At 41.5% G+C, this 576,716-nt stretch overlaps 2 protein-coding genes and 1 long non-coding RNA gene across 6 annotated transcripts; 1 reads left to right on the top strand and 2 right to left on the bottom strand.

Moving 5' to 3' along the window:
* Positions 1 to 303,457: 303,457 nt before the first annotated feature.
* On the bottom strand, positions 303,458 to 484,861 carry EIPR1 (EARP complex and GARP complex interacting protein 1). Of its 3 annotated transcripts, none has more exons than XM_075201500.1 (9): positions 484,715 to 484,861; positions 441,979 to 442,062; positions 439,745 to 439,877; positions 398,795 to 398,951; positions 350,297 to 350,396; positions 325,513 to 325,649; positions 317,843 to 318,010; positions 312,190 to 312,357; positions 303,458 to 303,785 (listed from the first exon to the last, which is right to left on the bottom strand). In XM_075201500.1, exons 1-9 carry the CDS (start codon positions 484,754 to 484,756, stop codon positions 303,611 to 303,613), a joined length of 1,164 nt encoding a protein of 387 aa, XP_075057601.1. In that variant the 5' UTR covers positions 484,757 to 484,861; the 3' UTR covers positions 303,458 to 303,610. The 3 variants fall into 3 exon arrangements, with proteins under 3 accessions (XP_075057601.1, XP_075057602.1, XP_075057603.1); XM_075201501.1 differs by lacking the exon at positions 484,715 to 484,861 and adding an exon at positions 450,645 to 450,791; XM_075201502.1 differs by lacking the exons at positions 398,795 to 398,951; positions 439,745 to 439,877; positions 441,979 to 442,062 and having other exon boundaries at positions 484,715 to 484,839.
* On the bottom strand, positions 431,568 to 433,746 carry LOC142143567 (uncharacterized). The gene is made up of 3 exons (XR_012689547.1): positions 433,369 to 433,746; positions 432,373 to 432,497; positions 431,568 to 432,277 (listed from the first exon to the last, which is right to left on the bottom strand). It is a non-coding gene; the product is annotated as an uncharacterized LOC142143567 (long non-coding RNA).
* Positions 484,862 to 484,976: 115 nt separating the features above from the next.
* Positions 484,977 to 560,578, top strand: TRAPPC12 (trafficking protein particle complex subunit 12). 2 transcript variants are annotated; one of them, XM_075201499.1, is made up of 12 exons: positions 484,977 to 485,047; positions 486,705 to 487,924; positions 498,131 to 498,247; positions 516,361 to 516,474; positions 518,950 to 519,088; positions 529,377 to 529,489; positions 531,037 to 531,109; positions 542,311 to 542,384; positions 546,573 to 546,671; positions 553,514 to 553,623; positions 557,967 to 558,054; positions 560,156 to 560,578. In XM_075201499.1, exons 2-12 carry the CDS (start codon positions 486,710 to 486,712, stop codon positions 560,396 to 560,398), a joined length of 2,385 nt encoding a protein of 794 aa, XP_075057600.1. In that variant the 5' UTR covers positions 484,977 to 485,047; positions 486,705 to 486,709; the 3' UTR covers positions 560,399 to 560,578. The 2 variants fall into 2 exon arrangements, with proteins under 2 accessions (XP_075057600.1, XP_075057599.1); XM_075201498.1 differs by having other exon boundaries at positions 485,029 to 485,095.
* Positions 560,579 to 576,716: the final 16,138 nt, after the last annotated feature.

Raw genomic sequence — 576,716 nt, 5'->3', positions numbered from 1 at the left:
TTGGGAGTGTTGGTGGTATGGGGCTTTTCCAGGAGGCAGCTATTTGACATGTAGCCGCTCTAATGATATGTCTGAGGAGTTTGCAAGTTAAATTAGTGAGGTCTGGGAGAGGCAGTGGTAGCAAAACATGTTTAGGGTCAGAGGGTATAGGAATATCAAGAATTGCTGAAGCTAACTCGATGACTGCTGTCCAGTATGGGTGTATTTTGAGACAGTCCCACCAAATATGAATAAAGGTTCCTGTATGACTACAATTTCTCCAGCAGGCTGTTAGGAACCCCTCCAGCCGGCCCAACACAACCCGGAATCTATTCTGCCAATCAGGTGTTCACTGGAGCCCCTGATGGTGGGGACAGACTGGGCCGCAGACTGACAGAGTGTCGTGAAGTGTGTACCGGCTGGGGAGAACCCAGGCAAGCGGAGTGAGGTCCACGCAGAGGTCAAGGGCCGGCAGCAGACAACAGTATCGGTAAACAAGCTGAGGTCAGGGGTCACAGGCAGATAGCAGAAACGGTAAACAGGCCGGAGATCAGGGTCACAGGAAACACAAGCGAAGTCCAATTCAAAGCCAAGGGTCATACACGGTAAATCAGTAGCAGTATCAGGATACAGGAACAGGAACAAGCAGGTCAGCAGACTGGAGCACAGAAGCTATAACCGGCAATGAGGCAGCAGACCTCATTGCCTTAAATACACAGATGGGCCAATCAGAGCTTGCCTGCACCCCTGAGGACTAATCAGCAATCTCGCTCCAGACCAATCAGGGCTAGACCCTGTCAGACACCCACCGTTGCAGGCTAATACCTGTAACTACAGCCCTGCATTAATTAGCCCACAGGCTTGCCTGCGCACGCGCCCAGCAGTTCCCTTTGCTGGGACGCGGCGCTCTCACTCTCTCTCAGCGTCCCGACCGTTGTCTAGGCAACGGCCGGGGCGAGCCCCCGGAAGTGGCCTCCCGATCGTCATAGCAACGCCCGGGACGGAGGTAAGGAGGTCGCGGCGGCTGGGCACCGCTGCGGCTTGTAACAGTACCCCCCCTTGAGGAGGGATCGAGGGACCCCGAAATCCAGGTTTTCTTGGATACTTCCTGAAGAACTCCTTCAACTGTTTAGGGGCACGAAGTTGTCTCCGCGGAACCCAAGACCGCTCTTCTAATCCACGATTCTTCCACTGTACTAGAAAGTGCCCCTGCCCCTGCACTCTTTTAGAGTCGAGGATTTTCTGCACCACAAATTTTTGTGGTAAGTTCCTAATTCCCACAGAAGGCCCTGTAGACTGGGATTGATTCGAGTATAATACTGGCATAAGTAACGAACAATGAAACGTGTTGGGGATTTTCAGAGAGCCAGGGATCTTCAATCTAAAAGCTACCAGATTAATCTGCTTGGTGATCATGAACGGACCAATAAATTTAGGCCCTAGTTTTTTACAAGGCTGTCTGAGCCTAACATTCCGAGTTGAAAGCCACACTTTCTGGCCCACTTTGAATGAGCAGGTGGTACGATGGCGGTCCGAATTTTTTTTAGCAGACAATGAGGATTTTCTCAAGGAGAACTGAACTTTCCTCCAAATTACTCTCAAATCAGCAGCTGTGGAACGAATCTCCGGGATACCAGCAGATTTGAGAGAATATAGTGAATTAGACCTGGGATGGAAACCGAAGTTACAGTAGAACGGGGAAGTTTGAGTAGATGAGTGAGATGAGTTATTGTAGGCAAACTCTGCCCAGGGCAGCAAAGAGGACCAGTTGTCATGGAACTCTGAAGTATAACATCGGAGGAACTGTTCCAGTGACTGGTTAAGCCTTTCAGTCTGCCCATTTGACTGAGGGTGGTATGCGGATGATAAACTGATCTTGATTCCAAGGAGAGTACAGAAGGATTTCCAGAATTGGGCTATGAACTGAAAACCCCGATCGGAGACGATGTCAGTAGGAAGTCCATGGAGCCGGAAAATATGTTGAATGAATAAGACGGCCAAATCCCGAGCAGTAGGCAGTTTGGTTAGCGGAATAAAATGTGACATTTTGCTGAACCGGTCTACCACGACCCAAATGGTAGTGTGTCCTGCAGAAAGTGGTAGATCAACTATAAAGTCCATGGACAAGTGCGTCCATGGTTTTGCAGGAATGGCCAAAGGAACTAACTGACCTACTGGACGGGTCCTGGGGACTTTGTTTCTGGTACAAACCTCACATGACAAGACGTGACTCTTGACGTCAGCAGACAAAGATGGCCACCATACAGTACGGGAAAGGATTTCTATTGTCTTAAAGACTCCCGGATGTCCGGCAGTTTGACTATCGTGTGCTTCAGCAAGAACTGCCCTCCTCAGATGAACTGGGACAAACAAACATCCTACTGGAGAATTATCAGGGGCTAATCTCTGAAACCTCTGTAAAGTACAGCTCCGGTCTTGGGTTAACCCAGCATGAATCATAGACAAGGGGATAATAGGTTCTGGATTAGTGACCGGAGCATGGTGTGCCAGAAAGCTTCTGGACAGGGCGTCTGCCCGGACATTCTTAGATCCTGGACGATAAGTAATTACAAAAGTTAAAACGAGTGAAGAACAGCGACCAACGAGCCTGCCGAGGGTTCAGTCGTTTAGCCGACTGTATATACTGCAGATTTTTATGATCCGTTATAACAGAGATGTGGTGAGTAGCGCCTTCCAACCAATGTCGCCATTCCTCGAAGGCCCATTTGATTGCCAACAGCTCTCGGTTTCCCACATCATAGTTGGCCTCCGCTGAAGAGAACTGGCGAGAGAAATAGGGACATGGATGTAAGCGATGAGTCTGGGAATCTTTTTGAGACAAGATGGCACCCGCACCGACGTCAGAGGCATCAACCTCAAGGATAAACGGTAACTTAGGATCCGGGTGTCTGAGGACCTGAGCAGACACGAAGGCGTTCTTCAGGGTTTCAAACGCAGTTATTGCCTGAGATGTCCAGTTAGCTGGGTCGCTTCCCTTGCGAGTCAAGGTGACAATAGGAGCCACAATATCTGCAAAACCGCCAATAAAACTCCTGTAGTAATTGGCGAATCCCAGGAATCTCTGGACCGCTTTGAGGTTATTCGGTTGTACCCAGTCTAGGATTGCTTGGACCTTGGTTGGGTCCATAGAGAATCCTTCCGAGGAGATAATATAACCAAGAAAGGATACCTTCTGAACCTCAAACTCACATTTTTCGAGTTTAGCATAGAGGTGATGTTTTCTCAACTTTTGTAAAACTTGTCTGACATGACCCTGGTGTACAGACAACGAGTTCGAATATATGAGGATGTCGTCCAAGTAAACCACAACGAAATGTCCCAGAAACTCAAGTAGTACTTCGTTAATTAGATCCTGAAATACTGCAGGGGCGTTACTCAGACCAAACGGCATGACCAAATATTCATAATGGCCGGAGAGCGTATTGAATGCCGTCTTCCACTCATCACCTGCTTTAATACGTATGAGGTTATATGCACCCCGGAGATCAATTTTGGTGAAGACTGTTGCACCTCTTAGTTGATCGAACAATACAGAGATGAGAGGAAGTGGATAGGTGTTTTTAACTGTGATGAGGTTCAATCCTCTGTAATCAATACAGGGTCTTAGCCCTCCGTCTTTTTTAGATACAAAAAAACAACCAGCTCCTACTGGAGATTTGGACGGCCTGATGAAGCCCTTTTCCAAAATCTCTTCAATATACTCCTGCATGGACTTGGTCTCGGGAGCGGAGAGGGAATACAGGCGTCCCTTAGGCAACTTGGAATCAGGTATGGGCTCGATAGCGCAGTCAAAGTCACGGTGAGGTGGTAGGGTATCCGCCGCTCTCTTAGAAAACACGTCCCAGAAGTCGTGGTTGTCACTCACCGGACTGTGAGTGCTACTTCTCGTGTGTTTAGGAACCGTGGCTGTCCACCATCCTGAGGGTCTGCGCATGTGCAGCCCTTTTCAACCTTCAGTTCATGTTCCTTTTAGTTAATTGGCTGATCAGGCAACACTCCCTATTTAAAGCACCTGAGGTCAATACCTCATTGCCTGATCTTGGAGTCTCATTCCCCATGAGCCTCTGAAGGTGTTCCTGTGCTTCCTCGTGTGTTCAGCTCCTGCTGATTCCTGTTGTTCGTTTGTGGTTTCCAGACCACTTCATCTTCCCTGTGTTTCATCGTGACTGCACCAGCTGATTCCTATCCGCTGCCTCTGTGCTACTTCAGTTTGCAGTCCACTTCAACTCTCCTGTGTTTCATTGTGACTGCACCAGCTGATTCCTATCCACTGCCTCCGTGTATCTACAGTATACTGCTCACTTCAACTCTCCCGTGTTTCATCATGACTGCACCAGCTGATTCCTATCCGCTGCCTCCGTGTATCTACAGTATCCTGCTCACTTCAACTCTCCCGTGTTTCATCGTGACTGCACCAGCTGATTCCTATCCGCTGCCTCCGTGTATCTGCAGTTCCCTGCTCATCGCTACCCTCCAGTACTCCTCGTGTCTGCAGCCAGCTGATCCGCTCTCCGTGCTTCTACAGTGACTCCGCTTGTGTCAACTCGCCTGTCTGCATTGGATCAACGCCCCGCTGCTTTCATCTCGTCTAGATCATCTCTACTCTTCAGTGTTCTCCAGGTGTCCAGTTCTATATACTACTGCTTCCTGAGTATTTGTTTCTATCCCTGCTGGTTCACCTACCTGTGCGCTGCACCTACTAGATTACTGCTTCTACCCTCCAGGGACTTCGTATCCTGCCGGCCTCCCGCCGTCCAGGTATCTCTGCACTTCTGTCTGACAGCCTGCTCTCCTGAACCACGGTATGCATACTTCTCATTGACTGTGCTGGTGTATTGCATATCTTGCTGGACTGAGTTGTTCTCCTCTGGAGTTTACTATCCGCTGAGACTATTGCCATCATTTGACTGTGTTACCTTTTGCCTGGATAGTTCTTGTGACTTTGTATTATTGTGCAGTGCTGTTCAGTCATTACTATATTGTGCATATCATCGTGGGATCAAGTTCAGTGTGCCCGTGTATACTCTGCATTGCATTTCTCTCCCCGTGCTCCTCCTCACATATATATTCAGTGGTACAACTTGCTAGAGGCAGACCACTGTTCCCTGTTTCCTGAGTCATCTGTTTCCGTATCCTTTCACCTAGACAGCGGTACAACTTGCTATCGCAGACCGCTGACTCTCATCACCTCCTCGTTACTTCTGGACATTCCTCCTCACTATAGCAGTGGTACAACTTGCTATCCGCAGACCACTGACTACCCTCACGTTTCCCTTGTCCATTCAGTTCCTCGTGTACTATTATTACATATTACCAGTGCTGCTAGTCATAGACTTTCCACGAGCATTCTCTACCATCTGCTGTCTCTTGTTCCGTGATCACCCCGCTACCAGAGTACCATATTACCACCTATACTGCTCTGGTAAGTCCATCATCTGGTGATCCCTGGGTAAAGACTCCTAGTGCCCGTGACAGTGGTATTGTGAGGGAAGTTGCTCCGAATAGACTGGATCAACCGCAGCGGTAGTGACAAACAGGACTGTTCACAATAAGAACTCCAGTGGACAATTTCTCCTTTTATCCAGTCCACTACAGGGTTATGCCGGGAAAGCCATGGGTGACCCAGGATCAAGGGCACCGATGAGCAATCAATAAGGAGGAAGGTTATTGATTTTGAATGGAGGGCTCCGATATTCAACTGTAGTGGCGGAGTCTCCCAGGAAATCTTGCCACCGGGTAACGGAGCTCCATCTAAACCACAGACCGTAACAGCAGACTTGAGTCTTACCATTGGAATTTCAGCAGCGCGGGCGAACCCGATGTCAAGGAAGTTGCCCGCAGCTCCACTGTCAATGAAGGCTGCCAGGTCCATGGAACGGGTATTGAAAGTGAGCTGCGCAGGGATCAATACGACATTTTTCGGGGAGACAATTTGCAGACCTAGGTGAACTTTCCCCTTGTTCCCTAGGCATGCTCGTTTCCCGGATTATTTGGGCAGGAACGGGAGAAATGGCCTAATGTGCCACAATACAGACATAGGCCTTGTGATCGTCTCCTGTCTCTTTCCTCAGGGGAAAGGCGATATGCTCCTAATTGCATCGGTTCCTCACCATCCGTGGAAACAGGAATGAAGGCGGATGGAGGTGATGATGTCTCCTTTTCAGTTTTCCGCTCTTTATACCTCCTGTCAGTTTTAATGGAGAGGTGCATCAGATCCTCCAGAGAGCTAGGAGATGGGTATTGCACCAAAGAAGCTTTGATCTGCTTCGATAGGCCGAGACGGAACTGACTACGTAAGGCGTGGTCGTTCCATCCACTATCAGGTGACCATCTACGGAATTCAGCGCAGTATTCTTCTGCCGACAGCCGGCCTTGTTTCAAGGCCCGCAGATGAGCTTCCGCGGAGGCAAATCGATCCGGGTCATCATACAGTAGACCCAATGCCTCAAAGAAAGAGTCTACGGACTGCATGGCAGGACTGGACTGTGGCAAAGAAAAGGCCCAGGACTGGGGGTCACCTTGTAGGAGGGAATGATGATCCCGACTCTTTGATGCTCTGACCCGGAGGAACGGGGTCTCAACCGGAAATAGAGCTTGCAGCTTTCCCTGAAATTCCAGAACAGAGATCTATTTCCAGAGAAGGGATCCGGCAAATTCATCTTAGGTTCACAGGAGGAACTTGGAGTGGGTTGAGAAGTTTTTGCGGCTTCTTCTTGAACAGACAGACGCTCAGCCAATCCCTGGATCATCTGATACAAGGACTCAACATGGGCTGCTAAGGCCTGTGCTGGAGACGGTGTGGATCCGCTTCCATCCATCGCAACCTCGTCTCAGTGTGTGGGCCGGTTATAATGTTAGGAACCTCTCCAGCCGGCACAACACAACCCGGAATCTACTCTGCCAATCAGGTGTTCACTGGAGCCCCTGATGGTGGGGACAGACTGGGCTGCAGACTGACAGAGGGTCGGGAAGTGTGTACCGGCTGGGGAGAACCCAGGCAAGCGGAGTGAGGTCCACGCAAAGGTCAAGGGCCGGCAGCAGACAACAGTATCGGTAAACAAGCTGAGGTCAGGGGTCACAGGCAGATAGCAGAAACGGTAAACAGGCCGGAGATCAGGGTCACAGGAAACAAAAGCGAAGTCCAATTCAAAGCCAAGGGTCATACATGGGAAATCAGTAGCAGTATCAGGATACAGGAACAGGAACAAGCAGGTCAGCAGACTGGAGCACAGAAGCTATAACCGGCAATGAGGCAGCAGACCTCATTGCCTTAAATACACAGATGGGCCAATCAGAGCTTGCCTGCACCCCTGAGGACTAATCAGCAATCTCGCTCCAGACCAATCAGGGCTAGACCCTGTCAGACACCCACCGTTGCAGGCTAATACCTGTAACTACAGCCCTGCATTAATTAGCCCACAGGCTTGCCTGCGCACGCGCCCAGCAGTTCCCTTTGCTGGGACGCGGCGCTCTCACTCTCTCTCAGTGTCCCGACCGTTGTCTAGGCAAAGACCAAGCTGAGCCCCCGGAAGTGACGTCGTCATAGCGACGCCCGGGATGGAGGTAAGGAGGTCGCGGCGGCTGGGCACCGCCACGGCTTGTAACACAGGCAACACTCGTCTGTGGATATAAAGCTTGTAGTCTGCAAGGAACATAATACCATCTATGAAGCAGTTTGTTGGCATTTTCTTTGATGCGGACATTTATAAAGCAGAGTGCTGTCCATTCATAAACATCCAACCATTCTTCCTGGTCTAGCATTGTCCCCAAGTCCATTTCCCACTGCATCTGGAAGAGGTCTTTAACCTCTGAGGTAATGGGAAGTAGGGTATTATACAGTATAGATATTAGCCCCTTCGAGGATGGACCTGAGAGACACAGATTCTCAAATGCAGTGGGCGGTCTGGATGACAGCTGAGCTTTGACCGTTTGATGGTAATGCCTAACCTGCAGGTATTGATGGAACTGTCCCATCACAAATCCACACCGGTCAGCTAAGTCCGAGAATTGCCGGACTATTGTAGTCTTGGTAATATGATTGAGTAGTAGAAGCTTGCCCTCACCCGCCTATTTTGTATACATGGAGCGCGATAATCCGGGTGTGAAAGCAGGATTGGACCATAGGGGTATCAAAATAGAAGGAGTGGGAGAAAGAGACACTGATCTATTGCATCGGGACCAAATTGAGAGCGATAGGGCCATAACTGGGTGGGTTTGGGCGGGGGTTGGACGCTGTGTGGTTGGAGCCAAAGGACAGAGCAAACCGGTGAGCCACCAAGTAAATCCGACTCTATGTCCACCCAAATCCTGGTTCCAGGAGGGGAGTGCCACTGCACACACTGGGCCAACCATGCAGCGTAATAGTAGTTGCGAAGATTGGGGATGCCAAGACTACCTGTCACTGAAGGGCGCTGCAAAATACGGGCAGAGATACTTGGTCTCTTATTTGACCATATGAATCGCATTATAGAGCTTTGTAACATTTTCAAAGTTGGGGAGGGGGCTTTAATAGGGAGGGTATAAAAGAGGTATAATAGCGTTGGTAGTAAATACATTTTTATTGATGTGATCTGTCCCAACCAAGATATCATAAGGTTATCCCATGACACTAGGGGCTAGATTTACTAAGCTGCGGGTTTGAAAAAGTGGGGATGTTGCCTATAGCAACCAATCAGATTCTAGCTATCATTTTGTAGAAGGTACTAAATAAATGAAAGCTAGAATCTGATTGGTTGCTATAGGCAACATCCCCACTTTTTCAAACCCGCAGCTTAGTAAATCTAGCCCTAGGTCTTTTTTAATACAAGCTATAAGTGGAGGGTAGTTGGCTTGATAGATACTTTCCACCTTATTGGTGAGTGTTATACCCAGATATCTTATGTGGTCGAAGTTCCAGTGAAAAGGGAAATTCAATTCTAGGAGCTGCTTCAACTTAGGGGAAATATGAAAATCTTGGATATCTGTCTTGGTTGTGTTTATTTTGAAATTTGAAATTGCAGAGAAAGTGTCAAGCTCTTGAAATAGATTGGGGAGCATCGTTAAAGGGCTAGTGAGTTTAAGGAGAATGTTGTCTGCAAAGAGAGCTATCTTGTGAGTGTTAGAAGGCAAATGTATGCCAGTAATGTTGGGATTCAAGCGTATTTTCATAGCCAGGGGTTCTATAACTAATGCAAATAGAAGGGGGGAAAGGGGACACCCCTGTTGAGTCCCGTTTTAGATAGGGAAAGATGGGGAGGAACATCCATTCACCTAAACAGAAGCAGCTGGGTTGTAATATAAAGCTGATACCCCCTTGAGGAACCGATCTTGGAAAATGTAAGCAGATAAGACCTGCATCATGAAGGGCCAGCCAACAAGGTCAAACGCCTTCTCGGCATCTAGAGATAGAAGAAAGTTACTCTTTTTAATGCTTTGCTCTCCTTAATGACTCGGGCTCATTATGACCATCTGCATGCAGTATATGTGATTTTTTTCATTCCACATTGCATGTCTCTGCTTATTCCCGTACTGTGTGTACTTGAATATCTGCCTTAATATTGGTAATATATGTGATTGTGTTATGTTATCTATTACATTGTAGGTGAGGTCTTTATGTTAGCCCTAGAACTTCCTATTGTTTAATTATGCCAAATGAATAAGACTAGGTGTATTCTAGATTTGTAAAAACCATACATCAATAATTAAATAATCATGTCATGCAGACCAGACTATTGTTTAACAGAAGCTATCTTTGTTAGCCTAAACCACAGGATAATTAGCTAGGTTTAGTGTCCCTCCTATGTTACAAATCTAGCCAGGCAAGTGTTATGCTTAAAGCACAATGAAGTGAATAGCCAATGTTACATTATGCTGTAACCATTTATAGATTGTAATTATTCTGCCCTGGTATGACATTGCTATTTACCCACACGTTACAAGCTAACAGTGAGAGACTGTAAGATTGTGTTGTCAGCTGCATCTGTAGGCAAGCTAGATAAGAGTTAGGAGTGTATTCACAAGCCAGACATGGTGGCTCTGTGTGCCTGATTTAATCAACTTAGATAGGAAAGGTGTATTGTATTCCTATGCCTTAAGACACAAAGTAAAGCCAAACACACTTCTACAGTCTGAGGCTATTTGGGGGTTATAAGAAGGAACAGTCCAAGGGTTTAAAAAATCAGTCAGGTGTTGGAAGTAATCATCCTGCCGGCTGACTGAAGAGGGAGATTATAAGATGGACTGCGAGGATCCTTGTCCCTCTTTCTTTGGAAAAGTTACCCCAGGTCTTATGAATTGGTGTACTCGCCAATAGCAAAGTGGTAGAGAAGCAGGACCTCAGCCTTGCAGGCAGTGACTGAGGCTCAGCAATCTCTGGACTTGTGTTAAGTAGCATAGAAGAAGCTGGTACCAAAGTATAAGCCTATATTCCGATTTTCCAAGGTGGCCATAATAGGATTGGTATCGTATTGTATGTACATAGCTTCCGGCTCTGGAAGAGGAAGGACGTGCCGTGCGAGCTCTCCACTGGGGTCAGATCCCTGGCTCCTTATTCCCGTGGAGCAGCCCGGCTCCTCCCCGTTGTCCTTCCCTCCTCCTCCAGCCTCACTTACCACCACTCACCCGACTCCGGCTTCAGCTCCAATCGGCGATCCTCACTATGGCTGCATCCCGCGGTACCACCTAATCGAGCCCCCGGCTCCGGCCCGCTGCCTCCTGGCTCATCGCTCCTGGTGTCTCTGGCTATGGCCCAGCTGCCTCCTCGCCTCTGCTCCTGGATCTCCGGCCCTGCTGCCCCCACTGGTTGTCTTGCCTCCTCCGGATCTCCGCTGCCTGGCCTGCCTGCACGTCGGTGAGGCCTACTTCAGGCCTGAATCCCCGGCCTCGAGTGCTGGTCTCCTCACTTGCCTTGAACTGCCGCTGCCATCATCCTCGCCCAGGTCACCTCCTCTTCCACTGAACGCCATCGGATGGTACCCCCGTGCCCCTGGCCTTCAGCGATCCTGCTGGCTCTCCTCACCTGACGCCCACCTCCTGCCGTGACTCATCTCCTATCCTCCTCTGATGTCTTCTCCACGTTCCTGCTCCCCCTCATCTCATCTGGTGCCCTGCTTCCACAACCGTCTCCCTGGACCTGTGACTGACCTCCTCACCGTGACTTTACCTTTTCCCCCTGGATCTGCACCTCTGCCTGCACCTCAGACTTGACTGGTACCTGATACTATTTTTCCGGATCTTAATCTGTTTTCGTTACCTGCCATTATTTTGTTTTGATTTATAATATTTTACCTGCCTTTACTCTGTTTTGTTTCTTTTCTTCCTGATTTTACACGTACCTGTTACTTTTTTATTTTTGTTACTATATATATTTTTTACTATTTGTACCTGTTTTTATTCTGACCTGTTTCATTGCCCTTAGTATCTCTCTGTCCTGTTGTTCCATGCCTTCCACTCCCTAACTTTGTTATTGTCTCCCATTTTGCTATTGTCTCCCATTTTGCTATTGTCTTCCATTTTGCCATTGTCTTCCATTTTGCCGTTGTCTTCCATTTTGCCATTGTCCTCCATACTGCTAATGTCTCCCTGTTGTCTTCCATATTGCCATTGTCTCCCTGCCTCTTTATCTCACTGTTCTGTTACTCCTTGCCTTCCTTGCCATATTTCCTGTTTTTGTATTCCTAGCCCTCCCTGCCTGATCTTTAGCTCCATCATACTAGGCCTCTCTTACCGACCTCATCCCTTTCGCTCTTGGTCTCCCTTCCTCCTCCCTCCACCCTCTTTTTTGCCATCTCTCTCCCTACTATGCCTCCCCGCTCTCGTTCCATACCCATAATCTCCCCCCGCCCTACCTCTCCTGCTCCTCCCCGCCCTCCCCCGCATACTGCCCTTCTTGATAACCTCATACCCATCTCCCCCCTCTCCTCTCCCCCCTTCTCATGTGCCCTCTGGAACGCTAGATCAGTCCGCAACAAACTGACTGCTATCCACGACCTATTTTTATCCAACTCCCTTAACCTTCTTGCCATTACTGAAACATGGCTCTCCGATTCTGACACCACCTCCCCCACTGCCCTCTCCTATGGTGGCCTTACCTTCACCCACTCCGCCAGACCTGGTGCCCGCCCAGGTGGGGAAGTGGGCTTCCTCCTGTCCTCCACCTGTACTTTTCGTGTCATTCCCCCTGAACCCTCCCTCTCCTTCTCCTCCTTTGAAGCCCACTCCATCTGCCTCTTCTACCCCTTCCATCTCCGTGTTACGGTCATCTACCGTCCCCCTGGCCCCACCTCCCTCTTCCTTGACAACTTTGCTGCCTGGCTTCCTCACCACCTCTCCTCCAACCTCCCCTCCATCATCCTTGGCGACTTTAACTTCCCTATGGACAATCCCACTGACCCTGCTTCCAGCAAACTGCTCACCCTTTCTTCCTCCCTTGGTCTTACCCAATGGACCTCCTCCTCTACCCACTGCCTTGGTCACTCCCTTCACCTTGTCTTCTCCTACCTCTGTAGTCTTTCTGACTTCTCCATCTCTCCCTTTCCTCTATCCGATCACCATCTCCTTTCCTTCTCTCTCTTCTCTTCTCCTGCTCCCCTCCCCCTACCCAAACCTACTCTATCCATATGCAACCTCGACGCTCTTAGCCCGGCCTCTCTGTCCTCCTCTCTCGATAACCTCCTTTCTCCCCTTTCCTCCCTGGCCTGCCCCAACCAGGCGGTCTCCCTCTACAATCTCACCCTCACCTCTGCTCTGGATGCGGTCGCCCCTGCCCACTCCGTCCACCCTCGCTGTTCCAAACCCCAACCCTGGCACTCCAAATTTACCCGCTTCCTCCAAAAATGCTCCCGTACCGCTGAACGCCACTGGAGAAAATCTCCACTTTAAATTCATCCTTTCATCATACAGCCCTGCCCTCTCACTCGCTAAACAATCTTTCTTTAAATCCCTCATCTCTTCCCAATCCTCTAACCCCCGCCGCCTCTTCGCCACCTTCAGCACTCTCCTGGCCCCACCCCCTCCTCCCTGACTGCCTCCGACTTTGCCTCCTTTTTCTCCTCTAAATTGAGGCCATCCGACTTGATATCTCCTCCACTCTCTCATCCACCCCCCCACTTTTCCGTACTTCCCCCCTAGCCACATTCCCTTCCACTCCTTCCGCCCCACCACGGGCGATGAAGTCCACTCTCTCATTTCATCCTCCCCCCATCTACCTGTCCCCTGGATCCCATCCCCTCCCACCTTCTTCGCTCCCTTTCCCCCACCACCTGCTCCCACCTCGCTCACCTCTTTAATCTTTCCCTCTCCACCGGCATCTTCCCCTCCTCCTTCAAACATGCTCTCGTATCCCCCATCCTAAAGAAACCTAATCTTAACCCTACTTCTCCCTCTAACTATCGCCCCATTTCACTTCTCCCCTTTGCCTCCAAAATTCTGGAGAGGCTCGTCTGCAGCCGTCTCTCCTCCTAACTTTCCGAACACTCCCTCCTTGATCCTCTCCAGTCTGGTTTCCGCCTCCTTCACTCCACTGAAACGGCCCTAATTAAAGTCACCAACGATCTCCTCTCTGCTAAAGCCAGGGGCCACTTCTCCCTTCTCATCCTCCTTGATCTCTCTGTAGCCTTCGACACCGTCGACCACCTCCTCCTCCTCCACACCCTCCAGTCCTTTGACCTCTCCGGCCCAGTCTTGTCCTGGTTCACCTCGTACCTTGCTGACCGATCCTTCTCCGTCACCACATCTGGATCTCTCTCCCCCCCCCGACCCCCCTTCCAGTCGGGGTCCCTCAGGGCTCTGTCCTGGGACCCTTACTCTTCTCTCTATACACCTCTTTCCTGGGTGAACTCATCAGCTCCTATGGCCTCAACTACCACCTCTACGCTGACGACACTCAACTTTACCTCTCCTCTCCTGATCTCTCTCCCTCCCTCCTCTCTAGGGTGTCCGCCTGCCTCTCTGCCATCTCCTCCTGGATGTCCTCTCGATTCCTCAAACTTAACCTCGCCAAAACAGAACTCATAGTCTTTTCTCCCTCTCACACCTCGCCCCCTTCTGACCTCGCTATCACTGTCGACAACACCTCTATCTCCCCTGTCCCCCAACTTCGCTGCCTCAGTGTCATCCTCGACTCCTCTCTGTCCTTTGCCCCCCACATTCTCTCTCTTGCGAAATCCTGCCGCTTCCAGCTGCGTAACATCGCTCGCATCCGGCCCTTCCTCTCCCAAGATGCCACCAAGTGTCTTATTCACTCTCTGATCATCTCCCGCCTGGACTACTGCAACCTCCTCCTTACTGGCCTCCCCCACTCTCATCTCGCTCCCCTTCGATCTGTTCTTAACTTCGCCGCTCCTCGTCCGTCTCCCCCCTCTACCTATCCCTTCACTGGCTCCCTTTCCTCTACAGAATCCTCTTCAAGCTTCTCACTCTTATATACAAGGCCCTCGCTAACTCCACTGCACCATACATCTCCACCCTCCTCTCTATTCATGATCCATCCCGCCCTCTCCGATCAGCCAATGACCATCGCCTCTCTTCCCCCCTGATCACCTTCTCCCATGCGCGTATCCAAGACTTCACCCGCGCTGTCCCCCTCCACTGGAACAAGCTCCCTCCCTCCCTGCCCTAATCTGTCTAGTTTGAAACGGCTCTAAAAACCCACCTTTTTCTTAAAGCCTTCCAGTCTCCCACTTAACTTCCTACCTGATCTTCTGCCTCTTCCCCTTCATTCCCCTTCCCTTATCCTCCTTCTCTCCCTCCCTCATGTCTCTCTGTCTGTCTACCCCACCCCTTAGATTGAACGCTCCTTTGAGCAGGGTCATCTCTCCTCCTGTGTTCACCACTTTTAACCCTGCTCTCCAGCTACCTTGCACTCCTCCTCTAGGACCTTCTTCTCCCCGTTCTCCCCGTTCCCTCTTGCTCCCTCCTCTCCACTCTGGGGGTTTCCCTGCCATCCGTGCCCTCCCTCTTGGGCTCCGCCGTATGCGGGACCTTCCCATCTCCCCCCCCCCCCCTCCCCTCTAGCTGTGCTTTGAGCTCACTGAGTTACTGTGCGTTTTGTTTACTGTATTGTGCTGTCTCACCTTTGTATTGTAATTTTGTTTGTCCCTGTACGGCGCTACGGATACCTAGTGGCGCCCTATAATTAAAGATTTATAATAATAATAATAATAATACTACCTTCATTCTTTTGCGGCGGGAAATTATCATTTGGGCACTATAAATAAATAAAATAATTCTCTAGGTGGTGGATGCCTTTAATATAGCCCTGTATTTTCATTTCATCTAAAATGATTGCATTTCAATACTGATCCAATAAATATAGTATAAAACTTCGACCAATGTCTCCTGTTGTTATGAATAATTTTGTTCCCTTAATGTGATCCTGGTTATTTTATTCGTTCTTTGCTTTCCATAATAACAATTTTAATTAATCATAAAGCAATGCTTTTGCATAATGCATGCAGAACAAAATGTGTAGAGGCCAACAAGATTTTGTTATGTACCGTGACTCCATAATCTATTTATTTGGGCTGCATTGTAGAATAGATGATTACTTGCAGGGAACACTCTATGTCCCTGCCTTTTTCTATAAGACTCTGGAGGCAGAGACATACTAAATGTGAACCAGACTTCTTATATGCTGCGTCATTACTTCTGTACCCTTGAGTGAATCACATTACCCATGAGACCTGTACTAGAAAACTGTGTGGGTTTCAGTTGCCCACGGCAGGGAGCCACAATTATGTAGAGAACTGAGACAACCGAAATAGAAATAGCCCTTGTGTTTTCCTGTTCAAAGTGTGCACATTAAAGCGACTGCAAGTTTCTTGGCTTAAACTATCTACAATTTATGCATCTCTTCTCCTGTGCAGAACATGAATGTGAATATATCATACGAGCTGCCACATTCTGAGTTCCTATTCTCACCTCCAAGATTGAGAGCACAGCTTGTAACACAGCAGCTCATGAAAGAGGAAGAACATTTGCAATTATTGTTGTGACAGATAAAATGAAAATTATGATTGTGCATTGTGTTACAGAAATCACATGCGAAAATGTATATGTAAACTCTCTCAAACCTCTCCAGTGCTCTGTTTCACTACACTGGAATGCAGATCACAGTTCCCTGCATTGCTTTGGGGAATTCTTCCTTTGCAATTTATCAAACAAAAATGGCCTCATTGAATTGAATTTGCATGCATACCTTACCAGTAAAGGGCACACAAGCATAGCAATGCCATACACATACAATACATCTTTTTATGCGTATCCTACCATCAAATAATATAAATAATGCATTGTGGAATAAACAGGCAATGTAGCAATGAGGCTGAAGCAGAGTTGGTCGCAAAATGGGCGTAAATTAATCTTAAAAAAAGCAGACACAAAAATAGAGTATTTCTACTATATGTAGAGCTGCACACATCTCAAAATGCGCCTGGCTCAGCATCGGCAGCAAAAGAGCCTGGTTTATGTCAAGTCATCATCATCAGCGTATATAATTACACCTCCCCTCTATATTTTCAACTGACCTTTTCCCATTCTGAGAGCATAACTGAAAAGAAGAATTGACTTTTTTGATGGGTTTTATCAGTGTCCTATAAGCTTTCATTCTGCAAAAAATAATACATTGAACTTACTTTATGCAAGAACAATTGTACAAAATAGGCCTTCTGCTTCGATCTACAATCTTCTACTTCAAATATTCTTCCGAAACTGGACCATTCATATATTTTAGACCTTTGCTCAAACTGATGCATTTTGGTAGGGAAAGTGCCATCCTTAATGAGTGCTAAATTTGAGTTCCCAGAAGCACATTCTCCCTAGGTATGTTATTTGGTATGACTGAGGTCCCTTTTCTTAACAACTACCTGAGGCTTCTCTGTCATTTATTGCTCATTTAGAAACCTGAAAGTGGCAGCAAAGCTGAATAACTTCTTCACTGATCACAGGAATACAGATGCGGCTGATACTTTTTTTAAAATCCGCTGGAAAAACGAGACACTTTGAAATACATGAATCAGAAGTCGAGACCATGAACAACTTCAACAACATTCATGACACTGATTCCTCTCTATCATTACTGCAGCAAGCTTTTGCTGACTGCAAATATATTTTCACAGAAAAGATAGACTAAGTGCAATGTGGTCTAGTTCTAGAGCCAGAGTCCAGAAACATAGAGACCAAATACATGAAGCTGAAAGAAAAACTTTAGATTTAGAGGACTCTAATTCTCAAATAACTCTTCACTAAACTCCTTTGCGCAGAAATATAGAATGTTGAATTAAAAGTTGGAAGACCATCTGAGGAGGAACAATGTCAGGTTTCCGGGATGGGTGTATAGGAAACATACCTGCTCTTGTATAGAGAAATGACATATAGATAACTTTGGTACACAAACCTTATCTCCAGTGTACATAATGAGAGCCAAAAATTTACCTGCTTGCCCAATCCCACACTTGAACCCTCTTTCCCAAGAATCATCATTATGAAGTTTCTCAATTAAATGGACAGGGATAAAAAGCTAAACATGTCTCCCCTACCACAGACCCACTGAAACAACAGCAACTCGGTCTCATTATATCCTGAAATTTCCCTGGAAACCCCCAAAAATAAGGGCACATTATTAAATTAAATAGCCTCACTATGATTCCACTAATAAGTTAATAGCAGCCACCATAAAATAAATAGCTCCCACCCTCATGCTACCATTAAATTAATACCACCCACATTATATTAAGGCTCACCCCCTTGTCTCACACTTACTTTCTTCCATCCCTGCTGTGTTGTGTCTGTCTCTCTTTGAGCCTGCACACATGGGATGGCACGCCTGTCATGTGGCGCGCATCCCATCTGAGACATGTGTCAGAAGGTAGGGAGGAATTGATCATATGATCCATGGTCGCATGAAGTAAGGTGGTTTGTCCCGGATGAAGGGCCAGTCACCTGAACCATATGATGGCAGGCCCGGTCCGGCACATCCAGTAACTAGTGTGTGCGTGGACGTACATTGAGCCACTGCGCATCGTGTAGTACATAGACAGTGCAGGTGCCGATTCAGGTGCGTGTACGGAAATCCTGATGGATGAAGGAGCAAATGAAAGAATAATGACATTATCACACCTGGCCCACACGAACAATGTCCACGTGTGTGTGGTGAATCACCACGCACACCTGACCATGGGGAGGCTGGGCGTTTCCGGGTCTGGACTATAAAATACCAGACACGGGACTCCCCTTCTCTCTCTCTGCTGCCTGCCTTCCCCTTGACAATGAGCATTCCCTAGACTACTGAAAAGATTCCCTACACCACAGAAAAGAATCCATACACTACAGAAAAGATTCCACTACACTACAGAGAAGTTCTCTACACTACTGAAAAGGATTGTAAAGGGGAAAAGGCATTCCCTACACTACAGAAAAGATTCCCTACACTACAGAAAAGATTCCACTACACTATAGAAAAGATCCCTACACTACAGAAAAGGATTGTAAAAGGGAAACGAAATTCCATAGATAGATTTGCTTTGTGCACTGGGGCACAGTCATGTTGGAATAGGAAAGGGCCTTCCCCAAACTTTTGCCACAAAGCTGAAAGCATAGCATTGTCCAAAATGACTTGGTATGCTGAAATATTAAGATTGCCCTTCACTGGAGATAAGGGGCCTAGCCCAAACCTTGAAATACAGTCCCATACCATTATCCCTCCTCCACCAAACTTCACAGTTGGCATAATGCAGTCGGGCAGGTAACGTTCTCCCAGCATCCACCAAACCCAGAGTCACCCATATGACTTCTAAACAGAGAAGCATGATTCGTCACTCCACAGAACATGCTTCCACTGCTCCACAGTCTTGTGTCAGTGTGCTGTACATCACTCCATCCGACACTTGACATTGGTCTTGGTGATGTGAGGCTTACATGCAGGTGCTCATCCATGGAAACCCATTCCATTAAACTCCCACCGCACAGTTTTTGTGCTTACATTTATACCAGTGGAAGTTTGGAACTCTTCAGCTACGAAATCAGCAGAAAGATGGTGACTTTGTGCACCGTGCACCTTAACAATCTTTGACCCTGCGCTGTGATTGTATGTTGTCTTCCACTTTGTGGCTGAGTTACTGTTGTTCCTAAACTCTTTCACTTTCTAATAATATCACTTACAGTTGACCGTGGAATATCCAGCAGAGATGAAACTTCACAAATCATCTTATTGCAAAGGTGGCATCCTATCACAGTACCACGCTTGAAGTCAATGAGCTCTTCAGAATGACCCATTTTGTATCACAAATGTTTGCAAATGGAGACTGCATGGCTAGGTGCTTGATTTTATACACCTCTAGCAAAGGGTCTGATTTAAACACCTCAATTCAATAATTAACAGGTGTGGCCAAATACTTTTGTCCATATAGTGTAGATAGATAGATAGATACATAGATAGATATCTCTAGATATCTTACTATTACTTGATATATATTATCTGAAATAGTTAAATCAATATTATAAATAATCTTATTAAAGATACAACTGTGAAGAGAAGAGTGCAAGGAACTAGCATAGGGTAAATAGAATAGGGAATAAAGATGGTGAACTTAGGGATGATTACGCTATTATTTTGAATAAAATTATAATATATGTATGAACTGTATATGCAAGGTTTGCTGTGTTAACAGTAAAATACTTTAATTTGAATTAGAGATGAGCACACTCGGATTTTGTGAATCCGAGCCCACCCGAACCTTTCCGATCCGAGTCGGATCCGAGACAGATCCGGGTATTGACGGCAAATGAAAACTTGAAACCGAGGCTCTGAGTCATAATCCAGCTGTCGGATCTCGCGATACTCGGATCCTATAATCTCCCCGCTAGTCGCCGCCATCTTCACTCGGGCATTGAACAGGGTAGAGGGAGGGTGTGTTAGGTGGTCCTCTGTCCTGGTAGATCTCGTGCTGTGCTGTTTAGTTCTGTGCTGTGCTGTGTTCTGCAGTATCAGTCCAGTGGTGCTGTGTGCTGTGCTCTGTCAATTTTGAGTTCAGTGGTGCTGCTGGGTCCTGTGCTGTGTCCTGTTCAGTCCAGTGGTGCTGTGTCCTGTGCTCTGTGCTTCTAAGGGCATAGTTATTTCCCCATTATTCCCAAGTGTTTTAAAAAATAAAAAAAAAAGTTATAAAAAAAAATACAAAAAAATAATTACAAAAAAAATTAATTACAACAAAATTTGCAAAACCAATCCTGCAGTATAAGCCCATTGGTACTGCAATATTATATTACCAAGTTCACTGATTCAGCAGTATAAGTCCAGTGGTACTGATATATTACAAAGTTCACTGATTCAGCAGTGTATAAGTCCAGTGGTACTACAATTACAAAGTTCACTGATTCAGCAATGTATAAGTCCAATGGTACTGCTATTACAAAGTTCACTGATTCAGCAGTGTATAAGTCCAGTGGTACTGCTATTACAAAGTTCACTGATTCAGCAGTATAAGTCCAGTGGTACTGCTATTACAAAGTTCACTGATTCAGCAGTATAAGTCCAGTGGTACTCTCCTGTGCCGCATATAATTTTTAAAGGCTTTGCCGAGTGTGTGTGGCTTAGGGGTACGCTCTCTTGTGCTACATATAATGGAAAACCAAAATTTGGAGGATAAAGTACGGATGATCAAGACCCACTTCCTCCTAATGCTGAAGCTGCTGCCACTAGTCATGACATAGACGATGAAATGCCATCAACGTCGTCTGGCAAGCCCGATGCCCAATCTCCTAGTACAGGGCATGTAAAATCCAAAAAGCCCAAGTTCTCAAAAAATAGCAAAAAGAGAAACTTAAAATCATCTGAGGAGAAACGTAAAGTTGGCAATATGCCATTTACGACACGTAGTGGCAAGGAACGGCTTAGGCCCTGTCCCGTGTTCATGACTAGTGGTCCAACTTCACCCAAGGATCAAAGCCCTCCTCCCCCCCCCTACAAAAAATTTAAGAGAGTTATGCTGTCAGCAACAACAACAAAACAGCAAAGAACTCTGCCTTCTAAACAGATGACATCACAAATCCCCAAGGCGAGTCCAAGGGTGTTGTTGGTTGTGAACCCTGACCTTCCCATCACTGTACGGGAAGAGGTGACTCCATCCAGCATTTGCAGCATGCCCTCTGCATATGCTGGAAGGATCACCCACAGTCCAGTTACAGATTTGGCTAATGAAGGTGTGAATGTTGTACACCGGGAGGAGGATATTGATGTAGCTGGCGCAGAGTAGGATGTTGATGATTATGATGCAGACAGATATCAAATTGCCTTTCTCAATTTCTATTTATATTCTAGATTATATAACGGCTCAATAGTTTTCTGTTTTACTCCTAGTGGAGACGGGATCTGATGCAGACAGATACCAAACTGCCTTTGTCCATTTCTTTGTATATTTGAATTTCTAGTTCTACAGTCTATGCAGGCTGCTTTATTTATATTCAACTACAAGTGTAGGGCGGGTGGGGGGGGGGGGGGGGCATAGATAGCCACCAAAGTAACGTGGTCCATTTAATTTCACTTTCTAGCTCCACAGTCTGTGCAGCCTGCTTTTTTTTATCTTTAAAGTATTTATATTTACAAGCCTTGCAATCTAAATTAACTAAAGGTAGTGACGTGGTAGAACTCCAAAAGGCAGTTTGGAAGCCCCTGTACAAACTAGGGATGTGCACCGGCGACTTTTGAGGTCTCGTGTTTTGTGTTTTGGATCCGGATTTTCGTTATTTTTGAGGTTCGGATTTGTCTCGCAAAACACTTGACGATGGTCTCGGTTCGGATTTAAGGTATTGGATTCGGATTTTTTTTGAAAAAAACATAAAAAGTTTAAAAATCAAGTTTTTGGGCTTATTTTCACTCCTAGGCTATTATTAACCTCAATAACATTCAATAACAAGCATTTCCACTAATTTACAGTGTATTCTGAACACCTCACAATATAGTTATTAGTCCAAAACGTTGCAAAAAGGTATCTTTCTGGACTGCGTAGAGGAGTGGGTCACCACAATATATTAAAAACCCTGAACTTTTATGATTCGCACCAATAATTGTACCTGGACTGCGTAGAGGAGTGGGTCACCACAATATATTAAAAACCCTGAACTTTTATGAATCGCACCAATAAATGTACCTGGACTGCGTAGAGGAGTGGGTCACCACAATATATTAAAAACCCTGAACTTTTATGAATCGCACCAATAATTGTACCTGGACTGCGTAGAGGAGTGGGTCACCACAATATCTTAAAAACCCTGAACTTTTATGAATCGCACCAATAAATGTACCTGGACTGCGTAGAGGAGTGGGTCACCACAATATATATAATAAGAAAACCATCAACTTGTTTGATTCGCACCAATAAATGTACCTGGACTGCGTAGAGGAGTGGGTCACCACAATATATTAAAAACCCTGAACTTTTATGAATCGCACCAATAAATGTACCTGGACTGCGTAGAGGAGTGGGTCACCACAATATATTAAAAACCCTGAACTTTTATGATTCGCACCAATAATTGTACCTGGACTGCGTAGAGGAGTGGGTCACCACAATATATTAAAAACCCTGAACTTTTATGAATCGCACCAATAAATGTACCTGGACTGCGTAGAGGAGTGGGTCACCACAATATATTAAAAACCCTGAACTTTTATGAATCGCACCAATAATTGTACCTGGACTGCGTAGAGGAGTGGGTCACCACAATATCTTAAAAACCCTGAACTTTTATGAATCGCACCAATAAATGTACCTGGACTGCGTAGAGGAGTGGGTCACCACAATATATTAAAAACCCTGAACTTTTATGATTCGCACCAATAATTGTACCTGGACTGCGTAGAGGAGTGGGTCACCACAATATATTAAAAACCCTGAACTTTTATGAATCGCACCAATAAATGTACCTGGACTGCGTAGAGGAGTGGGCACTGGGCACCACAATAAAATATATAAAAAACCTTCAACAGGTCTGCATTACACTACACATACGGCTGCTCCTCCATCCTCTCCATCATATACATGTTGGAGTTTTAGCGTGTGACAACCTCTTGTTTTTGATAATGTCAGTGCATTTTGAATATTTTTCAATTTGCCCCACACCACTGAATGTACTTTATCTATGATACGCATCTATCTATCTTGACTGCGTAGTGTGGTGGCCCCGGTACACAATTTGGTACCGAGGCCACAATATAATTAAAAAACCCTCCACGTGTCAGAATTCCACCAAACAAGTATCTGGACTGCGTAGTGGGGTGGCCCCGGTACCCAACTTGATACCGGGGCCACAATAAAATAAATACACCCTCCACGTGTCAGAATTCCACCAAACAAGTATCTGGACTGCGTAGTGGGGTGGCCCCGGTACCCAACTTGATACCGGGGCCACAATACCTCCTCCAAACATGCTACAGACAATTCGTCATTGAGATCCCATTAAGTATGTTAAAGACAGACAGGGTCCAAGTGTTATTAGTTGACTTTGTAAAGAAAAAAACTGTCCCTGTTGCACATAGTCGTGCAATGAAGACTTACTTTTTCATTTAAAGGCACGATCTTTCAAGTGTAGTGTTTGTAAGTCTAAGTCATATTATACTTTTGGTAAAATTGGTTTTTTTTGTTCCTCTTTATGTTAATTAATTAGTAATAGAATTAAAGTAGGAAATAGAATTAAATAGAATTAAAGTAGGAAATAGAGTGGTATAGAGTTGTAGTGTGGTATAGATAGAGTGGTCCACACAATATAATAATAAAACCCTCAACTGGTCTGAATTCCACCAAACAAGTATCTTGACTGCGTAGTGTGGTGGCCCCGGTACACAATTTGGTACCGAGGCCACAATATAATTAAAAAACCCTCCACGTGTCGGAATTCCACCAAACAAGTATCTGGACTGCATAGTGGGGTGGCCCCGGTACCCAATTTGATACCGGGGCCACAATACCTCCTCAAAACATGCTCCAGACAATTCGTCATTGACAGACCCCAGACAGACAGGGTCGTAGTGTTATTGTTTGACTTTGTAAACCCAAAAAAATGTCCCTGTTGCACTTGCACATAGTCGTGCAATGAAGACTGACTTTTTCATTTAAAGGCACGATCTTTCAAGTGTAGTGTTTGTAAGTCTAAGTCATATTATACTTTTGGTAAAATTGGTTTTTTTTGTTCCTCTTTATGGTAATTAATTAGTAATAGAATTAAAGTAGGAAATAGAATTAAATAGAATTAAAGTAGGAAATAGAGTGGTATAGAGTTGTAGTGTGGTATAGATAGAGTGGTCCACACAATATAATAATAAAACCCTCAACTGGTCTGAATTCCACCAAACAAGTATCTTGACTGCGTAGTGTGGTGGCCCCGGTACACAATTTGGTACCGAGGCCACAATATAATTTAAAAACCCTCCACGTGTCGGAATTCCACCAAACAAGTATCTGGACTGCATAGTGGGGTGGCCCCGGTACCCAATTTGATACCGGGGCCACATTACCTCCTCCAATTTCCAAGTGTAGTGTTTATAACATCTTAACACTACACTAATTCTAGCACGTCAAAACCTCTTGTTTTAAATAATGACAGGGCATTTAACTTTTGATTTAATTTATTGAATTTGTTGGCATTTTCTTTTACTTTTTGAACATGGCAAACGACTGTTGAATGGTCACATAATGCCAAAAAAAAAGTTGCAAGATGGAATTGTCCTTGGGCCCTCCCACCCACCCTTATGTTGTTGAAATAGGACATGCACACTTTAACAAACCAATCATTTCAGCGACAGGGCCTACCAAACAACTGTGGCTGAAATGATTGGTTTGTTTGGGCCCCCACACCAATAAAACAATTCATCTCTCCCTGTACAAACTAAACAGGCTCTACTGAGGAAAGATGTCGTCCTTATCCTCAACCTCTGATTCCTCTCCCCCTACAGTGTGTACTTCCTCCTCCTCACACATTATCAATTCGTCCCCGCTGGACTCCACAACCACAGTCCCTCTGTACTGTCTGGAGGGCAGTGCTGTACTTCATTGAGGAATTGATTATTCATTTTTATAAACATCATTTTTTCAACGTTGTGAGGAAGCAACCTCCTTCGCCGCTCACTGACCAGGTTCCCCGCTGCACTAAAAACTCTTTCCGAGTACACACTGGAGGGGGGACAACTCAGTTAAAAAATAGAGCCAGTTTGTACAGGGGCTTCCAAACTGCCTTTTGGAGTTCTACCACGTCACTACCTCTAGTTAATTTAGATTGCAAGGCTTGTAAATATAAATACTTTGAAGATAAAAAAAAGCAGGCTGCACAGACTGTGGAGCTAGAAAGTGAAATTAAATGGACCACGTTACTTTGGTGGCTATCTATGCCCCCCCCCCCGCCCTACACTTGTAGTTGAATATAAATAAAGCAGCCTGCATAGACTGTAGAACTAGCAATTCAAATATACAAAGAAATGGACAAAGGCAGTTTGGTATCTGTCTGCATCAGATCCCCTCTCCACTAGGAGTAAAACAGAAAACTTTTCAGCCGTCATATAATCTAGAATATAAATAGAAATTGAGAAATGCAATTTGGTATCTGTCTGCATCATAATCATCAACATCCTCCTCAGCGCCAGCTACATCAATATCCTCCTCCCAGTGCACAACATTCACACCTTCATTAGCCAAATCTGTAACTGGACTGTGGGTGATCCTTCCAGCATATGCAGAGGGCGTGCTGCAAATGCTGGATGGAGTCACCTCTTCCCGTACAGTGATGGGAAGGTCAGGGTTCACAACCAACAACACCCTTGGACTCGCCTTGGGGATTTGTGATGTCATCTGTTTAGAAGGCAGAGTTCTTTGCTGTTTTGTTGTTGTTGCTGACAGCATAACTCTCTTAAATTTTTTGTAGGGGGGGGGAGGAGGGCTTTGATCCTTGGGTGAAGTTGGACCACTAGTCATGAACACGGGACAGGGCCTAAGCCGTTCCTTGCCACTACTTGTCGTAATTGGCATATTGCCAACTTTACGTTTCTCCTCAGATGATTTTAAGTTTCTTTTTTTGCTGTTTTTTGAGAACTTGGGCTTTTTGGATTTTACATGCCCTGTACTAGGAGATTGGGCATCGTGCTTGCCAGACGACGTTGATGGCATTTCATCGTCTATGTCATGACTAGTGGCAGCAGCTTCAGCATTAGGAGGAAGTGGGTCTTGATCTTTCCCTACTTTATCCTCCAAATTTTTGCTCTCCATTATATGTAGCACAAGATACTGCAGAATGTGTGAACTTGGTAATATTGCAGTACCAATGGACTTATAATGCTGGATTGGTTTTGCAAATTTGCTTATAATTATTATATATTTTTTTTTTTTAAATTTTTTATTATTTTTTACTTTTTTTTTATTTTTTAAAAACTTGGGAATAATGGGGAAATAACTATGCCCTTAGAAGCACAGAGCACAGGACACAGCACCACTGGACTGAACAGGACACGGCACAGGACCCAGCAGCACTACGGAACTCAGCAGGACAGAGCACAGGACACAGCACCACTGGACTGATACTGCAGAATGTGTAAACTTTGTAATATTGCAGTACCACTGGACTTTTACTGCTGAATGTGTGAACTTGGTAATATTGCAGTACCAATGGGCTTATACTGCAGGATTGGTTGTGAAAATTTTGTGGTAATTAAAAAATATTAAAGTAGTTTTTGGTATTTTTTAAAAAAACTTTTTTTTATTTTTTTAAACACAGGGGAATATTGGGGAAATAACTATGCCCTTAGAAGCACAGAGCACAGGACACAGCACCACTGGACTGAACAGGACACAGCACAGGACCCAGCAGCACCACTGACCTCAGAAGGACAGAGCACAGCACACAGCACCACTGGACTGATACTGCAGAACACAGCACAGCACAGCACAGCACAGCACAGCACAGCACAGCACAGCACAGCACAGAACTAAACAGCACAGAACTAAACAGCACAGAGGACCACCTAACACACCCTCCCTCTACCCTGATCAATGCCCGAGTGAAGATGGCGGCGACTAGCGGGGAATTTATAGGATCCGAGTATCGCGAGATCCGACAACGGGATTATGAGTCAGAGCCTCAGTTTCACTTTTGAATTTGGCGCCAATACCCGGATCTGTCTCGGATCCGACTCGGATCCGCAACGTTCGGGTGGGCTCGGATTTCAGAAATCCGAGCGCGCTCATCCCTAGTACAAACTGGCTCTATTTTACCTGAGTTGTCCCCCCTACAGTGTGTACTCGGAAAGAGTTTCTAGTGCAGCGGGGAACCTGGTCAGTGAGCGGCGAAGGAGGTTGCTTCCTCACAACGTTGAAAAAATGATGTTTATAAAAATGAATAATCAATTTCTCAATAAAGTACAGCACTGCCCTCCAGATAGTACAGAGGGACCTGTGGTTGTGGAGTCCAGTGGGGACGAATTGATAATGTGTGAGGAGGAGGAGGAAGTACATACTGTAGGGGGAGAGGAATCAGAGGTTGAGGATGAGGACGACATCTTTCCTCAGTAGAGCCTGTTTAGTTTGTACAGGGAGAGATGAATTGTTATTTTGGTGTGGGGGCCAAAACAAACCAATCATTTCAGCCACAGTTGTTTGGTAGGCCCTGTCACTGAAATGATTGGTTTGTTAAAGTGTGCATGTCCTATTTCAACAACATAAGGGTGGGTGGGAGGGCCCAAGGACAATTCCATCTTGCAACTATTTTTTTGGCATTATGTGACCATTCAACAGTCGTTTGCCATACTCAAAAAGTAAAAGAAAATGCCAACAAATTCAATAAATTAAATCAAAAGTTAAATGCCCTGTCATTATTTAAAACAAGAGGTTTTGACGTGCTAGAATTAGTGTAGTGTTAAGATGTTATAAACACTACACTTGGAACTTGGAGGAGGTATTGTGGCCCCGGTATCAAATTGGGTACCGGGGCCACCCCACTACACAGTCCAGATACTTGTTTGGTGAAATTCTGACCAGTTGAGGGTGTATTTATTTTATTGTGGCCCCGGTATCAAATTGGGTACCGGGGCCACCCCAATACGCAGTCCAGATACTTGTTTGGTGGAATTCTGACCAGTTGAGGGTTTTATTATTATATTGTGGGGACCACTCTATACCACACTACCACTCTATACCACTCTATTTAATACTTTAATTCTATTTAATACTTTAATTCTATTACTAATTCCCATAAAGAGGAACTGCCGCTTCTATTTAATACTTTAATTCTATTAGTAGTTACCATAAAGAGGAACAAATTAAGCAAATTTTACCAAAAGTATAATATGACTTACAAACACTACACTTGAAAGATGGTGCCTTTAAATGAAAAAGTCAGTCTTCATTGCACGACTATGTGCAACAGGGACAGTTTTTTGGTTTACAAAGTCAACCAATAACACTTCGACCCTGTCTGTCTTTAACATACTTGATGGGATCTCAATGATGAATGGTCTGTACAATGGTTGGAGGAGGTATTGTGGCCCCGGTACCAAATTGGGTACCGGGGCCACTCCACTATGCAGCCCAGAACCTTTTTTTTGGGAATTCAGACCCGTGGAGGGTTTTTTAATAATATTGTGGCCCCGGTAAAAAATTGTGTACCGGGGCCACCCCACTACGCAGTCCAGAACCTTTTTTTTGGGAATTCAGACCTGTGGAGGGTTTTTTAATTATATTGTGGTGACCACTCCTCTACACAGTCCAGGTACATTATTGGTGCGAATCATACAAGTTCAGGGTTTTTAATTTATATTGTGGTGACCCACTCCTCTACGCAGTCCAGGTACATTATTCGGTGCGATTCATACCAGTTGATGGTTTTCTTATTATATATATTGTGGTGACCCACTCCTCTACGCAGTCCAGGTACATTATTGGTGCGAATCATACAAGTTCAGGGTTTTTAATTTATATTGTGGTGACCCACTCCTCTACGCAGTCCAGGTACATTATTCGGTGCGATTCATACCAGTTGATGGTTTTCTTATTATATATATTGTGGTGACCCACTCCTCTACGCAGTCCAGGTACATTATTGGTGTGAATCATACAAGTTCAGGGTTTTTAATTTATATTGTGGTGACCCACTCCTCTACGCAGTCCAGGTACATTATTCGGTGCGATTCATACCAGCTGGTTGTTTTCTTATTATATATATTGTGGTGACCCACTCCTCTACGCAGTCCAGGTACATTATTGGTGCGAATCATACAAGTTCAGGGTTTTTAATTTATATTGTGGTGACCCACTCCTCTACGCAGTCCAGGTACATTTTTCGGTGCGATTCATACCAGTTGGTTGTTTTCTTATTATATATATTGTGGTGACCCACTCCTCTACGCAGTCCAGGTACATTATTGGTGCGAATCATACAAGTTCAGGGTTTTTAATTTATATTGTGGTGACCCACTCCTCTACGCAGTCCAGGTACATTATTCGGTGCGATTCATACCAGTTGATGGTTTTCTTATTATATATATTGTGGTGACCCACTCCTCTACGCAGTCCAGGTACATTATTGGTGCGAATCATACAAGTTCAGGGTTTTTAATTTATATTGTGGTGACCCACTCCTCTACGCAGTCCAGGTACATTATTCTGTGCGATTCATACCAGTTGATTGTTTTCTTATTATATATATTGTGGTGACCCACTCCTCTACTCAGTCCAGGTACATTATTGGCGCGAATCATACAAGTTCAGGGTTTTTTAATTTATATTGTGGTGACCCACTCCTCTACGCAGTCCAGGTACATTATTCTGTGCGATTCATACCAGTTGATTGTTTTCTTATTATATATATTGTGGTGACCCACTCCTCTACTCAGTCCAGGTACATTATTGGCGCGAATCATACAAGTTCAGGGTTTTTTAATTTATATTGTGGTGACCCACTCCTCTACGCAGTCCAAGAACATTTTTTGGTGCGATTAAGATCAGTTGATGGTTTTCTTATTATATTGTGGGGACCACTCCACTACGCAGTCCAGAAAGATACCTCGTTGCAACATTTGTGACTAATAACTATATTGTGAGGTGTTCAGAATACACGGTAAATTAGTGGAAATGCATGTTATTGAATGTTATTGAGGTTAATAATAGCGTAGGAGTGAAAATAAGCCCAAAAACTTGATTTTTGAACTTTTTATGCTTTTTTCAAAAAAAATCCGAATCCAAAACCTTAAATCCGAACCAAAACCTTTCGGCAGGTGTTTTGCGAAACAAATCCAAACCCAAAACATTGCGGAAATCCGAATCCAAAACACAAAACACGAGACACCAAAAGTCGCCGGTGCACATCTCTAATTTGAATACATACATATTTTGTGAGTATTGGTTATTTTTAATGGATATTCTGTATACTGTGAAGTAGCACTGAGATACAATAGTTATTGGATAAAGGCTTAAGTGTTATTTAGTGTGGGGAAAAGATTGCATAAAGCAACGTTATTTAAGGAAAGTGTATAAGAAATGTATCTTAGAACAGAATTAGAAGATAGCATGTGCAAGTAAGGCTCAAATATGGATCTTTTTCAATACACTAGTCCCAAGAAGACTGAGAAATGAGCACCTACGAAATATATTTGACACATCTGTCTCCATTACTCAATGGATTATTGTCTGCCTACCACCCACCTACTCAACAAAAGTGTGAGTATAATCTGGTGTGTTCTGTAGCTAAAATGTGAAGCAGCTCATGAATACTCCAACAGATCCATTGTTACATATATATTTACCTATATTTATTTCCCTTTTGGAACTTGAGTTTGGGATACCTAATACATCTCTAGCTGAATCACTTTGTAGACTGCACATAGAAAGGGATACAGAATGGGGCTGTTGTAGATCAGGTCAGACACCATCCTTGCTTACCTCCTGCTTTGCAGGGATGGACACCTTCATCAAGAACCGGCAATGCACACCTGTTATCTAGCAATGAGACACGACTTGCAGGTGTCCCATCGGCCGATCTGCACATTGCCTATTGCTGTGCAGGAGGACCGTATTTTGGATTTTCAATGGGCAGTCAGTCACCTGGTGACGTGAATGATTATTGGGCTGCCTATATAAAGCAGACTCTGGCACCTCCCCAGTGCCAGAGTATTGGGTCTCATACCTTTAGTATGTTCTGTTGCAGTGTGCTATTTTTCCAGTCACTTCCTAGTTCCATTCATCCTTGATATCCTGGTTCTGACACCAAAATATTCCTGACTACTCGTCTGTCTCAAAATTCTGGTTCTGTTTGGATCTCCCGGATCTGATCTCGGCTTCCCAGTCTACTCTTCTGCCTCATGATTCTGGTACTGTTCAGATTTCCTGCTACTGACCCCAGCTATCCAGAGTATTCTCTACTTTTGTTCCAGCTGCCTCGCTAGCAACAGGCAAAGGGGGCAGCGACCTGCACGTCTCATGCGGTGAAGACTGTACCTCCTTGCGGAGCTTCCTGGAGTCTAACACTGGAGGCGTGTTAGACTCCGCACCTCTTTGCTATGTAGCGCTACCTGCTGGCAAGTATATGTCCATTATGTCCTAGCAAGTTTGTGACAATTATTATTTGTTTGACGGTGATAGGGCTTGTAATTGCATTGCTCTATCAGTCAAAGGGATTACCGCATGGGATAACTCTGCAGGCAGTAAGATTCGCTGGGGAAGTGATCCCCATGCAAAGGCACGGAGAAGCTTATTTCACAAGTATTGTGTCGGTACTTTAAAATATTTATTTAATTAGTACAATAAATAAAACAGTATTTATTAATTTATGTGAACAACAATTTTATAAGCTATAAATAACATACAATGCGTGTGTTTTGTTTTATTTGGGGGAGTTTTTATCAATCATTTTTTAATATAGTTTTATTTTTTTTTAACAAATGGAACTGAAATCCCAAATAATTGCACATGTGTGAGCCAGCAGACCAGGTCACGCAGGGTCACAACTACTCTTTGCTGTGATGAATATTAATATAGGCTTCTAGGACTGCTATGGGAAACTAAATAGTGGAGAACTTTGAAATTCTACAGTGTCTAGAAAACCCTTTAGGCTCTTGACCCTTCTCTGGTCCTAGAATGACAATGACACTTCCAGAATTGTTGTTACCTTATAACATTAGTAATGTGATAGCTAACAAATAAATCATACTACACAATTAGCATTAATATTTACTTATTTATGTATTAATTTTAAAATGAATAACTACGTTAAACAATAAATGTAAAAATAGTGTTATTCTCTGATTCTAAGGTCTAGATTTTAATTTGCGCATATAAATAAAGAAGTTATGTGCCTCTCTCGTTCTTGCACAAGAGATACATTATTATTAAGGATACAATTAGCTGAAAATTCGATAAAAAAAGAGGACCTTTAGTAAAGGTCAGTACGACCTCTACAGGTGATTAGGAGGGGTATATTCATGCTTTTAGAAGTTAAAAACCAAATGAATAAAAAAAGGGTTCAAATACATCCCAAATCGGTCTGATGTTTTCCTCTAGAAGCCACACAGGGGGCAGCACAGTGGCCTAGTGGTTAGCACTTCGGCCTCACAGCACTGGGTTAATGAGTTTTAATCCTGACCATGGCCCTATCTGTGGGGAGTTTGTATGTTCTCCCTGTGTTTGCGTGGGTTTCCTCCGGGTGCTCCGGTTTCCTCCCACACTCCAAAACTTACTAGTAGGTAAATTGGCTACTTTTAAATTGACACGTGTGTGTGTGTGTGTGTGTGTGTGTGTACGTGCGTGTGTTACAGAATTTGGACTGTAAGCTCCAATGGGGCAGGGACTGATGTGAGTGAGTTCTCTGTACAGCGCTGCAGAATTAGTAGTGCTATGCAAATAGCTGCTGGTGATGATTAATATGTCATAGTGCATTAAATGACTGTTGTCTTCTTGGGTCAAAAATAAAATAATTGCAGAAGCTTTGTGTGTTTTATTTAGGTTGCATTCTGTTCTGCTGTACATGTCAGACTCGTGCTTCTAAGATGTGATTTACACTGGACGTGTCCCAGTCTGCTTATATTAGTGGCAGCAGGGGACTGACTTCAACATGCTGTTGCTGTCACCTAGCAATGTCTGAGCTTTGATCACATAAACTGCTTTTTAAATCCTATCCAGTTGTGTCTAAGCAAGGTCACTTAAGGACACTAGTACACAAAACACCCTTCAAATATAATAACCTCAATCTCGGCCCTTCCTTTAGTGATGGATTTCACACTAAAGGGGTTTTCCTATTTAAAATTAATTTCACTATATAATTTCCCTTACCCTTGAGACTCCCACCCTGTGCTGTAGCTAGCAAGGCACCGCTCGCACAAATGGCTGGGGCCCCAGGTGATCCCCTGTGGCTCTACTCAAGTCTCTGTATAGTAGGGGAGATCTGACACAGTGAATGTGTCATACGGAATCTCTCCTGCTATGGACAGCAGCTCTGAATGTCATCAGTAAAGACCCAGACTATTTGTATTGCTAGAACCCTGGTAAATACAGCAAATGATGAGAGCCCACCAAACAACTATTGTTGGGAAGGGAAGCTACGGGCCTGATTCATTAAGAATCTTAACTTGAGAAACTTCTTATTTCAGTCTCCTGGACAAAACCATGTTACAATGCAAGGGGTGCAAATTAGTATTCTGTTTTGCACATAAGTTAAATACTAACTGTTTTTTCATGTAGCACACAAATATCAACTTTAAATTTCAGTGTACAAATAAGCTATCAAGTATTTGTGTGCTACATGAAAAAACAGTCAGTATTTAACTTATGTGCAAAACAAAATACTAATTTGCACCCCTTGTATTGTAACATGGTATTGTCCAGGAGACTGAATCAGAAGTTAAGATCCTTAATGAATCAGGCCCATTATTTGGAAATATATTGTGATATTAGGATTTAGAAAATAACTCTGATTTACATATTTACTTATTTGACATAGCAACGTGTCTTCTTGTTCGTCTAAGACACTGGACACAAATCTTTGTTCTACAAACCCATCCTTGCTAACTTAGCACAATACAAGTGGCTTCTAATTAGAGATGCTCACTGACCCCCGTGTTTTGGTTTTGGATCTGGATTAGCGTCGTGTTTTGGTTTTAGTTTTGCCAAACCGCCCTTGCGTGTTTTGGTTTTAGTTTTGGTTTTGTTTGGTTTTGTTTTGCAATTTTGTTAAAAAATCAATGTTTTTGGGCATAAAATAACCGAATTTAGTGCTCCACCTGTTTCTTGGATAAGTAAGGTAATTCTAAAGCTAACAAATTAGGAAGAAAACTGTTTAATACCTGGTAGGCCATCCTTAATTCTGCACACAAACCTGATTATCTTCCTCTCCATCTTAGCCTATTGGCAATGCAGCCATCGTCTTTGGGTGTATATTACACCCTACATTTATAGTTAAATATCTAAACAAATGGACAAAGGCAGTTTGGTTTCTGTCTCTATAGCCCCCCCTCCACATGTAGTTGAATAGAAAAAAAGCAGCCTGCATAGACTGTAGAATTAGAATATAAAAATAAATGGACAAAGGCAGTTTGGTATCTGTCTGCATCAGATCCCCTCTCCACTAGGAGTAAAATAGAAAACTATTCAGCCATTATATAATCTAGAATATAAATAGAAATTGAGAAAGGCAATTTGGTATCTGTCTGCATCATAATCATCAACATCATCATTAGCGCCCTTGTCGCCTACACAAATCTCCCCCTCATCCTCTTCTAATTCCAAAGTGGCATCCTCAATTGGTGTATCATCGGCTACACTCGGGCTGTTAAGGCACACATCAGCAGAACTGCTGAAAGGACCATTCATGGGTACACTGTCACTACACATACCACTGGTGGATGGACTCTCCACAGGGATTGGTGTCATTTCTGATTCAGAGCATACATTATCCTCTAATGCCTTACTGTTTTCTTGCGGCTCAGCTTTCCTGCGTAACAGTAGTTGTGCACCACTTTTAGACTCCAAATTACTTGGTATTGCTTGCTCACGAGTGACCTTACAAGAAGAAGGCGCAGTAATATTTTTATATCTGGCAGTAATAGAGAAAGGCGAAGGCCTCATTCTTCCTTTGCCACTGCGTGTGTAGAATGGCATGTTGGGAATTTTTTTTTTTTTTTATCGGCAGTAAACTTTTCCTCAGTTACACTTCTTTTTCGCTTCAACACGCTACATTTTTTTTTGGTGTGTGTTTTTTTCCCTGATTTGAAAAGACAATGTACTTTTACATTGGCTTTACCAGATGATGTACTGGGAACACTACCATCAAGACTGGTGCCAGCACCTGCTTGCTGATTCTGTTCATATGTGAACTGCTTTGAATCCATTTTCATGAGCCCAAAGCACTTGTAGTGCAAAATATTGAATTATATAGCTACTGCTGACAAATATGACTTTTTGTGACAGCCAGAAATATTAGTCTAAAACAGTGGGGAATATGGAAGACCCCAAAGCACTTGTAGTGCAAAAAAATTGAAAAATAAGCCTCCTGTATCCTCCTGTCTTGCTGCTCTGACAATTGCTAATAGAATTTGATTTAATAATAGAATTGAATAGATTTGAAATGAAAGAATAATAGAAAGAATAAGGTGTACAATTATTGCTCTGTCCCTGCGCTAATATAGCCTCTGACCCAACCCTGCTCTCTCCCTCTGTCAAATGGCGATGGATTGCTGTGTAGGCTGGTATTTATGCTTTTCAAATCTCACGAGAACCGAGCTCAGAAATACGAATACGTCACGATGACGTTTTGCCTCGATTTCGATTCCGCATGGGCAGGAGAGTACCAAGCCTGCTGGGCTCGGTTCTCTGATATGAGAAATTCGGATGGATTCGGATCTCGAGGAACCGAGCCCACCCATCTCTACTTCTAATACAGAAGTGTATTAATGCTTAACTGTGCAAAGGGCAGAAATTTACACAGGTAGACTGGAAGAGTTGGATAGTGGTGCGCTGCATTTTGCAGAGCAGTGAAGAAGCCAGACTTCTGCAAGTATATAAATATATTTAGAACCAAACTGCCATAATAATAGTAGGCACTCTAGGCCAACTGTGCTAGTAAAGCTCTATTCTATCCATATTCTTTCAACTAATTGGTAATCATGTTCTGGATCATTTAGATTAATAAACACTATGGGCCTGAGTCATTAAGGAAAGTAAGGCATAAAAAGGAGCAACTGTTCTCCGGGACAAACCATGTTACAATTCAAGGGGTGCAAATGAGTTTATTATTTTGCTCATAAGTTAAATACTGGCTGTTTTTTTTCATCTAGCACACAAATACTTGATAGCTTTATTTTTACACTGACATTTAAAGTTGATCTAGGACATGCCCTATCCCAACTATAAATCTGTCCTCGCATTTTAAATTTACCCCCCTCCAGTGCAACATGGTTTTGCCCAGGTGCAAAGTTACTCCTTTTTATGCTTTGCTGTCCTTAATGACTCAGGCGCTATGATTTTAGAAACTAGGCTGATCAGACTAGACAAATCAGATCATTCGCCGTGATTCCAATTCTTCCAATCTTAAAAAAAAAAATAAAGGTTTGATCCTTACTTGAGGAACACTGCAAAGTTGATTCCTGGTGGTCAGTTAATGACTGGGGCTATTCCTTCTACTCTCACCTTTGTAAATGTATATCCATATTGAGTATATATTTGTAGATATTCCTTCGTCCCCTAAATTGAAAAGTTTAATGTGCTTCTGTTATCCTGGAGAGACCATTCTGGGGTATCAGACCAGATCGACCTATCTGACCTTCACAAGAAGCATCCATCATGGTGTCTTAATGAGATGCTTCTGCTTAATTCTACCTGCTATTTATATGCTTATTGCAATGACTACTGCACTGTTTGTGTTTTTGTTACATTGTTAATAAAGTTTTCAAAAAATAGATAGAAGACAGAAAACTGGAAACTGAAAGTCGGTGAGACTTATGTTGCTGCAGTGTAACAAGCAGCTAGTAAGATTTGCTCTCTAATAAAAACATTTCTTAACCTCACATGCCTGGACAATGTCCTGATTTATCTGCTGCTAACACAAACAGTCACTGTTGGAGAGCCAACAGTTCAATCAATAGACATATATACGAAGACCACCAAGGGTTTATCAAGCTTGCAAACAGTGGGAAGATCAATTCTAGAATCAAAGCCTATTGATGTCAGATACCACCGACTATGAGACAGAGTAAAATGGGATGTGATCATACTTGTGTACTGTGAGACTCACATGATAGCTCATGCTTTGCCAAAGCCACTCTCAAGACCCAAATTCGAAGAACTCAGGGGCAAGACGGTACAAATGTGTTACGTATTGTCAAGCAGGGGTGTTAGAATAACGATTATTAATATACTGAATGCATCAATTACTGTACAGTCATGGACAAAAGTTTTGAGAATGACACAAATATTATTTTTCACAAAGTCTGTTGCTTCAGTATTTATGATGGCAATTTGCATATACTCCAGAATGTCATGAAGAGTGATTATATGAATTGCAATGAATTTCCCTTTTTGCCATGACAATGAACTTTATCCCAAAAACAACATTTCCACTGCATTTCAGCCCTGCCACAAAAGGACCAGCTGGCATCAGGTCAGTGATTCTCTTGTTAATACAGATGAGAGTGTTTACGAGGACAAGGCTGGAGATCACTCTGTCATGCCGATTGAGTTAAAATAGCAGACTGGAAGCTTTAAAAGGAGGGTGGTGCTTGAAATCATTGTTCTTCCTCTGCTAACCATGGTTAACTGCAAGGAAACATATGCCGTCATCATTGCTTTGCATAAAAGGGCTTCACAGGCAAGGATATTGCTGCTAGTAAGATTGCACCTAAATCAACCATTTATAAAATTATCAAGAACTTCAAGGAGAGAGGATCAATAGTTGTGAAGAAGGCTTCAGGGCACCCAGGAACTTCCAGCAAGCGTCAGGACTGTCTCCTAAAGTTGATTTAGCTGTGGGATCAGGGCACCATCAGTGCAGAGTTTGCTCAGGAATGACAGCAGGTAGGTGTGATTTCATCTGCATGCACAGTGAGTCGAAGACTTTTGGAGGATGGTCTGGTGTCAAGAAGGCGAGTAAAGAAGCCACTTCTCTCAAGGAAAAACATCAGGGACAGATTGATATTCTGCAAAAGGTACAGAAATTGGACTGCTGAGGACTGGGGCAAAGTCATTTTCTCTGATGAATCCCCTTTCAGATTGTTTGGGGCATCTGGAAAATTGCTTGTCCAGTGAGCGCTACCATCAGTCCTATGTCCAACAGTATAGCATCCTGAGACTATTCATGTGTAGCGTTGCTTCTCAGCCAAGGGAGTGGGCTCACTCACAATTTTGCCTAAGAATACAGCCATGAATAAAGAGTGATACCAAAACATCCTCCAAAAGCAACTTCTAACAAACCTTCCAAGAACAGTTTGGTGACGAACAATGTCTTTTCCAGCATGATGGAGCACCTTGGCATAAGGCAAAAGTGATAACTAAGTGGCTCAGGGATTAAAACATCGAAATTTTGGGTCCATGGCCAGGAAACTCCCCAGACCTTAATCCTATTGAGAACTTGTGGTCAATCCTCAAGAGGCAGGTGGACAAACAATAGCCCACAAATTCTGACAAACTCCAAGCATCGATTAGGCAAGAATCGGCGGCCATCAGTCAGTATGTGACCCAGAAGTTGATTGACAGCATGTCAGGGCGAATTGCAGAGGTCTTTAAAAAGAAGGATCAACACTGCAAATTTTGACTCTTTGCATAAACCTAATGTAATTGTCAATTACATCAATGACAGCTGGGTCCGTCCATCGCTGCTTTAAGACAAGTTGCGGTATGTGATGACGTCATCTTGCACAGTCAGCAACACAATGAGTTGTCCCATGAACACATCTCCATCCTGGTAAGTTGGTTTTTTTCAGGTCTCTCTACTAGGCATTCAGTATCCTCCTGTCGTCTTCTTCTCTGTCGGGGTACTCAGTACTGTTAATAGGTACTACACCCGTTAATAAAGTAAAAGAACATGATATAGAACCATCTGTTGATGAGACATGAGTTGATGCACTGTAATGTTTGTTTTAAAATATAGAACAAAACAAACTCTTCATTAACTTTAACACTTTTGGATGATGTCTTGAATTACCTGCTGCTAACACAAATAGCCACAAGTGTTATAACAAAAGTAGATTACAGACAAGAGGAGTTCCCCAAAGCCCAGTGCCCAGCCACACTACTATGCCCTCTTCTATTAAAATGACAGCTAGGGAGATGAGTATGATAGAGGTCCAGCACAATGTTTCTTAAATCCAACAAAATCCATCTCATTCTGTCACCATCAAGACATTTCCAGCGGTCCTGGGTCCCTATCACTCAGTTTTTGGTGGATACACAGCTCCCCAAGACATGGAGAGAGATCAGGACAAAGGCAGTACTTTAAGGACCGATTGTCCCTTCTCTGCCAGCTGGCAGAGACTGAAATGTCCACACTAGTATGACTTCAGCTATGTTACATTGTGAGGTTAATATCACTTGAACTAGTCTGCACCTCGTTTTTCACAAAGTGTGGATTATTCAAACATTTACTTTTCTAGTCATTGGTTCCCCATATTTCTCAAATATATTTTTAAATTATGAACTTTTTATGGTCATGTTTAAACTTGTAAATATTGAATTTGTAACCCATCTGCACGAGCATGGTTTTGTAAAGTTATGTACACGTTTAGATTAGTCCATTGTCTCAGCCTTGACAGAAGGATTATATTCCATTGTCCACCAAATTCCCGCATGAATGTATGTCACACCAGGGGGGTCACATCCAATAGTCTTTGTTTAGCTGTGTGTCTGTGTGTGTTAAGATAGTAAAAAGGTCCCTGGAGAAACATGTTTTTGTTAAATTATAGATGACTGTATTAGGTAATCATATGTAATGTCTCTGTGTTATGACTTCTCCTGTTTAAATAAATTCTGTAGATGTCACTGAACAATATGTAATTATATCATCTTCTGTCCAGTTCTCTGCATGCTTACCTGTGACAAGTAAACAGAGAAAAGGACTGGTCCTACAAGTCTAAGGGGGGCATTTCTTCTTTTAAAAGAGTTTCTAAAACACCAGAAGAGACATTCACTACCCAGGGATAGGCAGTCAGTCTGCTGTTGAGAATACAGACTCTGTCAGTTGACAATGAGAGACAATTGGTTCTTGGAGTATTGTCCTTTGTCCTGATCTCTCTCTAGGTCTTGGGGAGCTGTGTGTCTACCAAAAGTGGAGTGCTGGTGACCAGGCACAGCTGCCTTACTGATAGTCTCAAAGGAGAGCACGTCATGGAGGAGATTGGATGGGCAGCACCACCCAGGAGTGACAAGGGTACTGATGAGGTGTTTTTTTTATTGTTATTTCTTATGTCTGTGTCAGACTGTAGTATTACTTTTTTTTGCAAAATATTATTGAAATGTTATTGTTGCTGTTTTGTTAAATAAACCTAAATTGTTATTTCAGATATTTGTCTGGGTGATTCTGAACCTCGGATAGGTACCGGGTAGAACAATACATTAAGCCCGGTATCATCACAAGATATCACTCAGTAGTGAATGCCAATCTGCTGTTTTGAGGAGCTTTTTAAAGGTAAAAATGGCCTTCTGTGGACTTCCAGGGCTTGCCTGATTGGTCTTTGTCTGTGATTACCTTTTCACAGATAAACATACAGATGAAGGGATAATGGGATTAGTCAATCTTGATACAATTAGAGACAGGTATTGTTATGTGGCTTTCACAGAGCTTGTTTATACAGGAGAGGTCACAATCCAGAGATAATACATTTGACTACATAATGCAGTTATCTGTAAATAAACAACGAGCTGCATCTGTGAACCTTTTCACTATCTTAACACATACACACATACACACAGACACACAGCTAAACAAAGGCTAAACAAAGGCTATGAGATCCCCCTTGTGTGATGTACAGTCAAGCAGCAATTTGGTTAAAAATGTAATATAATCCTTTTGAATAGGCTGAGACAATGAACTAATCTGGATGTGTGCACAAGCTAACAAAGTCATGCTCTTTCAGATATGTTACAATTTAAAAATACAGTATCTACAAGTTTGAAAATAACCATAATAAATATATGGTCTACAAATATGACTGGGGAACCAAAGGGCTAGAAAAAGTGTATGTTTTTTTATAGAAGTGCTATTTCGGAAAACCCAGCCCACCCGAACATCGCTGATCTGAGTACTGAGCCGAGCTGGCTTCGTACTTTCGCGCACCCTGGGAACTGAAAATGAGGCAAAACCTCATTGTTGCATGGTTGGATCTCGCAAGTTTTGGATTCTATAAGTACCGCCCTCCATGGAGATCCAGCTCCATTTCACAGACAGAAACAGAAGTGGTAGCAGCGTTCTTGACAGTCTCCAGCGCAGTTGGCCAGCATCATTGCTCTGAATTCACTTCAAAGTTGACACCTTGCACAACACGGAAAGTTTTCTCCACTGCTCTGGACTAAAGTAGATTCCCCCTCCTTTCATAATGTCATGTATTGTTCATTAAGCGTGGATGACTTTTCACTGTTCCTCCATCCTCAAAAGCATATAAAGGGTGGAATTTCACTTTGTTACCACCTCTTGCTTCAGTTATTATTATTATTATAATTTATTTGTTAGGCGCTACAAGGTATCCGCAGCGCCGCACACAGTACTAACAGTAGACTATAAAGGGTGAAACCATACAGAACAATGAACAAAAAGTACCAATACTTCAGAAACTCTGGCTAGTCTTATGCAGTAAAGACGGAGCAGAAGAACAGGTATGGAGACAGGAGCTTACATTCTAAGGGAGGGTAAACAGACCAGGCACAAGAGGAGCCAGTTGAGGCAAGAGGAGAGAAGGGAGGACGAGCAAAGGGAGGAGATGGGGGTTAAGTAGATGGTTGGTAGGCTTTGAGGAAGAGGTGAGTTTTGAGTGCACGTTTGAAGGAGCACAGAGTAGGAGAGAGACGGATGGAATGAGGGAGGTCATTCCAGAGATGGGGGGCTGCACGGGAAAAGTCTTGGATTCTGGAGTGGGAAGAGGTGATAAGGGTGGAGGAGAGGCGGCGGACGGTGAGGATGATGACAACAACATCTTGCCACTGTATAGTTCATTAACAGCACTTTTCGTCTTAAGGCAGCTAAGCTATTGGTAGCTTGTTTTGTGGGGGCCCAAATAAACCAAGCACTTCAGCCACAAAACTGGCACTGCTTGTCGCTGAAGTGCTTGGTTTGTTAAACTGTGCATGTCCTTTTTAAGATCCAACATACTCCCAAGGACAGTTCCATCTTGCATCACTCTTGTTTCCTGACACTGCTGTGTGGCACTGGCAATGTATCCTAGATGTGATATGAACTGCTGTGTGTTCATGACATTGCTGTAACCAGCCTCTTGCTGCAGTCTTACAGTTCATTGACAGCACTTAGCTTAGCTGCCTTAAGACTATTGTTAGCTTGTTTTGTGGGGGTCCAAACAAACCAAGCACTTCAGACACAAACGTGGCTCTCCTTGTTCAGGTGGCTGGCTTACCCCCTGCTAGGCTGTGTCCAAAACTGTATAAAATAGCACTGGTTTGTACTGAAATGTATCATCATTGTTCAGGTGTAGAACCAAAGAATGCTGCCGACACAGCAGAGTATACACAGTATAATGAAAACTCGCTTGTAAGCCAGCCTTCAACGCGTTTCATCATAAATTTAGTCAAGAGGGGTGCTTACATGCTTACAACTCACATGGTGTGCTTAAATAATAAATTATTTAATATATCACAAATCTTTACAAAATGTCTTAAAACAGCATGAAATATATGACAAAGCATAGGCACAAAAATTAGTTGATAAATATATTGTACTGAGTAAAATGCACTTGTGAATTACAACGGTGTCCTGCATCTCTCCTCACATACTAACAGTACAGCACTTGTATTAATTTAGTACAGACGCATCCTTGTTAGCAAATTGTTTGTTAAAAACTATCCTCTAGATGAAATTCTTACAGCAAATATGTATATATTAAAAATCACAATAAATAGATTTCCTTGCTGCAGCACACAGCTGAGATCTCTCAGTATCTCAAACATTGGACCCTTATCATTGTCTCAATGAACCATAGCAACACCTTCCAATGAATTTTTAAGAAATATTCACCTAAAATCTGTAATTCCTCATGTTACAATAGTATATACATACAGGGCTAGTGCAGACTCCTCCAAATCAAAAAGTTACATTCCCAATAATTTTAGATGATCACACTGCCGTGCACTATATAAATTTACTCCAGACACATAGAAGGTCCACAACGCACACTAAAAACCATACCATTCATAAAGAAATTAACTTGTAACGTGTGATGATCGAAATACCATCCATTCAAAATGAATGAATTTACACGCTATGGTACACGGCCATGAAACATGAATATCTTAATTAGAAAAACATTTTTAGATTCCTCACTAATGAAATGTAGGAACATTAAATCATTCATGAATTGTAATACCACTTATGTGGCTTCCCAAAACTAGACTGTCATTAAATCAATACCATTCACATTTAATAAATAGGGAAATTTCCACTCAATCAAGTCCAACATCAATTTAATAATATCCATATTTAATAAATAGGGCTATTTTCCCTCAATCAGGTCCAAAATCACATTAATAGCCCAGCTCTGATCATCACTTCCATGGAGTGCCACATAACCCTGACACATGAGATTCGGAATATGAATCAGTCCGAATCTGAACTTGAATTGCTAAAACTTGGAATTGTCAAATTCAACACAGAACCCAAACCACTCATCTCCAGTATTTATTTAATGTAACCCAATTCAAAATGGGCCTGAGATTAAAGTCTCAGATTTTTTGTATTTGGTTAACATTACAGCTTAGTAAGAGGCTCAGCTTTGCTTAGTTTCCATAGGAACTGTCCATTTCTCACCAATCCTCCGACTCAGCTGAACACTGCCATGGTTTAATTTGCTGCTCATCGCTCTTCTTCATCACTTATCGCAAAAGCTCTCAGTTGTTCATTAATATAGCCATGTGATAACTGGCGAAGAGGAGATATCAGAGATAGAAGTAATTGTCCCTTCTTAGCAGAAGACACAATGTCCTCTTATTAGGCTATAGTCCACGGTATCACAGTAAACTCCTGTTTGCACCTCTTACTAAAGTGTGATAGCAGCTAACAAAGAACTGATATTGCTCTACATTGCTGGAGTTAAACTCATTTTGTAAGCAGCTGAGACAACAATACAACAGTCTCACACTTCATGGTGAGAAAGTCAATAAATCCAGCTTTAATAAAGAATAAGGAAAGAGGGGAAGGGACATATAAAATATATTTTTTAAGGTAGTGTATGGCTATATATTTCTTACTCTTGGTATATTTTATTCCTCCATTATGCAAGGACCACTGATGTGGCAAAGTTATGTTGAGAAACAGCATATTTCACTGTAAAGTCATAACAACCACTTGCTGGCCACTACTGAACTTCACATAGCTAAACAGCTCCAACATGAAATTTGCCATAGATCACTGCTGCATGCTTGTACACTACTGTCTACCCCAGCGGGGAATATCAGTGATCAACAAATAATGATAGCAGATTTTATAACTTGTTAGTGAGAAGACAAAGCACTCCTGCTAAGTGCATCAAATAAATGTAAAAAGTGCATCAAAAGTGCATTTATTGTGCACTTTAATGCACTTTTTAAACATTTTGGGAATAAGTGCAGCCTACAAGTGCTAGCCTTCACCTATTTTCCTTTGAAATTAATTGCATATAGAAGCAAGTGTGCAATGTACCCTTAATATGAAATAAACTTCTTACATATAATATTTATGTTGCTTTGTGGGTTTTTGTTGTTAAATTAATAGTGCATGAGGCAGTATGTAATAAAAAATAAATAATAATATGTAATATGACATAAGGTTATTTTTAATGTATTTGGTTAAAAAACAACAGTCTACTCTAGTTGTTCAAATAGTAAACATCTGTTATGAAATTATAAATAACCAAATGTAACAAACTTGTGTATCTGTAGTTGGCCATATTTTAATTTAACTGAATAAATATATTGTTATTTCTTTAACGTATAAATAAGTGAGAAAATAAAATAAGTTCTTATATTCTTAAAAAATAGATATAATTTACATTCTATTGTGACCCACAAAGGAATTTAGACTTTATTGTTGCATTATGTTTCTATGAACAAACAATATAATTTTCTTTGTGGAATAATGTGTGAGGTCTTCACTTAAGAAGCTTTGCATATTTTCTGGATATTTATTATTTTTCTGTTTAAAGTTTGTCTTTAAGGCAGAAATGTAATAGGAATTTATGGTGATGTATGTGTTTATTGGATTATAGATTAAATATTAAAAATATACAGAAAGTTCTCCATAGATCTCTATATCTTGGTAAATGGGCCATAATTTATTATTTTTTCTTGCATTTTTTATGAGTAATCTCTCAACATAATAAATTTGCAAACCAGTGTGACAAATAGAAAACAGAAGGGAGATTGTGCTTTTTGTATCTTATCTTAGAGCTGCATAAATTCTCCCACACTAAATAATATTAGTGACTTTAATGATAGGACATTAAAGACTGACAACAGCTATTTTTAATCTTGCTGACAGGATAAAATAAAGTTGATCTTATAGGTGAATTTATTAGTTTTATTCTATATACTGCAGTGTATGCTTTGAAATTGGGCTTTTCATCATGTAAAACATCTCTGTTGGGGTAACTTTATCTCTATGGAAAAGAATACTATAAAACACTGTGGGCCTCATGTAGAGTCGGAGCTATTTTACGTAAAATGCGTCCATGCAAAGACTACCTTTTCTTGCAGCTTGTGTCTTAAGCTCGGTTGCTGTTTATCTGGATCCTACGATGTTGGGGAACTGTTTGGAAAAAGGATAGGTACATGAAATATGGAAAGTTGGGTAATGAGTGAACACTGTAGTGCTCCCTTTCCCCAACCAGTACCAACATTTAATAAATAACACCTATGTTTAATAATTAGGCCTCCCTCCCTACAAACAGATTGATGTCAAAGTATTGGCATTTACATTTTATAAATAGACCTATGTTCCCCCCAACCAGTCCCAACGATAATTTAATAATATTCTCATTTAATAAATAGACGCATTTCCCCCCTGAACAGCCATAGCATTTAATTAATATTATTTTCATTTAATAATTAAACCTATCCTCATACTAGTCAAACATTAAATTAATAAATAGACCTATTTCCCCATCCAGCCCTGACATTAAATTAATAGTTTTCACATTTACTAAATAAACCTACCCCCTGAACAGCCCCAACATTAAATTATTAATATTCACATATAATAAATTCTCCCAAATCACAGTCACACATTCAACTTATAGCTCCCAAACCCCTCTAGTATTACATTAATAATCCCATCACCTTATCTGAAATTAATAGGCACCATGGCACCAAAATAAAAGAAAAAGGAAATACGTTACAGGCACTAAAAATTACTGAAATAAATAATGAGCTGCTGCTAGAAAGAGAGTCTGTTGTTCAAATAAATATTAAAAACAAAAAAGAAAGTAAAAAGGTAGCGATATAATAATATTAATAAATAAATAAAAAATGACAAATGTATATAAGCAGGTATCGCAGAAACTGAACAAAAATGGTGGAGGTAAATCCAATCAAAACATATAAGGCTCAATTCATTAAGAAATACAAAAGTGAATGCAATTTGCGTTTTTTAAAATTGGATGGAAATTCCACGCAAGTATGCCTGTATTCAAATACAAGTGTATATCAAGAACTGTTTCTAGCTGTATACAGGTCTAAGTACATTCTGCCTATACGGCACTTGCCGTATGCAGACAGATACAATACAGATACATTGTGCAGGATACGCATAATGCAGATGTACATATAAAGTCTCATCAGAACACACAGATAAAAAAAAAATTCTTAAAAACATTAACATCCGTCAATAAATTATTAAGAAAAGTACATTGAAAAAAAAAAGTTGTTTTTTTTCATTTTTTTAACATTAAATACATTCATCAGGATGTTATCATCATTATGCTATTAATGCCTACTGTACATAAGATGCATTTTTACAGCTGCTCTTAATTGCAAACACATGTTCCGGCCTTTATACATGACCATCAACATCATCGACTATCCATCGGCACCTGCCCAGTAGCTGATACAAGTGATACGGATAAGTATCACATACATGAGAGATGCTCAAAGCCTGAATCGGATAGATGTGCATGCGTATCAAACTTGGCATGTCCCTTACTGTATATTAACTACGTGCATACGCCCCTTTCCTTCCCCATTCCGCCCTTGAAATCATAGGCTAACGGAAGTGTCATTTGTGTTTGAAAATGAATTGGATGCATTTGCGTTCACTGACGTATAGTTTCTGAGCTTGCAAAGAGCAATTTTACACAAAATATGGCACGTATCGGGATTTACTTTCCTTAATGAATCAGGCCCATCATATTTATTAATACATTTATATCATAGTAAATAACATCAATAAGAAATTCAATAAAAGAGGAACAGTTAAAAAATATTTGTCATGTAAGCATATTGGTGCATGGATTGATTTTCATAACATGTAACAGCTGGAAATTTCATAAATAACAGAGTTGTAGTAAAAACATCATTATTTATGTCAGGAATCTAAGAATATGAATAACGAAAACCACTTAGTACACCACTATTATATTAAATATAATAAATAGCACCACCATCATACCACCATTAAATGATTAACCCACATCCCAGCTCCCATTACATTAAGAGGTCCCCATCACACTTCCTGCCTGGCACTGTCGGGCTCTTCTTTCGGCCTGTCTTGCTGACACATGCATGTCAGTGCGCATGTGTGAGGTGATATCAGAGGGGAAGGATGGGCAGGACCGGATCAATAGGATTCACTGCTGCATAAAGTAAGGGGCTGGTCCCAGGGAAGGGGCCAGCTACCAGAAAGCATGTAGAGCTCCGTCCAAGAAATGGGGTGGCCAGGTGGTGTTTTTAGTCAACTAGAAAACCCCCCCAAAATCGTGCCTGTCTGGATTTAGTTCACTAATAAATGGGTAAAAGTGTGTGGGTAAGTGTGGCTGGATCACTTATAAATAACTTATTGTATAAATATATTTAAAGGAAATAGTGCAGGGTGCTTATTTATATAAATACAGATGTACTGGTTTTGTTGTATCATGTAGCACTTTGTATAGGAAATGCACTCCTTTCTGAGGTATATGTCTAGTGCAATAAGCATTTGTTTAGGAAGTCTGTTGTGTGGCTTTGAGAGGAATTCCTCATTAATGCTAATTTACTCTATTCCTGTGAGTAACCAACATGTCCCTTTTAGTCTAAATGCATCACAGGAGGTTGTTACTGTTGTTCCTGAGTGGATTTTTGTCCAGAGTGTTAGAACCTGTCTGAACATTGTAAACAGCACGTGATGTAGGATATCACAGATAAGTGTTAATTTTGTTAAGTATAAATTGGATTAAATCCATGTTTGGGGAAACATATTGAATCCTGATACTATAAATAACTTATTTGGGCCAGCAAAGAGTTCAGGGGGCTGGCTTATCCCCTGCTAGGCTGCATCCACAACTGTATAAAACAGAACTGAATTGTACTGAAATGTATCATTATTGTTTCTTCTGACCTTTTGATCACTGGTACCTTGAACCAGTGTGAATTGTCCTTATCAGGATACTTGAGTGCATGAACATCACTTGCTTCAAGATCCTGCTTTGACAACTTCTTTCCTGCTGTATTTCCTGTGACCTACAGATTAGACACAAATCTAATCATTTTCCAGCTGTTCTGAAGTTTGGACCCAGCTTTCCAGTACCACTGTTCTACCCGCTACCCAGCAGCTTTGGCCACTGTGATAGGCCAGGGGGAATCCATCCACAGCAACCCTGATCTATAGGAAGAGGTCAGGGGTACCGGCCCAGGTGCACCAGCAAGGGGGTACACTAACAGGGAAAGTTACCCAGAAGGAATGCTGTTCTGGATACTGTTAAGGAGTTCAGTGGTGACAGCAGCTTAAGCCCCTCCTACTGTGGCTAGAGGGTGCATTTGGGATAAAGAAAGGGGACGGTGGCAAAGTAAGCCCAGTCGATTTCCAGCAACAACAGATAGGGTGGCATAGGCGGTCCATCCTGTCACAGTAAGATTTTCGACCGTATTTTGTATGTCTTTATTTAACATTATTTTTCCCTGGTGTACTATAGGTACCATGCCAATACATGGTGGCACTTGTAGTTCTAACAAAGTAGACTAAGAAGTCTATGACAGACAGGGTTTGCTAGAAACATTAGTGCCACAGGGAAAATGAAGATTTCAACACTAGTAGTATAATATTAATGATAACTACAGATATATGAATGAACTTTAACATTGAGTGGATGAACAGGTAAGTATTATAATATCATAGTTTATGAGACATGTTGGAGCCACCCTGAGGACCCCAGGATTTTCCCCACATAGTTCAAAATGAAGATGGCAGGTCTTGGGCATATAGACGGGTTTCAAACCAGATGGTATGACAGAAGCACTTCCAGACCTGCGTCTTAACGGGTACCAAAATAATCTTGATAAAACTCTTACAGGTCTCAAAACACAGCAGTGTATATTTTTCTATGTGCAAGCTTCTATCTGATGTATAATGTGGAATATCAGGAAGATCTTCTCTCTAGATATGACATGGTACAGGGGCTATTCTGGATCCACGTGTCTGGAGCACACTTTTCCTAGTGGCTGATAAAACTGCTAATAGGAGTTTTATGCTTTCCCTAGATGTTTGATACCAGTTGATAAGATTCCCAGCATTGCTCATTCCGGGGTAAGAGGAAGATAATTTACCATTAGTAAATCTCAAGACCTGGACCCAGAATTGTTTGATCAGTGGACATACTCATAGACAGTGCGTGAGATTCACCCCAGGAGAGCCACACTACGGACATAAGTGGTCATCAGCCTTATTTTACAGCGGCGGTAAGAAGACAGGCATATAGATAAATATTTAGGAACATTTCGGTATATGCTACTGCTGGAAAAATTCTAATTATTTCTGCTAGAGAGCGGAGTAGGGTATAAATTGACAGCACTGGGATAGAAATCCAATAACCATGTCACGGTACGGAGACAGGATAGGAGCTCAGAGGCCAGGTGGAAGGCTGGCCAACAGGAGATTATGGTAAGTATGGTCAGATGTAGCCAGGTTCGGTACACAGTAAGGCAAGGAGGTCCAAAGGTTCAGGAGGAGGCGGAGTGGAGGGCAAGCCGAGGTCAGTACATGAGTAGTTAATGCTTGGAACCAGGAAGAGCAACAGGAGCAGGAGCTTGATGACAGGAAAGGAGCACAATAATCAGGCACTGGAGACAGGAACTGGCCAGGCTTTTATAGGAAGTCAAGGGGTGGAGCTAAGGCATGCTGCAACATCAGGAGATCACTGGAACTGATCTAGAACACAGAATACAGGCAAGGAACTGTCCAGCAGCCAGAATAGCTCAGTCAGCAGAGCAGCAGTCCACAGAGGCAGAAGCCCTGTGTTCGAATCCTGACAAACTGTGTCACTCCCATTTTTGCTTTTCATGATCAAATTGTTCCCTCAGGAAGGCATAGAGAATGGTAGGAATAGACTCAACAGAGATTAGACAGTAACGTGTCAAGAGGAATGGCCCAGTTATACTCTGAGTGTTACTTTACTACTTCACTAACCTAATGTTGAGAGTTTACAAAAACTAAATGCAGACAAAGTTCTTTCTTTCGCAAGGTACAGACTTCTCAACATGATTCCTCAGCATGGCTCCACATACCTCTTGTCTATAAAGAAACCACAACAAATGACTGAAGTGTACGGACACAGAGAGGAAGGAAGGGATTTTACGAGATTTTACCATGGACTGCATACACACTAGCCTTGTTTAGAACGATAAAGGAAAGAGCGGACGTCCCTTAAGCGACTTTTTACAGCCATGTTGTCGTGAGCAATGACTGTAATTTCGTACTCACTTTTGTGGATCGGTCGAAAGTTTATACACACTACACAGCGGAAACAAGATTGGAACGAAAATATTAAACGGTACGACCAACCAAATGAGGCGACAATCGTCCATTTGGGCAGACTTTCGACCATCGTGTCACTGCACACACTGACCCGACTTTTGAACCAGCGGTCGTATGTCAGCTGTTTGAGCCGATTATTGGACGAAAACAGTGTAGTGTGTACCCAACTTACGAAAAAGGACCTCTCCTGTTTGTTTAATCTATCATCTGTGCAAATACTGCTACTGTTATATGTAGGCTCATTCCTGCAGTTCACTGATCAGCTGGTTGCTAGGCAAATAGTTATAAGCTAAATTCACCTCTCAGTCTGGCAGTCTCCGGTGTCCAATCACCTACCACACTCATGCATCTTATCATCCTGCAGTTCTGATTGATGCTGCTGCCTTTATAAACCTCTACCTGGCAGCATGCCAATGCTGGTGATATTTCTTGCTTGACCTAGTGTGCCTTGTACCCAGACCTGTTCCACTACGTAACCACGTAGTGGAACAGGACAACCACTGTGCTCTTTGCCCATTCCACTGTTGCTCCAGGGTGATGTGGCAGACATGCTTTTACCAGCTCTTGCATCGCTACGTTACACATCATTCTGTTTGAATAATCTTTGGATTTGCTTTCCACAAACATGGGTAAGCCCTGTAGGTCTCAATAAAATCCTTCATTAGGTCTGAATTTCTTTCGTAAGCCATTGAGTTCTGTTTGACTATAATAAAAATAAACATATTTTACATCTATGGTGTACAATAAAGCAATACTAGTACACATGTATGTACCTATCAGAAAGTACTTACCGTATTTGTGAACGAATATACAGCGAAAAACGTTTGTAAAATCCCTTCGTATGTAATGGTCCTGTACGGGTTAAATTTATAGCCAAAAATCTCCATACACAAGGTTAATATACACGAATAGGCATCACCCACAATGCTCCATTCTCTGCGGGCATCATCGCTGATTGGTCCACAGCAGAAAGGAACGCCCATGTCTGAGTGTATAAAATGATAGAGGAGCCTGTCTGGCGCCGATGAACGTGAGAAAATGGCGGGTGAGGAGAAGCTGTCAGTGGAGTTTGCAGCTATGGAGACGAAGACAGAGTCAGAGATGGTGCTGGATGGGCCAAAAAATTTTGAAAAAGTTAAGGTAAGAGGTGGAGTTGCTCAAGAAGACGAAGAAATAAAATTTACTGCAGTTAAAAGAGCAAAGCCAATGAGCCCAAGAGAGGTGGAGATGATGGTAAAAGTACTGGACCAGTACAACTACGACTGTCAAAAGTGAAATGACAGAAAAATTAATAATAAAAAGGAACTGATAATGCAAAAACTACTGCAATTACTGAAGGAAAAACTTGCAAAGAAAATAAATAAATTCCAAGTCCAGAAGAGGTGGTCAGACCTTAAAAATAAAGAGGAAAGGAGAGTGGCGCGAATTCGTAGAAAAATTAAAAAAAGTGAGTAGCATGTGTAGTGTACCTGTTTGAAGAACTCTATGTATTTCATTCTAGTTTCACATGAAGAAATGCAAACGCCTGAGTTGTAACATAGATTTTGTTTTGTCAGAACGAAGAATTAACGGTGAGAAGTCCTGTTTTGATACCACTGATGCCACTAATGTAACACCTGTTATCAAGCAAGAAAAAATTGATTTTGAATACAAAGATATAAAAGAAGTTATACATGAAGGTATCTCAATGAACATGTGTAGACAACTAAATGTTTTGGGCACATAACTGTACCATTATAATAATCAAAATGGCGCCTGTTTTCCAGAATCTATGGAGGTTAAGCCCGCTATTGTTGCGATTGTGCCAGAGGGACCACAACATAAACTGATCTCGAACAGTGTGCTAGGTGAGCAAATGAGACTATTTCTGGTGTTGGATTAAGACTTTTGTTAACTTTATTACAGATATAGAAGTTTAATGCTAAACATTTTTTATTTCCTTGATTCGTAGATACCATCGTCATATCCGATGAAAGTTCTGAGAGAGAGAAAAAAACTAAAGCTCCTGGATTTTTTTAAAGAAAATCAAAGGGAACATAAGGGACATCAAGAAAAAAATTAAAAACCTTGAGAATAATTTTGTTTAAATGTGTATGCTGTTTGGAACTGTTCTGCCACAAACCACTAGCACCATTAAATTGTACTTGTCATATTCTACAATAAAAAAAAATGTGTACTTTTTCCTGCAATAAAACTGTTGCATTAACACAGTGTGGTTTATTCTGGGTATTTTACAAATATTAGTTAATAAAGTTTAATATGACTTTATAAGTTAAATAGTTTGTAAAGGTATAAGTTTATAAAGGGTAAATATGAATAGGTTCCCAATATAGATGCAAAGGGTATGTGCTTTACACAAGGGTAATTGTCTGCAACCAGACAGGTGCAATACACATATATGCAAAACACAAGTCAGTGATGTGCGGATACTGCACCAAGTGGGACAGGTACAGACATCACAAATTTACATACACACTCCCTCCAGGTCGAGGAAGTATCGGAGGATTGTCGTGGATCGGTCAGGAATTTATACACACTACACAATGAAAAGGAGATTGGAACAAAAATATTGAACGGTACGACCAACCAAATGAGACAACAATCGTCCATTTGGGCAGACTTTCGACCATCGTGTCACTGCACACACTGACCCAACTTTCAAACGAGCAGTCGTATGTCGGCTGGTTGAGCCGATTATTGGACGAAAACCCTGTAGTGTGTACCCAGCTTTACTATCTTATAACTCTGTATGTCTCAGGGGTAAACGCAAGATTTCTAGAGCGGGGTTTCCATATACATGCTTCCAAATAAGACTTAACATATAACACATTATGTATATTTAGAACTCCTCTTATGCTCATGGCCAGCTTATTTATCAATCTTATTGCTACACTCTTCTGTCTCATGAATATTATTAGCTTATTCATTGTCCTCTCACTGTTCCTCCCACAGATCTCCCTTGTGGTTCACTCCACCGCTTCCCCCCACCACCCCCACACAAACACATACACACATTCTTTTAAACATCCTCTCTAAGTATTTTGATTAAGGCTCCAGAAAGCAATTCCATGAGCACAACATTCTGGGGCATAAATCCGACTGTCAGTGTTGGTTATAGTTGTTTTCTGCTGCTTATCACACACTGCACAAAGCATACTTGCCAACTTTTCCTCGTTGGCTTCAAGGAGATCCCGGGGGAGCTGGGTGTGCGGGGGCGGGGCTTGGAAAATCACATCATTTTGGCCTCGCCCCTAAACTATTGTCACTATTTTGGCCAATTACAGCAGGGGGTGTGGCTAATATGGCACCATATTTGCATTGTTAAGCCCGCCCCCACCACTTATCTTTTGTGGGGACAAGAACCAGGAGATTGCCCTGCTCTCCCAGAAGGTGTCCCAGAAATGCGGGAGCGTTAAAGAAAAGCAGCTAATGAATCTCTAGAGACTGAAGTGTCTTTTACATTTCTGTCTCCATTACAGAAGTCATGTTGTCTTACCTGTCAGTCTTTGATTAAATCTTGGTCTCCATGAAAATGGCCACCTCCATAGGCATCAATACATGGACATAGGACACAATTTCTGAACTGTGTCATCATGTCACAGATGGCGAAGCCAACCACGTCCTGTACTGGCTCAGCATCAGGGAGAATGCCAGACTCTTCAGGGAGTGAGGGAGATCACCCCTATTTCAGGGAGTCTCCCTGACATTCAGGGAGAGTTGGCAAGTATGGCACAAAGTCTCCTCAAACTGCTCAGACTGCGCTCCAGAGAGACTGCAGACTGTGTTGCAGCCAGATTCCTGCATAAGTGAAGCCATGGTGTAGAGGGGGCATGGGCGTGAACAATCACTAGCTTTTATGGAGTACCGAAGTACAACAGTTACTACATAGTGACACATGCACAGTCACCACTTCTTGCACATGGTAGAACATTGTATTTTACTGGAGGGGTTTTGAATGTTGCTGATCTTGCACTACTGCCAGACCCGAATACCAATGCTTGCACATCACACACACTAACACCATTACCACATGCTACTACCAACTATACTACATCTACACACAGTAACACTACCACATAATACTACCAGCTATACTACATCTACACACAGTAACACTACCATATGCTAGTACCAGCTATACTACATCTACACACAGTAACACCACCGCATACTACTACATCTACACACACTAACACCATTACCACATGCTACTACCAGCTATACTACAGCTACACACAGTAAAACTACCACATGCTACTACCAGCTATACTACAGCTACACACAGTAACACTACCACATGTTACTACCAGCTATACTACATCTACACACAGTAACACTACCACATGCTAGTACCAGCTATAATACATCTACACACAGTAACACCACCGCATACTACTACATCTACACACACTAACACCATTACCACATGCTACTACCAACTATACTACATCTACACACAGTAACACCACCGCATGCTGCTACTAGCTATACTACATCTGCACACAATAACACCACCACATGCTTTTTCACACACTAACAACAATGATACGCTACTGCTACAAATACTACCAGCACATTCTGCAGACCAGATCCAACTCAATCACATGGTATCATTGCTAATGCCATGCACTCCACCACCCACATGATATTGCCACATACAGCACCACTTAGTACTACAAATAACCAAATGATTAGACAACCAGCCTGCTCCCTTCATGTTTTATTCCTAGCTGAAACATACAGCATAGAATTAACTTACCTGTAGAGCAGGGTAATGATGGAATTTGTGGTGTTGAAGGACAACCCACTAGATGCACACCAACAAATGATTTTATGATTTAGTTCATTCAGGAACCCCAGGGAGCAGGCAGGAAACTCAGACAGATTACACTTATGTGTGGGCGGAGTCATGAGTGGAACTATGGGCGGAGTCACAGACTGCCCTTGTTATTCAACAGCAGCTCCTCCATATTCTGTGCAGATGCACACTCAGGACTGTTAATAACATTGGATTCAACAAGAAGCTGGGGAACCGTGGCCACTGTAGGTGGGTTTCTGGGTAACAGTAACCCCACCTAAGCGTGCCCCTGTATCTCTGCGCATCTCAGGCTGGATTCTTCATTGTTTGCAAAACTGTTTAATTTCTACACTATGCTCTACCACTGTCAACTCGTAAAAATCAATCCTTATAAAACTTGTAATCTAAGTCATAACCTTAACTTTTAATGTATAACACTGTTGCAGTCAGCCTATGTCTAGTCATCGACTGTATAACCATGTCCACTACTTAATGTAATTTTACATATGAATACTGGCTGCTGTTTTGACTGCATTCAACAGCGAGGGCTTTGAAGAAAAGGAACATTCATTGCCACAGAGGGTGGCACCTAAGCTGCTCACAAACCTCTACTTCACAGAACCCTCAACATTCTTCTTTATGGCAGTATACTCACTGGAAAGAGGTCAACACTGATGTATACAACTCCTCTTAACCATTACACTTGTGAATTTAAATACCAAACACCATTATTTGTTACTGTGCCTTTTGCTTTTTGTATTTCTCCCATCATCCATTTATATTATAAGCAGTTTTTGGAGCAGGGACCTCAATAATATTTCTGCTTTTTTTCTAATGAAAATTCTTACCCCCCCTCCCCATTTATTTCTTGTACATTATAGGGCAATGTGTACATTGGGCAGTGCCTCCTGCAACAAAGGGAGGTGTTTGCCACAGGCTTCTTAAAAAAGACACAGGTATTTAGCTGACAATTTGTACAGAAAGACTGCAACAGAGTTACACGTTTATACAATAATTCACCTAAGTTAAAGAGATGCAGGTGGACATGTTTTGAAGTGGTTTAATAAAAAACATCTTTTCAACAGGGCTGTGGGATGAGTGCAAACTATTGAAACCTGTCTGTTTTATTGCTCAGCTTTGACCAACGTCAGATAGTGGCCAGTGGTTAGGGAGTTGGTCGTCTAACTAGTGTTAGTGTCACAAGTAAGAGTGTGGAACTCTATGTTGTCAATTTACTTTACCATCATGACAATAAAAGCAAATAATAAAACAAGAAGGTGTTTGTGTGTGCCTGTGTCACACTCCTTAATAAACTTATGAAACCATTAAAGATTCACTTTCAAGATAGGAAAATTGTTTCTTCTCTTTTTGTGATGTAATGTGTCTATTTTGTGTATTTACATTGTTTTTTATAGGTGCATGTATGTATTAGCACATCAAGATGGTGTATGCTATAAGGGAACAAAAAGTTTGGTTCTAATGATGGAAGAAGATAGCCTGATATGAATGCATCAATGCTTTCCCTATAGGATACAGGCATACAGGCTATCCTCGCAATGCACATGACTGTGCACAAATGCAAAAACAATATTTCATGTTGTGGGACAAACTGATTGAACTTCAAGGGTAGAGAATGGGCATTCTGTAGTCTTTTTAGACCCACCAAATTACCTGATTTCTTGAATCCTGTGCATTCCTATAACAGGCCACAAGGGTATGATTCTCGGTGAGTGTCTGCACGTATGATCATGGTATAAGCGTTCTGTGGGCATGCACATTATGAAAAAAAACAGTTTGCAGTTTTATTATGAATTACTCACCATCTACACATTTGAGGGGCACCGTAAAAAGAGATGGACAGCCGCAGCCTTCAAAGGGGCTGCACATAGGAAGGAGGGACCACTGTGTAGAGTATGTCATGTGATGTGGAGTTGGCAGAGAATAAGAATAGGACAGCTGGCTGTGGGGCTGTAGGTGAAAACTCTGTGGGGTGTCTGTTGCTCACCACTGATCTATATTCCTATAGAAGTATCAATGATCTAGTGGTGGAACTACCATTAGTGCGGCAGGTGCCGTGCACCGGGGTCCATGGAGATAATGGTGCCCACTGCAAGGTAGATGCAGAGGGTCAGGGGCCCCAGTTCTCTCCTCCCTGCCTTCCTGCATCGGGGCCCACAGCTCGTTAATTCCGCCTCTGCAATGATCCCTATGTCAAGTATTGTTGCATTCTCCAAGTATAAAAGATAAACTAACCAGAACTGTTTGTGTTTTCACAACTTATAGGTTCTGGGCCTTGACATCTTTTATGTTGAATTTTTAATTTGATCTAAGAACACAAGTCAGATTTCTTTCCTTCTATTATAATAACCTCTTTCTCATGTTTAGTACTATTTTTCAGCAGCTGATTCTTGGAATGATGCCACAGCTGAACAGACCTGCTCTGTTTTCTTTAAATATTTGAAGACTAATTTAAGCAGACAAATGTATAATTGTGTATAACACTGTCAGTGCATTGCAGCCTGTGAAGCTACACCTCCCGACTGCTACCAGCTGTAAATGCTAAATCCAAGCATCGTATTCGCTTTATTGACAACCTGCCAGAGATATTTTATTCTGACTCTGGAAAACACCATTGTTCCTTACCCAAAAATAACTGAAAGCGATAGATGGATTTTTCTCCTGCTAACACAATGTAAAATAGATCATTTAGTTGTAAAAAAAAAATCTTATAACAATTATCTCATACTGTGAGCCTAGCCCAACTCTGCAAGCAGACAGTATGTACTGTATATATGTAGGTAGGTATGTATGTCATACTTGCTGACTTTTCAAAACTCTCCTCCGGGAGATCCCAGGAGGAGAAGTCATGTGACAGGGGGTATAAGCATTTCATAGCAGGGGCGGGACTTAAAAATGCAAAATCGTGTCGCTAAGCCACCCCCCCATCACGTCCATGAGGGTGCCTACTCTTCAAGGGGAGTAGGCAAGTATGATGTATCTATGTATGTACGTACGTACGTACGCATGCATGCATGTTGGCAACATGGTGGCTCAGTGGGTAGCACTTCTGCCTAACAGCACTGCAGTTATGCGTTCGATTCCCGACCATGGCCTTTTCTATGTGGAGTTAGTATGTTCTCCCTGTGTTTGGATGGGTTTCCTCCAAAAACATGTAATTCGTATTTCCATAGCTCCCTGTGAAGATGATAGGATGTGGTGTGATCAGGCACATCATTCATAGGACCCCATTTGCTTCAAAGAATTTTGCTCCTTCCATATTTACATTTATTTTCACATTAATTTTTTTCATTAGAGAAACATCAAATCAGCCTAATTTATATTATTATTACTTTTATTACAAACTCTAAAGTACCAGTTATGTGTAATAACTAATACGCACACATAAAATACGCATTTCTGTGCTGCGAGATGCGCACCAAATGAGCACATGGATACGTCTGCCTTGCACCTTAAGAGGCAGAAGAGATGTGTGAAGGGATGGGTGCTATGAGGTGCTACCAGTCCCAGAACACCCTGGTAACCATAAACTGCTTGGTTATGGTGGAAATTTGAAGAACAACAAGAGCTACCATACCCATGGCTGTCAAAGCATACTGGCTCTTGTGCCAGTATAAATAAAGTTTTAAAATTGAAATAAAACACCAGTCAGCATCATCAATTTAGTGTTGAGGAACTGGAGTATTTAGTATGCAGTTGCATCAGGACACAGTTAAAACATATCTTGATGCACTTTAAACATATCTTAATGCAGATGCATTCTAACATGTCTAACTATGCTGAGTTGCACATATCTTAAGAAAAGAGCAGCGCAACATAAATACATAATAACGCAATTTTTACATGTATATTCAGACCACAGATTCCAATCAGTTTTACAAGAGTGCATGGGGACCAGCGTGCATAATGGAACCCAGCGATTAATGTATGTCAGAATGAGTGAAAGCAACTGGAGTCTAAAGCCCAAGCTTGAGTGAATTGTGACCAACCATTGCCTCATTCTGAAAGCCATAGTGATTCTACGGTTATTAACAAATCATTATGGATGACCATGAAACTGCATCGTCTTGCTTGTCTGTGTTATGTGAGGCATCTATGCTGCATTTTATACCAGATTTACTGAGCAAAAGAATTTATGAACTACTGATATGGAGTTGGTGTTCTGGTTGGCCAGTGGAAATACAAAGTCTGACTCTGTTCCACTTAACTTGAATATAACCACAAAAGTATAAATGTCTGCATCAATGAAGGATTCAGTGCCAGTGACTCAAGTTGAGCATTGCCCGAAGGCCTAGCCTTCTTTTCCCAGTTACCTTTAGCTCTGTTGTCCTTTTACCTTTGTAAGGGTACATATCCGTCAACTTCATCATCATCATCATCATCATCCTCATCATCATCATCACCATTTATTTATATAGCGCCACTGATTCCGCAGCGCTGTACAGAGAACTCATTCACATCAGTCCCTGCCCCATTGGAGCTTACAGTATAAATTTCCTAGCACACACACAGACAGAGAGAGAGAGAGACTAGGGTCAATTTTTGATAGCCGCCAATTAAACTACTAGTATGTTTTTGGAGTGTGGGAGGAAACCGGAGCACCCGGAGGAAACCCACGCAAACACAGGGAGAACATACAAACTCCACACAGTTAAGGCCATGGTTGGGAATTGAACTCATGAACCCAGTCACAAACCTGTTCATTATTCCTATGTCTGGGCTTTGCCATGTGTCCACGCTGTCCTACTCTATGTCTAGATTTCATTGAGAGGTGTTACTAACTTTTCCTGGGCAAAAACCAGATGTTCTATACATTTCATTTGCTAAAAATCAGTCTTTTGTGAGGAAAGCAGTTTTCTAGGAACTCATGTAAATCACACTTATTTGTGTCTGTTGGGTAATTTATCCTAAGCTACCATTGTGGAAAGCTGCCTGATCACCAAGAGACGCACACTGTTTAATGGAAAATGTGGTATCTTGGTCCAGAGCCTAAAAGGGTATAAATGATTTCCCTTCATACAAAAAAATGATCTGGTCTGGTGCATTCAATAGGAAAGATTGTAGGTTTTAGGATGGTTGTAGTGATTTGGCTCCAGAAAAAAAAGCATCATCTAGATTCCAGGTAAGGTTATTCATACGTTAGCCATTCCAGTTAGGAAAGACAGTCTATTAACCGTGTGTTGTACAAAAAAACAAAAGGTACCTCCAAATAGGGCACTTCCTCCTAGTGACTAGGGATGAGTGAAACTGCAAATCAATTTTTTTATTGGAACCAGCCATTTGGTAAAAGTGTAAAGTTCTAGCGCTACAATCTTTAAGTTCCACTTATTCTTCACAATGTCGTGAGCTGGCATTTCACATTGTATTTGTTAATTTGCATTTCTATTTTAGTGCTGGGGGACAATGACTGTCAATTAATTCTGCTGTGAGGTGTGGCTGGGATAGAACTGAGAACACTTAAGGGGTGAGGTTATAAAGTTTAAGTACTGTTTATTGGCAGAGCAGGGAGCGAGAGTTGGAGTGTGGAGCGACATAAGTTCAGAGATGTAGGGTGCTGATGGCAGAGGGCTTTGTATCTGAAAGTGAAGAGTTTGAATTGCATCCTCTCTATGGAATAGAGAGCAACAGGAGAAGAAAATCAGCAATGCCAGAATGAGGGTGGATCGAAATAGGGACAGACGAATGAGAGGGAGGCCAGACAGGAGGAGGCTGCTATAGTTGAGACAGGAGATAATGAGAGAATGTATAAGAGTTTTGGTATCATTTGGTGTCATAGGTGATAAAGAGTCTTATCCAGGCAACTTTTTCAATGTGGAAGAGACAGGCTAGAAATAAAGACTGGATGTGGGGAGAAAGAAGATGGTAAAGTCAATTGTGACACTCTGACAGCAGACTACAGTAACAGGGTAAAAGGAAGAAATAATTTACAAACTCTGGTTCTGGAATCAAATAATTGTTTTAGAATACAGCTAAACACTGCAGCTATTAGTAGGGAATATTGCTATCCCTTACCAAAGAACAAAACTATATACACAAACAGTGCTGTGTAATAGCTAATGATAATAAATTACTTTGGTTATCAATGTAATCTCTTCTAGTAAATACCCAAGTATATGTAAAAAACAAAGAAGGAGTTAAGAACCAATTAAAATTCATCATGGCAGAGTTTATGATCAAGCGGAAATGGTTACTCTCTGGATAAGTAAAAAAAACACACACATGTATTACAGTAATACTAGTTAAAAGCAACCAATTTGCATAATGACAGAGACATTCAAGAGATCCAATATATCCAATCAATAATAACTCAAGCAGCAAAAAATATTTGTAACTGATCACCAGAAATTCTCTTTACTGTCACATCATTAAATAATCTGAATAATGGGAGTTTCAGCCTGTATAGTAGCGTTGGAAAGAGCACCAATTTTCTATGGAACTTTTCTCAATTAGTCCTCATAGGAGACCGCTTATCCCCACATAAAGTTGTAATAGAAGAGATTACATTGATTACCAAATTAATTTAGTATCATTAGCTATTCCACTGCGCTGTTTGTATATACAGGGGACAATGTAGTCTTGTCCACAGTGAGAGAGATTGTAAGAGAAGGAGGCAAGATGACTAGCACAGTTTTAGACATGCAGGACCATGAGGAGATTGCAGAGAGACAGCAGGATACACAACAAAGAAATGGTAAAATTTGTGGTAGAAGAGGTAATCAGTCATCAACAAGGAGGTTGTAACGGATCAACTGGATTCTGTTCTATTTTTGATTAGCGCTGGCTTACCTGAGGTGCGGGGTCTAACGAACTTCCCGGTGTTCACCAAGAACCACCACAAGGCGGGAAGGGCTTAGCTGCCGGGAGACGCAGGTCGCGGTCCTCAGGCTCGCCTCAAGAAGTAGTGTAGTGGCTGGAGCAGCAGGGGAATGCAGCGTGAAGGGAATCCGGTTCGGTACACGGTTGGCAGCAGTAATACAATGGAGGCAAAGAGGCGTCATACAATCCGGGTCAGGGGCACAAGCAATCAGAGTGGTCAGCAAGACGGGTTCATACACAGGTATGGCAGAAATAGCGAATAGAGAGAGGAACGTCAGACAATCCGGGTCAGGGGCACAGGTAATCAGAGTGGTCAGCAAGCCGGGTCGATACACAAGTATAGGAGATCCAGAAAGGTCAGCAATCAAGGACTGGTACACAGGAGGTCAATTCACTGGGAACAGGCACAAGGAGGAACAGGGGAGCAGGAGCCAGGAACAGGTAAGTTGCTCTGACACTTACCAAGTGTCAGAGCGAAATTTATATAGAGTACACTGTTTGAATTCCCCCGCCCAGGTTTTAGCGGTCATGAGACCGCCGAACCGGGAAGTGCGGCTTCCGGGTCCGACAGAGCGGCGGGGGAGCGCAGAAGGTAAGTTTTTCGTTACAGTACCCCCTACCCTAAAGGTGGACTCCGGACACCTACACGGGTTTACAGAAATTTTTTATGAAAGAGTTTGAGTAGACGGGGGGCATGAAGATCAACCGCTCTTACCCAGGAGCGTTCCTCTGGACCATATCATTTCCAGTCTACTAGGAATTGTACGGCACCTCTGATTTTACAGGAGTCCCGAATTTGTTTTACCTCATATTCACCCTGATTCTGAACAAGAACAGGAGGAGGAGCCCTAGGAGGGGTGGAAAACTTGTTAGTAACCACTGGTTTCAGCAACGAAACATGAAAAACATCTGGAATACGTAGATAACGTGGCAAGCTTAGTCTGAAGGCTACTGGATTGATGATCTCAGAGATGGCAAAAGGTCCAATGAACCTGGGAGCAAATTTCTTGCTGGAAACTCTTAAACGAATATTTTGTGTAGATAACCATACTTTGTCACCGATGGTCAGATTAGGACCAGCTCTTCTCCTTTTATCGTAGGCTACTTTAGAGCGAGAGATGGCTTTCTTGAGGTTAAATTTGGTTTGTTCCCAGATGTGGGAGAAGTTGTGAAGTAATAAGTCCACTGCTGGTACTTCGGAAGAAGAAACTTGGGAAAAGGTGGGTAATCTAGGATGACAGCCATAGAGAACAAAAAAAGGAGAATTGGAGATGGCCTCGTGGAAATGATTGTTATGGGCAAACTCAGGCCATGGAAGGAAATCCACCCAGTTGTCTTGATTGCCAGAAACAAATATTCTTAAGAATTTCTCCAATTCCTGATTGGTTCTCTCCATGAGGCCATTAGACTTGGGGTGATATGTGGAGGGAAAATCCAGCTTGATTCCAGACTTGTGACAAAAGGATCTCCAAAACTTGGATATAAACTGGGATCCTCGATCGGAGACAATATGATGAGGACAACCATGAAGATGGAATATTTTTTTAATAAAATTATCAGCTAAGGAGAAGGAGGATGGAAGACCTCTCAGAGGAATGAAATGGGCAGTTTTTGAAAAGCGATCCATGACCACTAGGACCACAGTATAAGACTTGGAGGGAGGCAGGTCCCGTAATGATATCCATGGAGATTTGTGACCAAGGGTATTCAGGAACTGGTAATGGAAGTAAATGACCATAAGGCCTCCTCCTAGGGGTCTTGTGTTGGGCACATACAGAACAAGAAGACACAAACTTCTTTACATCCTCCAGTAGTTGCGAGATAACAAGTCCCAAGTCTTGCGAATGCCAGCGTGACCTGAGAAGAGGGAACGATGAGCCCATCGTAAGAGTTTGATATGGAGGGGAGCAGAAATTAAAGTCTTGTCCGGAGGACAGCTTCTATTAATACGTGTTGCTGCCAAAATTCGGCTAGGGTCCAGAATAAATTTATTCTCCTCCAAGGCTACCGAGTCAGCAGGATCAAATAAACGAGATAGAGCATCTGCCTTGGTATTTTTAGATCCAGAACGGAAGGAGATGTTGAAATCAAATCGGGAGAAGAATAGGGACCATCTTGCCTGCCGAGGATTTAGGCAGCGGGCAGTGCGCAAATATCAAACGCTGGATTACCTTTGCGGGCCGTTCCGGCACGTAGCCGCAATGCCCGTACCTAATTTAATATGCCCCTATGATTTGTTCTTTAAAACAGCATCTGGCATCTGAACAATATATAACCACAATGACACTCGGAAGTTAATACATCCTGTCCTAAATCTCTCCAACATGCTTTTGGACCCATTTCTTTCCACTGTTGGCACATTTTGATTTGTTTTAATCCAGTAGAAAAAATCATTTTAGCTGAGTAGCTGAACTATATTTATTTTCAATTTTGTGAAATCTGTATTTAGGAAATTGCTGCTAAATGTTGCTAAACATTCATATTTTAATCATATTTAGTTATGGCAAACCTAGAATTAATTCGAAAGTAATTTTAATTTTGAGGTAATCTAATTTTTACACGTGGTATTTTTCAAATCAGACTAAAACTTATAAAACTGTTAAAGCATAACTGAGTTTTTAGTTTTGAGTGGAGTCCATTAGCCAAAAATGATGAATGTTATGGCATTTGTCCCAATCTGGCAGGTCCAGACCTGCGATTCTTTCTTCTTTTATTGCGTGCCTGCTTGTTTCAAACATGCAACAGTCTTGTGAAAGTCAATTCCGACTCCAGCCAATGGAAAGCTCATGTTTAAAGAAGGAAGGAATAGTTCCTAAATGTCCCTTAAACTGGGACAAGCTTCTGGTTGAATGGGACGACAACAACAACAGTCCCCCTTAAATAGAAAATAGAGCTTTTTGCCCTTACAGTCATGATGTGACTGTAAGTAAGTTTCAGTATTTTGAGAAAAAATGTTAAGTAAACCTGAAGATTTTGGTAAATGCTTTTACGATAATGCTACAGGGAAATCTAATTGGTTAGAAATGGATAAACAATAGAAAGCAGAGTTGTAGTGAACTGATCATTTACACATTAGTGGAGAACCTCAGGTTAAGGCTCCCATGTGTCACGATTTTCTCAGGACAGTACGGTATTTTTTGTGTAGAAATTACCTAGAGTGGATTATTTCCCAGAATTCACACTTCTTGTAGAAATAGTAGCAAAAACATCATATGGCTGGCACCAAAAAATGAAGTGTGGTGTGACTTTCTCAAGCTGTCTGTCAATGGGTGTCCCAGATTTTTGGAAACATTGCTATGGGTCCTGGCCTGGGTCCTCTACTTTTTACTTTATTCATTATTGACCGCAATAATCATAGAAAACAGTGTTTCGACTTTTGCTGGAAACTTTATAAGGTTGTATATTCCAAAGATGATGTACTTTGTCCTTGGAGGGATTTGGGTGACTTGGTAGTGTTGATTGGAAGTATCAGCTGTGATACAATGGAGATAAATGTAAACTAGTTCAATTGGGGACAGAGGACAAAAATGTAATTTACTTGTAGAGGAACATTCTAGAAAAGTGAGCAAAGCACAAAACTGAGTTAAGTTGTCCTGAAAACGGTGCTAAATAGATTGGACGAGGACGTGATTTCAAATTATTTCAAAAATCTAAAATGGTCTTAAAAAAACTTAAAATGACAAAAATGAAAGATGAAAAAGCTACTCAAAGAACTAACCTGACAAGATTAAGGGCTTTTTAGCTTCCAAAATAGTTTAACAAGATTTTGAGGAAACTCTAAAAATCTGACAAAAAGGACAAATTTGTAACTTTTTTTTAAAAAAATCCTTTTTTATTGTATATAAAAAAATATTCACTTCCACAATTGACCACTGGGAAGTCTTCTGTAATGGAAAAACATATAAAAGACAAAAACTACTCCTCTCGGAGCCTTGAATGAGTTTATCCTCTAATGAACGGGAGTGTTAATAGCTGATCAGCCAATCATAAGCAGTTTCCAATGCTTCTCAGAAATAGAAGATTTAATTTTGGATTACAAAGCTTGAAGATATCCTCTTGGATTACGGTGGGACAAGAACAAATGAAAAATAATTCTTACAAATAAATTGGTGAACAAGTTGATGTTGGGGAGTTTGTACGGCAATTTAAAAATATATTTAAAAATAAATATAATATAACAAGTGTGTGTGTGTGTGTTTTTATAGACCCTGTTACCATTATACTGGGATCACTGAGACAACAAATTTGTCCCTTCAGGTGTCCCGATTTTTACATTTCTTTAGTACCAACCAAGGGGTGGATGGTAGAACCCCTGTGCTTTCAGAGCGGAGCTGAATGTAACTTTTAATGTAATGAAAAGTTTAACAAGATTTTGAGGAAACTCTAAAAATCTGACAAAAAGGACAAATTTGTAACTTAGTCATTTTTTTAAAAAGAAATATATGGTGCAAATAATATATTGCGTCAATATCTGAAATACACATTTCTTTCTTGTTGATGGGTTCCATTAAAAATGTGAATGTTTTGTTTTTGTTGACTATTATGTTTATTTACAAGTCCCTGGATAAACCACATCTCGATTATGAAATATTGGTTTTTTTACACCAGTACCTTATTAGAGCATTAATTCTAGGTATACATAGTGTTAGTTGTAAGGAGATCAAGTTGAGATGAGAATTAGGTTTTTACATTATAAAAGAGGCCTCTAAGGGGCATATTTAATTGTCCCAAAGTTCAGCGGCGTTAAAACTTCTAGAGTTAATACGGTAAAATCTAGCTGGATTTCAGCTCGCGGCTCAGGGAGCTGCGAGCTGAAATCCAGTAAGTAAATTACTGTATTAACTTATTTTCAATGCGCGATTACAGTAATAATGGTAATCGTGCGCGGACCGCGGGATTTTCGGCAATCCCGCTGACAATTGAATATGCCCCTAAGAGTTGATTTTCAAATAGTGTAGAGATCAAAAAGGTTACAAATATGATGGATGTGCTGCCAAATGTGAGTGTGCCAGCTGATAGTGTACAAAATCCAAGAAACGCGTGTGTTTACCCATTATTAATGTATTACACCTATAATTTTAAACCTACAGTTATATTTAAGGTAATGTTGATCTAGTGATAAATCTGGAAATCCATTTGTTTTTCCTGATTACAAGTTAAAAAATTGGAATTGAAAACATAGGTCTCCCCTGGACCAAGAAACAATCAATTAAGCTAGGCAACTTCATGAATTGTTTTCTTTATGTACCTAAAAGTAACAACAGCAGCTCACATTATTATGCATTTTGTCTGGTCCTTTTCCCAGAAATATCACTGGTCCATGGAGTATAGAATTCTCAGGACTTCCTTTGGGAATATAAAGGAATATTAGAACATGGGATGCTTTTGTGAATGATATACAGACAGTATTAGACCATTGTTTGTTTATCTGTTTGTGGGGATGTTGGAGCATATTTAAATAATACATATATTGTTACATAAATGAGGGGGTTGAAAAACAGACGTCCATCAAGTACAACCTTTTCTGAATTCTAAAAGAAGGCGAAGTAAAAGAAATAAATAGGTGATGGTGTCGCTGACATATTCCGACTCTCAGCCTCTCTTCCATTTTGTTCCATCATTAGTTCCAGGACTGGCTAAATTGGAAAGCGAAATTCTTCTCTTAACTCTTAGTGGAGTCAAAGAATGAATTAACTGCAACACACAAGTGCGCAGTGGAACCTTATTTTTTAACAGCAGTGGGCATTACTCACTGTGCTAAATTACCCAGTAGTGAAGCCAGATCCACTGCGAAAATGGTCTACAGATGTCTTAACGAATACCGACAAAGATTGGGTTAGATTGGGATGGTGAATATAGTCTATTAAATATACAATTTTACTATGTTTTTACATGCATAGTAAAATAATGGAAGTATAACAGAAAGAGAGAAATCCATTTCTCCATCTTCAGATCATTTTGATCCAGGCCCATTTCCTACTAAAGCTCACATAGCACAGACTGAAAAAAACACAGAGGGGATTTATTAGTCCGGAAAAGCTTCAGAAATTCAACATGTCAGATTTATAGGTCACGATGACATCTCCGAGAGAAACAACATTGCTAGTATTTGGCATCACATGAATTACTGAGAATATTAAAGTGAGCTATGCACATCCACCAAGATGTGTTAAATCTGCCCCCACACTTGGCTGCTGGGTACAGTACACTAGAAGGAACACTGTGCCTGTGACAACACCGACTCTGTGATGAGAACAGACAGGCTGCTGCTGCTGCTGCTCTGGTGTTTTTTGCATTCTGAAAGCTGCTGATAAGACACATTTTACATAGGGAAGGTGAAGTCAAAGTCGCCTGATAAGAAAACCATGTGTGAAGGGAGTCAAAGCCAAACAGGAGGCGTAGGAAAGCGTCACCTGTGCATCTGTACTGTAAATCCGTCTGCAGGATGGGATTTCTAACTATTAAGCTGATAGAGAAGGAGATCACAGCAACAGCATGTTATCTGCATGGATCAACATGGCTCCAGTTGCGGTAATTGCTTGTGAGGGATTGAATTGATCCTGCTGTTAGGTGGGAATGTATTCCTTCCATTTAAATGTCAATGTGAAAACCTGTTTTACCATAGCAGCATTGCAGATATTACATATCCATTATTTTACATGTATTGACAAGAGGGAGAAGTATGAGTCAGCTGCGGTTTCTCCAACATTCTATATTATTATGTATTTATATTATTAGATTATTATATCACATGCTGTATATTTATAAGGCAAATTACATGAAATGGGTTTTCCACCTTCATTTGACTTTGCTTCAGTGGCTTGCATCTGCCTGTCTGCAACTTTTACCAAAAGCATGGCTATTTCTTTCTAGTTTCTTCTATGGATTTTAGACGTGATAATATTTTTAGACAGGATGGATTATTTTCATAGTCCTGGGGTCCGACGTCGCTATGTTGTGTTCTCTGCATTGGAAACAATTGTATCCGGAGGGCAGCTTTGTGTTACTTCCCAGGGTAATAAAGAAAAACAGCTATGTCTGATTATATAAGATATAAAGCACGGAAGGAAGCTGGTAAGAAAAATCAGGGTATTAAGCAAAGGTCACAGGGTGCATGGGTAAGTCAATAAATTAAAGTTGCTTGATGGTAAAAGTACTTTAAAAACTTCTGAAGTTTAAAATGGAACAATCTGTACTGAAACCATGTGTAGGGGATATTCCTGGTTGCAAAATAATGGTATATGGATGTATTTGTCAAAGGGTAATATGGAAGAGGGTAATTCTGTTCAGGTGTATAAATCCCAAAAGTCCTGATTTTCACAGGGTTGGGCAGAGTTTACTGAGGACCAAAGTACCCTGACCTGCTGACTGGCAGATATAAAAATGTTATGTGTAGATTTGTTATATAGAGCCAATGTTTTTGAGTACAATAAATACAATCAAGTACAAATAAATAATGGAAAGAATAATGGGTTGATGGAGTACCTCTATCATTTTGTTCACAATGATAATTTGTGGTAATATAGATGTTGCATTACAAATAGAAAAGGCAGAAGTGTGTACCAGCTACCATACATGTATAGACTCACACGACTATGGGCAATGCCATAAGTGGACAATCAAAGGATTAAAAGAGTGTCCATAATATAAATAACTCTTACATATCTGCTTTATTTATAAGTAGGGTATTGCAAAGGCTCAGCTATGTGACAATTGTCCTTATCTTCCTATACAACAAATGAAAGGAACAGAGAAAATCTGACTAGAGGTTGTAGCAGCTGAGGAAGTCATTGTAACACCCAGTGCACATTGAATGCCAACTGGCTAAACATAGTTCCTCTGTCTGGTGAACTAGGGAGAGCTCAGTAGAACCTGTAACATAACAGAAGTGTACCCTACATGCAGGCGCGGGCTGGCAAAGTTCAGCCTGGGGGGCGAACAGGCGGCCGCATCGCGTGTCATGTGATGCGGCCGCCTGTGCGCTGACGCGGCCGCATCAAATGTCTTCTGATGCAGCCGCTTGTAATATTCACAAAATATTGGATTCAACGGGGGTGGGGTGGGGGGGGTGTGCCGGCCAAAAACGCTGTCAGACTGCCCCCCTGCCCCCCAGGCCCAGCCAGCCCATGCCTACATGGTGGCTACAACTTTGCAGTGGACTACCCTAGGGATCATGTAATGTCTCATTATTGAGCAGCAAGGAAGTTTGAAGCTGCGAGATGTCCACAGATCATAACCCTCATGACATTCTTGCTAGCCATCACCTGACTAATGGGACCGAAGAGTAATCCTGGTCAGGTGAAAACAATAGGTCTGGGCAGGCACAACTGGATTTCAAACTGAGCAAACGTCAGGATTACTCAAGGCAACTAAGTAACAAATAATAAGTCAAGTCTAACAAAACATTAATCCCTCTGTCCAGAAACACCTAAAGTTCACTTGATAGCTAAAAATAAAAGCAAAGTTTAAAAAGCATGACAATGGACACTATCCTAGATTTGGAAATTGCTGCATTTTAAACTGCTGTCATTTAGGCTTAGTGGTTAGCACTTCTGCCTCACAGCACTGGGGTCATGAGTTCGATTCCTGACCAGGGTCTTATCTGTGTGGAGTTTGTACGTCCTCCCACTGTTTGCGTGTGTTTCGTCCGGGTGCTCCAGTTTCTGCCCACATCTCAAAAACTCATAGGTTAATTGGCTGCTATCAAAATTGACCCTAATCTGTGTGTGTGTGTGTGTGTGTGTGTGTGTACTTGCATTCATATGCTTGTGGGGACATTGATCTGTTTACACACCAACACTGTGGGGACCTGAGTTGTATTGGGGACAAAAATTCCCACAAAGCTTCTCAAGGCTAATCAATGCAGGGCACCTTGCTGATATGCTCAGCAAAAAATCTGGTATGTCCCCGCAAGTCACGTTTGTCGGAACAAAAGTGTACGTGTGTCCAATGGGAAGGGGAGAAAGCGTGTGTGCATCCCACCGCTAGAGGCCATTATTCCATCCAAATGTATAGCAGGAGCAGGAAGAGGAAATAACTGCATCCTTCCAGCGCTTTGTACACCAAGTGGGTAAAGACACAATCGAATCTGTCTGCTGCTGAAGATAAAGCGGGGACAGTGAAGCATGACAGAGCCTACCGGTAGCTCCGACTATAGCAGTGGAGATGAGTATGCCCCTGACACTTCGGAGGAGAGCGGTTCAGACACCAGCAGTGATGTCCCGTTGCTCACCAGCACAGCAGAGTGCAGGTACACAGAGATGAGTTCTATGTACGACCATTCTCGACCTTCTGCTAGCCGTGTTTTAAACACAGAGGGTCGGAGAGACGACGCGGTGTCTGTCCACATACTATCCAGAAACAGTGATGGCTCCAGGGCATATAACAAAAAGCAGTACTGCCTGTACTGTGAGAAGCCCTTCTTAAAAATTGCCCGGCACATGGAGCGTGTTCACTGCAGTGAGACTGAAGTAGCCTGGGCCCTGAAATTCCCCAAGCACTATAAAGGTGCATGCAAATGGCACATCTTCGCAATAGGAACAACTTTACACACAATGCTGAGGCAATGAGGGCAGGCCATGGCGTTCTGGTTCCGTGCAAACTCCCAGACAAAGAGCTGGATTCTGAAGTCTTCATGCACTGTGTAGCCTGCCAGGGCTTGTTTGCAAGGAAATACCTGTGGCAACACATGAAGCGATGTAAGCTAAACCGAAGGGGTAACAAGCTCACACCTGGCAAGAACAGAGTAAAGTCACTGGGCACCTTTGCGCAGCCTGTTCCACCTGACATCAGTGATGGCCTTTGGAATCTCTTGATTGATATGACCCAGGATGAAGTCTTACTCGCAGACAAAAATGATCGATGCATCATGCAGATGGGACAGCAACTGTTCAACCGGGTTGGATCAGATGTTGGCAGGCACGAGCACATCCGTCAGAAGCTTAGAGAAATGGGCAGGTTACTGCTACAGGCCAGAAGAGCTACCCCTCTGGTAAGGAAGGAAGACTTTACCGCCCCATCAAACTCTCTGCAGTAGTAGACTCTGTGAAGCTGGTAGCTGGCTATGAGGAGGAAACAGGTACATTTAAGACGCCCTCACTGGCACTCAAGATCAGGAACGGCCTGCAAAAGATAGCGAGCATTGTGGAGTGCTGAGCCATGATTGAGGGCTGCACTGCTGTGGTTGAAAACACACAAATCGACAGTGGCAGACTGGCCGAATTCAAAGGCAAGAATTTGTACGAGATGCACATTGATCCGGACGGTAAGTGGAAATCTGGTGTCTGATGTATGCTTTTGACTTTTACCACGTCAGTTACTTATCTGTTTCTTTTCAGAACCGATCCAGCTACAAAGCGACATGTCGGATGATGAGCAATCCCCCGTGACAGAGGGACAAGTGGCCAAGCGTTTAGTCGATACTTCCACGTCAGAAGAGAGGCGGTGTATGGACCTGGCAATACGGGACCAGTGCCCAGCCATGGCTTCCACAGGTAGGTGTAGCACACAGTTTTGCTAGGCATAAGAACTTTGCCTTCTCTGTATTTTGCGGAGCCATAATGAACCACTCTACTTCTCCTTTCAGGTTTCAAAGAAGTTCGGAGGAAATCCTAGGACAGAGAAGAGGTCCAGGCTATGGAGAAACAACTGATGAGGTTTATACAGACATGCCGGAAAGCCTCATGGCTGAACTATCCATACTGAAAGATTGGAACTGATCTTGGGTGAAATTCTACATAAAGAACCGCATGACAGCTTTAAAGAGGGATCAAACTTGTTGAAATGATGCAAAGTGGTTGAACAGGGCTGTAGCCTCCATGGCTAGGTGTCGGTGTAAGCAGGCATGTGGATGTCTTCAGACAGTCAAAAAACATGACACTATCCCCATCTTGCAGTCTGTGTCAGTACTTTATGCAAAGTCAAAGTGTAAATCTCATATGGTAACTCTGGTGACAAACCGATCCTACACATACCCCTATGATTGTTCTGTCGACAGGGCATTAGAAAAGGGTGTCCCTATACATCATGTTCCAGACATGGGTCCTCACGATGCAATAAAAACAAGTATGTGTGTGTGTGTGTGTGTGTGTGTGTGTGTATGTGTGTATATTAGGAAATATAGACTGTAAGCTCCATTGGCAGGGACTAATGTGAGCTCTCAGTGCAGTGCTGCGGAATTAGTGGCGCTGTATAAAAAGATGATGATGATTTAGGCACATTGTTTAGGCAATGATTTAAACACTAACACTAAGCATTGATAGAACATTGTGATATCAGTCTTCTGAACAATCCCATAGTTACTAATAAGCAATTACCTTTAGTCTTGTCAGGCAATGAATGTTACTACATATTCCTGTTCATCTACTTTAGCAAATAACCCCCGTGTTATCATAAAAATGTCATTTGAATTCATTGGACATGCATGAGACAAATTGCTCCACAAATTAAGAGATGGGTAAAACATGTGATCTGATTTTAACTAGAGTTTCCACAAGACGGAATATAAAATTTGTTTCGTAGTAGCAGTTTTTATAGCTGTTGCTTCTGTTAAAGTTTGTCCTGTAAATTTTTTATTTGTGTAATTTACTACGGGCTCTATCAATGCCTGATTCAGAATTAATTGCACAGGTGTGAAAAAAAGTAAATTCAATAAACTCAGTAAAGATTCACACACCAGTGAGATGTGCCTAAAAAGGGAACAGGGGGAAGTGACCAAGCAGCATATGTCTAGGGTGAGGACATGTATAAACAAAATAGGTCCTAAAGGTGATTAAAGAAAAATAGCAATTGTAATAAAGCCAATACAGCTACGATATAACATATTTGGGGTTGGTGTTATTGATGACCTGTCATCAACAAACCTTCACAAAGTATAGAACCAAGCATAGCAGGCACAAACAAATTCCCCAATTGGAGCAAAACTCTAATAATTGGACACATTTTAAATAGAGAACCTGTGAGAGTACCAGAGGTCTGAAAGAGAAGGTAGCAGAATCTATAATACCCCTGTATACAGAAGAGCCATATTGGTAAATAAGATCTATTGGTGAGGGGAATACACCCATTTCAGTTGTTTGAAAGTAAAAGTAAATACCTGTCTGGTGTAAAGGAAATACCCCAGAGTGATAGAAAGAGACACAGTGAGAAGGAAAAGATCTTTTTAAAAGAGAGAGACGACTGGAGTCCTGACTAGAAAAAGCCATCTTGGACTCAAAGGCTGATCGTTTTATGGATAAGTAACATCTTTATATTTGTTTATTGATTTGCTGAGACTGTGTATTATATCAGTAGTCAGATAGGGACTAGGTGGGGAGGCCTGAAGATCGTAATGTAAAAGAACCCTTTTGCTGGACTGAGAGAATATTGACAAGGGATTAGTGCAGGGACAGTTAGGCAGCAGACACTGAGTTATATGTATGAGAAACTGCACAGAATATCTTACTATCCTTTCAGCCACATATAAGAGAAATGCATAAACCTGCAGTGTGAGGAGCTTACAGTAATGAAATAACTATATGGTCATGTCTAAGAGGGAGATGATGAAATACAAAGTGTAAACATATGTCCTTTTAATTAAGGAAATTATATACAATTGTTTGGTTAGACTACGAATTATATTTTTGATTCCAATATACTTTAAAATCCCTTTAGAAACTCATACTTCACTAATAAATGTGCCAGTGTGGCTTTTAAAGATAATTTCCATATGATATTACTTATTTGTGTGTGCCTTTGGTGCAGTGTCCTTGGTCTTGGTCTCCATCTGATGTTGCTACAACCAGGACACCACCCAACAAATCCTTTGTTAATCAGACCAAGGTGGAGGCATTGCGCAATCTGGAATACAAGCTACTGAATTGATTTGCAGACCACACACACAAATTGATATATACACCCTAACCAGGAAAAGGGGTGTTACATAATAATAAAGGTATACTATATAATGCAAGTTTCTAATGGGGAGATTCAATCTGATGCAATAAGTTGAACTTTTCATTCATGTGAAAATAGTGTACCTTTACGTGACCAAATATTACTCAATTCAATGGCTTGACCTTCCAGTCACTGACTGCTAGTGCATGCTGTAACATGCAGTTACACAACACAGCAAGCGACATTAGGCAGTAATGTTGGAAATGTAGTTCCACAATAGAGAAGGTGACATTAGCAAACATGTACCTGCCTAAGGTGGCAAAATGTGCTTAGTTGGCACCTCTATAAGTCAGAGAGGCCTGAAGAGGTGCACAGGATGACAGGCATACAGAGGATATGCTGGTGGTATCTCAGAATACTGCTTAATAGAGAACCAGAGAGGTATATCAAAGCTTAGAATGATGCTTTACATTTACATATACACTGGGGTTAATACTTTGGGCATCATTTAGAGTTTGGCAAAAAAATTATGCATAAAAATTCTGTTGCAATAGCTGTGGCCTTATGTATGTGATGTATAATGAGTTGCACATATCTCAACATATAGCCAACTGCAAACGCAGCAATTATTCTACACCAGGCAGGGGCGCACGCAAGATTGTTAGGGGTGGGGTTTCCCCCCCCCCCACCGAAAAAAAAAATGCGCAGCAGATGCGTTTCGGCAGTACTGTACTATACAGCAGCCGCGGCGCTGTCAAAGAAGCGTAGGCAGCGGCCGCAGACGCTTCTTTGACGGCGCCGCGGCTGCTGTATAGTACAGTGCCGTTATGTGGGGCACTTTGTTAGCGGAGGGGAGGGGTTTCTGGAGACCCAGAAACCCCCCCTGCATGCGCCACTGCCAGGTGTAAGTCAGGCACACAAATGCGTAGTATGGAGAAGTGTGTATTTACACCCAAGAAATGGACATACATACAATTCTAAATGGAGCCCTGTATCTCTAAATATGCCAGTGGACATCTGCAATTACCTTGTATTTTATTGTTTTAGCAGCTGAGACCTGCAAGTGCTGTTGTTACTCCATCTGGGAAGCTGAAATTCTAAAAATCACCTTTTAGCACAACGTAGCAGCAGATTACAGGATAAGTAACACTAGTAGGAATGTACTAGTATGTTTTTGAGGTCAATGCATTTGTGTTTATTGGCAATGTTGATTCCCATGAAGTTAGAAACCTGACAAAAAAGAGCGTTTCAAATTATGCCTTACAGTCAAAGACGGATACTTGGCAGAGAACTCATCTAAAGTTTACCTCTACATGTCAAAGACAAAATCATTGAGGACATTTGTGAGCAGAAGGGATCATGGGTAATCATAGGTAGCGTTTGTTTATTAATTCTCCCAAAGGTCACTTGTCTCACAGTGAAGTATTAGGTTAAGGTCTGTTACTGAAAACATTGTAAGACAAGGCAATGAACAAAAGTGATACAATAGGTTACAGGCAAGTGGAATGGGAAAACAAAGAATAATAGAGCACTAAAAGTAAACCCGACATTAAGCACTATATATAAAATCCACAATATATCACATAATGTGAAGATTTTATAAGCTTTGGTAAACCTGATGATGATTTGGTATTATCTGTGGTTAATAGGTTAGATATTTACAATGAAAAAAATATTCTTTAACTGCATCAATGCTGCATTGGTATTGATCAGATGCATGTTGCATGACTACATTTATTTATGCTTTAAAGGAAATTTCGTGACGTTTTTGTCTAGATTAGATGTAATAAACTCATACTTTTTTTTTTTACCAATATAAGTCCTTACCTAGTGTGACTGGATCACTGATAAATAACTTATTTATAGCTGGATCATGTAGAAATAATTTATTGTAGAAATGTATTTCAATCAATGATGCAGGCACCAATGTATAATTTGAAATGCACTTATCGTGTTACATTGGGATGTGTTTTGTATGAAAGTATCATTGTTTGGGTTTGTATCTTTGCTAGAGGAAGCCTGTTTGCTGATAGCAGGAAATGTTAAGTAAGTCTTTATGTGAAGTGACAAAAACCTGTTTAGCCTGTATACCCAGCAGGAGGCCGCTGCCTGGCTGTCTGGCATGTCTGTATCTCAGATAATGCAAGCATCAAGTTTTAGCACATAACAGAGAAGTGTAAATATTGTTTGCTTTGCATTGCATGTAAAACCATAGTTGGGTAAACAAATTGCATCCTGATTCTAAAAATAGCCTGTGAAGCGGTGTTCAAATTGGTATAAAAAGCCCTGTCTTGTATTGAAAATTGTTCTTTCTTGCTTCATCTGTTCTGCTTCTGGTACCTTCAACCAGTGTGAGCAAATAAACAACACTTGCTTCAAAGACCTGCTTGGAAATGTGTCTATTCCTGTGACCTACAGATTAGATCCAAAATCTAATACTTTCCCGGCTGTTGCTGAGGTTTGGACCCAGATTTTCCGGTACCATCGCTCTATGCCCTACCCAGCAGCTCTGGCCAGTGTGATAGGCCTGGGGGTGTCACTCACCAGACTGTGAGTGCTTCTTCCCGTGTGTTTAGGAACCGTGGCCGTCCACCATCCTGAGGGTCTGCGCATGTGCAGCCCTTTCAAACCTTCAGTACATGTTCCTTTTAGTTAATTGGCTGATCAGGCAACACTCCCTATTTAAAGCACCTGTTGTCTATACCTCGTTGCCTGATCTTGGAGTCTCATTCCCCATGAGCCTCTGAAGGTGTTCCTGTGTTTCCTCGTGTATTCAGCTCCGCTGATTCCTGTGGTTTCCAGACCACTTCAACTCTCCTGTGGTTTCCAGACTACTTCAACTCTCCTGTGGTTTCCAGACTACTTCAACTCTCCTGTGGTTTCCAGACCACTTCAACTCTCCTGTGGTTTCCAGACTACTTCAACTCTCCTGTGGTTTCCAGACTACTTCAACTCTCCTGTGGTTTCCAGACTACTTCAACTCTCCTGCGTTTCATTGTGACTGTATTAGCTGATTCCTATCCGCTGCCTCCGTGCACTACAGTTATCAACTCACTTCAAACTCTCCCATGTTTTATCGTGACTGTATTAGCTGATTCCTATCCGCTGCCTCCGTGCACTACAGTTATCTACTCACTTCAATTCTCCTGTGTTTCATCGTGACTGTATTAGCTGATTACTATCCGCTGCCTCCGTGCACTACAGTTATCTACTCACTTCAACTTTCCCGTGTTTCATCGAGACTGCTCCAGCTGATTCCTATCCGCTGCCTCCGTGCTCAACAGTTCCTGCTCATCTCAACTATCCCGTGTTTCCTCGTGACTGCACCTGCTGATTCCTATCCGCTACCTCCGTGTACCTGCAGTGTCTTGCTTGCCGCTACCCTTCAGTTCTACTCGTGTCTGCAGCCAGCTGATCCGCTCTCCGTGCTTCTACAGTGTTCCTGCCTGTGTCAACTCGCCTGTCTGCATTGGATCAACGCTCCGCTGCTGTTCTCTACTTGGATTCCGCTTCTACTCTTCAGTGATCTCCCGGTGACCAGTCCTATATACTACGGCTTCCTGAGGATTGTTCCATCGTTGCTGGTCTACCTACCTGTGCGCTGCACTTACTTGGATACCGCTTCCATTTCCCTGGGACTTCGCATCCTGCCGGCCTCCTGCCGCTCAGGTATCTCTGCACTCCCTTCTGACAGCCTGCTCTTCTGAACCACGGTATGCATACTTATCATTGACTGTGCTCGTGTATTGCATACCTTGCTGGACTGAGTTGTTCTTCTCTGAAGTTGCCTATCCACTGAGACTATTGCCATCATTTGACTGTGTTACCTGTTAGTCTGGATAGTTCCTGAGACTTTGTATATTTGTGCAGTGCTGCTCTGTTATTACTACTTTGTGCATATCATCGTGGGATCAAGTTCAGTGTGCCCGTGTATACTCTGCATTACATTTATCTCCCCGTGCTCCTCCTCACATATATATTTCAGTGGTACAACTTGCTAGAGGCAGACCACTGATTCCTGTTTCAGTATCCTTCCAAATAGCAGTGGTACAACTTGGTAACGCAGACCACTGACTTCCCGGATACCTTCACCTGGATTCCGTTCCCTCACCTAGACAGCGGTACAACTTGCTAAACGCAGACCGCTGACTCCCATCACCTCCTCGTTGCTTCTGGACATTCCTCCTCACTATAGCAGTGGTACAACTTGCTACCGCAGACCACTGACTACCCTCACGTTTCCTTTGTCCATTCAGTTCCTCGTGTACTACTACCTATATATTACCAGTGCTGCTAGTCATAGACTTTCCACGAGCATTCTCTACCATCTGCTGTCTCCTGTTCCGTGATCACCCCGCTACCAGAGTACCATATTACCATCTATACTGCTCTGGTAAGTCCATCACCTGGTGATCCCTGGGTAAAGACTCCTAGTGCCCGTGACAGTAAGATCAGGCCATGACAGACCCAGATTCGGAACCTACAGCTAAAGAGATGCTGCAGCATCTGGTTACCCGTGTGGAGCAACAGGATGCTCGCCAACAGCTGTTACTACAATGTTACCAGGCGTTAGCCTCCCAAGGAACATCTGGACAGAATGTTACAGCTAATGTTGAAGCTCCTGTGCTTTCCTCCGTTTCCCCAGTGCCATCCCAGGTGTCTACGGCTTCCACGCTTCACCTGCCTACTCCGTCAAAGTATGATGGAGACCCCAAAACTTGTAGGGGTTTTCTCAACCAATGCTCAGTTCATTTTGAGCTCCAACCTCAAAATTTTTCTAACCATCGTTCCAGAGTGGCCTATCTTATTTCATTGTTTTCTGGACAAGCTCTGGCTTGGGCTTCCCCTCTGTGGGAGAGGAACGATCCCGTATTACAAGATAGTGCCAAATTTATTTCTATGTTCCAAAGTGTATTCGATGAACCAGGTCGTGTAATCTCCGCTGCTTCCAGCATTCTCCGTTTACGTCAGGGTTCTCGTACAGTAGGCCAGTACGTCATTCAATTTAGGATATTAGCCTCTGAACTTCAGTGGAACACTGAAGCATTAATTGCCGCCTTCTGGCAGGGGCTCTCCGATAAAATTAAAGATGCACTGACTACCCAAGAGCTACCTACGTCATTCGAAGATTTGATTTCCCTCTGCCATCGTGTAGACATGAGGTTTCGTGAAAGGGAATCTAAAAAAACAACTTCAGTTAAAGCACCTCTTCGCTCAACCCCTCAACTTCGTCCAGCTTCATCTCCTGTGATCACCATGGAGATAGGACGTTCCAAATTAACTTCTGAAGAGAGGAACCGAAGAGTAAAGAATAGACTTTGTATCTATTGTGCTGATTCCACACATATGCTCAATTCTTGCCCTAAGAAATCGAGAAATGCCAGGCCCTAACTAGTTCTGGAGAGGTTAAGTTAGGGTCCCTGGAGTCCTCTCCATGTTCTACGAAATTAAAAGTCTGCGCTTTTGATGTTAGGATTTCCTTTGCTACCAAATCCTTTGAGTCCCAAGCACTGATTGATTCTGGAGCAGCAGGAAATTTCATTTCTAAATCCCTAGTGAATCAATGGTCCCTACCAGTGATTACTTTGAAAACACCGATTACTGTGACTGCTATAGATGGATCACGTCTCATCAATGGTCTCATCACCCAGAGTACGTCCCCAGTAACGCTTCAGATTGGTGTGCTACACCATGAAGAGATTTCGTTTTTAATTCTTCCTGTTACTACAAGTCCGATTGTTTTAGGCCTTCCATGGCTTCAATGTCATTCTCCCCAGATTAACTGGCGCACTCCTCAAGTTACGTCTTGGGGAGCTGAATGTCATCATCGTTGTCTTTCCCATGTCATTCCTCTTAAAATACAGCAATCTTCCATCTCATCTTCCTCACCGGGACTTCCTCCTCAGTATGCTTCATTTGCCGATGTGTTTGATAAAGCTCAGTCTGAACGTCTTCCTCCTCATCGTTCATGGGATTGTCCGATCGATCTTCTACCTGGCAAGACTCCTCCTAGGGGTCGGGTGTATCCACTTTCGTTACCTGAAACTCAAGCTACATCGGAATACATCCAAGAGAATCTCCAGCGAGGTTTTATTCGACCTTCCACCTCTCCCGCTGGAGCCGGGTTCTTCTTCGTAAAAAAGAAGGATGGATCACTACGCCCCTGCATAGATTTTCGTGGACTTAACGCCATTACTATTAAAAATCGGTATCCCATTACTCTGATTACTGAGTTATTTGATCGCATTAAGGGAGCTCGGATCTTTACCAAGTTGGATCCTCGTGGTGCCTATAATTTAATTAGAATCCGGTCTGGTGACGAATGGAAGACAGCTTTCAACACCAGAGATGGGCATTATGAATATTTAGTAATGCCTTTCGGGTTATGTAATGCCACCGCTGTTTTCCAGGGCTTCATTAATGAGATCTTTCGGGACTTGTTATATGTATGTGTCGTTGTCTACCTGGACGACATATTGATCTTTTCACAGGACCTGCCTTCTCATCACCAACATGTGGCAGAGGTTCTTTCCAGACTCCGGAAAAATTCATTATTCTGCAAACTAGAAAAATGTTCATTCGAGTTGCCCCAGATTCCATTTTTGGGTTATATTGTCTCCGGAGTTGGTCTACAAATGGATCCAGAAAAGGTGAATGCTGTGTTACATTGGCCTCAGCCAACTGCTCTTCGTGCCATTCAGCATTTTTTAGGTTTTGCCAATTACTATAGACGCTTCATTCAAGACTTCTCGTCCATTGCATCTCCTATTGTGGCCCTGACTCGTAAAGGGGCCAATACTAAGCAATGGTCATCTGAGGCTCTCCAAGCCTTTCAATTTTTTAAAGAGTCCTTCTTCTCTGCTCCCATTCTTCGACAGCCCGATGTGACACTTCCCTTCTTCCTAGAAGTAGATGCCTCTAATGTTGGCTTAGGAGCCATTCTCTCCCAACGATCGGAGCAACAAAAATTCCATCCTTGTGCCTTTTACTCTCGGGGTCTCCTGTCTGCTGAGAGGAATTACACTATCGGGGACAAAGTAGTATTAGAGGAGTGGAGATACTTGTTGGAGGGAGCTCGTCACCCTGTGACGATTTTCACGGATCATAAGAACTTGTCATATCTACAGTCTGCCCAATGCTTGAATCCTCGTCAAGCAAGATGGTCTCTTTTCTTTTCTCGTTTCGAATTAATCATAACCTTCAAACCAGCTGCCAAGAACAAGAAAGCTGACGCTCTATCCCGAGCTTTTGTGACGTCCTCTGACGTTGAAGAGGTTTCCAACCACTCTATACTAGACCCCAAATGTATTTCGCTGGCTGCTTCTTCCACTAAAGTGCTACCATTTGGGAAGACCCTCGTGCCTCCTACTCTTAGGAGGAAAATCCTTTCGTGGTTCCACTCTTCTCGTTTTTCTGGACATGCTGGTGAACGCAAGACCTTTGAGATTCTCTCTCGAAGTTACTGGTGGCCCTCGATGAGGAGAGACGTCAAAGAGTTTGTAGCTGCTTGTGAATTGTGTTCTCAGTTTAAGACCTCCCGCAGAACCCCAGCGGGTTTGCTTCAACCACTACCCATTCCATCCAAGCCCTGGACCCATATTAGTATGGACTTTGTTACTGATCTTCCGCCTAGTAAAAATTGTAATACTATTTGGGTAGTGGTAGACAGATTTTCGAAGATGGCTCATTTTGTCCCTTTGTCTGGTTTGCCTTCCTCTTCTACTCTGGCTGAGCATTTCGTCAAGGAAATCTTTCGTATTCATGGATGTCCGTCTGAGATTGTGTCAGATAGAGGAGTACAATTCGTTTCCAGATTCTGGCGGGCCCTTTGTAAGACCTTGAGCTTACGATTAGCACTCTCATCTTCCTACCATCCTCAATCAAACGGACAAACTGAAAGGGTCAATCAAGATCTTGAGAACTTTATAAGGATGTTCTCATCAGCCAATCAAGACAACTGGGTAGAATTGCTTCCTTGGGCTGAATTCGCTCATAACAACATGTACCATGAGTCATCTTCCAAAACTCCATTCTTTGTGGTTTACGGTCACCATCCGTCTTTTCCGGAATTTCCTGCCCTCCCTCCCACCCAAGTTCCTGCTGTAGAGACTGTTTGCCAGACCTTCAAAAATATTTGGTCTCAGGTCAAAACCTGTTTAAAGAAGACATCTGCCAAATATAAGTCTTTTGCAGATAAGAAGAGGCGGGCTATTCCACCACTGAAAATTGGAGATCGTGTCTGGTTATCTACCAAAAATATTCGTTTGAAGGTCCCATCTATGAAATTCGCTCCCCGTTTTATTGGTCCATATAGGATCATTCAAGTGATAAATCCAGTTTGTTTCAAACTTCTACTTCCTAAGAATCTTCGTATTTCCAACGCCTTCCATGTGTCCTTGCTCAAACCTCTCATCATCAACCGTTTCTCAGTCCCTCCTTCAGCACCTCAGCCAGTTCAAGTTCATCAGGAGGAAGATTTCGAGATTACTCATATATTGGATGCAAAAATTTCGCGAGGAGTTCTTCGTTTCCTTGTTCATTGGAAGGGCTTTGGTCCTGAGGAGCGTTCATGGATCAAAGCTGAAGATCTCAACGCTCCAGCTCTTCTTAAGAAGTTTTATTCCAAAAATCCGGACAAGCCCGATTCCAGTTGTTCTGTCCCCACCTTTAAAAGGGGGGGTACTGTCACTCACCAGACTGTGAGTGCTTCTTCCCGTGTGTTTAGGAACCGTGGCCGTCCACCATCCTGAGGGTCTGCGCATGTGCAGCCCTTTCAAACCTTCAGTACATGTTCCTTTTAGTTAATTGGCTGATCAGGCAACACTCCCTATTTAAAGCACCTGTTGTCTATACCTCGTTGCCTGATCTTGGAGTCTCATTCCCCATGAGCCTCTGAAGGTGTTCCTGTGTTTCCTCGTGTATTCAGCTCCGCTGATTCCTGTGGTTTCCAGACCACTTCAACTCTCCTGTGGTTTCCAGACTACTTCAACTCTCCTGTGGTTTCCAGACTACTTCAACTCTCCTGTGGTTTCCAGACTACTTCAACTCTCCTGCGTTTCATCGTGACTGTATTAGCTGATTCCTATCCACTGCCTCCGTGCACTACAGTTATCAACTCACTTCAAACTCTCCCGTGTTTCATCGTGACTGTATTAGCTGATTACTATCCGCTGCCTCCGTGCACTACAGTTATCTACTCACTTCAACTCTCCCGTGTTTCATCGAGACTGCTCCAGCTGATTCCTATCCGCTGCCTCCATGCTCAACAGTTCCTGCTCATTTCAACTCTCCCGTGTTTCCTCGTGACTGCACCTGCTGATTCTTATCCGCTACCTCCGTGTACCTGCAGTGTCCTGCTTGCCACTACCCTTCAGTTCTACTCGTGTCTGCAGCCAGCTGATCCACTCTCCGTGCTTCTACAGTGTTCCTGCCTGTGTCAACTCGCCTGTCTGCATTGGATCAACGCTGCGCTGCTGTTCTCTACTTGGATTCCGCTTCTACTCTTCAGTGATCTCCCGGTGACCAGTCCTATATACTACGGCTTCCTGAGTATTGTTCCATCGTTGCTGGTCTACCTACCTGTGCGCTGCACCTACTTGGATACCGCTTCCATTTCCCTGGGACTTCGCATCCTGCCGGCCTCCTGCCGCTCAGGTATCTCTGCACTCCCTTCTGACAGCCTGCTCTTCTGAACCACGGTATGCATACTTATCATTGACTGTGCTCGTGTATTGCATACCTTGCTGGACTGAGTTGTTCTTCTCTGAAGTTGCCTATCCACTGAGACTATTGCCATCATTTGACTGTGTTACCTGTTAGTCTGGATAGTTCCTGAGACTTTGTATATTTGTGCAGTGCTGCTCTGTTATTACTACTTTGTGCATATCATCGTGGGATCAAGTTCAGTGTGCCCGTGTATACTCTGCATTACATTTATCTCCCCGTGCTCCTCCTCACATATATATTTCAGTGGTACAACTTGCTAGAGGCAGACCACTGATTCCTGTTTCAGTATCCTTCCATATAGCAGTGGTACAACTTGCTAACGCAGACCACTGACTTCCCGGATACCTTCACCTGGATTCCATTCCCTCACCTAGACAGCGGTACAACTTGCTAAACGCAGACCGCTGACTCCCATCACCTCCTCGTTGCTTCTGGACATTCCTCCTCACTATAGCAGTGGTACAACTTGCTACCGCAGACCACTGACTACCCTCACGTTTCCTTTGTCCATTCAGTTCCTCGTGTACTACTACCTATATATTACCAGTGCTGCTAGTCATAGACTTTCCACGAGCATTCTCTACCATCTGCTGTCTCCTGTTCCGTGATCACCCCGCTACCAGAGTACCATATTACCATCTATACTGCTCTGGTAAGTCCATCACCTGGTGATCCCTGGGTAAAGACTCCTAGTGCCCGTGACAGGGGGATCCATCCACAGCAACCCTGATCAATCGAAAGAGGTCAGGAGTACCAGCCCAGGTACACTAGCAAGGGGTACATTAGCAGTGTCAGTTACCCAGAAGAAACCCGGTACTGGATGCAGGTAAGGAGTCCAGTGGTGGCAGCATTTGTAAGCCCCTTCTACTGTGGCAAGAGGGCGCATTTGGGATAACGAAAGGGAACGATGGCAAAGTAAGCCCAGCCGGTCCCCAGCAACAGCAGACAGGGTAGCATAGGCGGTCAATCCTGTCACACCTAGTTTGCATCGCTGGTTAGATACACACTTTCGACAATGTCAGCAGTTTTGAAATTCCAGTATGCAAAGCTATTTGCAATGTGGTTTTCCAAAACCACTGGCATCAGGGCAGGTGAAGTGACAGTAGAGGTTGTCATGTATACAGTGCTGAAAAATGACGCTTCTTCAATTTCTACAGATACTTTTAGATGCACTCTGGTAGAAAGTGTATCTAACTAACAAAGCATGTTAGCTACTCATAAGGCCAAAATACATTTCATGGATATATTAGCACTTCTGCCTCACAGCACTGGGGTCATGATTTCAATTCCCAACCATGGGCTTATCTGTGTGATGTTTGTATGTTCTCCCCGTATTTGCGTGGGTTTCCTCCGGGTGCTCCAGTTTCCTCCCACACTCCAAAAACATACTAGTAGGTGAATTGGCTCCTATGAAATTGACCCTAATATGCTCTATTGGGGCAGGGGTTGATGTGACTGAGTTCTCTGTACAGCGCTGCAGAATTAGTGTTGAGATAAAAATAAATAAATGATGATGATGACTACATTTAATTCAGCAAAAATGTTCACAGTGGTGATCATGTAAGTAGGACCGCCATAAGGGATTTCGGGCTCTGGAACAGCAACTTTTTGGGGCCCCTTCAAGAGCCCCCAAATTGGTGTGACCACACCAGGTTGGTGGCTCCTCCCACTTCTCAGACGGTCCAGGGTCCCCAGGCAGCCTCTGGCTCCGGTACATTGTACCTGCACCTTCCCCTCTCAGCGCCCTTGCATGTCAGTTAAATGCAGTCATGCAATCCATGCTTTGATTTTGTTGTTATCACATCAAGCGAGGTGGAATATGACAATTTTACTATAGAACACCTGGCACCGTGGCTTGAAAAACATAGGGATCAGCTCCACTGAAGCTTGGTGACTCCCTAATAATTGCACAAGTTCAAGTAGTATTCTTGACCTAGTTTCTTATATTACAAACCAGGCTATGGAAAGAAGTAAGTTAATACAGAGTAGCAGTTCCCCATAAATAATCAATTAAGGCAGTTGATTGACAATTTAGCATAGACAAATATTCCTACACATTCTTATTATACTCTGACTATTCAGAATTATAGCTATCTAACCTGCAGGCAATGCAAACACCCCTGAGGCTGATCACCTTCAGACTGGAGGTCACTGAAGGCAATTCTGGACAATGAGAAACCATAGAGATTGAACCACATTGTCTTTAAATATATAGAAAATTAACTACATCCAATCAAATTAAAGCAATGATAAAATACAGTTGCTTCAAAAGACAAAAACTTTAAGGCTCATGGGAACAGTTGACAGGAATCGATGGAAAGACTGCACACACAAATAATGAAGAAAGTTCCCCGGGAGTATATTTATATTAAATGTATAATTCCAAGATTTCAAGTATAAGTACATATATATCGATATAGATATATATATATATATATATATATATAGATAGATAGATAGATAGATAGATAGATAGATAGATAGATAGATAGATAGATAGATAGATGGATGGACAGACAGACAGATAGATGAACATATATATATATATATATATATATATATATATACATACTCCTGAGAGAGCTCTCTTCACTCTATTGGTGTTTGAAAGCTTTGTGTTTTTTTGAGGTGATCTCTGCATCTGATTAAACCATTATAAGCCATCAGCAACTTTTGTATCACAGGGATGAACCTTGCTTCTATTTGAAGGAACTAGTGGGTCTTGAGACAAGTCCCAGATATGGACTCTTTGTACCATTAGTAATTGGTACTGGCTAACCAAAAGCAGAGACTAAAGGGAACTATGGTTTTCACAAAGGAACTCACGAGGGGTTGATTCACTTACTTCACTATGGAAACTCACAAAAGGCAGCTCCCATGATAACCTCACTCAGTAGACTCTGTAACAGAAGAATGGTAGATACAGGCCAAGGTTGAGGCTGGAAGATATGGTTTGTGCAAGAGCCCAATCCAACATCAGGGGTACAGGCAGCACAGATTCGTCAACTGATAACATAGTTCAGGATCAGGATCACAAGCAGACAGGCATGGTCAAAACCATGCCAGGTCATTATATAGTGATACAGTATTGTAGCAAGAGAGCTCAGACAACTATAAGTGGAGAAAATGTTGCTTAAGGACTAATCAAAAAGGCAGAATGTTTTATATAGAGGCTTAATTGACATCATAACATGTGTCATATATATTGCTTAGCTAAGAGTGCACACCTATAGAAATTATTGCAACTGGATGCACATGAGAAGCAATTCGAGTGTGAGTAGTGCACCTGAGGCTGAGGATCATAAAGACAGGTTGGTTGTATTGTATTTCTAGGCAGCCTTCCAGCGGTGAGCCTAGGTAAGATAATGCATGTTACCTCAATCCTAGGATTACTCCTCTCCTCAAAATTTTCCTTTCTCCACCACCTCCCAGCAGATATTGGCAACAGATTCGGTAATATCCTTCTTTTCAGGACAGTTTCTGGGCCTGAAAATGCGTACCGAATACATTTTCTAGAAGTCTTCTAGTCAATGACAGCCTTGCCCCCAAGTTTCTGTCCACAGCCTGGCAAATATACATACTGCCCCTATTAGTGTGCGCATAGATGTTCACATTGAGCTGCTTTCATTGCATGGTAAGTCAGCTGGAACTGTAAGAACATGTCAACAACACACATGAGCACTTAAAGTGAACACAACTTGGAACATGGGTACAAAACCTACGATGGGTACAGGACAAGGGGTAATCTGTATGAGTTCGTAAAGTGCCATTATGTTAAAGCTGGCACCAGTTCCTGAATACATCGTACTGCTCACTTGCAAAATGCTGTTATTAAGGTAATTTTGTAATGCAAACCCCCAATGGGCTATACAACAAAGGCAATTGCACATTACACACTTTATATTTTAGCAAGGTGCCACATCAAGGTTTTCAAATATGGTTGCATTGGGCACAAGTCACCTATAGAGTAGACAGCAATTTTGTGGGCTGAACCTATAGTCAAGAGAATGTTGCCATCAGTTAATAAGTAGCCCATGAAAGTTCTTTATTCTTTCTCTGTATGCAGTCCATTACTATGGCAACAGTAGTAGGAATCAGCTCCGGTCCAGGATTACTACACTTGGAGCATGGCTTTACCCTGTCCATCAATGCATCACCTCTGGGTTTTTATTGCAAGCTTCAATTATATTTTTAAAAATATCTCGATACTAGTTTTCTTGTTGTTACCCATAAACAGGCCATGTTATCAGGATTTATTTTCATTGACTTGGCAAGAATATTATTAGGGCTACACAACAGATTACCCATACAGTCATACCACAAGTGACCATTCGCCATTATGGCATCAAAGATGTTTGATATTCTGTAAATAAATGTCTTCAACAAGACTTGCTATATGTACAACTAACTGTTATGTTATGAACTAAAGCTAGTAAATCATGTTCTTTTCAAAACATGAAGGTAAATAAATGCGTGTGATCTTTCAATAGCTGTCCTCTGCAGATCTCCTAAATTAAGGGCGATGGAAGATTTAATCTAGGAACCTTTTGTATATGGACAAATATTATAATATGGGTCATATGGTAGATTTAAGATTTAGCAGTAGTGACTGAGAGAATTTATCATGTACCATATGTTGTCTGAGGTCAAGATAAGGTTAGTTGTTTTGCAGGTTATATAAGGATGTCTAATAAGGGAGTTTACAAAGCAGAATAAAATAACAAGTCAACATTCTCTCTGCTCAACTATAGTTTGAATGCTGGGTTTAGTTTTTCGAAGCATTTTAAATTTGTTTCATTTTGTAAACTTTGGGGTCACCAAACAAATTCTTAAGTTTGGAAAACAAATGTTAAAATTTTGGAACTAAAAAAAATTGACAAACTTGCATAAGAACAAAGGGCCTGATTCTTTAAGGATCTTAACTTAAGAAACTGCTTATTTAAGTCTCCTGGACAAAACCATGTTACAATGCAAGGGGTGCAAATTGGTATTCTGTTTTGCACATAAGTTAAATACTGACTGTTTTTTCATGTAGCACACAAATACTTGATAGCTTATTTGTACACTGAAATTTAAAGTTGATATTTGTGTGCTACATGAAAAAACAGTCAGTATTTAACTTATGTGCAAAACAGAATACTAATTTGCACCCCTTGCATTGTAACATGGTTTTGTCCAGGAGACTGAAATAAGAAGTTTCTTAAGTTAAGATCCTGAATGAATCAGGCCCAAAGTTTGGAAAATTGTCAGATAGCTGGACAAGCGTAGGTCAAGTACATTAAGGGTCGCACACGTTTAGATGGAGTATGTCTTGTGGGTGCATGTTACACAATGGTGATGATGACTATCAGCAATGCTATCTAGCTGCTTTTGAAAGGCTTATTGTGCCTAGACACCGCCATTAGTTTAGCAGCTGTATTATTTCAAATTGCAGCCGTGTATTTGCATTACTTAATTGACATTTCCATTTGGACTACTGCAGGAAAGAAGATTCCCATTGGATTTTTTAAAGGGGAGAACAACAGATGCTATTTAATTTAACGTAATTTAATTATAATTTAATTTGTATTAGTATTTTGTATTAGTGTTTGTATTTAATTACATTTTATATTGAAAATGCGACTTTCGCATTTATTAATAACTCAAGACACTATTCTCTCTTGTGTATATGACCCTTTATTACATTATTATATTATGTAAAAAGAGTGTAATGCGACTTTAGCATGTATTGCTAACACTGCCAACCCACATCTTTACAATATCTCTAAGCTATTGTGGGGCGTACGTTTAAGAATACACACTTGTACACCTGCCGTACGCCGAGCGCAAATGCTAATATCTCTAATGTATAATTAATACAGCAGCAAAACATTCGTTGAAATAAATGTCTGATACGCTGATAAAATTAATCAGAGCGCAAAAGAAAGCTATTCAAGTCAAAGAGACTTGTACTAGTTGATCTATTATTGAGTTTTGATTGCGAAATTGAAAAGGTTCTCACATTATTAGACAATATTATGTGTCTGCCTGTTGTAGAACAAAACACTTTTGTTGAAATTGAAGTTATTGTTGATTTTAAGCAATTTCATTGCAAATGTTGTTGGCTAGTCAGTATTATCTAGCAGATGTGGCAGAACAACCTGCAAACTAACTGTGAGATAAAACATTTAGGGCCTGATTCTGAGTTGGATATACGCCCGTTAGAGTAACATATAATCCACAAATTTGTACTGTCCATGCCCACTACCAGTTGAACGTGTATGCTCTACTCGCATCGGACACTTGTGCGTGCTAGCAACTGCAGAAGCAGGACTGGGAAGGGAGTGGGTGGTCTAATGTACAGTAGGTCAAGTACAGTAAGGCCATGTTCACGTAATTGCTGTACAAAGATGCATTGCGTGCCTGAGGGCTGGTTTCAAATACACTTTGATGATGATTACAGTTGCCAGCACTAGCTAGCTATGATCCTTATTGGCTGATTGCAAATTCACCTCTGAAGCTGATTTCTATCTTCATTGATCGTGCATATATTATATGATGAAAATTGCATATTTTTAAAATCATCTTTTGTTACTTTGTCATCCGTACTCAAGAATTATATCTACTGCATTATAGAGAGCTTTTTACTGCTCTAAGCTTTTGCAGAGCTGGATACATTTTGTGATGGCTGCACCTAAGCATACAGGGACGTAAATACGTTATTTTTTACAGGCAGCAAAAAACTATTCAGTTCAAGAAGACTACTAGTTGATAATAGATAATAGTATTTAAATCAGAGCTTCAGGGAATGCATAAAATATGACCTGTATTGAAGCTCTGCCCAGCAGAAGTCCCTTCCATTCTATTTAAGTATAGGGTACTTTACTTATTGACAACAGTGAATACATTTAAAGGGAGTACATTATCCTGTACTAAACCTTGAGCCCTAACCTGAAATTCAACCATACACAATACTTGCCAACATTTCTTTTTTTTTTCCGGGAGCTGCTAGTAAGAGGTAGGCGTGTAGGGGGCGGGGCCCCAAAAATCACGTCATTATAGCCCCGCCCCCGTTATGTAATGATGCAAATCACGTCATTTTACAGTGGGGGTGGGGCCAAACGCCGCGATTCCCGGTGAATCGCGGCGTTTGAACCGTATTCTGCCCACTTCTGGGCAGATCAGGGAGATTGCCACACTCTCTCGGGAGTCCGGGAGACTCACGCAAAATGCGTGAGTCTCCCGGACGTTCCGGGAGAGTTGGCAAGTATGCCATACACCCATCTTCTAAACAGAAGTCTTTCTTGTTCAGTTTACTGATAGTTATGTTTGATAAGGTAATTTATATTTTCATGTTTAGACACCTGGTGGAATAAGTATCTTACCAGATGCCTTTGATGATGATTACAGCACTAGTGTAATACAGTATAAATCACAATACAGAGCTCAGCAGACAGATGTCTTTGAGTTTGTTGAGTGATCTTGGGAACTGATTCTCTGTGGTCAATCACTTCCATGTTATTCCTATTGCCTCACTGATCCTATATACTGAGCAAATACACTGTAAAACCTCTGCTGTGCACACTAAAATCAACTGTACATTTCTGTACTTTCCTTGCATAAAGAATTAAGGGAGCTTTTAAAACATACTGAACTTATCACCTGTCTACAGTATGCCATATATGTCATATATAACTTGCAGAGAAGCTAAGTCTGTCTGGAAATTGCATTCTATGTTTGCACATATGTGCTATCAACAGTGCTGTGTCTGGAGTCCTTGAAGGGTAGTTAGTACTGACCCAGGTACTGAGGTCTGATTGGTATGTAAGGGGCATTTAGGGAGATCTAAAGGGCATGAAAGGGGCACGTGGTGTGGTCTGTATGGAGGTGTGATGACATGAAAAGGGCATGTGGAGACATGTGTGGTGGTCTGATGGGCATGTAAGGGGTATATAACATCATTGCAGGATGTGCAGCTCATACTAAACAATGGTGACTATTTAAGAGATCACAAATATGTCCTTGGGCAAAACCCAAGGGAGGGGGAGGTGGGGAGGCACTTGGTAGCTGTTTAAGAGGAGATATATGTGTCCTTGGGCAAAACACATGGAGTTTGATGTATTAAGGGACGTAATTTTGTGTGTATAATCCACACAATTACTCTGTGTATGCCCAGAACTGGACCATACGAAACAAAACGAAGTAACATTCAATTCATCTTCGAACGCAAAGGACACCTACCGTAGCCTTCACATTCAGGGAAGCAATGAGGCGGGGAAGGGGGGTATGCCCATAGTTAATGTACAGTAAGGGCATGCCAAGGTTTGAGCGGAAGCATTAGTGTTTGATTCAAGCTCTGGAATTGAGCTGATTGCTTGTCGTGGGAGATGATACCATTTCAAGTCTGATCTTATCTATTTTGTCCTTGAAATAGGAAGCAAGATCCTGGGCACTGATGGTAGTTGGAGGATTTGGGGTGGGAGGATTGAGAAGAGATTTAAATGTGTTAAAAAGGGGTTTGAGGTTAGAAGCCTGAGCATAGATGAGAGATGGGAAATTATGTTTGTTTTGCAGTGTCCAGAGAATTTCTATAGCAGTGATAGATACCAGTATAAGTGATGAAATCATTAGAGGTACAAGATTTACGCCAGTGACGTTCTGCTAACGAGAAAGTTTTTGTAGAGTTCGTGTTACTTTAGTGTGCCAGGATTGGCAACGAAGTCTACGCTCAGTATATAGTGTCGCTGAAGCCACTTGATCAAGGGCAGTTGCTAGGGTTTGGTGAAAATGGAGCACTGTCCAATCAGGGGAGGAGAATGTAGAAATTGGGGAGAGAAGGTGTTGGAGAGAGGTGGAAAACTGTTGAAGATCAATAGAGTTGATATCCCTGCGGTTGTGAGGAGGCTTGGAAGAGTTTGACACTGGGGATGGTAAAGAACTGGGGGTGAGCAAGTAGCTAATAAGGTGATGATCCGAGAGGCGTATGTTGGGGCTGCAAATTTGCAGCCTACTCTAAATCAGGATTACAGAGTGCAATAATACAGATAAATGCTGGCATGCAAAATCAGTGCTCTAATACACAGTTACATACATGTACATGACATGTAGTTACCTATTACTCTCTTCTCTAAGCCCCCTTATTGTGGGTGCTGCACTTAAGTGCCCCCGCTCATGTGCCATGTTAAATCCTGCCTTCTTGTACATCCCTCATAAAGCCCACCTCCTTGTGTGTATCTCATTAAGCCACACCCCTTTGCTAGTACACTATTGGGCTCCACCTCCTTTCAATCAGATCAGTGCAATAGTGGGGCTGGCGATTGGATCAATGCAATTTGATATATAATCCACACACATCACTAGAACGCCATCAACTACAATATGTTCCTTCTTAACTAATGTGATACCATTGCACACATCAACCCATTGCATTACACTATGTCCTACGCTGTCTACAGTAATGCCCTTACACACATGAATATATCTTTATATAACACTGTGACATCCACTTCTACATTAGGCATTAGGCCAAACTAAAATTACAGTGACATACCCTCCTTTTTGAAAAGGTAAATCAGAACCAAACAAGCCCCTCCCATGTTACACCCAAAACAGCTCCTAAATCTGTCAAAACCAAGTCTGATCGGGCAACATTCTGTGCTCACATGATTTCTACCCCGCAGCTGATCAGTCAATGTTTCATTTTCATTTATTTTCTACCCCAGCAGCCGATTTGCCAGGATCTACATAACTAGACTCCTTGCCATTATTGCTGGAGTTAGGTTTACCTAGGCTATTATTATTATTATTATTATTACCATTTATTTATATAGCGCCACTAAATCCGCAGCACTGTACAGAGAACTCACTCACATCAGTCCCTGCCCCATTGGGGCTTACAGTCTAAATTCCCTAACAGAGACACACACAGACAGACAGACAGACTAGGGTCAAATTGTTAGCAGCCATTTAACCTACCAGTATGTTTTCGGAGTGTGGGAGGAAACCCACGCAAACACGGGGAGAACATACAAACTCTTCACAGATACGGCCATGGTCAGGAATTGAACTCGTGACCCCAGTGCTGTAAGGCAGAAGTGCTGACCACTTAGCCACCGTGCTGCCCACCGTGCTGCTAGTTCCTGTGCCTTTTGCTATATATCTTCTGCTGCTGGATTCAGTGCGTTTGACCTTAGCTACATTTACTGGGCCTTGCTGTTGGATCTCTGCCTGTTTATTGACCTTGTGTACCTTTCCTGCGCTCTGATCCAGCCTGTCAATTGACCATTCTTTTGTATCTCCTGTTTGTCTTCTTTTGTCTATGTGTGACTTCATAGCTGCAAGTTTCCCTGACTCTACCTCCTCGCTCACAGCTAATAACAACTATATACTAGTGGGATCAAGTCCAGGAGGCATCCGAGTACCAGTGAACAGTGTGGTACCAGGAAAGGCCACTGCTAATGGTGAAAAATATCCCACACCATAAATTCTTTTTAGGAGTTATTAGTCGCTGATTGTGGGGTTCACAACAGTTGGTAATATTCATTTAGGACCAGATTAGGTCTATGGAATACACTAGTGGCGGGATTAAGAATAGCCATAAAAATTATAAATATGGGAGATTATAAATGGTGTGAATGCTATTGAGTGTATAACAAAATGTAATAACCAAAAGCAAACAGGAACAGGAAAATACTTATTTTGGATGTGGGTAACTATAACCAATACACATTTCTCATACTGCTCCATAAAGGGTATCTATGAAATCCTTCATTTCTTTTAAAGTCTTATTTTGACATAAATTTGCAATTGAGATTATCACTTAAAATTTAACCATAATTTTATTTGAAAACACCAGTAAACTTTATGAAATCAACTAGATGAACCAAAAACAATATAAGAAGGTTGCTTCAATACGGCATTTATTATCAGAACTATTGATCTGTAAGGCACCTGTAAAGGGGCAAATTAACCCTCTGACCACCACCTGGACCCCCCATGCCCCACCCCACCCATTCCCCCTCCTCGCCAGGATTCTTTGGTTTACTAGCTGCTCAGTTTCAGCACATAAGCTGTACCGTATATGCTCTGTACGACAATAATTTTTTTTATCCTTATAACCACATTTTGATAATGGGGCATAGATGTTAATGAGAGTATATTATCTTAAATGAAGCATCTGCTTGCAATCTTTCCTGATATAAGTGTCATTGCTCCTGTAATGTGTTGTGTGTATCTAATCTTATGTGTATCAAAGCTTACATGGTTATCTATTTGTACTCTATAAATGTATAGCAGAATCTGTGTGCAAGTGGCGGGAAGAAAAATAAGTACCATATCTAAGATTTCTGCTATGGGATGCCTACAAATAGTATAGTGATACATATCTCTAACACGAAGCGCTAATTCAGAGCAGAAAAGGGACCATGTACCTGCATAAACTATGAACTGCCCTTGTGAGAGGTTACTATATTATCTTACCTGTCAATATGTCTGTATTATAAGTACATTATGTAAGAAATAATATATATGTCAAGTAATCCCCCATTATGTGTCAATAGATATGTTAACACAAATCTATCATCATGGGTTACTTGATGGATTAGTTAAGAGCTGTATGGTATTTAGGTGATTTTGGCCCCGTCAAAAACAAAAGATGAATGAATAGCTTTCACGGACTTCTCAATGGGATGCATTAGCATCCCTGTTTATGGTGGTCGTGGTCCAAAGGTTTATGAAGGATGCATAGATAGATCCCTCTTAGCACATCTGTATTGTAGTCACAAGTGCTGTGTATTCACGAAATGTAAAATAATTAATAAGTGTATTAGTTATTCTTTATGGTCATAAAGAATATCCATTACTATTTGTGTTCCCTATTACAGTGCCCAAAGCTCAGCATTGGGGAAACAGAACATACGTAAAACAGTGACATACAAGGTAGACAGAATAAATGCAGACATAAAAATAAAGGGTACATTGGGCTCTGCTCATAAGAGAGCTTACAATCTAGTAGGAAGAGGGTGAGATAAAAGGAGCAAGATTATCTCAGAATTTACCTGTATCCACTTATGCAGTTCAGAAAGAGTTACGAGAGTCGGAATTTAATAGTGCGTAAATCCGCTAATTTGTAGACTGCAAGCAGGAGGAAAAGTGACAATCCAACAAACTGCAAGCTGTCAGCTCTTCAGCCAACTGTTAAGTTCTACAGAGTACTAATGTGATAATGTGATTGCTACTGATGTGTAATGTGATAAGACAATGTGACTTGAGATGTGAAATGATTTTAAATTACATATTTTGCAGAAATTATTGTTCACTCGTTCCTGTCCTCTTTCTATGAAGAAAAATCCGCCAGGATAAGTTGTCTACTTATGTTGTCCATGGTTATGTAGAGTGATCCTGTCCTAGGCATCAGATGCTTTCTCCAGTGGTTGCTTCATAGCACTCAGGGGAAAGTAATGAATTGGAGTGTGCACTACAGCTTGGTGTAGGTTTCTGTACCAGTGCAATGCATCATGTTGATTGTAGCGTTCAGTCAACACATATAATAAATACTGCAAATGGTCTGTAATGGATTCAATCTACTATTGGTTTCTTTGTAGTTCATTCACTGACGCTATTACATAGTTTTAAAATTCCCTACTGGACACTTAGAAGAAGCAGCAACCCACGAATCTAACTGTACACAGAGCATGTCTCTTACTCATACATGTATTTTAGAATAAACAGCAAAAAATACCCCCTAAGTTCAGTGAAATATGCAGCAAATACTTTACCTCAAGTATAGTTTCTATCACCGCTTATCAAAATGATAGATAATAGCTTTTTTATCATTAAAATATCACAGAGGCAATTGAACAGTACTCAGCTGCATCTCTGATACTGGGCTGCAGGTGAGGGTCAACGCATGCATAACCGGGCTAACTGGTTGAGGCAGTGGAACCAGAAGCCCAAACATGGCCAAGATGGAAAATTCTGCATTTCAAATTAACCTACTGAACCTTATTTATAATATGCACTTCATGAGTAGAGCTTTCATTCTGCATTCATGCATCAAAACAATCAGCCAAACACACATCAAGGTGTAAGCCTGTTATCTGCTCTCAGAAGATGCTTCAGCATACTAGAAGATATTTCCATCTCTCTGAACACATATGTGGTGCAAAATCTGAAGAGGCACACTGTGTAGAAGTGTGAATGTCCCATCAAAAGTCCAACCTCCTACCACATAAGAACCATTTCTCCTAAAATTCTACTCCGTTACTGCTCCTCATTTATGGTTATAATTTTTTGTCAGGAATGTCTATATTTATTCACCGATCAGTCACAACATTAAAGACACCTGTCTAAAATTGTATAGGTCCCCCTTGTGCCCCAAAACAGCTCTGAAGTCCTGTGGTATCTGGCACCAAGATGTTAGCAGCAGCTCCTTTAAGTCTGGTAGGTTGCAAGGTGAGGCCTCCATGGCTCGGACTTGTTTCAACACATCCCACAGATGCTCAATCAGATTGAGACCTGGGGAATTTGGAGGCCAAGTCAACACCTTGGACACAATGTTATATTCCTGAAACCTTTCCTGAACAATTTTTGCATTGTGGCAGGACTCATTTATCCTGCTGAAAGAGGCCACTGCCATCAGCGAATACCATTGCCATGAAACGGTGTACTTGGTCTGCAACAATGTTTGCATAGGTGGTACATTTCAAAGTAACATCCACATGAATGCGAGAACCCAAGGTTTCCCAGCAGAACATTGCCCAGAGCATCATCTCACTGCCTGTTTGCCTTCTTTCCTTAATGCATCCTGGTGCCATCTCTTCCCAGGAAAACGATACACATGAACCTGGCCGTCCACATGATGTAAAAGAAAGTTTGATCCATCAGACCAGGCCACCTTCTTCCATTGCTCCATGATCCAGTTCCGGCACTCAGATGTCCATTGTAGGCACTTTCGCAAGTGGATAGGAGTCAGCATGGGCACTCTGACCGGTCTGTGGCTATTCATCCTCATACACAGCAAGCTGCGATGCACTGTGTGGTCTGACACCTTTCTACCATAGCCAGCATTAACTTTTTCAGCAATTTGTACTACAGTTGCTCTTCTGTGGGATTGGGCCAGGCGGGCTTTACAAAGAATGCCATCGCTCTGTAAACTCCTTCCCATTGACTGGTGTAATCTGATTTTCATCCGTAAATTCCCATCATGGAAATCAATGCCCCCCCCCCCCCCCCCCCCCCCAGCGAAGCCCCGAGGTACATGGCTGTGCTTCAGCTGTCTTCAACTTCTTAATTGAGTGTCACTCCGTTTATGATTGTTTTGTCCACCACCTCAGTCTGCATGTAAACTCGGTTCCATAGAGTGAAGTTGATGTCTTATTATTTATGTTCACCATCCTGAAGCAAATGAGGTGTAATTTTACACTCCGAACCAAAATGCACATATCTCTCTGGCTCTCTTTCTCTCTCTCTCTCTTTTTCTCTCTCTCTCTTTCTCTCTCTCTCTCTCTCTCTATATATATATATATATATATATTAAAGAAGAAGTTTGTTTGTTTGTTGGTGAATATCTTCCACAGCTCTCAAGGTATAGCTGCCAAATCTTACATAGTTATATAGTATTGAAAAAGTAACCTATTAAACCACATAGTGACAACGCGACAATGCAACAAAGTGACATAGCGACAAATATTGAAAACATCAGTCCAATAAAAAAAAAAAAATATATAGGAATGTTAGTTTTGCCATTTGTTAATTTATTAATTGATTTATTGGTCTACTGTCACTGTCCTGATCCAAATACCTCTCACTAACCCCAACAGTCTCCTGTTGAAACATTTTATTTTTATACCCCATTCATACTGCACCAAAATCCCGGGTTTTTGCCGGGGCGAGCTCAAATGACCCGGGTCTTGGTGCAGTATGAATGGTGTTTCTGAGCTGGGACGCTCCAAACCCCGGCAAAAACCCGGCTTGAGAAACCCGGGATATTGCCGGGGCGTCAGTATGAAAGCGGTATTACTTGTACCTAATATAGTTCTTCAGCTGAACATAACTTCTCATCAGGGCTTGGTTAGTTTCTGACACCTACATGCTGGACCACTTTACTTAAACATATTTATGTAACAAATTTTGATAAACCGTTTGAGCAATCTTGCAAAACAGTGCTGGGCTAATCATTTTAAATGAACCCCAGTGAAATTCCTGTATTCCCCTGCCTTTGCGTGACTCACAACTTGATACCTCTAACAGTAAAACACATTGATGAAAATGAAACACATAGAGGACAATGTATCTATAGTCATCTACATGGCAGTCTGAGAGTAGATGGCAGAAAGAAAATCTTTGCACATTCGAAATAGGCATAGTAATATAATAATATGCAGGAGATTACGATAATTACTAGGAAAAAAAACAGAAGTAGAATTAAATAATGTTATATATCCCTTTCACTAGGTATGTATGGATAGCTTTATATACTGTCTAAATGTGTTGTTTTGTCCTTTACAGCTGCGGCTGTAGAAGTCAGATATACAGAGGATAAAAGGCTCAGTTTGCTGAGACAAAAGATGATATCATGTCGAGACAAATTACAGAGGTGCTGTGTCTAAAATGTGTTCAAGCAATAACTGCTATACAACAGCCATATCAGCAGGACTGCGATGTGCCTGCTGCTTACGCGGGCTGCATGTAAAACAGAAGGTCCTAGCTGCAGACTGCTGTTATTCAGGTCACACATAAGCAGCTTGCCAGCAGATTGGCAGCTTTCTTGCTGCGAGGCCCCCTGCAGGCCAGTCTGCTCATGCACAGAATACATCTGAAAGAGAAGTCATTGGAACTGACAGGTAGCCATAAACTGGAGGGCAGGATTTAGTCCTGTTGTCTGAATAGGACCAAATCTCCTTTTGTTTAGCAGAGATTATGGCACACACGCACACAAACAAATACAAGTGTATAGTATATAATTGCAGCAAAACCTTAAACCTATACAGCATAGTTGAAGTAAAAAAAATAGTTAATATATACTGTATGGATAGTACATGTGGATATCCTTTTTCGTTTTTATGCTAATGATTATTACATTTATAAGGTAAGGATCACGTTTGAACAATAGTTGTCAGTATTATTATACATAATACAGACTTGCTATTTAAGGGACTATAATGATAATGTTACTGATGTGAAAGGGAAATATGTGCATCTGCCTTAATTGCTGTTAAGGAGCATTACTGATGGTAACCAAGGTGTGAGGTGCAGGCATATTGTTATATAACGTATTTGGATTAAGAATATAGATGCATGATGTATGGGATTCATTGAAGCGTCTGCTGAAGTGTGCTATTAGACACTCAATAATAATTGCCAGCATTTTAAAACAGCTTCCAGGGGCACTTTTCTGCTCAGCTGGTACATCTAAGCTTGTCACAAGTGACACTGTATTGCTGAAATTTGCCCATCACATCAAGGTTAATTAATTGAATTATAAAATACTTTCTTTTAAATGTTAGCATAGTTGCCCACGCTCAAGGAATGTTCGGGAGAATCCCAAATTCCAGGGAGTCCTAAAGGCATTCAGGCAGAGTAGATCAGGCCTTACGGATCCCACTTCACTTTCATCTGAAGTGGGTTAGGTCCTCATGTATTGGACAAATCCTTAAAAAATGTAAGTTAACATGTAATTAATCATATTATTAACCGAGTACTTTGGGCCTGAGTCATTAAGGAAAGCAAAGCAAATTTGCTCCTGGACAAACCATGTTACAATGCAAGGGGTGCAAGTTAGTGTTAGGAACCCCTCCAGCCGATATAACACAACCCGGAGTCTGCTCTGCCAGTCAGGTGTTCACTGGAGCCCCTAGTGGTGGGGACAGACTTGGCCGCAGACTGACAGAGGGTCGTGAAGTGTGTACCGGCTGGGGAGAACCCAGGTAAGCGTAGTGGAGTCCAAGCAAGGGTGAAGGGCCGGCAGCAGATAGCAGATCCAGTAAACAGGCCGAAGGTCGGGGTCACAGGCACGGTAGCAAGATCCAAGTTACAGGCTGAAAGGTCAAGGGTCACTGGCAAACAGGCAGGGTCAAAGTCCAGGCAGGGGTCATACACAGGTAGTCATATCCAAAGGTTAATCACCAAGAAGGCAGAGGAGCAGGCTAGCTGACAGCAACTGAACGCTATAACCGGCAGGGAGGCTAAGCCCTCCCTGCCTTAAATACAGACTTTGGCCAATCAGGGCTTAGGCCTGAACTGCATCACAGGTAGCTTCACTGGGATTAACTAGCCCGCAGGCTATTTTAGCGCATGCGCCCAGCTGCCTCACTTGCCGGGGCGCACCGCTTGCTATACTCGGCGTCCGGGCGTTGCCTTGGCAATGGTTGGGCCCGAGAAACCGGAAGTGACGCCCCGGTCGTCATGGAGACGGCCAGAACGTTCACCGCCGCGGCTCCTGACAGTTAGTTTATCATTTTGCACATAAGGAAAATACTGGCTTTTTTGTGTGGCATACAAATACTTGACAGCTTTATTTTTACACTGAAATTTAAACTTGATCTAGGACATGCCATATCCCAACTATAACTCTGTCCCCACATTTTAAATTTACCTTCCTCTCCAATGTAATATGGTTTTGCTAAGACGCAAAGTTACTCATTTTGTTTGCTTTACTTTCCTTAAAGGATCAGACCCCTCATGTTTTTCAAAGGATGATCGTCAATCAAAATTGCAGCATTTCCACATTTCTTTGCTTTAGCTTATATGTATGTTTTTGGCTATTTCAGTTGTGTTCCTTTTCTTTTAAATGTATTTCATGTTCATCAGTGCAGTGTGGCACCGTGTGTAATCTGTTTACACTAAAGGGGTTTGAATGGATACTGTATGGAACTGTGCTAAATAAAGTCCTAAACAGAGAGGATGCTGAGAGCAGCTATATATGTTAGTGAAAAACAACAAATTCAAACCGTGTAGCCCTTAAGTCAAACCTTTATATTGAGATAACTCTCAGATCCACCAGCTCTGAAAGCTACATATTTACTACAAGCAGTAACATAGACATTTAATCCACCCTGGTTTGGCTATTGTGAATTTATTTACAAATTCACAATAGCCTTGTTTACTACCAGTATCATTAAACGGACTTTAGCTAGGTAGATGTACATTAATGTGTTCAGTTAAAGTCTTTGGGGTAAATGTATTGTACTGCCGTTTTGTCAAAATCAACATTTTTCTACATTTTTGACGGCCATATTTAAAACGGCAATTTTATTAAAGTCAAAACTCGCCGTGTACTTCCCATTTAACCAATGCTGACTGTTAGGAATAGTAATAGGGTTGTTTTAGTGAGTATATAATCCGCTAGATTGTGAGCTTGCACGCAGGGCCTATTTACCTCTATGTCTGTCTGAATTACCCAGTATTGTTTTATTACTGTTTGTTCCCGATTGCAAAGCGCTACGGAATTTGCTGGCACTATATAAATAAATGATGATGATGTGTTATTAAGTAATAGATCAGTGCCTTTGGTTTTTGAGTGTGATCATTAACATAAGTCTCAATCGGCCTAGAAGTGGACAAATCCATTTAACCAATTCCGAAATTTGGTTGAATTTTAGAATTTCATGAATGAGCTTGTCCAAATTTTGCAGAATATTTACAGAATTTACGGCTAATCAATGTATGTAAAAAAGCCAATCAGCAAGGATTGTCACGACTGGGTATAGCGCACCTGCTATCGTTGGTACTACTCGAAGGAAGGTGCGGAATTTAACGTGCCCCTGGTGTTCACCCGGGACCCCCGCAAGGAGTTATGGACTCAGCTGCAGGAAACACACAGGTCGTTGTCCTTCCACGAGTCGGATAGCGAAGCACGAGAAGAATCGTCAGACAGGCCGGTTCGGTAACGGTGCGGGCTAGGCAGGTAAACAAGGAGAATCCGAAGGGAAGGTGAGTCAAGCCGGGTCGGTAGCGTTCAGGCAGCGCGGTACAAAGGAAGATCCAAAGGGGTAGTCAAAGGCAATCCGGGTCACAAGGGTCACAGGCAGACAGGCAATAATCAGGAAACAGGCAATAGTCAGGAGACAGGCAAATAACAGGGACACTGAGGGAAACGCTGGAGGCAGGAATGGACCTAAAACTCTGGCGCTGGAGGGGAGAACCAGAGGGGGTTAAATACACGTATGGTCCAATGAGAAGTCAGCACTAAGCGCTTTCATAATTAGCGCCTAGCGCGCTAAGTATTGCGTTCCGTTGCTGGGCAACGGGAACACTGTAGCAGCTGTAGCCGGCCGGAGCCGGAAGTGAGGCGTCTGGTTGCTATTGAGGACACAGGCGGCTGCCCCGGATATCGCGGGTGGTGCCTGAAAAGGATCAAGCAATGTAATGTGCCTAAAGCCTTAGAAAAGAGCTTACAGTCTGAAGAAAACATGTGTGAATGCTGCTATTTGTCATTGTGACTTGTGATGTGAGCCTCTAACTATTCTAATCTTCAGCATCACTCCTGGATACACTTGCTACATTTACATCCTACTATGTTAACCCTATAGTAACTCTGAATCTATTGAATCCAATACAGTTTTGAGGTGTTTATTCTTTTGCACAAATTGCCCACATCTACACATGGCACTATATTTTTTAAAAAAACACTTTATTTAGAACTTCATGCATAACCACAAAAATTAAGTTACAACATTAACAGCGTTACTAAAAACAGAAAATAACAATATACGGCAAGAGGATGAGAATTAAAAGAAAAAGAATACAACCCTAGTAAGAGAAAAAAAAGAAAGACAAACAGATGAGCATCAAGTCATTTTTATTCATTGCAGAGTAAAGTGGGAAGTGGAAAGAAGGAAAGAGAGGAAGGAGCGGGGAAGGGGGAATCCCTCAGGTGAGAGGAGAGTAGCAAAAAGAATAGACATATTGGGTAGAACAACCAACAAATAGGAGAACACTAGGAATAGAGGAAGGACATATTATTAAAGTTGGTCGAAGGAAACTGAGTTTTGAAGAAGAAGGCAGACGAATTTCTTAGGATGCTAGTATATATCCCATTTCGTGGAGAAACCATACATTTCTCTTCCCAGCTTGCTTAATAGGAGGGCAGTGGTATTTCCAGAAACTATTAAGCAAGTCGCTGCACTAAAGACGTGTCTGGTGAGCTTATTAGAGTGTTTTGACATGACCGGGAAGGGAAGTGGAAGCAGAACATCTTGCGGAAGAAAAGGAAGAACCGTGGCTGTGAGAATGGTAGCTACGACGTGCGTGAACATCTGACCAGAACCGCTGCAAGACCAGGTAGGACCACCAAATATGGAAAAATAAGGCAGGATCCTGGCAACCTCTCCAGCAAAGGGGGGAGGAGTCAGGAAAAGATATTTTTTATGCCAACTGGTCTGGATCAGAAACTAATGATATAGTTTGTATGTTCTCCCCCGTGTTTGCGTTGGTTTCCTCCGGGGGCTCCAGTTTCCTCCAACACTCCAAAACTCCATACTAATAGGTTAATTGGCTGCTGTTAAATTGACCTTAGTCTCTCTCGGTCTGTGTGTGCGTGTTAGGGAATTTAGAATGTAAGCTCCAATGGGACAGGGATTGATGTGAGGTCTCTGAACAGCGCTGCGGAATTAGTGGTGCTATATAAATAGATGATGATGATGATTATGCATCAGCAAACAGCATATGCAAGTTTAATAGCAGAAACGTTAGTGTAGTGCAGCTGCAGCAAGTGTAGTGGTGTACAGGTACCAGTTTAATAAATAATGGGTGGCAAAACATGTTTCTAATTGATTGAAATAAACTAAGTACCTATTTCTATTTCCAATCATTTATACTGCAGCACATTTCTTAGTTATGTTGCAATATCGAGCATGTTGGGCACAAGGGATGGCACTCTCGCATGGTGGCTCTGCCATCCTGTCTCTCAGATCTGACTCTAACACAGTTATGTCTATACCATCTTTTTCTCACAATGGACACTGATACACATTTTGCTACAATAATCCGCAAGATAATAAGAGCAGTCTCATTACAGGTGTCTGCTTACACTGCTCAACTCGCTGACAGGTCAGGTCAGCCTTACCTTGTCCTGTCCTCAGCTCTCTGCAGTATAGATAATGCAATACAAGGCAGTGTCATGGCTCCTACTTCTCCATCACTTACAGCCTTACAAACAAGTGCCAAGAAAGTTAACAATTCAAGAACTACATTATGTAAAAGGCTTGTGCAAATCAAGCAATAAATGTATAGTACGTGCACGAGGGGTTAGTCAAGTTTTCTAGGGAACAAAGTTCAGAAAAATCAGCCAGGTCCAACATATGAAAAGGTATCATAGTGTCCTTTGGGATAAATCACACCATTCAAATGGTTCCTTTCAAGTTTACTGAATTTGCATCATTTGAGGAATTGACAGCATTTGTATAACCATAATAACAACTACACAATTGTTAATATTAATCAAATATAACTGTACACGCTTTATACGTGACACTATATTACAGGTTGTCTGCTGTCTGCTGTCTGCTGACCAGCAAGTAGGATTTAAAGAAAATAAAAAATAAAACTTCATCGTGAGTCACAAATTTTTATTTGAAATTTGTCCAACCTGCGGCAACCAGATTATCCGAGCCTTCACACAATGCTAATTCTGTGTGTTCGGGAATCCAAGGAGAAAGTAACATCAATAATGAAATAACCTGGTTTCCTTTTGCATTCTACTTATCACATTATTACGAAATGCATTTGAAACACACTGGCTGTCTTTTCTTCATTGACACGTTGCACCTATTATTCCAGTGGGAATTCACAATGCACGCCACTGAGAAGGTTTCTGTTATATATCCCACTCAACTAGTCCTGAGGAACAACCTGGAATACTGGAGATGACTCCCGAGCCAGGTAGGTGAGCTTCATAAGTAACAGAATGTATATCCTTCTTTATAGAGATATAAGTAAGGATGCCGAAAGCATCATCAACTACCTTTAATGATTGTGGACTTGATTCATTAAGGTTAATAATACTTGGTTAATAATATGATTAATTACATGTGAACTTACATTTTTTAAGGACTTGTCCCAATACATGAAGACCCAACCCACTTCAGATGAAAGTGGAGTTGGGTCCACAAGGCCTGAATGCCTGGAGGACTCCCTGAAATTTGTGAGTCTTCTGAACATCCCTTGAGCGTAGGCAAGTCTGCCAACATTTAAAAGAAAGTATCCAGGAGAAAATGTACTCTCTTTTTCTCTTACTTTCCTTAATGAATCAGACCCTGTGAGAATATAAGCAGTATTTGACCAGTTTGTGACATGAACACTCCCAATACAATTGTAAAAACTGTATTTTGCTATGTATGTTCACAATCTATATAATGTCTCTCGTTTCAAGTTTGCATTGCTCTGAAATGCATAGCTGAATGGGATTACTCATTCTTTGATATGCTCATGTCCACTGATATCTTGTAAGTGCAAGATATTCGTTGCAATAATAAAGTTTTAACAGCACTTGTTCTAGTAGCATCTTTCATTTCAGTGCGGTTTGTTCCCCAGCAAATTGTACTACCAACTGTAGGAGAGTTATCAGCTGAGGCTAACCCCCTACTGGCGGTAAAGATGAATATTTCCCAGTTGGCATGAGGGCTCCGATGTGTCCTCCCCAGTTTCCTGCACACAGGACTGCACACATTGGAGGCTTTTTGAGTATTGCACCAATATTGGACCTGTCAGTTCACTAGGGATTAGTGAATTGATATGAAATGTAATGTTATAAGTACAGTGCAGAATGGTAAGGCAAAAGCAGAACTTAAAGATTGTATTGTAAGTTTTGCTGCAATTGCTTAAGCTGAACCTCTGGTACAGAGATGATCATCTAACAAGAACAAGCGTGTTACAAAATACAAACAACAATTGACTCTGCAGGAAGAGACAAGTATGACAGATAGTATTTATTGCACAGTAGATCACTAGAACCATGGCCATTGTGTTAGCAGTGGATCTACACACTGGACCTGATTCATTAGGGAAAGTTAAGCAAAAAACGTAGTAAATTTGCTCCTGGACAAACCGTGCTATATAGCACATATATAGTACATATTAAAAATCCTAGAAGGAAGGATAAGATAAAAACATTGCATATAATGGATGTGAAGGCCATGGCCCTTCCAGTCGTGTGCCACACTCCACTCCTTTCCCTTCCTGGGTGCTGCCATGCCATTCCCCACTTCTCACCTTGTGTGGAGCTGGGGCGGAGCAGCATGTTCTCCTCTTGGTAGTGTGGTGCCAGGCTGTGACATCATAGCCCCACCAACCAGCCCATTACCAATATGGAGGAGCAGCAGTTGGCATATTCACAGGTAAAAAGCTGCCAACTGCTCCATGTTAATGCCCGTAGTGAGGGCAGTGACAATAAAGACACTGAATGAGTGACATTATGTCACTGATTTAGTAGTTGAGGAGCCCCCTAAACCGTGGTGACTTAGGTGACCTCCTATGTGAAACCAGGAACCAGTCAGTGAATGAGATTCATACTAATGTGGGAAAAAAACATTTTAATACTATTTTTACCCCCTGAGTAGCAATACAACTTACAGCACTGCACTTACACCAACTGAGAGTTTTAACTTGTCCACACATTCAATTTCTTTTCCAGGGGTTCAGCTAATTATCAATGTATACTCAGTAGTACCTGTCTTATAACTTCCTCTGAGTGAACCCATTTGTTTTTTGTTTTTTTTATAGGTCTACACCCAGTGGTTGGAGAGGGCATTTAGAAGTGGCTATATGAAAAAAGTAATGGGAATATAAGTGAATGGAATTTGATAGTTTTACAATGAAGGCAGTAGGAGAAGTGGCAGTAGGGCATACCACTGTATACACCCTCACTTCTACCACTGTCTACACTTGTATCCAAACTCATAAATAAATCTTGAAGATAAATTAAAACTACATGAGATACAGTTACTCTATGGGCCTCTAAGGTCCATGTATAGTAATGTAACCTCCACTTTGACAGACAATACCACCATCTATTGGTAAGCCTTGCAGAGGATAAAAGGATTTTACTGCCGCTCAGCACCAACTGAATGCAGATGGTTTGCTTAGTCCTGTCCTATAAAATTTACCTTTTATAAAGGAATAGATAATGTAATCTCTAATATTACCCAGGACATGTACATATTGTCACTTTGTACTTCATCATTTCTGAATAGAAGATGCATAATCAGGTTAAATTGTTCCTCAATAAGATACAGGATTAAAATTCAAACAACACATTCTTGGCAGCAACGCACATCTTGTTATTGTTGTGTGTGTCACTTTATGTAGCCAGAAACATTGAGAGTTATAGATTTCCCATTAACACTAAAGCAATATAATTTCGGTGGATGATATTAGCCGTCATAACGGTTTTCTCTACCCCTCGTTCTGAGCAGCAACTTCATTACTTAGAAGTGCCACTGCATTAACTGTCAGGTACTGGTCAAATGCTAATAAAGAAACCTGTGAAAATTACTTTCGGGAACTAGTCTGCTTCTCTGATTCCCCATGTACTGTTTATGAGTAGCAGAACGTAAATAGGTGAGCTTCCATTTTGTCAACAGTATGCCTTTTGTAACAGCTTAACAGAACCAAACCCTAACAATAGTTGTAGATGTGGGTGTAGAAAGACTGGCGTGACAACTCTCAGGAGTTTAACATAACACATTTTACATGTCAACAGTTTAACTGTGTCGACCTTCTGAACATGTTGACATTATGACTGTCGACTTTATAACTGTGTCGACCTTGTGACTGTAGACATTTTGGTGCAGACATTTTCACTGTATATATTTCCACTGTCGACTTTTTAACTACATCCCTTCATGAACAGCCACACTCTGCAGTTTAAATACAACTATGATGCTTTGCAATATGTAATACAGTAAAGCATTGTAATGCACAGTATATCAGAGAAACTTCCAATGACTTAACTATTGTAAATGTATGACCTACCAGAGCCTGGCAGGATGCAAGGTCATTGGCTATGCATGCTGGGAAGTTCCTGTTCTCTGTTCTGTATTCTAGTCATGTATAGTATGCTGAGTAAGCATGTACAGTGTTGTAAAGTTAACAATCAAACTATCGACATAAATGACTAGATTTAAAATGGTAATACATCATACTTACCTACTTTCTTCAGCTCCCTTCCGGGAGCCAGCCAGTGGAGGGGGGCGTGAAGGGGCGGGGTGGCCGAAATCGCGTCATTTCGGCCCCGCCCCCTGTGACGTCATGACGCAAATTGCGTCATTTGACAGCGGGGGCGGGGCCAAACGCCGCGATTCACCGGGAATCGCGGCGTTTGGGATCTAATTCTGCCCACTTCACTAGGAAGTGGGGCACTTCCTAGTGAAGTGAGCAGAATTCGGGAGATTGCCACACTCGCCCGGGAGTCCGGGAGACTCTCACAAAATGCGGGAGTCTCCCGGACATTCCGGGAGAGTTGGCAAGTATGTAATACATGTTAAAAATAAATAAATAACGACACTAAATTTTATAAAAAGCAAAACGTTGTGCCCCCCCTCCCCCAACAGCGTAACTAATCCTTGTGCTGCCAGCTCAGGTGGTTACTAGCAAAATTGTGAGGGACAAAAAGCATGGGGTCCCCCAAATACTACCAGGACTAGGCTTTGCCAGCTTGGGCTGGTGACACTATAACAAGGAAACTTGCAGCATGGGGCCCCACTGCCATACTGCCAAACCAGCCCCAGGCTGGACAGCACAGGGCAAGATCCCCTAGGGAGATCAGTCTGCAAAAAACAAACAAATGCAGAACCCGTCCCCCCCCAGGTTTTTCCAACCCCATGCTATTAGCACTAGGGCACTTCCTCCACCTCTTGGTGGTGTGTAGGGTAATAATAATCTGATAGTAAAAACATTTTTTCTCTTCAACAGCAGCTGAATGCTACTGGCGAATGGAGAAAATGCCATATACATGCTCAGAGCGCTATCATTCAGGAGGGATCTAGTGAAGCCAGAGAGGCATCAGCTGAATCCCATTGAAAAAGTCAGGTACCATCATCCTGAAATAGCATTAATTTGCTGTGAAAAGCGTCCCGTTTCTCAGCTTAAAAAGATTGGTCTATGGCAGTGTTGGCTAACCTATGACACTCCAGGTGTTGTGAAACTACAAGTCCCAGCATGCTTTGCCAATATATAGCAGCTTATTGCTGTAAGGGTATGCTGGGACTTGTAGTTTCACAACACCTGGAGTGTCACAGGTTAGTCAACACTGGTCTATGGCAACAATGGTAAATACCACTAATTAGGTTAATGCCAGAGAAAACCTCTGATTTCTCCAGTGTTAATCCTTTGCTAAATAAGTATAATAATAAAATAATAAAAGTGGTGAAAGAGCCTTTTGCCATAGTTTACGCATGCATTATGATTCCTCACCACTTATTAAATGGACCCCTTGGTAAAAACCCAAGTATTTAGTATAGTAAATGTAACTAAAATGCCTGTTATCATAGAGAACATTAATATATATTGTAAATGCCTATCACGGCTATAAAAAAAATACTTTTCGCAAAAAATTCCTAATAACAGTTACTTATTTCTCTGAAGGTTTTTGTTTTTCTCTAATGAGCCTGCGCAAAGCTCCCCCCCCCCCCCCCCCCCGTTTAAAGAAAATATATGTTTTATGCTAGTTTTTTTTTTTTCCTTATCTGTTTATTCATAAAAGAGTATCTCGGCTTCTTTGGCACTATTCCTAGAATAATGGGACACTTGGTGGGTATGATAGTAAAAAGCATATTAACAACAGTTGCAAGCCTTCTGCAATAACAAACATAAGTAGAATTTAATCTCATACAAGTGATACAAACAAATTCTAGTTAGAAAACTGTATACAATTCCTCAAATTTTCTTTTGGTGGTTTTCTGGTGTTGTGGCACAGTAATGTTAAGGGTTTAGATAACATCTAAAAAAACACATCACCATGAAGCTGGGGCTGTAATTGCATTGAAAGTCATGAATCCCCTACAGGCAAATAAGAAAAGCAATTGTGCTAATGGAAGATGAGAAGAGAACTGTTACATTGGGATATGAGGAGGAGAAGAAAACTTTTTTTGCATTTAGCTCAACTAATACAATGGGGCTTATTGAATAATATGGTGATGTAAGCACAACTTAGATGTAATTCATAGCAGCCAGCAAAACGGTAACTTTCTTTTTTTATATAGGGGTTAAAACATCATCAGTATTTAATTTGATGCAACATAGGATAAGTGATTTACGTGATCCAGCATGATATCATTAAGGAGGGAGGAATATATACCCTATCCCTGTTAGAATCATACTGACAGTGGGTGATTGAAGTATTCAGCCAGCACCCATACATATATGAATTACCAACTAATAAATGTACCAATGAAAAGTCTTGCGACATTTTAGATAATATATGGACAAGAACAGTTATAATAGCAAATAAATGGACATAGAGATATTTGTAAATATATATATATATATATATATATGAGACAGTTTGTTCTAACAAGCGCTTTGTGTGTATAGCGCTTTTCCTCCCACACACACATTATATCTTTACAGACAATTGATATTGGGCAGTATAATAACATATACTAATATAAGAAGCCCATAATTTCGAAAAAGTTCTGTTTGTAAAGATGGTTTTATTACCATAATAATAGGGACTAAGATAACTTTCTTTATTTTCACCTTGATTCATTTATTTGACATTTGATACAAGACTGCTACTTCACACTACACCAGTCTTCAGTTATATTAACATCAGTCCCTCTCCAGGGTCTACATTTTAAACACTTATTTTCCTACTTTTTCCACTTCTATTATTTTTTAGATAATTTGCCTACTATTAATATGTGACCAGTGAGGATGGCCCTAGACCTTATTTCTATAGTTTCATAGGATTTCCTGATTTGCCAGGTGGCTGAATGTGCAGGGGTACCAATCTATGTAGTATGTATAGCTAGTGTTAGGATAAATTAAAAATATCTCTTGCACATGTAATTATTCTATATTGTCTCTACATCAGTTATTTTTAATTGATCAGATATGTATGCTGTTTTTATTAATTAAATGATAATTAATCTATACCATCTCTACATATACGCCTCAGTTATATTTAACGTGATTAGATGTGCTGTTTTCATAAAGTTAATAGTAATTATTCTATATCATGTGTACATATATGCATCATTAATATTTAATATGATCAGATTTATTGTTTTTTTTTATTAAGTTGATGGTATGCCTACTTAGAAACATAGATTTTGAAGGCAGATAAGTACCACTTGGCCCAGTTTTTAGCCTATGGTAGCTTCCAACCCTATTTGATTCATAGTTCCTGGTAAGGATAATGTTATGTCTATCTCAAGCATGTTTAAATTGCTCTACTGTTTTAACCTCTACCACCTCTGATGTGAGGCTATTCCACTTATCCACTACCCTTTCTGTTAAGTAATTTTTCCTCAAATTTCATCTGAACCTAATTCCCTCCAGTTTCAGTGCATGTCCTCGTGTTCTAGTACTTCTCTTCCTTTGAAGAATGTTTCCCTCATGTACCTTGTTCAAACCCTTGATATATTTTAAAGTTTTTGTGATATCCAGCCTTCTCTTTTCTGCTCCATACTATACATATTAAGATCTTTTAGTCTTTCCGGATAAGTTTTGTGTTGTAGGCCATGCACCATTTCAGTTACCCTTCTTTGTACAGTCTCTAATGTATTTACATCCTTCTGGAGATATGGCCTCCAGAACTGAACACAGTAATCTAGATGAGGCCGTACCAATGACCTATGCAGTGGCATTATTACTTCTTTCTTTCTCTGATTCTGCTCCTCCAACTAAGACTCTGACTTGCCTTTCTAATTGCTTTGTTTGTTTCCTTTATGTCACCTGGAATAGTGACTCCTAGATCCTTTTCTTCCTCAGTAGTTTCCATGGAAGTGCCATTAATACTATATTCAGCCTTTGGGTTTTTGAGAACCAAGTGCATGACTTTGCATTTTTTTGCAGTAGACTGTAGTTGTCACACTCTTGACCATTCCTCTAGTCTACCTAGATCATCAATGATTTGTTTTAGCGCTCCTGGTGTGTCTACCCTGTTGCATATCCTTCTGCAAAAGGCATACTTTCCCTTCAGTACCATTTGCAATGTCACCAGCAAAGATATTAAAAAGCATTTATTCAAGTACAGATCCCTGGGTTACTCCACAGGTAACCTTTCCCTCCTGTGAATGTACTCCATTTACTACAACTCTCTGTTTTCTATCCTGAAACCAAGATCTTACCCATTCAACTATCTTGGAATCCAGTCCCAAGCTTTCTAGTTTATTTAACAGTCTACGTCAGTGTCAAAAGTCCTACTAAAGTTTAGATAATCTATCCCCCCCCCCCCATTATTACTTTAGTCACCCAGTTAATGAAGTCAATAAGATTTGTTTGACACAATCTCCCCCCAGTAAATCCATGCTGTTTAGGATCCTGTAAGTTATTGGTATTTAGATATTCTACAACTCTTTCTTTTAAGAATGTTTCCATTCATTCCCCTACTACTGATGTAAGGCTCACTGGTCAGTAGTTATTTGACACTTCCTTGCTTCCACTTTTGAGTAGTATGATTACATTTGCTCTTTTCCAGTAGCTAGTGACTGGTTGAATAATTGTGTGAAAACTTATTTCATTACAAATGTATTTTGTCTCCTTACTATACTGCAGTCTCTCTTACCAAGCAAATCTGATTTAGATCCCTAATATCTACCAATTCAACCAACCCTTGTTCCGTCTTTGCAATCATCAACTCGCTTCCCTACCCACTCCCTCACCATGACCTCCTTCTTCCCTCACTGCTCATGACTTTGCCCCCTAATTCAAAGGTAAAATTGACACCATCTGGCAAGAAACGTCTACTTGCCAGATTCATCAACCCCCACACTTATACTCCCCCTTTCCAACTACACCTCAGCTTTTTCTTTCCTTTTACTGAAAATTAGGATTTCTTACTTCTTCTCTCCTTCAAACTATTACAAGAATTTCTCACTACGAACACCCATATCATTCTCTTATTATTTCCCACCTTGACTACTGCAGCCTCCTAGTATCAGGCCTTCCCCTCATCTATCATTCATCTACAGTCTATTCTAAATGCTGCTGCTGGACTGATCTTCCTCTTCCCCAACTCCACACACACTGTACCACTCTACAAATCTCTGCACCAGAGAATTAGGTCTTCTGTGTCCTACTCCAGCCCTTCAGTTATTCTGTCTCCATTGATTCCTGGATTTTGACTTTGGCTGTTTGACTACTCTTTTGGATTCTGATACTGTTCTTTTGTCTTCCTGGCTTCAACACCTATTATCCTTACTCTTCTCATGGTATTCGTATTGGCTTCTTCCTGACTCTCAGGCTCGACCTTGGCTTGTTCCTGACTACAGTTCAGTTTCTGATTTGGTTCCAGCCTGACTTCTTGGTACCGACCCGGCTTGTCTGACCATTCTGTTCACTTGCTGCCTTACCAATAACTGACATTGAGGGCCATGACCTGTATGCCCCACTCAGTTAAGCCCATACCTCTATACACAAGGGTTGTTCTAGGCTCTGCACCTGTCACGGGCACTAGGAGTCTTTACCCAGGGATCACCAGGTGATGGACTTACCAGAGCAATATAGGTGGTAATATGGTACACTGGTAGCGGGGTGATCACGGAACAGGAGACAGCAGATGGTAGAGAATGCTCGTGGAAAGTCTATGACTAGCAGCACTGGTAATATATAGGTAATAGTACACGAGGAACTGAATGGACAAAGGAAACGTGAGGGTAGTCAGTGGTCTGCGGATAGCAAGTTGTACCACTGCTATAGTGAGGAGGAATGTCCAGAAATAACGAGGAGGTGATGAGAGTCAGCAGTCTGCGTTTAGCAAGTTGTACCGCTGTCTAGGTGAAGGAATGGAATCCAGGTGGAGGTATCCGGAGAGTCAGTGGTCTGCGTTAGCAAGTTGTACCACTGCTATGTGGAAGGATACTGGAAACAGGTGACACAGGGAACAGGAATCAGTGGTCTGCCTCTAGCAAGTTGTACCACTGAAATATATATGTGAGGAGGAGCACGGGGAGATAAATGTAATGCAGAGAATACACGGGCACACTGAACTTGATCCCACGATGATATGCACAAAGTATTAATAACTGAGCAGCACTGCACAAATATACAAAGTCACAGGAACTATCCAGACTACAAGGTAACACAGTCAAATGATGGCAATAGTCTCAGTGGATAGGCAACTCCAGAGAAGAATAACTCAGTCCAGCAAGGTATGCAATACACGAGCACAGTCAATGATAAGTATGCATACCGTGGTTCAAAAGAGCAGGCTGTCAGAAAGGAGTGCAGGGATACCTGAGCGGCAGGAGGCCGGCAGGATGCGAAGTCCCAGGGAAATGGAAGCGGAATCCAAGTAGGTGCAGCGCACAGGTAGGTAGACCAGCAACGATGGAAACAATACTCAGGAAGCAGTAGTATATAGGGCTGGTCGCCTGGAGATCACTGAAGAGTAGAAGTGGTAAGGCAGAGAAGACAGCAGCTGAGCGTTGATCCAATGCAGACAGGCGAGTTGACACAGGCAGGAACACTGTAGAAGCACGGAGAGCGGATCAGCTGGCTGCAGACACGAGGAGTACTGGAGAGTAGCGATAAGCAGGACACCGCAGATACACGGAGGTAGCGGATAGGAATCAGCAGGTGCAGTCACGATGAAACACGAGAGAGTTGAGGTAAGCTGGAACTGTTGAACACAGAGACAGCGGATAGGAATCAGCTGGTGCAGTCTTGATGAAACACGGGAGAGTTGAAGTGAGCTGGTAACTATAGTGCACGGAGGCAGCGGATAGGAATCAGCTAGAGCAGTCACGATGAAACACGGGAGAGTTGAAGTGAGCTGATAACTGTAGTGCACGGAGGCAGTGGATAGGAATCAGCTGGTGCAGTCTCGATGAAACACAGGAGAGTTGAAGTGAGCTGATAACTGTAGTGCACGGAGGCAGCGGATAGGAATCAGCTGGAGTAGTCACGATGAAACAAAGGAGAGTTGAAGTGGTCTGGAAACCACAAGGGAGTAGAAGTGGTCTGGAAACCACAGGAATCAGCTGGGCTGAATGCACGAGGAAACACAGGAACACCTTCAGAGGCTCATGGGGAATGAGACTCCAAGATCAGGCAACGAGGTATAGACAGCAGGTGCTTTAAATAGGGAGTGTTGCCTGATCAGCCAATTAACTCAAAGGAACAGATACTGAAGGTTTGAAAGGGCTGCACATGCGCAGACCCTCAGGATGGTGGACGACCACGGTTCCTAAACATACGGGAAGAAGCACTCACAGTCTGGTGAGTGACAGCACCTCTTTGCTCAGTTGCGCCAACTACTGGTAAGCAGCTGTCATCAAATCCTTGTGAGTGTGACACTCCTATTATCTCAGTACTGCCCTCTCCCTCTAGACTGTACGCTCTCGCAAGCTTGGCCATCTGCAATGCTGTCTGACGTCCGCACCCCCTTCCTCAACCTTGTCTGTAATTGTTATTTTTATGTGAATTTCTGTTTTGTATGATTTGTAACTTTGAATGACAGGCTCCGCAGAATTTTGTGGTTACTTACAAATATACGATGATGATGTTTCGTGAGATAAAGTGGACTGAGTTAGATGCAGACTTCAGAGGTAGATGCCTAGAAGTATGCACATACCCCACCACGCAGGTGAACAGCAGTATTTATTGTTCTGCAAATTCAGTGTAACCTGCTTGATCACTCATGGATGTTACCTGTTTATGCTATTGGTTACTCTTATTTACTAACTTACTTACTTTCATTATCATTCTTCTGAAGGGATATTGTTTTACACTATATGATCACACGCCCCTTGCAGTCCAAGATATCCAGGGAACTTGAATAATGTTGTAAAGTCATTGTTTCTTCAAACAGTGCAATATAGTGCTGAATATGTTCAGCAGGGCTCCATCAAGGGGGTACAGGCAGGGCCGGTGCTAGCCTACATGGCGCCCTAGGCATTTTTACAAAATCGGCGCCCCAGCCCCCCCCGCAACAATCGGCGCCCTCCTCCCTCCTCCCCCCTCACCCCGTCTTTCCTTACCTCACCACCGCCGCCTCTCTGCTCCATCTCCTCCCCTCCACTCACTGACACTAGTGAGTGGAGGGGAGGAGACGGAGCAGAGAGGCGGCGGTGGTGAGCAATAGCCTCTTCCCCCCCTCCCCCGTGCATCTGAATGGTGTGCGGCGGCCGTGACAGGTATGGTCAGCGGTCGCCGCACAGTTTTAAAGTAATTTTCATTCTGGAGGGCGCCCTCCAAAGCCCGGCGCCCTAGGCAAGTGCCTAACCTTGCCTAATGGGAGCGCCGGGCCTGGGTAAAGGGGGTACCCTTCTACCGGGCCCAAGCTCACCAGGGGGCCCGACGGCGCACACTTACCAGGGGGCCCGCTGTCCTCCAGTCCCCCGACCTGGCTGAAGACAGCAGTGGAGACGCCGGGACTGGAGGACAGCGGGCCCCCTGGTAAGGAAGAATGCAGAATGCGATCGCAGGGGCGGATCAATCATTCCCCTGTGATCATGTGATCTTCCTGTGACAGCCAGGAAGCTGTCAACCGTGATCGCAGGGGAATCATCGTCCCTGCGATCATGTGAATCTCCCTTCAACTGCAACATCTCTGTAAGTATGTATGCGTGTGTGAAAAGTGATTTTATATATATATAGATATAGATATATATACACATAATCACTTTTTTTTTTTACATAATATATATATATATATATATATTAGGGGCCCCCTTGACTTACCTTTCAATCGTCTAAGTCCGAATTCCTTCACAGAAGAGGGGACCAGGGATGGAGCCGGATCATGACCACAAAAGGTAAGGGGTTTTTTTTTGGTTTATTTTCGTTTTTTCTCTACAGAATTCTTTTTTTCATTGCCTTAGGCCCCCTTTCCCCCTGGGTCCCCAGGGCACCTGCCCATCATGCGCAGTCGGAAAGATGCCCCTGGTTCAACGGGGGGGTGTTTCATGGGGGGGGGTTATTGGGGGTCCTGCCTGCTTCATTTGTAGTGGGCCCCATGATTTCTGATGGCGGCCCTGATGTTCAGTATTTTGTACCAATAGGTAGCATTTAAGTAGGGAAAGGGGGCGCTTGTTTGTTGCTCAGACTCAGTAAATAGGAATGTGGCAGCCCTCAGTGAGCAACTTTGGAATAATTATCTGATTTAACAAAGCTACAAATTTAAGATAGGATGCTGCAGTTATTTTCAATGGTCCAAAGATATAATGGTAGGTTTATTGGTTTCTGAATAAAGTGGCTTTGTGTGTGTCTGCATGCCAGTGGTAGGGAATTTAGGGGCATACCGAACAGTGTGTTGTCTCCCCGAGTGCTCGGTCTCTGCATTTTGCGGACTGGGTGGACAGATTGTTTGGAGGGGCTGGGAATGACGCAACGGTTTTGGTGCATGTTGGCACCAATGACCGAGTTAGAGGAAGATGGGGTGTCCTAAAGAATGATTTCAGGGGCATAGGTTGCAAACTTAAGGCAAGGACATCTAAGGTAGTATTTTCGGAAATACTACCTGTGCCATGCGCTAGTCCAGGGAGGCAGCTGGAGATTAGGGAGGTTAATGCGTTGCTAAAAGATTGGTGTAGGAAGGAGGGTTTGGGATTCTTAGAGCACTGGCCTGATTTTTCGGTCAGTTGCCATCTTTATTTTCGAGATGGATTGCACCTGAATGAGGAGGGGGCTGCTGTGCTAGGGGGGCAGAATGTTTAGAAGGTTGGAGGAGATTTTAAACTAGGCTTCGGGGGAGGGGCAAGCAAGTATTTATGGGATAGACATTGAGAGTAGCAAAGAGGAATTTAACAAGAGTCAAGGGGGTGGAGAGGGAGAAAAAAGGAAAGCATAGTCGATAAGGAGAGGCCCCTTTTTAAAATAAAACGAAATTCCTAACGGAGGCAATAGACTTAACTGTATGCTTGCAAATGCAAGAAGCCTGACAGGTAAAAAGGGGGAGTTTGAACTAGTAGCAATGAATGAGCAGTATGATATTATAGGTATTACGGAGACCTGGTGGGATGGTATGGTGGTAGTCAGTTTCACGATACTGACTACCCCGACACAGAACAGAACGACATGAGGATTCCGAATGAAGAGTACACCGACCTGTGAAGTCATGATGTGAAGTGTTCTGTATTCCGGTAAGTAGGTTTTTTCACAGGTCGGTGTAGTCTTCATTCAGAATACTCATGTCGTTCTGTTCTGTGTCGGGGTAGTCAGTACCGTTAATAGGTACTACACCCGGCTGATACACATGACTGAGAAGTCAGCTTGGAAGGCTATACTCTCTCCAGGAAGAATACGGTAAATAAAAGGAGAGGAGGAGTATGTCTTTATATTAAACCAGAGTTAAAACCAAGTATTCAAGAAGTTATTTATGAGAATATTGGTGATAATATAGAGGCATTGTGGGTGGAAAAATCCAGTGGAGGAAAAAGTTCAGATAAGTTGCTGATAGGGATATGCTTTAAACCGCCAGATATTAGTATGATTGAGGAAGCCCAACTTTACAGCAAATTGAAAAGGCTACACAACTAGGACAAGTTTTAATTTTGGGGGATTTTAATTATCAAGACATTGATTGGAGCACTTTGACCTACGGTACAGCTAGAGAAAATAGGCTTTTGAGCACGATAAAAGACCATTATATGTCCCAAATGGTAGAGGAACTAACTAGGAACCGGACTATACTGGACCTAGTAAATAACAAATAATGTAGACGTAATATAAAATATTCAAGTAAGGGAACACTTGAGAAACAGTGATCATAATATGGTCTCATTTGAAATTAGTTTCCAGAAGCTAAGGTATAAGGGATCAACTAGGACCTTAAACTTTAGAAAGGCAAATATAAATCTGCTAAAAGGAGTCTATAAAGTGCATAGACTGGGATAAAGTTTTTGAAGGAAAAAATATGGAAGAAAAAGAGGGCTGTCTTTAAAATGTTGTTCGAAACATACACGTATAAGTTCATTTATATGGAAATAAATGTGAAAGAATTAAATCTAAACCAATGTGGCTAAATAAAAAGGTAAGGGAAGAAATGCAAAGGAAGAAGCGTGCATTTAAATTGTTTAAGTCTGAAGGGTCTGAGGAGTCCTGTCATAGGTACAAGGAATGTAATAAAACATGGAAAAAAGAAATTAGATTGGCTAAACTTGAAAATGAAAAGCAGGTTGCAAAAGAAAGTAACACAAACCGCAAAATGTTTTTTAAGTATATAAATGGCAAAAGGATTAAAAAATATAATATAGGACCCTTAAGAAGTGAGATGGGTGAATTGATAAATGATACTAAGGAAAAAGCAGAGGTATTGAACACTTTCTTTTCTTCAGTATTTACTAGAGAGGAACAAATTGTAGGAATAATACATAAAAAAGGAAATTAAACCGTGCCATTAATTAATACTTAGCTGACAAAGGAAGAGGTCCAAAAGCGAATAAAAAATACTAAGATAAATAAAGCTTTAGGTCCAGATGGCATACACCCAAGGGTTCTTATGTAGCTAAACTCAGAAACAGCTAGAACGCTATTCTTAATTTTCATAGATTCAATCTCATCAGGCTCAGTACCAGGGGATTGGCGAATATCAGATGTGGTGCCGTTGTTTAAAAAGGGGATGAGATCACATCCAGGGAATTATAGATCTTTAAGCCTAACATCAATACTGGGAAAACTACTGGAAGGTATATTAAGGAATAGTATTCAGGATTACTAGGTGCGCAATAAGATTATTAGTGGGAATCAGCATGGATTTGTGAAGGATAGGTCATGTTAAACTAATCTAATTAGTTTCTACGAGGAAGTTAGTGAGAACTTAGATCAGGGCATCACAGTAGATGTGGTGTACTTAGATTTTGCAAAGGCCTTTGATACAGTGCCACACAAGAGGTTGGTTTACAAAAATAAGGGAACTGGGTCTGGGAAACAACTGGTGGTATTCATAAAACCACTTACTAAAACTAGACACTACTTACAATGACAGGAGGATCCAGGACCACTGATGCCCGACATGCTGACATTCACAGGTGTTTGAAAAAGTGAAGTGCTTCCATTTCGACACTTGAACATCCCGGCTCCCAGGAAGACGTCAGTTACCACAGCGACAGTGTCATTGCGGCTGTTAATGGGGCAATGCAAGGACGCACATGCTGTACAATGGATTTTACTAATTCATGGACATTGTACAGCATGAGCGTACAATGGGGAACACAGAGTTGTGATAAATGAAACATTTTCTAATTGGTCAAAAGTCTTAAGTGGAGTACCTTAAGGTTCCGTGCTGGGGCCAATCTATTTAATATATTTATTAATGACCTTGGTGATGGTTTAGAGAGTAAAGCTTCCATTTTTGCAGATGATACTACATTCTGTAAGGTAATAAAATCAGAGCAAGATGTAGCTTCTCTACAGAGTGACATAAATAAACTGGAGGATTGGGCGGCCAAATGGAATATGAGGTTTAACATAGATAAATGTAAGGTTATGCATTTAGGGATCAAAAACAAGCACAGAATCTATAAATTAAATGGTATTAATTTAGGGGAATCTATAATGGAAAAGAGTGGTCGTAGACAGCAGACTTAGCAATAGTGCTCAATATCAAGCAGCAGTTGCAAGGGCAAATAAAGTATTGGCATGCATAAAAAAGGGGCATAGATGCAAGGGAAAAAGTGTAATTTTGCCACTGTATAAATCGTTGGTCAGACCTCATCTTGAATATGGAGTACAGTTCTGGGCTCCACTCTATAAAAAAGATATTTTGGAACTAGAAAGGGTTCAGAGAAGGGCATCAAAATTGATAAAGGGTATGGTGTCATTAAGTTATGAGCAAAGGTTAGTCAGTTTAGGCGTGTTTACTTTAGAAAAGAGGCGCCTAAGAGGAGATATGATTACTATGTACAAATACATTAAGGGTCAACAGAGAGAACTTTCATTGGAACTTTTTCCCCAAGGACTATACACAGGACACGTGGTCACCCCCTAAGGTTAAAGAAGAGGAAGTTTCACAACCAGCAAAGGAAGGGGTTCTTTACAGTAAGGGCAGTGAGGATATGGAATTCACTGCTAGGGAAGGTTGTGATGGCAGATTCAATAGATATGTTTAAGAAAGAGTTAGACAAATTTTTAGTGGAAAGTATATCCAGGGATATGACCATTAATTAAAATGAAGGATAGTAGTGGACATAGGGAAAAAATAGTACTGCAATATTTCATCTAGAAGGATTTTTCCACATTGACACAGATTGGCGGTTGCTTAATCTGGATCAATTTCAAATATAAGTGCAGGATCGCAGGAGATACAAAATAGGTTGAACTTGACGGAATGGTGTATTATTTCAACCTCATCAACTATGTTACTATGTTACTATATTTATCATAGGTAAAAGTCCTATGGGTGGCAAAAAACATTTTAGGCCCCCCTGATATTAAGATTTGCCATGTTTTGCCAGAGATAAGTTTCCCCATGCAAAGCAATATCTTTATGTTATCACCATCTCAGTTATCTCAGGACTATAATTTTTATTACGTTTTATTTGAAACAGCTGCTAATGGCCTGAACATGAACATGAACTTCTATTAAGGTTTCTCCATTGTGTTTACTGCATTCAATGCCAACTATATCAAACAACAATACAATACTACAATAATTGGTCTCAAGTAACAGCAATACATATGATGTAACAATACAGCAGTAAAGGATTTGGAGCTCTTTTCATTCACAATTACTTCTTTGTCATTGACAACAAGAGCACCAGTGACACCGGTTGAGTGTAAATGATTCAATGACCTGAAACAAATATGAAGAAGTTTGATGCAATAAATAGGTAGAGAAATTAAAAATTCTTTTTATAGAGCCTATATAAATCCACAGCAACAGGTTAATTGCTTATATAACAAAACTCAGCAATCAACATCAATGCAACTATCTTTCAGTGCAAGACAAGCTGTTGTTTTTGTGAACATAAGGCCCTCTGAAACTATTATGAAGTGTGTTCAGCAGAGTTACCTATTGTGACTTCAAATGAAATGGTATTATGCATAGATATCTCTCCTCATTTACCTCTGACATGTATATGGATTGGAAGCTGTGTAATAGCAACTGAAGGATGGATTTATTAAACAAAATGTTTGGCAACATAACTTTTAGGAACTTTGCTACTGAACTAAGCCATACGAGATGTCCAGGAGGGCAGTGCTCACAGCGGCATTCTGGGAGCGAGACCATGCAAATCGTGCCTTTAGACCCCACCTGCAAGCTAAACTTTACCTATTTCGGCCTATTACAGCAGGGAACAGGGCCAGGATGCCCTAATTATCCCCGCCCCCACCCAGTTCACTAATGAAGTGGGCAGGATGCAGGAAGTTGCCCTACTCTCCCGGGAGTCCAGGAGAACTCCCAAAAATTCGGGAGTCTCTCAACATTAGACAACTATGAACTAAGCACAGATGGACCATCATGTACTACAATTCCTATCATAGTATGTTTTCAAAAAAATATTTTTTGCATTTCAAATATTTCATTAAATATTAAGCTTTAAAGTGGTCATGACTGCATTACCAATATATGTTTGTAGATATAAGGGAAGGGTGTGAGCTTAGATATGTCCCTTTACATTTCGGTCCTGATTCATCAAGGCCCGTAGATACCAATACATGCCGTATTTTACATAAAATCGCACTGCGCAAGCCCAGAAACCATATGTCAGAGAACACAGCAACGTCCAATTCATCAAGGACACTTACTACAGCCTACAATTCCAGGGGCGATTTCAGTGTGAATCAGGACATTCCTCCCAACTATCCTTGCAGTCGGAACAAAGTCCTTAATGAGCTCCATTTCGGCGGCACAGTATTGTACAGCAGCCGCGGCACTGTCAAAGAAGCGTCCGTGGCCGTGCTGTATTGTAGCACCGCCGCGGACGCTTCTTTGACAGCCCCGTGGCTGTTGTATAGTAAAGTGCCGCTATGTAGGGGCACTGTTTAGCCCCCGTTCTTTGAGGAGAGGAGGGGTTTCTGGAGAACCAGGCACCAGAAACCCCCCCTGTGTGCACCCCTGCTCTGGCAGCGTGGCATATAAACCCCCCTCTATAAATCCTGTGTTTGTCCCTGGCAGTAGCTACTGGTTGTTGTAATAGTATATTATGGCATATATAGTAGAGACATCTAAACTAGTTCGTGTAGAAGAAGCAGGGTGCTGACTCTGAGCAGCACATCACAAAACAATTAAATAGATTTTTTGCCTTTAAAATCCCAAGTGTTTCAATCTGCAAGCAGTTGTGTGAAGGGCAGTATCAGTAACATATGGACTACTTACTGGACAAAAACAGGGTGCTGTGAATGACCTGGCACTGTGTGCTAGCTCTACTATGCTGCAGGTATGAGGAGGAGGGAGATACCGCCTGTCCACATATCAATAGTTAAGTGGACAGTCAGTACAACGGCATTTTCTTGGGACTGAATGACTTTTTGTTTAACCTCCCGGAGCAGCTGAGGAATTGCTGTTTGGGTGAAATAGAAACAAGATGGCATTTGGTAGCATGGACACATGATCTCAACTAATTTTCTAAAACATTATGCATTGATGGCGGAAATTGGATACACATCCAATGCTAACATAGCTGTCATGGTTTTAGTGATCCACTGTGCATCAGGAAGCTGGCTGTTATACTTGCAAATGCTTGCTTCACAGAAAATTATTGTTCTGTATAGTTTCACCCCAGCAGCAGCAGCAGCCGTAGTGTGCAAGGATGCTTCTTGGGAATCATGGATTGCATTAGGGGATTCAGTTTGCTTTTGAAAATTGGATGCTGGACTACATACTGATAATAAGGAGGTTGATGATGAAGGTGTTGATGGCGAAGAGTGTATGAGGTGTTTATCCATTCTGCTGCTAGCAGATGTTGGACTGATTGTTAGTATACATGATTTACCATCTTTTTATAAACTACTTTAATAAACTTGCTACAAATAACGTAACAGGGATATAGCAAGCTTGCACGCTGGGCCTTCTTAACTCTCTGTCTGTCTGTATTACTCAGTATTGTTTTACTACTGTTTTTGTTTCCATTTGTAAAGCGCTATGGAATTAGCTGGTGCTATATAAATAAATCATGATGATGAATGTAGGAGGTGTCTATCTCTACTTATTGTAGTGTCTCTATAGATGCCTTGACAAATGTTGTCTATGTTGGGTCAAAAAGATTTCTGCATGCAAAAGGTGGATTTTTTGGTCTTCTGCCCAAGCATTGTTACAACTCTGCCTGTTATTTGTATCTAGCAGCAGTACCTTATACCACCAGAGGTATACCTGGCTGCTGCTTGTGTTTCCCCTGTTCCAGTTTGATTCTGCTGATATTTGATCTCCCGTTGTGACCTTGGCCTGTTTACCGTTTATGCTTGTCTGCTCGTGACCCTGAACCTTGCCTGAATACTGGATACTGCTTGACCTCTCGTTACCTTAGACCTTGGCCTGATTACCGGACTATGCAAGTTTGCTTGTGACATTTACTTTGCCTGGACTCTGTTTGCTTCCTGGACAAGACTTTTGCATCCTGGAATTGGGTAACTCACCCTTATTATCCCTGCATTCAAACTATATTAGCATTCTGTGGAACCTGTTATTTCTGTGTACCTTCCTGCCACACCTGTTCATGTTTATGTTGGGAGTTATACCTGTTTATGATAACCTGCATGTTCCTGGAACTGAATCTTTCCTATACCTGTTTATGAAAACCTGCATGTTCCTGGAACTGAAGTTTATGAAAACCTGCATGTTCCTGGAACTGAATCTTTGCTATACCTGTTTAGAAAACCTGCATGTTCTTGGAACTGAATCTTTGCTTATATATTTTGCTGGAATAAAGACATTTGTATTATACTTCTGTGGCTGCTTGCTGAGTTTACTAGGAATCATAACATGATGAACTGCCATACAATCTAGGCCTGTTGATTGCACGCCCTCTGCTTAGTCCCGGGATTCCTAGTATTTTGGTATTGAACTCTGTGTTTGGCTATTGAGACCATGCCACTTAATCCACAACTACAAATACTGCAGATGGACATTATTCAGCTCCGCTATCAAATCATACAGGTACCCACTCTACTCCAAGAACTGCTTAAAACCCTTCCTGCTGCTGTGTTAAGTAGTTTCAACACTAATTCTGATTTTAAAGTAACAAACTCCTCTGGTGAAAGCATGCAGACCGCAGAGAATCTTCCCAGAACTTTTTCTGACAGTGGTGCTGCATCTATGGTACTGCCTGCGGTCCCTACCATTAGGGATTCTAAATGACCAAGCTACCTGCGTCCCCATCTCACTGAGGAGGAACAATGGCGCAGAAGGATTGGTAAACTATGCCTCTACTGCGCCAGTGGCGAACATTTCTTACAAGGCTGTCCGCTCCGCAGACCACAACAACCTATGGAGCAGCCTTCAGTGTGCTCCTCTCTAGACCCTGGATTGTTCTGCACGTCATCTCCTGTTGTTTTACTTCAACCTAATCCATTCCCTGGGATAGGGCCTAATCTTCCAGTTCCAGTGGCCACCTGTCCTGCGGTGCCAGTCCCAGTTACCGCCAGCACTGAGTCTCCTGCAATTGTCTACTGTTCCGAGGTGCCAGCCTCTGTCTCCTGTTCCGAGGTGCCAGCCTCTGCCTTGAGTCCTGAGTCCGCTGCTGCTGTGTCCGGTCCTGAGTCCGCTGTGTCCGGTCCTGAGTCCGCTGTGTCCGGTCCTGAGTCTGCTGTGTCCGGTCCTGAGTCCGCTGTCTCTACTCCCAAGTCTTCAGCCGCTGTCTCTACTCCCGAGTCTTCAGCCGCTGCCTCTACTCCCGAGTCTTCAGCTGCTGCCTCTACTCCCGAGTCTTCAGCCGCTGCCTCTACTCCCGATTCTTCAGCCGCTGCCTCTACTCCCGAGTCTTCAGCCGCTGCCTCTACTCCCGAGTCTTCAGCCGCTGCCTCTACTCCCGAGTCTTCAGCTGCTGCCTCTACTCCCGAGTCTTCAGCTCCAGAGGGGGCGCTGCCCTTAAAGACTGTCAAAGAGGGGGCGCTGCCCTTAAAGTCTGCTCCAGAGGGGGCTCTGCCCTTAAAGTCTGTTCCAAAGGGGGTGCTGCCCTTAAAATCTGCTCCAGAGGAGCGCTGCCCTTGCAGTCTGCTCCAGAGGGGTGCTGCCCTTACAGTCTGCTCCAGAGGGGGCGCTACCCTTACAGTCTGTTCCAGAGGGGGCGCTGCCCTTACAGTCTGTTCCAGAGGGGGCGCTGCCCTTACAGTCCGCTCCAGAGGTGGCACTGCCCTTACAGACCGCTCCAGAGGGGGCGCTGCCCTTACAGTCCGCTCCAGAGTTGCCTGTCCATGCGGTCCAGCCCGAGTTGCCTGTCCATGCGGTTCAGCCCGAGTTGCCTGTCCATGCGGTTCAGCCCGAGTTGCCTGTCCATGCGGTTCAGCCCGAGTTGCCTGTCCATGCGGTTCAGCCCGAGTTACCTGTCCATGCGGTTCAGCCCTAGTTGCCTGTCCATGCGGTTCAGCCCTAGTTGTCTGTCCATGCGGTTCAGCCCGAGTTGCCTGTCCATGCGGTTCAGCCCGAGTTGCCTGTCCATGCGGTTCAGCCCGAGTTGCCTGTCCATGCAGTTCAGCCCGAGTTGCCTGTCCATGCGGTTCAGCCCGAGTTACCACTTGGTGCTGTCTGCTCTGAGGCATCTCACAGTGCTGTCTGCTCTGAGGCATCTCACAGTGCTGTCTGCTCTGAGGCATCTCACAGTGCTGTCTGTTCTGAGGCATCTCACAGTGCTGTCTGCTCTGAGGCATCTCACAGTGCTATCCAGTCGGTGTGCTGTGCCCAGTCCAGGCTTCCGGTCAAGTGTGCCCAATTTGCCGTCCCAGCCGGGGACTCTCCAGAGACTGCTGCACAAGCTTGGAACTCTTCAGAGTCTGCTATTGAGCCTGAATGCCCAAAAGCTTCTTCTGAATCTTCAGACCCTCCTCCAGCCTTCTTTGACGGAGACCTGAAACAATTTACTTTAGTCCTTCAAGTTTGTATGAAGCAATTTGAAGAATTTCCAGGATATTTCTCTGACCAATTACACCAAGTTGGTACGATTATCATGAATTTCAGAGGGGAGCCGCAGACTTGGGCTTTTTCCCTTCTTAAATCTGATGATCCCATTACCCACAACACCATGTAAATGCAGTCTGTCAGAAATATCTTTCATCTCCAGTCAAGTCACCTGATCGGGGTCTCTCTATGCCACCTCAGTCTCCACAAGCATCAACCTTGGTGACTGGCTTTTTGGGCATATCGCCATCTTCTAATAGAATAAAAGGTCCTATCCTGACCCTAGGCTGGGACTCAGACTCTGAAAGTGAGTTCATTGAAGATGCTAAAGACTTAGTGGACGAACTTGCCAATTCTTCTTTTGCTTTTGAGGAATTGGGTCTTCTCTGTACTCCTTTGGAGAAGAGCCCAATTGTGTCTTCAGGAAGATCCCATAAAAAGAAAAAGAAGAGGAGGAAAACCTGAAGGGAGCTTGTATGGAGCGTCTGGAATCCGCTCCTTAAAGGAGGGGCTATGTTACAGCTCTGCCTGCTATTTGTATCTAGCAGCAGTACCTTATACCACCAGAGGTGCTGCTGTTCTGTTCCTGAACTTTTCTACATGCCTGAAGGAGTTAATCACCTTGCATTATGCCTAATTAGAACTGCACCTGTTGCACTGCTTTAAATACCTGCCTCAAGCTGTGCTCTCTGCAGTTCATCCTTGTATACCTGGCTGCTGCTTGTGTTCCCCCTGTTCCAGTTTGATTCTGCTGATATTTGATCTCCTGTTGTGACCTTGGCCTGTTTACCGTTTATGCTTGTCTGCTCGTGACCCTGAACCTTGCCTGAATACTGGATACTGCTTGACCTCTCGTTACCTTAGACCTTGGCCTGATTACCGGACTATGCAAGTTTGCTTGTGACATTTACTTTGCCTGGACTCTGTTTGCTTCCTGGACAAGACTTTTGCATCCTGGAATTGGGTAACTCACCCTTATTATCCCTGCATTCAAACTATATTAGCATTCTGTGGAACCTGTTATTTCTGTGTACCTTCCTGCCACACCTGTTCATGTTTATGTTGGGAGTTATACCTGTTTATGATAACCTGCATGTTCCTGGAACTGAATCTTTCCTATACCTGTTTATGAAAACCTGCATGTTCCTGGAACTGAAGTTTATGAAAACCTGCATGTTCCTGGAACTGAATCTTTGCTATACCTGTTTAGAAAACCTGCATGTTCCTGGAACTGAATCTTTGCTTATATATTTTGCTGGAATAAAGACATTTGTATTATACTTCTGTGGCTGCTTGCTGAGTTTACTAGGAATCATAACATGATGAACTGCCATACAATCTAGGCCTGTTGATTGCACGCCCTCTGCTTAGTCCCGGGATTCCTAGTATTTTGGTATTGAACTCTGTGTTTGGCTATTGAGACCATGCCACTTAATCCACAACTACAAATACTGCAGATGGACATTATTCAGCTCCGCTATCAAATCATACAGGTATCCACTCTACTCCAAGAACTGCTTAAAACCCTTCCTGCTGCTGTGTTAAGTAGTTTCAACACTAATTCTGATTTTAAAGTAACAAACTCCTCTGGTGAAAGCATGCAGACCGCAGAGAATCTTCCCAGAACTTTTTCTGACAGTGGTGCTGCATCTATGGTACTGCCTGCGGTCCCTACCATTAGGGATTCTAAATGACCAAGCTACCTGCGTCCCCATCTCACTGAGGAGGAACAATGGCGCAGAAGGATTGGTAAACTATGCCTCTACTGCGCCAGTGGCGAACATTTCTTACAAGGCTGTCCGCTCCGCAGACCACAACAACCTATGGAGCAGCCTTCAGTGTGCTCCTCTCTAGACCCTGGATTGTTCTGCACGTCATCTCCTGTTGTTTTACTTCAACCTAATCCATTCCCTGGGATAGGGCCTAATCTTCCAGTTCCAGTGGCCACCTGTCCTGCGGTGCCAGTCCCAGTTACCGCCAGCACTGAGTCTCCTGCAATTGTCTACTGTTCCGAGGTGCCAGCCTCTGCCTTGAGTCCTGAGTCCGCTGCCGCTGTGTCCGGTCCTGAGTCCGCTGTGTCCGGTCCTGAGTCCGCTGTGTCCGGTCCTGAGTCTGCTGTGTCCGGTCCTGAGTCCGCTGTCTCTACTCCCAAGTCTTCAGCCGCTGTCTCTACTCCCGAGTCTTTAGCCGCTGCCTCTACTCCCGAGTCTTCAGCCGCTGCCTCTACTCCCGAGTCTTCAGCCGCTGCCTCTACTCCCGAGTCTTCAGCCGCTGCCTCTACTCCCGAGTCTTCAGCCGCTGCCTCTACTCCCGAGTCTTCAGCCGCTGCCTCTACTCCCGAGTCTTCAGCCGCTGCCTCTACTCCCGAGTCTTCAGCCGCTGCCTCTACTCCCGAGTCTTCAGCCGCTGCCTCTACTCCCGAGTCTTCAGCCGCTGCCTCTACTCCCGAGTCTTCAGCCGCTGCCTCTACTCCCGAGTCTTCAGCTCCAGAGGGGGCGCTGCCCTTAAAGACTGTCAAAGAGGGGGCGCTGCCCTTAAAGTCTGCTCCAGAGGGGGCTCTGCCCTTAAAGTCTGTTCCAAAGGGGGTGCTGCCCTTAAAATCTGCTCCAGAGGGGCGCTGCCCTTACAGTCTGCTCCAGAGGGGGCACTGCCCTTACAGTCTGTTCCAGAGGGGGCGCTGCCCTTACAGTCTGTTCCAGAGGGGGCGCTGCCCTTACAGTCCGCTCCAGAGGTGGCGCTGCCCTTACAGACCGCTCCAGAGGGGGCGCTGCCCTTACAGTCCGCTCCAGAGTTGCCTGTCCATGCGGTCCAGCCCGAGTTGCCTGTCCATGCGGTCCAGCCCGAGTTGCCTGTCCATGCGGTTCAGCCCGAGTTGCCTGTCCATGCGGTTCAGCCCGAGTTGCCTGTCCATGCGGTTCAGCCCGAGTTGCCTGTCCATGCGGTTCAGCCCGAGTTGCCTGTCCATGCGGTTCAGCCCGAGTTGCCTGTCCATGCGGTTCAGCCCTAGTTGTCTGTCCATGCGGTTCAGCCCGAGTTGCCTGTCCATGCGGTTCAGCCCGAGTTGCCTGTCCATGCGGTTCAGCCCGAGTTGCCTGTCCATGCGGTTCAGCCCGAGTTGCCACTTGGTGCTGTCTGCTCTGAGGCATCTCACAGTGCTGTCTGCTCTGAGGCATCTCACAGTGCTGTCTGCTCTGAGGCATCTCACAGTGCTGTCTGCTCTGAGGCATCTCACAGTGCTGTCTGCTCTGAGGCATCTCACAGTGCTGTCTGCTCTGAGGCATCTCACAGTGCTGTCTGTTCTGAGGCATCTCACAGTGCTGTCTGCTCTGAGGCATCTCACAGTGCTATCCAGTCGGTGTGCTGTGCCCAGTCCAGGCTTCCGGTCAAGTGTGCCCAATTTGCCGTCCCAGCCGGGGACTCTCCAGAGACTGCTGCACAAGCTTGGAACTCTTCAGAGTCTGCTATTGAGCCTGAATGCCCAAAAGCTTCTTCTGAATCTTCAGACCCTCCTCCAGCCTTCTTTGACGGAGACCTGAAACAATTTACTTTAGTCCTTCAAGTTTGTATGAAGCAATTTGAAGAATTTCCAGGATATTTCTCTGACCAATTACACCAAGTTGGTACGATTATCATGAATTTCAGAGGGGAGCCGCAGACTTGGGCTTTTTCCCTTCTTAAATCTGATGATCCCATTACCCACAACACCATGTAAATGCAGTCTGTCAGAAATATCTTTCATCTCCAGTCAAGTCACCTGATCGGGGTCTCTCTATGCCACCTCAGTCTCCACAAGCATCAACCTTGGTGACTGGCTTTTTGGGCATATCGCCATCTTCTAATAGAATAAAAGGTCCTATCCTGACCCTAGGCTGGGACTCAGACTCTGAAAGTGAGTTCATTGAAGATGCTAAAGACTTAGTGGACGAACTTGCCAATTCTTCTTTTGCTTTTGAGGAATTGGGTCTTCTCTGTACTCCTTTGGAGAAGAGCCCAATTGTGTCTTCAGGAAGATCCCATAAAAAGAAAAAGAAGAGGAGGAAAACCTGAAGGGAGCTTGTATGGAGCGTCTGGAATCCGCTCCTTAAAGGGGGGGCTATGTTACAGCTCTGCCTGTTATTTGTATCTAGCAGCAGTACCTTATACCACCAGAGGTGCTGCTGTTCTGTTCCTGAACTTTTCTACATGCCTGAAGGAGTTAATCACCTTGCATTATGCCTAATTAGAACTGCACCTGTTGCACTGCTTTAAATACCTGCCTCAAGCTGTGCTCTCTGCAGTTCATCCTTGTATACCTGGCTGCTGCTTGTGTTCCCCCTGTTCCAGTTTGATTCTGCTGATATTTGATCTCCTGTTGTGACCTTGGCCTGTTTACCATTTATGCTTGTCTGCTCGTGACCCTGAACCTTGCCTGAATACTGGATACTGCTTGTCCTGTCGTTACCTGGAACTGAAGCTTTGCTATACCTGTTAATGAAAATCTGCATGTTCCTGGAACTGAATCTTTGCTTATATATTTTGCTGGAATAAAGACATTTGTATTATACTTCCATGGCTGCTTGCTGAGTTTACTAGGAATCGTAACAAGCATGATAATATAGTGAAAATTTAAAGCGGTGATGGCTTTTAAAGGCAAACTTGCCTTTACAAGCCATCGCTACTTTAAATTTTCCCTGCAAAGTTGCCGGTTCATACATTTACCCCCGAGTGTGAAAGCAGCCTCACATATTTGTGGATAGAGTTTTCCTTCTTTGTACAGTAATGTATTTATATCCTGGATATATGGCCTCCAGAATTGATGTATAGGGCCTATTTATTAAATGGAGAAAAGCCCTTTCTACTATTTATGAATGATGAATCATTCTGCACCCACTGAATCGTTGTGATCTTTTATTACACCACCCTCTGTCGAACTACAATAAAGCAGCACTGATGAGCATTAAATAAAATATTCTCTTAGTTGTCTGGTTTGTGGCCTTACTCAAAGAAAGATTCTGACTTTACTACTAATGGCATAGTAGGAAGCTGTGAGGTTAAGAGAACCACTGACTCCAGTAGGCGGTAATGGGGATTTATATAAAATATTTACTGAATTTTGGCTTTGACGTCACCACATTTAAGATGGAAATATGTCATTTTAGGCTCCTTTTGGAATAAAGTACTACAAAACAGAGAGTGATGATAACACTACTTGGAGGCAACTTTAGACAATATTCTAACCTTGCCTCATGGGAGGAATGGTTTCCTCTCGAATAGTAATCCTTGGTGAATGCATCTAAAGATACTATATATACATTTCCTTTAAGACTAAATCCCTTGTTTACAATCATCTTGGAAATGAATCTCACATGTGCATATTTGACTCTTAACGCTATACAGGAGGCAGCCATGTTATTCATAAGAATGTAGACTGTGAATTTGTTAGAAACTAGTGACATCAGTAACATCAGTTTTAACTAATTAATTCTATATTTCATATTCTGCATCCCAACATTTCAAAGTGCAAATAAGAGACAAAAAATGACCTGCCCATATTTTCTCAAGGCCATGCCCCCATTTGCTCAAGGTCATGCCCTCTTTCTATACGCCCCAACCCATTGATGTCTACAAATTTATACTATATGCAATATATTTTAAATACAGCATGTCATACATTGACTTGCCTTTGAATTGTTTAACTACATAGTAAAAAATGTATATTTGTTTTCACAGTACGTTTCAGTATAGTGTCCCTTTAATGCTGAATTAGGACTTCCACCATATGCTGCTTTGACCATGTCATACCACATTGTAATGACCTTTTTTATATCTTTTGTGTGGTTCAATTACTTTAAATTGCTCAGACTAAACAACTGGCATTGTCATTAATCTAAAACAGCTTGTCTGTGCCAATATCTTCCAATGTCACCTCCTGAAATGTCTGACAGGGCCACTGAGTCATCACCAGTACATGCATTAAAAGGTGCGCTAGAAAAATATACATGCATACGGCCAAAGGATGTCATGTGACTTTGGGGATATTTTAAAAATAACAACAAAATATAATTACTATATACGGCCATTCTGCAAGTATACACACTTGCAGAACATTTAATTTTAAGCATATGCATGTAGTAGACTGCCTTGAACAATAATATGCACAACAACTTGACGTAAAAAGTAAACACATAGAGCCTGAGTCATTAAGGAGAGCAAAGCAAAAAAATAAAAAAAAGGAGTGTTGCATTGGACAGAGTGGAGACAGATTATAGTTGGGGTAGGGCATGTTCTAGATCAACTTTAAATTTCAGTGTAAAATTAAAGTTATCAAATATATGTGTGCTAGATGAAAAAACAGCCAGTATTTTCTTTATGTGCAAAATAATAAACTAATTTGTAGGGATGAGCGCGCTCGGATTTCTGAAATCCGAGCCCACCCGAACGTTGCGGATCCGAGTCGGATCCGAGACAGATCCGGGTATTGGCGCCAAATTCAAAAGTGAAACTGAGGCTCTGACTCATAATCCCGTTGTCGGATCTCGCGATACTCGGATCCTATAAATTCCCCGCTAGTCGCCGCCATCTTCACTCGGGCATTGATCAGGGTAGAGGGAGGGTGTGTTAGGTGGTCCTCTGTGCTGTTTAGTTCTGTGCTGTTTAGTTCTGTGCTGTTTAGTGCTGTGCTGTGCTGTGCTGTGCTGTGCTGTGCTGTGCTGTGCTGTGCTGTGTTCTGCAGTATCAGTCCAGTGGTGCTGTGTGCTGTGCTCTGTCCTTCTGAGGTCAGTGGTGCTGCTGGGTCCTGTGCTGTGTCCTGTTCAGTCCAGTGGTGCTGTGTCCTGTGCTCTGTGCTTCTAAGGGCATAGTTATTTCCCCAATATTCCCCTGTGTTTAAAAAAATAAAAAAAAATTTTTTTTATAAAATACCAAAAACTACTTTAATATTTTTTAATTACCACAAAATTTTCACAACCAATCCTGCAGTATAAGCCCATTGGTACTGCAATATTACCAAGTTCACACATTCAGCAGTAAAAGTCCAGTGGTACTGCAATATTACAAAGTTTACACATTCTGCAGTATCAGTCCAGTGGTGCTGTGTCCTGTGCTCTGTCCTGCTGAGTTCCGTAGTGCTGCTGGGTCCTGTGCCGTGTCCTGTTCAGTCCAGTGGTGCTGTGTCCTGTGCTCTGTGCTTCTAAGGGCATAGTTATTTCCCCATTATTCCCAAGTTTGTAAAAAATAAAAAAAAAGTAAAAAAAAATAAAAAATTAAAAAAAAAAAAAAAAATATAATAATTATAACCAAATTTGCAAAACCAATCCAGCATTATAAGTCCATTGGTACTGCAATATTACCAAGTTCACACATTCAGCAGTAAAAGTCCAGTGGTACTGCAATATTACAAAGTTTACACATTCTGCAGTATCAGTCCAGTGGTGCTGTGTCCTGTGCTCTGTCCTGCTGAGTTCCGTAGTGCTGCTGGGTCCTGTGCCGTGTCCTGTTCAGTCCAGTGGTGCTGTGTCCTGTGCTCTGTGCTTCTAAGGGCATAGTTATTTCCCCATTATTCCCAAGTTTGTAAAAAATAAAAAAAAAGTAAAAAAAAAAAAAAAATTAAAAAAAAAAAAAAATATATAATAATTATAACCAAATTTGCAAAACCAATCCAGCATTATAAGTCCATTGGTACTGCAATATTACCAAGTTCACACATTCTGCAGTATCTTGTGCTACATATAATGGAGAGCAAAAATTTGGAGGATAAAGTAGGGAAAGATCAAGACCCACTTCCTCCTAATGCTGAAGCTGCTGCCACTAGTCATGACATAGACGATGAAATGCCATCAACGTCGTCTGGCAAGCACGATGCCCAATCTCCTAGTACAGGGCATGTAAAATCCAAAAAGCCCAAGTTCTCAAAAAACAGCAAAAAAAGAAACTTAAAATCATCGGAGGAGAAACGTAAAGTTGGCAATATGCCAATTACGACAAGTAGTGGCAAGGAACGGCTTAGGCCCTGTCCCGTGTTCATGACTAGTGGTCCAACTTCACCCAAGGATCAAAGCCCTCCTCCCCCCCCCTACAAAAAATTTAAGAGAGTTATGCTGTCAGCAACAACAACAAAACAGCAAAGAACTCTGCCTTCTAAACAGATGACATCACAAATCCCCAAGGCGAGTCCAAGGGTGTTGTTGGTTGTGAACCCTGACCTTCCCATCACTGTACGGGAAGAGGTGACTCCATCCAGCATTTGCAGCACGCCCTCTGCATATGCTGGAAGGATCACCCACAGTCCAGTTACAGATTTGGCTAATGAAGGTGTGAATGTTGTGCACTGGGAGGAGGATATTGATGTAGCTGGCGCTGAGGAGGATGTTGATGATTATGATGCAGACAGATACCAAATTGCATTTCTCAATTTCTATTTATATTCTAGATTATATAACGGCTGAAAAGTTTTCTGTTTTACTCCTAGTGGAGAGGGGATCTGATGCAGACAGATACCAAACTGCCTTTGTCCATTTCTTTGTATATTTGAATTGCTAGTTCTACAGTCTATGCAGGCTGCTTTATTTATATTCAACTACAAGTGTAGGGCGGGGGGGGGGGCATAGATAGCCACCAAAGTAACGTGGTCCATTTAATTTCACTTTCTAGCTCCACAGTCTGTGCAGCCTGCTTTTTTTTATCTTCAAAGTATTTATATTTACAAGCCTTGCAATCTAAATTAACTAGAGGTAGTGACGTGGTAGAACTCCAAAAGGCAGTTTGGAAGCCCCTGTACAAACTGGCTCTATTTTTTAACTGAGTTGTCCCCCCTCCAGTGTGTACTCGGAAAGAGTTTTTAGTGCAGCGGGGAACCTGGTCAGTGAGCGGCGAAGGAGGTTGCTTCCTCACAACGTTGAAAAAATGATGTTTATAAAAATGAATAATCAATTCCTCAATGAAGTACAGCACTGCCCTCCAGATACTACAGAGGGACCTGTGGTTGTGGAGTCCAGCGGGGACGAATTGATAATGTGTGATGAGGAGGAAGTAGACACTGTAGGGGGAGAGGAATCAGAGGTTGAGGATGAGGACGACATCTTGCCTCAGTAGAGCCTGTTTAGTCTGTACAGGGAGAGATGAATAGCTTTTTTGGTGTGGGGGCCCAAACAAACCAATCATTTCAGTCAAAGTTGTTTGGTAGGCCCTGTCGCTGAAATGATTGGTTTGTTAAAGTGTGCATGTCCTATTTCAACAGCAGACCTCTCAACTGCAGCTCATCCCTCCTCTGCGGGGATAATGTCTCCTGTGCTCTGACACGTCACTCTGTGTACTCTCAGCCTCAGGATCTGACACTACAGCTACCATGCCTCTTGTAGCAGCCCTCACTCCAGGGCCTCTTCCATGTGCAGTGTCCCCCTCTCTCTTGGGTTCACTATAGTGGCATGGAGTTCTCCCCCTCATCCAGGGCACACATTCCTTGCCCTGGCTCAGTCACCACGCTCAGACTTCCAGGCAATGCTGGGGGAGCCTGGGAGCTTCCACCCCAGGTCCCCAGCTACAACTCTCCTCTCCTGTGTCTTCTCTCTCTTTCTGACACTTGAAAGATCGTGCCTTTAAATGAAAAAGTCAGTCTTGATTGCACGACTATGTGCAAGTGCAACAGGGACATTTTTTTGGGTTTACAAAGTCAAACAGTAACACTACGACCCTGTCTGTCTGGGGTCTGTCAATGACGAATTGTCTGGAGCATGTTTTGAGGAGGTATTGTGGCCCCGGTATCAAATTGGGTACCGGGGCCACCCCACTATGCAGTCCAGATACTTGTTTGGTGGAATTCCGACACGTGGAGGGTTTTTTAATTATATTGTGGCCTCGGTACCAAATTGTGTACCGGGGCCACCACACTACGCAGTCAAGATACTTGTTTGGTGGAATTCAGACCAGTTGAGGGTTTTATTATTATATTGTGTGGACCACTCTATCTATACCACACTACAACTCTATACCACTCTATTTCCTACTTTAATTCTATTTAATTCTATTTCCTACTTTAATTCTATTACTAATTAATTAACATAAAGAGGAACCCAAAAAACCAATTTTACCAAAAGTATAATATGACTTAGACTTACAAACACTACACTTGAAAGATCGTGCCTTTAAATGAAAAAGTAAGTCTTCATTGCACGACTATGTGCAACAGGGACAGTTTTTTTCTTTACAAAGTCAACTAATAACACTTGGACCCTGTCTGTCTTTAACATACTTAATGGGATCTCAATGACGAATTGTCTGTAGCATGTTTGGAGGAGGTATTGTGGCCCCGGTATCAAGTTGGGTACCGGGGCCACCCCACTACGCAGTCCAGATACTTGTTTGGTGGAATTCTGACACGTGGAGGGTGTATTTATTTTATTGTGGCCCCGGTATCAAGTTGGGTACCGGGGCCACCCCACTACGCAGTCCAGATACTTGTTTGGTGGAATTCTGACACGTGGAGGGTGTATTTATTTTATTGTGGCCCCGGTATCAAGTTGGGTACCGGGGCCACCCCACTACGCAGTCCAGATACTTGTTTGGTGGAATTCTGACACGTGGAGGGTGTATTTATTTTATTGTGGCCCCGGTATCAAGTTGGGTACCGGGGCCACCCCACTACGCAGTCCAGATACTTGTTTGGTGGAATTCTGACACGTGGAGGGTGTATTTATTTTATTGTGGCCCCGGTACCAAATTGTGTACCGGGGCCACCACACTACGCAGTCAAGATAGATAGATGCGTATCATAGATAAAGTACATTCAGTGGTGTGGGGCAAATTGAAAAATATTCAAAATGCACTGACATTATCAAAAACAAGAGGTTGTCACACGCTAAAACTCCAACATGTATATGATGGAGAGGATGGAGGAGCAGCCGTATGTGTAGTGTAATGCAGACCTGTTGAAGGTTTTTTATATATTTTATTGTGGTGCCCAGTGCCCACTCCTCTACGCAGTCCAGGTACATTTATTGGTGCGAATCAAACAAGTTGATGGTTTTCTTATTATATATATTGTGGTGACCCACTCCTCTACGCAGTCCAGGTACATTTATTGGTGCGAATCAAACAAGTTGATGGTTTTCTTATTATATATATTGTGGTGACCCACTCCTCTACGCAGTCCAGGTACATTTATTGGTGCGATTCATAAAAGTTCAGGGTTTTTAAGATATTGTGGTGACCCACTCCTCTACGCAGTCCAGGTACATTTATTGGTGCGATTCATAAAAGTTCAGGGTTTTTAATATATTGTGGTGACCCACTCCTCTACGCAGTCCAGGTACATTTATTGGTGCGAATCAAACAAGTTGATGGTTTTCTTATTATATATATTGTGGTGACCCACTCCTCTACGCAGTCCAGGTACATTTATTGGTGCGATTCATAAAAGTTCAGGGTTTTTAAGATATTGTGGTGACCCACTCCTCTACGCAGTCCAGGTACATTTATTGGTGCGAATCAAACAAGTTGATGGTTTTCTTATTATATATATTGTGGTGACCCACTCCTCTACGCAGTCCAGGTACATTTATTGGTGCGATTCATAAAAGTTCAGGGTTTTTAATATATTGTGGTGACCCACTCCTCTACGCAGTCCAGGTACATTTATTGGTGCGAATCAAACCAGTTGATGGTTTTCTTATTATATATATTGTGGTGACCCACTCCTCTACGCAGTCCAGGTACATTTATTGGTGCGATTCATAAAAGTTCAGGGTTTTTAATATATTGTGGTGACCCACTCCTCTACGCAGTCCAGGTACATTTATTGGTGCGAATCAAACAAGTTGATGGTTTTCTTATTATATATATTGTGGTGACCCACTCCTCTACGCAGTCCAGGTACATTTATTGGTGCGATTCATAAAAGTTCAGGGTTTTTAAGATATTGTGGTGACCCACTCCTCTACGCAGTCCAGGTACATTTATTGGTGCGAATCAAACAAGTTGATGGTTTTCTTATTATATATATTGTGGTGACCCACTCCTCTACGCAGTCCAGGTACATTTATTGGTGCGATTCATAAAAGTTCAGGGTTTTTAATATATTGTGGTGACCCACTCCTCTACGCAGTCCAGGTACATTTATTGGTGCGAATCAAACCAGTTGATGGTTTTCTTATCATATATATTGTGGTGACCCACTCCTCTACGCAGTCCAGGTACATTTATTGGTGCGATTCATAAAAGTTCAGGGTTTTTAATATATTGTGGTGACCCACTCCTCTACGCAGTCCAGGTACAATTATTGGTGCGAATCATAAAAGTTCAGGGTTTTTAATATATATTGTGGTGACCCACTCCTCTACGCAGTCCAGAAAGATACCTTGTTGCAACGTTTTGGACTAATAACTATATTGTGAGGTGTTCAGAATACACTGTAATTTAGTGGAAATGCTTGTTATTGAATGTTATTGAGGTTAATAATAGCCTAGGAGTGAAAATAAGCCCAAAAACTTGATTTTTAAACTTTTTATGTTTTTTTCAAAAAAAATCCGAATCCAATACCTTAAATCCGAACCGAGACCTTTCGTCAAGTGTTTTGCGAGACAAATCCGAACCTCAAAAATAACGAAAATCCGGATCCAAAACACAAAACACGAGACCTCAAAAGTCGCCGGTGCACATCCCTACTAATTTGCACCCCTTGCATTGTAACATAGTTGGTCCAGGATCAAATTTACTCCTATTTTTGCCTTACTCTCCTTAATGACTCAGGCCCATAATTTTAAAGTCCTGTTTGGACCACTACTTAATTACAATTTTAAATTTTTCTCCTAAAATCGAAAAGGTTATTCCTCTATATACTATTGAATAGGGAATTGGTAACTTGTATAGGTTTGTCAAAAAAATATAACTTTTTTTCTAATTTGTCCTTACCTGCTTAACTACTGAAGTGTTATCTGTGCAGGCTAGTGATCTGCTTGACATGGAACGATTTCTTTTAAGACATTATCATTCTTTAGTTTCATGCTAGTAGCATGTCAACCTTTGTTAAGAACCATCTTCTGCTTCTGCCAAAGCTGCTCAGCAGGGAGCATTTTCATATTCTAAGTGGCCTATCTATTCCAAAGATAATGAAAACACACTAGTCTTAACTCACAACAGCTGCTTAGTGTCCCTTCATTCCTCAAGCCACCGGTAATTTGGTTTTTGCTGTTCAAGCAGAAAGTGGTCAATGGCAGATTTTTCAGCCATTTACTCGTTACCAATGAACTGTATGGTTTAACTTTAGCTGTAACATAGATATAGGAGTACTTTTCTAATATTTACAAGTTTTTATGTCAAACATTGCAGTGTTCTTGATGAAAATTGTCATCCAACTTTATATGATGTAGTGAATCTTAATCTGCTGCAATGTAAATCCAGAATCATACTACTCTGCTTTGTAATGCTTAGATTGTGTGCTGTTTGAGTTGGTCCTGTGTTTTGTTTTCTTTCTTTTTTGTTGGTGTTTCCTTTCTATTGTGTATTATGGCTGATGCAATAAGATCTAGGATGTTAACGATCTAAGGCAATGGTCAATCAAATCCTTTCAGAAACCTCTTAACCAATAAAATACCATTGGGAGCCAATAAGGGCAATTGTGGGGGAGACATATGGAGCTCCAGCCCCAAAAGGGACAAGCTTTTGACAAAGTTACACCCTTAGCCTAGGAGTGTATGATCACATTATTATTATTATTATTATTATTATTATTATTATCTTGACTTATAAGGCGCCACAAAGGGTCTGCAGCGCCGTACATTACATATACAGGAAACAGAACTGAGTAACAACATGATACACAAATATATATAAACACAGGTGACAGGGCAAAGCAAATCAGATTATATCTGACAGATAGTGAAAGGGATGGTAGAAATCAGCAAGAAGGCCGAAGCTTAAAAAAACAGGGAAAACAGGGCTAGCCAAGAGGTACAGAGGGTGAAGGAACAGTAGACGGAGCACACAAGGAAAGAGGGCCCTGCTCATGAGAGCTTACAACCTAAAGGCATCCCTATAAACTCTGCTAGCAAATTACTCTCTGTGCATTATGACTTGTCCCATAGAGTTTGGTAAATTCTAGTGTTGTAGCATTCTACATAGTACTGTTCTGTGGCCTCTGGTTCCTCACATCTATGCTTCTTTAGCTTCTGATTAGTTTTTTTTTCTGTCAACTTTCTATTCCTTATGATAATTTTGTCTATGTTCCACCTGTGTTATTTTTCTTGTGTTCTGTTACCTATATTTTAATGTTTTCTACCAGCCTTTCCTTGGAGGAGCTACGGGGGCTTTCTCTAGTAAGCCCTAGAGGCAAGTAATACTCTTTCCAAAGAGAAAGTAGGCTGCAATAGGCAAAATAGCATGCTTTCCATAAAATTTGATAGATCAGTCTTGTACATTTTGTATTTCATTGTACTCCTTCTGTAACCGTCCATCTCTTTGTTTGCTACTGTTTGCTTCTCCAGTAGAGACTTGTTTCACTATCAGCTCCTTCGAACAGGTCTGTTTGACCCTGGCTGGTTCTACTATCTGTTCTGGCTCTCTGCCTTTGGTCTGTTTGACTCTTTTCTTGATTTATCCCTTTGTACGCTTATATCTTTCCTTGTGTCTCTCTCTTTCTCATTCTCACTCTGTCTTTCTTTTCTTTGCTTCTGGTAACCACATTGCTTGTGCCCATTCTGCTCTAGTGTGATTATTAATTGAGTATCATTCAGATTGAGTATCATTCAGATCTCCATATGCGGAGAGACAAGGTAGTGAGTTTTTTTTTATCTCACTGCCTGTATCATATAACAAGAAAACACTGTCTAATGTCTGACCTAGGATTGTAAATATAATAGCAAGACATTGCCTTGAAAAAGCTACTTTGAAGCGAAACGCGTGTCGGCTCTGTCCGCGCCGCTAGCGCTCTCTAACCCAGCTGATCCACATAGCGGGGACACTCCTCTAGACAGTGTGTGCTTGTTATATGATACAGGCTTTGACATAAAAAAAACTCACTGCCTTGTCTCTCCACATATGGAGTTCTGAAAGATACTCAATAATTAGATCTTGTCACAAATCGGTATCTTAGCCGCACTTACCCCATCCGCCGCTGTCATATCACGGCTACCTGGGTCCCTTCTGGTCATCTGCAACATTCCCATTCTCCACACCTCCGTTTGTAAACAAACACACACTGTTTGTTCTGCTGCATGGGCACGGCCATCTTGGATGCAGTCAGGTGATCATTCCAGACCAACCAGATTCAGCAGCTGTGATCACATGAACTGATCAGCCAATAGTTATTTGGGACACCCTATTTAAACCTGCTGCTGTGATCTGTTCATTGCCAGAACAACACACTTCTCTCCAGAGGATAGTTCTTGGCTCCAGTGTTCCTGACTGCATTACAAGTGCAGTGTTCCTGACTGCATTACAAGTGCAGTGTTCCTGACTGCATTACAAGTGCAGTGTTCCTGACTGCATTACAAAGTGCACTGTTCCTGTCAGAATTACAAAGTGCACTGTTCCTGTCAGAATTACAAAGTGCACTGTTCCTGTCAGAATTACAAAGTGCACTGTTCCTGTCAGAATTACAAAGTGCACTGTTCCTGTCAGAATTACAAAGTGCACTGTTCCTGTCAGAATTACAAAGTGCACTGTTCCTGTCAGAATTACAAAGTGCACTGTTCCTGTCAGAATTACAAAGTGCACTGTTCCTGTCAGAATTACAAAGTGCACTGTTCCTGTCAGAATTACAAAGTGTACTGTTCCTGTCAACATTTCCAGACTGCTCATTCCCCTGCTATATTCTACAATCAGCAAGAACATGAGCAGGAAGATCATCCAGGCTGCTAGGTTCTGTTTCAGTCCTGCTCCAGCTAGTCCCAAGGGTCCCGAATTGGATCAAGAAATACAGACGTCCGTGACAGATCTTATTTAAGGTATCCAGATACAACTTTTCTGTATTTAGAGGATTCACTGTCTAGTTATTGGACTCGTACAGCTGTATAACAATCACCTATTTAGACTTACACATGAACAACTTCTTTCTTTTGCTATCCTTTTTATTGTGAGGATGGTAAAGTAATTCATAACATATAGGTTTACACACATTTCTTGTGACTCTAACGCTAAAGTAATAGAGACCAGCTCCCTAGATACCGGTCACCTTGCATAAAAGAAAAAGACAGGTTTAAATAGTGTACACTCCTCACACAGCCCTAACTTGATGGACAAATGACACCTCCACCTTGCATTTAAAAGGGAATTCTTTACAGATGCTCTGTTTAATTGCAGACACACCCTGTGGGTTGGCTGGTAGCTATGGAAAGAGATGCTTTTAAACCACTTCAAAATATGTAAGTTCCATCAGACTCTTTACTATTATTTTGACACACATATGTCCTCCACCTATGTCTCTTCAACGTAGGTGCTCTACTGTACAAATGTGCAATTGTGCTTGCAACCTTTCTCTGAAGATTGCCAGCTAAATACCTAACTCCTCTTTTAGAAGCCGGTAGTAAAGCACTCCCTTTGTCACAATGTGTATATATATATATATATATATATATATATATATATATATATATATATATATATATATATATATATACACACTTTAATTCAAAACCAAGTGCTTACCACACTCCAAAAAAAAACTCCCAGTGATTAGCAAAAGAACATTAATAAATGTAACCGTCATTTGGATTCAGACAGACCAGAAATGAGTTATTATAGTTCCGTGTTCCAGCAATTTAAATATCTCTGCATAAAGTTAAAAAGATCCCGCCCCACTGCAAGCTGTATATCCCATGGAGAGTTCTTCGCTCTGTCCAGGCAATAACCAAGTGGAGTGGTCCTGAGGCAAATAATTCAAGTAAAGGAACCTTTAGACTTATGGATACCAGGAATTAGGGAATCCACCATTTTGTAATTCCACAGCACTGTGGTACAATCCACCTGGATCCATTTATGAACCGAGGTGGTGCCAGTCCAGATACAGTCCATTTCAATAAAGTTCTTAACCAACCACAACCCGAAATAAAATAAAACATTCTTAATCCTCAAAGAACTTAATTAATTACACAGGATCTGGTAAGTCATTTGTAATGGAGAAAGTCTATGTTGGAGCGAGATTTTCACCACTGGCACTCAGCGGTAGTGGAGCATTTTTGCAGAAAGAACAGATAGTGGGGACTATGTGAGATTTGGGGTTGAGTTAAATGTCACAAGGAGGAGAAGGTGGGTTAGAAAGAGGACCACAGAGATATGTTAATGAGATTGTAGTTGCAATAAGTGTAAGTTAGGCAGTGAGGTGAGTGCTGGTAGCCAAGCATTTGACATTACAGCAGGGGAAATAATGAATAGGAGGGTAAAGCTGAGAGACAAGGGAATGTAAGGTGGAGGAGAGTTGAAAAATGTCTGGTGAGAGAGAAGATGTTTGATAATAGAGGAATGAGAATCAGCCAGTACAGGGCAAAAAGTGGATGGGGGTGGTAGTTAATAAGGAGAATGTTAAGCAGGAGGGAGGGAATAATTAGTAACTGAGAGGATGAATGAGAAAGTATAAAGGTTATTAGTAAACATTGGTGAAAAAATTAGCCCATGTGAGAGGAAGTGTAAGGTAAGAAACAAGTGCGGTCTGAAGTTGAGGTCACAAACAGCAGCAAAAGTAAAGAGTAAAATAATTGTCTAACTAGTCTTACAGCCTATACAGACGAAATATGAGTCATATGAATAACAGAGTCATGTGATCAGTGACTGGAAATAACCCCGAACTAATGTCACGCTACAAAGGCAGTAATAAAATGATTAAATGTGTATAGAAGTCAGCATACCATGAACAAATACAAAAAAAATCACATCTAATCACATGAAAGATAACTTTACAGCAGCGATGTAGAGACTTTATAGAATAATTTCCCTTAACTAATAAAAAACAGCACATCTGATCACGTTAAAGATAACTGATGCAGCCGAGATATGTCCGTAATTAAAAGTCATGGATTTTTTTTCTGCTGGGAGGCAACTATAATACATCTATTTCTTACCCCTATAAAAAAAAATATATATATATATATGAAAATATACAACAATAAACAAATGGCGCCCACAGCAGTAATGTATGAGTATAATATACTGAAAAGTCCACCTAAACACCTCTTCCACGTATGGAGGCAGCCTTCTTTTAAAATGGTTGGTAAGTCCAGAATAAATAGATAGGTGTAATACAGGAGTCGGCGCACAATGGTGTGATAATATTTGGAGGGTTAACCAAAGTTCAGTGGATATATATATATATATATATATATATATATATATATATATATATATATATATATATATAGTCCATGGTATAATAATATTTCAAGTTTCTGGATAGTCCTCTAGGACCAACAGTCCAAGTCCAGTCTTGTATGCATAGAAAAGACAGAAAAACAGAAAAATCAAAGAACTAGGGGTAAATGTATCAAGCTGAGAGTTTTCCGGCGGGTGTGAACAACCAATCAGATTCTAGCTGTCATTTATTTAGTACATTCTACAAAATAACAGCTAGAATCTGATTGGTTGCCATAGGCAACCTCTCCACTTTTCAAACCCGCTGGAAAACCCTCAGCTTGATACATTTACCCCCTAGTGTGTGTTAGTGATAGCCCATCAGGGCCGCCTTCAGAAATAATCATGCTGAGTACGGGCCCCTCCCGCCCCCCCCGATGAGCGCACACCCCCCCCCCCCCCCGATGAGCACCCCCCCATGAGCAACAGCAACATATACTTACCTGGGGGCCCGCAGCTGTTCTCCGCTACTGTGTCTTCAGCCTGGCTGTCACCGTGCTCTACCTGTGACAGATCACATAATCGCAGGGGGAATGATTCCTCCACCCCTGCGATCGCATCCTGGTGCCTGGCTGTCACGATGACAGCCAGGCTGAAGACACAGTAGCGGAGACCAGCGGCAGGCCCCCAGGTAAGTATATGTTGCGCTGTTGTACCGGGCCCCCTGGTAAGCCCGGGCCCGGTATAACAGTACCCCCCGTACCCCCCTGATGGCGGCCCTGAAGTCCATCACCATATGTAAACACACCAGAGAAATAATAAATAGCTTATCTGTATAGACTGTTCTCATTCAGAACCAGGAAAACCGCTTATCTGCATAACCGCTTTTCAGTAAAATATAACCAGCATTTCAGGCATCATGGTCTTTCTCCGAAAACCAGCATAATCAGCACATCTGTATGTCTGCTCCTCAGTCATACACCAGTCACAACATCTCTCCTCCACTCATCAGATATGGGGAAACAAGATAATGTACCATATGGTGTAGTATTTCAAAAAAATCAGGTATTTAATCAGCAAATCATATAAAATGCGCACTCACAATAAATCAATAAAAAACAAGCTTATCTGTAATACAGGTTACACTGATCTCTGTTAAACCAGCCCCTCGGGTGCACACAGGAACTTCCCACAGTCTCCACACAGAAAACTCGATGGTCAGATAATTCAATAGGCTTGGCCCAGGGAGGTACAGTCAGTGGAATAGGCCTCAACACGTTTCGGCTAATGACTTCTTCAGGAGGAATGAAAAACTCTTCTTTTCACTACAGGAGTGTTATTTGTATATGGCAGCGGACATTTTTCGCATGTATATGCATATATATATATATATATATATATATATATATATATATATATATATATATATATATACATATAAAATATGGATGAAAACGTAAACATGACCCCTGCAATTGAGGGCCATGCATATGCTGCCTTTTTCCAAATCCAGGTCTGACCAGGCCTACTTACTGGTGCATGTTATGTCAGAGCAGTGGTCAAAGTGGAAATTTAGAAGTGGCGATATATAAAATGAATGGAATTTGATCTTTTTACGATCAAAGTAGTAACAGAAGTGGGGGTTTGGTGTACCACTGTGTACCGGCCCACTTTGTGCCAGGAGCAAACTTAAATATTCTGTCTTCGGCCACAAATTAAATGGTGGTCTTCTCATTCATTATGAAAAAATAGGTGTTGGGTGCGTTATATTTTAAATGACAAATAATACAGATAATGGATCTCTTATCCAGAAGCCAGGTATTTAGAAGTTCAGAAAATCAGAAAGAGTAAAAAATTGCAATTGGATTTAGATGTGTGTATAGCACCATGTACGTAGCGAACACCAAGTTTAGTCTAGTTAGTCTCGCCTATTGACCATCTTAAATCACATGTTATTCAGGCCTGTGCACATCAGCATCCGTTGTCATGTTGAGTGCAATAGACACAACCTTGGGCGTACGCGCAGGATAAAACTGTGAACGGCCAAGGGATTTAGAGGCAGCTGACAACTAGGTTTAATCTTGCTGTAGATGTAATGTGAAATGTAAAGCCCTGGTAAACATATTTTGCTGTGATACCTAAAACAAATAACAGATCACCGTTGTTTTCTACCTAAAGATAATTATCAATAGATGTCCAAATCACTATCCTTGACAGGGGCTTGTTTTTGTGACAACAAACCTTTAATATGCAGCCACCACTGTACATATGGGCCTGCAAGTCTTCTTGAACTGTCATTGCCTTACTGATAACATTATCTGTCTCGCACATGTTTACCTCAGGGATATTTAGCTAGTCATAATTGACTTTTGAACACAAACAAACCTGCAGGCAATCCTTAATCCATATGGGTACATTTCCTCTGGGAAACAAATAATTGCATGGACGTTTAACCTCTCTGCTGCAATGCAGTATCTTGCAGGCCATGTTGGAAGTGAAGCATTTATGGATATTTTTCAGAGGGCTACAGAGAATTGTATTATGAGCAGTGTAAATCATATATTCTCTTTTAATGATCAGTATAGCTATCACATGCATTCAATAGCGTTGACTCAGAAATAACACAATTTGCATTAATTAAAATGTCTGGTGTAACATAACTACAAGCTCATTAAGGCCAGTCCCGAACAACATCACGTACAAGTGAAAAATGCCTTATGTCTCCCTGGATCTCATTCACTACTCTTACTGGAGACGTGCTAACGCAAGTCCACAGTGTACTGATGAAAAAAAGGAATTAGTACGGCCACCTTCCTACCTACACAAATCATAATTTGCTGCATTAAAGTCTAAACATTGTGTCTCTAAAGATTTGACAAAGAGAGATTGCGGAATTCTAACGGTTCGGCGAAAAAGGAATAATAAAAGGTACTCCTGGAAATATGATCTTGAATCGATTGAGGTACGTCCTCTTTGTCTTAATTTACACATTGACCCAAATAACTGTCATGTGTTTTATTACCCTGGGGTTATTTTCATAAACCACATGTGATTTTATTTAAAACACTTATTTTTTTGTTACAGGAAAATCGAAAATATATCAGTGAAACATCCCATTCATTTTCTAGGTAGCACAAGTATAATATTCTGTTTTCTAAACACAAATATAGATGTGGTACAATGGTTTCATAACCGATATCCTATGTAAATTGCTATTAGTTGGAGCTCAATGTTAGACCCAAGTCCAGTAACAAGGAACTGTGTGGAGTGTGAATTGCTGGAGATGGACAGGTAGTTACCTAGTTTCTCTATCAAAGAGAGGCATGTTGTGGCATACATTATTAATGTACACCACCCCTCCTGCTGCAGCTGCATTACACAAACTTTACTCATTTCAAAGCTGTCTGTACACGGGTCCATTTGTTGAGTTGCCCACAAGGACATAAGACAAGAGAGACTGACTAACCTTGGTACCAAACCCAAGTGCACATTAAGGGTATGTGCTGCAGAGAAATACCCCTATACCACCCAGGAGATGAGCAGAGGGTTACAGATACATTAAATTAAGATTCAGTTTTTAGCACTGCTGTATCTGGTGTCAATTTCAGGTACTTTGGCACATTAACTTGTCTATTTATTAAAGGGCAAAAAGTCCTATACATCATAGGGTCACCATTGGTGGAAGCAGATGTTTGCAGTGGTTGACAGGAGTTGCTAGTTGGGTAGAATGAAGGTTAAGTACAGAATAGGCACACCAGACTGTAAACCATACTTGCCAACTTTTATTTTATCCCCTCAGTCATCTCCAGGCAATCGTGGCATTTCACCATGTAGCCCAACATCGTGGGGGCTTCCATGACATGATTCATATGATTTGCGGTGAATCACATCATGGAAGCCCCCATCTCACCCCTTTCACTAGAAAGTGGTCATGGAGAGAATGGCTTGCACTCCCGAGAGTATGGGAGACCTACCCATAATTTAGGAGTCATCTAGACATACTGGGAGAGATGGCAAGTATGCTGTAAACACACAAACAGCCATGTTTAATAATGTTCACTGTGTAGGCCCACTGTATACTTACAAAAGTCTCATCTGGTAATATGTATTTCTCTGCTCACTCTTGCAAATGAAAATGATATTTCTCTGGAGGTGGATATTACAAGTAGCCAGGGCTGCCAAGAGGAATTTCAGGCTCCAGGACAGCAACTTGTTTGGCCCATTCCATACCCAATGTGAAGAGCATGTCCACACCCAAGTTAGTGGCTTTTCCCATTACACAGACACTCCAGGGTCCCAGGCAGACCCAGGCCCTGATATATTGTACCTGCTCTACCCTCTTTCGGCTCCACTGCAAGTAGCTGTGCAGTTACTGTAGTGTCTTAAATGAACGAATGATAGAAAATATACTATTTTCTACCCTACTAAAGGACCCTACTACTGGTGGATCTTGCATGCCCCAGTCCAACACTTATAACATCTGAAGTTCCACCATTATTATTATCTTTATAAAACACTAACATATTTTGTAGCACTGACAATGAGGGGATGATGATACAAATAAATAACATACAATGACATGAAACGGAAGGTAAGGTTGACATTGCTCAAATGAGCTTACAGTTTAAGATGGGAGGGGAACACTTGATTCACAAGGTGTGTGGTTACTGTAAAGCAGCAGCATTATCAGCCACCAATAATAAAGCAGTGATTGTCGAATGGCTTCTCTGTGCAGCTACCAGTGGTGTATAACGTACAGAACAAAGAGAAACAGCATAAGGCAGAGACACAAAACATAAACCAGTCACTGTAGAAATCTTAAAACCGTCAGCCGATGTCAACCATAACTATCCAGTATTTACCCCAACAAAATGTAAGGACATTCATAGTCATTATGACCACAAAATAATAGCAAGTTGGATATCTGATCTTTGTTTCATATAGCCTCACATTACTAGTTGGTGCTGTTGGAGGACCCTGCTCTTTCCGCTAACTCTGATGAATTTACTATTAAGTGGCAACAGGGCTGGTTTTCTATTGTGCGATTACGACAGCAATAGAAAAACTACTATCGCCACAGTTTACCAAGAAAATACTGCCGATGCAGGTGAGTGATGCTCAGCTGCCCGGCAACACTGGTTTGGAGCTGTAAGAATACTACTGCTGGTTATCATACCACGTATGTGTTTGGCTTTCCAAACACATACGTGGTATGATAACCACCAGATAGCCTTTGATAGACAGGCCCTATCTCCGATGAAAACACCTGTTTCTGCTGGAGATAGGGCTTTACATCCTATAATAAATAGACCCCTCAGTTTGCTTACCTCCAATTTGCTCACATCATGACACTGCCCCTGTCCCATGCAGACTTGTCCTCACTAACATAATCACATAAGTGTACAGGTCAGTGGCTACGGCAAGATCAGTGCACTCATCTCCTGAAATATTACTACTTCTACAAACATTCCAATGATCTGTTCGGCTGAATGTTGCTCTATACCTGCCTACTTCAAAAGTGCATTGCATCTATATATGTGCAACTACACATTATTGTATTATTATTATAATTTATGTATATAGCAACAGTATATTTTGTAGTGCTTTATAATTGGGAACAAACACAGTAATACATTTGTATGCCCCTAGTTGAGGAACATCATGACTCGTCTACACATCTTATATGTTTTTGCAATCAGATCCTCTCTTGCACAAATCAAACATCTGCAAAAAGCACAATCTCCTGCCATGCTCACTCCGTGTACACTAAACATTTAAATTTTATTCTAGCATACTGCTAGTTGGCCTACTCATTCATGTTTACAGTAAAGACTGAGAATTCGGTAAAGTGAAAAACCTTTTAGTTTCCTCTTTATAACTATGAGGTAAAATAAAAGAATTGGAATAGTACCTATTGTCACCATGTCACCACATCTGAAGTCATGTACATTTTGGGCTAGATTTACTAAGCTCCGGGTTTGAAAAAGTGGGGATGTTGCCTATAGCAACCAATCAGATTCTAGCTTTTTATTTAATTAGTATCTTCTACAAAATGACAGCTAGAATCTGATTGGTTGCCATAGGCAACATCCTCACTTTTTCAAACCCGCAGCATAGTAAATCTAGCCCTTTAAGTCTATTTGCCAGGTTAAAAAGTCCTGCAGCATCAATCATGAAGTCAGGAAAATCTTGACCCTTTCTGTTCATTTAAATCAGGCCTGTCCAACCTGTGGCCCTCCAGGTGTTGTGAAACTACAAGTACCACCATGCCCTTCCAGCTATCAGCTGGTTGTCTACCAGCAAAGCATGCTGAGGCTTGTAGTGTCGCTTTTACAGATCAGACACAGAGTCCCAGATAGGTAAGAAGCCCAGGTCTACCCAACATCAAATGTCAGCATATACAGTAAACACGTTATGATTTTCAGTATGTTTGAGTGCAATCCCTTCCTCTGCACTATTCAGCTTTTTAATGCTATGATACTCCTTAAAATCCAACAAACCTCAGATCTATGTTGATCATGCCTGATAAATTGCCTATCTCATTTGTTAGGGAGGGTAAACATTTAATGTAAGGTTAACGGCTGCAATTTGATATGCAGAAGTTGCATAAAGGAGGGTGATACCTTAACAGTTTGAATGCACATATCAGTATTGCAATTATTGTTTTCCTATTGTTTTCTCTTTCAGAGGATGAAAAAAATTGAATCTTGAAGCTTTTAATATGAATAATGTATCTATGGTAACAGCCATTTCTTCAGGATAATGACTCTGCGGCAATCAGTAAGTGTTCTAGATTTTTTTCAGAAACATTCAATTAACTTTATAACTGTTTACATGAATTCATTAATGAAACTAATATTTTATTCTTTATTATCACTGTAAAATATCCCAACATAACACCACAGCATTTTGTTTCTTTTCAAATATTTAAATTTATGTTCCTGATCTCAATGTTTAAATCCCACAAGAGCTTTATTGTGCAGGAATGTAAATATTCAATCTAGCCATTCATTTAATGTGCTGTCCCGTGTACCCTTAATAAGTATTATTTATTAGGGTGATTTACTGCTTGAAAACTTTAGGATTGAATGCTGCTATTAACAGACTGTACAGTACAGGAAAGTTAAGAGAACATTACCATCTGCATTGCTTATCTTTTGTATAATATGGGGTGGTCCTCAGGTACACAGAGGCATTCCCACAGTGACTATTCAAAATAACTGCTGCAGCCAAGGGAGTAACAAGACATTTGTGGGCCCCAGAGCAATCACTTTTTAATGGCAGGTACAGAGTCCTGACTGGGGGCCCTGGCCTGTTTGTGTAGTGGGAGGAGCCATATGTTTGGTGTGGACACACACCCTTCAGGTGCTATGGAACTGGCCCCAAAAAGTTGCTGTACCAGGGCACAAACTTCCTCTTGGCTGCCCTGCATCTACCACACACACAGTGGTACACAGGGGCTTTATATACATGGTGCCTAACAAGGTAGATGGGCCCTCCTCAGCTATGGGTTCATAGTATCTGCACCTCATGCTACTATGCAATGCAAGATTTATTGTTCTAAAACAGCTTTGTCTGAATCTGCAATATGACTTCAATGGCTTTAAGCTAGGTCATAACTAGTAGATGAGTGGCTTTATTTCGTCATTGCTGCTGCAGGTTACTGGTACATTACTGTTACAATATACCACAGTGCCAATGCCTTTTATAGTCATTTTTGAGCTCCCAAATGTTCAATGCACCCACTGAACTGTCCATGTGCAGACAAGAATGCTCGATAACTGTATAAAAGTGGATATGTAGCTTTGCTATGGTTGTATGCTCTGATTCTCTGCACTCCCCAAATTAAAACAGAACAGAGTTATATAAAAAAAAAGGATAAAAATATGAATAATTAGACCTCAGTATATTGGGGGGAGCATTAACCCAACCCACCCTGGTGCAATGTGTGGGCAATGCCCAGCCATCAGCCAGCGTTGCAGTGAGGGACAATATGATATATTAACAAATTGCTCTGATTCTTTCTCCAACCACATCTGCTACAATGTCAGACAAAGTATAATAAAATAGACCACCATCCATGGGAGATTGGGGAGTTCATGAATCCAACTTATGCGATGTGGGACCAAGTTATTAAAACCATTGTAAATACTCCAAAAAAAAATAAGTCCCATCCCCTTCCTAAACATCAAGGCTACAACAGAACGAGCAATTCTGGAAAGTGGAGGAATTTGAAACTGTCTTTTATTAAACAGCTATGCTGTTATACGTCATATTATATTATACTATTTTATTTAAGATGTAAAAACATCTATTTTTGTCCTTTTTTTTAGTCATTAAAAAGGTATTTATTAACCATTCTCTATTGAGAAAGGAATATTTCATACTTTTTAATGACGAGTGCTGATATTGTCTGAATAACCTCCTAGACTATGGAGTACGAAGGAGGGTAATCCTAAAGACAAGGTACGGTAACATTGTCATTCCTCCTCTCTCATGGAGCATCCCGTAATCCGTTTAGTTATGGGAGCATGTTTACGGTCATGATTATCTGCATCATGGAACACAATATTAAAAAAATGACGCCGTTACTGCGGGAGAGGCCTGTTTACTAACCCCATACAGACAGAAGAAACATAAAATTATATTGATACAAATTTCATAGTCTTTATTGCAACATCTCACCTACTTGGCTCACCATTTATAACTAATTTGATAGGTAGTTGTGACACTTTTTCGATTGAAGCGTGTTAGCTGTATTTCATGACTAACGGAATGTTATTATGCTATTTTTTTGAACCCTCATTATATTGCTAAGAATTCTAATAATTATAAAGTTGACATATATATTTAGTAGCGGAATAACATAGTGATGAGCACCCGTCTCTACATCTTTTTCAGCAAAATATTTAACTGTGTGGCGTTGAATATAATTTCTCCATGGGACAAGCAGTTGGACTTTTCCTGTTTGAATGTTATTGGACTATTACTGGACATAAATTACCAGTGTTTATTGTGGGTAGCACTGACCTAATAACTCTTTTGTATATTTGTATATATACATTACTGAAAATAAGTGAAATGTATATATAAAAATATGAGTCACCAAACTACTTGTAAATATATCCCACATAACTAAAGAAAGTTATGTGGGATATATTATAAATATAACTGCACTCATAACTAGACTATATAGACCAATGATTAGGCAACCTGATAAACTTCTGTGGGTACATTATGTGTCCATCTAACCTATAGAAGGGCCTCACATTAACCTTAATCACAGTAATAAATTAAAACTAGAGATGTTCACTGACCTTCATGTTCTGGTTTTGGTTTTGGATCTGGATTAATGTCGTGTTTTGGTTTTGGTTTTGGCAAAACCGCTCTCGTGTGTTTTGGTTTTAGTTTTGGTTTTAGATCTGTATTTTTTTTTTTCGAAAAATAGCTAAAATATTCTAAAATCACATCATTTTGCTTGTTTTCTGTTCCTACATTATTATTATTAACCTCAATATCACTCATTTCAAGTCATTTGCAGTCAATTTTGACCACCTCACAGGTCACAATATTATTTTCATACACTTTCAAACGAAGACTGCAGCAGTTCTTGCCAGTGATAAGAAGGCCATTGTCATGCCTGGGCATTAGATCAAAAAATCCACCTCTTATATGCAGAATTATTTTTACCCAAATTCTAACAACAGTTGTCTAGCTATTTGTAGCATTGTAAAGCCACAGTCAGTGGAGATAGGGACCTTAACCATATAGGATCATCATCCGTGTTACGGCATTTGAAGCGAGTTCATGGAAAGCTCTTGGAAAAGTCAGAAACCTATGCTAAAAAAAATAATAACAAGCAGACCAGCATCAGCTACCTTCCTTCTCTCATCTAGATCCAAGCTCCTGCATTCTACACCCAAAACACCTTCATCATCAATACCCTCACAAGTGATCGGAGCTAGTAATGCATCCAAGTTGCTAATGCAAGATGACTCCTCCCCTATCCAGGAAACCTCAGAAGAATCCTTGAGCGTTAGGCCCACTGTTGCTGCTGCTGGTGAATCTTCAACCCAGAAGCAGGCCAAGAAGAAGACTACTAGTAGTTTACAACAATTGACTGTTAAACAATCCTTAGCAAGTATGAAAGCTGTCAACCAGTCGCAAAGCAGATAGCAGACGAAATAGCGACTATGCTAGTATTAGATCTGCGTCCAATATCCACTATCAACGCAGCTGGTTTTAGACAGTTACTTGAGGTCTTGTGTCCCCGTTACCAAATTCCATCACGACATCATTTTACTATTATTATTATTATTATTATCTTTGACTTATAAGGCACCACAAAGGGTCCGCAGCGCCGTACATTACATATACAGAAAACAGAACTAATACACAACATGATACACAAATATATACAAACACAGTTGACAGGGTAAAGCAAATCAGATTATATCTGACAGATAGAGAAAGGTATAGTAGAAATCAGCAAGAAGGCCGAAGATTAATAAAACAGGGGAAACAGGGCTAGCGAAGCAGGCCAAGAGGTACAGAGGGTGAAGGAACTGTAGAAGGAGCACACAAGGAGAGAGGGCACTGCTCATGAGAGCTAACAACCTAGAGAGAGGGGGAGACACATAAATGGGGGTACTAACTAGGGGAGAGAGCCAGGACAAGAAAGTTAGGAGGACTGATAGACTTGAATAAAGAAATGAGTCTTAAGGGCACGCTTGAAGCCTTTGAGAGTAGATGCTAACCTGATGGAACGTGGAAGATCGTTCCACAGCAGGGGAGCAGCCCGGGCAAAGTCCTGAAGACGAGAGTGAGAGGAGGTGATCAGTGAAGTAGTGAGGTCGGCGGTCAGAGGCAGAGCGGAGGGAGCGGGTAGGAGAGTAGGTAGAGATGAGATTGGAGATGTAGAGAGGGTAAGATTGACTAAGAGCTTTAAAGGTGAGGGTGAGGAGTTTAAATTTAATTCTGTAGGGTATGGGGAGCCAATGTAGTGACTGTTGGAGGGAGACCGCAGAGATAGAGCGGCGGGAGAGAAAAATGAGGCAGGCAGCAGCATTGAGGATAGACTTAAGAGGGTCAAGGCGAGAAACAGGTAGGCCAGAGAGAAGAAGGTTACAGTAGTCAAGGCGAGAGATAATAAGCGAGTGAACAAGGGTTTTCGTGGCTTCGGTGGTGAGAAAGGGACGTATCTTAGATATATTCCGAAGGTGGAAGTAACAGGATTTAGAGAGGGACAGAATGTGAGGCTTAAATGAGAGGGAGGAATCAAGGATGACTCCAAGGCATCGGACTTGGGGGACAGAAACGAGGGTAGTGTTATTAACAGAAATAGAGAGGGGGGGAGGTGGGAGAGTCCTGGCAGGGGGGAAGACTATAAGCTAGAAAAGCTATTCCTCACCGCCACCAGAAGGTTCGTAAAAATTTAATTATTGGGCTACAAAATGCCATTCTACCCACTGTACACTTAACCACAGATTTGTGGACAAGCGGAACTGGGCATACTAAAGATTATATGACTGTGACAGCCCACTGGGTTGGTGATTCGCTTTCACCAGCAGGAACAGCAGCAGCATGTACCCAAGTACATCACATTTTTCAGAGACAGGCTACTCTGTGTATCATCTGCTTCACTAAGAAGCATATTATTATTACTATTATTATTATTATCATTGATTTGTAAGCCACCACAGTGCTCCACAGCGTTGTACAGTAGGGAAGACAAGGACATACATAAAACAAGACATACGCAAAACAAGAACAGACAAGGCAGACAAAATTAATGGAGACATGAAAACAAAGGGTATGGAGGACCCTGCTCATTAGAGAGCTTACATTCTAAAGGGAAGAGGGCACAGCTCAAACAAGAGGAGCGAGTGTGGCTCAGAGTGGAGATTGGGATAGTTGTGAGGGTGCATAAGTGTGAATAGTGTTATCGAGGATAAAGTCCCCTCTAAAAAAGAGATTGATTTTCAAAGAGCATCTAAAGATTTGAAGGCTGGCGGGAAAGTCTGATTGAGCATGGTAGGGAATTCCATAAGTGGGGAGTAGCATGGGAGAAATCTTGAAGGCGGGAGTGAGAGGTGGTTATCAGAGATGAGACAAGGCGCAGGTCAGAGGTAATACCGCTGACAACCTGTTTGAAAAACTAAGGGATGTCATTGCAACATGGCTTATCCTGCTTGGACTCTCCTGAGGATATGTGATTCTGATAACGCCACCAATATTGTTAGAGCATTACAACTGGGGAATTCCATCACATTTCCTGTTTTGCTCACACAATCAACTTGGTGGTACAGAACTTTTAAAAAAAATGACAATGACATGCAGGAGATGCTGTCTGTGTCCTGAAATATTTAGGGTAAATTTCAGGATTCTGCAACAGCATGTAAGAGAATGCAGCAGCTGCAAGAAGAATAGGATTTGCGGGGAAATGTACTGTAGTCCGCAAAGTAGTCACGTGTGAAGAGAGTGCAGACACTGTTAGCTTGAGTCAAGTGATTCCCCTAATTAGACTTTTTGAGAAGCAGTTAAAGAAATTGAAGGAGGAAATGAAACAAAGCAAATCCGCTCACTATATTGGAATTGTAGATTAAGTACTTAATTCGCTTTGCCAGGATCCAAGAGCTATCAACATCTTGAAATCAGATCACTACATTTTGCCAACTGTGCTTGATCCGATGTTTAAAAGCTTTGTCTTCTCTCTCTTTCCAACTGACTCAGATCTCAAGAGATGCGATGAACTCCTGGTCAGCAGGCTCACAGCTCAAGTCGTACATGACACAACGACATCTCCTCCTTCAGTTTCTCTGGCAACTGCTTCTAGGAAAAAATTAAGCTTTCCCAAGACACCCAGTGATGATGCAGATGAGTCAGCATAACACTGACAGCTCTATTATAACAATTTCTGTTTCAGCACTGAACCCTGCCACCTCTATTGTTTCTGAGTGAGCTATGGTACAGTAAAATGTAACTGCAGATTTAGACCAAGCTTGCCAGCCCTATTATTTCTATTTCAGCAATGACATTTAGCAATGGAGCTCTCCTCTTTGTGTGTAACCTATATAACACTGTGCAATTTGACTTCAAATTCAGAAGAACAAGCCTGCCAGCCCTTGTATTTGTATTTCAGCAATGACAATTAGCAATGTAGCAATGGAGCTCTCCTCTTTGTGTGTTACCTATATAACACAGTACAATGTGGCTGCAGATTTACACCAAGCCTGTCAGCCTTAGTATTTGTATTTCAGCAATGACATTTAACAACCTATATAACACTGTACATTATGGGACTGCAGATTTAGAAGACTAGGCCTGCCAGACCTATTATTAATAATATGCATAATCTCAAATTGCTCCTCTTGTTGAAGTTTGATAGGAGGAGATTTTGCAGAAAGAGTAGAGAAACGATTGATAATGAGGGGTTTCAGCAATGAAATATGAAATGAATTGGAGATTTTGAGGAAGTTGCAGCTTGAAACATACCGGATTTATTACTTGCAAAATCTTGTATGGACCAATAAATCGTGGAGCCAATTTCATGCTAGGAACTTTTAGCTGGATATTCTTGGTAGATAACCACACACGATCTCCTACTTTCAAGGCAGGGATGGCTCACCTTTTTCTGTCAGCAAATAATTTGAATCTGGAAGATGCCTTCTTGAGAGCTGATCAGGCTTGAACCCAAATAGATGAAAATCTCTGACGTAGAGTATTAACTGCAGGAACCTGCGTAGGTGGAAGAGCAGGAAATTTGGGGAGAGAAGGATGGTGACCGTATACCAGAAAAAATGGAGTATTAGCTGATGATTCATGATAAGAGTTGTTATGAGCGAACTCGGTCCAAGGGAGGAGATCTGCCCAATCCTCCTGACTGGCAGAGGAATATATTCTTAAAAAAGTTTCAAGATCCTGGTTAACTCTCTCGGTCTGGCCATTTGACTGAGGATGGTATGAGGAGGAGAGACAAAGACGAATCCCTAGAATCTTGCAAAGAGCACGCCAAAACCTGGATACAAACTGCACACCCCTGTCGGATACGATCTCAGAAGGACATCCATGAATACGAAAGATCTCTTTAATAAAGTGATTTGCCAACGTGGGAGAGGAGGGTAGTCCTACCAAGTGTACAAAATGAGCCATTTTAGAAAACCTATCTACCACTACCCAAATAGTGTTAAACTTTCTCCTAGGTGGGAGATCGGTGATAAAATCCATGTTTATATGGGACCATGGTTTGAAAGGAATGGGAAGAGGTTTCATAAGACTGGCTGGAGCTTGATGGGAGGATTTACATTGCGTACAGATGTCACAGGCAGAGATGTACTCTTTAACTTCCCTTCTGATGGTAGGCCAGCAATAATTCCGAGAAATAATCTCCAATGTCTTCTGAGCTCCAACATGACCAGAGAAACGAGAGGAGTGATGCCAGGCAAGAATTTTCTTCCGAAGCAATGAAGGTACAAAAGTCTTCCCCAGAGGCGGGGTGGTAGAGGAGGAAGCCGCTAAAACCACACATTTAGGGTTCAATATAGGATGTTCCTGTAGATCTTCCGAATCAAAGGCAGAAGTGAAGGCTCGAGAGAGCACACCAGCTTTCATGTTCTTAATAGCAGGTTTGTAAGTGATAATAAGGTTGAAACCAGAGAAGAACAACAACCATCTAGCTTGTCATGGGTTCATACAATGCGCAGATTGTAAATAGAGCAAGTTTTTATGATCTGTAAATATAGTGATTGGATGATGAGCTCCCTCTAAAAGATATCCCCACTCCTCCAAGGCTACTTTAATAGCTAACAATTCTTTATCTCCAATAGTATAATTCTTTTCTGCCGGTAGTAAACTTCGAGAATAGAAGGCATATGGATGGAGTTTCTTCTGTTCAGATTTTTGAGCAAGCACTGCTCCAATGCCAATGTTGGAGGCATCAACCTCTAGGAAGAAAGGGAGAGCAATGTTGGGTTGTTGAAGAATAGGTGCTGTAGAAAAAGCTTCTTTAAGAAATTGAAAAGCTTTAAGAGCCTCAGTAGACCATTGCTTAGGATTGGCACCCTTGCGAGTCAGAGATACTATAGGTGCTATGATGGATGAGAATCCTTTTATAAATCGCCGGTAGTAATTGGCAAAGCCCAAAAAGCGCTGAATTGCTTTAAGGCTTATAGGCAGGAGCCAATGCAGGACAGCTCAAACTTTCTCAGGATCCATTTTTAAACCTACTCCAGATACTATATACCCCAAAAACGGAATTTTACGGATTTCAAAAGAACACTTCTCCAGCTTGCAAAATAACTGATTCCTCCGTAGTCTAGTCAGCACCTCTGCAGCATGTTGTCGATCGATGGCTGGACAGGTCTTGAGAAAAAATCAGGATATCATCCAGATAGACCACCACGCACACATAGAGCAAGTGCCAAAAGATCTCATTGACAAATCCCTGGAAGACAGCTGGGGCATTCCATAGCCCAAATGGCATAACCAGATATTCATAGTGTCCATCACGGGTGTTAAAAGCTGTCTTCCATTCATCTCCACTTTTAATTCTGATAAGGTTATATGCACCCACGGGTCTAGTTTGGTAAAAATCTGGGAGCCTCGGATACGATCAAATAATTCTGTAATCAACGGGATAGGATACCGATTCATTATAGTTATGGCATTTAAACCATGATAATCGATGCAGGGTCTTAATGTACCATCTTTCCCCCACCCCAGCAGGAGAAGATGAAGGACGAATAAAACCTTGCTGAAGATTTTCTTTAATATAATCTGACATTGCCTGTGTCTCAGGTAAGGAAAGAGAGTACACCTGACCTCTAGGTGGAATTTTACCGGGTTGAAGATCCACAGGACAATCCCAGACCCGATGAGGAGGAAGTTGCTGAGAACGTTTTTTGTCAAATACATCTGCGAAGGAGGCATATTGCGGAGGCAAACCAAGTGGAGGAGTATTAGAAGAAGACTCAGCAATCTGGACTGGTAACACTTGAGAAAGACATTTATGACGACAGGTTGAACCCCAAGACAAAACTTGGGGGTGCTTCCAATTTATTTGCGGTTAGTGGAGTTGAAGCCAAGGAAGCCCCAGAACAAGAGGACTGGTAGTAGCTGGAAGGACCAACAGAAAAATTTGTTCCTGATGAAGCGCTCCTACTTGAATAGTAAGGGGAATCGTACAATTAGTAATAAGGCCATTGGGGATCGTGAACCATCAATGGCGGTGATCGCAATGGTTTTTTCTAAAGGCACAATGGCTATAGACCACTCAGTAACCAGGGTTTGAGAAATAAAGCTTCCTGCAGCTCCGAAATCTAACAAGGCCTGCTTAGTGAAAGAACCAGTAGTAATAGAAATAGTAACTGGAAACGAACAACTCTTAGACAGAGAAATATTTGGAGAGGGTTCCAAAGACCCCAACCTGACCTCTCCAGAACAGGTTAGGGTTTTGCGTTTCCCCATCTTCTGGGACAGGATTTTAATACCTGACTAGGATCCGCACAGTAAATGCATTATTTATTCTTCAGACGTCTCCCCCGTTCCTCAAGTGTTAATTTTGAGCGGCCCAATTCCATAGGTTCCGCTGGTGGAGGAGAGTAACGGATTGAGATAGCACCTGGCCAGATAAGTGAACAGAAGATTCTTTCTCGGAAGTTCTCTCCCGACTTCTCATATCCACACGATTACATAAAGATATCAAAGTATCCAAAGATGTAGGTAATTCTTGGGAGGCTAATACATCTTTGATTTTATCTGACAGTCCTTGCCAAAATGCCGCTATAAGGGCCTCGTCATTCCATTGAAGTTCAGAAGAAAAGGTGAGGAACAAAATCACATATTGAGCAACTGTACGAGGACCCTGTCATAGTCTGAGAAGACTTTAAGCTGCTGAGGTAACCCTTCCTGGATCATCAAAAATTCTTCGGAAGGTGGTTAAAAAGGCAGAATAATCATTTAATAGGGGATCATCTTTTTCCCAAAAAGGAGAGGCCCATGCCAGGGCCTGGCCAGAAAAGAGTGAAATCATGTAGGCTACTTTAGAACGTTGGGTAGGGAAATTGTGCGGTTGGAGTTCGAAGTGAATGGAGCACTGATTAAGAAATCCTCTACAGGTCTTAGGGTCTCCATCAAATTTAGAAGGTGTAGGCAAATGAAGAGAAGAGGATATAGATGTTGAAGATTGTTCAGTAGGCTGAGGAACTGCCGGAGAGGAATGGGTGGGAGGTGAGTTAGTAATTTGTAGCTAATCCACCCGAAAAACTAAGGATTAAAAAAACCCTGTAGTAATTGTCGTTGCATAGCATCTTGTTGCTCAACTCATCCCACCAAGTGTTGCAATAAATCTTTAGCTGAAGGTTCCATACTTGGGTCCGTCATGGTCTGATCTTTCTGTCATGGTCACTAGCGTTCTTAACCCAGTGCTCTGCTAGTTGTTGTCACTACTCTCGAGGCACGGAGTCTAACGCAGTAACTGGTCTTCTCCAGGGCCCCCGCAAGAGGGTTTGGGTTTCGCTGCGTCACTGCGTAGGTCGCGGTCCTCAAGAGAGTGCAGCAGAGCAACGGTATACAGCTAAATATATAATAAACAATAGTAGCGATATGAAGATACACAGGAGAGCATAGATATATACATATATGTATATATATATATATATATATATGATGATGGTAACGACACTTATCCGGCCAGGGGAAATAATGAGACATAAACTATAGGATAAGCAAACAAAGGTAGTGTTATCCCAATGAGGCTGAAGCGAGAGAATCCAATGAAAGAAATATAATACTATTATGGCAATCAGCCAGGGGTGATAAATACTGATAGAATGAAAGAGGGCCAACAGATACGAGGCAACAGTCACTACAGCCCACAGCAGGAAACCAGTTTACCACGGATGTGGCTGTGACGTATCCGGCCAACAGGTATGAAGCAGCAGTCACTACAGCACACAGCGGGAGGCAGGTTTACCACGGACGTGGCTAAGAAGTATCCAGTCAACAGGTGAGAAGCAGCGGTCACTACAGCATACAGCGGGAGGCAGGTTTACCACGGATGTGGCTAAGAAGTATCCGGCCAACAGGTGAGAAGCAGCGGTCACTACAGCATACAGCGGGAGGCAGGTTTACCACGGATGCGGCTAAGAAGTATCCGGCCAACAGGTGAGAAGCAGCGGTCACTACAGCATACAGCGGGAGGCAGGTTTACCACGGATGTGGCTAAGCAGTATCCGGCCAACAGGTGAGAAGCAGTCAGAGACCAGTGCAATCAAGCTGAAACGCAGAGTAACGGCAGGCACAGCAACGGAGTACACAGCTGACACGAGGAGATGAGATTCAAGATCAGACAATTAAGGAGGGGTCAGGGATGCCTTAAATAGGGAAAAGGCTTATGAATAGCCAATACCAATAAAGGAAAGGTTATAAAGAGCCCTGCTGATCTGCACATGTGCAGAAGCACAGTCAAGATGGTGGAAGGCCGCGGCGCAGCACAGGCGTCGGCAGAGGGACAACCGGCCCAACTCTAGGTCTGAAAGTCCGGTGAGTGACAGATCTCCTGAATGTCACTGTAGACTTTGAAGAATACTGCTACCCCTCCTCTTTCTATTCTACTTATGATGCTGCCCAACTTCTCTACCGTGGATGGCGGTACTTATAGAATCCAAAACTCGCAAGATCCGAGATCCAACGACTTAATGACGTTGTCACGGGCACTAGGAGTCTTTACCCAGGGATCACCAGGTGATAGGCTTACCAGAGCAGTATAGGTGGTAATATGGTACTCTGGTAGCAGGGTGATCACGGAACAGGAAATAGCAGATGATGAGATGCTCAGGAAAGTCTATGACTAGCAGCACTGGCAATATGGAGGTAGTAATACACGAGGAACTGTATGGACAAAGGACACGTGAAGGTAGTCAGTGGTCTGCGGTAGCAAGTTGTACCACTGCTATAGTGAGGAGGAAAGTCCAACAGAAACGAGGAGGTGATGGGAGTCAGCGGTCTGCGGATAGCAAGTTGTACCGCTGTCTGAGTGAAGGAATGGAATCCAAGTGGAGGTATCCGGGGAGTCAGTGGTCTGCGTTAGCAAGTTGTACCACTGCTATGTGAGAGGATACTGGAACAGGTGGAACTGTAAACAGGGGTCAGTGGTCTGCCACTAGCAAGTTGTACCACTGAATATATATGTGAGGAGGTGCACGGGGAGAGACTGCAACACAATATATACACGGGCACCTTGACTTTGATCCACAGTAATATGCACAATATAAATGTATAAATGACTGAACAACACTGCCAATATAGAAAGTCTCTTGAAGTAATCCAGCATGAGATAACACAGTCAATGATGGCAATAGACTCAGCGGATAGTACACTCCAGAGGAGAACCAACACAGTCAATGATGGCAATAGACTCAGCGGATAGTACACTCCAGAGGAGAACCAACACAGTCCAGCAAGGTATGCAATACACAGCACAGTCAATGGGAAGTATGCATACCGTGGTTCAGGAGAAGGCAGCCAGACAGAAGTGCAGAGATACCTGAACGGCAGGAGGCCGGCAGGATGCAAAGTCCCTGGATGGGTGAAGCGGTGGTCTAGCAGGTGCAGCGCACAGGTAGGTAGACCAGCAGGGAACCCAGGAAGGCGTGGAGAGCGGATCAGCAGTAGATGGATGCGTAGCGCTGAGAAGTAACAGCAGCGGGTCTCTGCGGGAACACGGAGGTAGCCAATAGCAACCAGCAGGTGCAGTACGATGGGACACCGGAGCAGAGTTGAACTGGAACAGTTGATCACGAAGAGTAGCGGGTAGCAATAGTGGCAGCAGACTCAAGGAAACACGGGAGAGTTGACAAGGACTGAAGACTGAAGCGCACAGAGGCAGCGGATAGGAATCAGCCAAACAGTCACGATGAAACACAGACGGGTTGCAGGTTGAAGACTGTAGTGCACGGAGGCAGCGGATAGGAATCAGCGAGCAGTCACGATGATGAAACACAGACGAGTTGCAGGTTGAAGACTGTAGTGCACGGAGGCAGCGGATAGGAATCAGCCAAACAGTCACGATGATGAAACACAGACGAGTTGCAGGTTGAAGCCTGTAGTGCACGGAGGCAGCGGATAGGAATCAGCTGGCAGTCACAATCATGGACAGGTGAGTGGATGTGAATGAAAGACTGTAGTGCACGGAGGCAGCGGATAGGCAACAGCTAACAGTCCCAATGATACAAGGTAGAGTTGAAGTGGTTAGAAGACTGTAGTGCACGGAGGCAGCGGATAGGAATCAGCTCACAGTCACGATGATACAGAAGATGGTAGAAGTGGTATGGGAACCACAGTAGTAGAAGTGGTTTGGAAACCACAGAGGTAGAAGTGGTTTGGAAACCACAGGAATCAGCTGGGCTGAATAAACGAGGAAACACAGGAACACCTTCAGAGACTCATGGGGAATGAGACTCCAAGATCAGGCAACGTGGTGTTGACCACAGGTGCTTAATATAGGGAGGTTGCCTGATCTGCCAATTAAGTTAAAGGAACATACACTGGAGGTATAGAAAGGGCTGCGCATGCGCAGTCCCTCAGGATGGAGGACGGCCACGGTTCCTAAATGTCCGGGAAGAAGCACTCACAGTCCGGTGAGTGACAGTACCCCCCCTTTTAAAGGTGGGCACAGAACGCCTGGAACCGGGCTTGTCCGGATTTTTGGAATAAAACTTCTTCAGAAGGGCAGGAGCATTAAGATCTTCAGCTTTGATCCATGAACGCTCTTCAGGACCAAAGCCCTTCCAATGAACGAGGAAACGGAGGACTCCCCGCGAAATTTTTGCATCCAATACCTCAGTAATCTCGAAATCCTCCTCCTGATGAACTTGAACTGGCTGCGGTGCTGAGGGAGGAGTCGAGAAACGGTTGATGATGAGAGGTTTGAGCAAGGACACATGGAAGGCATTGGAAATCCGAAGATTCTTAGGAAGAAGAAGTTTAACACATACTGGATTGATAACTTGAATGATCCTATATGGACCAATAAAACGAGGGGCGAATTTCATAGATGGAACCTTCAAACGAATATTTTTGGTAGATAACCAGACACGATCTCCAATTTTTAGTGGTGGAATAGCCCGCCTCTTCTTATCTGCGAAAGACTTATATTTATTAGATGTCTTCTTTAAACAGGTTTTGACCTGAGACCAGATATTTTTGAAAGTCTGACAAGCAGTCTCCACAGCAGGAACTTGGGTGGGCGGGAGGGCAGGAAATTCCGGAAAAGACGGATGGTAAGACGATGAGAGTGCTAATCGTATGCCCAAGGTTTTACAAAGGGCCCGCCAGAATCTGGAAACGAATTGCACTCCTCTATCCGACACGATCTCAGACGGACATCCATGGATGCGGAAGATTTCTTTAATGAAATGTTCAGCCAGAGTAGACGAGGAAGGTAAACCGGACAGAGGGACGAAATGGGCCATCTTCGAAAATCTGTCTACCACTACCCAAATAGTATTGTGATTCTTACTTGGTGGCAAATCAGTAACGAAATCCATACTAATATGGGTCCAAGGCTTGGACGGAATGGGTAGCGGTCGCACCAACCCTGCTGGAGTTCTGCGGGAGGATTTGAACTGAGAACATAAATCACAGGAAGCAATAAACTCTTTGACGTCTCTCCTCATTGAAGGCCACCAGTAACTTCGAGAGAGAATCTCAAAGGTCTTGTGTTCACCGGCGTGTCCAGAAAAACGAGAGGCATGGAACCACGAAAGGATTTTCCTCCTCAGAGTAGGAGGCACGAGGGTCTTCCCAAATGGTAGCATTTTGGTGGATGAAGCAGCCAGAGAAATACATTTGGGGTCTAGAATAGTATGGTTGGGAACCTCTTCTACATCAGAGGACGTCACAAAAGCTCGAGATAGAGCGTCAGCTTTCTTGTTCTTAGCGGCTGGTTTGAAGGTTATAATTAATTCAAAACGGGAAAAGAAAAGAGACCATCTTGCTTGACGAGGGTTCAAGCATTGGGCAGATTGCAAATATGACAAGTTCTTATGATCCGTGAAGATCGTCACCGGATGGCGAGCTCCTTCCAACAAGTATCTCCATTCCTCTAATGCAGCTTTGATGGCCAGCAACTCCTTGTCCCCGATAGTATAATTTTCCTCTGCGGGCAGAAGACCCCGAGAGTAGAAGGCACAAGGATGTAATTTTTGTTGCTCCGAGCGTTGGGAGAGAATAGCTCCTAAGCCCACATTAGAGGCATCTACTTCTAGGAAGAAGGGGAGTGTCACATCAGGCTGTCGCAGAATGGGAGCAGACGAGAAGGCCTCTTTGAGGATTTGAAAGGCTTGGAGAGCCTCAGATGACCATTGCTTAGTATTAGCCCCTTTCCGAGTTAGGGCCACAATGGGAGATGCAATGGATGAAAAGTCTTGAATGAAGCGTCTATAGTAATTGGCAAAACCTAAAAAACGCTGGATGGCACGAAGAGTAGTTGGCTGAGGCCAATGTAGTACAGCATTTACTTTATCTGGATCCATCTTCAGGCCAACTCCGGAAACTATATACCCCAAGAATGGAATCTGGGGTAACTCGAATGAACATTTCTCCAATTTACAGAACAACGAGTTTTTCCGTAGTCTGGAGAGGACCTCTGCCACATGTTGGTGATGAGAAGGCAGGTCCTGTGAGAAGATCAATATGTCGTCCAGGTAGACAACGACACATACATATAATAAGTCCCGAAAGATCTCATTGATGAAACCCTGGAAAACAGCGGGGGCATTACACAGCCCGAAGGGCATTACTAAATATTCGTAATGCCCATCTCTGGTGTTAAACGCGGTCTTCCATTCGTCACCGGAACGGATTCTAATTAAATTGTAGGCACCACGAAGATCCAACTTAGTAAATATCCGAGCTCCCTTGATGCGATCAAATAGCTCAGTGATCAGCGGAATGGGATACCGATTCTTGATAGTAATGGCGTTGAGTCCACGAAAATCTATACAAGGGCGTAATGATCCATCCTTCTTTTTGACGAAGAAGAACCCAGCTCCAGCGGGAGAGGTGGAAGGTCGAATGAACCCACGCTGGAGATTCTCCTGTATGTACTCAGATGTGGCTTGAGTTTCAGGTAACGAGAGAGGATAGACCCGACCCCTGGGAGGAGTCTTGCCAGGTAGAAGGTCGATCGGACAATCCCAAGAACGATGAGGAGGAAGACGTTCAGACTGAGCTTTATCAAACACATCGGCAAATGAAGCATACTGAGGAGGGAGTCCCGGGGAGGAAGATGAGATGGAAGATCGCTGTACTTTAAGAGGAATAACTTGAGAGAGACAACGATGGTGACATTCAGACCCCCAAGACGTAACTTGAGGGATGCGCCAGTCAATCTGGGGAGAGTGACACTGAAGCCATGGAAGGCCTAAGACAATCGGACTTGTCGTAACTGGAAGAATTAAAAACGAAATTTCTTCATGGTGTAGTACACCAATCTGAAGGGTTACTGGAGACGTACTCTGGGTGATGAGACCATTGATGAGGCGTGATCCATCTATAGCCGTCACAGTAATGGGTGTTTTTAAAGTGATCACTGGTAGGGACCATTGATTCACTAGTGATTTAGAAATGAAATTTCCTGCTGCTCCGGAATCAATCAATGCCTGTGACTCAAAGGATTTGGTAGCAAAGGAAATCGTAACATCAAAAGCGCAGACTTTAGATTTCATAGACAATGGAGAGGACTCCAGGGACCCTAACTTCACCTCTCCAGAACTAGTTAGGGCCTGGCATTTCCCGATCTCTTAGGGCAAGAGCTGAGCATATGCGTGGAATCAGCACAATAGATACAGAGTCTATTCTTTACTCTTCGTTTCCTTTCCTCTGAAGATAATTTGGAACGTCCTATCTCCATGGGAATCACAGAGGATGGAGCTGGACGAAATTGAGGGTTTAAACGAAGAGGTGCTTTGACAGCTGTTGTTTTCTCAGACTCTGTTTCACGAAATCTCATATCTACACGATGGCAAAGAGAGATCAAATCTTCTAGTGACGAAGGAAGCTCTTGGGTAGTCAGTGCATCTTTAATTTTATCGGAGAGCCCCTGCCAGAAGGCGGCAACTAATGCTTCAGTGTTCCACTGAAGTTCAGAGGCTAAGATCCTAAATTGAATGACATACTGTCCTACTGTATGGGGGCCTTGTCGCAAACGAAGAATGCTGGAAGCAGCGGAGGTCACACGACCTGGTTCATCGAACACACTTCGGAACGTGGAAATGAATTTGGCACTATCTTGTAGAATTGGATCGTTTCTTTCCCACAGGGGGGAGGCCCAAGCCAGGGCTTGTCCCGAAAACAATGAGATAAGATAGGCCACTCTGGAACGATGGGTAGAAAAATTTTGAGGTTGGAGTTCAAAATGGACTGAACATTGGTTAAGGAAACCTCTACAAGTTTTGGGGTCCCCGTCGTATTTTGACGGAGTAGGCAGGTGAAGCGTAGGAACTGTAGACACCTGGGATGGCACTGGGGAAACGGAGGAAAGCACAGGAGCTTCAATATTAGCTGTAACAGTCTGTCCAGATGTTCCTTGGGAGGTTAACGATTGGTAACATTGAAGTAACAGCTGTTGGCGAGCATCCTGTTGCTCCACACGGCTGACCAGATGCTGCAGCATCTCTTTAGCGGTAGGTTCCGTATCTGGGTCTGTCATGGCCTGATCTTACTGTCACGGGCACTAGGAGTCTTTACCCAGGGATCACCAGGTGATAGGCTTACCAGAGCAGTATAGGTGGTAATATGGTACTCTGGTAGCAGGGTGATCACGGAACAGGAAATAGCAGATGATGAGATGCTCAGGAAAGTCTATGACTAGCAGCACTGGCAATATGGAGGTAGTAATACACGAGGAACTGTATGGACAAAGGACACGTGAAGGTAGTCAGTGGTCTGCGGTAGCAAGTTGTACCACTGCTATAGTGAGGAGGAAAGTCCAACAGAAACGAGGAGGTGATGGGAGTCAGCGGTCTGCGGATAGCAAGTTGTACCGCTGTCTGAGTGAAGGAATGGAATCCAAGTGGAGGTATCCGGGGAGTCAGTGGTCTGCGTTAGCAAGTTGTACCACTGCTATGTGAGAGGATACTGGAACAGGTGGAACTGTAAACAGGGGTCAGTGGTCTGCCACTAGCAAGTTGTACCACTGAATATATATGTGAGGAGGTGCACGGGGAGAGACTGCAACACAATATATACACGGGCACCTTGACTTTGATCCACAGTAATATGCACAATATAAATGTATAAATGACTGAACAACACTGCCAATATAGAAAGTCTCTTGAAGTAATCCAGCATGAGATAACACAGTCAATGATGGCAATAGACTCAGCGGATAGTACACTCCAGAGGAGAACCAACACAGTCAATGATGGCAATAGACTCAGCGGATAGTACACTCCAGAGGAGAACCAACACAGTCCAGCAAGGTATGCAATACACAGCACAGTCAATGGGAAGTATGCATACCGTGGTTCAGGAGAAGGCAGCCAGACAGAAGTGCAGAGATACCTGAACGGCAGGAGGCCGGCAGGATGCAAAGTCCCTGGATGGGTGAAGCGGTGGTCTAGCAGGTGCAGCGCACAGGTAGGTAGACCAGCAGGGAACCCAGGAAGGCGTGGAGAGCGGATCAGCAGTAGATGGATGCGTAGCGCTGAGAAGTAACAGCAGCGGGTCTCTGCGGGAACACGGAGGTAGCCAATAGCAACCAGCAGGTGCAGTACGATGGGACACCGGAGCAGAGTTGAACTGGAACAGTTGATCACGAAGAGTAGCGGGTAGCAATAGTGGCAGCAGACTCAAGGAAACACGGGAGAGTTGACAAGGACTGAAGACTGAAGCGCACAGAGGCAGCGGATAGGAATCAGCCAAACAGTCACGATGAAACACAGACGGGTTGCAGGTTGAAGACTGTAGTGCACGGAGGCAGCGGATAGGAATCAGCGAGCAGTCACGATGATGAAACACAGACGAGTTGCAGGTTGAAGACTGTAGTGCACGGAGGCAGCGGATAGGAATCAGCCAAACAGTCACGATGATGAAACACAGACGAGTTGCAGGTTGAAGCCTGTAGTGCACGGAGGCAGCGGATAGGAATCAGCTGGCAGTCACAATCATGGACAGGTGAGTGGATGTGAATGAAAGACTGTAGTGCACGGAGGCAGCGGATAGGCAACAGCTAACAGTCCCAATGATACAAGGTAGAGTTGAAGTGGTTAGAAGACTGTAGTGCACGGAGGCAGCGGATAGGAATCAGCTCACAGTCACGATGATACAGAAGATGGTAGAAGTGGTATGGGAACCACAGTAGTAGAAGTGGTTTGGAAACCACAGAGGTAGAAGTGGTTTGGAAACCACAGGAATCAGCTGGGCTGAATAAACGAGGAAACACAGGAACACCTTCAGAGACTCATGGGGAATGAGACTCCAAGATCAGGCAACGTGGTGTTGACCACAGGTGCTTAATATAGGGAGGTTGCCTGATCTGCCAATTAAGTTAAAGGAACATACACTGGAGGTATAGAAAGGGCTGCGCATGCGCAGTCCCTCAGGATGGAGGACGGCCACGGTTCCTAAATGTCCGGGAAGAAGCACTCACAGTCCGGTGAGTGACAGACGTTTTGCCTCATTTTCAATTCCGAAAGCACGCAAAAGTAGCGAGCCGAGCCGGCTCAGTACTCCGATCTGCTAAGTTTGGGTGTGTTCGGTTCTCGGGGAACCGAGCCTGAGAATCTCTCATTAAAACAATATATTTAATCTAAGACAGAAGCATCTATCTGTAATAACATATCAGCAAGCTTATTAAACAAGTATTGCAAATTATCTGAAAGTAAATTTGTCAATAAACTAGGAAGGAGCTAGGGCCGCAGGTGAAGGTTCAGAGGACCACATGTAACCCTAGGGCCTCCTGTTGCCCATCACCACATAAATCCAAATTACAACATATTTTCTCCTTTATTATCTAAAAACACATTACATACGAAAAATGATGCAATTGCAACTCAAGCATCACAAAGAATAAAGTCGTAATGGCGAAATGTATTTGTTATTCTGAAATTTCATTCTATTTGCAAAAACTCCAAACAACCAAACACATCAGCTTTCATTGCCTTGTTTATACTAGGTCATTGGAGACTAATGTCTGATTATTTGTTATGAGTGACTGTATGTTTGTATTCTTATTATACATAGCCCCTTAATTTTAAAAAACAAAAATATTGGTCCTGATTCAGTTCTGCCCATTTTCAAATCAAAGCGTTTCTTACGATACATTACACTTGGGCTGTGGGTAGAAATACTGGATAAACAGTATTTTCTGTAAGCGGAAACACACATAACAGACTAAAGTATACACACATGGGTATGTACAATGATTTCACATTAGAATGCACATAACGGTGTTGCCCAGCTTTGAATGTTCAAGTTATTAAGTTATCAATGAGTTAGATCTAACTGTCAACCTTTTATAAATAATTTGCAGCTTAGCAGCTCTTCCAACACACCCATGAGATAGCTGTCCAGTGTTGTTTTTGTTTGTAAATTAAATGTCATCCAAATCCATACAGTAGAAGGCCCAGAGCAGGCCTCCCAGGTCAAAGTTCTACTCAGTGTACACCAACGGGAAGTTTGATCGGGTCCTCAACCCCCCTAATATATCGTCTGTGATCCAATGTTATCAGTTTGTGAAGTTGTCGTCCAAATCCAACCATTGCTAAGCTCAGAACAGGCTCCCCGGGTCAAATTTCTGTCCTTTGTACACCAATGGGAGGTCCATCCGGGACCCTATCCCCCCTAAAACCTGGTCAGGATCCAACTGGACCACCTCACATTGGTTTCTTCCCAATCAGTGCAGGGGTGTGTGAATGCAGGCTCAGAACAGGCTCCCCGGCTCAAAGTTCATTATTTGTCGCTGTGTCACTTTGTCACATTGTCGCTTTGTGGTCTAATAGCTTACTTTTTCTATAATAAACATCTATGTAAGATTTGACAGCTTTACCTTGAAAGCTGTGTACAATATTCACCACAAAATAAATAAACAAACAAACTTCTTCTTTTACATATATAGAGATAAATTGAAATAACAACTACTAACAATGCAATAAATTTTAACAAAAAAAATACCAATATAATCCTTTTATTATCCTTTTTTTAGTTTCATAAATTATTTTAAATTAACTAAATAATTTACTCGTCTATACATACAGTGTATTCAATGCGCTTTGAAAATAAATCTTAAGTGCATACATTGGTTCTGTGATAGCTACTGAGATGCATGCATCAAGTTTTTGAATTAAAGACTATGGGGAATATTTACTAAACTGCAGGTTTGAAAAAGTGGAGATGTTGTCTATAGCAACCAATCAGATTCTAGCTGTCATTTTGCAGAATGCACTAAATAAATGAAAGCTTGAATCTGATTGGTTGCCATAGGCAACATCTCCACTTTTTCAAACCCACAGTTTAGTAAATCTAGCCCTATGCCTTGTCAGTCATCACTATCATCCAGAATTTACACCTGTCCTCTAGCAGGTATAAAAGATACGTCTAAAACAAGCATACTTACGCTAAACACAGGATTTGAAATGGCTTCATCTGCATTAACACGCCCTTACTGTACATGGTCTAATTTAGTCCGTCCCTTCCATACCCTATTTTGCCTTCTCCAGTTATAAGGCATCGCAAGTGTCCGATGCTTTCAGATCTGAATTTTGTGCAAGTGCGTTGCACTAAATTCTTACCTATGTAAGTTTGGTGTCTGGTTGTGTGCAGTGTGAAATTCCAAAGATATGCTATCAAAATGGTTGTACGGCTAGACTTCAATCAGGCCCATTGTTTTTAAATTGTCTTCTTGTATATACCATGGTGTGCCATCTTTCCACAAAAATTCCCAATATAACAGAATGCCACCTACACTATGCAAAGTATGCAAAGAAAATAGTAGAATACATATTTAGGTAGCATGCTAAGAAATAAGGTGTTTCTGGAGTATACGGTTATACAATAGACAATGTGGGTTTTAGGTTAGTATTAAATCAGAAAATGTTCTAGTTATGTGAATTTAAGGATACCAGTAGCTGAACATAGTGTGATTAGTCTATTGCAAGACATGGTTTTTTAATAGCAATACATGTGACCCTCAAAAGGGAAGGTTATGGTACCCCTAGGGCAGTTATGAGGCACACTGTACTTACTCCTTCCCAGCTTCCTGAATGTGAAAACTTGATTAGCATGGAATAATGTGCCACATCAAAAGAAGTTTTCACAGTAGGCAGCAGGTGGAGCACTAGCCAAGATCTAATTAGGGGATGCCATGGAACCAGAGCCTCAGGGGGTGCCTATAGGAATATAACGGACATTGAGCTGAATTCAAACAGCAGCCATAAATCAGCATTTGCTCCTATACTGAGCCTACACACATGAATTATTAAATAGATGACAATCTAAAGAACAAGGAGAAAAAAACCTCCTATCTTAGCAGATGCTATGTGAATCTATCTTATATTTATTGTAATAACTATATTTTAAAGCTGCTCATATCAAACTTGTATGTACCTATTTATTATTATAAGGTTTTATCTCTAAAATACTAATGAATTCTGCTGTGCAACAAGAAACAAAACATGCAAGGATATCGGCATTGTCCAGGCTATACTTAAGATTGATCATGCAGCCTCGCTCTAAAATTACATATTTATTAGGTATTCGCTGATAAAGGTTTCATACACTGACCCCACATGTACCAGACTGCAAAACATGCATTGACATCAGAACCACAAAGATTTTGCACCTTGTAGTATTACTTAATTCCAATAATTTGGGGGTCATTGACAAAAGGTGTACACAGAGTAGATTTGCAAATATTATTATGGGTCTTTGCATACACATGTTACTGTACAGCGCAGCAGAATAAGTGGCGCTATATAAATAAATAGATGAGGATGATGATGATGGGCAGGTAGCTCTCCAACAATTTCACGGTTTACCTGTGCAGAAAATTTGCATGATCATTATGGTATTGATGGTGAAGATCATCACTTGTCTTGCACCAGTGAAAATGTCACTGCAAAACAAATTAAGCACACTCTTTAATCCTGTTATCACATTTGTAGACAAGACTTTTCTGATGCTTTGCGATCTGCGTGGCTTAGTACTGCCTACCATGGAGAGGCAGAATCTAACTGGGTGAAGGTATTCACCAGGGACTCCTACAAGGAGGTTTGATCTTGGCTGCTTCAGCCCCGCGGTTCTCTGGGCGGGCACTAAGCGACACCAGTTGGAGATAGTGAAGGATTAGAGGTAGGACAGGTTTGCGGATGACCAGAAGATCTGGGGAGCTGGAGACTCTGGTTACCCTGGTATGACGGGTGAATGAAGGTATAGGATGTCTGGAATGCTAGGTTAAGCTGTGAGGCTGGTAACTCTTATTTTCCAAGTTTGACAGATGAATGCAGGTATATGATGTCTGGATTGCTAGGTAAAGCTTGAGAAGCTGGAAACTCTGGTTTTCCAAGTTAAACAGTGGACTGCAGATATTGGATGTCTGGATTACCAGATAAAGCTGGGAAACTGGAGACTCTGGCTTTCCAAGTTAGACAGTGGGCTGCAAATATTGGATGTCTGGATTGCCAGATAAAGTAAAGAAGCTGGAGACTTTGGTTTTTCAAGTTTGACAGGTAAATGCCAACTAATCCTCAACTGAGCAGGCTGAAGGACAAGAAGGTCTGGCAATTTGGGAGAAGCACATGTGCCTTACATACCTGAGAGGAGGGAGTGGGAGAAACACTAATCAGCCTATGGCTGAATGCTAGAAAATATAAAAGATGGGTCTGCGCATACACAGACCTGAATTCAAGATGGCGCCCCTCATTGGAGAAAATGTAGTGATCGCCAGCTAAGCATGAAGCATGTCGGATCCTGGCAGCACACCCCTCTAAAGGTAGGCACTGATTTTATTAGGAAATTTGATGTGGAACATCTTCATGAGTACTGGAGCATGAAGATTAGAAGAGTTGATCCAAGAGCGTTCTTCCGGGCCATATCCTTTCTTATGCACTAGGTATCAGATACCCCCATGAGACCTCTTAAAATTGAGAAAGTGGCTTACTTTAAATTCCTCACCTTGTTGGGCACTGATGATGGAGGGAGGAGGGAGTGGAAGAAAAGCAATTGATCACTACAGGTTTTAACAGGAAGATATGAAAAGTGTTGGAAATGTAATGATAAGTTGGGAGTTTTAATTGATGGACACCGGGTTGATGACGCAGAGGATCTTGAAAGGACCAATGAACCTAGGAGCGAAAGTCATGTTGGGGACCTTCAGGCAAATGTTTTAAGTGAAGAGCCATACTCTGTCTCCCACCTTCAGTGTTGGTGCAGCTCTGTGTTTCTTGTCTGCAAAAATTTGTATCAGTTGTAGGTTTTTTGAGAAATTTCAGGACTTGGGTCCAATTGGAGGAGAAGTCTTGACACAGAGCATTGACAGCAGTTACTTCAGAGGGGAATGGAGCAGAGAACTTGGGGAGGAGGGGATGGAGACCATTTACAATTGAGAAAGGTGTTGCCGAGATAGACTTGTGGAACAGATTATTATGAGCAAACTCAGCCCAGGATAGAAAGTCAGACCAATTATCTTGAGTAGTGGAAGTATAGATTCTGCTGAATGTCTCTAGGTCCTGATTGACCCTCTCGGTTTGGCCATTAGATTGAGGATGATATGAGGATAAAAAATGTTGAGAAATTTGCAGAGGGATCACCAGAATTTGGAGACAGAATAGGTCCCACAAAAACATGCAGGCCCCCCCTTAGGCTTTACCAGCCACAAAACTCAGAAAATTGATTCTAGCCTCCAAAATGTTCTTCCCAGTTCAGTCCCTACCACACATTCTTTTTCAAAGCTTAGAAATGATGCACATCAGTTATGGGCAACCGGAAACACTTTGGGGCCCTCTAGCCATACTTCCCATGTCTGTCCCCAGCAGTGGGACAGGGGGCATGGCCACACTACAAAGGGGGCGTGACGATGTTGTGACAGGTCCATGGCCACACTCGCAGAGGACTGCCCAGCGCTGTAAATTGGGACAGTTGGGAGGTAAGCTCTAACCTTTTAAATGGACACTATTTACACTTATTCTCAGTAAATTGTCAAAACAACACATTTAATTAAAGAAACACCTATCTGTAATAACATATCCTCAGGCATTTTAAATAAGTGTTACAACATAAATTGCACATTGGTGTAAATAAGGAGAGTTGCACAATTTTAGTGAAAGCCTCAGTTTAAAGAATCGTGGAAAGGTGTTTTTTTTTTTACGATTATTATTTGAGAAAATATTAAATGTAAGGTCCATAAAACAATGGCCCATAAAATAAAACAATATCTATTCTAGTATTCTAACATGAGAAAGCTCCATCTGTCCAGAAAACAAGCAATGAAAAATTTACTTCAGAGGACTAAGAAATGCAAAATATAGTCTCAGTGAAACTGGCAGATCCACAAACTGTAACAATCAGTCAGGTCATTAAGGAGCATGAGCCCTCTGGATATGAAGGGGTTAAGCAGCTCTGGGAACGTTTCTGAAAACGATAGTTTATGAAGCTCTTTCACGGAATAAGGCAATATGTCTCCCAGAGAGAACATGCAGGAAGTCTGCAAATGAAGCACATGGCAGACAGAATAATTTTACTCTGTGCAGAGAATCTTCTATAAAAGGTACCAGAGCAGAACCAAAGATCATTTCCCATCGTACTGAATTAATTTTGCCTGTTCTCTGAGGTATTACATTCCCACCTAGTGAAGCTTTGAAAGATGGGAAGTGTGAAAAAGCAGGTTCACACACTAGAAGGTTTGCTTCATTAAAAAGCTAAAGAAAGAACAGACATTTTGCAAACACGTGCAACTTTCATGAGCATTCTACACAAAAGACTATTATTACCTGTACTACATTGTGTGGCATGTTCCCTCACCCACCTAGCTCTAGGAAGCTTGTTTTTACCTACAGATGAAGCTACACTATCCATGATTGGATATAACTAAATTATTGTGGTAACCGTGTGGAGATTTTTAATTTCACACTGGAAATAATTTATTTTTTTATATAGCACCAATCATATTACACAGTGCTGTACAGAGAATATGGAATCATTCATATCAGTGTCTGCCCTATTGGAGCTTACATTCTAAATTCTAAATCTACGGCATACACACATGCACTAGGGTCCATTTTGTCAGAAGCCAATTAGCCTACCAGTATGGTATGACTGTGGAAGGAAACTTGGGCACCTTGAGGAAACCCCCACAAACACGGGGAGAACATACAAACTCCACATGGATAGAGCCTTGGTTGGAAACAAATCCATGACCACAGTTCTGTGAGGCAGCAATGCCAACCAATGTGCCACAGTGTCAGACGCCGTCTCCACACCTCCCATGGGTGCCGGAGTCGGACGCCTTCTGATCGCAGATCACGTCCCATTGCCTACGCCCTTTCGCCCACGAGATCTCCGCGGTGCGTGCGCATGCGTATTCGCCGCCTTGTCCCCATAGCTACGGGATGCCTGCCCGGCGATCAGCTGAGTTTGATCGCTGGAAACTCCTCTCTCCATTTCCTCTCCCACGCTATATTAACCTCACTCTGGCACCACTAGGATGCCAGAGTATTGGTTCATACCTATCTCCAGCTTCCCTGCATTACTAGTTGTCTCCTGTGTTATACGTGGCTTCCTTGACTACCCTTCCGGATCTCCCTCTGTACCTCGCCGCCCGTTCTGGTTTTGACCCATGGTCCGTTCCTGACTACTCTTTTGCCTATTCTCCATGGTACTGCGCTTCCATGGTTCCGACTCGTCCTGTCCGACTACGCTTCATTCATTGCACTGGTGACTATCTGGAAGAACCGTGATCTGTGCACTTCATGCAGCGAAGTCCATACCTCCTTGCGGGGGTCCCTGGTGAACACCGGGGGTGTGTTAGACTCTGCGCCTCCCCGCTTAGTAGCGCCAACAATAGTCAGTGGTAATTCTTGTGAAATACGTGACACACAGTACTGCTCCTATCTACAGTGTTCATGGTGTCTATGCTGCCTACTGCCGTTTAAAATTAAATGCATCTCTAGCGAATTTGTTTTAAGATTGCTTTCAATAGACTATTATGTGGAAAGAATCGTTATGTATTTTCAGGGATGTTCACACAATAGCTTGCTGGAAGTTGTTCAAAATTATTGTGTACACCTTGAAGTTGTATCGGTAACTAACAAAATAAAGGAAAGATTTGAACTTGAGAGTTACACAGTATGTGAAAGAATGTGTGTTTTTGGAGGTTATTAAGCCATCAATACCTCATCAAGCTAATTGACATGTATAAAATGGGTGTTTGGAAACCATTGCTACAGAATGGGGTCCTCAGTGATTTTGAAAGAAGGATGATTGTTGTTGCAGTTACAGCAGCAGCTATACCAGTAAGGGGCGTACGACCCACCGAGCCTTCAATTTTCACCCCCAGCTCCTTCCTGATGTATTGTCAGATTTGTTTGTCATGTAACACTTCTATAAAACACCTGTTGATATGTTATCACAGATCGGTATCTATTTCTTTGATTAAATGTATTGTTTTAACTTACTACTGAGGTTAATGGTAATGTGTGCTCTGTTGAAGGGTCGCACCTTGTGTCCCGAAGTGTATGAGGTTGCCCATCCATGACTTATAGTGACAAATACTGCTTGACCTGCTGATGTTGGCATGAAAGTCTGAGAGAAACACATCATCGTCTACTGGCAGCTGTGGATAAAATGAAATTCTGGATTGTTTTCTGAGATAGCATCTTTCACCACTATTCAAAACAAACCCATCATCTAATGCAATTTATATGGGTATAATGATGTTGCTTTAATCCAATCGAGATAGGATCCATAGTAAGGAGCAATGAAACTGTGGTAGAGTATTGTGGTGGATCAAAACCCTATTAAATCAGTTTATGTTGCATATTCCTTGACAGTGCAGCGCCAGATACACTCCCTTCAACTTTCACCAGTGGTCGAAGTGGCATTATGGAAATTTAGAAGTGAATATGAAAAATATAATGGCAATGTAAGTGAATGGAATTTGATAGTTTTACAATGAAAGCAGTAGGTGAAGTGGCGGAATAGCTTACCACCATATACACCCCCACTTTCATCACTGACTCACACAATGACATTTACTCTTCCACTCACATAACAACCTACCTGTAACTCAACAAGTACTGACACCAACACGTGGCCACAGCATTTATTGTTTGCATGGAGAAATAATTAAATAATATATATATAATATAAGTTAACCCGTGCATGATACTCATGCATTCTAGAAAATGTTTGTTCCCCGGGGGGGGAATGTTAGGGTGGGGCGATTTAGGCCCCGCCCCTTTCAAACTTCTGAGGCTTCCAGGGGTGCACAGTATGTGCAGGTCCGCTCGGCAGTGACAGGCAGGGACAGTGTGCTGCCCCACTGCTCTGATTGTGTTTAAAACACAATCAGACCAGCCGGGCAGCACACTGTCACTGCCAAACGGACCTGCACATACTGTGCAGCCGTCGGCAGCAAACCCCTGCTAGGGGGGGGGGGGGGGGGGGGCGATTGCCCCGATCGCACCCCCCTGGATCCGCCACTGTACACATGTGTGTTCATGAGGTAAAATTACCTCACGAAAATGAGTTTGACCCCTCAACTCGTCAATAATGTCAGTATACCAAATTTCAGCCCTTTTTGAGGGGTTTTTTCCACACACACTAAGAATTTAGTAGGTCAGTTAACCCGTGCATGATACTCATGCATTCTAGTCAAATCAAGCTACTTAAGGTGTTAAAAACTCCCCACTGTCACCCCCGGCAACCACCAACCACTCCCAAATGTCACTTCTCCTTCAAGAAATATATAGGTCAGTGTATAACTCTGCCCAGCAGGTGGCACTGCAGCTTGTTTGTTTTTTTCCACACACGCCACTAGGCATTTATATAGTAGATAGAGAGAGAGAGAGAGAGAGAGATGCATATATATATATATATATATATATATATATATATATATGTTTATGTGTCTGCTCAATAGGTCAGTCACACCAACATCATCCCCTTGGTATTTTGCCCTGGCATAAACTTCTTCTGTAACCATCATCCCCCTGGGACTTTGCCCTTTGGTGTACCTTTTCCATATCACAGGGTCCCTCAACAATGAAAGAGTAACCCACATAATCAAACTTTCCAGGACCCTACATAGCAAGCAGATTTGACCGATAAAATTTGTGTAGCCCGCCACACACCAACTGCTATCTCTAAATATCCTGAATCCCCGAACACCATGGGTCTCATAGTTGGATGCAAGTTTGTTTTTTCGTGTAAAATCTGCATCTTTGCATTGTGCATGTGCACCATAAAGGCATATTCATACATTTGTATTAAGACATTTATACTTGACTTGCGTCTACTTGCACCTGGGGAGGCAGAGGCGGGGAGGGAAGGGAGTACAAGTGTAAGCCAAGTACAGTAAGAGTGCGTTAATGTACCTGCTTTATAATCAGAGGTGGCTGCATCCGCAGATACGCTTGGAGCAGAGATCTGTGCTGTTCATAATCAGCATGGATCTTTGCAGTGTTAAACAAACAAAAAAACAGTGTCCCCGCCCCTCAAAAGTGAACAAAGCACCAGCGCTCATAGCCTGGGCTGGTTATCTCTAATGTAGGAGATGTACAGCGTGAGCTCCCCCTCAAAAGTACCACTCTATGACAGGCTAGGCTGGTCACACTATAACAGGGAAACCTACAGCATGAGGTGCCTGTCGGGACTAAGTTCCATAGGGAAATCAGGCCTACAAAAAAACCACTCAACCACATTAACCCAATGAATAATAATAGGCCACACACTTTGGTTAACAATTAACTTGGTGTTTATTTTTGAGGAAGGAAATTGGTAAAGCTGGGTACACACTACAGAGAAGTAAACCATTAATGATATACCAACGACAGAATAAATTAAAAAAATCCCGATCAGCATACCGATTGACGTGTACACACTATACACGATTATCATCAGATCTCTGCTCTTCATCTGTCAAAATTATCGGCTGCAAGGTAGTCCATAAAAGGCAAATGACAGCTCAGGTCTTAATTCATTGAGAGATATTAAGCGGAGCCCGGCAATGGTATTGGGCAGCCTGTCTTGACACAGCACTGTGTTAAGTGCCGAACTGTAAACTGGTCGTAAATTCTGTGTGACAGCTTTATCTCCGGCAGCTGAAGTTTAACCCCAGGAACGGAGGGACGCTGCTCTAATCTCCTCCTGCTGCACTCTTATCCGTTCCAGCAAGCACACAGAGGGTTAAGACTACAAGGGCAGGGGGAGCAGCCTGTACCATCAATATCAGTCTCTTCTCTAAAGTAAAACAGCCGCAGACAGTTGACAGAGACCGTGGATCATGACAGCAGGCAGACTGAGACCTGTCACTCTGAGATACATTATTGGCCGATAGTCAGGTGAATTCATACACACTGCAGGATTGGAAGGTGATTGGAAGGTGATTGGTCGGCAAAAATTGAACAGTACGACCAACCAAACGACACAATGATCGGCACTTTGGGACAACTTTAGATTATTGTGTAAGTATACACACTACACGATATCTGATCAAACAGTCGGATGTCGGCTGATTTGTCCAATTATTGGATGAAAAACCTGTAGTGTGTACCCAGCTTAAGACAGATTTAAATTGGATGAGATATTGAACTGGGCAAGTGGGACAAAGGGGCAGCTAAAAATCAAATGGTAAACAGTAATGACAAACAAACAAGAAAGCCGCTATACGTGCATTCACTGGTACCCAAACTCTCCCACAACTCACTCACACACAGTATGCAAAATATAAAGCAACACTGATTTAACGCAGTAACCACAGTCCTAGAATTATTAAGTAATTTGAAAGATTACTAGCACTTGCAGCTACGGTAACCCGGGCTACTTAACTTGTGTAGCTTTAGGTGTATCATGCATTTGATCTCTGATACTTGGAATGTCTCTATGACTCTAACAAATAACACAGTCTCTGATATATGTACAGATTTCAAGAGGTCTAGCTTGTGAAACCAATTATGTAGCTGTCACGAGCCGCGACGGTACTCACAGCCGCCGCGGCTTGCTTCCTCTCTGTCCCAGCGTCCCGGCCGTCACCATGACGACCGGGACGTCACTTCCCTCTCAACGCCGACCGTTGTCAAGACAACGGCCGGGCACCTCACAGTGTAGTGCTGCGTCCCGGCAACAGGGGACAGCCGGGCGCATGCGCAAGGTGATTTAATAGTCTGAGGCTATTTAGCGCTTGATTGGATTTATTAACAGGGCCCTGTGTGTGGATACAGAGCTAGGCTCTGATTGGTTTAACCATGTATTTAAGGCAGTGAGGTCTGCAGCCTCACTGCCGGTTATAGCTTCTGTGCTCAAGTCTGCTGACCTGCTTGTTCCAGTTCCTGTATCCTGTATCTACGATTTGACTTCCCGTGTATGACCCTTGGCTTTGTATTGGACTTCGCTTGTGTTTCCTGTGACCCTGATCCTTGGCTCGTTTACCCGTTCTGCTACTTTGCCTGTGACCTTTGACCTCAGCTTGTTCATTGTTACTGTTACCTGCTGCCGGCCTTTGACCTCTGCGTGGACCTGATTCTTCTTGCCTGGGTTCTCCCCAGCCGGTACACACTTCACGACCCTCTGTCAGTCTGCAGCCCAGTCTGTCCCCACCATCAGGGGCTCCAGTGAACACCTGACTGGCAGAGTAGACTCCGGGTTGTGTTGTGCCGGCTGGAGGGGTTCCTAACATTATAAGCGGCCCCACCACGGAGACAAGATTAGAATGGATGCAAGTGGATCCACACCGTCTCCGGCACAAACCCTAGCAGGCCATGTTGAGTCTTTGTATCAGATGATGCAGGGATTGGCTGAGCGTATGTCCATCCAGGAGAAATTTGCCAAGACTCCGCCGTCCACCCCGGATCCCGTCTGTGAACCCAAAATGAATTTACCGGACCGGTTCTCCGGAAATAGATCACTATTCCGGAATTTCAGGGAAAGCTGCAAACTCTATTTTCGGTGGAAACCCCGCTCCTCCGGTTCAGAGCAGCAAAGAGTCGGGATTATCATTTCCCTTCTACAGGGTGACCCCCAGTCCTGGGCATTTTCCTTGCCGCAGACCAGTCCTGCCATGCAGTCCGTAGACGCTTTCTTCGAGGCATTAGGTCTACTTTATGACGACCCGGACCGTATGGCCTCCGCTGAAGCTCATCTACGGGCCTTGAAACAAGGCCGGCGTTCGGCAGACGAATATTGCGCTGAATTCCGTAGATGGTCACCTGATAGTGGATGGAACGATCCCGCTTTACGTAGTCAGTTCCGTCTTGGCCTGTCGGAACAGATTAAAGACTCTTTGGTACAGTACCCATCTCCTACCTCTCTGGAGGATTTGATGCACCTCTCCATTAAAATCGACAGGAGATTTAAAGAGCGGAAAACCGAAAAGGAGACATCATCACCTCCATCCGTCTTCGTTCCTGTTTCCACAGATGGTGAGGAACCAATGTAATTAGGAGCGTATCGTCTCTCCCCTGAGGAAAGAGACAGGAGACAATCACTAGGCCTATGTCTCTATTGTGGCACAAAAGGCCACTTCTCCCGTTCCTGCCCGAATAAGCCAGGAAAAGAGCATGCCTAGGGAACGAGGGGAAAGTTCACCTAGGTCTACAGATCGTTTCCCCGAAAAATGCACTATTGGTCCCTGCACAGCTCACGTTCAGTGCTCGTTCTGTGAAACTATCAGCCTTCATTGACAGTGGAGCTGCTGGCAACTTCCTTGACATCAATTTTGCCCGCTCTGCTGGGATTCCACGGATTAAACTCCAATCTGCCATTACGGTATGTGGCTTAGATGGTAGTCCGTTGCCAGGCGGCAAGATTACTTGGGAGACCCCACCACTACAGTTGAACATTGGCACTCTCCATTCGGAATCCATAGCCTTCCGTCTTATCGAATGTCCGTCGGTTCCTTTAATTCTGGGCCACCCTTGGCTATCCTGCCATAACTCCGTCATGGATTGGGCAAAAGGAGAAATTGTCCAGTGGAGCCCCCATTGTACACAGTCTTGCTTGACACTACCTCTACGTATTATTCAGTCTATTCCGGAGCAGCTCCCTTCTCAGTATCATGACTACTGGGATGTTTTCTCCAAAAAGGCTGCTGACACACTACCACCGCACCGAGATTTCGACTGTGCCATTGAGCTCATTCCGGGCTCTAAATTACCCAAGCAACGCTTGTATTCTCTCTCCGGTCCAGAGACCAAATCCATGCTAGAGTATATTGACGAAAACTTGGAGAAGGGCTTCATCAGGCCATCCAAGTCCCCAGTAGGAGCAGCGTGTTTCTTTGTATCCAAGAAGGACAGTGGACTCAGACCCTGTATCGATTATCGAGGGTTGAACCTTATTACGGTTAAGAACACCTATCCCCTTCCCCTCATCTCTGTTCTTTTTGATCAATTAAGAGGAGCCACTATCTTCACAAAAATTGATCTTCGTGGGGCCTATAATCTCATACGTATTAGAGCAGGTGATGAGTGGAAGACAGCATTCAACACGCTCTCGGGCCATTACGAATACCTGGTCATGCCGTTTGGCCTTAGTAATGTTCCTGCCGTATTCCAGGATTTGATTAATGAGGTGTTACGTGAGTTCCTGGGACACTTTGTTGTTGTCTACTTAAATGACATCCTCATATATTCAAAATCGTTGTCTGTGCACCAGGGTCATGTCAGACAAGTCCTACAGATATTGCGGGAACATCACCTCTACGCTAAACTCGAGAAATGCGAGTTCGAGGTCCAGAAGGTATCCTTCCTCGGTTATATAATCTCTTCAGAAGGTTTCTCCATGGACCCAACCAAGGTCCAAGCAATTCTGGATTGGGTACAACCGAATAACCTCAAGGCGGTCCAGAGATTCCTGGGATTCGCCAATTACTACAGGAGGTTTATTGGCGGCTTTGCTGATATCGTGGCTCCTATCGTCACCTTGACCCGCAAAGGAGGTGATCCAACTGTTTGGTCACAACAGGCAATAACTGCATTCAAAACCCTGAAGAAAGCTTTTGTGTCTGCTCAGGTTCTCAGACATCCGGATCCTAAGGTACCGTTTGTTCTTGAGGTAGATGCTTCTGACGTCGGTGCTGGGGCCATCTTGTCACAAAAAGACCCCCAGACCCACCGCTTACATCCATGTGCCTTTTTTTCCCGTCAGTTCTCATCAGCGGAAACCAACTATGACGTGGGAAACCGAGAATTGCTGGCAATTAAATGAGCCTTTGAGGAATGGCGACACTGGTTGGAGAGCGCTGCACACCAGATCTCCGTTATAACGGATCATAAGAACCTGCAGTATATACAGTCAGCCAAACGTCTGAACCCCCGACAGGCTCAGTGGTCGCTCTTCTTCACTCGGTTCAACTTTATTATCACCTATCGTCCTGGTTCTAAAAATATTCAAGCGGACGCCCTGTCCAGAAGTTTCCTGGCACATCATGCTCCAGTCACCTGCCCAGGGCCTATTGTTCCTGTATCTATGATTCATGCCGGATTAACTCAAGATTTGAGCTGTACCTTTAAAAGGTTCCAGAGGTTGGCTCCTGATAACACTCCGGTAGGATGTTTGTTTTTCCCAGTTCATCTAAGGAAGACAGTCCTTGCTGAGGCACACAACAGTCGGACTGCTGGGCATCCTGGAGTCTACAAAACACTGGAAATCCTTTCCCGTACGGTATGGTGGCCGTCTCTGTCTGCTGACGTCAAGAGTCACGTCCTGTCCTGTGAAGTTTGTGCCAGGAACAAAGTTCCCAGGACTCGCCCGGCAGGTCAGTTAGTTCCGTTGGCCGCCCCTGCTAAACCTTGGACACATCTGTCCATGGACTTTATAGTCGATCTGCAACCCTCTGTGGGACACGATACCATTTGGGTCGTGGTAGACCGGTTCAGCAAGATGGCGCATTTCATTCCACTAACCAGGCTTCCTACTGCTCGAGATTTGGCCGTCTTGTTCGTTCAACACATTTTCCTCCTCCATGGACTCCCTACGGACATCGTCTCCGATCGGGGTTCTCAGTTCATAGCACAGTTCTGGAGATCATTCTGTACCCTCCTGGGAATCAAGATCAGTTTGTCATCTGCATACCACCCTCAGTCAAATGGGCAGACTGAAAGGGTTAACCAGTCCTTGGAGAAATTCTTGCGATGCTACACATCAGAGTTCCATGACAACTGGTCCTCCTTGTTGCCCTGGGCGGAATTTGCCTGTAACAACTCTTGTCACTCATCCACCAAAACCTCTCCATTTTTTTGCAATTATGGTTTCCACCCCAGATCTAACTCTTTGTATTCACTCCAGTCCGTTGGTATCCAGGAGATCCGTTCCACTGCCAGGGATCTCAGAGTTATCTGGAAGAAAGTACATTCATCGTTTAAACAAGCCTCACTTGTTGCAAAAAAAAATTCGGACCGACACCGTACCACCTGCTCCCTTAAGGTTGGCCAGAAAGTCTGGCTGTCTACAAAAAATATCAAGCTCAGACAACCTTGCAAGAAATTGGGCCCTAAATTCATCGGGCCGTTTCTCATCATCAAGCAGGTGAACTCCGTCGCATTTAGGTTACAAAATTCCGGGCTCATTAAGAATTCCAAACACTTTTCATTGTTCTCTATTGAAGCCAGTGCTTTATTCAGTTCAAGCCCAGTCTTCAAGCAAGCCACAGAGATACAGTGTTCAAAAAATCCTGGATTCCAAAAAAGTGCAAGGACAGGTACATTTTTTGGTACAATGGAGGAACCGCGGAGTAGAAGATCGGGCTTGGGTTCCGCGGAGACATCTCCATGCCCCCGGGAGACTTAAGGAATTCTTCAAAAAATTCCCAAGAAAACCGGGATGTCGGGGTCCCTCAACCCCTCCTCAAGGGGGGGGTACTGTCACTTCCTCTCTGTCCCAGCGTCCCGGCCGTCACCATGACGACCGGGACGTCACTTCCCTCTCAACACCGACCGTTGTCAAGACAACGGCCGGGCGCCTCACAGTGTAGTGCTGCGTCCCGGCAACAGGGGACAGCCGGGCGCATGCGCAAGGTGATTTAATAGCCTGAGGCTATTTAGCGCTTGATTAGATTTATTAACAGGGCCCTGTGTGTGGATACAGAGCTAGGCTCTAATTGGTTTAACCATGTATTTAAGGCAGTGAGGTCTGCAGCCTCACTGCCGGTTATAGCTTCTGTGCTCCAGTCTGCTGACCTGCTTGTTCCAGTTCCTGTATCCTGTATCTACGATTTGACTTCCCGTGTATGACCCTTGGCTTTGTATTGGACTTTGCTTGTGTTTCCTGTGACCCTGATCCTTGACTCGTTTACCCGTTCTGCTACTTTGCCTGTGACCTTTGACCTCAGCTTGTTCATTGTTACTGTTACCTGCTGCCGGCCTTTGACCTCTGCGTGGACCTGACTCTTCTTGCCTGGGTTCTTCCCAGCCGGTACACACTTCACGACCCTCTGTCAGTCTGCAGCCCAGTCTGTCCCCACCATCAGGGGCTCCAGTGAACACCTGACTGGCAGAGTAGACTCCGGGTTGTGTTGTTCCGGCTGGAGGGGTTCCTAACAGTAGCACTGCACAGAGAATGTTTATCATACACATCAGTTCCTGCCCCACTGGTGGTCAAATTTTCGATGGAAGAAATACTAACACTTACCCTACCGACATGAAAATGCAGACATTTCCATTTGACCTACACTTATAAAACAGAGTGATTGCCACAGTGACAATGGCGACAATCACAATACCGATATTAAATGAGCAATGCCTGGTGCTTGTACAGCCGCTGGACCCACTGGCACAAAATAGTGTTAAAAAAAATAATAATAATGTGCCAACAAGCCGCTGGCACACAAAGGGTTAAAAAAAAAGGATACTAAAAAGAGCAAGAGTCCCTAGTACTACCAGCCTAGTGCTGGAACTAGCAAAATCGGGCGAACAAAAAGCGTAGGGTCTCCCTGATTTTACTACTGCTTCAACACTCAGCCTGCGGGGTCCGGACATTGGCGCTTTAAATAAGCATTCAGGTAAGTTGCGCCCACGTCACACTGCACTGCCGGACAGGTCACCAGTCGCAATCGCCGCCTGTCAGTCTGCGGTGCCATCGGACATCTCCCTCCTCGTCTTTCAGGTAAGTCTGCTTCTATTTTAGTCGTCTTCTTCTGTCATCTGAGTTTTTATGTAGGAAGCAGAAGGGCCAGGAAAATCAAGACAGCAACCAGCATCCAAAGTACCAGCAAGACTGCCATATGCCCCAGACTGTGTGAGTAACCCTGCAAACCAGTCATTCTACAGCACAATGGGTTGAGCTAGGAGTCTGCACATTACCTCTATACATGGTGGAACAACTACTCCAATCATGTCTTACACCATTAGTGATTTGGTGTATATAGTATCCATAGACTACTCCCATTGTGCCAGTACAGTCGTTACCATAGCATATGAGCTCATTAGTATTTCTATTAAACATATTATGGATATGTATAATTTATTCGTATTCGCTAGTTCAGGCTGTGCATCTGTAGGTATATGAATTGCATGTGAGCAAGAAGGGCCCCCAAGTGTTGAGTGACTACTAGCTAAGAGTTAAGGGAGTTATGTTACTCACAGCCTTGTGAATTTGTTGCATTGCAATTATTAATGTATTTTATGCTAACTATGTAATAGATTGTGTCGATTGATGCCACCTTGTATTTGTGTTCTAATTGCATTTGTGTGATAAACCATTCTTTGGTTATTTCACTGCACAGGCAGGGCAGAGCGGCAGAGGTGAGGAGAGCATCACTACAGACATCAGTGGACCCACTAGTTAGGGAATGTCAGATCCCAGATATGTAATATTCAGTAATATTGTTACAGCCTTGATATGGGTAGAACTACATATATATATATATATATATATATATATATATATATATATATATATATATATATATACACACACATACATACATACATACATACATACATACATATGTAGTTCCGGCGGACATATATACAGGCTGTATTGAAAGAGGACATAACAGGGGACATTATAAGCTGGATCGCAGTGAGAGATATGAACAGAGGAACACATAGAGAAAGAGAGAGGATGATAAATACCCATGTTTCTTATATTGTTCAAGTGATTGTCCTTGGCCATATTGGTTAGCTAGATAGGAATTGTTAGTTAGAATGATTGGACTTAATCAAATCAAGAGAAAGCAACACAAGTGTTATGTTATACAAGTAATATTTACAGAGAGGACATTGTCTTGCACTCCAAGCTGCCAACTGCTTTATATTAGAACTGAAAGAAGAAGGGGCCTGTAATCCAATTGTCTTGTGATCAGGGCTACCAAGAGGAATTCAGGGCCCGGGTACAGCAAATTCATGGGGCCCCCCTCATAGTTGAGTAAGCCCCCAAAAAAATTTGCGGCGCCTCACGGCGGCGCAATAATTTTTGGGGGTATGGTCATACATTCAGGAGCGTGGCAATGTGTCGTTAGGGCGTGACTAGCCTAACGGCGGTGCAAACATTTTCGGGGTGTGGTCATATATTTGGGGGCATGGCAATGCGCCGTTGGGGCGTGGCTAGCACATCAAAATCACTAGGTCCTGAATTCACCAGAGCATCACATATGTCCCAGCACTCCTGACTTTTAAGACATCTAGCACCTCAGTGTAGTATACAAAGAATGCAGTGTGTACACAAAGAGTTCAGTCTTTGCCTGCACCTTACATTGGGCACAACACTCACCAAAAATTGACATTATCCCTACTAGAATCACAACATTTCACATACTCTGCTGCTCTCTCCTACCTGTTCTTCCCACTTTCACCACCTGTGACTGCTGCTTTCTTTAGTTGTGGCTTGTCCGGATCCTGGAATGTTGAAGGACCTATTTGGAAAAAAAAATGGCTACATTTAGAAAATTACAGCCAGCCCCGGCGTTAAATCAATAGCACCCACGATTAATAATTAAGCCTTCCTCCAGCCCCAACATTAAAATAATAGTATTCACATTTAATAAATAAACCTATTCCCTTCCTGCAAACAGCAATACCTATTTCCTGCAATCATTATTACTGCCATTAAATAACTCATAGTCACATTTAATAAATAGACCTCATTCTCCCTAAACTCACCCTCATATTCAATAGCCCCCAAACCACCCCATCTTAAATTAATAGTCCCCACTATTAAATTGCCCCACCATCACCCTACAAACAAAATAGCGCCCATTAATTAGTGGTTCTCTCCCCTTTTTTTTTTTAGTGTTTCTCTCCCCTTTTTTTTTTAGTGTTTCTCTCCCCTTTTTTTTTTAGTGTTTCTCTCCCTTTTTTTTTAGTGTTTCTCTCCCCTTTTTTTTTTAGTGTTTATCTCCCCTCTTTTTTTTAGTGTTTATCTCCCCTTTTTTTTTTAGTGTTTCTCTCCCCTTTTTTTTTAGTGTTTCTCTCCCCGGAGAAATAAAATAAAACAAAATAAAAAAAAAACACTGAATATAAAAAAATTAAAAAATTAAAAAATTACAAATTCGCACGCGAGGGCCCGGCCCGGGCCCCCTGGCAAGCCGCTCACCCCCCCCCTCTCGGCGGCCCTGCTTGTGATAAAGCTGCATACCCATATAGATATATATGTATTTGCTTAATGAGGACTGTATTGCTATTTTAAATGTTTATAGAGGTTTAAAGTCATTTAGATAGATATCATATATAGATTTAAATCAATATTTAAGTATAGGGAGTATTATGTATTTAGGGCCTGCCTGGTAGCTAAGTGGTTAACATTTCTGCCTTACAGCACTGGGGTCATGAGTTCAATTCCTGACCATGGCCTTATCTGTGAGAAGTTTGTATGTTCTCCCCGTGTCTGCGTGGGTTTGCTCCAGTTTCCTCCCACACTCCAAAAACATACTGGTAGGTTAATTGGCTGCTAACAAATTGACCCTAGTCTGTGTGTGTTAGGGAATTTAGACTGTAAGCCAGAATGGGGCAGAGACTGATGTGAGTTCATCTAAACAGCGCTGCGGAATCATTGGTGCTATATAAATAAATGGAGATGATCATGATTATGTAAGTAATAATATATGTACCTCAAGTTTATAATATACTAGAGAGATCTGTTTTAGGTACTTTGCACAAAATGTTATAGTGTGGTTTTTTTTTGTTATGCTTGTGCTATTGTATTGTTCACACTAAAGTAGTATAATTGGTGTCAGAATTAGCGGCAGAGGGTTCCTTGGTCTTTCTCTGATGTTGCTAACTCCAGAACACTACCCCACGAAGACCAAGGTGGAGGCACAAAACTGAACATAGGGCTAAGAGTCCATTTGCAGACAGGAAACACAAGGATTAGTACACAACCCCTAGGAACAGGGGTGTTATATATATATATATATATATATATATATATATATATATATATATATATATATCTCAATGAAAAGTAAAAAATCTAAAACTACTCTGGTTATTTTAGACATTTCCTTGATAGATATTTTTAACTTGTTACACAAAATGTCATCCTGCCTACTGGTTCAAGGAAAACATCATTTTTTTCCAAATAATCCTCTTAATAAATTAGGAAATTCATGCACGATAAAGAATAATCTGCAACATACGCTGTTTGTTTGTGGAGCAGAGCTGCCTGACCTCAAATTGACTTCACAGATACAGCCTACGGGACTTGAAAATGTTCTGGAAAACAGATGAAAAACTGGGCTATACCATGAAAAACCATTTGGCTTCTGTGTGTGTACTACTAACAGATTTTTACACTGCCCTAAAACAGAGAGCAACAATATTTCAAGCGAAGCTCGAAATGTGAAAACCAGATTCTCAGTATGTTACTATGGTTCAGTGCAATTAAAAACAGATATTAAATATTACAACAGTGTGGGATTTGTTTTATTCAATATTATGCACAGTTTATGCTTTACTGTTCATTTATTTAGATTATCTCTAAATAAACATTTCAATAAATGCAGAAATGTATATACAGTACATACTATAGAACAACATAGTTGTTTTGAAGAAATTATTTATAGTTTAAAAGTATGTATTAATAAACATTTTGCAATATTTTTGCACTGAAGTAAACAAATAAGGATGTGTTTAGTTGGATGTTCTGGATTTCACCCAAAAAATAAAATTTTAAAGAAAATGTTGAAAAAACAAACTCATAAAATCATTTATTATGTAATATATTTATTAGCATTTATATAGCGCCAGCATATAGCACAGCACTTATTCTCTCCATTACACACATTCACCTGATATTTATTTTATACAGACCACATATCTAGCCTCAAGGCATTGTTATGGCTTACTGCTACTAGAAGATGGTATTGGATGCAAATAAAACAGACTGGCAGTTAATAAAATATATATGTCCCACAAGTACAGGGAGATGGTATTGATGTATATGAAACAAAGTCATAGAGCAGCGGCAGATAGAATGGCAGTTTACTAAAAGATGTAGTTGGGCAAGCCCCACAATCTTTTAATAGTACAAGAAGATGGCATTGGATATAAATGAAACAGATGGAAAGAGCAGTCCCACCTACATAGTAAAAGCTACAGATGGGCAAAACAAGGTCCAGTAATCAGGCCGAGGTCAGGGCAAACAGAGATTTATAGCAACTTAGGTAATCAGGGCAAGGTCAGGATGGGTGTTACAAGCCACGGCGACCCGCTGCTTGCTTCTTCTGTTCACGTCCTGGCTGTTATGGCAACAGCTGGGACGTCACTTTGATTTTCTCGTCCTGGCTGTCACCATGGCCGCCTGCATTCACCGGCGTGCCCTGGTCAGCTGGACAGCCGTGCACATGCATGTTGTGTTTTAATTAATTAACAGCCTGCTGAGGCTGATTTGGGCCACACAAGTTACACCTTTCTGATTGGTGCATGTCAGTATATAAGGAAGGGAGGGCTTAACCTCCCTACCGGTTCTAGCATTCCTGTTCCTGAACACATTGCTGACAAGCTCCCCTGTTCCTGTGTTTCCTCTACTGCCTTGGATTGATTCCCTGTTGTGATCCTTTGGCTTGACTCTGGACTCCCCTTGAACTCTTGTGTCCTTTGACCTCGGTCGTTTTTGGTTTACCCGTGTTTGCTACTTGCCCTGACCTTTTCCCTGTCTCTCGACTATCCTGCTCACATCTGGCCATGACCATTTGGACTGTCTCTGGTATCCGCCTCCAGTATTCCGGTTAATATCTACCTGGTGCTTCGGTCTGTTCTGATAAATGTATACTACTATAGAGCTAAGTCCTGGGAGCATCCGAGTACCTCCAAACATAATAGTTCTACGGGAAAGGTGGCTGAAATAGGTGAAGGTCTTTACCAGTCTAGTTCTAGAGGCTTATCAAACAGCCGAGGCCCATAACAACGGGAAGAGGTCAATAGCAAGTCCTAGATGGTAAGGTGGCAGTTTAACAAAAGTTATAGATTAGAAAAATCCAGCCTTTGTAGATTAAACAGGACATGCAAAAGAGTAATTTCAGCAAGAGGGTATGTCACTTCTGTGACTCAAGTTCTTGCTCGAAAAAAGATTATGAATGTTGGATTAGAGTTCAAATTCAGAATGAGCATCTTCCTTAATTTGCTCATCATTCTTATCAGTGTCAGCTGCTTTTCCACTAGTTTAATGAGCAGTATAACTTGCCTGAGTATGACAGTGTATGAGTTCACTTCACTTGCTTCTATTTAAAAAAGTTTGAGTAGGTTACATTGAAACAAGATTTTCCCAGTGTGTTGGAGCAAAGTAAAATGTCCCTCCTCTCTCTCTCTCTCTCTCTCATTACTGGCTGTATAGAACTTGATGGCTTTCTGCTGGTCCTCATGTTATGGAAGCAGGTAGAGGGCCTGAATCATTAAGTAGTGCAAAGCATAAAAAAGGAGTAACTTTGCACATGGGCGTAACCATGTTGTATTGGAGGGAGAGGTAAATTTAAATTGTGGGGAAAAATTTATAGTTGGAATAGAGCATGTCGTAGATCAACCTTAAATTTTAGTGTAAAAATAAAACTATCAATTATTTGTGTGCTAGATGAAAAAACAGCTAGTATTTAACTTATGTTGAAAATAATAAACTAGTTTGCACCCCTTGCATTGTAACATAGTTTGCCCAGGAGCAAACCTACTCCTTTTTTTTTTTGCTTTGCTCTCCTTAATGACTCAGAGTGTTGAATTCCACCTCATTACTACATCTTGCTTCAGTTGGTGGCATGGCAGATTAGTGGTATGTTTGTGTTCAGGGGAGGGCTTACTACTTACGGCCTGTGGAGGAAACACAAACAAGTGGCCCATGATGGGATTTAACGAGGGTGTGGTTTTATGTAGCCAATGAAATATATAAAAAGATGTTATGTCACAAAGCTATAATCAAATACAATGTCTACCAGCTCCCTTGTATAGAGTTCATCCTAGTGACCTCTAGACAATGCACATTCTAATGATCAATATACCATATAGAGACAGCATTGTAGTGACCAGTGTACAGTGGGGTCTGATCTTTCTTTAACTTGCAAGTTCTGCCTCATTTTCTGATCCAAGGAGAGTGGGAAATTTCAAGTCAATCCAAGTCTCAACTTGGATTAGTAAAACTTGGAAAAGTCGGATTCAGTAGATTACATGACATGGCAAGCCAGCTCACGCATGCACACAGTTGTGGAGACTGTCCTGGCAAAGCGGTAATTTACCTTTCACCGCCGTGTAATTGCTTAGCTGCCCAGACAAAAAAATTTTCTTAAACATTTTTTGATAAATGTGACTGTTAAATACATCTAAAAAGATTGTCTTGAGAAGTGGTTTGTCAAACATTACAATATCATTACAATTCTCTCTAATTTACAGCATATTTTAACTGTCATGTCATAGATAAATGCATTACTTAAAGTGAAGATTGAAATGCAAAATAGATAGACCATTACAAAGTACTGCATAGCTTAATTTAAAATAACAGCTTAATACTTCATATATTTGTGTCAAACAATGTGTATTTCTAATTGTTTCTAATTTTAAGAAATGCCCTTGATCCGCCCAGACCATGCCCCTAGTCTGGCCAAATACATTCACAAAATCGATGGACAATACTTCCAAAACTATAGTCTTTGTCCCAAATTGACAGCAGTAAATCAGGACTAGAAAACAAAAGGTGAAAGGTTCTATGCTGCTGAAACAGGTTTCATATTTTTGATTCACTAAATATACAAAAAGGTGATCCCTGATGGCGGCAAGATGTGCCAACTTTTGCTGGCAATAGCTTCCACATGCCATTGCATGGAAATGCCTATTTAACATGGATTGAGGTAGTGTCACTCACCGGACTGTGAGTGCTACTTCTCGTGTATTCAGGAACCGTGGCCGTCCACCTTCCTGAGGGTCTGCGCATGTGCAGCCCTTTCAAGCCTTCAGTACCTGTTGCTTTTAGTTAATTGGCTGATCAGGCAACACTCCCTATTTAAAGCACCTGTGGTCAATACCTCGTGGCCTGATCTTGGAGTCTCATTCCCCATGAGCCTCTGAAGGTGTTCCTGTGTTTCCTCGTGTATTCAGCTCCTGCTGATTCCTGTTATTCGTTTGTGGTTTCCAGACCACTTCAACTCTCCTGTGTTCATCGTGTCTGCAGCCAGCTGAATCCTATCCGCTGCCTCCGTGCTTCTACAGAGTTCCTGCTCACTTCAACTCTCCTGTGTTCATCATGTCTGCAGCCAGCTGATTCCTATCCGCTGCCTCCGTGCTTCTTCAGAGTTCCTGCTCACTTCAACTCTTCTGTGTTCATCGGGTCAGCGCTCCGCTGCTCTCATCTCTGCTACTGGATATCAGACCGCCTCAACTCTCCCGTGTTCTTCACGTTCCAGTTCTTCTTACTACTGCTTCCAGAGTATTGCCTCGTTCATGCTGGTTTACCTGCCGTGCGCTGCACCAACCTGATTACCGCTTCCACCTTCCAGTGGTCTCTCCTCCTGCCGGCCTTCAGCCGTTCAGGTATCTCTGCACGTCTCTCTGACAGCCTGCTCTCCTGAACCGCGGTATGCATACTTCTCATTGACTTTGCTTGTGTATTGCATATCTAGCTGGACTGAGTTGTGTTCTCCTCCGGAGTCTCCTATCCACTGAGACTATTGCTATCATTGACTTTGTTCACTATTGTCTGGATAGTTATTGTGACTTTGTATATGTAGCAGTGCTGCTCAGTTATCATTGTATTGTGGATATCATCGTGGGATCAAGTTCTGTGTGCCCGTATATACTCTGCATTGCATTCATCTCCTTGTGCCCCTCCTCACATATATATTGCAGTGGTACAACTTGCTATATGCAGACCACTGACTCCTGTTCCCTGTGACACCAGTTTCAAGTATCTTCTCACATAGCAGTGGTACAACTTGCTAACGCAGACCACTGACTTCCCTGTTACCTACCTTCACCTGGATTCCATTCCTTCACCTAGACAGCGGTACAACTTGCTATACGCAGACCGCTGACTCTCACCACCTCCTCGCTACTCCTAGACATTCCTCCTCACTATAGCAGTGGTACAACTTGCTATACGCAGACCACTGACTATCCTCACGTTTCCTTGTCCATCTAGTTCCTCGTGTACAGTCATCTACCCATTACCAGTGCTGCTAGTCATAGACTTTCCTCGAGCATTCTCTCACCATCTGCTGTTTCTCCTGTTCCGTTGTCACCCTGCTACCAGAGTACCATATTACCAACTATACTAATCTGGTAAGTCCATCATCTGGTGATATCCTGGGTAAAGACTCCTAGTGCCCGTGACAGGTAGTAGAAGACCGCTACTTTTCAACACTTTGACAATAATATTTTCCATGACCTATTTGACTTCTATATAGTAATTTTCTTGGATGATAATATCGTCACGACGCTTGACTTTCTAGGGGACATTATTTCTTTGAGGAAATTGACCTGAAGCAATAAAATGAGTCAGACTGGTCTAATACTCTTATTGAGGTTCCATACATAGATTAGGAAGTTTACCTGGCCATTCAGCTCCTCGCGTTCACCTTGGCCGTTTGTGTGCACACAAAGAAGGACATTCTCTGCGGATTATACAATCTCTAAGGTCCCTGGAACTATCCGACTTCAGCACGGTGTTGAGAGGGAGCGCTTTTATTGTTGCAACTCTAGCCTCCACGAGCTCCACGAAGGTGTCACAAGCCGCGGTGGTACGCCGCATCCTGGCGTGAGGTAGCAGCCGAGCATGTGCATTAGTTACAATGCACTGTTTTCTTTGTGGCATAGAGTAGGAGGGTGTAGGGACATCCTCCAACTCCAGGGGAGCTCTCGCATGATTCTAGTTTGTCATTTATATTTTCATACATGTTTCTGGTTTGTGATATGACCTATGCTAGTTCTAAACTAGTAATTAATTAGCAGCCTCCTGAGGCTGATTGTCAGCCCTGTCCTCCTCCTTTCTGATTTGTCCATCAAAGTATTTAAGGCAGTGAGGACTGGGCCTCACTGCCGGTTATAGTCTCTGCTCCCAAGCACACTTCTCCTGCTGTTGTGTTCCTGCTGTTTTCCGTATTGCTGTTGCTAACCCCTGGCCTGTATTTTGACGTTGCTGATTTGCCTGTGACCCTGACCCCTTGCTCGGATACTGACTCTGCTGATTTGCCTGTGACCCTGAAATCTTTGTCTGGATACTTGATTCCTCCTCTATATAATCACCTGCGTTACGATCTCAGGTTATCAGCTCCTACTACTAGAGAACAAGACCTGGGGGCATCTGAGTACCTGTGAGCACGTCTAGCTCTACGGGAAAGGCGACTGCTAAAGGCAAAAACCTCTGAAGCAGCTCTAGGAGTTGATACCTGGGGCGTGAGCCATAACATTGTAACCGGCCCAAAAAACAATGAAGTGAGTGAACTATCCTAAATTTTGGTTGTCATGGAACCAAGCAGCTTACACGGCTCCACAAGACACATACAGGTGCCAGTTTCCATCTGTCTGGTAAGATACTAGTTTTTCTTCCCACAAGGCTGGGCACTATCTAGGACCTTTGCACATTTAAATGCATCTATATTGAGCACTGTCCTAACATCAGAATCTGGGATACATCTGACTATTGATTTCGGTGGTAGTCAGTTTCACGATACTTACTACCCTGACAGAGAAGATAACGACATGAGGAGTCCGATTTAATAGTACATCGACCTGTCCGTCCATCGCCGCTTTAAGTCAAGTTGCAGTTGGTGATGACGTCTTTTTCCACAGTCTGCAAGAGAGCGAGTCATGATCTGAAATAATCTGCATTTCGGTAAGTAGTTTTTTGAATCGGACTCCTCATGTCGTTGTCTTCTCTGTCAAGGTAGTCAGTACCGTTAATAGGTACTACACCCATTGATTTAACTATTAATTACAAAGTGACTGTCCTTTACGCTATAAACATTTCTATCCATTCACAGATCAGTGCTCATGGCTATTAACTACTGGATATATCAAAAACAACAAAGGAGTATACTCCATACATACAATTTAATCTATCTGAGGAGTTTTTGCATGCAATTCTATCTCCATGTTTATGTATAGAATGGTTGTTTTCTATTTATAATTACTTTACCTGTGTTTTTTTTACTATCCCTGCCTATTAGTGTAGTGCTTTTTCATTTTTATTTTAATTTTTGCTTAATAAATGGTGAATAAGATCCGCAGTTCACAATTCATTCTTTGTGGTTATATGTTCAGTAGTGCATATATATTCTTTGTTACATTATGTTTATTTTGAGGATTGCAGACCTCTTGCACTTAGTGTCCTTTAACTATAGCCATATTAAGCGCCACAAGGAAATTTTCTTTTTTTAGACATCATTTCACTGCCGGGTCTTCAGATGGATCCCACAAAATAAACAACATCAGAGATTGACTGGTGCCTTAGTGTTACGAGACGCGGCGGCTCACTGTGGCCAACCACTACGTCCCCGCAGTCTCCATGACGACCAGTACGTCAATTCCGGTTTGCTAGGGCAAAGGTCGGGATGCTCAGCTGTTCACCTCCATATCCCACCAGGAGGGGCAGCCGGGCGCATGCACTAGGGGTTATTATTTATTATTATCAGCATCCTGGGTCTGATTCATGCCTTCCATTCTGATTGGCTCCTTCATGTATTTAAGGCAGGAAGGGCTTAGCGCTCCTGCCGGTTATAATGTTCAGTTCCATGCTGCTGACCTGCTCCTGTCCTGTTGTGCTGATTCCTGGATAGTTTTCTGTATATGACCTTTGGCTTGTTTTCCTGGACTTCTGATTATTTGCTTGTGGCCTAGACCTTTGCTTTTGACTCAGACACCCTTGTTTGCTGCCGTCCCTGATCTTTGCCTAAACCTAAGCTCACTGCATGCTCCTGTCCTTGGACCCTGGCTTGTTCCTGACCATAATTACCCTTTGTCATCACTTCCTATTTCCGTGCTGTGGCATTACTCATAAGATTGCACTACATTGAGTAAAGGCAGGAAAGACGGCTGCTATAGGTGAAGACCTCTACTACTAGTTCTGTATGGTTATGATAATAGCTGGTAGCCCTAGCACTCAGTATATAAAATGAGTACCACACTTCTTGGGTTGTTTCCTGGGGAAGTAAGAGAGATTCTTGTGAAACACCCAGAGGAATAGATCAACAAATACAGAACTTTTGTATAGTGCATCTGATAGAATCTAGAGGACTTGCATCAAACTTTTGGATTCCCGTGCTGAAAATATTTAAGAGGATGTTTTATTTTCTACACATTCTGTGTGGATTTCCTTAACATTAATTTGATGTTTTTTTAATAAAGATGTTTTTACGTTTACCAACTGGCATTGGTAGAAAATACACTTGTTTATAATCAAAGCTCCTTTGCACACCTAAAGAATGAATGATAAATATGCAGTAGCAAAATATTAATTAAGCAAACACTATTTAAAAAATAGAAATGGGATACTCTGAAAAAGCAATTAGAGTGAAAGTAAAATTATTCAAGTCAAGAATACTACTAGTTGAATTATTATTGAATAATTGTGTGTATGTGTGTCTGTGTGCTTGTGAGTGTGTGTACGTGTCAGAGCAAAACACTGTTGTTCAAGGCAGTTATTGTTGATTTCAATTGATATCATTGATGGAAACATGTCCTATTAATCAAATCAATATTAAGTGGCAGATGTGGAAGAGCAAGTTGCAAAGAGTGGCTGGGAAAACAAAAACATATATAGAGAGCATGCTCAAACAAACAAGCACAAAACACTATCTAAAATAATTTTAATACTTGCAAAAAATGATAAAAAAATGTTTTCTTCAAATTAAGAAGGCTACTAAATTATTTATTGAACATTATTTGATTACCAAGTTGAAAATCTTATCCCATTACTTTAAACAATATTGTGTGCTTGTGTGAGTGGCAGAGCAAAATTCCATTAGCGAAGATAGTGAATTAAGGGCGGTAGCAGGTGCCTTTTCTAGGCAGCAGCTATGCCTGAGATGTGAGAGATGGTGTGGGGAGAGACCTCTGCGCATAATTAAGGATGTGTCAGTATGTCTGCCTCTGCTCCAAAGATTTCCGGGGCCCTACAGTTGCCGCTATTTGCTCCAGTCCCAGCCCCCCAGGTGCCCAGCTCCCGGACAGAGATTAATTAATAACGTCACAACGCTGTCAATAGAGAGGAGCTGAAAGGAGATAACAAGAATAAGCAGAGACTTCTGCAGGGGTTAGATGGAGCCAGGGATGGGGGGGTGACTGTAGAGAATGGGGGGGAAGGCAAATGTTGGGTAGAGAATAATTGAAAAATGAAGGTGGGGTGAGAGAAGGAAGGAGGGGGCCCTGCCTGTTACATTTGCACTGGGCCCCGCAATTTCTGGTGGCAGCCCTGCTGTCATCAATGCCATTTAGCTGGGGCTACTCTTTTTGTCCGTTTCATTTTCATTCAATGCCATCTTCTTGTGCTATGCAGCAACACTGGGTTTTGCCCACCTGCATATTTTACTAAACTACTACCCTACTATCTAGCTTGTGCTTATCTTTTCATATATTTCTTTTATATTGTCACGGGCACTAGGAGTCTTCACCCAGGGATCACCAGGTGATGGACTTACCAGAGCAGTATAGGTGGTAATATGGTACTCTGGTAGCGGGGTGATCACGGAACAGGAGACAGCAGATGGTAGAGAATGCTCGTGGAAAGTCTATGACTAGCATCACTGGTAAAATATATGTAATAGTACACGAGGAACTGAATGGACAAAGGGAACGTGAGGGTAGTCAGTGGTCTGCGGGTAGCAAGTTGTACCACTGCTATAGTGAGGAGGAATGTCCACAAGTAACGAGGAGGTGATGAGAGTCAGCGGTCTGCGTTTAGCAAGTTGTACCGCTGTCTAGGTGAGGGAACGGAATCCGGGTGGAGGTCTCCGGGAAGTCAGTGGTCTGCGTTAGCAAGTTGTACCACTGCTATATAGAAGGATACTGAAACAAGAATCAGTGGTCTGCCTCTAGCAAGTTGTACCACTGAAATATATATGTGAGGAGGAGCACGGGGAGATAACTGTAATGCAGAGTATACACGGGCACACTGAACTTGATCCCACGATGAAATGCACAAGTAGTAATAACTGAGCAGCACTACACAAATATACAAAGTCACAGGAACTATCCAGACTACTAGGTAACACAGTCAAATGATGGCAACAGTCTCAGTGGATAGACAACTTCAGAGAAGAACAACTCAGTCCAGCAAGGTATGCAATACACGAGCACAGTCAATGATAAGTATGCATACCGTGGTTCAGAAGAGCAGGCTGTCAGAAAGGAGTGCAGAGATACCTGAGCGGCAGGAGGCCGGCAGGATGCGAAGTCCCAGGGAAATGGAAGCGGTAAGCAAGTAGGTGCAGCGCACAGGTAAGTAGACCAGCAACGATGGAAACAATACTCAGGAAGCCGTAGTATATAGGACTGGTCACCTGGAGATCACTGAAGAGTAGAAGTGGTATGGCAGAGAAGACAGCAGCGGAGCATTGATCCAATGCAGACAGGAGTTGACACAGGCAGGAACACTGTAGAAGCACGGAGAGCGGATCAGCTGGCTGCAGACACGAGTAGTACTGGAGGGTAGCCACAAGCAGGACACTGCAGATACACGGAGGTAGCGGATAGGAATCAGCAGGTGCAGTAACGATGAAACACGGGAGAGTTGAGATGAGCTGGAACTGTTGAGTATGGAGGCAGCGGATAGGAATCAGCTGGAGCAGTCTCGATGAAACACGGGAGAGTTGAAGTGAGCTGATAACTGTAGTGCACGGAGGCAGCGGATAGGAATCAGCTAATGCAGTCACGATGAAACACAGAAGAGTTGAAGTAAGCTGATAACTGTAGTGCACGGAGACAGCAGATAGGAATCAGCTAATACAGTCACGATGAAACACAGGAGAGTTGAAGTGGGCTGATAACTGTAGTGCACGGAGGCAGCGGATAGGAATCAGCTAATGCAGTCACGATGAAACACAGGAGAGTTGAAGTGAGCTGATAACTGTAGTGCACGGAGGCAGCGGATAGGAATCAGCTAATACAGTCACGATGAAACACAGGAGAGTTGAAGTGAGCTGATAACTGTAGTGCACGGAGGCAGCGGATAGGAATCAGCTAATACAGTCACGATGAAACACAGGAGAGTTGAAGTGGGCTGATAACTGTAGTGCACGGAGGCAGCGGATAGGAATCAGCTAATGCAGTCACGATGAAACACAGGAGAGTTGAAGTGAGCTGATAACTGTAGTGCACGGAGGCAGCGGATAGGAATCAGCTAATACAGTCACGATGAAACACAGGAGAGTTGAAGTGAGCTGATAACTGTAGTGCACGGAGGCAGCGGATAGGAATCAGCTAATACAGTCACGATGAAACACAGGAGAGTTGAAGTGGTCAGGAAACCACAGGAGAGTTGAAGTGGTCTGGAAACCACAGGAATCAGCAGAGCTGAATACACGAGGAAACACAGGAACACCTTCAGAGGCTCATGGGGAATGAGACTCCAAGATCAGGCCACGAGGTATGGAACTCAGGTGCTTTAAATAGGGAGTGTTGCCTGATCAGCCAATTAACTAAAAGGAACATGTACTGAAGGTTTGAAAGGGCTGCACATGCGCAGACCCTCAGGAAGGTGGACGGCCACGGTTCCTAAAGACACGAGAAGGAGCACTCACAGTCTGGTGAGTGACATATATCTTCTCTAATTTCATGAACTTTTAAAGTAATTATTTCCCCACCTGTATTTTTTTCTTTAATTGTTATTCCATCTGCAGCTGCTCTGTTTCATTAATTAGTATCCAACACCATCTGATAATATATCCTTTATGAAACTGTCACGTAACTATGTATATGGAGCTGTTCTGCCAGTCTGTTTCATTAATGTCCAATGTCATCTCTTACTAACAAAAATATATAACACTGCCTTGAGGCTAGAGATTGTGTCTAAAGCCAAGAGAAAATAAAATCAGGTTAATGATTTTAGTTTAATAGAGGGAGCAATCTCATTTTCTATCGAACTGTTACACATAACCATTCAATGTTTGGTGCAGGTAATACTTTTAGCCAGCCAGTTTGCTGCAACTCATAATGTTGCCAATTGTGCAATGGTTATTTTAAAATAGACTGTAATTAATATACATACCAATGTATGAACAAAAAACAGCTTAAAATTACATGATGCTATGAGTTTTTATTATATTATTTTAAATTTAGACTCTTGGGGGAAACCCAAAATGAAAACACTTGCTAAAACCAACACCAAACCATAGCAATGGTTTTGGAAACAAAGTAAAAAATCAAAATAGAGGTCAGTTCGTTAATCCCTAGTTTAAATATAGTGGATGAAATTCACAAATTGGAGTAATGATTTTCCCTTCACTATTAACAATGTATTTTAAAGGATGTTAAATACAGAAAGAAATAATTCCACCTTTAACACCATGGGGGGTATTAAATTGACCGCAAGTTTTTTTATAACACCGCGTTAATTCATTTTAACGCTGTTATTTATAATTTTCGAGCAGGTTAACTTTACCTGCGATTCACTTCCATTTTTAACGCTCTGGTTTTTTTTCATGAAACAGTCCTCCCGCGCTCTAGTAGATGGTCTATTGAAAGTATAGGGTGGTTGACAGCCCACCGCGTTAAAAGCTATTCAATTATTTTTTAACGCGGTGCGTTAAACAGGCCAATATGCTGTTTTATTTCGCACCTCTTTGGGGTGTGCTAAAAATCAAAAACTTAAGAAAACTATTTGAAATCATGTAATAATGAAAAAAAAAAAGATAAACTATGTTTATCAGTTGTGCATAACATGTAAAAGTTGATTTTCTTGTGAAAAAATAATTAAAAAAAAAAAATCACTAATTAAATATATTTATGTATGTTTTTGGTACAAATATGTATGTACTAATGTGTTTTGACATGGTATAGATGATTCTATAGTAAAAAAAAGTGAAATAAAAAAATATGCCAAAGAAAGTACTGTAATGTAGATATTATCAAACAGAATGGTTGTGTAATGCAATCTAATGTATAAAAATGTATGCCAGTCCTTTTTTGTGTTATACATGACCACGTAAAAACACTTCCCTTCACTCCCCTAAAAACTTGCAAACACCAATGATTAACGCGCAGGCAGCATTCCCTCTTTTTCAATTGAATTGCATGAGTTTTAACGTTGCGTTAACTAACAACTGTTGCTATAGCAGTTAAAAACCCATGTGATTTTTTTTTTTTCACGCTGCGGGAAAAACACAAAAACAAACTTGCGGTCAATTGAATACCCCCCCATGAGTGCCAGTTTGGACAACTACAGTGAACTAGTGAGCATGTTAAGCTTAAAATATAATATAATCACATGAAAATGTTCAAAAGTTATACCAAAATATAGATTTTGAAAGATATATTTAAACCGTGGGAAAATTAACCATGTGTTCAATGATTTATTTATTAGATAATAATTAATAGAACATATATCAATGGACCTCTATATATCAATCTCTATAAATCAATGAAAGTTTCTAGAATATGATTATTTAATAATTACATAGTATGAATCATTCTTTTACTTATTAATTAATTTAATTATTATAATTTGGGAAAGCTGAACCATCTTGTTAACAGCTAATAATGTTTTTTGTGTTTTTTTATAGATTTATTCCTTTAAATACATTTAGATGTTTTCAAAAAATATATTTCATATTTATATTAAAAAAATATTACTACTATTAAAAGCATAAATAAACTAAATAACACATGTTCTGTGTTAGAAAGAAAAGATTTATTTTTATTATTAACGGCAAATTCACAAATGAAAATGTCTTCCCTGCGAATAGAATTGTGTTGAAACTGTATTTTTAAACACTTTTTAAAATACCAGAAACTGTGTAACTTTCATGGATTCTCCCAGTGTATGAACAATTAAGTAATATACTGTTCTCTTTGGGACTTTCTGAGATAACTAAGCAACAAACATAACAAAATATTTTATATATACATAGCACACTACTTATGTATCATGTGCAAGTGAACAACTCTTCGAAAAAATAAATTCTGAGAACCTTGTCTGTAGGTTGGATTCTGTCTCAGCGCTTGTCATGCTCTGAATACCAAATGTGTTATTGGCACATCAAAGCTCAGCCGAGTCTGACTCAAAATCTGATAGTATCATGGTTTCCCAATACTAATAACTGGCTATTTTTCAGCATCAGGTCTCACAAATTCACCCTTTACCCAATCATACCTCTATTCAATAAATTGTAGCAGCTAGGACCACGATAGGGCCTGTGGCCTACATCCATTAGGGAGCTCACTCCAACCATTGTATTCTGTACTAGAAGGCACCAATAGAATGCTTGTCAGAGAAATGAGCATCCTTCTACCCTCCCAAGTAACATCTGATCTAAAGTTTTAATGCTGAGCCCGTACAAAATAAACACCATCAGCCCTGTTCTGCGACCCATGGCCTACATCAAGACAGAAGCCTGGTTTGCAATGGGCTCCTAATTTCAAGTGATCTGCTGAGACACCGGCACATAGCAGACCTCTCAGCAGTCTTGGGAACAAAGATGGTGGTCACATACAATGTCTCCACCCTGCAGGCACCACTCTGGAGCTGTGAGTCTCCCTCATAGAGGTCTTCCACAGAATCAACGTTGTGGCCTGATCTGTGTCCTGCAACCTGTAGCACTGACCTGGACGTCACTTGCCTTTAAATAATACAGGTCCTGACCAGAGATTATAAAACCCAACAGGTAAGCATATCGCCCATAATAATTTCTCACCTAGCAGGCCTTTCATACAATAAAGCTCTCGTCCATGCCAGAGCTGATAACTGCACAAATCTGGCAGAGATTGAATCTCTGCCAGTAATACACTCTCTAGTGTAAACCTGCCAAGTATTGCCAATTATCATAGCAAGCACAGGGGTGACAATCTCCTTCCAGGAGGCAGAAACTAGACAATTAGCATTACATATGTATCCAATTAGCTTGTTGTACTGCATAAGAGTATTAGGGATCGGAAGAGGGAGGAGAGGAACTTCAGGAGAGTTAGGGACCTGAATGACTAATTATGGAAATTAGGTTTCTGTCTTTTGAGCAAAAAAGTTTCAGTTTAGGGCAGTTGCATCAAATGTGTCTAAATGCGCCAAGCATAGATTAGATGTCGAGGGGTAGAAAGAGTGCAGCCTGGAGGGGTCTAGGTAGCGATGATAACAATGCTTATAATTAGATTTCTTTTTTTAAACTACTTTTTTGTGAGGTTTAGTAATTGAAATATAGAAAAGGAAAGGGGACAGTGAAGGGAACAGAAAGGAAAAGAGGATGGTAGGGTTTTTGGTTTTTTTTTTGGGGGGGGGGGATAACAATGCATATGAGTAAAATAATAAAAGCATAAGAACAGCACCACAACATTGAAACTATATGTGCATCCTAATCTTCATGAACAAAATATCTTAGTATCCCCTAAACAAATACAAATCACAAGATAGGAAGAAAGCACAGCTGAAGCACGTAATTTATATATTAATTTATAACAAGAGGATGGGAGCAATTGCTAAAGGGGACATGACGAGGTGTCTGCCCCATCACCAGAATCCAGCGCTAGGCCAGATTATAGGCAAAGACTGAATGGAGGAGGGGACCAGTGAAATTGGAGCCAGGATGACCAAACTGCAGTTAATTTAGCATTGAATTGGTCATAATAGATGTAATATCTTCCATTTTGAGGACAAACCAGATATTCTCAATCATAGTGGAGAGTGAGGGCTGAACTTTTTTCCAGAAAAAAGCTATTTGGCATTTTATAGCTGTCACAACTGCATATTAGGGTTAGCATCCTCTGGGGTAGACGGCTGTACTACACTCACTTCAGCCATATAAATCACACTTGTGCAGTGCTTCAGTTTCAATAGCCTAAGCGGGTTTTATTCACTAGCATGAAAATAAAATAAAATATAAACAAAAGTCCATGCCATATGGCTTCTAATACATGGGTACTCCCCTCTAAAGTGAGGGGCCTAGCTTCCCACACATAAACAAAACAATAGAACATACAGATCATAAATCACAGTCTCTCTCAGGAGCCATCTCACCTCCTCCCCAGATAATGAGAGACTCACTGAACTGCCTAGTAGCCTTTTAACAGCACCTTGCAGGTGCAACTCCTGATTAGTCTGCTGCAAGACTGGAAGATCAGAAGACCTGGACAGGGCCTTATGTATGGAGCTCACCTTTCTTTCTCTATACATAACACCAGGGACCCTTACCAGTTTTTCATGAAACTGAATATTGTTTTGTATGGAAAGCTCCTTTCCATACAATCTCCTTGATGTTTTAAAACACAAATGACAGAAATTCAGGATCTGCCATTCATTACTTTCCCAGCGCTCATGTCACATAACATTAAAGATATGTCAAATTAACCAGTGCGCATGCTTGGGTACTTCAAACATACATCGGAGCAAGAATATTAATAGGATTCTGGCAAAGATTCTGTGTGACTTTTAAAATAAGGTGATGAACTTCACTTCACATTGGCATAAGCCTTGGACAGTCCCACCACATGTGGTAGTGGGTGCCGTCCTCTCCATACTGTCTCCAACTAAGACTAGAAGTCAGAACAATGTGGGCGATTTCACCGGAGAGTTGAACCATGTAAGAACTTGGCAGCATTTTTCCTGATCCACACAAATATAGTGCTAGTTGCTGCATGTGCTCTAACAGTTGAACACATTTCCGGGCCATGGTCACCCCCATGTCCCTCTCTTTTTGATCTCATGGGAATCCTTGTGGTTAGAACCAAAGGCAAGCAGCAATATATAGATAGTTAAAAATAGCCCTCTTACAGGTACCCTCTACCAACAGAGAGACTCCAGCATAGTGCAGCAGGGAAACACTAGTCCCTATGAAATTTACTAATATGTTTCAGTTGGAGATATTGATAATGTGTCAGGAATCACCCTACGCGTTAAGTTATCAGAACTTGTTGTTGACGAGAGCTTTACCTTTAGCAACCCCTTTTCCATGTTGCCAGTACTTGGTTGTCCCCAGGAGTTAATCTCGAGTAGTGATAACTTAACTCAGGCAGGCACCACAGAGGACTTGAGAGTGGGATGCTGATCAAAGACCTCTTTGGCAACAGGGATGCAGGATGCACCTGGACCAAATAAGGCAGATAGTTGCAAAAGGATGTAGTACCAATCTAAACCAGTATACCAGTTTGGCAGTATAGAGTAGAGGATGGAGCTGGAGAGCAACACAGTGCAAGCGAAGGAGCAGAAGCAAGAGCGAGCTGTAGATCTGGAAGGTGAAACACAGCTGCCACAGGTGAGTCCAATGGAGTGATAGCAAGCACCATGATCCTGAGGCTGACAGGTGATCTCATAGAAGAAAGGCAGAGTGAAACAACAGGCAAAGGGTCGGTCCAAGCAACGATACACGTAGTCGGGGTAACAAACAAAAAGTCTATCCAGGCAGCAATCAGGGGTGGTCAGCTCACAGGTAGAGGTCCAAACTGAGTATCAGATAGGAGCAGAATATTCTCAGGAACAGGAGCACAGAGAAGCAAGCATGCGAACGTTATAACCAGCAAAGGTTCAATGAACCTGACAGGTATTTATAGCAGTAGTAGCCAATCAGAGCAGGTGTCTGATTAAGCTGCAGGGTTAGTGAAGTTCATGTGATCACACCCAGACTGATAACAACACAGCAGCAGCAGAACAAATACAGCAATTACCTGCAATTCCTAACATAATGTGTTCAGTATGTGATCTGTCTCCTGAATATCCACAGAGGAAGGAAAGATCTGTAAATGAGCAATGTCTTCAAGGAAAAGCACAACATGCTGGATCCATTGAAATGAGAGATAGTGGCCCATACCTGGGCAGATGGCTGGATTATAACAAATTGGAAATAATGATGGACTTTGGGAGTACAGGACGAAGCTACAAATACTCTGGTTACAAATTCGGAAAAAGCTGTAGTGGGGTGGATTCTAGTCTCAATGGTTCAATGGCGATAAACATTTTTTGAAGAGGCTGTGAAGTATTCCGGCTCATTCATCAGGGTCCAGCACCAACCCCACCTACTTTTCCAGTTGAATTCATATAGTTCCTTCACAAGGGTAGGCGAATCCAATTAGCACGTAGCAAAGAGGGATTTTTTTTAGTTATTGGGAAAAGGGACAGAGTATCAAGAGTTCAACAAGACACAGAGATCAAAATAGTTATGCAGGGTTTGGCAAAATAGGGCATTTTAAGGTATTGATACAATTTGTGCTTTTAGAGCTGAAAATGAATGCAGAGCTTGCAAAAATTTTAAAATGTGCACAAAAGCACTAAGTAACTGAGAAAACAAATATTTCTGATGGACCACATCTTAAAGGTGGAGAAAACACCTTTTAGTTCGAAAGGGAGGAACATTGCAACATTATATTACATTACATTACATTACATTGCAAGGGGTGCAAACTAGTGTTCTGTTTTGCACATAAGTTAAATACTGACTGTTTTTTCATGTAGCACACAAATATCAACTTTAAATTTCAGTGTACAAATAAGCTATCAAGTATTTGTGTGCTACATGAAAAAACAGTCAGTATTTAACTTATGTGCAAAACAGAACACTAGTTTGCACTCCTTGCAATGCAACATGGTTTTGTCCAGGATACTGAAATAAGGTACCTCTTCATTTAAGATCCTTAATGAATCAGGCCCGAGATTCCTAGATGGTTAAGGTCCCTACCTCTACTGACTGTGGCTTAACAAATGCTACAAATGGCTAGACAACTGATGTCAGGATTTGGGTAAAAATAATTGCACACATAAGAGGTGGATTTTTTGGTCTTATGCCCAGACATGACAATGACATTCTTCTTATCACTGGCAAGAACTGCTTCCACTGGTGCAAGACTTACACAAACAACATCATCCTCATCAACATCCTCATTAGTGCCATCATCAGCTACACAAATATCCCCCTCTTCCTGTTGCAAAAACAAAGTGGCATCCTCAATTTGTGTATCACCAGCTACACTTGGGCTGCTCATCCACACATTTGCATAAAAGGTGAAAGGAGGCTTTTTTATGAGTACAGTAGCAGAAAGGTCAGGCTTAGACATAGCACTCGTGGATAGACCCTCCACAGGAATTTGTGTCATTTCTGAACATATAGTTTCTTTTACAACCTGTTTTTTTCCAGCTCGGCTTTTACACATAAAAGTTTTTGGGCACCTCTTTTGGATGACAAGGTCTTGCATTTTCATGACAGACCTTAGAAGAAGATGTCTCACTGACAGTTGCAGAACTAGCACTCATACAGAAAGGCGAAGGCTGGATTCTTTCCTTGCCATTGTTAGTAGTCGCGGCGGCCTCTGGGTTCTCCGCTCAAGGCTCCCTGTCACTGGGCCAGCTGGCTAACAGGCAGGCGCATGCGCACAGGGCTCTTTAGGTTTAGTCAATCATGGCTAATCAGGCTTTACTTAGGAGACAGTCATATATTTGGTCTGAGTATTATGCAGCTGAGCACTGGATTTCTATTGGCCACCAGCACTATTTCCATTAGGCTGAACCTGGGGATACTGTGAGGGTTTCTCCTGATTGGCTCCTAGGACTATTTAAGGCAGCGTCCTGCTTCCAGTATTGCTGCCTGCTCCTGTGCTATTGTTTGGTGTTGAACCTTTGATTTATTACCTGTGTATGACCTTTGCCTGTCCCTGGATTCTGAACCTTTGCCTGTGACCCCGACCTATTGCCTGTACCCGGATTCTGAACCTTTGCCGGTGGCCCTGCTGGTACCTAACATCTCCTCCGGTGCTCCATCCAGTCCGCAGATCTCTGGCCTGCCTCTACTCCGTGTGCTACCTCCTGTATCTGTATGCAGCCGTGTGAGTATAAACTTATACTACTTTGAGTTTAAGTCCTGGGGGCATCTGAGTACCTGTGAGCATAACCAGTCTCTATGGGAAAGGCGGCTGCTAAAGGTGAAGACCTCTGCTACTAGTTCTATAAGTTTATGCCACACTGGTTGCCATAACAGCCATTGCATGTGTAGAATGGCATGTTGGCAATTTTATGTTTTTCTACAATTAACTTTGCCTTGATTACATGTGTTTTTTTCTTTACCACGGTAAAAGTTTTTTTTTTACATTTCAATTTCCCTGCCTTAAAACCACTATGCATTTGCGCAAAGGCTTTAGCAGGTGACTAAGAGGAACTAGTATCATCATGATTGGTGTCAGGAGCTGCATGGTGCTCCTGCTCTTCTGTGGACTGATCAGAGTCCATATCCATGGCACTCAGCAATGTGACTGGAGAATGGAGAGTGACTACCCCTGTTTCTGTGTGAGCAATGGCACTGGACTGATTAGAACACTGCCACCCCTCCTGTTTCTGTATGAGCAATGGTACTCAGCAATGTGACTGGAGAGTGACAAGGACACTGCCATCCTTCCTGTTTCTGTATGAGCAATGGCAAACAGCTATGTCACTGGAGACTGATAAGAAGAACAGTTCCTCCCCTCCTGTTTCTGTATGAACAATGGCACAGAGCAATGTGACTGGAGAGTGACAAGGACACTGCCACCCCTCCTGTTTCTGTATGAGCAATGGCACACAGCTATGTCACTGGAGACCAATAAGAAGAATACTGCCACCCTTCCTGTTTCTGTATGAGCAATGGCACACAGCTGTGTAAAAGGAGACTGATAAGATCACTGCCATCCCTCCTGTTTCTGTATGAGCAATGATGCTGAGCAATGGCACTGGAGACTGCCAAGATCGCTGCTACCCCTTCTCTGTCTGTCTGTGAAATGGCGCTGGATCTCGGTGAAGGGCGGTACTTATGGAATCCAATACTCGTGAGATACGACGATGCGCCTATGATGTTTTGCCTCAATTTCAGTTCTGAGGATGCGCAAAAGTACAGAGCCGGCTCGGCTTGGTACTCGGATTACATAAATTCGGTGGGGCTCAGTTTTCAAAAAACCAAATCTGAGCATAGTTTCTTTTTTAATTGGGCTGGATTAGTAAGTTACAAATGAGTGCATCCCTCGCACCTCAATCATACCTTTAGCCTAAATTTGTCACATGCGTGTAAGTGTGCTGCTCCAATGTATTGTAAAATGCTTGACATATAGTGACCGATTATCTGATGTAAATTTTGGCGAGAACATATGATCCAGTGATCATCAAGCAGTATGGTTTAGTATAAAGATAGAGACTGACCACACAAAAACAAAGATTACATTTTAGGAAGGTTGATTTTGTAGAGACGGGAAGATGTGTAAGTGACTCTTTGGCAGAGTGGAGGAACTTCAAAGGAGTGCAAGAGAGGTGGGGGGAAAAAAAGTGCAAACTAAAAGCAATAGACCTTTGTTTCAAAAGGGTTAGGAAAATCACAAGGAAAAGGAAGCCAGTGTGATTTGCTAAATAAGTAGCAAGTATTGTGAAAGCAAAAAAGCCTTAAGAAAATATAAGCAGACTAATAAAGGCAAAGAGGTATATCTTGCTAGATGGAAGGAGGCTAGGAAGGTAAAGGCAAAGGCACAAGCTGAAAAGAAAATGGCCCAGTCAGTAGGTAAAGGGGGTAAAACGGTTTTGTAGGTATATAAGTGAAAGGAGAAAAACAAAAGGAGGAATAATAAGATTAAAGATAGAGAGTGAAAGTCTTGTTGAGTTAGACAAGGCAATAGCAGAACTTCTTAATAATTATTTTTGTTCAGTGTTCACTACAGAAAGAGAGGGGAAGGGACAACAGATAAGTTGGAAGTATATTCATAAAAATGAGTTAGGTACAAGTACATTTACAGAGGAGAAGGTCCTAACAGAACTCTCAAAACTGAAACTGGATAAACCAATGGGGCCAGATGGGATACATCCAAGGATACTAAAAGAGCTTAAATGGGTGCTGGTAACACTATTAACTGAATTATTCAACCAGTCACTAGCTACAGGAGTAATTCCAGTGGACTGGAAAAGAGCAAATGTAGTCCCACTGCACAAAAGTGGAAGCAAGGAAGACGCAAGAAAGTACAGACCAGTGGGCTTACATCAGAAGTAGGGAAATTGATGGAAACACTGTTAACAGAAAGAGTTGTAGAATATCTAAAATTCAGTAACTTACTGGATCCCAAACAGCATGGATTTACTGGGGGGGAGGGGGGAGATCATGTCAAACAAATCTTATTAACTTTTTTGACTGGGTAACTAAAGTAATAAATCATGGAGGTACCATAGATATAGCTTATCTGGATTTTAGTAAGGCTTTAAACACTGTCCCATATCGCAGACTGTTAAATAAACTCAAAGCTTGGGATTGGATACTAAGATGGTTAAATGGATAAGATTTTGGTTGCTGGATTGAAAACAAAGAGTTGTAGTAAATGGAGTGTATTCACAGGAGGGAAAGAAAGGATGTTCCCAGTGTTATACCAGTATTCCCAGTGGATTTCCCCAGGGATCCATACTAGGACCAGTGCTTTTCAATATCTTTATTGGTGACATTACAAATGGTATTGAAGGGAAAGTATGTCTTTATGCAGATGACACAGAGATATGCAACAGGGTAGACACACCAGGAGCGGTAAAACAAATGATTGAAAATCTAGGTAGACTAGAGGAATGGTCAGGAGTCTGGCAACTACAGTTTAATGCCAAAAAATGCAAAATCATGCACTTGGGTCTCAAAAACCCAAAGGCTAAATATAGTATTAATGGTGCCATAATAGAAACTACTGAGGCGGAAAGGGATCTGGGAGTCATTATTTCATGTGACTTAAAGGCAGGTAAGCAATGTAGCAAAGCAATGAGAAAGGCAAGTCAGATACTCGGTTGCATAGGGAGAGGAATCAATAGCAGAAAGAAAGAAGTAATAATGCCACTGTATAGGTCATTAGTACGGCCTCATCTAGAATACTGTGTTCATTTCTGGAGGCCATATCTCCTTAAAGATATATATGCATTAGAGAATGTACAAAGAAGGGTAACTAAAATGGTGCATGGCCTACATCACAAAACTTACCCGGAAAGAATAAAAGATCTTAATATGTTTCGGAAAACAACACAAAAGTAGATAAGAATAAAAAGGGTGCTTAGTAACAGGCACTGTACCTCTAATATTATGAGACAAGCAAAATAATAAACAAAAGTGCGCAGGATTAAGTTAACAAATTATTCAATATTTATTAAAAAACTATTATAATATTAATTTAAAGAACTTCCATGCCTATCTAGTAATTTAAAAGTAATATAAACACATGTAAAATTAAACATACACACTGACCATGACAGGTCTATGAATACATATCAAAATTCCAAGATTCAAAGTTAGATAATATATCTTGGAACTTTGATATTTATTCATAGACCTGTCATGGTCAGTGTGTATGTTTAATTTTACATGTGTTTATATTACTTTTAAATTACTAGATAGGCATGGAAGTTCTTGCAGTGCTGAGTATAGCTGGTGAACAACCTAAGAGTATAGAAGCCACCAGCCGTATCTGACTCTGTACTGCGATAGACCAGGAGGACTAAGTAACAGTGGGTTGGAACAGGACACTGTTACAGGGTATCTCAGGTTTAGTAGTATGTTAATAAATTGTGCATTACATTTGGCTTAACGGCTGTTTTTTGTTTTTTTTCCATGTTATGTTCATTAAAATACAAGTAATAAGTAGGGGTGGGCACCGGGCACTTTTAGTGTTTTGGGTTTTGGGTTCTGATTAGCTTGAGGTTTTGGGTTCTGATTTGTTTTGCCAAAACACCTGACGAAAGGTTTGGGTTCTGATTTCGGGGTTTGGGTTCTGATTTATTTTTTAAAAAGCATAAAAAGCGCTAAAATCCTGTTTTTTTGTTGTTTTCCACTCCTACGCTATTATTAACCTCAATAACATTCAATAACAATCATTTCCACTAATTTCCAGTCTATTCTGAACACCTCACACCTCACAATATTGTTTTTAGTCCAAAACGTTGCACCGAGGTAGCTTTCTGGACTGCGTAGTGGAGTGGGCCCGGTACCCAATTTGGTACCGGGGCTACAATACCTCCGCCTTCAAATGGTCTCAATTCCACTGCACAGCTGCCTGCTCCTACATCCTCTGCAGCATATACAGGGTGTAGTTCGAGCGCGTCAATACCTCTTGTTTGTGACGATGACAGGTCATTTTCATTAATTTTGGATTTGGCAGCAACAGTCAACGTTTTTTAATATCTGATACGCATCTATCTGGACTGCGTAGTGGAGTGGCCCCGGTACCCAATTTGGTACCGGGGCCACAATATATCACCCTCAACTGGTCTGAATTCCACTGCACAGATAAAAACAAAGAACATAGTATTAGAAATGGCAGTTCCTCTTTTTTGGAACTATAAAAACAAAGAACATAGTAATAGAAATGGCAGTTCCTCTTTTTTGGAACTACAGAAACAAAGAACGTAGTAATAGAAATGGCAGTTCCTCTTTTTTGGAACTATAAAAACAAAGAACATAGTAATAGAAATGTCAGTTCCTCTTTTTTGGAACTACAGAAACAAAGAACGTAGTAATAGAAATGGCAGTTCCTCTTTTTTGGAACTATAAAAACAAAGAACATAGTAATAGAACTGGCAGTTCCTATTTTTTGGGAACTACACAAACAACGAACGTAGTAATAGAACTGGCAGTTCCTATTTTTTGGAACTACAGAAAGAATGAACGTAGTAATAGAACTGGCAGTTCCTATTTTTTGGAACTACACAAACAATGACCGTAGTAATAGAACTGGCAGTTCCTATTTTTTGGAACTACACAAACAATGACCGTAGTAATAGAACTGGCAGTTCCTATTTTTTGGAACTACACAAACAATGACCGTAGTAATAGAACTGGCAGTTCCTATTTTTTGGAACTACACAAACAATGACCATAGTAATAGAACTGGCAGTTCCTATTTTTTGGAACTACAGAAATAATGAACGTATTAATATAACTGGCAGTTCCTATTTTTTGGAACTACACAAACAATGAACGTAGTAATAGAAATGGCAATTCCTCTTTTTTGGAACTACAGAAATAATGAACAGTATATAAATAAATAAATAGTAAATAGCAGTACCTATTATTTTTTGGTACAGCAGCAACAGTGAACGTAGTTTTACTTTTAAATAGCAGTACCTATTATTTTTTGGTACAGCAGCAACAGTGAACGTAGTTTGACTTTGAAATAGCAGTACCGAGTATTTTTTAACAAATTTTTTTATCTTTTTTTCAATTATTTTTTTATAATTTTTTTATAATTTTTTAAAATTATTTTTGTATAAGTTTTTTATAAAAAAAATTTAAATTTTTATAACTTTTGAATAATTTATAAATGACAATGCCCTTAGCAGAACAGAGCACAGGACACAGGCAGCACCACTGGATTCAGCAGGACAGAGCACAGGACAAAAGCACCACTGCACTCAGCAGGACAGAGCACTGGAAAAAAAAACCACTGGACTGATCAGCAGGACAGAGCACAGGACCAAGTAACCACTGGATATTAAGCAGGACAGAGTGACAGGACACAGGACGGAGCACCACTAAACCTATAACCTCCCTCTTCAATGATCTGAGCCCGACTGAAGATGCCGGGCGCGAGCAGGGAATTTATGCAATCCGAGTCTCGCGAGATCCGACGCGAGTCTCGGACGTCAGAGCCTCAGTTTCATTTTTTTGGCGCCGGAAATACCCGAACAGTTCTCGAATCCCGTCGGATCCGCACTGTTCGGGTGGGCTCGGATTAGAGAAATCCGAGCCCACTCATCCTTAGTAATAAGGCATTGCCTCTGTGTGCCAAGAACCCTGAAGCATGTATATACATTGCTAAACTTCACATATAAATATAATGGGCACGATAGGGCAATTAAGTTACTTGAAGCACAGTCTAAAAAATCTGTACAACTCTATTCAGAGAGCCTTTAAATGTGAAAAACTGCACTCAATCTGTGAGCGATTTGTCGAAATCTACTGACTACAACGGCTTATATTCTATTCATAGCATCAAAGTACTGACACTTTCTGGTACTGTATGTCACTGAAGAAAGGAAAGTTTTACACTTAAGCGTAGAAGTGTGGAGGAAGAGACGCGTCGATTGGAAGAAAAGACAAATAGTTTCTCATCCTCTGAAATCACAGAAATCACAAATAACTCAATCATTCCGGCTGTCCTAGTAGAGCTTCAATATCACAAACTCAATCTGTCCCACGTCAGACATGTCTGTGTTAGTGATTATGTTTATTGCTATATTTCTAACTCCAAGCCTTAAACCTCAAAAATACTGTGCAGACAACTAAGTACTCTAAAAAGAAAATAATGTGCTAGTACAGCAATTAGTATACAATGACTACAATGATTATGAATTTATCACGTGTTTTATAATATAATTAATTCAACCCTTTCATCTCTCTTTTAATTAAATTGGTTAATTGTTCTAAATTATTTTTCAGTTTTAGCCTCTTTATAGCTGAAATTAATTATATAGCGACTGGAAGTCGGGGCTATCTTTATCACATGCCAGCAGGGCCAGACCATTGATCGTGCACACGGGGCAGTCGCCATGGGGCCCCCACACATAAGAGGGCTCCACAAATATTCCCAGTGCCAACCACTTACCCCATCTGGTGCAGCAGCACTGGATGCAATGTGTTAAGAGAGCCATTAAAGTGCTGATCTCACTCTGGTTTTGCAGCCCCATCCCCTATCCCTTGTTAAAGGGAAAAAGTGATGAAGCCCTTTTGCTGCATGTATGTAGCACTGGGAGTGAATGCAGAGCAGAGAGCTTGGCTGACTGAGCATTTAAGAGCTTTTGTCAGATCATCTGTCACCCTCCGGGCAACACTCACTGTGACCGGCTGGGTGTCTCTTTCATGACTAGATATGACTGCAGTCAATTTTATTGGCAGGGCCCCCAGAATTTTGTTACCTTGGGTTCCCCACACACCATAATCTGGGCCTGCACACTAGTGCACCTTTACCTACTCTATACGTAGCAAGGAATGGCCTCACTCTGCTAACTTCCTCCCATCAGCTCCTCTGCAAACACTGCCACCTTGCTAAATAAACGTATGTGCTTTAGTAGAAATTTAGGAGCATTCGCTCAAATCGAGGCACGAGGCCCTAAGAGCAGCTGTGCCCTGTACATTTTGTGCTTCATAGTTGGCCTCCAGTTTGTTACAATACCTGAGCCCCCTCCTCATTGACGTATATGATAAAGTATAAATGGTAATTCTAAAATGCCAGCTATTTACTGCTCATGTGACACGGACCAAATAGCATGGATGTATAGTACAGAACAGAGTCCCACAAACACTAATAAACCATACTTGCCTACTTTGAGTCGGAGGCCTCTGGGAGATGCTGGATAGGGGTCCTGGTGGGTGGGTAGGCGGTAGTTGGTGGGGCGTGGTCGGTCATGTAATTTTTGTGTGTGATAAACATTTCTTCTTACACAGAAGCAGAAAGAATGGAGGAATTGGCCACATGCTGCTTTTATAGGGATTTGGTCATGTGATGATGACTGCTGTGTTGATAAATGGTTCCTTTTCCAAAGTCTGAATATGATTGGTCTGATTTTCCAAGGGGCTCATCTGGGGCCTGATTCATTAAGGATCTTAAATGAAGAGGATCCTTATTTCAGTCTCCTGGACAAAACCATGTTACAATGGAAGGGGTGCAAATGTGTGTTCTGTTTTGCACATAAGTTAAATACTGACTGTTTTTTCATGTAACACACACATATCAACTTTAAATTTCAGTGTACAAATAAGCTATCAAGTTTTTGTGTGTTACATGAAAAAACAGAACACACATTTGCACCCCTTCCATTGTAACATGGTTTTGTCCAGGAGACTGAAATAAGGATCCTCTTCATTTAAGATCCTTAATGAATCAGGCCCCTGGTTATGAACTTAACCACTTTTGCAACAGTAAAACCTAACCTATTAAGGGTCTGTCCAAAAATGAACAGCAAATCTAATATATATATATATATATATATATATATATATATATTTACATGAAATAGATTGGAAGGCTCCTTGTATTTCTCTTATTTTAACTTCTCTCTCTCTGTGTGTTGGTATACCAGCTTTACCCCACAGACTGTCCGTCAATACCTCCCACGTTACTATAAAACTGCTGTCACCATGCTGCTGAATTGTTTTGTGAAGTTTTGCTGAGAAGAACACAAAGACTTCAGCGTCACCCCTTCACCTCAGTATGCCGCTGCGTCTCTCAAACACATCAGCACTGCCACAATCCTCCATGCTCCAGAATGCTCCAACAGGCCCCCACGATAGGGAAACACAACAATACGCCACTTCAGATCATGCTTCTAAATAAAAAGCCTCCGCTTCCTTTCTCTTCAATTGAGCACATGTGGATTTTTAATTTTTCTAAGCGACAGGAGTGTATTTAAGAAGACAATTACAGGAAATTGTGCATGTAAAATAGTTTTTATATTCTGAGATATATATTCATTATCCGCGGTGTATCCTGTTCCTAATGATACTTTGGAGGCAGCAACTTTTACTTTCCGGGGCAGGAGGCTGAGGCACAATGGAGGTAACTGTGCAGCTGTCTTCATCGCACATGTCTGCGAGAGCTTATTGTCTTTTGTCCTCACAGCCCAGTGTGTTATTCATTACTGCTCTGATTGTTGAGAGGTTCTCCGCGGATGCTCTTGGCCGTCTGATTAAAAATTAAAAATAATTATTCCATGTACTTGCTTCTCTATACCTATAGAAGTCTGGGCACATTCATAAGTTTGGGTGTGTGTTAAGGACACGAGCTGCGTACAACAAAATAAAATGCCAGTGCTTTGTGCCACTATCTATAATTACTGGCTACAGTTAATCGGCTCCAAGATTACAGCATTACTTGTAGGTGGAAGAGAGCATGCAGGCGGATTTATTTTCACATGGTATAGATAAAAGGGAAAATATGTTATACTTATAAGTATGTTTCACTGTAAATGATTTATTTATAAATGTACATATTTCTGCAGTAGCTTGTCCAGCACATATCAAGATATATCTCTGTATATTTACATTCATTGACCTGAATTCAGAAGTATAATTAAATAACAGCCAAAAACTTCAATGGATCAGTGTCTCCTATGGCTAATTTATCATAGTAGTAGTGGAATACTTACTTAGTTTTACAAGGAACTGGGGATCATTTAGCAATCCCCAATTGTAAAGCGCTACGGAATATGTTGGCAATATATAAATAAATGATGATGATGATGATGATTTATGAAATGAAAACATGATGGTACAGAGCAAAAGATTTGTTTGCATGCCTTGTGACACCCTGCATAGTTGCACCTGTTTTTACAGATCATTGGCCCCTGTGGCAGGATGCACCTCCTATGCCACCCTGGGGTGCTGGAAACTGTCGGGACCTGCCTTGCCACCATCCCATTTCATAATCCCAAATGCACCCTCTCTAAACGCTATAGAAATGACTCTGCTGCCATCACTAGGCTCCTTCACCTGCACCCAAAAGCGCTTCCTTCTTGGTAACTCTTGCTGCTAAAGCACCCACTTGCTGGGCACCTGGACTTGTGGAGATGTGCCCCGCTGCTGTGGAGATGTGCCCCGCTGTGGTGCCCAGGAAGAGGGCGAAGATGTACTCTACTGCCATGCCCGTGAAGAGGGGGAAGAGTGAAGAAAAGAAAATCAACTTACCGTTCCTGCGATCCAGCGCTGGTGAGTATTTCTCTTCTTCTTCTGCAGGTCCCGGCAGCAGTGGGCAGGTGAGCCAATGAGGACTCATCACCCCCTGCTGGCCAATCGGCGACCGGATGAGTGAGCCAATCCTGGCTCACCTCTGGCCGTTTAAATTTTTGGCTCCGCCGCGAGCACTCATTGGCTTCATCTCTTCTCTGCTCCGCCATCTTGTCAGAAGTCTGGCGGAGCAGAGAAGAGAGGACGTTGTGGGACGCCCGGAGTAAAGAAGGCAAAAGGCGCCAGCGGAAGTTGCGGGTACCCTTGTCAGGGCAAGGAGCTACCCTGCCACTGAAAGGGCAGGGTAGCCGGAGACACCGGCGGGGAGCCCTTCAAAGGGCTGAGAGCGCCCCCACCCAGAAAACTGATGGAAGCTCCGTGCCAAACAGGAGAATAGGCGCCGCTAGCTGGAGGTTCTGGAAGACGTCGGGAGACAAGTAGAGTGTCCTGCACAGAGCAGGTAAGTATACTGTGCTGTTAGGTCGGGCACTAGGCCCGTGGCCACTGATAGAAGGCACAAGGCCCTAGTCAATTGGGCATAAAGCCCATAGGTAGGGAAGGATAAGAGCACAAGGCCCTAGTTAGACGGGCTCAGAGCCCATAGTCAGAGGGGCACAACGCCCTAGTTAGTGAGGCTTAAAGCCCATAGTCAGGGCACAAGGCTCTAGGTAGCAAATGGCACAAGGCCCTGTAGTTAGTTGGGCAGAGAGCCCACAGTCAGAAGGGCACAAGGCCCTAAATAGCTGAGCATAGAGCCCAGAGTGTGAGGGCATAAGGCCCCTAGTAAAGAGGCACCAGGCTCTGTAGTGAGATCGGGTGTGAGAGCCCTGAGTTAGAATAGGGATGCAGTCCCAGAGTTGTGTAAGTGAATCTAGGTGATAGTCCTAGGCAACAGTTGAGCAGAAGGCTCCTGTTACTGCTATACTTAACTGTCTGGTTAGATAGCAGAGGTGTGTATTCCGTTGGCAGCCTTCCAGATACAGCAGCAGAGTCTTATTATGCCTGTGTGCTGAAATATTGTATTGTGCATTGTATTTGGTTGTGCTGTGTGTGTTTATTTACAGGTGCAAGACGTCATGCCCCCATTAAAGGTAGGCTATTGTTTCTGACTGTAATCCTGTAATACTCTGTGTCTGTGTGGACAAGGGGTAGTTAGGAGCACACACGTAGTGAGGGTTAGGATACACAGTAGTCTTCCCATCCCGTAGGTCCCCAGGGTTACAAAGGAATTCCTGAGGCAGTGATTGGGCACCTCACTGGCAGTGCAGCACAGCCCTTTTGAATTGCAGCACTCAGTCCTATGATTCCAATTGGGTGTCCAGTCTGAGTTCCGGCAGGGTCCCTGACGTTTCCAGATTGGGCGGTGTTCCAGTTGGGTGATGGCGACCGTCTCGAGTTCCGGTAGTGGCCGCTGGTGGTTCCGAGCGGAAGCTGCCACTCCGGTGGCGCGTTGCTCCAGTAAGCCTTGATCGTTCAGGTGGCGACTGGTCCTTGGGATTCCATGAGTGACCCCATAGTGAGAAGATAGTCTTCTCGGTATGACCTGGGTGAGGGACAGGGTCAGCCCCGGAGTAGAAGGTGAACACCGGCTGGTGTTCGCCGCAGGTAGAGGGAGGAGGTCTAGGGAGTGCACTACACCAAATTCCAAGCAAAGTTGCGTACCCGACCATTAGTTGTTTGTTGTAGGGTCAGGGTGCCTAGTACCAGTTGTGTGGGTGGTACATTTAGCCTCACCTGTAGAGTATAGGGAGGTCATGTTGTGTTCTGTCTTCCACAGGTGATGGAGAGGAGCAGGAGAGCAGGGACCGGACGTTGGAGGGCCCGGGTGAGTATAACGCTCTATTCCTACTTCTGGTTAGGCCCACACCGAGAGGTGAGTGGAGTATTTGGGGTGGGACTGTTCCTGGTCGCAAGTACTCGTAGTCCCGCGCCCTTGGCAAGAGCAAAGTGAGGTGTTAGCAAACGGGCTTGAGTGAAGGTCTCCTCTCCTTGCCATTGCCCTGGATAGTCCTTTTCTGGTAGGCACGGGCTTAATTTCTGTTTCTTCCTTAGAGGGAAGTGGAGGGATCTGACAGAGGTTAAGTTGCTGGTCTGCTGGGATAGGAGAGCGGCTGGGGTGACTCAGAAGCGGACGGAAGGTGGCCATCGTTTGGAAGGTGCAATATTTGTGTACATCTGTCCTGTTCCCCACAGACGTTACAGGCTGATACCCCTAACTTCTTTTTGTAGTTCAGAGTTGCTGTAGATGGTTCCTCCTGGCCTCTCACAATGGCCAGAGCTGCAGGGTTGCGGCCAAAACTCGCTGGGTCCCAACCTCAGAACAGCCAGATAATGGATTATAGTGGTATAATCTGTAGGTCACAGGATGTAACGATACTGGTGGTGTTATCTGAAGCCCAGTAGCCGAGTAGATATCCAGAGAGTAGTCAGACGTTTGCCGGGTCGGTACACAAGAGGGTAGTCAGACGTTTGCCGGATCAGTACACAAGCAGGTAGTCACAGATGCAAGGTAGAGGAGCAAGTAGCAGGAGCTGAGCAAGCAGAATACTCAAGCACATGACTGAACCAGGAAGTGCCATTTTAAAGGACCAAGGACCAAACAGGAAACAGGATCCAAGATGGTTTCGCTTTGATGCCAAACTGGCCATCTTGGATAAGGGCAAATCTAAGGGCAAGTTAGCAAATACAGAGACCTCTAGTGGTCGGAGGTGCAAATGTCAAAGTAATTCCTTACACAGGAATTACAGCTGGTAAATAAGCATCAAAGCAGGACCTTGAAGCAGTGACAATTAATAACTCAAGGCTGCGGCTCCCTGGGGTGCCGTGGCGCTCTCACGGGGGTGCTGCAGCCATGGCGGCTATAAACAGGGTTAGCAAGGCTGGGGTCGCCAAGCCTGAAAGTTGCTCCCCTTCAACTGCCATTCACTACTTGTCCACCGTCTGGCAAAAATAAATAAATACCAATACGACTGCACCCGGGACCCGACATCCTCCTCCCTGTCCCCTTCTCATTGACTGTCGGGCATAACGCCATCACATATGACATTTTCAGTGAGGAGCAGTGCAGAGAGGAGCCAGAACTTAAAGAAAAAAACAGAAGAAAAAGAGAAGAAAACAGAAGAAAGAAGACAATCTAAAAGGAAAGTAAAGGAACGGAGGAGTAACACTGTAATGAAAGTGGCAGTATGATAAAGGCACAGTGTAATAACAGGGAAACTGATGAAGGGGAAACTGTGATGGAGGAACAAAGACATGATGGAGGGTGCAGTGGGATGGTGAAGGATGGCACAGCAGGATGGTGAAGAAGAAGGGTGCAGTGGGATGGTGAAGGAGGGCACAGCAGGATAGTGAAGGAGGGCACAGCAGGATGGTGAAGGAGGGTGCAGTGGGATGGTGAAGGAAGGACAGCAGGATGGTGAAGGAGGGTGCAGTGGATTGGTGAAGGAGGGCACAGCAGGATGGTGAAGGAGGGTGCAGTGGGATGTGAAGGAGGGCACAGCAGGATGGTGAAGGAGGGTGCAGTGGGATGGTGAAGGAAGACACAGTGTGATAAATTGTTCTTTGAAAGAAATATGTGTATTATTTTTTTAGGTTTTTCTATCCTGACCTAAATACTTACTACAACATTTTGTCCCAACTACATACAAAATAGGACTGTTCAGTAATTATTTTGGCCTAGGGGTGCCTTGAAAAAATTATGGAACCCTAAGGTTGCCTTGAACTGAGAAAGTTTGGGAACCACTGGCTCAAGAGTTCCTTATAAGAACAGTTACACACTAGTTAGTGGTACTAGTGATCTCCAGAAGTTCAGATGGTATAATACAGTTAAAATAGTTAAAAGACAAAATACAGCTTTATATACTGTTTCTGACACACATGTTGGCGGGGGGTAGCCCAGTCCCCTGACTGTAGCTGGCACCACAAAGTCTGAGATATTACATCCGATGTTTAGCATCAAGATGTAATGTATTCTCTAAACTTGGATTTATTGTTTATTAAACGTAATAAACTTCACATCAATCTATAATTTCCTAAATTAGTTTCCCTATCTCTCTAAGACACAGGATGAAAGGCTAACGATCCCCTCCTGTGCATTCAGACTAAAAAGATATGTTGGTCACTCACAGATGAAAGGTCTAATTAGCATGGGATTTCCTTTCTTCCTTTATTAAAAAAACAAATGTCCTCCAACACTGCGTACTGCATCAGAAATCAATACATTTCCAACACAAAAGTCAGTACACTTGCAAAGATATATATCGGCGCACTGCACCACTAGTTGAAATAAATTTATACAATAAAAGTTATTTCTAAAAGTGATGCAGACACAGCCCCCAACTCTCCCTCCCCCTGACCCCCACAGATCATTTGTGACAAAGGAAGGGAAGCTGAGCATCATATGTAACAACAGGATAATTATGGGGGAGCAACCATGTTCTGTGGTATGTGGACAGCAATGATGGCAGCCCTTTAGATCACCTCCACATAATCATCTTTCTTTCCTTTTTGTTTTATACTTTCTTTTAATTTTCACATACAGCAAAGCATAAATATTAACAGGCAAATAATGAGTAAAGGGAGGCAGCAATTTTAACAAAGGATGATAATCACCAGGCAACGAATAGTACAATACACTTAATAGCTCAAGTGCTACTTAGGTGACCTGAATGCCTGTCTATGCGCAATACAGATATATGGTTTAAGGCTGAGGTAGGAAAGGGAAAAGAGGGTGAGGAAGGGTAGAGCAAGGAGACTGAGGCTGACTCTAAGGTCACCAGCAGACCAGGGGTAGATTAGCGTATCTTGAGGAAACCTATTAAACATCAACAAATAAATGTGAGAGCAAATATGCAAAAGCTACCAAAGAAGATCTGAAAGTCAAAATAATCATCTTTGCACAAATACAAAAGAGATTAAAATTGTGAGGGCAGTGGGAAATTACATGGTAATGCAGATGAGTCATCACACCAAATACAGGGTTGTTTTGAAGATTTACCGAATTTAATCTCAGTTCAACTGTTGGAGCCAATGAGTTCAATTGTCATTGCAGTTATCATCTGTGTTCCTCCATTGGTTATCTTCGATGCCTCCTAGGTAACTGCCACCATACATGGGGAAAATTGTCTTGACTGATTCCAGCTGCAAGCACCACACTAAAGAAAAACACCAGGTACACAGCTGCTCCAAACTAACGCATAACCGCAGGACCAACTGTGCTGTACAAAAACAAAAACCTTTTCTAGAACCAAAAAGGAAGGAGGTTCAATTAAGGTAAATGCTGACAGTTATTGTTGACAGCAGCTGACAGTCAGTTATTGTTGATAGCAGCTGACAGTTTTAAGATTTCTACTGTCACTGTTATTCCTCATTCCTACTGTACCACTCCACAGGTAGCTGTCCAGAAAGGCCGGTCCACAAAGAAAAATGCTGTTGCCTTACAATAGTCTGTCGAAGTCAGTAAATTGGATAAAGTCATTTCAATTAAAATCGAGCAAACTTGGTTGTCTTTGTCTGAAAAGATGCGTAGAGCATGCTACGGCGTGGAAGGGCGTGCCCAGCCGCAACACGTGGCAATATCAGTTTTTACACTTTAGTATACATTCGCACCAACACACACTTTTGTAAATAGTACACATATTTTGTAGTTGCAACACATAGTTATTTATGTCGAAATATAGTATTGTTTATGTGTAATATTATAAGTTATATGCATATTAGTGATACATATGGTTCAGGTTAAAAGAAATGTGTCATGTCTAATATCATATTAATCCCCTTTACATCAGCAGCTGTTCGGTGCATTCGGCGAAGAGAACGCACATTGCATACTCTAGTTATTGATGATAGGGAATAAACCTTTAATATGATATTAACTGTCAAATGCTAATGGACTGATTGTAATTGGAGTTTGGCGGGAAGAACAGAGCAGTTTGGCGGGAAGAACAGAGCTCACCCCCTGCAGAGACCCTCACCTTTGGATTCTTTAGATTGAATCAGCCTATGATGTGTAACCCCCTGGACCCTCCTGATGCCTGGACCAATAGAAGCAAGCTATACCACCTGCATTGTTTCACTGTATCTCTGTTTGCATATAAGCAGTAGCTCTCATGTAGTGTTCAGTCACCTTGACCACAGACTTCAGGACTGAATGACTGTTCACTGGATCCAGAGCGCCTGCGATAAGTAACGGCTGTATTTACTATTATTTCGCTTGAATTATTCTGCTACTTTTTGAGAATAAATGATTGTGCGTTGGAAACACAAATTGAGATTCGACAATCGTTATTGGATAGCGACAAAACGCTCATAACAAGTCACATGCTCTTTCTACACCAGCAGCTGCCATTTTTATTCTGCTACCTTATGTATTAAGTGTTCCTCACACCTTTTAGCTTGTAAACTCATTTTGCCAGGATTAGTTTTACCTTCTGTTTCACATTATTGTATTTCATTTGTCAAATGACAGCACTGCATAATACGTCAGGACATTATAAATAAAAGATAATAATTATAATAATAATAATAATAATTATAAATGGCAAACTCCATCAAAAATTGTTCATCCAGAAATCATTGCCATTTTGTTAAGCTAATTGGTGTACATGTTTATAATAAGCACAAGTGAATGATGTCATAGAAGGAAGGAACAATTTTAGGATTGCGTACTATACGTTTTCATTTCCCAAATGACTCCCAAAGTGTGCAAATTGTCTAAAATATGTTGCGAAATATCAAGCACTAGCTGATCAAGCACTAACTAAATTATTATTTCCATGATATTCAATGATTGTCACGTTTTTTTCCCCCTCACTTTCTATGGCAGATAGAATGCATTGTTCAGTCAGTCATGAACTCAGTCTGAAGAATGAAAGGAAGATGTTCCACTGCTATTCATACATTCCTATCACAGAAAGATAATTACAGTATATTGAAATGTTAAGAGCAGCACAGACTATCTCACCTCAGCCAAACCCTGCATGCCCATGAGTAGCCAAGTTTGAAGCGGAGGGTGCTTGCCAACATGTAGCCAATCCAGGCATCTAAATGTTTGTACTTATGTAGTGTGGGAGGATTGACATGTTATTTTACTCACTGTAGTTTGCCTGCTCGGTGCTACTATTAGCAGCTAATAGCCAATGCTCCAAGCTTTAACTAGTTAATGCCACTAGGCTGCTTGTACCTTGGACTCCAGCAGGCTGGTGCTATTAGCCAGTCAGAGCTGCTTATTGATAACAGCATCCAGTGCCTCTAATATAAAGAAGTAATAAGCAGGTATGTGATTTGAGTACCAGTTTGGAGTTTGTATTTTTTCTGTATAGTTGCCATGACAAAGTGGTCTGTTTCGTATACTAGACAATAGAATTGGCTCTGCTTAGTATACTATCCACCACAATGGGCTCTGCAGTGTCTCCAGAAAAAGGTATGTCTTGTATACTAGTCACCGGAATGGGGTATTTTTTGTTCACATGCCAACAGAATTAGTCCTGTATTTTAAGCTTTCTACCAGAATGAAGTCCGTGAATTATAATATTCATTAGAATTATCTCTATTTTGTGTGTGCCACAAGAAGGGGGTCTATATTGAATACTATGTAATGTATGTATAATATGTAATAAATCCCATTTTGTTGATTGTCTGTGCAGAAACTTTGAGTAACATTCTGTTACTGTTTGATCTGAGACTGAAATATGAATGCTAAGAGAATTAAAAACTTCATCACGTAGTATAACATAAGGTCATATTTGGCACTCCCTGAGAAGCAATGGATACCCCTGGCCTTATCGCAATATTTAACAGGATAAACCTTCCCCTGAATTAGATGAACCATGGAAAGCAAAGTTGTAGACTTATTTTTTCCTGTCTGCAGTGCTATCCTTGATCTTGCATTTTTGTCCTTTTGTGCTGGCTATCTTTTTTGTTCCATTCAGCGGGATAGGCTTAGAGGCTTACCAGCAGCAGGGCATATCTAGATGCAGAGAGCACCACATAAGTGGATGTGAGCCTCATGTGACCAGGATGTGATGGCCTGATGCCTCACTGCTTCAGGACCTCCATGTTGCTTGGGTTGAATAATGGGAATTGGCCAGGTATATACATTCACTTTAACATACCTGAACTTTTCTTTTTTTCTCTAATTCCTCTAAAGTACTGCTTGTTTAAACCTCATGTATTTGTAAGATAATCCATTAATATATAGGAGAAGAGCTGCCTTTTTTCAAGGAGCACAACATTACATTTTAAGTTTTTATTCACATTGGTATATGTGTGCATGTAAACCCAAGTCCACCATAAAATGTGCTTATATTGAGCGAAAGACATTCTGTTGAAAGCAGAAGCTGAGCTAGGATCCCCACCACATCAATGTGGTATATAAATCTGTTTGTTTTACAAGGCTAAAAGGCTCAATGGCTCTCACTACATTCCGGATATACAGTCATGGCCAAAAGTTTTGAGAATGACCCAAATATTATTTTTCACAAAGTCTGCTGCCTCAGTTTTTATGATGGCAATTTGCATATAGTCCAGAATGTCATGAAGAATGATCAGATGAATTGCAATTAATTTCAAAGTCCCTCTTTGTCATGACAATGAACTTTATCCCAAAAATAATATTTCCAATGTATTTCAGCCCTGCCACAAAAGGACCAGCTCACATTAGGTCAGTGATTCTCTTATTAAAACAGGTGAGAGTGTTGACAAAGGCAAAGCTGGAGATCACTCTGTTGTGCTGATTGAGTTAGAATAACAGACTGGTAGCTTTAAAAGGAGGGTGGTGCTTGAAATCATTGTTCTTTCTCTGTTAACCATGTTAACCTGCAAGGAAACATGTGCAGTCAATATTGCTTTGCACAAAAAGGGCCTCATAGGCAAGAATATTGCTTCTGGTAAGATTGCACCTAAATCAACCATTTATCGGATCATCAAGAACTTTAAGGAGAGAGGTTCAATAGTTGTGAAGAAAGCTTCAGAGCGGCCAAGAGTGTCCAGCAAGCGCCAGGACCGTCTCCTAAAGCTGATTCCGCTGCGGGATTGGGGCACCACAAGTGCAGAGCTTGCTCAGGAATGACAGTAGGCAGGTGTGAGTGCATCTGCACTCACAGTGAGGCAAAGACGTTTGGAGGATGGCCTGGTGTCAAAAGGCCAGCAAAGAGGCCACTTCTCTACAGGAAAACATCAGAGACAGACTGATATTGTGCAAAAGGTACAGGGATTGAACTGCTCTGATGAATCCCCTTTCAGATTGTTTGGGGCATCTGGAAAAATGCTTGTCCGGAGAAGGAAAGGTGAGCACTACCATCAGTCCTGTGTCATGCCAACAGTAAAGCATCCTGAGACCATTCATGTTTGGGGTTGCTTCTCAGCCAAGGGAGTGGGCTCACTCACAATTTTGCCTAAGAGCACATGAGTAAAGAATGTTCCAAAACATTCTCCAATAACTTCTCCCAGCCATCCAAGAACAATTTGGTGATGAACAATGCCTTTTCCAGCATGATGGAGCACCTTGAGATAAGGCAAAAGTGATAACTAAGTGGCTTGGGGATCAAACATCGAAATTTTGTGCGCATGGCCAGGAAACTCCCCAGACCTTAATCCCTTTAAGACCTTGAGGTCAATCCTCAAGAGGCAGGTGGACAAACAAAAACCCACAAATTCTGACAAACTACAAGTATTGATTAGGCAAGAATGGGCGGCCATCAGTCAGTATGTGGCCCAGAAGTTTATTGACAGCATGCCAACACTGCAAATATTGACTCTTTGCATAAACTTAATATAATTGTCAATAAAAGCCTTTGACACTTATGAAATGCTTGTTATTTTACTTCAGTATACCATAGCAACATCTAACTTAAAGGTCTAAAACCACTGAAGCAGCAAACTTTGTGAAAACCAATACTTGTGTTATTCTCAAATCTTTTGGCCATGACTGTACGCCTGCTTGAGCAGCGTATATTGCTGAATTTTACACTGCTCATGCCCAGAAACAAAACTTACACAATTGCACGTAATTCACATCCGCACGCAAATGACACTTACAACCATTGCACCATGAGAAGCGGAAAGGGGGAGGGTAGGAGTGGTCTAATGTAGGGTTAGAGTTTGTTCCCACAGAGGCGGCTAATTGAAATACTGTGTTTAGAGTAAGTACACTTATCTTCACCCTATTTGTGCCTTCTATAAAGCAGGTGTGAAGGCTGAATAATAGTGATGACCGACACAGCATAGTCTCTGTTTACTACTTTTCACACATGTATCACAGTACCTTCCACAGAAGAACTGTACACATTAATGATTTATTTTTAATACACGTGGTATGCACTGGTCGCATTGAAGAGTTGCTTATTTAGTTATTTTAAAGCAATAGATTAAACTTAAAGTTAACTCAGATATATGGATATTGAAAAATATGGTAATCAAATTTGCTCTTGTTTTTTTTAGATTGTTTGTTATTATAATGTTACCATTATTTACCATTACCATGTTATAATATTTATATTGTAGTTTGCGATCATATAAAACTTACATGTGTTCTGATGGGAATTCATGGTAAATATGCATGTAGAACTCATTGTGCAAATGCTCTGAAAAACACTTCCACCTGTATGTGTGTCTACTTATACTAAATGTATGCTGCATTAAAGAGCCTATTTCTAACCCTTTTCAAATTGTATTTTATCTTAAGAGACATTTAGATTTGAATAAATAGGCAAAACTATACAAAAGTTGAGTAATCTTTTTAAACAAGGAATATTACGCCCCAAATTACATTCCGACTTGAATAAGGTCCTCAGTCTCTTCATGCCCTGCAAAACAAATACTTATTCTTGCTTTCATGCACCAAGCCAGGAACATTATTGCATCTATCCCTCATTCTGCATGGAACCCCCTAATCCACCCAAACCTTTGTAACCCCTTTCTTCAATGGTGGTATCAGTGTTATGGTATGAAGGTGTCCAGTGGCCCTTAGTGTTATTTAGCTTTATGCACACGGTGGTCACTAATTTGCAATGTTACACAGTGGCGCACGCAGGGGGGGTTTCTGAGTCTCCAGAAACCCCCCCCCTGCGCTAACTAAGTGGCCACCATAGCGGCACTGTCCTATACAGCAGCCGCGGCGCTGTCAAAGAAGCGTCAGCGGCGGTGCTGTATTGTATAGGACAGCAGCTCTCTCGTGCGGTTTTTGTTTTGTTTTTTTGGGTCAGGGGGGGGAAACCTCCCCCCTGACAATCCTGTGTGCGCCCCTGTTACACTTACCTGCTCAGGGTCAATTTGTCTGGGGAGCCTGTCGGTTATAGAAGGATCACACGTCTAATCAGCTATCCATCAGGGTCACAGCTCTCACACCACACCTTGGTACCATTGGTATCTCACCCATAGACATGTCCTACTCCAGTACCTAGGCTAAAGAGGCATTACATTGGGGCTAATGCAATTAACACCATCTGTGTACCTGTAAAAATAGACACAGAGGTGACAAAATAGGCAAAACATGCCACAGAGTAGTAAGAAATGAATTGTTGTCACACATACCTGCATTGTTGGTGGCTTGGAAATGAAGCCCCACAGCACAATACATAATACATGCAGGTATTGCATTAATAAGGCAGTAGTGTTTTTTTATTATGTGTCTCTTTAAAAAATAGCAGACAGAGCAATGTGTGTAAATGTAATCCCCAATATATATATATATATATATATATATATATATATATATATATATATAACATTGCTTAAAAAGCAGCAATAATCAGTCTTTCACCTCATCATAAAGCATTGGAAATAAAGGAAGATAAATGAGGGGAAATTAATGTCTTTTTTAAACCTCAACAACTTTATACTACCGAGTCCAGAGGAATTTCACATCAATCTTCAGGACGGCGACGCTAGCAACCAGGAAGAAAACAATACAGAAATTTCTGAAAATGAATGGTAAATTTGATTTATCTGCCTGGCTCCTTCCATAGATTCATACACATCCAGACACACTACAGCCCAGCAGGCATTTCAAGTGTCAAGACAAATCCACAACTAGCTTTATTCACAAAGTCATCGCATTGCGCGTGGACATCCATCAAGCAGTAATAGACAAGGCTGTCCCTGGCATGAGGTCAATAATCAGATTAACCAGCTAATTGCCAGAATACACTTAGGTCTTTTCAGGCCAGTTTACACTGCCCTTCAAAGTTTTGAATTAGATTGCTGATATAAAGCCAAGTGGGGAAAACTTGTGTGTTTATATACTTACTGGATCTATAAGCGCTTATAGGAAAATGAACTTGCATTAACAATGGCATAACTAAACAATAGACTCCAACAAGCACAGCAAAGCAGATGGCATAAGTGCAGGATTCTGTGTATCCATCTTTATATGAGAAGCACAGCACTCTAAAACAAGAAGTACAACTGAAGCTGAAGGACGCTTATTGTGGTGAAAAGTTTGTTGTTAGCACTGTTAATAATAAAATATGACATAAAAACCATAAAGAAACTGAAATATCTAGAATATCCTATTTTCTATGGGATCATTATCATTCGCTTAACCCTCCTAGACACATCTATCACTGCTTTGCCCTCTCGCCACCAACATAATGTATGGCAGTATTGAGTGATCTCCGTACATGTCCCATTGTACATTACAACAAACATCCTCACAGAGCGAGCCTAGCAAGTCACCCACTCATGATTTAAAGCCAACATTTCCAATGGAAGCACAACAATATATGTGTAGGGCTTAGTTTCGGCCTCCGAGGGATCAATAAGCTTCTGATATATTTCCCTGCATCCTCTGAAAGCATTGCTTTACTATTTGCATGTAACTCAAGCATCCCAGCTGCTTTCACCTTCCCCAAGGCTTAGAAAATAATGTTTCTGTGCACATCTATAAAATTGCTTCAGCTGTACAGGGAGAGGCAAGAAATATTGGCTTAGTCATATCTTTTATCATTATAGCTATGACAAGCAGCCTTCTATGTGATGCATTAGCAGCAACAAACACAGTCAATGTCTCCTCAGCTGTGATTAACGCTTACAAACCCAGTTGTACTGCTTAAGGCTTTGTTTGTATCACATTTGACCAGCTCACTACTTCATCCTTATTTACCAGTCAGGGAAGAGGTATGGTATTGAATGTGTGCTATACAACAGCTTCAAGACTTGTAAATAATTTTGTTTCTGGGTACAAATGGAATTTGCAATAAACTTTTGGTTTACCCTTTTAAAATGTAGGCAAATCATTATTACAACCAATGTCGTATGTACATGGATGAATAAAGTGCCTTGAAAAATATATCAGCCCACAATGTCCAACACTATTGTAAAGGCACTGAAGATCAAGGGGTATATTTACTAAACTGAGGGTGTGAAAATGGGGAGATGTTGCCTGTAGCAACCAATCAGATTCTAGCTGTCATTTTGTCGAATGCTCTAAATAAATGAGAACTAGAAACTGATTGGTTGCTTTAGGCAACATCTCCACTTTTTCAAATACGCAATTTAGTAAATATACCCCCAAATGAGCATTTGAGCATCATACAGAAGTGGAAGAAGTGGAAAAAGTATCTGCATCAACACTGCCTATGTCAGTCTGCCCCTCTAAACCTGGTTGATGGGAAAGACGGACACTTATCACAGAAGCTAATGCGAGGCCATCAGTGAGACTGAATAAGCAACAGAAGTCAGTGGCTGTGCTAGAAGATAATGTACAGTACAGATAAACAGTCTACGCAACCTTATTGAAATTGCAGCATGAAACCAACAAAATTCACTTTTTCATGGAGTACAATTTCAAACTACAGGCGGTATACTTACTAAACTGCGGGTTTGAAGAAAGTGGTGATGTTGCCTATAGCAACCAGTTTTTAGCTGTCATTTTGTAGAAGTACTAAATAAATGATGACTAGAATCCTGAGTGGTTGCTATAGGCAACATCTTCACTTTTTCAAACCTGCAGTTTAGTAACTATACCCCCAGATGTGCAAAGTTGATAGAGACTTATTCAAATATATCATTACTGTAGTAAAAGCAACAGGTGCAACATGTACTTCTGTAAAGTATTAATTAGGGGGTGTGCATAGTTTTTATTTTTACTTCTTTTTCCGAAAAATTTACTATTTGTTTTTCACTTGACAATTGTTGGTTGCAAGGTCACAATATGGTGGAAACAGTCTGATATGATTTATCTTGATTTTAGTCTTTACATTACAAACACCTACAATTTAAATAAAGTTGTGTAGACTTTTTATATCCACTGTGCATGGGTCATCAATCACCAAAGCTTTCTACAGATGGTCTTTATGGGAGGGTCCAAGGAAGAAGCCTTGGCTGAAAAAAAAAATCATATACTTGTGAGCAAACAGCTTTCAAAATACCATCAAGAAGGTACTCCAGAGATGTGTCAGAAAGTCTTGTAGTCTGACGAGACTAAATTAGAACTTTTTGGTCTTAATTCCAAGGTATGTGTGGAGCAAATCAAACACTGCACAACAGCCAGGTAACACAATGCACAGAAAGTGAATGTAAGCAACTATGACTATTCAGGCCTGCTACATTGTGGTACTTATGACTAGAGATTGGCAGGTCCGGTTCCCCGAGAACCGAACCCACCCGAACTTTGGGTATCCGAGTACCGAGCCCCGCCCGTTCGGAATCCAAATCGAGGCCGAACGTCATCGTGACGTTGTCGGATCTCGGGGCTCGGTTCTCGCGATACTTCAAGATTATAAATACACGCCTCCACAGCAATCCATCGCCATTTGACAGAGGGAGATAGCAGGGTGTAGTCACAGGCTGATTAGAGCAGGGACAGAGAATACAATATTCTGATTCCAATTGTGCTAACAAAAATCGCTAGAGAAGAGAGGAGGATAGAGGTTTTTTTTTTATTTTTCCAATATTTGGCACTCAAAGTCCTTTTTGGGTGTCCCTCATTATTTTGCCTAAATATTTCTGGCTGTCAAAATTACTATCTGTCAGCAGTGTGTACCAAATATTTTTTAGCACTCCCCAGTGCTTTTGGGGTGTCCCCCATAATTATGCATAAATATTTCTGGCTGTCAAAATTACTATCTGTCAGCAGTATCTTACCAAATAATTTTCGGCACTCCCCAGTGCTTTTGGGGTGTCCCATATAATTGTGCATAAATATTTCTGACTGTCAAAATTACTATCTGTTAGCAGTATCTACCAACTAATTTTTAGCACTCCCCAGTGCTTTTGGGGTGTCCCCCATAATTGTGCATAAATATTTCTGGCTGTCAAAAGTCATATCTGTCAGCAGTATCTACTAAATAATTTTTAGCACTCCTCAGTGCTTTTGGGGTGTCCTCCCTAATTGTGCATTAATATTTCTGGCTGTCAAAAGTCATATCTGTCAGCAGTATCTACTAAATAATTTTTAGCACTCCTCAGTGCTTTTGGGGTGTCCTCCCTAATTGTGCATTAATATTTCAGGCTGTCAAAAGTCATATCTGTCAGCAGTATCTACTAAATAATTTTTAGCACTCCTCAGTGCTTTTGGGGTGTTCTCCCTAATTGTGCATTAATATTTCAGGCTGTCAAAAGTCATATCTGTCAGCAGAATCTTACCAAATAATTTTTAGCCCTACAAGTGCTTTGGGCTCAGAATGGATTCAAAGCAGTCCACATATGATCAGAATGAGCAACCAGATTCTGTCACCAGTCCTGATGTTAGTGTTCCCAGTACGTCATCTGGGCAAGGCGATGACAAACTACACAGTGTTTCTAAATCAGTCCAAAAAACAAAAACAAAAAAAAAATTTACTGTGTTGGAGTGAAAAAGAAGTGTTACTGAGCAAAAGTTAAGTGCCGATAAAAACGAAATTGCCAACATGCCATTCTACACACGCAGTGGCAAAAAGAGAATGAGGCCTTCACCTTTGGCTATTAGTGGCAGATCCCAAAAAGTTACCAAGCCTACAATTGGTGCACAACTACTGTTACGCGTCAAAGCCGAGCTGCAAGATAACAGTAAGGCATTAGAGGATAATGTTTGCTCTGATACACAAATGACACCAATCCCTGTGGAGAGTCCATCCAACAGTGGTTTGTCTAATCGTGAGCATTCTGTTAGTGTACCCATAAAGAAGGGCCCTTTCAGCAGTTCTGCTGATGTGTACCTGAACAGCCCGAGTATAGCCGGTGATACACAAATTGAGGATGCCACTTTTGAATTAGAAGAGGATGAGGGGGAGATTTGTATAGGCGACGAAGGCACTAATGATGATGTTGATGATTATGATGCAGACAGATACCAAATTGCCTTTCTCAATTTCTATTTATATTCTAGATTATATAATGGCTGAATAGTTTTCTATTTTACTCCTAGTGGAGAGGGGATCTGATGCAGACAGATACCAAACTGCCTTTGTCTATTTCTTTGTATATGCGAATTTCTAGTTCTACAGTCAATGCAGGCTGCTTTTTTTTTCTATTTTACTACAAGTGGATGGGGGGGGTCTGATGCAGACAGATACCAAACTGCCTTTGTCCATTTCTTTGTATATTCGAATCTCTAGTTCCACAGTCTGTGCAGGCTGCTTTTTTTATATTAAACTACAAGCGGAGGGCGGGGGGGAAGGGATAGCATAGATAGCCACCAAACTACCGTGGTCCATTTAATTTTACTTTCTAGTTCCACAGTCTGTGCAGGCTGCTTTTTTTATATTCAACTACAAGTGGAGGGCGGGGGGGAAGGGATAGCATAGATAGCCACCAAACTACCGTGGTCCATTTAATTTTACTTTCTAGTTCCACAGTCTGTGCAGGCTGCTTTTTTATATTCAACTACAAGTGGAGGGCGGGGGGGGGGGGGCATAGATAGCCACCAAACTAACGTGGTCCATTTAATTTTACTTTCTAGTTCCAGGGTCTGTGCAGGCTGCTTTTCTTTATATTCAACTACAAGTGGAGGGCGTCATATAAACACCCAAAGACGATGGCTACATTGTCAATAATCAGAGGAGGAGGTAGACAACCAGGTTTGTCTGTATAATTTGCAGACAAGTGTTCAAATTAAGGACGGCCTACCAGGGATTAAACTGTTTTTTTCATAATTTATTAGCTTTAGAATTACCTCCCTTATCTAAGAAACTGGTGGAGCACTAAATTAGGTTATTTTAGACCAAAAAATTGTATTTTTTTCAAAAATAGCAAAACAAAACCAAACAAAACCAAAATAAAAACACGCAATGGCAGTTTTGCAAAACCAAAACCAAAACCAAAACACTAAGGTAATCCAGATCCAAAACCAAAAACAAAACCAAAACACGGGGGTCAGTGACCATCTCTAGTTATGACTAATTACGTCTGAAGAGGCGTGACGGGGGAAGGATGGCCTGGACGTAGGCAATGTACAATAATGGCGTGTTCAAGCAATTACATACTGATTCAGACTGGGGTAAATGATGCTTCACAGCAATTGCATTTGTAACAGATCATCATCATCAGTTATTTATTTAGCGCCACTAATTCCGCAGCGCTGTACAGAGAACTCACTCACAATAGTCTCTGTCCCATTGGAGCTTACAGCCTAATTTCCCTAATATACCCACACACACAGACCAAGAGAGACTAAGATCAATAGGAACCAATTAATCTACTAGCATGTTTTTGGATTGTGGGAGGAAACCGGATCACCTGAAGGAAACCCACGCAAACACGGGGAGAACATACACACAGATAAAGTGATGGTCACAAATCAAACTCATGACCCCAGTGCTGTGAGGTAGAAGTGCTAACCACTAATAAAAGGTTTATGTACATGTTTGCAAGTTAAACATAAGTGTCTGAGGGGTGTGTTTGTTTTCAATAAGACGCAACTACCACTTATTTCAACCTTCACATCTGAATATGGTGTACTTACACATTCACTTACGTGCCTCTTTTTCAAATGCAAATTACGCTTATGCATGAATACAGTCAGTGGTCAAAGTGGGGTTGCATACGGTGGTAGGCCAAACCACCATCTCTCCTACTGCCGTCATTGTAAAACTATAAAATTCCTGTTACATTTTCCATACCGACACTTAAAACTTTCCACTTCCACCACTGAATACAGCAATGAATAATACTGTTGCTGTAAACACAATTATATGGGTATACAGTTAGCAAAAAGCCCACCACATCCTGTCCAGGTTGAGATCATCACCTATGATAATGTAGATGGTCAACCTCTGAACTGAGGACCTGTTATCCATCAGACAGAACCACTGACGTGGTCAATAAAGGTCAGTCACTGCAAAGGAATCTATTCCTCTGATCTGTTCACCACAGATCCATATGGCAGAAATTGATATACCTCAGTATCATGAGTTTTGAAATATCTGAAATTTACATGCATGCGGGCGGCAGTTGGAGAAGGCTGCACGTTAGATCAGCTCTGTGTCTTTCCTCCCACACAATTATCTGTCCACAATTATAAAACATCTAAAAACTTGTGAAGACAGTGGGAAATTATTGTGGGGGTACAAAGGAGTGTCATCATCACTCCAAAGACAAGGCCATACCATCTATCCCTGGCTTATCTGCATCAACTGACCTACTGTGTACCGAACCCCGGTTTGTCAGTTGGCCCTTCTCCTGCTGAATCCCTGGTTTATCTGCATCAACTGATCTACTGTGTACCGACCCGGCTTGTCAATTGGCCCTTCTCCTGCTGAATCCCTGGCTTATCTGCATCAACTGATCTACTGTGTACCGACCCGGCTTGTCAGTTAACCCTTCTCCTGCTGAATCACTGGCTTATCTGCATCAACTGATCTACTGTGTACCGACCCGGCTTGTCAGTTAACCCTTCTCCTGCTGAATCCCTGGCTTATCTGCATCAACTGATCTACTGTGTACCGACCCGGCTTGTCAATTAACCCTTCTCCTGCTGAGTCCCTGGCTTATCTGTATCAACTGATCTACTGTGTACCGACCCGGCTTGTCAATTAACCCTTCTCCTGCTGAATCCCTGGCTTATCTGCACCAACTGATCTACTGTATACCGACCCGGCTTGTCAGTTAACCCTTCTCCTGCTGAATCCCTGGCTTATCTGCATCAACTGTTCTACTGTGTACCGACCCGGCTTTTCAGTTAACCCTTCTCCTGCTGAATCCCTGGCTTATCTACATCAACTGATCTACTGTGTACCGACCCGGCTTGTCAATTAACCCTTCTCCTGCTGAGTCCCTGGCTTATCTGCATCAACTGATCTACTGTGTACCGACCCGGCTTGTCAATTAACCCTTCTCCTGCTGAATCCCTGGCTTATCTGCATCAACTGATCTACTGTGTACCGACCCGGCTTGTCAATTAACCCTTCTCCTGCTGAATCCCTGGCTTATCTGCATCAACTGATCTACTGTGTACCGACCCGGCTTGTCAATTAACCCTTCTCCTGCTGAATCCCTGGCTTATCTGCATCAACTGATCTACTGTGTACCGACCCGGCTTGTCAATTAACCCTTCTCCTGCTGAATCTCTGGCTTATCTGCATCAACTGATCTACTGTGTACCGACCCGGCTTGTCAATTAACCCTTCTCCTGCTGAATCCCTGGCTTACCTGCATCAACTGATCTACTGTGTATCGACCCGACTTGTCAGTTAACCCTTCTCCTGCTGAATCCCTGGCTTAACTGCATCAACTGCATATAAAACATTATTTTATATGCCATTATTTTGTTTTTCCTGATTGTACATTTACAAGTTTCTACTTTTTACCTGTTATTATTCTACTATTTATATGCCTTTATCTTGTTTTTCCTGATTTTATATTTACCAGCAACTAGTTTTACCTGTTATTATTCTTGCCTATTTCCATTGTCCTTATTACCTCTCCTTCTATTATTCTTTGCCTTCCATGCCCTAATTGGTTATTGTCCTCCATCTTGCTATTGTCTCCCTGCTTATTCTTACCTGTTATCCGCTGTCCTTACTATCTTACTGTTCTGCTATCATTCTTACCTGTCTTCATTGTCCTTATTATCTCACTGTACTGTTGTTCCATGCCCTCCACGCCCTAATTCGTTATTATCTTCCACCTTTTCATTGTCTTCCTGCCTTTGTTCTTACCTGCTTTTCACTGTCCCCACTATCTCACTGTTCTGTTACTCTCTCTCCCTACTATGCCTCCCCGCTCTCACTCCATACCCATACTCTCCCCCCGCCCTACCTCTCCCATTCCTCCCCGCCATCCCCCGCGCGCTGCTCATCTTGCTAACCTCATCCCCATTTCCCCCCTCTCCTCTCCCCCTTTCTTCTGTGCCCTCTGGAATGCCAGATCCGTCCGCAACAAGCTGACTGCTATCCACGACCTCTTTCTATCCAACTCCTTTAACCTTCTTGCCGTTACTGAAACCTGGCTCTCCGATTCTGATACTACTTCCCCCGCTGCCCTCTCCTATGGTGGCCTCTCCTTCACCCACTCCGCCAGGCCTGGTGCCCGCCCTGGCGGTGGAGTTGGCCTCCTTTTCTCCTCCACCTGTACTTTTTGTGTCATTCCCCCTGAACCCTCCCTCTCCTTCTCCTCTTTTGAAGCTCACTCCATCCGCCTTTTCTACCCCATCCATCTCCGCGTCACTGTCATCTACCACCCCCCTGGCCCCACCTCCCTCTTCCTTGACAACTTTGCTAGCTGGCTTCCTCACTACCTCTCCTCCGATCTCCCCTCGATCATTCTCGGTGACTTTAATATCCTCATCGACAACCCCACCTACCCTGCTTCCAGCAAACTGCTCACCCTCTCTTCCTCCCTTGGTCTCACCCAATGGACCTCCTCCTCTACCCACTGCCTTGGTCACTCCCTTGATCTTGTCTTCTCCTACCTATGTAATCTCTCCGACTTCTCCATCTCTCCCTTTCCTCTATCCGACCACCATCTTCTCTCCTTCTCTCTCTCCTCTTCTCCTGCTCCCCTCCCCCTGCCCAAACCTACTCTGTCCATACGCAACCTCGATGCTCTTGACCCTGCCTCTCTGTCCTCCTCTCTCGATACCCTCCTTTCTCCCCTTTCCTCTCAGGCCTGCCCCAACCAGGCGGTCTCCCTCTACAATCACACCCTCACCTCCGCTCTGGACGCGGTCGCCCCTGCCCACTCCGTCCACCCCCGCTGCTCCAAACCCCAACCCTGGCACTCCAAATTTACCCGCTTCCTCCAAAAATGCTCCCGTTCCGCCGAACGTCACTGGAGAAAATCCCGCTCCCTGGCTGACTTCCTCCACTTTAAATTCATCCTTTCATCCTACAGCTCTGCCCTCTCACTCGCTAAAAAATCTTTCTTTAAATCCCTCATCTCTTCCCAGTCCTCTAACCCCCGCCGCCTCTTTGCCACCTTCAGCACTCTCTTGACCCCCTCCCCTCCCCCCCACCCCCTCCTCCCTGACTGCCTCTGATTTCGCCTCCTTCTTCTCCTCTAAAATCGAGGCCATCCGACTTGAAATCTCCTCCTCCACTCTCTCTTCCACCCCTCCCACTCTTCTGTCCTCCCCCCCCAACCACCTTCCCCTTCACTCCTTCCGTCCCACCACCGGCGAGGAAGTCCACTCTCTCATTTTATCCTCCCCCCCCACTACCTGCCCCCTGGATCCCATCCCCTCCCACCTTCTTCGCTCCCTTTCCCCCACCACCTGCTCCCACCTCGCTCACCTCTTTAATCTCTCCCTCTCCACTGGCATCTTCCCCTCCTCCTTCAAACATGCTCTCATATCCCCCATTCTTAAGAAACCTAATCTCGACCCCACTTCTCTCTCGAACTATCGCCCCATATCTCTTCTCCCTTTTGCCTCCAAAATTCTCGAGAGGCTCGTCTGCAGCCGTCTCACCTCCTACCTTTCTGAATACTCCCTCCTTGATCCTCTCCAGTCTGGTTTCCGCCCCCTCCACTCCACTGAAACTGCCCTGGCTAAAGTCACCAATGACCTCCTCTCTGCAAAAGCCAGGGGCCACTTCTCCCTTCTCATCCTCCTTGACCTCTCTGCAGCCTTTGACACCGTTGACCACCCCCTCCTCCTTCACACTCTCCAGTCTTTCGGCCTCTCCGGCCCAGTCCTGTCCTGGTTCACCTCTTACCTTACTCACCGTTCCTTTTCTGTCACCACCTCTGGGTCTCTCTCCCCCCCATCCACCCTTCCAGTCGGCGTCCCTCAGGGCTCTGTTCTGGGACCCTTACTCTTCTCTCTATACACCTCCTCCCTGGGTGAACTCATCAGCTCCTTCGGCTTCAGCTACCACCTTTACGCTGACGACACTCAACTATACCTCTCCTCTCCTGATCTCTCCTCCTCCCTCCTCTCTAGGGTGTCCGCCTGCCTCTCTGCCATCTCCTCCTGGATGTCCTCTCGATTCCTCAAACTTAACCTTGCCAAAACTGAGCTCATAGTTTTTCCTCCCTCTCATACCCCATCCCCTTCTGACCTCTCCATCACTGTCGACAACACCTCTATCTCCCCTGTCCCCCAACTTCGCTGCCTTGGTGTCATCCTCGACTCCTCTCTCTCCTTTGGCCCCCACATCCTCTCTCTTGCTAAATCCTGCCGCTTCCAGCTGCGCAACATCGCTCGCATCCGGCCCTTCCTCTCCCAAGATGCCCCCAAATGCCTTATCCACTCTCTGATCATCTCCCGCCTGGACTACTGCAACCTCCTCCTCACTGGCCTCCCCCACTCTCATCTCGATCCCCTTCGATCCGTCCTTAACGCTGCAGCTAGGCTTATTTTCCTCTCTCGCCGCTCCTCTTTTGTCTCCCCCCTCTACCTAGCCCTTCACTGGCTCCCATTCCCCTTCAGAATCCTCTTTAAGCTCCTCACACTCACCTACAAGGCCCTCGCCAACTCCACTGCGCCCTACATCTCCACCCTCCTCTCTATTCATGCTCCATCCCGCCCTCTCCGTTCTGCCTCTGACCGTCGCCTCTCTTCCCCCCTTATAACCTCCTCCCACGCGCGTATCCAAAACTTCGCCCGCGCTGCCCCCCTCCCCTGGAACAAGCTCCCTCCCTCCATCAGAACTTCCCCTAATCTGTCCAGCTTCAAACGGGCCCTAAAAACCCACCTTTTTCTTAAAGCCTTTCTGTCTCCCACTTAACTTCCTACCTTATCTTCTGCCTCTGTCCCCCTACTCTCCCTCTCTCCCCTGCGTCTCTCTGTCTGTCCACCCCTCCCCTTAGATTGTACGCTCCTCTGAGCAGGGCCATCTCTCCTCCTGTTTCCACCACTTCTAACTCTGCTCTCCAGCTACTTAGCCCTCCTCCTTGAGGGTCCTCCACCCCACGTCCACTCTCGCTCCCTCCTCCCCCCTGGGGGTCTCCCTGTCTTCCGCGCCCTCCTTCTTGGGCCCCGTCGTTTGCGTATCCTCCCTCCCCCTTCCCCGCCCTCTCTAGCTGTGCATTGAGCATACTGAGTTGCTGTGTTTACTGTACTGTGCTGTCTCCCATTGTATTGTGATTTTGTTTGTCTCTGTACGGCGCTGCGGATGCCTTGTGGCGCCTTATAAATAAATATTAATAATAATAATAATAATAATCTGTAATAAGAGGAATGCTGATCAACTGCCTCCCCAACAACCTTATGACTGTTCCATTCAACTTCTGCCAGGAGCGCCAATAATTTTCAAAACTATTTATTCTCTCTATATAAAAGTTCATAAGGAATACTTTAAAAATATTACAGTTAGGTGGTTTATATGACCTACAACCTCTTCTTGACTGGAGTAACTTTATTTTTTTTTTTTGGGGGGGGCAGGACTTTATTTCCATGTATTGATAACATGACAATAAATGAAATAACTGTTAAAAATCTCCAATTGATGAATTATTGCAAATATTGTTATCTTCTAAGGTCGTTATGAAACTTTTGTGGGCCTACAACTTGATCTGCATTAGATGCTGGGATCAATGAAAGATCATTTTCTGGACCCATTATGGACAATATGAAAATCTAGTGATGCCATCAGTCTTGTAACACCCCTAACACTCCTCTTGTACCAGTGTATGGTGGTATATCTTGATGCCATCCTGATATTTTCTGACAAACTTCAAGAACAACTAAAGCAAGTAAAATTTATTTTACAGTGTCTCTGTTGAACTCAATTATAAAATTAAACATGATGGGCCTGATTCAGCAAGAGCAATTTATCTGCCAATTTTGAGCGTATTGTACGCAAAATCACTTTGAGCCTGTCCACTCGGTCTTCAAACGCAAAAGGCACTTATTTCAGCCTACAATATTCGCGAGTGAACAGGGCGGAAAAGTGGCATTTTGCTGTAGTCAATGTACAGTAGGGCCTTGGAACGTGAGGCTAACAAGCAACACGTTTTGCCTGAATCTGTTCAGCAATGTATCTTTGAGATTCGACACTGGAGGATGCTCTCCTCTGCAGCGCAGCTATACACTCATTAGACAATGTTGCTACTTGAGCAATTTACAGGCACTGCTTAGGTCAATTTGCAGTCCCCATATTTTATTCTTGTCAACTTAATTTCATAAGCAGCAATGTGTGACATATACATTTGTTGGTTACATGATTTAGTGCGGCATGTTGTAGATCAGTGGAGTACTAGGTATGGATATGCATCACGCATGTGTTCAACAGCTGTACCATATGTTGGCTGTCAACCAGTCCCTTAGCAGCATGTTTCAGTTATCCCATACCCCTGCTCAAACTATCCATCTCTACCACCAGCTGAGTCACTTCACTGTTGTCTAGACCGTTTTGGCCGTCCCCATTACAGGATCTGAAGCAGATGGACACTAGGTGTAGATTTCACCTCCACTCAATGAAGATGAAGGATAGAATACTTAAAGCCAGGTTTTGTTTCAATGTGTCAGGGGGGGTGGGGGCTTTTTAAAATGACGCGATTGGACATTCCCCACCCCCTTTCGTCCTCACACTTCGCCTCCCCTCCGGGATCTTCCAGAGAGAAAGTGAAAAAAGTTGGTAAGTATGTGTATATTGTGCCCCCTCTTATGTTCTGAATGGCAAGATGGTTAAAACAGCTATATCACCTATCAGAACAATGTCTAAACAAAATGCCTCTATTTCTGGCGGTTTTGCCTATACTGCATGCAGTTTATATATTCACCAAGCACCACAGATCGGATACGGTTTTCATTTTCAGTCTCCAAAACTGAAAGCTGCGTGCGATTTGTGGCGGATTTACAAATGTGCAAAACATAAACTGCACTTTAGTAAATTCGCCCCTCTTCATGGACATACTTGAACAGCACTGAATTAGGGTATGGATTCTTTGCCTTGCCATTCATGTTAGCTACTAGCATGACTTTGTCTGTTTTACTGATTACTTTGAAAGCAGAATTTGGTATCACATTGCGTTATAAGTATATGTGTACACATTTCTTATAAAATAACCACAAAGAGAATTTGGAATTTTATCAGGTGTACAAGAAATCAGTAGAGCTAAACTTTGAACACATTATACATTGGGCAAGCACTGTGAAAATCTGTCCTCAACAGACGAGATAAGGAAGAATTCACCTTTATGGATTAAAGTATTACTTCAATGTGCTTTGCTACCAAACAAGAGAAACGTGTTCCACACAATATGTAGTAAGCCATGGAAGGAAAATACGTGAGTGAAATTCCAAATGATTTTTTTTTTAATAGTTTTATAACGTTACAGTTAAATTCACAACTAGAGAGACACTACAAACATAAAAGTTCAGGGTCTTAATAACGTTCAGCTGCATATTCAGTAATAAGAGATCCAATATTGTATCAGGTAAGGTGCCATTTCTGTTTTTATCACCAGAGGTGATAGAAGTTTTAGCTGTTCACCAGATGTTGTTATACTGTATATCAAAGAATAAGCCCGTCCCAAGATTTAGTTGCATACTACAAAATAAACTTCCATCAAGTTCAATCTTTCAAGCTCAAAATACCCACTGTTATTTCAGAGGTAGGCAAAAAAAAATAGTCCAATTTAGGAGGTAATAAAATTCCTTCATGATCCTAGACAGGCAATCAGCAAATTCCCTGGGTCATCATGCTATCACATGTGATGTTCCTATCAGTAACCCTATATGATCTGGTTTTTTTTAAGGAAGGTTAAAGAAAAGATGCCCTGTTATCAGCAATGTATTCTATAGAAGTCCATTTAATTTTTTTTTGTTTGCAAATATGTATATATCACATTTTTTCTCATAATCCAAGCAAACCAAATTTCTTTTTTTGTTTTTGTTTTATTTAAACTTTGAAATTGAAAGCATATAGCTAGATAAAGATCCAGCAGAGTAACCATATAACACATAGATCACAAGGCTTTCCATCTTCAAATATATATCAATCAACCAAGTAAAAGAGAACACGGAAACAACGAAGACAAATATATGAAGAAAGAAGAACTAGAAAGAAGAGGTTAGACAAAGGGCCTGTGGTGGGGGATATGGGATGATGGAGAGAGGAGAACCACATATGTCTCACATAAGGTCAATGTCCTTTTAGATTGGAGGCATCAGTAAAAAGAGATGAGGAAAAGTAGGGTGATATCATGGTAACCACGCCAACATTTCCCAATAAATATTCAATCATTCAATCCCTGGATTCCATCTGCTGCGAACATGTAATCTTTATAGCAATCAGTGGCCTTGAATTCCAGCCAGGAAAACCAGATGGTGTTAAAATCCGGGACCTTATTAGTGGAGGAAGAGATCAAATCATCCATTGACATATACTAGTCTATTTGGACATCGATGCAGAGATGGAGGATCGGGGGTTTTTCCATCAGATAGAAATAACCACCTTAGCTGTTGTCACGGGCACTAGGAGTCTTTACCCAGGGATCACCAGATGGTAGGCTTACCAGAGCAATGTAGATGGTAATAGGGTACTCTGGTAGCTGGGTGATCACGGAACATGAAATGATGGCCGATGAGATGCTCAGGAAAGTCTATGACTAGCAACACTGATAATAATGAGGTAAAGATACACAAGGAACTGTATGGACAAGGACACGTGAAGGTAGTCAGTGGTCTGCGATAGCAAGTTGTACCACTGCTATAGTGAGGAGGAATGTCCAACAGAAACAAGGAGGTGATGAGAGTCAGCGGTCTGCGGGTAGCAAGTTGTACCGTTGTCTGAGTGAAGGAATGGAATCCAAGTGGAGGTATCCAGGTAGTCAGTGGTCTGCGGTAGCAAGTTGTACCACTGCTATGTGAGAGGATAATGGAACAGATGATACCGGAAACAGGGATCAGTGGTCTGACATCAGCAAGTTGTACCACTGAATATATATGTGAGGAGGTGCACGGGGGAAGACTGCAACACAGGATATACACAGGCACCTTATACACGATCCACAGTAATATGCACAATATAGATATATATATATGTAAATGACTGATTAGGTCTGCAATCTAGAAAGTCTCTTGAAGTAGTCCAGCACAATGATAACACAGTCAATGATGGCAATAGACTCAGCGGATAGCAGACTCCAGAGAGAACCAAACACAGTCCAGCAAGATATGCAATACACAGCACAGTCAATGAGAAGTATGCATACCGTGGTTCAGCAGTAGCAGTCAGATGGGATTGCAGCGGTACCTGAGCGGCTGGAGGCCGACTGGATAGGAAGTCCCTGGATAGGAGAAGCAGCGGTCTAGCAGGTGCAGCGCACAGGTGAGTAGACCGACAGGGACACGAATCCACAGGAGTCAGCAACACGTGGAACTGGACTCATAGGAAACCCAGGAGAATGGAGATGATCCAGCAGAGGGTAGTAGAAGAGATACAAATCCAATGCTGACAGGAGGGTAGAGACCAGTGGAACACGTGAAGGCGTGGAGAGTGGATCAGCAGGAGATGGACGATAGCGCTGACCACAGCGGCAGGACTCAGCGGCACACGGAGGTAACCAGTAGCAACCACAGGAACCAACAGCGATGGGAAACAGGAGTGCCGCGCAGGGCAGAAGCTGTAGATCACGAAGTGTAGCAGATGGTAATGAGAAGCGGCAGTCTCGAGGAAGCCACAGCAAAGATGAGATGAGAATGTAGTGCACGGAGGCAGCGGATAGTAATCAGCTGGCAGTCACGATGTTGAACACAGGCGAGTTGCAAGCAGGAGACTGTAGTGCACAGAGGCAGCGGATAGTAGTCAGCTGGCAGTCACGATGTTGAACACAGGCGAGTTGCAAGCAGGAGACTGTAGTGCACAGAGGCAGCGGATAGTAGTCAGCTGGCAGTCACGATGTTGAACACAGGCGAGTTGCAAGCAGGAGACTGTAGTGCACAGAGGCAGCGGATAGTAGTCAGCTGGCAGTCACGATGTTGAACACAGGCGAGTTGCAAGCAGGAGACTGTAGTGCACGGAGGCAGCGGATAGAAATCAGCAAACAGACTTGATGAGAAGCAGGTGAGTGAGGTAAAAGCTGGAGTGCACGGAGGCAGCGGATAGCAATGAGCAAACAGTCACATTGATATAAAATAACATTGAAGTGGTGTAGAAGACTGTAGTGCACGGAGGCAGCGGATAGGAATCAGCAAACAGTCATGATGATACAGTTGATGGTAGAAGTGGTATGGAACCACAGTAGTAGAAGTGGTTTGGAAACCACAGGAATCAGCAGCGCTGAATAAACGAGTAATACAGGAACACCTTCAGAGACTCATGAGGAATGAGACTCCAAGATCAGGCAACGTGGTGTTGACCACAGGTGCTTAATATAGGGAGTGTTGCCTGATCTGCCAATTGAGTTAAAGGGACATACCCTGAAGTATAGGAAAGGGCTGCGCATGCGCAGACCCTCAGGATGGAGGACGGCCACGGTTCCTAAATGTCCGGGAAGAGGCACTCACGGTCCGGTGAGTGACAGTACCCCCCCTTTTAAAGGTGGGCACAGAACGCCTGGAACCGGGCTTGTCCGGATTTTTGGAGTAGAACTTCTTCAAAAGGGCAGGAGCATTAAGATCTTCAGCTTTGATCCAAGAGCGCTCCTCAGGACCAAAGCCCTTCCAATGAACGAGGAAACGGAGGACTCCTCGTGAAATTTTTGCATCCAATACCTCAGTAATCTCGAAATCCTCCTCCTGATGAACTTGAACTGGCTGCGGAGCTGAGGGAGGAGTTGAAAAACGGTTGATAATAAGAGGTTTGAGCAAAGATACATGGAAGGCATTAGAAATCCGAAGACTCTTAGGAAGAAGGAGTTTCACACAAACTGGATTGATAACTTGAATGATCCTATATGGACCAATAAAACGAGGGGCGAATTTCATGGATGGAACCTTCAAACGAATATTTTTTGTGGATAACCAGACACGATCTCCAATTTTTAGTGGTGGAATAGCCCGCCTCTTCTTATCCGCGAAAGATTTATATTTGACAGATGTTTTCTTTAAACAGGTTCTAACCTGAGACCAGATATTTTTAAAGGTCTGACAAACAGTCTCCACCGCAGGAACTTGGGTGGGCGGGAGGGCAGGAAATTCCGGAAAAGACGGATGGTGACCGTAGACCACAAAGAATGGAGTTTTGGATGATGACTCATGGTACATGTTGTTATGGGCGAACTCAGCCCAAGGGAGTAACTCTACCCAGTTGTCTTGATTGGCTGATGAAAATATCCTTATAAAAGTCTCAAGATCTTGATTGACACGTTCGGTTTGTCCATTGGATTGTGGATGGTAAGAAGATGAGAGTGCTAATCGTATGCCCAAGGTTTTACAAAGGGCTCGCCAGAATCTGGACACGAATTGTACTCCTCTATCAGACACAATCTCAGATGGACATCCATGGATACGGAAGATCTCTTTAATGAAATGTTCAGCCAGGATAGACGAGGAAGGCAAACCAGACAGAGGGATGAAATGAGCCATCTTCGAAAATCTGTCCACTACCACCCAAATAGTATTATGGTTCTTACTAGGTGGTAAGTCAGTAACGAAATCCATACTAATATGGGTCCATGGTTTGGACGGAATGGGTAGTGGTCGCAGCAACCCTGCTGGGGTTCTGCGGGAGGATTTGAATTGCGAACATAATTCACAAGAAGCAATGAACTCTTTGACGTCTCTCCTCATTGAAGGCCACCAGTAACTTCGAGAGAGGATCTCAAAAGTCTTGTGTTCACCGGCGTGTCCAGAAAAACGAGAGGCATGGAACCACGAAAGGATTTTCCTCCTTAGAGTAGAAGGCACGAGGGTCTTCCCAAATGGTAGCGTTTTGGTGGATGAAGCAGCCAGTGAGATACATTTGGGGTCTAGAATGGTATGGTTGGAAACCTCTTCTATATCAGAGGACGTAGCAAAGGCTCTAGATAAGGCATCAGCTTTTTTGTTCTTGGCAGCTGGTTTGAAGGTAATTATTAATTCAAAACGGGAAAAGAAAAGAGACCATCTTGCTTGACGAGGGTTCAAGCATTGGGCAGACTGGAGATATGACAAGTTCTTATGATCCGTGAAGATCGTCACCGGATGGCGAGCTCCCTCCAACAAGTATCTCCATTCCTCTAATGCGGCTTTGATAGCCAGTAATTCCTTGTCTCCGATGGTATAATTCTTCTCTGCGGGTAGGAGACCCCGAGAATAGAAGGCACAAGGGTGGAATTTTTGCTGTTCCGAGCGTTGGGAGAGAATAGCTCCTAAGCCCACATTAGAGGCATCTACTTCTAGGAAAAAAGGGAGTGTCACATCAGGCTGACGAAGGATTGGAGCCGAAGAGAAGGACTCTTTTAATGTTTGAAAGGCTTGAATAGCCTCAGTAGACCATTGCTTAGGATTAGCCCCTTTACGAGTCAGGGCCACAATAGGAGATGCAATGGAAGAAAAATCTTGAATGAAGCGTCTATAGTAATTGGCAAAACCTAAAAAACGCTGGATGGCACGAAGGGTAGTTGGCTGGGGCCAATGTAGTACAGCATTTACTTTGTCAGGATCCATCTTCAGACCAACTCCGGAAACAATATACCCCAAGAATGGAATCTGGGGTAATTCGAATGAACATTTTTCTAATTTACAGAACAATGAATTTTTCCGTAGCCTGGAGAGGACATCTGCCACATGTTGGTGGTGAGAAGGCAGGTCCTGTGAAAAAATCAATATGTCGTCCAGGTAGACGACGACACATACATATAATAAATCCCGAAAAATCTCATTGATGAAGCCCTGAAAAACAGCGGGGGCATTACATAGCCCGAAAGGCATTACCAGATATTCGTAATGCCCGTCTCTGGTGTTAAACGCCGTCTTCCATTCGTCACCGGAACGGATTCTGATTAAATTGTAGGCACCACGAAGATCCAACTTAGTAAAAATACGGGCTCCCTTGATGCGGTCAAATAGCTCAGTGATCAACGGAATGGGATACCGATTCTTGATAGTAATGGCATTGAGTCCACGAAAATCTATACAAGGGCGTAATGATCCATCCTTCTTTTTGACAAAGAAGAACCCAGCTCCAGCGGGCGAGGTGGAAGGTCGAATGAACCCACGCTGGAGGTTCTCCCGTATATATTCAGATGTAGCTTGAGTTTCAGGTAACGAGAGTGGATAGACCCGGCCCCTGGGAGGAGTCTTGCCAGGAAGAAGATCAATCGGACAATCCCAAGAACGATGAGGAGGAAGACGTTCAGACTGAGCTTTATCAAAAACATCGGTAAATGAAGCATATTGAGGAGGGAGTCCCGGTGAAATAGCCGAGATGGAAGCTTGCTGTACCTTGAGAGGGATGACTTGGGAAAGGCAATGATGGTGACATTCAGGCCCCCAAGACGTGACTTGAGGGGTGCGCCAGTCAATCTGGGGAGAGTGACACTGAAGCCATGGAAGGCCTAGGACAATCGGACTTGTCGTAACAGGAAGAATTAAAAACGATATCTCTTCATGATGCAGAGCACCAATCTGAAGGGTTACTGGAGACGTACTCTGGGTGATGAGACCGTTGATGAGACGTGATCCATCGATAGCCGTCACAGTAATGGGAGTTTTTAAGGTAATCATTGGTAGAGACCATTGATTAACTAACGATTTGGAAATAAAATTTCCTGCTGCTCCGGAATCAATCAATGCCTGTGACTCAAAGGTCTTGGTAGCAAAGGAAATAGTCACATCAAAAGCGCAGACTTTAGAGTTCATAGACGATGGAGAGGACTCCAGGGACCCTAACTTCACCTCTCCAGAACTAGTTAGGGCCTGGCATTTCCCGATCTCTTAGGGCAGGAGCTGAGGACATGAGTGGAATCAGCACAATAGATACAGAGTCTATTCTTGACTCTTCGTTTCCTCTCCTCAGAAGATAGCTTGGAACGTCCAATCTCCATGGGAATCACAGCGGGTGACACTGGACGAAATTGAGGGTTAGAGCGAAAAGGTGCTTTAGCAGAAGTCGTTTTCTCAGCCTCTCTTTCACGAAATCTCATATCAACACGATGGCATAGAGAGATCAAATCTTCAAGTGACGAAGGAAGCTCTTGGGTAGTCAGTGCATCTTTAATTTTATCGGAAAGCCCCTGCCAGAAGGCGGCAACTAGGGCTTCAGTGTTCCACTGAAGTTCAGAGGCTAAGATCCTAAATTGAATGACGTACTGGCCTACAGTATGAGATCCTTGTCGCAGACGGAGGATGCTGGAAGCAGCGGAGGTCACACGACCTGGTTCATCGAACACACTTCGGAATGCAGAAATGAATTTGGCACTATCTTGTAATATTGGATCGTTCCTCTCCCACAGAGGGGAGGCCCAAGCCAGGGCTTGTCCTGAAAACAAAGAGATAAGATAGGCCACTCTGGAACGATGGGTAGAAAAATTTTGAGGTTGGAGCTCAAAATGGACTGAACATTGGTTAAGGAAACCCCTACAAGTTTTGGGGTCTCCATCGTACTTTGACGGAGTAGGCAGGTGAAGCGTGGAAGCTATAGACACCTGGGATGGCAATGGGGAAACGGAGGAAAGCACAGGAGCTTCAGTAGTAGCTGTCACAGTCTGTCCAGATGTTCCTTGGGAGGTTAATGACTGATAACACTGAAGTAACAGCTGTTGGCGGGCATCCTGTTGCTCCACACGGCTAACCAGATGTTGCAGCATCTCTTTGGCGGTAGGTTCCACATCTGGGTCTGTCATGGCCTGATCTTACTGTCACGGGCACTAGGAGTCTTTACCCAGGGATCACCAGATGGTAGGCTTACCAGAGCAATGTAGATGGTAATAGGGTACTCTGGTAGCTGGGTGATCACGGAACATGAAATGATGGCCGATGAGATGCTCAGGAAAGTCTATGACTAGCAACACTGATAATAATGAGGTAAAGATACACAAGGAACTGTATGGACAAGGACACGTGAAGGTAGTCAGTGGTCTGCGATAGCAAGTTGTACCACTGCTATAGTGAGGAGGAATGTCCAACAGAAACAAGGAGGTGATGAGAGTCAGCGGTCTGCGGGTAGCAAGTTGTACCGTTGTCTGAGTGAAGGAATGGAATCCAAGTGGAGGTATCCAGGTAGTCAGTGGTCTGCGGTAGCAAGTTGTACCACTGCTATGTGAGAGGATAATGGAACAGATGATACCGGAAACAGGGATCAGTGGTCTGACATCAGCAAGTTGTACCACTGAATATATATGTGAGGAGGTGCACGGGGGAAGACTGCAACACAGGATATACACAGGCACCTTATACACGATCCACAGTAATATGCACAATATAGATATATATATATGTAAATGACTGATTAGGTCTGCAATCTAGAAAGTCTCTTGAAGTAGTCCAGCACAATGATAACACAGTCAATGATGGCAATAGACTCAGCGGATAGCAGACTCCAGAGAGAACCAAACACAGTCCAGCAAGATATGCAATACACAGCACAGTCAATGAGAAGTATGCATACCGTGGTTCAGCAGTAGCAGTCAGATGGGATTGCAGCGGTACCTGAGCGGCTGGAGGCCGACTGGATAGGAAGTCCCTGGATAGGAGAAGCAGCGGTCTAGCAGGTGCAGCGCACAGGTGAGTAGACCGACAGGGACACGAATCCACAGGAGTCAGCAACACGTGGAACTGGACTCATAGGAAACCCAGGAGAATGGAGATGATCCAGCAGAGGGTAGTAGAAGAGATACAAATCCAATGCTGACAGGAGGGTAGAGACCAGTGGAACACGTGAAGGCGTGGAGAGTGGATCAGCAGGAGATGGACGATAGCGCTGACCACAGCGGCAGGACTCAGCGGCACACGGAGGTAACCAGTAGCAACCACAGGAACCAACAGCGATGGGAAACAGGAGTGCCGCGCAGGGCAGAAGCTGTAGATCACGAAGTGTAGCAGATGGTAATGAGAAGCGGCAGTCTCGAGGAAGCCACAGCAAAGATGAGATGAGAATGTAGTGCACGGAGGCAGCGGATAGTAATCAGCTGGCAGTCACGATGTTGAACACAGGCGAGTTGCAAGCAGGAGACTGTAGTGCACAGAGGCAGCGGATAGTAGTCAGCTGGCAGTCACGATGTTGAACACAGGCGAGTTGCAAGCAGGAGACTGTAGTGCACAGAGGCAGCGGATAGTAGTCAGCTGGCAGTCACGATGTTGAACACAGGCGAGTTGCAAGCAGGAGACTGTAGTGCACAGAGGCAGCGGATAGTAGTCAGCTGGCAGTCACGATGTTGAACACAGGCGAGTTGCAAGCAGGAGACTGTAGTGCACGGAGGCAGCGGATAGAAATCAGCAAACAGACTTGATGAGAAGCAGGTGAGTGAGGTAAAAGCTGGAGTGCACGGAGGCAGCGGATAGCAATGAGCAAACAGTCACATTGATATAAAATAACATTGAAGTGGTGTAGAAGACTGTAGTGCACGGAGGCAGCGGATAGGAATCAGCAAACAGTCATGATGATACAGTTGATGGTAGAAGTGGTATGGAACCACAGTAGTAGAAGTGGTTTGGAAACCACAGGAATCAGCAGCGCTGAATAAACGAGTAATACAGGAACACCTTCAGAGACTCATGAGGAATGAGACTCCAAGATCAGGCAACGTGGTGTTGACCACAGGTGCTTAATATAGGGAGTGTTGCCTGATCTGCCAATTGAGTTAAAGGGACATACCCTGAAGTATAGGAAAGGGCTGCGCATGCGCAGACCCTCAGGATGGAGGACGGCCACGGTTCCTAAATGTCCGGGAAGAGGCACTCACGGTCCGGTGAGTGACAGCTGTGTTGCTCAGGTGACTGGGCAGCAATTTTTTAAATTCATTAAAAGGGATTTTAAACAAGTTGAGGAGCCAGTAAGCTAGTTCTAAAGGAACTTCATAGATTAGAATGGTTTTAGCAGTGCAAACTACCTAAATCCAAAATTACTGAATGCGGGGGCATTCCCACCAAATGTGTAAGTAACTCCCAAAAGCATCAGAGCATCTGCAACATATACCCGAGGTTTTTGGGTATATCTTCTGAAGTAAACTCAGATGTCTATACCAACGTGTCAATATTTTATTTCGTGTTTCCACTACAGAGGTACTGATGGTGCATACATGGGTAAACTGGAAGACCTTCTGCCATTCTTCTACAGAGATGTTTCTATTTAAATCTCGCTCAGAACGTCTGGTGAAATGCGTCGGGTATAGAAACATATTTTCTACGATGAGTTTATACAGAGTAAATATGATTTTGGTAGGGGTAGAAACAGAGACACAAAACGTCTCAAAAACAGTAAGGTCTCTGTGTGTTATCTGTATTAATTTTGCAGATTTTAAGAACTGTCGGAGCTGCAAGTACCTCCAAAATTCAGCGTTGGGTAAATCCCATTTCTATTTAATGTCAGCGAATGGATAGATACCTTTTGAGTCCACCAGCCGGCCCAATCTGAAGACCTCTGTCCGTGACCAATTGTGGATGGAAGGTAAGTGTGTGGCCTGTGAGAAATCCGAGTTTGCTAAAAAGGAGGTGAGGGGTGAGAATTTAGAAGAGATGTAGGGCATGTGTCTTAATTGTTTCCAACTTTTAAGCGTGGGTGAAAAAGTTGGAAGGAGGAGGGGTAGACTCGGCAACCAGGGAGCGATTTTAGATGGGGATTGAAGGAAATATTCTTCTATTAAGACCCATTGTTTGCTATTTCTGGTTCTGGTCCATTCTAAGATCCTCTTTAGCATAATGGCATTGTAATAGCTAGAGAAGTGTGATAGATGGAGACCCCCTAAATTCTTGTGTCTGAATAAAATTTCTTGTTGTATACTTTTGTCCCCAGATAAAGCTGAAAACACCCTGGACATCTTGGAGGCATTTTGGAGGAATGTGGATCGGATTGAATTGTGTATAGGATTTTGGGTAATGTATTCATTTTGATTACATTGATTCTACCAATCCATTGACAGGCATAAAGAGTGCCATTTCTTACAATCCAATCTCAATGAAGAGGGAATAGATGAGAAGTGTGACTTGAAAATCTGCGAGAGGTCTTTGGTCAGCCGAACCCCCAACTAACTAAGGTGGGACATTGCCAAACAAAGGGGAATCTTGTCTTCAAGCCTTCAACCACTCTTAAAGGAGTAGTCAGATTCATAGCTATGGATTTTGTGCAATTGATTTTGAAGTTTGAAAGTGTCCCAAAAGTGTTGAACTCAGTCATCAAGCTAGGGAGCAATTCGATGCCAGCAGGTTGTCAGTGAAAAATGCCAACTTACGTTCCCGTTCACCTATTTTAATGCCAGAGATGGTGGGATTGGCTCTAATCGCCCTTGCAAGAGTCTCCATGCATAGGACATAAATCATTGGCGATAATGGGCATCCCTGCCTAGTGCCATTCAGAATATCTAATGATTCAGACAAGGAGCCATTAACCTTAATTTTGGCTGAGGGAAAACTATAAAGCACCAAACTTCTATGGAGATTCAGGGGACCCAAACCCTGTCTCTGAAGGCTTGACATGAAATTCCAGTTTACTCTGTTGAATGCCTCCTCAGCATCCGTAGATACCAGGATGGTAGGGATATTTTGTTTTGTAGAGCTATGTATCAGGTTGATTACTTTGGTGGTATTGTATCGGGATTCGCGACCAATGACAAAACCAACCTGGTCATCATGTATAAACTTGGATTTTAAACGGTTGGCAAGCATTTTGCATAAAGCTTAACATCTATATTTAGAAGTTAAAAAAGTTTTGCAGCTAGAATACAGGGATGGGTCCAACCCGTCTTTCGGGAGAACTATAATATGGGTTTATAGTGAATATTTAGAGAATTTTGACTCAACAGAATGTTAGGAACCCCTCCAGCCGGCACAACACAACCCGGAGTTTACTCTGCCAATCCGGTGTTCACTGGAGCTCCTGATGGTGGGGACAGACTGGGCTGCAGACTGACAGAGGGTCGTGAAGTGTGTACCGGCTGGGGAGAACCCAGGCAAGCAGAGTGAGGTCCACGCAGAGGTCAAGGGCCGGCAGCAGGTAGCAAGTCCAGTTAACAAGCCGGGGTCAAGGGTCACAGGCAAACAAGAGATACGGTAACAGGCCAAAGGTCAGGGTCACGGGATACACAAGCGAAGTCCAAATCCAAAGCCAAGGGTCATACCCGAGAGGTCAGCAGAATACAATAGACAGGAACAGGAACAAGCAGGTCAGCAGACTGAGGAACAGAAGCTATAACCGGCAATGAGGTAGCAGACCTCATTGCCTTAAATAGTAAGCCCAGCCAATCAGAGCCTAGCTCTGGCAATATCCAGCCCCCTTGCACGTAATAATTAATTAGCCCGCAGGCAAGTAATACACTAAGCGCATGCGCCCGGCTACTCACCGCCGGGACGCAGCACTGAAGCGTCCATCCGTTGCCCCGGCAATGGCCGGGTTATGGGCGGAAGTGACGTCCCGGTCGCCATAGCGACGGCCGGGACGTGGGTAAGTGAGTCGCGGCGGCTGGGCACAGCCGCTGCTCGTAACACAGAAACTGCATTAAACGCCTGGAGGAGCAAAGGAACAAGCTGACTTTTGAAATTAAAAATAGGATATGGTAAAGCCATCTGGACCAGGACTCTTAACCGAAGGAGACAAGGAGATAGCCTGTTTCAGCTCTGGAGACAGAAAAGACATCTCCAAAGTATCATCCGCTGAGAGTTGTGGGAACTTAAGAGAATTCAAATAGCTATCGATCTCCATCTGACGATCCCGCCCCCTAGTTCATGATGTATAGCCAGCAATGTTATATAATTTTGAATAGTAAGAACGGAAATTTGAGGCTATTTTCCTCGTTTCAAAATGGGAATGTCCACAGTCGTCTTTAATCGATTGGGTGAATGAGATAAGTCTTTGAGCTCATAGGGATAGAACCAAATATGTACATATCACATTTTCTCTCACAATCAAAGCAAACCAGTTTTCCTTTTCTTTACAGTCTGCGTGTACAGTATAATCTCAACCACTTTAGGACAAACCATCACGAGAAAATTCCGTAAGTATGTCAATTTTAGAGGAGCAGACATATAATATAATAAGATTATGTCATCAAGTTACAAGTAAAACTTTCTCTAAAAGGCTAGTGAGTTCATGGAACAAATGTACATACGAAAACATAAGAACAGCATTGTTGATTCACCTAAGAAGTGTGAAGGAAAAATCAATTACAGTAGAACTTAAATAACAACCTATTTTAAACATTACGCAGACTGGAGGTGTCTGTTCGTCTTTGTACAGCATGTCACTATTTTTTATTGCCTTTATGGAAGAGGCCAAATAAATGAATATTCTCAGCAGACAGATGTCTCCCAAAATAATACAGGTTAGGTTTTAAGCTTTCCCAGCCTTTCCTATGATCTTTCGGACCTGACATCATCAGCTGTAAAATTGCTATATTTTTGCAATTAGTCTGTGCTGTGAAAGGTCAATGTTAATTCACACCATTGTCTACCTGATCTTCTGAAACCTCGTATTTGTTTTATATTATCATTTCAGTAGAAGCAAAGACAAAAACTGTCCTAGAAAACCTTGCTGCAGAATGTCACAATACAAAAAATTTCCATCTTCCTCCTACATATTCTATGGTGTTATGCACAAGTGCCTATTAGCTGTATGCAGAGAATCTGTATTAGGTTTCACATCATGCAGAAAAATTGCATTAGCATAAGGGAGATACACTGTGGTGGATATAACGGTGTGCGACTGTGGGAGATTAGATCTCCAGCAGCAGCTCATGTTAGGAACCAGTGTGCTAAATACTGTATAGCCATCAATAAAGAACAAATAACATTGTCAAATAAAGTTTACATAAAAATATAGGGAAGAATGTTAATAAGCAAAGTATACCGAAAATAGCTTGTGTTTAGGACACAAGAAAAAAATAGATATATCTTAAAACATTCAAATTCAACTGTACATGCAATTGCAATAATAATGCAAATAATGCAATAATGTAAGTTTAGTTATTAAAAAAATACAAAATAAACAATTATGATGTATAAAAACTGATTACAAACATATTGGACCTGATTCATTAAGGAAAGTAATGCAAAAAAAAATTAGAAAGTTTTCTCCTGGACAAACCATTTTACAATGTGAGGGGTGCAAATGAGTTTATTATTTTGCACATCAATTAAATACAGACTGTTTTTTCATGTAGCACATAAATACTTGATAGCTTTATTTTTACACTAAGATTTAAAGTTGATCTAAGGCATGCCCTACCCCAACTATAAATCTGCCATCACATTTTAAATTTACCTCCCCCTCAATGCCAACTGGTTTTGCCAATGTGCAAAGTTTCTCCTTTTTTGGCTTTTCTTTCCATAATGAGTCAGGCCCATTGTATGCAATAGACTTTGCACATAGTCTTTACTTGTTCAGTATATTGTTACATCCATTTATTGCTTTGATAATACATTACACTTCATTTAGTCTTGGTGTGGGCTTGTTGAATGTAAGTCTTGCAAATGTTTTTATGTCCTTCGTAATGATTGTCTCTTTTGTAATTTTTAGTACAGAAACATATTAAATAATTTGCAATGCAATGTGCCGAGCCTTGATTATTTATTACATCCTTCATCATTCATTAACAGAATGCTACCTCCTCATTACCAGTCGACCATACATGCCTTGGCAACATAGAGAACACTTGGTGCTAGGTTACTTTAGTACACAAATATCTCGATTTGAAGATCCAACTGAACGTTCCTGATAGTGTTAGATTAGTTATATCTATGTAAACATTATTTGAATGCAGATTATGGACTCCTAATTTAAAAGTAGGCGACACATTATGTCTTTGAATCCAGATGTATATATATATATATATATATATATATTAGAGATGCTCACTGACCCCCGTGAAGTGGTTTTGGTTTTGGATCTACATTAGCTTCGTGTTTTGGTTTTGGCAAAACCGCCCTCATGTGTTTTGGTTTTGGTTTTGGATCTGTATTTTTTAGAAAAATTGCTAAAATATGCTAAAATCACATAATTTTGCTCTTTTTTTGTTCCTACATTATTATTAAACCTTAATAACACTAATTTCAAATAATTTGCAGTCAATTTTGACCACCTCACAGGTCACAATAGCCATTTGTAGCATTGTAAAGCCACAGCCAGTAGAGGTAGGGACCTTAACCAGCTAGGATCCTCATCCATGTTACGCCATTTGAAGCAAGTTCATGGAAAGCTCTTGGGAATATCAGAAACTTATGCTTAAAAATAACATCAAGCAGTCCAGCATCATCTACCTCCAGTCTCTCAGCTAGATCCCAGCACCTGCAATCTACACCCCCAACACTTTCATCATCAATATCCTCACAAGTGAGGATCCAAGTTGCTACGGCATTAACCGTGATTCCTCCGAAGAATTATTTAGTGTTAGTCCCGCTGCTGCTGCTGGGGGTGGATCTTCAACTCAGAAGAAGACTACTAGTAATTTACAACAATTGACTGATAAACAATCCTTTGCAAGAGCAAGAAAGTAAGAAAGCTGTCACCCAGTCGCAAAGCAGATCACAGACGCCATGGAGACTATGCTATTATTAGATCAGCATCCAATATCCACTACTACTGCAGCTGGTGTTAGACAGTTACTTGACACCATTTTACTAGAAAAGCTATTCCTCACCTCTACGAGAAGGTTCGTAAAAATGTAAGTAATGGGCTACAAAATGCAATTCTACCCACTGTGCACTTAACCACAGATATGGGGACAAGCGGAGCTGGGCAAACTAAAGATTATATGACTGTGACAACCCACTGGGTCGGTGATTCGCCTTCACCAGCAGGAACAGCAGCAGCATGTACCCAAGTACGTCACATTTTTCTGAAGCAGGCTACTCTGTGTATCATCTGCTTCACTAAGAGGCATATTATTATTATTATTATTATTATTATTATTATTATCATAGATTTGTAAGGCTCCACAGTGCCGTACAGTAGGGAAGACAAGGACATACATAAAACAAGACATACGTAAAACAAGAACAGACAAGGCAGACAAAATGAATGGAGACATGAAAACAAAGGGTATGGAGGATCCTGCTCATTACAGAGCTTACATTCTAAAGGGAAGAGGGCACAGCTGAAACAAGAGGAACGAGTGTGGCTCAGAGTGGAGATTGGAATAGTTGTGAGGGTGCATTAGTGTGAATAGTGTTATCGAGGAGAAGGTCACCTCTAAAAAAGAGATGTATTTTCAAAGAGCATCTAAAGATTTGAAGGCTGGCGGAAAGTCTGATTGAGCCTGGTAGGGAATTCCATAAGTGGGGAGCAGCACGGGAGAAGTCTTGCAGGCGGGAGTGAGAGGTGATTATCAGACATGAGACAAGGTGCAGGTCAGAGGTAGATCTGAGGTTGATATGAGATTTGAGATATATGCAGGGGTGTTGTTGTTTAGACTATTCCCTCCTCACACTCCACCTGCTCCTTTCATTTCACCTCTATCATCTGTTTACTACCCTAACTCTCTTCGTAATATTTTTCTTTGTCCTAGTTTTGTCTTCTTATGTAGTTACTTTTGCAATAGTCTTTGGTATTGATTTTGACTTCTATTGTTTCTCTTGTCCCACTCTTCTCTGTAATGTTTCTGTCTATTTTTGGCTGATATCATGGCACTACGGATTCTGTGGTGCCATATAAATAAATTAAGATGATAATGATGATACATAGGCCCCTTTTTCACAAAGCCCATTGTTGTTTATAATGTTAATAACTATGTTTTGCAGAAATCATTTGCAACCACAATTACAGAGTAATTTACTTAACTCTATGGATAAACATTTCTGAAACCTGCCATGGTGTTATTATATAGACATGAATATATAAATTATATCTGACCATCAAAACACCAATATGGCCAACCTCAGACAACCTGTAGCTCACTAGATGATGCTGAACTCTATTGCCAAAAAGATCAGCCAGGTGAAGCCTGACAGGGCAATATGTGACTTGTAGTTCCATAACAATTTTATGAGCCGCAGCATTTAGCCGCTGTGACCTGCTGTGCCCATCCATGACGACTGGGAAGTCACCATGACGACCAGGATGTCAATTCTGGGTACGCCCCAGCCATTGCCAGGGCAATGGTTAGGACACTCAGCTCCTGAATCGACGCATCAGGGGCAGCTGGGCGCATGCGCAAGTACATTAAATTAATTATCTTTCTCCTGGGGCTAATTTCTTCCTGCTGGGCTTTCTACTCTCTGATTGGTCCTTCCATGTATTGAAGACAGGGATGGTTTAGGCTCCCTGACGGTTATAGCATTCACTGCCTGTGTTGTTGCTGTCCTGCTCTGTCTCTGACATTATTGATTGATCTCCTGTTGTGACCATACATGAACTTTTGAACCCTGCCTTATTGCCTGTAGCCCTGACCTTTTGCCTGAATATTGGACTTCGCCATTTTGCTTGTGACCCAGACCATTGCTTGTATTTTGGACCCGCTTGTTTGCTGCCTGCCTAGATCTCTGGCTTGTACCCTGACCTTCCTGCTTGCTACAAATCCGTGACCTTCGCCTGTCCCCGGTTCTCTCACCTCCAGCCTTCCAGTCCCTCTACCTGGAACTGCGGTTATTCCAAAAAGCCTCTACTACCATAGAGATGAGTCCTGGAGGCATCCAAGTACCTGACCTGCGAATGTGTATAGTTCTAGGTGGCTGCTAAAGGTGAAAACCTCTACTAGTCCTGTTCTAAAGTCTTCTCAATAGCTGTGATCCTAACAAACAACTGAAGAATCACAGGTTGCCTTCCAGTACATTAAAAAGTTTCCCTTTAGAAGTTGATAGAAAGATGTGGGAAGTGAAAGAAAAAGAAAAAAAAGAAAACATATATAAAAATTAAATCACAATGTGTAAATTTGTTAACCAGGCATGCTGCAATTTGACTGTCATTAAGTAACCAAACAAGATTGAAGGGACATACTTACCAACTTTAATCCTCTCTTTTGGCATGCTATGTTTTAATGTTACACTGCAGTAGAATATTAGGACAATGCTTTACCTTTGTGCTTCTTGTATAAATGGTGCTTTAAATTTTACTTTGCCTTTTGTGAAGTTATATAAATCATATAAATTATAAACCAAATATACTCTACTGGGAACATTACTGTAAACAATCCTTAGCTACAAGACAATTGAGGAGATAAAAGCAATGTCACATACATTCTCAGGAGCTATTTGTTGATTGCACATATGGAACAAATATATCCAAATTTAAATGTATACTTTGGAGGAGATGAAGAATTGCTTTAGATGTGTCGTTTTCTGAAGATAACAGAAAAAAAAATACTGTCAAAGCACAAAGAAGCCATCAAAGTAGCTTCAATTATACGTGTGTAGCCTATAAAGTGCATTCAGCTTTCAGACAAAACCTGAGAAATTAGGCATGAAATAATATATGACACATGAAGTGGCAAGAACAAGACACATGTCCCAGATATGAGATGTTACAGTGTAAGCACCTTTATGCCTATAGAATAGAAGAGTAGCAGCCACTGGGATTTAATCTCTTATCACCTTATACAGAGCATGATCAATTAAATACATTTGGAATATATTCTGCAAAACGACAAAAACCTATTCCATGTGCTACCGACATATACAGTATACGTGCACATAAAATCACATACATGCAAACTTACCAAAATAATAAAACATTCATATTTAGAAATATGACACACGATACAAAGACTTGGAGGTATATTTACTAAACTGCGGATTTCAAAATGTAAGGATGTTGCCTATAGCAACCATTTAGATTCTAGCTGTCATTTTGAACAATGTACTAAATAAATGTTAACTAGCATCTGATTGGTTTCTATAGGCATCTCCACTTTTTCAAATCTGCAGTTTGATAAAATTATCCCTGCTCATGGAACCAATTTTATGACTCTGGCCTGGCTCTCATATAGCCTAAGTAAGCCCAATAGTTCCCCCGTCCCTTCTCTGTCTGATCAGCAAAATTCTTACCCAAACTCTCTCTCAAACTACCAGCCCATCTCTCAGCTCCCATGCCCCTCCAAACTGCTCGAGCTAATTGCCTACACTCGCCTCACACGTTTCCTTTCTGCAAACAACCTGTTGGATCCTCTTCAATCAGACTTTCGCTCTCAACACTCCACAAAGACTGCGCTGACCAAGGTTGTCAATGATCTGATCACAGCTAAATCTAAAGGTGATTACTCTCTTGTAATTCTCCACGATCTCTCTGCTGCATTCAACACTGTTGACCACTCTCTCCTCATACAGACGCTACAATCCCTAGGTCTTCAAGACACTGTCCTATCCTGGTTCTCATCCTACCCATCTAATCGCTCTTTCAGTGTTAATTTCTCTGGAACAACCTCCACACCGCTTCCTTTATCAGTTGGAGTACCACAAGGCTCAGTCCTAGGTCCTCTGCTATTCTCTATCTACACCACTTCTCTTGGAAAACTAATAAGCTCCTTTGGATTTCAGTATCATCTCTATGCGGATGATACACAAATGTATCTATCCTTGTAATTCCCTTCTTACTGGCCTTCCCAAAATCAGACTCGAGCCACTACAATCTAGTTTGCACACAGCGGCTAGATTGATTTTCCTTGCAAATTGTTTTACATCTGCTAAGTCACTCTGTCAGTCTCTACATTGGTTGCCTGTTTTTCAACGGATCTAATATAAAATTCTTCTACTAATATACAAGGTCATCAACACCAACATACATTTCTTCACTTGTCTCAAAATATCTCCCAACTCGACACCTCCGTTCTGCACAAGATCTGTGTCTCTCTTCCACTCTCATCCCTTCTTCCCATTTTCGGCTACAGGACTTTTTTCGGGCTACACCCACTTTATGGAATTCACTCCCTCGCACCATAAGACTTTCCTCTAGTCTTCAACCCTTAAAGCATTCTCTGAAAACCCGTCTCTTCATACAAGTTTATAATATTCCTCTACCACCCTCTTAATCCCCCTAGGTTACCCTATTACCACCCTCTACACAGCTAACACAAGACAACAATCCTCTGACCAACATAGCTGTGTGACTGATCACACAGCCCACTCAATACTTTGTAACCTTTGCATTCTAGCTGGACACATATACAATACAAGTTAACCCGTGCATGATACTCATGCATTCTAGTCAAATCAAGCTACTTAAGGTGTTAAAAAGGTTCTTGTCATGCATTTGGGCCATAGCCCAGGCCTCAACCACCAACCACTCCCCACTGTCACCCCCGGCAACCACCAACCACTCCCAACTGTCACCCCCGGCAATCACCAACCACTCCCAACTGTCACTTCTCCTCCAAGAAATATATATATATTTTTTTTAAATCTTTATAAGCACTTTTAACAATTAACAAATTAAATTAACAAATTAAAAACATCTTGGTATACCAAATTTCAGCCCTTTCTGAATTTTTTTTTCCACACACACTAAGAATTTAGTAGGTCAGTGTATAACTCCGCCCAGCAGGTGGTGCTGCAGCTTGGTTTTATTTTTTCCACAACCACACAGACAGACTAACACACGCCACTAGACATTTATATTATAGATGATGTAGCACTTACCCTTCTGTATCAAACCATTGTCCCATAGATTGCGAACAGGGCCTTCTTACCTCTATGTATGTACGTGTTACCCAGTATTGTTTTATTACTGTTTGTTCCCAATTATAAAGTGCTACAGAATCTGCTGGCGCTATATAATTAAGTTGATGATGATGATTTAGTCTTTTGTTTTCTCCTTATATAAGTTTGACATTACAAATTTTGTTGTTGTTGCGCCGTTATTTTTTAATACAAATCAGCTTATCTCTTCATTCGCCTTGTAGTACATCACTGGGCTCCAGAGCTGACATTCATATGTTGTGAGCCTCTCTCTGTAATGAAGATGGAATAGGCAAGGCTAAAATAGGGAATTGATGGTGAAGAGCAGCATTTAGTTGAGGCACAACCATGGGCCACTAAATACATATTTCCATACCACCTCCATACAAAGTCCATGTCTTTGATATCGCTAACGTGAGATTTAGAAACTCCCTGTATGAAGAAAATTCAGTTAGAGTAACTGATCTGAGTTTCCCCAGCTTTCACTCTCCTATGCCCCTCTGTCACTCTCCTGTGCCCCGCTGTTACTCTCCTGTGCTGCGCTGTCACTCTCCTGTGCCCCTCTGTCACTCTCCTGTACCGCGCTGTCACTCTCCTGTGCCCCGCTGTCACTCTCCTGTGCCCCGCTGTCTGCCCCGCTGTCACTCTCCTGTGCCCCGCTGTCACTCTCCTGTGCCCCGCTGTCTGCCCCGCTGTCACTCTCCTGTGCCCCACTGTCTGCCCCGCTGTCACTCTCCTGTGCCCCGCTGTCACTCTCCTCTGCCCCGCTGTCACTCTCCTGTGCTGCACTGTCACTCTCCTGTGCCCCTCTGTCACTCTCCTGTGCCCCGCTGTCTGCCCCGCTGTCACTCTCCCTCTCTCTCACTCTGCCCCACGCCAGACATAAAAAAAACCAAAGAACACATAAACTTACCAATCCGTCAGGCGCCGGGACCCAGCAGCCTCCTCTCTCCAGCAGCAGCTTGTTACTGACGTCGATATTCAGTGACAGCTACGGGAGAGAGGAGGTTGCTGGGTCCCGGCGCCCGGTGGATTGGTAAGTTTATGTGTTCTTTGGTTTTTTTTATGTCTGGCACGCGGCACCCCAGTGACAGCGCCGCGGCACCCCTGGGAGCCGCGGCGCACAGTTTGGGAACCGCCGGTTTAGACAGTCTGCTAATTCTCCAACACATCCACCCCCTTCAGGTTTCAGCCTTACTAGACTAGTCCTCCCCTTGAATTTTTCCGTTCCCTAATATAGCTACAGAACATTTAGTCACCTTTTTTACTGAGTGTGCAATCTTTTCCTGTTTGTACTTTAGCACATTTTATAGTGTATTTAGTCTTTTTTTTCACTAGATTTCTATGCTGTTAATCCTTCTCTCATTATGTTTGTCTATATAGATAAACACTTATAACAACTGACGTTTTCTTATATTGGCTTTCTATTTCTTTTGCTTTTATGGACATATCTAGCACAGACTTCTATTACATTTAATAATGTAATTTTACTTTATTCCACTGTTCCTGCACTCCACTTCTCAATTCCCACCCAGTCAGAAAATCACATACACTATATGAACGAAAGTAACTGGCCACACCTGTTAATTACTGAATTGAGGTGTTTCAATCAGACTCGTTGCCAGAGGTGTATAAAATCAAGCACCTAGCCATGCAGTCTCCATTTGCAAACATTTGTGATAAAAAATTGATCGTTCTGAAGAGCTCAGTGACTTTAAGCGTGGTACTGTGATTGGATGCCACCTTTGCAATAAGATGGTTTGTGAAATTTCATCCCTGCTGGATATTCCACTGTCAACTGTAAGTGATATTATTAGAAAATGGAAGCTTTTAGGAATAACATCAACTAAGCAACGAAGCAGAAGACCACGTAAAATCACAGAGCACAGTCAACGACTGCTAAGGCGCATGGTGCGTAAAAGTCACCAACGCTCTGCTGATTCCATAGCTGAAGCATTTCAAACTTCCACTAGCATTAATATAAACACAAAAACTGTGCAGCGGGAACTTAATTGAATGGGATTGCATGGCCGAGCAGCTGCATGCAAGCCTCACATCACAAAGACCAATGCCAAGCGTCGGATGGAGTGGTGTAAAGCACACAGATACTGGACTGTGAAGCAGTGAAAACTAGAGATGTTCACTGACCTCCGTGTTCTGGTTTTGGTTTTGGATCTGGATTAACTTTGTGTTTTGGTTTTAGGAAAACCGCCCTTGCATGTTTTGGTTTTGGATCCCGATTTTTTTCTAAAATCCCTATTTTTTTTGCTAAAATCACACAATTTTGCTCTTTTTTTTCTTACATTATTACTAACCTCAATAACACTAATTTCAAATTATTTGCAGTCAATTTTGACCACCTCACAGGTCACAATATTATTTTCATACACTTTCAAACAAAGACTGCAGCGACCTGGCTGGATGCTAAGCGACAGAACAATGACACAAACATTCGGCAGTTCTTAGCACATCTAGGAAACATTGCCACACAGCAGTGGCAGAAAAGAAAAGTGGTGCAAGATGGAATTGTCCTTGGGCCCTCCCACCCACCCTTATGTAAGATATTGAAAAGGACATGTACAGTTTAACAAACCAAGCACTCCAGCAACAAGGAGTGCCACTTTTGTGGCTCAAGTGCTTGCTTTGATTGGGCCACAAAACAAGCTACCAATAGCTTAGCTGCATTAAGCCTAACAGTGCTATTAATGAACTCTACATTATTAAACAATGTCTGCTCGTGCTGCATCTTTAATCTCCTTCTCCTCTGTGGATACCTCCCTCTCATCCCTGAAGAACTGCCAAACTTATGTAGACACAGGAATGGGTATTACAACTGGAGTGGCATTAGATCTGCTTCACACAGACTGTGACACGGAACATGTGGGCAGCATGGAATCTGTCATGTTGGAATACGCTGCATTGAACAGAGATTTAAACCAATATATAGACGCAGTTGAGGTGGCCGTACTTGAGTTAAAATGTGACCCACCGGATGAGATCCCTGATTTAAGAGAGCTTGTACACGAGAGATACCCTGCGCTTCAGAAGAATAATACAGAGTAGGCCCTGAGGTAGGACGATAAAAATGTCCATTTTAAAGAACAGCTAAGAGACCTGAGAAAACAAGTGGGTGAGTCACTGGCCCCTGCAGACTAAGCTTTGGAAGATGAAGACGAGGAGAGCGCCATCACCTTGAGCACATGGCTGGTACAGTGAAACTGAGAATGAATCATGAAATCAGTTATGGTTCATTTGATCGCTCCACCCGGTCCTTGGATAACTGTGGTAATTCTACAGCTAATACATGGCGACGAGCGCTGACCCCCCCAGGATGCCAGACAAGGTCAATCCAGGATGCCAGACAATGCACTAAAAACAGTCATTGAAATTCTCAGCATAAAGCAAGTTCATCACGGAGCTTCAAATCAGCCCCAATTCCCAAAACATTATAATATAGTTAGGAACCTTTGACATAAAGTGCAGATTACAAACACTTTGTGCAATACTGATAAAACAGCAGCAAAGTGGAAGGTTTGAGTAATACATATACAATACTTATAATAAAAAATACACTATTTAGACATCCATGCTTACATTACTTCTGCAAGCAACATTGTTCTTTGTTAATAAAACTGTTGTCTTTATACCGTTCAAAAAAATAAAAAATAATCCTCCACCATTCTTTAGATGTTGATAGTAGGATCAGGTGGAGTTACAGCAGAGGTGCCACTAATTTTAGACCAGATGTCAAAATGTTGCACTGAGTCATCTGCATCATTAATGGGTGTCTAAGATTTTTGCAAAGCTGTTATAACTGCCTGTTTTGTATCTGGCAGCAGTACCTATAATCCACCAGAGGTGCTGCTGTTCTACTCCTGAACTCTGCAACATGCCTGAAGGAGTTAATCTCCTTGTCTGATGCTTAATTAGAACTGCACCTGTCGCACTGCTTCAAATACCTGCCTCAAGCTGTACTCTGTGCAGTTCATCCGTTTATTCCTGGCTGCTGCTGCCCTGTTTCTGTGTTTGCTCTTCTGTTGTGACCCTCGGCTTAATTCCTGGACCCTGCTCATTTGCCTGTTGCCCTGACCTTTGCCTCGACTTCTGGACCTCGCTTATTTGCTTGTGATCTTAATCTCTGCCTGGCTATTTGGACTTTGTTTATCTGATCTCTGCTTGATCCTTGGACCCTGTCTGCTTCCCTGGAAAGCCTTGTGCCTTCTGGACTGGGGTAAACTTATAATACCTGTTCCTGCCATTTTACTATACAGTCTTTTTGGAACCTGTTCTTATCCGTAGATTTGAGTTATCTTTGTTTATGTATTTACCTGAATAAAGACACTTTACTTTATACTTCCGTTGCTCTTCGTGAATGCACTAGGAATCATAACAAAAGCACACAACACTATACAGCACATGTAGGTAACATTGGCACACAATCAGGGCCGGTGCTAGGGTCCACGGCGCCCTAGGCATTTTTAAAAAAGCGGCGCCGCCCCCCCCCCAAAAATCGCCGCCCTACTCCCCCCTCACCCCGTCTCTCCTTACCTTGTCTCACCACCGCCGCCTCTCTGCTCCGTCTCCTCCCCTCCACTCACTGACACTAGTAAGTGGAGGGGAGGAGACGGAGCAGAGAGGCGGCGGTGGTGACAAATTAGCCTCTTCCCCCCTCCCCGTGCATCTGAATGCTGTGTGGCGGCCGTGACAGGTATGGTTAGCGGTCGCCGCACAGTTTTAAAGTCATTTAGTATTCTGTGGCGCCCTCCAGAGCCCGGCGCCCTAGGCAAGTGCCTAACCTTGCCTAATGGGAGCGCCGGGCCTGCACACAGCGGTAGCTGAAAGGAAAAGTGGTGCAAGATGGAATTGTCCTTGGGTCCTCCCACCCACTCTTATGTTGGATCTAAAAAACAGAACATGCACACTTTAACAAACCAAGCACTTCAGTGACAAGGAGTGCCACTTTTAAGGCTGATGTGCTTGGTTTGTTTGGGCCCCAACAAAACAAGCTAAGAATGGGCTTAAGGCACCTAAGGTAACAGTGCTGATAATGAACTCTACTGTGACAAGATCTTGTTGTCATCATCCTCAGCTTCATCCTCACCCTCATCAGTTTCTACATCATCCTCACACATTATTTTTTCATCACTGCTGGAATCCACCATTACAGAAGTCTCAGCATTTGGATGTAATTTGCGGGAAAGGCATTCATCATGGAAATTGAAGTTCATTTTTATAAACATCAACTTTTGCACATTTTGAGGAAGTAGCCTCCTACGCCGATCGCTGTCAAGGTTCTCGGTTGTGCTGAAAACTCTTTCCGAGTACACACTGGAGGTGAGCAGCTTAGGCAGTGCAAAGCGAGTTGGTACATTCCCTATCTCTATACTGTCGTTAAAATAATCCTCCACCATCCTCCACCATCCTTTGGATGTTGATAGTAGGATCAGGTGGAGTTATGGCAGAGGTGTTACGTTATTTGGTCAATTTTTTAAACCAGACCAGATGTCAAAATGTTGTGCTGAGTCATCTGCATCATCCCTGGGTCTCCTGGGAAGCTAAGTTTTTTCCTAGCAGCAGTTGAGTGAGAAACTGGAGGAGGAGACGCCGTCCTGTCACGTAACACTTGAGCTGTCATCTTGCTCACCAGGAGCTCCTTGCATCTTTTGAGCACTGGGTCAGTTGTAAAGAAAGAGAAGACATAGCTCTTAAACCTAGGATCAAGCACAGTCGCCAAAATGTAGTGATCTGATTTCAAGATTTTGATAACTCTGTCAGCAGTCGCGGCGGCCGCGGACACCGCCGCAACTCTTACCTTCCTCTTGCAGGCGTCCCGGCCACCAATCACTCCACTTCTGGGAACTTCTTAAGTCAGTATACGTTACTCGACCCTCGGTCGGCCCGCAGCCCAGTCCAGCTCTGGGGCTGGACTGGGGCTCCAGCGAACACCTGGCCTTCAGAGTAGTTCCCGAGTTTCACTGTGCTGACTTGGGAGTTCCTTACATTATAACCGGCCAAGGAAGATTGGTTTCATACGGCCATGGACGGAGAAGAATCGAATCTGTCCCCAGCCCAGATTTTGGCCAACCAGATACAGGCGGTTTCCCAAGTGGTGCAGACTTTATCCCAGCGTCTGGCAGTCCAAGAAGGGGTTTCCAGAGACTGGCAGCTCCAGCAAGTTCCCGCTGGTGACACACCGGAGCCTAAAATGAATTTGCCTGACCGATTCTCTGGAAGCAGGCCAGCCTTCCGTAATTTCAAAGAGAGCTGCAAATTGTACTTCCGTCTGAAACCACGTTCCTCTGGTTCCGAACAGCAGAGGGTAGGGATCATCATCTCATTACTCCAGGGCGACCCGCAGTCTTGGGCCTTCTCCTTGCCTTCCACAAGTCCAGCCTTACAGTCTGTGGATGCCTTCTTTCAAGCTCTGGGGTTATTGTACGATGACCCGGACAGGGTAGCCTCAGCTGAGGCTCATCTCCGTACTCAGCGGAAGAGTATTGTGCGGAATTTCGGCGATGGTCCACTGATAGTGCCTAGAACGACCCAGCATTGCGAAGCCAATTTCGCTTAGGACTTACTGAGCAGATTAAGGATTCCTTAGTTCAGTATCCGATGTCCGACACGCTGGAGAACCTGATACAACTTGTCATAAAAATTGATCGTCGGATCAGAGAGAGAAAGGCTGAACGGGAGTCCGCTGCTCCGATGGACGTTTTCACAAGCTCTGATAACACTTTTCCCGATTCCTCTGAACCTATGCAATTGGGCGCTTATTGCTTGCCTCCGGAGGAACGTTCCAGAAGACGCTCACTAGGTTTGTGTATGTATTGTGGTCAACCAGGCCACTTAGTCCGTTCATGTCCCAGCAAGCCGGGAAACTCCAAAGCCTAAGTGCAGTTGAAGAGGTGCGCTTTGGTCTTCAGATTACCTCTTCAGACAATTCTTTATTAGTCCCTGGACGTCTAACTTTCCGTGAGCGATCCATGGACCTGAAAGCTTTTCTTGACAGTGGTGCGGCTGGTAATTTTCTGGATATACATTTGGCTCAGACACTTGATATTCCACATATCAGGTTAGGATCAAGCATCACCACATGTGGTTTGGATGGTAACCCCTTGCCTGGGGGAAGGATTCTCGCCAGGACTCCAATGGTTCGGTTGTCTGTAGGAGTCCTCCATACGGAGGAGCTCTCCTTCTATCTTATCTCTTGTCCCTCTGCTCCTTTGATATTGGGGTATCCCTGGCTTCGCAGTCATAACCCCCTTATTGATTGGAAAACAGGGGAGATTGTCCGTTGGAGTCCCGGGTGCTCTACGTCCTGCTTGACCTTGCCTCTTAGAATTATACAGCCTAGTCCAGAATTGATGCCGGTACCCTACCAGGACTTCAGTGATGTCTTTTGCAAGAAGAAAGCTGATTCACTTCCACCACACCGGGAATACGATTGCGCAATTGAATTGGTACCCGGTTCTAAGTTGCCCAAAGGGCGTTTATATTCTCTATCCCTTCCTGAAACACAGGCCATGGAATTATACGTAAAAGAAAACCTAGAGAAAGGGTTCATCCGCCCTTCTAAGTCTCCTGTAGGCGCAGGTTGTTTTTTTGTTTCTAAAAAAGATGGCAGCCTGAGGCCTTGCATCGATTTCCGTGGACTAAATAGCATCACGATTAAGAACATGTATCCGTTACCCTTGATCTCTGTTCTGTTTGATCAATTAAAAACAGCTACTGTATTCTCTAAGATTGACCTCCGAGGGGCCTATAATCTTATCCGAATCAAGAAAGGGGATGAGTGGAAGACTGCCTTTAATACCCACTCGGGACATTACGAATATCTCGTAATGCCATTCGGTTTGTGCAACGCTCCGGCAGTCTTTCAGGACCTGATTAACGATGTATTACGTGAGTTCTTGGGAAAAACAGTTGTTGTTTATTTGGATGACATCTTAATCTTTTCCGGATCCTTATCTCAGCATCGTCATCACGTCCGCCAGGTTTTATTGAGATTACGAGAGCATCATCTGTACGCAAAACGGGAGAAATGCGAATTTGAGGTGTCCACAGTGGCATTCCTGGGTTATATCATCTCCTTATCAGGATTCGCTATGGATCCCGCCAAGGTGCAGGCAATTCAATATTGGGTCCTACCTACTAACTTGAAGGCGATCCAAAGATTCCTTGGCTTCGCCAATTATTACTGAAGGTTTATTGGCTCATTCTCCTCGTTAGTGGCTCCTATCACTGCCCTCACTCGAAAAGGAGCTAACCCAGCGGAGTGGTCCGCAGAAGCACTGGCAAGTTTCTCAGCTCTCAAAGCTGCCTTCATTTCCGCTCCAGTCCTTAGACACCCTGATCCAGGACTTCCGTTTATTGTGGAGGTGGACGCTTCAGATGTCGGTGCTGGTGCCATTCTCTCTCAGAAAGAGAGTAAAAAGTTGCATTCTTGTGCATTTTTCTCGAGAAAGTTTTTGCCTGCGGAATGTAACTATGACGTTGGAAACCGTGAATTATTGGCCATTAAGTTGGCATTGGAGGAATGGCGACATTGGTTGGAGGTAGCTGCACATACCATTACCATCTTCACAGACCATAAAAACCTCCAATATATTCAGACCGCAAAAACTCTGAATCCCAGGCAGGCTCGCTGGGCCCTATTCTTCACCAGATTTAGGTTCCTCATCACATTTCGTCCAGGTTCCAAAAATTCTAAAGCCGATTCGTTGTCCCAAAGTATTTTGGCCCATCATCCTCAGTCACCTGACCCGTTGCCTATTGTTCCTTCAACCACGATTCATCTCAGACTCACCCAGGATTTAGGAGCCACTATCCGTCATTTCCAGAAAATCGCTCCGGTGCAGACACCTGCCAACAAATTATTTGTTCCGGTGCACCTTAGGAAATCGGTTCTCATAGAAGGTCACGATAACCGCTCTGCTGGTCATCTAGGAATTCGTAGGACTATCGAAATTCTTTCTCGCTGGCTTTGGTGGCCTACCTTATCAGATGACGTAGAGACTTATGTCCGTGCCTGTCCTGAATGTGCCAGAAATAAATCTGCTAGAAATCGTCCTTCTGGTCTACTGTTACCCTTACCTGCTCCAACCAGGCCTTTCGATCGATTTTATTGTTGACCTGCCAGTATCTACAGGTCATAACACCATTTGGGTAGTGGTGGACCGATTCAGTAAGATGGCACATTTTATTTCCTTACCCAAATTACCGGATGCCAGGACCTTGGCCACCTTGTTTCTCACACATATCTTTCGTCTCCATAGGCTTCCCGAAGACATTGTATCGGACCGAGGATCCCAGTTTATTGCACACTTTTGGAGATCTTTTTGTAAATCCGTTGGGATCACTATCAGTCTGTCCTCGGCATATCACCCTCAGTCGAATGGTCAGACAGAAAGAACCAATCAGGCCTTGGAACAATTCTTACGCATGTATGTGTCTAAATTACATGATAACTGGTCCTCTCTCTTACCCTGGGCGGAATTTGCGTATAATAATTCTTGCCATTCCACTATACACACATCCCCGTTCTTCTGCAACTTCGGGTTCCATCCGAAATCCAACTCGTTCTCTACTGCTGTTTCCTGTGGGGATTCCGGAACACCTGCTTTTACTGCCAGGATGAGGGGTGTCTGGAAAAAGGTGCACTCTGCATTAGATCAAGCCTCCCAAAAATCCAAGGTTTTCGTGGACCGCCATTGTGCGCCATGTTCATTGAAAGTGGGGGATCGGGTTTGGTTGTCCACACGCAACATCAGGTTACGGCAACCTTGCAGGAAGCTGGGGCCCCGATACATTGGACCATTTTCAATCGAGAAAAAGATAAATCCAGTGGCGTTCAGGCTGAGACTACCACCTTCCTTAAAAATACCTTCAACATTCCATTGTTCTCTTCTAAAGAAAGCTGCAGCTCCCAGCAAATTCAGTCAGCCTTCCTCTAATAGGCCCCGGCCTTTGATTGTGAACGGAGACCAGGAATACATCGTCGAAAGGATCCTCGACTCTAGGTTGGTTCAAGGCCAAGTTCAATTCCTAGTCCACTGGAAGGGTTACGGCCCAGAAGAGAGATGTTGGATACCACAGAGGCGTCTCCATGCTGAAAGGCTCATTAAAGAGTTTTTTAATAAGTTTCCCACGAAACCTGGATGTCGGGGTTCCTTGACCCCTCCTCAAGGGGGGGTACTGTCAGCAGTCGCGGCGGCCGCGGGCACCGCCGCAACTCTTACCTTCCTCTTGCAGGCGTCCCGCCCGTCGCTATGGCGACCGGGACGTCACTTCCGGAAACCACCTGACCGTTGCCAAGGCAACGGTCGGACGCCAGCAGTAGTAGCGCTGCGTCCCGGCAGCTGGGGACAGCCGGGCGCATGAGCAGGAGCACTCACAAGCCTGTGGGCTAATTAGTTGTGGCTATCAGAACCTGCTCATGTGATATCAGAGCTAAGCTCTGATTGGCTGTTACTGGTATTTAAGACAGTGAGGTCTGCAGCCTCACTGCCGGTTATAGCGTTCTGTCCTCAGTCCTGCTGCCTGCTTGTGCTATCCATTTTTGGTTCCTGCTACCTTGGATTTTACGACCCGTGTTTTGACCCCTGTTTGTTATTGGACCTGTGACCCTTCTCTTCTGACCTTGACCTTTTGCCTGGAATTCGGATTTTGCTTCTCTGCCTGTGAGTTTGACCCTTCGCTTGCCCTTGGATATTGCATCTGTGCCTATGACCTTTTGACCTAGGATTCTTCTTATACTACTATCCACCAATCACTCCACTCCTGGATCCTGGTGAAGCGAATAAAGTACTTGATCTGCAAGTTCGACATACTTGGCATAATTGTTTTATTTCGTCTCCTCCTTCAGTTTCTGTAGCTGCTTTTCCAAAAGTCTAATTAAGGGAATCACTAGCAGTGTCTGAACTCACTTCACAGATGACTACTTCGAATGGTTTCAGCACCTTGCACAACATGGAAAGTGTTCTCCACTGTGCTTGAGTAAAATACATTTCCCACTCCTTTCCCAATGTCATGGCTTGTGGAGTAAGCGTGGATGGCTTTTCACTGTTCCTCCATCTGCAGAAGCATATACAGGGTGTAATTCCACCTTGTTTCCACCTCTTGCTTCAGTTGGTGGCAGGGCAAATTAAATTGCTCCTGTAGCTGCTGCAATTTCCTACATGCTGTTGCCGAATGCCGGAAATGTCCAGATATTTTAGGGAACACAGACAGCATCTCCTGCATGTCCCTGTCAATTTTAAAAAAGCTCTGCACCACCAAGTTTATTCTGTGAGCAAAACAGGGAATGTGATGGAATACACCCAGCTGTAATGTTCTCACAATATTGGTGGCATTATCAGAAATGACATATCCTGAGGAGAGTCCAGGCGGGATAAGCCATGTTGCAATAACATCCCTTAGTTTTTGTAACAGATTGTCAGCTGTATGCCTCTTAGTGAAGCCGGTGTTACACAGAGTAGCCTGCCTCTGAAAAATGTGACTAACTTGGGTACATGCTACTGCTGTTCCTGATGGTAAAGGCGAATCACCAACCCAGTGGGCTGTCACAGTCATATAATCTTTAGCTTGCCCAGGTCCGCTTGTCCACATATCTGTAGTTAATAGTACAGTGGGTAGAATGGCATTTTGTAGCGAAATAATTACTTTTTTACGAACCTTCTGATAAAGGTGAGGAATAGCTTTTCTAGTAGAATGATGCTGTGATGGAATTTGGTAACGGGGACACAAAACCTCAAGTAACTGTCTAAAACCAGCTGCATTAATAGTGGATATTGAACGCAGATTTAATACTAGCATAGTCGCCATGGCGTCTGTGATCCGCTTTGTGACTAAGTGACAGCTTTCATACTTGCTTCCTCTTGCAAAGCATTGTTTAACAGTCAATTGTTAACTACTAGTAGTTTTCTTCTTGGCCTGCTTCTGGGATGAAGATCCACCCCCAGCAGCAGCAGTGGGACTAACACTCAAGAATTCTTCTGAGGAATCCAGGATAGTGGAAGAGACATCTAGCCTTAGCAACTTGGATGCAGGACAAACTCCAATCGCTACTGAGGATATTGATGAGGACGGTGTTGTGGGTGTAGATTGCAGGTTTCGGGATCTAGCTGAGAGAAGGGACCTAGCTGATGCTGGACTGCTTATTGTTAATTTTTTAGCATAAATTTCCGATTTTCCCAACATCTTGCCATGAACTCACTTCAAAGGGCGTAACATGGATGAGGTTCTTAGATGGTAAAGGTCCCTACCTCTACTGACTGTGGCTTTACAAGCGCTAAAAATGTCTAGACAACTGTTGTCAGGATCTGGGTAAAAATAATTCCACACATAGGAGGTGGATATTTTGGTCTTATGTCTAGGCATGACAATGGCCTTCTTCTCATCAAGTGCAAGAATTGCTTCCACTGGTGCAGGACTTACACAAACAACATCATCCTCATCAACATCCTCATTAGCGCCCTCATCAGCTACACAAATATCCCCCTCATCCTGTTGCAATTCCAAAGTGGCATCCTCAATTTGTGTATCAGCGGCTACACTTGTGTGTTCATGCACACTATTAAAGTAATTCTATCGCTTTCAAATAAGCATTGCATAAGCGATTGTATTGTGTTTCCAAAGCACAAAGTAATTTATTTTAGCAGATGTAAAATTTAACAGTTCAATACATGATTATAATACAGTACAGCCAATACCAAAAGATAAATACATACCGCTGCGTTCGCTTGCACTAGCTGCGCTCCCACTGGTACCAGCACACAGAATTTCACTCCAGAATACTGTGGTCAGAGAATGACTGAAGCCAGTGGGAGCACAGCTTTATTATATACACTCAGTGTTACAGAGAAAACAATGCAGATGACGTGGCTTGCTTCTATAGGTCCAGACTTCAGGTGGGTCCAGTGTAAACAGGTCATAGGCTAGTTCAAACAACCCCCTCCAAGGCTGAGGGTCAACATTCCAGATGATTCTCCCGCCCAGAAACCAGTTTAAGCTAGTCTATTTACACATTACAGTCAGTATCACTTTAAGTATTTATTCCCTAACATCACTAACTAGAGTATGCAATGTGTGATCTCTTCGGCGAAAGAACCGGACAACTGCTGATGAATAGGGGATTAAAATGATACCAGACATGACACATTTCCTATAACCTGGACCTTAAATAACACTAAAGTGTACATATAATCATAATATATAAACTAATAATAAACTAAATACTATCTGCTCATAAATCACTGTGGAAAGGAATCAATATAAATATGAAATATATAAATAACTAAATGTTGTAGTGCGAGTGTGTGCGTGTGTATTTTACCGCGTGATCGCGCCATGCCACGTGTAGAACAGAACTGTCAACCTTTCTCTACGCATCGGAGCCTTACACACTGAAGAAATCTCCTTTCTAGTCATCCCAAAGGCCATCAACCCTGTGATTCTAGGCCTTCCTTGGCTCAAACTTCACTCTCCTACTCTGGATTGGCAGAAGCCTGAGATTCTTGCATGGGGTCCAGGATGTCATTCCAGATGTCTTCCCAGGATTCATAAACCCGCTATGGCCGGTTCTTTCACATCCTCCGGTATACCTCCTCAATATTGTTCATTTTCTGACGTCTTTTGTGAAAAGGAGGCTTCCAAGTTACCCCCACACAGACCTTGGGATTGCGCCATTGAATTGATGCCGGACAAGATACCAACCAGAGGACGTGTATTTCCTTTATCTTTACCCGAATCTGATGCTATGTCCCTATATATCAAAGAGAATTTGAACAGGGGTTGTATCCGGAATTCCTTGTCACCAGCAGGAGCCGGTTTCTTTTTTGTAAAAAAAAAAAAAAGACGGTGGACTGCGTCCTTGTATAGACTATCGTGGTCTCAACGCCATGACTAAGAAGAACAGGTATCCCTTGCCATTGATCTCTGAACTCTTTGATAGGATCAAGGGAGCTTATATATTTTCTAAACTTGACTTGAAAGGGGCTTACAACCTAATCCGTATCAAACAAGGTGATGAATGGAAAACAGCGTTTAATACGCATGATGGGCACTTCGAATACTTAGTCATGCCATTTGGACTTTGCAACGCCCCTGCCATTTTTCAAAGCTTCATCAATGAGATTTTTCAAGACTTCCTGTATCGATTTGTGGTGATTTATCTGGATGATATCCTGATTTTTTCTCCTGATATGGTTACTCATCGCCATCATGTTTCCTTAGTTCTTCAACGCCTTCGCTCACATCATCTATATTGTAAATTGGACAAATGTGTCTTTGAAAAGACGTGTCTTCCTTTTCTTGGTCATGTGGTTTCTGGCTCCGGATTACGGATGGACCCCGAGAAGTTAAAGGCAATTTCTGATTGGCCCCAACCAGTAGGTCTCAAAGCCATCCAGTGTTTTGTGGGGTTCTCTAACTACTACCGCCACTTTATCAAGGGGTTTTCTTCCGTGATTGCACCTATCACCTCCTTGACCAAGAAGTCCGCCAACGCTAAAACTTGGCCTCAGGAGGCCGTGGAAGCCTTCAAGTACCTTAAAGAAGCTTTCATCTCGGCTCCCATTCTTCAGCAACCAGATCCTTCCTTCCCTTTTTTCCTTGAGGTGGACGCATCCTCTACTGGAGTGGGAGCTATCTTGTCTCCGAAAAATTCTACTGGAAAATTTTCTCCTTGTGGTTTCTTTTCTCGCAAATTTTCGCCTACCGAAAAAAACTATGGCATTGGAGATAGAGAGCTTCTCGCTATCAAACTGGCCCTGGAAGCTTGGAGACACCATTTGGAAGGAGCCAGGTTTCCTGTTACCATTTTTACAGATCACAAGAACTTACTTTATTTACAAACTGCATCTTGCCTCAATCCTCGTCAGGCCAGATGGTCCCTGTTTTTCTCCTGCTTCGATATGATCATTACCTTCAGACCAGGGTCCAAGAACAAGAAGGCTGACGCTCTCTCTCGTTCCTTTGACTCCATGGATACAGAAGAAGAGGGTTCTAGACCCATCCTAGATCCAGAATGTATTTTGGCTACTACTCCCACTCACTTTATTATTCCTCACGGGAAAACTTTGGTTCCTCCACATCTCCAATCAAAACTCCTTAAATGGGCTCATGCCTCCCGTTTTTCTGGTCATGCCGGTATAAAAAAAAACTTGGAATTTATCTCCCGTGGTTATTGGTGGCCATCTATCCACTCAGACGTTCGACAGTTTGTGACGGCGTGTTCCACTTGTGCTCAGACCAAAGTCCCTCGTCAAGCTCCATACAGTCTGCTGCAACCTCTCCCAATTCCGGATCGACCTTGGAGTCATCTTTCCATGGATTTTATCACAGATTTACCCTCCTCCAGAGGGTTCTCAGTAGTGTGGGTGGTCACTGATCGCCTTTCCCGGGCCGCTCATTTTGTGGCATTAAAAGGTCTCCCTTCTGCTCCTGTTCTGGCTCAACTCTTCATTAAAGAAATTTTCTGCCTACATGGCTGTCCAGATGTTATTGTTTCTGATCGGGGAACTCAGTTCGTGGCAAGATTTTGGAGGGCTTTTTCTCGTCTTTGTGGAATCAAGTTAAATTTCTCTTCTGCATATCATCCTCAAAGTAATGGTCTCACTGAAAGGACGAATCAAGAATTGGAGAAATTCCTCAGATGTTTCATTTCAGCTAAACATGATGATTGGGTCGATTTATTACCTTGGGCAGAATTCGCTCACAATAATAATTCACATGATTCTACCTCCACTTCTCCCTTTTTTGCTCTTCAGGGGTTTCATCCTAAAGTTCCACCCTTCAAAGATTTAACCACTTCTGGAGTTCCTGCAGTTGATTCCCTTCTATCGGACTTCTCGGCTAGGTGGGATCTTATTAAACGCAAATTGCTTTACACCTCTGCCATCAGTAAAAGAGCATTTGACAAAAGAAGAAGACCATCTCCACTACTTACTCCTGGTGACAAAGTATGGTTGTCTACGAAGAATCTTCGCTTGTTGGTCCCCTCTAGGAAATTCGCTCCCCGAATTATTGGTCCCTTCAAGATCATAGAGGTCATTAATCCGGTGGCTTTTAGATTAAAGTTACCTCCTACCTGGAGGATTCCCAATGTGTTCCACATTTCCCTTCTCAAACCACTGGTTATTAACAAATTTTTCTCTTCAAAAAAACCTCCTGCTGCTATTTCTGCGCTAGATCAGGAATTTTAGGTGAAGGAGATTCTAGATTCTCGGATTTCCAGAGGTTCCTTGCAGTTCCTGGTTGACTGGAAAGGCTACGGTCCTGAAGAGCATTCTTGGATTCCTGCACGAGACCTTCATGCTCCGAGTTTGTTGAGGAAATTCCATACCAAGTTCCCTCAAAAGCCTTATAGGTTGTCCGGAGGCCACCCCTGAAGGGGGGGGGGTACTGTTATGAACTTACCTGATCCCTGTTCCGCTGCGCTGTCAGCGTGGTCTAGCAGCTGTATCCGCTCTGTGCAGCGCTTCTCCTCATGGCGTTCCCGCACTTCCGGGTTCTTCCTGCAGCTAGTCATGTGACTCCTGGGCGGGAATTCAAATACTATATCTTCTCTGCTCTGACACGCTGCCTGTGTCAGAGCAATGTGTTACCTGTTCCTGGCTAACAGTTCCTGTGTTCCTGACTCCTGTGAACCTGCTCCCTGTGTACTCCTTTATTCCTCCAACCCTGTGTACCAACCTGGCTGTGACCTGACTATTCTTTGGCTTATTCCTGGCACCACGTATTGGACTGTCTTCCCTGTGTACCGACCCGGCTGTGTTATCAACTACTCTCTGGATTTCCCTCTGGCACCGTATACCCGATATCCCCTGTGTACCGACCCGGCTGTGTTATCAACTACTCTCTTGATTTCCCTCTGGCACCGTATACCTGATATCCCCTGTGTACCGATCCGGCTGTGTTATCAACTACTCTCTGGATTTCCCTCTGGCACCGTATACCTGATATCTCCTGTGTACCGACCCGGCTGTGTTCCTGGACCCATCTCCTGCTACGCACTCATTAACTCCGTGCATCTACCGTTTACTGCTCCAGACCTTCAAACCCTGGAATTCACGGTTAGTGCCTGTACTTACATCACTTGTCATATTGCCTGTCTGACTATCCATCACTTAGAACCTTCTCCCTTACGTCAGTAGGCTAACCTGGGGGCCGCGACCTGCGGTTCTTCGGCAGCAAAGACCACACTACCTTGCAGTGGTTCTTGGTGAAGACCGGAAGGCCGTTAGACTCCGCGCCCTAGGTAAGCCTGTGCAAATACTGACTAAGGCATTTAAAATCGTAACAGCTAGCACTCATAGAGAAAGGTGAAGGCCTAATTTTTTCCTTGCCACTGCGTGTGTAGAATGGCATGTTGGCAATTTTATTTTTTTTCTACAGTTAACTTTGCCTTGATTACAGGTGTTTTTTTCTTTACCAAGATACAATTTTTTTTTTACATTTCTATTTCCCTGCCTTAAAACCACTATGCACTTGCGTATAGGCTTTAGCAGGTGACATAGAGGGACTAGTATCATCATGATTGGTGTCAGGAGCTGCTTGGTGCTCCTGCTCTTCTGTGGACTGATCAGAGTCCATTTCGATGGCACTCCGCAATGTTACTGGAGACTGGAGAGTGACTACCCCTGTTTCTGTGTTAGCAATGGCACAGAACAATGGCACTGGAGACTCATAAGAACACTGCCACCCCTCCTGTATGAGCAATGGCACACAGCTATGTCACTGGAGACTGATAAGAAGAGCACTTCCTCCCCTCCTGTTTTATTTTTTTCTGCAGATAACTTTGCCTGGATTACAGGTCTTTTTGCTTTTACCAAGATAAAAGGTGTTTTTTTACATTTTTATTTCCCTGACTTGAAAACACTATGCACTTTAACATAGGCTTTAGCAGATGACGTAGAGGGATTACTATCGTCATGACTGGTGCCAGCAGATGTGAATCCATTTTGATAACACAGTACAATGTGACTGCATATTTAGACCAAGACTTCCAGCCCTAATATTTCTATTTCAGCAATGACAATTAGCAATGAAGCTCTCCTGAATGTCACTGGAGACTTTAAAGAACACTGCTACCCCTCCTCTTTCTTTTCTACATATGACGCTGCCCAACTGCACTAGAGACTGCCAAGAACCATGCTACCCCTTCTGTGTCCCTCTGTGAAATGGCGCTGGATCGCCGTGGAGGGCGGTACTTATAGAATCCAAAACTTGCGAGATCTAACAATGTAACAATGATCATTTGAATAGTTTTAAATTCTGAGGGCGCGCAAAAGTACCGAGCCAGCTCGGTTCAGTACTCGGATCGGCGAAGTTCGGGTGTGCTCGGTTCTCGGGGAACCAAGCCTGAGCAAACGTGTTCTGTGAAGTGATGAATCAAGCTTCTCTGTTTGGCAGTCAGATGGGCGAGTCTGGGTTTGGCGGAAGCAGAAGAAAGTTACCTGCCTGACTGCATCATGCCAACTTTGAAGTTTGGTGGAGGAGGGATAATGGCATTGGGCTGTTTTTCAGGGTTTGGGTTAGATCTCTTATCTCCAGTGAAGGGTAATCTTAATGCTTCAGCATACCAAGTCATTTTGGACAATTCTATGCTTCCAACACACTGGCAACAGTTTGGAGAAGGCCCTTTTCTATTCCAACATGACTGTGCCCTAGTGCACAAAGCAAGGTCTACAAAGATAGGATTTGATGAGTTCAGTGTGGAAGAACTTGTCTGGCCCGCACAGAACCCCGATCTCAACCCCATTGAGCATCTTTGGGATGAACTGGAACAGAGATTGCGAGCCAGGCCTTTTAGTCCAACATCAGTGCCTGACCTCATAAATGCTCTACAGAATGAATGGGCACAAATTCCAACAGAAACAGTCCAACATCTTGTGGAAAGCCTTCCAAGAAGAGTGGAAGCTGTTATCACTGCAAAACTCCATATTAAAGTATATGTATTTGAATACAATGTCATTACAGTCCCTATTGATGTAATGGTCAAGCGTCTGAATACTTTTATCCATATAGTGTGTTTGATTACATATGAGCAAAATCAGCCTTTCTAAAAAACTAAAACCTTTATTTTGGTGCGGTTCGACTTTACTGTTGCCTGTACATTAAACCATGTTACCTATACTTAACACCAAGTTTGTGAGACCTAAATCTAGATTAACTTTCTTGTGTGTTGGTTCCAGTACTAGTTACCACAAGCAAGCCATCTAGAATGTCACTATTCCTGGCTGATTTACCAATTTTCAGATTCCTGTCCACATCTGGTAGTGCTCTGGTCAAGGACTGTGTAAGGCAGTCACCACTGTTTCACCCAACATGACTAAAATCAGCTCAATGTTTCATGAAGTACATGTGCAAAACTATAATTGGTCATATTTTAGTGTAACACATAGTGTTACTTTCCTAGGCTCTGCCCCCCTTCAGTGACAATAGGCAAGGTCACTGGAGAGGGTGGGGTGTTTAGTGCAGTGAGGCTGCACACAGCCACTGGGGACATGGACAGTCGTGTAACCAGGGCAGAGGGGTCATGGACCAGGAGAGGAGGATGTCCCAGGATCCCTCAGCATTTGAGAAGGAGGGTGCATGGTTAATGCTGTGAGTCTTTAATCTTTCCTGTAGGGGTAAGTGTGCAGAAGTACACCATTAGTTGAAAGGCTCATTTGGGTCTAGAAATGGAAGGGTGTGCGGCAGTTGCAGCGGGAAGTATGTTAATGACCCCATTAGAGTGTTTAGGCCTCTAAATACCAGGTGGTAGCTAAGTACTCATCAGAGCCTGGGGTACCCCCAACATATTGAAAGTGGCTGCCACCGGGGCCTGTAAAATGAGAGAGAGCGGGAGAGCCCCAACAGTTGAAGTGCCACAGCAAGATACCAGCAGGGGGATCTTCATCTTCAGGGGTACCCCAGAAACATCACCACCACAGTAGGCATAGGTTGGCACTACAGGGAGAAAGACAGTGAGAATCTGAGAGCGTCTCTTATCAAGTACCCAATGGAGTACCCCCCTTGGACAGATCCCCATGAGGTAAAGGGATAGTGCAGCCCGACTATATGGGAAGTGCGGCTGACGTGGAGGTTGGAAACTGCGTGGCAGAGGAGTCCCTGAAGAGTGGGATAGAGGTCCTGAGGATCTGTAATTGTCCAACTGTATGCCTGCGATCAGGTGAGCAGGTCAATTTGCAAAGCCTGTGTGATGCAACCTGGGGTCTGTGCCTGTAGAACTACTGCTCCCAGTAGCAGCAGCAGCTGGTATGTAACATGCTGTTGGCTTCTAAGTATTATGCAGAAGTGTGTGGAGATGAAGAGAAAGTATTAGCATCTGATTATGATCTGTGGAGGAGACTGACGCTTAAATGTGTACATCTTGCAACTGTTACGCTTTTCTGTGCTGGAGGAAGAGGCATTAATAAAGTTTATGGGTCCGATTCATTAAGGAAAGTAAAGCATGGAAAATGAGTAACTTAGAACCTTGGCAAAACCATGTTATATTGGAGGGGGAGATAAATTTTAAATGTAAGGACAGATTTATAATTGGGGTTGAGCATGCCCTAGATCAACTTTTAATGTTATTGTAAAACTAAATCTATCAAGTATTTTTATCCTACATGAAAAAGCAGCCAGTATTTTCCTTATGTGCAAAATAATACTCATTTGCACCCCTTGCATTGCGACATGGTTTTGTCTAGGAGAAAACTTACTCCCTTTTTTGCCTTACTTTACTTAATGATTTAGGCCCTATATTTCTTCATGTTTGAACTGAGATGGCCTGGCACTCATTTTATTTGTACTGCACCATGCACACACTAGTCCACTTCATGTTATGACTTTGTTAAACACCTGTGTATTCAGGGAGAGGGGGAGATGGTCCTCTAGTCTAGTTTGCCCTTAGCCACAAGCTAGCCGGGGCAATAAGGACTGCTTGTAATTGCAGCTTAGGCCACCAAAGGCTCTCTTCACATTAGAACTAAATATTGTATGTGCCTAGATAATATACAGTATATGTAAACATACAAGTTACCTTGTAACTTCAGGTGGTAAATAAAATGGCACTCTATCTGATCCCTCCAACAAACTGTTATAATTATGTGGATTAGTGTACTACACACTGTACATGTCATGTATTATCACTATATTCATTATTACATCTACCAGCAAGGTAGAAATACTAATTTAAATATTTGTAGCAAGAGATTTAGCATTTTGGAAATTAACTGCTTACATTTTGCTGCCCCTATAATCTGATGCCTAAAACTGTGTTTGCTTCATTGTTGGCACAATCCTGCTTTCTGTGTGTGCCAGCAAAAGTATTATTATATTTATTCTATTGTTAAATTTATGTGTGGATATGTGTATGACACAATACTGTATGCATTTTATTGCAGAAACAAAATGTGCCTCAGCAAGCTGACCTTGCCAATGTGTGAAAGGATGAGCTTTAGGTAGCACAGATCAATAGCCCTAAGAACACATTAATTTGAGAGTAGACAGCTACAGACCATCTGGTACACACTGTATAAAGCACACCAAGGCTTAGCTCTGCATAGTAACCATACACAACTCGGTACAAGGGCCCTCACAAGATTCGGATCTTCTGTGGTTTTTAAAAATAAACCAAGGGCAGCACATAACAATAACTCAGTTCTGCTCATTTTCTGTTGTGGTATTAATTTTACATTTCTGCATAAGATTGTAAAAGAAATATTATACTTTAGCACATGATGTCTTAAAGCACATCATGTAGTCGTCACCTACTCCCAGCAGGTTCTGTTTACGGTAGATAGTCTTGGAACTATCAAAATTAATTAATTTTAATTGACTGTGCTACAAAAAATAAAAAGCAAAACAACAACAGAGAAATAGGTATCACAAGAGGCAGACCAGATAAAGTAGTTGTTTCTATGTTAGATTTTACATAGTGGGGTCATCTGGCTGATTAGATGACCTGTCCACCTACTCTCTCCATGCTGAAAGTAGATCTTAAATGTTGTCACTGAGAATGAGCACGTAAAAAAATATTAAAACTATGTGGACTTTTTTTTAGGGGTAAAACTATTACACTCTCTAGGAAAGATAACTTGGCAATCGGGCTGGATGTACCTAGAGACAAGGCAGCCAAAAGGAAGTTCAGGTCCCAGGGATGCAGAACTTTGGCCAAGCGTACAGCCCCCTACCTCTCCTTCTCACCTCAGTCACACACAGTTACTCCCAGGTTAAAAAGTGGACATCGTCAAGACATGGCTGGATATCTCCTTAGGATGGCTCTGCTCCTGGAATATCTTTGTTTTACTATTGAGCTGCATGTTGCCAGCCTTCCTCTGCCCCCAACATTTCTCAATGCCACTTTAATGTGCCCAAAAGATGTTCTGTTTTCAGGGTATATCTAGGAAAGGACACATTAATTTACATCATCGACACTTATTTATAAAGTGCCAGCATATTCTGTAGCGCTTTACAATTGGGAATAAACACAGTAATAAAACAACACTGAGTAATACACACCGACATAGAGGTAAAAAAGAGCCCTGCTCACAAGCTTACAATCTATAGGACAATAAGAGTTTGATACATGAGTTTCAGTGCCACATACTGTATATTGGTCCAGCCAGATTGCAAAGGTAAAAAGTGCTTAGTGCGCTATATGATCCGGTCACACAGTAATGTTGGTCAGGGGGTCAGAGAGCAGTTGTCTTATGTGAACTATCAAAGGGTGGTAATAGGGTGCCCTATGGAAGCTTAGAGAGTGGTTGAGGAATTTTATGTTTGTCCGAAGAGGTGGGTTTTCAGAGAATGCCTGCAGGTTTGAAGTCTAGGGGAAAGTCTTACTGTGTAAGGAATGGTATTTCAGAAAGTGGGTGCAGCCTGAAAAAAGTCCTGTAACCTGGAATGGGAGCAGGTAATGAGAGTGGATGAGAGACCCAAATCTTGTGCAGACCAGAGGTGTTGAGTTGGGTGATAAATTGAATGAAAAGATGTAAGTTGGAGCAGTTTTATTGACGGCCTTTTATGTTAGTTGAACTATTTTATATTGGATTCGGTAAAAACAGGGAGCCAATGTAGAGACTGACAGTGGGTAATGATTTTGGGAAAATCAGTAAGGATGTAATTGCAATAGCCAATGCGGGATATGATGAGTGCATGAATTAAAGTTTTTGCAGTGTCTTGGGTGAGATATGTGTGTATTCTGAAAAGGTACGCTAGATGTATGTAACAGGATGTATATATAGATTGCATGTGGAGAATAAAGTTCTAAGTCAAGGACCACACCTAGGTAGCAAGCTTGTGGGGTAGGATTTATTGTCATTTGGTCAACAGGTGTAGAAAGGTCAGGTAGGTAACTTCTTTTGGCTAGTTTGAATTCTATTTGCTCTGTTTTTGAACGATTCATTTTAAGTTGGCGAGAGGACACCCAAGATGAGATGGCAGAAAGACAGTGAGTAAGGCGTGCTAAAACATATGGTGTGAGATCCAGAGAGGATAGATAAATGTCATAGCGATGACACTGAAATCCAAATGAGCTAATTAGTTTTCCAAGAGTAGTTGTATAGATAGAGAAGAGCAGATGACCTAGCACTGGGCCTTGTGGTACTCCAACTGATAAAGGAAGCAGAGAGGTGGTGGAACCTGAGAATCTAACACTGAAAGAGTTATTAGATAGGTAGGATGAGAACCAGGACAGGACAGTGTCCTAAAGATCTATGAAATATAGCATTTTATGAGAACAGAGTGGTCAACAGTGCCGAATGCAGCAGAGAGATCAAGGAGAATTAGAAGTGAATAATGGCCTTTAGATTTAGCAGTGATCAAATCATTGACAACCTTTGCCACTGCAGTCTCAGTGGAGTGTTGGGAAAGAAACAAAGGATAACAAAGATGTCTATCTGCACGATCACTCCCAAAGCAGCCTCTTAACTTATAATGTACAATCCCTTCAATGTACTCATACATCTATACAGCTAGGCATGCCTGGATAAAGATTTTTGAATCGAAACGCGTCGTCAGACGTAAGTGAGTGACGTGAGACGCTGCACTGGGGAATTTGGAATTGGAAACTTCAGCTCTCTTCGGACGGCGTGCAGCGCGGAAGTGTTACCCGGGACATCTGCGGCTGTTGTTATGTTATCTACCACGCTTGTTTGAAAGACTGAAGGGTAAGGGTCCACCTTTTCCCTTTGTAGCAATGTCTGGTTTTTATCGTTTATGAAGTTATCCATGAGCGGTATTTTACTAATAAATGTTGTAAGGATTTTACACTATGGAATCTTCTCTTTCCTTTTACTATTACTGTGATGGAGTGGAGGTCTGTTTTATGGGATAAAGATCAGGAATGAAGATGAAAAACGAATGCACATGTCTGATTTGAAACGCTAAATTTCCACTGTTTTCTAGTAAGTGCATACCCATGAGGGGTTGAACCAGAACCATTTTCATCACGTGGTGTTGTTGTATAATAGAGAACACGGGCTACTAAAGGGTCCTTTTGTGTATATAGTTGACCGGTACATACAGGCTATACTATGTCAGTTTTATATTTTTTTACATGTATATCCATCTGAAGAGTATCCACAACGGAGAGTGTCAAAGAAGAAGCATCTTCATGTCCTATTTAGGAACTGCTATCAAGAAAAATTGACTTTTTATACTTCAGGATCTATCTGGGTATCCTATATGTTACATCCTATAGCGCCAACTTTTCTTATTATTGTGGTTATTGTTGGGAAAGAAAGTCTGACTGAACAGGATCCAGTAGGTTGTGTGAGGAAAGAACGCCTCTGAGGCGAGTGTAGGATATTTTTTTGAGAAGCTTGGAGGGGCATGGAAGCTGAGCGGTAATTTGAGAGTTTGGGTCAGAATTTTGTTTTTCCAGAATAGGAGTAATCACTGCGTGCTTGAATAGTGATGAAAAGTCAAGTTTAAGATTGTTACAAACGTGCATTCCATAGGGCACATTTAAAGGACTTTGAAAGAGACTTCGCTTGTAATTAGCTGAATGTTCTGCACATAGGAAGACTCTAAATCTCACATGTTAGATATTAAAGAAATGGACGCTTTATGGAGGTGGTATGGAAATCATATATTTTACTTCAGTGGCTCATAGCTTAGTGTCAACTAAATACGGTCTTTCCCCTCACTGTGCAGAGAGATTCGCCTTCTTTTCCCAGCCAGGTGTGTCCAGTCGCCTAGCAATGGGATGTGATTTCCGCCCGGTCATCCCAGGAACTTCTGCGCATCTGCAGTTGGCTTGACTTCCCTGTTTTGACCTTGGTTTTGACTTTTACCTTTGCATCCTGATTTTGTCTTTATTCCCTGACCGGCTCTGACCTTTGGCTTCCCTGACCATTCTCTGCATCCTGATTCAGTACTGCATACCAGCCCGGCTTGATCTAGGATTGTCTGACTACTCTTCTTTTACACACCTGTTTCTCCAGTGACTAACTTAGAGGACCACGACCAGCACGTCCCATGCTGCGAAGCACATACTTCCTTGCGGAGTTCCTTGCAAAGACTGGAGGTGTGTTAGACTCTGCACCTCTTTGTTCACCACTGGTAAAATGTCGTCATCCACTATTTCCCTATTCCCTCATGGTTTTGTGACAATAATGTACAAAGTGCCTAAAGATTGGGGTGAAACTTTCAGAATAACAAATGGACGTCACGTCTATGGCAACACAAAATATATAAAGCCTCACCAGAAATAAAACATTTCAACAACTCCAGGCAGAGTAAAACAAATGACGACATGCAAAATAGCATGGATTTGCTGCTGGGAAATTATGTGAACCAGATCTAGTGGATTTTTTTTTAACTTTTTTTTTTTTACTATAGCGAGTCATTTGACACATTATGCCACAATAATTAATTTTTCATTTGAAGATAGTGGATTGGATAGAGGTTCAGCTTAAAGACAGAAGACATAGTGTTGTTGTGATTGATATAATCTCAGAAGGGCTGAAAGTCAGTGGAATACCTCAAGAATCCATCATGGGTCCTGTTTTGTTCAATGTCATACCACCCAATTTGACACTCTTCTCCAGTCGTCCTCTACACTGTTCCCCAAGTGCACTGTATGGGGCTTCATTAATGACTCCACCCTCAATTTCACTTCCCACATGCAGTCCCTCGACCGATCCTCTTGCCTCCACCTTCACAACATTGCCAATATTCAATATTCAACCTTTCCTCTCCCTGGATGCCACCAAGATCAATGTCCATGCTCTTGTCATCTCCAGCCTAGAATGTTGCTATCTCCTCCTCTCTGGCCTGCTTATCACATGTCTGCCCCCCCTACAATCTGTCCTAAATGCAGTGTTGCCTCTAATCTTTCTCTCCAGATGTTCCTCTCTGCAAAGTCCTCCATTGGCCCCCTATTCCCGTCATAAAATTCAAGCTGTTTACCCTCGCATATAAAGCCCTCTTTAATGCCTCCTACATTGTCAAGAAATATTCAACTCGATTGTCAAGAAAAATTCCCTTACTCTCCCACTTCATTCTGTCAATGACCTTCACCTCTATCACCATCTCACACTTCCGCCTTCAGGACTTCGCCTGTGCTGCTGTACACCTTTAGAACTTCTTGCCCCGTGTCACCAGACTCGCCCTCATCCTTCAATATCTCAAATATTTGCTTCAAACTTACCTTTTCACACTTTCCCACCCCATTCTAAGACATTTTCATTCTCATGATCCATTGTCCCTTCCACTCCATTATCTGTTTGCTACTATGCCTCATCCTAAACAGCTTCCTCCTCTCGCTCCACCTACCTCTTTCATCCACTGCCCTCCCCCTATATTGTCTGACTTTGTTTCCCTGCATATTTCGTAAAGTTAGTTCTAATGAGTTTGGCCCTCTCTACCTCCCAACTCTTCATCAGGTTTCCTTTATTTTAGTTGCATCTTCTAATATAGTAGCTTTCACTATCGTCTCTGCTTGTATTGATTTTTACTGAATCTATTGCTCCTTATTTGTATACTGGTCTGTTTATAATTTATTGATTGCTTGGCACTTCAGATTCTGTGGACCCTTATACATAAACTATGATGATTATGAATAAATGTTTTCTTTTCTTTAATTGGGGTCTACAAGGAAAAGCATGTCCTTTTTGCAGATGAAACACACATTTGTAACATTGTTAATACCCTGAATCACATGCATAAACATTAATGTAAAACAATGTATGTGTGACAGAAAAATCCAATATCAAAATAAAACAACTAAGATTATCGACCTGGTCCATTCGGCAGTGAGCTCTAATAGACCCTCTATGTTGTTATCCACGGATGCCGAAAAGGCCTTTGACCGGATTGACTGGTCATTTTTCGGCTGCATGTTATCCCATATGGGCATAGGACCAATTGCCCTTCATCAGATTTTAGCTCTCTACCGTACCCCTACGGCTCGTATAAAAATTAACGGGTCTCTCTCGGATCCAGTCTTAATAGGAAATGGCACTAGACAGGGGTGTCCACTCTCACCATTTATTTTTGTACTTTGTATGGAAACCCTGGCTAGGGCCATTAGAGCCAACCCTGACATTTCAGGAGTGGTAGTGGGTAAAGTGGAATATAAATTAGCGCTTTTTGCAGATGATCTCCTAGCTGTGGTTACCAACCCAATCATTTTAATTCCCAATCTGGTTAAAGAATTCCAACGATTTGGTTCTCTATCCAATTTCAAAATCAATTATTCAAAATCGGTGGCTTTGAACTTATCTTTAGCTCCTCGTGTGGTTGAAGGGCTCCAGCAGGCTTTTGCATTCCAGTGGCACTCATCACATATTAAATATCTGGGTATACTTATTTCTAAAGATCTGACGCAACTGTTCGACCTTAACTTTAGTCCTCTCATGGCTAAACTTCGTAAGGATCTGGGAGAGTGGCATAACAAGGCCTTTTCCTGGATAGGTCGTATCAATATTATTAAAATGAACATTCTCCCACGTATCCTTTACCTCCTCCAGACTCTTCCAATTCACATACCCAATAAATGGTTTAATGACCTACAGAAATTGCTGACTTTGTTAGGAGGGGAAAAAGGCCCCGTTTCAAACATGACATTTTATATCGACGTAAACACATAGGGGGACTCCAACTTCTACACTTCCCCTCATACCATAATGCGGTGATGCTGGGAAGGATCCTGGAGTGGTCAAACGCTAATAGTGAGAAGCAGTGGATCGTTATTGAAGGATCATACCTTCCTTCCTCACCTCTATTTACTCCATGGTTAAGCAAACTACCTATCATCAGACAGCCCATAATTGGTCCTACCATTTTAGTATGGTTCAGACTTCGGATCCTTCCACACCTCTCCTTTATTATTTCACCACTGACCCCCTTATTTGATAATCCTCTTTTCCCCCCAGGCGTACAAACTGGCCCCTTTAAGACATGGGTGCGTGCTGGGATTACACGTGTCGGCCAGCTGATAAATTCCACTGGTGTGTCCTCCTTTCTTGAGATCCAGTCCAAGTGGGAGCTTCCGGGATTGGAGATTTGGAGATACCTCCAGATCAAGCACTTCCTGACCTCGGGATTACCTCGTAATGATATAACTGGAGCCCTCACAGTGTTTGAAACATGGTGTCTTCCCCACCTGCTCTCCAAAATCTACAAACTACTTATAGAAAACCTTTTTAGTTCCTTACCCAAATTCACCACTGCTTGGCAGCAAGATCTGGGAGAGCAGGTCCGTGAAGCAGACTGGTTAGCCATTTTTGAGACCACACATGCTTGTTCTGCTAGTGTCTCTATAATAGAAACTAATTACAAGGTTCTAACAAGATGGTATAGGTGCCCAGCCCAACTAGCAAACTTTTGCCAGGGTGTTTCTGACTCCTGTTGGAGATGCCAGAATGCCCGGGGCACTACTATGCATATCTGGTGGGATTGTGAAATACTCAGACCTTTCTGGTCCAAGGCCATGGAGGTCTCTGCTGAAATATTAGGAGATGATGTTCCTGATAGTCCCGCCTTCTGGCTTCTCAACAAGATCGACGTTCCAATTTCCAGGTTTAAAAAAAACATTTTACGTTATCTGATTTCGGCTGCGAAAGCAGTGATTCCAACCCATTGGAGATCTCCTAACCCCCTAACCATCCGGCAGTGGTTCCAGAGATTGGAGTTTTATAGAGTTATGGATGAGCTTTTACTTTCATCTTCTGATAAAGTTACTGAATATTACTCCATTTGGAGCCCATGGCTCAAATTCCAGGACTCCGATAAATGTAATCATTTAAACAAACCAGTTCTCTCACCTATTCTCCTTGCTAGGACTTGAATTGTTTATTTACATAATTTGTACTAGGAAACATTGCCCCCCCCCCCCCCTTACCTATCCCCGTCTCTGTCTTTTCCTTTTTCTCTCTTCCTTCTTCTTCTATTATAACATTTATTTGAATGTGTTATTATGACATTTTGTATTAATGAGGTGGTTTTGTTACCCACTTATCTGTTCTTGTGAATCTCTGTTGAGTCTGCTTTAAAAACTTCAATAAAGATAAATATTATAAAAAAAATAAAACAAAAAAAAAACCCTAGAACCAGCAAACCCCCTCCCCACAAAAATGAAAGACTAAATGGACCTACATATTGTTTTCTTCCATTAAATCCAATGTTTCATTAATTAATGGCACAATATGGACAGCCAGGTGCAAGCAGCGGTTCGAAGATTTTCAGTAATTTTCTTAAAACGGCAATTTTATTTAAGACAAAACCCGATGGGCTTTGTCTTTAATAAAGTTGCCATTTTAAAAAATGACTGCTTAGTAAATATACCCCTTAATGTCTGAAAGACAAGACATCTGTAATCCATAACATGTTCTGCAAACCTCTCACTTTTCTACTCTCATATACACTTCCCAAACAAGCTGCTGGACAATATTGTAAAGAGAGGAAACATGTCCTTCCCTTCCAACAGTATACAAATAACACAATGTATACTGTAAATCCCCTTTCAAATGTAAAGGCTCATTCCACCCAAAATACAAAATGTACTAATAAAGATTTTAAAAGACCCCCCATGTCTCCACAATGTGTTTCCCTCTTATTACTGCTATAGAAATTGTGGTGGTATGGCCACGTATTCAGCAGTCTTCCAAAGCTTTTGACTAGATATATGTATGTAGCAGCAGTAGTTTTTTTCCATTACGCCACAGGCTCGGTGGGCTCATATAAAAGATCATTGATCCCCCAACACCTAAATGCAGCTAAAAGTCTTGGTCCGAGGCACTGGAGGAGAAGTGAGGTCTATGAAAGAATGGTTGGTAGAAGTAAATGAAAGCAAAGGAACTGACTCACACTATTATTATCGTAGATTTGTAAGGTGTCACAGTGCTCCGTAGCGCCATTCAGTAGAGAAAGCAGGACATACATAAAACAGGGACATACAAGGTACACAAAATAAATGCAGACATGAAAACAAAGGGTATGAAGGACTGTGCTCATTAGAGAGCTTACATTCTAAGAGTAATACATTCACACACTATAAGGAACATATATATCTAGTATCTACAGTGATATTTTATTTAAGAGAATAACAGTGGGTATTGAAGGGGGAAATAGGAATTGCCTTTGTGACGTTACATTATTACACTAAACATTGCACGCGTGTTGCTCCTTGGCATACACTGCACTCACTAGTGCTTACATGTTTCAATTTCCACAGGTTATACAGTTCATTCTGTGTCCCTAGTTTGTTAACATATACAGATTCAGAATCGGCTAATCTGGTCCTAAAATTGCATATTTGCTGCTCACATTTTGGATTTCTGCATTAATTTATTAAGTAAACAATGCATAGAATATACTCTATGCATTAAGTGCTGATGCTTTTTTTTTTTCCAAATCCGTTCTCCTATTTCATTTTGCTGCTCTGCTAGATTTGAACCTATAATAGTTCTCTGTCTGGTTGACAACCAGTTGGCCAATTTAAAATTAGCTTGAGCGGTTGTCAACATCCCTCCCCTTGTAACAGTGCCACTGCCTCCATACTGTCCTCTGCACAGTATAGATTTTGACCTGCTCCTGCCATTGTGCGAACATTTACCTACAACACAACAGCAGCTTCTATCCTGACCTGCTCCCAACATCACCATGTTACTTCTGTTGTGCAGCTGCTGGGGCTGGAGAAACAAAAAAAAAAAAGTTTTTGGAACAGGGTCATTAAAAAAAATAAAAAATTAATATCTACATATAAATAGAAATACCTTATTTGTCGGATTTGTGCATTTTCTATTTATAAATTGTCTCTATTTTTTATTAAAAGGCCATTGAAAAGCAGAATCTTAAAAATATTATTGAGTTAAAATTTAAAATATTGTTATCTTGCAGGCCAGATGAGTTCCTCTTGATGTTTTAATTGGGCATATGTTTAGGTGTGTTCAAGCTGTGTTTTTTTTTAAACAGTTTGTCATTTCACCTTTTACTTCAACCATAAAATATAACGTACGTTTGACAATCTGCAAGGGGGGGGGGGTCTATTCCTTTGCCTCTCCTGGGGCCCATTAATGCATGACAGAATATTTATTCTGACACCATCTTCTGTCTGTGATTATTAAAGTCACATAATGATGGGTTTAATCAAGAGGTTTGTAATTTGTACTAAATAATAAAGAGATTGTCAGGAGGAATCATTGAGAAGGGGAAAAGTTACAAAAATTTTATTAGTCTTTGTTGTGGCATTCCTCCAGTCTGGCAAGTGCTCTTATGGACATGTGCTGCACTCTTCTCTCCAAATATTACTACTGTTGTCAACGCCCCTCCCCCATGTATTTTCCATCCACATATATTGGAAATTTCCATGAGGACGGCTGTCATGAGCATGGTCTAATCAGGAATATATATAATTTATAAATGAGGTCATGATTACTCCCAAGTAAAGGAGTACCTGTGAAGTTACTGTAAGTAAACCAGGTATATGCATACTGATGTACACCCCCTCTTTCAAACGAGGGTGTCCCTGAGTTTCTAGGTGCCAGGATGAAGAAGATAGAGCACCTATAGTGCCCTCTCCACATTCCCTGGCTCTTCATTAATATTCTGCAGGCAGCAGATGAGGAGTCGGGGCTTTTAATCATTTTAATTTATCTGAACCCCCTGTGTGTAAGGACAAGTCCCACTCGTCTGTAGCACTGAAGGGGTTAAAAACTACAACTATATATATATTTTCTATTTTTTAAGTAGCATCTATTCACAATCATGATATATCTCCAAAGAAAAACTTGAGCAGCCCTGGCCCTGCTCCACATACATACGAATGGCCATTATTATCTTTAGGTCTCATCCTTTTCTTTGAGTACAGAAAGACAGAACAATAAAAGGTCAGCCAAGGCCCCGAGATTTGGCCATTTATTAGAAATCTTAGAATAAACAAATATAATAACACATTCCAGATATCCTACTCTGAAGTCTCCAAATTACAGGACATAAGCGGTCAGTGACATGCAATCACTTCAGCTGAAACAAACGTACAAATTACAGCAGTATGTTGTATTTCAGTGCTCTTGGGACACGGTTAATAACCAGCCTTCCATCATAACTTAAGGAAGCAAAGAGCCAGGGGTCTGCGGAGGACCATTCCACTGCATACACGCTGTCTTCATGCTCTTCATAGGTAGCTATTATACTGTCCTGGAGTGGTTCTTTTGTTCTAAGAGAAAAATAAAAAAAATACATTTAGCTGCGGAAAAAAAATACAATGTCACGTATTTATTCAAGATGGTAATTATAAGCATGGAACAAGAATGGCAAACAGGGACAGACTTTGTCCGGATGCCCTGAGAGGTCATAGATCAATTTTAAATTTTATATCAATTGTCTTGTATTTATGTCAAGCATTATCAATCTGTTATTGTCACTTTATCTTGTTCACTATTAGACCTTGCATACACACAAATGTTAAAAAAGAACATTAGTTATAAGCGTAGACAAAAGACTGTAGCTCGCAGAAGCAGATTCATTTAACAGTCTCACAGTGTCCTGCAGCATAACGCATTATGGGGCATATTCAATTAGGTTTCCGGTCCGCGGTACAAACCTGCACACTATGGCCGATAATACGGTACCGCAATAGCGCAGATTTTCCTACGCAAGTCTATGTGGTGCGTACAAAAATCCACGTTATTGCAGTACCGTGAATTGACTTCGCGGCTCGTTCCTGTGGACCAGAAACCTAATTGAATATGCCCCTATAAGCACATCCTCAAAATATATTTAAAAGGGTTTCAGAAAGTGTTACTTCCAAGTAAGACCTGCATATATTAAAAAAGGGCCGGCAGTGTAATATTTTTGTTCAGTTACAGAGATTAAACAAAAAAAACAACAAAGAGCAACTTAATTTTAAAAAGCTGCTAATGATATAATGCAAGTTGCTGCACCTATAATATAAAAGAGCTTAGCACCATACTTACACAATGTTAAATATTTTAAAGTGTACCTGTCACAGTGTTTTGAACATACAATATCAATAGTACAGCCTGGTTAGAAGCCTAAGTGCAATCAGTCACACAACTGTGAACTTCTTTGTCTTGTACTTCCTTTTGTAATGCCACAGGGGTAAATTTATCAAGCTGCGGGTTAGAAAAAGTGGAGATGCTGCCTATAACAACCAATCAGATTCTAGCTATCATATATTTAGTACACTCAACAAAATGACAGCTAGATTCTGATTGATGATGAAATGTTGATGATGATGATGATGATTGGCTGCTATAGGCAACAACTCCACTTTTTCAAACCCGCAGCTTGATAAATTTACCCCTAAAGGGGAATTCAATTTCCCCCGCAGTACCGCCGCGTTAAAGCTATTACCGTTATTACGGTAAGATTAACCCGGAAAAAGCCAGCATTAAAACTACCGTAATAACGGTAATAGTGCGCAGGTCACGTTACTTTTACAAGTAAAATTGAATTCCCCGCTTACACTCTATTAAACTACCTGATGGTGTGGGTTGCCCTGTGGGTTGAAAATCCTGCAACACTAATCTCATGTGAACATCCAGAACCAATATGCTTAAAACTGAGAAATTTCAACATCTTTATGATATCATAGCTTTTCACAGTAACCATGCTCCTGTCAGTTCACAGGATGCTCATACCCTTACTAATAATCAGGAGTATTATACCGGCACAGAATACACATCAATAGATGGATTACGAAGAAATGTTATGGCTATAATAAATGTATATTATGTTGTCTTTCACGCAAATTAGGAAGTAAAACAATGCTTTGCATTGTAAGGTTTACTTGGCATTGACTTAATTCATTACCTTCTGAGCACCAATTAGCTTAAACATCCCTCAGTTTACACCCATAAACCAAGCTAAAAGAACATAAAGAACATTGTCTAACAAGAACAGAACTAACGGAAATCCCTGTCCTGTGTTTGTCAGTGTCTTTTCAGCAAAGGAAGAGAGAGGAAGGCTCCAGGCAACCATTAAAATGAGGTAGATGCTGCATGTTGAAACATCTTTCTGTAACATAACAGGGGCACAATGCTTTACTTATTTTTTAAGGATTCTATTAAAAACACAGAATGAAAAATAAATCTAAATTATATTTAAGTTTACCATTCTGCTGACATAATAGATACAAAGTCCCACTATGCAACGTCAAGCAATCACATATTACCGTTTAGCCATCACAAAATGGCTAATCGGCCATTTTGCCAAAGCAGAAGTGTTGTGCAATCAGCAAATGAAAAAAGTAAGATAAGAAAATTTACAACATGCCATTGCGAATTCTATTTTGGCTTTTAGCATCATAGTTAAATGCGCATGTTTAATATAGTGTGAAATTGTTTCAAACGCTTTGTCTCCAATTCCGTCCTTTGAAAGAATTTGTGAAAACATTTTGGTTATCGGGTTTTATAATGGCTTAGAGCTGTTTAAATATTAACACCCTGTGAAATGGGCATGTTTCTAAACACGCAGTGTCTTACGCTTGTACCTAAATCTCTGCTTCGCTTGACATCAGCAGAGATCGAATGTTTTCAACGGAGGCTTTATCAAAGCTCTTAGCTGTCAGGATTTACCTCACGTTCGAGGACACATTTATTCAGCTTAATATCAATTGTTGCCATTGGTGTTGCATTTAACAGCAAATATAAAAATGAAAACAAGGGAAGTGTGTCCATTAGACAGGAACGAAGTTAAAATCGCGTGGGTGAATGATTGGAGGGTTAACCAGTGAGAGATTCTATTATAATTTTATAGCCAATAGGACTCGGGAGGGGGTGTAGTCTGTGTTTATACATAGCGCATTTTTCAGCAGATCTGTCTCTCTGCTTCCGATTCCTCCCACCCACCCTGCAATTTTAGGGGTAGGGGTTTAGCTTTGGAACGTGTAGGTAGGAGAGCAGTGCAGTCGGTAAGTTTGCATATGGTACTCGGGTTATCTCGTCATAGGTCACTACTCCCCCTGTTGGTTTGTGGTGTCATCACGTTTGGTCCGACTGTGAGGAGGAGCTTTGGCCGGTATGTTAAAGGTTATACTGGCGGTGTGTTTGCTCCTGATGAAGTCTGTTTTACAGACGAAACGCGTTGAGTATTTGCTGCTACACTACCATCGCTGATCAGATAGGCTTGTCATCTGCTTCTGGATGTGTAAGTTACTACTGTTTTTAATAAACTTGAATTTTTTGGATACTACATCTGTGTCCTTTCGTGTATTGAGGTAACCAATTGGATAATCAAGGTTGGCTGAAGATTGATTACACCCTCACAGTCCACAGGATAATCCTACAGATAAGCCATTAAACTTTTGGCTTCTGGTACGCATACATCTTCATTGGTGTGACCTGTTTGTGTATATATCTTCCTGAATGCTATTTGGCCTTGTGTGATCTTTCATCTTATGAACTAATCATATTTACTCTAGACACTGTCTATATCCACATGGTGGGAAGCTCTGGCTTATCCATTTCTGATGGTTTGGTTCCTTCTCTGGATTTTTCCACTTGGCTCAATTAACCCGCCATACTACACTATTGTGCGCCTCCTCTCATTTTATTTTTAGATATATATATATATATATATAAATAATCTCTCTCTAAATGCACAACTGGCATGCCTGGGCTTAACTTGATTTTAGCCAACCCCTGATCTGCAGCAAAGGTAATTCCCATGGAGCCAAGGTCGGGGTGGCACTGAATGGTGGCACTAATTGCAACTACTCTGAGACAAGGTGCCTCTCTGCTTCAAGATGTGCTTTGTGTATGTTTTAAGTTTTTGTCTTTCTTTGAAACATTATTTTTTAATATTTGTCTCTTTCATTATAACATCTACATACCTTCCACTATGTATGTAAAGCTTTTAGGGCATTGTCCCGCTGCCAAAAAAACTCACGACTTTTGTTCTGCCTGCCGGGAGATATATTACACTTCTGTAAGCAGGTACAGGGCCACCATCAGGGGGGTACCCTTGTACCGGGCCCGGGCTCACCAGGGGGCCCGGCGGCACACACTTACCAGGGGGCCCGCTGTCCTCCAGTCCCAGCGTCTCCGCTGCTGTCTTTAGCATGGTTGTCACGGTGACAGCTAGGCTGAAGACAGCAGCGGAGATGTCGGGACTGGAGGACAGTGGGCCCCCTGGTAAGGAAGAATGCAGAATGCGATTGCAGGAGCGGATCAATCATTCCCCTGCGATCATGTGATCTTCCTGTGACAGCCAGGAAGCTGTCAATCGTGATTGCAGGGGAATCATTGCTCCGTCCCTGCGATCATGTGATCCTCCATTCAGCTGCAACATCTCGGTAAGCATGTATGTGTGTGTATGTGTGTGCGTAAAAAATGATTTTATATATATATATATATATATATATATATATATATAAAATCACTTTTTACTTTTTTTCATATATATATATAGATATATATATTCACTTTTTTTAAATATAATCACTTTTTTTACATATATATATATATATATATATATATATATATATATATATATATATATATGTAAAAAAAAGTGATTATATTTAAAAAAGTGAATATATATATCTATACATATGAAAAAAAGTAAAAAGTGATTCTATATATATATATATATATATATATATATATATACATACATAAAATCACTTTTTTTTACATACCTATGTATATATAATATATATCTATATATTTATATATATATATATATATATATATATATATATATATATATATATATATATATATATATATATATAGATATATATATTTATATAAATATATACATACATACACACATATATATATTTATTAGGGGCCCCCTTGCCTTACCTTTCAATCGCCTAAGTGCGACCCCCTTCACGAAAGGGAGCCGGATCATGACCAAAAAAAGGTAAGGTTTTTTTTTTGCTTTTTTTTCTACAGGATTTTTTTTTTTTTCATTGCCTTGGGCCCCTTTCCCCCTGGGCCCCCGGGCACCTGCCCATCGTGCCCAGTCGGAAAGATGGCCCTGGTTCATCGAGGAGAGGGAGTGTTTCATGGGGGGGCTTGCCTGCTTCATTTGTACTGGGCCCCATGATTGCTGATGGCAGCCCTGGGCAGGCACTGTACACTTCTGTGGATGGTGTACACAACAATGAAAGTTTTGTTGCTGTAGGGGGGTGGCCTAGTGTTTTTCACACGCACCCATTGACGGGACGCACACGAGTTGCTGCTATGGGGGAGCCTCAAGAAATTGCTGTACTGGGGCCCAAAATTCCTCTTGGCGGCTCTGCGTGCAAAAGAATATGTGTACTTGTAAATCTATCACCAGCGGTGGACACTTAATTTTTTAGTTTTTAATTATTAGAGTAATATAGATAAATTTAACAGAATCTATAATTCTATCAACGTTAAATTTTATTAGATTGATATGATTTATGTTATCTGTATTTGGTTGTGTGTCATGAACAGGAGGTAACACATTGAGAAAACTAAGTGTCATTTTTTAATTTTACTTTAGATTTTGTATGTTCTATAATTAGATCAAGAGAACAAGGCAACAGGCTTCAATCAGAGAACCAGGGATAGGGGGGTGGTATTATGAAAAAGGCGAGGAAGGTTGTTTTAGAGACAACAAATTATGGCGAATAGATGATCAGTAAAGAGCTACAAAGCATCTATAAAGCCCATCATTTTGCAAGTTAAAACTTAAACCATCTATTGTTCACACCATAAAAATTAGGAAATATACCTCGATGTTTACAGCCAAAATATTACTCGTGGCCACGGATCCTAATAATCTCCTCCTCCCCTCCTTTCTTCCTCTGCTGACCTTATCACACATGAGGCATGTACCACGTGATGTGAGATGTCCCACGTGTGCAGGCAGCAAGAGAAGGAGACAGAAAGACGCTGCAGTGTTGGAATGAAAGCAGGTAAGTGTGGGGAGATCGGGGGATGATTTCAATGTAATTTAGGTGGGTGCATGGGCTATATAATAGTTTGCAGGACATATTAATTTATTGGTGGGGTGATGGTGGTGCCTATGGGATATTTAATGCTGGGTGGTTTTGGGTCTAATAATTTAATGCATGGCTGAGTCTTGGGAGAAGGGAGGATTTTTGTTCAGTGAGAATGCTAATTATTTAGTGTTGGAGCTTTTTAGGGAGGGTAATAGGTTTTCCATATTTAATGTACCTATCCCTTTTTCCAAACAGGACCCAAACATTGCAAGGTCCAGACAGCAACTGAGCTTAAGATATCAGCAGCAGGTAGTAAACGGTGCAAGACCAGGTAGCAGAGAGCAGGACAGTCTCCCAACTGTTCTGATTCTAGTGGGGCAACACTTTATCCCTATCTAAGGGGTGGGACCTAGACTATGCACTCCTTGTATACAATGCATTCTGTATATACTACACTATGCCACTGGCCATGTCCTTCATGGACTGACCACTCCCCCTCTAGTGTCTGGTCTCGACTCTATGGTGTCTGGCCACACCCCCTCTGGTGAGCCCCTACTGTTGTAGTCCCCTTATGGACCCTTTATGTCCCAGTCCGACACTGAGTGGAGGTGTTGCCCATAGCAACCAATCAAATTTTAGCTATTATTTCCAAGAATGTACTAGATAAATGATAGCTAAAATCTGACTGGTTGCTATGGGCACACCCCCGCTTTCCTTTTTAGAAGTTTAGTAAATCAACCCCATGAGATTAAATGCACTTATTGTGCATTGGATCATCCAGAGAGCAGAAATATGTAAAATAGTGAAATGTCCTATGTCACTCCTTCCCTTTACATGTACACATTGTTGCATTACAAGTAAATATATTTATAGCTGCGATGGATGTATCCTAGCTCAACTCTAAAATGCACTTGCTCACCTTACATCACAACATTTGATAGTTGTATCTTGAGATAAAAAAAAGAAATGTGTAAGAGCAATTCAGCAATTTTAAGGCAAAATCTAATTTTTTGGTCTGTTGTACAAAATGTAATAAATGACACACACACACACACACACACACACACACACACACACTTTTGGACAATCATTCGCTTCACATCAATTTCAGTGTTGCCTGGAGTGTTGATGACTGTCACACTATGCTGCAAGGAGGGTTTGAGAACATGCCTTGAATGCTCTACTAAAAACGTTACAAAGTAATAGGACCATAATATACTAATTTTCCTAAATTGTCAGACTCATGAAGCATGGAGATTAATATAATAGCTGTTTCACCTCTTGTGGAACCCAAGGAAAATCCTTCACAAAACCTATTAACAGCATGAGTGCTACTTTCCCATACACCAAGGAGACACGACCTGGCGACTGAGAACATGGTCAAGGCAAACTGAGAAGTGGATCTACTCAATTTGTTTTTTGTTTTGTTTTTATTTGGCAATGTAAACAATACAAGCAAAGGGTTTATTTAAAAACTATAAATGACAAAGATTAATTTTTAAATAAACTCTTACTTAATATTTCATGTTGCAAAACCATGTACCCCAGATCATTTACTTCTTTGGAGGAAGATGTGGGCCCCACCCCCCACACACACCTCCTTTAATGGGCAAATTATCAATTTATGCTGGCACACAAACAATGAAAATAAGCTGTTCATCTGAAACATAAGAAACAAACTGTCACACAGTGGTCCTGGAAGCTAGAAGGAAATACAGGGACAGCAATAGCTCAAGTGGGAATTGTTTACTATAAAATTACAGAATCTCATGCACTTACAATTTCTGCAGATAAGACACTTTAGGACTAGGCAGGTAACTTGGCTTCTCCTCGTTTCATGGCCACCCTGTGACTTATCTGCAGAGAGTGTAAATGCATGAGATTCCGTAAATCATTCCCACTTGATCTATTGCTGTCTGGTGTTTATTTCCAGCCTAACAAATCCAGGGCAGAGGGGATAGAGAACAGAGACTAATTAAGTGCCCAATACTTCGGTAAATGGTACTATTGTTGTGGATATATTTTTATTTACTCATTATCTTTATATATAATGCATTTGATCTATTGTGGCTTTTTTGTATTTTCATGTAGCGCTCATCCCTTCTCTTTGGGGGAAATTCAATTCCCCCCGAAGTACCGCCGCATTATAGATATTACCGTTATTACAATAATATTAACCCGGAGAGCTGCGAGCAAAAAGCCGGCGTTAGAATTACCGTGATAAAGGTAATTACGCGCACTATTACCGTAATAACAGTAATACATTTAGCGCGGCGGTACTTCGGGGGGAATTGAATTCCCCCCTTTGAATCTTATTCATACCCACATGGGTGGAACTAGCATCTTGCTCTACAGGGCAGAGCAGCTAGAATTGGGGTCCTGTCACTGAATATGTGAATCATTCATTTTTGGACTAATATTTGGAATGATTCTTGTTTGTTCTTGAGCATTGAATTTATAGCACTATCCAGTGTATTTACTTTATTCATACCTTCTGTGACTGGAAACTGACCACCTTTATGTCATTTTACACAGCAGCATCTACATTCATTTCTCTCCCACTGATTTAAATGCAGATCCATACATAATAATTGTTGTATTTCAGGAGTGGCTGATTATAGTAATACATTTATTTATTGATGCAAAAGATAATTCAAGCACAATAAATTTAACTTACTTTTCATCGTGTTGATTGTCTTCCTGATCGCTCAAATCTTCCTCGTCAACGAGATGTCCAAATGGCTCAGAAGAAATGGAGACCATGTTTGACAGGATTACCCGGCTGTCGCTGCTGCCTGTCAGGACCAACTGGTCATGGGAATGGTTATACCGGACACTCCACACCCTGAGAACAAAATAAGAATACAAACAAAACATTTTTTTTTTATTAAAGTGGGCCTGTCACCTACACACCGAGGAAGCAGCCATCTTCTGGGCTGCACCAGTATTTGCTAGGAACCAGTGACAACACTGAGGCAATGTTCATGAGATTTGACTAATACCCTTTCATACTGTAGCTTCGACCTGGGTTTTTGCCGGGCCTTGCCGGCAAAAAGACCCGGGAATTAGACCCGGATCTTTTGGTGGGGTAATTCCCGGGTCTGACCAGGGTTGCCTGCACTATGAACGGTGAGGCCCGGGTATTTCAACCCGGGTCTCACAGACTAGTGAAAAAATAGTAAAAAAAAAAAGTTGAATTTAAAAAAAATAAAAATATAAAGAATAAAAAAGTCCTCTTAATACCTTAGTATTTCCTCCACGCTGGCTGTCCGGCAGGTTACGTGAAGAAATTACGTCATTCCTATTGACCAGGGAAAAAATTATGCATTTAAAGCTGCAATAGCGGACCCTATGCATGGATTACATTATACAGGTTTAGGGTCGCTTTAAATGCATTTTTTTTTCCCTGGCCAATAAGAATGACGTAATTTCTTTATGTAACCTGCCGGACAGTCAGCGTGGAGAAAATACTAAGGTCTTTTTTTTTCCAATTTATCTTTTTTTTTTGTCAGACCCGGGCCTGCCCGGGTTCAGTGTGTATCCGGTCGACCCAGGAATTTGCCTGTCTGGGAGCCTTGTCCCCTGGCAATATCCCGGGTTCATATACCCGGGTCGGCAGTATGAAAGCGGTATAATATGTATAAGGTACTAGCTCCAAGTGAACTAACAGACTACATTCTCTGCATTAATTTTATTGGTTACACCTTTAGATGTTTGTAAAAGGTGTCAGCGGTGTTGGGGGGATGTTAAGCCACAAAAGGCATTAAACTTATCCAAGGTTGCAGGTTTATTGAACGATGTAACAGTTGATGCAGGTACTCACAGTTATCATACAGTACAGCAGTAGCAGGTATACAGTCTTGTATATGCAGGTTTATGTATATGATATGTAGGTTATCCAATATACTTGTACATATATATGCAGACTCTTTAATACACTGCATGTCTGAGATATATTGTGGGCAGACTCTCATACTTCCCTATGGGAAGCCATAAACAAGGAGACGGAGCTCGGTGCTCCACTGTAACATATTTAGACCACAAAATTATTTTTCTACTATGAAACTGTGACTTACACAAAATACAATGAAGGCAGCTATTTAGTGGATAGAGCAATTCATCGGGAAGCAGTGTCTAGGGTTGTCATTAGTTTTTAGTGAATGGATGAGCTGCCTTCTAGTGCCTGTTGATTTAGCCCACAAAACAGCCACCTCCACATTGTGTAGGCGACACCAATACAAATTGCTGGACTCCATGCCTCCTGCCTTCATCTCGGTCTCTAAAGTATCCAGAATTAGCATTTTTACTGTCAACAATAAAATACACTCAAGATAAATTAGAAACAAACGTTCCTTACATTTAATCAAGGTAACAGAACTACACATCTGTTCACATGTAACTCTATTCTTCAAATAGAATGTGGTGTAAATCTAATGATTTAAAAATAACCTATAGTATGACAAGTGTTAAAAATATTTTCTTACACTCAACTGTGTGAGGTTTCCATAGAAACCCCAGACTGTACTAGACTCTGGGGAGACATCCATTCTGACCTTCCAGACAGCACATCATCTGCTAATGTCTAGTGAAGGAGGCACTAAATCCCCTTCTCTTTAAAATCACCCAAATAATATTGGAAAAATGTGTTCTCAAAATCTACTTTAAAATACTATGCTTCTGCCAATCACTTTTGGCATTTCATTGTAAAATATTAATTCATGAAAATTCTACCATACAATAACTGTGTAGTAGAAATACTTAATTTTTCAACAGACATGTTTAATGTGTTGTCATTTATAATGCTTAAAATTAACTAGATAAATAACACCAACACATTTAAAATATAAATATGTATTGATCCTAATTTAAAAGACACACATTAGCCTATAGAAACCGATTTAACTAAAAGATTTATTGTATTGATGTGAGGTTTGCACTATCTGGGGCCAGGTCTTAAGTCACCGTCTGACAATTCGGGGGGCTGATGCCAAGTTGGTCGCAATTATTCTTATAAAAAGAGCACAAAAAAAAAAAAAAAAAAAAGAGTATCTCTGCCCATATGCTGTGATGTACACATCTCGAGATAGGTCATCCAGGCGCATATGTGTATATCCGCAGGTCTGCATGAGCCGCATTTGCGTAAACATACCTTTAATGTACTTGGCCAACATTAGACCGCCCCTCCCCTCCCCTATCCCACCTCTCCAGGCACAGGTGGGCATAACTGCCAGACTGCACAGGCACATGTTCCTGTGCCCACTTTCTGGGCAATGCGCAAAGTAATTTAATGCAGCATGCGCTATGTAAACCGGTGTATGTTCCACTTTGCATCAGCCCCTAGTTCTATAGTTTGTACCAGATGCAGTTCTGGGAACATACATATCAGTTGTATTAAGTGATGTTAAACGCTATGGGGGGTATTCAATTGTTCGGCTTGACGGCCGAAAAACTCGCGCTCTAAAACTATTACCGTTAATATGGTAAAATTGTGCTTATAAACCGTTCATACGGTAATTTACTCGCTGAATGTCACTGCGAGCTGAAATTCAGCGAGTAATTACCGTATTAACGGTAATAGTTTTAGAGCGCAAGTGTTTCGACCGTCAAGCCAAACAATTGAATACCCCCCTATATATTTTCTGAGCAATTTCATACTACCCTTAGTATTTATTATTATTTTTTTAACAGGGATTTGAATTTCAGTTTTAAACACTGAAAGACACACATTTTTTAGATAGATCTAATAGTTAAACCAATAAAATTCTGTAAATTATATAAAGTTGTATTTAAAATGTATTTCTTTATTGAAATAAAATAGTGGTTTATTCTTAAACCCTGCCGATATGATGCGCTTTGGTCGCTAACTGTCAGGAACAAGCACAGTGTCTGCAATCACAAACTGCCTGGAGCCAGAACTAGCACAGTGTCTGTAATCACAAACTGCCTGGAGCCAGAACTAGCACAGTGTCTGTAATCACAAACTGCCTGGAGCCAGAACTAGCACAGTGTCTGCAATCACAAACTGCCTGGAGCCAGAACTAGCACAGTGTCTGCAATCACAAACTGCCTGGAGTCAGAACTAGCACAGTGTCTGCAATCACAAACTGCCTGGAGTCAGAACTAGCACAGTGTCTGCAATCACAAACTGCCTGGAGTCAGAACTAGCACAGTGTCTGCAATCACAAACTGCCTGGAGCCAGAACTAGCACAGTGTCTGCAATCACAAACTGCCTGGAGCAGAACTAGCACAGTGTCTGCAATCACAAACTGCCTGGAGTCAGAACTAGCACAGTGTCTGCAATCACAAACTGCCTGGAGCCAGAACTAGCACAGTGTCTGCAATCACAAACTGCCTGGAGTCAGAACTAGCACAGTGTCTGCAATCACAAACTGCCTGGAGTCAGAACTAGCACAGTGTCTGCAATCACAAACTGCCTGGAGCCAGAACTAGCACAGTGTCTGCAATCACAAACTGCCTGGAGCCAGAACTAGCACAGTGTATGTAATCACAAACTGCCTGGAGCCAGAACTAGCACAGTGTCTGTAATCACAAACTGCCTGGAGCCAGAACTAGCACAGTGTCTGCAATCACAAACTGCCTGGAGTCAGAACTAGCACAGTGTCTGTAATCACAAACTGCCTGGAGTCAGAACTAGCACAGTGTCTGCAATCACAAACTGCCTGGAGTCAGAACTAGCACAGTGTCTGCAATCACAAACTGCCTGGAGTCAGAACTAGCACAGTGTCTGTAATCACAAACTGCCTGGAGTCAGAAATCACAAACTGCCTGGAGCCAGAACTAGCACAGTGTCTGCAATCACAAACTGCCTGGAGCCAGAACTAGCACAGTGTCTGCAATCACAAACTGCCTGGAGCCAAAACTAGCACAGTGTCTGCAATCACAAACTGCCTGGAGTCAGAACTAGCACAGTGTCTGCAATCACAAACTGCCTGGAGCCAGAAGTAGCACAGTGCCTATGTTCATGAACCTTATGTGTACCCCACATCTCTTAGATGGTAAACTCATTTTGGTAGGGTGATTTTTACCTCCTGTTTCATCTCATTGTATGTCATTTGTTTGTATCATGGTCCCATCAATATACAGCACTGCATAATAGTGCTGCACGTTATATAAAAAAAGATAATAATGTTATGCTCTCCAATGACCATCTGTCCTTTATGCTAATTGTTTTCATTTTCAGTAATGATATATTTTTCACATGCATATTTTTTCTATATTATATTTATTTAACCTCTTCATACCCTTGGGTGATTTAGCCCATGTTTCCAATGTTATACTAGGAATACACTTTCCATTTCTTAGTCTAATTTATACTGTGCCTATCTATATCTATAAAGATGTATATAGATATATTCAAAATACAGTCATTGAATATTACTATCGACCGTGATCTTGACGATAGTTGATTTGTTCGTCAGCCGTCATAATTGTGACAGAGGAAACGTCGGCACTTAACCTGCCAACATGAAAATTTTGGCAGGCTAAATGCAGAGTGGTTGACAATGTCTACAGTGTGATTGGCGGCATGCACAATGTCGCCAATCACAGTGCCGACATTAAAAGGCCAATGCCAGTGGGTCCGGGGTATAGCTGGCAGACCCGATGGCATTGCTCTTTTATTGCCGCCATTGTCAACCTGTCAGCATCTAGCCTCCTGACACTTTCATGTTGGCAGGTTAACTACCGACATTTTCTCTGTTACAATTATGTACCCTACCTGATCTGTTTGCATAGGTGGTAATAGTTGTGTGCATGCTTCTTATATTTAAATAGTTAAGCACAAATAGTAAAAATATTACATTTTTTGTTTAGTTACCATCTTACAATTAGTATAACCCACATACTATTTTTAAGCTTTCCAAATACCATCACTGCCAGTGTCCTGGACATGAATGGTTCACCAATCGGCCAACCTGCTAGAGTGAAGTATTCATTTAAAACTCGCCAGGCTGCCTGGAGATGCAGCTGTAACACCGGCAAGGAGGTGAGTTTCTGCTGAACTGCGGTGACCCCAGACATAACGCACTTATATTGTAATACAGTGATAAAGCTACATGTCCTGCTTCCCTATTACTGCAATCGCACATGCAACACATAAATACTGATGTCGATACAGACATGTCCACACATCTCCCTCTGCTAATCCATCTAGTTCTGTGTTTGGTCTATTGTTTGCTTAAACACATACGTATTGAGTTTGCTGCGCTGCCATCTGTGCCTATATCTAGGCAGCATGATATAAATGGAACAGCTTGCTTTGCATACAACAGAAATAAACACTGAGAAACAGAAGCCCTGCAAGCCTCACCAATGAGAATGCTCCTCTAGAGTTTTCACCGGCTCATTAACATTCCTGGTATCCCAGAACTTCACTTTGCAATCATCCCCGCAACTGGCCAAGTAGTATTGTTTGTTGGGATTGAAGTCGAGGTCTCGAACCAGCTGGCCGTGGGCATTGTCTATGCAGTAGATCTGCCTGGAAGAGAATAAACAAATAACTTTGTGTAACCTGTGCCATCGCTAACCATACGCAGAGAATTTCTCTAGGAGACATGTCTGGAACAGTCAATTCTGAAATAAGCCAGCGATAAACCATGCATAATGTATTTTTTTCATTTCTTTCATTGTTAAATTTTAATTATTGATCTATTTTTATTGTGGAAATGCTAATGCAGACAAAAATCCCACTATAAACTTCCACATTTCATGAATATATTTTACTCATACTATAAGTTGACCTTATCCAGATATCTGTAAAAAAAAATTAAAGGGACACTTATGTAAATGTGTTTTTTATTTCACGTTTTATGCTTTTAAAAACGGCACTGCATTTTATCAACATTACAATAACATTTCAAGGTACATTTTTCTCCCGGTCTTATTGATTTGTACTGTGTCAGGTCCTCTGTGTTTCTAGCAGAGACTTGCACAGCAGATAGGTCTCACTTAACAATATCTCTTCAGACTCTGGGCTACTGACAACCTTAACAGATATATAGTAATCATACTAAGTTCCTATCGCTTGCAGAATCTCCAGGCATAAAACATTAAAAATGAAAAAGATATACTTTTTCAAAAGTTATATTTATACATAAGATAAAATTATACACAATTGTGATGTTCATTGTAATGTCCCCTGGATGTACTGGTGTCTATATTATACATGTAACATCCTAATTATAATTCTAACACTGCAGCCGACCTGAACAATGATGCCCCTACTCATCTCCTGCACCAGAGCCTCATATATATTTACAAGGTGGGAGCCCACTGCCTCAGATATAAATGTGTGTAAGGTAGGAGACCACGGCCTTATATATAAATGATTGTAAAGGGGAGACCACAGCCTCAAATATAAATGATTGCAAAGTGGTAGACTGCCCTATCCATGAACATATTAAGCATTTTAAGTTGTGTTAGACTTTGAAATGCGTTAAGAATTTATTTTTACCCCGTATCAATAAAAACGTTCAGCTGTAACTCAAAACAGCAGGAACCTTTTTGTTTTGTACATGGGATCATAGTTTTTTGAATACCGTATAAAGCTGCCATCACAATGGAGTTGACTGACTACCATGTCCTGGAAGTACTTGAATGCATGAAATCACTTTAGTAATATTATCTACTATTCACAAATGGTCATTTACAAATGTTACCAATTTGCACCTATGTGCCTGAATGTGCAGTCACGGTGCCACCCTACACTCTGTTCTCAGGAGAAGCCTCTGTAGCCTAACAGTGCACCCAGGGCCGGATTAACGGAATGGAGGCCCCTGGGCTAAGGGGGCCCCCATTCCCCCGTGAGGCCCCCCCCCGTTAGCAGACTGGCCCCCCTGTTAGCCAACCGTCCCCCCCCCCAAGCGCTTACCTTCACCTGTCACTGCAGTCCTCCTTCCGCGGCGCGCTGTAAACTGCTTACTGAGGAGATCTCGTGACACTCTCGCGAGATCTCCTCAGTAAGGAGATTACTGAGCGCCGTAGAAGGAGGACTGCAGTGACAGAGCTCAGCATTGATCGGGTCGGGGCGCCCCCGCCCCTGTCTTGATCAATAATTCTGCTGAGCTCTGTCAAGGGCCCCCTGGATGCCCGAGGCCCCTGGGCTGTAGCCCAGTTAAACCTCGGGTTAATCCGGCCCTGAGTGCACCTAGATGTGCAGGGAAATATCTGCAGAGGATCATTGTGCGAATGTCTAGCATCCGATCACTTTACTACCACTCCTGTCCGTAAAATAAATGTTTCCATTTTTCACCTGAAATACTGCACGGTTCAACCTAATCTATGTGTTATGTTAATCATGAGAGAGATATCCTCGGGCCAGTGCTCAGAGAGAATCGAAACATGCACATTCCAAAGTGCAACATACATGTGCAAAAGAAGTCCCATTAAAAGTATAGGATGAAAGCTCTGAAGTGGCGCAAAATTCAAGTCCTTTTATGGAGTGAAATTGTCTGTGCGCTCAATTGCATGGCAAGAAACGCCCCTGAAAATGCACCCTCTAATTTCAATAATTTTGATCATGATGACATTATGATTGTTATTTTTATTTATATTATTATTATTATAATAAAAAAAATAAATTCTACACATAGTAAACATTTAGCCAATAACAAGTAAAGCCGATTGTACACAGGTAGACCAGTCGCTCAATCTGAGCTCCAAGGTACCAGACTCCTGTCCAACTTTGACATATATGTGGATTAGCAAATTGATGTGGAAAAACAAGATCATGTGCTGTATGTGCGAGCGATGACAGGGTAACAGGTAATCACTCTCATTTTGGGATCATGCATAGAGCAATTCGGCTATGGGTAAATATAGCTTAACGTGAAAACTTGTTCATTGATCAGATGGACTAAAAATCTAACACTTGTCGCAATGGTAGCCACATAGGAGGTTTAACTTCAGAATTTCTGAGGAGAAGGTATTCTAGATATTTTGACAAAATGAAATCATTGGTTGGATGGTAATTACAACTCACAAGTGAGCAACCAGTGATGTAGTAGCCTGAGTGCATAAAATAGGAGGTAGTAGGTAAAAAATAAATATAATAAAATGTAATGGGGTTTTTGCTCACATCAACCAAGTAAACTGATATAGCTAAAGTGACAAACTTAAAATATGACCCTATATGAAATATGAAACTATCTGCAGTACTGTCCAATACTAGTTAGAGTTAAAGAAGTAGCATATTTGAATTAAAAAGGTGAAGTTTAAATCAATGAACAAAAGCATCGAAGGTAAAGGATAATTTTACTGCACACTGGAATGTGATCATAAGCAGCTAGTGCTGCTGTGTTACAGGTAATTTGGTGCTGCCTAACTGAAAATGAGTCCCTGGGTGCTTAGCACAGTCTGTCCCACACGCTCAACCCGCAGCTAGTAACGCTAATTTTAATTCCTTACCACACACTTTTTGCTTTGCATTCACTGGGAATAATAACACAATTCTAATTGCCAGTCAGGGTCCCCCTGCAGCATTCGGGGGACCTTCCACACTCCCTACTAACAAGCCCCCCTCCCAACACTGCTGATCTGCTCTTATACAGATACTAGGAACCTGATTCCTCAAGGTACGTATACTGAGTGTAACCTGCCTTTGTATTAACAAGCACGGAACTCGGGCATACGCCTAACTTCAACAAGGAGCACATCTGAGTATATGTGCGCTAATGAGTTCAGATATCGGTCTGCCCAGCTCTACTACACAAGACACTGCAGGGTATGTCCAATACCTATGTGGAATATAACTTCAAATAAGAACGCACCATGAAATACGTTTATAAGGATGTCCTTAATGTCTACTGAACATAAGATACATTTTTACAGTTGTTCCAGATTGCAAACACATGTTATAGCAGCATTGGTGACTGCCATCGCTAGTAGTCAGGACTAAGACTAGCCCTGTAGCTGGAGCAAGAGATACCACAGAAAATAAAGTACCTTTGAGATGCCCAAAGCTTGGACTATGGGTGAATGCCCCTTCCTCGCCCCCTCCCAGAAATTGTAACTCGTAGAAAGTGTTCTTTGCATACGAATATGAATTGAATGCTGCGGTGTTAAGTTGCGTACCTCCAGCGGGACAGGGACACTTTTGCAGCGCTAGACTGCCCTGTTCTTTCCTTCGCTCTCTTCCAAACCCCTTCACTGCCATACGCAGCACTCGTTCATTGCTGCTCTGCCCAACTTTCTCATCGATCGGGCCAAAGCTGCCCAATTGAGATGGGAAACAGCGCCCTAAAATTGGGACTGTTCCCCTTAAATTGGGGCGGTTGGAAGATATGCTTTGGTGTGGTTACAGAAGTTTTTGGTTACCTCTGTAGGGAGTAAATTATCCCATTTATAAAATAGACTGCAGGAAGCAGCAAAGAGGCAAATATTTCCTCGAAAAAAAACTCCACTTGGGTGGAAGGTCTATTTCGTATCATACATACACTCGTTAGTAGTGTATACAGCCCCTAAGTCACCTGCAGCTTTGGACGTACAGAGAGTGCACAGTTTATGGCCAGCCCTCACCACTGCACCATTTTCCAATGTGAACAGAGTAGTGTGAAAACCAATTTGAACTACTCAATGCTGTATTTTGTTCATTAGAATGTATACAGCAAATGGTTATAGGTACAGCAGGATTTGGGTCATACTTGCAAAACAGACCCCACCAAGGAGTCAATACAACTCTTTCATAGTAACAATCACCTGTCTGTAGTATATATAACACAAAAGCCATTTGATTGGTTCTTATTTAGCTCATTTAAAATGACATCTGTAGAAATAATTAAATCCAAGTAAATACCTGGAAGAAGCAGATAGTTTACAAAAACAAATATGCCGCAGATGCAGGATTTCAGGTGAAAGCAGGACATACAAACCTGAATCTAAAACTCTCCCCCCACTGGTAAGGCAACAGCCGTTATAGCAAAGATCTGTCTCCTCACTTTAGTGATAAATTACTGTGTGCAAAGGGGATAATCGGTATCTTAAAAAAGCTTGCACAGACCTAGGTCGCTATAGCAACGCATGTGTATAACATCACTCCGGCGCTTATCAAAATCACAACCACGACTTAAAAAAAAAATCTCTCTTATTAGCCAGACTTAGAATGTTGTCTTATGACTGCATGCAAACAAAATCATCATTTACAGAAATTAAAGCATGTGTTAGGTTAGGGTATGAAGCAAAACAAAATAAAATACTAAACAGAATTGTAAAAGGATGAAAAATAAAATGAGGCTGAAATGAAACACCTCAATAACTCATTTAAGACACTGTCATTTATATTTTGTTTTCAAGGTCTTAAAATTGTTTAGTGCATCACAAGGTATAATAACATTTTGTACAGCACATGTGTGCCCCAAGTACTTTCCTGCAAACTTCAGAATTCCAGATTATCAAGATATATCTTAAATCATTTTCTCTTGGTGTCTGTTAGCTAATATCTGTGATGTTCTACAGATACTTATCAATAGAAGCCCCCATATGATATCCTAAATTATGTTTGTGTAACTAGCAGTGTTACCTTTGCAAATTTGCCTTTGATTTTTTTTTCTGCCCATGTAATATCTCTTGCCTTGTTAAATACATGCTGTTGTTAAAACGTCATTCAAACATTATTTAAAACGTTAAACAAGGTCCAGCTGCTGAGGTGTAACTAGTTATTTCTGGCAAAAATGTGATGGGGCCTTCTATGCACCACCATAAAGTAGTACCCACCGCAATGTCTGCTTCATCACCAGTCAGTATCCAATAGAGCAGACTACTAAATGCATTAGTAGCAATCTAGTACATTAGTCTGCATAATATATACAGTCATTTTATCCGCATTATTTTCTAAAACATATAACAGCTTGAAAAAATAAAGTTGCCATGAAGCCATATTAAGTGTGTACTTTAGTGGACCATTCTTCCTCCTGAACAAGACCCCTTGTGCTACTGGGCCCCATAGCAGCCGCATGGAATCATCATCATCATTTATTTTTATAGTGCCACTAATTCCGCAGCGCTGTACAGAGAACTCATTCACATCAGTCCCTGCCCCAGTAGAGCTTACAGTCTAAATTCCCTAATATAGACACACTCACACAGACAGACAGACAGACAGAGAGGGAGACAGACAGGGAGAGACTAGGGTCAATTTTGATAGCAGCCAATTAATCTATCAGTATGTTTTTGGAGTGTGGGAGGAAACCGGAGCACCCGGAAGAACCCACGCAAACACAGGGAGAACATACAAACTCCACACAGATAAGGCCATGGTCGGGAATCGAACTCATGACCACAGTGCTGTGAGGCAGAAGTGCTAACCACTAGGCCACTGTGGAATGCTATTATATAGTTATACCCTTAGCTAGTTGGTATAACCTTCTATTTGTATCAACAGGACGACTGTTGTAATAACCCATAACAAACTGCTACAATGCTGATCAATGTTCTGTTTTTGTTTGCATAAATATGCCACTTGGACCAGCTAATACCAAATATAGCCCAACAATAACCTATTGCTCAAAGTCACTGTGCTCATTTACTTTAGCCAAGACCTGGAGATAGAGAGGATATAACCATTTGTTTTTAGCTGGAGCAGAGCTGAAGTCAGGATGGCCCCGGCACTCAGCTTCTATATTTGGTGTAAACTCTATGAAGAAACATTCCTGGAATATCTCACATGAACACTGTGTACATAAATATCGTATACATGTATATTTATAGACCTGTGTGCCCTGTAAAATGATCACACTTAATGCACATTAAGGCACATAAAAGTGTATGTGTGTAAAATGTCATTGTCGCTTGGGGTGAGATGGTGCTTGTGGAATGGTTGTATCTATGTTTGTATTGTCCATTGTAAATCACAAGAATGGCAACAGGATCAGTCTCTTGGGGTTATGCATATGGTTCTGTAGCGATTTATGATTTATTAAATACATGCATGCAAAGACTATGGATACTGACCCATTCAAATATTTTTACTGGCAATTTTATAAAAATATTTTCTTTACTGTCCATTATATAAGAACAAAGATGGCACTCCATGGGTCCCACTCAATTATTACCCAGATCTCCTCGTATGCAGGGGGGGGGGGGGGGGGGGTGAAGCTGTAGTCTGGGGGAGCCAGATCCCACTTTAGTGCAGGATTGGTAACCCTCAAAAAGGAAGGTGGCTGTTATTGCCCCAAGTCCCTGATATAGGCCATAAGCCTCCCGCTGATCGTCCTGGTAGCTGGTTTTCATTATAACAGGAGGATTCTACACTCATGGTTTCACTGGTCTATAGAGAATCATCCCCGGCTAGTTAGCGATGGGACTGACTGTAAAATATTGCATGCAGGTCATGTTTGTCATTAAGTTTTAACTTTTTTAAAACAACACTGTTCCTGTTGTTAATGCAGGACGAGTACTGTGCTCCCAGCCATATTAGGTTGAGCAGCAGATAATCCTAATACGCCTGATTTTGTTCTGCTTTTAAATTTCAATGTTGTCAAGCGTAAACCTACCAAATGGTTTTTGCCCGAACCTATTTGACAATATAATGATCAGTTCCACCTTTGATAAATAAAAGGAAGTTTTTAGACACAATCAATCAAATTGACCAATATTTTGATAATAATCAGCGCAGTTGTGCAGCATGTAGGATGTTAACAAATGAGAAAATCTAATTATTTGGTAAAAAGAACATTTGAAAACGATGCGTAATCACCAGATTACTTTTTATTTTCTTAAAAAAAGCAAACCTTCCCCTGTAAAATATATATTTAAATAGGATCACACAAAGAAAGAGCAGAGAGAAAGTTTCTTTAAAAGGAAATGGTTTTATTCTATTTATTTTTAAATGAAATAATGTTGCTTGAGGCACAAGAGGATTACAAAAATCTAATCACAAACCAAAGGCCAGATATGACGGCAATCATTTTACATTCAGAATCTGAGCTTCTGACTGACAAGTTTATGTCCTGGTTACTTATGAATGGAAAAGTGCTAATTTCTTACCTCATACTTCTGATGTCCCAGCCGCGGATGGCGGTGTCGTTGGCCGTGGCAACCTGTGTGCAATTGTGATGAGGGCTCCAACGCCCAGAGGTGAATTTCAGCTGCCCTTTACCTTCCAATGCCACCGAACTCGAGAGCTGTCCGTGGAAAACAAAGTATTGTACTATTTAAGAGAACTGTAATGGATATTAAGAAAACAAAGTGGATAGTCGACTAATTAATTGCGATAAAAAATTGTCATCAAGATTCCTTATTTTTAAAGTCAATCTATCACCTAGACACACTGGGGCCGATTCATTAAGGAAAGTAAAGCAGAAAAAAAATGAGAAACCCTGCACCTTGGCAAAACCATGTCGCATTGGAGGGGGAGCTAAATTTAAAATGTGGGGACAGATTTATAGTTGGGGAAGGGCATGTCCTAGATCAACTTTATGTCAGTGTCAAAATAAAACTAGCAAGTATTTGTGTGCTACATGAAAAAGTATCCAGTATATAAGTTATGTGCAAAATAATAAACTAATATGCACCCCTTGCATTGTAACATTGTTTTGTCCGGGAGAAAACGTACTAATTTTTTTGCTTTACTTTCCTTAATGAATCAGAGCCACCGAGTGTTCTTTACTAAAATTACTCAAAGGTTTAATTATGCACTACAATCAGTTATGCAGTAATTATAGTTTAGTTGGGTGCTCTATTTGTTTGCAATGAGCGTATTGGGGTCAATGCAGTGTCCTAAACCGATCGGGTCTGCTTGCAGTGTCACTGGGAATTTCCTTACGGTCATACTGAATAGGGGTCTTAAAGTCAATAAGGCTCATCTACAAGAGATCATATTAGATCTTGCAAATAATAAACTTTATGTTCTTGAAACATATATAAAAAACTACAACTTTAAAATAACTCTGCAAAGAGGAACCAGACGGTTTTAAATTCAGATGACTTACCGGTGGTCAGTGAGAGAGTAAACAACCCATAATAAGTTTCAACAAACTTTTGATATACAGTTTTATTTTTTATAAAAATCATCCCAAAGAGGTCGGTGGTCACTTGGACAAATAAACAATTAGATACAAACAGTAAAAAAAAAACAAAAAAAACCACAAAAACAAATTAGGTGTTGATGGGTATATCATGGTGCTTGACCAAACCGCTGCTCAATCATTAACAGGTACTGTACCCTGTTGTATACTGAACACAAGCCAAAAAAAACAGATGAGTGCTGGTATTGGTCACCAGTATAGTTCATCATCATAATCAACATTTATTTATATAGCGCAGGCAGATTCCATAAAGCTTTACAATTGGGAACAAAACATAATAAAACAATACTTGGTAATACATACAGAGAGGTAAGAGGGCCCTGCTCACAAACTTATAATCCATGGAATATTTAATAGCCAATATTTATTAAAACTCTATCTTTGATATAAAAAAAAATATTATAAATATATCATATAACATTAAAAGTATCTTTCAACACAATAAACTTGGCAGGTGTATACATAAATATCAGATAACCAAATTACATATTACATCAATTACAAAAGACATCAATTTATTTTTTGCCTTCTTAAGAGGCATAATTGGGAACTTTTAAACATCTATATCTGGAGTAGACTACAGGTGGACTACTGTTCCTCATAAGGACCAATATATTCAAAAAATTGGACTCCTTTAGTGTTTCTGTATGCTATGCAATATGGTTGAGCTGGATGGACAAAATATGTAATTTTGTTATATGATATTTATGCATACACCTGCCAAGTTTATTGTGTTGAAAGAGACAATTTCATATGATTGCTATATCGTTTTTTATATCAAACATAGAAGTTTAATAAATATTAACTATACTGGTGACCAATACCAGCGTTCATCTGCTTTTTTTTTGGCCAGTTAAAAAATAAGAACATTTATTGTAGACTATTCAACATACTTTTTGGACCATTCCTCTAGGGGTCTTGATAACGCTAGTCACATTTTCAGGCCTGCCCACTGATGGAAATGGCATACTCACACGGCGGACACATGAACTGCGTCATCATTGTCCCACCCACATCACAAGAAAGAGAGAAGTGTTCTCTGGGAGGGAGGTCTACTCTCTTGCGAGTCCAGTAGGACAGAATACACATTTTTACATGTATGCATAATTACAATAAACAGACTCATTGTTGTAGCAATGTCCTCAATAATCAAGTGAATGAGTCAAATAATTTGTACCATGGCAACCATGGAACGAATCGCACAACTGAATAGTAAAAGTTCACTAAAGGATAATGTAAACAGCGGAATAAGGAAAGAAAATATCATGCTGCACAATTTATTTTAAATGGTTTCAAAGATTATATAATCCATTAAGTAAACAAAAAACAAAAAAAGGCATAGTATACTTAACCCGAATATACATTATTTATGACAGCAAAACATTATGGCACTATCCTGAATATAATATACTTTAGGGTACGTGCGTCAGGAGTCAGAAGCGGACACCAGAAGAGTCTGTCGGGGTCAGTAGTGTATGATTTTATGGATCAATCATCAATAATGATTGGATGCTATATCACTCTGTCTGTCAATCTCTTTGAGCATCTCACTGATCATCGTATAACTCGTATGGTGAATGTGCTGCAGTTTCATACAGTACAGTCCCACAGTCCTACTTAATGTATTATTTAGGATGCATTCACACTGGAATTTAGCCATCCTTCTAACCCCCATGTGCAGCATTCACAATAATGCCTATAAAAGTGGGGATCACTCACCTCTATGGTAAAGAATCTGTCAGTACACACTGACACTTTAATGACCATTTGACGCACAGTGGAATCCTCAAGAGTTCATCTCAAGATTCAACATCATTGTTTACTGACAAAGCATTTACTACGAATGACCCCTATTTATATCATGGCATCCAAGCTACATTCATAGTGCAGTGACCACAATAGACAGCAACAGATGATAATTGCCTGTCAACATCAGTGGGGGTCGCTTACAAAGCAACAAAAATGAGCCGTACATGGCAAAGCTTGTTTCCCCTGTGATGCACTATTGCATTCTCTGTGACTGGTTCTCAGATCTGGATGGTAAAACTACGTCCTTTGCAAAAACTACATTTTGCTCTAGAGCAGCGATGGGCTATAGGTGGCTCTATGGCTGCATGTGGCCCTCCAAACCTTCACGTATGGCCCCCGGCTCCTTCTTACTTTGTCAGATGTGTTTGTTACAGCTTGTAACACTTGTTTAAAATGCCAGCTGATTATTACAGACAGGTATCTCTTTCCTTGATTAAACGTATTGTTTTGACTTATTAGTGATAATGTGCGGGCCACATGAAGGTTAGAGGGCCGTCCATGTGACCCTGGAAGTATATCAGGTTGCCGATCACTGCTCTAGACAATAAACAGGTTTAGGCATTCATTCATATGGTTAACAATCTATTAGCAACTCTGTGACAGTCTGTCAATCTAAATTTATATAGAAAATGAAAGCAAATGATGGATTGGTTGTTGTGGACAACATCCCGTCTACACAGTTTTTATAACTGTTTTCCACTGGTGATACAAGGTGCATCTTCATGTTGGATGAATTTGCATTTTATATTAAGTGATCATTACATTATACACAATGAATGCAGCCTATTTGTGGGCTGAAGCAATATTCACAAGAATGCAGCCTATTCCTTTATTAGGAGCCAATGAAAACACTGATGACACTTGTGATGTGATGTCTCTTATTACTAGTTAATTGATAGTGTTAATAGACTGTACCCTTAGCTTTGTAATGAATTGCTAATAATCTCAGTCGATCAAGTATTTTTCCAGCGGGGTGTGACAAAGACAACGCAATTCACACTTGCCCATTAAACCTCCCCTCTGGATCCAAGAAGCTGGCAAGTATATTTTCATGTTGAGATATATCATACGTCACTTCTGTCTTGAAATACATTTTTACGTGACATACTGTAGTCATGAAATGCCCCAGTTACAAGTGGTGGTGGACCTTTCACTATAGCACACAGGAAGGGGACAGGAAAGGAAGATAACTCACCAAGCATCCACTAAAGCACACTTGCATATATGCCAAAATTTTGCAAATATGGACACTACCAAGTTCTAAGCACATCAAGTATGCTACTGTCAGGGCAGCCATACCTGCACTGCAATTCCCATTAAGGTAAATCTACTGCCCTTGGTTGTTATGACAAAGCCACAGTATATGCTGGTGCATAATAATGTATGTTCTTATACTATATCTATGTGATTGTACAGTACCGCAGTATATGCTGGTACATAATTATGTATGTTCTCATACTATATGTGATTGTACAGTGCTGCAGTATATGCTGGTCCATAATTATGTATTTTCTTATTAGAGATGCTCAGGCTCGGTTTCCCCGAGAACCGAACACACCCGAACTTAGCAGATCCGAGTACTGAGCCGAGCCGGCTCGGTACTTTCGCGCGCCCTCGGAATTGAAAATGAGGCAAAATGTCCATGTTATGTCGTCGGATCTTGTGATCTTTGGATTCTATAAGTACCGCCCTCCACGGCGATCCAGCGCCATTTCACAGAGGGACACAGAAGGGGTAGCATGGTTCTTGGCAGTCTCTAGTGCAGTTGGGCAGCGTCATAGCTATAAAAGAAAGAGGAGGGGTAGCAGTGTTATCTAAAGACTCCAGTGACATTCAGGAGAGCTCCATTGCTGAAATAGAATTAATAGGTCTGGAAGGCCTGGTCTTCTGAATTTGCAGTCAAATTGTACGGTGTTACATAGGTTATACACAAAAAGGATAGCTCTATTGCTCCATAGCTAATTGTCATTGCTGAAATACAAATAATAGGTCTGGCAGTGTTGTTAATCTGCAGTCACATTGTACTGTGTTATCAAAATGGATTCACAGCAGTACACAGAAGAGCAGGAGCACCAAGCAGCTGCTGGTACCAGTCATGATAATAGTAATCCCTCTAGGTCATCTGCTAAAGCCTATGTAAAAGTGCATGATGTTTTTAAGTCAGGGAAACAAAAATGTAAAAAAACACCTTTTACCTTGGTCAAGAATAAAAGACCTGTAATGCAGGCAAAGTTATCGGCAGAAAAAAATAAAATTGCCAACATGCCATTCTACACACGCAGTGGTAAGGAAAGAATGAGGCCTTCGCCTTTCTCTATGAGTGCTTGATCTTCAACTGTCACTGAGGCATTTTCTTGTAAGGTCAGTCATGACCAAGCAAGACCTTGTCATTCGGACAACAAAAGTGGTGTCCAAATACTTTTACGTGTAAAAGCCGAGCTGGAAGAAAACAGTAAGGCATTAGAGGAAAATATATGTTCAGATTCAGAAATACACCAATCCTTGAGGAGAATCTATCCAGGAGTGCTATGTGTAATCATGACCTTTCTGATAGTGTACCCATAAAGAAGCCATTTCTGTAGATGTGTGCATGAACAGCCCAAGTGTAGCCAGTGATACACAAATTGAGGATGCCACTTTGGAATTGCAACAGGATGAGGGAGCTAATGAGGATGTTGATGAGGATGATGTTGTTTGTGTAAGTCCTGCCCCAGTGGAAGCAGTTCTTGCACGTGATAAGAAGAAGGCGCCATTGTCATGCTTGGACATAAGACCAAAAAATCCACATCTGATGTGTGGAATTATTTTTACCTAAACCCTGACAACAGTTGTCCAGCCATTTGTAGCGTTTGTAAAGCCACAGTAATATAAGCATGGATGTCTAAATAGACCTGTATATGCATTACCTTCCACTTTGCTGCTGTTTCCTCAGTATTGCACAAAGTGTCTGTAATCTGCACTGTACGTCAAAGGTACCTAACTATATTATAATCTTTTGTAAATTGCGGCTGATTCAAAGCTCAGTGATGAACTTTTGCCGAGAACTACAATGGCCCTTTTTAGTGCATTGTCTGGCACCCTGGATTGGTCTGGGTCTGAAAAAAGCATGCACCCTGGGGAAAGTAGGGGTCAGCGCACGTCGCAATGTATTAGCTGTAGTTATCCACCACAGTTATCCAAGGAACGGGTGGAGCGATCAAATGAACCATAACGGATTTCATGATCCAAGGACAATTCCAACTTGCACCACTTTACTGACACTGCTTTGTGGCAATGTTTCCTAGATGTGCTATGAACTGCCGCGTGTTTGAGTGATTGCTTTGTCGCTTAGCATCCAGCCAGGTCGCTGCAGTATTTGTCCATAAGTGTATGAAAATAATATTGTGATCTGTGAGGTGGTCAAAATTTACTGCAAATGGCTTGAAATTAGTGTTATTGAGGTTAAGAATAATCTAGGGGGGGGTGGGGGAGCAAAAATATGTGATTTTAGCAAAAAAAAAAATAGGGATTTTAGGAAGAAAAAAAACGGAATCAAAAACCAAAACTAAAACACGCAAAGGCGGTTTTGCCAAAACCAAAACCCTAAATTAATCCAGATCCAATACAAAAACTACAACACGTGGGTCAGTGAACATCTCTAGCTCTTATACTATATCTCTGTGAATGTACAGTGCTGCAGTATATGCTGGTACATAATTAAGTATGTTCTTGTACTATATCTATTTGATTGTACATTGTCGCAGTATATGCTGGTACATTATTATGTATGTTCTTGCACTATATCTCTGTGATTGTACATTGTCGCAGTATATGCTGGTACATAATTATGTATGTTCTTATACTATATCTGTGATTGTACATTGCCGCAGTATATGCTGGTACATAATTATGTATGTTCTTATACTATATCTGTGATTGTACATTGCCGCAGTATATGCTGGTACATAATTATGTATGTTCTTATAATATATCTATGTGATTGTACATTGTCGCAGTATATGCCGTGCATACTAATAACCAAAAAGTATATTGAGGTGCAAAACCCCCCAAAAAACATAATACAGGGCTGTAAAAAGAGAAAGTCACACTGATTTATGAAGACAAATCTCATACGGCAGATAGCCCATGCATTCACTGATCCTGGCAGAGTTATTTGTGTAATGTGTTCACAAGGATGCACTGTTCTTGAACAATCTACTAGGTACAAATATGCTTTCCTTCAAACCCAGGCACACGTATCTTCATCTTCCAACGCTTCTCCCTGAGCATACAGTACCAGCCAGAACCTTTTTTCCCCATACGGTACACTGATGATTTGCAGTCTATCATTAATAATACAGAGCAGTATTGCAACCTGCCATTATGAAGAAGGATTGCTATGCCTCATCAAGTAAATTGACATAATGTGACATTAGTTTAAATGGATTTAGCTTCCAGTGCATTCATTGTGCCCTAATTAAATGCAGCTTGCTCTGACACTGCCCACCCTCTTCATTACTAGATGTCTGAGATGTAAATGTGTCCGGGTGGAGAAGGGTTAGAGGCTTAGAGTCTAACACAAGGCACAAGGTATAATGCGTCTGATCCAAGGGCTGTGGACTATTTGTTTCTAATTTATGTCAACTATGTTTCTGACAGGGATCTTGGTAGTAATGCTCTAATAATCAGCCATATTTTTTTTTATGTCATTATTTTGTGTTATTGTAAACCTAGCACAGTAAAACAGAGAATGGGAAATTATTTAAACGTGGCCCGTTGTAAATGTGTATCAGCAGTAACTAATAATATCAATTGTTCATGAGCTTAACAAGCAGCAGACATGGATGGACTGTGAATTATGTTGATATTTCAAGACCACCTGTGTTTGACGTGTGAGGTTTTGTTTTTCTTCCAGAAACGCCAAAACAATAAATGAATTAAAGATGTCTGCTGAAATTATTAACCTGTAACAAATGTTCATCAAATACATCACTGGTTCCTAGAGAATTTGTAAGCTGGTTTCTGAGTAATATTGGTTCAGAACACAAAGTGACTGCTGATCAATCCACTATTAATCAGTCACGTCAAAATATACCATGATAAACAAACAATTTACCATGGAGTTCCATGGTAATTTGGTTGTTTATTATTGTAATCCTTCACCTCTTTTCATAAAGATTACCATGGTACTCTGTTGGGACAAAATGGCTGCCTATTTCTAGGAAGCAGTGGCATTACTGAGGCATGAGGTACAAATATGGCTGCTTCCACCATGTGTAGACAACTTGTGCACTTTACTCACAATTGTCTTCTGACTAATAATACATATTCATAATTATGTATAATTAGGATTTGTTCCTATATAAGCATATTGTATCCTGCACAGAACTGATCTGTTAGTATGAAACTACTAACCATAAAAATTAAATTTCTGAGATAAAGTAATATATTCACTAATTAAAATTATAGAAATTTTGATTGGCATTCACAACCAATTCTATTTAAATTAAGAGTGTCAAAGAGATGGTAGTACAACTGTTTTAAGCAGCAGCAATATCTATACAGGACAAATGCTGATGTCAAAATAAGTAACTTTCACCATCACATTTAATTAACTAGATCAAACGAGAAAACTTGGATAAAAAGATGAGCGACCATACAAAAATATCATCCAATATCATGAATATTTTCTTCTACTGGAAAGCACAGCAATGACGCTTGATGATTTTACATTGCTATTAGTATTTACTAGATGTGGTTTAATTTGCTAAGTGATGTACTTCAAGTTTCAGTCCTCAGCGCAGCCTAAGGGTATGTGTGAGCGGATAAACAAACAGGATGCTATTGGCCCCCTCAGTCACCTGACCTTGTTTTCTGACTCTACACAAGGCAATGGAGCTGGAACCGTGGGCAGTTGTCCCATCTGCCCCCTTATAATCTGCCACTGCCAGGGCCTCATCATAGGCCCTGGCAATTTGTACACTCCCCTCATCCCCTTCATCTTCTCGGCACCCTTGATAGCATTTAATGTCAATCAGTGTCAGACAAAATGGGCGAGCAGTTTGCAAGTTATTGGAGATATGTGGGAAAAAGTGTTATCTTTCCTGTATTAAAATCACTGGTAAGAACTATACTGAAATTTGCAGAGCAATCTAGTCACCAATTCTCTATACAAATGTAATTTAAGAAGTCCAGGGTGAATGAGTAAATTACCATCATAATAGAGCTATAAATTACTACAGGGCATTAGACACACCAAAAAGATCAAATAACCATGAGCTCATATAGTCTTTAAAGATACACTAATCTCAAAACATTTCTTTGCTTACCTTTTAGAATACTAGATGATGAATATACTCTATATCATTTTATGCTATCTCTTTGTGCAGGATGAAAGCAAACGTAGGGAGTTATGGCTGACACCTTTTTGCTGCTTTCGATTTTTTTTGTTTGTTTTCCGTACCCTGGCCAAATCCATTATGATTATAGGACTAAATGCAGAAAGACAAAAACAATGGCAAGCTACTGAAAGGTGAGTTGACTTAGTAACACCTTCATAGAATATAGGTAAAAGTCATTAAGTTTACTTCTTTATCACCCTTGATTGTTCCCTTGGGAACAACCACATAATTTAATCCTCGTCAAACCTGCTCTGCTTTCACTTTGTGGTTTGGCAGGAGTATAATTTGTCTTAACAAGCTAGTTATATTGAGATTTTTCCCTTCATTTGAAGATTTTTATCTTTTTTTTTTTGTAAGGATAGGAAAACACCAACAAACATCTTGGTTATAATCAAACAAATAGTCTTCTTAGTCTTTTATCAGGTTTTAAGGATGTGGGGAAGGGAGGTCAGGCACAGAATGAAGGTAAGTCAGAACCTAAAGCAATGTGTGGAAAAAAAACAATGGATCGGTAAAAGGCAGACTAAGCATTAGTAAGAATTAACAACTCAGGAGATTCATAATCAATCGAACATACAGAGTAAACAATGGTAAATCAAACTTTACACATAAAGTTTGTGGAGAATCCAACGTTGAGGACCTGGAAATGGCTTAGAGAAGAAGGTCCAGCAAATGCAACAAGCACACACTGCAGTAAGGGACGTCTAACGGTGAACAGGAAACTACAACTCTCCCTATGAGACCAAAGGGCTCAGAGCAGGTCAAATTTATGCTGTTTGTCGTGTAGATAGTAAGTGATACTTTCCATTCTTCGATGGGTTGGGTACGTGTCCCAGACTAGCAGTACCCCGACAAGAACTTATCTGACTTGACAAGGCAGAAAGTGGCAATCACAAACAGCGAAGGTATGAAATCACTGTGTCAGAATCGCAAGGAATGCAGAAGCAGACAAAGTCATGCGACTTTCTGGGACTATGCCACTATTAGTGGTGTTAAATGAGTAATGCAGGGAGGCGGCGAACGCACAATATTTTATAGCAAGACTTCTACTTTGTCCATTCAGCGCTTCTATCCATTACTTCAATAACACCCCTAATAATAGTATAGTCTCAGAAAGTCACCTGACTTTCTGTCTGCTGGCTTCTGGATTCCTCATGATTCTGAAACGTAGCGATTTCCAACCTTCACTGTTAACATTGCTACCTTCTGCCTTCTCAAGTCAGGTAAGACCTTGTCGGTGTAGTGGTAGTCACGTTAGTGACTACCATCGTTTTCAATGTGCGTAAATTTTGAAAGTCTACGTAGACGGATGTTCAGGACTTTTCCAGTTTTTAGTGATTAGATATTTAGCAGCAGCCAGGAAATGGGAGAGCAATTTGTTGGAGGGTGCGCTCTCATCCGGAGGTGGACGACAGAGAAGGAAAGTCCAAGGATCTTTGGAGACCGGTTGATAAGAAAGAAATTAAGAAGAGATATGACCATTGTCCAAAAAGGAACAATACGAAGACAGGCTCACCATATGTGGAGCAGTGCATCCCTAAGCCTGCAGTTCTGCCAGCAACTTGGGGTGGCAGTAGGAAACATTTTAGAAAGCCGATTAGGGATATAGTACCACCAGTAGTGCAGCTTATAACCCATTTCTTTAAATTGAGTTGAATGGCAACCATGTCCCAAACTTCCTCCCAACAAGACTAATCGGAGGTGATCCCAGGTCCCACTTCCATTCTATCTCATGGCGACCCTAAGAGTCATAAATAATATCTATCAGCATGTTACAGCAGGAAATGCAAGCATAAGAAGTGGGAGTTCTCAGGGCATGTGCTGGGGGAGAGACATGGGAAAGTGTCTAACCTGGAACAATTTAAAAAAATAAGGGGCAAAGGGGGGAGAATTTCTGTTCGGTAACTTTTTGGGAGGCCCAAGTATTATTTGTAGCGAGATCATGGATCAGTCTAATCCCCGCCTGAGTCCACAAGGTAAAATAAGGAGAGGAAAACTCCAGGAGGGAAGTCAGGATTATTCCAAAGGGGGATTCATGGGGATGAAAGTTTATATTGGAATCTACAGTAAAGCCAGATAGGCAAATTTAATTTGAGAATGGGAAAAATTGCGAGAGCAGCCAGTGTATTGGCAGTAGGTAATCCCCAAACAGAGGCCAAAAAGTGAACATTAATATAATGGATATCCATATCCACTAAAGCTATAGTATTATAAGGGGCGAAAGCAGCCACCATTTGGTTTAGGTGGGATGCCAAATAATAAAAGTTAATGTCCAGGAATCCTCTAGCACCCCTAATTTTTGGTTTCTTACAAATAGCCAGGGAGATCCTGGGAGGCTTGTCCTTCTAAATTAAACAGAGGAAAGAAGATTTTAGTTCCATGAAAATCAGGTCTGGAATTTTAACTGGGAGCATTTGGAACAAATATAGCGATTTGGGAATTACACTCATCTTAATAGCAATGATTTTCTAAAGCCAAGAAATGATACAACTGTGCCAGGAGGCAAGATCTCGGTAGGAATGGTCATACAAGGAGGTTATATACACCCTCAAATATTTTATTTTATTTTACACTTTTGCCATTTAAAAGTGAAGAGGAATGAAGATGAGCTCTCAAAAGATGCAGGGACATGTAATGGCATGGCCTCCGATATAGAGAAGTTAAATTTGTAGCTGAAGAAGATAATATACCATATATACTCGAGTATAAGTCGACCCGAATATAAGCCGAGGCACCTAATTTTACCACAAAAAACTGGGAAAACTTATTGACTCGAGTATAAGCCTAGGGTGGGAAATGCAGCAGCAACTGGTAAATTTCAAAAATAAAAATAGATACCAATAAAATTACATTAATTGAGGCATCAGTAGGTTAAATGTTTTTGAATATTTATTTCAAAGAAAAACAGTAAACTAGCTCTGTAAGTGGAAAAGAGTCAACAAAACCAATATGGTATCAACAATAACTTTAAAAGTACAAAAACCTTAGCTCAATCAGCAACCAAGCTAAAACACAAGAGTTAAAATCCTTCAAAACTGGATTGCTCCTCATCATCTGTATGTCCAAACAGAGCTTCAACTCTATTTGGTGTGAGGCTATCAGCATAGACATTGTCGTCATCACAGAGTTCGCAGTCATCACCATTACTGCTGTCGTTCTCATACAAAGCACTGTCTTCACTGCCATCCATAGCATTACTAATGCCACATTTCTTGAAGGCACGTTGCACCATGTCCTCTGGAATCTCTTGCCATGCATCACGAACCCACTTTGCTACCAATTCTATGTCGGGCTTCCTCAGATTTCCAACTTTTGTCAGTTGGGCTTGACCAGATGACATCCATTCATGCCACATCTTTCGCACACGGTCTTTGAAAGGTTTGTTTAAACACACATCTAGGGGCTGCAATACAGATGTAAGCCCACCTGGGATAACGGCCAAAGTAACTTGAGAAGACTTTGCCAATTTTTTTATGTCATCAGATGTGTGGGCTCTGAACATATCCCAAACTAGCAATGATGGTTTTTTCTTTAAGGCTGTTCCTGGACGTCCGTTCCAAATTTCTTCCAGCCATTTTTTTGTTCCGTCTTCATCCATCCAGCCTTTAATATGTGCACGCACTGTAATTCGTGGTGGGAATTTGACCTTTTTAGGCAAGGTCTTTCTTTTAAAAATAATGGCAGGCCGCAGCTTAGTTCCATTAGCCAAACATGACAGAACGACTGTGAAATGGTTTTTTTCATTTCCTGTGGTTCTGAGTAAAATAGTTTTTTCTCCCAAACTTGCCACAGTTCTGTTGCTAGGAAGATCAAAGGTCATAGGTGTTTCATCCATATTCCCAATATCTCCCAGGTCAAAGTTATGGATCCTTCTTTGTTTTATGATGAATGAATGGAATGACATCACTTTCTCTTCAAGGTCTTTTGGCAACTTCTGTGAAATCTTTGTTCTTTGCCGCAAACATAAGGCAAACCTATTCATAAAGCGGGTACACCATCCTGCTGACGCAACAAAATTTTCAATGCCTGGTGCTTTTAATTTGTCATCTTTAGCCAATTGAAGGGCACGTAAGCGAATTCCCATACGTGTCACGCAGTAACCATTTTGATGACACTCTATAACCCATTTATGCAATTCAGTCTCTAGAGCTTCATATGAAGTCGTTAAACCACGTCGAGCCTTTTTTGCCTTTGGAATCTTTTCCAAGTCAGCTTTCATTTTCCGCCACTCCCTCACTTGTTTTTCGTCAACACAAAATTCCCTACTTGCAATACTGTTATTGCTCTCTTCTGCTCTTGACACAACCTTAAGTTTGAAGCCAGCTTCGTATGACCTGCGTTTTTGTTTTGGTCCAGGATTAGAAGTACTGGGATCCATTTCTAACAGGATAAAAAAAAACATCTAGTATTTTATGCACTTTATTATGCTCATCTTTTTTTTTTTTTTTTTTTTACTTTACTTTTATACATTCAGCTGAGACCCCAGGCTTCCACTACAGTGGAAGCACATTCATTAGAAGCAGCGGCACCCAGCAGTTATGCAGCTCTAGATAACAGTGACCCCCCCCCTGTCAGGATGTGTGCATTGCAATTAGTGAGGGCATCTCGGCTTCTCATCAGCACCCCTCGCCGCTAAGTGCTTTGGCGCACAGTCCAAATTCTTGAAGACACACATACTTTCGGTTGCTTTGTTTGTGAAAGATGGGTGATGATGCAGGGTTGAATATCTGGGCGGCACGGTGGTGTAGTGGTTAGCACTTCTGCCTTACAGCACTGGGGTCATGCGTTCAATTCCCAACCATGGCCTTATATGAGTGGAGTTTCTATGTTCTCCCTGTGTTTGCGTGGGTTTCCTCCAGGTGCTCCGGTTTCCTCCCACACTCCAAAAACATACTACTAGGTTAATTTTTGTTACCGTACTTTTGCAGAAGAGACACGTGTACTAATGTTATTATAGTAAAATGATGGAGTTGTGTTTTTCTAATTACGGTACATCTTCCAGATATAACAACAACATACGGGTAATCCATTATATACAGTTAATGGGGGGAAATACCAACAAGACATTTCACATCCCCTTGTTAAATCCTAGAGGGATATGGGGGAATGAAGTGTTAACACACAACACAAGACATTTCATTGTGTCTTTTTTGCGATAATACAACCACCAATCGTTGATGGTGACTGTATTCAACCTACCAGGACCACAATGCACGATTACAATTCCACGGACACCATACTGAAGCTAAAAGGACTACAACTAATAATATACCGGTACTTATTGAACACTCAAGCGATGAGCGAGTTGTTCTACTGATGGCATGCAGCAACTTCTACATTCATGATTGTGCTGTGTTTTATCAATCAGTTTTCTTATTTATTAGAACGAGTATACATGTTGGAGATCTCCTTATTCTCGTACTGCTCAGACATAGAGAATTTCAAACCCTGGTTCTATTTTTATCTATACATTGCCTCCTTTATTGATAACTGGACTTTATCCATATGTCTGCATACGCATTTATGGTTTTTATGCGCATGTTACAGTACGGTCATTACCTGTAATTAACCTACCGGTATATATCTGTTGCTATAATATTGTACAATATTTTAATTTGCTATCAATGCACTGATTTTTTATATGTACTTTGATATTTCATTGCATATTTACATTGATATATGTGCTACATGATATTATTTTCACAAATTACTGTATATTAAATATATTCCATATTTTTACTTTAGATATAGTATACTGTGGGCACAGAATTGTATTTTGTAACGAGGATGGTGCCTGCCTCCATAGCTTCAGCCCTTAAGTTCCACTTAAGGGCTGAAGAGAAAGAGAAAGAAAATATTAACTTACAAGTTTGGTGAGAAAAAAATCAACTTTCAAGAGCTTGGTGCCTGTTGCTGTAAGTTCCGCAGTGGAACGCATGTGCGTTCCACCGACAGGAAGTTCCAAATGCCGAACTTCCGGCTTATATTCGAGTATATACGGTATTCGTCCATTAGTTGATATAGAGATGGAAGACTGTAGCTGGCATTTGAAGATCTTTACAGGAAAAAAAAAACAAAAAACCTACCAAGACAATGCTTTTATCAATACCTTCAGTTAAGACACTTTTACCAATCTACGCCACTGACAGATTCATATCGACAGAAAACCACCCTACAGTCACTTTTGTTGTCTTCAGGCAGTCTCTAAAGGCTTGATATCTACAATACATGACTTCTTTCTGACAGCTAACATAGAGGTTAAATAATTTCAAGAACTGATGTGGGAATTGGACATTTCGATAGACACTGAATATAGTACATTGGACCGCAATTAGAGAGAATATGGCAAAGAACCCCATCTGTGTTCGGATCAAGGAGAACCCATATAAAATCTATTTCCACTGACTGGAATCTAGTTCTTTCTAGGATTCAAATGATTTTCCCTCAAATCTTGCATATGTTGTGGATAATGTCCTCAAATGGGTACACCACTACATATATGGTGGACGTGTACAGGAACTCAGTGAGGCAGCTTATGCAAAAGGTCACTGGGATCCTTGCTCCTAATAGCCTTTCTTATGACTGCTTTCAAGACTGATCTCTGTAGCGAAGAAAGTACAAAATGAGCTTATCAGGTATACATTAAATGCAGCTGATCATATTGCAGCTATGTGGAGAAAACTTCCATTCACATCCCTACAAGCAGTAATCAATAGCGTATGGTTTATTTATCCCATGGAGTACATCACTTGCATTTTGCAAGAGTCTTCAGCATCTTTAAGGTTATATGGACTCTGTGGCTTTCTCATAACAATGTACTACTTTTATTGAATTGAAGATTCAATGATGAACACAAAACCTGCAAATCAGGGTCCTGAAAACATTGTAACTGTAAATTACTCAACTACTTTGTCCCCCAATCATCGTCCTCAATGATTCCCTCCATATTCCCATTTTCCACTTCTTCCTCTTCTTTGCCCCCTAAAATGTTATTTTTACCCATATAGATATAGTGGACTGAGGAAACAAAAGAAGTATTTTTTAATTAAAACTAGAATGTAGGGGGCGTGGCTTGGCGGAGCATGGAATAGGTAGAGTGTGCCAGAGCTCCCCAGCCTAACTACCCGGTTTAATATCCTGAATTGCTCCCCTGTATAATTGACCTGCCCGGTTCAGTGGCGTAGGTCCCCCTGCATTCCCCGATCCAAGTGGATAGTGTGGTGGAGGATCAGAAAGGCTGTTGTTGTGTCCGGAGCTGTACAGAGGCTGGGAGTGCGGCGGTCGGAAGGAGCGGACTCACATACCTGGTGGAGGTTGTGTCGGGGACTTCAGTGCCGGGAAGCGCACATAATTGCCGGTCTCTGAGCCGGTCACTGGAGGCGAGAAGAGCGGACATCTGGAGGCTTGCTGGGTATGTGTACGGGTGTTCCCGCCACAGTGCAGAGCGCGGCGCCATCTTGGATGTCTATGTGTGCGGAGAGCAGACCTGTATGCAGCTCCATACTGCTGTGGATGAGGATGTCGTGGAACTGCTGATTGCTGGAGCTTGCTTGTGAAAAAGTTCAGGAACATATACTTGGTGAAGTAGAGAAGAAATAAGGGTTCATTGGATCCTGTGTGGGGGTCTCCCGCTCTGGGTTGTCTGTTTGCAGTATATGTATTTCACCTGACTCAATATTGCAGAGGCCATACTCTGTTCCGAGATCCTGAGCTTGGACACAAATTCAGCTGGGGCCTGAGGGATTCTTTGATCTTCCCCTGCGGTACGAGTAACATGTATACAACCCTGTATTACACCTACTGATATCTACACAAGTGGTATCACTATGGGTAAACACTCTACAAGTAATACTGCTGCTAGCAGGCTGGAGAAATATGCTCGTTCTAACCCTGCTACAGCCTCGGGAGGAGCTGCTGCATCTGAACTGCAGATACCCCAGTCTTCCAAAGATGCAGAGGTGCCTGCTGATTCTACTCTTCAGTAAGTCCTAAAAGCTATCGCTGCTTCTGAGAAGAAGGTAATGGACAAAATTGGAGAGGTGCAGGTTGATTTGTCATTGATGCGGCAGGATTTTCAGAAGATTCGTGAGCGTGTGTCGGAGACAGAGGCCCGCATCTTCATACAAGAGGATACTACAGTTCCTTTGCCTCAGAAGGTTGCTGGTTTGGAGGCTGAGATGGTGTCGGTTAAACAAAAAATGTCAGACATGGAGGGCCGCCTCAGACGCAGTAATGTCCGGCTGGTGGGTCTTCCTGAAAAGGCAGAGGGTGATGCTCCGGAGACATTCTTGGAGAATTGGATGATCCAGACATTCGGCAAAGAGGAGTTCACGGCCCAGTTTGTGGAAAGGGGGCATCGAATTCCAACTCAGAGACCGCCTCCTGGTGCACAGCCGCGCACATTCATTGCTAAAGTGCTACACTATAAAGATCTGGATACTATTCTGCGCCTGGCTCGGACCAAGGGCCCCTTATTGTATCAAAACCAAAGAGTGGCTGTATTCCCTGACTTTTCGGTGGATGTACAAAAGAGCAGAGCTCAGTTTATACAGGTGAAGCGTCGTCTTCGCGAGATGCAATTGCTGTATTCTATGCTCTTCTCGGCCAGATTGCGGGTGGTTGCAGATGGAACTACCCTCTTCTTTGGATCGCCTTTGGAGACGACTCACTGGTTGGATAGGAGAGCTCCTAGAGGTCCTCGGCCGGATTGAAGATGCTTCTGGTGACGTATTGACCTCCTGGACTGAAATGATGCTATTAAAATTCGTATGCCTCTGACAGTTATAATGTTTAAGAGATAAGCTCAGTGGATGTATATCACTTTGATTTATGTTTATACATACTGAAATACTTTGATTAATATAGAAGTTACTGAATGTTTACGGAGGTGTCAATTATAAGGCGATATTTCTGGGGGGGGGGATTTTTGGATCTTATATTTGGTGCTAGTGGATCGGGTGGATGTGGGATACTGGAGGAGTAGTAGGGTAATGTTATGGGCTGGGGGACTTCCCTTGCTTAAAGGGTCGCAAACTCCCTCTCCTTTTTTCAATGTATACTTGGGGGTGGATGTACGGGGAGGGGTGTTGTTTGGATAGGGTAGGGAGGGGTAGGTTTGTTAGAGTTCAATGCAGTGTCAAGTGTGATATTTTTTCTCTATGCAAATACTTTCAGATGTTGAGATTGAATATTTTGGTGTACACTAATATGGTTGACTGGTGGCTGGGTGTCTGCCTGGGCTGGAGGGGGTTGATTTCTATGGGGAAATGTCTCATGTGTATTCCCTGGTGTTATGGCGACTGGGAAGATGAATAGGGGCTCTATTAAAATACTGACTTGGAATGTTCGTGGCCTAAATGATAAAATTAATGGTCTTTGGTCATATCCCAATTAAAAAAGTATGAGGCGGATGTTATATGCCTAACTGAAACTCATCTAGTGGGAGCTAAAGTGTTGGCCCTTAAGAAACCGTGGGTTTGATGGGCAAATCATGCTGCTCACACGGGTCATTCTAGAGAGTAATCTCTTCTTATACGTAAAAAAGTAAACTTTATTTTGGAAATGGTGGAGTCGGACCCATTAGGTAGATATGTTTTTGTTTTTGTAAGGGGTATTTTTGATTCTAAACGTATAAACTTACTGTAAGTTTATGTCCCGCCCCCTTATAGTGGTGAAGTCTTAAAAAAAATGCAGTGACAGTCCTGTGATTTGCTGTGGGGATTTCAATAATGTGTTGGATTCTAATGTTGATAGGAGGAGGGAGGTGGGGGATACTACATATCTCAGGAAATCGAAATTTGCTGATCTGGTGGAAGAGATGGGTTTGGTGGATGTGTGGCATCTGAGACATCCGGTAGAGGTCTTTTTCTCATTTTATTCCACTTCATGTAATGCCTTCTCCCGAATTGATTTAGGACTTCTATCAAAGGGGTTGCTGTCGGCTGTCTCGGATGCTGCATATTTACCAAGAGGGATTTCAGATCATTCTCCATTGGTACTAACAGTAAAGCTGAATGTTTCTCGAGGTCAAGCGTTTTGGAGACTTAACCCCTTTTGGTTGACACAATTGCAGGATGGAAATACTTTAGAATCTCAATGGGAAGGGTACTTTGCTACTAATGTAGATACAGCGGCTCCGCCTCTCGTTTGGGATTCATTCAAGGCTTTTTTAAGAGCTTCCTTAATTAGAAGTATTAATTGTTTCAAAAGAGAGTCTAGGTTGAGAGGTGATAGATTAGAAAAAGAGGTTGTGCGGTTGGAGGAGGTGTATCTCTCTTCTCATATGGCTTCTGATAGGATGGCTTGCTGGCGGTACAGATAGAGTGGTCGGATTACTTGTTAGATAAATCAAGACGTAAGTTGCTATTTGCTAAGCATACTCAATACTTTGAAGCGGATAAATGTGGCAGATTTTTGGCGTATTTAGCTAGATCAGAGAGGGCGGCGGCTGTAGTGGCGGGAATTACAGATACTTTGGGTGTTGTGCATACCTTGACTGAAGAGATCAGTGATGTTTTCTATGTATATTTTAAAGATGCTTATGCGTCTAGAGCTGAGTACTCAGATTCTGGTTTAGAAACGTACCTGGCGGCTGTTTCCTTGCCTGAGCTAAGCGCAGTAGAGAAAGTTTGGACCTGTCAATCACTGATGAGGAGATTGTAGCTGCGATATCCTCATTTCCAAATGGCAGGGCTCCAGGCATAGATGGGATACCCATAGAGTTGTATAAGAAGCATTTGGGGTTTTTTGTGCCTTGCTTGCAAGACATGTTTACAAGTTTTAGAGATTAGGGGTGTGTATCTCCGTCTATGTCTGAAGCTCTTATAGTCCTTATCCCTAAAACGGGAAAGGATCCCTTGTTTCCGGAATCTTACAGACCTATATCGTTAATGACAACGGATATTAAGATATTGGCAAAAATTTTGGCGTCACGTTTATGTCGGGTGATTGGCGAGATTGTGCACCCTGACCAAACTGGTTTAATGCCGGGAAAATCTACGGCTATAAATTTGCGTAGGCTTTTTTGTCATCTGCAGCTGCCCCACTCTGTGGAGGAGGAGGCGGTGGTGGTATCGTGAGATGCTGCTAGGGCCTTTGACTCTGTGGAGTGGAGGTACCTGTGGGCGGTGCTATTGAAATTTGGGTTTGGGCCGGTTTTTGTTCAATGGGTACGATTACTGTATTCTTGTCCTACAGCTAGAGTGTGTAAATGGCTTCGTGTCCCGTCTATTTGTCATGGGCAGAGGTACAAGACAGGGTTGCCCAATGTCTCCCACCCTATTTGCCTTGGCCATAGAGCCACTAGAATGTGTTGTTAGGATGCAGTCAGACATTACTGAGTTGAGGATGGGCTGCAGGATGGACAAGATTGCCCTTTACGCAGATGATATGCTGCTCTTTCTGTCATATCCTAATAAATCATTACCAATGTTACTCCGCGTGGTCTTGGTGTTCGGTAGGTACTCGGGGCTTTTAATCAACTGGGACAAATCTAGTGTGACTCCAATTAAGGGTATTTGCCCTATAGGTCAGGTCCTGCAGACTCCTCTTAAATGGACTCCGGTATTTAAATATCTTGGTATCTGGATTTCTGATGATATGGGTCAATATATCCAGCGTAATGTCCAGCCTCAGATTGACTATCTTAAGAGCCGGATCGGGGTATGGAAGCAGCTGCCATTAACGGTCACAGGTAGAGTTAATCTGGTCAAAACGATAATTCAACCAAAGTTTCTGTATGTTTTGCAGCAGTCGCCGAAATATATCCCTCATAGTATATTTCGTTATATTGAGCGTCTCATGGCTTCTTTGGTGTGGGCAGGCAAAAGAGCAAGAGTTAAGCTTACCACTTTATATCGTTCTCGAGAGTCGGGGGGTTTGACTTTGCCGAATCTGCGGCTTTATTATTTTGCCTCTCAGTTGACACATATTGAGGTATGGTTCCGGTCACGGATGGGTGTAGATTTGCATGATTTTCTAGTTTCTGGGACAGGTTCTAAACATACACGGGTGTAGTTTCTTTTGGCTGGTAGAAAGGTTGGGGGTGATCCCCCTTTTTTGATACAGACCATGAAGGTATGGCGATTTTCCTCCCGGATTGGGAGTGGACTGGACTTTGACCCATGCACTCCACTTTGGGATAATTTGGACTTTGGAGAATTGGTTAGGATGGAGGGAGCTGAAGCTTGGCGAATTTACAATATAATACATATTGGACAATTGTATGAGAATGGGATACTACATTCATTTGAGCAACTACAGGGATTACATGAGTTACCTAGGGGTTACTATTATAGGTATTTGCAGTTAAGACATGCTCTTGCCTCGCAGTTTTGGGGAGCTGCCCCGAGTTTCAATGCAGATTCTTTGAGGGTACAACTGTCAAGGTTGGGCCAGAGGCGGCAAATTTCATTTCTGTATTCATTATTGGTGGAAGGATCTGGTGTGGGGGGTTTGCCGGAGCTGCGATGCAGGTGGGAGGGTGATCTCGGGCAAATCAGTGATAAGGCATGGGATATGGTGTTGTGTAGTCCGAAAGAGGTCACTGCATCAGTTAAATTCCGTCAAGTTCAGTTTTTTCTGCTGCACAGAGCGTATCTTACCCCTCTTTAGCTCTCTAAAATAAATAGGGGTCAGGTGGTCCTGTGTCCTAAGTGTGGGAGTGAGAATGGGAACTTTTGGCATATGCTCTGGGAGTGTCCATTGGTTTCATGCTTTTGGGGAGAGGTGGAGGATTGTATTAAACGATTGGAGGTGGGAGTATCTGCCTTGACGCCAAAACTATGTATATTTGGTCTGGGCTTGAACAAAAACATCCGTAGGCTTATTAGACTGCTCATTAATAAGTTACTTATGTTGGCAAAAGTGGTCATAGCTAGGAAGTGGATGGCACCGGAAGGCCCGACTGTGAGTAGCTGGATTGACCTTGTTAACGATACAGTCGGCCATGAAAGGTTCATGTACACCAGTAGAAACTTCCCTTTACAAGGCAGCGCCACTTTAAATTTAAGCGCTGAAGACGCCGATCTCGCCGCAGTTGAAGAATCCGGACATTGATACATTTACCCCCAGGTCTTCCAAAGCAATGTTGTGGTTTAAAAAATAAAAACAAGAGTGGGAAATAAAGCATGTACTGTTGTTTCTTGTTGTATAGCTGTGTCAAACCTAATGCAAAATAAACATTTAGCATTCCTACTCTTGGTGCTCGTTACCCACCGGAAAGCTGCACATCATAACCAGCCTGCTGCTGGTTTCTGACCTGATGCAGAACTTTACCAGAGGAACAACGGTGGTTTAGAAACATTACGAAAAATGAAATTACTTTTCACACATCTTTTTTTAGGTTTTCCAGCTCACAAATTGCTAGCACTGGTAGCACAGTAGCGTTATGGCATTGCAATGACTGTCATATAGTAGAACAGCTCACTGCCTCTTCATCTCTGGGGAAAAGCATTTCACTCATTTCACAGACAGACTGAAATAAAATTAGCATTTTATAGCAATCTGTTTTCCACCTCTGCTAAGTTTTCTTTTGTCTTTAAAAAATTAATGAGCAATTGTCACCAAACATTATTTTTTTTCTCATGTACTGTAAAAACTCTCCTAACATTCATAACAGGTCATGTTTTAAGGATATGTCTCAGGACTGCTAAAGTTAATTAGAGAATGCTCTCCCCCCTCTACAAAGCTGGAATTTCCAATACAATAGTAGTGGGTAGGTGTAATAACATTGTTCTAGGACACAAACATATTTAAACATGACGGTATTTATAAAAAGGCAGAAGGCTAAAATTAATGTGGGTGCATACAGGACAAATCTCCGTCATCACTAGCTCACCCCAGGTACAATTAAAATGTCATAATTTAACCTACAAACAGCAGAAGCTGTCACTACTCTCCCTGAATAATTGGGATACTCCCAAATTTGTCCTTGCAGAGTCAGCGAGGACATGACGTGAATAACATCATGAAGCCCCACACACCTCTGTAAACACCAAACATTGTGGTTTGCTAAGGTGGGAGGGGCTTTATGCAATTCTCACACCCATTTCATAACTCGATCCTGCTGTCAATCCCCTCTTGCTTCAGGTATCTCCTGGAAACAAGATAGGAAAAGTAGACATACATCCTTTGTTGGGGGCATGCTCAGGACTAGCCACTGCTATCTAAAAGCTCCTGCAAAACAAACTCTGGCCAGGGATTAGAACTGTTGTCTTTCTTTTCAATTAACTTTCAATAACAGTTTTGTGATGTCGCTCACTTATTTTTCTGCCTGTTTTTATGTGAAGAGCATACATTGGAGTATGAAGCTGGCAGGGGAGATACTACATCTTCTGAGGGTAGAAGCTGAGCGCTCCTAGATAAATGTGGTCTTGGTGCATGAGTTCCATCTATATTCAAACGTGAAATTTAGTTTTGCTAGCCAACAAAAACACAAAAGTGACACACAATAAAGACAGTCATAATGTTGCAACACTCACATAATTTAATGAATGGATGGTCCTAAAGTAATAATAAGAAGGACATTTCTACTGTTTCCACCATGAGCATATCCAGACCTGCAATACCACAAAAGTAGATGGGGACTAATTCCACAGGGGCCGTTATGGACCCTATGTTTGCACAGGGTAGAAAAAAAGGAAATTTGCATATATTGACATTATTGGGGAAGAGCATTTTTTCAGTTTTAAAAATGACCTTTATTGGTTGGCTGATTTTATGGCACCATTAAAGATCAGATAACGCAAAGAGCCTTATATGCAATAAATACGTAGTAAAACATACATTGAATAACCACATATTCATACCACTATTCCAGATTTTTCTGGTTATACCATATAATTAAAAATAAAAAATCTTTACTATATAAAAAGTGTTAACCATATGTTAATTCAGGTACAAATAAACAAACAGTAAGACTAATTGTAGGAGAAAGAAGTGATTAAAGGACATAGTAAATTGTGGCTTAATTATAATTGCAAACATCAGGAAGTCAGAAATGTGAAATGTAAGAGAGGGAGGAAGGAGAGATCACATGTGGAGACAGGAGGCGGAGCACAAAAAGGCTCCTCCTACAACCCCACAACACGACTTCCAAGAATATATAAAGTTTTATGTCCGAGAGGAATAAACAACTATCCATGGGTACACAACCCCTTGCATTCCTATGGCCACCCAAGAACACAGCAGAACTGATAATGATGTGTCCATATCACAATTATATTACTGGTCTCTCAGTTGTATATCTGGTGATCAATAAACGTCGGTACATGTAAAATAAAATACTTTGCTTTTATTGGGGGAGGGGGGATATATACTGGTATTTACATTTAATTTAAATATTCCTTTTAAATGCTTATTGACTTTATAATTTTAATATGTGAGCATTATAGTGTAAGCAAAGTAAAAAAATAAAACAACAAACAAACTTTACATTGTACTATGGAAAAATTAACGGGAACCTACAACATTGTACTCATTAGAAATACAACCAACTCCTGATCATGTTTACTAGTACAATACAGCAAGAGGACCAGCTTCATATCACTGACTTACCACAGCTTTTGTAGAGCTTTCTTGTAAGTCCCAAAGCATGACGTAATTGTCAGCCAGAGACATCACTTTCTTCCCATCGCCCAATGGTTCCCAAGTAACACTAGAGAAAATAAAAGATATACATGTAAAATGCAGATGAATGCACATAGCTCTATATAAGCCGCATCTTAGGAAACATTGTTCAGCATTATTTTATTTGTGGTAAAAATTCTAAGAGGACATTCTTTACGAAATTTAAGTTTGAAAGTTAGTTTTAACAGTATTACACATTAGTCAAGTAATCCTTATCTTACAAGACCTAGGACAAGAAAAATTATTGACTACCTGCTTGTAATGTGTTCCCTGCTGTGTGTTTTTTTAGTGTCAGACTATAACATGTCCCTATTATTTATTTATTATCATTTATTTATATAACATCAACCATATTATGCAACACTGGTCAGATTGGAGCTTGCAATCTAAATTCTCTACCACACAAACACTCTAGGGTTCAATTTGTCAGAAGTCATTTAACCTACCAGTAAGGACGAGGGTGGGAGGAAACCACTCAAGCACATAAAAACTCACAATACCTTGATTTTAAAAAAAAATAAAATAAAAAAATGAATACAAAACATTTGGAGGTGACACTGATAGACAGAGAGTTCATTTTAAGGTTAGAGTATTAGACAAGGACAACTGAAACCACACTGTGCCACATGTGGTGCTGAAGAGTATAGCCACTCAATTTCCAAGCCAAGGAGAAAGTCATTACCCAACACAAATTATATAAGAATATATTCTTGGACATAACATTTTCCAAAAACTATATTCATCCTTGTTCATATAACTTTCTAGTGACTATATGGTTGTCAAGGTCACAAACCAAATGTTAATATATCCTTCTCACCTGAGTCTTCCTCTGACCCCTCTATCTCGCTCCTCTTGCACTAGTTCCCCTCCACTCACTCCCTGTTGTGTCTGCTGTCTGTTTGCCCTCCCTTTAGGATGTAAGCTCTTACGCGCAGGGCCCTCTTCTCTCCTGTCTCTATACCTATTTTTCTGCTCCAACCTCACTGTACCAGCTATGCTTGGAGCCTTTGGAGTCTAAGTAGTACTTGTTTACTGTTTTGTGCTGTTTTACTCTGTACGGTCAACTGTTTGTATGCTGTACAGCGCTGTGGAAGTCTTGTGATGCCTTACAAATAAAGGATAATAATAATAACATATGTGACAATTGACATTGCAATTCATTTTCAGAATTATCTATTGTCCCTAGTAGAAGAATGAATTTCGAGAGTTTGCATTTTATATTTTTACGTAAAGCAGCTGCAGTAAAAAGGATAACATTTTGCATATTAAACTTTATTCACAAACCCACTGTGATTTTTCAGCCAATAGTTACGCGATTTTTTGTCACAATGTAATTTCTACTTTTAACTATCACAGGTAAACCTCCGTCGGCCACAGATTGTAGGGTGAAGCCCTACACTCCCCTACTTTAGTTTCCTTAAGAAACAGCGAGGAAGCTATTGTCTTTTGCATGAAGCCCTGAAACTACAATTCAGAAAGTAATAGATGTGATTGCAAAATGCTGAGGGAGAGTTTACAATGCTGTCCATGGCTCGGACAATTGATGAACCTTTTATGACTTGCATTGTAAATGAAAAACAAATAACTTTTTGACTGATACAAGGGTCGTACAAACTCCATGATTTAAACTTACAAGACTGGAATTGCCTCAACCCCGAGAAGAGTTTTAAATACAGCGAGAATTGTTATTGTATTAATATCCCATCAGGAATCTGATACTAAATACTAGCACTGGTCCACTGACAGAGGAACATAGAGACCTGCTATGTATATTGGATTGTAATGTTTATTGCACACCGGGTGGAGTATTTCTTGACATACTTGACTAGCGGTCTGATAATATAAATGAACTAGACCAGTGTGTCATGCTTTTGGATACATTACCTGGTCTGGTGGTCCAAATGAGGTGGGAAGAATGTAAGCAACGCAACCTGCCATAATTCAGGTACGTGAAAAAAAAGGGCCCGCTAAAATTAAACCGTTACCCACTGTGAAAATGTGGTAGAAGGGTATATCTGTCTTGTAATCGCTAATCTTAATAGACATAATCAAACCTATCACAAGCCTCAAAAACCTGGTTAGGAAATGTACAGATTTGTAAAATACTTAAGAGCTGTCAATAAGGTAGTCATATAAATTTTTCTAGTGGTACTAAACCTAGCTACCATACAGACATCAACACCACCATAGACAAAGTATTGTTCTGTGATTGACTTGTGCTCTGTCACCTTTTTCAAACACATTAATTGCGATTCCCACAATGTATATGCCTTTATTTATAAAGGAAGACAATATACCTGGGGCATGCATCCCCAAGGAAAAACATCCTCTCTCTCAATTACTTTAAAAGAGATTTATACAGGATAAAATGTAAGCAGGGGTCCACCCAATGTGTAGATGACATATTGCTGGCCTCCAACACAACATAGCAATAACAGGCAGACACAATACAACTACTGTCTGAACTTGCTCAAAAGGGTTACAAGGTGACTAGATAAAAATTACAGTTTTATAAAGGAAGTGTACATTATCTAGGACATACTGTTACACAACAGATGAGACTCCTTAGCGATGACAGAGTACAGACAATTATTGAGGTACCTAAACCAAGAACCAAGACGCAGCATAGGTCTTTTCACTGAAGGACTAGATACTGCAGACAGTGGATTCTCAATTACTCTTTACAGACAAAGCTTCTTCGGAGCATGACTCATGATGACCAGGCAGACACGTTGCAGTGGTCAGAGGAGGCTGACCATGAATTCATGTTGCCAAGACAACCTTTCATTGCTGCTCCTGCATTAAGAACACCTGATTATAAGAAAGCTTTTACTCTAGCTTGCCATAGAAAATCTGGTCATGCTCTGAAAGTTCTTACACAGACTAAAGGAATAGACAAAAACCTATAGTAAACTATAGAACCAAACTGTACACTGTTGCACAGAAGCTCCCTGCTTGTCTATATTCACATAGCCACGATGCCTAAACCGCTACTCTCTGCACATGTAAATGTGAACTTCCGATTGCTATGGATAGGAAAGATACATGGGGGTGGTAATTGGGAGATGGGGCTAGTGTGTGACTAGAAGGGTGGACGGACAAGTGATTAGGGGGTGCATTCAGCGTCCCTGCAAATGCAACATGCTGTATCAACTTGCTGGCTGCCGTGCATGCTCCCCGTAAAGGTGATGGGAAAAGTAAGGAGGAGGGTGAACTACAAGAGAGAACACGAGACACAACTTGGGTTGTTTGATTGGGAAGAAGAACAGACAATAGTCAAATCCCAGGAGTCTCCTTTCAAGTCTCATAGTCATGCCAGGATCTGGAATATCCACTACAGCTAATATCTTCCTTTACCACTGACCACAGTAAACAGGGTACACAGAAGTGTGCGTGAGAGACAGTTGTGATAGATATCTGGTTGCTTTGCACCCCTTTTTCTTGCTCTACCACCCTCTATTTGTATTGCTTTTCTCCCCTGTCTTTATTGATCTGCACAGCAGCCAAGCAAAAGAGAAAGTGCAGAGCAATAGAGTGATGCAGTGTGTGAAGATACCGGGTTATTAGAGACGAAGTTCACTAGGTTACCTGGCACTCCTTAGGTTCAGAACTCACACAGGCAAGGAGGAGAAGGAAAGATACAACACCATCTTTACTTTTCTTACAGTAAAACAACAGAATATAAAACTGCACACTTTAAACAATAGGTCAGCAGATCACCAGTGTCAATAGAAGTCAAGGTTTCCCACCCACTTTCCACTGGCAAAAAAGTCTGTCAACAAAAGGTCCAGGGAGTCTTGGTATCCTGCTGTTCCTGTCTGTTTGGTCAACTCTCCACCAGCGTGGTGGGGCTCTGGATATAAGTCTCCACACTCATGTGGGCGCAGCGATTTACCCAGAACCTGGCAAGTAGCTCCCGATGGAGTGAGGTGATGACAGTTCTCAAGATGGAGCAGCAGCCTGCTTGCCCAGGTACAGGACAGCAATGATCACCAGGTCTGCTGGTAGATAACAGAAACTCAACACATGTCAGCATCACACCTTCCAGGAATCAATCCTCAGAAAGAATACCTCCACCCTCCCTGGAGTGGATCCTTATATTCCATGGTGTTTTCCCCTCACCAGGCAAACCCCCGAGTCTCTCCTTAAACATTGGTGAGTGTTTGGCCAGGGGGTTGAAGTAAAAGTGGAGAGGAGCTGGCCTTCCACAGTGGCTCCCCTGCTGTATCTCTACCACATTGTCTGGCCAGTCCTGTGGAAGACAATGGGTAATACTCATCTTTCCCCACCTCCAGATCAAAGAAATTAACCTCTTCCATATCCCTTCCATCTTTCTCCCTGTCTGCTGGGCACAATTTAAGAACTGGTCCTGGTGTGACAGTCCATGTAATCCATGCGGATTGATGGGCCGGTGGGAGATGTTATTTAGGCAATGTGGCACGGTCTCGTCAGTGCAACAGAGGGACACAAAAAAGTAATATAGAAAACCCAAAACCCAGGAATTGCTGTATGTATTATCGGCAGAAGAGGGTACCCGGGGGCTATCTATGACTCCCCATCACCCACTTCAACAGTTTCCTCCACAGTGAGTGTGAATGCGGTAGCAGTGTGAGCTATTAGCAGCCCTTTGGTGGCTGTTGATTATTGTGAACATTTTGGCAACGCCATAGGGTTGCGAAGGGAAAAACACGAAGTTGCGGTACCATATTACCTTATGTAATGCGCAGCCGAAGCACAACCGCAATCTCCGAACCTAGATGAATATGCCCCCTAATGTACAGCTTTAGTTGGCTTGAACCTTGTAATGTAAACTAGCAGACTAATTAATATGTTTAATGACACAAGACTACTACCCCTCCTTCATCTCAATTAGAAGAGGAAACAACTCACTGACAGTTAATAATTTCTATGATATGGACACTTTACCACCTCTCCTTCCCCTATTTTATTTGTGTACATTCTTTGCTTATTACACATGCTTGACTAAATGCAGTGTTATATATATATATATATATATATATATATATATATATATATATATATATATATATATATCTATATATACATACACACACACACATATATATATATATATATATTATATACACATATCTCAAGAAAAAAGAGAGAGCGCCAACACATAATGTAACTCTTAAAAATGCTTTAAATATATGCAAAAGTGCCACTGGAACTCGTACCAAAGTGATAAAAGTAATGAACTTATCTGATATATATGATGATACACCATCTTCAAGCTTTCAGGGAAACGGTTTACTCAAAGCTATGACTCAAAAGGAAAATAGCAACACACAGTGTAATATGTTCCCAGCCATATGTCACAGTATGAACAAAGAAATAATTTTATCATCCAAAGAATGTCATTCACAAAAGACAAGCAATTGCCCGTATATAAAAAATTTAAAAATAGGCTTATCTGTAATTCCCCAAATGAAACAGTCCTCTCAGGATCCCCGGCCAGATGAGGAAAAGGAAAAGTCCCAACACAGCTACAAATGGAAGATACAGTCCGCCATCGCCCGACGCGCTTCGGCCTTCACGACTTTCTGAAAGGGTATCTTAAGCCTATTTTTAAAATTTTTATATATGGGCAATTGCTATATATATATATATATATATATATATATATATATATATATATATATATATATATTTAAAACTCATGTGCATTAAGGAGCATTTGGGATAGTGTATGAGTACATATGGTTTTGAAAAGTGTAAATGATATATCAACATGGATGAAAAAATAACTCTTCAAAATAGGATTGGTCTTAAACATTTGGCCAGCTAGCAAGGGAGGTGTGTGCGGATTCATAGGTTGAGAATGTTGTACTTTCATTCCTGATAAAACCGCTGACATTGAGTAAAATATTAACCGTATCAAAAAAGTAGCTGAGAAACTAAGAGTAGCTGACTCAAACAACTAGGATCTATTTTCATGGTTTACAGCACTTGGGTTTAAGTAAATGCAGGGTATACTGATCGTCATTTCTATACCGACATGTCTATAAGCATTGGACATGGTTATCAAATGTTGTATTTCAGAAACAAACAACAAGATATAAACTGCTAATTGTATTAAGCTTGCTCATATGATACTAGTAGAAGAACAAGAGCAGGCAGAAGAAATTATGAATATAGAAAGGCATTTACTTTGTAAACCCTCCTCAGTAGAAGCTCGAGTGAGGGAATGTAGTGTTATGAATTTACCTTTAAGCAGTAAATAGTTAATCTCATCAACAAGGATTTCTAATTCATATTTTGTATTTGAAGCAGCTGTAGTGAACAAGATTACATTTTGCTATATTACATTTTACTTTCAAACGCACTCATGTAAATTTCAACTTTGCCTGGAGTCTCTGAAGTCTTGGTATTACTTGTTTATTGTTCTGTACTGTTATTCCCTGTACTGTCCATTGTTTGTACTGTGTTCGGCGCTGCGTAAACCTTGTGGCGCCTTATAAATAAATAATAATAATAATAATAATTATTAAGTAGTGTTAGAGGTAAATTCTCGCGCTTGCATTTCATCATTTATTGCATTTCCCACCACATGGGACTCTAGTCCTCGTAGTGTCTGGAACCCTCTGCTTTCCTGACCTCCCCATCACAGACGTTAAGAGATTTTCTTCACATCTACTTTAGGACAAAGAGGCAAATCTTTGATAATCTCAAATAATCTCGAGTTGGTAAAAACGGGAGTCCGACAGCAGTGAAATAAAGAAGTTATTAAAGTCTTACCATAAATAACGACTAGTAAATGTGCAAGATCACTTTCTGATTACTCAATTAAATAAATGCACATGAGGGAAATCAGCAGGAGCCAAGAATGAAAAATGGGGAGTTTTAGTAATTAAGCCAATTCTTTTTAAATCTGTAGCTACACATACAAAAATTATAAATGCTAATGGAAAAAGTGTGTATCCTTTAAAGGCTTAAGCCACCGAAAACTGAAAAGTCTGTGTTGAATGGAGTTAAATAAGTTAATTATCCGTCAATCCATCTGATCAGCCCTCTACCATCTGCCATGGTCAGGTGGATGATGATAGCCCACCTCAGTAGAAGCTAGGGGCCTGATTCATTAAGGATCTTAACTTAAGAAACTTCTTAGTTCAGTCTCCTGGACAAAACCATGTTACAATGCAAGGGGTGCGAATTAGTATTCTGTTTGCACATAAGTTAAATACTGCTTCAGACACACTTCACTGATGCAGACATGACCTGGAACATGGGTAAGTAATATTCAGCATTTATTTAATTCCACCCAAACCTGGAGTCATCTTTTAAGTCATACCAGCGTAAGTACTCTTTTACTTGCAAACCTAATAGATTCTAGCGATCATTCTAGATAATCGAGGTCAATTTGAGATTTATAAAAATATTTATAAAGTTTGTAAAGGAGCAACCTGTACTTGTTTTCACAATAAAAACAATTGTTATCTATAAAACAATCTTTATAAGATGGGTTCTCATTCTATAAAATGTTTATATCTTTTTCTACCTGTATAGCAAGTGATGCACCAGTAGTCGCACTTTCTCTTTATCGGTCTTTTCTTATGGTTGGCCTCGGTAGCTTAATCCCAGCCAGCAACTCTAGGAGAGGATTAGTGGCTACAGTGCACCTTCTCATTAAGTCGTCTTATTGGTCAGCTGCTTTCTATAGATCTAGAGTAAGTGTACTCTTATCTTGCTTCTTTAAACTAGTTCATTGGGGTGTTAAAGCCGATATGTGAACTAAACTGAAACTAAACTCCATTGGACCTTCTTTTTATGACATTATGGCACTGAAAAAAACCCCAAACAACTTATTATTTTAATAAACAATTAAAATAATGTACTTATATAATGTTTTGAAGCAAAGGCATATACACTATACACAAATAAAAATAAATACAGTGTTTTGAATAGGATACATTTTAACGTCTAACTAGCACAAAAAACACAGTGTGTCAAAAGTTGCCCACCATATTTAACCACCAATCTGTGCAGTGCCTTTTATGCTACCCAGAAGTCTGTAAGCCAATCATTTCAGTGTAAGCCTCCCCATATTCCTCTCTTTACTTGTTAGCAAAGTGGTAGGGCAAAGCAAGACCGAACAGTGCACATACCTTCAATCAAACCAACTGGACTTTAATAAAACTGTCCTGGTATTTGTGGTTTTTAGAAGGTATTTAGCTATCCTTTAAATGCTAGTATATTGTATATTCTTTATAATTATTTGTGGCTTTTGTTCTGGGTGATTCTGTAGCCTTGTATCCAAATTCACTGACATATTATGCATACCAAGAATAACATTCTACGATTTTCAGGAAAAAGAATTATTAGGAGCAGACGGTTGTCAATCAGCTGCTTTATGAATTGACTTACTGTAAAACACTGTTGGATATACCTTGAAAAATAGAACAGTGACTGACAGTTCTCCACCTACATTTTGCTTAATCATCTTTCATTATCTACCACCGCCTGCATTAAAAGGTACTACTTATCTGTCGCCCAGGTACTGTAGCATCACCGATCCACAAGCATAGAAGCAAGTAATATGTTATTAAAAAATGCTGGATAGGATTCTCCAGTGCCAATCTTCACATCTCAAAGTCAGTCACTGCTGAACCTGGTACCTCAAACTATTCTAGTCCACAACCTCACTGCTATAGATGGATAATAATAATATAATACAGAGAAGCTTAGCAATATAGTGATCAGACGTTAACAGGTAAGATATCAGACCACCAGACACATATTTCAAATATAAAATTTAACCTGACAAAAAACTAATTAGTCTTGAATGTGTTCTCTGAGTTAGCAACTAGAATTGGGCACTTTGCATTGCTTGAATTATTGTTAACACATCTCCTTGCTTAAAATGTTCTAATTTTAAATTGAGGATCGCTGCGGAATTAGTGGCGCTATATAAATAGCTAATGATGATGATGACTATGGTTAAGCTTAAATTGCTATATATTTATCGTTTTTTCTTAATGCGAACTGCAATCCTGAACACAGTAATGTTTGCAATTCTGAAAAAAAAAAAGTGTTAAAAATACAATAAAATATTAATATTTAAACTTGAACAGGCAAAACTTTAGAGCCGTTTTAACATTTAATGCAAACTGTAAGAGTCAAATCTCAAACAGTGGACCATGAAAGTCAGTGCATCATACCTTACTGTTCAAACTGTTCCAGTACATCACTCTACAAAATGCGCCAGTGCCAAGTCTGGCACTCTCAGTGCTAAACACTACACCTCAAACTCATCCAGTGAAAACTCACACACCTCAAAGTCCCTCTTGCTGCACCTAAAACTCCTCCAGTGTCAAAACTCCCCCCTTAAAAAACTCCTCGACCTCAAAATCTACTTCGCAACACATGGAGTACAAAAAAGTGCAAAAAAGAAACGTATTTAAAAACTAGATATCTAAAATGTAACGAGACTAACACTGCAGTGGGCAAGGGTGCAGTTAATGGTTGGCAGCATGCCGAATCTTGGGCTCCACAGTTTCCTCTTGGCTTGTTTCCTATCCGTGTTTCAGTTGTCTATCCCACCAACTAGGATGTATAGTCTCTTATTAATCCTTCCATATAACTGATAAATGCCATGCATAGAAATGGTTACCGCCAGTACACATACTGGTGGAGCTGGCAACACACACACACACACACACACACACACACACACACACACACACAATGGGCGAAGTGGAAATTTAGCAGTGGCTTTATAGAAAATGTAATGGGGATATAAGTGAATAGAATTTGATATACATGAACGCACACACACACATATACATATTTTAAATTTAATGCACTGCAGTATGAAAGTACTCTTGTTGAAAGACAAGAGCACAAGCATCCTGGATGGCTAATTCCTTTTGACTGATTTATAATTTGCAAAAGATGATGTGACCTTTAAAACCCGCCAGGCTGTTCCCGCTGCCACTGTTTTCTCCTGAAAATGCTGCTGATGATGTTCACAGGATTTCCACTGAGTGCTTTCTTGCTCTAATTTATCTTCCTGCAAAGGATTTTAGTGCCTGCTGTCTCTCTCTGTCTTGCTGTGCTTAGCCCAAGCATATAACCAGAACATAGCTTCATCTTTCTTCTGTCCTTAACAGCCTCAGCTGCACCACACTTCACAGTGAGAAAAACACTGCCGATATACTCTTGCATTTTATTTGGGTACTTGTAATAAATGTGATATTCCCCCAACTTTATATAAGTCACCAACAATTAGCAGTGTCATGTTATGTCTGGTTCAGGGAGCTAAGGAAACCTCACTACAAAATGTAAACATAAGTAAGCTATCGTGAAGCTGCTGAATAATTATAGTATAGGGCACATACATTACTGTTGGATTATACAACTACTTTGGATTGCGACTGAATTCAATGTGTGTAATCAAATATGACAAAAACTGTACAATCGGATACAATTCAGATTGAATAAGATGCAAAAAGTTATTTTCGTGTCACAACTTGACCTCGTGGACATGCGTGACGTGTGGGTATGAAAGGAATAAAGAAAGCAAAACCAACTGGCCTGTCTAAAAAGGTCTAAAATCTCCCAAAATTATATCTCAAACTCACTATTAAACACCCAGTTCTGCCCCCACCAAGATTTAGTTCAATACACGAATCACCTATGATGTATTCAGCTACTCCCCGGCTCTTCCCAAAATACAATCAAAACCTAATTTAGTCAGAGTCACTGTAAACCAAACAGTTCCTTGCATAATTGTAGAATTATAAAAACCAAGCTTGAATCCTTTAAAAACACAAACACATAATGTTATTAAATGGAGTTAATGTGACAAAAAGTTGCAATGCTTACTAAATAGGAATGGTGATAAATTAAAATACAGACACTATAAAAGCAAAACGATTTTCTTCAAATAAAACAGGAATAAAAATAGAAATGGTCATATTATAGTCATAGAATTCTGCCACCTGGGCAAGGCTAGAATGTATGGATAATTCTTTCCACTCAACTGCCTTGTTACATGATGGACAGAGGTGTGCTGGTATGCTAATCTGTTGTATTACCATTTTGTTCAAAACACTTCTAGTAAAGAGTTCTATAAATAGTACAATTATTTTTCTAGAAGATTGCAGAGATTTGGTAATAATTCCAAACATGGTATGGCTATCGGCACAAATGCATAGGAAACACAACAAAGTTAAATGGATTCCTTGGGAAGATTCATAATCTCCCGTGACCCCATATCATCATCATTTATTTATATAGCGCCAACATATTCCGTAGCGCTTTACAATTGGGGACAAACATAATAAACTAATAAACAAACTGGGTAAAACAGACAAAGAGGTGAGAAGGCCCTGCTCGCAAGCTTACAATCTATGGGACAATGGGAGATTGACACATGAGGTTAAGTCTACATTTTGCATTTTGGCCCAGCAAGACTGCAAAGGTAAAAGTGACTCATAAGCTAAATGATCCTGTCACACAACAATGTTGGTCAGGGGGGTAGTTGTCTTGTGTGAAATTATGTAACAGGCGGTAACAGGCTAAAGGCGATGAGGTTAAGAGGGTGGTTGAGGAATATTATAAGCTTGTCTGAATAGGTAGGTTTTCAGAGAACGCGTCAAAGTTTGTAGACCAGAGGAGAGTCTTATTGTGCGAGGGAGAGAATTCCATAGAGTGGGTGCAGCCCGAAAAAAGTCCTGTAACCGGGAATGGGAGGATGTAATGAGGGTGGATGAGAGACGCAGATCTTGTGTAGAACGGAGTTGCCGAGTTGGGAGATATTTTGAGACAAAAGAGGAGATGTATGTTGGTGCAGCTTTGTTGATGGCCTTGTAGGTTAGTAAAAGTATTTTATATTGGATTCGGTAGAAGACAGGCAGCCATTGTAGAGACATACAGAGTGAGTCAACAGAGAAATAACGATTTGCAAGGAAAATCAATTTTTCCGCAGCATGCAAAATAGATTGTAGGGGTTTGAGTCTGTTTTTGGGAAGACCAGTAAGGAGGGAATTGCAATAGTCAATGCGGGAGATTATAAGTGCATGGATTAAGGTTTTTGCAGTTTCTTGCGTGAGATATGTGCGAATTCTGGAAATGTTGTTTAGATGTATGTAGTATGATTTAGATATAGAGTCAATGTGGGGAACAAAGGATAGGTGTGAGTCAAGGATTAGACCTAGGCAGCGAGCTTGTGGAGTGGGATTTATGGTCATGTTATCAACAGAGATAGAAATGTCAGGTATGCTCTTGTTGGTGGGAGGGAATATTATTAACTCTGTTTTAGAAAGATTAAGTTTGAGTTGGCGAGAGGACATCCAAGATAATATGGCAGAAAGACAGTCAGTTACGCGTGACAACACAGATGTCGAGAGATCAGGAGAGGATAGATAGATTTGGGTATCATCCGCATAGAGATGATACTGAAAGCCAAAGGAACTTATTAGATTTCCAAGAGAAGCGGTATAGATAGAGAACAGCAGAGGACCTAGCACTGAGCCTTGTGGTACTCCAACTGATAGGGGAAGCGGATCAGAGGTGGCTCCAGAGAAATTAACAGTGAAAGAGCGATTAGAGAGGTAGGATGAGAACCAGGATAGAACAGTGTCTTGAAGACATAGGGATTGCAGCGCTTGTATGAGAAGAGAGTGGTCAACGGTGTCAAATGCAACCGAGAGATCCAGGAGAATTAGGAGAGAGTAATGGCGTTCAGTTTTAGCAGTGATCAGATCATTGACAACCTTGGTCAACGCAGTATCTGTGGAGTGTTGAGAACGAAAGCCAGACTGAAGAGGATCCAACAGGTTGTTAGCGGAAAGAAAACGTGTGAGGCGAGTGTAGGCAAGTCTCTCTAGAAGCTTGGAGGGGCAAGGGAGCTGAGAGATGGGATGGTAATTTGAGAGAGCATTTGGGTCGGAGTTTTGTTTTTTTTAGAATAGGAGTAATCACTGCGTGATTGTATAGTGATGGAAAGATGCTAGTAGAGAGTGAGAGATTACAGATTTGAGTTAGAGGTGAAATGAGCACAGGAGACAGGGATCTACCAATTTGCGAGGGAATAGGATCAAGAGGACAGGAGGTAGAGTAGGAAGATAAGAAGAGCGTAGAAATTTCCTCTTCATTTGTGGGGTCAAATGAAGAGAGGGTGTCAGAGGGTAGTGGGAAGGAATTGAGCGGATTGCTTTTCGAGGAAGAGGATACCATTTCTAGTCTGATCTTATCAATCTTGTCCTTGAAGTAGGAAGCAAGATCCTGAGCACTAATAGTAGATGGAGGGTTCGGGGTGGGAGGATTGAGAAGATGATTAAATGTATTGAAAAGGCGTTTGGGTTTAGAAGCCTGAGCGTAGATAAGAGATTGGAAGTATGTTTGTTTTGCCGTGTCCAGAGCATTTCGATAGGAGTGGTAGACAGAAGTATATGTGAAGAAGTCATTAGAGGTGCGAAATTTACGCCAGTGACGTTCTGCTTTACGGGACAGTTTTTGAAGATTGCGTGTTGCTTTAGTGTGCCACGGTTGACATCGAAGTTGAGGTGTTGTATGTAGTGTCGCTGGAGCCACTTGATCAAGGGCCGTTGCTAAGGTTAGGTGAAAATGAGGTACTGCCATCTCAGGGGATGAGAATGTAGAGATAGGGGAGAGAAGGTGTTGGAGAGAGGTGGAAAATTGTTGAAGATTAATAGGATTCAGATTTCTGTGGGTATGAAGAGGCTTGGTAGAGTTAGACAGTAGAGAGGTTAGAACAGTGGGGGTGAGTGTGTAGCTGGTAAGGTGATGATCCGAGAGAGGGAATGGTGTGTTAAGAAAATTAGAAACTGAGCATAGTCTAGAGAGAACAAGATCAAGGCAGTGGCCATCCTTATGAGTAGATGATTCAATCCACTAGGAGAGGTCAAGTGAGGAGGTTAGAGAGAGTAGTTTGGAAGCAGCTTTGGAAGGTGGGTTATCAATGGGGATGTTGAAATCACCCATGATGATGGTGGGGATGTCTGAAGATAAGAAGTGAGGGAGCCATGCAGAGAAATCCTCAATAAATTGTTGGTGTGCTCCGGGGGGACGATAGATCACCGCAACACGAAGAGAGAATGGATCAAAAATGCGAATAGCATGTACTTCAAAAGATGTGAACGTGAGTGATGGGACATTTCGTAGAACTGTAAACGTGCACTGTGGGGAGAGAAGTAGCCCAACCCCACCTCCTTGTCTGCCTTCAGGTCTGGAGGTGTGGGTGAGATGGAGGCCACCATGTGAAAGTGCTGCATGTGAGGCAGTGTCTGATTGCATGAGCTATGTTTCTGTTATTGCCAGAAGGTTGAGGTTTTTTGAGAGAAAGAGATCATGAATGGAGGCAAGTTTGTTACAAATAGAGCGTGCATTCCAAAGGGCACATTTAAAGGACTTTGGAAGAGAAGGGAGACAGGTGATGTGTTTGAGGTTTGCTATAGAGCGGTAGTGCTCTGATGTATGTGTGTGTGAGGAGTGTGGGGGACCTGGATTAGGTGATATATCACCAGCTAATAGAAGCAGAGTGAGATAAAGATAGGCAAGGGGATTGTAAGATGTGTGACTTTTTATTTTCTGGCGACAGCTGGAGGTTGTACTTGTTAGAGATAATAAATAGGACAGCAGTTCATGGGTGTTAACTAGAGGTGAGTGGAGTAATGCAGGTGCCATATGAACAAATGTTTGTGTTGGTGGAGGGGTCAAAGATGACACAGTCCTAAAAATCATGCCATGAAAAGAGACCAAGAAAAGCAATTTGTTAAACATTGTGATAAAAGGAGTTAAAGGCAAAAGTTTAGGGGATTAAAAGAATTACCTATTTACAGTGTTCCATATAGATAGACAAGTAATGCAGAAATAGGCTGTGGCAGATGTAGCTTCTTGCTGGAAGTAAAATCAAGTCAAATGTAGTCCAATGTTTGTCTAACTGTGCATTTTCGTCCACTTTGTGCGAAAATCCCACTTAGTGTAGAAATCACACACGTCTACCCCCACGTACGTCTCCCCATAGACTGAAGCTAAGATGTAGTCAGTCTAATTAAGGAATAGACTACAGATGTGCTAATTGGTCAGCTATTCAAAGAAAAAAAAAAACATTTGTGGAATAGGAGAGAGGAGGCCAGATACCTATCATAAATTAGGCAGCAATAAAAGACTGGGCCAACCTAAGTTTAAACAGATAACAATTTCCTATGACATACTTTTAAAACACAGTTGCAGGGATGAATTACACAGATTGCAGGGATTAATTACACAGATTGCAGGGATGAATTACACAGATTATTGATCAGAATATCAGTAGTATGGATGGACATACCTGGAGATGAAAAGAGAAGAGAAGGATGAGGGTTAGTTGCTGTGTTGTCTAACTGTGCATTTTTGTCCACTTTGTGTCACACGCCGGTCCTATAGATAGGTGCCGGCACTGTGACTTGCCTCTGGGAACTGCGATTGAACCTATTCCTGTTTCTAAGATACTACCTTTGCACAGGTGTTCCTGACTGCTTTGCTTGGACCTCCTTTCGATTCTCATTGGTTCTGGAGTATCACTTAAACTACCCATGGTCCTTGGCTCATTGCCTGTTCTTCGTGTTACTCAGTTTGCCTTGGTCCTAGCGGCCACTACTGAACCTCTCGTTGCCGTTACCTGTTTACTGGACTTCTGCATCTACAACCATTGTACCTGGTACTTGTAGTTCCACGCTGTCTGCTGAACCTCTCGCTGCTGTTACCTGCTTGCTGGACTTCTGTATGTACAAACGTTGTACCTGGTACTTGTAGTTCTATGCTGTCCCGCTATACCTCTCACTGCGGTTACCTGTTCGCTGGACTTCTGCAATCTATCACTATCGTACCTGGTACTTGTAGTTCCACGCTGGTCTGCTGAACTCCTCGGTCGCTATCAAGCTTCATGTTGAACGTTCCCTGTGAGTTGATTGCTGCACCTGTGGTTAAGCCTGTACACCTGCTGTTGTATTTTCAATGCCGAGTTCTATTGAGACTTTCCTTGTGATTAATCTAACCGCTGAATTACTACGGCCTGCAGCTAGTTCTACGGTTCAAGTTCCTGCTTTTGCCTGGCTGATCTAACAGTGCTGTTTTCTTCATTCATATGTTTATTGGAAGACATCAGTTATCAGCAGTTCTATACTCGGCTAGGATACTCCTCGTTCTTGCTACTTCTAGGTAATGAACTGTTTGAAGTTTCTTCTGTTCAACTATATCTTTGGGACTGTTATTAGTAGAACATCAGTTCAACGATTATTGCTGTTCTATTCTGAGAATTATCGTGATACCTGTAACCCACCTGCTATGTAGAATCATCTTTATCTACGGATCAACAGTTCTACATTCTCATTCTCTCGGAACTGTTGTTGACCAGTGATTTACATCAAACTGCCGTGTGTTACATTATTGGATCCACGCATTCTCCATTTGTCATCCTATGTTTGAACTATTGTTTACTCATCCCATGCAGTTGTCAAGAGTTACCAATTCTGAAGTGGCATAACGTGATTTGCATTCTGCCTGTGTCCTAATTGCCGTGTATTTAATATCTGCCGTTATATATATATTCTTCCATTTCCATTGTACCATCCATCAATATACTACTTTACAGCATAGCTACCATCTCCAGTGTTTTATTACTACTATTGCTGAAGCCTGTGAATCCTGAACTCTTTTCTCTGTGTCTCCTCATCCACTGTGTCATTGTGTGTTGCCTCCACTATCCTCTGTCAGTCCTTACCTGGGAGACCGCGACCTGCGGAATAGGAGCAGCGGAGTCCATATCCCCTTTAAAGGGATCCCTGGTGAATACCTCCTATCCGTTAGTCTCCGCACTCCTGGGCAAGTCCTATATAGACAGAGGCAAGGGATCTACAAAACCACTCGGAGTCGTGACAATATGGGAGGTTATCTATTGATGACACGTCATGTGGCTGGTTGCACTGGCTATATATTTTTACAGAGATCTCCCTAAATATAGATAATGAAAAGTATTATTTTGATGTATTTTCCCTATGAAGAATATTCTTGCTTGTGGAGGGAGCACTGCTATTATCCTTTGTGACTACAAAGGAATTTACAATCTTTTAGCATCTGTGGGGCTGTGCAATGAACCATATTTCACTCTTCATCTGCACACCCAGGCATCTCTGCAAGAACTATCCAAGATATTAATATACATTTTCTCCTGGTTTGGTTACACACAGTGATCGCTGGAACCAACTCACCAAAACAACTCATATCTTTGGGAGTGATTACGACCAAATTTATATATTATGTTCTGAAGTATCCTTATTAGGCATAATCATGACACTTAATATGATCCAAATGTTGTGCATTTACTGTAAATGCATGGATCTCCAGCCCACAATCTTGCTAATACAGGTGGAATAAATAAAAGAGATTTAGTAAAAAAAAACCACCTAATAATGTCAAACACAAGACACACACTGTAGTCGGCAGGGGTACACTGAAAGGATGTCAGCCTACCAAGCTTGTGCTACACAAGTACACTCTTAAAATGGAACAATCCAATTAATTTCTGATTACTACTCTCATAAAAATACAGTGCACCGTGTGTGGGGATGTGCACCTTCACATGCTCATTTCTGTCAACATAAATTTACTGCAACAGACTAGCTTGTATTCATGTCTGAATCATGTCTGAAACACTCCTTACCCTCCAATGGTTATATCAACCCGAAGAGGACTCTTCTGTAATCTACGGATATGTTTTGGCTTCATTAAACAACAGTGACCAAACTTTTAGTTCTCAGTAAGTTGTCTTCAACATCTGAAAATATCACTGCATAAATGTAAGTCTGTGAACTGCACAAACCCCTGCATGACATGTCATACTGGTAACATATATGGACACCAAAAACTGTTGTTGCAATCAGAGATTTGCTTTCTTTTTTCATTTAATACATTGCACCAGAAGAAAAAGGGGATCAATGTATTAAACCTGGTCCAAAAGAAACAGATGGGATTGCCCAACCACAGGGTTCATGGAGAGTTGAAAGCAAGTGTTTTTTTGTTTTTTTTGGCGGAAGATAGACATTTCTGTACTGTGCATGAACACCAACAAATTGTTATGTACAGTACAAAATGTACATCCATATTTTGGCTTATCTTACATTTTTCGACTCTTTATGCTTGGAGCGGAATAGGGGAGCAAAGTGGAGGGCAGACATAGGCTGAATACAGTAAGGGAATGTTCATGCAATTTTGGCTCAAGTGGATATCAGGAGGCGTACCACTTACAGGTATTGGAGTGCTGGTGCACTGAAGATGATTAGCAGCACTATCTAGCCACTTTGGATCGGTGGTTTTATTTAATTTAACTTGTATTTATATGTAATTACTTTTTATGTGGAACATTCAACTTTAAATTTACATTTATTAACAAAACTGTTCCTTCTTGTGTAAATGACACTTCATTATATCATATCTTTTACAAATAGGATAAAATCGGTTTTCTCATTAACTACTAACACTGTAGGACACATTTCTATGCTTTCTCTATGTAGTCGTAGGAATTGTTTCTCCAGAAGTACACGTAGCACAAATGTTAGCGTTGTATAGCATGCACTGTGAAATATGTACCACTAAACATATACACATACACCAATCAGCTATAACATTAAAGCCACCTGCAAAATATTGTGGAGGTCCCTTTTGTGCCGTCAAAACAGCTCCGGCCCGTCGAGGCATAGACTTCAAAAGACCTCTGATGTTGGCCTGTACCAAGGCATTAGCAGCAGATCTTTTAAGTGCTGTAAGTTTTGAGGTGGGGCCATGGCTCTAACTTGTTTTTAAAGCACATCCCACAGATGCTCATTCAGTTTGAGATCTGGGGATTTTGAAACCAAGTCAACACCTTGAACTCTTTGTCATGTTCCTCAAACCATTTTTGAACAATTTTTGCAGTGTGGCAGTTCTCATTTTCCTGCTGAAAGTATCACTGCCATCAGGGAATTCCGTTACAATGAAGAGGTCTGCAATAATGTTTAGGTAGGTGGTACATGTCAAAGTAATATCCACAAAAATGCCAGGACCCAAGGTTTCCTAGAAGAATATTGCCAAGAGCATCACACTGCATCCGCCGGCTTGCCTTCTTTCCATAGTGTCAGCTGTCCACATTATGTAAAAGAAAACGTAAATCATCAGACCAGGCCACCTTCTTCCATTGATGCACACAAATATCAACTTTAAATTTCAGTGTACAAATAAGCTATCAAGTATTTGTGTGCTACATGAAAAAACAGTCAGTATTTAACTTATGTGCAAAACAGAAAACTAATTTTCACCCCTTGCATTGTAACATGGTTTTGTCCAGGAGACTTAAATAAGAAACTTCTTAATTTAAGTTTCTTAATGAATCAGGCCCATGGTGTAAATGGCACAAATACCACACAGCGCCCTATGAAATGGAAAGGTCTCATTGGTTGCTATGAATTACTGCACATTATGGCTGTCTGCTATATAAAATATTTAACACCCATCATGAAATGTCACCAAAGTGTTTGATTTTCCGGGAGAAGAGGGGAGGATTAAGATGGCATAGACCATATGATTCATTGACATTTAGATATCTACGTGTTGTTGCACCTGTAGTAACATTAAAAGTTAAATTCTTTGTCTTTCGTGAACAATATTCAGATAGTGTAAGTTTAGTTTTAGCTATGTCTGTGTTGCAGAGGACAAGCATACTACTGGGGTGTCTTCTGCAATATTTGTACATCAATATAGATGAGGATTGGCAAGCTAAACTTTTAAATAGGTCAGTGTGGGAGGATGTACATTGGCACCTTGTTTACAGTACATTTTATGGCCATATTTATTTTAAGATCACCTCATATTTTGCCTCATAGCTGAACCAGGTGCAAGACATTACAAGGTTTCTGTTCAGTCGCTGGCATTAAACATGGCTGTTCCCTATGCTTTATGTTTACAAACAAAGCAATACAAAATATAGAAAATGCTATAATGTTCGTTCCATACTGTGGTAAACAATATGATTTCATTTATTTTTACACCTGCTCTTAAAGGACAGCCATACCTTACCGATACATTGAGATAAAGAGGTGTTATAATAATACACTGTATGTAAATGTGCATAGCAAGGCATGATCAATGCACATTGTGGCAACGTTTACCTTCTAGCTTTGTGGCGAACTCTATCCAAACATTATTATTTTAAATGCCCGATGTGTGTTAACTTAATGTTCTTTCCACCTGCCCAATTCCTATATTAAAGTGGTGTGCATATGGCATCTAACAGATGCACACCACAATTCTCCCAACAGTTGGGCTCAGGCAACTTCTTGCTGACTTGAGACACAGGAAGAGATCATTGATACCTGAACACAGATGGGATAAATGGCTTTTTTAAAATGAAAATGATAACAGCCTACAGAGCCGTGTTGAAAGCAGTTTCAAATACATGAATTCCAGCCTTAGATCTCAAACAAGTGAAACCAGACCTGTCATACCTGGAATACAAGCTCCAAGAAAAGCCATTTTGAAAGGACCATGTTAGGGAATAAATGGATTTTATTAATATAGTTATCTGGACTGGCGTTCTGCTTTAAAAGTTAACTCCACTCAAATCTACAAACATTAACTTGGGGGACTGAATTAAGAAAATAAGAAAAAAAAAGTCACCACTGCAACCCAGATCCTCCGTTTTGGTGCGTCTCCTAATGGCTGTAATGATCTGAGATCGGTGGGTGTTTTTCTAATTCCTAGCAGTGTTGTCAAGTACCCTCATCAGCTCCTGTTATCTTACCTAAGGTCACCAAAACTTATTTTTTTACATTTTTTTGGTGGGATGTGGGGTGAGTTATTCTTTACATACACCTATGTTCATATCCTTGCTATGAAACTTGGCTTCAGAAAGTTTGTCATTTATTTTCTTCTGGAATCCACCATCAAAGTTATAAGTTAAATAAAGAAATACACAGTGAAATTGTTACTTGTGATTTTAAAAACAATAGTAGTGTAAGTACAGTGGCAGATCCAGAGAAGGGTGATTTTAACAGGGGCGGGCTATATGCGGTTTGTGTTTTAAACAGAGTGGCCATGCAGCATCCTCTTTCTGCCTGTCTCTACTGACAGGCTCAAGTACCAAGTGTACACTAAATCTTCTCTTCTGAAAAAAAAAAAGCAAATCCACCCCCATGTGAGTGTCTTGACTTATGATGGAGAAAACATTAATACTAATCCAACTTAAATGTTCACTGGTGTCAGGGACCTTTAGATGGGACGAAGGGAGACTTGGACTATCTCTTCCAGGATTGTACATTCACTGACACAGATACAACAAAAGAATTAGCCTGCTACGTAACACTTTTGGCTACTCAAAAGGCATTCTTTGCAACAGGAGACTTCTCCTGTAGAAAGGATAGGACGCCCTCAGTCCGTAGCCTTAGACAACTATGAAGAGTAAAGTTGGGTACACTACAGAAAATCACTCCCGCTGCGATATAGTTGCAGATTTAAGGACTAGAAAAAAACAAGTCCCAATCAGCATGCCAATTTATGTGTACACACTAAACATGTTTTACAAGATTTACCTTCAGATCTGTGCTCTTTATCGGTCATACCTATCTGCTGAAAAGATCGTGACTCTGCACACTCCATAGAGATCTATGAACACTGCTGGTCCTGAGTGCATACAAACGGCAGGGTTGTTGAACGAGATTATTAGTTCAGTTTAAAAATCAAATTAAAAGGATACACTGTGCTTTGGAACAAAAATCATTCATCATTGAATTGTACACACTAATGCAATATTGGTCTGAACGGTCGTTTATCATGCGATTGGCCCGATAATCAGCTGAAAACCCTGTAGTGTGTACCCAACCTAAGGGAGAGTTGAGTGGACATTGTCTATCCACTGCTCCAGACCGCTTGTCTCTTTGGTAAACAGCTGCTATTGTTTACAATATGGAAATCTAGAAATTTTCCTAGAAAAAGACAGCGAGTGAATTTACTTTATAAACAATGCTTCATGGCAGAAGTACATGAAACTAAATTAGGTTTAAATAAGCTAGGAGATAAAACACAGTTTATCTTCATGCTGGCAAAGACTTATCAGGAAAAAATGAAACCGCTAAAGTAGTACTCTGTGTGTGATAACATATTTTGTAACCTAAATAAAAACACCATCACAGATAAGAGAATAACATATTGTATATTTCAAATATGCATTCACTGTGAAATAGATCTTACAAAGACACATCCATGTAACAATGGTAGCAGGGAATGATGAAAATGAGCAAGCAACACAGAAAACTAGAGACTGTACTTAGGGGAAGGAGGACACGCACAAAAAGACCCATCATACATACAGCATAAGGAGTATGATCGCTACAGTGTACTAGGGAGAAGGTGACATGGAACATACCACTAATCAATACTCTTTATTTGTAAAATGCTAAGACCCTACAAAAACAAGGCTTATGGCTTCAACAGATCTCACTGAATGCAGTGTATATAGTGATTACTAAAAAGAAACTAGAACACATATACAAATTATAGAACTAAAGATGAACCCACTGATATGAGAAGAAGCAAAGTGTCAAAAATGACAAGGAAAATTATCCAGAAAATGTGATTGACATTAATGTGCGTGCCTTCCAGCCCAAGTAAAACAATATAAAGTAGCTATTGTAAGATATCTGTCGTGAACATAGAGAACTTACAGTTATTTATAAGGGATAAATCATAACTGCAGTATAAATATGTTATATCAAATGAATCCATTGATAAATTCAGCTAGGAAAGTGTAAAATGTGAGGACAGAAAGTCTGATGTAAATGTATTGGAGGGCTTGCACATTACCCTGTGAGAAGATAGGAGTGTGGCAGCTTCAAAGAGCTCTTGCTGTGAGATATGTCCTGACACAAGTTGGCCAATCACAGCTGGACATCCTTGCAGCCCAAGGCAGCATTTTGCAGGCCTATACTGGTATATAGAAATATGAGCTTTAAAAGGAAATTGCCTTCATAGTTCATATTTTGGAAAAATCTCGATAGCACTCTATACTGAGGAGCAGAAATCACACCTGGGTTGTGAATGAAAGGTACGGGTGGTATCCGGGAACAGCTAAAATCATATATCTTTGGAAAAGGTATGTCACATTGTCAAAATTTCATCATGTTTGGTATCAAAAGATTGACAAAGTCATAGGGGATTTATTAATGATAAAATTGGATCAATGTGCCGCTCTACAGAAAAGTTAGATCACATAGTAGAATTGGTTAGTAAATCAGGCAACATGCAAATGGTGATTGAAAAAAGTTTCACAAGCCACAACCTCTGGGGGCAGGGACAGGTATTTAAAATGCTGAGATGAGACACAGAAAATTGTCAGACGTTTTGGGAAATCAATTCACATTGATAAGTTGTCCATCTTCAAAACCAAATTTCCATTGGCCAGAATGCAATTCATGTAAGTGCTAATCTGAATGTAAACCCTTTTATTTTAAACTGTTTTGCTTGTGTATGTTTTATATCAGTGTATTATTTTTTATATCTGTATGCCCTGTACTTTTGTATATTAAATCTATAATTTATTATGTTGCGCCCTTGATACTGTAACTAATCCATTAGCCTGTTAAGAAGAATATAGCTCGACCAAGTTAACCCAGTGTGAGATTTGTTGATAAATTTGATTAACAAGCTGTGTGTGCTTGCATTTACAGTCTGTAGGTGTAAAGAGTTAACCCTGTGCTTGCTGGTGTGGGTCCTGCTAGTCTGTGGATAGCTCGAAGCCTTGTGTGCCAGTGTGGGACAGTATATTGGGGTTCTATTGCCCGTTTTCAATAGGTGGTGGCAAATCTGAAGTGTCTGGGGGTGTGAGAGCGCTGTGTTTGGCGGTGATTCTGTAGGTCTATAACCTGTGTGATAGGTAGAGAGAGACTGCGGGCTGAAATCGTATGTCACCTCATACAGCGAACACCCCAAAGTCACGGCAGCTGGGAACGTGTTTGTGACAATATCCAATAAAGAAAATTCATTACCTGATAAAGCAAGAATAATAAATTTACCTGTTAAATCTACATTGTTACAGGTGTTGACACAGGATTAAAGAAAAATGAAAAACAGTGAAAATGGTTCATGATCAATATATAAACAATTATGTAAAATATGATTATAGGTTAAAATGCATCACTTTGAGATTTAAGATTGATTATATAGCAATCAAATCATAAAATAAAATTACTAAGCACTGTAAGGCTGAGTACACACTACAAAAACTTTGGACCAATTTGTTATCATGAACGGTTTTACAAATGACTGAATTTAATAAGAGAAAAAAAAAGTATCAGCAAAGTTACTTACAGGCAAATATCAGGCTCTCACTCACAGAGACTCTGCACCCCTGTCCCCAGGCACTGAGAGACTGACTGAGCTGCCTTGCAGCCTTTTAACAGCACCACTCAGGTGCAACTGCTTATTACCAGCAAAATCACTGGTAACTCAGAAGACCTGGTTATGGGCCTAATAGATTTAGGTAGAACAGAGAAAGAAAGTGTAATTGGGGCACTCCAAAGAATAGTAAAAGTAATCTTTAATGGTATACATTAAAATAGGGGTAGAAAATATGAGAGCGAAATATAAAACAAACATATAGACATACCATGATATAATACAAATTAAAAATGCAAACTATGTTGCAAGGGCTCCAACAGTCAATTACACATCACAGTAATATATATATGAGGGCTATAATAAAAAGCCTTAGATCAGAGGGCCATAGTAAACCCTATTAGAAAAAACTGGTGTGACTCCTGCACACTGCTGTACTGGATAAAGAGGTGACAAAAAGACCCCTATGTTATAGTCTGCATATAATGCCAATAGTTAGATTAGTAAGGCATCATAAGTCTAAGATTGAACGTCAACTTAACAACACTAAGTGTCACCAGCGGTTGATTTTCAATCCTACTTCTAATTTCTTAAGTATATACCTTGGTATTATTAAATCTGCACTATGTAATGGCATAATCTCACAATCTGAATATGATTTCTTGGAAGTAAAAAATCCTAAAATACCAACAATCTACATTCTGCCTAAAATACATAAAAATTAAAGTAATCCCCCAGGGAGGCCCATCATTTCCGGAATCGGAAGCCTAACGGAAAATGCTAGCAGGTTTGTAGATTATTACATGCGGCCCTATGTAGTGGGTTTACCATCGTATACCAGGGACACTTTAGATGTCCTTACTGAAATACAGGACATAGTAGTAGGTCCCAATGTCAAACTAGCATCTTTTGATGTAGAGTCGCTCTATACTAACATTAGCCACGAACATGGTCTCAAGGCTGTTCGTTATTTCCTTAATATGGATTTAAATTTTGACAAAAACCGTTTTGTAATGACACTTCTTCAGTTTATTCAAAGTAGAAACTATTTTGTCTACAATGAAGGTTTCTATTTACAGATTAGAGGGACGGCGATGGGGACGGTTTGCGCACCATCTTATGCAAACCTGTTCCTAGGCTGGTGGGAGCAAGAATATGTATTTACAGATAAAAATTAGGAATTTACCAACCATGTAACCACCAGGAAGAAACCATACAGTGCTGCTAGAAAGTTTGCAAACCCTTTAGATTTTCAGAATTTCTGTATAAATGTTATCTTAAATGTGTTCAGATCTTCATCAACATCATAAAAATACGTAAAGAGAACCAACTAAATCAAATAACACACACAAGGATATACTTATTCATTCATCAAAATGAACGAACATTAAATTTCTCTGTTGGAAAAAGTGAACTTCTAGGATTATCAGTTCAGCTAAGTGTCAATCAATGGGATTGCAATTAGGTGTGATTTTGGGTGGCCTCATCCTATTAAAAAACATAAACCCGAGTCTTCACTATCAAATACTTCTTCATTACATAGGATTGTGAATGGATGCCATGGCTCGATCAAAGTAGATTCCTGAGGACCTCAGAAAGAGAGTTGTCAATGTTCATCAGGCTGGAATAGGGTACAAAACTATTTTTAAAAGACTTTGAACTTCTGCCAGGGTACCACGACGGACTGCCATCACTGATGTAACTATGAATTCTGGATTATACCAACAAATTTATAGGAGAACGTCAGGGTTTCAGTCTGTTAGCTGAAGCTCAAGAGAAGGTGCAGCAATATTTGATTGGGAGCGCAAAACAATATTAGTAAAGGTTCAAAAGTTTTTCAAAATTCTGCAAAAAGTTCACATTACCATTAATTAAAAAGTTCAGCTATATAATGCACAATTACCATAGTTTGCACGGTTAGAAACTGATTTGTCCGTGTAATTTGTATGTCCAATAAAGGAAAAATGCAACCATATGATGTATCTAATTACACATCCAACCACATTATCTTTTTGTGCTAATTATTATTATTATATTATCTTTGACTTATAAGGCACCACAAAGGGTCCGCAACGCCATACATTACATATACAGAAAACAGAGAACCAAGACAAAATGATACAAAAGTATATACAAACAGAGGTGACAAGGTAAAGCAAATCAGATTATTTTTGGGACAGATAGTGAAAGGGAAGGTAGAAATCAGCGAGAAGGCGGCCAAAGTTTAAGAAAACAGGGAAAACAGGGGAAGAGGTACAGAGGGTAATGGAAAAGTAGAAGGAGCACACAAGGAAAGAGGGCCCTGCTCATGAGAGCTTACATCCTAAAAGGGAAGGGGGAGACACAAATAGGGTGGTACTAACTTGGGGAGAGAGCCAGGACAAGTATATTATAAGGAGGACTGATAGACTTGATAGACTTAATTGCTTGCATTAACAAATGCAATTCTATGTATACAGATCTTTTGCAGAGTGTTTGCAGAGGAAACGTCAATGCCCAAGCAGTATGGTCTGTGGTATATACTATCCCTAATACTACTGTCTATAAAATGTTACCCATCATATGGTTGCATTTTTCCCTTATTGGACATACATATTATATGGACAAATCAGTTTCTAATCGTGAAAACTATGGTAATTGCGCATTATATATTTTAACCTTTAAATTAATGGTAATGTTAACTTTTACAGAATTTTAAAACTCTTGAACCTATACTAATATTGTTTTGCGGTCCCAATCCAATATTGGAACATTAAACAAAAGGAGCAGCATATAAATTATAAACAGAGCTCACTGTTTTATATTTAAGAAGGTGCAGCAAGACAACGACCATAAACACACAAGTTAGTCTACAAAAAAAAAAGGTTGCCGCAAAAGAACATGGAATTGCAGAGTTGAAGCCCAGACATTTAACCCAATCACAACGTTGTGGCTGGACCAGGAGCAGGGTGTTCATGCAAGAAAGCCCACCGACATACATGAGCTGAAGCAGTTCTGTAAGGAGGAATGGACCACAATTCCTCAAAGTCAATATGCAAGACTGACTACCAAAAACATTTGATTGACGTCATTGCTGCTCAAGGGGGTCACATCAGTTACTGAGAGCATGGGCTCACATACTGATTCCAACAAAGAAATTTAATGTTGGTCAATTCTGATCAATAACTGAATGAAAGAGAATATCCTTTTGTGCGTTATTTGATTTAATGGGTTCTCTGTATCTATTTTCATGATTTAGATGAAGATCTGAACACATTTAAGGTCACATGTATGAAGAAATTCAGAAAATCCGAAGGGGCTCCGAACTAACAGCTCTGTATGTACCTGATCCTACGCACATTGATCAGTGCAAACTGTACAAACAAAAACAAAAAGTACTGCTTTACACTGCTAAGAATTGATATGGTCTCCTATTGACATTTTTTATAAATAGGCTATAGATACAAATATGCAGAAACCTGTCTTGAACGGAAAACCTTGTTTTAAAAAAAAAAAAAAAAAAAAAAAGACACCTCCATCTGCTGATACTGAGATTCATTTCCTTTGGTGCAACAAAAGTTCAAGTTGAAAATTAAGCAATTAGTGCCACGTTTTAGTCTGTCTAGTAAGACTTCACATCTCTAACTCCACCGTTTTACACAAAGAAAATTATGATATAGCAACATTGTAGATGAACAGAGGACCCAAAAGGAATAGGAAAAGCAGATGGACTTTCCAGTTGAAATGCAGAATAAAATCGGAATGGATAGATCATCCTAGACATTGGAATTAAAGTTCACATTTTATAGAGGTTCTATTCCACAGTATTGCAGATACATTATAAAATAATGGGTATATTAACAATAAATGTTGAAATAATGGAGAATTTCTGATTGAAACATTGAAGCAAAAACTAAATTTATCCAACTGAAGTGTATTTAAAAAGTTTCATTGATTAAATAAATTCATATTCAAGATCAGAGCGTGAATAAAAATAAATATTTGTTTGTAAAATGTGATTTATTGGGATTAGTACGTTACTGTACCTGAACGGTAGGCTCTGGTTACTGGGCAAAAATACAAAATAGAACTACAGAAAATGATGTAGTTCCTTTTTGTATTTAGCATAGAGATTATGTACAATGTGCTATAAGGAAAATTGTTAGGTGGAAAAAATTCAATGTTTAGATTTAGCTTTAGAGTTGAATGCGTCTTATGTACAAACTGTTAACAAGTTGAGAACTTACATCAATTATTTATAGAAATATAAAAAATTGAGCTATGATGGGCATCTCATTATGTACTGTGACAAGCAGCGTTCTATTAGAAGTTATGAAACATACTAAAGTACATGTATGGGGATTAGTTTGCCTATTCATTTAAACTCAATTACCAGGTAATTTTAAAATAATAGGTAAACAATGAATTGGGCATGTTGGAAGTTATATATAAAGTGCCAAAAGCAACAAAAAACAAAACAAAACAAAACCACTCAGCACTAGAAAAACACCTTTGGACCTGCTGTGTGCCTCATTTGTGCAAGTGCGCCTAGATCACTTATGGAGCAAGATGCCACATTTGTGGAGATGCAGCAAATTGCGGAATATGCGCACCAGAAGTTTTGCAGAGCAGTGCATAAAACGGTGTCATTTTGCGGAGCAACATTATTGTAATAAAATATAAGGGTTGATAGAATGCATTTGCAGGTGCTCCCTACTGTGAGGATAGGCGCACACTCATTTCCACTCCACAAAAGGACTGGAACCAGTTTGACGTCTCTATCTTGCACTTTATCAGATAAGCGCACTTTAAGGTTCACTCAAAGCTGTGTAAAAAAAACTATTCACTCAGAAAAAAGTACAACCTATAATAAAGGCAGTCTTCATGGACTTGATTTAAGTCCATCTGCATACCATATGACCATCTGCATACTATATCTTGCGTGATTTCACAAAGCGCATGTCCAAAATCCGAACTTATGCCTCTGAAAGAAATTATACGTGATTCGTATCTACATGAAACTGACGCTTACGACTGGTTATGACTTGAGAGGTGGAACAGGGGAAGGAAGGGGAGACTAAAGTAGGACATGTACAGTAAGGCCGTGGCTAACTCAAATCCTGTGTTTATCGTAAGTACACTTGTTATCAGCCAGATCTCTTACACCTGCTATAGGTCAACAGTGAATGGAGGCTGATAGTGATGACTGACAGAGCACAGTCTGTGATTAAAAAATTAAATGTCATCACAGAACAACGGCATTAATTTAAAAGGGTCATCCGGTCAGATTTGTAACGTGTAGCAGTTTTACTATAGTAGCAAATTATTTGGCAAATAGACCAAAAATGCCATTTAGAAAAGAAGATTGGCTGCTGCGTCGCATTGTTGAGTTCTCGCTAGAGATGAGCGGGCTCGGATTCCGCTAATCCGAGCCCACCCGAACAGTGCGGATCCGAACGGGATCCGAGCACTGTTCGGATATTTCCGGCGGGCAAAAAAATGAAAACGAGGCTCTGTCGTCCAAGTCTCACGTCGAATCTCGCGAGGGGTGGGAGGGAGGGCCCAGAACAATTCCATCTTGTACCTCTTTTTTTGGCATTATGTGCTCAAGCTACCTCGGTGCAACCTTTTGGCCTAAAAACAATATTGTGAGGTGTTCAGAATAGACTGGAAATTTGTGGAAATGATTGTTATTGAATGTTATTGAGGTTGATAATAGCGTAGGAGTGAAAAAAACCCCACAAAACTGGTTTTTAGCACTTTTTGTTTTTTTCAAAACAAATCCGAACCCAAAACCTCAAGCAAATCCGAATCCAAAACACGAGACACCAAAAGTGGCCGGTGCACATCCCTAGTTCTCGCAAGGTTTCTTTCCTGCAGTCAAACAATTGTTTACAACCCAAAAATGATGTTTCCACTATTTATTGCTCTGTCGCATTGACGCGCTGTCGCTATGTGGTCTAATAGTTTACTCTGTTTATACTGAATATCTATGTAAAATTTGGCAGCTATACTTTGAGAGCTGTGGAAGATATTTGCCAACAAACTTCTTATATGTACACTATATGGACAAAAGTATTTGGCCCCACCTGTTAATTACTGAATTTGGGTGTTTCAATCAGTCCCGTTGCCAGAGGTGTATAAAATCAAGCACCTAGCCATGCAGTCTCCATTTGTAAACATTTGTGATACAAAATTGATCGTTCTGAAGAGCTCAGTGACTTCAAGCGCAGTACTGTGATAGTTTGCCACCTCTGCAATAAGACGGTTTGTGAAATTTCATCCATGCTGGATATTCCACCATCAACTGTGATATTATTAGAAAGTGAAAGCGTTTAGGAACAACAGCAATTCTACAAAGCGGAACGCCACGTAAAATCAGAGCAGGGTCAACAACTGCTAGGACGCATGGTGCGTAAAAGTCACCAACGTTCTGCTAATTCCATAGCTGAAGAGTTCCGAACTTCCACTGGTATTAATGTTAGCACAAAAACTGTGTGGTGGGAGCTTAATGGAATGGGTTTCCATGGCTGCATCCCCAAGACGAATGCCAAGCGTCAGATGAAGGGGTAGTTTAATTATAGAGGTAGATTCCTCTGAATATTTATTGAATATATTGAATATGGAGGGGTGTAAAGCACACCGACACTGAACAGTGGAGCAGACGTAATGTATTCTGTGGAGTGATTAATCACACTTATCTATTTGGCAGTCAGATTGACGAGTCTGGATTTGGCAGATGCCGAGAGAACGTTACCTGCCTGACTGCATTATGCCAACTGTGAAGCATGGTGGACGAGGGATAATGGTATAAAGCTGTTTTTCAGGGTTTGAGCTAGGCCCCTTATCTCCAGTGAAGAGCAATCTTAATGTTTCAGCATACCAAGTCATTTTGGCCTTTGCTATGCTTTCAACTTTGTATCAACAGTTTGGGGAAGGCCCTTTTCTATTCCAACATGACTGTGCCCCAGTGCACAAAGCAAGGATAGTTTGATGAGTTTGGTGTGGAAGAACTTGACTGGCCCACACAAAGCTCTGACCTCAATCCCATCGAACAACTTTGGGATGAACTGGAACGGAGATTGTGAGCCAGACCTTCGCGTCCAACATCAGTGCCTGACCTCATAAATGCTCTACAGAATGAATGGGCACAAATTCCCACAGAAACAATCCAACATCTTGTGGAAAGCCTTACAATAAGAGTGGAAGCTGTTATCGCTGCAAAAGGGGGAACAACTTCATATTAAAGTTTATGTACTTGAATACAATGTCTTTACAGCCCTTGTTGGTTTAATGGTCAAGCGTCCGAATACTTTTGTCCATACAGTGTGTGTGTGTATACATATATACATACACATGTGTGTGTGTGTGTGTGTATATGTGTGTGTGCATGTAAATATATATAATATGTATGCTAATTATATAAGCAAAGTCCTCTCTACAGCTGTGGCAATTTTAATTTAGATCTTTTTGCCCAGTGCCAGTTTTTTTTCATTGTATTTTCTCATGTATGTATTTATGTACATTATATATATATATATATATATATATATATATATATATATATATATATATACATATACACACACACACAGATAGAGATATATATATATATATATATATATATATATATATATATATATATATATATATACACACACACACATACACATACATACATACATACATACATACATATACACATATAAATGGTGCTATATAAATAAATGGTGATGATGATATTTGAGGCTATATTAAGCACTGGTTTCAGAAAAAGTGAACCGTTTATTTTATTTAAAGGGGTAGATGGACTTTTATGTGAAATTTCCACTTTTACTGTGTCTATAAATATTTGAAGCACATCTCCATACAGAATACACTACTGCTACGTCACGCAAGCAGCTCCTGAGAGCAGGTAAAAGATATGTACCGTAGATCGTGCTGGGAAGAAAGCTCAGATGCTCCAATGCAAAATCAAGGTATTTGTCAGTGCGCATTGGGTGCACTTTGTGAATGACCTCCAATGTCTGTAACAAAAATGGAGATTCATAGTAATGATATAAATATCAAGAGTTATACAAATAGTGTCCTATAATGTAGGAATATAAAATGTCTAAATATTTTGTATTATATTATACAATGAAGGCACAACATTCTGTTGCACAGGTGGTATGGTAAATTACAATGACCTGTCAGCTGGTCTCCAGTTTCCACCTAAATACACTTCTTTATCAAGCAAACTGTCTTTGTTGTTGCTATATATTGTATAGCATTTGTGTAACAACGGTCATTGTAGAACATAGAGAGCCATTCTGAGTGCTTGCTTTATAAATATGAATGTTTGAAAATAAAATGAAACAGCAAGATGTTCTTAGGCTGAAATGAAATAAACCTGTTCAGGGATTCAGCATATGCGTCATCTTACTCCACTAACATATGTAGACCTTGGATTCAGTTTTCTTCTCAAACGTTGTTTGGATGTTTTTTCTTTGGCCATAGAATGCACTGGGGCAGGTTGAATAGTTTAATGATATTTAAAGGACTATGTATAAAAACCTTAAGGGCTATTTATCAAAATAATGAACAAAACTGAAATAATTAAGTTAAATGAAAGAAAAACTTAAAAATGACTAAACTATTTAGCTTGTACACAAAGGTTTTAGTTTAAACTAATTACATTTTTTAGCTTATAAACAAAGGTTTTAGGTTAAACAGATCAATACTTTTAATATACCTGTGCTTCAATGTGAAAAAAAAAAGAGAAATTGACATATTAACTACATTAATACATGATAACATGACACCTTTATTGGGTAAATTCACTCACCAACTCCACCCTTTCTTATAGCTCTGACCTCGTTACTGCCTCTCACCCTCGGCTTCTGACAACCATCTCTAACTCTCAACTCAAAGACCTCTCCAGTGCTGCACCCCCTGTACTCCCCAAACGTCTGACCAGATTCTCCCCAACCTTAAACCTTTCTGATACTACTCCCTCTGTATGTTCTACCAGCTATAGCCCCTTCTCCACCCCGAGTCCTACTAGGCTCCTATTGTCTCAGCATAGCCCTCTCCCTCTAGATTGCAATCTATCACAAGCCTTGTACTCTCTACCCTCTGTTTCACATCTGCATTCCCTTTGTCATCCTCATATGTATTTGTTCTATTTTTTGTATTTGTATGACTTGTCATTACAACTGTCCTGCATTGTGTCACCTTGCCAATAAACAATGATGATGATAAATTAAATCTACAAAAAAATATTACTGACACAGATTGAGTGATCATTGATTCATTTAACCAAACTTAAGTATTTTTTTAAGCTATTTAATTTCGCTATTTGCCATATTGGAAGAAGCCACCATGCAGAGATGGTTGGAAAATGTGAATCTTGAAACATATTGCACATAGATGATTGTAAACACTATCTGGTAAATTTTGTTCTTAAGGTTCCCATAAATGGGCAGGTCCAGTCTCTTTGGCCAATGTAGACGTAACTGGGCATTTGGGTCTGATACTATGGTAGTCAATTATTGCGGGCATCGTACAACAGAATTTTCTGCCTGGCCTAATCAACATATATACTCAACCCCAATTGGCTGTCAGAAATGTTGTGTTAAAAGTATCTTAAAATCTTTTTGTTGGAAGGTACTCCCACTGATGTGAGGTGCATCATTTAGTAATTGTATAAATCTATAAACATCATTATTCAAAGTCACAAAACATTACCAATCCGTGTCAATGTTAATGTCGTTTATTATTTTAAATGAATAGAGAATAAAAGCTTAAAGCAGATATATACAATATTTACAATTTCCCCGAAATATTTTTAAGTAGGTGTGGCTATGCTAACACACATGTAGTCAATACTGTCCACGCAGTGTGTATTTCCATCACCTCGCAGCCTATCTATCCATGTGTGTATCAAGCAATTAGACGACCTAATGGTTTATTTTCAGAAGTGTATGTCTCCTTTAACAATGCAGAGTAAAAGCAAATTCCCTGTGAAATTTCTGCCCCAGACTGTCTGGAATCCGTGTTTTATATGTATACTTGCTCTAAGCCCATTAACACATACATTTCACAAGGTGTCATGACAACAGAATTTAACAGTGTTAGCTTTGCAGTTAATTGCCAATGAACGGTTTGGATTTTAGGACATTACACATTTAGTATAAATACTGTTTGTTTGATTAAAAAGAAAAATAGACTAAATCATAAGTAACTTACATTTGTATTAACAAATTATGAAATTCCTTTGGTCCAGAGACCACTACACTTGGGCTCTCTCCTCTGTACGGAAATGTTCCATCATGAGAACTCCAAAACGTGTTAACCTAAATCAGCATTTTCTGTTTTGAGTTTCTTTTTTTTCTTTTTTTTTTTTTAAAAGGATCTATTTACCATCTGCTGAAGTCCATACCATTTTCACCTCTCCACTTCTACTTTGTATCCAGATGCTTAAATTATCACCTTTTATTTCACAGCTTTCATTCTCATCAAATTAAGCTTCTTGTTATTTTTCTTGCTTAGAGATAGCCTGTAACATAAGCTGGCCTATTTCTTTTAAAGTGTCCTGAGCACAATCCGAACTGTGAAGCTACCTATTAGGATGCAATTTATTATGGGACCAATCAGTGCAAGACCAATGTGCTGTATTCTTCGATTACAGTGACACTGGGAGAACATATTTTAATAAGAGTCACATCCAATCAGTTCACAAATCCAGAAGTATTCCAGATACTTGTAAAATAAAAGTTGAAAGTAATTGTACCTTTTCATTCTCTTGTCTGTAATTTTGATTGATTCAATAAACAAACAACTAACTTTAATCAGTTTAATGGAAACTAAAAAGTGCCCAGAATAAAAAGCAGATTCTGTGACCTGGGAAGAGCAACAGGATCTCTAATGATTCTGCCCACTCAAGTGGATCAATAGGACCCAATTAGGGTGGTATCCAAATTCATTTTCTGCCAGTCCAGATTGACATCCGGTCTATCATACAAAAATGCTGATTTCAGGTTGCTTTGGGCCCATGCAACCAAACTGCCTGTTGCAATTGCTGTGTTTAAGCATAGCTTTACATATTTTTGTAGGAGGGTACGATCATTAATGTGAAATTCATCATTCAGTAATTATACATTAACCAAAATAAATTAAACTCACACAAGTAATAGTGTCAAATCATGTAGCTATATACGTTTGTTTGTTTTTTAGCATGAAATGAACAAAAGATTAAAGCTGCTTTTTATGATGCGAATAAAACATTTCAAAAAGTCTTTACATGGGTGTGGCTTTGATAATAGGAAAGTGAACTGTAGTACTTGTGAAGATGTCTGTTTAAAGTAAAATTTTCAGACTAGATTAAACTGTAAAAATAAATATTGTTAGGGGGAAAACACATAAAAGGACATACATGAAACCAGTATCCACCATTCATCATCCATGATGTATGAAGTTGTGTGTAAAAGTTAACAAGTTAACAAGTTATCTAACAGCTATGATTTCAGATACAAATTAACAGATATCGGTATTGACAGTTGTGAGAGTGTAAAACAATTAATAGTTATTAAGATGTACAAATATATGTGTAAAAAAACTATACTACAGATGCAGGACTACGCCTTGAAGAAAAACAAGTGTTTCCTATGCAACAGACAATAGCAGGATGCCAGACTGAAGGAAACAGCCGGGAGGAAAACCACGTAATACTGAACAAAGGATGTTGCCTTATATGTATTGTTGTTGCAAAGAAATATTTGCTGAGCTAAAGAGATTTCCTTATATGCATTGTCAACCAGTTAATGCTGGACCCTAGCTATAAATAAAGGGCCAGCCTGAAAAGACCCTCAGAGCTGATTTTGAAACTGCAACACCTTGTTTGTGTTTCACTTTTTCACTCTGCTGTCGACAGTATTATACCAAATAGGATACCAAGCCTTCGGTACCCCGACACAGTGGATTCACAAACATCAGCTGATAACACGTTGCACATGATGGTAGAGACAGAGAAAGTCACAAATATTTTTTTAGGGATATTAACCACTGATAGTTAAACACTGCACCTGTCTTATGTCTGTAACATGCAAATAGATGTAAAAATAAAAACAAATCTATTCTATACTTCCATATCCATTTGCATCCATACTTGTGTCTACATGCACTGGCATTGTGGCACTATTTTTAGATGCCACTTGTTCCATTTAAGCGTGTTCACAGTAAGTCACTGCACTTAAATTAGTATTTATGTCTATGGGAACACACTGTGTACATACCCACTAACAGTGAACACAATGACCAGCTTTGTGCTATATTTTTCAGAATAATGTCAAAGGTCCATTCATCCCAGTGGCCCACTGAAGTTAACTTAGTTGTGAGCTACATACAGAAACTCCATTAAATGAATAGACCATTGAAATGAATATGTCATTGACATGAATAGAATTTCACAGCAATGTTAACTGTCCCCCCCCCCCCCCCCACATAAATAAAGATTCCGTTAATCTCAATTTATTGCATGTGCAAAGCAAGGAGTGTCTGTTACTTCCCTTACCACCAGCCAATTACACCGAGGCAAGCCTGGAAAACCACTTTGTGGCCTGAGGTCTCATTGAGGTCATTATATAGATATACTAGTAATATAAACTAACCATCACTATTGAGCACTTGAGGTTCCCAGCGAATCTGTCGCAGTGCTTCAGAGTCAATATTGTCCCATTTACTGCAATAGGGCAAACAGGGTCCCAGGGTTAGTACTTTGTGAACTTTGCTAATCTGGGGGAGAAGTGACTTTGTTTTAAAAATAGGACATACCGTATATACTCGAGTATAAGTCGACCCGAATATAAGCCAAGGCACCTAATTTTACCACAAAAAACTGGGAAAACTTATTGACTCGAGTATAAGCCTAGGGTAGGAAATGCAGCAGCTACTGGTAAATACTGGTAAATTTCCTGGGCGCATAGGACAGAGTGCACAGTGATGTAAAGTAAATAAAATGCAGTTTTATTAATATTCAGTATAACAGTATAGATGAGTTGCAACCCTAACTATTAATATACATGTAAGAACCAATATACAATACAAGCGGCACAAAGGTACACAAGAGGCATTGGCACAAATGGCGAGCAGGATTGGATTGTGAATAGTACATATAAACCACAGTTGGAACGATGCTCTGTTGGGGCTATTATAGTCCTCTATATTGATAAAGCAACGAGAAAAAGAGTCCATTCCTATGTAGGTGTGGTTGAAATGGAAATCCTCCTTAGTGTTGTCTCAGTTGGCAAACTGTTTCTGCGGAGGAGACCCGGGGGTGGGCTGATGATTGAGGACTTACCCTCGCATAAACGAGCTGGCGATGTCCTCCAGGGATCCTGTTTTGTGCTGCTTGTGACCAGTGCTGTGACAGCGCTTGTGCCGTAATGTTGAAAGACTGATGCAGAAGTCGCGATCAGTCTCGGGTGAAGACTGCGCATCCGCCGAAAGAAGTCTGATTGCTTCTACGGAGGCGAAGATCAGAGGCGGTATTTGATGCCACTCTGGGGGGACTGATGGTTGATGCTTTGACAGGTTAATCCAACGCGTTTCGTACCCCGGTGATATCTCACACTGCTGCCGCTGGCCACCTCCAGCTGGTACTTTTCATTGTGGTCCTGGAGCATCACTCGAGTATAAGTCGAGGGGGGGCTTTTCCAGCACAAAAAATGTGCTGAAAATCTCGGCTTATAGTCAAGTACATACGGTATAACTAGTGCTATCCTTTTTGTGCCTTCTTATATGGAAGTCAATTAAAATTCTTCTTTTACATTTCAATAATTTTAGCCACATATATTTTTTAACATTATTTTGTAAGATAAAATCAAATTGGACTAAGATACACAAGTTGCTTATCTAGTTTAAAAGCTAAAGTTTAGAAATACATTTGAGGGATTGTTTGTGTCTTAAATCAGCAAAAAAAAACTAGTTTTCCACTTACTACCACCTGATGATTTACATGGCAGCTTCTGAACAATGCTGCTCAAGAAGATGCAGAAATGTAGACTTATAGTAACGATGCTGTCAACTCTCATAGCAGAAAGTCACTAAATTGTGACAATCTCGTGTCTAACAGCATTGCTGTGAATGGCAAAGAAGGATATCTATGAACAAACCTTCATTCAAGGTTAACGATTCCCTGTGATACCTATTCTTACAGCTTCACTACGATTTATTCTCAATATATTTAAAAGGGATTTCACTAAAGCCCAAGAATGTTCCAGATTTGGAACTCCGAGATATACAATTCTGCAGTAATCAAGTCTAATACAGTTATGTCTTTTTGCATTTAAAAAACAAACATAGCATAATCTAGTATGTTCAAAATAGAAAGGTTTTTAGGTTTTTATTTTATGCATTTATGAAGTGCTTTCAAATCCATTGGCTTCTTATACAGACCAGTAATTCAGTAGTGATTGCTCATCTGCTGTTTGTGAAGCTTCTGCCCCTGAACAGTACTCACAAGTACCAGGGTATAAACTAGGTGCATAAGTAAAGGCTGCACCTCATAGGAGAGTAAGTTTAAGCCAATCAGGTGCAACCTCTCCTCCTGCTCGTCCCTAATACCATATCTTCCTATGTAGGTGTGTAGGTACATTTCTTTACTTACAAATTTAGTTACGAGAAGAAATTTCCACATCCATAGTTTTGATACTATAGCTTTGTAATTTAGAATCCGTATCTCTAGATCTTGAGTGCTTATTGTTTTTTTCTTACTTGTCCATATGTAAGCTACTTGAAGTGGGCGGCAAGACGCTCTACTTGTAGCCAGTTTGAAACTTAGAATATTATTTTTCCCTTAGTGTGTAAGTTAGCGTGCAGTGAGCAGTGCTAGACCTACATACAATGTATGTATGTATGTATGTATGTATGTATGTATGTATGTATGTATGTATGTATGTATGCCAATTAGAGCAATAGAACATTCACATAACAGCAAGGTGTTTTAAAGTGTGGACAAGCCTTCTAAAAAGGGTGACTAATCATCATCATTTATTTATATAGCGCCAACATATTCCGTAGCGCTTTACAATTGGGGACAAACATAGTAAACTAATAAACAAACTGGGTAAAACAGACAGAGGTGAGAAGGCCCTGCTCGCAAGCTTACAATCTATTTAATTACTTGCGATTTAATTACTTGTATCCCAGTTCAACAAACAAATTGCTGTCATATATAATAATAATAATAATAATAATAATAATAATAATAATAGAATCTGCATAAATTTGTAAATTATTCTTCTTAAAAAAAAATCATACAAATAGTTTGTTACATAGAAGAAAGTTTGGGGTGTTTTTTATGGGATGGCACTTGTAAACAGCTGGAAAGCATTGATAATAAATGGCAAGATTGGAAATACACTGATGAGGTACACACTGTGTCTGAGCATAGTTTGGGTGTTTGATCACATGTAACATGGATGAAGGGCATTTCTCTATATGCCAATCAAACCATGTAAATGTTCTTCCTGGTGTATGGCACCTATGGTGTAAATGAATAGATTGGGGGCTAACAACTTGCTGTGAGTCTTAATTGGAGAATTGTGAGTGTTCCACGGGTGATCAGGCAAAAAGATATAATGTGGATTTGGGGCTTCTGCCTTGATCACTCATCAGGCCCAATGGAGCAGACACTAGTGGAACAGTTAGAGAGGGCAACTGACTTGGCAGCATTATTATTCATAAAGTGCTCGTCATCACTCCTGAGTTATACCAGCGACCATCTACCATTATTTGCAAACTGTCTTTTTAATGGCTTTTAGCCCTTTTGTCACACTAGCCTCACCAACTTCATTGATATGCTTGGTGTAATGTAACCGACCCAAGGTCTACAACAGATAAATAAATAAGAGTGATCTGCTGGTGTGTGCTACTATGCATGCACCTAATCATTGTGATGTCACAGACATGTACTAGCACTAGTAGTGGGACGAAAGGAGCAGTGGGGTGAGAGAAGGACAGCAGCCATTACATCTGTACATGTAATGAGGAAAGCACACGCGTGTGGTATGCCTGTTTACTGTAGCCAAATATGTTCAGGGGAGCGTTTCTCAAATTGGCCAAGTTGTGTGTGAAAAATGCATCACTGAAATAGAGCATTTGTGGAAACAAAGAATTTTTATGTTGTGGCTACTAATGCCTATAAACAACTGCATGAAACAGACATTTTTACTATACCTCTAAAACAGGGGTACACAACCTTCTTTGGTCAGAGGGCCACATTGCGACATTGTAGTTATTAGAAGGAACCACAATAAAACATATTTACGTATAAACATAATATATGTTAAATGTACCACAAGAGAAGAGGGACCTGTTTTCGGTCATGCTGTACCTATGAGGAACGTAAAGGAAAGATAACTACTAACAGTATGGGGCACTAATGGGGTATTTCACAGATTATGAGTTCTCAGGAATCTATTGCCTAGTCTTCATATCAGACTCCACGACCAACCATGAAACAAATGCTAAGAAAACATAAAACTTTAATTTTGCGCTCATAAAATCTAATCTACATTTACTGATTAATGAAGCAAAAATAAAGGAATTCAAATCCATATTTTCAGCCTTATGAGTAATAATCATTTAAAAAAGCCTATTTATTAATATATGTAATGAAAAGAAGACCCTATCTGTCTCAAAGCAATATAAAGATTAGTGGGGTTAATTAATAAATCAAAAAGATCAACTGTCAGTCTAACAGCCACCCTGAAAGCTGGTGATGATTAGACTAAATAAACACATTTACATTGTTACTGGAACTAGCAGGTGTACTAAAGGGTAGAGGAAAAACACACAGACGCTATTGGTTCCGTGTGTTGTATAACAGTGACCACACCACAAGGAGAAGATTCTGCTGACTGGACACTGTGTGCCGCTTCCATATTCCCATCATACGTTATTAGATCGGTCACCAGCTAGCACTTAGTGAAGATGCCAATTTGTGGATAGCCTGCTTAGCAGCGGGAGATCTGCTACTGAAAACCGTCCTCTTAATCAACTGCAGCTAGAGATAAACAATGTGTAACAAATGCGGAATACAAAACTGAACTCTAAACACAAATGACCAATCGGAAAGGATATAAAATGATTGATGAGCACCACATTAACTGTAATGTAATAAAAGGGTTAATGTTTTACGTGATCCCTTCCCTGCCGGGAAGCCAGGCTGTAGACAGGGCACTGTAGTGACCATAAAACAGTGACAAGAGAAAGAGATATGTTAAAAATAAAATAGGACAGCAATAAAGAGCAACCATGGGAAGAGAAATGTGTCCTCGGTAATCACTTTGCTACTGGGTCTTTTCCTTCTGAGCAGTGTTTTTACTTGTTGGGAGATTGATACAGAACAGGTATGAAATGTCATCATCAGGTATGTGTGCACAGTGATCTTATAATACTCCTGGGGCTCTGTACAAAATCCCTGTATCATTATTCTTCTGGTCTTCAGCACTGGGGGGTAAACTAGGAGAAATCAGAAGTATTGTTTAAGCTTGGAATAAGGAGACCACACAGTGCATTAGCCTGAAGGGGGGATTTCAGTGAGCGTGTGGAAGGTTACAGAGGTCACAGCAGCACCAGTCACCCAAACACGATTCTAAAATTATTTTAAGGGTTCTTTTTTTATACCCTGTAATCCTCCTGGCTTTCCACACAAACTGTGCACGACATGCCTCCTCTCTTGGTTAATGTAAGACAGGAACTGATGAGGATAAAGTAAGAAGAAATAAGCTGAAAATCCTGTAAACAGTATGAAACAGTGATGAGATTTAGGCACTTGCATTGTAGTGTGACAGCACTCCAGGACACAGGTGCAATCTAAAGCATTCTTTGGGTAAGATTCCGCAGCGTTGTACAGAGAACTCATTCACATCAGTCCCTGCCCCATGGGGGGGGGGGGGAGAGAGAGAGAGAGCGAGAGGAGAGAGAGAGAGAGAGAGAGGAGAGAGAGAGAGAGAGAGCGCAGAGAGAGAGCGAGAGCGCAGAGAGAGCGAGAGGAGAGAGAGAGAGCGAGAGCGCGAGAGGAGAGAGAGAGAGCGAGAGCGCGAGAGGAGAGAGAGGAGAGAGCGAGAGGAGAGAGCGAGAGGAGAGAGCGAGGAGAGAGCGAGAGGAGAGAGAGGAGAGAGCGGAGAGGAGAGAGCGGAGAGAGAGAGAGGAGAGAGAGAGAGGAGAGAGAGAGAGGAGAAAGAGGAGAGAGAGAGGAGAGAGAGAGAGGAGAGAGAGAGAGGAGAAAGAGGAGAGAGAGAGAGGAGAAAGAGGAGAGAGAGAGAGGAGAAAGAGGAGAGAGAGAGAGGAGAAAGAGGAGAGAGAGAGAGAGAGAGAGAGAGAGAGAGAGAGAGAAAGAAAGAGAGAGAGAGAGAGAGAGAGGAGAGAGAGGAGAGAGAGGAGAGAGAGAGGAGAGACAGAGACAGAGACAGAGACAGAGACAGAGAGAGAGAGAGAGGAGAGAGAGAGGAGACAGAGACAGAGACAGAGACAGAGACAGAGACAGAGACAGAGAGAGAGAGACTAGGGTCAATTTTGATAGCAGCCAATTAACCTACCAGTATGTTTTTGGAGTGTGCGAGAAAACTGGAGCACCCGGAGGAAACCCACGCAAACACAGGGAGAACATACAAACTCCACACAGATAAGGGCATGGTCGGGAATTGAACTCATGACCCCAGCGCTGTGAGGCAGAAGTGCTAACCACTTAGCCATTAAGCAAAATAGTCCATTTGCGCAGTTCATCCACTCAATGTTGCGGGTTTTACTTTTCTCATTTCATATAAAGTACCGCTATAGCCATCTACATACTACTATAGCAGAACTCGGCACATTCTTTGTACTACAACCAATGGTCGAAGTAGAAATTTTAAAGTGGCGGTACGGAGAATGTAATGTGAATGTAAGTGAATGAAATGTTATGGTTTTACAATGAAGGCAGTAAGAGAAGTGGCGGTGTGGCTTACCATCATGTACACCCTCCACATCAACCACTGATTACAACTATGTTCTATTCAGCTTTACCTACACTAAAGAGCTCATAGTAATACACACCTTAGATCTCACAATACACCCAGCTTTACAACACTAGTATATGCTCCAGGTTTACATCAGGAGCAACAAATGTAGCGTAGAAGATGTGACTTGACATTGTTAGTAGCAAGTGTGCAAGTCACATTATCCTATGCTTACAGAATATAATAATATAATGAGGTGCCATATACAGAAGAGGAAATAGTGTCATGACAGTGCTATGGATAAATGTGAAAGCCGCATTTACAACAAAAAAAATAATTAAATACAAACACAAAACAAAATAAATGAAGTGAAATTAAATACAAACCTCTGTCATTTTCCCCTTTAAAAATACTTTCCTGCCAAAATTCAAATTGCAATATCAGTTGAACAATGAGAATAGACAAACGTAATTTTATATAATATAGCAGCCACACTAATGAATTAAGTACTATCCGCTATAGAGGTGTAATCGTCCAATCAGAAGCGGATAGCTAGTGTTGCCAATCATCATCATTGCGCCTCATTTGCACCAGCCCTCCAGCACCTACAACGGCTACTCCTCCTGACAGGTGTATATCATCATCACCATTTATTTATATAGCATCACTGATTCCTCAGCGCTGTACAGAGAACTCATTTACCATCAGTCCCTGCCCCATTGGAGCTTGCAATCTAAATTCCCTAACATACACAGACAGAGAGAGAGACTAGGGTCAATTTTAATAGCAGCTAATTAACCTACTGGTATGTTTTTGGAGTGTTGGAAGAAACCGGAGCACCCGGAGGAAACCCACGCAAACACGGGGAGAACATACAAACTCTACACAGATAAGACCATGGTCGGGAATTGAACTCATGACCCCAGTGCTGTGAGGCAGAAGTGCTAACCACTTAGCCACCGTGTATATGTTCCTGTTTCTAGGTCTACCTCAGTCGCAAGTACGCAAATACACCTTTACTGTATAAGGCGTAGTTTCCTTGCCTCCAGTGTGCTGGCGCACTAAATTGTGACAGTAGTTATGATTTATGATACTGCACTGCATCACCAAGTTATAAGTGTAAATTGTATAACAGTTTACAGGTGTCACACGAGTGGAGCGTCATTTAAATAATTGTGAGACAAGTTTATAAAAAGTTGCCAACACAACATAAAAATGTCACAAATGAGCTCTTAATGAATTAAAAAAAACAAAGAAACAAACAACAAAAAACAACATACATAAATAAATAAATATTAATTTACTGGAGATGGGAGAAGTAGTTACGCAAGACTGGTCCCTACTGACATGTAAGATTGACACTTAGAAAAGATGAAACACAGCTAAAAGCTCCAGGACCAGAGACAAACCAGAGAAACATAGGAACTTTTCTGTAGTGCTGCAACGAATAATGGCGGAGATAAAATTGAGCTGAAGTCAGTGTAACAGTACCAAAACATTGCTATTAATCACCATAGTGTTGTTAGCCATTACTCTATATCTGGCGCACAGACAGCGATCATTGAGCGCTGTTAAGGGGCAGAACATAGGACATTCAAGCCCAAAGCAATATGCGGAAACAACTTGGAAAGCAGATAGAACCACACGTCACTGTGTACAAGGCAGATAGATATGCCTCCTCTGCCTCTCCCATATCCCAGTCCTGTTATGTACTGGAAAAGGAAGGCAGAAGTGCGTGATTTATAGCGAGGGTAAGAGGAACACCGGAGTAATTTATTAATCCTTATTTTTTTAAATATACTTAGGATTGTTCAGTGTTGTATGCTTACACTAAAAGTTATTTATTGTCATTATGGGCCTGATTCAGTGTTTGCCGAAAAACAGAATTAGTTCCAGCCATATACAGAGTTATACGCCTCTTTAGATGTGTCTGCCTCTGCATTAGCTGCTTATGGCCCGGTGTACAATAGATCTTTATCAGCAATGTGTACTTGCACCTACCCTATAGCAGATGCAAAACATATGCCTCCTAACAAGCGTATACAAGTATTTTTGCAGGTCTGCATAAGTCACAACTGCGTGGACACACCTTAAATGTACTCTGCCCATCTTTGCACACCCCTTCCCCATCCCACCTTTCCATGTACAGAGAGGCATAAGTGCCAGAGTCAAACAAGTCTACATAGCAGCATATGCATGCGCCCACTTTATGGGTACACACACTCTGAATCTGTAACCCTATGGGCTGAGTCATTAAGGAAAGTAAGGAATAAAAAAGGTGTGAGTGTTGTCCGGGACAAACCATGTTACAACGCAAGGAGTGCAAATTAGTTTATTATTTTGCACATAAGTTAAATACTGGCTGTTTTTTTATCTAACACACAAATACTTGTTAGCTTTATTTCGGTGGTAGTCAGCATATCGATGCCGACTACCCCAACGTCTTCACACTGAAGGGTTCCTTCCGAACGAAGCTGCAGGACGACTGATGTGCCCACCGACCACAAGCAATCGCGATGAATGAAGAAGCCGGCGCAACTTGATGAGGTCACTGGGAACCACGATGCTGTTATCGGTGCTGTTAAGGGGACTCACAGTGACGTCATCAAGTCGCGCCGGATTCTTCATTCATCGCAATTGCTTGCAGTCGGTGGCCACATCATTCGTCCTGCAGCCTCGTCGGGAACGAGCCCTTCGGCGTGAAGACGTTAGGGTAAGTCTTGTCAGAATAATCAGAATCATTATTCCATACTCCACCCCTTTATTTTAACACTGAAACTTAAACTTGATCTATGACATGCCCTACCCCAACTATAAATCTGTCCCACATTTTAAATTTACCTCCCATTCCAATGCAACATGGTTCTGCCCAGTTGCAAAGTTACTCCTTTTGTATGCTTTGCTCTCCTTAATAACTCAGGTCCTTTGTGTTTAGTGTATCTGTTAGATGTTCAATTTCATGTAGTTTTGTCCTGTTTATTTAGGGTATAAAAGCAGGTGGAGGTTTATCCTGCAGGAAACGTAAACTCTTGTTTTCCTATTGTATACACTACCGATGAAAGATCACATTTATAACTTTTCTATTCTGAAAGGAAAGCACATTTGTGTGCTGTCTTGTTTTAGTTTTATATGGTTTTATTGGTTTTTGAAAAACAATAAAAGAAAAATGTCACCAAAAACGTTTTTGTCTAGGCCGGTTGATTAAAAATGTTATTATACACTGAAAAAAAGATGCAGTACTTTGAATTTCTGGGAGCTCTGAATATTTGGGTATAATGGAATATTTCATTATTCCTTCTCTGAATGTTCTGGTGTTTCAGCAACAAGTAAGCAGAATTCCTAACCTACTCCTTTCTGTTCCAGTCACAATGAATCTGCTTTAAATTATAATCCTGAAACTGCCTATATATCTTAAATTACCGTCAAGTCATTACTTATCACATAAATGTCTTAACAGCGAGGTTGATTTGAGAGGGCGGAGCCTGGGGGCTTTCCGGGTGCACCTTTCAGACCCCAACTACAGGTGGACGTCTGGCTTTACCAAATTTTGAACAAAATGTTTTAGCCATACCTGCCAACTCTCCTGGAATGTCCGGGAGACTACCAAAATTCGGGTAGATCTCCCGGAAGAGCAAGCAAGTATCCCACATACGGAACTCACTCATCAAAATGACGCAATTCGCGGTGAATTGCTTCATTTTGGCCCCACCCCTGCAACAAAATGACGTTGTTGTCGAGGGGGAGGGGCCAAAATGACGCAATTGACCGCACCCCGCCCTCCAACCACGCCCCCTGCCCGGGATCTCCCAGAATTGCCGTTTCAAAGGTTGGCAAGTATGGTTTTAGCCAATCAGCTGGGGCATCATCATCATTTATTTATATAGTGCCACTAATTCCGCAGCGCTGTACAGAGAACTCACCCACATCAGTCCCTGCCCCATTGGAGCTTACAGTCTAAATTCCCTAACATACACACAGACTAGGGTCAATTTTGATAGCAGCCAATTAACCTACCAGTATGTTTTTGGAGTGTGGGATGAAACCGGAGCACCCGGAGGAAACCCCAAGTAAACACAGGGAGAACATACAAACTCCACACAGATAAGGCCATAGCCGGGAATCAAACTCATGACCCCAGTGCTGTAAGGCAGAAGTGCTAACCACTGAGCCACCGTGCTGTCAACTGGTGGGAGTATCAGCATCCTGAAAAAGCAGCAAAATCATGTTTCTGTGGCTGGCGTCCATGATGCTCAGGGGTGATAGCCTGTGGATATATTTACTATCTCCATGTGATTAGTTTGTGCATGCTGGGACAGAGTACTCAGATTTCATAAGTCAACATCCCCCATCTAGTCTCAAACCACCCCATTTTGGCCCTACTACAGTTTTTTGCAGCCTCTAATGTATTCACAGATGCAGGTTCATGTAGAATGTGCCCACTTTTAACTAGCTGAAAGAATAATGCAATTTTCCCATGTTATGATCTATAGGCAACATCCTCTTAAAGCACAGTTTATGCAATAGGTCTTACTCCTTCAACCATTCTTCCATTCCTTACCTCTTAGCATGGTGCTGTCCTGTTTTTTATGTGTTTAGAATTGCGTAAAACTGATGTTGAAATAAGCATTGGGCGGATATTAAAGCAAACGTATGAGTTTCTGCCCCCGGGAATGTCTGATTCAAGTAAAATCTATAAAGAGAATCTACCTTCCCTACTTACTAGTGTATAAGCAGTAATGCAGAAACTCATTTATCCATATGGTCTGAATTTATCCAGTAATTGAGATTTTACATGGATATACCATACTTAGATTCTTGCAATAAATCTTTGCAAAGTACAAAAAACTTGTAATGAATGAATAAGCTCCACCCATGTGAGTGACCTCATTCATTTCAAAAGTGTTCTAGAAAAGAATGATAATAACATTATATAATAAGATGGATAATCTCAATAAGCAACTTGCTTGTGTATTTAGACAGTGATAGATATATAAAAAAAAAAATCTCCCACATTTTTGTCTCCATCATTTTTTTAACACTCTATTATAGTATTTAGAGTTTAAAATATGCAGAACCCTACCAGGCCATATTGCTATGGGCGGCGTTGTCAAGGTGACAGAGAAGCTCCAAGGTTTGGGTGTTGTTTGATGAATCATCAGGGACTTCATGGCTCCCTGCCTGCAATTCCTTCGGTATCCTCCACACAGCCACACAAGACGTGACTTTACTGTCTGAAGCTGAACAAGAGAGAGAAGAAAAAAGTCAACAGATCATTACATGTAGAACACATTTGGAATGACTGAGCTCCGGCGCTCACACAAAACACAGGAGCCATGCACAGCTGTTGCTTGAAATATTTAAGGCCTTATTTTTTTAATAAGCAGCAGAATGCAGAGAGGAGATACAGGAAAAAGCCTGAAGTCGCCAATCAGTTCTTTGCAGAACTCGTAATTTGCATATGTTTAACCCAGTTTCTCCATGTTCTGAAGCCAGTGTTCATGTCTTGATGAAAATTTAATTCTTTTGGGGGTGGAAGGGAAACAGAATTCCCTACTAACATTCCTATTTTTCTTATGCAAATTAGGGAGCAAACAAAATTGTCTCTTGTCAAGCAAATGGTTTTTATAATAGAGTTATAACTCAATTATAAACTATAATGTGTGCTTCTTTAAAAAAGGAAACTAAAATCAGTTTGTTTTATCTTATAAAAAATGCTATTTGAAAAAGTGTACATAAGCATAAACACATCATATACAATGTACCAAATAAACATATTTGTTTACCAAGAACAAAATCAAATAAATATAATGCTAGTAACTTGACATGAACAAGATTTTTGTATTAAAAAAAGATTACATTGACATACCTGCCAACATTCCCAAATGTAAAGTCAGGCCACACCATGATACAGCCAAAACGTCAGAATTTAAAAGGTTTTATGCCTGAAAACTTGTGCTTGAAATCAGTACTGTCAACAGCAGGGCTGTAACGGGGGCGGTGTGCCACCCAAGGTGGCGCAATGCCCCAGATCGCTATTTGCAAAATGATCACCCCTCCCCAGATAAACATTTATACGGTTAGTGTCACTGGGCAGCATTGTTGTACTTGCCCAGTGTTAGGGATCTAGCACAATGAGAAAGGCGCCCGACTCCCTGCAGCTTCGATGAAATGCCATACGGGACACTGTCAGTAAAGAAAAGCCAGTACGGAAGAGAGCAGTAAGAGGAAGCCGCAAGAAGAAGAGCCAAGGAGTCCTAAGGTACTTAAATTACTGCAGGAGCTGGAGAGAACAGGGGGAGATTCAGGGGGCTGGATATTGAAAAGAAGGGGCTTTTTTTGTTTTTTTTAAAGTATATAAATATATGCTACAGTAATTCTATAAAAACATAGGAATTAATTATATTAAAAAGCAGTATTATATTCAAAAAGGCAGTGGTGTTTATTAGTAATAATAATCAGCAGCAGCTATTTATATAGCGCCACTAATGCCGCAGCGCTGTATAGAGAACTCACTCACATCAGTCCCTGCCCCATTGGAGCTTACAGTCTAAATTCCCTAACATATACACACACACACAGACTAGGGTCAATTTGATAGCAGCCAAAAAATCTATTAGTATGTTTTTGAAGTATTAATAATGTATGTTAGATGTGGGGAAAATGTGTAAGACATTAATTTGATTTTGGGGCTAGAGGGGGAAAGTATCTAGTGATAGGGAGCAAACAACGAGGAAGGCGCCGTGATTATAAAGGAGCCAGCACGCAAGAAGAAGAAAGAAAGAGAAGAAGGAAGAAGAAAGAGAGAAGAAGGAAGAAGAAAGAAAGAGAAGAAAGAAAAAGAAGAAGAAAGAAGACGAAAGAAGAAGAAAGAAGAAAGAAGACGAAAGAAGAAGAAAGAAGAAAGAAGACGAAAAAAGAAGAAGGAAGACTAAAGAAGAAAAAAGAAAAATAAAGAAGAAGAAAGAAGGAAGAAGAAAGAACTCAGAGCAAAAAGACACAGCAGGAAGAAGCATCAGGAAGATGAAGCAGAAAGATGAAGCAGCAGGAAGAAGCAACAGGAAGATGAAGCAGAAAGAAGAAGCAGCAGGAAGATGAAGGTGAAACTGTATAACTAGTATATGAAAAATAATTGTTGCACTGTAATTATATAATAAAGCCTGACATATTTTACAAAACACCATTGATACAACCCTCACACACTATTGGGCCACTGAGAAAGAATTATTAGTAGGTACAGCAATATTTAATAACATTCATTTATGTAGCTCCTATAGTCAGAAGGTGCTACAAGACTATTGAGCTTGGGGAAATATCTCAGCAGGTGGTTGGTCTGTTCTTAATGTACTCTATGGTGATCCAGTTTGAGAGAAATTTGCCTGTCCACGACTTCTAGTTATTTGGTCTTAAGGTTATGGGCAAGCACAGTGCTGTACACCTTCTCTTCTGCGAGTATGGGGAGCGGGGTCGAGTAGATAATGTGATAATTGTGTAATGTCTCTTGTTCCGTCCATAAACTCCACATGACTGTGTAGGTTCTAAGCTCATTAAAGGCTAAGAACATCTCTTTGATCATAGAGAGATGCAATTATCCGAAGCTCCACACAATAATTTTGTGGTTCGGCATGGAAGGGGAGACATTGCATTGCAAGGGAAGGGAAAGTATGAATGGGTATAGATAGGTATACATACATACACACTGTTAGGAGCCGCCGCGGCCATGGTCACATCTGAATCCACCTGGCATCCCGGCCGTCTCCATGACGACCGGGACGTCACTTCCTGTAGTTCGTCCGACCATTGCCAGGGCAATGGCCGGACGCCAAATTAACAGCGCTTGCCCCACGGCTATACAGGGCAGTCGGGCGCGCCTCTTCAAGCCTGCGGGTTGTTTGATTTAGCCACCATTAATCAGCCCACTCCTGAGTTGGCCAGCTTAGTATTTAAGGCAGGGAGGGCTTAGCCTCCCTGCAGGTTATAGCGCTTACTTACCAGTTTGCTGACCTGCTCCTGTCTTGTCTGTTGGACCCAGTTCCTGTGGATACTCTGCTATTGGATCTCCTGTTGTGACCTTTTGCCTGTACTTTGGACCTTGCCTGTTTGCCTGTGACCCTGACCCTTGGTGTGTTTACTGACTATCCTGCTTACTTGTGACCCTTGACCTCGGCTATCGTCTGACTATCCGCTGCCTTCTATTCAGCCTCCTGGCCTGCCGCTACGGGCCTGTATTATCAACTCACACTACACCTGCAGTTAAGTTCTGGGGGCATCTGAGTGCCGGTGAGCATATAAAGCTATAAGGGAAAGGCGGTTGCTATAGGTGAAGACCTCCGCCTTCTGGTTCGGTGAGTTGATGATCAGACTGTCAGCCTAACACACACACACACGTTGGCTTAGTATCTGTATAATTAACAAGTTTTCAAATTTTCCCCTGAAAAAGTCCCCATTTTTCAATATTAAACAACTATAGCGCAAAAAACATCTTATGCTGTATTTGTGATGTCAATCTCACCATCAATATCTTCTTTAGGTTTAATATTAAAATATTTTTAAAGGAAAGTATTTAAAATGCATAACAATGACATAAATGAACCTGCCATTACAGAGATCGCATTGAACTGAAGTCCACCAGGACTGAACTTTATGTCACGAGCTTACATGCACCTGCTCAACACTAAACAGCTATAAACTGTTGGCAGCTATGCTATCCCTTTCCCAAATGAACTCACAGCTGATTGTTCTCATTGCCACAGTTTGTTATTCTCTGCTAATGAAAGGAGAGAAAAAATTTACTCTATGCACTGTGCAGGGCAAACTGCCTCTCAGTCTATACAGGCACAATGTACTGTCCTATTGTTAAAGCAGACCCTGGTTTAAATGATCATTCATAGATTTCAAAGGAACGGTGTACACAGTGGCCAATTTATTACTAGAAGTGGTAAATAACTTGACAGATTAAGCAAAAATCACTTTTGAAAAAAAACAAAAAACCCTAATCTCTGATTTGGGAGTATCCTCATTTAATTCTGAAAATAAAGTCTCTAAACCAAAAGACTAAAATAATGTCACAGGAGTTATATCTATTAGTGTAGTGCCCTATGTCCACCAGACTTCAATATGTACAGCTAGCATCAACTTGGACATTCTACAAAAGGCTCTGAGATTGTGTGGATCACTAGCATAGACGTAAAAATCCAATTCTAAAGTAACCCACAGCAGCCAATCACACATTTCTTGCCTGAGAAACTATCTGATTATTTGTCACTGCATACTTGAACATTTGCACTTATGTTCAGGGTCGGACTGGCCCGCGGGGGGACCGGGCTATCCAGTAGGCCCGACCCTGATCGCTCCCCTCTTCAATGGTGGGGAAAGCGGAAAACGTAAAAAAAAATAATAATAATACTCACGTGACCGCGGAGCTTGACTCCTCTTTGCTCCGTTCTCACTGAATGTCGGATGTGACGTCATCACGCCCGACGTTCAGTGAGGAGCGCCGCAGAGAAGAGTCGGGAAGAAGAGAGAAGATAGAAGAGAAGAAATAAGCTATTGGAAAAGGTAAGTGAAGGAACAGAAGAAAGGGGGGAGCATGGCAGAGTGAAGGGGGAGCATGGCTGTGTGAAGGGCGAGCACAGACAGCATGGCACAGTGAAGGGGGAGCATGGCACAGTGAAGGAAGAGCACAGACAGCATGGCAGAGTCAAGACAAGAGGGAGCATGGCAGAGTCAAGAGGGAGCATGGCAGAGTCAAGAGGGAGCACGGACAGCATGGCAGAGAGTGGAAAGGGGCAAAGACAGCATGGCAGAATGGGAAGGGGGGGCCAAAGCAGCATGGCAGAGTGTGAAGGGGAGCCAAAGCAGCATGGCACAGGGTGATGAAGGTGGGGCAAGAGAGGGGTGGAGCAAAAGCAGCATGGCACAGGGTGATGAAGGAAGGGCAAAAGCAGCATGGAGGGCGCAGTGTGATCATAAGGAGGCACAGTAATGTGTGTGTTATGGTACAGTGGGCTTGTGGCAATGTAATGTGTGTGTGGTAGGTGGTGGCTAAATAATGGGTGCTATTTTGTTTGTAGGGTGAAGGTGTGGCAATTTAATTTTATAGTGGGGGCTATTAATTTAAGATGGGTAGTTTGGGGGCTATTAATAGAATGTGGGGCATTGAGGAGCATGAGGTCTATTTATTTAATGTGAATATGAATTATTTAATGGCAGTGATGATTGTAGGAAATAGGTATATTTATTATACACAAATGCAATTAATTTATCCCGATTTTTGGTGACTGTTCTGCCCAATCAAAGGGGCAGGTCAAGACTGCATACTCTTTATATATACACACACTGCATTCTTTACATACTACACTATGGTGCTAGCTGTCCTTCGTGGGCTGGCCACTCCAACTCTAGTGTCAGGGCTCGCCACTATGATGGCTGGCCACACCCCCTCTGGTGGGCCCCTAGCGTTGCAGTCCCCTGTTGGGCCCTTCATGCCCCAGTCCGACACTGCTTATGTTAGTCCATAGAGTTTATAATCAAGAACATGGAGCCTTTCCAGTATATAATGTTTTATCAGATCCCTAACTATTACAGTGTTTTCGCTTTATAACACCGAATTTGTATACTGACAAGTACTATTGCATTCCATCTCCATTGTAAAATATCAACAATAGGTCACCCTCTATCTAGCACTAGCTTTGTCAAAACACAGACTCTGGCATTTCTCCAGCAATGTATTTATTATAAAATCCCTGTGTTGCAACTAGTAAAAACAAAGAAAATGAACATGCCACAGTGTAAGCTGCAGTCGCGTTAAATTCAAAATAAAATCTATATTGTAAGTCTGCAATGTACATTTTTCCCATAATTCAGAAGAGGCAACGTGAAGATTTGGGAAAATATACATTGATATGTCGCCACTTTTGGCTGGTAGAGTTTTGTGTTGAATATTCTACATGAAGAATATGTTAGATAACTGGCCGGGATTCTGATTATAGCTGTGTGGGGACTCGTTAGCTGGCATTACAACTCACAGCTGTTCAATCATCCGCCTTTTGTTCCTTTCAGCCCCTCATGCTGTGTAACCCTCTGACTGCCAATTGCTGGTTTGCTCAACACGTTTACTGTGGTCTTCAGCTCTGGTGGGGCTCGTAGGTTGGTTAAAAGCACTAAGCTAAGCAATGTTCTATCGATGCTCTGTAATCTAATCAACATTTCCACAGTGCTCCAACGTATGTATAAAAGAGCAGGTACAAGCTTAGGGTTCACTCACATGCACATAAAATGTATATTTTTCAGAAAAGATGCACATTGACTGGTAAACATTCCCATATAAGATTTTTTTTATGCACATCTATAAGTTATATATACTTAAATCACAGTGTTTTAAGAAGCTTCCTTGTAAAATTTGGCACTTATCTTCCAAACAGCTTAGAATATACAAGCTAACCCATTCACATATTATTATTAAAACACAGATTTAGGATAAATCAGTGAATGAGCCCTTAGATTTATACGTGATTTGAGAGGCTGCTGTTATGAATCTAAGCTGTCTCCAATAAAAGTCATTTATGAAGCCCATGAGATGTGCAACGTAAAACGCTTTGGTTGTGCACTGGAGCGCATGGATAGTTGACCCCGCACACTTCAAAGTGTGGTCCTACCCTGCGCTCTCGTATGTCGTCTCTGCAAACTGCACCTAGATAGAAGCGCACTGTGCTAAAGTGTAAATGTCATATCAAAGTACAACCACCTATCACTTTGGTACCACCCCTTAATTATGTAGCTTAAATTAATAATGTGAGAATTTTGTGTCTGTGAAGCTTTTTATTACATTACTCAGAATGCTTTCCTATATAGAAGTGCAAAACCGTGCTAATATATACAGATGCAGCACAGTGGCTCAGTGGGTAGCATGTTTTGCTTCACAGTACTGGGGTCATGAGTTTGATTCCCGACCGGGGCCTTATCTGTGTGGAGTGTGTATATTATGTGTTTGCGTGGGTTTCCTCCAGGTGCTCAAGTTTCTTCCCACACTCCAAAAACATACAAGTATGTTAATTGGCTGCTGATAAAATTAACCCTAGAATTTGTGAGTGCGGTAGGGAATTTAGACTGCAAGCTCCAGTGTGGCAGGGACTGATGTGAATGACAAATATGCTCTGTACAAAGCTGCTGATTTGGTGGGGGCTATATAAATAAATTAAGACTATGAATGTAATCTGATGCAAAAACTCAAGTCCTGTTGCGTAATGGAAATGGCCATGCTCCCTTCTTCGCAGCAAGGAATGCCCTCCCAAAAACACCTCCATTCACAAACTTCTGCATCAGCGCAATAGTCACTATTATGCTCTGGAAACCCATGCGTCTTGGCGGAAATCTCGGCATATAAGGTGCACAGCGGATCCAACGCTGGTTTTGCACTGCACAGCAGTGTTTCGCCCTTTAGAAATGTTCTTATGTGTGTAAACCGCATATTAAAAATATTACAATACAGCATCTAAAAGATGGTATTTAAATGTTTGGTGCCTTTATTCAGTTATTAAGGATGAAGAAGACATGAAGCATAGGAATGTGCTTCAACATCTGCCAGGTATGGACACAACGGGTTATGCATTCCACTCTAACTGTTTAATTCATTTGTTCAACCATTACAGTCCGCAGACAATCCTTCCACGCCTTCACTTTCACTCCCCTATATCTACCGGCATTAAATGTAGTTTTGCTAATAAACTAACACAAAGAGGGCTGGGAATCTGTGTGTGCTCATTAGCAGTCCTTTGCTGCCGCCCTGGATGAACCTGCACAATTATGCTTAGTAAAAGGACAAGGCTCACTGAAAGATGCATAGCACGTGTACAGAGCGGATATTTTCACCGTAGGATAGCTGGTTATTAAGGATGGCTGTCTTAGTGCTGGAGACAAGGTCATGAGCTACAGCTGGTAATTTATGGGCATCTCATAGACCCTTGTGAGAGCAGCTTAAATACAGGTATATGCAATTTCAGCTCCAGCTGCACTTTGTGACTGTGCGTCAGCTGCTTCATTGTACATAAAGATGAAAGGATTGTAATGTTGGAAAACAGAGAAGGGATTCTCACTAGAATTGTATCTGGAGAGACTCTCTTTTGCGGCCACACACTTCCCCCCCACCCACCTGTCTGTAACCTTGAAATTCAACTTGCAATGCTTCCTACGTCCCAGTGCCTGCAGACATCCACACTGGAGCCGTAAGGAGCAGAGCTTACTCTTTGATCTGCTGAGGCAGTGCGTGGCCAGCTGGCTGCGGTTAATCTGTTGCCCAGGGAACGACAAGTGAAGTGTATACTTCCTGATACAGCACAGGAGGTACTTCTGCGCCACCGCCACACGGCATCTCGCTGTGAGAAGCTGAAGTGCTGGAGATGCTATAGCTGCAACACAGCTGGTGCCCATTAATGCTCCCTGTGTGACTGGAACAGGCAGCCAGCTTTAAAAAGCTCTTTCTTTTCCATTGACAAACCAAGGGGCTTATTATCCCCCCCTCTTCCTTGTAACGAGCAGCAAACCCCACGCCTGGCGGATTGAAATAGCAAAATGCAAAGGATTTCATGATTGCTTGATGGTTTTTTGTTTTTTTTTTCCGTTCTCATCAGCAAAACACAACAATCACTAAAATGAGATGTTGAGAATTTATAGCATAGGAAATTTTGTAACTGGGATTTAATGTGGATTAGGTTTGGTACCGGGGGACCAATATTTACGCACTGCTGCTAATTCACATTATCTTGACCCTTCCAACCATGAGGCTCAAACCTCAACTCTGTGTGTAGGAATGAGAGCGTTCCAACTCCCACATCTACTAATACCTAAAAACAAAACCTGGAGTGAAAGGCTGGCAATTCATATAAATAGACAGGCACTGGACCAGTCTTTGTTACATATGCAGGAAATAATTTTAGCAATATTTAAATGAGAAAATACTCAGCAAACTCTATAACAATATTATTATTTTTTTAAAAAAAAAAAAAAAAGAGAATAAGAATGTAAGATCTGCAAACCTCATTTGTTCAGTGAAACCATATAGTGACCTTGCAGCAGTTGCTGACAGATTACATAGCAAAGTAATATACATTAATGGCTGTGAAAATTATATTCTGGAGTTGGTGCAGAAAGTACTGATGCCACAAGTGTACTTAATAGGTTTGCAGTGTTCTCCCCAGCACCTATTTCCCCAAGTGCTCCACCCGGCTGTTTACATGCCACGCAGCTCTTGGAGCCCTGCCGAGACCTATTATAATAGAATAAACCATTGTTTCAACTATTAGAACAGGCACATGTGAGCACTGCAGTCAGCGGGTTGGGTACGGTTTAACTATTAGAAGAAGTCCAACATGGGCAATCCCTACAAAAAAAAGACGAAACAATTCGATTTTTCATTCTTTCGTCTTTTTTTTTTTTTTTTTTAAAGATTTGCCATGTTGGAATTGTGGTAATCGAAAAAAACGATTACCACCGGCAGTCAGCAGTGTGTGTTAGACCCCCTGACTACCACTCTGACCGGTCCTGGCAGGTGTGGGTATAAACTCCAACATTTTTCATTATTATTGCAAAGTATTATAACTGCCCCCAGCTGGTTGCTTCTTAATGCTACCCAGCTGGCAAAATTGTCTGGGGAGAACACTGGGTTTGGTAATACCTCCCAATTGTAACCCAAATCACATTTTCCCAAATGTCCCACTTTTGGGTATGCTGTACAGTACAGATACATATTGATATATATTTTAATTTGCTCCCAAAGGGTGTCTCCTTGCTTCCTATGCTCCTAATAGCATCCCTGCATATATTATGTCTTTTAGATTTTCTTTAGTGCAGTTTATAATAAATTGTATATTCTGCTTATTTTTAGTGGAAAGTCTACTGTGGTGCGTGCTTTTTTCAAGAAACGTATGGAAAATAGCTTATTACATAAGGTCAAAATGGGTTGGTATACCATACAGACACTTCTCCTACGGCCTTCATCGTACAACTATCAAATTCAATTAATTTATATTTTCCATACCGCCACTTCTAAATTTACACTTCAAACACTGCATATTAATATAAGAAAGTTTGGTCATTTCAAATGCTGAGAGGTTGCACAGTTTTTATACCCATCAGTTTTAGAGATCTGAAAGTTGCAACATAAAGAGGCAAAATAAACAAAAGGCATAATACCAAATTACTAAGTTTGGAACTAGATGGGTTTTATAGACCAGGTCTGGGTACACACGTTTAATAAAAATGGTTAGCCCTCCCTTCCCAAAATGTAAGAGACTATTAAAAAATATACAAAAAAAAGTTATCTTTTATTGTTTAATGATTTTAACAAAATCAGTATACATTCTAGCATAATTTAAGAACTACAGCATTTACCAATAGGATGTGGCAAGCATGGTACTTGCCATTTTTCATTTGTCTGCGTGATCTTACAGTTTAGCCATGCTGTATTGCAACATGCTGGAACCCCGAGAAGAGCAGTTTCAGTGTGCAGATCCGGTTACTCTGCATATAGGAAGAAACCACCCAGTGAAACTTTAACATTTACCTGGGAAGGCTGCTTTAAGTTCAAAGCTTCATACTATGACTAAGTTTATCCATTTATATATGGATCTATCTAAATGTCACGGGTCGCCGCACTGCTCGCGACGGCCCGTCTGCTCATCTGCGTCCTGGCTGTGTCCCTGGCAGCTGGGACGTCACTTCCAGCCCCAGCGTCCCGGCTGTTTCCAGGGCAATCGGGACTCTCCCACTCCACTGCTGCCATGCCCGGAAAGCCACCAAACAGCTGGGCGCATGCAGTTAAGTTAATTAGCTTACATCTGGGGGCTAATTAGTGCAGGTTCCATCCCTGCTCCTGGTTGGATAGCAATAGTATTTAAGGCAGGGTGGACTTGGCCTCCCTGCCGGTTATAACTTCAGTGCTCACTTTTGCTTTCCTGCTCCACGTGGCTGTACTTCTGTATCCTGATTGATTGCCCGCTGTTTGACCTCTGCCTGGTTTCCAGACCTTGACTGTTTAGCCTATGGCCCTGACCTTTGCCTGTTTACTGGATCTCATCTGGCTGCTAGTTGCCTTGATCATCTGACTCCCAGACCGAGGCCAGTAGCTGAGTCTATTCTTTCTTTCTTTGGGACATCCTCATACCACCTACTCCTACTACTTAAAAGTTAAGACCTGGGGGCATCCAAGTACCTGTGAGAAAAACTCTACGGGAAAGGCAGCAGCTATAGACAAAGACTTCTACAGCCTGTTCTAGGAGTTTATATTTGGGACGCTAGCCGTAACACTAAATTTGAATATAAAATGTAAATAACCCTTCCTGAAAAAAACCCTGTTTTCATTTACTTTTACCTTTATATTGACAATCTTTTCAATACAATGATGAACAGTCTGGAAATGTTAGGAGTCTATTATCTTGACAATTTTACTTTTTGCTGTTAACAACTGGAATGTTTTGGGGGTTTTTCAAGACATTATCTTGCGGTGATACAAGTATATTGAAACATGGAATCATAAAGAACATAGTACCTTTATATTTATTAGAGGAATAAAGGGGCATGGAGGGGATAGGAGACAAAGGGGAAGCCAGCAGTGGCTCACAAAACCCCAGACCCAACGCCACAGAGATATGGCTAAGGTACCTGTAATTAAGGTGATAAAAGCCCTTAATCTAAGAGGAAATCAAACTTAAAGTGTAACATTAAAATGATTTGAAACCATCAAAGTCTGGTTGGATCAGTGTTTGTGAACAGCTTACGATCTATGTTAAGTCAAGAAATAAGGCTTTAAGTATCACAGCGAATAGCGTAGAATCAAGACCATATTCTCCGCAATAAAGGAGGGAGTTAAATAAATCTGTAAGGACCAGAGCTAAGACCTCACTGAATTTTTGTAAAAGTGTGCTGGAAACCATGCAGAACCAGGGGCAGAAGCTAATTTTGGGGCTCTGATAGCCTGTGAAGCTATGAATTCTATGCAGGCATGATATAAACGTTGAGGAAAGCCAGGTGGCTTTAGGATAGCTTGGGCAGTCTACACGAGCGCAGGAATTAGTCCATGATGGAGGTTAGTTTGCAGGAATCTGACTTAGATGAGTTGGAGTTATACGAGAAGGAATAAAAGAGAAGGAATTATTCTATCTTACGGCAGTCATAGAAGAGCTGGTTTTGATGGGCTCTCAACTTATGGCCTCGGTTGGAATTATCTTTGTTGCCCTTGTTGTAGAACCACTGAAATAATTTCAACTAATTCAGTGCTTTGTCTTAGAGAGTGCTGTTCAACCAGTCTTTATGGGAAGATAACAGTCGGTACAATTTAGTGAGAGAGCATCAATGATGTTCAGTTGTACAGGTATTAATTTGGTACTCAAGAGCCCACTAATGTCCTTTCCTTTGAGCCGTAGCGATGCAAATTAGTTTGTCCCAAATTGTAGCTTTGTGAGCTTTGCAGATCACAATAAGGAAGACTTAATCATCTAGGAGAACACTACTAAACTCCGACTGATTAATAAGAATGGAGTCACGGAGGTGAATGCATGTGTATTTATGTACCTGTTGTCTACACCCAGCGGAAGCAGACCTTTTTTGAGCTGAACTAATGTCACAAGATTAAAACCTATCAAAATAATTAGGAAATAGATTGGTATATCTGTGTAAACTGCAGACTGCATTCTCATAAACATTCGTTAAGTTCACAAAATGGCTGCTTCAGCTAGGTGTATTGGAGGCATTCATAACACAATATAAAAATATATAGATAGATAGATAGATAGATACAAGACAAAGATTTTTTTTTTCTTCAAAACTGACACAATGTAATACAATACTACCCCAGTAAGGGCTATTAGCCACTGATGTCTAAACACTGAGCTTGACTTACATTTTTGGTACAAATGCAAAGTATGCAAATACATATATACAATAACATCCATTCTATTATGTGTGCCAATACCCATTTGCATTCATAGTTGCAGCTCTGTGGGCTTGAGTTGCAGTGGTTCTCATGTACATTGCTTGCATAATTTCAGTCTCTATGGGAGTATATCGTGTACATTCCCAATGGGGTTTGACACAAGCCACAGGCATAACTAGACATTTGTGGACCCCATAGCAAAATTGTGTAAGGACCCCCATGTACCATCCAAGGGTGAAAAAACAAACAAGCAATACACACACAGAGCTTTCACAGGGAAGACAGGTCCTGAAGCAGGTGTACACACTATTATGCTAGGGAGACCTTTGACATGAGCAGTTTAACCAGTGTTGCACTATATTTTTAATATCAATGGCCCATTCATTAAAATTGTCCATTCATTTCAATGGGGTTGTGCACTTCATGTAAAAACCCCATTGGCGTTAATAGGACATTGAAAGGAATGGAGCTCCCGGGATTGTTCATTTCTATTTTTTCCACGTCAGTAGAAAGTCATTTAATCTAGGTTTTATGAGTGATCAAATTTCTAACTTGGAGCTGGTATCGACTAACAGCAGGACCCCCTGCTTGTTGTCCATCTGCAGCTCAGAGTTTCTTGCGATGGGTTTGGTTGAGGAATTTGAGGGCACAATGCCCTAATTTAGAGGACAGAGCCTCTCCCATTCATTTCAACAGCTCATTAATTTCAATGTGGTATCTATATGTAACACACACAATGAAAACATGATGGACATGAATGGGCTACAGAGATGAAATGCCTTGCTGCATTCTGGACTGATCAGGAAATGCATGTGAACGTGTCTTACCCATTTCTACTATGGGTATGAATTTTCACATGCAGTTTGCACTGCTACTTTTTGACGCAAACCAAAACGCATTGCTAATATCTCTGAGAAACAAACGGAAAGCACAGGCTTATCCATCCCCACAACCAACCTCTATGAACCACACAAACGGTGTGGCTACGGCCAGAGAAGTATAAAATTTTCTAGGTTTACTATGTGGAGGAACCAATGTATATAGCACACATTGATCATCCCCCACATTAGTCAAGTTCAATAGTATACTCTTAACTATACTGCTTCGCTAGTGGGTAACCAGCACAAAGACATGCAGTTTGACACTGGTAATGATTACTGAAATACTATATAACAAGTTCATATCACAGTCTTTGTATTCCAGTCTAAATTTCTGCTAGCAGCACTGACGCTTAAAGAAAATCCTCCCCAATGCAGGAAATCTTTCCAAATCAAATATGGTACAAGAGATTAGGGGACTTGTCTTATTTTTTATTTTTTTTTATTTAAAAAATACAAAAAAAACAAAAAAAAAAACCTCACAAAATCTCTTTGATGCCTCAACTAACAAAGGATCAGCAGAGATTGAAGCACAATTAAATGCACTAAGTGAGCAGTTCTTAAACTGGATTAGTACTTGGATAATGTTCCAGGCTTAGAGAACAGTGGTGACCCAGATGCCTCAACCCGAGTTGCCTCTGATGAACCGGAGGTAACTCTACATTGGATATAAAATTATGCAACTAATGTATAATTGCAAGGAATAGATGACTGTAGACAAGCGAGAAAGTTCCCAAGGAAACATACAATGCGATTTGTATAGATCATATACAGGACAGCCATGTAAAAACATTGAGCTATGTTGGTTATGACTGAAGCTTTTCTTCCTCCGTTGCTTGGCACTTCACATACAGTAGCTGCAAAACCAAATGCAGCTGTACTATCGTTAATTAGTTGACAGTGTTGCCTGTAGCTCAAAGAGTCTGTAGCAGATGCCGTGAATGAATGGGGCAAGAGTATCACTAAGTGAGACATATATGTCATGCTTGGTAAGAACACAGTGCAGCTGCACACAACTACTATCCCAAATCAGCAAAAACATTGAAAAACATTCAATTGATCATATATATATATATATATATATATATATATATATATATATATATATATATATAAAAATTATAGAATGATTATAGGACACTATTACATCATCATTTATTTATAAATGATGATGTAAGGCACAATAAATTCTGTAATACCAAACAATCATCTTTCAGATATGACAAACATGCATACAATAAATATAATGATAGAGACACAAATTATAACAGTTACATGAATACATATAAGCACAATAACGCCTCCATGAACGGCCAATAATAGCACACGGTAGTGGAGGATTCAGCTTAAGACGTGACAACAATGTTGTAGGAGGGAGACAGACATGAGACATAAGCCGCGAGAGGTTACATTCTAGAGAATGTGAGAGGGGGCCAATGAGAGATGAGTTCAGAGATATATGGAAGGGTTGGTGAGGGCCTTGTAGGTGAGGGTGAGCTGTATGAATTCAATTCTTCAGGCATTGGAGAGCCGCAGTGAAGGGATTTACTGAGAGGGGCGGCAGGAGAGGAATAGGACTCCAGCATTCAGTATGGATTGAAGGGGTAAAAGGCGCGTGTGGGGTAGGCCTCCAGTGTGGGTTAGGCCTCCAGTGAGGAGGTTACAGTAATCAAGGGCAGGGTATAATGAGCGAGTGTTAGTTATTTCTTGAGTTAGGAAGGGGTGTATTTTGGCAATGTTGTAGAGGTGACAGGACTGTGAATATGAAGACGGGACTGACTGAATATGAAGGGTAAAGCTAAGGGCGAAGTCCGGGCTAACACCAAGGTAGCGGATATGGGGAACAAGGGAGGAAATTATGTTGTTGACTGTGAGGGGAGAAGATGTTAGCATTTTACAATTAAAAGGCATCCTATCCTGTTAAAACATGTTTGACATTTGGCATCTAAAAACACAAATCAAGATGCTTCAAAGTAGACATGTGGTCCACGCAACATACTCTATGTTTTCAATATTAAAGAACAATTACACCTTAAAATATAGTTTTGTAAATGGTACACGCATTTCTTTTAAAGAGATGCTTGATCAAAGGTTAGTGGGTCATTAAAGTGTACTTGATGCTTTCAAAAGGTGGAGGCAGTGATTTAGCTCTGAACCAACATTCATGAGAATGCAGAATACCAATTACCTAGGAACCGATAACACAATTTAGGCATGAGACACAAAGTGCTGTAACTTATAGCAACCAAATCAGTTATATCAGATTTTAGTCGTCTAGTGTGGTCACACCAACAAAAGATTGCAATCACAGCACATGTTCTGCTTGCACTAATTGATTGATTAAAATTAGCTCATTGTTTAGTACATTCCACTTTGACCTTTTGTCTAATACAATAAAGCTAACTATATAGTAATACCTTTGGAAATATAGGGGGGGAAAAGCAATCATAAGATTCATAGACGGCATGCAGAGTTTAGGTATGTACTTGAGAAGATTGCCGAGAGGCATTACAAGACTTCAATGGGCGAACAGTAATTCTTTGATTAAATCTTAAAAAGTGTGTGAAAATTTAATGAATTATGTTCAATCAACCCGAAACAAGAGCAAACACAGAACCTATACATATTAACCTCCAATGACAGCCTTGAAATCCAAGTCTCACTAAAATATTCCACTCTCCTACTATAATTAATTTCTGCTTCTCAACAGGAGATGCCATCTCTATGATCCAGGCAATCTGAATTCCCATTAATTGGGGAGCAGGTTTGAATGAAGTCCTGACATTGTTTTTCCAGGGAAGAAATTCTAACGCTGTAATGTAATTATATACTGCTAGATTTGAAGATGAAATTCCACTGGTGTATATTCAGATTTGGGTATTAAGATGTTTAAAAAAACCCCAAAAGGATCATTTATGTTCTCTACATTTAGTCACCAAGATCATCCATATTGCTAGCAGCAGTGCCGATGGCGTGTTACCTCTACATACCTTAGCACAGTGGGTAGGAATTATAAAAGTGGAAAAATAAGAAGAAGAAGAGAGAAAAGAAAATCTGTGCAAAATCTTTACTTTACATTAGTATCGCTTTTCCATGTCATATAGTCTTTGTTCTCAAGCCAAATTTTCTCCATTCCAGCTATTGACTTTGTAGATGAGTCCTTTGTGCAGCTCATTATATCAAATGCTTTTCAGAAATCCACTTAAATTATATCCATGGGTTCTTCTTTGTCTATCGGTTTGACAATATGTTCAAAGATCTCCAGTGGATATGTCAGTCGTGATCTCCTTTTCAGACATTCTAACTTGTACGTTTATGAATGCTTCAGAATTCTGATCCCTGTCAAGGTTTGTCCTTCTTCCCCCTCAACTCACAATCTTGCCAACCCCATCTGAGCATTTAACTGTATATTTCACATACTGACACTGAGAGTGTACTAGTTACAGATGTAAATCACTTGCTTATCTGTTTTAATAGGACTAAAAGTTAGTACAAGTACTGGATATTATTTAAAAAAAAAAAAAACTCCCTCTGTCAAATGTCCCAACAGGGTCAGTCCAATGGGTAGGCATAAAACAATAGCTGCCTTGGGTGCAACTAGGCTTGTGGGAGCAAGGCAAGCACTGAATAGCCTGAATCATTCTTGTTTTGGAGTATCAGTAGGTGAATTATGTCTTCAATGTGTGAGCACCTGACCAACATCAGCGATGAGAATACTCCACTTTACTATGGCTTGATTAATAATTTTTGGCATTAGGTGGAAAATCACAAGTTACACCCCATCATGAATTTACTCATTTAGATTCTGATGTTCATGAGGCTCATCCGGTCCTCTTTCAGCACGCTCCTGCAAACCTAGTCTTTTCTTTTCGGACAGGCATCATGTTGTGTACATAAAATAGGTTGCCTGCAGGAGCGAGGAGAGCAGCACAAGGTGCACATAAGGGGCCTGGTTCATCAAGGCAGTAAAGCAAAAAAAAAAAAAAAGGGGTAGGGCATGTCCTAGATCAACTTTATATGTTCGTTTAAAAATAAATCTATCAAGTATTTGATTCCTACATGAAAAAGCAGCCAGCATTTAACTTATCTGCAAAATCATAAACTAATTTGCACCCCTTCCACTACAACATGGTTTTGCAAAGGTGAAAAGGTACTCTTTTTTGCTTTACTTTCCTTAATGAATTAGGCCCAAGATGTCTACAGACTTGCCAAATCTCTTGAATACCAGACCTGCGATAAGTAAACTTTTGGATTGTGATATTCCAACCAAATTGATTGGTCAAATTATCCTTTAAAGGCCATAAAATAAAACCCCTACAACATTTCAAAGACCATACAGCTTCACTATGTGCATGGGCTGAGGCCTAGACAGTTGGGCATCTTTGACTTGGATATCAAAACTCCTAGTCCCTGTAAAGTTAATAGCAGATGCCATGTTAATGGTACCTGCCAGGCTTTGACAACTGCACCCCACCTTTTAGCTCAAATCTCACTCATATATACTAAATCCTGCAGGCAGAAATTGTAAACATTAACTTTCACGCATAGCCAATTCTGCTCGGAGACCAGGGGGTAAATGTATCAAGCTGAGAGTTTTCCGGCGGGTTTAAAAAGTGGAGATGTTGCCTATAGCAACCAATCAGATTTTAGCTGTAATTTTGTAGAATGTACTAAATAAATGATAGCTAGAATCTGATTGGTCTTTCAAACCCACTGAAAAACTCTCAGCTTGATATATTTATCCCCAAGTGAGATCAGTCAGTTTAAGCGTTTAAAGAGCACTTGTTGTCTACTCGCAGTGGAGAATGCAGTCTATAACTGCACTAGGAACTTGACCCATTACTAAGGCTCTCAGGGCATTATAAGGTGTATGACACGGGAACTAGGAGTTTTGACCCAGAATTTACCAGATGTAGCTTTACTCACCAGAGGCGCGGAGTCTAACACAGTGGCTGGTCTTCTCCAGGAACTCCCACAAAGAAGTATGGGTTTTAGCGGCTTCCACTGGCCAGGTCGCGGGGAGTATGGTAAATAGGCGGATACAGCTATACACAATGAGAACAAGGATCTCCTTGAGCCGGATAGGAGGAGGAGTACCAGAAGATATATAGTCTCTGAGTAGTGGGAATATTAATGACACAGTGAGAATGATGACCAGTAGTAACTGGGGATGAGAGGTTCCGAAGCACCTAGCATGCAGGTAACCTTGTAACAGACGGATGCGTCACAACTGAATAAAAGTCTATACGAGCAGCCAATAATACAGAGTGGTAGCAAAGTCAGCAACTAGCAGCTATCACTATAGATGCAAAGTAGAAACTTAGTCCAGGAAATAGATAACATACAATGTAGCGTGGAATAGTCTGCGGTTGACAGGTATTACCACTGGCATGGAGTAGAGACTTGTCTAGGAGCAGGTAAGATACGAGGTAGCAAGGAGTAGCCTGAGGCTGACAGGTATTACCACTGGCGTGGAGTAGAGACTTGTCCAGGTGCAGATAAGATACGAGGTAGCGTGGAGCGGTCTGCGGCTGACAGGTATTACCACTGGCGTGGAGTAGAGACTTGTCCAGGTGCAGATAAGATACGAGGTAGCGTGGAGCGGTCTGCGGCTGACAGGTATTACCACTGGCGTGGAGTAGAGACTTGTCCAGGTGCAGATAAGATACGAGGTAGCGTCCACAGCAAACAGGTACCAGAAACAGGAACAGGGAACTCCTTAATTACCTCAGCAGAATGAGGACCAAGAACAGGCAAAGGTAGGGCAGCAGGTGTCTTAAATAGTGGGAAGTGATTAATCATCCAATGAAGAGAGGAACAAGGTTTTAACAGTCTGTAGGTCTCCACATGTGCAGACCCCTGGTCAAGAGGGCGGACGGCCGTGGCGCAAGACAGGCGACGGCAAGGCGGAGATAGACCTAGGTCTCGAGCCAGAGGAACTAACAGTCAGGTGAGTGACAGTGTATTCTCATGAATACTGGGTTCAGTCTAGAAAATGTGTGTAGATAATAGGTACATTTACAAATATACTACTAAAACCTATAGAAATAGGTGCTACCAGTTAGTATTCAAGAACCCTTTTCCTGTAAAATTTAAAATGTATATATCAACTATACAGAGGTAAGGCAACGATGCTGTATTCTGAATCAGTATCCATGACAATGCATGGACCACAGAAGCCACGGAAACTACCAGGGTCTGATCAACCATTAGGCTGATCAGGTTGCAGCCTGGTGTGCTGGGTCCTGGGGGGCACAAAGCAGGTACAATTAAAGAGCATTTGTTTTTTGGTTAATTTCTAATGTGTCATATTTTTTTTCCCACCTAAAATGTCGGTGCTCATCTCCTCAGTTATCGGGGTCCCTGGTCTCAAGGGGGCGGCTCAAACTGTCACAACATCCAATGTGGCTGATGCAGGCAGCTAACAGCAAATCCAATGCTGTTAGCTGCCCTGTCAGTGCGGCTGCGGTGCAAAACTTAGTGTGGTCATGGGAAATTTTTACATATCATGTGACAAAACGGAGACCGCGCCGCCATGTCAGGGCAGCTAAAAGCATGGGATTTGCTGTTAGCTGCCTGTTAAGAAGACAGAAGTGCCAGAGAGAAGAGGAGCAGAATACAGCAAGGTAAGTTCTGTTTCTTAAATATCGGGGGGGAGCTGGAGGGAGATGACTGGGGGAAGGGGGATTGGTTAACTGGCTGCTTGATGGTTGGGGGTTAATGAATTAGGTAGGGGGAGGGTTCATGAATTGGCTGGGAGGAAGGGTTAATGAATTAGCTGGAGGGAGGTGATGAATTGGCTGGGGGGGGTCATTAAACTGGCTAGGAGGGGCTAATGAGTTGGCTAGGGGTTGAACAAATGAGTGGTTAGGTGGGTAATGAATTGGATGGTGGGGGGGTTGATTAAAAAAAATTAAAAAAAATATATCGCTGAAAGGATGAATTTGCTGGCGGGGGAGCTGATGAAATAGCTTGTGGGGGGGCATGATCTCTATATTGTGTGGTGGTGACTAGAATGCTAAATATTAGACAGTCAAGGCTGGTAGATGTTCGTATATAATTATAAATAATTTTCCTATATTTTATCGACTATGTCTGTACTAGGGGGTTGTTTTATGTGGTCATAATGGAGTGTTGTGCTTGATTTATTTAGGGTTTGTTAACATTTTGCACTAGAATACAATTTTTGCACATTTTAAATACAGGACTCGAAGTTTCCAGAAGCCAGCCAACTGATAACACTCCAAGAACAAGCAAGATAGAACATTAGGTAGTCTATGCACGCCAGGGAGCTAATGTATTCCACGGTGGCCCCAGACACTGATGGCTCCGCCCTCTTCATTGGTGTGGCGGGGTACTAAAAAAAAAACATAAAACCTACCTGATCACAGCGCCTGCGCCCCTCTTCCCTTCGCACTGAATGTCGAGCGTGACATCATCATGCCCAACCTTCAGTGAGAAGCAGCACAGAGAGGAGCCACAAACATGAAGACAGAAGAGAAGAAAAGAGAAGAAAGAAGTCACTAAAAGGTAAGCAAAGGAACGGAAGTGGGGGTGGGCCAGAATTGCACAGAGTGAGGAAGGGGGGAGCAAATGCAGCATGGCACATTGTGAGGGAGGGGGAAGCAAAAGCAACATGGAGGGCGCAGTGTGATCATAAGGGGGCACGGAGTTTATGGCAATGTAGTGTGTATGATGGCACAAGGGGCTTGAGGCAATGTAGTGTGTATGATGGCACAAGGGGCTTGTGGCAATGTAGTGTGTGTGTGTGTGTGTGTGTGATGGCACAGAGGGCTTGTGGAAATGTAGTGTGTGTGTGTGTGTGTGTGTGTGTGTGTGTGTGTGTGTGTGTGTGTGTGTGATGGCACAGAGGGCTTGTGGAAATGTAGTGTGTGTGTGTGTGTGTGTGATGGCACAGAGGGCTTGTGGCAATGTAGTGTGTGATGGCACAGAGGGCTTGTGGCAATGTAGTGTGTGTGTGTGTGTGTGTGTGTGTGTGTGTGTGTGTTATGGCACAGGGGGCTTGTGGCAATGTAGTGTGTGTGTGTGTGTGTGTGTGTTATGGCACAGGGGGCTTGTGGCAATGTAGTGTGCAAGGTATGTGCAAGGTAGGTGGTGGCTAATTAATTGGTGCTATTTTGCTTGTGGGTTGATGGTGGGGCAATGTAATCTAATAGTGGGGACTATTTAAGACGGGGTGTTTTTTGGGGGCTATTAATTGAATTGGGGGTGAGTTTGGGGAGAATGAGGTCTATTTATTAAATGTAAACATGAATTATTTAATGGCAATCATGGTTGTGGGAAATAGGTATGTTTATTAAATGTAAATACTATTAATTTATTGCTTGGGGGTCTTTGGAAGGAGGGAAATAGTATTCACATTTAATAAATAAACCTATTACTTTAATGTTGGGGCTGGAGGAAGGTCTAATTATTAATCATGGGTGCTATTGACTTAAGGCCAGGGCTGGTTGGCATTTTCTAAATGTACCTATATTTTTTTTTTACAGATAGAGCCCCAAACATTCCAGGACCTAGACAAGCCGCAACTAAAGAAACCAGCAGTCACAGGTGGTCAAAGTGACAAGTACAGGTAGGAGAGAGACAGACAGTCCGTGAAATGTACTGATTCTAGTGGGACAATCCCAATTTTTGGCGACTGTTCTGCCCAATCTAAGAGCAGGCCAAGACTGTGTACTCTTTATATACACACTGCATTCTTTACATCTGACACTATGGTGCTAGATATTCTTTGGGGGATTACCACACCCCTTCTAGTTGATTGGTTACACCTCTCTAATGGCTAGCCACACCCCCTCTGGTGGGCCTCCACCATTGTATTCCCCCTGTGGGCCCTACATGCCGCAGTCCAACACTGGTCTACACTGCAAGATCAGGTAAGAGAGAACGACAGGTTGATGTGAAGGGAGTATGCGATCTCTTCTGAGCCCTCTTTAGTGCTTATACACAAAGATGTAAAAAACAAAACACTAATTAAATTGACAAAACCATGTACTTAATGTAACAGTGTTCAATGCGCTTCCACAATGTGTTTGAAGCATGTTCATGAACACGTCTCTAATCCCTGCAGCGCCCCAGCAGCTTTGGTGTTTCTGCTCACCTCTAGATAATTTCCTAAGCCATCATGAAGGTTATGCTCTATCGGATTGCTCCAAATGTGATAGATAGAAGGAGGCATTTAAGAGAGCAGACAAGATGCTGGAAGTACTGGGCTCACCCACTGGTGCCTCAGAAAGAGACACCACTCTGTTATGGAAAACTAATATGAGGACTATTATATTCTGCAGAGATGAGAATGGTGGTCACTTTAAGGTAACCTGTATTCCACATATGTAGAATATCAATGTTATAATAAGCCCCTTGTGTAATAAAGGATATTCAAAGCCAATGGGAAGTTCCAAGACCTGTTTAAAAACAACCAACAAAACTTTCCATTGACTTCCGATATACTTTTTTTTATTGCAGTAAATGATTCATTATCCCTTATAATAAAGTAACTTCAATATGAAACTAAAAAGAGCTGCTTTTATCAGGATTGCTATCCGGGCTGTGCTATTGTGTGCCAGCAAGTGTTATGCAAAACTGAATTTAGGTGCAAAGGTTCACTCAACCACAGATTTAAGTGTAAATATTAGGGATGAGCGCGCTCGGATTTCTGAAATCCGAGCCCACCCGAACGTTGCGGATCCGAGTCGGATCCGAGACAGATCCGGGTATTGGCGCCAAATTCAAAAGTGAAACTGAGGCTCTGACTCATAATCCCGTTGTCGGATCTCGCGATACTCGGATCCTATAAATTCCCCGCTAGTCGCCGCCATCTTCACTCGGGCATTGATCAGGGTAGAGGGAGGGTGTGTTAGGTGGTCCTCTGTGCTGTTTAGTTCTGTGCTGTTTAGTTCTGTGCTGTTTAGTTCTGTGCTGTTTAGTGCTGTGCTGTGCTGTTTAGTGCTGTGCTGTGCTGTGCTGTGCTGTGCTGTGTTCTGCAGTATCAGTCCAGTGGTGCTGTGTGCTGTGCTCTGTCCTTCTGAGGTCAGTGGTGCTGCTGGGTCCTGTGCTGTGTCCTGTTCAGTCCAGTGGTGCTGTGTCCTGTGCTCTGTGCTTCTAAGGGCATAGTTATTTCCCCAATATTCCCCTGTGTTTAAAAAAATAAAAAAAAGTTTTTTTTATAAAATACCAAAAACTACTTTAATATTTTTTAATTACCACAAAATTTTCACAACCAATCCTGCAGTATAAGCCCATTGGTACTGCAATATTACAAAGTTTACACATTCTGCAGTATCAGTCCAGTGGTGCTGTGTCCTGTGCTCTGTCCTGCTGAGTTCCGTAGTGCTGCTGGGTCCTGTGCCGTGTCCTGTTCAGTCCAGTGGTGCTGTGTCCTGTGCTCTGTGCTTCTAAGGGCATAGTTATTTCCCCATTATTCCCAAGTTTGTAAAAAATAAAAAAAAAGTAAAAAAAAATAAAAAATTAAAAAAAAAAAAAAATATATAATAATTATAACCAAATTTGCAAAACCAATCCAGCATTATAAGTCCATTGGTACTGCAATATTACCAAGTTCACACATTCAGCAGTAAAAGTCCAGTGGTACTGCAATATTACAAAGTTTACACATTCTGCAGTATCAGTCCAGTGGTGCTGTGTCCTGTGCTCTGTCCTGCTGAGTTCCGTAGTGCTGCTGGGTCCTGTGCCGTGTCCTGTTCAGTCCAGTGGTGCTGTGTCCTGTGCTCTGTGCTTCTAAGGGCATAGTTATTTCCCCATTATTCCCAAGTTTGTAAAAAATAAAAAAAAAGTAAAAAAAAATAAAAAATTAAAAAAAAAAAAAAAATATATAATAATTATAACCAAATTTGCAAAACCAATCCAGCATTATAAGTCCATTGGTACTGCAATATTACCAAGTTCACACATTCTGCAGTATCTTGTGCTACATATAATGGAGAACAAAAATTTGGAGGATAAAGTAGGGAAAGATCAAGACCCACTTCCTCCTAATGCTGAAGCTGCTGCCACTAGTCATGACATAGACGATGAAATGCCATCAACGTCGTCTTCCAAGCCCGATGCCCAATCTCGTAGTACCGGGCATGTAAAATCCAAAAAGCCCAAGTTAAGAAAAAGTAGCAAAAAGAGAAACTTAAAATCATCTGAGGAGAAACGTAAAGTTGCCAATATGCCATTTACGACACGGAGTGGCAAGGAACGGCTTAGGCCCTGGCCCGTGTTCATGACTAGTGGTTCAGCTTCACCCACGGATCTTAGCCCTCCTCCTCCTCCCCCCCCCTACAAAAAATTGAAGAGAGTTATGCTGTCAGCAACAAAACAGCAAACAACTCTGCCTTCTAAAGAGAAATTATCACAAATCCCCAAGGCGAGTCCAAGGGTGTTGGTGGTTGTCAAGCCTGACCTTCCCATCACTGTACGGGAAGAGGTGGCTCGGGAGGAGGCTATTGATGATGTAGCTGGCGCTGTGGAGGAACTTGATGATGAGGATGGTGATGTGGTTATTGTAAATGAGGCACCAGGGGGGGAAACAGCTGATGTCCATGGGATGAAAAAGCCCATCGTCATGCCTGGTCAGAAGACCAAAAAATGCACCTCTTCGGTCTGGAGTTATTTTTATCCAAATCCAGACAACCAATGTATGGCAATATGTAGCTTATGTAAAGCTCAAATAAGCAGGGGTAAGGATCTTGCCCACCTAGGAACATCCTCCCTTATACGTCACCTGAATAACCTTCATAGTTCAGTGGTTAGTTCAGGAACTGGGGCTAGGACCCTCATCGGTACAGGGACACCTAAATCCCGTGGTCCAGTTGGATACACACCAGCAACACCCTCCTCGTCAACTTCCTCCACAATCTCCATCAGATTCAGTCCTGCAGCCCAAGTCACCAGCCAGACTGAGTCCTCCTCAATACGGGATTCATCCAAGGAATCCTGCAGCGGTACGCCTACTACTGCCACTGCTGCTGTTGCTGCTGTTAGTCGGTCATCTTCCCAGAGGGGAAGTCGTAAGACCGCTAAGTCTTTCACCAAACAATTGACCGTCCAACAGTCGTTTGCCATGACCACCAAATACGATAGTAGTCACCCTATTGCAAAGCGTATAACTGCGGCTGTAACTGCAATGTTGGTGTTAGACGTGCGCCCGGTGTCCGCCATCAGTGGAGTGGGATTTAGAGGGTTGATGGAGGTATTGTGTCCCCGGTACCAAATCCCCTCGAGATTCCACTTCACTAGGCAGGCGATACCAAAAATGTACAGAGAAGTACGATCAAGTGTCCTCAGTGCTCTTAAAAATGCGGTTGTACCCACTGTCCACTTAACCACGGACATGTGGACAAGTGGTTCTGGGCAAACGAAGGACTATATGACTGTGACAGCCCACTGGGTAGATGCATCCCCTTCCGCAGCAACAGCAACAGCTGCATCAGTAGCAGCATCTACAAAATGGCTGCTCATGCAAAGGCAGGCAACATTGTGCATTACAGGCTTTAATAAGAGGCACAACGCTGCCAACATATTAGAGAAAATGAGGGAAATTATCTCCCAGTGGCTTACCCCACTTAGACTCTCATGGGGATTTGTGGTGTCAGACAATGCCAGTAACATTGTGCGGGCATTAAATATGGGCAATTTCCAGCACGTCCCATGTTTTGCCCACACCATTAATTTGGTGGTGCAGCATTACCTGAAGAGTGACAGGGGTGTGCAGGAGATGCTTGCGGTGGCGCGCAAAATTGCTGGACACTTTCGGCATTCAGCCAGTGCCTACCGCAGACTAGAGGCACATCAAAAAAGCTTGAACCTGCCCTGCCATCACCTCAAACAAGAGGTTGTGACGCGCTGGAACTCCACCCTCTATATGCTGCAGAGGATGGAGGAGCAGCAAAAGGCCATTCAGGCCTACACAGCCACCTACGACATAGGCAAAGGAGTGGGGATGCGCCTGAGTCAAGCGCAGTGGAGACTGATTTCCGTGTTGTGCAAGGTTCTGCAGCCATTTGAACTTGCCACACGAGAAGTCAGTTCCGACACTGCCAGCTTGAGTCAGGTCATTCCCCTGATCAGGCTGTTGCAGAAGCAGCTGGAGAAAGTGAGGGAGGAGCTGGTAAGCCATTGCGATTACAGCAAGCATGTAGCTCTTGTGGATGTAGCCCTTCGTACGCTTTGCCAGGATCCGAGGGTGGTCACTCTTTTAAAGTCAGAGGAATACATTCTGGCCACCGTGCTCGATCCTCGGTTTAAAGCGTATGTTGTGTCTCTGTTTCCGGCGGACACAAATCTACAGCGGTGCAAAGACCTGCTGGTCAGGAGATTGTCCTCTGAAGAGGACCGTGACATGCCAACAGCTCCACCCTCATTTTCTTCCACATCTATGGCTGCGAGGAAAAAGCTCAGTTTTCCCAAAAGAGGCACTGGCGGGGATGCTGATAACATCTGGTCCGGACTGAAGGACCTGCCAACCATTGCAGACATGTCTACTCTCGCTGCATTGGATGCTGTCACAATAGAAAAAATTGTGGATGATTACTTTGCTGACACCATCCAAGTAGACATGTCAGACAGTCCATATTGTTACTGGCAGGAAAAAAAGGCAGTTTGGAAGCCCCTGTACAAACTGGCTCTATTTTACCTGAGTTGTCCCCCCTCCAGTGTGTACTCGGAAAGAGTTTTTAGTGCAGCGGGGAACCTGGTCAGTGAGCGGCGAAGGAGGTTGCTTCCTCACAACGTTGAAAAAATGATGTTTATAAAAATGAATAATCAATTCCTCAATGAAGTACAGCACTGCCCTCCAGATACTACAGAGGGACCTGTGGTTGTGGAGTCCAGCGGGGACGAATTGATAATGTGTGATGAGGAGGAAGTACACACTGTAGGGGGAGAGGAATCAGAGGTTGAGGATGAGGACGACATCTTGCCTCAGTAGAGCCTGTTTAGTCTGTACAGGGAGAGATGAATAGCTTTTTTGGTGTGGGGGCCCAAACAAACCAATCATTTCAGTCAAAGTTGTTTGGTAGGCCCTGTCGCTGAAATGATTGGTTTGTTAAAGTGTGCATGTCCTATTTCAACAACAGACCTCTCAACTGCAGCTCATCCCTCCTCTGCGGGGATAATGTCTCCTGTGCTCTGACACGTCACTCTGTGTACTCTCAGCCTCAGGATCTGACACTACAGCTACCATGCCTCTTGTAGCAGCCCTCACTCCAGGGCCTCTTCCATGTGCAGTGTCCCCCTCTCTCTTGGGTTCACTATAGTGGCATGGAGTTCTCCCCCTCATCCAGGGCACACATTCCTTGCCCTGGCTCAGTCACCACGCTCAGACTTCCAGGCAATGCTGGGGGAGCCTGGGAGCTTCCACCCCAGGTCCCCAGCTACAACTCTCCTCTCCTGTGTCTTCTCTCTCTTTCTGACACTTTAAAGATCGTGCCTTTAAATGAAAAAGTCAGTCTTCATTGCACGACTATGTGCAAGTGCAACAGGGACATTTTTTTGGGTTTACAAAGTCAAACAATAACACTACGACCCTGTCTGTCTGGGGTCTGTCAATGACGAATTGTCTGGAGCATGTTTTGAGGAGGTATTGTGGCCCCGATATCAAATTGGGTACCGGGGCCACCCCACTATGCAGTCCAGATACTTGTTTGGTGGAATTCCGACACGTGGAGGGTTTTTTAATTATATTGTGGCCTCGGTACCAAATTGTGTACCGGGGCCACCACACTACGCAGTCAAGATACTTGTTTGGTGGAATTCAGACCAGTTGAGGGTTTTATTATTATATTGTGTGGACCACTCTATCTATACCACACTACAACTCTATACCACTCTATTTCCTACTTTAATTCTATTTAATTCTATTTCCTACTTTAATTCTATTACTAATTAATTAACATAAAGAGGAACAAAAAAAACCAATTTTACCAAAAGTATAATATGACTTAGACTTACAAACACTACACTTGAAAGATCGTGCCTTTAAATGAAAAAGTAAGTCTTCATTGCACGACTATGTGCAACAGGGACAGTTTTTTTCTTTACAAAGTCAACTAATAACACTTGGACCCTGTCTGTCTTTAACATACTTAATGGGATCTCAATGACGAATTGTCTGTAGCATGTTTGGAGGAGGTATTGTGGCCCCGGTATCAAGTTGGGTACCGGGGCCACCCCACTACGCAGTCCAGGTACTTGTTTGGTGGAATTCTGACACGTGGAGGGTGTATTTATTTTATTGTGGCCCCGGTATCAAGTTGGGTACCGGGGCCACCCCACTACGCAGTCCAGATACTTGTTTGGTGGAATTCTGACACGTGGAGGGTTTTTTAATTATATTGTGGCCTCGGTACCAAATTGTGTACCGGGGCCACCACACTACGCAGTCAAGATAGATAGATGCGTATCATAGATAAAGTACATTCAGTGGTGTGGGGCAAATTGAAAAATATTCAAAATGCACTGACATTATCAAAAACAAGAGGTTGTCACACGCTAAAACTCCAACATGTATATGATGGAGAGGATGGAGGAGCAGCCGTATGTGTAGTGTAATGCAGACCTGTTGAAGGTTTTTTATATATTTTATTGTGGTGCCCAGTGCCCACTCCTCTACGCAGTCCAGGTACATTTATTGGTGCGATTCATAAAAGTTCAGGGTTTTTAATATATTGTGGTGACCCACTCCTCTACGCAGTCCAGGTACAATTATTGGTGCGAATCATAAAAGTTCAGGGTTTTTAATATATTGTGGTGACCCACTCCTCTACGCAGTCCAGGTACATTTATTGGTGCGATTCATAAAAGTTCAGGGTTTTTAATATATTGTGGTGACCCACTCCTCTACGCAGTCCAGGTACATTTATTGGTGCGAATCAAACAAGTTGATGGTTTTCTTATTATATATATTGTGGTGACCCACTCCTCTACGCAGTCCAGGTACATTTATTGGTGCGATTCATAAAAGTTCTGGGTTTTTAATATATTGTGGTGACCCACTCCTCTACGCAGTCCAGGTACATTTATTGGTGCGATTCATAAAAGTTCAGGGTTTTTAATATATTGTGGTGACCCACTCCTCTACGCAGTCCAGGTACATTTATTGGTGCGATTCATAAAAGTTCTGGGTTTTTAATATATTGTGGTGACCCACTCCTCTACGCAGTCCAGGTACATTTATTGGTGCGATTCATAAAAGTTCAGGGTTTTTAATATATTGTGGTGACCCACTCCTCTACGCAGTCCAGGTACAATTATTGGTGCGAATCATAAAAGTTCAGGGTTTTTAAGATATTGTGGTGACCCACTCCTCTACGCAGTCCAGAAAGATACCTTTTTGCAACGTTTTGGACTAATAACTATATTGTGAGGTGTTCAGAATACACTGTAAATTAGTGGAAATGCTTCTTATTGAATGTTATTGAGGTTAATAATAGCCTAGGAGTGAAAATAAGCCCAAAAACTTGATTTTTAAACTTTTTATGTTTTTTTCAAAAAAAATCCGAATCCAATACCTTAAATCCGAACCGAGACCTTTCGTCAAGTGTTTTGCGAGACAAATCCGAACCTCAAAAATAACGAAAATCCGGATCCAAAACACAAAACACGAGACCTCAAAAGTCGCCGGTGCACATCCCTAGTAAATATTTCTCAGCATAGTTATTACCTTTTTAGGTGCAGTCCGATAACAAGTAAACACTATACCAATTGAGGAATAGTCAGCACTTCTTTATATAAAAATAACAGGAAGGTATGCAAATTAAATATTTGAAGATAATATAATTGGTATGTAAAATGTATTTATTTTTATTTCTCCATCAGGCTAAAATGGAGAAAATGTTAATTCCCCTCCAATTTGTGCCAAGTCCTCTGGAGGTGCCTATAAAGCAAAGTAATGTCAAAGGCTATGGCGGATATATGGAGAGCTACAGAATCAGCGACACATTTTGAAAACTACACACCTTTCCAAATTAGTTTGGTGTATTTAATGGCAAGCACTTTAAGATACAGATTCCACTTCGAAGTAGATCATAGTTTTACAACTACAAGAAGTTATTGTCAAATGTTTTAATTGCAGTTGTCGACAAATTCTCTGTATTGTAATTGATGTAGGAGGCTACATGTCACGGGCACTAGGAGTCTTGCCCAGGATTTCCCCAGTTGATTATGCTTACCAGAGAGGCGGAGTTTGCACAGCGGTCCTCTGGCAGCAGGGTGAATAGTGGAACGTATATAACAGCAGATGGAGAGAGGATGCCAATGGAATTGATGATAGTCAGTGACTTGCAGCTATACTGGTAAATGAGTCAGCGACTTGCATCTATAGTGGAAAGGCAGATTTGAACCACGGAGACCAGGGTGGACATGAGCAGGTGAAGGAAGGTAACAGGAGAGTCGGTGGTCTGCAGATAGCAAGTTGTACCACTGCTGTGAAGGAAGACTTGTTCAGGTGCAGGTAGGTAGCGGGGAAGTCAGTGGTCTGCGTACAGCAAGTTGTACCACTGCTATGGTGAGAAGACTTGTCCAGGTGCAGGTAGGTAGCAGGGAAGTCAGTGGTCTGCGTATAGCAAGTTGTACCACTGCTAGTAAGTGAGGAGTTGTTCAGGTGCGGATGAGTGGGGGCATGGAAAGAGTCAATAACGGTATGAAGACACTGAGAGCACAGAGGAACTTGTTCCAAACAGATATGCAGCGTTTACAGCTAATAGTCTATAACGGTATGTATACCGCTGCTGAGTAGAGAGGCTTGCACAGAGCGGATATGCGGGATAATAACTAATAGTCAATCACAAATATGCATATCACTGCTGAGTAGAGAAGCTTGTTCCAAACAGATATGCAGCGTAACAACAAATAGTCTATAGTGGGTATGGATACCGCTGCTGAGTTAAGAAGCTTGTCCTAAGCGGATATGCAAGGTAACAGTTGATAGTCAATAACAAGTAAGCATACCGCTGATGAGTAGAGAAGTTTGTCCACAAGGATATGCAGGCACAGCAGGGGCGCTGAACGGCTGTAGCGGGTATGGGAACCGCAGGTGAGCAGAGCAGGTAATCAGAAGCCAGCTGAGGACACGAGCAGGATACAGGAGTCTGTAGCGGGTATGAGAACCGCTGATGAGTAGAACAGGTAATCAGCGGGAAGCTGAAGACACTAGCAGGACACAGGAGACACCTTCAGAGACTCGCAGGGAATGAGACTCAAGATCAGGCAACGAGGTAATGAGCACAGGTGCCTTAAATAGGGAGAGGTGCCTGATCCTCCAATTAGATTAAAAGCAAAGGTCATAAGTTCTTGGATGCTGCGCATGCGCAGTCCATCAAGATGGCAGACGGCGCCGGCAGGAAGGCTAGAGAACCACGCACCAGCGCAAAGGCACTCACGGTCCGGTGAGTGACACTACGGCAGTTCATGCAATTCCAAAATCTCTAAACCTCGCTAACGGCTCATAAAAGAAAGGAATAAATGTTCAAAGTTCCATATCTCAATATATTTGTGGCTGACGAGGCTTTCTGCTTATCAACAAGTATAATGAAGCCATATCCTAAAAAGAGCACTTACTGTAACTACAGGAGAACGGTCTTCAAAAACCAGTTAAGTTGTGGATGTTGTTTAGCAGAGTGTGCATTTGGCATATATATAAATTAATAGAGAGTCTGCTCACTCCTTATGTTGATAAGGTCATAAAGGAGTCATGGATCCTATATAAATTTCCACCCAAAGAGATGGCTACGATTTTGAGATATCCCTCTACAACGAAGTACAAGAGCATGGAAAGCTTGTAGAAGTCAAGATCATGCACTTGAAATAAGACAGTTTACCCAGTACCTTTTTCCATTGCTGGGAAAATACCCTGGCAATAGCAATTTAATTACTCATTTTGAAAATTATACATTTGTTTAAAAATTGTTATTTTGCAATCTAAAGAAACACGAAAACAATTAAAAAAAATGGATTTATGCTTGATGGACAATTTGTTTCTCTTTGTAAATGTTTTTTTTCCTTCTAAAAATGAACCACATTTTGCAAGCATTAAATTATATTCAAAAAGTAAAACAAAAAAAACAATAAAACACAACAACATAACAATGGGCAAAAACAATAAAATGTAATTACATAGCTAGAAAAAAGCAACAAGCACTGTTTACAAAATATGAAACAGAATACTGGAGGAGGATTGGTGGATTAGTTGACCCACATGGTCAGACCATAGAGCAGCAAAGGTTCTTGTAGTGGAACAGTGAGATGCATGGTGATTTATATACAGTGGGTTGTATATATATTGTGGTGCCTGACTGTGATATGGATGAGGATATAGTGAAGGTGTAAGAATAGGTGGTGGAATAGGTGCTAGTGTTGGGCAGTTAGTATATGATGGTGTTGGTGGATGACAGCCTGTAGACAACCCATGATTTATTGCGTGAAAACTGTTTTGGCTATTAAAAAGTTATTTTAAAGGAACCACATCATCTTCTGCCTCAGTTGAAGGTTAGTTTTCTGATAGTTCTGCATATCCCCAAAATGTGTCAGAATTTTACTAGCTTGTGGGTCCAAATTGTTTCTTTTCCAAGGGGCTGTTCGTTAGGATCTTCCCTCCTCTGTAATGTTAGTCCCCATGGCACTGCTGGCAAGGGAGTGGACAATGTCAGCCTTTTGTCTTCGACTTGCAGCTGCGTTGTTCTTTTGTGTGAGGGAGAACGACTCGCCTTCGAATAACTTAGAGCCAACCTTTACAATGACCCTAAAAAGAGAACATTATTTAGAAACTGAACAATAATAAATATTGCAAAACATGTGTCTTAATGGTATATGCTTGAAGAATCAATCCACACTTACCGCCCCATTTCCATTAGGGTTATGAGGAACAGCAGCTGTCTAATGTATACATGATGGGCCTAGATCTCGGTTAGATACCTCTCAAAGTGAGCTCTTAAAGGCTTCTAGAAAGTCTCAACTCTGATCTATAAAATAATATAGAATACTAATTAATGAGAAAACCTAACATTTCATTTTAGAACACTTTAATATCATACAAGAATAATTTTTGCCGCTTGCAATATGCAATTTTCAGCTGCCATTACATGTAGTGATATACAATATAATACTCTCCCTGCATATACATCTTTTCATTTATAGGTGTTTGTAATATGTTGATATTTTTAAAACCACTGCAAGAGGAGGTGGTTGACAAATCTATGTCCAGGCCCATTTTTATGGCATTGTGCTGTAATAACTTCTCATTCTACCCAAGCAAATTTTATACATTTTTTCTCCTCAAAATATATGGGTTAGTAACAGATTGACATAAAGTGATTTGCATTTTATGCCAGCTAACTAGGGTAAACCAGACAATATCATCATTGTCCCATTGTTACTTCTACATAATCAGAGCAATCCCTGAAAATGATCCTGAAATGTATTAGTCTAGTATCTCCTGAGGACCAGGATGATATGTATGTTTTCTAATCAAGGAGGAACAGAATCAGGGATACGCATTGCATTTCTTAAAATTTAGATTTCATGGTTTTCACAAATATTTTTAATGAAGTAGCAGAGGCCAGAGCCAGAGACTCTAATAAGTTTCCCTTATTTGTAGTACTAATAAATGCCATGTACACTAGATCTAACAGTAATGGCTCCCATGGGGTATGCCAAAACAAGGACCCAGGCTTGCGGACTAGGAGAAAATACCTAGTAATGTTGCACGCTGAAATCACAGGGATTTCCTGATTTAGCACTCTAAAACTATTGTGTTATATAAACATTCCAGTGCTTCAGTCAGATTTAAATAAGTCACTATATTGAAATATCAATAAAATTTTATATGATTACCTTGCTGATCCTTCTCCATCCTGAACATCCCACCTCAGTCTGGTCTGACACTTAACAACGTCCAGCCATGCCTCTCTTCTTGGAGCACTGGCAAAATCCAGATGAAGAAGTGTTGTAGAGCTTTACCTGTTCCTCCACCGCCTGAATTAGTAGCAGCATGTTGATTGTAGCCATTTTGCTGTAGTCTCTCTACACTCCCCCAATCACCACTAAAGAGTGATGACACAGTAAGCTGTTCTGGTAACAGGTCACATGTGTCCTGGAAAATGCTTTCTGAGCACCTTGGCAGGCGGTAAATGAGCATCCCCTCAGAACTCCATTGTGTTACGGCGCATGCGTCGGATCTCTGCGCGCTGTCTAAACCCTCATCAGAAAGTGTCCGTTCTCTATAAGAATCAGATCGAAACACGTGTCAAATGTTTTCCCACTACAAGTGGCTGCAGTGACAGGCCAGAAAGGCTGGCAACTGAATCAGTTGCTGGTAAGAGATACAGAAAATCGGTGCCATCTTTACATTTGTGCTTTGTTCAGACGAAGGAGTTGAGGAAGCTGGATTATAGATCGGAAATTAAACATGCTGAAAACTATTGGATACATTTCTGAAAACTGTTATATAGGAAACAGGTGCTGTAACCCATAGCAACCAATGGACTGTTGTCCTATCCTATTCCAATTTAAAAATGAGAGCAAAATCGTGATACGGTTGCTATGGGTTACCAGTTCCTGTCTCCAAATAGACATTTTTTTACATATCATACCTGAAGATTATATAAAATCTGTGTTGTGATTATGAATGTATAATGTCTTGATACAGGAGATATTATATATTGAAATCTGTGCGATACCATAAATTAGGACTGAAGTAGGCGTGTCATAAGAGGGAAAGTGTAAATGCGCACAGTGATGTATCAAGCGTATCCAGGAGCAGAATACAAAGATAATGTGCACAATTAAAACATAAGCACAAAATCGTTTTCAATTACTGTATATGTACAGCAATTACCCAGCTTAAACCCAGTCAAATGGATAAAAGATTATAATCACAAAAACAAAACACGTAAAAGAAATGTAGGATACAAATAAAAACAAAAACGGATGTAGGGAGGTTTTACTGCACATTGTGGGTAATGTGAGACAGGTGAACTCAGTCATAAGTGCGCATTGTAACATCTGTGACACGTTGCTGTTTCTCCAGGTTTGAGGCATTGTCTGATTCTCATTGTTTAATTTCCTAACTACTCTGTCCTGGAATGATCTACAGTCCTTTTGGCATTTCACCTTCCTCAACTGAATAATTTATCCTAGTCAGTGGGATATTAAATCTAGCCTGCCTCATGAATACCGAGGTGAAATATTCTTTCAGGCTGTTGGCAAAATTGACCTCATCTGTCACAAAACTTCCCCTGCACTTCACGCTGGCCATCTCGCTTCTTGTCTACACGGATACTTTCCTAGTCATTATTCAGGGGGTATTCTTATGTGCTCATATAACCTTATTGGAAAGAAATGGATACAAAACTATTAAAAGCTAAAACAGAATTTCATATATTGGAAATTGCACCGGCATATTAAAGTAAAGCAAGGGAAGGATGTTGCAAAGAGAACAGTCATAGCAAAAATGTTAATATCTAATCTCAGGGCACTAAAGAGATTAAGAGTCTCAAGGGTAGTCAGAATTGGGATTTTAAAATTGTGCTAAATCACTGCTAGACGTGAGCTGAATGTGTAGAGTACAAATCATTCAAGATGATGCCCTCTTCCAGGGGGCATGTGTATGTATGTATGTATGTATGTATGTATGTATGTATGTATGTATGTATGTAGCACTGGCACACACATGGGCCTGTTAACCTCATCCTCTGGACCCTGCTCTTGGTAGTGATGTACTCGAGTGGGGCCACAGTCACAGCCATGGTTGAACGATTATGCTTCACCAGTATGTGCTGAATACATGTTAATCGAATGCTGCGGTGGAACAGAATGCCTTGCTGGTCTGCAAAGCTCCAAGATACTATATCTACTTATACATACATATACACACACACTCAGTAGCCCCTTTATTAGGCACACATTTCTAGCACTGGGTAGGACCAGACTTTGCCCACAGAACAGCCAGAATTCTCTGTGGCGGGAATTAAACAAGATACTGGAAACTTTCCTTAGAGACTCTGGTCTATGTTGACATGATGGCATCACGCAGTTGCTGCAGATTGGCTGTCTGTACATTCAAGCTGTGAATCTCCCGTTCTCTTACATTACAAATATTCTGTCATGGATCGAGATCTGGCGACTGTGGAGGTCACTGCACTACACTGAACTCGTTGTCATGTTCGTGAAACCAGCTTGAGATGACATGTTGTTTGTGACATAGGGCATTATCCTGCTGGAAGTAGTCATTAGAAGATGGTTAGACTGTGGCCATGAAGGGATGCACATGGTCAGAAACAATAGGCAGGTAGGCTACGGCATTTAAACAATTCTCAACTTGTATTGATGGGTCTAATGTGCACCATTGACACAAGGTAGGATGGATCCATGTTGTTTACACCACATTCTGACCCTACCATCTGCGTGTCGCAGCAAAAATCAAGATTCGTCACACTAGGTGACATTTTTTTTTCCAATCTTCAACTGTTCACTTTTGGTGAGCCTGTAACTAATCCACTTCAAGGTTTGAAAGGTTCTGTGCATTCAGAGATGCTCTTATGCATACCACTGTTAAAACTAGAGATGTTCACTGACCCACGTGTTTTGGTTTTGGATCTGGATTACCTTTGTGTTTTGGTTTTGGCAAAACCGCCCTTGCGTGTTTTGGTTTTGTTTGGTTTTGCAATTTGTTCAAAAATTTATTTTTTTGGGCCTAAAATAACAGAATTTAGTGCTCCACCTGTTTCTTGCATAAGTGAGGTAATCCTGCAGCTAATAATTGTCAACGAGCGCTGACCTATTGAAATCCATAGCAAAAAAGGCAGTTGGGTGTCTGTCTGTATTTTACACCCTACATTTATAGTTAAATAGAGAAAGAAGCAGCCTGCAAAGACTGTACGTAAAATAGAAATGCCCCAGTATGGAAAGGGACTTTCTGACATTCAATTAACTCTTGAAAATAATCTTCCACCATCCTTTGCATGTTAATAGTAGGATTGGTTGGAGTTATGGGCAAGGTCACACATTTTTTGGTAAAATGTTTCAAACCAGCCGAGATGTCAAACTGTTGTGGTCTGCCACCTGCGTCATCCCTGCAATTGGGTGCCAGAACCACACGTGCCAGAACTGCTGCCACTGGTGCAGGACTTACACAAACAACCTCATCAACATCCTCATTAGCGCCCTCGTCGGCTACACAAATCTCCCCCTCATTCTCTTCTAATTCCAAAGTGTCATTTTCAATTGGTGTATCACCGGCTACACTCGGGCTGTTCAGGCACACATCAGCAGAAATGCTGAAAGGGCCCTTCTTTATGGGTACACTAGCAGAATGGTCACGATTACACATACCACTCGTGGATGGACTCTCCCCAGGGATTGGTGTCATTTCTGATTCTGAGCATACATTTTCCTGTAATGCCTTACGTGTGAAAGCAGAGTTGTAAGAAAACAGTAACAGTAGTTGTGCACCACTTTTGGACTCCGAATTACTTGGTCATGAGTAGAGATGGTCACTGACCCCCGTGTTTTGGTTTTGGATCTGGATTACCTTCGGGTTTTGGCAAAACCGCCCTTGCGGGTTTTGGTTTGCAATTTTGTTTAAAAAAAAATAAATCAATTTTTTTGGCCTATATTAACCTAATTTAGTGCTCCACCTGTTTCTTGGATAAGTAAGGTAATTCTAAAACTAATAAATTAGGGAAAAAACAGTTTAATCCCCGGTAGGCCATCCTTAATTCTGCACACAAACCTGATTGTCTTCCTCTTCATCTTAGCCTATTGGCAATGCAGCCATCATCTTATAGTTAAATATAAAAAGAAATGGACAAAGGCAGTTCGGTTTCTATCTGCATCAGCCCCCCCCCCTCTCTCCCCTCCACTTGTAGTAAAATAGAAAAAAAAAACAGCCGTTATAGACTGTACAATAATAATAGAAATGGACAAAGGCAGTTTGGTGGCTGTCTGTGTATGACACCCTACCCTTATCGTGAAATTGACAAAACAGCAGCCTTTCAAGACTGTACGTGATATAGAAATTACCCAAGTCCCTTTCCTATTTGGAGGTAGATTGCACCGTACACTTATACTTTTTTTTTGGGTGTGTTTTTTTTCCCCCCCCCGATTTAAAAAGACTATGTACTTTTACATAGGCTTTACCAGATGACATACAGGGAAGACTACCATCAGGACTGTTGCCAGCACCTGCTTGCTGATCCTGCTCATATGTGGACTGCTTTGAATCCATTTTAATGAGCCCAAAGCACTTGTAGTGCAAAATATTCAATAGATAGTGCTGCTAGATAAGACTTTATGCAGGCAGAAAAATTGTAGTTTCACACTGGGGAATATGGGACACCCCAAAGCACTTGTAGTGCAAAATATTCCAAAAAATGCCTCCTCTATCCTCCGCTCTTCCTGCTATAACAATTGCTAGAAGAATTTCAATAATAATTGCAAGAAGAAGGTATACAATAATTGCTCTGTCCCTGCTCTAATGTTGCCTGCGACCTAACCCTGCTCTCTCCCTCTGTCAAATGGCGATGGATTGCTGTGGAGGCGAGTATTTATGAATTTCAAGTATCGCGAAAACCGAGCTCCGACGACTTCACAATGACGGTTTGCCTCGATTTTGAATTGGCGCAAGAGTACCGAGCCTGCTTGGCACGGTACTCGGATAGGTGAAGTTCGGGCGGGTTCGGATCTCGGGGAACCGAGCCTAGCCCATCTCTAGTCACGAGTGACCTTACAAGAAGGCGGCTCAGTAACATTTTTAGATCTCACACTAATAGAGAAAGGCGAAGGCCTCATTCTTTGTTTGGCACTGCGTGTGTAGAATGGCATGTTGGGAATTTTTTTTGTTTTTTTTTTTAAATCGGTAGTTAACTTTTCCTCAGTTACAGCTCTTTTTCTCTTCAACACGGCAAAAGGTTTTTTTTATGTGTTTTTTTCCCTGATTTAAAAAGACTATGTACTTTTACATATGCTTTACCAGATGACGTACAGGGAAGACTACCATCAGGACTGGTGCCATCAGCTGCTTGCTGAGCCTGCTCATATGTGGACTGTTGTGAATCCATTTTAATGAGACCCAAAACACTTGTAGTGCAAATTCAGAAAGATAGTGCTGGTATATAATAATTTCAGCACCACAAAATAGCTTTTCTACAAGAGGGGAATATCTGACAGCCCGAACACTTGTAGTGTAAATTAGGAAAAATGCCTCCTACTACTCTCCTCCTCCAATTACTCCTCCAATTACTGCGACCGTCACCTAACCCTTCTCTCTCCCTCTCTCAAATGGCGCTGGATGTCTGTGGAGGCGGATATTTATTCATTCAAAAAATCGTGAGATTCGATGACGGCACGATGACGTTTTGCCTCGTTTTTGAATCCGAATCGGCGGTAGAGTACAGAGCCGACCTGGCTCGAGACTCGGATTCCGGAAGTTCGGGCGGGTGCGGTTCTCTGGGAACCGAGCCCGCCCATCTCTAGTTAAAACACATGGTTATTTGAATTACTGTTTCCATTTTTTCTCAGCGGTCCTCCTACAAATCATTATTTCCTTTTCAAAATCTAGTGGCAACGCAAGTATGGCTGTTAGTGACACATACAGATTCGCTATCAGCATGTCATGTGACGACAAAGGTGGAAGAGAGTGCAAGGATTTTATAGGGCAGATAGAGTTCAGAGGGGCTTTCTAAAGCCTCTCTACTCAGTACATCATGAGCCATGTGACTATGGTTGCTATGGTAGCACAGCTTCTATTATCCTGTACATATTAGAACCTACACCATCCAAAATATAACATAGCCCCCATTGCCCAATACACAATGCAGCCCCCATTCCCTAAAATTACTTCACCTTTTTACCCCCTGCTGCCATTGTCACTCAATCTAAATTAATAAGGCTTTAGGTCTGCAACTGTAGCTAAAAGTTACCTGTAGACTATCAAGGAACCCTGTACACCTCGTGCCTCAGTTATGTCCCTAGCACCCAGTAAATTGATGGGCTACATTTTAAGGAATATTGGTTCAATTCACAAAGTGGCTCAACTGTGTTCAAGCAAAAGGTACACTTTTAAAGGCAAGTATCCAAGTTCTATTTTATACGAGACATTTCATTTCTCAATTGTTGAAATGTTATTTTCCTGTATAAGTTTTATGATTACCTAAATTAATACTGTTCATCTTTTCTCAATTTCATTACAATGCAAATGAGATTGACTTACTGTTACTGTAGCAGGTTGCGAGCACATTTCTGTCTGCTGGGCTAGCGCAGATTTGCCAGATTTCCCCCGCATGGTGCAGTAGGACATTCTTATTGATGATGTTATTCTCATCATCAAAGTCTATAACGTGAATCTAGACATATGGAAGCATGAATTTATGAGACCCCCAAAAAATAAAACAGATGAATGTTCAAACATAATTCAGATTTGTCACAGCCAGATAATTGGAGAAAATGCAAGGACAATAACTTATTTTACAATAGAGTGTTAAAGGCATAAAAATCATGTAGTGAATTTAATAGTAAATAGAATTTCCCACTAATACAGCATAGATTAAATCTGTCACCAAAACATGATTGGTAAAAAGCAAGTAAGCCACTAATTGTCATTAAATACCTGGGGCTAATTACTTCTTCCCGTCCCTGGTGCTAAGGGGGCTGCTCAGGCAGCCTTTTAAATCGGGAAATCATTTGTGCATCTAACATGCAGGGCCGAGAAACTGGGGCTGTGTGACACAGCAAACAGGGGTTGTGAGTGGAGGACCAATTAGTTGAGGCAATCAAGGGCATTGCAGATTCTGACTGGTCCATCCGCTCACACACCCCCCCTTCTGCAGTCATTTTAAAGTAGTGAATGAACATATTCCTCATCCATCTATATCCATCAAGCTATTTCAATCCTCTGCAGCTGGATAGCATGTTAGGAGGTAGCTGCTTCTTCTATTATATAAAAAAATAAAAAATAAACAAAGCATAGTCACTGGACGGTAGACTTGCTTTGCAGAAATGCACAGTGTGGATAGGTTGATTCATACAAAGGGCTAGGTTCAGTGAAGTCAAAATCAGCTTTTTGACCTGTATCAGATACCATAATGACAGAAGTAGGAGGAGTGATGCAATACTTTACTTTTAAACAGAGCTGCAGTGGACTGTGAGTTTAACACTGAACTATGTATTTTCAATACATGGTTCCTATCTGAAAATGTCAAAATTTCGAAGTTTAGGAGATAATTTTATTGTGAAAACTTGAAAATATTTGTTTACATTAGGAAATGATGCAAAATCTCATAATTGTTTTGGAAAAAAAAATTCAACCCAACAGCCCTGCTAGCAGTTTGGAAAGGTTTTTTTGGTTTTTTTTCTGTAAAGTTATTTGCTAACAGCAATATCTCCTTGCCTCTCAGTTTCCGCCTATAGAACCGTTGTACTGGAGTAGAATAGAAACACCGCCAGGCAGTAAGAAAAATATAGCATTTTACGAAATGTTTTTGATCTGTCAAGCTCTTCCCATGTTTGACGATTTGGGAGAGAGGGAGAGCCTCATTATTAGGGCTGTGGCTGGAATCACAAGTAGTATGTTATACTGAGCTTACAGCCAGGCAGAGTTTAATAGGAAACAACATTTACATCTGTGACAGTAACCACCAGGATAGAATAAGGTGGACTCCTTCCCATGATTTTGCCGCACATTAAATCTGTACTACTCTCTACTGGGTAAATTGTATTAAGTCTTCTCTTTACCCCAAGCCGGAGCCCTAGGGGCAGCTGCAAGCAGGAGCTTTTTTTTACCCCTTTGGTCCTTTAAAAGTCAAGAAATTGCTGCTTGTTGTTGGGCCTCCAGCTCACACACTCTCCTGTGCCACAATTTTTAAGTGACAAGTAAATCGGATTCCAGAGGAGGAGAAAAATGTCTGAAGGAACAGCCCTTGGTATTCCAGCCAATAGAAGAACGTAAGTAAATTTATTGAGTGTGCTGTGCAGTTATAGATTTATATTTTTTTCTACACAATAAAAAAAAAAAAAAAAGAAAGTATATACATTTTATCATAGTGCATATGGTAATTATTCACTTATATACTACAAGAAGTACATCTGATTTCACCTTGCCATGCATGTCAGGTATATATTCGTTTTTCGTACTATGTGCTGCTTAGTAATCATCTCACTAAACATGCAGTTATTTTGTAGTAGCATGCTCATTAATTTTCTGCATTAATGGTATATATTTTTTCACAATACCAAGCTCTATAATGCTTACGTCACAATAATTATAGAATTTTACTCTAAAGTATACTAATTTAAAATGGAATATATTATTTGGTCATAGAAATCTCAATGCACATAACACGAATCATGAAGATGGCAGATTCTACATGATCCTATTACTTAGTGAGAATTAATTATACACCCAGAAACAACACAGACTTACTAAAGCTACGAAAATGCTCCACTTACCTGGTTATCAAATCGGAGCGACTGCGTCCCAACTAGAAATCGGATGGCATCTGTTTCTGCAGTCTGAGCAGTAAGGGCCCGGGCCTACAATAAAGGGAAACATTTACTGAAACACAAAATGTAACAGTACCGACAAAAATATTTTGGAGGAACAAAGCAAGATAAAAAAAAATTGTTTTATTCTAACAGGAGGTGCATTAAATGCAAATCTGGTACAAACCTATCATCAACACATCAGCAATTGTGCACTGTATTTACAACATACAAAGTGGTAACGGACATAGAAAAGAGACATAAAGGTTTATTATCTTAATAATGGGTGCTAGATATGACAGTATGAACGTTATGGTGGCACAATTACTACAGTTCGATGTATGCATTTAATGGTCTCTACTAGAACAAACGGTAATTATGGCCCCGATGGAGTCATCTGTATCACAATCACTACCGCTCAGGATTCTACATACATCTGCCTCACCCATTCCAAACGGTTTCAGAATGGATTTTACCAAGAGAAGATCCCGAACGCCTGCAGCAAGACATGTTCTATTAAAAACTGATTAACCCCATTTTAATTGCTACTTCATGTAAATATAGGAAACTTGGCACCAATATAAAAGACAGATATTGTACATTACTGATGTTATTTCTAAACTTAAAGATTTCTGCAAAGAAAAACAATCGTAGAACGCAGGATTTTCTTAGTTCTCTAGAGAGTCGCTTCCAATTTAAAATTTCCCTTTGTAGAGTGTTTTCTTTTTTGTTTTAATTAAATAACATCTCCAAATATTCAGTCACAGCCGCACTACACCTTCTTGTTATCTATATATGCACTCCTTGTAACATGTTCTGCCATTGGGATCATAGCACATAGTTTGGGAGGGAGGCTCAAACTAAGCACACATTTGTGCAAGCTTGCAATGGGATAAAAAAATAAAAAAAAGTTAATTATACACGAGAAGGAAAGAAAAAAAAAACAAAACAAAAAAAACAACCTGATATATTTAAATACATATGGATATCAAAATAGTTACAGACTCAAGATACTGTACTGGGTAGTGTACACACTCACTAGGGAAATCAATCCTATCTTGGCAAAGTGGAAATACATGGTCTCCTTTTTAGCAATAGTAAAAGGCTGGTAAGGGGTGCAGAAGGGAATTTGCCCCAGGCTGCTCTTATAACAGATACGGTCTGCTATTTGCCTTGTCACTGTGCATCTCCTATGCAAGTATGTTTTTATTTATTGGACGCATACCAGCTGTCATACAGAAGATTTCCTACAAGACTTCAGGAATATATGACAGGTGCACCCAAGGTTAATTAGCCAGGTGCTTATGACTTGTTTCATGGAATCAAGTCAGATCTATTGGCTATCTGTGACTACAATGATCAGCGTCTACTCACCAACCAAACGTAACACACACCAGAAGGGCAAGGAGCATTGGAATATTTACAAAAGACAGGAGATAAATACTACAACTTGAAACAGCTCCGCTTGGTACAACAAGTCGTCAAAATTGGCAGGTGTGACAGGATGGACCGCCTATGCCACCCTGTCTGTTGCTGCTGGGAACCGGCTGGGCTTACTTTGCCATCGTTCCCTTACATTATCCCAAGTGTGCCCTCCTGTCGCAGTAGGAGGGGCTTAGAATGCTGCCACCACTGGAATCCTTACCGGCATCCAGTACCGGATTTCTTCTGGGTAACTGACGCTTCGAGTGTACTGGTGTACATGGGCTGGTACTCCTGACCTCTTGGATCAGGCTTGCTGTGGATGAATCCCCCCTGGCCTATCACAGTGACCAGAGCAGCAGGGTAGCAAGTAGAGTGGTGGTACCGGAAAAGCTGGGTCCAAACCTCAGAAACAGCCGGGAACGGATTAGATTTTGGGTCTAATCTGTAGGTCACAGGATTTTCAGCATAGAAGATATTTTCAAGCAGGTCTTAGAAGCAAATGATGTTTATTTGCAGTCACACTGATTGGAGGTACCAGTGCGAAGGTCAGATGAAATCAGAAGAACAACTTTTAATACAAAACAGTGCTGTTGTTATACACATTTGAACACAGCCTCACTGGGTAAGCCAGCTACCTCGAGGTCGGAGCTATTTTTAGAATCAGGATGTAACCTGTTTATCCAAACATGGATTTACATGCGATTCAAAGCTAACAATATTTACACTCATCTGTGATATTCTAAAACCTTGCTGTGATTTCCTGTATTTTATTTCAGAGGCAGGAATTCTACTAGCAAGTCAAAGGGGGTATTCAATTGTTAGCGTTAACGCAAAAAAAACGAGCGCACAAAAAATATTACCGTTTATACGGTAATATTGCGCGCGAAAAGTGTTAATACGGTAGTTTACTCGCGGAATTTCAGCTCGCCGCTGCCTGAGCGGCGAGCTGAAATTCTGCGAGTAATTACCGTATTAACGCTAAGATTTTTTGAGCGCTTGTTTGAGAGCGTTAACCGTAACAATTGAATACCCCCCAAAGGGTCTAATTAAAATGAATACTTTCTTCAGACAGTTGCAGAATACACGTTCCCAAAGAAAGGTACAAACCCCAAAACAAGCCATTTCCCCACATCACACAAAAGACCTCCATCCACAAGGGCTTATTGTATCAGATATATACCTCCAGAAATAATGCATCTCCTCTAGAAACAAGAAACAAATTTCTTCCCCTGGTCTCAGAAATTAGAGATTTCCCTTACCAAAATACACAATAACAAAAATAAGTGCATGTTCAATTATATAAATAAGCACCCTGTGCTATTTCCTTTAAATAAATTTATATCAGAAGTTATTTATAAGTGATCCAGTCATAGCAGGTATACGGCATCATATCATAACGGCACTTCTCCCCACTTGATAATCGATTTGTACAACCTAATTGGTCTCCAATGCAGAAACAAGTGGGCGAGATATCTGCATAGGTCTCAGTGCATTTGGGTCTCCACAAAAATGTCTGCCATTTGATATAAATCAGTTAGTATTAAACTTCGTACTGTGACAGCACAAAAGACCAACTGTTTGTATTAATGTGTACCCTGGGCAAAGAGAAAAAAGAAGTTAAAAAAAAAACAGGAAACATGGGGAAAAAAAACCAACAAATTAACCCTAAATAAATAGAGGGTTAGAGTATTTGCTGGTAGGTGAAAGAAAAAACACCAGCAGCATGTACATATGGAGGGCGCCTTGGGACGCAAAAAAGAGACCACTCGACCCCCAACACCGACCAGACCCGTTAAATACCAACATAGATTAATCTTAAACGGATTAACTCTAACTCTAGTCAGAAAAACTAGAAAACCCCATGTATAGCAAGTGTTATATTAACATCACCGCTTGGTATATGAAAACTTAGAACCTCCAGTTCTTGCGCCATCCACAGTCCTGCAACCTGTTGACCTTCTCGTGTTTCATTCAGGGCCTGTAGGGAGAAAGAAAAACACACACACGAACAGTAGGGAGACCGCATAATGAAAAAAAGTCCACTTCTGCATCTTGGGGTAAGACTGCCACTCTTGTCTCCTCCTTCTCCCAACACAATAAGACCAAGGTGATGCGGGAGGTCCTAATACAGGATAGCAGAACTTAAACTGAAGCCTATTGTCCAGGTGCATAAGACTGAAAACAGCAGGATCTTTAAGCATCTTCCATTTACTTTAACCATTCTTGTCTAAGGCGTAGGCTTGACGTAGGAATCGGCTCAGGCACCGAAATATCCCAGGACTTCAATAAAGCCAATCCTTTGGCTACTGAGGAAACGACATGAGTAACATTATCTCGTCGTATAAATAGCTTGACGGGGAAACCCCATTTATATGTAATGTCCCGGTCTCTCAGAGCCTTGGTTATACCTTGAAACGATCTCCTCTTGGCTAAAGTAGCAAATGAAAAGTCCTGAAAGATCTGGAGGTTCTGTAAATGATCAGCATTATCCTCCATTCTAGCCGCTCCTAAAATCCGCTCCTTTATCGGGAAAAAGCGAATCCTCATGAGAGTGTCTCTAGGTACATTCTCTGGGGCTGAACTCGGCTTAGGAAGCCTATGGATACGATCCAACATCAGGTCTTGCTCCGTTGCTTTAGGTAGGAGCTTGTGAAACAACTCCGTAGCAAATGAGAGCAACTCAGAAGGAGCGACTGTTTCTGGAATACCTCTGATCCCGATATTGTTTCTCCTTGATCTGTCTTCCATCTCTGTAAATTTATCCCGATGCGAATAAACTTCATCCCACAATTTTTCATGTTCTGTTATAAGGTTATTGTGCAAGGCCGCCAGCTCTTCCATTTTATCCTCAATATGGCTGGTGCGTCCGCCCAACTTAATGACTTCTTGGTGTAACTCTTTCATGGACGCTTTCATTTCAGACAAAATTTCGGTTTTAAATAGGGCCAACATATTCTGCATAGACTTAATCGTGAGGGGACCTTCAGAGTCCCCCTCTTCTGACTGGTTGCCGGCAGTAAGTTCTTTTCGCTTCTCCACTACTTGTGCAGCTACAGCACTACCAGCTGGTCTATCTTTCTTGGCGTATCCTGTACTGGGAGAGATATTTTGGGGCTTGATAAATTTAACCGGTGACGCAGAAGTACTACCCTTCAACTTTTTAGGGGCCATTACACCGATAGCTGAACCGACAATGGTCTGAGTTGAAGAACAGACAAATGAGGGAAAGAGGAGGACTATCCAGAAAGAAGGAGTGCCAAACACTAAACTGTTAGAGTATTCAAACGCTCTTAACTAGCATTTATACAGATTGTATAAGGACTGGGGATGATGAGGGTACAGGGACCCTGCAGAGTTATTCCATAGTTTACATGCGGCAAGATGAGTATCTCCTTTATCCGATCGCCTGAGCTGTGTGGGGGATGGGGTCTCAGAGAGCCTTAATACTGCCTCTGTTATTAAGCTGGAAGCAGGTTAACACAAACTTTCTGGCTGCTATAATTTTAGGGGATCCAACAGCTCCGAATAGAGAATATGGAACCATGGCTGGGTAGATACCCTCTCAGACAGGCCCCTTCTCACCTCCGCCGCTCCACACCTCCACAAGCAGCCTTTGTATGTCAGGGAGAAGTTCTCCGCCCCCACAGTCATTTTTAAAAATGACAGGCGAGGGCGGTGACAGGTCGAGCGGTGTGGAAGCACAAGTTTCCGTGGTACCGTCTGGAGCACAGTAAATTCTTTACTGCCCAGGGAACCAGTTCAGGTTTTTGGGGATGGGTGACCCCGAATTTCCAAGGATTGGCTGGACTGCTGGACAGAGCTCCCAAAAACCGTGACTCACCAGTGTGGCATTCTTTTTCTGACCCCACAATCGGCTCTCCTCAGACGCGAGGGTGGGGGGGGGAGGGGAGAAGATGGGCTCCTGTCGAATCGCTGGCACCACTCAGAAGGGTCACCGCAGCCGGGACCTCTTTCAGTTGCGATTGCAAACCGGAAGTCGGCTTCCGAAAAACCAGGAGAGGGGTTTAAGAGTAGATAGCTTTGCATCACTATATCTTTGTATTTGACTAAATAGTATTAAAAAGCATCTAAAACTTTGGGCAAACATGAAATTAAACCTATTAAAATTACCTAATGCTTCTAGGCAGCCCCCGAACATTCAATTACATTTTTCATTCTACCATGACTACATTTCCGCTTAGGCCACTGGGCACAACAATCTTGGTCTACCTCTCTTACATATTGGTGCAACCTTGAGTAACTCTGTACTATCCTCCATAGTTATGTATGGACAATGGTATAGATGTATATGATCTGACTTCAACATCTATGTACAACAAAAGTTACTCTCTCAATGTGCTTAAAGCGTTTACATGATGTAAGACTTTACAAACCAAGCATCTCAGCTAATTATTTTTCTAAGTGATTACTTGGTGCATTCCCAGGATTTAATACATTTACAAAATCAAATGCATTCTTGCAATCTGTTTATCAATAATGCTGTAGTTAAATAACAGTTCCACCTGGAACTACAAAGAGACATCTGGGGCAAAAGCAGGAGTTTCATGCAGGGGATTTCTACAATGAAAACTGGTGTGTTTAATATCATGCAAATCATTGTAACAGAAACATATGAATACTAAAAGAAAAAAAAGAAAATTGTATTGTGTATATTCATCTTGACCTAAAATAGACAGCGACTAACTGCAAGTGTTTAAAGGGGAAATCTATCTTGAAAGATTTTTGTCCACGCATTGTGTTTCATTTTATTGTCTTTAGTTAAAACATTAGATCTGCTGTATAAATACAGTTGTGTCCAATGCACACAGACTTAAGCTTATCTACTGTACCCAAGAGCAATAAAATAAACATATCTGCCTGGACAACAGAATTCTCTGAAGGTAAAGTCTCCAATTAAGAAACAAGCACTACAAAAATGACCGGTTCTGTGTCGCCATCTTTTGGCCACAAGTGGTACTGCAGTATCTGCACTTATGCTCATATTTCTCCTACTTTAGGGCTTTCAATCTGATCTGTCGGGGTACAGGAAAGTTCTAATGTATATTATTTAGGAAGAAGACTTCACAAGAATAAAACTAAAAATTCAAAGTTGTTTGACATTGTCTAACGAAAAAACAAAGTAAAGAAGGGTATGGTTTGGTTCAGGATTGTTGACTTTCCATCATGACCATCAAACAACCGTCTGACAGAGCACAGTGGGATGTGTAGTTCAGCCACTGCTGGACACTTGTTAGATTGATTACCATTAGCCACTGTTTGATATCATTACATGCAAAATAAGACACGAATGTATGGTGAATATATTCACATATTTGTTTGCCCATACCTGAGTTCAAAGGTCATAAATTAAATAAATCAAAATAAATTGGAGATCTGAAGAAATCTATATGTTACTGAGCAGAATCCGTTGGTTTGAACTGGCAGGCCACAGAGACTGAAAGGAAAAAATAGAAAGAACGTAGGGGGAAAAAAAAACAAATCAGGTAGCACAGACTGTTTCTCAACTCATCTTGTCAATGTCTCACACTTTTCCACCCTCCCACTTCTTGTAGATCAGCCTCTGATCACAAAAACAAAAGCTGTCTGAACCCTACTGAGACACGCAAGTGGTATCAGACCTAAAGCTTTAGGGAGCAGCCTGCAATCCTACTGCACAGTCTAAGACCGCACGTCAAAAACATGACACACTTAGAGCAAACACTGGCAGAATATTAACACATGAAGCCTGGTGCCACATACTGACAAACACACAACCGCAGAAAGCGGTGTGAAAAGCTGCTCTCTCCGGATTCTCTTCACTTTTTAAGCATGCATCCGATAGTCATTTTTCTTAACTATACTCCAAGAAATCATTATCTCTTTTTCAAAAGCTGTCTGCTTGGCAAACAAAAAGGGCTGCCAGGCACAAATATGGTGTGTCTGCTACACAGACAGAAGCTCACAGCTTTGAGCATGTCATGTAAAAGCAAAGGAGGGAGAAAGAGAATGTCACAGTGCAGAGAGATCAAAGGGTCGTTCCAAAGCGCCTCTGCTCACTACTTCATGAACCACGAGAATGTGGATGCCATGGTGGTCCAGAATAATATATTGTTAATCTCAGCCTGAAGGAAAAAACAAGGGAAAAATGGAAAATACCAAGATTATTCTTCTAGCACAGTGATTTATGTGATACACACCTGATTGTTTTTCCCCAATCAGATTGCTGGTTTTAAATGCGCTCATAGCAAAGAGACAAATGTATGCTTATACTCTGAAAGTGACGAGCGGAACTGTCCAGTCAGGGCTGCACATAGCAGTACATACATGGATGGATAAAAGGAATTATTGACTTTTATTTGTTACCTAGAATGTCTGTACATTTTTTAAAAGACAGATCAAATGCAGAGTTTTTGTTTTATTAATGGATGTTCATGCACAGACCAACACCAATTCAAAGCAAATCAAACATCTATTTAAAATTAGTTCAAGGCTACATTTCTAGAAGGACAATTAGTAAAACGATCTTCTGCAGCCGCAGAGCAGCACTGTGCAGTTTGTATGAGGCAGAACAGTTGCTGAAGGCATAAGGAGTATTCCATTTTTAAGCTCCTGGATACAAATAATTTAACTGATTTTACATAAATAACGCACTCACAGATTTGCAAACTAGCCAAAGTTGTCTAGTAAAACAGAAGTCAATCTGGGAGTGGAGGAGAAGAGTCACATGGGAGAGTTGGGCAGGGGAAAATCAGGGGTGCACTGGCGGGGGGTTTGCTCCATTGCCAAGAACCCCCCAACCTACAAACTTCAATCACACATACATACACACACACACACACACACTATGGCAGGTAATAATGAACTGCCCTAATCAGGTGATCATAACGGATTCTTGACATTTGCAGAATATTGACAATGACATAATAGGAACTTATTATCAATTTATCTTTCCCTTTACACATATCTCTAGGCTGTAAAGAGCAGAGACTAGACTATAGAAAAGGCCAAGGAACTTTTGGCATAAGCCTACAGTTTTGCTGATATAGACAGAATCTAGAAGGAAATGCTTGTCTGTATGAAAGTCAAACCTAGGTCTTCAATTTTACTACATGTTAAATGTTCTCTGCAGAGTTATATGGTCCTCGAAGGCACGGTGCTAAAAAACATCTCCTTACAAACATATGGAGGCTTTGCAAACCAATGCTTACCTTTCTGTTTTGTGATTTAGCTCTGCACATATTGTATGTTCTTCTATTGGACCCAGAACACCTTGCGAACGTGATTAGAAATCTGCATACTTTTAGTACCTATTAATGCAAGATTTTTTTCTCAGATTCAGAGACTTTGTGAACTCAAGTAGAATCTAAATTAAAAGAAAGGGCACAAACAAAGGAAATAGTGCAAGCCAATGAGAAATTACTCAATAGCAATCATCGATAAAGGAAAATCAGCCCATAGTTTATACATTTTACTAAACAGTCATGGCCAAAGATATTGCATTTTTTTCTAATAATGCACCATTTCGCCTAGAAATTTTGAAAACAAAAGAAAGAAAAAAAAATATATATATATATTTTAGTATCCATATATGTATATTATTTTTTTAGTTTGTAGTGGACTAAAAACACAAAAAGCAGAAAAAAAATGTCGCAGCTTATTCCACGTAGAACTCCTTATCTAGGTCGGACACAATTATTGGCACCTTTCAGAAGCAGTTAGAAATAAATAGATTTCAAGCAGGTGATTCTCCTTCACTTTGGAAATAAACTCACCTGTGGTGAGTACCACATTTCTGCAATATAAAAATTGCTCATTAAATGAGCTTGAATAGAGAAAAGGACGCATCCTCCTCTTTTCGGTCACTGTGTGTATGCAATGAGCATAGAGAAAGGAAAGCCAGATAATTTGCCTGGCAAGGTCAGACAGAATATTGTAGCCTTGACAATCTCAAGGCTCCAAACCAATCTTCAGAGACCTCGATGTTCCCGTTTTAACCATACGTAAGGAGGTTTAAGTTTCATGGCACTATAGCCAACCTCACTGGACATGGCCACAAGAGAAAACATTATCAAAGATTACTGTGCAGGGTCGTTTGAATGGGGGAGAAGCACCTTGGGTGAACTGCCAAATAGATTCAAGTAGATCTTAAGGCACAAGTACAGCAGTTTCAACTCCCAGCATCCGTCAACTCAATGAAAGGGTGTTATATGGTAGGGGGGCCCCACTGCTGAGAGAGATAAATAAGGCGGCCCATCTGGACTTTGCCAAAACACACATGAACAAGCCAAATTCCTTCTGAGCGAATGTCCAGATGAGACCAAATTAGAGCCTGTTGGTAAAGCAAGTCATCCCTATCTTTACAGAATGTAAAAACTGAAGCTTTAAAGGAAAAGAGCACCATCCCTATAGCCAAACATGGAGAAGGTTCAGTGAATTTTGGGGATTGCTGTGCTGCATCTGGCACTGTGTGTCTTGGATGTGTGCATGGCGTAACAAAACCTGGTGATTACCAGGCCATTCTGGAGTGCAACGTGGAACCTAGTGTCAGAAAGTTTTGTCTCCCGTCAAATGTCATGGGTCTTTCAGCAGGTTCAAGACAAGATACTGGACTATTCTGAAGTAATTCCCATGACTAAGCCTAAACGACGAAACGTACGTCTTTCGAGTGACGTGACAAACCCGTAACTGAAAATGCCGGCGAGCGGCAAGTAGCTGCGTCTGCTACTGCACAAGAAATTATGACATTACTTTATTTTTATTAAACAGGACTGATATCATGGGCTCATAGATAGAACAATGAAACAGGGCAGAACATATGAGGGGAGGAGGGTAAAATTACATACAGCGCTTATTCAAGGGGCGATAAGTAAAGCTATATGCTACCACTATCTAGTGGATCCTGTATCGTAAAATATCATAAAACTGAAAACAGTTACATTAAAAAGGACAATACACCACGTTATTTTAATACCAACCACACATGACATCAAGGAATACTAATTTAGATCACATTTGTTATGACATACTGTGTTATGCAAATAGGAATCTGTAAGGACATCATGCAATATTAACCATCACTGGGATTGGGATAATATAATCCCTATACTAAGATTAATAGTTATTTATTTATAAGGCGCCACAGATTCCGTAGCACCGGATACAGAAGCAAGTAACAAAAAGATGAGGCAGTACATGTCAGCAGCACAGATGAGTGTGTGCGAGTCCCCATAGCATTACTCAGAGTGCAGCAAAAGACGTGACGGGACATACGAGGGACAGGAGACAGAAGTGGGACAATAGGTAGAGAGGACCCTGCCCACGAGGGCTTACATTCTAAAGGGAGGGGCGGTGAGACAGTAGGACCAACTGGGAGAAAAAAAAGTTATACATCATCCTCACCGGCTTTCCTTCGTGGGCCTGTTTTCTTTTGTTTTTACTTCTATTTGCACTTATTCTTTCATATCTTTTGACATGTTTTTAAAATTATTCACCAATTTCTGAGATCTGGTCAGACAACACCTTTTTAACGATAATATTTAATAAAATTGCTCTAACTTTTACTTTTAGTGGACTGGGGTGCCTCAAAGAACCAATCTGTTTAGGTGACTTATCTCACCATATGGTTTTTGACTCAATGTTTACTTGGGAGACCACCCGCTCAGGATATACTCATTATTTGTGTTAAGTGTATATGTAGATGAGGATAGTCCAATCCCTTGAGCGAATCATAACCCCCCCCCCTTCTTTTGTCCACTATTCTGAAGTAGTCAGCAATGAGTCCAGATCCCTCAGAACATATGGGGAGAGATCTGAAAACATCTGGGAGATCTGGAGCATTTTGCACAAGAAGAGTGTGCCAAACTGTGATTAGTGGTGCAGGCATGGCTACAGGAAGCGGATGACTGCAATCATTTTGACCAAAGGCTTGTTTCGCAATATATGGAGTCTAGGTTGGAAATAATTTTGTCAGTCATTTATTTTCATTTTCTGATTTAAAAGGTTATAAAAATGATATAAAGTAATACATTCTGAACTGGTGTGTTTTGAGGGATTGTTTGAAGTTTTGCAGCCTAGGGGAAAGCCTGATAGGATGAGGGAGGTCGTTAAATAAAGGGGGGCAGCACGGGAGAATTCCTGAATGCGGGAGTGAGATTTGATAACGGTTACAATTCCGTTCCAAAAACTAGATCCTTGTATTGACAGTAATGGAGACAGGAGTATGATGACAACATAAACTTTATTGCAGCGAGAACTCAATCCAGGTAATGCAAGGTAACACAGACCAGGTAAAGCTGGGTATATAACCAAACATCTGGGAGTGGTTAGATAACAAGTAAATGGTAATGAATACAACACAGCAGGTATAGGTAATTTAGCTGAACAGTGATTAACAGCAAGGACCAGGAATTCACAGGAACTGTAAGTTTGCAGCATGCCCAAAGCACAAGACCGTTCTCAGGTAAACATCTAGGTGACTGGGTAGAGGTGAGTAGTAACTGGTTACTCAACAGCAGGTACAAATAACTTCACTGAACAATGGTACAGGCAGGAGCAAGGATTTCACAGGTACAGAATGTAGAAATAGATAGTCCAAGGGAAAAACAAACAGTGACCAGCAAGGTGTATGGGGAGGAACAGGCAAAAATAATGACACAAGTGTGGTAATTAACAAGAAACAGAAAATTAACACCTGCCAGTGAGGGGAAGTGTTCAATGGTAGAACAGCAGCACTGGTGGCATAGAGGTACTGCAGCCAGACACAAACAAGGGCAGAGTCCTAATAGTAACCAGATGAGAGGTGAGACGGCGGTCGTTGGCCGACTGTAGAGGGCAAGATGAAGTATGAATGGAGATGTGAAGAGCTATGGAGTTAAAAAAAAAGGGCTTTGTAGGTGAGAGGAGCTTGAAGAGGATTCTAAAGCAGAGGGGGAGCCAGTGGAGAGCTTGACAGAGTGGAGACAGAGGTAGATGGCAAGAGAGGAAGATTAGTCTTGCTGCAGCATTGAGAATGGACAGAAGAGGAGCGAGACAGGAGCAGGGGAGTCCAGTTAGGAAAAGGTTGCAATAGTCGAGGCAGGAAATGATCAGAGAATGGATGAGAGTTTTGGGGACATCAGTGGAGAGGAAGGGTTGGATAAGAGTAATATTGTGGAGATGAAAGAGTCAGGATTGGGAGAAGGATTAGATATGGTGCTGGAGGAGACGGAGGAGTCAAGGTTGACACCTAGGCAGCAAGCATGGGCAATGGAGGAGATTTTGGTATTACCAATAGTGCTGTTAGATAGGAGGTGAACCAAGAGAGAACACTGTCAGAAAGGCTAATGGTGCGAAGGGTGTATAGCAAGAGGATGAGGAGGGAGTAGTTGCCTTTGGATTTGGCAGAGAGAAGATCATTGGTTACTTTTGCAAGGGCGGTGTTAGTGGAGTGGAGAGGGCAGAATCTAGATTGGGAAAGATAGAGGATGGAGCTGTCGGAGAGTAGCTAGTGAGACTATTATAGACTAGCCATTCAAGGAATATAAAGCAGAAAGGGAGCAGAGAGAGAGGGCGGTCGAGTCAAAATTATTATTTTTTTTTACTTTTAAAAGGGTGAGATGCAAGCGTTTTTTTGAAGGATGGAAGGAAGATATCAGTGGAGAAGGATAAGTTGAAGATGTGGGCAAGATGAAAGCAGGCAGTAGGTGAGAGGGTTCGAAGGAGACAGGAAAGAATAGGATCAAGGGGGCAGGTTAAGGGAGAATAGGACAAGTAGAGAGTGGACTTCATCACCCGTGGTGAGGTGTAAGCAGCATAAAGGAAGGTAGTTAGATGGCAATGGGGAAGGGGGGGTTATGAGATAAGTGAGAGTAGGAGATATCATTTTATTTTTGAAGGGTTTAGATTATGGAGGTAAACAAGGTGGCAAAGTCAATGGAAGTGATGGCAGGTGGAAGGAGATGAGGAGGAGGGGAGAGTAAGGAGTCGAAAGTGGCAAAGAGGCATAGGGGGTAGGATGACTGAACAAATATGAGATACTTGAAAATTACTGTTTGGCTAGGGAGAAGACAAAGCTGCAGGAGAAAGTATGAACTTGAAGTGAAGAAAATCAGCCAGGGAACAAGATTTCAGCAGTGTGACAACACTTTTTGAGGAAGTGTGTTATCTTAAAGTACCAGGGTTTGAGATTGGAACAGCAAAAGGAAACAGAGGTGGCATCAAGGGCAGAAGAGGGAGCTTTTGTAAAGGGAGGTCGCCAGATGAGGGCAGGTCACAGTGGTTAAGGGGAGGGGGGAATTCAAGGGAGGAGGGAAAGATGGTTACGCCAAGTGAGAGTGTGTTTAGGTGAGGGAAGTGGGCAATGAGGAGACGAAGAAGAGGATAAGATGGTCAGAGAGAGGGAAGGGAGATATGCAGAAGTCAGAATGAGAGCAAAAGGTGGGGGAAGACAAGGTCAAGGGAATGGCCGTCACAATGGGTGGAGGAGGTCCACTGTGAAAGGCCAAAAGATGAGGAGAGAGCAAGAGGTTTGGTGGAGCCTAGGTAAGAGAGATTATTAGTGGGGATGTTAAAGTCGCCTAGGATGATGGAGAGTAGTACATAAGTGGAAGCTGCTCAATTAATTTATAGGCTATAGCAGGTGCTTGAAATGGTGGGGTTATCCTAAAAGGAACAAACACACAAAAGTTTCCCCCAGCACACTGCTATAGCCAGGATAAGACCTGCCATTTCTACTGTAGCTCAAAATGCAAAAGTCTTCGTTGCACACATTTGCAAATGTATGTTAAAGCCACCCGCCACTCCAGGGCGCTTTTGCCAATAGGGTGGTCCTAACTCTAAACAGTGAGAGTCCAATATATTTGGGCAATACATATGTGTTTTTAAATTGAGAGCTAACTTACCAAAGAGGTACTTCAGAAGCCTCCAAACAGGAATTCAGCGCCAGTACCCCCTCTCAGCTTCTGACACCAACATGCCTCTCAGACAAATACAGAAGTGGAATCTGCTCAATCAATTTATAGGCTATAGCAGGTGCTTGAAAGGGTGGGGTTATCCTAAAAGGAACAAACACACAAAAGTGGAGAGTAGGTCAGATGAAAGGAAGTGCGGGAGCCAGGCCGCAAAGTTATCAAGGAATTGGGAGGCGGGACCAGGAGGGTGGTAAATGGCAGCAACACGAAGATGAATAGGCTCCGCTCTCTCTCTCGCCAAACAATCTTTCTTTAAATCCCTTATCTCCTCCCAGTCCTCCAACCCCCGCCGCCTCTTCACCGTCTTCCGCACCCTCCTCTCCCCCCCCCGCCCCTCCTCTCCCCTCCTCTCTGACCGCCACTGACTTTGCCTCCTTCTTCTCCTCTAAAATCGAGGCCATCCGTCTCAAAATCTCCTCCTCCCCTCACCCGCCCGCCCCCACCCACCCTCCCTCTCGCCACCACTCCCTCTTCTCCTTCCGCCCCACTACGGGAGAAGAAGTCCACTCTCTCATCTCATCCTCTCCTCCGTCTTCCTGTCCCCTGGACCCCATCCCCTCCCACCTCCTTCGCTCCCTTTCCCCCGCCACCTGCTCCCACCTCTTCAACCTCTCCCTCTCCACCGGCATCTTCCTCTCCTCCTTCAAACACGCTCTTGTATCCCCCATTCTTAAGAAACCTCATCTTGACCCCACCTCTCTCTCCAACTATCGCCCCATCTCTCTTCTCCCTTTTGCCTCCAAAATACTTGAGAGGCTCGTCTGCAGCCGCCTCTCCACCTACCTCTCTGATCACTCCCTTCTCGATCCTCTCCAATCTGGCTTCCGCCCCCTCCACTCCACCGAAACTGCCCTGGCCATAGTCACCAACGATCTCCTCTCCGCCAAAGCTAGGGGCCACTTCTCCCTTCTCATTCTCTTGGATCTCTCAGCGGCCTTCGACACCGTTGACCACCCGCTCTTGCTCCACACCTTTCAATCCTTTGGCCTCTCCGGCTCCGCCCTGTCCTGGTTCACCTCTTACCTTGCTGGCCGTACCTTCTCCGTCTCCACCTCCGGATCTATCTCCCCCCCCTCCTCTCTTCCAGTAGGGGTTCCCCAAGGCTCTGTTCTCGGACCCCTACTGTTCTCCCTTTACACCTCTTCCCTCGGTGAACTCATCAGCTCCTTTGGTCTCAAGTACCACCTCTATGCGGACGACACCCAACTCTACCTTTCCTCTCCCGATCTCTCTCCCTCCCTCCTCTCCAGGGTGTCCGCCTGCCTCTCCGCCATCACCTCCTGGATGTCCTCTAGATTCCTCAAACTCAATCTCACAAAAACCGAACTTATTGTCTTTCCCCCCACTCACTCCCCCTGCCCTTCCGACCTTTCTATCACCGCTCTCAACCCCTCTATTTCCCCTGTTTCTCAACTTCGCTGCCTCGGCGTCACCCTGGACTCCTCTCTCTCCTTTGTCCCTCACATCCTCTCTCTCGCCAAATCCTGCCGCTTCCAGCTGCGCAACATCGCACGCATTTGGCCCTTCCTCTCCCAAGATGCCACCAAAGCCCTTGTCCACTCTCTTATTATCTCCCGCTTGGACTACTGTAACCTCCTCCTTACTGGCCTCCCCCGCTCTCATCTCGCTCCCCTTCGCTCTGTACTCAATGCAGCTGCTCGGCTCATTTTCCTTTCTCGCCGCTCCTCTTCTGTCTCCCCCCTCTAACCAATCCCTCCACTGGCTCCCCATCCCCTACAGAATCGTGTTCAAGCTCCTCACTCTTACTTTTAAGGCCCTCTCCAACTCCACTGCTCCCTACATCTCCAACCTCATCTCCATTCACGCTCCATCCCGCCCTCTTCGTTCGGCTAACGACCGCCGCCTCTCTTCCCCCCTGGTTACCTCCTCCCATGCTCGCATCCAAGACTTCTCCCGCACTGCCCCCCTCCACTGGAACCAGCTCCCCCGCTCCATCAGAACTTCCCCCAACTTGTCCAGCTTCAAACGGGCCTTAAAAACCCACCTCTTCCTTAAAGCCCTTCAGTCCCCCACCCATTGACCTCCTCCCAGTCTCCCCCTACCCCCCTCCCTCTCCTGTCCCCCTCCTACTTCCCTCCTTTTCATTCTCCTCTCCCCCCCCTCCGTCCCTGCCTCCGTCATCCCCATTCCCTCCTCCTACCATTGTGTCTCTGTCCGTCCTACCCTCCCCTTAGATTTTACGCTCCTCCGAGCAGGGCCTCCTCTCCTTCTGTTCTCCACCACCTTAACTCTGCTCTCCAGCTCCTTGTCTCCTCCGCGAGGTCCTCCGGCCCCTGTCTCTACCCCGCTGGGGGCTCTCACCTCTAATCTAGCTGTTCATTGAGCTTCTGAGTTACTGTGATTTCTGTTAACTGTACTGTGCTGTCTCACCCTGTATCGTGTTTCTGTCTGTCCCTGTACGGCGCTACGGATACCTAGTGGCGCCCTATAAATAAAAATTAATAATAAAGTTATAGAGACGGTTGGAGTGGACATCAAATGAGAAGAACGTAAGAAAAAGCTCAGGAGGGATGCAAGTGGTGGATAGGAGAATACCCATGCCGTCACAATGGCAATCACCAGGCCCGATGGTATGAGTGAAGGAAAGGCCCTCATAGAACATAGCAGAATGGGAAGCTGTGTCAAAGGAGGAGAGCCAGGTTTCGGTGATGGCAAGGAGGTTAAGAGATTTGGATATAAAGAGGACATGGACAGCAGGCAATTTATTGCAGATGGATCCAACACAGGAGGAGAACAGGAGATTGGGAAGTGGGGAAATGTGATGAGATTGGCAGGATTACAGGTGCACAAGGGTATGTTGGGTATAGAATGCAGAGTATGGCAGGGGGAGAGTATGGGTATAGGACATGAGCGAGGAGGCATGGTATGTGGAAAGGGAAGAAGGTGTTAAGAGGAGACTACGTAAGAGAGAAGGATGAAGGGTATAGGGGTGCTATGTTAGGGAGTGATAAAGGCGCAAGAACGCAGTAATGAAGAGGGGTAAGGGAGAGAGGTGGCAAGGGAGGTAGTGGAGTAAACTCAGCAACTACCTACAGGATGCTGAGCAAAGACTGAATAAAAAAGGTAGAAGACCAAATTATAAATTAGAGTACAGAAGTTATGATGCAGCATAGAGTAAGTTATCTTGCAACAGTAAATGAGGAACCAGAAGTAGCATACAGTGACAAAAGGAATAATACCAGATACTTTTTGTATTTTCCCTAAAACCCATGCAGTACAAGGTCATTTACAAGATCTAGGTATAAAGTTGTAAATGAGAAAACCATGGACACTGATGTAAGAGATCATCTCAAGGACACAGATAAGAAACTGGAGAAAATGAGAGAAACAGCTCTGGCAGGCCTGTAGTCAGAAATTATATTTCACAAGAATAGACTAAAGAAAAAAGGAATTAGAAACTCATATAACTTCTACATACAAATAAAATGAAAGGGAACCAACTCGCCAGTATTGGACTCAAATGTAGAACAATGTAGCTCTTCAATAGCGTACTCAATGTAGGGTAATGCTAATATATATATATATATATATATATATATATATATATATATATATATATATATATATATATATATATATATATATATATATTACATACACACACCCACACATACACGATCCAGTAGTACACTCAGTGTAGGATTATCTAAATTCTAATTGAATAAGGCAAACTAAAAAGGGTAATCCCATACTTGCCTACTCTCCCAGAATTCACAGGAAGAATTTCGGGGAGTCCTCCTGGACTCCTGGAGGAGTAGGCAAAGCAGTCGCCGAAATTCACAGCATTGAATGGAGGAGGTGGGGCTTATTCCTGTCATTAAGCCACGCCCCGCTATTCAATGCCGTGAATTTCAGCCTTTCATAGTGGGGACGCGGGGCTATGGTGACGCAGAGACAAATTTAGGAGTAAACATGCCTTTGAACTAAATGCTAGAATGCTAGGTGCCCCATTAGACATTTATTTCCTTTCCTCCCTTGGTCAGCCATTAAGAATAAATAAGTGCAAACTGATATCTTACAATATATTACCAGACACTGGCTCATTTGAGATTTCACAGACAAGTATGTAGTGTAAAGACTTCATCTTCAGCAGGTATGATCAGGCTGTTTCAATTGCATATTAATCAATGCGCCACCAGAGAAAAGTGTTGATTTCAGCACGTGTGCACAATACAGCATAGAACGAAGATATGAGCTCCCATATCTAGGTGTTTTACCAGCAGTCCTGGCATTTTCCAGAACTATTATGGAAGCCTCTATTATCCAATCACCTCTCTCCCCAAATAATCGCTCTATTTATGTGTAATGCATAATGTTAAAGGGATGACATTCACCAAAGGCTCCCTGAACTGGCTTCGGTGTTACAGTCAATACAATTGCATACACTTTGCACACTTCTGTGAATTTCTGTTATCTAGGACAGGGATAGAAAATACCTAGGAAAGGTGGTAAATGTTTGTGTCTGCGTTTTGGTGGGGGGGAAGGGGGGTTAGAACGGAGATGCTGTTAAAAACAGAGGACTTAGGGTTAATGAAAATTGCATACGAAAAATAGAGCAGAAATGTTATTGCAAGAGAAAGAAGAACTGAGAGGAAAGATGCAGCAACTAGACATCAAAATAACAAATCTACAGAAAATCAATGACAGAAATAAAGAGACTGAAGAAAACAGGTAAGAAAATTAAAAAAACCACAGACAATATTTTCATCAGTGCTACATACAGGATAAGATAAGTATGGCTGCATTGTATTGGTATGAACAATGTAAGCTTAACAGAACCAATCACTAGTAGCTTGTAGTAAAGCAAAGACATTTTGGGGTACATTTATGAACAATGGTGCAGAAAAGTTGCAGTAACTCGTAGTTAGATACTGGTATTTATCTAGTACAGTTAACCCAGCGTGGTGTGGCCCTCTCACCCTCAAAAGGGCTACACAGCACCCTTTATCTCAGTAATAATTTAAAACAATATATTTCATCAAAGAAAGAGACATTTATATCTAATAACATATCAGAGGGCATTTTAAACAAGTTATAACAAACATATCTGACAATAGCTGGGGGGGGCCTCCAGTTGCCCATCACAGAGTGCTGAAAATAAGAGCAAAGTCATGCCAGGTTGCTATGGGTAAGGCTATAAAGCAGGGCTTCCTAGCTAGTGTGTTTCTGTGAGAACAGGGATTGTAGGAGACTATGAAAAGTGGAGTGTGAGTGTCTGTGTGTGGGGCTGATAAGAGTGATCAGGAGGACCAAGATGCACAAAAATCGGGAAAAAATGATTGCCGTCAAAACCCCAGGGAGCTAAAGAAAATAATAAAATATATATATATATATATATTTGCAACACAGGCTTAAGTGGCTTATCTACATCCCGTTAAATGTACCATTTATTCAGGCTACACAGGAATAAAGCAGACATCCAAGGTAGTTCAGGAATTTTAAAACAGAGATACTACATATAGTCTTATTTTTCTTTAAACAACAACTAACTTGCAATTTCTCTTAGCGGTCCTCTAACAAACCGTTATCTCCCTTTCAAAATCTCTCTGGAGGGAAGACTGTCAGTCACACACAACACAGCTATCAGCAGGTCAAGTGTGGGAAGAGAAGGAGGGGGAATACTTTTCTAGAGAACAAAAGGATCATCCAAAGGCATCTCTGCTCACTAACATCATGTGCCATATGACTGTGGTTGCCATGGTAGACACTTCAAGCTGGTATTATGTAGTTTTCAGTTCTAAGATACAAAACGGTAATGATAATTACCAAAGCTCCATCTTACATCCTGTCACTTTGATCATAAAAAAAAAAAAATACATCTCTTTTTTCAAGGAACTGCTGCTTAAATCTAGAGACATTTGAAACTGAAGAAGAGTCATTTCAACATTTAAAGTGCATAGCTAGGTATTAAACATATCCCCAATATCAAGACCTCTGCTTAAATACATCAAGAAATTAGACAAATAAATTATTGCTTATTTGAAAACCGTGTTTAATGCTGCTAACTGCATAGCATAAAAAGCAATAAAACTTTTTCAAATTTACCAGAATCGTAATGTAGACATTTTGTATCAATACACAAAGATAAATGCAGCCAAGGAAACTATCACTTAACTTCAGTAGAACAAAGCAATTTAGTAGGAGAAATAAATCCCTCCCCCTCTTCCTCTTAGACTGCTGACAGGAGGTAAGCGACAGTGTATGTCAAGACTGGTAGTCATTGAAACTGACAGAGCTGCAACCATGGTCAGAAAAGAGAATGGCATAGTAGCGTTGTTCAACAGAACGGAGAAGACTTATGAAGACATGTATGTGGAATAGAAACTTCTACAACTTGGAGAGAGTACAAACTTTACTGCCCAGTAAATGAGTGTTACAAGTGTTAGTTTTCGGGCTCCCGAATCCCAAGCAGCTTTTGGAGAAATCAATGTTCAAAATTCAATGATTTCCTGTAATATCAGCCCAACAACAAAACCCACAAAGATCTGATAATGCAAAATATTCTTTGCCCAAAACATCAGAAACTTTATACTATAATAGATATAAGTAATAAGTATACAGTACATTTGGAGAATAATGGTAATATAGCTACATTAGTGGAATTACTTATATTCCTCATGTTGCTGTTTTTATGACACTCTAAGGGACATATTCAATTGTTGGCGTTACTGCCTAAAGTAACGCGGCGGGCGCACTATTACCGTCATTACGGTAAAAGTGCGCGTAAATACCGTTATTATGGTCCTTTTCTCGCTGGATTTCAGCTCGCGGCTCAGGGAGAAATCCGGCTTAGTAATACCGTAATAACGGTAATACTTTTTCCGCGGCGGAAACTGCCAACAATTGAATATGCCCCTATGTGGCAAATTCCCCATGTTGTTTTTTTAGAACTTGTTAGTACGTTAATTTTAACCCAGATTTTTTTTGCTCGCAACTTTGTGAATATTCCCCTATGTATTTGTATTACTTGTATTCTAAAAATGAATACTCCGATAGTGTTTGCATTTCTCAGGGTGCAGGGTAGCATTTTTAATTTCATTTGAGGTCTCAGGAAATGTTTATGGACGTCTATGCACACACCAGTAACATTAGGTTATCCTCACTCTTGCTGGCTCCTTGTCCTCCCCTGATTTGGGGTATCCTCAGTAATATATAAAGAGCAGTGTGTTTTGTTAATTTGGAAAGGAAAGGCAGCCATTGTGTCAACCTGATGAAACGTCTCTCCTAAAGTCCATTACTCTTAAGTTTCCGTCTTTAGCCACATGACATGCTGAGAGAGAGGTATGGAAGACTAACAGAAGAGTTTATTCATGTAAAAAAGACACTTATACATATGGATAAGCAATATTGGTTGGAATTGAAGTTTAGAACCATTTTCCTACTTTTAGCTCCCAAAAAGAAGAGAGGGAATATGTGAACACAATGTAACCAGGAAAAATTATCTGTTCTGGAAATCAAGAATAATCTTCCAAGTAAGGACTCTTTGGAGCATATTCATTTAACTTTCTGGTCTTCGATTACTCGCGGATGCACGAGTCCCGTTACTGCAACATGGCAGATTTCCATGCGCACCCCATAGGGTTGCGAAGGGAAATCCGCGATGTTGCTCTACCATTTTGTCACTTTACACACGTAACCGCAAAAATTGAATATGTCCGCCAGAAGTGGGAAATCCATTAAAGATTGTCTTCCCCCCCCCCCCTTTTAATTTGCTTTTTTTTGCGTGGATGAGTGGGGGTGTTTTGGTGGTGGTGGGGGCTGAAGGAAATGGCAACTAGATTTTATTGTATTATAGCCACCACCTTTTTTACTAGATAATCTGTATGACTCAAAGGGGGAATTCAATTAGCCACGAGGTGCCACCGAAACAGTTCATATAGAAAAACTGCCTAAATGTTTTTTCTTAAATCTCAGCTCAATTTCCCTCAAGGCCCATACAGATACGTGGAGAAAAGGAGTCAAGACTCTGTACCATATTGGCTGGAAATGTGCGCAGCGTCATTGCGTGTAGTGTAAATATACTTTATTTATTTTCTTTAACCATTTGTAGCTGAAGAAAAAATACAAATAAAATCCATCAAATCCAACATGAATTTATTATGAGCGAAGAAAAAAAACAAACAAAAAAAAATATATAAACAAATGAACACTTGATTTGGGATAACAATAACCCCAGACACATCAAAACTTGGACCTGCAATTTAATAAAGTAGAGAGGTCAATCAATCAGTTCTCCAGCACATCCATGACCTCTTCGAAAACAACACAATCACGACAATATCAAATCTCCTTGATCAACAATTGTTTTTGCCATATAAAAATAGATATATGGTTCTTTCTGACAAATAAACACAAGCAAGCTGTCTTTATGGGTCACTGGGTTTATGTTAGAGGCAAAGAGCATGATGGGTATGAACAATCGTAATTTCCGTATTATTATTCAGTCCACATCTCTAGCAGACACTACACAGACACAGTGAGGCCATCACATACTGCTAGGTATTTTAATATTGAAAAAGAGCTTTTCTACTGCAGCCTTTATTTTTTGCAGGATAATTATACATTCTAAAAGGTGCAGTAATACAGACATGAGTATATGTTACAGAATATTGATTGACAATACATTCTAGATACAGTAATGATTTTATTCTCCCCTACAGTTAGGCTCAAAATACACATTGCAACTTAACACAAAAATTACTCCAGCATGCGTTGATAAACACCAGACTTAAATGATAACTTCATCCTCAAAATATTTTATTTTTTTTAAAAAAATTGTTTTAAATGTAGTTCAAGGCGTTAAAATAAAAGAATGGTACCTACCTTGGACGCTCCCACTGTTTTCTAGATATACCTAGGGTCCCAATGGCTGCAATGGTCACACGCCTCTCTACTCTTACTCCTTGGCCTGTGTGAATGCCCCCCCACCCCATTTGTATAAATAAAAAGTTCACATGGGAGGGACATTGACAAATGAAAAGACGAGGGAATGAATCTACAGAGAAATACATCCAAGGGAGTTATAACTATATTTTACATTTTAACTCTTTGGGTATTTAAAGTTGGGTAGAGTTATTCTTTAAAGGCTTTACTTGACAGAAAAACACAACTATTCATAGCAGAATTCTAAATGGGCGGGAATAAAAACAATCAATATGTAGCTAATCAGAACAACATAATTCACAAACAAAACAAAAAAAACAAACAAAAAAAAAAACCAGACACTAATCAGTGATGACGGTGTTGATCCTTGTAGGGGCGGTCCACTCATGTGATTATATTAGTTAGTACAGGGCTGTATGTGATGAATTAAATGGAGGTAAGCAGGAAGCCACAGAGTTAGTGGAAGCAGGTTCTCCAACAGCACATATTATCAATGTGAGGCTACCGTCACACTGACTGTGGTACCAAATACACCTCTAGGTGAAACAAAGCCTATACATCCAACTTTTTAAAATAATGCAACTACAAATTGTACTCACTTATAGAGAAACCTTCATTCGTTTGGTTCAATCTAATGATGAACTAGAGGGGCTCATTCACATGTGTTGGGGGTCCTTGAGACACTCACTTAGGTAAGAGGCCCAGTGGTGAGATGGATGTGGCATCAAGTGACTACCATGGAAGTGTTGTAACATACTGTTAGTGCTCATCATAAAGGATGGCTGTCTCTAACACACAATCATTCACTGATCAAACATTGTGCAATAAATTGCCTTTACTACCCTCTAGTTCCTTTCCTGTTTTCGATCATTTGCTAAATTAAACGGATATCAAAACTAGGAATGCAAATTTCTACCTCTGTTTGCATGTCTTACATCTTAGTAAAATCAATCATCTAGGTAAGTCATCATAAGAAACAATAATAATTTGCAAGGTTTAAATCAATGAACTAATTGATACCTAAGCTGACTACACTTGCCATAGTACAACCATACTTATGTCTCATGCCTGCCAGCTCGCATAGTTCAAATTATGAGTTTCAAACTGTCACTAGGATTGGGGAATTTAATTTTTTGGTTTTTGCTTGTAGACTGGCTGGATTATTGGCCGAGCTTGAACTTAATTTAACTCCATACACTTTACTTTTAAATAATTCTGCGTTCGCATTGTTGCCCCGGCAATATCCCACGTATATGAACCCGGGATATTGCAGGGTGACAGAGCCTCCCATCCCAGTAAGTTACCGGGTCGACTGGGTTCACACTGAGCAACATCACATTTGGAGCTTTGATTGGCTCCTCTTGCGATTTTTTTTTTTTCTAATTTCCAATAGTGTTCGGTGAGACCCAGGTCGGACCGCTTAGACTAGAATCTATCCGAGTCAGACACAGGAATAACTCTGCAAAAGACCCAAGTTCAATTCCCAGGTCATCCAACCCGGGTTTCTGAAGGGGGGCCCGTTCACACTCAGTATCGACTCAGGTTGCCGTTATTAGATGCAGCAGGGGACAGATAAACCAGAGGAGGGATGATTTCCACTGCTGTGTCCCCGAGGATAGGATAGGGTGAGTACTATTTAAGTCATGAGGTGCAGAACCAAAGGAAAATATAATGCATATGTCTCCATATTCTGAACACATGGTCATACCAAACTAGATTGGTTTCGTGTCACATTAAACATTATACTTCCATACAGCCTTACATGCCAGTATATAGTCCTATGTGTTGTCATATTAGCTCTGAGCGCATGTGGAACTCTACTGATGTGTTTGAACGGTCACTTGCATCTGATGTACATGGTGTTTCTTTTGTCATTCTGTATACATCAAATATTTAAATTTTTATCATATAATATTTTTGCCTTGATGACCACTCCACCAAATGCTACATTAAGTAATAATGAGTCTTCTCACAAAACCTGCATGCCAGGTTAAATATCATGTGCAGGGAGAGAGGACTGAAAGTAGCTCCTGTTTACATCTGTATTGGCACCTGTACAATCAAGTTCCATCTTCAGTGCAAACTTTAATATTACCCGGCAACTCAGAAAGTTAAGGATTCAGCGGCAATTGTGAGACTATGCACATGGAGTGGAGGGTTTCATTGATATCAGCATTATTCACTGTTTGGTGGGTTCTGAGTATGTCTTGTTGCCACCATAAGGAAGAATGGTACCAGTGCATTCTACTATGGCAACTGCAATTGCTATATATGAGCAAATGCATACACCATTCTGCCCCTTGGTGGCATCGAGACCTAACTCAGATATCCAAGTGATTGGCTAACATACATTAGTTCTGTAAAAAGTATTATTGGGAGCTCAGCTATAAGACCCCAAAGTAAAGCAAAACCCTTTTTAGATATAATCATATGACCAAGAATAGGAATGATCGCTGACTCTAGTAAGTAACCTGAGCGGTAAATTACAAGTAGTTGCGACCTGAATAAGAATCAATAACACAATATATAGCCCAGGGTAATTAAACATAACCTTTACAGCCACAGAACAGTCATTGAAATTAAAAATATAGCAAAGCTACCGCAACATCCAAATCCCAAGTGTTGTGACAGAAAATGGCATATTGAGGAGATGAAGGCAGTGATTAGGGGGACTGTTTCAGACATTTCATCATCCAAAACTTTTGTCAGAAGTTATACTTTACTAAACAAGAAACCCATCCAAAAGTTATTCCCAAAGAAGCAGGTCAAATGGGAACAGTCAGTAAACAAGATATTGAAAACAATGATATTGTGTATCTAAAAAAACCAAGCATCCAAGACACAAATGCATAGAACTGTCTGGCTTCTTTACAGCTCTACTCCGATGCCACGTTCAAATAATGTTGTGTATCAGAGTATTTTATTACAGGCTTAGTTATGGGACCGATAAAATTACACCCTAGGTATTATAGAATTAATCTCATAGGTAAAAATGAAGATGCTAATAAACCACCTGAAATAATTTAGCTTTCCCTACATGAAGCCAGGGAAAATAATTGCTTAGAAAGCAGCTGGTCCACATTCTGAGCTTTGTATTTTGATATACTGAGACTCCTAACAAGCATGTCTCATAATCTGGAGTTAATTAGTACTCTTAGAGCACCAGGAGAGTGATGTGGCAATGTGACACGTAAAAGGATGAAAGCAGCCTCTGCTTTAAAGACAAAGAACATGTATAAAACAATACTAGGCAGTCACCAAGGAAAGATGTGCAAATTTGTAATCTTTAGTTTGGGTGCCCACTGGTGTTTAAATAACGGAAGTACAAACCCCAGAGACACTTCGGGGGGGAATTCAATTGGCCGCATTACTGCCGAAAGTAACGAGTCCTGCGCACTATTAGAGATATTACGGTAATAGTGTGTGTAATTGAAATTACTGTATTAACGGCAATTTCATCGCCAGCTTTTTGCACGCGGCTTTGGGAGCAGAAAGCAGGGTTAAAATTACTGTATTAATAGTAATAGGTTTAGCGCAGCGTTACTCTGGGGAGAACGGAATTCCCTCCCTTCAAGTTAAACAGGAACGTGTTTAACGTGGAGTGGTTAACATGCATTTGAGTCAATAGAGATCAATGGGGCGAACTCTGTGACCTCAATGGTCAAGACTTCTGTTGAACTCAAAAAAATTGAACAGACTGCACCCTAAAAGACCCAGAGTAAGTAAGAATGTGAGGTATAGTAATGATGGAAGCAATCAACATCATCAATTTATATAGCGCCACTAATTCTGGAGCGTTGTACAGAGGACTCACGTCATTCCCTGCCCCATTGGAGCTTACAATCCAAATTCCCTAACCTACACACACACACACACACACACACACACACAGTGACTAGGGTCAATTTGATAGCGGCCAATTAACGTACTAGTATATTTTAAGAGTGCGGGAGGAAACCCATGCAAACACGTCACCCCCTATTACATGCATTGTACTATTTTGAATAAGAGGACCTAATATGATATCCTCATAAGATTCACAGCATTAGAAAAAGACAAAATATAAGAGATACAGAAAGGACAATTAGGAACACACACCGGGGAAGAAAAAGGTAGTTCAGCCGTGGTAACCACTCCTGTCATGTTTTTTTATACACTACAATGCTATTTTAAAGGCCTGAGTGTGGCTATCATAGGTGTCTACTGCAGAATGGATATTATTGGTACTGTATAGTCCTGCCCCTTAACTTAAGCAATTATATCTAACAAATGTGCTTTAAATGTAGAAATGCATTAAACATTCTTTAAAAAACAAAATAAAAAAGGCACATTGCTACAATTTATAAACAAGAAGAACATTCATTGTTGTTTATTAAACCTAGTGGACCAGTTGCAACTTCGTAATTGATTATAAGATACAATTTAATTTGTGTGTGGGCTGGCAGCTATCAAGACAGAATTTGCAACCAATTTCCAAAACGGATTGTATAAATGTTCGTTGTTTTATACTTTGGTATGACAGATTTACAAATCACCATGATCCGTACCCATCAAAGCGGCAAATTTCATCAACATCATTGATGTTTGTACCATTCATGTTAAAGTTACTCCAGTTTCTGACCTGGAGTAATTACTGTGCATGCACGTCCTAGGTATATGCGCATAGGTAATTTTAAAAACCAGGGGACAGCAGGAAGGCTACGGAGAGGGATCAGAGGATTTCCTACCGCAATGCTCTCCCCATAGGATTGCAGGGCAATAGTCATGGGGGTCAAGTTCCGAAAAGTTAAGCTTTCCAGAGCTTCATACATTTGCCCAAACCACAATCACCATTGAGTATTATGGGGAATGCAGTATTATGTGGTAACTTGCCTAATGCAGGAGATATCTTTGATACCTTTTGTTGAATGGTTAGTTTACTTAAAAATGCCTAATCCATGAAGAAAAAGCCATTTTAGGGCTTGATAAATAGGCCCCTATGGATTTAACCAGAGAAGAATCCATTCAAAGAACCTGTGGAACCTAAATGGAATCAATTAATTGCAGGGCATCATAATACCATATATCTATTTGAAGGTATGGCAATCAAGGAACACATTAGTGCAAGGATTCTCAAACCCAATCCTCAGGGAGCACGAACAGTGCATGTTTTCTCTATCGCCTTGCTGGAGCACAGGTCTTTTCATTACCGACTGACACATTTTAATAGATAGGTGGTATAATTATTTCACTTGTGACCTGGAACACATGCAAAAAAAAACAAAAAACCTTAAGTTCTATAAGTGTGAAAAAGAGAGATTTGGAAGTTCTGAAAAATCTTACAGAGAGGTAGTAATAGCACAAAGGGGCATCAGGTTTTATAAACATGCGTCATATTATAGTGATTAAATCTACATCCATGGGATAGGAATCAAGCATGGTGGGATTCTATAAAACGGATTAAGAAAAATCTCACTTTAGCATATGGAAGAGTTTGTGTGAATGCGGTTGCAAACAAATGGATTTTAAATGCAGAGAGAAGCAAAAAAAAGACAAAAGTGCAAAATGTTTCCTTATTTATCAGGGAGATCAAAAAAATAAATGGATGGTGACTATACCCATAATGATTGAACAGGTACTTTGCAGATATTGAAAGTGGCAAGGGAGTATCATAATTGTCAGAGCGAGATGAGATAATGTAATAAGGCAGGATGAGGGATATCATCCAAAAACAAAAACACATACAAATCTGGGAGTCTCCAGAGATGGAAGAGACAAGGAAACTTAAAATAACTACAAGTGGAAGAGGGAGGAGAAACAAGAAATGGCAACAATGAAATGGATACAACAAGCAGGCATACATCTGGAAAGATCAAACAAGAATATGAACTGACTATTGAATTTTTAGACAGAGCTTTCTAAAAACTGTGTAACAATTGTCGAAGTCAAATAATTGGATGAAGTTGTTTCAAATTAATATCCATCAATTTGGTTGTCTTTGTCTGAAAATATACGAATAGCACACTATGGCGTGGAAGGGCGTATTTAACCAAAACACATGCGAACACTTCTACACACATACACATTCACATTCACTTCTAAATAGTTCACCTTAAAATAGTTCCAACACACAGTCCTTTATAATCAAATGTAATAGAGTTAATAGTTAAATAGAATAATGTTAAATACACTTTAGTGAGATCTAAGGTTCAGGATACAGGAAATATCATGTTTAGTATCATTCTAATCCCCTATTTATCATCAGACATCCGGTTCTATCGGCTAAGAGATCACACCTTGCGTATGTTAGTTATGGATGATAGGGAATTAATGATCAGAATGGTATTGTGTGTGTAATGTAAATAGACCAGTTTGAACCAGTTTTTCGGCAGAAAGATACGTATGCAGCTGTTGGAGAGTTGACCCCCACCCTTGGAGGGCATCGTTTGAACTAACCTATGTCTTGCATTATACTGGACTGTCCTGAAGCCTGAACCAATGGAAATATGCTAAGTCATCTCTACTGTTTTCAATGTAACACCAACTGTAAATACACTAGGCTCTGGAACTATAATACAGTCTTCTTGACCGCAGACTTCAGGATTGATTGAATGACTGTATGCTGGATCCCGAGCACCTGCGTATGTATCGGCTGTACTTATTTTATTAATTTGTTACACTTTGCTTCTTGCTATTAAATCACATTGTACGTTGGAACCACACAATTCTAAGTGGACAATTTTCATTGAATAGCAACTAGACGAATTTAACACAATCTTGAGTAAAGTTTAGCTTGTGAATTTAATTTAACAATGTTTAAAAATTATATCTTTAAAAGAATTTGTAAAATGAATCTGTATAAAAGCACACAGACGAGGAATATGTACAATCAGAGAATGTTAGTGGGTAATTAGGCAAGTATAATACGAAAGAGGTTAAGGTAATTGTTTACCCTAATCCTGAAACGATCGATATAGAAATTGGTTGCCGGGTTAAAGAGATCTGGTTATAGAGAGAGCTGATAAAAGAGGGAAAACATTACACACTAAACATTATCTAGGCTGTGAGATAATTAACTGACAAAACACTGGTAAAGATCTTATAGCAAATAATCAAAACAAAGTTTTGAAACTTACTAAGACAAGATGTGGTAAAAGGTATGGTGGATTCAAAATGTTTCCAGTAATGTGGGACACTTTGCCGAAAGTTCACATGAGCATCTTTAAAAACACAGGTAAGACTAGTCATCTCCAGTATAGAGCCACTGAACGGCTCAACATCTGGATGTTAAATTAAGACCACCCTTCCCTCTTCTATCCAAGATTCTCCCTATGCCTATGTACTAAAGGAATCAGAAGACTTCCCTTGGAATTATACATTTAAACTTGGAAGTATTAAAATTGCAGGTTTATAGTAATGTCAGTCGTACTGATGGATGAAGAGCTGTTGAGCATTATGGTCAGAAAGCTAATGAACCAATTAATCTAGCAAGTCTTGGTACCATTAAGTGTGCGCAAACTCATTGGCCTGTTATGTGTGCCAACATATGCACATTTGTGTTTAGGTAAAATGAGAGGAAGAGAAAATGTTCAATGCAGAGAACCAGTGTGTGCCACACCTGAAACTGTAGTCACGTTTTATCAACAATGCGTTGATAGTGTAATCGGGTAGAAGCTGCAGTTTGAAGTGTTTGTGAGGTATTTAAATACCTACAATGTTAACCTGAAGTTTACCACAGTGATGGGTAAGATCAAATTATCAGATTGATAGATCTATAATACTGAAGTATAGAACAACTAAAAGGTGTACACTTGGTTGTAGAAAACCAACTACTAATTCCATTTTACACTTACAATCCCACAAAAGAAAGCATACCTTATAGACAATTGCTGAGGCTAAAATGGAATCATTCTATGGAGGATGACTTTGTCAAGCAGGGTGAAAAAATCATCTTCTCAAAATTCAAAGAGCTTGGCGCCAAGCATAAAGAGGGGCTAGTATGACAGATAGTGAATATTTGCAATGTGTGTCTATCTAAAAGGAGAAACAAAAGATGAAAGACAGTTTTACTATGCGGTGGTAATCAGTTTCATGATACAGACTACCCCGACAGTAACTACAACGACGTGGGAAATTTGAGCACTCATATTAAACAAAAATCGACTTACCATTACACAGATGCACTCATTTCACGACTGGATCTGTTGCTGACTGTTGTAAATGATGTCAATTAAAAACGAGACTCCTCAAAGCGCCAATGCAAGGACCCGGCTGTCTCTTCAATTTACAAGTCAGTAACATATCCGGTGGTCAAATCAGTGCATCTGTGTAATGCTAACTCGATGTTTGTTCCATGTCAGGGTATTGGTGTTCGGATATCAGCGTCATTCTACTCCCTGTCAGATTAGTCAGTGTCGTTAAAGCGTACTACACCCTTACCACGTGCTTAAAATTTTCTTCTGTTTGATGTCACAAAATCTGCCAGAGTAAAAGTTCAATATGTTACAGTCTAATCCTCTTGCTACCAAAAGGTGTAGTTCTTAACCCTTGACCCTCTTTCGGAAGCTCAAAACTGGGGCAACTTCATTTAGGAGTGAATTCAGCTTCAAAGGAAATGAAGAAAAAGGAGTAGATTTAGATGAGTATGATAGAGGTGTAGCTTCCCCTGGGTTTATACTATATGCCCCTGTACCATCAAAATAAATAACACTCTTATTTAACGGTTTACGCACTATATAAGTTTATAAATTTTAAGACTACATTGGTAAATATTATTTTCTGCCATTGTGGCAGATTCTATACACGTAAGACAAAACAGCAGTTTAGGAGGATTCGGGATGCAGGAACATTGTAGATATATTTTAGATTAACAAATACACTCCAGTATGATTGCTCTTTGCAACAGGATGGGTTTACTCTGTTAATCTGTCTCTCATCAGTTTATCTGTGGTTTTGCTTTTTTGGGAGGGAATTCAATTAGCTGTGAAGTGTCTCCGGAACATCCGAAGACACTTCACGGGGGAGATTTGACAGAAATATTCACTCATTTTACCCGTACCCTATAGAGGTGCAAGGGATAATGAGTGGAGAATTCAACCGTATTTGCCGTATGAGGCGCAATGTCTCTGCACCACATCGCCGCCAATTGAATTTCTCAGAGTCTTGGGTCTCCCTTTTACCATCTGCAACCTGCAGTTAATGACCACTCCTGTCGGTGTTACTCTGCAACCAGACACTCACTGACTGCACACTTGTTATAGAGACTAGTTGCTGCCATCACCAGCCTCCTTCACTGGCACCTTGGACCACTTTCTCCTGAATGTTGTATATAGCTGCCACAGCACCTCTCTGCTGGCGACTGCCTGCCTGTCCTGGTCTGAAGTAATCGGTCAGGAGGAACCAGTCACAAAGTGTTGAGGCAGAGCACAGGACAGCCGGGGAACAGAATAATGTTTTAGCCCTTATATGTAGGAATTGCTTGACAATGATTTTTACAATCAAAACACGTTGGTGGGAAAAAGCTTCTCTGCCCAATCTGTTCCCGGTTCTGATGTACTGTGTGTTGCCGGCGATCTATGTACATCTGTATGTGTTTTACAACCAACATACTGGGGGTAAGAGTCCATTTGGAATGAGTTGCAATAAGGAATGTTTTTTATCTGTTTTTATTGTGTGTGTTGAAATAAATATCCCTTTTTGAAATAAGAGGTAATGCACTATCCGTACATTCTGTTCTCTCCTATGGGCAAAAACTGAAGTTCACCTGTTGGACGTTACTAAAGTAAAGAGGAGCATATAGGACACTACACACCTACTATCATAAGTCTTCTTGTAAGTGCATTTCCTGAAGGGTGGAGCACGGAGGGAGTGATTGTTCCACATGAGAGAAGGGTGTTCTGCCATTTCTTGGGTGTATTCAACTACATTTTTGATACATGCAGCATGATGGTTCCTATCTCTTCTCTTTCATGTGTTACGATGAGATAATACAAGAAACATCAATCAAGCTTATCTCTTCATTTCCATCGAGCACATCTTTGGATTCATCAGCGAAAAAGTCACTTCAGCCACCATTAAGAGGCTCCATTGTTGAAAACTGCAGGGCACCGCTGTATTTCATTGCAAACGTACTGATTCTTTGGTATATTGTGTGTATTTTGGTATAGGAAATGTATTGATTTCTAATATATTATGCCAGGTTAAAGGAAGTCTGTTTTGCTGATAGCAGGAAATGCTAACTAAGTTTTTTCATGGCAGACGTGACAAAAACCTGCTTTAGCCTGAAGGCCCAGTAGGAGGTTATTACCTGTTGTCACGTCTTGGTAGAGACACAGCAACCTGTCTCAATAATGTGGACTCAGGATATACGTAATGTAGTATATCACAGATTGCTGTGAATTTTAAGTTAAATTTGCAGCTATATTGCGTTAACTCCACATCTAGAAAAATATCACATCCTGATTTTAAATCATCTGATGCGATATCAGACGCTTCGGTGCCTGGTCGAATCAGGGGGCTGGTTTACCCCCTGCCAGGAATTGTGTCAGAATCTATATAAAAAAGGAGGTCTGTTTGACCATGTAGTATCATTATACCATCTGCACTTCTGGAGATCACTAGTTCCTTAAACTAGTGTGTTTAACTAACCTTATTAGGACACTTCAGCTAATAAACATCACTGCTTCAAGAGCCTGCTTTGACGCCTACTTACCTGCTGTAATTCCTGTGACCTACAGATTAGACCCAATCTAATCCGCTCTCCAGCTGTTCTGAGGTTGGGATCCAGCATCTACTACCAACGCTCTGCCAGCTACCCTGCAGCTCTGGCCAGTGTGATAGGACAGGGGGACCCATACACAGCAACCCAGACCTGAAGACAAGAGGTCAGGTCTACCAGCCTAGGTGTACAAGCGAGGGGGTACTGTAGAAGCGGGGGCTACCATGAAGGATGTGGTTCTAGGTGCCACTAAGGAGCGTAGTGGTGGCAGCAGCAAAAGACCCTCCTACTGCGGTTAGAGAGCGCATTTGGGAGAAAGAAAGGGGACGGTGGCAAGGCAAGGCCAGCCGGTCCCCAGCAAAACACAACAGACAGGGTGGTATAGGAGGTCCATCCTGTCACACCAAGAAATAAAGCAACTTGGAGGGAAATATATATTGACACTTGATCTGCTGTTTCTATTTTCTATAAGTGCCCAAACATCTCCAGGGGGGGTTGTGATAGTGAGCACTACTAATGCTACTGCTATATATGCGGAACGTAAAAATGTGGCAACTACAGCAATTATTCTATATACGGTGGGGGCATCAATCAATGTGTATAGAGGGTGACACTGCACCTGAAAGCAGAAGGCAAGCTATGGTGCTATATTATCACGTCTGTGCAATCCCTCTTTATATACCTAAGAACCAGCAGAGTCTCCTTGGACTATACGTATACCACCTCTACTTCAGGAGGCCTTCACTAAATATTAAGTATAGCTAGTCTGACTCTTGACAGCTTTGTGCATTTAAGTTGCTGGGAGGTCTGAGCAAATTGCTTGTTGCCCTCTACTGTTCTGACACTGATATGCCATGTTTAGCAGAAGATGAGATAGAGTGGAAGACTGCATGTATGAAAGAGGATATTGCTTATTTGACAACCCAAATTGCGGTGTGCAAGAAAAAATGTTTTACATTAAAGAATGACTAAGGTACAATAATGTAATGTTTGGGCTTCTACAAGAACAGTCAAAGGGAAGCAACCCAGGAGACATCCTTGAGAAATGGCTGATCAGTGTACTGGGTCCAAAGACATTCATGCACTTTGTGGTGGAAAGAGCACATTGCATCGTATCAGAGTTCACCACCTGAAGTAGCTCCACATAAATTCATAGCCAAATTTCTTCACTATCAGGATAGGGATACAATCCTCAGATTGGCTACACAAAAAGGGCAACATGACTATGAAAATCATCTCATAATAGTTGGTTTTCTCAATGGATGTTCAAAAAAGTCAAGTTCAGTTCATTTAGTAAAGAGAGGTCATTTGAGGTGATCTACATTTCCACCTTGCAATGCTTTTTTGTCCAGATTGGGTATGGTGCCTGAGAGTAGATCATATTTGTTTAATAGCTATGGACTGGTTGGATCCCTTGGTTTCAGCAAGGGCACCAATTGAACTTTAAAAAGTCAGTTAATTTTATTTTTTATTTTATTAAATGTGTACCAATGCAAGCAAGGTAAAAATAGGTAAATTAATAGTACTGAAGCTAACATTATATATGCATACCACTACAAGGTTATAAAGTATCAAGACTTCCCTTACTGATGTGTAAAAATATTAGTAAAAGAATGTCAGCAGATTGGATAACAAAAGTATAATGATAGAATAATCTAATAAATATAAATGCTTAGTGGCGTGTGTTAGTCTGTCTGTGTGTGTGTAAAAAATAAAACCAAGCTGCAGCGCCACCTGCTGGGCGGAGTTATACACTGACCTACTAAATTCTTAGTGTGTGTGGGAAAAAAATTCAGAAAGGGCTGAAATTTGGTATAATAAGATGTTTTTAATTTTTTAATTTAATTTGTTAATTGTTAAAAATGTTTATAAAGATTTAAAAAAAAATATATATATATTTCTTGAAGGAGAAGTGACAGTTGGGAGTGGTTGGTGGTTGCCGGGAGTGGTTGGTGGTTGCCGGGAGTGACAGTGGGGAGTGGTTGGTGGTTGCCGGGGGTGACAGAGTGAGAGGAGTGCGATACTCAGGACCACTGAGAGAGATCCCTGTGTCTGGATAGACATCTGGATAGATGTGGCGATGAAAATGAAGGATGAGGTGATGGAGAAGAATGATGAGGTGGTGACATGTGGACAAAACCACGTTAAAAAAGGGCGCTTACGTCGGGAAGTAACGCTCTTCCCCTGAGGAGGCCTGGGCTATGGCCCAAATGCATGACAAGAACCTTTTTAACACCTTAAGTAGCTTGATTTGACTAGAATGCATGAGTATCATGCACGGGTTAACTTGTCTAATATATATAAGCCTAGCGGCGTGTGTTAGTGTGTGTGGCAAAAACTATTTTCTCAGAAAGGGCTCATCCAATTGACCTGAAATTTGGTATACTGACATTATTTGACAAAAAAAATTATAATAGTGAAGTCAGTTAACTTCCATCATCCCCCCTTCCCCCCGTGGGAGGGGTAGTAAAGGCTAAATTTACGAGTTGAGGGCTCAAACTCTTTTTCGTGAGGTAATTTTACCTCATGAACACACATGCGTAGTATACTTAACACAGTGAAGAAACCTGATGAAAGCACCATATGCATGGATGTCATTACTGTGCTACCAGCCTTCCTAACAACTTGGCAAACACCTACTATTACTACTCACGCCCTACTGACAAGTCCGCAAAAAACTACTACTGACGCTTTCCTAACAAGTCAGCAAAAATTACTACTCACGCTGTACTAATAAGTCCGCGAAATATAAAGCACAATCCAACTTCTATAGCCCTCACTATCAAACAATAGCAAACAAATTCATTAGCTTATTTTTATTTTTTTTATTCTTATTTAAATGGGGAGGTCAAAAAAATACGCAAATTAAGAAGAGAGGCGAAGGGCGAAAACTGCCCAAATGCGCAAATCAAGACAGAGTCAGAGAGAAGATATGCGAGAGCAGGAAAGAGAGGCAAATAGAATTGCAATGAGACAGTTAAGAGAGAGTCAGAATGACCAGATGCGAGAGCAGGAAAACCTTAAGTAGCTTGATTTGACTAGAATGCATGAGTATCATGCACGGGTTAACACATATATATATATATATATATATATATATATATATATATACACACACACACACATACATATTTAAATCCAGAAATTGACATAAACCTAAAATGTATAGTGCTAAATGTAACTTCGATAAATCAAAGTGGAGCCTGCTCTTTGTGGTTTATATCAGGGGGAAACTACATCTGGAATGAATACTTCCAAAATTCCCCTCCAGTATAGTTGAATATGGTGAGGGAACCAAATCAGGTGAAGAAAGGTTCCCGACTTAGCATGACATTTGAACCACAGACCATGGGGGGTTTTCAATTGTTAGCGAGATGCGTTAAAATTTCGCGCTCGAAAAAAAAACAAAAAAAAAAACGCTCGTTTTTTTTCCTGTTCGAGCGTGCGTTTAAAAACAAAAAAAAACAAAACCTCAATTCAATTGTTTTTTTGCATTCACCCCCTCGCGCTCTATTATTGGCCCTAGCGAGTTTGAAATGAGGAGTGGTTAAGGCACTCATTTTACTATAAAAAAATAAAAGTAAATTAATGCAATCAAGAATGGTCCCATCACTGCACAAGAGAATGGGCCCCCACACTGCAATGAAGAAGGGCCCCAGCACTGCAAGCAACAATGGCCCCCCCCTGGACAGCAGAATTAAAGATTTTACAAGGAGGTACATTTTTTGAAATTTACAAACATTTGAACACTGGCCAAGCATGGACATTTGTAAGGTACAAATATTTGTGGGACAGTGGGCAAGCCGGACCTTTCTTCGAAGGTAAAAATATTTGTTGGGACTTTGCGTAAATGAGTGTGTGTAAGTAAAGCATCATAAAACTGAGGATTTCGTCCATGGTGAGTTTTTTTTTATTTATTTTTTTAATTAAAATCTATGGTGTACATGAGGGTGTTTAGTGTATTTCTTGGGGTTTTATTATTTTTAATAAAGATTTGTGGTTGGAATGAGGGTGTTGTGCTTTTATTTAACATTTTGCTTTGTGGAAACTACAGATCACAGCCAGCCGTGGGTGTAAGAGCATGTTGGCACTTGTGGTTCTACTACAAGTGCAAACATGCCCTGGGTGCTATGGGTATGCTGGTGCTTGTAGTTAGACAAGTAGCAGCATGCCCACACTATTTAGGACAATATGGCTGGCTGGGACATGTAGTTCCACAAGTAAAAAAAATTTTTTTTTGTTTTTTTTTCATACAAAAACCCCATTTATTACCCTACTACCCACAGCCCAGGGGTAGTAGGAAGAGCCCTAGTGCTATCGGCACTGGCCTGGGTGTCCCTAGTGGGGTGGCCCGCTTACATTTTTCAGCGGACCACAATCCCTAGGGAAACCAGGCCAGCGCTGAACAGTCTGTGGGTGTTCATTATGGCCGTGGGACCCAAACTGCGTTTCCCCCCCCCACCCCCCTGTTATAGTGCCTATCACCCCGGCTGGTTTGCCTAGTGCTGGTTCAATTAAATTAGGGGGAACCCTACGTCAAATTTTTCACACATCAATAGCCTGCCAGCACTAGGGCGAAGACTAAACAGAGTGGGGAGCAAACGATTTTGCTTTTAAAAAAATAAATAAAAAAACATGATACTTTTTTTTGGCACAACCACCCCGCCCCCCCCCCCCCCCTTAAAAAAAAAAAATATATATATATAAAAAAGTTTAAATACATGCACCACTATGGTTTTTTCTAAAGGGGGAAATTTCCAAAAATTATTAATTATTATACACTTTTTTTTAGTACTTTTCTTTTTTTAGGTTACTTTTACACCTATTTTCTCAGTTTAATGTATATTTTTCTTAACTTAATAAAAATAAATTTTCTTTGAGTAGACCATGGAGGTGCGAGATAAAACAGCATATTTGCCTTTTTCACACTCGGCGTTAAAAAAAACAATTGAATAGCTTTTTCCGCTAAGGGTTCGCAGCCAGCCTATACTTTAACATTGACAAACGCTTGGAGCGCGATAACACTGTTTCGGTAAAAAAAAAAAAAAAAAAAAAAAAAAAGATTAGAATTGCGTGAGAAGTTTTCGCGCTCGAAAATAAGGTAAAATAGCAAAAAAATGACTTTGCACGCTCAAACTTCCAAACTCGCTAACAATTGAATACCCCCCCATGAACCTAATTCATAGAGACTAACCTCTATCCAATTGTCTGAGGAGAGAGAGGTTATATAAGTCTTCCACATGAAACATCTATAGGGAAAGTGTTAAGATATTAAGACTATCTATTTAACTCTTTTGAGTTAAAGTCACCGAGTGTGTATATTGACATTACCTCTTCAGCCGTGGTGAGCATGAGTTATTGCACAACCTGTTTCATTAAATTAGGATGTGCTTCTCTCCTGACCTGATTGGACATTTGAAGTTTAAAGAAAACCCTCCTTTTACATGTTTCTTTATCAGTGATTGAATTTACTCTGAAATGGCTCAGTTTGCTGGGCTTTGCTTCAAACTTGGAAAACAGCATACAAAGACTTCAGACTGGCAAAGACGCATTACTATTCCAACTTTGCATTCTGGCATCCAGCTTACTTTGAATTCTCTTGGTGAGTACAGCAGCTTAAACATAGACCTGCATATATAGAACAATTCTCTGCTGAATAGGAAGAATCTCTTTCTATATCACTTTGTCTGCTGATACTGCACTGAGAGGCCCAGGACTTGCCTTGGCTGTGCTTGGGGTTTGGAAACCTTTCAGTGATCAGGAATATTGAAAAATCTCAATTACTAAGATTGAATCTTGTGAGTGCTATGTATGATTCTACTACCTGATCTTTTATTCTTCTGTGTGAAGTACTACAGACTGCTAGGGTCTCCAGATCTTTAATTCATTACAGCAGTCAGACAACTGTTTTCTGTTTATGATCTACTCTTCTTATCTTCCTACTCTACCTCCTGTCCTCTTGATCCTATTCCCTTACAAATTGGTAGATCCCTGTCTCCTGTGCTCATTTCACCTCTAACTAAAATCTGTAATCTCTCGCTCTCTACTGGCACCTTTCCATCACTATACAAGCATGCAGTGATTACTCCTATTCTAAAAAAAACAAGATTCCGACCCAAACTCTCTCTCTCAAATTACCGTCCCATCTCTCAGCTCCCTTGCCCCTCAAAGCTTCTAGAGAGACTTGCCTACACTCGCCTCACACGCTTCCTTTCCGCAAACAACCTGTTGGATCCTCTTCAGTCTGGCTTTCGCCCTCAACACTCCACAGAGACTGCGTTGATTAAGGTTGTCAATGATCTGATCACTGCTAAAGCTAAACGCCATTACTCTCTCCTAATTCTCCTGGACCTCTCAGCTGCATTTGACACCGTTGACCACTCTCTTCTCATACAAGCGCTGCAATCCCTAGGTCTTCAAGACACTGTTCTATCCTGGTTCTCATCTTACCTTTCTAATCGATCTTTCAATGTTAATTTGTTTGGGGCCACCTCTGCTCCGCTTCCTTTATCAGTTGGAGTACCACAAGGCTCAGTGCTAGGTACTCTGCTGTTCTCTATTTATACCGCTTCTCTTGGAAATCTAATAAGTTCCTTTGGCTTTCTGTATCATCTCTATGCGGATGATACCCAAATTTATCTATCCTCTCCTGATCTCTCGACATCTGTGTTGTCCCGTGTAACTGACTGTCTTTCTGCCATTTCATTTTGGATGTCCTCTCGCCAACTCAAACTTAATCTTTCTGAAACAGAGTTAATAATATTCCCATCCACTAACAAGAGCTTACCTGACATTTCTATCTCAGTTGATAACATGACCATAAATCCCACCCCACAAGCTCGCTGCCTAGGTGTAATCCTTGACTCAGAACTATCCTTTGTTCCCCACATTGACTCTATATCTAAATCATGTTACATGCATCTAAAAAACATTTCCAAAATTCGCACATATCTCACGCAAGACACTGCAAAAACCTTAATTCATGCACTTATATCCCGCATTGACTATTGCAATTCCGTCCTTACTGGTCTTCCGTAAACCAGACTCAAACCCCTAAAATCTATTTTGCACGCTGCGGCAAGATTGATTTTCCTTGCAAATCGCTATTCCTCTTTTGAATCACTCTGTATGTCTCTACACTGGTTGCCTGTTTTATACCGAATCCAATATAAAATACTTTTACTAACCTACAAGGCCATCAACAAAGCTGCACCAACATACATCTCAATTGTAAAGCACTACGGAACATGTTGGCGCTATATAAATAAATGATGATGATAACCATCAGGAGATTGAGAAAAGACAAGGAATTCATAGATTAAAACAGAGCTCATGAAATAATGGTCATTATAAGGGTGGCCTGTGACAGTAGCAAAATAGGGCATAAGGATGTGGCTGGATCAGCCTTCAGATACGAACATTTTAAGAAAAAAAAAAAAACACATTTAAATAACTATATTTATTTCTATTATTAGTGAAACATGCCTTGTGTATTTATACGTCGGAGGCAGAATGCCCACAGCATGCTTGTGTCACAATGTTACACAGGCTATCTCTAGGAAAGCATCTAAGGGAGCCCAGGTAATGGGAATGTATCACCTTAACTACTACATTCCTTTGAGTGTGTGTGTTAGGGCTAGTAGTGAAAATTGCCCCAATGGTGATTGTATGTAGTTATTTAGAAATAGCAGATTAGCCTAATTTCCCAATTTTAGCCACCCCAGTAGCCTCTAAACTTAGAGCTACACATCAATGCTAATATCATCATCATCATTTATTTATTTATATAGCGCCACTAATTCCGCAGCACTGTACTCATTCACTGCCCCATTGGAGCTTACAGTCTAAATTTCCTAACACACACACACACACACACACACACACACACACACAGAGACAGAGACAGAGAGAAACTAGGGTTAATTTGATAGCAGTCAATTAACCTACCAGTATTTTTTTGGAGTGTGGGAGGAAACCCACGCAAATACGGGGAGAACATACAAACTCCGCACAAATAAGGCCATGGGCGGGAATTGAACTCATGACCCCAGTGCTGTGAGGCAGAAGTGCTAACCAGGTAGCCACCATGCTGCCCAATTAATATGTAATATTGCAGTGCTGGATGCTTTCCTGTTTGCAAGAGTAGTCTGCCCTAATGACTGAAAAGTGGATAAATAAATTGGCCGTAGGCATACAATCCTTGCCCAATCAAATCTATGACTGATTGGTTGGCTCAATGAGATCTATCCCCTCTCACAAACTGGCCAACCTGCTCACATCATCCACTAGTATTGGTCCAGTATTTTATATTTGAATTTATGGCTGGGAAGAGATGATGTGCCTGCTACACTGCAGTCCTGATCCAAAGTATTATAAATACTGAAATTCAGGAACACATTTGTATAACCTGGGACTGTTTCTGGAAATTAGGATCAGGTAAATAATACATTATCTCCAAGCTCAGCAAACAAACCGAGATTTATATGAAAACAGATACTGTGCATTATACCCAGCATACATAAAAAACGAACTATAGAACAGGTAGTCAAAATGGACAATATGAGGAACAATACACTTCAAAACTGGAACTTAGTCTGCAATAGTGGCTCTTATGATTTTTAAGGTACATTGTGCACCTTAGATACTGACATAGCAGTATGTACAAACACGTTATGCCTTAGTCAGTGACTGTCTATGGTGTCACTGACAAGCAGCTATGTAGAAGACACACCTGAAATTCCAGCCCGTAGATAACTGGAGCATCATCCTCCATCTCGCTTCAGCTTTCACCTTTTTGCTTTGCAAACGCTTTAACTTGTTTCTTGGCTCATTCTGGCTCCCGTACTAACACTTCTTCCTGTTTCATATTTTTCCTATTTGTATCAATAAAGTTGTGTGAATCGGGTGAGCTGTGGCTACGCATGCGCGTCCTCTCTTTCGCGCATGCGTATAGTCGCCAGTGATCAATGAATGACGCATGCGCTGTGTTGTCACAGGGCTTGGCTGGTTCATGCGCATGGGCAATGATTGCCGGCAGTAGCTGAGTGTGGTCAGGGGAGATCAGGTGAGTGCTGGTGTTTTCTCAGGTTGTGGATGTCTGTTGCAGAGAGGGGTAAGTGCAAAGGCTGTCACTGAGGAACGTTCAGTAGGACAGGTTATTTTGCGGTTTTCATAATGTGTGTGTATGTATATATATATATATATATATATATATATATATATATATATATATATATATATATGTATGTAACTAACTAACTAACATCAGTGTTTCTCCTTCCGGAGGCATTTGCTTTCTATCCTGTGCAAAACGATGTCTCCACTCCAAGGTGCTGTCCTTTAAATCAAGATGCATTTAATGTGAGCTACTAAGGAGGAGCTTTAAAACGACCCCCTCATTATATTTCAGTACCCGATACTGATAAGCCTCAAGCAAGGCAAAGCAGTCTGGGTGTAGGTGAGGTTCTGTTTCAGTACATGGCACAAGTATGTTTTGCTTTTGGTGACAGCATGCCCCTTTGTATTATATTCTGAGTGGGTGAAACATTTACTTAAATGGTATCTTCACCCACTACATCTATTTTACTATTAAGTGTGTGAGAGACAGGGGTGTTGAAATAAAATATGTACTTTATCTCCCACATTTCTGTCTCTTTCTTGCTGTGAGACTGTCATGGTGGCAGACTTTGTGGTTACCAGACAGGGCCACCTGCATAGTGACCTCACAGAAATCAATTATGATTGTGTCATGTCCCAGCATTCTATCAGCTGTTACAAATAGAATGTTGGCATGGCTGCATTTGAGTACTTTTTTTTGCCAGATTCTAAAGCAGGTGACCCGCCATAGTAAACACAGTGACAGTCAGGCATGACCATTCTCACTGTGGAGATGACAAGGCAATATACTGTGTGAAACAGACACATGGAAGGTAAAGTACATATATACTACTATGAATGTTGTCACTAGGCATGGTGGAGCTTGAAGCTGTTCTTTCTTTACAGGCTAAACAGTCTCACTATAGATGACATTACGATTCAATGTTTGTGTTATGCTCTAAATGGAACAGCAGTGTATTTAGTGTTCTTATAAATAACAGCTCCTGCAGTGGGGGTGCAGACTTACATGTAGGTCCTCTAAAGGAGTTTAAACATCTATATCTTATCCCCTACACATTGAGTGTCTCTCTATTGTACTGCATATGCTGAGCAGATTATACCTACTTAACATTGATGAAGAAGTCTGTCTGTAGGTGGATTCTGTCACATAATTTGCCTGTTATGCCCTTAATAACCAGTGGGTGAAGTATTGATTTACAAGGCAGACATCAACTGTAAATGGTGGTTTCAAAGTGTCAGCTGTTGATGCTTCATTAATATTCTGTAATTAGGGAGGAGCTTTAAAGGCTCACTATGCTTATTCATGTTTTCATTAAGTCTTTTTAGCCTTATTTATAAACGGTTAAGAATAAAATCTTAATTGCCTCTATTCAAACTGTATTTTTGACAAAGAAGAAATTGGACAGACATTTCTGTATATCTTGCATTTTTACAAGTACTGTAAAAATTTCTCTATAGGTTTATGTGAATTAGATGAAGAGGAAAATAAACGGGCAAAAAAATCTTTGGAAACAAAATCTTTGTGAATTACGGCTCTTAAACATTTTTTTTTCTGACTTTTCATAAATGTCACGTTGTGTGTTTCTTCTTTTTAATTTCCATAGGAGCAATGGAGAACCCTGATACCAGCCATGAAAATGGTCTTATGTCTCCTAATAAGACAACTGCAGTTGACTCTGCTGGAGTTGCAGAGCTTCCTCCAACCAGTTGCTCAGAAGAGCAGGAAGAGATTCTTTTTCACGAGGAAACAATTGACCTTGATGCTGACACCTTTGAATCTGAAGAAAATGTCACCCTCTCTGAAGACTCTGGGAACCTGCTAGATAAACTGAACGAGCAGATGATGGAAAGTGTAATTATCTCAGACTCTCCCAACATCAGTGAAGACGATGCTGGAGATCTTGGATGCCTACAAGACATTGTGGATGAAATTGAAAGTAGCGATACTGTGGGATTGGGACAAGAAACAGAAAAAGAGAATCATGTAAGTGTAAATGGCGAGAATAATTCAGAACTAGAGGCCAGTCCGGATAACTCTGCTTCAGAGATGTTGACTGTGTGCAGCGAGTCTGCTCAACATGAAAATCAACTAAACATGGAAAATGAAGCAGTGACTGTAAACGCACAGCTGCCAGGAAGTGAGCACAAAGAAGAGCTAGTTGCCCAAGGTGGCAAATTGTCTCAAATAGATGAGACCATCCCAGTTTGTACAATCTTTAGCCAGGCTAATACACAACAGTCATTTTTAATCCACGATGGCTTTGAATCTCAAATGGTCAAGTCACCCAGTTTTGGAACTGAAATGAGAAGTTCTGTAAAGACTCAAACACAAGTTGTCCAGCCTAGTCCAAGCTTAAGCAACTTTTTCGCTGATAGCGGAGTTGTTAATTCTACGGCATCAGACTTTTTCGATTCCTTCACCACCTCTTCCATGTTTATTTCTGTCAGTAATCCAAACGCAGCTCCAGCTGTTCCTGAACGAAGCCCAGCACCTCTAACACCGGACACTGGCACCACCCAGGACCCTACTGCTGTTGGCTTTTTTGTGGGGAACAAGTCCCTTGATTCAAGTAGTTCACCAGCTTCTTTAGAAATACCTCAGTCTCCAAAGCCGTTCTCGCAGATTCATAGCGTGTTTGCTGGAAGTGATGACCCATTTGCCACAGCTCTAAACATGAGTGAGATGGATAGAAGAAATGATGCCTGGCTGCCTTCTGAAGAAACAAAGAACCTACTCATCTCTGTCAGCACTCAGCAGTATAACCCTGTCTTTATCGACAAGGAGAAACTGACTATGCCAGGGTTGAAGTTTGATAACATCCAGGTAAGAGACTTCACCTACTGACTGACATGAGCTTTAGCTGTGGCACCCTCCATGAATAAGTTACCTGTTTGGCTCCTGTTACATCTGCTGCGAGATCTCAGTACAGCGGGAAAAATTGGCCGTGGTTTTCTGGCAATCTGCTAGAAGGGTTCCCCATCTCATATTACTCTTGCATGCTCTCCTATAACTTTTACTTAAAATTGTGTCCAGAGAGAAGCTGTGTGTTGCGGGCAACACATGTAAACTGCTTCCCCTGGTGAAAACAATACATGGCTAAAAAGCTAAAGCAATGTGTTCAGTAAATGGTGCAATAAGACATGTACAAACCGAGAAATTTGCAATCTAAAAGTAGAAAACCACTTAATGCAGCATCATAGTTATAAACATCACATCTGCGTTCCTTTATATTTTTATAGTAGACTAGTTTTGCTCAACTTCAGTATCCCAACAGGTCAGGTTATCAGTATTTCCTTCTGTAGGATAATTTCTGATGAAGCCAAATAAATTTACTTACCTGTACAATATTAAGGAATTCTCAAAACACTATGGAGGTCCTTGAAAAAATGCAAATATGCAAAAGTAACAATGAATAAAATAAAATGTCATCTATTTCAGTATGTTACTGAAAGAAATGCATATGTCCCGGGCAGGCCCGGATTAAGGGAATGGAGGCCCCTGGGCTAAGGGCGCCTCCATTCCCCGTGAGGCCCCCATTGTGAGCCGCCCGCCGCCCCCATCCCCTGTGAGGGCCCCCCCCAAAGCGCTTACCTGTCAGTCCAGTCCTCCGTACCCGGCGCGCTGTATGCTCCTTACTGAGGAGATCTCGCGAGAGTTCACTCGTGAGATCTCCTCAGTGAGCAAAGTACTGAGCGCCGGGGACGGAGGACTGGACTGACAGTGCTCAGCAGCATTGATCGGGCTGGGGGCGCCCCCGCCCCCGGACCGATCAATAATGCTGCTGCGGACTTTGAAGGGCCCCCTGGATGCCCGAGGCCCCTGGGCTATAGCCCAGTTAGACCTCGGGTTAATCCGGCCCTGGTCCCGGGGGATGGAGATAGAGAGAGAGAGAGAGAGAGAGAGATATATATATATATATATATATATATATATATATATATATATATTTAATTACCGTTTCCCCCCCCCCCCACTGGTATGATGACTCTGTCGTTAGTATTTCTGCCTTATAGTACAGGGGCCAGGGCACTCTGTGTAGAGTTTATATGTACTCCCCGCACTTGTATGGGTTTCCTCCGGGTGCTCCAGTTTCATCTCACACTCCAAAAACATACTGATATGTTATTGACTTCTGATGACATTATGTGTGTGTTCGTGTTCCTGTAGGCAATATTAATTGGAAGCTACATTGGGGCAGCGAGTTAGGTGAATTGTGGTATTCTCTGTAAAGTGCTATGTAAAATGATGGTGCTATATAAAATAAAATTGAAAAAATAAATAACTCCAAGACAAACATGACATTTCCTGCAGAATGGTAGACCTGATAATACAGAGAGAATACTTTATCTTATCTGCATGCATTATATAATATGCTATTATACATTCCTTAAATAAGATCTTATTCTGTTTGAAGAGCACAACTTTCTCCGTATTGCAGTGCATGTTTAAATGGGTCTTTTTTAATACAACCTCATTGCCAGTTTTCTCAGAAATAAGATCATGCCCAGTGAATACAGGTTCTGTGAGCTGAAGGTCTGGTTTGTTTCTCACTCCTTGTTTTCAGAGTCTGAAATTGGGAGATGGGTGGTCAGCAAATGTCTTTTAAACTATATATTGAGTATTCTTCAATATTCCAATCTGTGACACTGATAAATCGATTGGAACAGAAACTGCCTAAGGCTGGTAACTTACTGGCATTTACACGCCACATCTGACCTCGAGTTCAGGCCACGCATGTAAAAATAAAGTCCATTTTATTCTATTTCACCCTGCCCATCTGTGTTTATACTTATGGCTCCTGTGTATGTTTGCGCTGCAGAATGGTGTTTTTATTTTGTAAACTCTTTATTTAGAAAGGGGACAATGGACAACAAAACGAGTGAGCAGCGATATATAAACATTCAAGTTGTTCCCTTGAAACTTTTTGGTATACATATGGGGGAGGGGTTGGGGGCGATGGAGAGCTACAAAGTGGAGTTAAATGAGACCTACAGAACAGTGATAAATGTTAATCAATATACATCCTATATATACGTCGGTCTTAACAAGGAAAGAATAAACAGACAACCAAATGGCACATTGCATTTCTTCGGAACTAAATGGAGAACGTCCAGGTCCGAGAAACCAGAGGCAGTGTAGGGCTCAAGTTATGAGGGAAGTAGGGATTCACAGAACATTAGGCGGTGCGGACAGTGAGTCCCGGCTCTCCCGAAGGTACCAGGGGGCCCAAACAAGGTCTAACATTATTATTATTATTATTATTATTATTATTATTAATTTTTATTTATAAGGCGCCACAAGGCGTCCGCAGCGCCGTACAGGGACAAACAAATTACAATACAATGGGAGACAGCACAGTACAGTAAACAGTAAGCACAGTAACTCAATAAGCTCAATGCACAGCTAGAGAGGGCGGGGAAGGGGGAGGGAGGATCCGCAAATGACGGGGCCCAAGAAGGAGGGCGCGGAAGACAGGGAGACCCCCAGGGGGAGGAGGGAGCGAGAGTGGACGTGGGGTGGAGGACGCTCGAGGAGGAGGGCTAAGTAGCTGGAGAGCAGAGTTAGAAGTGGTGGAAACAGGAGGAGAGATGGCCCTGCTCAAAGGAGCATACAATCTAAGGGGAGGGGTGGACAGACAGAGAAACGCAGGGGAGAGAGGGAGAGTAGGGTGACGGAGGCAGAAGGAAGTTAAGTGGGAGACAGGCTTTAAGAAAAAGGCGAGTTCTTAGGACCCGTTTGAAACTGGACAGATTAGGGGAAGTTCTGATGGAGGGAGGGAGCTTGTTCCAGTGGAGGGGGGCAGCGCGGGCGAAGTCTTGGATACGCGCATGGGAGGAGGTTATAAGGGGGGGAAGAGAGGCGATGGTCAGAGGCAGAACGGAGAGGGCGGGATGGAGCATGAATAGAGAAGAGGGTGGAGATGTAGGGCGCAGTGGAGTTGGTGAGGGCCTTGTAGGTGAGTGTGAGGAGCTTAGAGGATTCTGAAGGGAAATGGGAGCCAGTGAAGGGCTAGGTAGAGGGGGGAGACAGAAGAGGAGCGGCGAGAAAGGAAAATAAGCCTAGCGGCTGCGTTAAGAACAGATCGAAGGGGATGGAGATGAGAGTGGGGGAGGCCAGTAAGGAGGAGGTTGCAGTAGTCCAGGCGGGAGAGGATCAGAGAGTGGATAAGGCATTTGGTGGCATCTTGGGAGAGGAAGGGCTGGATGCGAGCGATGTTACGCAGCTGGAAGCGGCAGGATTTAGCAAGAGAGAGGAGTCGAGGATGACACCAAGGCAGCGAAGTTGGGGGACAGGGGAGAACATATGGTGTTTGAGGCAATGTATGTAATAAATAATAGATTTCATGCCTGCGATATGCCACACATAGTTTTTAAGTGCCAGTAGGATAAGGGAACTCAGGTTTTTTTCAGTGGTTGGCTATTAATGATTTAGCAGCCGCAAGAATGTGGGAAATCGGTTTATTAGACGGGGAGCTCTCTTCAGGCGTAAGTCGGGAGAGGAGGAAAGTCCAGGGGTCCTTAGTTAATGGTCATTCTGAAACGGAATTGAGGACTGCCAGGACTATATCCCAGAATGGGACTATGCGCAGACAGGTCCACCAAATGTGAACGAGCGTACCCCTCTGATCACAGTTCTGCCAGCAGCTCAGAGTAGAATTGGGGGACACTTGGAATCTGTCGCAGAATGTTTTATTTTCAACGTTTCTTGTTCTATTCTTGGGGCATTCAATGATTGTACTGCACTAGGGCTTAACAATAACAGTTACCCCAGTATTGTGTTGTGTTTTTTCCCCATTAATTTTGATAGGGTTGTGCACAACATGTTGAAACCCCATCGATATGAATGAATCTGCACAGCACTTCATTAGGGATTAAATTTAGTTCTTGTCCTGTGATCAAACCATGGAGCCCCTTTATCTCAAGCCAATACTAGCAGCTACTGTTGAAAACGGCTTTCTGATTGACTGAGAGGCTATCGACACTCCCGATAACTAATGCTTCTCTCATTCTGCAGCAGAGCTCCAAGCAGAGCAATCTTACATTGTTTATTATGGTTTTGTATTCTTTTTTTAATATGGATATAAAGAGAACTATTTTCCTGTGTATTAAAAGAAGATTTTCCCCTTTTGTATTACAAATATGGAATGTCTTGCTTCTGGATTACTAGAGCACCTTGTATTACAAGAGCTAGATATCTATCACATTCCAAAACCAAAACCTGCTCCTCCCTCCCTTTGCTGATTATAACAACTGGCATTCCACTAGATTTTGGCTGTCGGCCACAAGAGCATTAGTGAGGCTTGTTGTTAAGGCCTGGCTTGTAGTTGGCATTTCAATTCTTCTCAAAGGTGGAGTTGAGGTCAGAACCCAGTGCAGGCCAGTCAGGTTCTTTCACACTAAACTCAGGAAACCATTTTCAATAGGCCTCGCTTTGTGCACACTAAGGGGCCCATGTCAAAATATGAAAACGGCCTCAGACCATTAATCCTCCTGCACCAAACGTTACAATTCGGAGTTATCCCCAGCACCTATTTCCTGGGTGCTCCACCTGGCTGTTTTTACTTGCCACCCAGCTCTTGGAGCCCAGCAGAGTCCTATTAGAACAGGCACTATGTGAGCACTACAGCCCATCAGTGTGTTAGACCAGTCCTGGCAGCTGTGGGCAATAACCTCAAACTTTTCAATATTATTGCAAAGTATTCTAACTGCACTCACCCGGCTACTTCTTAATGCCACCTGGCTGGCAACATTTCCTGGGGAGAACACTGCAGTTCTTCTGGCATCCACCAAATAGTGAGGCATGATTTGTCACTAGAACAGACCTGGCCAACTTGTGGCTCTCCAGGTGTTGAGAAACTACAAGTCTATGTTACAGCTGCCCCAGTTGACTGAGGCAGCAGTAACAGAAAGCATTGAAAACTGCTGAGCTCTTCAGTATGACCCATTCTACTGCCAATGTTTTACTATGGAGATTGCATGGCTGTATGCTTGATTTTATACACCTATTAGCAATGGATGTGGCTGAAATGGCCAAACACACTAATTAGAAGTTGTCTCTCCAGATGACCCAGTGTTCCTTATTCTCCATGTATTCACAACCTAGGGATGCTGGGAAGAGCCTCAGCATGGGGCATTGTAGTTTTTTTGGGGTTGATGGGCTACATTGCTTTTTCTATTTTTGCCGGCCCCCTATAGAGGCTCATGTCCCGACCTACCTGGCTGTTATAACTTTTGGAACCAGTTCAAGCTGGGTATCACTGAGGCTGGTTGAGTAATTGAGGGGGGCATGTTTCCAGCTTTCTTTCATTTCATTGACACATTAATTTCATATTGGAAACCCTTATGCACAGAGCGCTTTTACAAATGCCTGTTAATTCATCCTGCACATATCAATTGTAAGAAAACGACACATGTGAACCACATAGTATTTATATATGCTCTTTGTACGCATTTTGCTTGTGTGTGCGTGTGGTTTTTTGTTTGTTTTTTTTATTGCAAACAGAATACTGGTATGTAACCAGCCTAATAGATTCTAAGCGCCCCAAATACTGTCATTGGAAGAGAATTCTTTGTATTTATGCAGCTGGTGAGAAGTTTCAGTCAGCATATTTTCCACAGCAACTTATTGAAAAGCACAATTTCTATATTTCAGTTTCAGGAAAACTTATGCATACAATTTATTTTTATATAGCTGTTTCATTTAGGTAAAGTGTTTGCAGAATTGTATTAATATATGAATATTCGGGGCAGGGGGGTTGTTTTCTGGATAGACAGTTGAGTGAAATTTAGGTATCTCTTCTGTCAGCTGTATAGAGCTGTGGTAATTAAGTTGCAGGCTACAACCCAAATTTCTGGAATCCTCCGTTCTGCATAATTTTGTACTATTTAGAAAGAAGAGTTTCCCTTCTCTTTTAGGGGGGCAGATGGTAAAAGTGATGTTTTACTCTTACTCTGTGCTAGCTCGGTGGTAGGGAGCATAGGCCTGGTGTACTGACGAGTTCTGTACTTCATTTTCACTGTTTGGTGATTAAGAACTCCCTGCATTTAATACCTGGCATCACAAGATTGGATTTATTACTGGTGGAATTACAATTATTGCTAGCCGTCTGGTATTCGTAACGTATGGCTATGTACTAAGTGTTTTTTCTTATCATCTATCACAGACCAGGATTTAAGAAGATACTGAGGTCAAGGGGAATTTTGAAATGAAAAGGATTCTCTTTTGAATACTTGGATGTTACATTTGGCCTAGAAAGGACTACAAGTGTATTAATTTGCTGATTCGACTGCTATGTGGTCTCACATAGTGGACAATACAGATTTATCTTTTTATGTCCCTTGCAGCTTGTATTACTAGGTATCTTTACACATGTGTTTGTGTTTTATGATATATTTTTTTTAATTGTTCATAATATGTTTTGTTTTATGGAGGATTGTTAAAAGTTATATAATTTTATGATTGGCTGAGAGTGTTTATTTAGTAATGTATGAAATAGGGCTGCATCAGTGCATATTTGTTTTGGTTTTTTTTTCTACATTTTGAGGTATAATAGCCTCTAGGCTCAGGATAAATACTTTCTCTTCTTGAGTTTTGGAGGGGCTCTCTTTAGCACCACTGCTGGTCTTTGTTTGAAGGTATATGTGCCTTTTGAATGCTTTCTGAAGTAATCCAGGTTCACAAAATGACAGACCACTGCGTAGCCCAAAAATGGCGATGGATGGAGGTTTGTGGTCGTTGGGTGGCTGAGTCTTTTTGGTGACACAGACTGTGAGAATAAGTTATTGGTGTCGTTTTTGGTGCTTTGGCTGGGGAGCTGCACAGTTGATGGTATTGATGTAGTCCATGACCACACACTACTAAAGGCCTGTCCCGGTCCTGTGTGGCCCAAATCGGGCCTTGTTGCTTATAAATGGAGTAGGCGAGTGGTGCAAGAGGCTGTGGGGCCGCTGTTCTGAGAATCCTTCCAGAGGAGGAACAGGCGTAGTATTGCGGTACCATGGAGAGGAACCGGGTGTCGGCAAACCCTGTCTCGGAAAAAGCAGGTTTTTTATTTTGCTGTTGCGGCAGGATATTAACTGTGGCTGGAGACTAAGGGACCTCGTGCTGGTGGGCTTGCAGGTTAAAACTTAGGCCTCTCAGAACTCCATAGACACAACCTGGAGGATGTAAAGTAGCTGTTTATTATTCCACGGTAGATGTTGTATACAACTCTTCCTTGCACAAGAGGCCGCAGTACAATGGGAGCTCAGCGCCAGTAAATTCGGGACCAAGTCGACAGTCTGTCCAAAAGTCTGATAACTGTAAGAATAGTTTTTCCTGAAGTTGCTACAGATGATGATGGGTTAACTATACTGAGTATAGCGCACTTACTCTTCACATCCATCTTGGTTAGCTACAAAGCCACACCCCCCCCTACCTTGTACCCTCTCTCCTCAACATTAATTTGAGTATTGCCTCCTAATTAATTGATTTTAACATAATTTTGTACAAGTACCTACTCGCAGCGATATATTGCACACGTCATTTAAATTTAAGGTAATTAAGTACATTATTACTTTGAGTGAATCTTAGGTCCTGAAGCAGATACCCAGACATAAAGGTAATGTCCACCTTCAATGCATGGCTAATATTTATTTTTTCTCACAGGTAGCAAATGTTGTTCACTCATTACAGTCCTATAATTTGACTAGAATCTAAGTTTACTGGGTTAAATTGCTGCCTGCATGAGTAAGGCTAGGAACACACTGAAGCAGGGTTTCCCAAACCCAGTCCTCAGGGCTCCCCAACAGTGCAGGTTTTCTGGATCACATGTGACACAATTAGGACCACCTGTGGATCTGTTACAATGTGTCAGTCAGTAATGAATACACCTGTGCTCCAGCAAGGAGATATTTAAAACCTGCACTGTTAGGGAGCCCTGAGGACTGGGTTTGGGAAACCCTGCACTAGAGAATTTTTTCTGTGACTGTAGGTCCGACCGGTCCTATGATTCATGCGTACACACGATTCACCTTCAGATCTGGTTGTTTAGGGAATGACAGCCCAATATGCATTTATTCATTCCTGTTGCACTGATTAACTGCCTTGTTATAGCTATCCACAAAAACCTCCAGTGTCTGTCTACCTGTTATCTACTTATAACAGTTTGGGTGCTCGGTCATACACCGCATCATAATGTCTGTCAGTTTCACGGTATTCTTGCATGCATTCCAAACCCATTCAGATGTGTTTATTATAACACTGCTGCATGCCAATGCATACATATTATAGTTGTTTTGTGCTGTAAAACATTGATTATGTCAATGTAAGATTAGAACTGATCTCTAGCATCCTCTGGCCTCAGTCTTAAGGTGTGCTAGGTAAGACGAATATGAAAACCCAATAAAACTACATAAGCTTGAATCTAGACCCTGATGGTGGTTAAAATCTACGTACTTCAGTTTCTGTAGCACATCCTTTGTTTGCTACATTTGTCACAATTCTCTGAGATTGTGAACTGGTTCCTGGGATGAAGCATGTACTTCATATGATTGGTATATCTATGAATAAAAACTTTGTTTTTAATTTCCCTTTCATTGAATGTGTCTGGTGTATAATTAATCTGCAGTCTAGCAGACTGCTGTAACCAATATCAGAGCAGTCATCAGCCAGAGAAATAATTGTTTTATACTTGTGAATATGTTCTGGTAACTCCTGACTCTGAGACAAATTAATTATAATTTCATTGTAAAATAAAAAATATTGTATTGTCAGTTAGGCAAGTCAATTTATTTTTCTTGTTTTTTATATATTATAATGGATAAGTTTTTTGTTTTTTTATTATTATCTGTTTTGTCCATACTCCTTTTTAAAGAACACTTATTTTACATCTTACCTGCTGTGTTTTTTTTTTGTTTAAACAAAATGTAACTGTGCATAGTATTTGATAAATAACACACTTATTGTCCAATGCATTTTGAAGTAGTATATGTTGTATTTGTGCTGCTTGAATATAATGGTTCTGGTATAATAATGGCCAATAGACCTTTAATGTATAGCCTCTACTCTAACAGCCACGTATTGAGGATTGCCCTAATCTGTAATATTTTGCTTGATGTAAATAAAACAGTAATATGTTTAGATAGCCCTGATTACAGGTAGGTTTGCCAATGGAGTAGTCATATTGCAAAATATCTGGCCTGTTAAATTAAAATAACAAATAAACAAATGTCATTTGTTCATTATTTTCCTGTTTTTAGAAAATAAGGGATAATTATTGCTTAAGTTGACAATAACAATTATAAATGTAAACTTACAAACTACATAATAGGGGACTCCAAAGGAGAGATATAAACTGATCTAGACAGAGCAGTCAACTTGCCCCTGTAAGTGCCATGCCCAGCCTGCCAGAGGGCATTGTGTGGCCCACAGTCTGATATTGAGGGGGCTCCTCCCACTACCCCCCCCCCCCCCCCCTTTGCATTGTTTTTATTATGACATGGCAGCAAATTTAAACAAAAACTGTGTAGGCCAGCAGAGCCGTAACTTTAAATTTTAGCGCCTGGGGCAAGAAGGAAAAGCACCCCTCCCTCAATTTTATCCTGATTAACCTTAAATATTTATAAACTGCGCCCCCTTCAGCGTTGGGCCCTGGGCGGTCGCCCCCCTCGCACAGCCCTAGTTAAGGCCCTGCAGGCCAGTTTTCTTTTTATATTTTCTGTGTAAGTGGGAGTAGACCAACACAATGCTTTCAGTACAACAGGAATGGAAAAAATAATGTAGAATTAGGGAGCCAGCTGCTTCAATCTAAGTCCATCCTCTGCTTGAAAGAAATTACTCCCAAAAATTTAAAGGAATTTACCGTAAGCTCCAGCTAAAAATAAGCTAAAGCCTGTATGGAGCATTGGGCAGGATGACTCTTAATTTGCATAAAGTGCCTGCTAGTTTTCTGTGCTCTTTCCCAAGCAGAGGGAACATAGAAAACTAGAATCAGCGTTGGCTATGACTGTGTAGTACCCAACAGGTGATGGGTTTGTTTGTCTGTTTCAGGGCGATGCAGTGCGTGAACTTATGTTGCGGTTCCTGGGTGAACAAGCTGCCATGAAAAGACAGGTCCTCACCGCCAACTCTGTAGAACAGACATTTCTGGGGCTCAAACAACTTCTTGTAAGTATCTGTATTGTATCCATCTTTTTATAACCCCAATGCAAATGTGCAATGAAATATGTCTGGACATCTTTTCTTTCATTGTAGCTGAATTAAGTCATGTTTTTAATAAAGGGCTTGCATGCTACATGGCACTATAAAATATAGATGTATAATTGTGTTTTTACAGGAAGAGAAGTTTCCCTATACTTACAGTACAAATGGCCTAAACTCAAACAAAAGTTGATCTAATACAGCCTAAACAATTTGCAGATACATATGTAAAGGTCACATGCAGTGACTGAAGTTACTATCTTTGTTTATTTTGTTATGTTTTTAGTCCTGTTTCAAGGGAATGGTCACCGCTCTAAATGACCTATAGAACCTCATATGAACCAGTTTGCACAGGACCCCTGTTTTATAGCCTATAGATTTCTATCCAAATATTACAGAAGGTGAAAAAAAAACTGAAGATTGGCCATTTATAGGTTACAGGGTAGGGAGGTCTGATTTGGGGCGGGAGTCCTGATTGGGGCCTCTGTTCTTATACTTAAGTTTGAGGAGATCATAAGATCTCTGATTCTTGGAATTTCCATCCAAATTAGATGGATCCTCTGACCTCTGAAGTTAAAGTTGGGTCCACTATTTGTTTTAGTTAAAGCCATGGATTAGCAAAATAAATTATCTGAAGTGCAGCTGTCAGCTTGTATAGTAGTGGATTACACTAATTCCTGCATTTATCAAGAGATTCAATAATGACTTTTATAAGAGCTCATTTTTAAGTTGTGCAGCAGTAGGAATGAAGGGTAATAAGTGTATCCTTTTAGTACTAGGCTACATGGTCATATTCCCCACAAATATATGGACTAGAGCCTGTCCGACTCTACAGTACTGCATACTGCCAGCAGAGAGGAGAGACTGTTGAAAATAACTTTTGGAGGACCACTGTGGTGCATTACCACCTACTTGGTACTGTGTACTGTATGTCTGGAAGTCCTGTTGTATAAATATCATTTTAAACCATTGCTTTTCATTGAAGATGTAGTTTAGTTCCCTTTCGCCGCCACACTACCTAGAAAGTCAAAGTTGAAGCTTTAGCTGATGTATGTTGTCAAAAGAGCATATTGTGAGGTAATTGCTGCAGAAGATGTTGGCTCAAACTGGGTTCATTTCTGAGGCAAAGATTTTCTATGGCATGAATGCTAGGAAATGTCTACTTTGGGTGTATTTCCATGAGTCTAAAGACTGGAAACTTAGTCTTGTACTCACTTCATCTATTGTAGCCCAGCAAGGCTTCTTCTCCCTCCCCTGGGAATGTTCAGAATAGAACTCCCCTAGGAACTAACTTGCGCCAGTGGGCATGAGAAAATGAGGATACATGCATAATGATAATGCAAAAAATGTATAGTTATATAAAAAAAATAATGTTATTGTCTCCTTCAAGTACGGTTTTGCATTTACAGGTTAATGATTAATTTGTGATTTGATCACTAGTTTACATTCAGCTCAGCGATTTGCTCTATTTTGGGGACACAACAGAATGAGTTGTGTAGGAATAATTTGCGAGAGTTCAGTGAGGTCTGTTTCCTAATGAGAATCTTGTTTAATATTACATCGTAAAACAACGACTTTAGAAATCATTCTTTCTCAAGAATATAGCAATGTGCTATGTTGTTACAGTGATCAACAATGCGTTTGAAATGGCTTAAGGGGAATATGACTTAAAATACAAAAGTTTTGTTTTGAGAAATGTATATGTTCGAAACTTTTGTTTATATAGAATCCATGTCTGATTATTTCCTTCCACTTCAAGTCATTAAAATAGTCTCTTGTACCTTGTTTGTACAGTTATGTGCAATTATTACTGTTTTCACATAACTGCACTGTGTCCTAAAAGCTGAATATCCTAGAATTAAAAAGCTTTGAAAATAATAAATCCTAACAACTGTATTGAGTCCGTTGATTGGTGCAACCCACTTACTGGATTTTTATGATGAGTTCAGTTTTTGAAGAATTATTCAGCTCTATTTTTTTAGTTTTCTATGCTGGAATAAAATCATCTAGACAAGTTTGTTTCACAGAGTGTCTGTAATTGAAACCCATTATAGGGTCCTACTGAGGTTGTACCGGTGTACCATGGGACTTCCAACACCTCCAATCTAGCTATCGGGGCACCACTGCATATTTGGTGGAAAACCCCAAAGCTTTGTCCATTTTGGGAAGGGGTGATTGCTATATCAAGATAAATTATGAAAAGTGGAATCCCAGAGATTAACCTTTTTAGAGCCCTGTTAAACTCAACAGAAACTATTCAAAATCTGTGGCTAGGAACCTTATCACCCCCACCCAGGTAGTCGACGGTTTGAGGAATAGCTTCCCTTGGGACTGTTGCCCTTCCCACTTGACAAGAGACTGTTACAGCTCTTTCAAATATTTTACCCATTCTAAATGCCCTACGGGCAGACTATAAAAGCTGTTATTCTAAACGCCTTTCATGAATTGATAAAGTTAATATGATCATGAACACATTACCTAAAACTATATATGATTCAAACACAACCGATTCATATTGGTTTGATTTACCCGCTTTTGCTTTTTTTCCCCCACATGATATCTGCTCTATACAAGCTTATCGTTTAAGCCTCATGTCACACACGTTGGGAAAGGGATCTCTGAGGATGGCTGTACATTCAGACATGCTTGTTCCATCAGCACCTTGATAGTGGATACACAATATAAAATACCGACACAATGGTACAGAAATCCAAGTTTGTTCCGAAAGATATAGTCGACTACCCCTGGTGTCTGTTGGAGGTGCTCGGTGCCCCCAGGGAGCTATTTGCACATCTGGTGGAAATGTCCCTGTATACATTAGAATGCTGTGTTATAAATGGCATATAACGATCTTTATAATACGTTTCAACAATAATTAAAAAATGTTGGCGGTTATTGCCCACACCTCCCAGGATTGGTCAGACTTGTGGTCAGTGGTCTAACACACACACACTGCTGCCTATAGTGCCTGTTCTATATAGAAACAATGGTTTATTCTATTATAATAGGACTCTGCTGGGCTCCAAGAGCCGGGTAGTAAGTTAAAACAGCCGGTGGAGCACCCAGGAAATAGGTGCTGGGGAGAACACTGGCCCCTCTGTACATGCTAGAGACTCTCTTGTTCTAATGAAATAATGCTCAATTCTTTATAGATTCATGCTATATCTTATGTTAACACTGTGTGATGTGTTTTTCCTGCATTAGTTTTCTTCTTAATAAAAAATTAAATAAAGATATTTTATTTAAAACATAATATTAGAGTTTCAGAGCCAGTGCCAAATGGCCTGTTTTGCCCAGCTGCGAGAGGCTTTATATGCTTGGCTGTGTAGGGATACGTTGGCTTTTCCAGGGAGTCCACGCTACAAGCGCCAGCCATCGGTGGCAGCACTCTATTGCCTTTAAATCAAATTTGGACTCTCACTGATCCTCAGTTTCTCAAGTCCAAACCAGTGTTTGAAACTTGCTCAATTCTTAGGTAATGAAATTTAATTAACACTTTTACCCTGGGAATTTATTTGGTGTTTCTTGGACTCTCTGGCACTTAGAAACATGGTGGAGGAGAGACTCCTTTACACAGGACCGTGTCTCACAGAAGGACGTGCACACCAAGAGGATATAGACTCCCATTGATGATCTAATCCATACAGCTTTATAGGAAGGGATGCACACAGACTTGCACATTACTGGTGGACTAGGTTTATATATATATCTCTATCTCTATCGATCGATCTCTATCTCTATCGATCGATCTCTATCTCTATCGATCGATCTCTATCTCTATCGATCGATCTCTATCTCTATCGATCGATCTCTATCTCTATCGATCTATCTCTATCTGATATATATAGATCTATCTCTATCTGATATATATAGATCTATCTCTATCTGATATATATAGATCTATCTCTATCTGATATATATAGATCTATCTCTATCTGATATATATAGATCTATCTCTATCTGATATATATAGATCTATCTCTATCTGATATATATAGATCTATCTCTATCTGATATATATATAGATCTATCTCTATCTGATATATATATAGATCTATCTCTATCTGATATATATATAGATCTATCTCTATCTGATATATATAGATCTATCTCTATCTGATATATATAGATCTATCTCTATCTGATATATATAGATCTATCTCTATCTCTATCTGATATATATAGATCTATCTCTATCTCTATCTGATATATATAGATCTATCTCTATCTCTATCTGATATATATAGATCTATCTCTATCTCTATCTGATATATATAGATCTATCTCTATCTCTATCTGATATATATAGATCTATCTCTATCTGATATATATAGATCTATCTCTATCTCTATCTGATATATATAGATCTATCTCTATCTGATATATATAGATCTATCTCTATCTCTATCTGATATATATATAGATCTATCTCTATCTCTATCTAGATATGATATATATAGATCTATCTCTATCTCTATCTCTATCTAGATATGATATATATAGATCTATCTCTATCTCTATCTCTATCTAGATATGATATATATAGATCTATCTCTATCTCTATCTAGATATGATATATATAGATCTATCTCTATCTGATATATATAGATCTATCTCTATCTCTATCTGATATATATAGATCTATCTCTATCTGATATATATAGATCTATCTCTATCTCTATCTGATATATATATAGATCTATCTCTATCTCTATCTGATATATATATAGATCTATCTCTATCTCTATCTGATATATATATAGATCTATCTCTATCTCTATCTGATATATATATATATATATATAGATCTATCTCTATCTCTATCTGATATATATATATAGATCTATCTCTATCTCTATCTCTATCTAGATATGATATATATAGATCTATCTCTATCTGATATATATAGATCTATCTCTATCTGATATATATAGATCTATCTCTATCTGATATATATATAGATCTATCTCTATCTGATATATATATAGATCTATCTCTATCTGATATATATAGATCTATCTCTATCTGATATATATAGATCTATCTCTATCTGATATATATAGATCTATCTCTATCTGATATATATAGATCTATCTCTATCTCTATCTGATATATATAGATCTATCTCTATCTCTATCTGATATATATATATATAGATCTATCTCTATCTCTATCTGATATATATATATATAGATCTATCTCTATCTCTATCTGATATATATATATAGATCTATCTCTATCTCTATCTGATATATATATAGATCTATCTCTATCTCTATCTGATATATATATAGATCTATCTCTATCTCTATCTGATATATATATAGATCTATCTCTATCTCTATCTGATATATATATATATATATAGATCTATCTCTATCTCTATCTCTATCTAGATATGATATATATAGATCTATCTCTATCTCTATCTCTATCTAGATATGATATATATAGATCTATCTCTATCTCTATCTAGATATGATATATATAGATCTATCTCTATCTGATATATATAGATCTATCTCTATCTCTATCTGATATATATAGATCTATCTCTATCTGATATATATAGATCTATCTCTATCTCTATCTGATATATATATAGATCTATCTCTATCTCTATCTGATATATATATAGATCTATCTCTATCTCTATCTGATATATATATAGATCTATCTCTATATCTATCTGATATATATATATATATATAGATCTATCTCTATCTCTATCTGATATATATATATAGATCTATCTCTATCTCTATCTCTATCTCTATCTGATATATATAGATCTATCTCTATCTGATATATATAGATCTATCTCTATCTGATATATATAGATCTATCTCTATCTGATATATATATAGATCTATCTCTATCTGATATATATATAGATCTATCTCTATCTGATATATATAGATCTATCTCTATCTGATATATATAGATCTATCTCTATCTGATATATATAGATCTATCTCTATCTCTATCTGATATATATAGATCTATCTCTATCTCTATCTGATATATATAGATCTATCTCTATCTCTATCTGATATATATATATATATAGATCTATCTCTATCTCTATCTGATATATATATAGATCTATCTCTATCTCTATCTGATATATATATAGATCTATCTCTATCTCTATCTGATATATATATAGATCTATCTCTATCTCTATCTGATATATATATAGATCTATCTCTATCTCTATCTGATATATATATAGATCTATCTCTATCTCTATCTGATATATATATATATATATAGATCTATCTCTATCTCTATCTGATATATATATATATATATATATAGATCTATCTCTATCTCTATCTCTATCTAGATATGATATATATAGATCTATCTCTATCTCTATCTCTATCTAGATATGATATATATAGATCTATCTCTATCTCTATCTAGATATGATATATATAGATCTATCTCTATCTGATATATATAGATCTATCTCTATCTCTATCTGATATATATAGATCTATCTCTATCTGATATATATAGATCTATCTCTATCTCTATCTGATATATATATAGATCTATCTATATCTCTATCTGATATATATATAGATCTATCTCTATCTCTATCTGATATATATATAGATCTATCTCTATCTCTATCTGATATATATATATATATAGATCTATCTCTATCTCTATCTGATATATATATATAGATCTATCTCTATCTCTATCTCTATCTAGATATGATATATATAGATCTATCTCTATCTCTATCTAGATATGATATATATAGATCTATCTCTATCTCTATCTAGATATGATATATATATAGATCTATCTCTATCTCTATCTCTATCTAGATATGATATATATAGATCTATCTCTATCTCTATCTAGATATGATATATATAGATCTATCTCTATCTCTATCTAGATATGATATATATAGATCTATCTCTATCTCTATCTCTATCTAGATATGATATATATATAGATCTATCTCTATCTCTATCTCTATCTAGATATGATATATATAGATCTATCTCTATCTCTATCTCTATCTAGATATGATATATATAGATCTATCTCTATCTCTCTATCTCTATCTCTATCTAGATATGATATATATAGATCTATCTCTATCTCTCTATCTCTATCTCTATCTCTATCTAGATATGATATATATATAGATCTATCTCTATCTCTCTATCTCTATCTCTATCTAGATATGATATATATATAGATCTATCTCTATCTCTCTATCTCTATCTCTATCTAGATATGATATATATATAGATCTATCTCTATCTCTCTATCTCTATCTCTATCTAGATATGATATATATATAGATCTATCTCTATCTCTCTATCTCTATCTAGATATGATATATATATAGATCTATCTCTATCTCTCTATCTCTATCTCTATCTAGATATGATATATATAGATCTATCTCTATCTCTATCTCTATCTAGATATGATATATATAGATCTATCTCTATCTCTATCTAGATATGATATATAGAGAGAGATAGATTAAAACTACTGCATGACACCACCTCCTATTTTGAATCATAGTATTATTTATTCTATAATATTTGGAAGCCCGTGAGTATATCACTCTCTACCTTTGAGTGATGTGTAAGAGCTACTTGAGCAATACACATCATTGTACATTGATCCTTCTGTCTTTGCTACCCAGCTGTACTGATTCAAAGTAAGTGGTCTGAAGGAATTGACCAGAATAGCCAGCAAAGAGGTGCTTCAGCGCTTTGCGCTACCCAGAAGTGTGCCAGTGAAAGAGCCTGTGCGTGGCAGTGATGCCCTCCCACAATTGTGGGTACTATGTTGGTGCTCAGTTGACCAGTCAGTGAGTGGCTGGTGGTCAAGCAGCATCAGTGGGAGCTGGTACTGAAAACAGGTTGCTGGCAGCTAGCGAAATACCATACAAACTGGCAACTGTCAGGGTAGCAAATGAAGTCATCCTGTTGCAAGAATAAGACTGGTAAGTTGTTGCGTAACCAAGAAATGTTTGACCAGCCCAAGGAGAGGGAACTTGACCATATAATACCCAGGTTTACGGGTATGACCTAGCTAGAAGCTATGCAGTCCAGACTCCACCCTTTTGACAGATATGATTGAGAAACCACACTTACCAACACTTTAATTAAAATAACAAATGCAGTTAAAGTCATGATTAATAACAAGAGCCAGACTCCAGGTCTCTGGATGTTGTGAGCTGCTGAATCCACAGATGCAGCAACTGCTACTGGAATTGAATATTAGGAAATCTAAGTTCTGAGACCCATATACTACATTGATCCCTAAACCTGGAAATGAGTTTTTGTAGGAGGGGCCTTATTTTGGAAATAAATCTGCATTGCCAACTTAGGCTGGGCTCACACTACAGAAATTTTCTCCTGATGTGTTCTCTATAACGAGTTTACCAACAACTGGTAACAAAAGTCCCAATCAGCATTCCAATTTCAACGCTAGATTAACCTTTAGATCTGTGCTCTTCATCTGTTATAACCATAGGCTGAAAAGACCATTCTTTAAATGATTCTTTAAATTCTCTAACTCTTTAAATTCTAGGGAGATCCTGATGGAGAGTGCAGACACACTGCAGAATTGGAACGATATCCTTCCATCCTCCAACAAAAATTTATTTAAAAATGGTTTGATTTAACATATCAAATGAAATTATATGATGTACTGTGGAACGATAATTGCTCATTGTTACAGTGTGCACACTAATGCAATATCGGGCCAGACGGTTGTTTATCAGGTGATTGGCCCCATAATTGGCTTAAATTCTTGCATCGTGTACCCAGCCTAAAGCTAGGTACACACTACATGAAACTTCCAACGATGCGATGGGCAGCACAGTGGCGAAGTGGTAGCACTTCTGCCTCACAGCGCTAGGGTCATGAGTTCAATTCCCGACCACGGCCTTATCTGTGCGGAGTTTGTATGTTCTCCCTGTGATTGCGTGGGTTTCCTCCGGGTGCTCCGGTTTCCTCCCACACTCCAAAAACATACTAGTAGGTTAATTGGTTGCTATCAAAATTGACCCTAGTCTCTACCTGTCTGTCTGTCTCCCTCTCTATGTGTGTGAGTGTGTGTCTATATTAGGGAATTTAGACTGTAAGCTCCAATGGGGCAGGGACAGATGTGAATGAGTTCTCTGTACAGCGCTGCGGAGTCAGTGGCGCTATATAAATAAATGATGATGATGATGATGCGATAGTTTTACCAACTTTCTCCACGACAGAAAAAAAAAAAAAGCCCTGATCAGCATTCCGATTCCTGTGTACACACTAGAACGATTTACCTTCAGATCTGTGTGTCTCTCATACATGTGACAGGATCCCTGGCTGAAGCAACATGCCGGCAGCACCAGCACTCTGCGCTGTCCCCTGTGTGTCTCACTAATAAATCTCCTCCTGTCATGCACTTTGAAGTCATGTGCTCGCAGGGGTGAAGGATCTGCACTGAAGTCCTGGCTTTCTGCAGTTTGTCACGCTGTCAAGCAACTTTCTAGTCCCACCGGGTTAGCTGCAGCAGTGAAGTACAAGAAGAGAGAGGGGCAGCTGGAGAAACTGCATGCATCCGAACAGAGTGACCGGTAGCTGTGACAGCTGATCGGTAGGTGATTGGAACAATATTATTTAACATGCCGACCAACTAAAATGAAACGACGATCGGATACGTGGAACGACTGTCGTTCAGCATGTAAGCATACACACTGAAGCCATATCTGGCCGAACAGTCGTTTATCGGGTGAGTGGCACGATAATTGGCTGAAAAAACACCAGTGTGTATCCAGCTTAACTCTTCCTTCTCACCAGTTGTGATTTATCACAAACAAACACTCCACCACTGGGGTTCACCAGTTGTTGCAGTGATGGTCATCTTTAAATTCTTTTGGAAATATCTTGCTGAGCCTTGACGTGGACAAAGCATTCAACAGAATCTCTTGGGCACTTTTCTTCTTTTTTTTTCATTCACTTAGTACTATATTTTTAGTCATTCTTTTGATTCATAGCTTCAGTACATTTATGCTGCCTGCTCGGCATCTTAGATTATAATTGGTAAATGTACTCCCCTCTAACCGCTTGCCTGTCTTGGTCTGACCGATTCAGAAGAAACCATTATTGTTTAGGGCAGCAAGTGAAGAATACCCAGCAATAGCTGAGAATGTTGTCTATTTTCTGCAGGTATAAAAAAAAAAAAATTTACTTGGACAAATACTGGGACAATCGATCATTTGAAACAATTGCTTTCCTATACGCATGTGGGTAAACATGCAGTCCCTAGCCTGTATTTCAGAGCGAGACCCTAGATCAAGCACACACAACTGCTGGACTTTTTTTCCTTTCCACATTACTTCCCTAAATTATCAATAGAGGCTAAAAAATAACTAGTAATCCCCATCTTCAGCCTCTGCTCTACGCGAAATTGGGCCTCTATATAGAAGGACCCGTTATGCAGAGCGTCGTCCTTCAGTCTGCTGGCGTATGAAGGTCTCGGTACATTAACTATGGACGCTAGGGCTTTCAAATCCTATTACTTCAGCTGACTGAGGCTGTCTCTCATCGCTTCATGTCGTTGTTTCACAGTTGAACTGCTCTATAGAAAGATCTGCACAGTGGGGCCTATTTCCATGAGGGATCTCCACCACCCCTACCAAGAAAGGTATGGCCCAAATGGAGAGGAACCTTTAACTCGGTTACTTGGATGATTCCATCAGCTTACAGAGAGCAGTGATTGGATGCTATTTTAAAAATCCTATGTTTCTTCGGTTTCCCGCTCTTTTCGCCTAGTTTAAATGCAAGAAAAAGTATATTTTCTTTGAAACCTAAATGTGATACCATAGAACCTAATTTACTGCTCCTCTGCAGCCTAGAGAGATAGAAGCATACAGTGTGTGCTGCGTCTCCTCACAGTAAGAACAATGAAATATTAAAATTTCTGCTTGAGTCGTGAGTGCAACTGGGTTTACAGTGACCTGGATTTGATGTTTACTGTGCTAGTGTGAGACTCACTGCTGTGAATAAATCTCATCCATCTATTTGTTCTGTTCCTGCTTTTCTCCTTCTGTTGTCTAGTGCACACATACCCCTGCTGCGTTTTAGGCACTCATTCGTAATCTGGATGCAGTTATGGCTATTTTCCTGAACATGTATCAAATACAGTAATCATCACTACTTGTGTGTTTCTTGTGCTGTTCTTTTTAGCCTAATTATTCTTAACATTTTAATGATAAGGGCAGCAGAGTGGCCTAGTGGTTAGCACTTCTGCCTCACAGCACTGGGGTCATGAGTTTGATTCCCGACCGTGGCCTTATCTGTGTGGAGTGTAAATGTTCTCCCTAATTGGCGGCTATCAAAAGTGACCCTAGTCTCTCCCTCTTTGTGTGTGTGTGTGTGTGTGTGTGTGTGTGTGTGTCTATATTAGGGAATTTAGACTGTAAGCTCCAATGGGGCAGGGACTGATGTGAATGAGTTCTCTGTACAGCGCTGCGGAATTAGTGGCGCTATATAAATGATGATGATGATGATGATGATTAGCTCTTTGTTATCAAAAGATGCTATTTAGTTTGATTTTTTTCGTGAAACGTTCACTGACACACAACTCAAACTAAGATACACAAGGTGGGGATGTGCCAACTCGCACGTATTGGAACCATGTCACAAAGTCATCCGTTGAGCTCACGTCCTCGCACACAAACCTACTCTTGCACTGCAAAAATGACACTGACTGAAGCCAGTTCTCGTAGCTATGTCATTGGATAGCTTGCTGCAGGTACACTACCTTTGGTGAACACTAGCCAAGTAGAGTTTGGTCACAGGTCAGGATTCCGTTGGCAATCGCCCAATAACAGCGCTGAGGTTTCTTGGATGGAGTACGATGGTAATACAGCTATGTTGAAATTGTCAGACCGGTTCTTTTAAGAATCCAGTAAATGTATGCTTCCATTGACCTCAGTAGAAACGGCTTGCAAATGATAGGCACCAGTATAATATTTTTAAGAGCATTGTCTACATAGCTCCAGGTATTTGTCCAGCCATCATTTAAACATATTTCTGGAAAACTAAATGAAGATTAAAATGTTAAATTTGGGCACACACACTGGTAACGGCTGTTTAGCCCAAGCAATGAGTAGTTGATTTATGTGGGCAAACCCATTGGTTGTCATCCAGCTATTCACCGCACAAGCCAAGTGGCTGAATCATTTCTGTCGTCATTGAAAAATGACCACACGCACAATATTCTGCATTGCACTTGTTTTAGGGCCACACACACAATGATATTGTTCTAGTTGCCGGATATAGCTTGTGATGTCATGTTGTGAGTGGCCTACATAATCCCTTGTCAGCCCTGAAGTCCTGTCCCCTACTCATGCCATGCTAAAAAAGCCGTATTCAGCACTGCGTAGAGCTATCAGACAATTGTCCTGGAATTTTTTAAACACCCTTGAAACTTTAATGTAATGCATTTGTCTTCCCAAAATGAAGGTACTAGATCTATTATCCCAAATATTTTCATAATTTTTTTCCCATTATTTGGAGAACAATCATTTCAGAATACACTAATTTACATTTAACAATAGTTTGTTTCCTTTTACTAACCGTAGAAATCTCTGCATTAAATTGCTGGGCTCCTCACAGTGCCTATAAGAGGCTTTATTTAGTGGTCATGTCTGTATGTATGACCTTATCAAGCAGCAGTAAAGATGCATCTTTTCTGGTATTCTGAGCTTTATTGATAACTGATTTCCACATAAGAGATCCTATACCTATATTACGGCTAATGTCGATAGCTGAAAGAGAAGCAATCCATATTTTATCCACTGGCCATCTGGGGGGGGGGGGGGGGGGGAATAAGCTGCTCTACAATTTTTTATGAAAAATATAACTGGTGACTCCAGGCGGCAGAAGGATTTGGTTATTCCATAAAATATAACAAGGGATTGCTGGTGGGCTTCACACTATTGCATTGTGAAATGTTAAAGGGAGCATAATATGCTTGTCACACACCGGACTCTCAGGTCCTGTTACTTGCCCCTTCACTGTCGTCCCTGTGGTCTACAGGCTCTGCTGGTCTCAGATCTCTTTGCAGGATGCTGCTCAGTCTGTCTTCACTCCAGAGATTCCTTCAAAACCAGTGCATGGATGCCGCCATCTTGGATTCTATCACATGCTCCCTCCCAGCCAGTCAGAGTGCTGCTTCTCTAACCCATTACCAGTGCAACGTTGATTCCTCATACGCCGACCTGGTTTCTAGCAGTCTACAGTCTTCTCTGTTCATTCTGCCAATCCGGTCTCTCCTGATAAATCCTATCACCGTCATGCTATTCTTAACTTCTTGCTAGTCTCCAGTGCCACTCATATTTAGTAATCTCCTGAACTCTCAGCAACCACCATCTGTACCAGTTTTTTCCCCCTCTCGTGCAAAGGAACCTAATAAAGCCACCTTTGTGCACGTAGCCACTAGTTCTAGAGACACAACCCATTCTAGGTACAGACAAATCCTCAAGTGTGACAATGCTCTTAATTTTTGGCTTTTACATGTTAAAATTGAGAATATTGGAAATGCATTTTCAATCACTAAACTGGTAACTTTTTAAGAACCCCACAATTGTTGCCCTATGGACCCCCAAGGAGATGCCTAGTGCAGGAGAATGTTACACTATGATTGTTTGGGGGGCCATAACCCAGCTCTATTTGGGCTTATGGTGATGCCTACCAACCCAGAAGCCACCACTTCCATAGGTGACATGGTAGGCAGAATAAATTATAGTCTATCCTAATAGTGGAGGCTGTAATTAAGAGGGACCCTGTAGATGGATGCACCACCTTTCTTGGTCTTGAAACTTCTTTGGGAGATGGTACTAATGGAACTTGCTATAACATTTAAAATTAGTATAGGAAAAGAAAAACCTCTTTGCTCTAATGCTATACTTCACAACATTTAAAAATATGAAAACATTCCCATGGCGACAAAGGGGTGTACACTGCCGCAAAGCATGTTGCTCCACCAGAGGGGGCAGCCGTACCCCTACTTCTAACAAACTTTTTTTCTCTCCCCTCAGAAATGTCACATTTCCCCCTTCTCACCGCTATCATAACACACCACATCCCCCCTCATTCCTGTTCTGCAATAGATTCCACCCCTCATCACGGTCTTAAAGCCTTTCCTCCCTCACTTCTTTTATAGACCCCCTCTCCCCCTGTGTCAGCACACTACCCCCCCCCATTCTACAGGGACATTTCTGGCAACAAATCCGGGTGAAGTTTATTCATTCTGACTCCTCACTAGGCTGACCTCGCTCACAATTGTGGGGGTGGTTACTTTTCTGTGTGGGCACTGGAGGAATCCTCTCTAAATCCAGCCACAACGAGACCTGCTACAATGCGGGGCAGATATAGGTGAACCCAGGATGCCGGGACTACTGCAGTAGTATTTCTGTCTGAGTCACATTCTAACTATTCTACTTCCAGCTGACCGCAAAAACCAGGATTGTCGGCCACTGCCGAGCCTCTCTACACTCTGAGTGGGGTGGTTTCTTTTATAGCTCAGTTACACACACAAGTCACAACTGTTATCGTAGTGGGGTAGTATTATAAAGAAAGTGACATATGATGCATGTAATAAATGTCCATGCACTTTTATGGGGTGAATATATACTGTACCTTGTGGTATGCGGGTGGGGGGTGAGGTACAACCAACAATACCAACACCTCAAGTCAGCATTTAATAGAGAGAGAATAAGAAACCACTCCCTTGTTGATATCTTTTTAAGAAATAATCCCCTAGGTCCTTACTGACCCTTCCTTTATTTGTAGTTAGTGTTCTCTGTCCTTTTCATGTTGTTCCGTTTTTCTGCCACCCAGCTGTTCCTCGATGCTGCCACCACCATTCCGACAAGGCGTCACCATTACCCATGCTCTACACTGCTCCTGTTGGTTCATCTTCAGCAGCTGACATTGGACATGGATAATTGCATTACCAAGGGAGTGGACATGGCACTTAAAAACGAAACTGTATGCTCTTTCCATGCACTTTTTTTCATTAAATAGGACAATAGGCACGGTGGCGGAGTGGTTAGCACTTCTGCCTCACAGCGTCATGAGTTCAATTCCCGACCATGGTCTTATCTGTGTAGAGTTTGTATGTTCTCCCTGTGTTTGCGTGGGTTTCCTCCGGATGCTCTGGTTTCCTCCCACACTCCAAAAACATACTAGTAGGTTAATTGGCTGCTATCAAAAATTGACCCTAGTCTCTCTCTCTCTGTCTGTCTGTCTGTCTGTCTGTCTGGAAATTTAGACTGTAAGCTCCAATGGAGCAGGGACTGATGTGAGTGAGTTCTCTGTACAGCGCTGCGGAATCAGTGGCGCTATATAAATAAATGGTGATGATGATGAATACATAGACAATAGATATGAAGGAGAACTAACAGAACTAATCTGAAAAATAATCATTCTCGTATTGGGCAGGCTATGCTTTTACACACAGTTCTCTAAAGTTATATTCTCCCTCTAATTGTGAATGGATTACCTAACGAGCCTATGAAATTGTAATGCAAGCTACTTGTATTGCTAATTAACATGAAAAACGGGGGACTTAAAATACACGGTTAAAAAAATGCATATACGTTGTTTCTATAAATGTCCTTTTTATATAGCAATATGCACTTGTCCTAGGCCGGGGCAAGTGCTCTTTTGGCTCCAGTAGTGCAAGAACTACTTTACTTTCATAAATGTTTCTGTCAGTAAGCTCTGCCCTTTTCCAATTACCCTTCTCCTTTCATGTCACGTATCCTGATAGGTATAGTGCGTTACTGAATGTCATTACTGCACAGCAGTTTTATAAACACCCTAATGGGCTTGTGTGAATTATGTTTCCTGTCCTGGGCTTTGTGATCACCGTAAACCTTTGTTAAGCTGTGTACTCGTGCACATGTACCCAGATAAAAGGACTAATGTTGGAAATCATGTTTTTTAAAAAAAAATGGGTATGTCTTTTAAAGCTTTTAAATATAGAATGCTTCCTCGGATCACGTGTTAATCACTCACAGAAGTAGCTGTCAAGCGTGGAAGGGTCAATTGCTGGGTTGGAGTCGAGCAGGGAATAGATGGCTGAAGCAGACTGTTAAAAAGCTTTTAATGGTATAATGGAGAAGCTCTGTGCTCTCATTACTGTGGAAGAGTAAAAATCCGAGGAAGGGTTAATAAATGCATTTTCCAAAGCTGTGCCAACCGCGCTGTAGCGGCGTAATTTATGATGGAGAAGAATGTCATAGCTGGTGGAGGAGGACGTTTTAATCACTTTAATGGTGTCGCACGTAGAGTTAATGGCCCCCTTTGAGTCTTTGTTTCTGGGGAGAAAAGGCTCACAGGTACTATTAGCAGTGTCTACGGAAAATGCTGTGTTCCCCGTGCACTATAAAATGAAAGTTATTGTTATCCCATCTTTCGTTTTTGGTGGAGAAATGGCATTTTTCTTTTCTTAGGCTATGATACTACTTCTGTTTCTTTTTATACTTGTTGTATTTGTTATAGGACATCGGCACAGACAATACAGGTGACCTAATTCCTTCCATTTAATCTGTAGGTTTTGCTGCACAGGATATTACCACTGTAAACTCTGCCTGATGTGCTCACCTTATGCTGTTCTTTATTGTCAATGATTATTCACTGTTTAAATGTCAGATTGTCCAGTAAAACATATAGAGATAATTTACAGACCCAGACGCTTAAAGGGGAAAGTGGTGGATTCAGGGAATTCTATTGACAAGACAGATTTATTTATTTTCTTTGCCCTTAGAGTCAACAGATTGTGTCCAGTACACAGATCCTAGTTTCTGTTGTTGTATATAATGGCCTCAACATTAAAAACATCTGCCTGGACCATAGGATTCTCTAACGATGGCATTTTAATCTGTTATCCTGGATCACTCTTTATTCTGTTTTTTTTTTCCATAATCTTTTAAACAAAAGCAGAGGCAAGAGAAGCAAGTGTTTAATGATGACTAAAGAACCATTAAATCTAAAAAGGCCAGATGGCATATATTAAGCAATATTAACATTTAGAAGTATAACTAAATCTAATTGGGCTTTATTATGGGGGAATCATTGTCCCTGTGTGCTTCAGGTTTTCTATTATAATGTAATCTTATTAAATCTATCCTATTCTGAAAGGACCTCTAACAGGACATCCTCTCCCTAGATAGCAAGGATGCCGTAACGTGGGCTCGTCTTGGTGTGGGAACTTTATAGTTGTGGCTTTGTGGCTATTATACCATTCCTGTTCACATCATCTCAAGTTGTCGTTCAGATTTTGTTTTACATTGTCTAAATTAGTTCTTGGGGTCTACATTAGTGAGCCAACTGCAGTACATTCACCAGGCATTGATAGCGTTGGCTGCACTTTGAAGACCTCACTCTACTGACCTTAAATAGTGGGTGGCCAAGACGGTCATCTTGCCGCTTCCAGGGTCTGACCAGCCTTGGGAGTGAGTACTGATAAGGCGTACCTTTTATTGATCCATGAATAAATATATTTGAGACCAGACTGATTCACCTTGGGAAAGGTACCGCAGTCTGATGTATAGCCTACACCAACTCAATGTCATTAATACAGAGCAACTGTATTCAGTACATGGAAACTGTTAATAGATTGTTCATACTTTTGGTAAGATTGTATCAAGCTGCTGTCTTCAGAGCCGTATATAGTTTTGCTTAAGCATTATGTTTTTTGCAGTCCTCTTATGAACTATACACAAGTTATCCCTATTCCTTTATGAGATTTAATTTCTGATATGTTTATATAATTGTATAAATTTTAACCTTACTAAACTCTAAGCTGTTTATGTGTCTGAAAATGAAGAGGGGTTTCTAATGTTGGTGCCTCCTGCTAGCCATAAACAGGGCCTCATGCTAGGCTTCGCTTACTGCCTAATTATACATACAGGTTTGACAAATGACATCCTCAGCTTTTTCTGCCCATCTTTACTGACCTTGTCATCATTACTGATGCATTTTATTGGCATCATTTGTTAGTTACCTTCTTCTCTTTCCTTCCAACAGAATAGTAAAAACTGGCGGGCGGCAGTAGACCTGAGCGGGAGGCTTCTGAGTGCTCATGGACAAGGGTATGGTAAGAGTGGTCAGCCGACGAACCACACCACTGACTCTTTACAGGTGAGGGTCCCGTGTGTGCCTTTTCTTGCTGTCTCTGTGCTCTTTAAAGTACTACGTTGCCTTTCCTGGAAAATATAAAACATTGCTGTATTCACATAGAAGCACAAGTGTAGGTACTTACAGTACACGGATAGGACGTATCACAGTGTTTCTGGTACAGCCTGACTAAGGCAGAACGGGGGAGGCTGACTTCTGCGCCATGTCTTCTGCACAGCGCAGGGAGGTCACGCGGAATAACAGAGGAGGAGGAGGGGTGCAGTGTGCTCTCCCTTCTTCCTGGAAGGTTGGAGGGCCGCAGACGAGGGCCTCGAAGATGAAGAAGTTAACCATCACTGCTCTATATAATGAAGACCATAAAGGTCAGTAAATTAAAAAGAGGCCCCACCAAATAGGAGTGCAGTGTGGTTAAAAGGTGAAAAGAAACAGTAGAAGAGACTAATTCTATCATCATCACCATTTATTTATATAGCGCCACTAATTCCACAACGCTGTACAGAGAAGTGACTCGCATCAGTCTTATTGGGGCTCAAATTTAAATTCCCTAACACACACACACACACACACACACACACACACACACACACACACACACACACACACACACACACACCAATTAATGATTTCAGAGAACAAAAGAGAAACTAATAGGTCTTAAAGAGCTATCAACTTATGTTCAGGTAGATGAGAAACTGGTCTCAGACATTAAAACCTAACTTTTATTTATTAATATTAAAAGCATAACAAAATGAAATGCCAAAAGTGTTATAAAATTCATTAAAATAATTGTGCCTCCTGGTTGAGATCAGCCAACTGTTTTCGGTAGTTTTCTGTACATCAAAAGGTCACCTTGGGAATTTTTCTGTAAGAACACGCAGAAACACATATCCTACCTCCTAGACAGCTGGTTTGATCTTATTAGAGTGCCTGAATACGCGGTATGGATCAATAGCTTCTGTGGTGCTTCACACAGGTTACGTTTATTAAACAGAACATTGTTCTTTGAACTCTTACATTACAAGGATATAGTTCTTATTTTCATAGTAGCCTTTATGATGTTTATGTTTACTGTTTTGGTCCTAAGTGTAAACATCAGTGGCAACAGCATCTCCTGCATGATATGAAAAGTTTCTGTATCCCACGGTAGAAAGCTCAGCTAGGTAGCCTGCGGTTCCTAGTTGTGGAACTAAAAGTTTCAGAATGCCCTGCCACTCTGGTAGAGTTCCACGAGAGCTGGCGAGCATCCTGTTCTTGAAGCTTGCCCTACAGTTTAAAAGAGGAGTGTGCAGTAAAGCAAGACTGTTTTGTGGAGCTTTAGTAAACCGCCCTGGGGCTAGATTTACTAAGTTGCGTGTTTGAAAAAGTGGGGATGTTGCCTATAGCAACCAATCAGATTCTAGCTTTCATTTATTTAGTACATTCTACAAAATGACAGCTAGAATCTGATTGGTTGCTATAGGCAACATCCCCACTTTTTCAAACAAGCAGCTTAGTAAATCTAGCCCTGGTATCTTTTATGGTAACACCACTGAATTCACTGTAATGGTTTACTTGTTTGTTAATTGCCAGCACTCTGCTTGTGTTCAAACCCATAGGCGGGGTGTAGAATTATGTGTACTGATATAGGTAATGATTTATTTAGTTCCGTAATGTTGATAAACAAACATTTAGGTCTGAGTAGTGTCCCACTGCGGTTTCCTGTCTGGCTGATAGTTGTATATTCTGTTACTGGTGATGTCCCCTGTTGTACCAGAATCCTGGGCTCATTTCGCGTTCGACACATCTGTGCATCAAATATATGTAGGAAATGATGCATGCAAGAAAAAAACATACTTGTGTGCATATGTTGAGTTGGATGGATCCCAAGATACGTCCAGCTCTAAAACCATAACATTTGCCTTGGACATAAAATGTATGGCTATTTAAGCCCTGCTATAGCGTAGAGATGCGATTTGACAGTGTTTGTAATGCTGAAGTCACATTAACCTATTTGTACACAATATAATGTAATGAAGTGTTAGATACAGGAGAGAATACTGTCTTGACAGCATATAATAAATGCATCCTGTTAGTTGGCCCTTCTCTTTGACCTCTACGCAGCTTCCTCTTCTACCCCCCTGAGCTCTTTTATCTAAGGCAGGTGGTTAGGTGACTAATGGGGAGGTAAAGGGAGCACACACAAGAAAAGTGTAAGGCTCAGAAAAGGAAGTGTTCTAATGTGGCGTGTCTGTGGGCAAGATGAGGAGGATAATATTTAAACAAGGTGGCCCTTAAGCCAAGGAAATTTGTTGTTTGTCCAAATGTTTGTGCTATGTGCCTCATCTCTCCTGGGGAAAGGACAGCTGCACTTTTACTTTTGACCTTGGGGGGCATGGAACAGACCCACATATTGCATTAATAAGTAAAATTTATTTTCTTTCATATAACCGTTTGATGTGCGGTGACTTAACTAACAAGAAAGTAACGTATTTTTTCCAGCTCTGGTTTCTGAGACTGTCTCTGCTGGTGAAACTCGGCCTTTTTCAGAACGCTGAAATGGAATTTGAACCTTTTAAAAACTTAGACCAGCCTGACCTATACTACGAATATTACCCCCATGTTTATCCTGGACGCAGAGGTAAGACATTACGTGGCTACATCAAGTTTTACGTTAATTAGCTTCTGACAAAATGAACCTCGGTGTGTGTGTCTGTGTGTGTGTCTGTGTGTGTGTCTGTGTGTGTGTGTGTTTTGTAGGGAATTTAGACTGTAAGCTCAAATGGGGCAGCGACTGATGTCAATGATTATATTTTCTCCATATTGCACTGCATAATATGATTGACACTATATAAACAACAATAATCAGATTTAAGTAATTTCGCACAATTTCTTGTTGTTATAATAAACATAAGTAGTTGCTCAGTGGTGAAGGGTGCGGATTGTATAATAGTGACACTGAAAGATGTGCTGCAAATCCCAGTCCGTGCCCTGTGCCTTAAGGACTGTAGTCCTGTGTAAGGCTTTATATGTATTATGCAAAAAAAAAAAGATAATAAAAATATTGTTGTATAATTTACTACAAAAATAAGTCTGAGCCAAGTAATCAGAACAAGTCTGGGTCTCTGCTCTAAAACTACAACAAAACAATGACAGCGCGAATGTGAGGCATCCAGTGGGTTATATGAACCACTACTTTCCAATAGTACTTATTAAATATAAATTCTACAACGATTGCAAAATATAAATAAAAGCAACATTTATTATAAAAATACATAAGATCCCCAATAATAATCTGAAAGTATTGGTAATTAAGCCAATGATAAACAGCATATAGTGTACAGAGATATCAGTATATCTTCTTGAATGACCACATGTATAATAGAACCCTATTACAATGTCTCTTAGACCGTGAATGATTCATTCTCCAAAAATATACACTCCAAAAATACTATTGGTCGGACTGCTGAGATGAATACCTGATTCGTCTCCTAGAGATGTAGATCCTCCAATAATATAGTGTAGACCTCACACCGTGAGTATAGCAAATACTTGCAGTTAGACACTAGTGCAGGGTTTCCCAAACCCAGTCCTCAGGGCTCCCCAACAGTGCAGGTTTTCCATATCTCCTTGCTGGAGCACAGGTGTATTCATTACTGACTGACACATTGTAACAGATCCACAGGTGGTCCTAATTATGTCACATGTGATCCGGAAAACCTGCACTGTTGGGGGGAGCCCTGAGGACTGGGTTTGGGAAACCCTGCACTAGTGTGTGTGAGTGGTACTATTGAGGGGAATGACACTTTCCCCAGATTAGCGGCGTTTCTGAGACATTCCAGAAGGGCCTTTTTCATCATTAGCACCAGGTATTTGTTGTTTTATACTCTGCTCTAAGACAGCCTGAATCAAGTGACTGTCTGCCCTTTAGAACATGTTCACTAGGTTATCTTAAAGGAGCATACTAGCCCGAGTGGTTCATTCTCAAAGCATTGGAGGACATTTATAAAAATGGGCGCACAGGAAATTGCAATCAAAAGTGTTTAAACTTTTTTTCAATATGTTTTTCAGAACTTTTTTTTCTGAATAAAATAAGATACTCTTGTGTCTTTTGGTGGTGCGTGGCCTGAAATGACTGACTCTTGATAAATAGACCATTAAACTCAATAAGATTGTTATAGGCCATGCTATGGGCTGAGCGACAGGAATGGCCAGTCTATAGCCAGCTTTAGGCATGGTTCATGCACTTTGTAGAGCTAAGCACGTATTTGGTGCATTGATATTGAGGAGTCTCGTGGTGCTATTTAAATCATCCAGACAAGCAAAGAGTATGGTTCGCTGCACTAACCTAAACTAATGCAGATCTAGAGATACTTGGGGATTCTGTGTAGAATAACTTATTAACATCATCTTGTAATAGTGAAAATAAAACATACATGCTTCTCCGTAGTGTATATATTCCCTTAACACTAAAAATGACATTTGTAGTAGGGCTTTTCAGGTCGTTGTGGGTGAAGTATTTCAAATTTATCAAAACCTATAAAAAGAAACACTGCAGTTGCAATAGTGACATCTGGAGGCTCGTGGTAGGTACTGCACTCCAGAAAATTATTGGTTCAGTTCATAAAGAAAGTCAGTCAGTAATGTCACAAGTTCCCAGTGTGTTAATAGCTAGAATCCTCATGAATGCATGGTTCAGCTAACAGTAACTTTTGAAGGTGCACTTTAAGATAATGTATTTTATTTAAGTTACAAAAAAAAAAGAGAATCCTTAGAAGTGGCACCGTCATTGTAAGTGGGTCCCGCCTCCTCCTTCACTGCTAGCAGGGGCTGGCTGTCTCTGGACGCACCCTCCATACGCCATGTACATGCGCCTTGCTGCCGAAATGCACGCAGAGAAAGCTGTGCCGCTGTTCGGATTGTGTTTTTCACAATCTGAGCAGTCGGGCAGGGTTCTTGGCCACAAACAACCCGCTCGTGCTATAAAGCATTACCTGGCTGAAGGTAGTCGAGCGCTGAAACTTATCTCTTAGTACATTGCTCCAGATTCTGTGATATGTAGATTCTACGCAGCTAAACTCCATGAAATAAATGCTGGAGTATTCAATTTATGCCCTTCGTGTAATCTTGGACCCAGTTCCTTTCTAATGTGACTGTCCCGTCATTATCTAATTTTGGAGTGAAATTGTTGACTTTATTATATGCTTACTGGGAATATCCGTTAAGAGATCTTACATAGGTAGTAATTCCGGGATGAAGAAATTAATTAAAATACTTCTAAGATATCTATTTATTTTGCATTATTTTAAACACAGCATCTTAAATTTCAGATAAGGTTCCTTTTAAATACAGATTTAGCCAACCTGAAATGTAACTCTTCACATGCTGTTCATTTCAGTGGCATGTGATGTGTTAAATGTCAGTTTGCTACCTCTGTATAAGTTCTCTTTTCTTTTATTTGTATTACATTAATTTCCTCTAAAAAAGGAATATTTATGTATGTAATGTGCGCACATTCCTCTAAGATAGGTGAAGAGTCTCTAATAGCAGGAGACCTCTTTCTGTCACCGCGATACTGCAGGGGAAAATCTCCTTCACCTAAAGTACCCGTCTGGGAGCCATTGCCTTTTCGTTTGTTCCATTTGCATCTTCCTTCCCTTATAATTACTGGCTTTTCCCTGTCTCCTTCTCTCAGTGCTGCCAAAAGATTCATTTGATTCTGTGCTCTCTCCCATTCATGTGCAACCTTCAGCTATTCTTCTTCCTGACAATTCAAAGGCTCTGTATTTGTGCTGTGTGGTGAAACATCTAGTCATTAGTGTCTCACTTTCTTTCTCTATTCTACGACTCTCTGTTACACTGAACAGAGAGCTTCAGCGTGTGTCTCCCCAGCTGTTGTGGAACTACAAGTGTCAGCACATCCTGATAACCAGAGCTTGGCTAAGATTTAAACATCTAAAAATTACCTTTAATACAATAGTGTACCTCCGAGCAATGTCCTTAAAGGTACACCATATTAGACAGGGTAACGTTGTATTTGAAAGTATTTGCACGGTAAGAACTATAAGATGAGAGAACATTTAAATGTTCCAAGAAAGTGCAAAACCATTATCTGTGCTTTTATCATAGACACCAGCTAGGGATTCAGAGCTATGGTTTCAATTGGTAGAAGACTGACTTGGTCTTATTAGATCTCATCAGTGAATGATATGTAAGTCTTTTACTGTCTCCAAGTGCAGTGTGGGAGTTTTAGCCCCTTTTACCTCTGCATCCTGTAAATACATTAAAAAATAGGGTTTTATTGATATAGCCGGGTACTCCTGCTACACAGGCCACAGATATCCTAGAGATAAGGGCTGGAAGAATGGCACCGCATAAAAGGAGTGGCCACACCAATTTCTCAGCTACTACATTGATAGAGTGTCAATCAGTTCTCAGTAATCATAGTAACATAGTAACATAGTTGATGAGGTTGAAAAAAGACACCAGTCCATCAAGTTCAACCTATTTTGGATCTCCTGCGATCCTGCACTTATATTTGAAATTGATCCAGAGTAAGCACCCGCCCATCTGTTTCAATTTTGGAAATACCCCCAGACCCAATATTGCAGTCCTGTTTTTACCCTATATCCACTACTATCCTTCATTTTAATTAACGGTCGTATCCCTGGATACACTTTTCAGCTAAAAATTTATCTAACCCTTTCTTAAACATATCTATTGAATCTGCCATCACAACCTTCCCTGGCAATCAATTCCTTATCTTAACTGTCCTTACTGTAAAGAACTTTTGCTGGTTGTGAAATTTCCTCTCCTCTAACCTTAGGGGGTGACCACGTGTCCTGTGTATGGTCCTTGGGGTAAAAAGTTCCCATGAAAGTTCTCTGTATGTATGTATTTGTACATAGTAAACATATCTCCCCTTAGACGCCTATTGTCTAAACTGGCTAACCTTTCCTCATAACTTAATGACTTTATACCCATTATCAATTTTGTCGCCCTTCTCTGAACCCTTTCTAGTTCCAAATTATCTTTTTTCATCCAAGAGGTAACGATAGTTGATACAATTGAACATCTATTTGAAAACCAAGGGGGTTTGGAGACCAACCCAGACCTCTTAGTAGCAGAGAGGTCGCTTTACTTATCCTAAGGCCCCTCGTGCCAGTATGACAGTGTTGGGGTGAGACCTGGTAGAAGGACTCCTATGCTGATCCAAACGTATTCATTTAGAGAGGCCAAGACTGTTTGCATTTGTTTTGGGATAAGGCAGTTCCCCTTGACATTGGCATAAGACCACTGAAATGTGTCACCGTCATTGGCTTATCTATGTACAGTGCACCTTTCAAGGGCTTAAGATAGGACCATATGTATACATAGTGGCTTGCAAATGTATTAAACCCTCTGAAAAAAGTCAGCAGATTTGTCTGTATTACAAATGACACTTACACGATATTATTCTTATTGTGAACTAGTAGGCTCATTAGGTACATTTCAAACTCTTAATTCATTATTTGTCTGCTAATTATTTAAAAAAAATATATGCTTGCATATGTATTCACCCCCTGCAGTCTAGTACTTTGTAGGACCAGCTTCTGCTGCAGTAACAGCTTTAAGCCTGTTGGGGTAAGTTTCTATCAGGTGGGCACACTGTTTGGGAGTGATTTTGGCCCATTCTTCCTTGCAGATTGGTTCCATGTTGTTCAGGTTGGTTGGATGAGGCTTGTAGACTGCACTTTTCAAATCATGCAACAGATTCTTAATTGGATTGAGATCTGGACTTTGACTTGGTCATTGTAGGTCATTCACCTTTCTGTTCAACACCAGTGTTGCTTTGGCCTTGTGTTTGGGATCATTGTCCTGCTGAAAGGTGAACTGTGTCCCAAGCTTTAATATTCTAGCAGACTGAAGCTAGTTGTCTTGCAGTATCTCCATGTATTTAGCACTGTCCATCCGTCCATCAAGTTTAACAAGATTCCCAGTCCTCGTTGAGGAAGCATGATGCTGCCTCCCACATACTTTACTGTTGTGATGGTGTTTCCTGAGGAATAGGCAGTTAGATTTGCACCACATCAGCAGTTTGAATTAGGACAAATAAAACTGCATTCTTTTGTCTCATCTGACCCCAAAACCTTATTCCACATTTTAGCTGGGTCACTGATGTGTTCTGGCAATCTCCAGGCGTGCTTTATGTAGAGCTCTTCACATGGTTGTCTCGTGGACCTTCCCTCCAGTCTCAGCCCCTGAGCCCTGTAGCTCCTGCACAGTGACAGTCGGCCTCTCTGTGGCTTCCTCACAATTCTCCTTCTTGCTCTCATGCTGAGTTTTGAGGGATGGCTTTGTCTAAGCAGTGTCTGGGTGACACTGATGCAGCTTCCATTTCCTCACAGTTGATCAAACAGTGCTCATTGGGATATTATTTTGCAACCATTTTGAACATGTCTATAGCTTTATCTTTAATTATCTAAGATTGCTCGTTGGTCGTCGCTTTCCTTCAGATTCACAGTTGAATTAGGGGGTCTTTAATTCATAGCTTACTTTTGATAATCACAGGTAGAGGCTAATTAAAAGCCATTGTTAGGGCAATATACTTCTTCTTCCATAGCACATGGGGATTAATACTTATGCAAACAGTATCGAATTATGGGTTTGAAAATGAACTTTAAGAGCATACTGGTGTGCAGTAAAAATACTGTCTGGGACAATCTGTACAGATGTCCTTTGTAATGCAGACAAATCGGTTGACTTTTTAGGGGTTGAATATTTTGCAGACCACTGTATGTATGTTGAGAGGTTGGAATTCTGCCAACATATTGGTGGCAGATGACTATATATTTATTCTTGTATCTGGATGAAGAATAGGTCCAAGTGGCATAAAAAGGATGAAATAAAGGTCGTGTGTTAAGACTACCAATATATGAACTATAAATTCATCAATACGGATAACATTGCTAGAAGTAGAGCTTAGCTTAGAACTCTAGAAAATGGGAGTCAATATATGGACTGACTGAGAGGAGCAGACGTGGAGAATAAGATTGGTGACCGACAGCCACATTCATTATGGATAAAAGTTTAAGTACAGCCCAATGAGTATTGGCAATAGGTTTGATGGTACATCAATTAGAGTGGTAGTGTGTTAGTTGTGTCTTGTGTGACTGCAGCAGATGTATCAGCACTCCTAGGTAAACTGATTTGTAATAGTAAACACACAGGTTCAGATAGAAATGGTTTTTATTACATTCTCCTTTTAGCCATTTTGTATTGCATATGAAGTATATTTTATGCCCCAAAATAGAACATACACCAGAAATATACTAAACTGTTCGTAGGTTTTACTTGGAATTGTACATAAGAGATCTGAAGTGAGTTGGTAAAGCCTGGAAATACTGGGCTACTCCCACGAACAAAAATAATATAGTGCCGGTGAGTCAGGGGGAGCGGAATCAGATTTAATCTGGTTTCAGTACACACCGACCAGTTCTCGGCTGACCCTGTGGGCGCTGGGGCTGACCCTGTGGGCGCTGGGGCTGACCCTATGATTTTGCCAGTTGGGCTTTATTATGGGGGAGGGGAAATAGTCCACCCCATCCCAGGCTTGAGGTATAGATGACCCAGACTGATGTTGATCAGTTTTTGGACCCACCCACAAAGCGATGTTGGACCCTTTTGGGTGAAGACTATTAAACTGGAGAACCAATGATATCAGAAGATGTAATTGAAGGATTATAATTGAAGATTTCTTCAGAGTGATATTTGTTTTAATTTGACCTTTATCAACCACCTACATTAAAAAAAAATTCCCCTCATAGATTATACACTGTGCTGTGATACAGCTTTTATTCCTGTTTATGCCTATACGTTTACATTTATAGCACTGTGAATGAGATCCACAGGAAAGTGTAAAAGTAATCCGGAGCATTCACAACTGTTATGAGACCCAACAATATGAGGCTCCACAATAATGTTCCTATAAGTTAGTGTCCTGTAACATTTAAAAGTGAAATAACAAGCTAATGTGTTCTCCCTGTTTCATTGCTTTGGAGTCGCTCAGCGAGCAACTTCTCTGTCTCTACAAGAACCGTGCACAGCATTCTTAGCCTTACTCAGACAACACGGTCAGCCAGTTAGTGGCAGCCTGGTCTGTTATAGTGTGGTGATCACAATATAAACAGATAAAAGTGGACACATGGGCCGATCCTGTGCAGGGTGATCTCTTTCCATCTGTTCAGCCCTCCGAGCAGCCAGATCATTTCTAGAAGTGCGGTCAGAAGTAGGCCACACCTGAGACCCGGTAGTCACATGCCCAGTAATGTTTCTATTGATATCTATTGGATCTTTATCGGGCAGATATCACTCTGAGTTCTACATAAGGACAATTATTCCAACATTAAAATATTACAAATGTAGAAAGGTTTTGTCTGCAGAAAATGTTACAACTTTATACTCTTGCACAAAACTTTATATAATCTATACATCATTTGTGGATCCATCCTGTTCCTTTTAGTGAGCTCCTAAAAAGATGCCTTGTATGCTCGCAGGTTTTATTAATTTTTTACATTATAAGGTGTTCATTTTTACATGATCTGAAATGGGGGTTTTTCTGACTCTGACGTAAAAAGAAAATAACTGCACATGGCGTGTACCTCCGGTAACAGTGTATTTGGCGTTCTGTGTAGACAATATATACTGACCTTTGTCCCAGCTGAGCACTAGTGGTAAAGCTGTCGTTCTGCATTTTGCCCTGTTCTGTGTGGCAAGCTCCTCTCTGCAGGCTCTAATTAGGATGCGCTCAGCCTAGGTTGTGGCAGGACGGCTGACTGCCTTGGGTCAGGTCTGCCTCTTTCAGTTTGTAAGAAAGCCCAGGATGGCATTGGCAGAACGTGTGCCTGCTCTCAGCTTACATGCCCCCATCACACAATGCATTGTCCTGGCTGACTCTAAATATAGCTTTTATGGATAAGGGGGGTGCTGGCTAATGGAGCTCCTGTTTGCTTCTATGAATATACATAAAAGGATAAAACATCATGGTACATAGTAGTAAAATTGTTCCAGCAGAATGAAATAAAACAATAGTCCCGGTTTTATGTATCGTTGCTTTTATACATTAGTAATTACTGCACGTAATTCAGGGAGGAAACATCTAAATGGTAGCTGAACTGCTATTGTGCAGAGGAGTAACACAATATTGTTTGTTTTTAGTAGCATTAGATTTCCTCTATCATGTAACCCAGTGGTTCCCAAACTTTTGCAGTTCGCGGCACCCTTAGAGTTTCTATAATTTTTCAAAGCACCCCTCCAAAATAATTACTGAGCAGTCCTGTTTTAGAAGTAGTTGGGTCAAAAAAATGTAATAAGTATTTAGGTCAGGACAGAAATACTTATTTAGTTGTATGCACAAATGCCCCCTCTGCATCCAGACACGCTACCCCCTCTCACACTTCCCCCTCTGCCCTCTCTCACGCTGTCCCCTCTGCCACGCTGCCCCCTCTCACGCTGTCCCCCTCCTCTCTCACGCTGTCCCCCTCCTCTCTCACGCTGTCCCCCTCCTCTCTCACGCTGTCCCCCTCCTCTCTCACGCTGTCCCCCTCCTCTGCCCTCTCTCACGCTCCCTCTCACTCTGCCCCGCGCCAGCCATAGAAAAAAAACAAACAACACATAAACTTACCAATCCGAGCGGCTCCGGGACCCAGCATCCTCCTCTCTCACGCAGCTTGTCAGTGCTGGGTCCCGGCGCCGCGTGGATTGGTAAGTTTATGTGTTGTTTGTTGCTTTTTTTTATGGCTGGGCCGCGGCACCCCTGTGACAGCGCCGCGGCGCACACTTTGGGAACCGCGGATGTAACCTGTTCTTTTATATGTATCCACAGAGGCAATTTTATACCTACATGCTGTCACTAGGGGTTTTAATTGCAGGTATTGGAATGGAACGTATTGGTTTCAATTGGACCATATCGACAAGCCGTTGTGCTTGCGGTTGGGAGTGTTTGCATTGCGGCGCAGTACTTCTGGCACTGCTGTCCCGCTTACTTGCATTCATTGGACTCACACAGCATCCCGCATTGACTCTGCTCATGGAGGTTAATGCGTCGCATGACAGACATGATCGCATTGGATAAACTGCGTTTAACATAACGTCATTGGTCAAATGGATTTAGTCAGCCATTCTTTTCACTCCATATTAATTCAGTTTATTCTTGACAAGCGCTTAAAATATTAAGTAGAACTATTCACAGATTTTTATTTTATTTATTTTTTAGATTTGCTTATGTGAGGAACCTGAGACACAGTTAGTTGGAAAGGAAAGACTGTTTTTTTTAGAAGCTAGAATCCTTGAATGCATTAATTTTAATGAGTCAAGAAAACCGCAGGTAATATGTAAATAAATTGTTGAATTTAGTTTCTGTGTGTTCAAGAAGACAAACAAACTATCCTATCTTTTATATTTATAGCCCTATAAATCTCCAAGCTTAACCAATATAGGACCAGATATTGATAGAGAATGTGATAGGGCAACAGTGGCTTACAATGAAAACCCCTTCTCACCATTTATATCTAACATACTGACTGCGCTCACCCTGCATAGAACATATAGGATCAGAAAATATATGCATTACTGAATGTATAATACATAACATTGTGCTCAGTCTGGCAGCCGATTGGTTCTTTTAACCTTCTGTCCTTGCCCAGTGGTTTGGCTGTGGAGAAGTGGTATAGGGAAACTGACTGTGTACGACTGTCCCGATACATAATGATTCATGCAAGATGTTAAAGTGCCTTGGAGAACTTTGAAAAAAATAATCACCTGGGTTTTGGCAGAAAATACGTATTTCATGATTGTGCACAGAGCCAGCACTAGAAATACAATAGATCTTTCTAAGTATTATACCATGCAGTGTATGTACATAAGTAATATTTTGCATATTCTATGTTCAGGCTCTATGGTCCCATTTTCAATGAGGATTTTACACGCTGAACTACGCCAGTATCTTGGAAGTCCTCAGGAATCTCTTGACCGATTGCATAATATGAAAACGATTTGTTTAAAGGTAGGTGCGACTGGGCAAAATGCATCTCCTGTGGAAAATCCATTTACATTCTTCAAACCCTGTGAGAATCCACATTTTACTGCATCTGTATTTAGATTTTAAGGGGCCGCTAAATGTACAATAGAAGTACAATAGAAGTCAATTCTGTATTGCATTTATAAATTGTATGTCCGTATTCTGGTCATGAGAAAGGTCATAAGAAAGGAATGTCAATGTTAATCGGTCTATGCAATTTTCATATGCAAATTTCTTCAGTTAATTATATTATTGTACAATTTTATTTATTTTGTATAGGTGTTCTAATCGGGAGTCTAAGTGTAGTAAATAATGACAAACCAATTGATGTAATTTTGATTCCAATTTTATCAAAATACTGAACAGCCTTATGGAGATTTTTAAGCTTCCTCTCTAGGCACAATGTGCAGATAAGCCACTCTTATTCAAAACATTGCAAGAGGCCGCTGTGGCAGAAAACACACCTACTGGCAGACTGTCTTGTCTTATTGAGACTCGTCGGTGTAAGAAAGGGTTTTTTTTTTTTTTTTTGGGGGGGGGGGGGTTATTTGCGTGTGTAATAGGATATACAAAAACCCTCAGTCGTTAAATTAAAATAATAGTACTTTAGGGGATACCCCCATCCCCACCTTTCACACTTTCGGCAGAGGACTGCGCTCTATGTAACGAGAGATCCAATACAGTAGCTCAGGGGAAGTTCCCAGGAGAGTACTACAATTGGGAATGGAGAGTTTTTAGCACCAAGGTAGGTCCAAGTGGAACATCGCTTTTTAAATTATTATTATTATTGATATGTTAATAAGCTGCTGATATTCAGGAATACAGACCTCTGACCTTAGGTGGTAGCCAGGAAGCATTTGTCCGGCTCTGACTTCATACAATAGTGGTAAGTTACAGTTCTTACATGAGAATGCGTCTCCTTAAGGCTGATGGTATATTTGGAATGACCGGTCAGTTGTGAAGCAGTTAGTTATTCCTGTTACGCTATCCTGACATTTGTGTTATAAACACATTGGGCCTGAGTCATTAAGGAGAGTAAAGCATAAAAAAGGAGTAACTTTACACCTGGGCAAAACCATTCTGCATTGGAGGGGAAGGTACATTTAAAATGTAGGGACAGATTTATAGTTGGAGTAGGGCATGTCCTAGATTAACTTTAATATTCAGTGTAAAAATAAAGCTATCAAGTATTTGTGTGGTGCATGAAAAAACAGCCAGTATTTAACTTTTATGTGTAAAATAGTAAAGTCATTTGCACCCCTTGCATTTTAACTTGGGTTGTCCCGGGGACCTTTACTCCCTTTTTTTTGCCTTACTTTCCTTAATGACTCAGATTTCATTCATGTGAGCTGGTATGTCTATGCTGGTGTATGCTCCCAGACTGACTAGAGACAGAGGAGACACAATAGATAGAGGGATGAGAGACCTAACTGTTTGGGAACTTGTGAATCAACATTTTTCATCTAATAAATAAAATCTCTGACGTATGTTTTTTTTGTTTTTTTTTTATTTATATTTCCTTCTTATTGCAGATACTAGATAATTTGGAGAAAGGATTTGCAGAAGATGGCAGCATGATCACAATGACAAACAGTAACAGGCAGGGTAAGTATATTGCACCTCTTCTGTATAGAATAGGGCCTGTCCAACCTGCGGCCCTCCAGATGTTTGTGAAACTACAAGTCCCAGCATGCCCTTCCAGCTATCAACAGGTTGTCTACTGGCAAAGCATGCTGGGGCTTGTAGTTTCACAACACCTGGAGGGCCGCAGGTTGGACAGGCCTGGTATAGATAATAACGTTTTTAAATCAAAATAGATTCACATTCTGTAAATGTATGTTAAGGACAATAGGCGACACTCATTAACACTGTAATACATACTAGGTAACACTTCAATACTGTTACGTATGTCGTACAAAATGATTGTGTCTCTATTTCAATAGTAAGTAGGGAGATATGTGAAAGATTATTGTGAAATGAGAATTTAGAAAATACTTTGTGAAGGGCAACAAGAAGAGTAAACAGTTACAGGAATAAAAAAAAAATTCCAGAGATTTTCAGAACTGAAGCATCAAGATATGGGGGGTGATTCTGTATCACAGTAATTGGTGTTCCTGCTCCCAGCACTGGGCATTAGTGTACCATTCTGACCAGAGTGATATCTGTATGGGGCTTGTATCTTCTCCCCGTGTTTGCTTGTGTGTACTTCCCGGTGCTCTGCTTTTCTCTCACAGTCCATGGGATATATTGGTAGGTTAATTGGCTTGTGATTAAATTGACCCTGGTATGTGTTTGTGTATTGCTGTGGCAGTAAAAATTAAATTGTAGGCTTCACTGGGATAACGCAAGGATTATTATGCTGGAGTTATACTGTGTGAGGCACTTTCAGAAAACAATATAAAAAGAAGATAGAAGTGAATCCAGCGCTCCAGATATCTCCCAAAGAGACCAGACAGAACCCTTAGTCAGGGTAATAGAAAACAAACAAATACTTATATTGGCGTTCTGTGTATGTTCAATTCTTCTTATTAATAACACAGGTATTCCAGTTGTACAAGTAATAAAATAAAAATGACCACAATAGCGTAATACAGTCAGACTGTCTTCTATTACCCTTAATAAGGGTTCTGTCTGGTCTCTTTGGGAGATATCTGGAGCGCTGGATTCACTTCTATCTTCTTTTTATATTCTTTTCACAACTGGTGTATGGTTGGCAGAGGTTTATTAAGCAGCACTGGATTATAAAGCGCTGGAGGGTTTTCTTATCTATTTATATTTTCAGAAAAGAAGAATGCAGGTGAGAATTAGATCATACACTGACACAAGTTACACCCAGCCGTTTTTACTTACCAACCAGCTCTTGGAGCCCAACTGCGTCCTATTCTAATGAGAGAAACAATGGTTTATTCTATTATAACAGCCAGCAGTATGCATTAGACCACTGACCACCAGTCTGACCAGTCCTGGCAGGTGTGGGCATTAACCTCCAACATATTTCAATATTATTGCAAAGTATTACAACTGCCCCCACCCAGCTACTTCTTAATGTCACCCGGCTGTCAACATTTTTGGTGGAGAACGCTGTAAATTGTTGTAACAAAGTGCAATATTTGTAGATGCAGAATACATGTTTTCCAATATGACTGCTGAATAAAGGCATTAATGCTATAAGCGGCCATTTACAGACAGTGCCTTTTACAGGTCTACACATTCAGGAAATGCTGTTAAATTGGCAGACTTAGTAGCAGAATACTACGCTTGTGTTTATGCAATACACAGCATTAGTCTGTCAGTGGATTGTAAATAGCATAATAGTATATTGCCCCTAACTACTCTGTGTATATGGCAGACGCCATCGTGTTTGTACCTGGATTGTGGCCATTAACTCTCCAAAGGAGCAGGCGACTATTGTTTCAATCCCTCCCCATACAATGGCCAGTACCAAGTATTAAACAGGAATACCAGGTGCTGAATGCGAGGGCACCAAGTGCTTTTCTAATTAGTGTCTGTCGTTGCTAAGCAACCTATTGTCGTCATGATTACATGATCAGGGATTATATTAGTTGGGCAAGATATATTGGCGTGTAGGAAAGGTCCAGTTCTACCCTGCTACTAATACTATTAGAGTAACGAAGATGTGATGGCAGCTTAAATCTAAGCTGCTGTTATATTCAAATATCAATGGCTGTAATTGTGTTAGTATGCAGGGGAGATCCATTAGTCTCATGGATAACAAAAAAATAATAATTTTAAAAGTGATGAAAACATTTTAAAAATGTAAATTGTCCTACAAGTTATTGGGGGAAAAAATATTTTCTTCCCATCATACCTAGTTCACAACAAACATAGGCAGTGAAACCTCATGCACTCTTGCATAACTGTGTAACGGTCGCACAGACTGAAGGTCACCTCCCCAAAAAATACTCCCCTTTCTCCCATACTAAGAATGTATGCACCCTGGCACATTGTATTCCTATACAATGTTATACCATAAAATATATACCTTCTTTCCTGGGCCTTAAAATTGTGTCATACAAAAAAGTACTCCTATTTGGTATCCTAAACGGAGGAGAACAAATCTATTGAAATTTGGGTTTAATATCTTGGTTCTCTTAATAAATTATCATGGAGAAAGTGTGTTGTTCCTACATTATCTAATTTTCTCTTTGCGTTGCCCATAGGATGTCATAAGACCGAGCAGGTAACGGACAACTCCCTGGGTTCTCTCTTCCTGCATAGAGGAATAGCATAGAGCAATGTTTAGTGTAAACAGTAAAAGGCACAATTAAGCAAATTATTGTTTTGCATTTACAGACTCTTAATGTGGAGTCAGAATTCTGTGGGATTTCTATTTAACGAACAGGATATAAACGCCTCACTCCACTCCCTGCCATTACACTCACTGCCTTTCTGGGATGATATGTTTTATAGGCTTTGCAGTTTGAGAGTTTTGAGAGTGAGCTGGACTGTACAAAGGTGGTAAAGGCTCCGGATAGGACAATCGAGTGCTCTGTCTCCCATAGTCCTGCTGAGCTTTGTTTATCTCTACATTAAAACCTGGAAAATATATTTTGCAGATTGTGAGTAAATCTGTAGTAACTGGAGTCATCAGTAGTCTTGTGGAAAGGGACATCCCGCTGTGTTAGTTATATTGTGTGGAGCCTTATTTATGGGCGAACATACAGAAAATAGAATTTAAAGGGCAACTAAATGCTTAGACTGAAATGTTCCTATATGAAGCATGAAGGTAAAACACATTATTCAGTCCTACTCTGACTTTCCCCTTCTAACTTTGTCACAAATGGCTGTAGCCACCGCTACAGTTCCCAAACACGGGGTCTGTCTTGACATAAAGCTCAAATTATAAAGCATAGGGACTGTGATATGACTGATAATCCTCCAGTCTGCAGTCTGAGGTAACGTTCCTGTTACCTAGGAGACTTTCGTTCCAATCCCAGGCAATCCGGTTTTTGAAGTTCCCCAGAATCATGGAAGTTGGAGATGCAACATCTGTTTATTTTCGCAAAACAACGTTTTAACAGTTTAAATAACTAAATAATTTATACTGTGCTTTATTATACACATATTTATCTCCATTATAGACAGCCCATGATATATAGCAATATCCAAGCATGGCTTTACTTGCTGTGTAAGTGCTACCTTGATTGATAACTGAATAGACTTAATTTATTCAGCTTGGACCTCTTTGGTAGTTTTAAAAGCTGGCAGTCTAGGTCCGTTCATGTGGCGAATAGTAGTTATCCTATAAACTCTGAAATAGGTTACATATGTGTTTGTTAAGGACAAAATCAAAGTTTTTGTTCCTTATTCCAGAGACTCAAATGTGGACATTTCTATCACCAGCCTGTTGGATAAAATGTGTCCCCTGCTAAATAGAATGTTTTAGACTTATGTTTCTAGCTAGCTGTTCGGGCCATTTAAGTTATTTCAGCACAAGGACCTTAATGTTCCTTTTTTGTGATTAAGTTTTTTTTTTTCTCCCTGTGTTCAAAAGCCCCAAAATCCCGTCTGAGCTGTTACTGCCATTTACTCTTAGGTAGTTTCACAGATTACAAGATGGGAAAAATTAACCATTTATTATACGATTCTGTGCCCTCGTGTGCGTGTGTAATACAGATAGATGCTAGGACTAGAGAGGGCGCACAGAATGATAGATCTGAGAGCCAACTACAATAACAGTCTCGCCCACTGAGAGTCACAAAATAGATTGGAAGTCATTTTGGAAGACTTGTGGATTCAGAAAATGAGTTCTGGGTCAGCCAAGTATGGAAGGTCAATAAATTCTCTAGGCAAGTATTCCCCTTGTAAAACCAGAAGCTCAGCGTAGCTTCAAAATTGAAATCTGTGGTGCATATATCTCTGATGTTTGGTTATAAATTATAACACATCCTTCTACTCGAGGTCCAGTTTGGGCAGCCGTCACTTAAATCATTCTTCGCAACTCATCCCTTAAGAACATAGTAAAGTTTAAATGCCAGGATATGTGGAGGGGTTATGGCTTCCAAATATATCCGCTATCTAATTGGGAAATTGGCTGCTGCGTTTTAGGGAACATTTGATGGTTGGAAGGCTGCCTAAGAGATATTTTAATTTAGTTGTGATTTATTGAATGAAACACGAGCATTAGTGACTGGGCCGGAGTTTAAATCATACAGCAGCACAAAATCCGCTCTGCATACAAATGCTACAGGAGCAAAAATAGCCTGCCGGAAGTAAAAGTGTACCACACATTATTCTGGAGACTGTGTGGGGCTTGCTGTATCTACATTGAGTCCCCAGAAATATCTAACAAGGCTAAATAAACTGTAAATATAGTCAATTGGTTCTTTTTTTTTTATATGTAAGCACTCAATACTGAAACTTCTATATGTCAACAGTTTGATGAATTTCCACCCACAATTACTGTAAAGCAGATATAAGCTTGTGTGGAACTACAAGTGTCAGCATGCCCTTCCAGCTAAAGGCTTTTTGTTTTGTTTTTTTATTTCTGTCTGTTTAGAACAGTGTTGGGTAATCTGTGACACTCCAGGTGTTGTGAAACTTCAAGTCCCAGCATGCTTTGCAAATATATATAGCAGCTTATTGCTGGAAGGGTATGCTGGGACTTGTAGTTTCACAACACCTGGAATGTCACAGGTTAGCCAACACTAGTTTAGAACAAACAAAAGAAAGGACGCCCTGGCACAAGAGAAAATGGGATGGAGGGTATATAATAGTCAAGCTCTACCCATGAGTAGAGAAACCATACCAGGGACATTGACCCCTGTGTGTGTGTTCACGCTCCACTGGTAGGTGTAGGCTAATATCCCTAATCCTACCCTTGACCAGAGAGGTTATGTCTGTGTATATACAGCAGCAGCTCATTAGTCACCAGTGATTTCTAGGCAGAGGAAGGCACATTTAAAGAACGTATGGAGGACCTATCGCTCCCTGGTCATGGTTACCAGACCTCCTATATACACTTAATATGTAATAAGATTATTAATAAAGCAAAATGGTAAGGTGCATTGCCTTTAACATGTTGTACCACACACGATGAGCCCTATATTGTGCATCTACAATAGTCACAATTGCCCCCATATACAGTATACAGGGGTGATTCTTTCCTTCCCACTGTCGGAGGTGAGGAAACAAATGGCAGCAGTAATGATCTAGTAATAAGTCCAGCGGTACAATGATGGGCAGTATGTACAGCAGTAGTGGCACTGATTGCGTAAAACATGCTCTTATGTGATATGTATGAAGTTCATGCAGCCAATGTTTTATTATTATTATTATTAGTGGCTCCGATGACTGTCTGACACTCCTGAAGTTATGTATTAGATCCTGTTTTGGGCTTATTAAAAGAGAAGATATGACCATATGGCCTTACATTGTTTCATGGCTTTATATTTAAAAAAACCACCCCTATGTATGTATTGCATGCGTTAGAACACGTACCCACTAGAAACCTGGATGTGTTTTTGTTTTCTGCATCATTGCACACAGAGTGTATATGCATGCGTGCAAATCGATTTAAGATTTGTTTTTATGTGTTTACAGTGTGTTATGTTCACATTTTTTTTGTGCCTATTCTGGGTCTTCCATGTTCTTTAACATTTCATAATACTTTGTCTACAGTGCTAGTTGCCATGAAGTGCATAGCGACTGCCTCATTCCAGGAGATCGTGACTGTTACACAGTATTCATATGCGTGACCTAAGAAATACTTGCACACAACCTGAAATACAACACGTTACATGCGTGTCGTATAATGATTCACATGTCAATAGTCATTATCAAAGGAAATATTATGCACACATCAATGCACTGCATTGATTCCTGTAATATACTAGCATTACCTATAGATTATACATGAATCCCCCTCAATGACTTTCATTTGAAGTACAAGAAAATTTCTTTAAAACGTTTTAGATCTTTCTAAAGCTTATGCTCTCATGGTGGCGGGGGATCTAGTTAAGAGTCCATGAATTTCCTGATTTAAGTCTGTAGGCAGACAATGGCTCTAACATGGGGTTGCAGACGTGGGCATTTGCGCCAACTTTGTGACCTTTGTTCCTAAGTTACTGTTTAATGCTTTACTCTCATATCTTGACATCTGCAGTTTAGAACACCCAATGCAAACCTTTACCAGATAGTGTAACCAAGTATTCTACAGTATATATGACCAGACACGTATGAAATGGCTAACATGCATACCTACCATAAATTCATACCTTAATAAAGGCTTTGAGGCTGGGGGAAATCTTGTACAAGAGAGGGAATTCCACAGAGTATGTTGAGCCCCCAAAAAGTCATGTGACCAGGAATAGGAGCAAGCAATAAATGTGATTTTGGGCAGAGGGGTTGAGTTGGGAGTTATTTTAAGACCAGGGATGAGATGTTTGATGGTGCAGTTTTGTTAATGGCTTCAATTTCATATTGGAACTGCAGTAGAAGAATGTTTTGTGAAGGAAAATTAGTCTAACCTCTGAATTCAAAATAGTTTGCAGGGGTACAAGTTTGGTTATGGAAAAGACCAGTAAGAAAGGAATTGCAATAGTCAATGCAGGAGGCTGAATGCATGAATTAAACCACTTGTGTCTTTATACAATATGTTCCTGTTCTGGAGATGTGGGACCACTTCTGAGTGCAGGATGTCATCTACTCAGTGAGTTTAAGGGGATAGGGCTTATTGTCATGTTTTCAACAGATGTCAGGTAAGTAGTTTTTGTTGGTTGGTGGGAAGATTTATTCGCTCAGCTTTTAGGACATTGCATTTAATGTGGGGAGAGGACATCCAATATGAAAAGGCCGATAGGTATTCAGTGACACGGCCAACACTGGTCTTCGGAGTGGATGAATTGTTCTGTCATCCACATAGAGGTGATCCTGAAAACCAAAGGCTTCCTGTATTGTATTACACTTGGTGGATGGAGGCAGGGATTGACATTAAACTAATTAGTAGCGCCCATTGTTGGGACAGAGTTTATGGTCACCCCCATTCCTGCTAAGCACCTGCCCCTTTTTTGCCCTGACTTGCAGGGTGCTCGGGAGATGAAAGCCTTGTGCACACATTGTGTTATATTTATGGCGCTGTACCCAGTGCCATTATTGCAAAATAATTTTGTAAACTTGTTTTAGAAATGCCCTTTTCTGTGTCCCACCTATGTAGTTGTCATTGTTTATATAGAATGATTAGGGACCCGGCGCTGCACTCAGTTGTTGGTGGATTACACCCATTATCCTGGAATGCTTAATGAACATCATTACAATGCGGTTTTTGTATTTTAAATATTCAGAAAAAGTGGAGAAAATCTGTACTGCTTAACATTAGAAAATAGGTACATGTCCAGGGACATGTCCAGGGACAAAGCTTTAAATACGAATACTGTTGTAAATGGTGTAATAAGATCTGTTCTGCATTACAAACCATACAAATGCTGATTATCTGAGACCACGTGCTTAACTGTTCATGCATAAAAGGGAGGAAATGTTTAAATTTTATTATCCGTACCTACCCAAATGGAGCTTACAATTTAACTTCCCTACCACGTGTGAACACACTGTAGGGTGCATATTTGACAGTGGGCAATTAACCTATCGATATGTTTTTGTTGTGTGGGAGGAAAGCAGAGCACCTGGAAAAAAAGCCAAGCAAACACGAGAACATATAACCTCATGACCACTGTGCCACCTAATGACCACTGTGCCACCTCATGTGAATAGAAGGAAGAGAGGAAACAGGAAAATACATATTTTACATTTTCGAGAAAACAAATATATGAAATATGTTTCTTGTGGATAAAATGCAAGCTTGCGTCTTTATACCAGAGCAGGGTGCTTCACCATGAACAGTGCCTATGTGCAGGAACTGCATGTCAGAACACTGCTGCTCTATCTTGATGTCTGCGGGGATACTCTGCTCCAGACCTGCTCTGTTATTCCTCTCTAGCACAGTCTCCTATAGATCTAATTAGGAGTGTCTTGTGGTGAGACGGGGACGTTTTTGCAGGGAGAAGCCGTGATGGGAAGGTCATGCTGAAGGAGGGAGCAGCTGAGGGCAGAACCTCTCAGACACATCACAGCACAGTTGGCTGGCTCAGAGTTGATGGCTGTGAAACCACTTTCCATACATGGACACTTCCAGACCCCTCTCTCAACGGATTTAAAATCAATGCCGTTAGAATTCTTCCTCCCCTCTGTCAGGCACACACTTAGGACAATTGATTTTAGCCAGATGCCGTTAATGATGTATTTTTTTATTGTATGTTATGAAATAATACCTCTGCCAGTTTGTCCCTGTCATTTCAATTTCCACCCTTTCTATCATGCGCTTATTGCGTTTCTGCAGAGTCTGTGGCAGTTCAATACACATAGTCGGTGACCTGCGTCCAAGACTCTAGGGGACACCAGCGCTCCTTACGAAGACAACAGACAACTCTCAGTGGGAGAGAGAGACAAGGATGCACAACATCTTATAAATCTGATGTATTATATAGGTCTGCCTGGTAACAAAACCCTCGCTTCAAATTACTATTTACAACAGAATTTGAAAGCTTGTCACAACATTTTTAGTCTTTGAAAGAAAAAAAAAAACAACAATAGCAACTTTTTACATAGATATGTTGTGAAATATACAACAATATGCGTTTTCCCACACAGGTCACAAATTATATTGTGACCTTTTCGTCATGTTAGTACATGGCTGCTGGTTCTGATCACTATGTGGTGTGTCTTCAGGAACTGCAGGTGTTAAACCGCTGCCTGAGTTATAACAGGAAGGTGGATGGCTAGAAATAGAGGAGAGGGAAAGTGACAGCCTGAGAATATTTGATAAGAGTCACACTTGCAATTACCCGTAGACACTTGCACCTGGCAAATACACAGCACCTAGCAGAGCTCACGTCTAGACATAGCCGGTGGCAGGGTGACGTCTTGCACGCTTCAGCCACTATGACTTTCAGAGGGAGGGAAATGCATTGTGGGATATTTACAGAGTGCAAATGTTGCAGTAGCCTAAGCAGCCAGTTGGCTTGGATTAATCTAGGGCTAGTTGGAGGTGGTCTGAATGCTGTTACTTCACATTTGTACTTTGTTCGTAAATAATTCCCATTGTGTTGATATTTGTACCTGCTGTTTGAAGCCACATTAAGAACAAGGAGAGAAAAAAAAGAAAATAGTGTTTTGTCCGCCCCAAAAATATCGTAGGTGGTTTCTTTGGTACTCAAAGGGATTGTTAGTGAAAGAAGAATAATTATTGTTTTGCCATTTTTAAATTATGATTTTATTTTTTTTGCATATTTAGTTTAACTTATTGCCTTGTACACACCCCCCTGCAGCTCTTACTTTATGCATCACTTTATGTTTTTGCTTTCTCCCTGTACTCTCCCTGTCTTTCTATCCTCATTTTCCTGTTTCCCCAGAGCTGCTCTCTGGAAATGTAATTTTGCACTGTATGTAAAGCAGAGTGTAAAGCAAATCTGTGTCATAACCAAAGGTAAAATAAATAACTCTGCCTCGATAATATGAAGTCACCTGAAGATTAAAAGCCCCTTTCTTCTCCTGTAATGTGAATCCCTATTGTTATTTGTTATAAATCCACTTTTGCTTGTGGATTAATTGCATTTTTGTTGCTGGTGTTTTCTTTGCCATCCAACTTTTAACATGGATCAATACTGATGGTGGTGACCTAAAACAGAGTTGCTCCTATTTAAGGGAACATTAATGAAAACTGGTGCGCAGGCAAATGTGCGTACAAAGTACTGTAACCATAGCAACCAATCAGGTTCTAATGTCTGTTTTTTGCTTTGTTTTTAGTTTAAGAAATAAAAACACATCTGGTTGTTATGGGTTACAGCATCTTCTCTTCTTTGCATATCTACCTGTTCACCAGATTTCATAAATTACTCCTGATATAGTGTTAGAGTTTGCAGAGATAAAGTGGGAACAAAATGTATCATACATTGCCTTCTGCAATAATAACACTGTATGTGCATGTGTGTATATAGTGATGAAGATGAGCTCAGGTTTTGGAAATTCGTTCTCTTGCTCCAAGAGCTTGCAATCTAACACTGCAGGCTATAGAGAGAGAGGAAGATATCTGCAGATCAGTGGGCTGGAGGATGTGCTGTAATCTCCTGCACCAGTTCGTTGCTGGTCCCATCAGCACTGAGAAGATTAGTGAGCCTCTTTGATCTTGTAACATTGGCAGATGCTTAGCTCCATGTAGGCTGCCAGCTACAGAACAAAAGGGGGATGTAGTTGAGCTCAGCAGTTTCTCTTGGGTTTCATGCTGCCAAAAGCTGACAACTATATGGCTCAGACGCCCCCATCTCTGTCTACACTGGCATTACAATCATTTAAAAATACCTCCAGCATCCACAATATCATGTTTTGCTTCTGTAAAAAAAAAAAAATCCGGCCTCTAATATCATCCGGTGCACACATTGTATATGCATGTTAATGTTTTTATGACACAGAATTTTTGTCATTGTAATTAGCATTTCCGCAATGTAGCAGGAAAGGTTGCAGAAGGTTTTGCATTCCTGCATCATCTATGCAGAACTCCCATTCTGTGAACTATTCGAGCTAGTCCCTTCCTGAAAGATGGGGAAAGCGGTTGTTTTTTTTTTCCTTCTTTGTCTTGACTTGCAGCCTACAGAGTATTAAAAATTCTAGCCTGAAACCCAGCAGTGTTAACAAGGGGGGACCTTTTAAATCAAAATTCATAGGACCAATGATTGATGGCTAGAAAGAACCTGTAATTTATTTGTGCACATTCACAAGCTGATCCTTTTTTGCAGCCTCTGTTCAGCTGTGGAGGTCACGTCTGGGCCGGGTGATGTACTCCATGGCAAACTGTCTGCTAATGATGAAGGTACGTGGGCGGCAGCAAACTGCAGAGTTACCGTATATACCAGAGAAGAATGCCAAGCCAGGTTCTAGAATGCTGTCTTGGAATGCTCAGAAAGGAAGCGTGTTACACTACATTCACTATAAACCTTTTTTATTTTCAATATACCTTATGTGTCACAAATAATATTGAAATAATATTGTTGATTGTTTAACAGAAGCAATTTAGTGTGTTAATTGCACAGTTCTGCCGTGTGTATGATTTAAGGTAAAACTGATGGATCCCTTGTTAATACACGAGGTGAAGAGAGGAGATAACTACATTGATATTTTGATTCCAGTGGAGTTGAGGAGAAGCATTTTATTCATTCTTTTTCTAATTCTAAAATTCTATGTAGTTTTAATATCTGACCTTATTAACAAGTCTCCTTACACAGGAGCAAAAGCCTGACATAGATGTTTATTTAAGGGTACATATTGCAAGGCGATAGTACATCCGTCCTCATTGCAGCAGCCTGCATTGCGTTCTCCTGGTCAGTTTTACAAGTGCTGTTTGCATATGTATTGTAGTTAGGGAGATATATACCCTAATAATAAATCGGGTTTCTTTATTATATAGTCCTTTTCTATTCTCTGCACAAGGAATGCACCCCCCCCTCCTGCCTAATGTCCGTAATGGTATGCGGGCCAATACATTGGGGGCAGGATAGAAAATTTAATTTAAAACATTATTTTTTGTTTTAAACTACATGATCCCCCCCCTACTAGTACTTTGGTGGGGATTTCTCTTCTCCCCAGTATCTCTACCCGTTGCTCTGAACAGAGTCCCGATACTTAAAATCAACCAATACTTCAGCTGGTCAGCTGCAGTAAATCTCTGTATGCCATGGGGAGGGATCTGAAGTGCACAGTGTACAATGACAACTGACCCCTGATTGTATCATTGTCATCTAAAGTAGAAGTAATGTGTTTTTTTACAAACCATAAAACAAAGTGAATAACTCCTTTCACATGCAAGGTAGTTTTTATATCTAATGTTTGTTGAATTTTGTAAATTGTGTCTGTGAAGCAATCAAATACATGGTTTTTGTCACAGGAGGAGGAAGAAACAAGTTAGGGTGGGGGGCTCTAATCTGCCAATTAATGCATGAAGTATATATTTGCAGGATGTCAAAATCCCCCCTCAAGTCCAAACTCGGTGAATCAAACTTAAAAGAGAAACTGCAATGCTGCCATTTGTATCGCTAACACAGAGTCCTAATATATAATATATATATTATGCACCTGTCAAGGGGTGGGATATATTAGGCAGCAAGTGGAAAGTCAGTTCTTGAAGTTGATGTTTTGGAAGCAGGAAAAATGGTCAAGCGTGAGGATCTGAGCAACTTTGACAAGGGCCAAATTCTGATGGCTAGATGACTGGGTCAGAGCATCTCCAAAATGGCAGATCTTGTGGGATGTTCCTTGTATGCAGTGGTTAGTACCTACCAAAAGAGGTCACAACCAGTGATAGGGTCCTATTCGCCCAAGGCTCATTTGTGCCTCTGGGGAGGGCTGGCTAGCCCATCTGGTCCAATCCCACAGAAGAGCTACAGTAACATAAATTGCAAAAACAAGTTAATGCTGGCTGTGATAGAAAGTTGTCAGCACAGCTTGCAGACCGGTCAGAGTATCTATACTAACCCCTGTCCACAGCCGTGAGCACCAGAACTGGACCATGGAGCAATAGAAGAAGGTGGCCTGATCTGATTAAACACATTTTCTTTTACATCATGTGGACAGCTGGGTGCGTGTTCGTCATTTATCTGGGGAAAAGATAACACTAGGATGCACTGTGGGAAGAAGGCAAGCCGACTAAGTGCGATGTTCTGTTGGAAAACCTAGGGTTCTGGCATTTATGTGGATGTTACTTTAACATGTACCACCTAAACATTGTTGCAGACCAAGTACACCCCTTCATGGCAACGGTATTACCTGATAGCCGTGGCCTCTGGGAAAAACAAGTCAGAGCCATGGAGGCCCCACCTCGCAACTTACAGGACTTAAAGGATCTGCTGCGAACGTCTTCGTGCCAGATACCACAGAAAAACCTTCAGAGGCCTTGTAGAATCCATGCCTTGATAGGTCAGAGCTGTTTTTGCAACATGAGGGATACCTACACAATATTAGGCAGGTGGTTTAATGTTGTGGCTGATCGGTGTGAGTGTGTGTGTGTGTGTATAATAAATATAATAATAATAATGTTTGCAATATACTGCAGCAGTGGTTTCCTATCATTCTATGATAAAAGGCTAAGCTGAAATCCCTCCTGCCAAATCCCTGTGATTGGCCATGAATTGAATAGTAGTGAAATGATGACATATGTTACCAGCACATAAATACAGTATTCATATTTGTTCATGATGAAATGTTTTGGCCCTTAGTGGTTGCACAGAATAGAGAGTATTTTAATCCTCTTTATATAGCAATGTAGAGCCAGGTGACCCGGGACATGTTTTAGACACATCAGTGAGTAGAGTTCTGCACTCATCGGATTTGTGTTTGTGGGGAAGAGAGTGTAGGATTTGATACATTTCATGCTACTGAAATAAGATGTCCAGTTTCAGTCTAATCGACAAGTCCTATCACACCCACAAGGTCAGGATGCAGTGGCATCTTAGAAATGATGATGATAATAATATGAAAGGTAGTATTTGTATACTAAACACCATGCTCAGAATTATATACATCTTAGGGTGTGTTACCCTCATTCCTAGCTCTTTTGCACAGTGGATTTCAAGGTGACCATATATTTAAGCACAAGAACAACAGATTTTAAAGGTGATGCTCACACCAAGCTCGAAAGAACATTTTTCTCCAGTATTCTGTTTGTTTTGGTGTATATTTGTATTGGACTGTGTGACAGGATGTTGGTTAGTATGTCTATCATAAAATAACATTGAAAATGTTTTGCATTTTTAGTATAATGCTTACCTATAATTTTATAGGTAATTGGTACAGAGAATTTCAAATTGGTGTTTTGTGTTTGTTATTTTTTCTGTTCAGTGTTTCTCAAGCCATTGTAGCACAAACAAAACCTGGTATAGTGTGATAGTCAAGGTGTGTTTAGTTGAAAGTATCTGCTAACAATTGTAGGCTGGTGATGATCTTGCTTTTGTTTATCTGAGCAAATATGAGACTGCAGAAGGTGTGCTGTATGTCGCCATCTAGGGGGCATTTCTTGCATTTCAGCTTTGCAGTACATTTTATTTATTTCTTTTTTTTGTATTTTTTTTGCATGGTTTCATTTTTGTGGAATGGTTTAATCATTAGCACTGAATTTAAATATGTTCATTCAACACATCCGTTTACAAAGTGCTTGACTGCACCACAAGACATTATTGATTCACTGGTAGTAACTATTTATGTGCTATATTCCCTGTAGATATTTCATTTGGCCCCTGTAAAATGAATATTTGAAGCATTGCAATTAAACTTACACCTGATGCTTTACTTAAAAATGTTTAGGTTAGCTGATCGATGATAGACTAATGTATTGTATTACATTGTGTTCTTAAAAAACTATGCCCTACAAAAATTAGCGCACCTCTACATTAGGTTTTCATTATGATTTAAAGCTGCTTGTATTTTAAGTACTTACATGAAGAGACCCACCTATATACTATAACTATTTTCTCATTTGAAAAGTGGAGATGTTGCCTATAACAACCAATCAGATTTTAGCTGTCATTATGTAGAATGTACTAAATAAATAACTAGAATCTGGTTGCTATAGGCAACACCTCCACTTTTCAAAACCCGCCAGAAACTTGCAGCTTGATACACTTACCCCCAGTTGCCAGATTAGGGGTTGCCGTATTTTATCTCTTTATTACATAATGTCTTTTCTGAGAGAGAGAGACCTATTGTGTTTGAACAATTAAAATAAAAAAAAAATCAATTTGTAAGTAAATATAGTTAACACAGTATAGTTATGTAATGTTTCAAATAGTTTCCCATTTTGGATCATAATTTATCATTTTCCGATAGCAATTAAGAGTTTGTCCTTTAAATATATAACCTTTGTATAATCTGTGCCGTATGGATTATCAGCATCCATTCTATGTAGTTTGGTTTGTTGGGTTGGTTATCTCTGGTCTAGTGCATCTTATGTGCAGTGTGCTGGTGGTAGAAGGTTTATGTACTGATACACGGTTTGCTTTTTCCCTCCCAGGACTACGTTCTGGCTGTAGACGCATATCACACAGTTACAGAGTATTATCCGGAGCAGGAGCCTCAGTTGCTGAGTGGCATCGGGAGGATTTTTCTTCAGGTAATTGCAGACAAGATAACCAATACATTTTCTTCCATCTAGTTATGTGGTCATTAAATAAGATGAAATATTGGGAGAGAAAACCCCACAGGGGACCTTATTTGTTCTAGTGTTCATCCTCTAAATTGGACATTAGAATTATTAGGTAATGATTAGTAGGTCTAGAAGCATTTCTAAATGATGTGTTGATGCAGGTATAGAGCACAGGAGAGTAAGAACTCCCGCAGGAGACTGCTACAATCTCACAGGAATATGTAAGCCCTGGGCTTGTGAAACTCCGCTGTAATCCCCCTGTCAGAGTTATTCTAGCTTTTTGCACTGGTTGGCATATCAGTCCTGACAGGTGTCCAGAATATCTTGTATTACTGTGTGAATGCAATAGGGCCTTCAGCTGACTGTGACCTTCGTGGCTGCATTGGGCCATACAAGGCCACATTCTGTGTTCTCACGTGGCATCGTCCCTGTGTGTGTGTCCGTCCGTGTGTGTGTGTGTGTGGTGGGGATGGCTGGGTATGTACAATATGGAGCACTTTCGTCATCTCTATAAGAACTGGAGGCCATCTTTCTTGGTGAGAACCTACTAGAAGCCGTTACGAATTTATCTAACAGAACTCTAAGAAGAGTTGACGTTGACCTGTAGGCAGTATGCGGCACTTGTTATGGCTTCATGCACCTTAGTATATTGTTTAGCATTTCCATTTATTTTTGCTTGTTATCCCCCCGTCCTCCTTTGCCACCCATGATAATAATTTAGGGCCTGATTCATTAAGGATCTTAACTTGAAAAACTTCTTATTTCAGTCTCCTGGACAAAACCATGTTACAATGCAAGGGGTGCAAATTAGTTTTCTCTTTTGCGCATAAGTTAAATACTGACTGTTATTTCATGTAACACACAAATACTTGATAACTTATTTGTACACTGAAATTTAAAGTTGATATTTGTGTGCTACATGAAAAAACAGTCAGTATTTAACTTATGCGCAAAACAGAAAACTAATTTGCACCCCTTGCATTGTAACATGGCCCCTAATCTTTAGATGTTTTATTCTCTGATAAGCTCCTGAAATTTTCGTCTTTATATTTGTATATACTTTTTTCTCTATAAAAAAGTATTTTATTTTTAGTGGTTGACAAGTTTGTTTTCTACCAGTACTTAACAATTCTAATTTACTACATTACCTGCTAAATTAAATAAATGAGGCAGGAGTAGCTTTTTTTATATGGCTGCAATTTACAAACCATTAAGTATATAATTGATCCTTTTTGTGGAAGAAACACTGTACTATGAAATGCTCTGGTGGTCCAAGGCTTCACCTTTCATGTCCTCCTCAGAGATGGATGGGTTCTGCTTTGCGGTGAGTTTAGCAGTTTTATCAGAGAGGTTTTTTTTAGCACTTCCAGATCTTGCCTTAATATCAACAGTTCCCCTTAATTCCCATTTCTTAATGATTCTGACAGTGAAGATTCCAAGCTTAGAACCTTTATATATTTATTATAGCGATCCTCTGCTGCGCTTTTCTTTATTTACAAGTCCTGTATCAGCAGCTTAGAGGTGCCCATAGTTGATGAGAGTAGCTATGACATCCTGAGAGGTTAGAGCGATGGGTGACAGGTGGCCCTCCAAACCTTCACCAGTGGCCCCAGCTCCATTCTGCTTTATGCTCATCCTGTCCTGTCTCTGTGTTATGCCCTGTGTGCCCCAGCTCATATTCACAGCTCATTCAAGACTGACCTTGATCTTATTACTTCCTTGCCCGGAGCAGCCAACTTGACCACATCCACACAATGTACAGAGGTCACGCAGTACATCCTTCACAGAGTGATGTCTGATGGTTTCATTAATGCTAGGTTAGAAGTTTTTTAGGTGTAGGCCCTTATGTTCTACACCATTGGGATGCAAATTTGCTGCCCACTTATACATGTGAACAGACCTTTTATTTCATGGGGCACATTAAAAACAACCAGCGTAACAGCTTGACAGATGGAAACCTCTGCAGAATTGCGTTGTCTGTTCCATCCTTACACCTAACTTTCAAAAGCTTGTGGAAAACCTGTTCACACAGAAGTCACATTGAATTGTCAGATTTGTTTGTTATAGTTTATAACACTTGATTATAATAGTTTAAGTGCCTGCTGATATGTTACATTGGTTGTTTAAACTTATTACTTAAGGATAGGTAGCCTGCTGCCCTTGAAGTGTATTAGATTGCCTGTGGTTTGGGGGGAAGGGAGTTAGAGCATTTATTCAAATTTGTAATTGTCCTCATCTGACTTAAGTTCAGACCTAATAAGTCAATCAAGTTTTGTAACAAAAAATTTATTAATATGATATATCCTACTTGTGTGTCACCACACAGTGACAGAATGGTGTATTGCATCGTTGTGGACACTATCACACCCACTTCACTAGAAAGTGGATGGAATCTGGGAGAAAGCCCTGGTCTCCCGGAGGTCCAGGAGAACTACCTGAAATTCGGGAGTCTCCCAGACATACCGGGAGGGTAGGTAAGTATGTGATATATATCATGTTTGGGTCCTGAACATATGCAGACTTCAAGTCTGTTTATTGATAATGCAGCTACTTGTTGAAACAATGAAAATTCACTGACATTGATAGAGAAAAACTACAGAGATAACAACTGCAGGTCTACCATGTAAAATGTAGACCCTTCTGCCAAAATTAATCTATAGAAAAGTGTTAATTTTTAATATTTCAATCAATTTAAATATAAATTATACACGAATGTGACGATGTTCTCCATATTTTGGGAGTCCCCTTAAAAGCTGCAGGAGTAAGTTATGTGTAACTTATAGCTGCAACGTAGCATAAATCTTTCTGGTGTTTGCCTGGTTTCATTACAATGCTGCAAAGGCCCATCAAATGTTTAACAAATGGGGGAAAAATACAAGGTCAAATTCCACCTAGCAGCAAAGGGGAAACAGAAGTATATTGGGGAAGGTGTGTAAATGAGTGGATTAGTGTATTTTGAGAAAGGAAAGTGCCTGAGGGGTATTAAATCAGCTTTACGGCAGTAAATGAGCTTTCTCCCGGCTTTGTGCAGTTAGAAATGTTAACATGTAGCTGTAGGGGAGGTGGATGCAGGATGTTATATGTGGTCAGGTTCCGACAGATACGATGGTGAGATTTCTACGCCGACATCGCCTGCCATACAATAGACACATCTCTCATTCTGGCAGGGAACAAACTACAATATGTCACAGGCTTGTCAGCTATTCAGTGGTATCAGTCAGCATCTGATTACATGGACAGATCTAGGCAATGTTGTATTTTCTCACAACAGATCCTTAATTTCCCTTTGTTCCCCTCTGATATCAGACCACAGAATTAAGAGAGAAACAGCATTTTCCAGCCAAACTGCATGTTTTTCATGTAGATGCTACCTTGGCGGCAGCCAGTTTGGCCGTGTAGGCCATGGATAGTGCATTTGTGTGTTTTATGGAAAAATTCCAGTGTTTTCCTAGTCTGGTAGCATTCTCTCTATAGCTGAAAAACCCCTGAATGCGTACAATGTTCAGATATATGGCATTTAAATATTTCTCATATCCAGAGGCCATATATGCCAGAAAGTCACACCCACCTGTTTACACAACCATCGCCCATCTACATTGTTGACACCCATCATAATTAATGGACTTGTGTTGTTTTCACCTTATCTTGGTGGTCCTACTAGAGCAAAACAGCAGGTCCATCGATTCATCAGAGCAGATGTCCAGTGTCGCCAGTTGTTTCTGGAATTATTATTTATTTATAAGGCACCACAGATTCCATACCGCCGGATACAGAAGCAAGTAAGAAATAGATGAGGTAATACACATAAGTAGCACCGATGAGTGTGAGTAATGCTATTGGGACTCATACGGAGGGCAGCAAAAGACAAGACAGTACAAGAGAGTCAGACAGTAAACAGACATGGAACAATACGTAGAGAGGACCCTGCCGGCGAGACATTCTAAAGGGAGGGGGGGTGGTGAGAGACAGTAGGACCAACAGGGAGAAAAATGGAGATGACAGGCAAGGAAGAGGTGATGGATAGAATGGAATCCTTTTGGTTTTTGGCAGGTTGTTGTTAGAGAGTGTATATGACAGTACCTGGCGTTGAAAAATCTCTATTTAGAGCACAGTTTCTGAAATAAAGATAAAGCACTTGGGCCTGCTTCTCTTGAATGCTAACTTTTACATACCGGATTGATATGTTTTGCATTGATCACCTTTATTGTTTTAAAAACTATAGTTTTCACCATCTATAATTAAATTAACATTTTGGCCATTTAGTAGCCTTGTCCTGAAATGGTTTCTTGTTGTCATTATTGTGCATCTCATCATTAGTCCTGTTCCTTTGCCCTGATTTCATGGCTTTCACAGAACAAGTGGAAGAAGAACTTTGCGGACTACTTATTACCTCATTAATCCTAGATGTTCTGCAGGCGCCACCCCTGCTGTTTTCTAATTCAGACTAAAATGATTGAGAGTGAGAGCAGGTTTAAAGATGTATTATGTAATTTGGCTAGCTAGTAAAAAAAAAAAAAAGCTTCCTAAATCCTATTTAACCTTTTCCTCTCTGTTGTCCACAGACATGTTGGAGAACACTGAGCTATTTAAGTCATTAAGTCTGTGTGCTATTTAGAGAGAACCATTCTATCATTCTATGTGATAATGAAAGGGACCTATCTGTATTTTTATTTTAATTTGTGTAAATGAATGACCCCATGGAGACTCTCTGTACCTTTTTCCACATTTCTCTGCCACCAGTGACTGTTTTAAGTGCACCTGTCGCCCTATACATCTATCTTTTTATTGCCAACAAACATGATACTTTTATGCTTTAAATAAAGTAACATAGTGCAGGAGGTGCGGCCTCTACGGTCCCCAGAGGCGAGGGCCAGGTCACACACACACACTTACCTACCTCCCTAGTAGAGCATTACGGAGGATTCTTCTTTGCATGCTCAGTAGAGCAAAGCAGGTGGCCCAGGAGGTGAGAATGGCTACTGAACCCCTACCCAACTTTTGCTATGGGACCTGGCAGTGCATACTGTTCGTGTGTGCTACTCAGGGAGAAACAATCCTATCAGTGGTAAGGTAAAGTTGTAGTGATCTAGTTTGACTTACTGGCTCAGTGGTCTGTTTATTCTGTGACAACTTCCAGATGCGCTGTAATGACTTCAGATGCACAATAGAGCCACGGAGGCATGGTGTTAAGTGCTGGATGAGCAGTTTGAATAAAATGAATATTTATTACCCACCCAGATTTCGCATTATTAGACAGACAACGGTATTGTCAGTGTTTAAGAGTGTCCTAAAACCTTTACTGAGGACCCCAGAGGTCTTGAGAAGGTTGTGCTGAGATGTAAGGTGCTACATCTGAAGGCATCATTCACCCCTCTGCATATAACCCAGAGACCACCTGGAAGGAGTGGCTTACAGTGATTCCATCGGACCACCTAGATACTAATACTACACATGCAATTCAGAAAGATACTCTCACCGTTCCACATCTGCTGCACCAGTGTGCAGATCCCAACACTGTCTATACCCATTACTTCCAGAGTCTAATCTACGTTACTCACTTTCAAAGCCCTCATCAACTCCTCACCTTGATACATATCTGACCTCCTCACAAGATGATACTCCTCCTCTTCTCCCGTGCTCCTAGCTACTTACAGAACTCCCTACCCCACCTAACCAAACCCCCTCCTCCAACATCCAATCTCTCAAGTGCTCTCTTCAAACCCACCCCTTCACTAAAGCCTATCCAACCTGGTACTACTCCCTCTGGGTTTTCTACCCTCTACTGTCCCACTTCCGTCTTACTTGTCTCAGCACTGCCCTCCAGACTGTAAGCTCTGACGAGCAGGGCCCTCTCTACACTGTGTCACGTCTGCACCTTTGTTAGTCTCCTATGTACTTGTTCTACTTTTTGTATGATTTGTCATTCTGATTGTCCAGTGCTGCAATTTTGTGGTGCCTTGCAAATAAAAGATGATGATCATGATGAACAGGCAGACTTCAAGTCTCCCATTGTCCATTAAGCCAGTAAAGCCACTTTTTTTTAGTTAATATAACATTTTCTTGCTAATGACAAAGAATTATGAATAATTTGTCTTTTCTCTACAGTACATGTAAGTGTTGGATCTGAAATAATTTTTATCCATCTGTTTGGTTTTACTTTAGACCTTTGTGGACCAGTTTAATTGCATTATGCAGTGCTATTGGAAAATTGGCTTGGTATTGACTCTGTTTTATGTAGTTGACATGCCCTTGAACGATCCCATTGAAATGGATTTTTAGCATGTTTTGGGAACCCCTGAATATCCAATCAAAAAAAGCTTCCTATCGTCATGTGCCTGTGGCCACATTAACAGCCCTTATGTGACCACCACACCAAGGCCCTGAAGTTAGAGGTGCATCAGGTTGGACTATTTACAAGCCAGCTTTAAGGATAGACAGGAAAGGCAGTAGCGTTGGGTTACTGGGTGGATCATTGTTATTGGGAGTCTCCACTGTGGAAATATGGTAAAGCCAAGCAAGACTGCCTCTCCCCAGCAGTCTGTCTGGTCAGTAGATTATATTGATGAGTAGGTATATCATTTGTCTTACTTATGAGGTCCTCCTTTCTGAAATCAAATTATACACATAGCGCTGAGCCCTCTTCCTCTTTTGTTTGTAATGGTGGTATGAATGACGCTATGCCGTCTGTAGAAATAACTCTATTGTCAATAGAAAATAAATCTTAACGGTCAACCAAATGCTTTTTTCTAAAGTTGAGTCACCCTGATACCTTCCACTAAAGTTCTTCTCATTTTTTTTTTCTTTTACAGATTGGAGACATAAAAACTGCTGAAAAGTATTTTCAGGATGCAGAAAAAGTGATACAGAATCATGTTAATAGAGATGAATCAAATAAAAAAATAATTGTTTTGATGAACAGGTAAGCACAAGGAGTTTAACATTCACATAGATGTAAAAGAATATTAATAGTGTTAAATAAATACCATGCACATATGGGGGGGTTTCCTTTAAACTGCAGTCCCCAAAGATTACTAGCCTGGGGGCCGTCATTTAGGATATCCAGCAGGTCCTCCAATGTCCTTCCAGTACTCGCCGCTCTTCTACTCACTCCTGTACCCCTTAGTGTTGCCCTTCTGAAAAAGACCAGGTCGGCAAGAGTTAGGACAGAGTGGCAGATATCGCTGCACTCTTCTCGTTCCTGTGACCTGTTCTTTTTTTCAGACAGGCAACTAACAGAGAAGCTGATGGTATACATAGGACATCAGAGAACCTATTGTATATCCTGAACATCGGAGCCCAGGTAAGTAGGCTTTGTGGTCCAGGGTTTCTTAAGGATAGATCACCCAAAACTTTAATACATGTAAATAATGCATTTCAGCCATAAGACAGCAGAAAAATTATGAATTATGTGTGAAATATTTTGAATATAAAAAGGTAGTTGTACCCTCTTCAACTCAATCATGACTGGGGGTTCTTGGTCCAGGGATTCTTTGGAGGCTCGGATCTCGGTCATTCATAAAGAGGGTAAAGATGTTCATGACTGCGCTAGTTATCGCCCTATCTCCCTACTCAATACAGATGTTAAATTATATGCTAAAATTTTGGCTAATAGATTGAATTCGGTCCTCCCCTCCCTTGTACATTACGATCAGGTTGGCTTCATACCGGGCCGTCAGGCCAGAGACAATACCAGGAGAGTCGTTGATCTGATTCATATCATTAATACCAGGGAGGATCCAGCTATTATTCTCTCCCTCGATGCCGAGAAGGCTTTTGACAGGATCTCTTGGAGCTTTATGTCCCGAGCCTTGTCGGCGTTTGGCATCTCCGGTAGCCTCCTTACTGGTATTCAAGCCTTATATTCTCGACCCACTGCAAGAGTTATGATCAACGGCTCTCCCTCAGACCTTATTACTATATCCAACGGAACCCGCCAAGGTTGTCCTCTGTCCCCTCTTATCTTTGCCCTCGTTATAGAACCTCTTGCTGCCTCTATCCGGGCCTGTCCAGATATACGGGGTGTGCGAACGGGGGACTTAGAGAGTAAGCTCTCTCTCTTTGCGGATGATGTCCTGTTGACTCTCCAGCAGCCAGGGGAGTCGCTTCCCGGACTCTTCAATATTTTACACCATTATGGGCACCTTTCAGGTTACAAAATTAATATTGCAAAATCGGAAGCCCTCCTCCTTAATATCCCCTCCCTGGAGGGACTAGCACTCACCTCCCGTTTTAACTTTCGGTGGCAAAGAAAGAAAATTAAATACTTAGGTATTTTTGTTACCGACTCCTACGACTCTCTGTATCGGGAGAACTACCCGGGCCTCTTTGCTAAAATCAAATCAGAACTTTTCTTCTGGCGCTCATTGATCATCTCGTGGCTGGGCAGGATCATTTCTGTCAAGATGAACCTTCTTCCTAAGCTTCTTTATTTCTTTCAGACCCTTCCTGTTAGAGTCCCCCTTTCGGATCTTTCATCTCTCCAAAAATGTCTCTCTAGATTTGTCTGGAACGGTCGGTCTCCCAGGATTAAGCTGGCTCTCTTAAAGAGACCCACCAGAAGTGGTGGTAGGGGTTTCCCGGATTTGAAAATTTACTACTGGGCGGCTCACCTGAGCCATATTGTAGCCTCCTTTGCACCCCCTGCGAAATTGTCGTGGGTCGACATTGAATCCGCCTATCTTAAATTTCCAGTTCTTTCTTGTATTTGGGGTCTCTCAAAACAAGCTAGATCTCCCCTTACTTGCCGATGCCCCACCTTATTATTTTCAGCTACGATCTGGGAGACCTGCCGGCCCCATCTCAAAATCCCGATATCCTCTTTTCCTGTCCTACCTCTTTGGGGTAACCCTGCCTTTCCTCCTGGGCTCTCCTCTGCCTTCTATAGTCCCTGGGTCTCTGCAGGTGTTCGATTTGCAGGGGATCTAATACTTCATGGTGCCTTTATCTCCTGGGATGATCTGCGCTCTAAATTCCCAAGTCTCCATCCTAAATTCTATGAGTATTTCCAGTTACGGCACTTTGTGGGCTCTCTCCTCGGGGGGACTCCTTCCCCCTCTCGTGCTTCCCTCTTTGAAACTTTATGTCTCTCCTCACCTTCGGGTAGGGGCACGATTTCCTATATCTATAGCCTTATTCTTGATGTACTTTTACCTTCGGGCGGTAGGCATGAGAGGAGTGGGAGAGGGACCTGGGTCCCCCCCCCCAGAGGAGGATTGCTGGGTAACCATAAGGGAACAGGTTGCCACCAGTTCTATTTCCACTTTAGTTAAGGAGAACGCTTATAAAATATACTATAGATGGTACTACACCCCTGACAAACTTACTAAAATGTTCCCCTCTAGCTCTCCATTATGCTGGCGGGGTTGTGGCCAGATGGGTTCTTTCTTACATATCTGGTGGTCCTGCCCTAAAATATCCTCCTTTTGGGACCGAGTTAGGGCCCTCCTCTCCTCCCTCCTTCCGTGCCCCGTCCGGAAAGACCCATGGTCTTTTCTTCTCTGTTACCCTCTGATTGATGATGATAGACAGTCTGCGAAATTGGCATCCCATGTCCTTGCAGCTGCGCGATGCCTAGTAGCTAAGTCATGGAAACAAGTTGAACCCCCCACTATGGCGGCTCTGCGATCCTATATTTGGTTCATTGCACGGATGGAACAGATTACATACCACCTTCACGATAAGGACGATAAATTCCACCAGATTTGGGCTCCTTGGCTTTACTTATAACCCCTTAGCTCCTGCACCTACTCCTTCCTGTTAAGTGATGGGCATAGGGGACCTGACTTCTGAAGCGGTTACCCCTGTCCCAAATACCCAGGTAATACTCTCTCCTGAACTTCTTTTATTGAAAAAAATAAATAAGATAAAGGGAAGAATGTTCTCTTTCTATTTTTATTATTTATCTATTTTCTTTAGGTGACGACCAGTGCCCCCCTCCCCCCCTCCCTTATCCCCCTCTATACTATTATAAAATGTTATTGATGTTTGAATATCCTGAGTAACAATGGTATACTTACTGTTTCCTCAATGGCATTCTGTTGATGTCTTGCATATCCATTACTTAATTTTCTGTTACATTGTTATTTATTCATGTCTTGCTTTGCTTCCTGTTTTGTTTTGGGTTTTTTTTCTACTTCCGCAATGCACTAATTTGTTGACTCGTATCTGTATATCATTGCGATTTCTCAAAATAAATAGTTAAAAAAAAAAAAAAAAAAGGTAGTTGTTCAGTTTAATAGAAGCCAGTTAGTCTTAAGTCCAATGGTGCTCAGTGTACCATCTTTCTGGGACTTTAAAAGAGGCTGTTCCCAATAATTTTTATTGCATATCTGACAGTCAGAGAACCCAAAAGTTTAATTTGTATCATATTATTGCTACATAGAAGCTGTTAAGTATAAGTGCTGTATTTCAAGCACAAGGCAGCAGAAAAATAAATTGCAATTCACTGCAAACCATCTTAAGTTTTTTTTTAAAAAAAAAAAGGTTGGATATCAACCTGTTTTCAGCTGGACCCTGAGGAACTGATTTAATTCAGCATAAAGTCCAGTTTGAGGTTTGTGTGATGTTCTCCTGCGTGTATTTCCAGGTACATAACGTAATGCTTATTTTTGCATTATAAGGTGCAGGCAAAAATAAGCAATGATTTAGTACCCTAACATCCCGTGAGGCTCCAACAGGAATTCAAAATATATTGAATCTCCCCGAGGGTCAGTGTTGCACAACTCTGCTTTAGTCCCCCTGCTGAACCTGAAATATCAGTAAATCGTACAGACAAAATATTTTATATATACATATATATATATATATATATATATATGTATATATATATATATATATATATATATATATATATATATATATATATATATATGTATATGTATATATGTGTATATATATATCCAGAACTGTACTTATGGATTTCATTTGTATTATAATATTGTGCACATAATGCTTATTGGTTAGCAAGTATAAAGGCAAGTCAACTGTAGACAGAAGTGTATAAGCTGTAAACAAATACATATAGGCCAATTCAATTCTGCCGAGAATAAAGCAGTGTCAGCAGTTGGATTTTTACTCGCGGCTCCATGAGCTGCGAGATGAAATCCAGGCTGAAATTACCGTATTAACGGTAATACTGTTAATGCCGCGCTATTGGCGGCAGAATTGAATCGGCCCCATAGAAAAATATTATTTCAATAAAAAATAAAAACTGATCTTGGTATTCAGGGACCATGCTTCTTCACGTTGTGTTTCTGCTTTCAGGGCTTTTCTTCATCTCGGTCAAAATAACTTTTTAGAGGCTCACGGGTTTTTCACAGAAGTTTTGAAGCTGGACCCAACAAACACTGTGGTGAGTTCCGTTTCTAAGCTATTGTTGAAACAAGGCTACATCTGTCATAGGTGGTTCGCACATGGCATGAATTAATAAGATGCCCACTGCAGCTGAAGAGCTATCTACAGATACAGACAATAGCTGTAAAGCCACAGGATCTAAGCTCCCCTCTAACCCCCACCCCCCCACCCCCCCCTCCCCCCATGCTCTACTATCAGGTAGCTTACAGGCTGCTCGTCTCAATGCTTCATTAAGTTAAAAGCCCACAACATATTTTATTCCCCCATTACATAGAAGTCTAAAGCTAGGTACACACCTATGCAATCTTACTTCAGATGCAATTTGGCGATTTCACCAGTGATTGAAAGTCCCGATGAAAATGGCGATTCATGCGTACACACTTCCACATTTACCAGACATCTTTCCATTGTTGATTGTGATGTTTGGGAAGTTTTGAAAACCAAATCTACAGATGCAATGTGCTTTGCTACGATAAAACATGACATGGGACTGTACACACTCTTGCAATATCTGTGAATTGTGTGATCTGCACGAAAATTGCTTAGATGTGTATCCAGCATGACATCATCCGCCTATCCTGGCTTTTAGTCCAATAAGAAAGTAGAATCTTTCACCATTTTATTCATTTTTAGAAAAGTCCTTGTTTTAATGATAGTCACAGACATGTTTTACTAGTGGAAGAACTGTGAAGAGTAGATGTCACATTTAAGTTATTGTACTTTGCATAAGGACTTGTTAATACCAGTTTGAGTGCTATACTGGTCACTACCTGCTTCTAGTCAGGATTACATGTAGTCAGCTGGTGTAAGTCATTCTGCCTGTATAAGGGCTCGTACACCTGGGTGCTTTCCCTGTACTTGGTCTGAGCTAGATCACAACTTGGTCAGCACGAATTAGCAGACACTATAAATAGAGCTCATTGAACACTATAAGAAAGTGCTGATAGTATACACAAACATTCACAGTAAGAACTAGATTGACATTAATGCAAATAATAAGAGATGATGCATCTATGGACAACATTTAAGCGGAACACTTGTGTGTGCTTCCGTTTTTCAAGATACAGTCTCAAAGAGGTTAATTGAAAATGTCCATATATACATGCTCTAGAGATTTACAGACAAACTAGTTACTTATTGGTGGGGTCTAATGTCCAGGACCCAACCTCAGCACTGCCAAGATATTTTATACAGAGAGCACCGATTGGATTGTTGCCTCAGGCATTGAACCCCCACCATTCCACTAGTTAAGGGACTGGGTTTAGAATATTTTATTTTGGGGGAGGGTGGGGGGTCAGACAACTCTTTTTTAATGTATAAAAATAATACAAAGGCCATATATTTAAGCAAGTTGCTATTTCTCCAGCTCTTGTTCTCAGCAGGTTATCTGTAGGTCCTTGATGGTCATTTTTTTTTTTGCATGTTCTACAATTTCACAGTCAGTCGTGATGATTCTCTGTTCCCCTCTTCCAGTTCTGCATTCTTCTGAAATGAACCCGCTGATAGCTCCTCCAGCAACACCCACTGTAAACTGTGTGTGAAAGAGACATAGCTACTAGTATAGTAGTATCTCATTATTCCATTGAGTGTTTATTTTAAAACACAATCACCTTCACTGACATAAAGTAGGTTAATACTGGAATACTATGAAACTATAAGAATAATGAAAATTCTTGCAAACGATTCACATGCCATTTTGAGCAATGAATAGTATTTCATTATAATATTAAGTTGCAATAGTATGAAACTCCATTAATATTTTGGCTGTAATAAAGTACTAAATTACCTGCTCTACTGGGCACATTTTTTATTTTTCAATTTTTTAAAAAAAGAAAAAGAAATATTCTCCCTGTTAACGTGGTTTCATTTCTAATTGCCCAGCGACACAACACTCAATGCAAACCTTACTATTGTTCATTCCTCAGATCACATTCTGAATTTTCATGCTTAATCAGTGGTGAAACAAAATAGCATTCTGTACTATGGGAAAAAAAAATCCAGCTAGGACGCCTTATGCTGTGCTGCAGTCAGCACATTGATGAGGGTATCGATCTCTGCTTTTATTGTCTCATCTCCTCTCCCAAACTGTTATTTTCCAGGCAAATAACAATGCTGCCGTTTGCCTGCTTTATTTGGGCAAATTAAAGGATTCCCTCAGGCATCTGGAAGGATTGGTTCAGCAGGATCCCAAACACTATCTCCACGAGAGCGTTCTCTTCAATTTGACAACTATGTATGAGCTGGAGTCCTCTCGCAGTATGCAGAAGAAGCAAGCGCTGCTGGAGGCTGTAGCTGTCAAGGAAGGTGACAGTTTTAACACTCAGTGTCTGAAGCTGCTATAATTCCTTTACTGCCACGTCTCCTCACAGCCAGAAAAGACTGCAAAATAAAATCCCTGTGTATATATTTCAGCTTGAAAATGTGAATGTGTATTCCCAGGTTAAATAAAATAATGTAAGTGAACATTGAGATATTCTTCTATGCTCTGCATCTTGTCAATAAAAATTATACTGTCTTCTTTATTTGTCTACATGCGGTTTTTAGTTTTTACCTGGCAAGGTTCAGTATTTGTCATGTGGCCCCAACAGCACAGAGGTCAATGCTCACCGTCCACTAGGGGGAGCTGTTTCATGCCTGCAGTGATGTAAGGCTGGAAATAAAGGTTCTTGTTCCCTGTTTGTTTAGTACAATATGCAATGCCTAAAGTTGACCCCTTTGCCTGCACAGAGTGGAGGCAGACATTCTTTGGGTTGAACCAATAGCTATGAGCATGTAGCCTAAAACCAGTGGCATGGCTGAGTTCCTAGTGAACAGATAGGCTGCATAATCTCATGACAATTATTATCATTTATTTATATAGCGCCACTAATTCAGCAGCGCTGTACAGAGCACTCAATCACATGAGTCCCTGCCCCATTGGGGCTTACAGTCTAAATTCCCTAACAGACAGACACACAGACTGGGATGAATTTGTTAGCAGCCAATTAACCTACCAGTATGTTTTTTGGAGTGTGGGAGGAAACCGGAGCACCCGGAGGAAACCCACGCAAACACAGGGAGAACATACAAACTCCACACAGATAAGGCCATGGTCGGGAATTGAAACCATGACCCCAATGCTGTAAGGCAGAAGTGCTAACCACTGAGCCACAGTGCTGACAATTGTTTCAGCCCACCAAACGACTGGCTCCACTGTGCACATCTGTGAATTAAAGTCCACCAACTGCCTTCATGTAATGTTTGTACAATCAAGAGTAAATCTACAATTCTTTAATATGGATGATTGTTTCCAGTACTGTTGTGGTTATCTTGATAAGTCTGGTAGTTTTGTTTTATTTTACCCCTTTTTCAGTCTCTCTTTATGGGATACGAAAAATACATAACACAACCAGATAACAAGCAGTTTGCATATTGTACAATACATAAACAATTTATCAACCTTTTGTCTGTTTTAATCATGTCATTGCCCTTGAACACTATATAATTAAATTTCAATTATCAGTACAAGCCATTACGAACTGTGTCCGATATCAGTGACGTATATCGGTACCTTTTCTTGTTACATTTAAAAGAAAGAAAGAAAAAAAGGAAATGACAGGATGGGTAGGAGTCCAAGAACCAGAGAGGGTCAAGGTGAAGTAGGGAATGGGTAAAAGAGAGATTGGGTGTCTGTTATCTTATTCATAACAACCCCCATAATTTGTAATAACTTCTAGGTGTGTCAACTCCTTTACGTTCCCACATCACTTTAATGTGTGTGTGAGAGTGTGTGTGTATATATAATATATAATATATATATATATATATATATATATATATATATATATATATATATATATATGACAGAGGTATGTGTCCCAGGCTTCCAGCATTGTGTACGTTAAATCACCAGGGAGAATGTGTAGATGTGTGGGTAAAGCTTTCCACAGGGTATTTCCTGCGCGAACAAAACATGGTAAGGGTCCCTAGTATTATGTATGGAGAAAGAAGTGTGGGCTCCATAGATAGGGCCCAGTCAGATCTGTCAGTCTCTAACCAGAGTGATCAGGAGTTGCACCTGTCAGGTGCCTGTTAAAATGCAGCTAGAGTATGCAAACAGTCTCTCTCAACCTGGGGAGGAGGCCAGATTGCTCCTGAGAGGCTCTGCTGTGGTGAGCAATGATATGTTGAGTGTGTGTTTGGACACAAGGTCCAACACCTGAGAGAAGATCGCTAAAATGTATAAGCTAGTATCCAGACGGCTAGAATTTTGTTTGTTTTGTCTGCAAGCTGGTGAATAAACTGTGGTTTTTAACCTGAAACCTCTGGACTTGTGTGGTTTACTGCCGCTGTTCATCAACATCTTCCCCCAGGAGCTGGTTCATTTTCCCCCTGATTATGTCACAATAAATTTTATATATATATATATATATATATATATATATATATGTGTGTGTACTACATTTTAACCACCTAATCAGTGTTGGTGTAAACCTTGCCGTGGCTCAATTTTGCTAAGCATGTTGCCCTTTACATCAGCTATTTGGTCTCACTTAGCGCCCTGTAAGCAGTGAAGTCTTTAAATGCCAATCACAGTTACCATGTGGCACAGAAATCCTTATACTATATAATTTGCTGCAGTTACAATATCTTCCATGTTCGATTCTAGTGAACCACTTTTCAGGTTAGAGAAGAGGTTCTCCATCAAGTGGGTATTATGCCCTTTGCAGCATTACTTAGAAGCTTTAGAATTCTGTTGAGCAGCCAGAATCCTGGACCATTAGTCACCTTGCTGCCTGTTATAAATTTAGCTGTATTAATGACACCTTTCCAAATGAAACGGGTTTTGGGACAATCCCACCAGATATGAAAGGCACTTTCTAATGCTTCATTACACCTCCAGCAGATATTGAAAATATTCTGTTTAGTGACTTTGGGCATCTACCACATTGAAAAGACTTTGTATTGTCTCTTTTTTTTTGGCGGGGGGGGGGGGTTGGGGTCACGGTTGAAGAGTTGACTTGTGTGAATTGAAAATCTTATTCCAATTAAAGTCTAGGCCCAAACCCTTTAAGTTTCTCTCATGCTTTCATAAAACGTGGTGGGGACCTATATAAATTTTTATACTCTCCTAAAAATCTAAGAGATTGGATGGGCCTCTGATGAGTTATCTAGAGCTTCTTAACGTAAGACAGCTCTTTTCTGCCCACTCTGGCTAGGCCCTTTCACCCTATAAAGTGACAAATATGCAAGTATCTCCAATGTTCCAAGTTTGGTAGTTCCCACTTAGTTTACTAAAAGTCAAACTGACGAACCCCATTTGAGCACACAAGCTAGTTGACCCAAAAAGACCCCTGCCTGCCTCCATTCTTTAAAGGCTTTTGGATTGAGGCCTGGTGAGGAAAAAAACAGGGTTTTGCTAGAAAGGGCGTTGGTGAGGAAATTAGAGACTAAGATGCCTATAGCAACCAATCAGATTCTTGCTGTCATTTTGTAGAATGTACTAAATAAATAACTAGAATCTGATTGGTTGCTATAGGCTACATCACATTTTCAAACCCGCAGTTTAGTAAATATACCCCTAAATGTGTGTTTTTGTCTTCTATGGCTTCTCCAGCAGGCAAGTGTGGGAGAAATTGTTGGTTTATTTTGGTAACAAAAGATCAATGCTTGCAAGCACATGTAGTGAGGATCCCATGTTTAGACTCTTTTACCCTGGTCCATTTCAAAATCCTGTTAAAGACAACTGTCTAGTGGTGGCCCATAATGTGGTGGGCCTGTACGCTTCCTAGATGTTTGCGTCTGTATAGTATGTTCTGTCTAAATCGCTGCATTCTCACAAATTCTCTGCTCAGTGTCTGTGCATCCAGAAGCCACATAGAAAGAACCTGGATTGGCCAGGTTTGTAAGAGATGTAAGATGATTTTCACAATGCTAATTCTCCCCATCCAGGAAAACCCCTTGAATTGTCATCTCTATGTAGTAAGGGTTAAAACTTCTCTGGGAACAGCTGAGAAGTCTTCAGTAATACAGAACTGTAGGTATTTAAGATGAGGAGTGTTACCTGAACCGGAAAGCCTGTTGCAGCTCTTCTGCTATCAGTTGGGGGATGGAGAGGTTCAAGGCCACTGATCTCATGTAATTTATTTTTGTTGCAGATTATGCTTCTTTCCTTCACTCAGTAGGCAGACAGTGGGAAATTATTTATTCTTTGTTTAATAACTTTTATCAAACAGGTTATTAAACCATGACATCATGCATGTGAAACCAACATGATAACAAAGACTAGAACATGCTGTGTCTGATTCATTAAGTCACGCAAAACTAAAAAAATAAAAATTACGTGAACAAGCTGAACGCATGTCCGTATTCACCGAAGCGGAAGTGAAAATGTGTCAAAAGACTTAATATAGTCATTAATGAAAAAAAAACATTATAAACAAGTTTGTTTATATATATATATAATATTTTAGGATAAAATGTCTACTGTACATAAAACACATTTTTATAGTTGCTCCTGATTGTATATATACTCTGCTGTCTTCACTAGTAATTGGCACTTAGACTACACCTATAGCTGGAACGAGATATGGCTAAAAAACAAAATATCTTAGATTCCCAGAGCTTGAAGCAGATACTGCTGTGTGCGCTTGAGTTTGGCGCGCCCTTACTGTACATTGATTACGTGCATCCCCCTCTTCCCCTGCTTAAATTTGTAAGTGTCCTTTATGCTCCAAGGTGACTCAGATGGTTCTGCGTTCTGTGGCGTATGGTCCAGTTCTGGACATGCGCGGAGGCGCAACAAAATGTCAGTTACACTCCTTAATGAACACGGACTGACAACGCAGTAACATACTAAGGAACAGCGCCCCCTGCAGTCCCTCTAGTATAATCATTCAAGCAACAATGTGTCTAGCAGTATCTCGACACCCTTCTCAACAGATGTGGGTTACTTCACTAGAAACATATTTTTAGATAGTCTGATGTCTTTCTCCAGCTAAGGAAATAGCTGGAGAAAAATAGCCGCAATCATGTCCTTTGTAGGACAATATTGCTGAGAAGACCTTGTTCCTGTAAATCTCTAAACAAAAGGTACTTCACATTGATGTTCTTGGATTCACAAGTTCTGTTTGTGCAAACGCGAGACAAGCTTGGTTGTACTCAACAATTTTTGTAGGTTCTGCTTGTTGCTGTCCCAAATCAGCTAACAATTGTCTCAACCACGTCACCTCTTGACATATTCTGCTTCTGTGGAAGAAAGTGTCACAGATGGGGCAGCACTGTGGCTTAGTGGTTAGCACTTCTGCCTCACCGCACTGAGATCATGAGTTTGATTCTCGACCAAGGACTTATCTGTGTGGAGTTTTCATGTTCTCCCTCCTCTGTATCTAGATCTACTGGGATCATCACAACATTTCTCGCTTCCTCAACAAATGTCATGCTGTTGCTTATTATTACTTTTTCTGTTTTTGGATTTAAGACTAATAATTTGTTGTTTTAAACTGGATCTTTCATGTAGCTTCTGTAATGCATCCTAAATACCCTTATCAGTATTCTTATGCAGTGTCGGACTGGGGCATGAAGGGCCCACTGGGGGACTGCAACACTAGCGGCCCACCAGAGGGGGTGTGGTCAGCCATCATAGAGGCGGGACCAGACACTATAGGGGGAGTGGTCAGTCCACTATGGACAGCTAGCACCTTACTGTAGTATATAAAGAATATACAGTCTTGACCTGCCCCTTAGATTGGGCAGAACAGTCACCAAAAATTAGGCTTGGCTAACCTGTGGCACTCCAGGTGTTGTGAAACTACAAGCCCCAGCATGCTTTGCCAATATATAGCAGCTTATTGCTGGAAGGGTATGCTGGGACTTGTAGTTTCACAACACCTGGAGTACCACAGGTTAGCCAAGCCTGCGCTATATTTAGAACATTTGACAAACTGTCCTACCTGTTGTTGTCACTTTTATCACCTGTGGCTGCTGGTTTCTTTAGTTGCTGGTTGTCTGGATCATGGAATGTTGAGGGCCCTATTTGAAAAAAATAATGGGTACATTTAGAAACGACAACCTTCCCTGCCATTAAATCAACAGCACCCACATTTAATAATTAGGCCTCTCTCCAGCCTCAACATTAAAGTAATAGTGCTCGCATTTGATAAATAGATCTATTTCCCTCCAACCGACCCCAACATCAAATTAATAGTATTCCCATTTAATAAATAAACCTATTACCCTCCCTCCAAACAGCCCCAGCATTAAATTAAAGGTCCCATCACCCCCTCCCTATAGTGTTCTCTGTATAGCCCCCCTCCCTATAGTTTAACATAGGCAGTCCCCAATAATTATAGTTTAGCATAGACAGCCCCCCCCTCACTATAGTTTAGTATAGCTTAGTATAGATAGGCAGCCCCCCTATGCCACATAGTAGTGCCCCCAAAACAATATTATGTCACACAGTAGTGCCCCAAACAATGTTACTCCACACAGTAGTGCCCCCAATGTTATGCCACAGTAGTACCCAAAATTCACATATACCACGCAATAGTGTCCCCAATTCACATTATACCCGCAATAGTGCCCTCCAATTTACATATGCAATGGAATAGAGCTCTCAATTCACACACACACACTAATATATATATATATATATATATATATATATATATATATATATATATATATATACACATATACATATATACATATACACATACATACATACTCTCTGCAGTCAGCCTCTGCTCTCCCAGTAACTAGAGCACAGATGAAAGATATATGTGTGTGTGTGTGTGTATATATATATATATATATATATATTGCAAAAAAACAAGATACAACAAATGGCGCTTTGTAACGAATCACCAATAGTCCAGCAAACAAAAAGTCTATGTTCTTCTCAATAAACACTCCCCATGTGCGGGTGGCCGCCAATCTTCCTTAACCAAGCGGTGTGGCATGGAAACAACCTATAGAAGAAAAATGGAGGAAGAGGCGCACAATAGTGTAGTATGTTGGTAAAATGTTGGGATCACACAGAAACCCACAATAGGACCGGGAACACCAGTGGAAAAGAAACCAGCAAATGAATGCTGTAATCAAACACCCAATGTAGAGATACAAGTTACAACTTATTCTCAAATAAAGGTGGCTATATTCACAGTATTTCCATATAATATATGTGAAAACACCCAGGACACATTTATGTAGATATATGCGTACCAGATAGCGAAACTTTACAGTTTGTTGATGTAGATATCCTGCAGCTCATCAGAAACAGGTTACATGACTGGATACACAACTGTCAGCCTCAGAAATAGGGCACACAAGGGACCATAGATGTGATATCAAAATAGTACACTTTAATAATAAAAATGTAACTTACAATTCAAGTAACAAACACAGGGATCAACTCCCAATGCAGTGAAATGGCAGTAACAGCTTCTCAACGCGTTTCGTCTGTCTCCACAGACTTCATCAGGAGAAAAAAGGACAGTACTAGCCCTCTTACCAGCAATTCTATATATAGTGCGCCGCGCCATTTTGCGCATGCGCACAGAGACTCAGAGTATAGACCTATTGCGCATGCGTCAATCGGCGCTTTATAACTTATAGACATGCAGGCAGAATCTAATGCCCTCTAGTAGGCTGATTGAATGTAACAATACCTGTATTAGCAGCATGAAAGACCAGTAGGTTCCCCGCAAATTAATAAGAATAATGTACACAAATGCACTTACCTATTGCGCATGTGCCAATCGGCACAATAGAGCTTAAAGACATATACATAAAGTCTAGTGCCCTCTAGTGGGCACAATATTACCTCTATCAGTGTATTCCCCACATATACGCAACAATACATATAAAACAATACATATAAAACAATTGCACATGCACAAACATGGCTTTAGCTAACATCTTATTGTGCATGTATATATAGGAACCGTTTCTCCGCTCTGGATAGGGCTGAAAGCGATATAGAGGATTTTTTTATCCCCGGATCCAGCTGCACGGGAAAAGCCAAATTTCCTGTTACAGGAAAATACCAAGCGAGCTTCCCCATTAAAACGCAGATGGATAGACGAAGAGGTAAGCGAGGGAGTCGCAAAACCTCAGAGAAGAAGGTTAGCCTAGACAGAGGGGTGAATTTGAAGACGCAAGGTATTTTTAATCTTTCTTCACATGTACTGACTAACTCAGAAATTTCAGTTTTGGGAAAAGGTTTGTCCTTTGCCCCAACTAAGAGGCCTAGTAAATTTGAATTATATATTGATATCAATAAATTTGTCAGGAAACTGACATTAAAAAGGCACTTCTTAAGAAAAGATGAGGCAGTTCTGACTAACTATGAAGGGATTTCAAAATCAGGGTTTAAATTACCTTCAAAATATTACCCATTGGAGTCCAAAAGCTGCTTTATTGAAATGTTTCAGACTCTAGTAATTGAGGATCTGTGTAATTCAGATTCCAATGAGAATGGTCCCAAAAGTAGTTATGGTTCTAACAATTTGAAACCACAAGAAGTAAAAGCTCTTAAGGAACTGCAAACTATTTAGGATTTGGTTATAAAACAAGCTGATAAGGGAGGGGGACTGGTGATCATGAATAGAGAGGCGTATGTAGGGGAAGCCCTACGTCTTTTAAATGACACATCCTCCTATCAGAAATTAATTAAAGATCCTACTGATGGCTTTGTTTCAGAACTAAGGGATATCTTGACTGTAGCATTACACAATGGGCTTATTGTTAGAGATGAATATCAGTTCTTAATAATGAACTATCCAGTAGTGCCCATATTTTACTTCTTGCCCAAGATTCATAAGAGCCTGGTGAATCCACCAGGTCGGACGATAGTGGCCGGAATAGATTCTATTACTTCTCGGGCTTCACAATATGTAGACTTGTTTCTACAGAAGTACGTTATACAACTACGGTCTTATTTGAAGGATACCACTAGTGTCCTTCAATTATTTAATGATTTTCTATGGCATCCTGACTACATATGGGTAACAATTGATGTTCAGGCTCTGTATACATTAATTAGAGATGGTCACTGACCCCCGTGTTTTGGTTTTGGATTCGGTTTTGGATCTGGATTACCGTCGTGTTTTGGTTTTGGTTTTGGTTTTGCAAAACCGCCATTGCGTGTTTTGGTTTTGTTTTGCTATTTTGTTGGAAAATACATGTTTTTGTGCCTAAAATAACCCAATTTAGTGCTCCAACTGTTTTAGAGATAAGTAATCTAATTGTTGAGGTAATAAATCATCCAAAAAAACTGTTTAATTCTTCGTTGGTAGGCCTTCATTTATTCAACACACAAAACAGATTGTCTTCCTCTCCATCTATGCATATTGGCAATGCAGCCATCATCTTTGGATGTATATTACACCCTACACTTATAGTTAAATATGTAAAGAAATGGAAAAAGACAGTTTGCTTTCTGTCTCTATAGGCCCCCCTCCACTTTTTTAAAAAAACAAAAAATTCAGCCATTATAGACTGTACAATATTAATTGACATGGAGAAAGCCAGTTTGGTTTCTGTCTCTCTAGGCCCCCCTCCACTTGTATAAAATACCAAAAAATCCAGCCGTTATAGACTGTACAATATTAATTGACATGGAGAAAGCCAGTTTGGTTTCTGTTTCTCTAGGCCCCCCTCCACTTATATAAAATACTAATAAATTCAGCTGTTATATACTGTACAATATAAATTGAAATGGACAAAGGCAGTTTGGTATCTGTCTGCATCAGATCCTCTCTCCACTAGGAGTAAAATAGAAAACTATTCAGCCGTTATATAATCTAGAATATAAATAGAAATTGAGAAAGGCAATTTGGTATCTGTCTGCATCATAATCATCAACATCATCATTAGCGCCCTCGTCGCCTACACAAATCTCCCCCTCATCCTCTTCTAATTCCAAAGTGGCATCCTCAATTTGGGTATCACCGGCTACACTCGGGCTATTAAGGCACACATCAGCAGAATGCTCACGATTAGACATCCCACTGTTGGATGGACTCTCCACAGGGATTGTTGTCATTTGTGAATCAGAGCAAATATTCTCCTGTAATGCCTCACTGTTATCTTGCAGCTCGGCTTTGACGCGTAACAGTAGTTGTGCACCAATTGTAGGCTGGGTAACTTTTTGGGATCTGCCACTAATAGCCAAAGGTGAAGGCCTCATTCTCTCTTTGCCACTGCGTGTGTAGAATGGCATGCTTGCAATTTTTTTTTTATCGTCACTTAACTTTTGCTCAGTCACACTTCTTTTTCGCTTCAATACAGTAAATTTTTTTTGGGTTTTTGTTTTTTGCACTAATTTGAAAACACTCTGTTGTTTGACATCGCCTTGGCCAGATGACGTACTGGGAACACTAACATCAGGACTGGTGACAGAACCTGGTTGCTCATTCAGATCATATGTGGACTGCTTTGAATCCATTCTGAGCGCAAACCACTGGGGAGTGCTAAAAATTATTTAGTAGATACTGCTGACAGATATGACTTTTGACAGCCAGAAATATTAATGCACAATTAGGGAGGACACCCCAAAAGCACTGAGGAGTGCTAAAAATTATTTAGTAGATACTGCTGACAGATATGACTTTTGACAGCCAGAAATATTAATGCACAATTAGGGAGGACACCCCAAAAGCGCTGGGGAGTGCCAAATATGAAGAAAAAATAATAAACCTCTATCCTCCTCTCTGCACTAGCGATTTTGGTTAGAGCAATTGCAAGAACAATATTGTATTCTCTGTCCCTGCTCTAATTAGCCTATGACTACACCCTTCTCTCTCCCTCTGTCAAATGGCGATGGATTGCTGTGGAGGCGTGTATTTATAAAGTTGAAGTATCGCGAGAACCGAGCCCCGAGATCCGACGACGTCACAATGACGTTCGGCCTCGATTTGGATTCGGAATGGGCGGGAAAGTACCGAGCTGCTCAGCTCGGTACTCGGATACCCAAAGTTCGGGTGGGTTCGGTTCTCGGAGAACCGGACCCGCCCATCTCTAACATCAATAGGTCATCAGAAAGGAATTGAGGCCTCTAGATACTTTTTGAATAGGGATAATGATCTTACAGATGCCCATAAGGACTTTATTTGTATTTTAATAGATTTTATCTTGACTCATATTTATTTTACATTTTTAGATCAATTTTATTTGCAGACATGTGGCACTGCTATAGGGACTGTTTTTGCCCCTAGCTTTGCTAATTTATTTTTGGGTCAATGGGAGGAGAGGTGTATATACCAATCTGAAAAATTTAAAGATAATATAAAATTCTACAAAAGGTATATAGATGATATAGTTATGGTTTGGGAGGGTAGTACTGCATTGTTGGAAGAATTTTTAAGCTATCTTGACAATAATGATCTTAATTTAAGATTTACAGCTAAGTCTGATCCTTTACAAGTGGAATTTTTGGACCTTGTTCTAATGCAACAAAATGGTAGAGTTACTACTAAAAACTTTTTTAAAGAAGTGGATGCAAATAGTTATTTGCATTTTAAGAGTTGCCATTTACATAAATGGAAGACAAATATACAGTTTTCACAATATAGTCGTATCAAGAGAAACTGTAGTGATCCCACAGTATGTAGTGAACAACTGGCGGTATATCAAGATAGATTTATGGAAAGAGGGTATCCAAAAAGTTTACTTGCAGGAGCTCGTAATAAGGTTGAAAATGTGGATAGATCATCACTGTTTAACTATACTAAGAAAGAACAAGGAAAAAATAGAGAAGGAGTTTCTTTTATTACGAGCTATAACAATGGTTAGAGTAAAATTAAATCAGTGATTTCAAAGCATTGGAACATTCTTAAGAGAGATCCTGTTTTAAGTGATATTTTACCTAATAGACCAGATATAATCTTTAAAAAGAGTCGCAATCTTAAAGATATGATAGCTCCTAGCAGTGCCGTAACTAGAAATTTTAGTGCCCTGGGCGAGACAGGGCACCGGCGCCCCCCATCTAAGTGGGAGTGACATTTGCCAAGTGGGTGTGGCCAACCTAATGTGGGGGTGTGGCTAGCATTTTACTGAGAGAATTCTGTTACATATATTTGCAAATACATGGTATATAATTTATATAGAGGTAGGATTCAAATAAATTAACAACCGGTTCTCTGCCCTAATGACCATTTAAAGTATGCAGAAATACATACCAAAAGGTATTGTAATATTTCATGCACTTAATACTCAAATAACAGTAAAAGATACACAAAACTATATTGTTATAAGAAAGAGTTTTAAAATGTTAAAGTAAGAATACCTTATCTGACAAAAATCTGTTATTTAATATTATGCCATAGTAATGGCTCTCTTCATCACACTCTGCCATGCTGCCTTCCTTTACTGCCCCTTGCTCCGTTCCTTCACTTACCTTCTCTATCGGCTTCTTTCTTCTCTTTTCATTCCTTCTTGTCGCCGACTCCTGTCTGCGCTGCTCCTTACGGACGTCACGCCTGACATTCAGTGCGGGCGGAGGCGGTGTCGACGCCGCAGAGAGAGATTTTTTTCTTTTCCACGGAGCCTTAAAGGAACCAATATAATGGGGGGGAGAGATCGCATGTGTGTTCCACTAACAGGAAGTTACTGCATTTGGAATTACAGAGGGGGTATTCTGTGTGTGTAAGACATTACAGAAGGGGTCGTATATAGAGCAAAGGTAAACAGGAACGGAGTACAGGGCAGTACAAAATAACAGAAACACAGTGTAATTATAACCGAGAACAGATGCACAGGGCAAAGAGGGCTTATAACTAAGTATAACGAGCCTTGTAACTAACTGGTTGTAAAGAAAAGAGAGTTTTCCATGAAGCTCAATCATTTAGACCTGTAATAAGTGATATATCACACAAGCAACTCTTAGTTATGATTTCAACAACTATGCAAATACCGTAATTGGTTTTGCACTCTGTAAAAGTAATGTCAAAAGCACTAGAAAGTAAATATAAGCAGATTTATTGAAAGGAGATGAGAAGGATTCAGAAATATGTGTAAAATGTACAGGATCTTGTAAGATGAGATTTAAAGGGTACATGTTGTGAGGGAAGATAATTTTTGTGTTCCTAAGGGGGGGGGAGGGAGGGAGAGAGAGAGAGAGAGGGGGGGAGAGAGAGAGAGAGAGGGGGGGGGGGGGGAGAGAGAAAGACACTGGTATATTTACATTTTTTTTCCTGCTTATTCCTACACTTTTAATTCTGATCATGTCCCTTGAAATCCAATGGCTGCTGACAGCTCTGACTGTGTTGTGTTCTGTTAAATTCTAATAAAGCTTTGTAAAAAAAAAAAAAAAGTAGAAAAAGAACGAGTCATAGGATAGAGCTAGAGACCCTGAATACTGTGCAGTTCACATTGCAGCGATGTTTTAATAGGAGCCAGCCTTCCTTTATTTGCGTGCAACCTCTGAGTGGCAACAAAAAACAAACTGAAGTAGGGACTATCCTTGCACAGCAGAGTGATAACGGAGTAGCATGCTAATCCCCTGCTAGCGCTGCAGCCTGCACTCCCGAGTAAGTACAAGTTTGCAGTGCTGCACTGTGAAGAAGTAAAGTTAGGATGGTGTCTAACTGCCACATACTCCAAGATGACTGAAGTCCTTCCAGAGCCAGCAGGTGCGCTAGTTTAAGCAGGCGCACATGCCTAGTTAAGGGGGAGAGAGAGAGATTTTCTTCATCCCTTCAGTTCCACAGTGGTTCCACTAACAGGAAGTTAAGCATTTGGAACGCAAGTTTGCGTTCCAAATGCCGAACTTCCTGTCACTGCGGACCTGAAGGGATGAAGATACAGAGGCAGCTAGCGGGCGGCTGCTGCGCCCCCTTGGCCTTGCGCCCTGGGCGACGGCACCGCCCGCACCACCCTCGTTACGGCTCTGGCTCCTAGTATGCTCAAGGAAAGTATCAGTACTCCTTCTACCTTTTTAAACTCGAAAGGAAGCATAAAATGCAATCATTGCAATATATGCAGATATATGAACAAGAATAACAAAACATTCTCAAACCTTAAGGTGAATAAGAGTTATACTATTAATAGTCTCATGAACTGTATAACGTCATCTGTGATCTATTTGTTAGAATGCTCCTGCGGATTGAGTTATGTGGGCAAAACAAAAAGAATGCTCAAGCTGCGTATACAGGAGCATGTGAGGAACATTAAAAACAAATTAACTAATCATTCTGTACCTAAACACTTTATGGATGTACACCAATCAGACCCGAATTGTCTTAAATTTTTAGCTATAGTGCATGTGACCCTGGGTCCAAGGGGAGGTGATTTGGCCAAGAAGCTCGCACAGCGGGAAATGTATTGGATTTATACGCTGAATACATTGTCACCACATGGACTTAATGAGGGGTTTGAGGTTACTCCTTTTTTATAAGTGAGTGTTCTCTCTCATAATTGAGTGATCTATTTTATAATAGAGTTTTTTTAATTGAGTCTGCAATACAATCAAACTAGTATTTTGAATGCACTTTAGTTTTAATCTCGGCATTGTTAGCCTTGTTACTTTATATGATGAATGGCCGGTGAGGGGCCAACGTTAGGTTCATTAGATTAGTGACTATTGTATTTTATATATATTTTTTAATGTTATTCAAGCGTTATGTACATGTGCCGCAATATAGATGGGCGTTATAAAGGATCAATAAGGTCCAATATCTAGCGTTCTAGACATGCACAATAAGATGTTAGCTAAAGCCATGTTTGTGCATGTGCAATTGTTTTATATGTATTGTTTTATATGTATTGTTGCGTATATGTGGGGAATACACTGATAGAGGTAATATTGTGCCCACTAGAGGGCACTAGACTTTATGTATATGTCTTTAAGCTCTATTGTGCCGATTGGCACATGCGCAATAGGTAAGTGCATTTGTGTACATTATTCTTATTAATTTGCGGGGAACCTACTGGTCTTTCATGCTGCGAATACAGGTATTGTTACATTCAATCAGCCTACTAGAGGGCATTAGATTCTGCCTGCATGTCTAGAAGTTATAAAGCGCCGATTGACGCATGCGCAATAGGTCTATACTCTGAGTCTCTGTGCGCATGCGCAAAATGGCGCGGTGCACTATATATAGAATTGCTGGTAAGAGGGCTAGTACTGTCCTTTTTTCTCCTGATGAAGTCTGTGGAGACAGACGAAACGCGTTGAGAAGCTGTTACTGCCATTACACTGCATTGGGAGTTGATCCCTGTGTTTGTTACTTGAATTGTAAGTTACTACATTTTTATTATTAAAGTGTACTATTTTGATATCACATCTATGGTCCCTTGTGTGCCCTATTTCTGAGGCTGACAGTTGTGTATCCAGTCATGTAACCTGTTTCTGATGAGCTGCAGGATATCTACATCAACAAACTGTAAAGTTTCGCTATCTGGTACGCATATATCTACATAAATTTGTCCTGGGTGTTTTCACATATATTATATGGAAATACTGTGAATATAGCCACCTTTATTTGAGAATAAGTTGTAACTTGTATCTCTACATTGGGTGTTTGATTACAGCATTCATTTGCTGGTTTCTTCTCCACTGGTGTTCCCGGTCCTATTGTGGGTTTCTGTGTGATCCCAACATATATATATATATATATGAGAATTCTGTCTCATGCTGCAAGTCCTGTAAAAAAAAATTCTACTTACCCATTGCTGCAGCCTCTCTGGTCCTTAGTCCTTCAGGGAGCAGACAGTCAGCTGACAGGAGGAGGGGGCAGGTCACATGATCGCAACTGCGATCTTATGTGAAAGATGACTGGCTGTCACTGACAGCCAGTCATCTGCAGCAGCAGGAACGCAGAGGAGGACAGCGGGGACGCCAAAGAGGACATCGACCCCCAGGTGAGCTGGATGGGCTCTGCCCACTTCTAGAAGGGGGTGTGGCAGCAGGGCCTACTGGTGATTTTTCCGGTATCCCGGTGGGCCAGTCTGACGCTGTTCTTATGTCTTATATGAATTAGCAGATCATCTTCATCTAATAATCTTTTGGTTGCACATGCCTATCTGTTTTTCTTGTTCCAGTCTAGATTAATAATCTCTGGTCTGTGATTGTAACTTCCCACAAGTCAGCTGTAGATAGCAGCATTTCAACTTTGAATTTCTATAGTTGCTAGTAACTAAGCTGACTAATGATAACTGCTAGTCTAAAATCTATTCTGCTTAGGTAGCAGACATGACACATCATGCATGTGAAACCAACATGAGAACAAAAACTAAAACATTCTGTGTTACTATAACACAGTGACAATGTAGTAACACATTAAGGAACAGTCCCTTGAGTGAAATCACTTAAGCAACAAGTTTGATGCAGTATCTTACCAATTTTTAAGTTTTACAACCTTCCAAATTTCTGGAATTTGGCTACCAGATGGCGCCCCAACTATGGCGTTATCTGTGAGGAGTTTGTATGGGTTTCCTCTGGATGCTCTGGTTTCCTCCCACACTCCAAAAACAAACTGGTAGGTTAATTAGCTGCTAACAAATTGACCCGTGCGTGTGTGTGTGTGAGTTCTCTGTACAGCGCTGTAGAATTAGTGGCGCTATATAAATAAATGATGACAGATTGGGGACTGATACAACTGCAAGGGAAGGAGGATGTCTGAATAAAATAAATTTGTGTTCCTTGCCACGCCCCCATGCATACTGGTTATGTCCACGTGT

Source organism: Mixophyes fleayi, chromosome 3 (genome assembly GCF_038048845.1).
Source record: "Mixophyes fleayi isolate aMixFle1 chromosome 3, aMixFle1.hap1, whole genome shotgun sequence".
Taxonomy (NCBI): domain Eukaryota; kingdom Metazoa; phylum Chordata; class Amphibia; order Anura; family Limnodynastidae; genus Mixophyes; species Mixophyes fleayi.
The sequence above is the reverse complement of the archived record's forward strand: the minus strand, read 5'-3'. Positions and strand labels throughout refer to the sequence as shown.

Coding starts and splice junctions, on each gene's coding strand:
- EIPR1 (XM_075201500.1), bottom strand. CDS start 484,756: ATGGAGGATGATGCTCCAGTTATCTACGGGCTGGAATTTCAG. Junction 398,952..439,744: donor CGCAACCTGCTACAGTAACA/GTAAGTCAATCT, acceptor TCTCTTGTTCAG/CTTCAGACAGTAAAGTCACG. Junction 303,786..312,189: donor GACAATCAACACGATGAAAA/GTAAGTTAAATT, acceptor TTTTTCTCTTAG/AACAAAAGAACCACTCCAGG.
- TRAPPC12 (XM_075201498.1), top strand. Junction 498,248..516,360: donor TGGGGCTCAAACAACTTCTT/GTAAGTATCTGT, acceptor TCCTTCCAACAG/AATAGTAAAAACTGGCGGGC. Junction 542,385..546,572: donor ACTGTCTGCTAATGATGAAG/GTACGTGGGCGG, acceptor TTTCCCTCCCAG/GACTACGTTCTGGCTGTAGA.